Source organism: Pleurodeles waltl, chromosome 4_2 (genome assembly GCF_031143425.1).
Source record: "Pleurodeles waltl isolate 20211129_DDA chromosome 4_2, aPleWal1.hap1.20221129, whole genome shotgun sequence".
NCBI lineage: Eukaryota > Metazoa > Chordata > Amphibia > Caudata > Salamandridae > Pleurodeles > Pleurodeles waltl.
Window position 1 is genome coordinate 333,851,793 of NC_090443.1, and position 576,716 is coordinate 334,428,508.

General features: G+C 44.1%; 3 protein-coding genes across 3 annotated transcripts; 1 reads left to right on the forward strand and 2 right to left on the reverse strand.

The window, feature by feature from the left end:
- Positions 1-11,045: 11,045 nt before the first annotated feature.
- On the reverse strand, positions 11,046-183,885 carry TMPRSS6 (transmembrane serine protease 6). The gene is made up of 18 exons (XM_069231360.1): positions 183,558-183,885; positions 182,167-182,296; positions 176,241-176,380; positions 174,758-174,825; positions 149,648-149,829; positions 98,673-98,714; positions 96,468-96,672; positions 93,701-93,837; positions 92,224-92,336; positions 76,028-76,137; positions 72,803-72,945; positions 67,755-67,853; positions 61,514-61,627; positions 60,608-60,724; positions 58,131-58,299; positions 55,544-55,815; positions 18,576-18,712; positions 11,046-12,640 (listed from the first exon to the last, which is right to left on the reverse strand). Exons 1-18 carry the CDS (start codon positions 183,597-183,599, stop codon positions 12,482-12,484), a joined length of 2,379 nt encoding a protein of 792 aa, XP_069087461.1. The 5' UTR covers positions 183,600-183,885; the 3' UTR covers positions 11,046-12,481.
- A 7,528-nt stretch (positions 183,886-191,413) lies between these two features.
- On the reverse strand, positions 191,414-447,816 carry IL2RB (interleukin 2 receptor subunit beta). The gene is made up of 10 exons (XM_069231361.1): positions 446,872-447,816; positions 427,931-428,010; positions 399,097-399,211; positions 398,002-398,077; positions 362,551-362,653; positions 286,293-286,438; positions 282,758-282,917; positions 196,225-196,333; positions 194,954-195,029; positions 191,414-194,778 (listed from the first exon to the last, which is right to left on the reverse strand). Exons 1-10 carry the CDS (start codon positions 447,093-447,095, stop codon positions 194,104-194,106), a joined length of 1,764 nt encoding a protein of 587 aa, XP_069087462.1. The 5' UTR covers positions 447,096-447,816; the 3' UTR covers positions 191,414-194,103.
- A 14,113-nt stretch (positions 447,817-461,929) lies between these two features.
- Positions 461,930-462,991, forward strand: LOC138293860 (putative nuclease HARBI1). Its single transcript, XM_069233163.1, has one exon. It carries the CDS (start codon positions 461,930-461,932, stop codon positions 462,989-462,991), a length of 1,062 nt encoding a protein of 353 aa, XP_069089264.1.
- The last annotated feature ends 113,725 nt before the right edge of the window (positions 462,992-576,716 follow it).

Below are 576,716 nucleotides of genomic sequence, written 5' to 3' on the forward strand. Positions count from 1 at the left end.
TTTAACAATCTATTCCATCTAACATCTTTTCTCTTATATAAGGCGTTCATCCTTCATGTTTCGAACCCGCTGTGATTCTACCTCTCCTTTAAAAATAAAAAGCTCCCCTCCATCCAACCATCTACTAATCTTTCAACCCTATTTTTTCAAAGATATTAGAACAATGAGCCTTCATTCATCTCACACAGCAGATCGCATCAAACAACCTAATCTACCTTTTCAAGTCGAGATTCTGGGTGCTCCATGGAAAGGGCACTGTTGCATGCATCTAGGTTCATCATCCTAGGAACCCTACCACTCTCCTATTTCTGGACCTATTTGTGGCTTTACACTATTGACCTTACTTCTCTCCTAGCTTCACTGGCCCAGTACATCAGTGGTTCTCCTCATACCTCCAACCCCACTTTCAGGTATTTGGGACTCAAGAGCTCGGCAACCTCCCTCCTAGTTGCATTCTGTGGGCCAGATTTATCAAACTTTCATGCAGCAAGCCACCTTAGAGCATTGCGTGAAAGGGAAAGGGCAGGAATGCATCATATCGATCAAGATATGGTGCATTCCTGTCCTCTGCCTGCACAATTAGCAGCCTGTTGCTAACACAGGCACCCCTGCTCTATGGAGCAGGAGTGCCGGCTTTAAAGCCAGGATTGGAATTGTGCAGGAAGGGACACCCTCCTGCACAAAAACATTCTTCAGGTATTTTTCTCTTTGTGCGCAGCAGAATGCAGCATATGTAGAAAGAGGAAAAAATGAGGAAAAATAAACATATGTCTCCTCGTTACGTATCCCCTGGGGAGGTGTAGGATGTTGATGCATTCCAAGGTCTACTGCTAAGGGTAAATTAGGGAATGCACCAAAATAGATGGGTAGATACATGGAAACACCCACACTTCACTTATGGAACGCCTCCCATGGGCAGAGTAACACATTGCAGCCATTTGCTCTACCTTACATTACTCCAGATTTATCAAGCCACTCAGGGCCATGCAAGGTGGCCTTGAGTGGCTTGACAAATTGGACTTAGGTTTTGCATCACCCTTGCGCCCCCTTGTGTGGCACAAGGGTGATGCAAAACCTTGATAAATCTGATCCCCAGTCTTCTGTCCTATTCTGCTATCACTAACTCACTCAGCGACATCTTCTCTTTTGTGTTTTCATGTCTTCTTTTGTACTTTCCAACTTTACACTCTACCGCCAATCAAAAACTCACCAGCAATACAATGCATTACAATCACTAATGCTCAAATCTAACTTTCTTTTCATCACCTCGCCATTCTCATTGCTGACTCCATTCTCTGCCCACCTTGTAATTCACCATATCGACCAGAAACCTTATGGGTCTCTAAAGACTCTCAATGAAGATGGTGATCTTTATTACGAACACAGCACCTCTGAATCTCACTCGCTCATACCGTTAATTATGAAATGTAAAAACACTCAAACTCATTGGTGTTTACCACACCAGTCAACTAGTAAAACTTCCTAATTATACTTGCGCACCACTAGGTAAGCTTCTAAACTTTAGCCCACCCCGGACTCCGTACAACTTGTTTAGACACTCCAACCGAGCATAGCTACACACCGCAAGCTGGTTAACTACGAAGCACAGTCTCCTGTTCAGACTTCTAACACTTATGTTCAAATATGTAAATGACCTGACCACTGGCTGCCATTCTGTCACCCTCTCATGCTACACACCGAATCAAAACCTAAGATGTGCAGATATTCTAACATCATCAAATACTCTTTGTTGCTTCCAAGTGCCCCAACCCTTCTAGCACTCCTGTACTGGAACTCAGTACCACCCAACATTCGGGCTGTTCGAACCTTGCAAAGGTTGAAAATCACAATAAAAATGTATGTCCTGCGACTGGAACAATGCAAGTGTTAACCAGCCGAGTGAAAATTTGTGCAATGCAGGTCATTGGCCTCGGTTAGCCAGTAGATATATATGCTTTGGTCACATAACTAATGGATTTGTTTGTCTCCTCGTGCAATGTTTCCTGACTAAACAGTTACTTTGCCTAGGTTTTATTGCCCCCACTCTTGTTACTTATGTATCGCCTCTGTTGCTTTGTACACCTCTGAAGGAAACGGACCCGCTGCTAAAAAAAAAAGAAATATATATTCTCTAACTTTCATGCTTTTTAGGTTGATGAAATAAGTAGCAATTATTGTGCTGTTAAACAGGGCCTGTTATTAAGGCACAACTTACCATTTTCTTTGTAAAGTCCATATAAAAATGCCCATTATTAGTAATAAGAACAACTGTAATATACCCTGATATTTACTATGGTGTACCTAGGGTGGAGTGACTATTCTATTCAGAGCTGAGGCACCGAATAGGTCTCCAACCTCTCTTGCTGAAACACCAAATCTGTAGCTCCAATTGATGGTTCACCAGACCCAGACATGATTGCGAATAAAACTCAAAACTTGCAAAGTTGCAAAAAGACCCAAAAAGAAAAAGGAAAAACAGTATGTGGTCACGTAATGGTCTGTGATGTGGAAGTAGTGTACACCAATCACTGTCTGTTAAGTACAAATACAAGTCCTATCCTCACCAATGTTAGAAATAGGGTCTCTAGTTGGCAGTGGTTTGCACCCTGTCCAAGTAGGGACCCTCACTCTAGTTAGAGTAAAAGAGCCAGACAGCTAAGCTAACCCATGCTCACCCCCTTAGTAGCTTGGCATGAGCAGTCAGGTTTATCTCAGAGGCAATCTGTAAAGTGTGTGTGTGCACACACACACACTCGCCCCCTCCCTCTCCCTCTCCCTCCCCCTCTCCACCTTTCCCTTCCCCCTCCCTCTCTCTCTCTCTCTCTCTCTCTCTCTCTCTCTCTCTCTCTCTCTCTCTCTCCCTCCCTCCCTCCCTCCCTCTCCCCTCTCTGTGACAACATTACAAAAGGACTCCACAACAGTTTAGAAGAATAGCCAATATTAATCTGAGTCAAACTAGACCAAAACGACAAAAATCCAACATACACAAATAAAGATATCACTTTTTAAAAGTTTAAATGAGTCTTGGTCCATAGGAATCAATAGTTGCATCTTTTTTTAGCACAAAGTACCTGGAATGCGCCAAAAATAAAGACAATGCAGGCCGCAGTGGAGGTGAGGCGAGGTGCCGAAAAAGCAAAGCGATGTGTCTGTTCCTTACTGCACAGGGGATGTGGTGTGTCAATTTTTCTCCTCGCAGGTGAGGCGATGCGTCGGTTCCTTACTGGCAGGGGAAGTGATGCGTCAATTCTTTCCTCACAGGAAAGGCAATGTCTTGATTTCTGGACACTCAGCCTTGGTTCCTTTTTGCGGTGCAGGGTCGATGAGAAATTGAAGCCCAGGGACGATGCATGGAAAATCCACACACGCTATGATGATGGAACCATGGTGGAACAGGTGCTGCGCCGATTCTGCAGCCGCTGCATTGATTTTCCAACCGCGAAACAGGCACTGCATCAATTCTGCAGTTGTTGGGTCAAATTATTTCAGCCCAGCATGCCGGTGCATGGATTTTCTCCTTCAGGTCACCACCTTACACTGCCAAGAGCCCGCGGACTGGAACTGTCACCACTTGGCAGTCGGGGATCTCAGCAGAAGAGCCCAGGCACTGACAGATGAAGTCTTTGATGTCCATAACACTTCTTAACAAGAGGCAAGCTCAGTTCAAGCCCTTGGAGAACCTTGGAAAGCAGGATGTAGAAAGCAAGGTCCAGTGCTTTCACTTCCAGGACAGAAGCAGCATGCAGCAGGCCAGCACAAAAAAGCAACAGTCAGAGCAGCAGTCCCTCTTACAACATCCAGCTTTTTCTCCTGGCAGAATGTCCGCAGTCCAGAAGTGTTCTAACTATGTGGGGTCAGAGGTCCCTTACATATACCCATTTCTATCTTTGAAGTAGTCAGACTTCAAAGAGAAGTCTTTGTAGTGCACAAGACCCTGCTTTTCTCTGTCCTGGCACCAGACACGCTCCAGGGGATTGGAGACTGCTTTGTATGAGGACAGGCACTGCCGTATTCTGGTGCAACTGTCAGCTCCTCCCATCACTCTAGCTCAGGAAGACCCATTAGGATATGCAGGGCACACCTCAGCTCCTTTTGTGTGACTGACTTGACTACATAACAAACAGCCCAACTGTCAACCTCACACAAACGTGTATTCAGCAGACAGGCAGAGGCACTGAATGGGTAAGCAAGAAAATGGCCACTTTCACAATTCAAAAATCAACTTCCCCATAAGATGTATTTTTAAATTGTGAGTTCACAGACCCGTCTCTCTAGCTGCACCCAATGGGAAATTACACCTATAAGAAATGTCAAGGCAATACCATGTTATCCTATAACAGAGACGGGCCTTGCAAAAGTGAAAACAAAACAGAATTTAGCAGTATTTCAGAAAACACCAGTACATGTCCTACCTTTTAACTACACTGCACCCTACCCATGGGGCTTCCTTGGGCCCACTATAGGGGTGACTTACATGTAGTAAAAGAGAAGGGCTGGGCCTGGCAAGTGGGTGCACTTGACAGGTCAAAGTGGCAGTTTAAAACTGAACACAGACACTGCAGTGGCAGGTCTGAGACATGTTTAGAAGGCTACTCTTGTGGGTGGCACAATCAGTGCTGTAGGCCCACCAGTAGCATTTGACGTACAGGCCATGGGCACACATAGTGCACTTTACTAGGCACTTACTAGTAAACAAATATGAAAATCATGGATAAACCAATCACCAATACAATTTAGATAGGGAGCACTTGCACTTTAGCACTGGTCAGCATTGCTAAAGTGCCAACAGTCTTATAGCCAACAAAAACAAAATGCAGCACACAGTCAAAGGTCAGAGGCAAACAGTTCAGGAATAACCCTGCAAAAAGGGCCATTTCCAATATTCACAGAATTGGAATATACATAAATGGTATTGCCTGGTCTTGTCTGGGGGGGGGGCACATAATAAGGGGGGCTACTGGGCTCATGCAGTGAAGGCTTGGATCTTTTGCCTCTTATCTATTAGGGCCCATCCTACTATAACTCTGCTCACTGTGCCAGTCCCAGCCCTTTCAGCACTTGACTCAGTGGTAGCGATGAAGAACAGTCACAGGCTTCTCAGGGAGGATAGTGTAGGGGTAGGACAGGGTACCCAAAAGCATAATAACTTGATTGTCAAGCCTAGTGCGTATCTTTATGACAAAGAAGTACTTTGATAGAGTTTACAACATAAAGCTACACATTGCAAAAACTCAGGTACTCAGAGTCTCGGGTCCAGGACAAATGGCCTATAGGCAAGGATACGCCTTCTGCTCCACCTGCTCCATTTTATGTAACTCTGGTGTGTGTCACAGGTGCAGTGCTTCCCCACCTCACAGAGTTGTGAACCCAGTCTCAGTTTTTTGTTTCATATTAAATGGAAGTCTCCACAGTAGGCCTTGGCCAGGCCTCCACATACTTCAGTTTGTGTCCTTCTCCATGTGCAGAGAAAATATGACAACAGCAGGTGCAATGGCCATCTGCTCCATTACCTGGAGCAGATGCGGCGAGGTGTGGAGAGTCTGGACGGAGTAGCAGGCAGGAGAGCTGCAGTCTTCAGAACAGCAGCCCTCTTTTGGGAATTGGCTGAAGTTGGCTGGAGGGTAGGACCTGCAAGTCTTGACACAGTGGTCCTACATTGGGACTGGTTGGTGAGTCAGCAGCTCAGTTGAGAAGATCCCCCCAAGGGGTCAAGGTGGCGATGCAGTCTGCTTTCATTCTCAAGTGTGAAAGGCAACAGTTGAGCTGCTTCTATTTGCTTCACAATTCTGCTGCAGAGGTGTAGTCTGATTAGGTGCACTTCCATTCAGTGCCTAGGTAGGCCACATAGCCACTCGGGGACGCAGTGGACAGGTGGCAAGATTGAGCAGGCTCAACTACAAAGATGTAGTCCACTAGGGCACAGGTTGAGAAAGTGCCCTAGGTTAACCAATCCAAGACCATTCAGGCACAATTGGGCATGTATCACAGGTTTGGCAAATGTCCATACTTTAGTGGTGAGGCTACATGGGCAAGTGCCACAGGCTGTAAGAGCAAGGTGAGCAAGTGCCACAGGCTTGCGAGTACAAGGGTCCTGGGGGCAAGTGCCACTCACCAGAAGACAGATTTCATCGGGCGATCTGCTTGGGCATACTTCAAAAAGGTCACAGGTCCACTGCTTCAGCTAGGGTATAATACTCCAAACCAAAAGCACACCAGTAATGCCATTGAGAGATTGTTGATGGATACTCAGCTCCGGGCTCAACTGCTTTTGTCCTAAATGGTGGTCAAGTCCTCCTGGAAGGCTGAATCGCCCTCTCTTTCCATGTCCGGGAGACAGTTCTTCCTTCAGATCTGACTCGGGTGATGTCCCCCTCAACTCAGTGAAAACGTGCTATCATACTGACACCAGCTCAAGTTGCACAGTAGTCCTCCGAGTACTCTATGGAGCCCCCCTCCTTTGTCAGAGAGAACTTGTAAATGGAATAACAAGCAGGTCAACTGCTCCCACTTTTATATAGATCAGCAGGCTGGAGATATGCAGTCTCGGTCTGCAATTTCAGAACCTGTTTGGAGCAGTTCTCTTTTCATGTGCCCTTCTTAGGCTACCTTCTAGACTCCCCATTTGCCTACAACATATTTACGAGTTTAGTGGTGCTGGGCAGCGCAGCAAGTGACCTTGCTGCGCAGGAAAAGGGTAGGAATGCACCATGCTAATCCAGTATGGCGTATTCCTGTCCTTTTCCCTTGCGCTGGTGCCATTTTGACAGCCTAGCACCAATGCAGGCACCCTTGCACCATAGTGCAAAGGTGCATGTGTTCTAGTCAGGATTGTTTTGTGCAGGAAGGAGCACCTTCCTGCACAAAAACAATAATGAAAGGATTTTTCCTCTTTCTATGTGTGCTGCAGAATATTTCTCCTCGTAACACTTCCCCTGCTGAGGTGTATCTTTTTGACGCATTCCCAGGTTTACAAGGTCTTGTAAAACTGGAAATGAGTCAAACGCCATGTGAGTTGTGTGGGAACACCATGCAATGCCCATGGAATGCCTACCCAAGGCAGAGTAATGCAACACATCGATTTGATCTCCATATTTGTTGAGCCAGGCAGACTGGCTTTGTGTCGCTTAAAAAATATGACTTAAGGTTTGCTTCGCTCTTCCACCATGTTGCGTGGTGCAAGCACAAAGTAAACCAGGTCATAAATATGTGCCCTGGCCTAGAGTAATGCTCCTACAGCTAGATCATCTCCAGGCTTAGGAATTCACAACAGAGGCACATAAACATAAGAACATTCCCCACCTGGCTAACCGCAGCCACTGATTCTGATCAGGAAGGGAGACAAAACACTGGCCTTTTATAAAGGACTTTTTACCCTCTGTCACAGAGGGGACTGTCACACCCTACACTATTGCCTCTTTCCCCACATGTGTCTATGTCACCTCACTCCAGTCTCAGGACTGTCCACAATAATGTTCCTGTGAAAGTATCCTCATGGCCAGCTTGTGAACATGAATGGGACAGAAGTTGCCAAAATCGGTTGCTTTACTCTGGCCCAATCTAAAGTGTTCGATGCATGTATCACACAGGTTTCCCACATAAATACAGGAACACATGCACAGAAATGTTAGCACAACCTTTGGGGACTAGTTTGTAGTGACAGAATTTTAAATGAGTCGGCCAGCAGCCAATCCTCGTACGACACAGATAAAAAGGCCTGCCTATGACTGTATAACCACTAAACCATGGTATGCTGTCAATACGAAAAGCATGTTTGGTGTTCCCTTCAGGGTCCAAGATCACACTTGTGGCAAGTGACAGGCCTAAGCCTTCATGCATATGCTGGATTAATGTGAGGTTAGAGCCAAAAATCCAACAAGCATTGGCAAATTCAATAGTTATCGCCTATGGAAGAGCTATTTGCTTTGCCAATGTATTTTAGCCATGTTTCACAGCAGCATGGCTGCTGTTCACCATGGCTGAAATTTAGTGTTGTTGAGGAGAGTGGTGTGGAATGTCACAGAGTTGAATAGCGAAGAGTGGAGAAAAATGTTGCGGAGTGACAGACAGTGTTGTTTACTGGAGGGGCATGGTGTGGAGTTGCGTGGAGTGGCATACACTAGAGTGGCACAGAGTAGAGTGGACCGGTGTAGAGTGCATTGCAGAGTATAGTGGCATTGAGTGCAGTGGTAATGAATTCAGCGGCACACAATGCAGAGGTGTAAATTAGAGTGGTGCATAGTAGAGTGCAGTGGCGCAGAGTGGAGTAGAGGGGTGTAGAGTGGAGTGGCATAGAGTAGAGTGGTGTAAAGTAGAGTGGCATAGAGTTGTTTGATGCAGAGGACAGTGGCCCAAAGTAGAGTAAAGTGGCATAGAGTGCAATGGTGTAGAGTGGTGCAGAATGGAGAGTGGTGCAGAGTAGCGGATAGTAGCTCAGATTGCAGTGGACTAGAGTGCAGTTGCGCAGCGTGGGGTAGCATAGAGTAGAGTAGAGTGGCATAGAGTTCAGTTGCGAAAAGTGCAGTGTTGCAGAGTAGAGTGTCAGAGTGCAGTGGAGTAGAGAGCAGTGGCATAGAGTACAATGATGCAGAATAGAGTGCAGTGACAGAGTGCAGTTGTGTAGAGTGCACTGGCGTAGAGTGTAGTGGTTAAGAGTAAAGTGGCATAGAGTGCAGTTGTGCAGAGTGGAGTATAGTGCATTGGCATAAATTAGATTGTTTCAGAGTAGAGTGAAGTGGTGCAGAGTGGAGTGGTGCACGGTAGTGTGTAATTGCATAGAGTGTAATGGCGTACAGTAAAGTGGTGTAGAGTGCAGTGGCACAGAGTGCAGTGGTGCAGAGTAAATTAGAGTGGTGTACAGTGGACTGGTGTAGAGTGCGGGGCACAGAGTTGAGTGTTACAGAGTAAGGTGCATTGGCGTAGAGTGTATTGCCATAGAGAGCAGTGGCATAGAGGGCAATGTTGAAGAGTGGTATACAGTGCTGAGTAGATCGGTGTGGCCTAGTCTGGAGTGGCGAAGAGTGCAGTGGTGTAGAGCAGAGTGGGGAAGAGTGCATTTGCGTAGAGTGGTACAGAGTACAGTAGATAGGTGTAGCGTGAAGTGGCATAGAGTGAAATGGTGCAGAGTAGAGTGGAGAGGTGTGCAGAGTAGAGTGGAGTGGCATAGAGAGGAATATTCATGGTGTGGTAGCATACTGCAATTACAGACAGCAGATTTCAAATTGAAATGACCATTACATTTGCACAGATAAACCGTTTTATTAATAAAACTATACAGCGGAGACAAAAATGTGTGGAAATTGCATCACCTAGTGTAATGATGTGTTCTCAACATATCAAAGTATTTGTTTCCAACATAGTTCACAATGTGCTCCATTTGTGTTCCTAATTCTGATATATTCTGAAATACTTATACAGTTCATGTAAATGTTGTGTGCTAGAAAAAAATAGTTCCTACCCCTAATATCTAGAAAGATTGTCACATAAATCCTCTCACTTTAAAGTCAGAGAAAGAAAAGTAAACAATCACCCTTGGAAGACAGTGTCTGACATTTGACCTCAGTCTTTGAATGCACAGCAAATGTGATGACATAAGAACAAGATTTACAGGCCTATTTACAGAAAGGGAGCACTCTGGAGGATACTGTAAATAAGGTGTGGACATGGGAAGGTACAAACTCAAGCTGGGCAGCCTAAAACTAATAAAGCCAACAAATGGAAAGCAAGAAAATGTGAGTTAAAAACCACAAAGCCTGCAAGCAACAGGCAGAATGCATTCCTAGGACATTTTTCTGAATGTCCCCAAAATGTTTTAATCAAATCAGACAGCTGTGACCAAAAAAACAGGATCTCTGAGTTGACCACTCAGGGCAGAGAACACAACCGTACACCATGCAGGGGACATCCCTGTTCCAACAGGTTTTGTCAGATATGCCTGCTAAGGGCTACCAAAGGCACAGAGCCAAACGTTTTGTTAGCGATCTCAAATACATCAGAGGCCTGTGGATCTGGGTTCCAATCCCAGTTTTGGGTTTCTGCTAAATGACGTGATTCTGTGCAAATTCCCAAATCTCCCTGTGCCTAAAAATTGTACATTTGTGAAATGTAATTCAAATGTGCAAATTCACATTTAATAGTCACAATCTTGTGTCGTTTCCCAGCAACCCTATCATTGTAGTGTTCAGCTGCCCCTGGTTTGGATCATTATTTATAAATTTCAAATACATACATACATACATACATACATACATACCTTTCTAACTGCAAATAAAGCTTTCCAAAACTAGTGATGAGATTAAATATTTAGTAAATCATAATAAAAGACAGATGTGCAGGAGCTTTAAATCTGACCATTGCTAACCAACAAACGTCACCCTCAAATAGATCTGATCTGGACCACCTAAGTATCAGCGTCTTTTACCACAAAATAGCTATGTAGAGATTGAAATTGGAATTCACGGGGAGTCCAGAAGTACGCAAAAACAGAATATTTTGTGATAACTGTTTATGAGCACACAATGTTGTATATCAATTGTGCTGTAAAATGTTTCCCCTTTTTCTTCCTAGGGAGCATATTTTCCCTAGGAAATTTGCGACTTTGTCCAACAGGAAGACAACTTCCCCTTTGAGGAATATTCTTATATACTGGCATTTTCTCACTGCCAGGTATTGTTACAGCCTTTCATCTTGTAGTGACATTTTGAGTTGTTTCTCCTCCTGTGTTGTAGCTGTGGGACCAAGTGTCCATTAGAAATACAAGTTGTTTACCTTCAGTAATGTTCTCTCTGCAGAATATTGGAGTTCCTGCAGTTACCTTGCATCCCTCCCACCTCAACTCTTGAGAAAATGTTTTGTGTTTAGGTTTTGTATTTCCTTTCGGTCTTCCTCAAAGTCCCTGGTGTTATCTACATCCCGGCGCCCCTCTATAAGAAGTTAAGCATTTTCGACTGAGTTGCAAAACTCAGACTGCAACATCATAGAGCGGAATCTGACTCATAAGCTTTGGAAGATTTTTATGAATCCATCCTGGTGCTTGGGAAGGCGTTCACTCTAAAAAAAAAATCTGATGGAATTAATGTATTCATCGCTACAAACATAACTAAAGATAAGTAACTTGATATGTAAGTGTAAATCTACCTTTTGAAAATACCAAATGTGGAATTACATTAAAATTGAAACAATTTCCCTATTGAAGTTGAACTTGGGGTTGCAATTTGCTTCTTGAATTCTGTCCATGGGCTCAGGATACCAGAAAACAATGCTTTTATATTTTAAATATAGAGTCATTATGGCTCCAAAATTGCCGATTAGCTATATCAATTTATCTAAATTCTCACACATTACCCATAACGTCTCAAAATGGTTTCCGAACAGTTATCTATATTATTACAAACTCTGCTAAATATTGGCCCAAATGTGGATGACTCCAACTCGAAGTATCAGACAGGCCTGGCGCAAAAGACATGTAAACAAGCTACAGTAAATACAAGGTGGTGATGGCGGTGAGAAGCATCTCCTCGTCATACTTGCCCCTGGCCAGCCTTGGTGGGTTTCCGAATGTAACCTGGCTGCTGTGTTGATGGTATCCAGGGCAGATAGCAAAGTAACATGGCAAGGTGGTAAGATGATAGGGGGAAAGGTTGGCCCCAGGGCCTTGGTTACCAGGACAGCCCGCAAAAGAAGATGGAAGTGGAACAAGAGGGGGATGGAATGGCAAGAGACAATGGATGAAATACAATGGCCACAAGGATCTCTCTTTTGAGCTTTACAAAAAGTAACACAAATAAAATGTTAAGGATTATGATATGGCAAGCTACAAGTTTCTTACGAAGAAGTATATATTTTCAAAAGAGAACATTGGTATTAGTGTTAAAAAATCTGGTTTTATTTTATACTTGTACAGCTGATTTATTGAGGGTTTACAATGCTCTAAAGGCGGTAATCTAAAGAGAATTGATAGCATCATAAATAATGTTAATCTATATGCCACTAGCCCCCTTAATTTGCCTCCCATGCCCACTTTTGTTTTGACGAAGAGATGGTTTGGAGATGGTCCCAAGTTGCACATGAAGCCCAACTAGTATTTCCGACTGAAAAAAACAGAAGCAGCAGAAAAGGCGAAGAAAAACTGTTGCAATTCAAAAGAAAGCCGATGAAAAGAATGGGGACTGTAGGTGACTGCACAGCAGGCAGAGATGCCTCAGACTTAGAAAACAAGGTTATGTCACAGGTTTTCAGCTCTTTGTCTGCTTGTTGAAACCCTTTGTTTCCCTCAGAATTTATATTATATCAGGTTGACCTGTAAGATGGAAAGAAAGGCTGTCTCAAGGCTGTTTCTTATAAAACACTAGAGTCTGGAGTTCGAGAGTCTTCAAAAGTTTAGTTACCCTGTGGAAAGTAGTGATCAGCCAGTTCATTAATGATGCTACATGAAGGATGTCCGCGATTGACAGGACATGGCCAAGAGTCTGAGATTGAGGAACACCTATGCGATGACCTGCTTGATCCAGCTGACCATCCGTGTGACCCTGGTGTAGACACCGTAGTATTTGGGAATGCCACAGCTGGCACCCCAGCTCACCACACCGGCCAGGAACCACCTTCCATTTGACTCCTTGCAGACGAGGGGGCCACCAGAGTCACCCTAGAGGACACGAGAAAAATAAAATAAAAAACAGTTCTATTATGATGGACGATGAGCCCTGGAACACAGAGGTTATTTATGAGGCCTAGAAATCCAGATTATTGTCTTTCCACCCCTCACTTAAAAGGCAGTTTTGAGGACACCAATTGGTTGAGTGCCCTCTATTTCCACTCAGACTATTGTCTCTCCCTCAACACTGATAATTTTCTTACTATCTCTGGTTCATGTGTTACTACATGTGCCAACTTTGTTCTTCATTTAACAGTCTGCTGCTATATTCTTAAACTGCCACCGCAAAATTCACTGCCGCTGCCACCATTATCCCACCACCATCTTGAGCCACCAATCTACATATGCAAATCATCTTTTAGATTATTCTTCTATAGACCATCATTGTACGGCTCGCATGTCACTCAGTCATTGGCCGGAAGAACAGGATAACCTGGAAGAATGGATGTATGGTCTGTTGGTCCACTGGTGATATTCAGATAATTGTCCATTTAGACTAAAGCTGTCCATCTTCCCTTGCTAAACTCCACGACAGGCAGATAAGTGTTCAACTGCACGGTTTTCTATTACTCAAAAGATCCAACAAAACCGAATTATTGATTCTAGGCACAAACAAAGATTATTGGGACAACATATACTAGTCTGGTACGATAGGCTCTCCTCCGCTTCGCTTGGTGCTATGACTGACAAAGATCTGTCCTAACACTTGCACTTTAACTCACTCTGTGGCTCTAGTTACCATACACTAAGACTGCTGAAAAGAGCAATTCATATTCTTCCAAATTCTATTGATTCTCTGAAGACTACTACCTGTGTGCTATTTAAGTTAGACTACTGTAATAGCCTGTACTTGAGCTTTACAACTGGGCTCGGATCAAGATTGCAAAGCACACATAATTCAAAATTTCGCTTTATCTGCTGTACCAGGAAATACAACTATAGATCTGAGGCTATGAGGAAACCTCAGTAGCTGTCTTAGACTATAGAATACAATTTGTGTCTATGCCTCATTCACAAGCTGATTATTCCCTTGATAAATCACATCTGACTGTACTAATTTAACCATATATCCCCTGTTGATCGTTACAGCAAGAACTACTGCAAGTATTTACAACAGAAACAAGTAGGAAGGGTGGTGGCTGCTTCAGGTTTTTAGATGTCAAATTCAGGAATCAATTGCCTTAAAATTAAGCAAATCTCACACTTCTTAACCATCAGAAAGGCACTCAGGTCTCACTTGTCGTGTTGCAGTGTTTACGTGTTAAGCTCAGTTTATTGGTTGTTTAACACCAGGATGACTTTTTGGGACCTTTACATGTACAAATCATATCGAATTTCAAAACACAGTGAAAACGTGTCTGAATTTTGCAGTTCAAAGCCATACAGGGTAAACTCTGCTGCTTCTATAAGTGCTTACAAAGCAACCGTGAGCTGGTTTCAAGTAGAGAGTTAGTTTGCTAGGCACTGCATTGCATTATATAGGTATTTAGCTAGCGCTTCCCATCGCAACTCCTAAAATATGGAAAAGTAGAAGTAGGGTAAGGTAGTTTATTTGACAAAACGTTTGTAAGTTTCACTAATGAGTTCTTTTGAATGTTTTTTGAGCAAACCACAGATCGGATTCAAAGTATCATCAAGATGCCTGTGGCTGCTGTTTTCAACTACGAAGAAGCAAGAAATGAGGCAGGGGAGGAGTACATTTAGGGTTGTGGGCACTGCTCTATTCCTGCTGTGCTGCATGAATGAGGATGATTCAGAGCAGGCACTGTGCTTTTAAAAAGATAAACCGTTTTCAAGATTTCACACTAAAGAAGCAAAGGTGGAAGTGAGCATGTATAATGCTATGTGTATTTGACCACCGACTCCATCTTGACCACTGACTCCATTTTGTGCTTAGCTTCAGGTGCCGTCACAGCGGCAGCGCAGGATTTTTTCACACAGAGCTTGTTTTTCGCACTGAACGTGTTTTTTGCTCTTCTCACCAAAGCAGGGTTCTAATGTGATAGAACATATTCTGGGGGATGTGGCTATGATAAGAGTGGGCCAGCATGAGAATGTTTTCATCAAAAAAGATACAGATCTGTCTCAGGAATGTGCATTGGGGTTTGGCCAATTCTATTGTGTTTTTGACACAGAAAAAGTACACAAGTACTGCCAGCATGTGAATTTCATAACCAAAGGGAGGGGGTTACTAGAATCATCCTCTTGAGTTGTCTAAGGTATATAAGATGGGGGAAGTTGGAACTGAGACAGAGGAGCTCGCCTGGAAGTGGACGCACAGGATCCCATTTTGGGGACGTTCTCCTGCCTCAGCCGTTCAGGGTTCCTTAGCTTGGTGCTGGCAAGGATGATAGATTCAACGCCCATGGTGATGCATTTCAATACTTAACTATTAAGCTTGGCTATATATATATATTCACTGCATATACTTATTGCTGATGTATTGCACATTTTTGTCTATCATTGTTTAACTGATGTGAGTATTTTGGCATATGCACGTGTTTCAGTACATTCAAGTTAAATGCTTATGGTCATATATTGGTGTGCTTTTGTTTGATATCTGGGAAGTTCCTTAATAAATTCATTACACCGACTGTGCTGCATTCTTTGGCATCATTTCCTCTAAGTTTAAAGAAGAGCAACACAGAATTCCCGTAACTTTGCTCACTTGACTGTCTTCCCGCAAAAGCGCACTTGTAACTAAAGTTGTCAGAAGTGATTGTAGAACAGATCTGAAAACCAAGAGTATTCAAGATAATCCAAGGCGTCTGGAAACCCTACATTTAGGGCAGGCCTTAGTGCTGGCGGCACCCAGTGAGACAGTGTTGGCGCTCCCCAATGACCACCTTCTCCACAGATTCCCTCACTACCACCCTTTAACAGTGCCTCTCAAGTATCCATAACTACTCTCTCTCTCAGATGCATTTAGTTAGTTTTGTAGCATGACTCATTTCAGTGTAGGGTGTCAGGGCACTTTACATCGCACACACATTACACAGATACAATCAAATGTGTGTAAATCAGTGTACAAGAAATGTTACATAGAGCACTAACCGATTTAGGAGTCACATGTCATCCATTCTGGTAGGGTGTATAGTTTAAAAGTGCTTAGTCTGGAAAAGCACAAACTCAGAATTTAAAATGTAACACCATGGTTGGGGGGGTTCTCTTTAATAATAAGAATTGATTTATACCCAAATGAACCCTTTTTGCAACATTAGGATAATGAAATACTGGGGAAAATATAGTGATCCTCCAATCTATACCTTGCGTAATGCATGCAGTTATTTGATGACAGTTAATAGCGTACTGTTCTATATTAGGATTTTAATTAATAAACTGTAGGTAACAAAAGGACCTCTCTGACCAAATCGGTAACACATTCGCGATATTTACACTTTGTGATCTGCGAGCTACATGCTCATTACAGGAACCATATTATCCCTTTCTGCTGCCTCAAAATTTCCACTAGAGAAACTCAAACTTTCTCCAGGCAGAACATTAATCACCAGAGTTATCTTGACATTTTTATTAATGCCTCAAATTTGCTGGGCAAGGAGCGCTGCAGCAAGGGCTTTAAAACTATAATATACCTGCAAACACAGAGTCCCTGCCCAAAGTCAGCACCCGGTGTGGCGGCACCAGTTGCACCACTCTAGAGCACTTCCTGCTTACATTCACGTAAACTGTAAAGAAGCAAAGCCTTTTCTGGTACTGGGCACTGGAGAAGATATAGCTTCCTCTTTCGAATGTTCACTAAAAGGTCTTTGGGGCCATTTTAATGAGTCTGTCACTGGAAGCGTCAGATATATGAAAGGTGGAAAATGTCTCACCTGGGATGCTCAAAATCCAATCCCAACACAGACTGAGTACTGTAGTATAGATTTATGAGTGGTGGTTGCACAGTTTTACTCATATGGATCGTCCAGTATCTTATGTTCTGTTTGTGTTCCTTTAAAGATTGTAGTTATTACCACTGTTACGGACTCTTGATGCTAAATGCAAAATCGCTTGTACAATGCACAGCACAGATGACCTGGCCAATGATGCCTTTGGGAAGAAGAAGGTATATAAGCCTTCACAAAATTGAAACTCATCTTAAACTTTCTTCAGAATAAATAGACTGGATTTTTAGAGCTGGATTTCTTGCATCGAACCACTCTGGCACAGGGCACAAGTCCTAAAAAAGATGTGGGGGGACTAATCATGTTAGGCGGTATGCAAGTGACATCATGGAGCGTGACATGACATCAAACGTGGAATCACAGGGAGTGACAACAGAACCCATGACCTCTTAGGAACTGACATCACAAGAAGTGACATCAGATCCTAAGACCTCACAAATATGTTTATCAGGTCTAACATGAGTACACTTGAGGACATTACAATATTTAAGAAATGCTATTTTGCATCAGGGTTGTGCCAAAAAAGTGACGCAACCCTAACTCAAAATCTGGGCCTCAACTTTTACATTTATTTTTTAAAACTCTGCCAAAAAGAAATTGGAACAGGGAGAATATGCAGTACATTTGTCAAGCTTAATTGGTTGCAAAGTGTGCATTTTAAAATATCTTAAGGGGTTGAGGTACCTGCTGCATAGATCTTTGTGTGCCAACTAAATATCAGAGAATAATAATAATGGTAAGATAACTCTGGAGGTTAATGTATTTGCTGGAGAGATGTGTTTTATCTAGTCCTAGTTCTGAATCAAAGTAGCACAGTGGGTTAATATGTCTCCTGCAAGGCACATTATGTAACACTCAGATAACAGAGTTTTATTTTATGTAAATGGGTAAGTGGGTTGCTGCTTTTAATTCTGAGATTCTTTTGCTACCTGCAGTTCACAAATTGTAATTTACAGCCAGCTATGAAGGACATGCCACTCCTACACCTTGTAACTCTCACTGTGTTATGTAACACATCCTGTACATTAATTTACACATGATTTATTGTCAATGTACTAGACCCTGCATTAGGAAGAGTAGCGCTAAAGCGATATAAAAGAAATAAAACAAAATAGTAGTGTTTAAACCTAGATTCCGTCTACCTGTGTCTACCCTCAACTTGTGCCTTGGTCTGGCACCCAATCTGTGCACCTTTACAGAAGACATCATGGGAGAACCTAGAACTGTTCTGGTAAGCGAACTTTTCCTACTCCCCCTCATGTGGTGGACACCATGAGGTAATTCACGCCTTCATAAAACATTGCCTATCTCACTCTTACTCAAAAACTGAAAAGTAGCCTTGCTCTTCCTCAGCTTCTTTCCTGCAACTGAGTGAGCTTGCATGCCTTAGCTCAGTGACCTCATTCACTATTGCGAAAGCGTAAGTGTACCCTTGCACACCTTAGTCACAAGCAGTACTTCACATGCCGTTAGAAGACGAGAAGGGTCAGGACACACCTGTACACTGCATATTACATAAACCATCATCAAGTATATGTAGCACCTGAAGTCATAGGTGGACGGCTACTGGCTTACATACATGAAAATCCTACAGGAAGCCAACTGAGAAGGCAAGAGATCCAAGCTCTAATCTGTTTCCTCACTTAACCAAACTGGTCTCTTATGTGCCAAAATCAGCGAGAGCTTGGAAAAGGTATAACAATATAAAGTGTAAATAAAAAGAATGGATGTGTATAAATTGACTTCCTAATTGGAATGAATCTTTAGATCCCTCTTATACTACCATAAAACCACAGGTTGGTCGTGTACGTCTTAGAAGTCACAGGGCCTCAATTTCATCATCTTTCATTGCAATGCCACAAGCTATTTTACATTTTTTTTTATTTCATAGATGCCATTCTCCACTTTGACTTACAGCTTCTATTATACATACACGACAAATGGCATGGGTACAAGCCTTGTTGGGACACCTGTGTGTGCTGCCACCATTGAAAACAGCAGAGGAAATTACGTCACCTCACCTGACAGGCGTCCTTCTTGCCCTCTTTGTACCCAGCGCAGACCATTCTAGGAGAGATCTGGTAGCGGTATGATTGCATGCAGGCATCCTGTGGAACAAGCTGGACATCCACTTTCTGGAGCACATTGGTGATAGGACCTTTGAGGCACAACAGATAGTTTATTTCTTTTTTTAATATAAAATGTTTACCACAATATGGAAAGCACTAAAACAAAAGGTACAGATATAATAATTCAATATTTACAGAGCATTCTTCAATATATTATTTAATACGAAATGGAATCCAAAAAATAAAGATGTAAGGGTTGCTAAACAATTAGGGGCATATGTATAAAATTGTGGCGCAAGTCACCTTGCTGCACTCTGTCACAGGGAAAGGGCAGGAATACACCATATTTAAGGCAACACAGCACATTCCTGTCCTTTTCCTTGCGCAGGCGCACAATGGGCTGCCTAGCCCCAACACAATGCAGGCACCCTTGACCATGGTGCAAGGATGCCTGCATTGCATGCAGGATTGTTTTTGTGCAGGAAGGTGCACCTTTGTGCACAAAAAGCAATCCCAGGAGGCTTTTTCCCCTTTCTATGTGTGCGGCAGAATACACTTTACACACACACACATATATATATATATATATATATATATATATTTTTTTTACAGAGGGTGGAGAATCCAGCATGCACATTCCAAGACAAAGTAAGGTCAGATCTATGTATCTTTTCAAAAATGAAGCACGTGACTGTTTCAAGCAACTGCCAGTATAGAACACCATGGGGCTGGAAACCTCTGGATTCTTAAAAGGATGCTTTTTAGCTCTCTCGGTGTTAAGTACATCAGGCTTTCATCTTCATTTATATGCATATTAGGCAGAAGTTTTGATATTAGGGTTTCGCATTGTATGGTTGGAAAACAGTTTTTTTGTAGTCTTTAATTAAAGTAAATGCCTCTGACGTGTGTTTCTGGATTCTTATATATTTGGATTTAAAATGTCCCAGGTTCCCACACACAGCTGGAAATTATCCTAACATTTATTAGTATCAATTAAGATTTTACAATGAAGAGGCATAATTTTCTCTAATCATCCTATGGCAGTAACTATATTAACAACAGTGCAACCAGAACGCATTGCAACATAAGGGCAAGCAATTTTGGAAAGCCGCCTGGTATAGAGTGCAAACTTCTTTTCACACCAGAAACTGATCTACTGGACTGAATTCCAAGCACAACAGTAAATCCCCCACTGCCAGTCGAAATCAAGAAAAGCAAAATTCAAGAGTCATCAGTTAAGAAGTGCCTGAAAGTGATCTTATTCCTTCCAGAATGTGTGTAGATGCCCATCCTTGGAATTCTGAGGAATTAACCTATGAATTAGGGACAGGCACGGGCTTTTCTGTACTTGTTCTGTTAATGAAACATCTTGACACCTTCCCAAGCACACTATACCAATGACTGCTGATAAAAGGATGTCTGGATACTGACCAAATAGGCTGTACAGGGTATTCTTTGCTGTACTGTAAAGCCATAGTTTCAGTGCCATCCTGACATAACCAATTACAAGGGTGAATTACAGTGGAGAAATATTTAAAGAAGGCCCCAATGTGTTCTGAAATATGGTCACAAATGAAAAGAGCTACATTTATGAATTTACTTTGTATTGTTACAAATGTTGTGGTCAAAATACCAATTGCTATATACACATAGAAAAACAACAGACCTTTCTGGTCCCTTGCTCAGAAAGACCATAAATTATAGATTCTTATCTGAAGAAGTATTTTCCAGATGGGTCATATACTGTAGGTTCATATGATTTTAAAATTCGTCCTTGTGGAAGGGGCTAATCCTGGATCTGCCACATGCCTCTGATGGGAGGCACTATTTTAAAAACTTGACATTTTACATAATATACCCACAGTGTGAAAAAATTGATAGTTTATTTATAAAAAATATTGAAATAAATTGTGTTACCATAAAATTGTTACATTTACATTGTGGAAATATCATTGATTTAAATATAGCAGAAAAAGAATATCATTCTTTAGTGTTTTGTTCAAATTTGTTGTCAAGAATATCATTGTATATATCAACAGATGTAATCTTTTTTTCTACAATTTTTGTTTTCTTATTTGTAATACTATTTAAAATGGTTAAATGATCTAAAAGAAGGATGTGTTTACAGGGGAATGAGGTGGTTAGTTTTATAAAAGTTAACTTTTTTAATCCGAAATTTTCACATTTTTATTGAGAATGTATATTCTTTGTTAAAGTATTGAATTATATTATTTGACTAGTTTTTATTTGTTTAGTTATATTTAAATGCGGTGTTGTGGAATTATAGTTATATTTTCATGATTTTAAAGGGTTTGTAGAGGAAAAGATGGAGACTTTTTTGATCATTATTTGGAAATGAAGTCTAGTATTTTTTAATGTTACTATTTTCTATAACATTAAAAAATAGGCTAAATGTTTAATACGTTTTATTTGTTTAATTTGTTATATTAAATAAAATGTTAAAAGTTAGTGGATGTTTTGGATTTTTTTATAAATTTGATATATGTTGGTACTTATGTTATATTTAATGGCAATTTGTAAAAAATTATTAAATATTTATTTATACTCAGTTATTTTAATTTATAAATGTTTAAAAAAATATTGATGTCAGTATTGAATAGTTTATGTTTACTCTATTTTTTAAATTATATTTTTAAATATTTATTTTTGAATACCTGAATTGTTATAATTGTACTTATGCTTAATTTGTGGAATTTATATTTAAAAAAAAATATATAAGTACACACACACACACATATATATATATATATATATATGTATATATATATATATATATATATATAACTCACAAATGCCTGACACCCGAGGCTACTTTATCGGTGGCGGTCCAGGCGTGGATCCAGCTCTCCACAAATATAAATGCAATTCCTCCAATGATATATAGAAGAATGCTCGGACGACAAGTTAAAGTCCAAAAATACTTTAATACCAGTTGCTTCCTCCCATACAACGCGTTTCAGCCATAGCATTGCTCACGTACAAGTTGGAGGTTTACTATACATATGCTGTTAAATAAATTTCACCATGCTACATGATACTTTGGTTGGTAATTGTAAACAGAACGGCACAGTATCTTCAGAGACCTGTAAGGAGCTTCATTTGTTGTTGTGTCTGGGGTAGTATAATGTTTCTATTATTAGTTTGTAGTGTTTTGCCACTTCAGTTACTGGGACATAAGTAAGGGCAATTATTTTATTTTGTGTCATGTGCAAATTTAGTGTATGTTGATTTTCAGCAATTAAGTGTCAGTTTTTGCAGTTGTCTATATATACTTTTTCTAAAATGGTAGTAACAGCCCTGTATAGCTGTATGTGGGCAAAATTTTATAATAGTAGGAATTATTGCTTGCTCAAAGCCAAATATTGTTTGGGGAAAGTAACTGTTAGGAAAGTGGTTTATTATATCGTGTGGTTGTGTGATTTCACATAGTAATAAAGTCACAATTCTGTATCCGGTCCAGACAGATTTGCAGGTAAAACCCTACCTCAGTTGTAGCTCAGAGCAGTCGAGTTTTATCAAAGGAAAACATATAAAGCATTTAGGAGAAGCAAAATAGTTGAATAAGAAGAAAATAGAACACAATAAAAATCCAACATCAATTTATTAAACTAGGTTGTATTTTTATCTTTAAATAGACACCTCAACAACAAAAGTCCACTGGAGAGTTCCGATATATGAATTTTTAAATTAACAATAAATCACAGCTGTTCATTTAGCACAATAAATCATTGTAATCTACAGTGACTCGCACTTAGGGTTAGCCACAACATGTAACTCTTGTGGCGACAAAGGCACTCTTGTGGCGTCCAACGTGAGCAGGGAGCCAGTCACAGGGACCAATAACAGTTACCTCACAAGGTAACTAGTTTCCAGTCCTGTTCCAGGGTCTATGTCTGAACCATCATAGGAATCAATGGAGTGGTCCTGATGCAAGAAATGCAGGATGCTGAAGATGCTTCAAGGATGCTGAGTCTGTGTCGAGGGTCTTCCTGTGACCATTCCTCCGACCAGGAACATGATGTGGCTACTTTGGCCTCTGGGGTCCATTTCCTATCAAGTCCTGGTGCAGTCCAACAAAAAACAGTTGACACTAGTCTCAAGTTAAAGTGAAACCAACAGTTTCCTTTGGCTTGCTGTACCTTCCATTCTGGGTATCCAAACCTCAGTCCGATGACTGTCCTGGGTGCAATCGACTCGGGTGAAACTTTTGAGTTGAGACTTGGTCTCTGGGGCTGCACCTTGTCATCCAGTGGTAAGCAGGCTTCTTGGAGCTGACCTCTCAAAGGTACAGGTTTCTCAGCTTTTATGGCCCTGTGGCTGCAACAGGAAACCAGCCAACTAACTCATGGAGTCACCTTTTTTGTTTTGGGCACAGGGACAACGTTTCCTCGTGCGGGACAACAGGCACAGTCCTTTCTTTGCCCATGAAGCAGCAGGTGCGGTCCAGTCTTTGGGGAAACCTGTCATTGCTGTGCTCAGGGAAGAGCAGAACAGTGCTTCTTTGGTCCTCTCTCCAGTTCAGAAGTGATCTCAGGTCTGGATGCCAGGGGTGCCACTTTTATGCCCATTTCTTGCCCTCAGCGGAAATGACTTCTAGGTGATGATCTACAAGGGCCCCTCCAGTCAAGTGATCACTTCCTGCAAAGTGTGGCTTAGCTAGCCCATAATGCACCATTCTGTTCACTCTCAACATGGAAGAACTCTTTTCTTGGTGTGTGGAGCTCCCTAGCCTATCCCAGACATGTGGCTACCTAGTGGCTACATGCCCACGGAAAAAAACAGTTTGGCAACAGCTTTTCCCCCCTGTCTGAGATGCTAGCCTGTCTGCTAGGAAAAAGAGCATCCTTTCTCATGTGTGGCTACCATTTGCCCTTCAAAGGCAGCTTTCCCTTTGAAGCTTGATTTTGGGCTTACTACTTGCTTGACCATCCTGCCAGAAGGAGGTCACATATCTTCCATTGGCAGGCACTTTGGACCAGATAACGAGGCTGGTGGTCCGAAGAACTCCAGCCTTGTGGTAGCTGACAAGACTGCTGCGGCTGTGACAGTTCAAATGCCGCATTATGAGGTTGAAGAGCAGACCCGGCAATCTCCAGCTGTCCCTGCCAGGATCTCAGCTCCAAACTGGCTTATGGCAGTGCAGGTTGCAATCAGCCAGGGTGGGAGTGAAGTCAGCACCTCCCAGCTGATTGCAACCCTGTTCTCTGCCAGCCTTTTCATGGTGGTACCACCGCCATGAAAAGGTCGATGGAGAACAGGTGCATGGGGCCACCGGGGGCTGCAGGGGTCCACCTACCTAGCACCCTTGAAATGTGCTCTATCTGATGTTTAGAGGTTGCTGGTGCCCCCTGTGTATGGCATTATTGCTGGCAGCTCTATTATGAGGGAAAGTCATAATGGGGCCAGTGGGGAGGTCAACTGCATGGCGACGACCACCCAGTCGGGAGTTTGGCAGACGGGTGTTTCTGTTCGCCAAACACTCAATCAGCCCCTTTGTGTACCTTCCTGAAAGTCATTCCCACCTCTCCCTAGGAGGGTAAAAGGCTGTGTCAGGCATAGCAACTTGTGTGAAAACATAAACGGTCACTGGAAACTTTGGATAACATATTGGCAACTTTCTACAGTTTACATTTGTAAAAAAGTTACAATACACTGGGCTGGAGAAACAAGTCAGGTCTACTGCAATGATTCTTTTGATAGCTTGAAGCATTATATTTAGGAGTCCCATTCAGAAGTTAGCACCACTGGGTTGTCAGCATGTAACTCTGTACTTGCCAATGGGGCTACTAGCCTTTTCACAGTAAAAACAACTATGCAGAGTATCTACTGCCAGGGCATGAATAGTTACAAAATCACATTGATATCAATACATGCTCCCTGCCTTTAGGGTTCAGTAGGCGTTCTTGGGGGTGGCAAATATTAAAAAGGAAGGTTTGGGCTTCAACATTACTTTAAAAGACAAAGTTGAGTTAGCAGTTTGAAACTGCTCTACCAGCTGGCAATGGCTGAGTGGGAGTCAAGCTTTGTTTGTTCATACTCATGGTGGCACATCAGTGCTGCAGCCCTCAAGGACCATTTTAACTTACATGCCCTGGATAACCATAGTACCATATACTAGGGACCTATAAGTAAGTTAACTTAAGCCTGTTCGGCAGGACTTTTGCCCTCATTACGAGTTTGTTGGTCCGAGGTCTGCCATGGTGGAGATGGCGGTTGCACCGCTGACGGCCTGGCGGAGAAGACCGCTATAATATGACCATGGTGGTGTTCCCAACAGAACACAGCCAAAACACCACCAGTACCGCCAGTGCAGATGGACTGCCGCAGATGACGACATTAATCTTCAGTCCGGCGGGGACCATGTTGCCGCTGAGGATATTATAAGGTTGCACACCGCCAGGATTTCCGGGGTGGTCAGATTGCCACCAAAACCCTGGTGGAAATGACTTGTATAAAAAAAGACACTCACCTTTAGGAGCACAGACACTTCTGGAATCGCCATGAAACCTGAACTTGAAGTCTTCCCACTGCTCCTGATGGCACTATGACTCCAGAACCAGCGACAAAGACAACAACCATAAGTACACCCACCTAGCACACACTGGAGTGAAGGTCATCAGTACACAGGCACACACAACACACACAACCGGAAAGGCTAGCGATGGCCACACATACACGCAAATGCCCATTCCAACACACCAACATACACACGCAGACTATACACACCACGGCCAGCATACACATGCCATACGCACCCCCCCCACACACACACACACACACTGCCACTGTCTAACACAATCATACAGAGTCACACAACGATATCACAACCGCAACCACACAAACGTATTGGCAAGGAAGAACACAGCACACCTCCACATGACAACACATAGTAGCAGCAACACGTAACAACCGCACGCAACCAATCAATACCAAAACACTGCCATACAACGTGTCAGATGTCACACCATGTCCACACAACGCACATTAAATATCCATCACCACAAACATGGACACACACACAAAAACCATGTCACACAACACCATCACAACAAATCACACCAAGTAAAATGCACAAGTTAGCTCCACAACTCATCTGCAACACAATTGCATCACATACACATAACACACACAAACCAAATCGCACAAATACAACACATCCATGTCGATGGAAAGGCAGGACAAATATGTAACCATCGAAACCAACATGCAGTTGCCCCATATATATTATGGTGAAACTAAAAAGCTCACCTATATACAAAACAGGCCAACTGGCCAGTCCAACATGTACATGTGCCCCAGGCACATATGGCAAGCATCACTGTCCCAACTTGACTTCTGACTGCAAAGTGATCTCCACATGGTAGGAGCATCAAGAGGGCAGGCACCACAAGGGTGAGGGGGGATAGCATTGGTGGGGGTTATGGCTTGGGAGGGGGGTCCTTGGGCATGGGTTTTGGTTTAGGCGGCAGGGGCTTTGCTTTCTGATTTGTATTTGGGGTCGGATTGTTCACTTGGACTTGGAAGGGTGACCTTGGATTTGGGGAGGGGTTGATTTTTTTTGCAGGGGAGGGGCATGGGCAACTCCAGAGGTGGCAGGGGAAGACTGGGAGGTGGAAGGGCTGGTCTCAGGGAGGGACACAGGGCACTTTAGGGAACCACAGGGTGGGAGGGTGTTAAGGAAGAGGGAAAGCTCATATAGGAATCTTTTCTTAGGGGCACAAGGACAGTCATGGGAAAAGCGTTTGGAAGTGGAGGGAAAGGGAGTGGTTGTGAGATGTGTTTTTATAGGTGTCTTGGGTGCAGGTGCATGGGATGAAGGAATGTGTGTGCTGGGTGTCTGTTGGGTGGGTGAGTGCTGGCGTATGAGGTGCAGGGAGTTGCCACGGTGGATGAGTGACTGTCTGTTGGGGTGGTGCTTGCAGGTAAGGTGGATGCGCTGTATGTGGGGGTGTTAGTAGTTGTGGTGAGTGTGCATGTGGTGAATGGGGTGGATGTCTGTCGGTCTGGAAGTGTTGTGACTGTGGGTATGATGGGACATGTATATCACTCGTTACATGACTGTTCACATGTCCATTCATGGACACTGGCCTTTCCTAACAGTTGTACGTTACTTTTGTTGGATCATATCACCTGTGAGCTAGTGTGAAAAGGCAATGTGTTTTTGGAGGTTGTGAATGTGGCATGTATATTGTTTTCCCATGCCACTTGACAATTCACACTGGGGCCGACTACAATGTAGTGCATATGTGTTGTGTGTGCCATCATGACTCCTATCCTGATGGTTGTCCCTGTCTTGATCTATTTGCAGGTCGCTTTAGTGGAGCTACTCTGGTGTCTGCCTGAACTAGTGGCTCCCATGAGAAATGGATTTTGGAACGTCTGAGGTACATTGTAACCTGCTGGTGAATCCTCGCTCTTCTGTCCTTGTAACAGACCTATGGTGAATGTAGATTGATACATTACTTTGTGGTGAACACACATTCAAACATGTTACATTAAAGACACAAATGCAGTAGCTGTTTTCTGTGGTGTTTATTGTGCTTCTATTGTCCAATAGGTGACTAGTGGGGGCATGGTGGATGAAATCACCAGAGTAGGTGCCCCAGCTGTAGGTAGTACAGATCCAGTGTCCAAGGGCCAATGGAATAATTGAGGCATGACATTGGAATGGAAGCCGTCGCCCCCTGGATGAGGAAGAGCTGTCTCAAGCTCAACTCAGACAAGGCCGAGCTCATCATCTTCGGATCTCCACTTCAGCCTGGGATACTCCTGGTGGCTCACATCGCTCAGCGCACCGCCTACTCTGGCTGACCACGCCGGCAACCTAGGAATCATCCTCAATTCTTTTCTATCAATGACCGGACAGATAGATGCAGTCACCTCTTCCTGCTGGCACACCCTCTGCCAACTGTGCAAAATCTTCAAATGGATCCCGGTCGACTGCCGCAAGATAATCACGCCATAGCCACAAGCAAGCTTGACTACAACTCATCCAGAACGCCGGCGCCAGACTCGTCTTGAACCTCCCCCGCCAGGAACACATCTCCCAAAGCCTGAGGATCCTTCATTGGTTCCCAGTGGAGAAGCAACTCGACTTCGAACTACTCACCCACACCAACAAGGCCCTTCACAACATCAGACCAACCTACCTGAACCATTGCATCTCATTCCATAACCCCGCCAGATCGTCCGCTCCGCTGAGCAGGTACTAGCCACCAACCCACACATCTGGAAAACCACCACCGGAGGAAGATCTTTCGCCTACCTCGCAGCTAAGAGCTGGAACAACCTGCCCACACACCTCAGACAAAGCCTATCACTCACCATCTCCAGGAAGAACCTTAAGACATGGCTCTTCGAATGAGGCCCAGACCCACCACCAGCGCCTTGAGACCCCCACGGGTGAGTAGCTGCACTTTATAAAAAATGATTGATTGATTGATTAGCCTGTCAACAGGGTGTCTCAGTTGCACACAAGGGAGAATGTTCAGGTGAGGGTCACATCCTGGCAGTGGATTTCGTCTTGGTATCAGCACCTGCAGGATGTCTTGATGGACCACCACATTTGCAGGGGGTTCCTCAGTAACCGAGGGAGGGGTGCCAGTGGCCTGTGGTTCCTCAGGCACGGCCTTCATTACACTAGCTGTGGCAGATGTCGAAGGCTCTGTTGTTATGTGGCTAGTTGAAGGGGCTGGTTGGTGGGTGGAGGTCGCACACAGGATGGTGGTGAGTTCCTTTAGCACCCCTGCAATGGAGGCCATGGTGGCAATGTGAGCCTGCCACTGCTGCCTGGCCTCCTGGTGGTTTTCCCTTTCCAGCATCTGGTTTTCCAGCAAGATGGTGAGTGTCTGACCCATCTTGTCCTGGTATTCATATTATGCTCCCAGGACATGGGAGATGGTTTCCTGGTCATTTGAGTGCCTTGGGGGTCCCATCCTTTGGCCCACAGCATCCCTCCCATGCACCATTCTCCCCCTGTGCCTGTGCCCCTGGCACAGTGTGCCCACTCCCAGTTACACCAGGTCCTTCTGCGTCTTGAGTGTGAGGGGTTGACTCTGGTCCCTGTACTGTGGGGACACTGCTGACTGAACAGTCCTTGGGGCACAGGTGTGGGGACGAGGGGTTGCCTGAGCTGTTGATGCCACAGGGTTGGGGGGGTCTGATGTGGGCAGGGTGAGGCTGGTAGTGGTGGACTGAGCAGAAATCCCAGATGGGCCAGGTAAGTTGTCACTGTCCAGACATCCAGAGGCGTAGTCCTCACTGGGGCCTTCATCCTGGGAGGATTGGCTGTCACGGGCATCCTCTGCATGGTGGCAGTGGCAGGGGTACCTCTGGATGGAGTGAGAGTGAGTTACATAGTGGAGGTGTGATTGGTATTGACATTGTATGATGCATACTGTGGCTTGACTTGTATCCCAGTTATGACAATGGCACATGGTTCCAATTTGAGGAATGAAGATTACATTGCTGCCCTTGCCATGCCAGTGGCAACATGCAGTGGGTGTAGCAGGTGCAGTAGTTAGCATTGCAGGTGTTGCACTGTGACGTTGACATTTCAGATTGTCATGTGGCTGGGCAGGGGCATTGTGGGAGGTGTAGTGATAGTTCTTGATTGTGGTATCCGTGCACTGGACTGGGACTGTGTGGTGATATAGTCTGGGTGGTGGAGAGGCATGTAGGGGAGACCCATTTAGTGACTGAGTGGGAGGTGGAGTAAGATATAGGGTGACTTGGGAGCGATGGGTGGTAGGGATACATGCTGGACAGGAGTACTTGGTGCGAGGGGAGTGTTAGTGACTTACCAGAGTCAAGTCCTCTAGTTATTCCAGCCAGGCCCTCTGGATGACCAAGACCTCCTCCTACGATGCGAACTCTGGGGGTGGAGGTGGCGGCCCACTGCCAGTCTTGTTGATGGCAATCTGATGTTGTGATGCCATGGAATGCACCTTCCTCCTGTAGGTCGGTCCACCTCTTACTGATGTCCTCCCTCGTATGTGGATGGTTGCCCAATGAATTGACCCTGTTAACGATTATCTGCCATAACTTAGTTTTCTTGTCTATGGATGTTTGCTGGACCTGTGCTCCAAACAGTTGTGGCTCTACACTGATGATTTTATCAACCATGACCCTCAACTCTTCGCCTGTGAAGCGTGGGTCTTTTGACGGGACATGGTGATTGTATTGTGAGTGGGGGGGGTGCAGTGTGCAAGGGTGCAGTGTAATGTGCTTGATGGGGTGGGGGGTGCTTGGTTGTGTGTGCTGGTTGTTTTGTGGTGTTTGTGTGCTGTGTTGAAATGTTGTTTGTGTAGTTGTGTGGTGTGTGCTGAGTGAGATGTCTAAAGGTGCCTATGGTGTACAAGTGCAAAATTAGTTTGTTGTTCGCTCCTTGCTATCTGTGATCATCATTTGAGTTGCAAAGGATTGTGGATTTTGTGGGGGGGTGTTTTATAGTGGTGTGTGAATGTGCGTCAGGTGTGGGGTTTTCGAACTGTCCATTGTTGTGTGGTGTTCTGGCTGAGGTTTGTTTTTCACTGCGGCGGTTCGCACCACCAATGTTTTTTCACCGTGCTATGATCACTAGGCTGATTTGTGTATGGTAATATGGAGGGCGGAATGTGGTCGCTTGGCAGTGCAGGTAGTGCGACTGCCTATCTCCTGCCCTCGGTCATCCTGGCGATTTCGGGTTTGTGGCTGTCTTTTGGCTGTGGGCTATGTGTGACTCGTAACACGGCTGGCAGGATACCGCCAACATTGGCGGTCTTTTGGCACCCGCACCAGCAGCGTTCTTGCAAAAAAAACGCCAAACTCGGAATGAGGGCCTTAGTGCATTTAGAAAATCAAAAACCAAGCAGCTGCAATTAGTCGAAAAGCTTTGAGGTGATCATGCAAAAAGAGGCATTTCTTTACACTAACTGTTAGCTTTTAATTTGACTTAAATTAGTAGCTTGTGGTGTCTAGCACTTTGGTAAAAATGCGTAGACTAATGGTATGTTCGTGTCATGGTATTCTCAGTGTATTCACTGATATTTGTATCTTGGTATCTTTTTGCAGGGGTTTCTGTGGTTGCTTTTCTAGTTCTGGCCAGAAGTCATTTTGAATTTGGGATACCCAGGAGTTGGCCTGTAACATTTGGTATTATGCTTTTCTTTTTCAAATTGTTCCAGTAGAGATCGTGTAATACATTTCTGACTTCAATTTCTACAATGTTTGGGGGATGACTATGCTCTGTCATTTTCCACAATTTCATGTTTTTGTCATAGGCCTCTTGTAACATGCATTATAATAATACTTTGCAAATGCCCTGTGCGTTTTCTCACTGCTTGCACGTTCTTTGCTTTAAGTATAGCTTATATGATTTCATAACAATTTTCCTTTCTGAACCTTCATATCTGTGCCTCTTTCCAAAATTTAGGGCCTCAAGGTGGAGGTCAGGACTGCCGCTGCTGTGGCGGTCCAACCGCCACATTAAGACCCTGCTGGTCAGACCACCAGGAATCTGCCATCTCCGCCAGGATCGGTGATCCCGATGAGTTGATGATGGGTGGAGGTCGCAATCCGCCAGGGCAGCGCTGCAGGCAGCGCTGCCAAGCAGGTTATGACCTTGTTCTCCGCCAGCCTTTTGATGGCCGTTTTATCACCATGAAAAGGCTGGGGGGTCCCTGCGCTGGTGCTGCACTTGGCATGGGCAATGCAGGGGTCCCCCTGCCCAGCACCCTTGCAATGTTCACTATCTGCTGTGCAGACAGTGAACATTGCAAGGGTGCTTGTGCACACTGCAGGCGACAGCATTGCCGCCGGCTTGATTTAGAGCCAGAGACAATGCTGCTGCCTGTTTCCCGCTAGGCTGATGAATGGAAACCTCCGTTTCCACTTGTCACCCTAGCAGGAAACTCCTAGTAGGTCTGGCAGGGTGGTTGCCACTACGGTGGCAGCAACTCTGTCGGGAGTTTAGCGGATGGGCTATCCCGTCCGTCAAATTAGGCCTAATCTGTGGCTTTTTGAATATTTAAATAATTATTAAATTTGAATAATATTTTTATGCAACATTATTATTTAAAGAAGCTTTACATTGTTGTTACATTCATACTTACCGATTAGATTAATTTATATTGTTTCAGAGATGTTTGTTGAACTTTAATGTTGGTGAGAAATTATGGTCTAGGAGCTTGATTTTTTTCTGCTGAAAAAGGTTTATATGCTAGTGTAGCATTTTTGATAATAAAATATATAATTCTTTTAGGGGTTTATTTTATTTTTGGTTAATTCTTAAAGAATATAGTGGCTTGCTTTTTTAAAACATATTTATACTTACTTGCTTTTTTAATGATGTTTGTCAAGTTTTTCATTTAAGAATTATGTTATTTTTTACATTTAGCTTTGTTTTGAACTATATTTAAGAAACGTAAACAGAAAGGTGTCCATTTCTTACTTAGTTTAAGTAAAAGATTTGTTACTTAGAAATACCTAATTTACTTTATTTTACTTAACTTGGAGAAAAATCTGTTTCCTTCTTTGGAGGTGGCTTTTTCTTTTTTTTCGTGTCAGCAATCAGGCAGAATGGCACTTTGTGGTTTTTGCTGTAATTTGTAATTTCTTGCACATTTTCATGGCCTTTTATACTCTGACTTTACTTATTAAAGTGCTTATTTTGGTAATCAGTTTTAAGTTTAATTCCATTGGTTGTTTTGTTTGCTGTTTGAAGTTGTTTTGGGTTTACTTGTTACTTGGTGGATGCTAATTGGAGTCTGTGTTATTATGCATGTATATGCTTTGGTATTTTTAATGAAAAGCAATTCATGTATTTAGAATAGTTATATATAAAATGTGTTTTGTATTGTTATATTTTTCATTATAATTTTCTTTTAATAATGGTTTTGTGTTATTTAGCATGTGTTTATTTTAATAATATATCTGGCATTTTTAAATAATAGGACTATTTTAAATCATGTTTAGCTTTCAAAATAATTAATATATAGTTTAATATGTATGTTTATCATGTGCCTCTTTTCAAACTAATAACGTAGTGCCCTTCATTTATTTAATATTTTACTTCTCTATTTAATAGTAACATGATTTAGACTGTCAATAGCTTAGATTTTGATATTTGTGCAGTGTTGTATATTTTTAATGTTATAATGATATTTCATGTACCTTTAGTTTTGTTTTCGATATTTAGGTATTTTTAGATTTTTTTACAGCAATATTTCTGTAGTCGATATTTGTGTATTTCTTGTTGAAGTATAGAGTTGCAATATGTTTGTAGACAATATTTTATTGACAATATTTGCGTATTTTGATTTTGTTTTCCTCTATATTTTGCCATAGAAGCAACACTAATAAAGCATGGAAAAAAAAGTTCTAACATGAACAATCCACAGACAAGGTACTAAAATACTTGCTGGCTATCAGTCTTTAATAGGATAATGTTAAAAATTGGGTCTCTAGATGGCAGAGGTATGCACCATGTCCAAGAAGGGACCACAGTCCTAGTCAGGGTAAGTCACAACACAATCCAAATTATCTTGTGCTCACTCTCTGGTAGATTGGCACAGAGAAGGCAGGCTTAACTCAGAAGGCATTGTATAAAGTATTTGTGCAATAACTTATACAGTAACACAGTGAAAACACCACAAAAAGTACTCCACACCAGTTTAGGCAAATAGATAATGTTTAGCTGAATAAAATAAGACCAAAATGACAACACTTATACGAACAAATCAAGATATGACTTTTTAAAGCATTCAATGAGTCTCAATTCTTAAGAATCAGTGGTTGTATCCTTTTAACACATAGTACCAGGGATGCATCAAAAATAATGACAGAGAGGGGCCGCAGAGAAGGAGATGGGTTGGAAAGTAAGGCAATGCGTTGGATTTTCTGAGGTATGGACGATGCGTTGTTTCTTTCCACACAGCAAGGTGATGTATTGATTTCTGGGAGCGCAGCCCTAGTTCCTCACTGCAATGTGGGGATATTTTGATGCCCAGGGACGATGCGTTGAAAATCCAGAAGGCATTGGTAGGAAGAAGCAAGTTCTGCGTCCATCTGGTAGGTGAAGCGGTGGACCTAAACCAGCACCAGTGTTGCCTCAACACCCAAATTCCTAGGTTTGTTATATAGGAGATCATTCTCCCAGTAGATTAGGTGATCCCCAGAGGCTTCACCTGCTGAATGGGCTGATGCCTGTTGCCTAAAGCCCTCAAAAGTGGGACACTCTTTCTACACTTTACAAAATTCCTCCCTGGTGGGCCCACCGTCAACTTCCCAGTCAGTAAGCTCCAGTAGGTCACCTACGACAGCAATGTCCTCCCTGGTTTGCTCAGGTGCCTCCTCCTCAGGAAGCCCATCAACCTCCACCTTGGGAACTTTAGGGACCAGTTTCCTGTGCCTCTTGCCCCTCTCCTTGGCAGCTGTCTGGGCCACTCTTCAAGGCTCCAGACACCCTTGACTCCCCTGGCAGCCATGGACCTTATGGTCATACAGACCCACTCAGGCAATCCCATCATCTCCAAGTGAGACCTGAGCTCTACCTCCCTCCAGGTAGTGTGCTCCAGTTCATTGCCTAACAGGCAATCTATAGGCATGGCAGGGTTCACAGCTACTTTCAGAGTACAGGTGACTCCCCTCCACTCAAATGGAACCAGAGCTACCGGTAGATGGCTCTTTCGATTGTTGCTGACTATGACTTGGTGGAATGTGTTCAGTAGGACCTGCTCTGGTGACACCGGCTGATACCTGACAGTTGTCATGCTGGCTCCTGTGTCATGCAGAGCCTCCACCTGTTGCCAATTAATGGTGACCCACTGCCTATACATGAGAGTATTGGCAGGCATGTGGGCTTTTGGCACCATACCTGCATCCCCCAGGGACACTAGTGTTACCTGTCTGTTCCCCAAAACTATCTGGGACTATCTCCTCCCAAAGCGCTACACAAGCGTTGATTTCTGGGAGCGCAGCCTTGGTTCCCCACTGCGATGTGGGGATATTTTGATGCCCAGGGTTGATGTGTTGAAAATCCAGAACGTGCTGGTATTAAGGAGCTGGTGCTGCGTCGATCTGGTAGCTGATGTGGTGATTTTCCAGCTGCAGGGAAGGCACTGAGTTGATTTCTGCAGGTGTTGCTTACATTTTTTTGACGCACCGGATTCTCTTCTCTTTGGTGAAGTCTTTGCTGGCACTGAGAATTCAGAATAGGGGGCAAGCTCTATTCAAGCCGTTGAAGAGTACTTGTGGAAGAAGGCAGAGTCCTTCCAGCAGGGTCGGGGGCCAGCAGGCAACAGGGCAACAAGCAGGAGAGCAGTCCTTCCAGCAAAGCAGCCCACATAAGCCCTTTGGGCAGCCAGGCAGTCCCTCTGACACAGTCCAGTTGTAGGTCCAGAAGTGTCTAATTTGGTGGGGTCCGAGTCCAGGTATGTATACCCAAAGTGCCTTTGAAGTGGACGAAACTTCAAAGAGTGGTTTTGAAGTGCACAAGTTGCCCTTTCAACCTGGCCCTATCTGCCACGAGCCCTGTGGTGGGTTATCAGTCTTTTACGTGAGGGCAGGCCACTAGCCTTTGAAGTGTAAGTGAGAGACCCTTCCTGCCTGGAGAAACCCATCTGTATGCAGATGAATGTAGATGCGGTTGAGTATCCTGCGTTTATGGCTGTGTGGGTGGAATGCACAAGGGGAGCTGTCAACTAGCACAGACCAGACATAGATTTGAGACAGGCTGTAAGGCACAGAGTGCAGAAAGGGCAGAGAAATGACTAATTCCTAAAAGTGGTATTTAGAAAATAGCAATGTAAAATCCAACTTTACCAGTAAGTAGGATTTCTCACTACCATTCCAACCATACCAAAGATGATAAGGCTACTCATCTTAGATCAGAAATTACAACTTAAAATGATATAAGGGAATTTGTAATGCTGGCCTATGAGAGGAGCAAGCTTCACAGTAGTGAAAAACGACTTTGGGAGTTTTTCACTACTAGGACATGTAAAACGCATGTACATGTCTTTCCTTTTACTTACATAACGCCCTGCCCTATGGGTTACCTAGGGCCTAACTTCCGGGTGACTTATATGTAATAAAAGGAACATTTAAGGCTTAGCCAGTAGTTTTAGATGCAAAGTTGAAATGGCAGTGAAACTGCTACACAGGCCTTGCAATGGCAGACTTGAGAAATGGTTAAGGGGCTACTTATATTACAACCAGTGGTGCAGGCCCACTAATATCATTTAATTTACACGCCCTGGACACATGTAGTGCACTTTACTAGGGACTTAAAAGTAAATTAAATATGCCAATTGGGTATGAGCCAATGTTACCATGTTTAAGGGAGAGAGCACAAGCACTTTAGCACTGGTTAGTAGTGCTAAAGTGTGGACGGTAAAGTGTGGAGAATCCTAAGACCAGGAAAAACAAGATCAGAAAAATGGAGAGAGGTAGGCAAAAAGTTGGGGGAAGACCACCCTAAGGCTGTCAGGTCTAACAGATAATTTCTTCTAAATGGTACATAATAGACTGACTGACATATTCTCCCTTATAAAATAGTACTGGATACCAACAATATCACATGGTTGTTTCTTTCTTATAAACAATACCATTTTCACTGTCTTTTGTAGGACAGCTTCCTCATTGGTATGTTTACAGTTATGCGCATAAGCTTTTTCCTATTCCTGTTAAGCACAATTATACATGTGTAGAAATTTTCAAGTCTGATTTGTTATTTGCATCATGTGTGCTTTGGCACTAGGTCTGGGCGGAGTGTGCAGAGTCGTGCTACACAGAACTCTGCGGAGTGGTAAAAAAACTCCACTGCGCAATGTGGCGTTCCAGTAGCGGGTGGAGTTCTCCTTTGCGTCGTTCACGTTGCATTTGACATCACAGGCAATGTGAAGTGCATACAAAATCTCGCGGGGACGGCACCACCTCGTTCACAAAGGCGCGGCCATTTTGTTTTTCACTCTGTTTATGGTGCTGGGACTTCTATTTCTATCTGCCCTTAATCTTTGCAATCCTGTACCCCATACTTCAGCTACCCCTATTTTATTATTTATTGTATAAGTGTTTCTTTTTGTGTCTCATTATTTTTATGTTGTTTTAATTTTTTTGTGTTTTTTGTGACTTTTTGTATTTTTGTTTATTTTTCTCCTACCCTACCCACCCAGCACCATAGCAGAGCAGCAGCGGTGACAGCGGCTGCCTGCCTTGTGGACGGTGCCGCTGTCAAGGGGTACAGCCTCGACCTATCATCACCCAGGAGGAGGTGGCAGCACTTGTTTTTTTTCATGTGCAGAGCTAACTCCCCTCCATGCTGGCAGCAGGTGGCAGGCCTAGAAGCGGTTACCCCCTGCAAGAGCGTTGGCAGCGCAGGGCTAGGGCGCGTCTGTTGGTCAGGGTTCTACCCAGGTCCAATGCACCACCCAGCAGCTGACGCACCACTGGCGTATATTATCGACAACAAGCAGGACCTGCTCGACCTGCTCGACCTGCTAGGAATGGATATCCTGGGGCTTGGTGAGGATTATATTTTTATTGTCTTTGTGTTCTACAAGGCTACCTTTTTTCCTGAATAGCATACAGCTTTCACTCAGAGGTAAGTTACATTTAGTTTACATTAGATTATTATTTATTATGTGGTCCAATTAGAGCTAGCCAGTTGCTCGGTGCTACATTATTGATTTTTATACTTGTAAGCTGGCACTCACTTTGGCTAATTATTTAAGAAGCCATTGCAACGCAGACTCCTCTGTCCTCCTAACTAGATAGTGAATTTGTGATATCAGTGAGTTAGCATTCTCTGTGACTTTATGTAGTGCGTACAGTCCCAAGCAATTTCACACTGATGCGAGTATGTATGCATTGCAAAAAAGGAAAACAGAGTTGGCCCCTCATGGGACTTGAGAAATGAGAATAAAATGAAAGATCATTCATTGCAATGCATTAGTTCTAAATGAAGTTTTTTTAAAGGAAATCTGGAATAGGGATTTTAGGAGTATAGCCAACTCAACGATAGTTGATCAAACTACCATAGTACCACAGGCGATCTGATTGAAGTACAATGTCATTGCATTTGGCTGTTATATATTACTTTTTGTGGAGAATAACAGCACCACTAATGTATTTTTTTAATCTTCTTTCTAATCTTAAATCAGTGCCCAAGGGCAAGAAGAAGGGCATTGCGCCAGTGGGTCCGGCAGGAGCTGGGAGGTGCCGACCACCAGCGCAGATGCTGATGGCTCTACTCATCCCAGTATGTCCTAATATTTAATATTATTGTTATTATTTCCCCAACTGTTGCCTCTCCCCACTTTTATACTACTTTAATTTTGCCTTGTTTACGTTTTCAATACTGTCTCCCTTTTTTCCAACTCCCCTATTCAAGTTTTGTTTAATTAATTCCTGTTATTCCTGCATTATCTTTTTTTCTGTCTTTCATTGACCATTTTTGTATTCCACCCCTTCATTGCTCTTCAATGATTTAGAGTAATTGTCAATCATAGGCTATAGCTCTGCCCCTCTATTACGTGAAACTTTTGGTTGGCTTGTCTGCTACTCTATTACTCAGAGCTTTTGGTTGGTTTGTCTACCTGGCTTTTTTAACATTTCAACAAAATGCCCAGAGTGATATTTTTGACAGAATATACTGCAGTCCTAACCGAACTGTAACGATTGTGGTTGCATTTTGTTTATGTTAAAAATTAAGACTGGAATCTAGCATCTAAAAACTGTATACTGTGTTTTTTATAGCCACACCAACCACCAGTGGAGTAGGAGGAGCCGGCTCAAGTCCCACCGCTGTAGAAGCAGATGGAGTAGGGGGAGACTCGGAGGCAGGGATGGGTGCTGGTAAGTCAAATTGCTTGCTTATTGACGATTACGCTTACTCACTAGCTACAAGGGTGTTTCGTGATCAGATTCATAAACCCCCTTCATTATAGCTACAGCAGTGGTTGGGTTACTTACGGTCTCTTCTATCTGCAGCTCAGCAAAAGCACACATAGGGGGTCATTCAAAAGATCGCCCGCCGGCCCAGCGGGAAAGCCCCAGCAAAGATGAAGCTGGCTCCGAATGGAGCCGGCGGATTTGCTGGGGTGCGACGGGTGCAGTTGCACCCGTCGCGATTTTCAGTGTCTGCTATGCAGACACTGAAAATCTTGTTGGGGCCCTGTTAGGGGGCCCCTGCAGTGCCCATGCCAGTGGCATGGGCACTGCAGGGGCCCCCAGGGGCCCCACGACACCCGTTCCCGCCAGCCTGGTTCTGGCGGTGAAAACCGCCAGAACCAGGCTGGCGGGAAGGGGGTCGGAATCCCCATGGCGGCGCTGCATGCAGCGCCGCCGTGGAGGATTCACAGGGGCAGGGGAAAACCGGCGGGAAACCGCCGGTTTCCCTTTTCTGACCGCGGCTTTACCGCCGCGGTCAGAATGCCCCGGAAGCACCGCCAGCCTGTTGGCGGTGCTTCCTCTGCCCTCTGCCCTGGCGGTGAGACACCGCAAGGGTCAGTATGAGGGCCATAATGTATGCTAAAAATGATGGCTTGATGGAAACGGGAAAGAACAGAAGGTTAAAAGAAAAGGATAGGTGAAAAGAGTGAAAGGAAAGGATGCGTAAGTCTGTATTGGTGTTGGGTAAATAGATGGATTGGTAAAAGGATGATTGAAAGGACGGATGGATTTTGTGGGTACTGAATGGATAGATAACGGATTGTAAATTTGGGTGGAAGACTGGATGAGAGAATGTAAAGCTTAAATCATGGTGGTTATGGGTGTATATTGTGTATAGGGGAAGAATGAAAGGCCAATGAAATAATTGCTTGGATGAATAAAGAGCTCTTCTTTTTTAGATAGATCTGTGATGCCCCTCTATTCTTCTATAGTGAAAGCTCTACATACCTGCCTAATCCATCTGCCTTACTCTGCATTAGAGTAAGTCAGGTTTCTTTACTTTCCTTACTGCCCACTGAATCAGTTTGTTGGAAAGAATCTGTGATGGTGGACGAGACCAATGAGTAAAATGGGACTAGTAAGTGCCTGATTTCAAGTTTGGTGTACAGGATACTCTGTGATGAATGTACCAAAAACAATCTATCTAGCCCACTCCTTTCCCTGAAGTGCAGTGCATCGTTTCCCCTCCTATCTACTTATGGCAGACAGGAAAACATAGCCGCATTTTATATACAACATGTGTGATGTATCTTATTTATTCATCTGTGCCTTTGGAGTCAGGGTAGAGACTAAAAAAAGTGAGAGGCATGTGAAGAAGAGCAGGGCCACTGGAATTAAAGATAGATAATTGTCAGCTACAGCTGCCCGAGCTACAGACATTAGGAACATACTGGAAGCACTGGCTATCATGCCTTCAAGAATTTGGCACAGCAACTTGTACTCCATAGTGCATAATGCCTTACCCATCATAATGACAGGTAATTATTTTTCATTTTCCATTAAATGTGTTGAATTAGTTACTAGAAAAGCCTTTAAAAATATGAAATCACCAGCTTTTTAATCTGGTCTTATTCTGCCTTAATTATTTTCTATCAAACAGTTGGTGCTTCTTATGTGAGGCATGTGTAGGTAAACAAATAAAATATTGGCCCTCTGACTTTCCTAATCATAAATAATAATCACATCAAATTCCATTGCCCCTAGGGGACTAGCAATGTAGTGCTACGGTGCCACCTACTATCTATCATTTGAACAAATGCGTGTTCAGACCATTGTGTACAATTCGTCTTTTGCAATTTTTCTCTTCCTCTATATAGCTACTCCTGCCTGACGACCACCACCAACTAGGCAGGAGATAATGGCCTGTCTGCAGCAGCAGAGGCTGGGGAACATTCAGGCCGAGTACCAGCGCCTGGTGATCCTGGAGGAGGAAGAGGCAGAAACAGCTGCCTTGGACTCAGGATCCTGCAGAAGAGCACACCAGCTCCTAGTCTCCAAGCCAGTACATCGCCGGCACCACAGCCAGCAGTCAGGGTCCCTGACTGCACCTGCTGCGGCACCCTTCCACTCCACCAGGGCATTTCAAAGCCACATTCTGCAGCAGATGGACTGTTTGGAGAGTCGGCTGGCCAGGACAGAGCAGAGCATCAACCAGCTTTGGACCCATATAGACAGTGCCCTTTTTTAAAGCCTTTTTTTACATTTCTTTTGTTTTGGTGGAAGGGACTTGTTGTGGGTGGAGAGGGAGTTGAGATGGAGTACTTTGGACTTTTTGTTGGACTTTTTTGGGACAGGGTAGATGTATTCGGGGAGAGGGGTGGGACAGTTGTGGGTGGAGATGAAGGGTTTTATATTTGTGAAGAATAAAGGGGATGTTATTTTTTTACTTCATTTGAGTCTCAAATCTTTATTTTGGTGTTATAGAGTTTTAGTTTGCACTGATGTCTTTTAGTGTAGCCTGTTATTTTTAATCTGCTAAAAAAAGTGTACGTCATTTACTTAGACCCTAGCTCTAGTGCCCTCTACAACTATTATTGACCACTAGGGGATGATTGCCCCTGCTTAATTTGCCTACAAAAACCCAGTTCACACAGACAACACCTTCTTCAGTAGGAGTCAAATACTAACTAAACAAGTTCACTTCAATCCATACTACTTCTCCTACCTGATTAGATGAAATGAGGGAAGTCTTCTTACTGCATTGTTTCCCCAAGACGACATCTCAAGGGGTCGGTAGGCAGGTAGTAGTAGTATCAGGCTAGCATGCTTACAGGGGCGACAGAACTTGAGAGAAAGTGCCACTTCCCCCAATGAGAACTCCAACTACAGGATTTATCAAAGGGTTATCCTTCGCTGGCAACTCGATTGAAAAAAACTAGAGAGTTAGTGAGTCATCACCATATATCATAACTGTAGGAAGACTGAGACCAGGTCACCACCCTGACAGTATTGACATACAGCAAAGAAGAAGACCTGACTTGATAATAAAATATAGGAATATCAATTTCTTCTGAGCAATGGTGGGGAGCTATAGTATAATAAAAACTAAACTTAGGAAATGAGATGAGGGAGTCTGAAACTGGCTCAGACTTAACAGTGTTTGGACCAGGTTAAGCATTTACGGAACATACACACAAGGCATGAATGAAGAAGTTGAAGGGGGCGGTGTTGAATATTGCTCAGCTAGTAGAAGGTAGAAGGTCATGCAGTGAGTTGGTATTGCTTACTTGCTTTCACCATATTCACCACAGCAAGTGTGTGATTCATTTATGGAGTAAAATTAGGTACACCTCAATAAATCACGCAGCCCAGGGGAAGAGGGTTAGGGGCTTAATGAGTGGATGGGAAATGGGATTGGGGCAAAGGTGTGACAAACACAAACACTACACAAAAGAAACTACAACATATTTGTTAGGCCGCTGAGTAGTACACCATCATGAATCTGTTGTAGAAGGAAACAAAGGGATAAGAAGGAAAGTATGACGTTGTTCAGTAAATTCATTGGAAACAATCTTTCTGCCCCAAAGAGACCCCAGATAGTATATCCTAAGTGTTATGTCTTCTAGTTGTGAAAATATGAAAGATTGAATGTAACGTTACCCAGTTCTAAAAATTATGATTGTTAAAAGGAAAATAATACTGTATTGTCAAATTGAGTGATGCATCTGTATTCTTCTTTGCATGTACGTCACTCTGGTGTCTGTATGAACCTGTCTGGTAGGTAAGCTGGAATCTTGAGCTTTGCAAATTTTGTTTTTGCAGGAGAGGACTAAGAGAAGGCCTGTGTATTGAAAAAACAGTAGCTGTATTAAAGAATAAAGAAAAAGGACAAAAGAAAGCAAGGTAAGCTTCATGAGGAGCCAGGAGGACTCAGGAGTGCACCAAGAAGACTCAGAGGCAGAGCAAGAACACAAGAGGAGTTCCACATTTGAGCTAGCAATGCAGCTACCACATACTCAGCAGCATTTCAAAATCAACGTACCTCTCTCCAGTTCACGGAGCTGAGTGAGTACTAGGTCTCAGCATCTTCGCCATTATCATGAGTTCTCTTTGAAGTGAAAAACGTTCTCCTTTCTAGCTCTTAAGATAGTCCCGCCTTGAGTCTTTCCATCTTCCTCCTCCAGATTCAGAGTAACTCTGTCCCAGTCTCAAACTGAGCAAGCTAGACTAGTGAAGTGCACTACTGTTGAAGAAGATGCAGAGAAACAGAACTGTAAGTAAAGTGGCTGGTTTGTTATGAGGAACCAGAAAAAAGGAGTAGACCCTGCAAGTATAGTTTACCTCTTTTGAAAGGGCATTCACTTTCAGGAAAAAATGATCACCCACCAACCCCCAAACATTGCAAATCATCAGAAACAAGTTTACAGTTTTGTTGAACCCGCTCCCTCACTGTCAGCCACCACATACATCAGTTATCACTCACAAATTCACAATCACAATCAATCACTGTATCATTACTCATTGGTGCAATAGTTACTTCCTACCTCTTCCAATCCAAGCATGGTGGTTGAACAAAATACCTCCTCTTTGATTATATCCACACATTGGAATTAGACATTGGCCCTGGCAGGCTTTTTATCAATTATCTTCTAGGGCAGCCCTGCTAGGTAACGTATGGAATAGGAAATGGCATGTGAGGGAGACAGGCAGCATCTCCCACGTCCTGAAGTGTATGTCGGGGCTTCTTCACTGCACATTGATCCGACTCCAATCCAGGCTTGTATGTGACTATAAAATCAATGGTGGGGCAGCATAAATCCGACACAGACATAATGTTGCACTAACATTTTTTTTAAAACAAAGAAAGAAAAAATACGCTGAATGAGATATAATGAAAACGTTCTGTGGTGGCACTGGCATACTCAATCCGGGAAATAGAGCTCATCCTCAAACTCTGGTGGTTCACCCAGAAGTTGGTCAGCTAACATGCTTGATTCAGACCAATCATCCTCCTTTTGTGGCGTTTCAGGAATGGTGTAATCAGGTGGTATGAAATGAGGGTTCGTTTTGATCATGATCAATCTCTCCACATTTTGAGACTGGCCCTTCTCACTGTAACAACTGCACCAGCTGCACTGAATACACATTCAGCAGACACGCTGGCTACAGGACACGGCAGAAACTTTATTGCCAGCCTGCTGAGCTCTGGCAATTGGTGCAACTTCCCATACCAATGGGTTTTGATCCACATACACCTCTTTCAGGTCATCCAGATACTCCTGGAACATCCTCTGAATGGTCATTGGTGTTGCCACCTGCTCAAATGCTTTTTCATTCGCCTCTGCACTGGACTTAAGACCTGCCACTTGAAACCAAGCCAATGCAGAGGTTGGGTCCAATTCTTCTGTTGCTGTTTTTGCCGGTTTTATTGTTGAAGGGGTTGGTGGATGTGAGACAAGACTGCCCTCTCTAGAAGTTGAAGGCGGCACCCCAGAACTGCGGGGTGGGACTCTAAGATCCAGCAATTATTCTACCAGTCCTCCTGCTTGCTAAACAATCCACCGCTTGTATTGTGGACCATCCCCTTCAGAAAAAGGAATGATAGCTGGAAGAATTTTTTTGTGGTGTGGATCAAGTAGGCTGGCACAGATGTACTCTTTGAATGAGTTGATGTCATTTTGCAGCCTTGCATTACAAGTTAAGCAATAGCTTAGGCTAGTAACCAAGGCATGTGCTTCTGGGTTTGCACCCCCGAATGCGAACCGTTCAGACACATTCGTTAGCTGCTCCTGTAGCAGATACAGTAACGGGATAGGTTGGCCCATTGTACTGTCTTCTTTGCTACTGTCCCATGTGAAAACCTCAAAAGGAAACAGCGTCTGTGTGAGGCATTTGACTAGGCCCCATTTGTCCGCATCCACGGTCATAGCTCTCCCAATTACATCAGCTCCTCTTTCAATGACATAGTCATTGATCTGTTTGTACTGCTCACACAGACTTTGCAACATAAAATAGGTTGAGTTCCAACGTGTTGGCACCTCCTGCATCAAGGCTTTAATTGGTACTCTGTTATTATACTGAATAATCTGCAACTGTTTCCAGGCTTTGAAAGAATAGCTGAAATGAGTGCAGATTTATATGCAGGTGGTCAGTATGTTGCTGACTATGTCTTCTTTTTTATGAACGTCTTGCACAACCAGGTTGATGCAGTGCACCAAACACAGGACCCTCAAATAGCCACTGTCTGCCATGACCTTCATTGTATTTCTGCCATTGACCGTGGCAACAAATCCACTCAAAGACCTCTGGGTCGCAGCCATTCAGACACCTTGCTATTAAATTCCTGCAAGATGTTTGCAGCTGTGTGTGACTTATCCATGGCAAACATGGCTACTGTTGCATGCCCCCAAATGCTCTTAACTTTAAAATGTTTTCACGGCCAAGGCCTGTAGATAGCTTCTGCTTTACCACCAAAAAAGAGATCTAGTGTGCAGTGATGCATATGTAATCAGTCACCTGACAACTGGTCCACCTGTCTGTCGTCAGGTGGACAGTGTGGTCAACACTTTGCAACAAAACTTGTCAAACCAATTGCAGCACATCATGATGCAGTGCTGGAACAGCAACTCTGGCAAAATAGATCTTGCTTGAAACCTTCCATTTCGGGTAGAGGGCTGCCACAAGCTCTAAGAATCCCACTCCTTCCACAAAAGGAAAAGGGAGGAGGTCCAGTGCTAACATTTTTGCCCTTGTACAAACATACCATTGGGTGGTTGCGGTCATATGGCCCCTCCTGCTTAAACATGCCCGTAATTGTAGCCTGGAGTTTGTTTTTTTGTGGGGCCACTGACACAAGCGATTCTTCAGATGTAGGTGGTGGTAGACTCAATGCGTGTCGTTGTGCTGCAGTCACCATATGCTGTGTTGTCCCCATCTGACTCTGAGTCTTCCTGTGACATTGTTAGGCCACTGAATTGGATGATTCTGGTGCTCTGTTGGGGACAGGGCTGCCTTGCGTGAGGATGATGTCACCCTCTTCTTCCTCACCTTCCACTATGTTTGACCAGATGTAGCTGATGTTTCCTGGCTCTCCTCACCTTCCCCACCTTGACCACGTTCAGTTGTTTGTTTAAGGTGCTGCTCCCATTGGATTGCGTGATGTTTTATCATATAGGTCGTCTGGCTTCCAGCACCATAATGTGAACCAGGCTTACCTCGACAAACACTCATGTGGCAAATGGAGCATATTTAGCAATGTTCTCCTTCTGTTTGCTAATCGTAAAAAAGTCCCAAACTGAGAAGGAGTACTTTCTTATCGGGCCTCTGCAAATTCCTGAAGAAGAACTGGATGTAGGAGGTTGTGGGTGTGGGTGTGTCAATTGCCTCTCTGCAGTGTATACTTGTACTAAGGTAGGGGTTGGTGCAGGCCTATGCTGGGGCCTTACAAATATGGGAGCTGGCGGTGCTGTCTGTGCCACATCCCTTGGAGCAGGTTGGATGGTAATGTAGGACTCCTCTGTGCCAGCTTCTACAATGACCTTGTCGTTGTCATCATCCTCATCATCATCCCCTTCCATGATTCTAAATTCTAAGGCTTTCTTAAACTTTTTCTTCTCTTGCCTTTCCTGGCATCCACTGCATGTCCCTATCCTCATCATTAGAGTTGGTGCTTGGTAAAGATGGTGAAGTAATACCCTTCTTTTTTCTTGCTGGACATCTGGGAGCCCTTGATTCTAAAATAGGAGGACAGAAAGCTCGACCTCCTGTTCTGCTCCAACTTCGGGAAGATCTGGCTGCAGCTGCTGTCCAATTTGGTCTGTTTCCTGAACCGATTGGGTACTGCATTGTGAAAGGGACAAATCAAATTCAACATCACTGCACTCTGGGGTCGCCATAATTGCAGTGGCTGCCTAACTGACCTTACTGACAGACATCGTCCTGGGCTTGGGTTGGGGTGGTGCTACTGTTGATGCAGGAGTGCTCCCAGGTTCCTCCCCGGAGGCGGGTGTGGCAGCAAGCACACTTCTCCCAAAAACAGTTGAGGTTGGCACACCACTGGCAGAAAGCTGCTTCTTCTCATTGGCCACTTTCTTGGGAGCAACTTTCTTTGAGGCCATCTTAAGTTGCTCTAGGTTGGCAGTAGCACTAAGATGCACAAGTGAAAGAGTTTGGTGCCTGTGGTCCTAAGTAATTGTAGGGTTTTCTCTTTGGCAGCACTGAGGGTGATGTGGGGTCTCTTTTCTTGTACGCCTAAAAACAACCAAGCAAGAAAAAGATGTAGTTAATGAAATGTGGCATGCCATTGTTGCAGTGGGTTGAAAATAGTCAGAGAAATGCAATTGTAGTGTGGTTGATTACTTTTGTAATATACCTTGTATTTATTGTAAAGGCAAACCACAACACCACACTATAAAAATGACATTTAAAATTAGACAGCGCAACAGGCAGATCTAGAGCTTTGCTTTATTTACGTCTGTTTTAGGAGACACCTGGGGTAGTCAGAGAGAGGTGTGCATGGCTAAATGGAATAATCTTCAAATAATCTTCAAAATAAAATAACCTATGACGGCAAGGTGGTCCAGGGGACATGCCTAGGTGGATAGATGAAAGGAGGAATGGAAAGGATAGGATATTAAAAATTAAAAGTAAAAAAGTAAAAAAAAAAAAAAATCTAAAACTAAAATATAAACATTAAAATACATTAAGTACATAAAAAAGGCATAAAAATTAAGTTACAATATAAAATAAAAATGTACAAAATAAAATAGAAACAAATAAATATAGAAACTTTCAAAACAAATGATCAATAACTAATGCTGTCTGTATGTAAGCCTACGTCAACTCAAAGAGACGCTGACTGCACAGTGTACCCACAAAATGGCTGCCAGCCAGTCACATGGTCAAACAAGAACAACAAGGAACAAGGAGGAAGCATGGAGAACAAAGAAAACATGCAAGCCTATGGCAAAGGGACACTGGCTGCATGCACAAATTGGCTGCCTGCCAGCCACATGGTCAAACAACAAGGAGCAAGGAGCCATGGCAAACAAATAATACATGCAAGCCTATGGCAAAGATACACTGGCTGCATGCACAAAACGTCTGTCAGCCACATGGTCAAAAAACAACAACGAGCAAGGAGGCGTTGCAAACTAAGAACACATGCAAGCCTATGGCAAAGGACACTGGCTGGAGGGACAAAATGGCTGCCAGCCAGCCACATGGTCAAACAACAACAACAATAAGGAGCAAGGAGGAAGCATGGAGAACAAAGAACACATGCAAGCCTATGACAAGTAAAACTGGCTGCTTGGACAAAATGGCTGCAAGCCACATGGTCAAACAACAAGGAGCAAGGAGGCATAGCAAACAAATAACACATGCAAGCATTGGCAAACAACACTGGATGTATGGACAAAACGGCTGCCAGCCAGCCACATGGTCAAACAACAACAACGAGCAAAGAGGCATAGCAAACAAAGAAGACATGCAAGCCTATGGCAAAGGGACACTGGCTGCATGCACACAATGGCTGCCGGCCACATGGCCAAATAACAAGGATCAAGGAGGCATGGCAAACAAAGAACTCATGCAGGCCTATGGCAAAGGACACTGACTAGATGGACAAAGTGGCTGCCATCCAGCCACATCGTCACATTACATCCTCCTATGCCTTCAAATAAGATCATCCCACAATATATACACTTTTTTGCAAAAAAATGAAATGCAAACAATAGCCAATGTTTTAAATTTAAATTAATCCAATGCCATTCCTGCCCTAAATGAAGTTTAAAAACTATATTCCACAGAAACATTTATTTCATTTCATGCACCGATGACTACTAGTACTGGCCTGGGATGACCAGCTTAATGGCCCTTTGTTAATCTAGGACACATGCTAAAATAATATTGCAAATGGAAACATGTAGAAAAGGTACTGATCTCAGCAACAATTTTCCTTTACAAAAGGTGAAAAATCAATGAAATGCAAAATAACTAATAACTACACCCATACTTAAACTTCAGGCCGCCCACCACCACTATACATTTTTTAATCAAATTAAAGTACAAAGAAATACTAGTGCATGCCCAAGCAAACAAACAACACCCTTATTTAATATAGTTTTAGAACTTACTTGTGTGATGATTTCATAAAAACAAAGTCCTTAAATCAAAAAAGTAGATCCAGGAGACAAAGAGAGTCATCCTTCCACCTCGAAATCGAAGTGAAAGGTGACCAGGGGATGGACAAAGCACTGGCAGGAGCCTGCTGGAAAGGAACAGGAAGTTGGAGTCTCTGACACACTTCCTTCCTGTTTGAAAAAAAAGGCTTCTCAATCTGAAAAACAAATTCGGGGTCCATTGGAGAAGGAAATTTAGTCAAACAAGTTGACCAGTGGCGCCGGGTTGATTTGCTAGATAGAGGTTGTAAAGATGCAGAGATTGTGGGAAGTGTGAGCGAAATTAAAAAATGATCAGACCATACCAAGGGAAGCAGGGGCAGGGCTGATAGATTTAAAAGGCCACCAATTCAAATTCCTTCACATGTAGAGAACCTTTTTAAATGTCCAACCACACATTTTGCTTCTTTATATATTTACACTTTATTAATCTGGTACTATTATTTAATTTTCAAAGTAGTCACGGGCAACTTGAGTAGGCTTTAGGGCTCTCAAGTGTCCCTGGACCACAGGTAAAGAATCACTGCTTTAAAGCATAGGGGCATCTCCTTTGATTCACGATCCCTCTGCCATCAATATCCCTCCAAGTTTCTTGCTCAGCCCTCTAGAGGTAACGGGTGATCTATACCCTAGCAGAACCTCTGTAGAGCAACGTGCCCTACAGGCAACTGTGAATAACACACCCCTTGACCTATTGACACCAGGTCTATGGTAACTTCCCTCGGGAACCTGCTAGCCTAGCAGCATTGGACTTAGTCCTGTCATCGTCCTCGCCTAAGAGGATGGTAACGAAACTGTACTATAACATGCAGGACACAGCTCTGGTGACCGTGCCTAAGGTGTGAGTGGAGCGGCAAAGTAAGTTTGAGACCTGAGCTCAGACAGGAGGACTATCACGCAGCTGCAGACTACGTTGACTAGTTTTAGTGGCACCGGAGTAGAAAATCTACTTCAGAAGTGAGTTTGCGCACACGAGCAGTCCGCTTTAGGCGCTGGCATGGCTGGAAGCAATTCAAGAGAACGCAAGGTCACGCGTGCGCCCGCTAGCAGCCCAGGAGAATCAACGTGCTCTTGCAAACGCAATCTAACTTCGCTTTGCGTCAGACAGCGGAGTTCGGGAACTCTGTGCTACTTCGGGTAGCGTGGAGTGCCCGACTTCCACAAACTCTGCCGGCAGAGTGGAGTTCTATACCCGTGCCTATTTGTCACACAACAGTGCTGTTTGCTCTGGACGTTGTATCACTATATAAGTAAGCAAAAATAATTTTTTACTTTTAATGTTTGAAGAACAGCTACTTTATTATCTATATTGTACAATTCAGCCTTGAAAAAGACTCAGGCTTGCAAATAGGGTGTGAAACGTGTTTGCTTTTGCTGTTTTGTTGCTGAATAGAACAAAATCATGACTGAGGATGTAACTGAAAGCTAATAAAGCATGAACAATAAAGCCACTACCAAAGAAACTGTTGAAAGAACTGTTGCTTAGATGATACTGAAATTTATTTAATTGAGTAGTTATCAATATTGAAATACTGATGTCAGAATTCTATTCTGAATCCTGTAACTTTTTTGGGGACTGGAGGCCTTCCCCACAGACTTTAGAAGGTCTTAGACAAAAAACATATTTATCTTTAAACTAATCAAGTAGTATGATGAGGTATCATGGTGTTGGGTCCCCAACCTCCTAACTCCATCATTTCCAGTTTTTGCCAAGTTGTGCTATATCTTCTTGCACTTGGCTAGCCCAGAATGTTTTTGTAGTTCATCCCTGACCCCAAAACTGTTTTTTTTTAGTTAACTTTATCTTGCCTCCTATACTAGGTTTTCTATATTCCTGCACAGTTTCATGCCACTTTCATTTGGGTTTGATGGAAGTGCTTGTTCTGCACACAGTTTTTGTGCAATATTTAATTTTACTAATATCAATGCTAGTGTCTCGGGGAATGTAATTTGCAGGATTTTATGCAGCCTAGAGATAATTTTGTCTGGTAAGTGTTTTAGTGTTAACCTGACCCGCTGTGGGGTGAATTGTGGCACTGGTCTTGCCATGCTTATATACGGTTGTAGCATATGCAGCAGTTGTAGGTAGCAGAAAAAATTGAGAGGGACGCAACCCAAAGTATGCATGCATATCTGAAACTGATTTCAATTTTCAGCATCTGCTACATCTTTCAGTGAGGATATATCCAGCATGTCCCATTCCTCAAAGTTGTCTAATGTAGTGATCCATGGAAATGTCTTTCCCACCCACGGCTAGGTTGCTGTTGGTTAATGTCTGACTTCGATCCCATTGTATTTCACTCCTGGTTGACAGGACAGTCCTGGAGGCTGCTTGCCTTCATATAAGAAATAGGGCAAGATTTATTTCTTAGCGCCTCAGCTCACTGCTGTAAGACTGGCTCAAAAGGGTGTTGACTAGCCCGCCATTAATCATTATTAGGTGAAAAGACAGAGAGTAAGCTAGCAAATGGCAAACTCAGGCCACCATCAAATGTTGACTTACAGCCAGAGCCTATAAGTCAACATTTGGCCTATGAATATGTTTTTTTAAATTTGTTAGCTTGTACAGGTAGTTCTGCACTACGTATATTGGCTACAAGAGTGTCACCATTTTAATAAGTGTGACTCTACCTATTCAGAGAAGTCCAGTGCTTTTTTTAGAACTTTATTTAATGCATTTTGTGAAATAAAAGGAAATTCACAGTAGCTACATATCTGCAAACATACAAGACAATGTAAGACATTCCGGCAACGAGGAAAACGGTAGAGAAAAATATTTAGTAAGATTGAGCACAAGGGGGAAACATAGTAGGATGAAGTTCGAGAAGGGGGAGGGAAAGGCCCTTTAAGTACGCTGAAACACAACTATCAGAAGGGAGTACATATGATAACAACGCCATCTCAGCAAAGGAAAAGACACTGTGAACTTAATGGACAGCATCATTGTCATGGAGTTGAAACAACATGTTCCTCATCAGCACCACCAGTGGTGGTCAGTGTTAGTAAATAATCCTGGCCTGGTTGCCAGATATTTTTCGGCCTAGACACAGGAGGTTGCAGTGAGGCATAAATGTCACTGGTAGTGTCACAGTAAGACATAGCTTGTAGCCAGGCTGTAACTGTAGGGAGTGTTCAACATATCTAGAGGAGGGCCACCTGGCGTTTAATCAGTAGCAGCGCAATTGCAGTGAAACGTCTGATGCCCACCGGAAGGGGTTCGACATAACCAAGTAAAGCCATTAGCGGGTCTGTGGTGAGTATATATCCTGTCATGTGGGATAGAGTGGAGTGAATGTCTTCCCAATATACTTGGATCAGTGTACAATTCCACATTGTGGGCGCTAAATCAGCCAGTTTGGCTGTGCATTTATGGCAGCAGTGTGATCTGGAATGGTTTCATTCAGCTAGTGCTTTAGACGTGGTGTAGGTACGTTGCAAATATTTATAATGTAACAATTTATGGTGCAGGTTGTTAGAGATTAACTTAGTTTTGTGTACAGCAATAATACCAGGTTTTATCAGGAATTGAATACCGCAGATCTCTCTCCCAGGAGGCTTTGGACCTCTCTATTCTGATCAGCTTCAGTTGTGTAGAGAAGTGTGGTATAGACTGGATATCAAACGCATACTGTCAGGGCAGTGATCACTAAGGTGAGAGGTGGAAATTCCTTAGGTTCCTCTGGGTATGCAAGTAGCACTTTGCACATAGTAGTGTGCAAGCGGTGCAGTATCAACCAATCCATGTGTGTAGTATTTCATCCGTCTGTAATGTGGGAAACAGACTTAAGAGTGCTATTGAGAAACAGGTCACCTACAGAACTTAATTGATGTGAGGTGAGGACGCGCTATGTCAACCTGCCTTGTGTAAGCAGAAGCCATGGGTTACTAAGGAGGGGGATATGGAGGGAATAGAGGTTGTTGTGACCCAAATAACAGGGGAGTTTGGACCAAGCACAGCAAGTGGTCGAAATAGTCTGTAACTCTGCTGTATTCCTGGGCAGCCCTTGATGCTAGAGAGTAGAGAGGGGGAAATTAAGGGCCTGAGTTCTTTATGGTTTGAGATACAAAATCCTGGCATCTGGGTGATGCCAGTGATAGGCAAAATGTGACTGTGCGAGTAAATAATAAAGAGGGAGGTTGGGGATCCCAAAGTCCTTATGATCATAGGAAAGTGTTAGCATCTCCCAACGTATGCAAGGGCGGCGACCCGCCAATAGGAGTCGTGTAAGCAGGCTGCGAAGTGGCATGAAGAAACTATTGGTCAAAGCGATGGGAATGTTGAGAAATAAACAAAAAAAAACATGGAAGAACCACCAATTTAATTACGGCGTTGCGGTGACCCGCCATAGATAGCGCTAACTTGATCCACTGTTCAATTTGGGTCAAAAATGTATCCACCGCAGGACCATAGCTATGGCGAATCACCTCACAGCCATTTCTATGTAAATAATGCCAAGATATCTGGGGGATTCTGTACACCATTGTAGTGGATAATCAAGAACACAGGGGGAAGTGGCGTCTGTCAGTGGGAAAAGGTCTGATTTATTCCAATTATAAGACAAGCCCAAGAAGTCCCTGAAACACACCACCTTGTGTATTAGGGGTGGAAGGGTGGTTGCAGGGTCACAAACAAATAATAGGATATCATGCGCATAATAGGGAGGCCAGTAGTGGGCCATGGTGAAACCTGAGGCCCCTATCCGTGTGATGCTCCTGAAGGTGGCAGACAAGAGGGTCCATGGCAATAATAAATAGCAGCGGTGAGAGCAGGCAACCATGCTGGGTGCCTCTTGTGAGTGAGAAAGCCTCAGAGAGTGTGCTGTTGACCCACAAGCATGCCATTGGGGCCTCGTAGAGTAGTTTAATCAGGTCTCTACATTTCCATAACGTAGTGTGTAAAAAGGGCCATTTGAAGAAATCAAATGCCTTTTCAGCATCCAATAGAGTACCACTGCAGAGATATCCAGAGAAATCTGGTTAATGTCTGCTGAAGTACAATGCTTACGATAACTTTTCACTTTGTCAAGTATAGGGTCAGTATTTCCTGTCTATGGATAGGATTCAGATTTTCTATCTCTATCCCAAGGCATTGGAAGTCCTTTCTAGCTACTGGTAAGCTGGATGTGGTCCCCCTACTCCATTACTACTGTCAGTCTTTGTACAGAGAACATACAGGATTTGGCCTAGTTTACTTTAAATCCTGCCCATTTCCCAAAATATTTTTTCCGAGCATGGACCTCATAAGGCTGGGTTGCCAAAGTAAACGTGTAAGTCATCTGCATTTACAATACTCTGTCTTTCTATTCTGGGCCCCATTAAAAGCCTGAGATCTCCTTGGCCACTCTTATGAACTTCACGAACGACTCCATAGCCAGTGAAGAGAAGTGTTGATAGGGGGTATCAATGTCTGCATTGAATCATGGATGAGTTCACAAATTTTAAATAGCCCTGGGATTTGACCATTCTAAAGGAGTATTTCTTTGTCTGTCCAAAATGTTAATTTACACTTCATGACTGTAGAATCCTGCAACCTAGTTCCTTTTACATGTGCACAAATCTGAACAGCGCCTAGTGATACAGCAATCACTCCACGGCCTCCTGGGAGCCACATAAGTTGAATTTAAAGCTGTGTGTAATATGCAAAGGGCCTTACATAAGCTCTGCACCTTTTTTGGTTCAAAAATTGTCTAAATACTGATCAATTGTCAACTGTGACCATGAATTCAATGTCTATTGATTATGTGTCATTTCAGGAAAGCCAGATCTGGTCGGAGGGGTTTTCCATCTGGGTGGCAGTCCTTGTGAATGTCCGCACACAGACCTTTCAATTCAGCAAGCATTCAATCAAAAGATCAGTCAATCTCTGGCTCTTCAGTAAGTACGAAAGGGCTGTATCCTCTTAGCTACTTGATCTTTGTTTAGCTGCTTAGTCCAGCATCAGGAGACCTCCACAATGATATACATGCTCTGTACAAGTAAGCTTCAAGGTAACACACCCACTGCCAAGATATAGTTAGCTGGCAACAATAGCAGTAACTTTCCAGGGTATTATACTATAACGATGTGCATAGTTCTTTCTAGAAGAAGAGAATAATTTTGAGTCGGGTAGCAACAACTGAGCAACGTTTTCTTCTGTGAAATAATACATTGCTGAGCAGTTCCACTTCGATTCAGGAGACTGCCCTCCCCATATCTCCAAGGTAAACCTCACGCTTATCCTAACTGAACAACATAAGCTTAACTGCAACCAGACTCCCACCTAATCCTAACCCCCATTTTTATACACATAACCATATGGTCAACCATGAAACCTTACATAAGGTCAACCTCTAATCCATGACTCCGAATGTCTGTGTGATCCTACATGTCAATAAGGTACCTAAGCAGATCATACAAGATGAGCCATCATTTCACTCTCACCAAATAAGTGAAGTACTGGCTCAGCTAGACTAGATTTGAAAAAGCAAGGGACAACGGTTTGAGTGACAGAAAGGATTGCAAATGAAAATGTGGCAAATTCAGCGCAGTCAAACACAGGAGCTGGCAAGTTCTGGGCTTTCGATTAGCTAAACATATTTACTTCCATCTCTACCAGGACTGTATTTGACCATTCTTTTCTCAGGGTATATCATTATCATCAGAACAGCACTTCCTTGTCTGTCAAGCAGCTGTCATTGCGAGAATGATACTTAACTTATCCTCCCCCATAGGCTATTTTACTTATGTAGCACTCATAGCCTGTCAATCTCTGTAAAAGTTTAAAATTTGCTTCCCCCACCCCAGGGCTGTCACATCAACAGCACTCCCAGCCATGGCCAGTAGATGTCACTCTGAGTCAGTGGTACTCACCATCCTCTTTATTGGCTCCCCAGCCGGTCACCCAGCACCTAGCACCTGCTGGGAAGAAATGTGTGCTGGGAGGTAGACATATGGGCCTGATGAGAGTTGGGCCAGACACAGGATGATCCAGCTGTAGCAGGGCCATGTCAAAGTCGTGGGAATCCTCATCGTAGAATGGGTGGGTGACTATGCGTACCACCTTGAAGGAGATTTCATTCCTACTGCTTGGGTTCAGGCGGTACTTTCCCAGGTAGACAGTCCAGACAGTGGGTAGAGCCAGGCTGAGATGAGAAAGAAAGAATGTATAGTAGTGAGACTCCGAAAGAGGGAAAATCCTTCCGCTTATTAACACCAGACCTCTCTCCACTTTTCTCTCTGCGCCCACCAGTGATTGTTTGAACTGGTTAGAGGTCATTGTGCAGTCAACATACCTCAAAAATTCAACAAGCGTAATCCGTTGCACTTGCACTAAATTGTTATATCCACTTTGGGATGCCATCTCCTCTGCTATAAAATGTCTTCCATAAAAATCACAAGATTATAGATATACTAAAACTGTAAGTCTTATCACTGAAGTCAGGCATGAGTAAAGCCATGGCATTTTTACAATTATTTAGAATTAAAGAATCATTGTCAGTAACATTTTCCAAGGATAAATCCCCTAGTTTTATGCACGTGATGCCTCCAGTTGTAATGTTAGTGCATATGTTATACTGTATTTTTACAGGTAGTTTCCTGTAGTTTTACAGAGGCTATATCCTGCAGAAAAGGGTGTAGAGTGCCACCTGGACTAGCAATATGGCGAGGTTTTATTTTATACAAATTTATCAGACACCCTTAAGACCAAATCATCAGTCACGGCTTGCAGCTCCTAAAAGGGGCGGGGTGGGGGTGGCGCGACAGGGAGGGAACGAAGGGGGGGCAGGGGAAGTTGGCAGGGGGGGGTGGAAATACATGAAATTATTTTATTTTTTAAATAAAAACTTACCTTAACTCGATGCGCGCTGCGCCTCCTTCGCAAGCTGCAGGCACAGGCTCCCAGCCTGTCCTGCGCCAATCCTGATGCTGCTCAGTGCAGCATCAGGATTAGCTGGGAGCGCCCAGCCAGGACACTCTCAGGCAGACTGGGAGCCTGTGCGGGCTCTCTCGCCGGGCTGGAGACAGCCTACTGCGCCCAAGACGGCCGGCCAAACACACATGCGCTCTGAGGGGGAGTGCTAAGCACTCTCCCTCAGTGCACATCACCCCGAGACCCGGCCCCTTTCAGAACGAAAGGATAATACACGTAGTTTATTATTCTTTCGTTCTGAAAGGTTTGCAGCTTCTGCTGCTGGTGGGGTGGGGGGCGACGCTCCTCCACCCAAATGGAGGAGCCGCCCCTGCAAATCATAACAAATTCAAAGGAACACACAAGTTAGCATCTGCATATTAGTGATTTTACATTTCATTTACAAATATCTTTCATGCGAGTTCCACTTGATGAGCAGGCTCATTCCCACAAGAACCTGTTACAAAATTATCTGTTATCTTCCAATTATACAGTAATAGATCACACCCACCTCCAAATTTATCCCAGATTAGTCTGTAGTCAATCTCCATACCCAAAACTATTCTGTCTGCCTCAGTTTCCTGTATTGATCAACCAGCCTGGGAAATATATCTACATGCATCACATCCCCTCGTATTGGCAAAAAAATCTCAACTTCTTTAAGTTCTTTGTGAAGCCTGTCTATCAAAATGTCTTCCCATTGTAGTATTTAAATTCCAATGTTTCCCACTCTGTGTGTTACACCATCCACAATTGTATATAGCATTGTATTGTCTATTTATAACAGCACACGAATTGAATACGTGGGATGACAAATGTAATAAAAAGCTTTTTTTCTTGTTTCCTTAATCATTAAAGTGAAGGTTTTTTTTATCATATTCACAAATTAGGCAATTTAGGTCAGTGAAAATGTATCTTGCTAGTTAGCCTGCAACTGTGTAACGGGGTTTTCAACTACCCCTGCCTAGAATAACTCTTATGTTACACATGTTCTACATGTGATTTCGGGAAAAGACCAGGCAATCAACGATTGACTCCGTTCTCAAAACCGTCAAGTGTCTCATTTGGGTGGAGTTAACCTTGGAAGCCGGAGAGTTAGTTTGAGTAATGCTCCTTGTTCTTTATGAGTTAACCAATAATGTTTCAGGACTTAGGACTAAACACCTGTCTTTACTGAATACTTTAGAAATTGTGCTATCGTCGTCCATCTAGGATGCCCTCTAAAGGAAAAGTCTCAACTATCTGATGCCATTCAAAAATCAAGAGCAGACTCTCTTAGCTCCTATCAGTTTCCATGTTGTTTTAGGGTGTGCATGGTTGTGACTGGATCACAAATTAGGCATTTCTCTCAGTGTTTTGCTATTATTGTATATTTATTGGAAAGCATGTTATCATTTGCACATTTCACACTGCTCTACAACTCATATGTCGAGGAGGTCGCCAGTTGACATCTACGTTTTTTAGGTCCAGTTTGCTGTATTTTCTAGCCCTACCATTTACAGTGTCCCATAAGCTCTACAGTGCAGTGTGTGCACACTACTCACTCACCTGTCCAACGAGAAGCAGTGAGCAGCTGACACCAGCCACTGGTTGGACACCAAAGTCCCTCCGCACAGGTGCTCACCGTGGGCCTGCAAACTGGCCTGCCAAGGCCATTCCCCTTCCACGGAGGAGGTGCCACCGACAATTCGGCCCATGGCTGCCTGGAATCCACAATCTGGAAAAGAAATAAGGTGAACATTCTCCAGCAGACCCTGTGACTGCAGCATCACCCTAGTGATGTATGCTTCCACTGGTGGAGCCTTCTCACTGCTGTGTCAGCTAACTCCACTACCAAGCTTCCTCCAGCAGTGCCCTGCCAGTGCAACTTCACTCCCGCAGTGTGGGCTTCATCCAGCAATCTAAGAGATGTGAGCTTCCTCCGCAGTGCTCAGTCAGAGCTAACTACTCCTGCAGTGCAAGCTTCCCCTAGCACTGGCACTTCTGTGCTACACAGCAACGGTGTGGTGAGCATCCTTCAGTACTGCCCTGCCAGCCCTAAACAACCCCAGCAGTGTGAGATACCTGCAGCAGTGCTCTGTCAGCATTGCACAACCCCAGGAGTGCAAGCTAACTCAAGTACTGACGACCCCAGCATTGTAAACTAATTCCAGTAGTGACAACCCCAGCAGTGCGAGCTAACTCCAGCAGTGACAACCCCAGCAGTGCGAGCTAACTCCAGCAGTGACAACCCCAGCAGTGCAAGCTAACTCCAGTAGTGACAACCCCAGCAGTGCAAGCTAACTCCAGTAGTGACAACCCCAGCAGTGCGAGCTAACTCCAGTAGTGACAACCAAAGCAGTGTGAGTTAACTCCAGCAGTGACAACCCCAGCAGTGCAAGCTAACTCCAGCAGTGACAACCCCAGCAGTGCAAGCTAACTCCAGTAGTGACAACCCCAGCAGTGCAAGCTAACTCCAGCAGTGCGAGCTAACTCCAGTAGTGACAACCAAAGCAGTCTGAGTTAACTCCAGCAGTGACAACCCCAGCAGTGCAAGCTAACCCCAGCAATGACAACCCCAGCAGTGCAAGCTAACTCCAGTAGTTACAACCCCAGCAGTGCGAGCCTACTCCAGCAGTGACAACCCCAGCAGTGCAAGCTAACTCCAGTAGTGACAACCCCAGCAGTGCAAGCTAACTCCAGCAGTGCGAGCTAACTCCAGTAGTGACAACCAAAGCAGTGTGAGTTAACTCCAGCAGTGACAACCTCAGCAGTGCAAGCTAACTCCAGCAGTGACAACCCCAGCAGTGCAAGCTAACTCCAGTAGTGACAACCCCAGCAGTGCAAGCTAACTCCAGCAGTGCGAGCTAACTCCAGTAGTGACAACCAAAGCAGTGTGAGTTAACTCCAGCAGTGACAACCCCAGCAGTGCAAGCTAACTCCAGCAGTGACAACCCCAGCAGTGCAAGCTAACTCCAGTAGTGACAACCCCAGCAGTGCAAGTTAACTCCAGCAGTGCGAGCTAACTCCAGTAGTGACAACCAAAGCAGTGTGAGTTAACTCCAGCAGTGACAACCCTAGCAGTGCAAGCTAACCCCAGCAATGACAACCCCAGCAGTGACAACCCAAGTAGTGTAAGCTAACTTCAGTGGTGCCCTTTCAGTGCTACGCTATCCCAGCAGTGCGGGCTAACTCCAGCATCGCCTTGTAAGCACTCTATGACTCCAGCACTGTGAGTACCTCGTGCAGTGCTCTGTAAGCACTATGCTACCCCAGAAGCATGAGCGTCATCTAGCAGTGCTCTGTCAGTGATACACCACTCTTGTAGTGTAAGCTCCCTAGAGTAGTTCCCTCCTAGCGCTACATGACCCCAGCAGTGTAAACTACCTCCAGCTGTGCTGAGTTCGTGCTTCAGGACCCCATGAGTGTGAGATTACCCGGGCAGTGTGAGCGTCCTCCAGCAGTGCCCTGTCAGTGCTGCGCTTCTCCAGCAAAGAGCTGTCAGGGAAAGAAGACCGCTGCAATATGAGCTTCCTACAGTAGTAACTTTTTGGGGGATACATGAACCCATAAGTGTGAATTTCCTCCATTTGGGTCCGGTCAGGGTCAAGTTTCGTCACTGTAGGCGTCACTTTGTACAGGTCTTGCTCAGTGACTTTTCTCCAGCAGGAAATCCCTAGCAGTGGTACCCTCAGTATGTCTCACTCAGAGTGTCCTCAGTAAGTATCCCCTAGCAGTACAGTCAGTGAGTATTCACTGGCCTCAGTTTTTCTCTTTCGGAAGCGACCTCAATGAGCCTTCCACAAAACCCCCCACAGTGCAGTACCTCCAAAGTGCCCTCAGTGGGTATACCCTGACCTGAAAGTGCTTTGTGTTTCTCTGACAGCTCTCCCAGAGTGCCCTCAGTGGGTATGCTCCAGCAGTACGTTGTGTCCCCTCCAGCAGCGCCCTCAGTGTGTGTGTCTCTCCCAGCACTGCTTACTTTCTGTTTCCGCTATACAGTGCTCTAAGTGTGTCTCTGTCAGAAGCGATCTTAGCCCTCTCACCACAGTCCCTCTCATCCGACAGGTCTCCACAGTCTGACACAGAGTCACATTCAGGGTTCGGCTTCTTGAGACAAGTTCCATCCTGGCACCTGTAGGTGAAGGGCCCACACTGCACGCCTATGGAAAGGAAAAGTAGAGTCTTTCAGCCCCTGGGGAAGGAAGAAGCAGTTCGTTTAACTCTCCCTCTCGGTTTGCACCCCCTCTATCTCTCTCCATCGATCTCATTCTTCCCCTCCTTTGCTTTAAGGCCCTTCTTTCTTCCTCTTTTACAGCTTCTTTCCCACAGCCTTTGTATCTTTCCTATTATTCTTTCACGTCTCCCTCTTCCTTCTCCTCTTTCCCACTCTTCGTCTATTACCTTTCTTCTACTACTCCCCTACTATCATTTTTAGGTCTCACATCTTTTACTCACTCCCTTCTCATATTTTTTACTTCTCTCTCCCTTCTTGAGTTTGACTATTTTCACTATCCAACATTCCTCCCATTTCGAAACATCCCTTCCAAGCATTCCTCTTTATTTCTCCTGGTACCCAACCCTATCCATCAATTCATCTCACCTCTTCCTGTCTCGTTCTTTCTTCTTCTCTCACTCCTAACTCTGCCTCATTCCCATTTTCACACAATTTCCCTCTGCCCCTGCTCACTGTGCCCCTGAAACCAAGTTACACCTGACAAAAGAGCCCCAATCAGGGTGAAGCTGCCTGGGGGTGCTCGTGTTCCAGTTCAGGGAGGACCCCGCAAGCCATTTGGGTCTGGACTGTTCTGGTTGCAACAGGATCAAGATTGATTTGCATATGGCTGGGTCCAAACTGAGATGTAATGGTGTACAAAATAACAACAGCCCCAAGTAATTACAGGTGGTTGAGATTAATTCAAGCCTTTCACTTTTTAGCATATTCCTCTCACCTTCATGACAGTGTTCTTCATCGCTCCCATTGGTGCAGTCTTGCTTTTCATCGCACACTCTACTGTAGTCCAGGCAGGTGCTGTCCTCTTGACACTGGAACTGGGCTGGACAAACTGGTGGGAGAGGAGGAGAAAGGAAATGCCATCACTTTTCACACTGAAGGATCGGAGCATTGGCATTTCTACTCAAATTATACTCTCAGTTAGGTAGACTTCTTTCCCAAAAAATTGAAACATTAGTAGAAGACCTTTTCTTGTAGTTTAGTAAAAATAAAATCCATAAATTTGAAGAAACCAAAAAACATGTTTTTGCATGAGAGAAATGTTGCCGGACTCTAATGAAAAAAGTTAAGTACTTCTCAACGTCATCAAGAGTAAAATTCATGAAAATGGTCTTATTTTGGTAGCAGAGCTCCGCTCACTCCTATCCAGGGACCACACTGCCATGTTGCTTAACAATGTATTACTGATTTTAGACCTCTGTTCTTCCTGTATTTTCTAGCAGTGGCACAAGACAGCAGGCATCTTCCGTGTCGTGGTCTCGCAAGTCGAGTGCCACTGCCCGAGCTTGTATGTCTGCAGGAACGCTGACCATAGTCATGGCTCAGACTCCAGAGGAAAGCCTATTCGAAAATGTTGCCAACTTTTTATTTCACTGAAAATTACATGCACAGAGCAACCTTTGAAATGCTATGTTAATGGATAAGGATTTTTTCCCCAAAAAAATATGCCGTGTTCATGAAAAAAAGCCAAAACTTCCCAACTTTTAGTGCAAAACAGCTATTTCACCAGTTCCGAGTCAGAATAAAGACAATTTTACTTCACTGTAACCAACTATGTGTGGGCTTACATATGGTAGAGGCACATTCTGAGCATTATCCTGCCAACTAGTGTTGGATATGGATTATTAAAACTCGTTCACTTCAAATGTAAATTTCAGTTTGGAGAATGACTTGTCATCATTTATGTTACAGCACTGACTTGGAAACAAGCCCAGCGAGGCTTCCATTTTTCATGAATGCAACACCCTAGGGATTTGTGAATGTATGAGAAGATGACCATGTTGTTGCCTTGCAAGTATCCATGAGTGGGATGTTTACAAGGAAATCCATGGTCTCCCCTTTTTATGTGTTGATTGAACCTGCAGAATATCTGAGAGTTGTCCGGGTGTGCATTTGTGACAAACCTGAATGCAACACATGGTTCATCATGCTACGTCATCTTTAGGAAGAGGCTTCCCCACACAAGTGGACGAAAAGAAGATAAATACCTCTTCTTCTTACTTATATGCTTCTCCAGGTCTATGTAGCACTTAAGTGCTTCTTTGCTATCTAAGGAACGCAATGTCCTTTCTACCCTGCTAGAAGAATCTATAAAGACGAGTGAAAGCTCAATGGTTTGATTGAGGTAAATTGGTGGTGTTACCTTTGGAAGGAAACATGTGCATAAGAGCACAAGGAAGTAATTCCTATCAAAAATGCGTCTCAGTACATTTATGTTCCACAAGCGTGCTTGAAAAGCTTCCACTGCTAGATACAATGCCTTTACCTCTATCACACTCACGTGAAGAATGTTTTCTTCATTTGTCCAATGTCCCTTGACTGAGAAATGCATTATAAGTGCTCCCCATTTCGGAAGGGAGGGGTCTGTTGTAAATAATATCTGCAAAGTGTGACACTATTGTGAGACTGTGTGTGTTCTACGATAGCAGTGTGTGCTTGATCTGCTTGATCTTGCAATAGACACATCTGCAGATCTGCACTGAGAGCTAAATCTATCCTCAAAACCACCATGACCGCCCAACAACTTTATTATCATTCTGTAAGGGATTGTGATGGCTGGAAAACTGGATTCAGTCCCTGAAATGTATCTGCTTTCACCAGTTATGGCAAGTCGGAGTTAACTGGGTATTTAGTGTCACTTCAGATAATTCTGAGTCTAAAATGGTTGCAGATGAGACTTTTGTCAATGATGTGAACCTTACCTGATGTCATTGGTACAAAGATTTCTGGGTGTGGGGCAGACATTACTGAGTTATTTTCCCTTTCACCAGCTAACTGTCTAGATAGGGATAAACATGGATTCAGAAGTCCCTGGCAATGGATGTGAGCTGCAACAACAGAAAGGCATATGGTAAACACTTTGAAAGCAGATTTTATGTTGAAAGATAAAACTGTGAACCGGTGCTTCGGACTAGTGAAGATGATGAGTTGGAAGCATCAGGATATGAAAGGAAGTGTCCTTGAGTCAGAGTGCTGATAGGAAGATGCTTTGTTGCAGGAGTCTGATCACCTCTAATAACGTTGTCATCTTGAAATTAATTCTTTAAATGAAGATATTAAATACCCGCAGATCCAAGGTAAGATGCAATGTGTTGTCCTTTGCTATTAGCATGTACAAGTACACTCCCTTTTCTCTCTGACATTGCTCACTTCCTCTACTGACCCTTGCTTGTGCTTATTGCTGAACACCTCGAACTCCTTGTCTGTTTGGTACTGTGATGTTGCCGGTGTTGGAACAGTCCATGCTGTTGAAAGACAGCCAATGACTTGCCATTATCTATGTTTTTTTAAAATTGTTTTGAAGGGTCTCATCAACACGTGGGCCAAGCAAACTGACACTATTAGCATCTAAAAGGCAGTGCTGCATTTCACGGTGGAACCCAGAAATACATAGTTGAGCATGGCAATCTAAAGTGATGCTGGTGCTGGTTGGGCAACATGCCACATTTGCAGACTCCAGAGAGCAGGTTATGGCTGTGTTAGAAGTAATATGTTGCTTACCCTGTAAAGATTTGTTTGTAGCCTGTAATACTGTAGATTCACATGCTCTGCACACTCCTGCCATCTAATAATGGGCTTGGATGTTAGCAACGTGTTGTTCTTTGAAGTCACAAGGTACAGAGTGACTCCTCCCTTAGTTAGTAATGCACATGGGCACCTGCTGCACTGCTGGATTATTTTTCGCACGGCAGAGATCATGGTAGCCGTGCACAATTGTGTGCACAAGGAATTAGGACTTAAAAGTGGTAAAAAAAAATGTTAAAGAACCACTGGCTCCAAGACTGGGTGAGTAAAGGGAAGTGTACCATATGTTATAAAAGGGGTCAGAGCGAAAGAGTTTACATTTTTTTCTATCTTGTGACTCAGCACCCAGGATTTTACTGGTCCTATAAATGTGTCTGCGGCAGTCTTAATCATGCCCTTTAGCACTGGAAAAATTGGAAGGAATGGTCTGCTCGGGACAGTACCTCAACCACAAAGTAATCGTCCTCAGGTATAACATACAAGGTAGTAAGCTGCACATCTGAACCGAATGGCAGAGAAAATACCTATACCTCTTGACTCAAAGGACATCCTCAAAGAAAAACAAGTTGCATACATCTGAACCGAACACTAGATGGCAGGAGTATGCACAGCATATGTTTCAACAGGCACACGTGCTGCAATCATGATTTTTCTTCAACAACAATTTATTCACCTCTTCTGATATTTTTTGTCAAAGCATTGGAAAAAGCCTTCCATTTCCTCTCCCTGGCAACAGTTGTACTGGCTGATTAGATTGGAAGATGGTAATGTGCTTCAAGGTCACTGAGACCATTGCCACCATCTTCACCATGACATTAAGGGGTTTGCTTTGCTTGTCTGAGGGTGACCCTTCAGTGGCACATAGGTTAATGGATTTTATTCCAGCTATGTGAACCACCACAGAGTCCAAAAAGTCATGAACCTGAACATAAAGAGAACCCAAGGGTCATGCCTTTTATTTGCATTCTACTCTAGGTGTTATACTATATGCCTAGGCCAGAGATTTTAAAATGTATTCTGAACATGTAAAACAAGTAAATATTGGGCGGTTTTCTCAGTTTTGGAGGTTCAATGAGAAATTCCTTCCCGAATACCAGGTCTATTACTGCACAGTAGGCTGCAGTTTCATTTGGAGGTCACACTTTAATGGGATACTGTTCCTCGGGGCTTCTTATTATGTGACACAACTGAGCGTCTGTTTCATACATTGTTCGAACTTGGGTCAAGATTTTCACATTGTTGGCCCTGGTCCTTCTTGTCTGTGTCTGTATGTGGCATGGACAATGAATTTCGTACTGGTTATGTAATGCAAGTGGCCGAGGGACTGCAGCCTGCGTGCCTTGTTTAGTGGCCATAAAATGTTTAGGAAAGTGATAAGGATGTATATTGGGGGAAATAGTCTCCTCAAAGGTCGTTTTTTGCTTGGTACTAGTCCCGTTGGAAAGTAGTTGACTCTATGATGGACTTTTTTACTTGGCCATATCTGCATACCTAAACACATCCTTCTAATGTCTTGTGTCAGGGTCAATATAAAGATATGTTTGACTGGAGTCCGGACTGTCTGTTGTCTCATCATGTGAAACTGTGAACGAATCATGAATTTTATTCTCTAACTCTTGTGGGGGTCAAGTATGCTTTTGGTGTTGAGAGTCAGTTCAGAAGCAGAACCCAAGAGGACACACCTTCAAATATTGGTTCAGGGCAGATCAGCATCCTCATGTTTCAGGGCAGGCTTTCGAGAACACTCAGGTGCCCAGTGTTGAGACGTCTAGTGAGTGTGCGTGGATCCTTTTAATGTGGCTTGGGTTCCTAGTGCTTGCTCCAAGTGTGTTGGTGGTGATTATTTGTAATCTGAGCTGGAGTCTCGGTACACAGTGGTTTTGTTTTAAGGCTGTAGCAATTCCTTGTAGGGACACTTCATCTTCTGAAAATTGTGCCTCTTCTTCCATGTTGTTACCCCCTTGCTGATTACAGGAATCCTTCTTGGCACAGATGTTATCATACACCGCAAATGCTTCTAAATCTTTCAACGGCATGGCGATATAGCAAGCCCATTTAAAATCATGATGGTAGCGGATAGTCCATTTATATTTGGAATATGACCCATCAAACAGGTTGATCCATCGTTGTCTCGAGGAAGGCACAAATTACATAGATGATGAAGATCGGATAGTGCCAACTCTCAGTAACACAGAGGATAAAATCTGAATTTCTGTATTTTCCTAATTCTATCCCTATGGAGTCACTCTCTTACCACCTGTAGGGCGCGTACATCATCAAGACTTGATGATTATAAATGTATCAATTCAGTGGCTTTTGTGATAGGACATAGTCTAATGCACTGCCATAGATGCTCCAGCCAACCTGAACTTATATTTGAAGTAACAATGTGTTGCATCCTGAGCAAACACTGGATGGCAAGAAAAACATAGGGCCAGATTTAAGAACTCAGTGCAGCGCCACTTTTCTTGCGCCCCTTAGCGCCCCTGCGTCATATCTAAGATATGGTGCACCATGGTGGTAGTTAGGAAACTATTGTCAACATTATTCATGCTAGTTCGGAGCTTTTCAGGATTAGCCTAAAAAATGTTGACGCTAATCCTGCAAAACCCATTGAGGCCCATTGTAAACAATGGTGTGCCTCCTTTTAACGCCTGCTCTAAGCAGATGTTAAAAGTGCCAAAAAAATGGCGCAAAGAAATCTCTTAGGTTTCTTTGAGCCTTTTTTTGGCCCCCCTTATGGAATGCCCCCTTTGCATACATTATGCCTGGTGCAGGAATAGTGTATCGCAGAGGGTTACAGAGTGGCACAATGCATGCATTGGGCTACTTTGTAAATTCCGTACGCTGATTTTGGCCTCATTGGGCCACATTAGTGTAACAAAAAAATTATGCTAATGTGGTGCAAGGAGGCGCTAGGGGCTCTTAAATCTGCCCCATGGCATGCAATCTACTACAACACTTGGTGCAAACAAACATCACTCACCAAAACGTTTGGAACAAACTACTACCTAAGTACCAGAGTTGGTGAGCCTGCCAGGGTGACAAGAAGGGCTCTGGATTAGGCAGATGAAAACAGACTAGGCCTAACTACAGATTGGGACAAGACACTCACCAGAATACAGACACTAGTAAAGCCCCTAATGAGAGAGGCCTAATAAAGAGGTATGAGACTGAATACAGTATAGTCAAGATGAGCCCACAGCTCAAGGCCACCTGGACAAACTAGTATAGTCCTAGTAATAAACATACAGGAAGCACAGAGCTCTTAGTCACTAGAATGGTCTCCTCCATTCTTTACATTAAAGGCAAGGGGATCACAGAGCTCCAGGCCAGTACAGTAGCCTGGCCCAACACCAATATTAAAGGTATGAAGACAGGGAAAGCCTGAATATGTCAACAGGGATGGCTAACAAGTGGAACAAGCCACTTACTGCAATTCCTTTCGTCCAGTTCGTTGGGACAGTCTTTCACCCCATCACAGGCTGGGACACAGAGCCCATTCACTGAGCACAGGAACTCCCCAGGGCATGCTGCAAAGTAAGATGACAGTGGATTAGAGATGGAGAGAGGGTCAGATTAATCATAAACAACAAAATGGGGGCACAGTCTGGTTGATAGAAAATGGCAGAGAGAGGAGGAGAGCAGATGACCATTATGAAAAGGACGAAGTACGAAGAGAGGAATGGACGGTGAAGAGATAAAGAGCAATCGAGAGGCAGAGAGGGAAGCAGAAAGACAGAGGAAAATGAGATGAAAAGAAAGAGAGACAAAAATGTGAGAAAGACGCAGAACAGAGAGGCTTTAAATGAGAAGACGGGGCAGGGTAAGATGAATAATGGATAGAGAGAAGTGAAAATACCTTCAAGTAATTCAGTGATCAACAGCTGTTTAAGGAGAGTGGCAGGGGCCGGGGACAGATGAGATGAGATAGTAAGTGTATTGTTTTCCAATCAATGCAACACCGCTGGTCGCTGCTGTCTGACAATAACTTTCAAACAGCTGCTGGGAACTTTTGGAAGCTTTCCAAGAAGCTGTGCTTTTACTGGAACAGGTTGTGCAGGGTGGCTGACATGCTTTGTTCATAAAGAGGTAGTGACATGAAGTCTGGTCAGAGGAAGGACATTTAAGTATGCTTTGGCACATAGTGGTTACATTCAGGGATGGACTGGCTGTAGCAGGCATCAGGCGTTTTCCTGGTGGGCTGAAAGGGTGGGGGCCAGTTTTGGAGCGGTGGGGACCGGTATTGTGACTGCTGCAAACTCGGCCCCCAAAACAGCAGCAAGTTGCGCTTGCACACTCCTTATGAGGTCTTAAAACTGTGCGTGGTACCTTTGCATGCACAGTTTTAGGACCCCAACGTGGGCACAAAGGTCCCCCTCTTTCCCTCCCGGGGACTGGTCAGAAAACGTTGCCAGGGCTGCTTTGGGTTCCCAGTTCGGTCGTGATTACACTGTATCAAGTAAGACAACAAACTGAAAGAAAATTGATTAGCCAGAAAAGTTACGCAAATGCATTTTCTGTCCCAGTTTGTTGCCATGAGAGTTCAAAAGGCAAAGGGTGAGAGGGTGAGAGCCACACCATGAAGAATTCCTTCCTGGACAGTTAAGGGGCTTGAAATCTCCAACAATCAAGGTGCAGTGCTAAACTATAGACTACTTTTTAGATGGTTTGGGTCGATGACAGCTGAAGTGTTGTCTTCAAACACTCTGGGGCATATATATAATGCCCTAGTGCCACCTTGCACCACATTAACATAATTATTTTTTACGTTAATGTGGCCCAACGAGGCCAAAATCCCCGCACCGTATTTACAGGGTGGCATAATGCATGCATTGCACCACCCTGCAACCCTTTGCGCTACATTATGCCTGTGCCAGGCAAAATGTATGCAAAGGTAGCGTTCCCCTGTTAGAAGAGCTGGAAAAATGGCGTAAGGAAGTCTATGAGGTTTCCTTGTGCCACTTTTTATGACACTTTTAACACCAGCTCAAGAGCGGGTGTTAAAAGGGGGCTTCCATTCTTCAGAATGGGGCCCTAGGTACTCTCTCTGCAGGAGTAGCGCCAATATCGTGAGAAATGACGCTATTGCCCCCTACCCTGCACCGTGTTGTGCCATATTTTAAATACGACGCACACATGGTGGCGGTAGGTGGGAGCTAAGGGGCACAGGGAAAGTGGCGCTGCACTTTCCATAAATCTGCCCCTCGGTCCTTGCTAAACTGTAAATAGGCTGTCGTCCCACCTCTGGATGATTCTATCACACTCACTGTCAGGGGAAGCACTTTTTTTTCGACACAGAAGCTTCATCTGGCTCTACCGTCAGATGCCCCTTACAAGTGGCCCGTCTGCCACAGGATAGCTAGCTGGAGTGCATTATAAGATCCACCTACTTAGTACAAGCCTTGTGATGCTGATGTTTCACGTTCACAACTCCCATTAAAACATAAATAAAACATAAATAGCCCCTGGAAGAAACTCTCAGCACATTGAGGCCATGGAAGTCAAATGCGGAGACAAGGAAAGTATTCCACCCGAATCCTAGATTTATGTCTCAAAGTGCTCTGCCAATCATACAGGAGGAGCTAAACCCTTATACCTATCATGTCGGAACTAGTGTCATCAGTGTGCAAAATCATAATTCAGCATTCCAAGATTTGGAAAAGTGACAAACAGTAGCCTTTTTCAAAGCAACACATCTTTTCACCTTTGCCTGTGGGCATAACTTACTGCAAGTAGGATTTGCTGTGCGAAAACATTTTTGCAAGAAAATTCTCATAAAGAAAAATGTTTAGACATTTTTCCCTCTAAAAAACTGATTTCCTGATATTTTTCACCTACTATTTTATTTATAAAAAGTGAAGTTATTTGTGACGTTTCTAAGTTTTCAAAATGTTACACACATGTAAAACCTCTCCTCGCACACCCCTAAGTAACGCAAATGTTGTGCTGAGGCTGTCACTGGGGGCAGAGTCTAAAAAAATACCAGTGTTATCAGCCCTAGTATTTGGTGCCAGAATTACATCGGCAGAAATCAGAGAAAAACGTGAAGGACTTTCATTTTGATAGTTACAAATGCTGAAGTGCAAAATAACTTTTTTGTTAGCTGATCCTCTTTCTAATACTCGCCGATGTGGATCCATACTTGCCAGCCTGTCAGAAGATCGAGAAGTATTGCATTCACCAAAGGAAAGATAATTTACTTCAACTGATCCCCAATAAGTGACTTCGAAGTTCCACCCCTTGCTGCTAACTGAACCCTTCTCCATCTTTTCAGACATGTGGTAAGATACCCACTATGGCTGAGTTTTCAACTTTTTCCTTTTGTCTGCTTTTACTGTTTAGCAAATTTTCATAGTGGAGGAGCGTAAATTTGACTCCACCCCTACACAGCACAAATATGCTATATTTGTGCACTTAGCACTACATATCCTGTGTGTCCTGATGTTATTAATGTAAAATGTTGTACTTGAATCCTTTACTGAAGTGCATTCACTATAGGAATAGCAATTCATATATTCTGTGTGCCTTAACCTTATAAAGTAAACATATTATTTAGAGATTGAATAAACAATCCTCTTATTATTGACATGTATTAACATTAGAAATTAGAAAAAATCATATAAACATGTACATTAATGTTTCACATTTGAATTATAATGTAGTTCCTAGTTGCATTTATGCTTGTATACTTAAAGTTGCATTGCGTTAACCTAAAACTTGCAAGCTGAAATAATTGGAACTTATGTACTGACAATCTGATTTATTTTGTTACATGTGCAGAAATACCAAACATGTACATGTGCACTATTGCATTATATGTTTAAACTTGACATGACTAGGCCTGATTTTCTTTTGACATGACCATTTCTGTTTGCATGTCATTTTCTTTGCAGGAACATTCACATGAAATGTTAGTTTGGAAATAGATGTAAGACTGTCCTAGCAATAGAGAGGCTGAGAAAAGGGTCTTGATGAAGAACATGAAGAAACAGAGCATTAACTGACAGTCCCTATTCATCAATGTAACAGGTACTCAAAGCCAATGTTGTTCTCTGGGAGAATCCACAATGTGGCAGCCTGCAACATGAGAATGGAAAAGGCAATAGGGTCCCTGATGGTATGAACAAGGGGTGTTACTTAAATGATTTGTGTGATATTAATTAGTACTGTTAGCACACTTTCCTTAGGACTTTGAGAGGTGCACACCTCTATACTTTCCCCTTTTCCTGTCCCCTTTGCTGAGTATAGCTTAGGCTAACACTTATTTTCTGATTCTAAGAAGACTCTTGACAGAGCTTCTGAAACGCTGACAGCTTCCATTTTACATTCATGTGCATATATTGTTTTCCTTTTTCTGCATTTTACCAACTTTTTGAGATATTACGTAAATTTTTGTTTATTCATTTAGACCCTAAGCTAGATGACTATAAACATTACTCATGTTTAGAAGAAAGAATCAGAGACTCTTTTTCAAGCACCAAATTTTATTGCTAATTTTCTGTATTGCTGTAACCGAACTTCTGGTTTGTCTTATGCTTATGTGTCTAAATTTCTTTAGGAGGTTTGGTTATTCTGTTGTAATTCTGTATCTTTATAGCATGTTTCTGAGACTGATTTATATAACCCTGACTGTTAACTTGTAATACAATTCTTTAACTTTAATCCTTATTCCTGATCCACATTGTGTAGCTAAATGTGTTACACTGTTAATTAGAAATTGTTTGACTGATGCCCTACACCTCTCCGAATTTAGGAGAATGGCCTACATGTCCATTTTTAATTCCAAATGGTCTAAGTTTGATGTTTTAGGTCCATACCTATTTTGATATAACAGTTACCTTTCTTTTTATATTCTGATTTCTCCCATTTCAATCCCTATCCTCTTGGCAGTTTTATTTGATACATTTCTACTTTTTACAAAGCTATCTTTGTTTGGGTCTAAATTTCTTTACTTCTTGACTGAACTGATTGTTTGAGTTGATATTGTGTCTGTAGCAACTTTTGTCAAATTATGAAGAGGAACCGGTCAGCTATTTAAAACCATTACAGGGCGTATCTCAATGTGTCTTGGCCCACCAATGTCTGTGAACAGCTGGTTTCAGTTATGCTGAAAATGTACAATATGGCTTTATGCCTCTAGCCAATTTTCGGCCTCTATCCTGCAAGCAGTGTGCTCAGTGAAAAAGTGACAGGTGAATATTTGAATGAATCCATATATGAGTGAATAAATATGTGAAAATGAATAAGGGAAATTAATGGAGTGTATTACAGTTGAAGGAAAGTTATTTGACCAGGTTACAGAATAATTTTATAAGAGACAGAAAAACTATAAATGAGTGAATAGATGTGTGAGAATGAATATCTGAGTTAGTGATTGAATCTGAGTAAGCAAGGCAATTCCAGAAGGCCGGCTTTTCCTCAACATAACGAACAGATGAGAGTGGAGGTTAGTGAAGGCGGAGCTTAGCTGGGCACTCACGGTCAGTCTGGTTGTAGAGGCTATAAGACACCTGCAGGCCTGGCCCGGTCAAAGTGATCTCAGAACTGAAGGAGACCGTGGTGCTGGTGGATGCCATTGCAATGCGCTCAGCATAGGACAAAAGAACCCGCATGCCACACCTCCTGCAGAGAGAGAAAAAGAGGAGAGAGGGCATGGGAAATGACAGCGCAGCAGGAGTCTATTATAGCAGTGAAAGGTCTCTTCCCAACTGGTCAAGAGGTACATGGGGCAACAGGACATAACACAGAATTACTTATTACTGACAGCACTCCATGGCTACACAAAAGAAAACTACATTTTACCCCCTGTGGGCCTAGCATGAGGCTCAGTACTGCAATGTACAACAATGTGTTTTTTGTTCTTGTTGCAGGATACTTTCCCAGTGATTCTAACAGAACCCTTTATCCAACCTCTTAAAGAACCTAAACTTCAAGGTTTCTGACGTCCCTTTTATGTCGTGGGTATGATCAACCCCATTTGAAGTTGGCATGTTAGTCCGTCAAGCTGTACAAAATGATGCAGTTCTTCCTATACACAGGCTGAGTCATATTCACAAAGGAAAATTTGGTTGTAAACATGCTTTTATGACTGCACTTAGGTCCAGATTTATGACAAATTGGGGCAGCGCGGTGCTGCACCAAAAAATAATGGCACAGCACCACTTTTGAAACACAGGGATGCGCCATATTTACAGAAATACAACAGACCCCTGTGTTTCCCCCCTGTGCTGACGCTGAATTAAGTTGCCTGCGCCCAACGCAGACATCCTTGCACCATAGTGCAAGGGTGTCTCTATTGAGGGGATAGATCGTTTATGTGCAGGAAAGTCTTCTTTCCTGTACATAAACAATCTACAATGGCGATTTGGCACATCTATGTGTGCTGCAAAATGCATCACATGTAAAAGCACCAAAGTGTCATTTTGGAATGATTGTTTATGTGTAGGAAGGGGCACCTTCCTGCACATAAACAATCATTCATGGCCTTTTGCTCCTCCTATGTGTGCTGCAGAACTAAAAAAAAAACGAGGGGGAATAAAAGTATTCCTCCTCGTTGAGCCATGCTATTGCCACCCCTGGGGTGGCTTTAGTTTTTGGCGCTGCCTCAGATTTACAATTCCTTGTAAATCTGTGGCAGTGGCAAAAGTAATGGGTGTTGCGGTGCAATGACCACAGCAACACCCATTGCACGCCCCTATGATGCAGAAAACTGTATGGGGGGCATAGTTATAAGGAGGCGTCAAGCCACAAAAAGTGGCCTAACACCTCCTTGTAACTATGGTGCACTGAAAAACACCACCAGAGCGTCACTGGAAGTGACGCTCCGGTGGCGCTAGGGCCTTGTAAATCTGGCCCTTAATTTGTAGGGGCGAGCGCAAAGCACTCCGTCCACTGTTGTAATCTCTCTTTGGGCTTCTAACCACGCCCATGTCACCTCAGTCACTTTCATCGGTACGTGGGCTTGCCTTTTAAAATCCGCTCACTTTCAATAGTGAAAGGCATGCATAGGTCATGTCTTTTCCGGTGTTTAGCTCTCCTCGAGCGCATCGACCACCTACTGAAAACATACGAGGCTCGATGTTTTCCACCTGGTTTCTGGACTACTTTTTCTCTTTATTTTGCAGCACGATCTCGCTGGGCAGTAGTCAAGCGCTTTGCATGACATTGATCCTGTTACATAGGTAATTGCACTTTTGCCGACAGGTTTCACTGCAAGCAAACTTTTATTTCCCTTTGTGTGTCTGCTTTGCGCTGATGGCGGCCTTCGGCTCGCTTATGTGTAGCTTTTACTTTTCAGCTTATATGGCAAGACATGTCTGGTTAGTTATGTGAAACTGTTTTACTTTTCATGTTCAATTTATGTGACAAGAAAAGTCAAGTTAGGAGTTTACAATGCTAATAGCTCTAACTCGAGCAAACGCGAGACCCATTGCATTGCAAATGCTTGTTTACGCCTGCCTGGGATTCACAAAGGAATTCCTCACAGGTGTAAACCCATCTATGAGGGTGGAGATTTTCGCAATGCGTGCAGAGATCTCTGCACTTGTAAATCCCCCTTAAGAGGTGGCAAATATGTGTCCTAAGGTGTTGTTTGCCTTGGGAGTTTGTGAATGCACATAAACATGTATGTCTGTTTGCATACACGAACGCCTTTTTGTTCACTTTGCATTCTTAAAAGGGTCAGTGATTTACTCCAGCACAGGTGCTATGTAACTCCCCTTCTGGGATCATCACCAGGTTTGCTGGGGGTGTAGGAAAAGGTATTTCTGTCTAGGGGGAACAGTAGAGAAAAAATATGTATTTGCATAGGGGATCCTACCCCTCTGTGCGTAATCTCCGCACAGGGGTATAAGGCCATACAGTGTGAATAGGAGCCCTCTGCAAAGGTTACATAACCTTCCCAGGAGTACGCCTGAAAACCTGTGCATGGCGCAGCTTTCCAGGGATAGCGCTGGGATTGTTTGTGGATATGGAAAAATCAGAAAAGTACGTGCAGGTGGAAGCGAGGTTCTCTTCAAATATGTTTAAGGCTTCCTTTGTTAAAAGGGCCCTTTTCAGCAAAATGAGCCTTGACTGACCTCAGGCCTACTCCTGCTACTCGCCATAGATCTGAACTCCACCTCTACACAATCTGACGGCTTCCTTCCTGCCTTTAACTCCAGGAGGAAATTATTACGCACCTCTTCAAGCAGCGCCATGTCCATGTTACACTCACCAATGTCTGATGCCTGTTGAACTGCGCTAGACTTACACACATGTGAAATCCGCAATTTATGTGCATTGTTCCATTGCTTCGTAATTCGGTTCACCCTCGGTAAATCCTCTTGCATACACACATCCACAGAGCTTAATTGCAAAAACAAATGTTTTTCTTAAGAGCCTGCCACCAGTGCTGCCAAGACTGACCAGCATTGATTACATCTCATGCAAGACTGGCCAGCATTTATTTCACTTCATGCCTCATTTTCCACCACACTATATTTACTTCCTTTCTATCTACTCAATTATTCCATGTTGTTTTTCCAATCTTTATTTCTCCCTTGCCCTTCTCTGACTTACTCTCGGTTAAAGTCTGATGATATAAAATAAGGTCCAGTATCCAAAAATAGTGCTGGTGCCTACCACCTGCAACATCAGCACACATAAAGCACTGATGTATTTGTATAGGATAAGCCGGGAGAGAGAGGTGTGGTGGTGAATTTACCTCCGGTTCTGAATCAGCCACTGACCCTGGGTGCAAGGCTTGTCATTATTCCGTCGCTCCAGCCAGTAAGCATCAAACCACAGGACCACACCATAGTCGAGGGAGGGAACCTGGTAGGGTGACAGAAATAAGGATGGGAGATTTGAGACATCTCAACTGAGGGGCCCAGCCAGACCTTATAGTGAAAGAGACAGTGAAAAAGACAGACACCAAGGGTTAAGTAGAGACTCCTCTGTGACCCTCACTGCTCTCCATGGCGTTCAAATCCAATCCAGCCAAAAATGCCAGATTGGTAGAGCATCCTCACTAGAGATCTTTGGCAGCCTACAACACATGATATGTTTGAGGATAACAGATGACTAAGGGCCTGATTTAGAACTTGGCGGATGGAATACTCCATCACAAACGTGAAGGATATCCTGTCAACCGTATCACGATCTCCACTGATCTAATGGGATCATAATATGGCGGCAGGATATCCGTCACATTAGTGATGGAGTATTCCCCTCTGCCAAGTTCTAAGTCAGCCCTAAGTCTTTCATCTTTCGGAGCTAAGTAACATAAGCAGTTTACTACTTAAACTCCAGGGAATGTCTAAGCCTGTGATGCTATGTAAAGTGTCAAGGAAAATAATATTTTGAGTAAGATCAGCTCTTAATTGTGCATATTGTGCGTACCATCACATTCTTTTCCTGGATGCAAACCTCAGGCTGAAACAAATCAGTCATCATAAGCATTGTTGACTGATAGTAATATGAAGATAGCAAATATTTTCTAACACCGTCTGTTAGCAATAAAGATCTCAGGATGAATAGTTATTACCGGAGGTCTGCACTTGTGAAAGTCCTGAAGTGGTCAGAACTTGACAACTCAGGAAGTATTGTGGAGTGGGATGTTGTGACTCTTACTTCCATCTTGATCATGACCTCGACCTGCAATAAAGCTGAGGCGTGTTAACAATAGTGACAATTGTCAAAGTAGAAAAGTTCAATCTGTTCTAAAATTAATGAGTTTAAATCAGAGGGTGGCAGAGGTGTGGAAAATGCTGTGTTTCTGCTGGTGGAGCTGGTGCTGGCTCCGCTGGCAGAATCCCTTGACCCTGTGGTCCATCAACCGCAGGACTGCACGGTCACAATGGAGGTTGCCCTGGCTCCATTTAGGCCTTAGTGATTGTCAGTGGATTTCAGTGTCTGGGAATGTCAAGTGAGGCATAGCAGCACCGGGCTGGGAACAGAAACTATGGCCTGATTCAAAGGGAGAAAGCATCTTGCATTTCAGAGCCAAGGTCCTATTTCGCTTTTCTGACACAAACTCTCACTTTAGATTTTTTTTTCTTAAAAACATAAAGAATGTGGAACTGGGCCAAAAACCATGGAGGCTAAATGAATTTCTTCTGTGTCTTAGGTTCATCTACCGCACCAGTTGATTCACTGATGGCATAAAGCAGGCAGGGGATTTCTCTATACAACGGGCTGACTGCCCATCTATAAGTGACCCCTTAAATGTTTTCGAACATGTTTTATGGAACTACGGGGCATATTGACAAGCCCGATAGGGTCACCTGAGCGTCACTTTTGTGATGCTCCGGTGGCACTGTGCATTACTCATATTTACAAGGCAGCACTAAGCCACTTTCTGTGGCCTAACACCGCCTTGTAATTATGTCCCCCTGACGCACTTTTCTGCGTCAGAGGGGCGTTCAATGGGTGTTGCTGTGGGCGTTCCACTGTAACACCCATTGCTTTTGACGCTGCTCAAGAGTTACAAGACTCTGTGAATCTGTGGCACCGCGAAAAACTAACACCATCCCACGGGTGGCATTATTATGGCGCAATGAGGAGAAATACTTTTATTCCTCCTTGTTTTTTGCTTTTTATATGTGTGCTGCATTCTGTAGCACACATAGAAAGCACAAAACCGCCATGAACTATTATTGTTCATGTGCAGGAAGGTGTCCCTTCCTGCACATAAACAATCATTCAAGGTGCCAAATCGCCATTGTAGATTGTTTAAGTGCAGGAAAGGATACCTTCCTGCACATAAACAATCAATCCCCTCAACGCAGACACTCTTGCACTATGGTGCAAGGATGCCTATATTGGCAGGTAAATTTAGCACTGGCGCAGGGGGAAATGCATGGGTGCGCCGTATTCTTGTAAATACGGAGCTCCCTGCATTAAAAACTGGCACAGTGCAGCGATGCTGATTTTGGCGCAGCACCATGCTGCGTCAGTTTCTCGTAAATCTTGCCCACAAGTTTCGGGCTACATGACTTTCAAATAAAATGTTTCAAACGTTTTGCCTTACGTCATAGTTGCCAATTCAATAATTACGCTAACCTTCCTGCTCGCAGGAAGCGTACAGTCTTGCACAATTAGTTAGCAGGAGGAAAGTTCAGTACGATTACGAACATCCATCTGAGCCATAAATGATATGATGTGTGAATACGAAAACATATCAGACGTCCATTCTTAGTAAAAAAAAGTCGTAAATAAAAATAAAAATAAACTATTTACAGGTCATTTTAAACCTTCGCTGCAGCTACCCAAGCTGAGAGACCATCAGGCGTCATTTCTTACCCCATTGTGTATACCTTTTTTTGCTTTTTCTTTCGCCCAGTAAAATATACCATAATAACACGTTTGAAGAAAAAGTGAAGGGCTATAATTTAGGTTGTCTTAAATAAAGAGCGATTTTAACCATTCAAACCCTTTTTTCACAAAGCCTCTCGGTCTCTCTAAAACTGTCTCTTTCTATCCGTAACAGAAGTCCCTGGGAAACTGCATACGATCTGAGAGATTGAGAAGGCCTATATGTCTGTATTTTCATTAACAAAAGGGATGCAAGACATATTAAACGCCGCTCTCTATACATAGGGAGACAGTCTTACGTCTAAGATACCAAGAAAAAAGGAAACTACTAGGTACAATCCGTGAATGGGGCTTTCTAAACAGAGGGATGTCTAGCTCGCATCCAATAATCCGCGCAGTTCCTAGTACAGAACCTCGGGGCACACTGCGGCCAATTCACAAAAGAAAAGCAATATAAAACAGATATTTACTCCTGTACGATTACTCTCAATGACTTTTATACGGTTCTCCAAGAATTGCAGGCGTACACTATAGCATTCCTTGTTTTCCAGAGCGCCCATGTGTAACATTTCTGGAAAATTCTGCATTTGGAAAACTGAAGCACATACACATAACGACATTAAAAACTGTTCTGTGGGTGAAATGTTTTCTCCTCTGGAGGAAACACTTAACACACCCCACTTAGGGATTCATTTACAAGGTTTTTGCTCCACTGTTGTGTCATTTTGTTTGATGCAGCAAAGGTGCTAAGCAGTGCTTTACACTGCTCCAGATTTTCAAAGCCTTGCATCGCATTATACCTACACCGGGTATAATATATGCAAGGTAGGCGTTCCCTGGCGAAAAGCCATGCAGAACTGATGCAGTGAAATTTACTGCATTTTACTGCGTCATTCTGTGACTTCACTGCGTCATAATTTTAACGCCTGCTCAGAACAGGTGTTAAAATAACACAGGCCTTTTGTCTATGGGATCCTTCCTCACATTGCTGGAGTAGCATTATTTTTTGTTGCTAATCCAGCAATGCATCAGTTTAGCACCACAGATGAATCAGAATTTCTGACACATCTGTGAAAATGTGCGCCATGGAGCTCTGTATAGTAAATACAGCTCATCCGTGGCATAGTTCGGGAATCATTGGAAACTGCCAAGAAATCTGACCCATCGGTCCGATGCATCAGTTACTTGAAAATGAGGCCCCAAATGTGCCACAAACGTCTAGAGCGAACCCTTAACATACAGGTGCCAAACGCTGAACATCGGTCAAAGGCTGACACTAAGCAAATTCATCACTCTCTTTGCAGCTTTCAATGCTACACCATCAGAATATACTATTTAGATGTTGTTCCATGATGTTCTCCGGTTGCCACAGTATCTTTACATTTTTTCGTTCATGTATAAGTATATTGACCTTTCTGAAACAGATCATAAAACTCCAGGGGTTGAGAAGGAATACATAAGATTGTCAACTCAATAACTCATTAACAAACTAACTAAATAAATACATAAGCTAGAAGTAGAGGATCAGATGATGATATCAAACTTCAGACACAAACTACTAGTGACAGCAAATCTATCACTGATATGCTCCAATAAACCACTTAAGTGAATAGTAACACACTGCACTCTCCACAGAACGTAGAATGGAAACTGTCAGAGGGTATTGGGGATTTTGTACTAATTACCTTTGAGATGAGTACAGTAGCCTGAGAATATAAGATGTGTGTCCTTTTATGTGAGTATGTAACAGTGTACTCCATCCATTCTATGCAGTGGATATTCCAGGATTTGAGCACCAACAACAGGCCTGAGAACTATGAAGATGGTGGCTGGTAATCAGGGTTGATCGACAACCAAAAGAACACAGTAATAGTTGCACCTCCACGTAAAGCCTAAGTTGGAAGGGCCTGTCAGGTACTGGCCGCCGATGGCGCTGTATCACTTTGGTACATGAAATACGCAAAAGGTGATGGGAGGAATGCTTGCAATTAGTCTAACCACTGCAATCACTCAGGGTAGCATCCAATTCCATCATTCAGTCTTGACCCTGCTCCTCATGGGAACAGTCCAGCCAAAACTGGCAGGCCAAATCCTCCCTGAACCGGAACATATGCAACCCGCCCGATTGCTAGTGGTAAACAAATTGTAGGCATTACTTCAACTACCTTTTGTGTGCTTTGTATCACTTTGGTACACGGCTGATGCTGGGAAGAATGAACAAAGGGAACAATGGGATCTGACCAGAGAAGAGTAAGATCGGACCTTGGGGATTGGGTGGGTAAGAGGTGCTGTTGTGAAGTTATTTTAGAATCTTTTTATGGGCATATTATTTTAGCCATAGGCCAGCAGCTTCTGCCCTTTGGCCTAGAAAACAATTCATTTTATTATTTTAGTAGAAGCCCCATTTTGAGGTCATGTTTGTATTACTTTATCTGTTATGGTTTTAGCCTAGAAACTGTTTCTGTTTCTTAACACATCGTCACTCTGTGCTTGCTCAAGGCTGTACACAATTATGTTGTCGGTAAAAAGCAGAACATCACATTCCCTGTTGTTTCATGGAAACATATGAATTCTTATTCTAGGGCAGTATTCTCAGAACACCAGAAGTTTTACTGTAAAAATACTTCTCTGCCCCCTATATGTGAGAGAGAAATGCCAGCCAGAAGTTGCCACCGTATGCTGTTTGCTCATTGCAGCTGTCTGCTGAGACTAAACATCTTTTCTGCCTACATGGGAGAAGATTCTCAGTAGGCCAACAGCCCTCTTTTTACAGATCTCCCTGAGTATCTCTGTCTCCTTATGTGCAAAAGGCACCCCAGTACTAAATACAGAGATGTCCGTGGTATTGAGCGTATCCTCCTCAGCTGCAAAGGTAGCACATATTTAAGACTGTAGCATGTTCAAGCTTGAACCTTCAAAGATTAATCCCCAATTGGTGTCCTTATCTCTGAACAAGTGCATTCGACATGGTGAACCCACAACAGGTGGTAATCACAGTACACATGAGCCCCCCTTCACTAATCATTTATTAACCCCTTCTGTGCCCAGGACGTAATGGTTACATCCTGAGGCACAGTGCTTTTTTAAGGCCTTTTCTGCCCCCCCCTGGGGGCAGAAACCTCTAGGCACCAGGGATAATTTTTTTGGTTGTTTTGTTTTAGTTTTCTTTTTTATTTTAGAGGTGGGGAGTGACCCCTTAGGCAAGGGTCGCTCCCATTGGGGGGCAAATTATATTTAGGCCATTTCTGCCCCCTTTGGGGACAGATTGGCCTATTTTTATGAGGCCAATCTGCCCCCAAGGGGGACAGAAACCACTAGACACCAGGGAGTTTTTTTTTTTTTGTGAATTTCACATAAGGGGAGCGACCCCTTAGGCAAGGGTCGTTCCCCTGGGGGGCAAATTTATTTTAGGCCATTTCTGCCCCCTTGGGGGGCATATCAGCCTATTTTAATTAGGCCGATCTGCCCCCAAGGGGGGCAGAAACCACTAGGCACAGGGGATTTTGTTGTTGTTGTTGTTTTACAGATGGGGAGCGACCCCTTAGGCAAAGGTTGCTCCAGTGGTGGGGCAAATTGTATTTAGGCCAATTTTGGCCGCTTTTGGGGCAAATCGGCTGATTTTAGGTCAATCTGCCCCTAATGGGGGCAGAAACAACTAGGCACCGTGGATCTTTTTTTTTGCGCCAATGTCACGCAGGGGCGACCCCGTAGGCAAGGGTCGCTCCCCGGGGGGTTGGAGGGGCACATTTATTTTAGGACATTTCAGCCCCCCTGGGGCCGGCTGAGCTAGAGGCCAAAATCCACAGGTTGTCACTTTGCAAAAAACACCTCTGTTTTCTGTGAAAAAATGTGAAGTGTCCACGTTGTGTTTTGGGCCATTTCCTTTCGTGGGCGCTAGGCCTACCCACACAAGTGAGGTACAATTTTTATCAGGAGACTTGGGGGAACGCTGGGTGGAAGGAAATTTGTGGCTCCTCTCAGATTCCAGAACTTTCTGTCACCGAAATGAGAGGAAAAAGTGTTTTTTTGGTCAAATAGTGAGGTTTGCAAAGGATTCTGGGTAACATAACCTGGTCAGATCCCCACAAGTCACCCCACCTTGGATTCCCCTAGGTGTCTAGTTTTCAAAAATGCGCTGGTTTGCTAGGTTTCCCTAGGTGCCGGCTGAGCTAGAGGGCAAAATCCACAGGTAGGCACTTTGTAAAAAACACCTCTGTTTTTTGTGAAAAAAATTGATGTATCCATGTTGTGTTTTGGGCCATTACCTTTCGTGGGCGCTAGGCCTACCCACACAAGTGAGGTACCATTTCTATCGGGAGACTTGGGGGAACGCTGGGTGGAAGGAAATTTGTGGCTCCTCTCAGATTCCAGAACTTTCTGTCACCGAAATGAGAGGAAAAAGTGTTTTTTGGGTCAAATTTTGAGGTTTGCAAAGGATTCAATATTTTTCTTTTTCAGTTGTTATTTTCTGTAGGAAAACCTTGTAGGATCTACACAAATTACCCCTTGCTGAATTCAGAATTTTGTCTACTTTTCACAAATGTTTAGGTGTCTGGGATCCAGCATTGGTTTCATGCCCATTTCTGTCACTGACTGGAAGGAGGCTGAAAGCACAAAAAATCGTAAGAATGGGGTATGTCCCAGTAAAATGCCAAATTTGTGTTGAAAAATTGGGTTTTCTGATTCAAGTCTGCCTGTTCCTGAAAGCTGGGAAGCTGGTGATTTTAGCACCGCAAACCCTTTGTTGATGCCATTTTTCAGGCAAAAAACCACAAGCCTTCTTCTGCAGCCACTTTTTCCCATTTGTTTTAAAAAAAAACGAAATTTTCACTGTATTTTGGCTAATTTCTTGGCCTCCTTCAGGGGAACCAACAAAGTCTGGGTACCTCTAGAATCCCTAGGATGTTGGAAAAAAAGGACGCAAATTTGGCTTGGCTAGCTTATGTGGACAAAAGGTTATGAGGGCCTAAGCACAAACTGACCCAAATAGCAAAAAAAAGGCCTGGCACAGGAGGGGGAAAACGCCTGGCAGCGAAGGGGTTGAATAGATCAGGAAAACATACAGAACTCATTAGCCATTGTGGATAATGGGATTAACACCTTCTCTGACCGTATACACATTCTTAACCACATAATTTCTTTTGCAATTGACATTATGCAAACTGGGGTGTCATCCTTATGACATGGACAGAATCAACTTAGGTCCGTTATGCAATTGGGTTGGACACTATAGACATTGAGAAGTGATCGTGTTCCATGGCAGTATGTTAGAGCAAAAGACCTATTTGCCGCATTTAATTTGACGCAACAGCAACAAATAATGGCTCAGGAAGAAGCAACTTATGTTATGTGGAACATCGAAAAGTTAGAAAAGTTGGCTTTAACTGTGGCGGAAATTCCATCTGCAGTATACTTAATTCATGGGGTAATTAATCTGCTATTTGAAAATTACAGTTCACTTCTTGCTTGAAACACATTCTAATAGGCAAACATGAAAGGCTAGGAGATAACTGCTTTCATGAGGTGTGGGAGTTACCCTTCTCATACAAATGTTTCAATGGCATGAAAGAGGTCTTTCTTAGCGGGAGCAAATGCGAGACTTCTGTAAAACCGTTTAATGGTTTGTAAACAGCTGTTCTTGCACAGAGTATGTAACGCTTCTAAGAGTTCCTGTTCTCTTGATTCGTCCAGCATTCCAGGTGCTCTTAAATGGAAGTTATGTACTTCTAAACAGTGAGGGCTGTTGTGGAATGCGCGCTGGAATTGCCTATGTAGTTTCGGTCTCCAAAATATTTACTTGTTGTGGTGATGTGCTGTTTCACCCCGACGCAACAGAATTAGGTAGCAGACATTTGGCCTCATATTGCTACTTCTAATGTAAATTTTGACAAGCTAAGTAGACTAAAAGCTCTATTGTTTCAGAAACATTTAGCGCTGACATCTGCCTGCAAGACCTATGTACTCAAAGTAGCGGGGTCACATGCAGAGATACAGTCCCTTTTAAATACAAACTTTCCGAGACACTTCGGTGAACTCGTGGGATAAATATTCAACACGTCCAATAGTGCCCGGATTGTAAATTTTTTTAAGGCTATTTGTTCTGGGTTTGTGAGTACCATTTCATTCATAATTGGTATATACCTTCAGCCATGCACTCAATATTTTCAGACATTTTTGAGGGATTCCCAATTACTTTGGCCTTAACAGGTGGCTTTTTGCTGTTGCTATTTTTTATTTGCAATGGCTGCCCCATCACAGCAAGGAGGACTGATAGTGCTTCCACCAGCGCAACTGTGTCCTGAAAGCATGATGCAATATTTCAGAGCACCACCCCATGAAGAATTGGAATGAAACTGGTCTTTATCATTTAGACCAGTCCTGGACTATGTGCAGTCCATGTTTCATTGCCTTTGGTGCCTTTTTGAATGTGCACTGTAATTGTGTCTTTCTACACTGTGTGTACTTTCATTGGACACTAATCTGTTGCTGTTCTCACTGAGGGCTTCATTACCAGATATGTGCGTTGAGGGTACGTTTGCTACGGGAAGTCTCCTAGGAGCTGTCTTTTGTGGATCAAGTGGCTCTTGGTATTTTAACATCTAGTACTACACAGAATGGTGCCGCCTTGGCAGGAGCTGAGGTTTTGGAATGAGAGTGCTCTTTGGTTTTCCTTGGCACCGATTTGGTAACATTATTACCTTCCGAAGTGGGATCGTTCCTTGATTCAATTGTCATGGATATAATTGGCGATTTTCAAAATTACTCTGACTTTTGAATTAATGTTGACATTCAGCTTTTTCACAAGATTTGTATATTCTACATTGACCATTTTTATTGGGTCTGTTTCAGTGTGCTCTGTTAGTCAACTTGGACATTTATTTACATATTTAGTTTCATTTTATCTTAGTTAATTTAGTCTGACGTCTATCCTTTGAACCAACAATGGTAGGTGTTGTGAGGTTATTTTATCATCATTTTATGGGCATGTTATTTTAGCCAGATGCCTGCAGCTTGTGCCCTTTAGCCTAGAAAACAATTCAGTTTATTATTTTAGCAGAAGCCTCATTTTGTGGTGGTATTGTTATTCTTTTATCTATTATGGTTTTAGCCTAGAAATTGTTTTTTGTTTCTTAGCACAACATCTTCACTCTGTTCTTGCTCAAGGCTGTACACAATAATGTTGTCTGTACAAAGCAGAACATCACATCCTCTCTTGTGTCATGAAACATAAGTATTCTTATGTTAGAGCAGTATTCTCAGAACATCAAATGTTTCATTGTATTAACACCTCTTTGCCCCCTATACGTTAGAGGTAAATTCCATCCAGAAGTAACCACTGCATTTTGTTGCCTCATTGCAGCTGTTTGCTGAGACCAAACATTTTTTCCACCTACATGGGAGAAGACTCTCGGTAGACCAACAGCCCTCTTTGGGACAGCCATTTTCAGGTATGGGGGATGGTGTCTGCCCAGGGGTACTAAAGGACGGATTAGGGCTAACATTGCTGTGCTCTAGTATCGAACCTTAGTGGTGAAGGTAGGAATTCTAAACCCTAGCACTGTGACATTACAGTGGGACTTTTCTTATGTTTCACTTTTTTGCCACCATTCTGCTATTATCATGTTTCATTATGTTAATCATTGCAGTACATGCATTTTTATCTAGGATGTAGTTGAGTCAGTAAAATTCCTGGAACCAAGCCCTTTTGCTGCTTGTCTATGCATGTGTAGGAGGAATGTAACTGAGAGAAAAGGGTGTGGTCTGTTTCACTGCAATTTCCCTGGGAAATGAGAGTGTCATGAGCACGGCTGCCACAAATTACCTCTACACTTGGGTACTGGTGAGGTACTGCTAGCTTGCCAAAAGGGTTAGGTCAACAGTTGTCACATGTTGTGGAACTGGACTCAGCTCCCCACTATCGGGTGCTGCCACCATCCAATCCAGCAGTCTCATTGTTATAATGAGAACCAACACAACAGTGCATGCCAGGATGAGATGAAAGCATAAACTCCCAGGCAAGGAAAGTTGTAGTTTCTAACAAAGCAAGTGATACCTAGTAGCTGTTATTGAAGCCCATTGTCTCATTTTTGTGAGTCAGAGTGTACACATCAAACAAGAACCACAATGCAATGTGTCAGTGTTTGGTAGGTCATAGAAGCAATGGGACATGAGGTAGGCCCAAGGAGCTCATCACAAAATGATATAAAACCCCACACGCATATTATGAGAGGGTGTTCTTTACACATGTATATGTTCCAAATGTCATTCAACAACAGACACAGACACATTCTGATATTCTCCAGACATAGACCCCTAGAGGAAGCCCTTCCCACACAAGCACTAAAAGAAGTAAATCACACTCTGATATAATCAAGAAACCAACCATTAGTGGGAGGTCATCTTACCCTTATTTTCTGTTTATCTCCACTTTAATCAAGGTTGAGACTGAGACACGTATTGTTATGATTTGTATGTCACATGCTGTTGACACTGTATTGTAATTTATATTGTGCTTTGTATACCTCCTAAGCCTAAAGCAATATCCTGGTATGGAGACTACTCTTTTGGTGGTCTGGGACAATGTCTTGAGAAGTGTAGATGAGGGCCACAGTGTAATTTGGGTTCTACTGGACCTTTCTATTACATTTAGCTAAATGGCTTGTTCTTTCTTGATTAATTTAGATCATATCTACAGACAGCTTTTAACTTTCTGCTGTCGGAAGACCTTTTGTGGGCCATACCAAAACTTACTGTCTGCTTTAATCTAGCCTATAGCTTACCAGCGTTTTTTGTCACTCTCAGTTGCTTACTTCTTATTCAATGGCTTTCCTTTCTCTTCCTGCATTTGTTCCTCCCCTGGAGCATTGCTTCTTTACCCTCCTTTAGCCTGGATGACTTGAATAGTTCCACTGTTCACGTTCAGGAAGCTACATTTTTTACCTCTTTCTGCAATCCAGTAATTGGAATGCATGGGTTTTCTTGTTCCTAACTTGTGGGCTGCTTCCCATGCAAATATCAGCCTGCCCTGGCTCAGTGTTGCTCCTTCCTCCTCCTCATGCATGTTGATTTCCCTTCTCTGTTTCATCTTCTTACATTCTTTTGTGCTAAAACTTCTTCATTGCTCACACCGCCTCATTCCCTGTTGCTCCCCCCAGGCTTCTTCCACAAGCTCCTCTATTGCTCCCCTGCCCAACCCATAACGTTCAACAGCAGCAATTTGCAATTTTGTTCCTCTTTTTGCTAAACTGAATCGGCAAAGTTAATTGGCATAGTCAACAGGTCTGTTGAAGCGGAAGTCTATTGACTTTGTCAGTCCCTCTCAGTAACAATCGTGGTTCAGTTGAAGGACACAATAAAAGCTAGGTTAGTTTGCCTTCAAGAGTCTCTATCTCAGGTGGTGTTCCACAGAACATCTCCCTCCTTATCGAAGACATTGGCCCTCATTATGAATCTGGTGGTCCATGGACCGCCAGACTCACAGTGGCGGGCGGACCGCCGCAGTAGTGGCGGTCCGCCCACCCTATTATGACTGTGGCGAAAACGTCACAGTGGAAACTTCATCACCACCAGGCTCCCATCACCAGGAAGCCTGGCGGTGGCGGTGTTTCAGATCCAACAGGATTATGAGTCCCATTCCGCCAGCCTTTTCCTGGCGGTTTACACTGCCAGGGAAAGGTTAGCAGAATGGGTGACTCGGGGCCCCCCTGGGGGCCACTGCACTGCCCATGCACTTAGCATGGGCAGTGCAGGGGCCCCCATGCACAGCCCCGTCGTGCATTTCACTGCCCGAATTACGGGCAGTGAAATGCGCGAAGAGTGCTGCTGCACATGCCGCACTGCCACATTGGCGCCAGCTCCATTTGGAGCCGGCGTCAATGTAAAGGCCCTGTTTCCCGCTGAGCCGGCGGATGGAAACACTGTTTCCACCCGCCAACCCAGCAGGAACATCATTATAGGGCCGGCAAGGCTTTGCCGCGCTGGCGGTCTTCCGTCGACCGTCAACATGGTTGACGGCAGGGTATCCCGCTGTCATCATAATGAGGGCCATTTTTTGTGATTTCAAAGAGTGTGGCAGTCACAAGTTGGCAAGGTGCACAACTATACATCAGAGTGACAGGGCCAGAGCAAACAATTACCCCCCTCCAAAACTGTCTAAGAAATACAGAATAGTCAATGGAGACATATCGTCTTCAAATTAATGACATCAAGACTGACTGCAACCTCTTTGGCCTCAGTGCTAGCTGTAACCTTCAGTGAATCCACAACTGTTGTTCTTTGCCTTTACTCTTCCTCTGCATAAATAGGTAAATATCTGAGATCTTTTTGACTCCAATTTGCCAGTACAACTTCAGGTTGTTTTTTAGTTAATAACTCGTCTTTTCAACCACATATCCTTAAAGGGGCCAGATAGTGACTAATGTCACAATATGTCTTAAAACCCAAGCAAGGGTCATGAAACATAAACTGCAGAACACTTACTGTTGATGAATGTTAGTAATGTGGAACAGGATAGAGAGAATTGTGTTTGTTTCTCATTACTGGAGGGCCCTCTGAGGAATCACTGCCAATGCTTTTTTTTAACAAAAGGCCTGTATAATCAGGCAGCCACTAATATGCACCTAGGCTATCCCAGGTCCCTGTTTGTGAAGGGCAATCACTGTAATGTGAAAGGCTACAGGAAGTGCAAAATACTGCAGTGAGTTTTGTTTATGGCCTGAGCAACTAAGATCATGTCTCCTAGGCTTGAAGATATCTTCCTTGTGTTCATCTGAAAGATAATGATGACTGCTTAGAGTTTACAGAGCAAACTGTCAATGGCGGCATGTATTGTGGACTCCATACTTTTATTAGCATGGAAGCTGGACTGCGCATCATCACAAAAAGAGTGTCTTTAAGGTAGAGACACAGCTGTTATGTGACATAATTCTCCAGAAATGCTGCTATTGCAGGAAGAAGAGTAATAGCTCTGAAGTCAGATAGAGTGAGAGGCTCAATATTATGTTTTTAGAACAGGTTTTACTAGATCAATGCCTGTCTGGAGAGAGAGAGATGAATAATACTCCCTATGGCTTTGTGTATACAGTTAGGACTTTTATGGCAGATGTTTACAGACAAATGGTCCAGAGATGAACTAATGATAGCCGTTTGAATTTCTTCATGTGAAAATTTCTCGGAAAAGAGATAATGTTTTCATAGAAATGTCAGAAGTAGATTGGAGAGTGCTACTAACAGATGTGGGCTGAATAGTTTGATGGATAGGGGACTGTTTGTAAATATACAACTTGGCAAAGCCATCACATAGGTGTTGGGAGTAAGATTAGAACTCTTTGAAAGTTCATTGACCACTCTCAAAAACACTACAGAAGATCTTTATGCTGGTTATTAGCTTTGAGAATGTGACTGGAGAAGTAATTTTTCCATGATCTTGTATAGCCTTTTTATATTTGGAAAGCTGTTTTTCATAACAGCTTTCCAAATATAAAAAGGCTTTACAAGAGCATGGAAAACTACTTCTCCAGTCATATTCAAAAAGCTAATAGCCAGCAAAAAGATCTTTTAGAGTGCTTTTGAGAATGGTCAATGACCTTACAAAGTACTTTTCAGGTGTAGGCTCTATTTGGCCCTCCATTTGTGCTCCGCCTTTTTTAATTTCATTAGAAAATCAAGGAAACCAGAACAACAGCCGCAGCAAGCAGCCAGACGTGGGAAAGTAATATTTATAACAAGTAACTTTATTCCAATTTCTATGTTTAGAAGTTGTAATACTTTTAATTGACAACAAGGTAAAACTTCGAATGTAATTAGGAAATGGACAGAGCATACAAGAGGGATATTTTTAAGAACTGTACAAGTCTGGGTAGGGCCAATACTGTATCTAAAGTGTGGCCTCCCATGTGTCTGGGGTCAACTATGAAGTGTGAGATGACAATGTCCTCACGAGTTTTGATTAAAGTATGATATGCTGTTTCATTTGGATCTTCTAGAAGAAGGTTAAAATCTCAGACAACTGGGAATGTATTACCCTGCCCAGAGATAAAAGCAGCTGCTAGTTACAAAAACTAGAGAAAAAAAAAGGTTGAAACATCAGGAGGGCAATAGATTAACATTAATGCAATTGTAGTGGTTGCCAAAAGAGCAGGGGAGGTTATTACAATTTCAGTTCCTCCGTGATTGATAGAGTGGGTGTTAAAAGTGGAAATGGTTTTCTATAAACAATATCAAGTCCACAATGCTGTATGGGCCTTGGATCTAGTCATAGTATGGATTCTATGGGTGCAATTGCAGTAGCAAGTAAAGATTGCTGCCTTTCTCTTCAACAAGGATTCTGTTAAGCACAGGACATTAAATTTACAATGTGTTAAAAGACTGAAAGTGCAATCTGCTGTGTTTCAGGGATGAGTGCAAATTAATTAATCCCATCGTAATGGACATTGCAACTTTAGCTGTGCTCTGCTTAAATTTTTCCTTCGATGATATATCACTTTAAATAGATTCATTAGGAGAATGGGCAGCAATGTCTGAAACATATGGTGACAGAGGATGATGAAAATTCATGTGTGTATACCAGGCGTAGATATTAGAGCGCTTCTGACAAATAACAACATAATTTAACATTAATTTGTTAGTGGATTTCAAACTGAATGAAGATGCATACAGGTTCTGTGGACCCAGGTCCCTGCATAGGCCGGAGGGATACAGATGGGATTGGTGCATCTTAGGCAGTTGACCTGAATAAACAGTGTTGGGCAGGTTGACACATTGCCTTACCCAATCACCAGATCATCCACCTGTTACTGTCCCATGATGGTCTGAGGCTTTTGGTGGAGAGTGAGAGTTTTGGGGGGCTCAAAGACCAAAGCACTGCTTACAACCCCCAAGATAACAGCATGTTGCAAAAGATGCAGCGGATCATTGTAAAAAGGAAGAAGTTAAACTTACCAGTTAAAATGCTATCTTCAGGCATGCAGCCTACCCCAGACATTACAAACTTTAGACAATAGCTCAAGTTACACCTATTCTTGACTACACCAATGGGTCACCAGCACCAAGTGAGTACTTTGCATTTCTTGTATTTTGTGCAGTACACAAGTCTCTCCTCTCTATTAATAAGTGTGACCACATACTTCAGCCGGGAGTAGTAGCTCAACAAAGGTAATATCATAATCCACCACTACAGGAAACACATCACAACTATGATGATATTGCAGCCACTAAAGGAAGCTCTCCACACACTATATTCATAGTCCAGATATTAGAAGGTGCGACCTCTCCACACACTCAAGATATACTCTATATAGTAGGAATTCATCGCAGAAGGATGCAGTATTTTACCACTAGAAGGAGCTTTCTACAAATTGATGTACCCCACACACTAAAAGAGCTCACAACCCACTAACATCATAATCCATTCGTAATAACAGCTAGACAATTTTAATTCCACAGATACTGTTTTCCAAACTTTCACAACTAGAAGAAGCTCTTCCACTCATATTCTAACCGTCACCTTCACCTGCAAGTGCACAGGTAAGGCCTGTTTTATCCCTAGATCACTATAACAAGCTAAGAAGTGGTAAATAACAGCAACTAATGCAGTGGAGGACTCACCGTTATGTGCCAGCTGCAATTGGTTGTTGGGGAGTAGTAGCTCGGGTAGTAAGGAGTGCTGATATTACCCTGAAGCTCCAGTCCTGGTTTCAGCACCAGCATCTCTTCACATGCTAAGCGGAAAAGAGAAACTGAGATATTGAAATACAGAAGACACAGTATTCCCACTAAGGAACCCGTCCAAGGGAACTCATCTTGGAATATAATGCCAGTATCTCTTGGTTTTCCTAAAGGACCCCTAACCACCAGTCAGCCTCATTCTGTACATGTTATATAGTTTAGGAAATGGTGGGCTCTAACCAACATAATATGGAGCTCTGAATTTCTAAAAATATCTGACAATGCAACTGCTACTGATGCCGATCTCAGGATGATCACTACAATGGGGCCTTAAACACCTGGGGAAAGTTCCCTTTACTTTATTAATGCAAATCCCTAGAGCTTTCTGCATAATTTCACAGTACAAAAGTCAGGAACCTACAGCGTGTCTATTGCAGAGCTCAGGGTGTGGAGTTATTGTGTTATCTTATGATGCCTGCCTTATAGTAAAACAAAGGATATAGTGAGAATGTGGTAGACTGGGATTTGGCCTGGCACTTCGGGCTGGACTGTTACTTTTGGAGCAGGACAAAGGGCGATTTGCATATCACTGGTTCCTGTCTGAGGTGAACTGGTGAGCAAAAACACAATGTCATGGATTGCAGCCCAGAATATTTACCGGTGTCTGAGATTAATTCAAGCAATCCACCCATTACTTTTTTTTTATTCCTCAGTGCAATTTTCTAAGCATGACGGTTATCCCCAGACTTGGGTCCTGTGTTTGCTGTGCCAGAATTTAAGCTACACTACTGATAAGGCCAAAACAGGCCAAAACTAGTATAGGGATTGCTTCTGTTCCCTTTCAAGTTGAACCTGGCCTGACAGTTCTGGATGGACTGTTCCTATTGGAGCAAGGCCAAGTCTAATTTGCATATAGGTGGTTCCTGCTGAGGTGGCATGATGGGTAAAAAGATGTTGGACTCGGATGGTGGCCCTAGTAATTATCAGTGGCAGAGGTTAATTCAAGCCTTCAACCCATCACTTTTTTCTTTCCCTAGATTGGGATGCAGCACAGAGTGATTTGAGATAGTGAAGAGTTGCTGTGAAATACAGCATAAACAGTAGCTGGGAGTAAATGGGATGTGAGCATAAGTAGGGTACCAGGCTCTGGAATGGGTTATCTATTTTGGTGTGATGCTTTTACACATCTAGGACCTGATTTATGAAACGTTAGTGCCGCCTCTGCGTCATTTTTATAATTATCATTATATTTTTTAAGTTTGCGCCGCTTTTGCATCAAACAATTACGCAAAGGCGGTAATAAAGTTTCATAAATCAGGCCCCTAATCGGCTCTGCACTAAATGTTGGTGGGTAACATCTTGATATTAGTGCTGATTTCAATGTCACTGCATATGGAGCTGCCTTCCTCTTTCTCACCTTGGAAAGGGACAGCCTGCGCAGAGAGAGTGAAGGGGTCATAGTAACTGTACATCGCCTGCTTCCATAGTACAGATAGCACATCACCAGAGGATAGGACCTCCATCACCGGTTCCTGACGGCTGCATCCATAGTGTCTGGAAGGAGCAAAAGGTGTTTAGTGAAACAGGAGAATGTGAGAAGTGGAACAGCAAAGGCAAAGAAAGAAGTCACTAGTCGGTGGAGTGATGAAGCTAGTCTAGTGATGAGTACAAGAATGGAAAGAGAAATAGTGTTAGTCTATGAGGGTGGAAAGTAATCTATCTTTTTGCGGACAACCTGGCTAAACTCCGTGCACCCAGAAGAAAATCTCAAATAAACAGTCAATTAAAGGGGATTCACCTGGAATTCCCTCTTTCTTTCTCAAACGTCAACCGCACTCTACACTTATCTGTTGCTTCAGAGGTTACCTGGAATTTGAAAAAATCTCCCTGGGGGCTTTATCTCACTTTTCCAATGTGAGGAAGTATCTTGAGGAACCTTTATTTTTCACATCTGAGAATTATTCACAATGTAGTCTCTTAGGATTCTTACTCTTTTGATTCTAAAGACCTTCACCTATTTATCAGTTTAAAAGACAGACTGCAAGCACATGATCTTCTCCTAGCGGTTGATCATAAGGAGGTCCTCCTATTCATGTTCTTCGATCAGTCATCAGGAGTTCCTTCAGGCTAACAATCATCTTGCATGTTAAGGGTTCTCACGATTTTCTATTATCCATTGATACTGAAGAAAGCCCTCACACTCATCATATTCTCCCATCTGATGATCTTCAGAACAATCTTCAACCTCATGGTCTTCACTCTCATGGTATTTATTACACATTTACATTTATATTTAAGTGAGAATCCCAATGGTTTTTTCAAAATGTTTCAGAGTCTGTACAATTTCAAAGGCACGTGAGAACCATTTTGCCATAAGCGAGATCCCTGGTATGCAGTCTCCACCATAGCAGCTTAAAGAGGATGCATGAGACTTGTTATCAACATTTCCTGAGAGGAAATCTACAATGTTTTATTTAACCTTCCAACTTGAAATTTACTTCCAATGTAACGAGTCTTGAAAGGAAAAGGTTGTCCCTCTATGTGTTCAGTGTTTGGTCCTCTCTTACGAAGAAGAATTTTTAATGTTTGATCAGTTATTCTTTCCACAGCAACTGTGGGGGGAATGCTCTCTTCGAAAAACAGTCAACTAAGATTCAAATCACTCTTGGTTGGCAGGCTCACCTTCTCCCCCAGGAAGTGGAGAAGTTTAACATTGTGTTCCCAAACCGTAACAGGAGAAACAGAGTCAGCCAACTTAGGGGAGCAGTGACTGATTTTAGCTCAAATGAGCAGCACCGAAAGGCAGATCTTTTCATTCTGGTTTTGAAGATTGATTAACACCTGAAATGGGTCATGAACATATACAGAATAAGGTTGTGGGAAAGTAAGTGTCTCTGGTAGTTAGTCTACACACAATCACCAAGTAGACTGGTTTGAAAAAATAGATTTATGTTTAGAGATGTTTAGTGCTCAGTCACATAGTTTACATGCAACTGTAATCTTGTACGTTTTCAAATGTGAAAGGGATACATATTTTACACTTCACATACAGAGGGGGTGTTTCCTAGTTGCTAAAACGCTAGTGTTTGTTTTGGGGTGGCCAACATTAAAATCAGAAAACGTGTGTAGCTATAATCTTTAAAAACCACAACAGTTCTTTTGCCAATTTCTGTTGAGGAACATACAGTTTAGCCCCAAAATTAAGCCCAAACACAAGGTCTATTCCATGGTGCAAAGAAATCACATCTTCATATAACATACAATTGTATGTTATCACTTTATGTCTGTATACTACTCAATCATTGTTCATGTTTTTATTCCTGATCTAGAGAGGGGGCCACAGAAAAACAGAGGCACACAAATAGAAATAGCTCATATGAAGAGGGGTGCAATAACGTTTTCTGACAGGAAAGACATCTTAAGTTGAACACACCATCATACTCTTTGTGAGCGCAGTTCTATTTGGCATAAGTGTTAGTTTCTACTTAGACAACATACACAACAGCCCCTTATTCTGCTGAGCTTCCTCCCTACTGCAAAGCACCAAATCTTTTTAGATGATAGCTACTCATTCTTGTAAACCCTTTAATTGGAAATTGTGTGTTCTGGACATATGAACAGCACACAAAATACTATTATCATGGCACAGCAGTACATTTGGTACCCCAGCCTGACTCTTGACAGGCATGTGAATTTTGTCACAGGAATCTTATAAGGGTTGTGAAGTTGTGGTATGAGTATCTATCTTCGGGTTGAATGTATCATCTGCAATGAATTACGGGTGAATGTTCTTGGTGTTAGGTGAGCAAGACAGTTGTGTTCTCCTCACAGGTCACATCCTCACAACTCCCGACAGCTACTTCAAGGGTAAAAGCTGCTCTTGTCCAGATTTTACTCACAAGTGTCCCTTGATGATGATGCCCAAGTTTCAGCCAAAGAAGAACTCTAGGGACACTATTAACAATATCTTCCACCCAACTATTCAATGCAAAGAAGATCCCTAGATCTTCCCCCATCTCCTGATTAAATTCTTATTTTTAAACCCATAGCTGATCTGCAGGGGTCTTCGCTCCCCATCTATGAGTGATTATTGTGTTCCATCATCTCCTCACTTCCTCACTACTGCAAAGATGATTCCCCACAGTTTCATTCCCCAAATTCCTACCTGAATAGGGGGTACTCACGAGGTGATGAGGTGGCTTTCCAGTGGGGCAGGTGAATCATACATCGCCAGACGGTCCCTGCAGTCGGACCGCTTCCACTCCAGGCGCAGTTTCACCATGCGTCCCTTGGGGGCCTGGATATGCCAAAGGCAGCTGGAGAACAGATGGTCTGGGCCCTTCAGAAGAATGAGCTCACCTTCTCTGAGATAAATGTATCTGTAGCACCCTAGAATAAAATTAAAAGAAGTGGGGAACTGCATCACATTGGTATAGGGTGGGAGGCAGGATAAAGATATCAGAAGATGCCAGCTTTGAGGGAGCCAGAGGAAGGGAAGAAGGGTTAGATGGTAGGAGAGGTGGAAGAGGGTAGGCATACATAGGTGGATGGACAAATGGCTAAAGGACTGGTTAGATGGCTGGTCAGAAGGGTAAATAGCTTGACAGATGTATTTAGATGATTGGTTGGGAGGACTGATGGGTGTGTGGATTTGATGGATAGACAGTTAACGTGTTCTAAGTTGTGTCTAGACTCTGCATCAGACTTATCTGATTTAGCCTGTTTCTCTGCTAGGGAGATGGAGTAAATTACTCTGTCACCAGGATGGAGGTACCGCCCACCACATTTAGAAATGACCACCAAGCAGGAAGTCATTTCCTTAAGAATTGCCAGGAACCGCTGTCACAATGTTTCCTGTCAAAGCTTTTTGCAGTTTGGTGCATGGCTTCATCAACTTGATGGATCCGTGCACCAAACTGTTATGTCTTTATTTGTCAAAAAGAAAATCCCAAAGGGGGACTTTCTTTTTTAAATAAAAAAATTAAATGCTCGCCACAGGAATGGCCTGCCATGTTGAGGGGAACATTTGGCAGTGTTCACTGCCCCTTACTGCCGGGGTTTTCTTGGGAGGTGACAGGCAGTAAAAACTGACCTCTATTTCCGCCTGTCTAAATTGGGTGCGCGAATTAGAGGTCTCCCTCAGACAGCCCTTACTCCACAGGGCCGTTGGAGGGGTTTAATCACGGCGGAGAAAGAGTAGTCTCTGCTGTGATCAAACCAAAGGTCCGCCTGCATCTAAATTTAGTAGACGGACCATTATGTTGATAGTAAGCATACTCCGTTGTGACAGTGTATGCTTACTGCCAACATATAAATTAGATCATCTGTCTCAAAATCATCTGAACTACAATAAATCCATATCCAGCTTTGAGATGCATATGCTTATTTTGATAACATTTACTTCCTCTCCTTCAATTTGTCCTACATTTACTTTGCCCACGTATCCATAATATTGAAAGGGAATTAATTTTTTTCACTGTTACTTCATGCTATGTTCAATTATTCCCTCTCCCTACCCCTAAATGTTTCTGTAATGCTAACTGCTTCTCTTATCTTAATTGAAGTACAAATTAATTTTGTTATATATAAAAATAACCCTTGTCCCAACCATTGTTTAGCTGAATGAAGATAGCGCTTAATTAAAATCTGAATCTATCATTTTAATATTAACAGTGACGCTGTCCTAAAATCAAATGCTTTTTTTTCATGACAAATGATTACTAACTCTAATCCTTAACCCACTTTTTGTTTGTTAAAATATCTTATTGAAATCATAGAACTAACACTAACCTTATTACAGGCTATGATTCTATATCTAGAACTGAAGTTATACTTTTAATAATAACCTGATTGAAATATAAATATGACGATTTTTTAACAATGTAAGTTTGTTTGATTTCAAATCACAATCGATGGAAAGTTTTGGAATTTCAAATACTGATAAAGTGGTAGTATTGGATCTTCCAATCAAAGTAAAATGAAGCACTGAATTCTCAAATCACTCTACACTGGAAATGTTGAACATTAAAATCCTAACAAAATGTAAGTGTTAGAAAAATATATGGGATTATGGGATAAACTACAGAGGTTGGTTTTATCTATGCTTTTATTTTATGTGCTTGTGTTTTTTGCCTCTATAATCTTTAAGGGGGAAAAGGGCTGTGCAACAGGAAATAATAAATAAGCCCTGTAACGGTGTATAATTTCGACATAATGCTCACTGAAAGGTGACAGGAGTAGGAGTCCCTAACTGAATGCACAATGGTGCAAAATCTGTCTCTTTTAAACAATCACTGAAAACAGTTCAATCCCAAAACTCAAAATCAAATGAACATGTAACTTTAAATAATAAAATCAAGCAAAGGAAAGGAAAAAATTAAATTCCATACCCAGTGTCAAAACTAAAATGGAAATATCTTTCTCGCTCATCTCTGAAAAGTAAAAAGAAAACACAAAAAACGAGAAATAATATATAAGATAACAGACAATTTAATTAAACGTTTCAATGAAAACAAACTCAAAAGGGCAACTAAAGTATGAAAAAACAAGTTACTTAACTTCCGGTGGATACTGTATCTAACCGCAGATTCCATACGTCTAGAATATTTCTCAGGTGCTAGACTGGATCTGGAAACTTCATATACTAGTGCTCCTGCATGCCGTGCAGGTCTAGACTGACTTCATTTTGACCTGGCAATATTGGATCTGAGCCACATATAAGTGGCATCCTGAAGCACCAGTCAGTTTCTTCCTTGACTCTTTCCGCGCCTTCGGATTCAGAGCCTGGAGATACCAGCATGCAGATCCCTAATTTGAGACATTTATAAATGATAAAAAGAGACCACTCCCTAGAAGAGGGAGGCAGGTGGGCCATGATGAATCTATGGTAAAATAGCAAATTCACCAGAAGAATATCTCACTTACCTTCAGTAATGCTGTTTCTGGTGGATACGCTATCTTGCCTCAGATTCCTCACCTTGTGATCACCCCCAGGTGCTAGATTGAATCCAGAGATTGTTCTCAGCAATTTCCTAGCGCACCAGTAGGAGGTGTTGTGATGCTTCAAGTCTGTACCACCATGGACAAGATGTCAGGGCCACATAAAAGTACTACCCCTGCACTTCGAAATCAGTTTCTTTCAGATATCTGTCTGGGCGGTTGGACGCACAGACTTGCATTATTCAGATTTCACAGTGTTCACATCTCTAATTGGGATTTTTTAATATGGTGAAAAGAGTACAGAGTTTCAGAAGCGTGAAAAGAGTAACATCACAAGATTTCCCATCCTCCATCTAGACAGGAAGTGACATCACTGGATTTCCCATCATCCATCTGCACAGGAAGTGACATCACTGGTTTCCACCCAAAACTATCTTAAAAAGAGGACGCCAAGCAAGAGGAGTCATTTCCATCATCCATCTGCACAGGAAGTGATATCACTAGATTTCCCCTCATTCATCTGCACACAAAATGACATCATTAGATTTACCATCATCTATCTGCACCTGAAGAGACATCACTCCTCTACCCTTCAGAGACTTACTTAATGGCTGCCACAGAGTGGACGCACAGTGGATGCGCATAGCGGTTGTGCTGCTGGCATGCCACAGGTGCACCAAAGGAAAGCCTGTCTGCATCTGTACATGCTTAGACCGCACCGTGCACCAGGAACCCTGGTGCTCCCCACTCCTGCTGCTACCATGCTGTGTACCTCCAAATAGTCAGCCCTGGCCTCTGCTTTACCCGCTGCTGCCTCGCCAAACACAGTATGGAGGGAGCATTGTCCTGTGCTTCCTACAAGTTTTAATACACTTATCCACACCCAACATTCACTACACGGACAGCACCAAACAACCCACCCTCTGACACTCGCACAGTCCTGCAACCACGCACACAACACTCCACCCTCGCATTCATGCACCGCAACACCTGCTCTCTCACCAAACACACCAGAGAGCTCTTGGAACTGCTGCCTATTAATGCTCCTGACCTACTTTTTCTCACAGAAAGCTTGCTGAAGCCTGCATCGGCACCTGACATCACCACAGCCATTTCCCCTGACTACAACACTGCCCGGTGAGACAAGCTTCACAAGCCCAGAGGCAAAATTGCAATTGTCCACAAGAACAACATCAGCTGTACCAATTCGATGGGCACGTCATCCTTAAATATGAAACACCTGTCATTCAAGCTCCACATCAACTTCACTGACACCATCACAGACTTTGTCACATTACTCACCCTTCATGCTAGCAATCACATCCTACCTGGAGACTTGAACTTTCACCTGTAAGACCATGCCTACCCCAACTCAAGAGCACTCATTAAAGACTTTGGAAGGAGGGACCTCACCCAACCGGTGAAGTGATCTACCTGTCTCACCGGACAACTCCTGGACTTTGTTTTCATCAACTTAGGTAACATGCGCATCAATGAGCCCACACCTCTTCCCTGGACAGGCCATGCCCTCATCAAGTTCAGCATCCCTGTCCCGGTCAAACCCACACGCACCACCGCCAGACCGGCCTGCCAAAACTGGAACAGCATCACTGACAAAAACCGGAACACCACTCTCAACACCCACTGACCCAAACACAGCAACAGCCTCCCCAAAGCCATCAAGAAATGTAACAAAGGGATCATCTCCTTGGCTGTCTCCCTGCCCCCCAAGCACAACAATATAAGATACAGACCCCAGGTAAGTTGGTACACAGAGGAACTCATGAAATGCCACTGCAAACAATTGGAGCACAAATGGAGACCGAGTCAGGACAATGCAGAAAGAAGCACGTTCAAATCCACCCTGAGATGCTACCACCAAATGATATGGATCACAAAATGTTCTGCTCCAGCGGAATTCATCAATGCCAGCACCAACTGGGGCAAAGAAATGTTGAATATTGTGAAAGATTCCACCTCACCATTGTTCATCTCCAACTCGATCACTCCCTCGCAGGACTTCTGCAACAATTTCTCTCAATTCTTCAGCAACAAAATCACCACCATTTACAGCAACTTCAGCCCACAATCGTACCTGACAGACCTCACCAAACACCTCCTGAGCTTATCCAAGAATTAATGATAACCACATGGCCTGGCATCATCCAAGTAGAAACCCAGGCCACCATGAAGTCCATCCACTCAGGGGCCCATTGGACCCCTGCCCCCACCAAGCCTTCTCCAGAGAACTGCTACTTATCAGCGCCATGCTCACACCCCATTCTGAATACATCCACCTCTTCCACAGCCTTTCCAAATGCTTGGAAACATGCAACTGTACTCTCACTGCTGAAGAAACCCTCTGCGGACCCTTCAATGCTCTCTAAACTACTGCACCTCTTTGCAGCATTTGACACAGCCTCCAACTCCATCCTCATCCACAGAAATCCAAGGACACAACACCGATGAATCTAGTCAGTCAGCCCGACACCGTACACCTTGACACCCGCAATCTCATCTGCAGAATTCCATAAGGATGCTCCCTGAGCCCAAACCTCTTCAACGCATATATGATCCCTCAAGCCAGCATCATCCACTTTCACAATATCAACATCCTCTACTACGCTGACAACACACAACTCATTCTCACCCTCACCAACAAGACACCAAGGGGCATACAACTGCGCTAACGCAATTGTGCGTCATGTTTTTTAATGCAAGCTAGCGACATTCCTTAGCAACATTCCTTAGCGCCATCCTAGAGCCAAATTTATGAAATTACGTAAAATGGCGCTAAGGAAAGGTTAGCGTGAAAAAAGACACCAACATTTGCGACATGAAGTTAGGATAAATTACACTAATGCTGAAAAAGTGGTGTTACACCATTTTGCGGCATGTAAACATGTCGTAAAAGGGTAGTGCCATTTTTACACCGCATTAGCGTCAAAACAAAATGCAAAAGCAGGAAAGAGTGCAATTGCAAAAAAAGATGGAATCATCAGGCCAGGAGACACCAAAGGGAGACCCCAAACACCCAAGTACCAGCCGGGAGGGTCCAGAAAAGTCACAGGAGAAGGAGAAGAGAGAGCGCAAGTGTTGTCTTAGCAAGGAGGAGGATGACAGCCTGGTAGAGAGGTGATGGAGCACCAACACCAGCTCTTCGTCACCTCCAAATTGCCAGTTGGTAGGAGAGCGCAATAAGGTAGCAAATAGTGGACAAAATCAACAATGTTGCAAAGGTCAAGAGGACTGTCACTGAGGTCAAGAAGCGCTGGCATGATTGCAAGCGTAGGACTAAGGAGAAACTCCCTAGGAACCGTAAGGCATCACTGCAGACTGGAGGTGGAAGTCCCACACCACAGGAGGATCTGGATGACCTGGAGGAGATGATGGCAGCGGTCATGCCGGAGGAGCTGGTCAGTGGAATCGCAGGACAGCCAGACTACCAGGAACCACCACAAATGCAGGGGACGTTGCAGGGGGGGATATCTGGAACTCCACTAGTCGCAGAAGGGGGAGGTACATATAACACACTCAATGCATGCTAAAGGGTTGCATCAAGACACATAGGCCCTGAATCCAGAGGCACCATCACCACCCAAGCTACACATGTACTGACGCTTTGGTTGTGCATGCACTCCAACATATACACAACGTCAACATAGGCCACTCACTATGGCTATACTCCATCATGTAAATATGCACCAGATTGCCTGGTAGGCATGTGCAAATAGTGTGACTGTGGCTATGCCATTACAACACCCATTGCATATAGTCAAAGCCTATGTACCAACACACCGTAGAAATCAGAGACTAGGACGAAAGTCAGTACCATCCCAGGGGTGGTGTCTCTGACCAGAATGCTTCCCTTACTCATTGCCTTTACTCATGTGTGCTGCATCCTGCAGCACACATTGAAATGCCATCTCAGCAAAAATAGCTTGTACATGTGCAAGAAGGGACACCTCCCTGCACATGAACAAATCATGACTTCAAGGCAGGCACCCCGTAATCATGCTGCAACAAAGTCCTGTGTTGGTGCAGAGAGCACAAATATGTGTAGGCACAGGGGGAATTGCAGGGCTATACTGTATTTAAGTAAATATGTCACATCACTGTGTATCTAAACTGCTGAAGTGTACTGCAACTCATCTTGCAGCTGCCCTGAGCCATGCCAAATGAGAAAAAATCTGCCCTAAAGCTTGCAACCTGTGGAACACAACCCATACAGGGTGTATCCACAACAACACACACACAGCCATGTGCGTCATATGGGAATGGCCACAAAATAAAATGCATAGAACACATAGTGCATGTATGTGAACATCATGTGTGCAGCTGTACAAGTGGCTGCAATCTCACCATTTGAATAGAGGACTAGATCAAACAGAAAATAATGGTGCATGCTGCTGTAAAAAATTAGGCAGCATCACGCACCGTCATTTTAAAAATGCAGGGATGTGCCATATACGTAAGAATACAGCGCACCCCTGTGTGCCCCCCTGCACAAGAAGAAATCAGATGTGGTGCGCCAATGCAGCCACCCTTGCACCATAGTGCAAGGACGGCTGCGTTGAGGGGGAGAACGTTTATGTGCAGGAAGGAACATCGATTTGCTCTTATTCTGTGTGCAGCAGAATGCTGCACATACAATGAAAGCAAAAATCCATTAGAAATGAAAGCAATACTCCCAGATTTTGCCATGCTAAACCCACCCTTGGGCTGGTGTCAGATATTGGCCTAGCGTTCGGTGTCCAAATAGTCCAAAATCTGAGGCAGTGTCAAAATGCACCCATTGCACACACCTTCCACGCAAAGTGCTGGGTGTGCAGGGGCCATATATACAACATGGCGCCAAGGCACAAAAAGAACATAGGGGGCAGAGCATTGTGCCACCTGATCCTGACCAAAAGTTACACTCAAGTGGCACTTGGGCACCTACATATGCCCCAAAGTACCTACGGGCATATTTGTGAGCACCTAGCGCCACCGGAGCATCACTTTCTGTGATGCCCAGGTGACACAATGCCCTGCGCCGTATTTACAAGGTGGCGTTAAGCCACTTTTTGTGTGGAAGTGGTGTGCAATGGGTGTTGCTGTGGGCAAGCCACAGCAACACCCATTGCATTTTGACGCTGCCTCAGATTTATGAGTTTTAGTAAACCTAAGGTAGCGCCAAAATCCAACGTCACCACAGTGGTGGCTTTAGCAAGGCACAACAAGGAGGTATACTTTTATTCCTCCTCGTATTTTGCTTTTTCTATGTATGCCGCATTCTGCAGCACACATAGAAAGAACAAAATGGCAGACATGATCGTCAATGTGCGGGAAGGTGTCACTTTCTGCACATAAAAATCATTTAAAAATGACGCTTTGGCACTTCTGTGTGTTCTGCACTCTGCCGCACACACAGAAGTGGCAAATCACCATTAGTGATTGTGTATGTGAAGGAAGGGACACCTTCCCACACATAAACAATCAAACCTTTCAACGCAGACATGCTTGCATGATGGTGCAAGGATGGCTGTGTTGGTGCTAGCCAGCTGAATTTAGTGCCAGCGCAGGCGACAACTCAGGGGTGCACCATTGACAAATAAATATGATGCATTCCTGCGTTGTGAAAATGATGCAGCGGGGCACTGCCACTTTTGTCACAGCGTTGCGTTCCGTCATTTTCTTTTACTAGTGAGCTTGACCCATGTGTGATGCACAATGCTACACATAAGTACAACCACAACCTTGGGTCAGTGACATGTCACTAAGCCTCCAGTGGCAAATACATGATGTCCCATGTCAACAGCCAATACAACTGAATATTGATTTTATACAATCTCATTGCAGTGGATGATGGCTTACCTCCTACCGACCTGCCTGTCCTGGATTTTGCAGATGACATGGATGACCAGCTGCCAACCATCAATGAACAGACTCTCCAGTATGTCCTAGGAACACTCCACACACCACCTCCAGTCACAGGGAGGACACACAGTGTTGCGGGGTCTCCACATGAACCACCTAGCCACCAACACATGCCACCATCCAGTACTCACACAGCCCTGGAATCTGAGGATCCAGAGATCAGCTTTCAGAGGACAGTGGTAGGAGTCCAGTGGGAGCTAGCCAAGCAGGTGTGGGTGGGGATGGAGACTATGGCAGCCAGCCTAGAGGGAGTGTGGACGTGCCTCAGCCCAAATAAGGACAACTCAGCTGCCGTCAGAGAACCCACTCCCCAGCAGTCTCTGGCAGACATAGCTGCTGTAATGAAGCTGAGGCTACAACAAATGCCCTCCACAACTGCCAGCAGCATGCAGAATGCCCTGGAGTCCATACAGCGGGAAGTGGCCTCCTTCAGGGAAGACATGGCTGCCAACCACTGTGATGTGGCTGCGGTGTTGAAAAATCAGCAGTTCCTCCTAACAGCAGCGATGCCTTATGTGTTGCAACAAATGGCAGTTGCCGGGACCTTTGACTCCACAGCTCTATCCCCTGAAGTGTGTGTGCCCCCTCTACCTCTACAACAGCATCAGCCATGACACAGGAGGCACCACACACATCAGAGGATGAAGATGTGGAAGGAATAACATTCACAATGAAAAGCACCCGGTAGCATCAGTCTGTGCCACATGGACAGTTTCTCCTTAGTTCGGGGCTTAAGATCATGCCAGTTTTGTGACAGTAGGACATGTGCCCTCTTCACCTAACCACAGTTGATTTGTCTGGTATGTGCTGTCATTGTTTCCTTCATACCAATTGGTAATTTTTTTAACTCCTCACTAATGCACACTACTCCCAACCATGTCTCATGACATGTCCCTCAACCCTGGACTCCGATTGTGCTACATATATCTTACGTTCACTCCTGGGGTCTGTGAAATGGATATTGTATAGAAATCACAATTACAATTGAACCTGTATATAAAGCACCTTGTACACATGTAGCATTTGTACGTTTACTGTGATTCATCTACTCAGCTAAAAGATAGCATTATGTCAATCCAGGTCAATGTGTACAGAATATCAGTACATGAGTGCATGACTGTCAGACACTAAGCCACATACTAGGTTCCTAACATGAGAATGCTGAATGGTGGTGTTGTCGCCTACAAACAACTTACTGAGTATACTATATGATTTTAAACCGATGTCCTTTGAAGTAGACATACAGCATGTATGGCTCTGAACCAATTCTATGGTAATTTACACAGATGGGAGTACCAGTACAACGTATTTGTGTGGTACAGGAAAAGCTCACTTTATTAGTGATGGCCACCAGTCAGTGTTCCAGGATACAGTTCCAAATTTGCCTGTCGTCAGATGTAGCACACTTGGCAACAATGAAATTGCAAGACCCCACTAATGATAGGTGAAGTACTATATTCACCTGTCCAAGATAAAGTATACATACACATTGTGAATGGCTGGAACACTAGATGGCAAATGTATGCACTAATAGACGGTATTTGGCAGCCATTCTGACAGCTCCTTGGTCATAGGGGATGCAAATGGAAAACCTGAGAAATCAAGACAGTAAGCATACCCTAGGCCATTCCCCAACTTGGCCAGTGCACTCATGAGAACTCTCAGACACTTAATCAATTTACAAAATTATTAGGCTAAAATTAACATGATTTATTGTAAAACCATATACCAAAAGATTACCTAAACCCTACCCTAAACTAATCTATCCTAACTAAAAGTAGCTAACAACTACACCTATCTAACCTATTCTAAACTAATCTTACACATTTAACACCACACTCTAAACATTGGCCCCACCTCCCCCTTAAGAAACAAGATACAAGTAGGACAACATAAACTATGACTACACATGTACGAACCTAACCTCTAGCCTAAACAATTATATTTGTTTTGTATTTTGTTAAATTTTTATATATATTTTTTAATACACAAATACCCCCACATCATCCCCCACCCAACCCACCAACAATAAAAAAAAATGTAGACTCCCCACTATACTTAACCTAACCTATGCCTACCCTACACTAACCTAATTCTACCCATCTAAAACCCAATCTAAAACTATGTAAAACAGTAAAAGGGAGGGGAAGGAACTGGGAGGTTGTACAACACAAAAAGTTCATTTCCTGCTTTTCTTCATTTTCTTCTTTATGTAACTCAACATCCTAAGGTTCTCTGCACTTTCCTCCTCCAGTTTTTTAAGTCTTGCCAAAATCTTGCCCATGTCCCATCTCATGTCTTATTCAAACTGGCTAGGGACAACTGCAGCAAGTGGCTGGTTTACGACTGGTGCAGCCAGTGCTTAATTTGTGCTTGTTGTTTCCGGTGCTGAGCACCAGCACTTATTTTTGAGGGCCGGGGCTTATTCGTCTGTCTCAAGCATTTGCTGCGAGCAAAAGACACAAATGGGAATGATGGAAGAAGAGAAAAACGAAAAAGCGTCACAATGGAAGAAAGCAGAAAGCTACCAGAGTGAGCTGAGGGGCTGGGAGTGGCTTTAAATGGATTGAAAAGGCCCGAGATGGCTTCAGGATTACGCTGTCTCATTATTCCGTGCTTGCACATTTAAATGCAAGATCTGTGTGTTAGAGAGGAGGGCTTTGGGCACCGGCACGTTTATATTTACAAATTAAGCACTGGGTGCAGCTGACGTGGAGGGCCTTGGTCCGGCTGTGATCCCTTCACCCCTTGCTCTAGTGTCCTTGTGTTGCTGCTGTGGAGGTCCACCATGTGCAAATGCACGCCATTCACCTGATGCCTTCTCACTGAGATACCTCCTTCCCATTAAGCTGTATCCTGTCTCAACTTCCATCATGTTGCGGTAGCGTTCGGCCCTCCTGTGGAAAGCTCGTCTCTGGTCTTGTGTCATATTGGCAGCTGAAATATGAGGAGAAGCAAGCATCAGTACCAGCTTTGGGTGGAGGTTGCACAGACATATTATGTAGATGTAGACTGCAACTGCACATAACACATACATTCCTCAACAAAGACTTACTCCTCATCTATGACTATTTCCTACCACCCATCAACACTATCAGGTACATGCCACTGGGATGACAGCAATCCATTGTTAACCATCAGGGCCCAGAGCAGATTGGACAAAATTGTCCATGATCAACATTTGTGTCATCTAACTTGTGAGGATCATGTGGCCCAACAAGTCTCGATTTCCTGTGTCCTTGTGTATAAGGGAGGATGTGCATGCAGTCAATCACCTCAACACCCCTGGTAAAACATCAGCGCTTGCCCAGTCATCATGGATGCAAGGTGGGGGGCCATATGATAGAGGGTCTGGTAACTTCCCACCGGCTATTCTAAGGTTTGGTAAATCAACATTCTTGTGTTTTGGTGTAAGACCTGGCCTGAGCATAAGTTCCAAGGGGGCATTCCATTGCCCATGATGTGCCCACATGTACAACTGATGCAATGTTCCCAGAAAGTTTGGCCAAATACCTGAGCTGCACTTCAAAGTTGTCATCGCATTACACAACTGAAGCCCTTCCCCTGTGCTGTGCTGTGCTACATGTGTTAAACTGCACACACATGGTGGCTGCATGGGTGCCCTTAGGTCAATAGTGAGTATGGTACTGCACTGGGTGCTGCTACAGTATCCTGATGCATTGTACATCATTTGCACATGCATGTCAGACATCATCAAAGTACCAGGTACGCACACAGCATTCACATCATATGCATATGTGATGTGAACTACATCACTCACAAATATCATGGTGGCAGGACCATGTTGTGAAAACTGCAGAGATATGACGTGGGAAGAATCATAGACTTTTCCCACAACCATCTGGAGCTGAGTTGTCTACTAATTGGGTACACTACTGTCTGTTGTGCAGCACAATATGGCTCCTTGCAGTACTACAGACTCATTATATCTGAAGGGTACTGAGGGACCTGTGGTGTATGTGTCTCCTACATAAGCCCCCTAGAGACCTCTGCAGATATAACCCACATCTGTACCGTCTTGTCACTGAGTATAAGCTATATGCGGCACACAGTGCTGACAATGGTGCTGTGACAAAGTGGTTGTCAACAGGCATGCGATGTACATAAACAGCTGCCCTGAGACATATCATGGTAGACATCAATGAATAAGTGGCCAGTCCTTACAATTCCTATTACACACAATTCCATGCCAGCACACGTTGCCCCTTGAACTACAAGCAAGCCATTCTCATTTGCACAACAGTTCAACATACATGATGTCATCATGCATTCTCCAATGATATCATATAATTGGTCAGGCAAAACCATCTTTCATAGCATTCCACACTTCAGACTGACTCACAACAGACCCTGGATTAGCACACATGACGCACAAGATGACACTTACTGGATGCATCGGGGTCTTCAAATCAGGCAACCTCACCTACGGTGTAGGGCGCAGGTCCACCTGCAAGACATGAATGGAAAACATTGCTTAGTGTAATTTGTACATATCAGTTAAAGGACGACATTGTTCACTGTCAACTTGTTAGACTGAATGAGTAAGTCATTCTAGGGGTAGATCAGAGCAACTGACAAACATCTATGATCAGTCAATCATACACAGTCTCAGATAATGTAGACCCACACGCCTACAAGCCATCACTGTCCCTGACACTCCTGTGGTGCTTCTCACTGCACCATTTATACATGGCATTGTCATTCAGGTGTCTGTTAGCTCTACACCTATAGGACCATATAAGACTGCTTGACACAGTATATTGCATCTGAGGGGCATGCAATGGTTGTTGCAGTGGCTGTCCCATTGTGACACCCATAGCATGTGAGCCTGCTTCAGATGTTGTAGACATCTACCTCATTGTCACAGCAAGCTGACAAACTACTGCCCAGGGGTTGTGTGGGTATTTCAAGGTGTTGAGGAATGCTGTGAAACATCCTTCAGTGAAGTAATATGTATGTGCCATCACAAGGCACACACACAATCAATAATGCTATGGGAGTTTACTTGTGTTAAGATAGTTGTACCTACATGCGCATTGACTGACTGAAATAATGGATGTATTGCCAATAGTGTGTGGCCAGCAATTGTTGCCATGGTATACCATTATTTGTCCAGGGAGAGATAAGAACATGGACATAGACATATGCCTCAACACAGAAACACTTGATCTGTGGTCCATGGATGCATTTGTTTGTGTACGTTACTGAGTAATGTGCCAGTGGTGGAGCAGATGCAGGGCAGCCCCATACTGTCAGTGATAAGCGGCAGGCCTTTGGAACTGACTCTGCACATGTGTATGGTAATAGACATAGGGGGTGATTCTGACCCCGGCGGTCAAGGACCGCCGGGGCCGTGGTCGGCGGGAGCACCGCCAACAGGCTGGCGGTGCTCCACAGGGTATTCTGACCGCGGCGGTTCAGCCGCGGCCAGAAAGGGAAAACCGGCGGTCTCCCGCCGGTTTTCCGCTGCCCTGTAGAATCCTCCATGGCGGCGCAGCTTGCTGCGCCGCCATGGGGATTCTGACCCCCATACCGCCATCCTGTTCCTGGCGGCTTCGGCCGCCAGGAACAGGATGGCGGTATGGGGTGTCGTGGGGCCCCCGTAAGATGGCCCCACCCTGAATTTCAGTGTCTGCTTAGCAGACACTGAAATTCGCGACGGGTGCTACTGCACCCGTCGCACATCCTCCACTCCGCCGGCTCCATTCGGAGCCGGCATCCTCATGGAGGGGTGTTTCCCACTGGGCTGGCGGGCGGCCTGTTGGCGGTCGCCCGCCAGCCCAGTGGGAAACCCAGAATACCTGCGGCGGTCTTTTGACCGCGCAGCGGTATTCTGGTGGTTCCCTCCAGGCGGGCGGCTCCCGCCGCCCGCCGGGGTCAGAATGACCCCCATAGTATAGGGTGTATGTGATACACGATGGACAGGAACAGGGAAGTGCTAGTAGTCTGGACCCAGTGCATCGTCAAGCTCCCTTACATGGCCTTGGCCAATGGCACAAAGGGGCTGATAGAACAACAGTGGTGCAGCACCAATTGCATCAATACAGTCCTTGTGGCCCTCATTGCACCCCTTACCCCCGCCATGTGTGCACGTAATGAAAATTAAGGCACAGTATGACACAGGTGGAGCCCAACTGCATCTATTTATGTGTAGGTAAATGATGTACTCAGCAGGAGCTGCAACAGATTATCACAACTTCTTCTGAGTACATGGAGGCCCATCCCATACATTTATATGCCCCTATATCAAACCTGCTCTCAGCAGTTGTTCAGAGTGCATGAAAAATTGAAATAAGGAATTGTTAGTTTTTCTCAGTGGCTCATACATTTGCCTCCCAAACAGGTTTTGGGACACCCTTCCATACCTGATGCATGACGCAGACCTCATTTGGTGCTGCTCATTACCGAGTTGCCTTATGCATGTATCACAACACTTTGCAGTGGTTGTGCAGGGAAAATGGTACATCTGCCCTGCATCAGCTTCATTATTGTACTTTGAATTGCAGGCCTAAGATTGCACGGGGACTCTTCATACAGGTAGCATACGACATGCCCAGATCCACAACCATTACATGCAGCACTCAACCATATCTGCAACTACCATGCACATGCAAAAGAAAGTACTTTGTATGGAAATGGAAGACTTACCAACTGCTCCACCAATCTCAATGCCCAGATGATCCAGCAAATCCTGCTCCCTTGTAATGAGGTCTGCCCAGCGGTACTTAAGTTGGTGGTCGTTCCTTCTGTAGCAAAGATCAGTTTTAAGTGGTGGAGCACCTTGCCCCACCGTAGCCTCCCTGCTTCTATGGGGTAGCCAAGAATGACACGGCCACCTAGTTGCAGCATCATAGGGAGGTAGTGCTAAACCAGCCATATAAACCCCCCAGTTTATCGGTCAACATCTGTGCCATCATCCCTTTCCCAAACATACTAGACTGCAAATGCAGTTCACCCAAAACAAAACAAAAATATTCCTAACACCTAACCCAACTACCCCAACAACTATACTAACCCAGGCAAACACCCCAATATACAGAGACAGAAACAGTGCACTTATAATACAAAAGACAAGTTTAAAGACAAATAAAACACAACACCTACTGGACACAGCACACTAAACACTACAAACACTCTAAAACTCCTACAACCCCACTCCACACACCCTCACACAGTCACAGACAATAAGACTGTGAAGTGAAAGTGAACGTGAACTCACTGTACCATGTTTGCAGGCAGGATGTCCTGTTTCATCACTTCCTGGGCATGTGCGTCACGTTTCCAGTCATGCATCTTTTTTTGACACATGACGGTCATGCATCGTTTTCCCCACCTTGTGCGTCAAATTGCCTGTGGACGTGCAATAGATGTCCAGGGACTCTGCGTCTTTTAGCTTAGGGGAATTTTATGGTATGCGCATATGCGTGAAACATTTTGATGCATAACAGTCATGCGTTAATTTTTCAACATGGTGTGTTAAAAGGCGTGTGAACATGTGATTGCCGCTCAGGGCCCAGGTGTCATTTTACTTACGTTGCAGTGTGGAGTTAATGCGGTTGAGTCATTTTTTTTTGCACATGATGGAATTGCGTGGATTTTTGCATTGTAGGCCTTGAGTGCACCCTGATTCACTTAACATGTCACATAGGCTGTACTACAATATTATATATGTGGTGACTATTCAGTAATGTCATTACAGTGACATTGGTATGTCAAATCCAAAGGTTTGTCTAAGAGTCTGCTGCATGCGATTGTTCATACCTTGTGCATATGTGCACGTGTAGCTATACTGTGTCCACATACATGCTGGCACATGTGTGTTATGTGTGTACATATGTCAATGAATACTAATTTGTGGCTGGACTACATTGTTATGGCTGAGATACAAATGTGCACATACCTACAACACAATGGTGGTCATTACAACCCTGGCAGACGGTGTTAAAGCGGCGGTAAAACCGCCAACAGACCGGCGGTAAAAAAATTGTAATTATGACTGTGGCGGAAACCGCCAACAAAGACAGCCACTTTAACACTCAGACCGCCACAGCGGTACAGACAAACAGCGCGGCGGTCACCGCCAACAGACAGGCGGAGGACAATGTACTGCCCACAGTATCACAACCTACCAATCCACCACCTTTTCCGGGGCAGATTCACTGCGGATAAAAACACAGCGGAATCAGCCATTTCAAAGGGAAAACGCTCACCTCTACACACTCCACGAGGAACGAGGGCACCATGGAGCCGGAACTCCATATTCTCCCTGCGATAGTCTTCCTGCTCCTGTACGAGGATCATCAACGCTGGCGGCGAAGACCACGGTGAGTATTGCACCTACGACATAGGGGAGGGGGGAGGAAAAACACAGGGACACACACAACCAACATCCCAACCCCCACCCCGACCCTCACCCACTACAACACACACACCAATGCATATCTATACATTACAGTAACAACCCCTAACCCTCCCCGGAAGAATGCAAAGAAAAAAGGAAATGAGTTGAACCATTGTAATATATCAAAATACAGTAAGCAAATATATGGAAAATGTCACTTACCCAGTGTACATCTGTTCGTGGCATGAGTCGCTGCAGATTCACATGCTGTGCACAGTCCGCCGTCTGGTGTTGGGCTCGGAGTGTTACAAGTTGTTTTTCTTCGAAGAAGTCTTTTCGAGTCACGAGACCGAGGGACTCCTCCTACTTCGATTCCATTGCGCATGGGCGTCGACTCCATCTTAGATTGTTTTCCCCGCAGAGGGTGAGGTAGGAGTTGTGTATATTAGTAATAGTGCCCATGCAATGGAATGAATACGTATGTACATAATAAAGGTTAAAGTAATATATTTACAAATGTACAAATGTTCAAGATCTACTTCTAAACGGCTACAGGCTCCCGGGGAGGCGGGTGGGCGCATGTGAATCTGCAGCGACTCATGCCACGAACAGATGTACACTGGGTAAGTGACATTTTCCATTCGATGGCATGTGTAGCTGCAGATACACATGCTGTGCACCGACTAGTAAGCAGTTATCTCCCCAAAAGCGGTGGTTCAGCCTGTAGGAGTTGAAGTAGTTTGAAATAATGTTCTTAGTACAGCCTGACCTACTGTGGCTTGTTGTGCAGTTAACACATCTACACAGTAGTGCTCGGTAAATGTATGAGGCATAGACCATGTTGCTGCCTTACATATTTCGTTCATTGGAATATTTCCTAGAAAGGCCATGGTAGCCCCTTTCTTTCTGGTTGAGTGTGCCTTTGGTGTAATAGGCAGCTCTCTTTTTGCTTTAAGATAGCAGGTTTGAATACACTTAACTATCCACCTAGCAATGCCTTGTTTTGAAATTAGATTTCCTGTATGGGGTTTTTGAAAGGCAATAAATAGTTGTTTTGTTTTTCTAATTAGTTTCGTTCTGTCAATGTAGTACATTAGTGCTCTTTTGATGTCTAATGTATGTAGTGCTCTTTCAGCTACAGAATCTGGTTGTGGGAAGAACACTGGTAATTCTACTGTTTGATTTAAGTGGAACGGTGAGATAACCTTTGGTAAAAATTTTGGATTTGTTCTTAGAACTACTTTATTTTTATGTATCTGAATAAATGGTTCTTGTATGGTAAATGCTTGAATCTCGCTCACTCTTCTTAGAGATGTGATGGCAATCAAAAATGCAACTTTCCACGTTAAGTATTGCATTTCACAAGAATGCATGGGCTCGAAAGGTGGACCCATGAGTCTTGTTAAGACAATGTTGAGGTTCCATGAAGGAACAGGTGGTGTCCTTGGTGGTATGATTCTCTTTAAGCCTTCCATAAACGCTTTAATGACTGGTATTCTAAATAGTGAAGTTGAATGAGTAATTTGTAGGTAAGCTGATATTGCGGTGAGATGTATTTTTATGGAAGAGAAAGCTAGATTTGATTTTTGCAAATGTAGTAAATATCCAACTATATCTTTTGGAGATGCGGTTAATGGCTGAATTTGATTAGTCTGGCAGTAATACACAAATCTTTTCCACTTGTTTGCGTAGCAGTGTCTAGTGGTAGGCTTCCTAGCTTGTTTTATGACCTCCATACATTCCTGTGTGAGGTGCAAGTGTCCGAATTCTAGGATTTCAGGAGCCAAATTGCTAGATTCAAAGATGCTGGATTTGGATGTCTGATCTGTTGTTTGTGTTGTGTTAACAGATCTGGTTTGTTGGGTAGTTTGACATGACGTACTACTGACAGGTCTAGTAGTGTCGTGTACCAAGGTTGCCTTGCCCATGTTGGTGCTATTAGTATGAGTTTGAGTTTGTTTTGACTCAACCTGTTTACTACATATGGAAGGAGAGGGAGAGGGGGAAAAGCGTATGCAAAGATCCCTGACCAGTTCATCCATAGAGCATTGCCTTGGGATTGATCTTGTGGGTATCTGGATGCGAAGTTTTGGCATTTTGAGTTTTCCTTTGTTGCAAATAGATCTATTTGAGGTGTTCCCCAAATTTGAAAGTAATTGTTTAGTATTTGGGGGTGAATTTCCCATTCGTGGGTTTGTTGGTGATCTCGAGAGAGATTGTCTGCCAACTGGTTCTGAATCCCTGGAATAAATTGTGCTATTAGGCGAATGTGGTTGTGAATCGCCCAATGCCATATTTTCTGTGTTAGGAGGCACAACTGTGTCGAGTGTGTCCCTCCTTGTTTGTTTAGATAATACATTGTTGTCATGTTGTCTGTTTTGACAAGAATGTATTTTTGGGTTATTATGGGTTGAAATGCTTTCAGCGCTAGAAATACTGCTAACATTTCCAAGTGATTTATGTGAAACTCTCTGATGTATGTCCCATTGTCCTTGGATGCTGTGTTGATTGAGGTGTGCTCCCCACCCTGTCATGGAAGCATCTGTTGTTATAACGTATTGTGGCACTGGGTCTTGGAAAGGCCGCCCTCGGTTTAAATTTGTACTGTTCCACCATAGAAGCGAGATGTATGTTTGGCGGTCTATCAACACCAGATCTAGAAGTTTACCCTGTGCTTGTGACCATTGTGATGCTAGGCACTGTTGTAAGGCATGTGCAATCTTGCGTTTGGGACAATGGCTATGCATGAAGACATCATGCCTAGTAGTTTCATTACCATTCTGACTTGTATCTTTTGTGTTGGATACATGGCCTGTATTACTTTGTGAAATGTTTGAACCCGTTGTGGACTTGGAGTGGCAATCCCTTTTGCTGTGTTGATTGTCGCTCCTACGTATTGCTGCGTTTGACACGGCTGAAGGTGTGACTTCGCGTAGTTGATGGAGAAACCTAGCCTGTGAAGGGTTTGTATGACATATTTTGTGTGCTGTGAACACTGTTTTAGCGTGTTAGTTTTGATTAGCCAGTCGTCTAAGTACGGGAACACATGTATTTGCTGCCTTCTGATATGTGCAGCTACTACTGCCAGGCATTTTGTAAAAACTCTTGGCGCAGTTGTTATTCCGAATGGCAACACTTTGAATTGGTAATGTATTCCTTGGAATACGAACCTTAGGTATTTCCTGTGTGAAGGATGTATTGGTATATGGAAATACGCATCTTTTAGATCTAATGTTGTCATGTAGTCTTGCTGTTTGAGCAGTGGTATTACGTCTTGTAACGTGACCATGTGAAAGTGGTCTGATTTTATGTAGGTATTTAGTGTTCTGAGATCTAGTATTGGTCTCAGAGTTTTGTCCTTTTTGGGTATTAGAAAGTACAGTGGGTAAACTCCTGTGTTTTTTTGTTGAGTTGGTACTAATTCTATTGCGTTCTTTTGTAGCAATGCTTGAACTTCTAGTCCTAGAAGATCTATATGTTGTTTTGACATATTGTGTGTTTTCGGTGGGACGTTTGGAGGGAATTGGCGAAATTCTATGCAATAACCATGCCTGATAATTGCTAAGACCCAAGTGTCTGTTGTTATTTACTCCCAAAGTTTGTAAAATTGGCTTAGTCTTCCCCCCACAGGTGTTATGTGATGGGGGTGGGTGACTTGTGACTCACTGTTTATTTTGAGGGGTTTTGGGGCCTTGGAATTTCCCTCGATTTTTGGGGAATTGGCCCCCTCTAAATTGCCCCCGAAAACCTCCCCTCTGGTATTGACCCTGGTAGGTAGGCCTTGTTTGTGAGGTTGTGGTTTCTGTGGGTTGACCTCGAAACCCTCCCCTAAAAGGTGTTTTCCGAAATGTGCCTCTGCTCTGCGGGGAGTAGAGTGCGCCCATGGCTTTGGCTGTATCGGTGTCCTTCTTGAGTTTTTCGATGGCAGTGTCTACCTCCGGCCCAAACAATTGCTGTTCATTAAACGGCATATTGAGCACAGCCTGCTGGATTTCCGGTTTGAACCCAGAAGTGCGCAGCCATGCGTGCCTTCGTATTGTGACTGCAGTGTTTATTGTCCTTGCAGCTGTGTCTGCTGCATCCATGGAAGACTGTATCTGATTATTTGAGATACTTTGTCCCTCTTCCACCACCTGTTGCGCTCTTTTTTGGAACTCCTTGGGTAAGTGTTCGATGAAATGTTGCATTTCATCCCAATGAGCCCTGTCGTATCTTGCCAAAAGTGCTTGTGAATTGGCGATACGCCACTGATTTGCTGCTTGTGCTGCAACCATGTTTCCTGCAGCATCAAATTTGCGGCTCTCCTTGTCTGGAGGTGGTGCGTCGCCTGAGGTATGAGAGTTGGCTCTCTTACGAGCTGCCCCCACAACTACTGAGTCTGGTGTTAGTTGTGTTGTAATATATATTGGATCAGTGGGCGGTGGCTTATATTTTTTCTCCACCCTTGGAGTTACGGCTCTGCCTTTAACTGGATCCTGAAAAATTTGTTTTGAATGTCTTAGCATTCCTGGGAGCATGGGAAGGCTTTGATATTGGCTATGGGTGGAGGATAGGGTGTTAAAGAGAAAGTCATCCTCAATTGGTTCCGAATGTAAGGACACATTGTGAAACTCGGCTGCCCTTGCGACCAACTGTGTATAGGATGTACTGTCCTCAGGTGGTGACGGTTTTGTAGGATAAGAGTCTGGGCTATTGTCAGACACTGGAGCATCGTAGAGCTCCCATGCATCGGGATCATCCTGACTCATTGTGGTATGAGCTGGTGAGTGCATTAGTGGTGGAGTTGTTGCTGGTGATGCATGTATTGATGGTGGTGGAGACGGTGGTGGGGTTGTTTTCTTTGCCACCTTTGCCTGTGGTTGCTTGTCCTTTTGTTGAAAGGCAAGTTTCCTTTTTATTTTGATTGGGGGAAGAGTGGTTATCTTCCCTGTGTCCTCATGAATATGAAGCCTTCTTTGTGTGTAGTCAGGCTCTGCAGATTGAAGCTCCTCTCCAAATCAATGTAATTGGGAGGTTAGTCCTTGTTCCTCTGTATAGGAACTAGTTTTCGGCTACGAGGCTGGCTGTTTCGGAACCGAAACCTTTTCGGAAGTGTTTTTAGGCTCCGAAGAAACCTTCTTTGTTTTCGGCGTGTCTCAGTGCCGAAATTCTTCGGTGCCGCTGTCTCTGTGCCGAAGTTTCTCGGAGCCGCCGTCTCGGCTCCGAGGTTGCTGTGTGGCGGTATCTCGACCGGAGTCGGATGACTTCGACACCAGCATGCCCTTTTTCGGTGCCTTGGATGGGTCACCTATTTTTCGGGTTAAGCCATGGCCTGTTGGCGGTGGCGTCCCCTGGGCTTTTGTAGACTTCTCGTGAGTCTTGATTTTCGACGTCTTACTCACGGTTTTGGTTGTTTCTTCGGCGTCGAGTTCTTCCGAATCCGACTCGCGGACGGAGAAAGCTCCTTCTTCCTCCTCGAAACGATCTTGACCTGTCGGCGTGGACGCCATTTGTAGTCTCCTGGCTCTTCGGTCTCTCAGCGTCTTCCTCGACCGAAACGCTCAACAGGCTTCACAAGTATCCTCCTTGTGCTCGGGGGACAAGCACAAGTTACAGACCAGATGGTGATCCGTATACGGATACTTGTGATGGCATTTTGGGCAGAAACGGAATGGGGTCCGTTCCATGAGCCTTGAAGTCGCACGTGGCCGGGCCGACCAGGCCCCGACGGGGGATCGAAAACACCCCGAAGGGCCACCGGAGCTCTTCAAAATTCGGTGTCGATTTGTTCTAACTAACCCGATACCGAACGCAAACAATACCGACGTATTTTTCCGAGATTCTAACTAACTTTCCGACCCGAAACACGGAGCGAAAAGGAACACGTCCGAACCCGATGGCGGAAAAAAAACAATCTAAGATGGAGTCGACGCCCATGCGCAATGGAATCGAAGTAAGAGGAGTCCCTCGGTCTCGTGACTCGAAAAGACTTCTTCGAAGAAAAACAACTTGTAACACTCCGAGCCCAACACCAGACGGCGGACTGTGCACAGCATGTGTATCTGCAGCTACACATGCCATTGAACACATATATATACACATTAAACAAAATATACACCATGATTAGTAGTGCAGGTATTGCACCATTCATTGTCCGTGGACCACTGGGCCCAAAATGCATGGGCGAGGCCCACACAAGATACCCGATCAAAACGGAGAGAACACTGCAGGGGCATCAGATAGAAATACAACAGGCAACTCAGGGGGAAGGGAAGGGGGGGGCACCTCAGCCGGATAAGTGAACGACGCCAGATCCAAGAGGGGGCTCCATACCCATTGATGTATCCAGGGGAGTGCAGAGCCACAGTCTCTCAAGTCTCTGCAGTGGGTGGGTTGCCCACTGTACCATCCTGGGGAGTGCAAAGCCACAGTCTCTCAAGTCGCTGCAGTGGGTGGGCTGCCCACTGTACCATCCTGGGGAGTGCAAAGCCACAGTCTCTCAAGTCTCTGCAGTGGGTGGGTTGCCCACTGTACCATCCTGGGGAGTGCAAAGCCACAGTCTCTCAAGTCTCTGCAGTGGTTGTGTTGCCCACTGTTCAATCCTGGGGAGTGCAAAGCCACAGTCTCTAAAGTCTCTGCAGTGGGTGGGTTGCCCACTGTACCATCCTGGGGAGTGCAAAGCCACAGTCTCTCAAGTCTCTGCAGTGGGTGGGTTGCCCACTGTACCATCCTGGGGAGTGCAAAACCACAGTCTCTCAAGTCTCTGCAGTGGGTGGGTTGCCCACTGTACCATCCTGGGGAGTGCAAAGCCACAGTCTCTCAAGTCTCTGCAGTGAGTGGGTTGCCCACTGTACCATCCTGGGGAGTGCAGAGCCACAGTCTCTCAAGTGGATGCAAGTCTCCACTGGTTCTGGAGGTTGCTTTGTGCCCAGAGTGCTTCATCCTGCCAAGGACTGAGGAAGTGGATGTATCTCTCCACTGGTTCTGGAGGGGGCTTTGTGCCCAGAGTGCTTCATCCTGTGCAGGACAGACGGAGTGGATGCAAGTCTCCACTGGTTCTGTAGGGGGACTGGTGCCCAGAGTGCAGCACACACCCTGTGGCGGTCCCAGTTGCGTCACTGCCCCTGCCGCAAATGGGCTAGCGGTGCATTCCATGGCGGTCTTTGCCCTGTTCAGCGGTCCCTGGCCTGTTCAGCAGTGCTTGCATTGCCAGTGTCAGACCTGTTCAGCGGTGCATTCCATGGTGGTCTTTGCCCTGTTCAGCGGTCCCTGGCCTGTTCAGCGGTGCTTGAGTTGCCAGTGTCAGATCTGTTCAGCAGTGCATTCCATGGTGGTCTTTGCCCTGTTCAGCGGTCCCTGGCTTGTTCAGCGGTGCTTGCCAAGGCGGTCCTTCATTGCCCAGCAGGGCTGTGGCTGGCGGTCCTTCATGGGTCAGCTGGGCTGTGGTTGCAGGGCCCTCCTGGCCAGCTGGGCTGTGGCTGGCGGTGGCCTCCTGGCCAGTGACGATGGGGCTGGCCTCCTGGGCAGTGACTCTGGCGGTGGCCTCCTGGCCAGTGACGATGGGGCTGGCCTCCTGGCCAGTGACGATGGGGCTGGCCTCCTGGGCAGTGACTCTGGCGGTGGCCTCCTGTGCAGTGACTCTGGCGGTGGCCTCCTGGGCAGTGACTCTGGCGGTGGCCTCCTGGGCAGTGACTCTGGCGGTGGCCTCCTGGCCAGTGACGATGGGGCTGGCCTCCTGGGCATTGACTCTGGCGGTGGCCTCCTGGCCAGTGACGATGGGGCTGGCGGTGGCCTCCTGGGCAGCGGGGATGATGGCGGTCTTCTCCACCGTGCTGCTCCTCCCAGACTTTGGAGATTTCTTCTGCCCCTTCCCCACCTTGGGAGGAGTCACAGCTGAGTCGACACTCCCCCTGGGACCCTTGTGAGCGGCTTTGCTGGCTGGAGTCTTCCCCCTCTCCCACCGGGCACTGTCCAACTTCTGGTGCTTCACAGGGGGGGCACTGGCTGTGCTGTGGCTCCGTGCCACACTGGCTGTCCTGGTGGCCGGTGCATTCCACATACCTGTAACAACAGGCACCACTGGTCCCAGGGAGTTTTTGGCTGAGGAGCTAGTACGGGACCTATGAGTTGGAAGGGGGGGTGGTGGGAAATAGGTTAAGGGGGGCCAGGAAAAGTTTTGGGGGAGACACTGGGATGGGTAGATGGAGGGGGTTTGGGAGTGGAGGAAGAGGTGGTGGTTGTAGGAGGTGTAACTTTTGTCGATTTGGGTGCAGGTGCATGGGCTGGAGGCTGTCGTGAGGTGGATGGCTGGTGGGTGGGTGTGTGCCTGCGTTTGTGTATCTTCGGAGGGGGCGTCACAGACACACTGGGAGAGGACACAGGGGACGTGTAAATGGTAGTGGGGGTGGTGAGTGCACGTGAGCGGGGTGTGGTGGTGGGTGTGCTGGTGCGGGACATAGTGGCTGTAGTGGTAGTGCATGCAGGTGTGAGTGTAGACGAGACTGGGAGGGAGGAGGGAGACGAGGAGGAGGGGGACACAGTGGAGGCAGTGGATGTTGGTGTGTCTGTATGTGTGTGATGCTTGCGTGAGTGCCTGTGGGATGTGTGGTGCTTATGTTTGCGTGAGCTTCCCTTGTGTGTTGAGGTGTGTGCAGGCTGGTCTGATGGTGTGCTTGGGATAGGCTGGGGTACAGGGGATTGGGTCTGGGTGGAGGAAGTTGGAGGGGGAGGCTAGATACAGGGACAATGGCTGCCATCAGTGCTGAGGCCAGAGTTTGCAGGGTTTGATGAAGGGCAGCCTGACCAGAATGAATGCCCTCCAGGAATGCATTTGTGTGTTGCAATTCCCTTTCTACACCCTGGATGGCATTCAAAATGGTAGACTGCCCAACAGTGAGGGACCTGAGGATGTCAATGGCCTCCTCACTGAGGGCAGGAGAGGTGACAGGGGCAGGGGCTGAGGTGCCTGGGGCGAAGGTGATGCCCACCCTCCTGGGTGAGCGGGCACGGGGCACACGCTGAGGGGCTGCTGGGAGGGTGGTGCTGGTAGGGGGGGTGGCGGCTGTACCTGTAGAAGTGGGAGGCACAGATTTTGCCGCCACCACAAGGGAGCTCCCATCGGAGGACGAGTCCGTGTCGCTGGTTGCAGATCCTGTGACCGCTGTGGTGCTCCCCTCGCCCCCGTCCCACTGGTGTATTCTGAGTCCGTGGTGTGGCCCTCCATGGCCAAGTGGGATGCAGCTCCCTCGTGCTCCGGTGCCACTGTACCTCCACCTGATGATGCTAATGCACACAAGAACAGGGAGACCACAAAAAGGGGACGACGACAGAAGAAAGACAAGTTGAGTGCATGGCTTACCGCTACCGTTGGCGGACAATACAGACACAGCAGCCCCCTGCACTACGTCGCGCTGTTGGGCTCTACAGATGCAATTCCTAGGATATGGCCTACATGGCTATGGACACATAGATGACACAGGGGCATGAATACCTGTACTTGGCACTCTACAGAGGTGGGGTGCCACATGGCCTGCATTACGGTGGGGCCTAGCCTACGGAACTCACCCTGGCCTAGGAAACCCACAGCCCTCCTCCCCCACCCAGACACCTTCACTGCGCGCAAAGTCCGCGGAATGATGTACTCACCCCCTTGTGTCTGCTGTGATGCCCTCAAGCGCCCATCCAACTCAGGGTAGGCCACCGTCAGGATCTGGAACATCAGGGGGGTCATGGTTCGACGGGCACCCCTCCCACGTTGGGAGGCCATCCCCAGCTGAGCCTCCGCCGTCTTCTTGCTCCAGCGGCGAATGTCCTCCCATCTTTTCCAGCAGTGGGTGCTCCGTCTGTGTTGGACCCCCAGGGTCCGGACGTCCTTGGCGATGGCACGCCAAATATCCTTCTTCTGGTGGGCGCTGACCTACATGACATGTACAGGGGAAGAAGAGAAGTCATTACCAATTGCACCGTCTAAGTGAGTGGCCCACATCCCTACCCTTGCCATGTGACACATGCATTCACAGTCCTTCATGCACGCAGAACTGTGCCCCCTTCATTCTTACAACCAGCCCTCTCCACACAGGCACAGCCCATACAACGTGCTCCCTGTGTACTTACCTGTTGGTCTGGAGGACCGTAGAGTAGCGTGTACTGGGGGAGGACCCCATCCACGAGCTTCTCCAACTCCTCTGCAGTGAAGGCAGGGGCCCTTTCCCCAGACTCACAAGCCATTGTCTCTTCCAGACCGAGGTCACAGCAGCACTTGCAGTGTAGGTCCTCTCCTGTCAAACATCAGGTATCGAGTGATTGAACAGATAGAAAATGGCAGTCACGTCCGCGGCGGTCACATCCGCGGCGGTGCGTACCATCACCGCTGGCGTACATCGTCATTCGCTCCTGGGACCCATAAGGTCCAATGTTAACCAATGCAGCATTGCACCGCGGTCTTCGACCGCCTACCGCGACGGTGTACAACGCCAGCGCAGTTAGCTCACATCCCATTGTCCCACTTTAGAGGTCAGGCAGCCGCCATTTCAGGGGCCCACCTGGCCTAATTACCAACTGCGTCACACAGACCTAGGCCCTGTCTCACAACACAAAAGCGGCCACATTTTGTGTATGAATGGTGTTCTGTGTAGACCGTTGGTACATACCTCTGAGTTGGTTGACTCTGTGGTCGCTGTTGTCCTTCCTAGGCACCGTCCGTTGGGACATGTGAGGAGATGGCGGAATCCTCCGGTGTACCGACCGCTGGTGGACCTGTCGACAATGGAGGAAAGACATTTGATAATCACCTACAGGTTTGACCGTGCCACAATCCAGGAACTGTGTGCCCAGTTGGAGCCTGACCTGATGTCAGCAATCCGCCATCCCACAGGAATCCCCCCTCAAGTGCAGGTGCTATCAGTGCTCCATTTCCTTGCAAGTGGGTAATTTCAAACAACAGTGGCCATGGCATCAGGGATGTCCTAGCCTATGTTTTCCAACGTGTTGTCCAGAGTGTTGTCTGCCCTGCTGAAACACATGCGGAGCTACATCGTTTTCCCTCAGGTGGAGGATTTGCCTACAGTTAAAGGTGACTTCTATGCCCTTGGACATATCCCCAACATCATAGGTGCCATTGATGGGACCCATGTAGCTCTGGTTCCCCTCCTACAGGAGTGAACAGGTGTACAGGAACCGGAAGAGTTATCATTCGATGAATGTACAGATGGTATGTTTGGCAGACCAGTACATCTCCCAGGTAAATGCTATGTTCCCTGGCTCTGTGCATGACGCCTACATCCTGCGGAATAGCAGCATCCCATATGTGATGGGTCAACTCCAGAGGCACCGTGTGTGGCTATTAGGGGACTCTGGTTACCCCAACCTGTCATGGCTACTGACCCCAGTGAGGAATCCGAAGACCAGGGCAGAGGAACGCTACAATGAGGCCCATGGGCGGACTAGGAGGGTGATCGAACGCACCTTCGGCATCCTGAAGGCCAGGTTCAGGTGCCTCCATATGACAGGTGGTTCCCTATTCTATTCACCAAAGAAGGTGTGCCAGATCATTGTGGCCTGCTGTATGCTTCACAACTTGGCTTTGCGACGACAGGTGCCTTTTCTGCAGGAGGATGGTCCAGATGATGGTGTTGTGGCAGCTGTGGAGCCAGTGGACAGTGATGAGGAGGAAGCAGAGGAAGACATTGACAACAGGGACTCAGTTATCCAGCAATATTTCCAGTGACACACAAGTGAGAAAACATTCCTGCCTACTACAAGTACTTTCACACTTCTAACTCTATCCTGTCTGTCGATTTCAACCAGTATATGGTCACTGAGTTGTACATTTCCCTTACGGTTTCACAGGTGTGGTTTCCAAACGTGTGTCATCTGCTCAGATTCCTCATGGACTTGAGATGTGTGATATAGGTATGTTGACATTACATTTGAAAACGCATTTTGGCACTGTCATTGCTAATACACATTTTCGAAATCACAGATTGACTCCAGATTGTTTTGTGCTTCAAGGGTGTTTATTGAAGAGCTAAATATTGGAGGGGGGTTGTAAAATGGTGAGGGGTGATGGTGGAGGAATGTCCATGGCAGAGTCCAGTCTATTAGTCTCACAGGTGCATTGCCCATATGGGCATAGGAAGTGGAGCTGGGGCAGTTCCAATATGGACAGGGTTACAAAGTGGGACAGTAGGAGGACAATCAGGTTGGTCTCATTTCTTGGCGGGGGTCTTGGCATCGTGCTCTGTCTTGTTCCTGGATCTCAGGGACCGCTTGCGGGATGGTTCTCCGTCTGCAGGGGGTGGGGTGCTGGTGTGGTGGCCCTGTGGCGGTGCCTCCTGTCCACTAGCGCCGGCGGAGGTGGTGGGCAGTTCATCGTCCATGCTAGTGTCAGGGGCCCCTTGGAGTGCCACAGTGTCCCTCCTGGTGTTAAGTATTTCCTTCAGCACCCCTACGATGGTGCCCAGGGCGGAGCTGATGGTTCTGAGTTCCTCCCTGAACCCCAAATACTGTTCCTCCTGCATGCGCTGGGTCTCCTGAAACTTGGCCAGGACCGTTGCCATCGTCTCCTGGGAGTGGTGGTATTCTCTCATGATGGAGGAGAGGGCCTCGTGGAGAGTGGGTTCCCTTGGCCTGTCTGCCCCCTGTCGCACAGCAGCCCTCCCAGTTCCCCTGTGTTCCTGTGCCTCTGTCCCCTGGACTGTGTGCCCACTGCCACTGCCCCCAGGTCCCTGTTGTTGTTGGGGTGGTGGGTTATCCTGGGTTCCCTGTAGTGGAGGACACACAGCTGATTGACGTGTCCTGGGGACGGAGGTATGGGCCCACTGGCTGGGTGCTGTGATGGTGTTACCAGAGGGTGGAAGGTCTGTGGTGGGCTGGGCCTGTGTGAGGGGAACCGACTGTCCCGAGGCCCACGATGGTCCGGGCTGGTCGTCTGGATCCAGTTGGACAGAGCTGCTGTCATCACTGTGGGCCTCTTCTGTGGGTGGGGTGGAGATATCTGGACCCTCCTGTCTGGTGACGATGGGTAGTGGTCCTGCAGGGGTATAAAAGCATGATTATTGCATCTGTGTGTGTCATGGTGTGCAATGGGTGGGTGACCGTGTACCCCAGTGCTAGCATTCCTGTGTGGGGGCTTGTGTGATGATGGTTGATGGGGGTGTTCTGGGTATGTCCAGTGGGCATGCTTTAGTGATGGGTGTCCATGCTTTGTTTTGTCATGCAGGGCTTGGTGTTGGGATGGGGTTTGTGCTATTAGTACATTTGTGAGGAGTTGGAGTGATAGGGGAGGGGGCGAGGGTGGGGGTCTGTGATAGCATGCAGGTAGGGTGCGGGATATGATAGTTAAGATTTGACTTACCAGAGTCCATTCCTCCACCGACTCCTGCGAGGCCCTCAGGATGCAGAATAGCCAAGACCTTCTCCTCCCATGTTGTTAGTTGTAGGTGGGGAGGTGGGGCTCCGCCGCCAGTCCGCTGTACCGCCAGGTGATGTCGTGAGACCACGGAACACACCTTCCCCCGTAGGTCGTTCCACCTCTTCCTGATGTCCTCCCGATTTCTTCGGTGCTGTCCCACTGCGTTGACCCCGTCCACTATTCTTCGCCATAGTTCCATCTTCCTAGCTATGGAGATGTGCTGCACCTGTGATCCAAATAGCTGTGGCTCTACCCAGACGATTTCCTCCACCATGACCCCGAGCTCCTCCTCCGAGAACCTGGGGTGTCTTTGTCGTGCCATGGGGTGATGTAGGTGATGTGTGGGGTGGTGTGTGTGGTGATAAGTGTGGTGATATGTAGTGGTGTGTGGTGTTTTGTGCGTGGCAGTTGTGTGGGTGATGGTGTTGAGTGCCTGTGGCTGCTAGTTTGTTGATGGTGGTGTCTCTCTCTGGCCTTCTCTCTGTAATGGTGGTCGTAGGGGTTTGTGGGTGATGTGGGTGTGTGTTTTATATTGTTTTGGGTGTGTGGGAGTGGTGTGTGTATGTGTATCAGGTGTGTGTATTTTAAACTGTCCAATGTGGTGGTGTTTTGGAGATGTGTGAGTATTTTGAGCGCGGCGGTGTGTACCGCCAATGGAATACCGCGGTTGAAAGACTGCTGTGTGGATTCGTGGGACATGATAGTATGGGCGTATTTCTGTTGGCGTGATGGTGGAGGTTTTGTTTTCGCCAGTTTATCGCTGACCTTTGGTATGGCGGACTTGTGTGGGTGTCTGAATTTTGTCGGATTTCGAGATGTGGGTCGTAATAGCTGTGGCGGAATTCCGTGGCCGCGGTGGTGTGTTGGCAGTCTTCTGCACGGCGGTAAGCGGCTTTTACCGCCAATGTTGTAATGACCCCCAACATATATGATGGCCTATGTTCAAGCACATGGTAAGGTGTGTGACAGCAATGACAATGTGTACTGAGAATATTCAGTGGACTTGGACTGCATTTACATCACGTTACCCCTCGCAATTTGCGTGTGCATGTGTGTCCACTCTGTGGTGTGTTGTTAGATTTTACTTCATGTTACTCTGCTACAAGTGTGCCATTTGATTCCCCATGCATCATAGTTGCAGGAGATGTTATGTACACAATTTGTTAGTGAAGGTTGGTATATGCTGTGTGTGTGTAAAGACATGTGTAGTGTCATTTCTGTAACATATGTCGACAGTGGTGCGTTTTTGGGATGTGAAACCTCACATTACTATCTTCCTGCATGGACACATGTTGGCATTTTACAAATGCATGTGTAGTCACACCAGTGCCACCTATGTTTCTGTATGTCGGAACACATGTGAAGGTAATTTCTTTCAGTCACTGATCTTGTGATACCTATGCCCTTGTTTTTGGGCTAGGTTGCCTTGTGTTCAGAATCCGTACACATTACCATGCCTGAGCCATTATAGTGGTACATGTGTGCTGAGATATGTGGTATATGTGTGCATTCCTCCAACTGGGCACTCACGTTTGTCGCCATCATGTTTGTTATGACTGTCACACACAATGGCATACTACTGTGTAGCAGTGTTACAGTCTGGCATAGATGCCAGCCTACTCATCATCACAAGTGTGAGAGTTTGTGTGGCAACACAAACCCATGGTTGCATGTGAAGGGGAAGGTAAATGGTACTCCAGTCAATTCAGTCCCCTGTGCACATGCATCAGGCCCCTGACAATGTCATACGTTAATGTAGCCAGAGCAGTGGTGTGTGGGTTTTTTGAGATGGGATTTAGACTCTTCATGATTGGTACTCAGCAGAACTATGCACGCTCTCCAGCAGACAGACACATGCACAATTGTGGTCATACAGACCAGGACATCATATTTTCATCTGCGGTACTTGATGTCAGCCTTCCCCTTTTATGTATGGAGCTCGGGTGCTTGCACATGTAGGACATGTCTCATTATTTGATATCCTTAGTTGTTTCCTTGGGCAGCTTGTTGGGCTTGTATATCTGTTGTGACTTCAGTATTGGAAACGTGCCAGGGTACAGATGGTGTTGCCTGTCACTGCCTCCTGTTATGGTGGCATGCGATGGGCAAATACCATGGTATGCTAGTGGCCAATATGACTGGGTTATGTACTGACCTGGCCGCCCTCCCTGTACATATGTTAAATGTTGACACGTAGACATTGATGTGTTGTATACTCAGTATTGGTCTATGTGTGTCCCTTCTCAATGTTTTCCTGCATTACTGGCAAGGTATGTAATGTCTCCTACATTGCTGCCATTCTTTAGGCTGCTTGCATTTTGTACACATCTTCTACAGCAACATCGGCTGGGCATATATGGACATGATGCAACATGTGACTCGTGTAATTTGTAGATGTACACATCTCCTACTACTGGTTACTTGATAGTTACAGTTCAATTGACGGTATTTGTGAGATGTAAAAAGTGACAAGCACACACGACATTACACCTGTCACTGCACCTGTGTTGTCTCGAAGTGACCTCCCATGTTGTATTTGAAAGTATCTGTGGGTGTCTTGAAGCTGTCCACCCACATCCTCCGTTGAACATGGGTATGCATTTTTTCCAGCATGCCACAACCTAGATAACTCTTACCATGAATGAATGATGTTGAGGTGCAAAATCATCTCAGTGCTGTACTGTTCATTAGCCAAATGCAACCTATATTGCTAGGTCTACTCCTACTCAGTTTGATGTTGTGTCTCAGACATTATTTAACAAAGCTGGACGTAGTAGCACATCCCACACCTGATTGCAATGTTGGAGGCCCAAACATGTATGGGATAAATTGTTACTGTTGCTACCATGCACTTGTTCTGTCATGTGAGTGACAATGAGTGGTGTGTATTCCTATGTGCTCTATGATGTTGTTATACAGAGCATACTAGGTAAACAAACTAACACATGTCAAGTATTGATACTGGCAAACCTGTTGCTACCTAGGACATACACCCGTGCATCAGTCTTCACATGTTTATCTGGATTTGCTCGAGGCATGTGTCAATACAGCATATTCATGTGACAAGTTTGCAGCTCATGTACATAGTGAGTGTAAGACACTTTGCCTACATTTTACCCAGAGAATTATTTGGTGATGCATTGTCCCAATAAATCCTTAGATCCTGACAATGGGTCAAGTGTTTGGATAGAGATTCTGCACCCATAGCTGCTTATTTTGTCTCGCAACCCATTGTGCACTCCACAGCCAACGTGTGTGTGCCATATGTGAGGTACAGTCAACCATGTGTCAGTGCTCTGCCCAATGGCAGTGCCAGGACATTATCCCATGGATACACTGTGCAGGCTCAGCATCAGATATTGGCTACAATCCCTGGGCAATTACTGAAGGTCCATAGTTACCAATGATGTCCCACCTTTGTCACACGAGCTATGCAGGCAAAGCTGCAATCACAGTGAGTTGTGACAGTGTTCTGTTTCTACATTACTTAATATCCATTTGTTGACAGCCCCTACCTTATGTGTGCCCCCATGGCATACATCCTGTTAGCCACGGTGTTGTGCTGAATGAGCTAGGTATTAGCACCTTGGCCACTTGACTGCACAACATATGTAGTGGTGCATGGATCTAGGTCTTCAGGAGTCAGACGCCCGTGAACTGCGTGTCATAGATATGTGAGATGGAGGCAGTAGACTTTCTTACATTATAATGTTGCTACCATACTTATCACCTTTGTGTTTCTTACATGCTCCCTGAGGTTTGAGTCACATTCCAATGGTATATGTAGTGGAGAATAAGAAAACCAAGGATAATCAGATGCAAAGTATTTTATTTGTGCTATTTACAATGTGATGTTGTTAGTCCCAACAATGTTCTCAACAATGTGGATTCTCCTGCGAGCTCCTGCAGTAGTGTTCTGTTGTTCCCCCTCCAAATTATCTTCTCCATCATCATCCTATTCTTCATTGGAAACATCAACCTGGTCGTCCCAGGGGACAGTTGTTCGGACACAGATGTTGTGGAGGATTGGACATGCCAGAATGGTTTTGCAAACAAATGGTGGAGCATACAAGAGGCTTCCTCCTGTCAAGGCCAGGCACCTGAACCTTGATTTGAGGAGCCCAAATGCCCTCTCAATCACATTGCGTGTTTTCCTGTGCCCCTCTTTGTAGGCCCCCTCTTCCACCATTGTGGGATTGGCAAATTAAATCATCACCCACGGCTGCATGCCCTACCCTTGGTCAGCTGCAAAGGAAAGAGAGAAGATGTGCTGGTAAAGCTTGATTGTAGTTTGGAACCTACCATGGCAGTTGTTAGTTTTAGTTGGAGTGGTGACTCAGACTTGCTTGTGGTATAGTGTATGTTCCTGTTCTTGTGAAATGGTTTCATCAGACTGTGTTAATGGACATGACAATCTTGGGTAGTGGCTCAAGGCCCTGGGAATTTTAATGTTGATCCCCAAATGATGATTCTAATTTAGGAAAATGTGTTGTATAGTCCATATTTGAAGCAGTGTACTATTGTTAGATAGAACCTACCACCTCCTTGCACCACAATGGTGTCAAATGTTGAGACACCAGAGTTGCCCTTCAAAGCCAGACTGTGCCGTCCATGTTACCATGTGGCACTAAGCATGCAGTGTGACACTTTATGGCCCTTTGTGGCAGATGATGCTTGTGGCAGCCATCAAGTGTACGAGGGAGTGTAGCCCACATTAGTAGGATGACGTAATTTGGTGCAGTAGTATCTCCTAGCTTCCAATACATAATTTCTCACAGACACTTTCTACACTTTCACAGTGCAGGCTATGGGAGGGGGCACAGCTATTTTTCACATGGGTCCCTTAGTACGGTGCATGCTAAGTCAGGCATGTCCTCTATACTCCTATCCAGTCCTACTATGACATACATGATTGTTACAGTTTTTCACAAACTCTGCACCATGGTGGACCGTTTCTGGTATACCAAACAGTCATGGTGATGCTAGGGGGCACTAGGGATGCATGTGAGGTGGCACTGGAGTAGGGTGCTGCCCCATTTCTTGTGATTCTGCACCATGGTCTTTAATGTCAGATAATTTTGTATTCGTATGTGTGCAACACAATGCAGCAGACAGGTGTATGTGCACACTACAGGTATGTGTAGATGATATGTAGCTGGATATAGCACCAATTGCGTGGCATTTGATTTAGGTTCTGCCAAAGGCTTGCACACCATGATTTACGTGGAAGTGTGCTTATGTGTGACTTTCTCAAAATGACCATGGCCTATACCATTGACATGCCTGGGTGCTTCTTTGTTTGGTGTAATGTCTCTGTGATCTGTATTTATTTGTCAACCTGTGGACATGTGTAGTGGTTTGTGAGCAGCTTCTGTATGCTGGTTAGGGTGTGGCTGTGTAATGTACATGCGAGTGTATGTGTTTGTGAAGTGCAATGTATGCAGTGTAGTGTGGCATGTTGCATATGTGTTGTTGCCTGTTCATATATGTAGCCCTGCCCATGTGTATTTAGTGTGCTGTTTGTCTTGTTTGTCCTAGATGGTTGGTGTGTTGTGTGTGCTATGATTAGTATGGTGGCTTACCTATGAGTAGACCATTGCCATATTGGCCATCCTGGAACAGCTTGTTGATGGTGCAATGGCGAAATATGTAAGGATCATGGATGCTGCCGGGATATTTAGCAAAGATAGTGGTGAAGAGGCCACGGCGGTCCACAATGGCCTGCACATTAATTGAATGTGTGTGCTTGTGGATCCTATATAGGTGTTCCATTGCTGCAGGTGGTACCAGTTGCACAAGGGTGCAGTCCATTGCACCCACCACATGCGGAAACCCAGCAATTTGATATAAGCATCTTGCTTGGTCTCCTCCTGCAGATGCTTGGTGTTTGGGAAGCAGATGTGGTGGGGTGTGAGGCATATGATAGCGTCCAGGACCTTAGGTAAAAAGACCGAGAAGGATGGCTGGGAGATACCAACCACTTGTGCACCCGTTATCTGAAAAGATCCAGATACCAGCATATGGAGGATAGCGAGGAGTTTGGTTATGGGTGGAATGTTAGTGGAAGTTTGCACCCCTGCTGTGATGTGTGGCGCACTATGGTGCAACCAGCGTAAAATGGACTCCTAGTTCAGTACATCCGGATCACATCTTGGTCCCTGAGTCCAAGGATGGTTGTGCTCTGTCTGAAGATCTTCTCCCACCTTCTGCACTGCCTTTGTGGCTGCTGTGGTGGTGTTTGGGGTTGCTGTGATGGTGGTGGAGGGACCTGCTCTCTTTGCTGACGTCTGTGGCATGTGCCAAGCTGGAGCAGTACCACTTCCATGTTGTCCTGAAGGTTTCAAAAGCTTATTCTGGGGGTTTTCTTCGAGTGGTGGTATGTGGCTTTTTTTTAACGCCTGGTCTAACCAGGCATCAAAATTTTACACTAATTGGATTTAGCACCATCTTTTAAGTCTGCTTCCTTGGTTTTGGTTGTTTTTGCATCAGTAGGTAAATATGTCGCTAGAGGGATAGCATAATTTTTTGGAAGGGAACCCCTACCCTGCATCTCATTGTCGCAATGAGAAACAAAGTGGTTTGGTTCTCCCTCAAAATGGTGCTAGCTCCAAAATTTTGACTCTAGATGTCAAAATATAAATATAGAGTTATGTTTGTGCCGCTTTAGCGCAAATAAATGATGCTAAGGGGGTGCAAACATTTAATAAATATGGGCCCAAGTACCCAGATCAAGTTCAATGACTACATGACTGAAATTGCCCACTGGATGAAGACCAACTGTCTAAAGCTGAACACCGACAAGACCGAAATTGTGATCTTCAGGAAGAGGACACCACTGTGGAACGCCACCTAGTAGCCCCCAGAGCTAGGACCAACACCCACCCCCATCAACCATGGCAAGTACTTTGGGTTCATCATCAACAGCAAGCTCAACATGACTGTGCAAGTCAATACCATCACTGATTCATGCTTCCATACCTTGAAGACACGGAAGAAGATTTTCATATGGCTCCAGTCAGCATCTGGAAAACTATACCTATACCTAAAGGAGCTCCACTGCTCATTCATAACCGAGCACAATTCAAACTCCTCACCCACACTTTCAAGGCACTACATAACACTGGCCTAGCATACCTCAACAATCGCATCTGCTTTCACAAACCTTTCAGACACCGCCGCTCATCCGGACTCCTACTTACAAAAATCCCACACATAAGGAAAACCAGATCTGGCTGTCGAGCCTTCTCCTACATCGCTCCTAAAGCGTGCAACCACCAGTTATTACACATAAGAGCATCCTCCTCACTTCTTGAATTCCACATGGAGCTAAAGACATGGCTTTTCAAGTAGTCCCACTAGGCCCTAGGTGTGCCTAGACTTACACTGCTCTGTGCAAGGACACCCTGCTGGGTGATAGTGCACTCTACAAATTTGCATAATATTCTACAGTACAGGGAGGAAGGAAGGTCGGTGAGGAATCTGAGATTAGACAGATTATCCACTAGAAAGAGCATTACTGAAGATAAGTATTTTATTAATCTGATGGAGGCTTCTAACCACAGATTCCTCACCTTGTGAATAGATACCAAAACAGTACCCTCCCAAGAGGTGGCCATGAAGTGGTTCAAACCTAAAAGCCTGCAGGACTAAATGGGCAAAGTGCCCTCTCATTGGATCAGGCTATCAAGGCAGTAGTGCCTTGTGAATGTGAGGATTGACATCCAATTTGCAGCCTGGCAGATGTCCAAGACAGGCATTCCCTGTGCCAGCACTGTGAGGGTAGCCTTGGCTCTAGTGGAGTGAGCTGTCAAACCCTCTGAGGGTTGCTTTTTACCCATCGCATAGCAGATCTTTATGCAGAGTACTGTCCACATTGAAACTGTTCTCTTCTGCACCTCCTTACCTTTGTGAGCTCCAGTGAACCCTGTAAAGAGGTGGTCATCCACCTGATGTTTCTTGGTGCAATTGATAAAGAAGCTCAGGCCTCTATTAGGGTCCAAGCAGTGGAGTCTACTTTCCTCTATGGAGGAGTGAAGTAGAACAAAGCACACCAGAAGGATTATAAATTGTCCAGTGTGGAAAAGCATCACAATGTTTGGCAGCAAACCTGCCTTAGTTCTGGTCCCCAGTTAAGATGATGTGCTTGTCAGACAGAGTGCCTGTAACTAACTCATGCAAAGGGTTTATGTGACTGATATGAGAAACCTACTGTAGCATCACAAAAGATTTTGGTGAGAACATGTGGGTCAGCCCTATTGAAAAAAATGTATTACATCAGGTGATTTAAACAATGATGCCTGATCAGGCCAATGGAAGAAAGCTGATAAATCGACAAGAAACCTTTTTACAGTAGCAACAGCAAGTCTTTGCAGGACTATAGAGAGCGCAAACAGTAAGACATCAAACTACTGGGCTTCTAAAGTTTGTTACTGCAGAGAGATACACCAAGTAACAAACCTTTCCCAGCCTCCATGTGGAAAAGTAGCCTCTTTCTAGCCTTGTTACCCCCACTTTTGGCCTGTTTGTGAGTATATGTCAGGGTGTTTTCACTGTCTCACTGGGATCCTGCTAGCCAGGGTCCAGTGCTCATAGTGAAAACCCTATGTTGTCAGTATGTTTGTTATGTGTCACTGGGACCCTGCTAGCCAGGACCCCAGTGCTCATAAGTTAGTGGCCTATATGTATGTGTTCCCTGTGTGATGCCTAACTGTCTCACTGAGGCTCTGCTAACCAGAACCTCAGTGGTTATGCTCTCTCTGCTTTCCAAATTGTCACTAACCGGCTAGTGACCAATTTCACCTATTCACATTGGCATACTGGAACACCCTTATAATTCCCTAGTATATGGTACTGAAGTACCCAGGGTATTGGGGTTCCAGGAGATCCCTATAGGCTGCAGCATTTCTTTTGCCACCCATAGGGAGATCTGACAATTCTTACACAGGCCTGCCAGTGCAGCCTGAGTGAAATAACGTCCACGTTATTTCACAGCCATTTACCACTGCACTTAAGTAACTTATAAGTCACCTATATGTCTAACCTTCACCTGGTGAAGGTTGGGTGCTAAGTTACTTAGGGCCAGATGTAGGAAACTCCCAAATTGCGACTTGCAATTTGCGAGTCCGTGCGACTCGCAAATTGCAAGTCGCAATTTGGGATGCAGAAAGGTGTCTCAGACACCTTCTGCGAGTCGCTATGGGGTCGCAAAGACCCACCTCATTAATATTAATGAGGTGGGTCGCAATTTACGACCCCATAGCGACTCAGGGCACTCACGGGGATGGAGGCCTGCTGGGAACAGCAGACCTCCATGTCCGTGATTGCTTTTAAATAAAGCCGTTTTTTTTTTTCAAAGTGCAACCCGTTTTCCTTAAAGGAAAACGAGCTGCACTTTGAAAAATAAACCGAAACCTTTTGTTTCGGTATTTTTCAGGGCAGGTAGTGGTCCATTGGACCACCGCCTTCTCTGAAAAATGATTTTTAGGTCCAATCACAAAGGGGAAGGGGTCCCATGGGGACCCCTTCCCGTTTGCGAGTGGGTTACCATCCACTTCAAGTGGATGGTAACTGCGAGTCCATTTCCGACCGCTTATGCGGTCACAAATGGAATTGCATACCACTGCGACTCGCAAATAGGAAGGGAACACCCCTTCCTATTTGCGACTCGGAAATGCATTTTGCGAGTCGGTTCAGACTCGCAAAATGCATTTCTACATAGCAAACACGCATTTGCGACTCGCAAACGGCGATTTTCGCCGTTTGCGAGTCGCAAATGTTTGCTACATCTGGCCCTTAGTGTGTGGGCACCCTGGCACTAGCCAAGGTGCCCCCACATCGTTCAGGGCAAATTCCCTGGACTTTGTGAGTGCGGGGACACCTAACACACGCGTGCACTATACATAGGTCACTGCCTATGTATAGCGTCACAATGGTAACTCCGAACATGGCCATGTAACATGTCTAAGATCATGGAATTGTCACCCCAATGCCATTCTGGCATTGGGGAGACAATTCCATGATCCCCCGAGTCCCTAGCACAGACCCGGGTACTGCCAAACTACCTTTCCCGGGGTTTCACTGCAGCTGCTGCTGCTGCCAAACCCTCAGACAGGTTTCTGCCCTCCTGGGGTCCAGCCAGGCTTGCCCAGGAAGGCAGAACAAAGGACTTCCTCAGAGAGAGGGTATTACACCGTCTCCCTTTGGAAAAAGGTGTCAGGGCTGGGGAGGAGTAGCCTCCCCCAGCCTCTGGAAATGCTTTGATGGGCACAGATGGTGCCCATCTCTGCATAAGCCAGTCTACACCGGTTCAGGGATCCCCCAGCCCTGCTCTGGTGCGAAACTGGACAAAGGAAAGGGGAGTGAACACTCCCCTGACCTGCACCTCCCAGGGGAGGTGCCCAGAGCTCCTCCCGCGTGCCCCAGACCGCTGCCATCTTGGATTCAGAGGTGTTGCTGGCACACTGGACTGCTCTGAGTGGCCAGGGCCAGCAGGTGACGTCAGAGACTCCTTCTGATAGGCTCTTACCTGTGTTACTAGCCTATCCTCCTTCCTAGGTAGCCAAACCTCCTTTTCTGGCTATTTAGGGTCTCTGCTTTGGGGAATTCTTCAGATACCGAATGCAAGAGCTCACCAGAGTTCCTCTGCACTTCTCTCTTCACCTTCTGCCAAAGGATCGACCGCTGACTGCTCAGGACGCCTGTAAAACCGCAACAAAGTAGCAAAGACGACTACTGCAACCTTGTATCGCTTCATACTGCCGGCTTTCTCGCCTGTGTCCTGGTGGTACATGCTCTGGGGGTAGTCTGCCTCCTTCTTGCCCCAGGAGCTCTGAAGAAATCTCCTGTGGGTCGACAGAATCTTCCCCTTGCAACCGCAGGCAACAAAAGACTGCATCACCGGTCCTCTGGGTTCCCTCTCAGCACAACGAGCATGGTCCCTGGAACTCAGCAACTCTGTCCAAGTGACTCCCACAGTCCAGTGACTCTTCAGTCCAAGTTTGGTGGAGGTAAGTCCTTGCCTCCCCACGCTAGACTGCATTGCTGGGTACCGCGTGATTTGCAGCTGCTCCCGCTCCTGTGCACTCTTCCGGGATTTCCTTAGTGCACAGCCAAGCCTGGGTCCCCGACACTCTAACCTGCAGTGCACAACCTTCTGAGTTGTCCTCTGGCGTCGTGGGACTCCCTTTTCTGACTTCGGGTGGACTCCGGTTCACTCCTCTTCTAAGTGCCTGTTCCGGTACTTCTGCAGGTGCTGCCTGCTTCTGTGAGGGCTCCCTGACTTGCTGGGCTCCCCCTCTGTCTCCTCATCCAAGTGGCGACATCCTGGTCCCTCCTGGGCATCTGCCCTCTTTCGAAATTGTCGCGACTCTTGGACTTGGTCCCCTTGTTTCACAGGTACTCAGGTCCGGAAATCCACTGTTGTTGCATTGCTGGTGTTGGTCTTCCTTGCAGAATCCCCCTATCACGACTTCTGTGCTCTCTGGGGGTTATAGGTGCACTTTACACCTACTTTTCAGGGTCTTGAGGTGGGCTATTTTTCTAACCCTCGCTGTTTTCTTACAGTCCCAGAGACCCTCTACAAGCTCACATAGGTTTGGGGTCCATTCGTGGTTCGCATTCCACTTTTGGAGTATATGGTTTGTGTTGCCCCTATATCTATGTGCTCCTATTACAATCTACTGTAACTTTACATTGCTTGCATTACTTCCTTTTGCTATTACTGCATATTTTTGGTATTGTGTACATATATCTTGTGTATATATGGCATCCTCATACTGAGGATACTCACTGAGATACTTTTGGCATATTGTCATAAAAATAAAGTACCTTTATTTTTAGTATATCTGTGTATTGTGTTTTCTTATGATATTGTGCATATGACACCAGTGGTATAGTAGGAGCTTTGCATGTCTCCTAGTTCAGCCTAAGCTGCTCTGCTATAGCTACCTTCTATCAGCCTATGCTGCTAGAAACACCTCTTCTACACTAATAAGAGATAACTGGAACTGGGACAGAGTGTAAGTACCCCTTGGTACCCACTACAAGCCAGGCCAGCCTCTTACACTCCAGCATAGATGGTGTTGGTGGAGGGACACCTGGCTCCCAATATGACATACACTACTTTAAGAAAAAGGTCAGAATGAGTTAACCACTCAATTTCCATGCATTGAGTAGGTTGTGCAGGGCCAGATGCAGAACACTGCCTTCTGCTGTAACAGAAGGTCCTTCCAAAGAGGCAGCCAGGTCAGAGGACAGATACTCATGGGCAGAATGTCTGGGTACCATACTGTCCTGAACTAATCTGGGGGCTACTAAGATAACTTGGGCCCGTCATTCCTGATCTTCTTCAAAACTTTGGGTAAAAGTGGTAGTGGCTGGAAGGGGTGGAGGAGTCCCAAGTTCCATTCAGGCAAGAGGCATCTCTAATGGTAGAATTACCTTGGGAACTCCAATGTGCAAAAGTTTGGACACTGCGCATTCTCAGCTGTGGAGAAAAGATCGAGTTAGGGTTTTTCCAAATAGCAGAAGATGCCCCGTGCGTAGGCACCCGCCAACTGCGTTTGTCAGCCCTTGTGTTTAAAGTTCCTGCCAGTTGTTGCATGACTAAAGAGCTGCCCTGATGACTTAGCCAGTTCCAGAGACGCAGTCTCTTGGCATAGGATCCACAACCCCACCCTGCCCTTCTTTTTGCATTACCACATTGCAGTGGTGTTATCCATGAGAACGTGCACCCATTACCCCGTAATGGACTGGATGAAGGTTTTTAGCACCAAGTAAATCTCCCACAACTCCAACAGACTGATGTGAAGAGGGGTCTCTGATGTAGACAACAGTCCTCTGATCTCCACCTCTCCCAGGTTGCCTCTCCAACCCAGCAATGATGCATCCTTCACAGCTGTTCGCTCCGGGTGATGTGGGGAGATGGGCTGCCCCTAGTCCAATTGCAGTTTAGCAGCCATTGCTGCAGATCCTTTTAGGTCTCCTCCAACACCCGGATGAAGTCCGACAATTTTTCTTGGTGTTGAGCTCACTGAAACTTCAGATCTCACTGCAGAGTTATCACAGGCCTTCAGATGCACTGCAACCATTACCTTCACCTTCAGAAACACCCGATGGGCAGAGCTGAGACAGAAGGGTGTTGCAGGGTAACTTAAAAAATAAAAAGAAAGAAAAACTCCTAGTGGCACTGTAAAAACAGTTCTTTAATGTCACGACAGGGAGTGTCAAGTCCACACCAGTAAACAGATGGTCTCAATTTGCTGTTTCACAGGCAGCTTCTTTTATACAGAATCAGGCAATACTTTATTACAAAACGTCAAACAATGAATCCTATCATAGTTATCATTTGTTGTGGACAAACATCATGCCAGCTGTGGCCCTATGACTCTAAACTTAAACTTAAACCTAATTCACTACATATCCTTTATTGCAGGTCTAACAATGCTTAACAAACTAACCATTCTTCATGCCTGAATAAATATGTATTTGTATATGTGCTTTATCATTCTGCTTTTATCAGCTGTTGTGTATCCTTTGGCTAATTCAATCACATGCTCCTATTCTTCAATCACCTTCAATCGCATTCTTGTCAAACTAGGATAACAGAATACATGCCTGTGTGCTAGGCCATAAATTCCTTTAAGCTCACCGCACACGGTTTTTCTTTTAACTTCAATCTTGTAAATCAAGCATTCTTCTTTCAAGTGAACTCTTCACCTTTCTCTCTTTAACATGGGTTTTTGGTCAGCACTGCTATTTCACCACATATAGCTGTGTGACACTCTCTACTGTTGTCTACTGTTGCACCATGTTTTCATATTTCACCTTTCCCATAACAAGGGGTGTACGGAGAATTAAACATGCTTGAGACTCACCTTAAACAACAGGTACTGTCTGTGGGATTGAAGGACGGGGATCTGGAAATTTTAATCCTGCAAATCGAGCACCACCCTCCAGTCTCCTAGATTTAGGGCAGACAGAACTTGAGCCAGAGTGAGCATCTTGATTCTGTACTTCTTGCGGAAGAATTTCAGCGAACAGAGATCTAGAACAGGAAAAAGTCCTCTGTCCTTCTTCTGCGCTAGGAAGAAGCACCCATTTCCTTGTACTGGTGTGGCACCGTCTTGATGGCCTCCTTGTCCAAGAGGGCTTGAACTTCTCTTTGAAAGATGGACAAGTAGTCAGTCCCTTGGTAGTCGCTGAGGTGTAGCTGACAGATGAGGATGGATAGAGAGAAAGGGTGGGGCACAGCTGTACTTACCAATTTGATGCACCCACCTGTCTATTATAATGCTTTGCCACTCTGAGGAGTAATAACTAATCCTGCCACCAACAGGATTGTAGTTTACCACAGAGGGCTAACTATAGGGGTTCTGAAGCAGGAGGAGGCTTGGGTAGGGGATGCAGCAGATTGGGTAGTATGTTGCCCCTGGGGACCAGGATGCTGTGGACTGGATCCTCAACCTGTCCCTCAAAAGAGCTGGGAGGTCTGTTGCTACAGAGCCAGGCTTTGCCGTTGTCTCTTCTGTATGCCCCTTCTAAGGCCTTGAAAGGGGTGATATTTTTGAGGATACTGCCACATGACAGAGAGGCCAAGAAAGTGTGCTGTCGCTCTGCATTTCTTAAAGCGCTCCAGGGCCGAGCTTGCTTTGTCTTCAAAGAGAGGGGTGGCATTAAGCGGCATGTCCATCAGCGGCACCTAGACATCACTGGAGATGTCCCTTGATCTTATCTATAGGTGGCACTGAAGCACCACGCTTGTACTGACTTCTACTCCAAAGCAATCAGTGGTGACCCGATGACATACTTTGCAGGGTCCTGATGTCTTTGTCTTGTCTTGTTTTATTAGCATCAAATCGTCACCTTGGTCATCTGGGACAGTTGGCAGAATTTCAATCACTGTGTCCCATAAAGCATGCAAATAACATCTTAAGAAGCAAGTTGATTTGACTGACCTGAGGGATAAACTGGAGTGATGAGAAAATTGATTTTCTAAAGGCCTCCATGCCCTTTGACACTCTATGTGTAGGCGTAGTAAGCAAAAAAATGAGGGTTGAGCCTGCTAGTTGATACTTGTACACAAGACTTTCAAGCGTGGGGTGCTGGAGGAGGAATGATTCATTCCTGGGTCAGCTCTATGTCCTCTCGCGATTTGGCTGCATACAGGAGGTCAAAAACCAGGCTTTGCTCAAGTGCCCATTAAGAGCCTGATTTAGATTTAGGAAATAATGGGATTTATATTTCAGCAAACAAGATATCCATCAGTGTTGTGATGGAGTAACCAGTCCTCCAAAATCTAAATCAGGCCAATCGTTGAATGATGCAGGATGCTCTGAGGGGGTCAGCTGTGGCTGCAAGACGTCCGTCAAGATGTTAGTTTTTGTCATCACTGAAGGCAATACTCCTCCTCAAGAGAACTTTTATAGTAAAGAAAGCTCCCCCTCCAAATCCAAAAGAGGCTGGACAGTTTGTGACTAAGGTCAACATGGGTGCGACTAATGCTGAATTTGCAGCAGATTTGCTTTTGAGTCTGAAAGGGAACAATCAATGGGTTGAGGCACTGCTGAAATCAGGAATTAATCCACCAAATGTGGCACAATGGGGAGGGCTTTTCAGATCCTTTTTCATCTGGAAGAACAACAGATGGAGCCACAAGGGTGTAGATAATCTACAACATGACCTGTTTGAAGTCGTCAACCTGTTGTAGAGTTGTCAACAGATCCGGGAACTCAGTCTGAATCTAGATGATTTGTGAAATTGGTTCTTCTGTAGGGTGCAGGGACCGAGATCGAGAGGCACCCTAGTATACACTCAACCTTCCATGGAGAAAGTGGCAGGAAGAAGGTGAATTGCATTTTGACTTCTTACATTTCTTTTTTGACTTTGGCTTACCTGATGACTTGGAGTGGGATGATGACATTTCGAGATAGCAACCTCAAGAATGAGAATGAGTACGTGTCCTCAACTACAAGTGACACATGCCCTTACATGCTTTTAAACTATGTTCATCGTATGGTCAGCGATGTGGAGCTTGGCCTCATGTTTCCAGATGGCCTCTGGATACATTTGAGCATAGTACTCGAAAGATTTTGTGTTGAGTGGGGAGTCCAGACACAAGAGACAAATCTTGTGCAGGTCCATCATCTGTATCAGCTAATTGCAGACTTTACAGTGGTTGAAACGTGTTATTTTAGAAGAGGCATTTTCCCATGCATGTGAGAAATTTGATAAAAGAACTTTCATTCAATTACAGAAAAAACGAGGGAGTGAGCTGTGATCAAGAAGACATAGAAAGAAAGTAACTGATGTCGACGTGCAGGGGTGGTGATTATATGTGGCATCAATGTCACTTCTGGGGCGGGATGGATCAGACCCAAAGCCATGTGACACCAACTGTCGGTGTGTGAGGGAATTGCTGAGAAAAATCTCCAGATCCAGTTTGGCCTGGGGTTATTAACAAGGCGAGGAATCTGCAGTTAGAAGTATCCATTAGGAAAGAGCATTCCCAAAGGAAAGTAACTTGTGCTTCCGATGGGTACTTCTAACTGCAGATTCCTTACCTTTAAAATAGATTCCAAAGCAGTAACTCCTTACTGTGGAGGGTCTGTGGTATGGACTAAGACCAAGAAGTCTTGCAGACTAAACGGGAAAAATGTGCTTTCTGCAGGACCCAGATTTCAAGGTAGTAAAGCTTCATGAACGTGTGCACTGATACCTATATCACAGCCTCTCCGATGTCAAGGAAAGGCACCCCACATGCCAATGTAGTGGTGCCAGCCCTGCCCCTGGTGGAATGGGCCTTCAGTACTTCTGGGAGTTGCTTTCTGGTAGCAGGTCTCAATGCAGAAGACTATCCACTTCATCAGAGTCCTTTTCTGCACCACCTTTCCTTTCTTTGCCCAGAGAACCTGACATAAAGCTGGTCATCCACCCCAAAGTCTCTGAAACATAAAGCTCTTTCAGGTCCAGCTGACGGGGTGTCTCCCCCTCTTTCAATGAAAGGGTGGGGCAAAGAACAGTCAGAGGATGATGGATTGTCAATGTGAAAAAGAGTCACAACTTTTGTCAACCTGATCCTCAGCACCAGTCTGACCAGCAAAATAGTAGTGTAGGGTGGATGCACCAAGAGGTCCTGGAGCTCAAGCACACAATGAGCTGAAGTGATCATGATGTATATGACACTTTTTAGGGTCAGAAGATGCAACAAGCAGCTGCGTACCTGCTCAAAGGGAGTACACATTACAAATGTCAGGACCAAACTGTAGCATTACAAACTGTCTGGGAGGAAACGTGTGTCCAACCTTTAAGAAAATACATCACATCAGGTGATTAAAACAAGGGTGGTTGGTCCAGGAAACACAGAAAGGCTGAAATGGCAGACAAATAACCTCTAGAAGTGCCTGCAGCAAGACCTTGCTGGGCAAGAGACAAAAACAATAACAAAATATTTGACAGTTTGGCCTTTAGTACTGCTGTCTTGTGGTCTCTACCACAGGCCACAAATTTGTCCCAATGCCTGACATGAAAGACTTTGTAAAAGGCATAATGACATTAACATATTCAGGTGGTAAATCAAGTGCAATCAACTGTCACCTCTCAATCTCCATGCATGTAGGAGCAGATTGCGCAGGTTCGGATGGAGGACCCTACCATTCTGCTGTGACAGAATGACTTTATTGGAGTGATAGGCTGATGAAAGGGCAGATGGTCATACCCTGACGTACTGGGAACCAAGTTCTCCAGGCCCAATTCAAAGCCACTAGGATTACTTGGCCCCAGTTGTGCCTGACCTCCTCCAGAATTCTGGGCAGGAGAGGCAGAGGTGGAAAGGCGTACAGGAGTCCCGTATTCGACTCCAGCTGAAATGCATGGCCTACTATTAGCCTTGGTGGGAACTCTAACATGCAAAAATGTTCTGGCACTGCATGCTCTCGCTAGTGCCAAAAAGATCAACCCAAGGTTTTTCGCATTGTTGGAAGATGGCCTCTGCCACCTCAGGATGCAGTCGCCATTCGTGATTCACCAGGTAACCAGTGGCTGAGCTTGTCTTCCCAGGGACTCAAGGTTTCCACTAGGTAATTTGTTATAAAGGAGATGCCCTAACATTCTATCCACTTCCAAAGGCACAGAGCCTCTTGGCACAAGGCCCAAGACCCCACTCTACCCTGCTTGTTATAGCACCGCATGGCAATGGTGTTGTCCTTAGGAACCTGCAGCAGCCTCCTCTTGATGGATGGCAGAAAGGCCTTTAGCACCAGACGAACCCAATGGAAATGCATCTGTCACTACCGTCAGTGATGGGTTGTTTTCCTTGTTGTTAGGCCCACTGAGACTGCACTGCTGAACCTGCATATTGCACCTTGTATAGGCTACAAGCAGGATGCATGAGACCAAAAGGCCAAGAGCAGCTATCAAAAGATTCAGGACCAACTCTGAAACACTGGGATCATAGCCCAATGTGTTGCAACGAGGAAAGGGCCTGAATCACACTATGTCCACAACAGCTCTTCTAAAAGGAAGACTCTGTGAAGGAGTCAGGTAATGACAACAGTTCATTGAGTGAGGACCACAACAGTATCAGGATATTTGCGCTCGTCTGGGTGGTCAACTACTGCAAGCCCATCTTCAGCAGCCAGTCATTGAGGTAGGGGAAAACTGGTATCTCCAACCTCAGAAAAGGGGCAGTAACCACACCCATCATTTTCATGAATACCTGAGGGTTGTTAGTAAGGCCAAAAGGGAGCCCAGCAAGCTGAAAATGCTCCTGGCCAAGTTTGAACTGCAGATGTCTGTTTGAATGGAGGATGGGTACATGATAGTACACATCCTGCAGGTCCAAGGCTACCAAGAAAATGTTATGGTTCACTCTGAGTTACAGAAGACAGTTATAATTTCTTTAGTGTTATCTAGACGTGACTACTGTACCGCTCTGTACATGGGCAGATAAGAAGTTTCCTTATATACATTGCAGAGGCTACAACATTTTGCAGCAAGGCTTCTTATGAAGATTCCAAAATTTCAATCTGTCTCCAAGGCCTTAGAGATTCTTCATTGGCTTCAAGGTGAGAAAGAGAGTTGCTTTTAAAGCACTTTACACAGATCACAAAGCACTTCATGACTCTGTCCTAAGTACCTAAGGAATACATTTTGTTAGTACATCCCAAATAGAAACCTGCATTCTGTAACAGCCAAAGAGGTGGTTATTACCAATATGAAGAAAGTTTCTTGGGGAGGTAGAAGTTTTGCCTACTCCTCTTCTCTGAAATCGGCTGCCTAGGCACCTCAGAGGATAGCCGAAATTGAGCACCTTCTGGAAGCAGTTAAAAACCTGGCTTTGTTCTATCACAGTGTAGTACATCTGCTCTTCAGTCTTCCAGACCCCAGCGCCAAGACACTTTTGGGCATTTGTCGAGCTTTATAAATGTATCAATATCAATACCAATTCAGTCACCTGGATCCATGGTAGACAGAACGTGGGCTACAGTGAGGATTTGGATTTGCACTTTCACAGGAAGGCATTCAGCGGGTGAAGCTCTAAAACTAACCAAAGAGAGTAACAACCTGTCCGTCATTCTGAGTCAAGAACCCTCTCGATAGCCCTGTTGGAAACTGGAGCTCACACCGCTTGCAGTAAGATGGATAGGTCCTCCTCTGATAGCCTCTCTGATATGGGAGAAGCCTGCAGTGGGTTGTAAAGAAACAGAAGAATGGGATCTAGAGAACCCATGGGTTGGATGTGATGGATTGACACCCTGCCAGAATGTGTTGGATTCTGTCTTCCACAGGGTAGCTGTACACTGCAAAGGGCAAACTAAAGCAGTTTGGATGCTGATGCAACAGGGGAGGAGGACTAGGAGGACCAATGCCCATGGTGAAATGTGCGTTGCATGCTGCATCCACATCACTGCCCAGAAAAAGAGTGGAGTCACTGCCGTAGCGAAGGGGGGCCTGGCATTGCCTGTATGCCAAATTTCTGGAATAGCCTCAGAAAGGCCCAAACTGATGTGGAAACTGTCTGGCAGGGATCAAGCGGGCTCAAAGAACGCACAGTGGCCTGAGTTTCCTTAAAGCATTCTAAGATGGGAATCAATTATTGCGCTGACTAGTCGGAATCCATTGAAAGGCACATCTTTGAGGGATGCCTGAAACTCTCCTGAAAAAAAACAATGAACCGCATCCACTGATGGTGATAGAGCACTATATTAGTGCTGACAGCTCACCCCAAGCAATCAGTACCATTTAGGCCAGCAAAAGATCCATATATTTGGGTGCATCGTGATCATCTTCCTAATGGTTTAGCGGGCATGTGTATATCGGCCTCTTAGGCAAACTGCGTTGACTGACTTCAAGCTTAGCTGGCTGAAGAGAACATTAGTTTTCCGAATGCCTCAATCCTTTTCATCTCTCAGGAGGGTTGTGGGTAATAAATTAGGATTCAACTTGCTAGTGGAATCTTGGAACATCAACTTCTCAGAAGTAGGATGCTGCATACGGAAATTAGGGTTCCTGGACACCAAACAGTGGCATCTGACCACCTGCCTGTTCACTGGCGAGCAAGAGCAATGGTTAGACCCAGAGTGTCAGTGAGGGGCTTGTTGAATTAGAGTAAGGGCTCAGAAGAAGCAGGGCCAATTTGTGGTACTTCTATAAAGATATTTATTTTAACTTCAATAGAAGGCAGTTGTAGTTTCAGGACCTCAGAAGCACTTTGAATTACCACAGCACAGGAAGCACCCTATTCCATTGGAGGCCTAAGAGGGGGAATCAACCTTTGTATCAAGGAAAGTACGAAGCATACTGGGCTCCTGTAAGACCATGTATAAACTGCCATCATCATAATGTGGGTAAGTCATCCATTTCATCACCATTGACATCTCCGGGTGATGGTAAACTTTGGTCAGAGCCAAAAAGATGATGGAACCTCTAAGGACAGCTCTGTGGTAGTGGAGGTATACTGTCAGAATCAGGCTGTATGTGAACCAGGTGTGCTGGAGTGGAGTTGGTTCACGACCTCAGTTAGGGTTGGGATGGATTCGGCTCAGGATCGGTCATTGGAGTAGTCACCCGATCCCCTCCAGCACCAGCGAAATTGGTACCGGCACTGATTAAAGAGAGATCAGCACAGGGTCTTGGAGCCTGAGTGGAAGTCAGCACCGGAGTCAGTGTGGAACCTGTGATGGGTTCTAAAGGTTCAGGCGGCACAGAGAATGGATTCTCCACTCAGCTGAACATTGCTACAAAAACTCTACGAGCCCAGTCTGGCACTTGGGGAATATTCTAAAGGTGAGCACTGTGCAATTAGAAGAATCCATCAGAATAAAAAAGATTAAAAAACTTACATCTGCAAACTCTTCTCTTCTACCTTCAGCACAGTGTAATAAATGTTGTCTTAAAAGCAACACACTTATGTGCTGAAATTAAGTGTCCAAGGCACTCCTTCCCAAGGTGCATTTTGTTCAATACAAGTATGGCAGTCAAACAGGAGTTTTCATGGGCACAGAATAACTTAATGAAGTGGCATTGAATTTTAAAATATAAAGGTCGCAGATCATTTTGTTATTTAGATTTGTGTTTGTGAAGTTATTTTTCAACTTCAATGTTTTCAAGAAGGTTATGAATTTTATCAAATATGATTCAAGGACAAATCCAAGAAAGGAAGATTTTATGGGGAAAAAAACACCCCAAAAAGGCTGTTTTTAATGTCAGCTATCAATTGCAAAATGTTCTGAAGAAACATTCTTTCACAAAAATCAAAAAGGTGTTTGAAGGATTTTTCATCTGTCCTCAAAGTTCACAAACTTTAAGAATGTCAAAAGTTGTCAACTTCGCAATAAGTATTTGCACTCCCTTGATTTTTACCCGCCACTCTGCAATGGCTAGAATTTATGAAATTGACACTGCCCAAAAATCAGCTTGCTCTCATTCATTGTTATGCAAGCAACAATGCAAATGGGCTTTTGTAGCATTTTTTCACCAGTTAAATGTTATGTATTCAGTCCTCAAGCGTTTAGGAACACATAGGTCTCATGGTTATGGCAAAGGAGTGGCCTGACCAAAGATGTTATTTTTTGCTGCAGTGAAAAAAAAAAACACCTGCAAACCAATGCATGAGCAGGATGCATCTAATAGACAGATTCCACACTGAGCTCCCTAGACGTTGCATAAAGATGCACATTGTCTGTCTGTGTCACCGTGTATTTTCAGCACAAACACTGATGCCATATATACCTTTAGGTATATGGCACTGATTACCAAAACTGCTGACCCTGCCCAAACCTGAAAGGCGAATGAAGCTACATTCAGTTCAGAAACACCTGAAAAAACGTCTGTTGGTTGCCTTCATTTATACTCCAGTTAAAAATGGGCTGTGATTGAAGAATGAAGATTATGAGTCAGACTACAACATCCCACCTGTATGTTTGAAAAAGACTTTCCTCACAAGAAATTCAGTTTTTTGAAGTAACCAAAAAGGGATACCCAGCACTTTTATAAAACCTCCAAATAAATAAATCACACTCCCCTCTGCCTCCCTGCTACTCACAAGCCACACCCACTGGCACTTGATGTGATCGAGACACAGGAATAAGTGCTACGTAACCAGAAAGACCAAGGAGATAGCGCTTCATATACTTGTGCCTAGATATCAGTGACAAACACCCAGTGTAGGCAAAGTGTAGGGGCTCTGTGCTACATACCCAACTTGAGCAGTGCTAGAAACCCAAACTGAACAAGGCATAGGTATGGGTGCCACCTACCCAGTGTCACCAAGGAGTAGGGATCAATGGTGTACTCCGTGGAGTGAAAGTTCCCGGACCCATTGGCACTTGCGAGAAGAGCACTTGACAGGGTGAGGTTCACTGCCTTTGGTGTCAGCTCGGTCAGCTGGCGCTCGGCCACCAGCAGTTGTATCCAGAAGAAGGCAGTCAGGCTCCCCTCCCTGGGAAAGGAGACAACAAGTCAAGCCGAGTTGTTAGCAATTGAATGAAGGGCAAGAGCATAAGGTACATTTGAAGCAGAGAAAACATAGATCAAGGCACAGAGATCAGAAAGCAATGACAGGAGTAAGGAAAAAAGGCCAGCAGGACAGTCAGCAGAAGTTGGGGGGCATAAAAATCAGAGTGCATAGAATGCAGAGAGCACAGAGACCTGGAAACTAAAATACAAGGGAGGCACAGAGAGTAAGGTTCATTTAAATGAGAAAGGGCAGGGAGCAAGCGGTGGAGCACAGAGATCCTAGGGGCAAGGGAACAGAGTGACAAGAAGGGCAGGCAACAAAGAGAACAGGAAAGGAAGGATGCACAGGGATCACGAGGTGGGGCACAGAGGCCATGGGGCAGAGGGAGAACAAAAGTTAGAAAGAGCAAAAGCAGACAGAACAGGGGACAAGAGATGAAGCCTCAGGGGCACAGGGCTGTGGGATCAAAGAGGCGCAGAGGGCAAGCAGCATGGGGAAGAGAAAGAGCAGGAAGGAAAGACAGTGGACAGCATGGAGTAAAAGCAGACTAAAGACCATGGGGACATAAGGTGGCAGATCGAAGCATATATATTAGGGTGCAAATAGAGCACAACCAGAGATCCAAAATAAGGAGATTTTACTCTGTGCAGGAGTGAGTGAAAGAATATACAGGCCAAAATGTACACTTTGTGGTGCAAAACTGCAGGAACGCAGTTTTGCTCCAAAAAGTATAGTTCCAGCTTGCGTCACTTTACAACGCCGGCTGAGCGCCATATTAATAGAATAGCACAAGCCGGCGCTAAACTTGGGCTTGCGTCTTTAAAAAAGACACTAGCCGGGTAGGGGTGGCGTTAGGGAAGGAGAGAGTTGTGGATCAAAACATTATGCTAGCCTGGTTATAGGCAAATAAATGCCTCTAACCAGACTAGCGCCATTTCTTGGCGCACAACCACCAAAAACATGACTCCTGTTTTGCCCACCACCCCAAAGACAGGAGTCGTGCCCACCACCCCAATGGCCAGCACAGGGGACAAGTGTCCCCTGGGCATGGCCATTGCACCCTGTGCCATGCAGGGGGCTCCAAGTTAGGGCCCCAAATGGCAAACAAAATATTTAAAAAATACTTACCTGGACTTACCTGGGATGGGGTCCCCCATCCTCCGGTGTCCCTTTGGTTGGGGTGGAGTTGTTCCTGGGACTTAGGGAGGTCACCTGTGGACCCATTCCATGGCGTTTAACCATGGAAATGGGTTCACAGGTCCCCTAACACCTGGTCTGACCCAGGCGTTAAATAATGGCACTAAGCCAGCTTAGCACCATTATTTAGCCCCTCCTCCCATCTGTGCGTTATTTTAGCACAGGAGATAAATATGGGGCTATGGAGATAGCACCATTTTTTGGATGGGAACACCTACCGTGCATATCATTGGCGCAAGGTAGGTTCACTCATTGAAAAAATGGTGCAAACTCTTCTATTTTGACATTAGACGTGTCTAACGGCAAAATATAAATATGGAGTTAAGTTTGCACCAAATTTGTGTAAAAAAATGATGCACATTCGGCACAAAAAGAGTATAAATATGGGCCAGACAATGGGTTAATATAACCCTCTTGTAGCTAAACTGTGATGCATAATTGTTAGGGGAAACATCCTGAACAACTAGGTCTAAACCACTACTTGCCTGAACCACTACTGCTAAACAACTAAAAAGTCTCTACAACTAAGTACTAAACAACTACTGTCTAAACAACAATTGTGCCTGAATAACAATTGCATGAACAACTAATTTTAAGATAAGGTTTTCTTTTTGGTTTTTATGGTTTATTAGTCGTTTAGAATATATATATATATATATATATATATATATATATATATTAGTTGTTCAGGCAATTGTTATTCAGGCACAATTGTTGTTTAGACAGTCGCCTGCCCTCACACAAGGGACTGCCAAACCCTCTACTGGGACCCTGGCAGACAGACCTGTACTGAAAGGGGAACCTGTGCACTTCAAAACCACTCTTTGAAGTCTCCCTCTACTTCAAAGGCATTTTGGGGTACATAAACTGGGTCTCTGACCCCACAAAGTCAGACACTTCTGGACCTGAACCTGCAACCTGTCATGAGGAACTATCTGGTTGCCCAAAGGACTCATCTGGACTGCTTTGCTGAGAAGCAGCACCAGGGCAACAGCAGGGACTGCTGCCCTGCTGATGCCCTGCTGCCCTGCTGACCTCTGACTTTGCTTAGAAGTGCTCTCCAAGGTCTTGGATTGAGCTTAACTCCTGTTTTCTGAAGTCTCAGGACCAAAAAGACTTCATCTCTCCAGGAAACTGCGTGTGCGCTGAAAATCGAAATGACGCACAGCCTGCCTTGCGACTGAAAAATCGATGCACCGCCAAACCGGAACGACGCAGCCCGACTTCCTGAGTGGAAATTCGACACATCGATGCACCGCCCTATCAGATTGACGCACAGCCGAACCGGAACGAGGCAGACGATTCTCCGAGTGGAAGATCGGTGTAGCGCCTGCTGTGCGACAGAAAATTAAACGCATCGCCCTCCCGGATCAACCCAACAACTGAGACTTCTTGCAGCGTACCCAGGATTTCCCCACATCATCCCTGGGCGTCAAAAAGATCCCATCATCGCAGTGAGGAACCAAGACTGCACGCTGAAAATCGATGCAAGCCCCTTGTAGCGTGGAAAGAAACAACACAACATCTGTGCCGTGTCAGAAAATCAGACGTACACCATATTTTTCAACGCATCTCCTCCTCTACGAACTCCGTGCGTGTTCTTTTTTACGTAAACCAGGTACTTTGTGTAATCAAGAGTCAACTGTTCATTTCTAATATTTAAGACTCTTTTTAAACCTGCAAAAGTGATATTTCAAATTGTGTTTATTGAATCTTTCTCATTTTGACCTTATGTTATTCAGGTAAATATCATCTATTTTTCTAAACCTGTGTGGTGTATTTTTGTGGTGGTTTCACTATGTTACTGTATGATTTATTGCACAGATACTTTACACATTGCCCTCTAAGTTAAGCCTGACTACTCAGTGCCAAGCTACCAGAGGGTGGGCACAGGATAATCTGGATTGTGTGTGACTTACCCTGACTAGGATTGTGGTCCCTACTTGGACAAGGGTGTATACTTCCGCCAACTAAAAACCCCATTTCTAACATTGGTGATCAGCAGTGAGGATAGGACTTGTGTTTGTGCAGTGACATACAACAGCTATGTGTACACTACCTACCCACAGTTAAAGGTCAATTATTTTTTTCACTTTTGCTGCAATTTTTCTGCTTGACATTTTAATCTAATCCTATATAACATGTCTCTGTCTGGGTCTCAAGGAGGAGTAGGAGAGTTTGACCTAGCTAAACTGGGGGCATACACTGTCAGCCAGCTGAAAGGGTTCTGCAAGGGGATGGGAGTACCTACCCGGGCTGCCTCCAAGAAGGAGGAGTACCAAAAGGCTCTGAGTGCCTCAGCAGAAGACCATTCACAAGAGCATGTTGAGTTAGGAGAGCAAGTGGATGGCTCTACAGAGGATTTGCCAACAGCAGTGGGGGATGACACCCCTGGATTTGTGCCCTCTGAGAAAGCAGGGAGCAAGTCAAAGCCTGACCGCAGAGAAAAGGAGGGAGGAGAGAGAATTCAGGCACAGTTGACAAGATTAAACATGGAGGCAGAGGAGAAGAAAGCTGAGAAAGAAGCCAAACAAGCTGAGGCTGCAGCTGAGAGGGCCTTGGCTGAAAATAAACTACTTCTGGGTCATGAACTGAGTCTAAAAGAGCTGGACCTCAAGTCTAGACAGTCTGAGCCCAGCAGTGATGGTGGTAGCATACATACAGGACCTGCTGGAGACAAAAAGGTTTGGATACCCAAAGATGTGGTGCCAAGTTATGTGGTGGGAGATGACATTGACAAGTGGTTTGCTGCTTATGAAGTTGCACTAAGGGCTCATGGGGTTTCTGAACAGCACTGGGGGGCAGGCTTGTGGAAATACGTACCAATACTTGGGAGGGACACACTTCTCACTTTAGAAGCTAAGGACCAGAACACATACACGCTCATGAAAGCCATTTTAATTGTCAAGTTTGGACTGACCCCTGAAAAAATCAGGAACAGTACCAAACTCTCCAACCAAACTTGGGTAGACTTTTATGATTCTTCTAGCAAGGCACTGAATGGATGGGTGTGGACAGCAAAGTAAATGATTATATGGGTTTATATAATTTGATCCTGAGAGAGCATATGCACAATATTTGCTTTACAGAGTTGTGGCAGCTCCTGATTGACAGTAAGCTGACTGATCCCATGAAGCTTACTGAGGAGGCGGACCTCTGGGCTAGCCTCAGAGTGCCCAAAAAGGTATCTGGAGGGGACACCCATTAAGGTGGTCAGGCTTCCCATCAGAAGAAAGCGGGAGGAGAAAAACTCAAAATAAGGAGTTCTCAAAAGGCGCCCATAATAATTCCCCAGGGAATAGTGGTAATCAGTCCCAGTCTCAGCCTAAAAAGAAAGGGTTATTTTTTTTTATTTTTTTATTTTTTATTTTTATTTTTTTTTAAATGTATTTATTTATCAATTTTATCAACTTACAACAATGCAACAGCTATCCCCCCAAAGCAGCTCAATTCAACATATAACAGCTGTCCACAGTTAATCTCTACATACGTTAGTATAGGGAGATCAAATAATTACACAATAATCCTTGCAGACCATTTGTTCTTCTAAGTTCCTTTCCACCATTGGATGCTGCATCCATATCAGATTATCACGGGGCAATTATATGAACCATGTTGCAATAATAACAATGTGCAGCCAGTGGAGGGATATCAACAAACACACAGAAAAAAAAAAAAAAAAAAAAAAAAAGGGAACGAAAGGCAGGCGGTTGGAACAGGCAGTCAACAGCAAACATTCACCTTTCAGGCATAAATGCCAGCGCACCAAGGGGGGGGGGGCAATAGTTCAGACCGGGCTTCTTTGAGTATTTCGTTCATTCGTCCTGAGCCGCCAGGTAATTATCTAACGGGGCCCAGATATTCCTGGGTCTGGACCCTTCAGGCATCAAATTCCAGAAGACCACGAGCTGATCATGACAAAAGGCAGCATCTCGCAACCATTCTGAACGACGTGGTACTCTCTTTCCGCCCCAACATATGGCCACTCTACGCTTGGCCAACAACAACAGCAGTCCCACCAAGCGTCTATTTGTTGCCCGGATATCCTCCATGCACCCAAGCAACGCGGTTCTAGGAGTGGCAGGAATTTCTGTATCGACCACTTCAGAGATTGCATCAAACACAGCCACCCAGAAAGCATTAATATCTGCACACTCCCATGGCAAATGTAAAAAAACAGCTTCTGGGGCCCGGCAGCGCATGCAGCACGCATCTTCACGTAGCCCCCGAGAATGGAGCCACACTGGAGTATAATATATTCTGTGCAAAAACTTAAAATGCAACAATCTGAGTCTATAATTGGGCGTCAGCGCTCTCAAATGAGCACAGCAGCCACGCCACAAAGCTTCCGAAATGGGCTCACCCAAATCTGCCTCCCACGCTAATCTAGACGGCTCCCGAAAGTTACTCCCCCGCTCCTGCATGCAGTTATAGAGTCTGGTGACCAGCCCGCTGGGAGATTGCGCACAGCAAAGGACCTCCAGTGCACGGGACTCCACTGGGGCCTCAGCTGAGTTCCACAGACGGCTCCGCAGGAAAGAGCGGACACGTATCACATACATATGCTGAAGCACCGTACATTCGCGGTCAGCCAGTATCTCGGACACGCCAAGTAAGCGACCATCCACCATCCAATCTCTCATCTCAGTCAGGCCAGCATCTCGAAGAAACCCCCGTACTCCATCGTCGCGGTGCAATTGTCCATCAGCTATCGCCATGACCGGCAAGGAGGGGGCGAATGGAATCGCAGCCCCAGACCGCCGCAGCAGTAAGCCCCACGCCCGCAGCGTGCAGGAAACCGGGTCGATCCCCCGCACCCGGGATGGAATACGCCCACCAAATGCCCTCGCCAGGTCGTCTGGCCACACAGAGTCACTCTCAGGCGCCAGGTGTGGCAGATAACGGATAGGATTTAACCAGTAATACGCAAAATGTGCCTGAGCGCATAGATAGTACAGTTCCATGTCCGGCGCAGCAAGCCCACCCATCTCAAACGGCGTCAGCCTCTCCCAGGAAATGCGCGCGCGGCCCGCCCATACCAGACAGATCAGAGCAGAGCGTAGGCGCCTCAGGTAATCTCTCGGAAGCGGGAGCGGAAGATTCACAAACAAGTACAAAAACTTCGGCAGAACCACCATCTTTGCAACAGCAATCCTGCCGATCAGTGACAGCGGGAGGGTACGCCAGATCTCTACCTTCCCCTCCAACCACGCCAGAGCAGCGCCATAGTTAGCACGCCACAACTCCTTCACGTCACAGCTCAGCTGTATACCTAAATAGCGCACCGGGCCCTCTGCCCACACCAGGGGGTATCGGGACTCATAACGCGGCACTCTGGGGGTCAAAGGCAACACCACGGACTTAGACCAATTAATAGTGATACCAGAGAAGGTACCAAAACGCACAATCTCATCTAACAGTGTGTCCAGATTTTGGTCAGGGTTCCGTACATATAATGCAATATCGTCAGCATATAGAGATATCAAAATTGGCCGCTGCCGAAACTGTAGGCCCATATCGTTATATTTCTGGCGGAGCCGAGCCGCCAGAGGCTCCATCGCCGCAGCAAAAAGGAGAGGGGACAACGGGCATCCCTGACGCGTGCCGCGCGCTACAGGGAAAGGGGAAGACACATTCCCATTAAGGCGCAATCTAGCCGTGGGCAACGTATACAACAATTTAATCCAACGAAGGAAGCGCGCGCTAAGTCCCACCCGTCCCAGCAAGGCAAACATATAGTCCCATGCCAAGGAATCAAACGCTTTAGCAGCGTCCAGCAGCGTCCAGAAAAACAGCTGCTACATTATCATCCTCTACCAGTGTACTCGTCACCGCAAAGAAAGTGCGTAAATTATGGCCCGTAGACCTTCCCGGGACAAAACCCGACTGGTCCGGAAGTACCAAGCTAGGGAGGAGGGGCTGCAATCTTGCTGCAATCATTTTTGCAAGAATTTTATTATCAATGTTTATCATAGACAGCGGTCGGTATGAGTCGCATTGAGTCGGATCCTTGCCTGGCTTCAGGATCGTCACAATCAGAGCCTCCCTGAGCGAGGTCGGAAGGGACCCAGTCTCTAAGGCTTCTGCATATACCTCCAATAGTCGGGGAGCTAAAATATCCACATATTCTTTATAAAACGTAGAGGTTAAGCCGTCCACCCCAGGAGATTTCTCCCCGGGCATGCTACGGATAGCCGCAGCCACCTCCTCTACTGAGAATGGCTCATCCAGATATTTCCGGTGCACTTCATCAAACTATATTAACGCGATGTCCTCAAAGGGCCCCAGTGCATCAGTCCCGCTAGCGTCCGCCGGAGCCTCGTAAAGTCTTGTATAGAATTCAGTGAATACCTGCATGACTCCACCTGATCCTGACACACTCCTCCCCTCACTATCCACAATCTCGGAGACATAGTCACCGCCCTTTCACCTTCCCCATATTGGCGAGCTCTAGCCTCCCTCCCGAGGAAACAAATTTCTCTGAGAGAGGCCTCCTCATACTGCGATATTTCTCGACGAATCTCAGCAAGAGTTTCGTTGGACCAGTGGGATTCCAATCGTCTTTCCAACTCAGCGATCCGAGCCTCAATTTCAGCCATCTCGCGCCTCAACGTTTTTACTATGCCATGTTGTTTCGAGAGACATACCCCTCTGATAACGACTTTGAATGCCTCCCAAATAGTTCCTGGGGACCTCACCGTTCCCTGATTCTCTACAAAGTACAATATGATCGCCTCTCGCACCTCCTCGCGGAAGGCCGAATCCCGGAGCGCCCCCCTAGGCAGACGCCACATAGCCGATCTACCAAGTTCAGTCGGTATCTCCAATTCCAAACATACCGGTGAGTGATCTGACAGCGTGCGGGGGAGGTGGTCAATTGCTCTAGTCCAAACCAAAGTATCCCCGGAGCCCAGCCAGCGGTCAATACGGGACCAGCTAACATGCACGTAGTTTAAGCATGTACCCTCTCTCGCCTCCCCATGTCGTCGCCTCCACAGGTCAACCAACGCACCATCGCGCATCTCAAGCGCTTTAGCAGCTGCAACATGCTGCATCCTGGCTAGGCTCTCTCTATCCAACCTGGCGTCTAGGACGACATTAAAATCGCCCCCCCATATCACCGCGCCAGGACCCAGCGACTCTATTAAGCGCCACAGCTCCAAAAAGAAATCTGGATCATCAACATTCGGCCCGTATACAGCAACCAGGCGGCACGCTTTGTCTAGAAGCACACCACTCATCATACCGTATCTGCCATTTGGGTCCACCAGTACCTCCTTCGTGCGCCACTGCAGCCCCTTACGAATTAGGATAGCAACTCCACGGGAATAGCTCGAGTATGTGGAGCTATGTATCTCACCCACCCACCCAGATTTAAGTCTGCATATTGTGGACTTCACCAAGTGCGTCTCTTGTAGCATACACACATCAATTGCATGTCTCTTAACATAGGCAGCCACAAGGCGAGCCTTCCTGCCATCATTAAGCCCTCGCACGTTCCAAGTCAAACATTTGATCACAGACACTTCCTCACCCCTCGGTCCCATCGACAATCAGCCAGAAGCGAATTCGAAGACCAGCCACCACCTGCCTTGTATTTAACAAAGGAGCTAATAAAACATCCATACAAAGAAAGGGAAACAACACCCCGCAATCATTCAGGAGATCAACCACCCCCCACCCACACAGGTCCCCCAAATGGACCCAACCAGAATCCCACCCATCTTGGCCCCAACACCCACCCCAAGAACAAGAACAAAAATTGACAGGACTCATCCTAGGGGCAATGACCAGCCAGATACCTCTCTACTCAGTTAACACCGAAAGAGAGGGGCCCGTGGGCCAACCATTAGTCCTGAGCTGACAGGGAGCCAGGCAAAAAGCAGCCAGCGCGCTCAAGCAGTTCCAGCAATGAGTACTCAGTCAACCAGAGCATATTAGTCATTGTCACTTAAGGCAGCATCGTCGTCGTCACGTCCCCGGCGCTCCACAGCCTCCCGTCTCCTAGGTAGTTGCCGGGCAAATTTGGTCGCCTGTTTCAGGTCTGTGAAGTAGATCATCTTACCCTCATGACGCACCCTTAACTTAGCAGGGTATAGAAGAGCAAAGTTTACTCCCGCTTGTGACAACAGACGCTTAACCGGCAAAAAGGCTCGCCTCTGGGACTGCACACCAAGCGTATAGTCTGGGAAAAAATTTATTTCGGAGTTCTTATAGAGTAACGGGCGTCTCTCTCGTGCCAATCGGAGTACCGTGTCACGGTCACGGTAATTCAGTAGACGTGCAATAATTGGGCGTGGAGGAGTCCCAGGAGGAGGACGGGGTCCCAAGGATCTGTGAGCTCTCTCTACCACCAGCAACCGAGAGAGCTCGCCAGCAAACAACTCGGATAACATCTGCTCTATAAAGTCTTCCATTCGCCCCATGTCGGTCGCCTCCGGCAGCCCCACGATTCGTATGTTATTGCGTCGAGATCTTGATTCCAAGTCTTCGTTCTTGTTGCGTATGACCTCAAGTATTCGATCCATTCGAGCGATCTGATCTCTGTCGCCCTGGCGTGCATCCTCTATTTCAGATGTACGTGTCTCCAAAGCAGCAAATCTGGAGTCATGATCATCAACACGCGCCCTAATTCGATCAAGCTGTTCGGTAACATGGTCCAGCTTAGCATCGATGCCAGCCAAGCTGGTCTTAAGGTCTAAGAACATGGACTTCACCGATGCCACAGAACTGTCCTCTTCGCTCGGCTCCTCGCAGGACTGGGAGCCAGCAACAGCGCTCTTTTTTTCCCACCTTCAAAGGTAAGTTTAGCCTGGCGCTGATCAGCCTTACCCATCGTTCCACACTGCGTCAGCACCTCCAACCAGACTCAGGTATGTGGAGCCAAACCAAGGGAATTCCCGGTTCCAAAAGAAACTCCTTCTGTAGCGTGACACTCACCGGCGGCCCCTGTAACAGCCACAGGGGTTATCGACTAGCGGGACCCCTGAACGCCAGCCTGCCCTCACAGGCCCGATTGGCCTACGCTGCCCGGCCGGATCCTCGCCTCCCGATTTTCTCCGCAGGAGGCTGCAATCTCAGTTTTCACCGCCCTCCATCAGGTCGTACCTTTGTGTCCTCGAAATAACGGCCCAAGAGGCTCGCCCAGGTCCCGGAGCACTCCCTCAATGTGCCCAAATTGTCAGCATCCACAGGTTCCAAAGCCCCACGCAAGAGCTCGCCTCTCCAGCCACGTCCGTATAATACCTCTAGGCAGCAGGAGAACCACGAGGACCGTCAGTGGCTCCTCGCCCCAGCGCCACCATGCAAAGCACTCCGTGGGGCCGTAGGGCCGCGACGCGACCCCGTCGCCGAGTGGCCCCCAGGCGTCACCTCGCTTGCGGACAAACACCTCCGTGAGCGGCCGGAGGCAATGGATCCCCCCGTTCGCTTCGTGCTTCTTTAGCACAGCGCCCGGCCCTGTCCCTCAGCGGCCGGCGCAGGCTCCACCTCTGTCCGCCCGCTCCTCTTGCGTTCCGCACACGCGGGCGCACCCGGAGTGGGCCCGCCCGCGTCTCCGCTCAGCTGCTGCTCTGGTCTTCGCGCCGTTCTGAGCCGCAGAAAACGGCCCAGGGGCGCTTACTATTAATGCGCGCCCAGCCGGTACCCGTCCGAACCGTCAGGTGTGTCAATAAAACAGATAAACGGCCCCGGGCCGGGCAGAGCCTCACAAGGTGACGGCCATCTTGCCCGGCGGTCAGGCCACGCCCCCAAAGAAAGGGTTATTTGACAGTAAGACAGGGAGGTTTGTACCCCAATGCATAGAGTGCACTAAGTATAATCACTCTAACAGCGACTCTAAGTGTCCCAAGAGGGCACAGCACCCCACTGGAGGGCAGACACCTGGGTTGGCTAGTGTGGTGCTCGGGAAGGAGGTAGTCCCAGCTAGTTTTGGGGAACAGATAGAGGTAACCCTAGTGTCCCTGGGGAATGCAGAGATGGTGCCAAAAGCCCACATGCCTGCAAATGCTTCCAACTATAGGCAGTGGGTCACCATGAATTGGCAACGGATGGAGGTTCTGCATGACACAGGAGCAGCATGACTACTGCCAGGGGTCAGCTGGTGTCAGCAAATCGGGTCCTACCGAAAACATTCCACAGAGTCATAGTCTCTGACAATCGTGAGAGCCACCTACCAGTAGCTCTGGTTCCCTTTGAGAGGGGGTGGGGGTCTCTGGTACTCTGAAAGTAGCTGTGAGTCCTACCATGCCTGTAGATTGTCTGTTAGGCAATGACTATGAGCGCACTACCTGGAAGTTAGTGGAAGCTAAGGTCTCACTTGGAAATGTTGGGATTGCCCGAGTGTGTCTGCATGACCACAAGGTCCATGGATGCCTGGGAGGGGTGTCAAGGGCATCTGGAGCCCGGAAGAATGGCCCAGACAGCTGCCAAGGAGAGGTGCAAGGGGTGCGGGAAACCAGTTCCAGAAGTTCCCGCTGAGGTTGATGCGGTCCCTGAGGGGGAGGGCCCTGAGCCAACCGGGGAGGACATTGATTCCCCAGGTGACCTACCTGAGCTTGCTGGCTGGCAAGTTAAGGGTGGGCCCGCCTCGGAAGAATTCTGCAAGGCGCAGAAAGAGTGCCCCACTCTAGAGGGTTTGAGGCAACAGGCCTCAGCTCAAGCTGCAGGTAAATCCTCTGGTGATCACCTGATCTATTGGGAGAATGACCCCCTTTACAGTGAGCCTAATTAACCGAAGGCTGGGGCAGCACATGTGCTGGTGGCCCCCCAGTGTAACCGGGCCTTCCTCCTGGGCCTGGCTCACGACATTCCTCTGGCAGGACATTCAGGGCAAGACAAGGCATTTTCAAGGCTTGTCACCCACTTTTATTGGCCCCGAATGCGGACGGCCTCAGATGCATTCTATAGGTCCTGTCCCACCTGCCAGGCCAGTGAGAAGACAGGGAAAAGGCTCAAGGCCCACCTGATACCTCTCACCATCGTTGGCACCCCCTTTGAAAGGGTGGGCATCAACATTATTGGTCCATTGGACCCCAAAACGACCCTAGGCAACAGGTTTATTCTGGTTTTGGTGGACTATGCCATCTGCTACCCAGAGGCAATCCCTCTGAGGATGGTGACTGCACTGGTGGTGACCAGAACTCTAATGGGGATCTTTACCCATGTGGGATTCCTACAGGAGATTTTGTCTGACAGAGGCACAAACTTCATGTCTGCATACATGAAGTCCATATGGGATGCGTGTGGGGTGACCTACAAGTTCACCACATCCTATCATCCTCAATCCAATGGTCTTGTGGAGAAACTGAACTAGACCTTAAAAGGCATGATCACAGGCCTCCCTGAGGCCGTGAGGTGTACCTGGGACGTCCTCTTGCCATGCCTTCTCTTTGCTATCAGAGAGCTACCCCAGAAGGGGGTAGGGTTCAGTCCCTTTAACTTTTCTATGGATACCCTGTCAGGGGACCCTTAAGCATTTTGAAAGAGGGGTGGGAGAATGCTCCTAAGGCACCCCCCCCAGGATATGATCAGTTACATGTTGGCCCTCCACAACCAGATGCAATGCTTTTGGAAAAAGGCCAAGAGCAACCTCGGGGCCAGTCAAGAGGTGATGAAACGATTGTACGACCAGAAGGCCACCCTGGTGGAGTTTTCAGCCTGGAGAAAAAGTTTGGGTGATGGAGCCAGTAGAGCCTAGAGCTCTCCAGGAGTGCTGTACTGGCCCATTTGAGATCAAGGAGTATAAAGGGGAGGTCACTTACTTAGTAGACCTCCAGTCCCCTAGGAAGGGTGCTCCATGTGAACCAAATTAAGCCTCATTTTGAGAGGACTGAGGTCAACATGCTTCTAGTGACAGATGAGGGTGTGGAGGAGGAGAGCGAACCTCTCCCCGACCTCCTCTCTACCAAAGAAGGTAATGGGTCAGTGGAGGGTGTAAATCTCTCTGACTCCCTGACCCTGGACCAGCGAGGAGACTGCTACCAGTTACTGAAGCAGCACTCCTCCCTGTTTTCCCTCACCCCTGGTCTATGACATTGACACAGGAGACAGTCCCCCTTTAAAAAACAAAATTTACAGGTTGTCAAACAGGGTGAAGGCCAGCATCAAGGAGGAAGTTGCCAAGATGCTGGCTCTTGGGGTGATTGAGAAGTCCAGCAGTCCCTGGTCCAGCCCTGTGGTGCTGGTACCCAAGGCTGCCACACCCGGTGCCAAGGCAGAACTTAGGTTCTGTGTGGACTACCGGGGTCTCAAATCTGTCACAAAGACAGACGCTCACCCCATCCCCCAAGCTGATGAGCTTGTGGACAGGCTAGGCACTTCCAAATTCCTCAGTACTTTTTATCTCACATCAGGGTACTGGCAGATTGCCTTGAGTGAGGGGGCCAAAGAGAGATCCGCTTTTTCCACTCCTGAGGGACATTACCAGCTTAGAGTGATGACCTTTAGTTTGAAAAATGCCCTCTCTACCTTCCAACAGTTGATTGACGGGGTCCTAACTGGGAAGGATGTGTTATGCGCTGCCTACCTAGACAACATTACTGTCTACAGTCCCAGCTGGGAGAAACACCTGCTACACCTCCAAGAGGTGCTCCAGGCCCTGCAACAGGCAGGGCCTGACAATCAAGGACAGTAAGTGCCAGATTGGGCAGGGTTCCGTGGTGGCAAGGTGCAGCCCCTCAAATCACGGCCTGGCAACCACCTAGAACCCAAACAGAAGTGAGAGCCTTTTTAGGCCTCACCAGGTACTACTATAGGTTTGTTAAGGGTTATGGCACCATAGTGGTCCCCTTAACAGAGCTAACATTCAACATACAACTTAGGTTGGTGAATTGGACAGAGGCTTGTCACAAAGCCTTTAACTCTCTAAAGGAAGCCATGTGCACGGCACCCGTGCTCAGGGCCCCTGACTACTCCAAGGAGTTCATAGTGGAGACAGACACTTGAGAGCATGGCATAGGGGCAGTTCTAGCACAGCTGAATGAGGAGGGCCTAGACCAACCAGTAGCCTTTATTAGCAGAAGGCTATTACCACAGCACCAGAGGTGGAGTGCCATTGAAAGTGAAGCATTTGCTGTGGTCTGGACACTGAAGAAGCTGAGACCATACCTGTTTGGGACTCACTTTTGGGTTCAGACAGATGACATTACACTCAAATGGCTCATGCGGAAGAGGGGTGAAACTCCTAAACTCTTGAGGTGGTCCATTTCCCTACAGGGGATGGCCTTTACGATGGAGCATCGCCCGGGGACTGACCACGCCAATGCTGATGGTCTCTCCAGATTCTTCCACCTTAGCGATGAGGGCTCCCAAGGGGTTTTGTAGCTCTCCCCACTTTCAGCTGCGGGGGCACATGTTAGACCTGACAGCCTTAGGGTGGTCATTCCACAGTTTTTTGCCTGCCTCCTTCCACATTTCTGACACAGTTTTTGCTGGGTTTAGGACTCTGCGCACTTTACCACTGCTAACTAGTGCTAAAGTGCATATGCTCTCTCCCTTAAACATGGTAACACTGGTTCATTGCCAATTGGCATATTTGATTTACTTGTAAGTCCCTAGTAACGTGCACTACGTGTGCCCAGGGTCTGTAAATTGAATGCTACTAGTGGGCCTGCAGCACTGGTTGTTCCACCCACATAAGTAGCCCCTTAACTATGTCTCAGGCCTGTCATTGCATTTCACTACCTCTTCAACTTGGCAATTAAACGTACTTGCCAAGAACTCCCCTTTTTCTGCATACAAGTCACCCCTAAGGTGGGCCCTTGGATACCCAGTGGGTAGGGTGCTATGTAGGTAAAAGGCAGGACATGTACATGTGTGTTTTATATGTCCTGGTAGTGGAAAACTTCTAAATTCATTTTCAACTACTGTGAGGCCTGCTCCTTTCATAGACTAGCATTAGGACTGCCCCCATATACTGTTTGAGTGGTAACTTCTGATCAGAAAGGGGTAACCAGGTCATATTTAGTATGGCCAGAATGGTAATAGAAAATCCTGCTTATTGGTGAGGTTGGATTTTATATTAATATTTTAGAAATGCCACTTTTAGAAAGTGAGCATTTCTATGCGTTTAAAAAACAGCTGTGCCTTACAGCCTGTCTCCAATCAACGTCTGGGCTGGTTGACAGCTTCCTTGTGCATTTCACCCAGACACCAACAAACACAGGACACTCAGTCACACCTGCACTCATCTGCATACTGAATGAGTCTTCCTGGGCTGGAAGGGTGGAGGGCCTGACACTTACATTTCAAAGGCTCATGGCCTACCCTCACACAATGGACTGCCAAACCCTCTACTGGGACCCAGACAGACAGATGTGTACTGAAAAGAGAACTTTTGCACTTCAAAACCACTCCAAAGGCATGTTGGGTATATAAACTAGGTCTCTGACATCACAAACTCAGACACTTCTGAACCTGAACCTGCAACCTGGCAAGAGGAACTGCCTGGCTGCCCAAAGGACACATCTGGACTGCTTTGCTGAGAACAACTGCTGCCATGCTGTTGCCCTGCTGACCTCTGACTTTGCTGAGAAGTGCTCTCCAAGGGCTTGGGTTGACCTTGCCTCCAGTTTTATGAAGTCTCAGGGCCAAAAAGACTTGATCTCTTCAGGAAACTCCTTGTGTGCCGAAAATCGATGCACAGCTTGCCGGAAATGATGCACAGCCTGCCTTGCGACCGAGAAATCGACGCACAGCTGAACCGGAACGACACAGCCTGACTTCCAGAGCGGGAATTCGACGCAGCGCCTGCCATGTGACAGCAAATTCGACGCATCGTCCTACCGGATTGATGCACAGCCGAACTGGAATGACGCAGCCATTCTGCGACTGGAAAATCAACGCAGTGCCTGCCGTGCAACAGAAAATTCAACTCATCATTTGTGGGGTAGCTGGAAATGCTACCAAACATCCTCTCAGGTTTATGTACCTCTCACTGGCGTGCAGGTGCTGAGAGGACTTTTGGCAGCATTTCCAGCAATCCCACAGACAAAACTGCTCTCTGCTGATGAAGGGCTGAACCCAGAAACACGTGTCCAGAGATTTACAGCACTTGCTGCACCTACTAAGGTGAAAAACTATAGTTTACTTTATAGATAAAAAACGAACTTTGACTGCATTTACCATGATGCATTGGGCCTGACTGCATGCTGGAGTGTGAGGAAGGGTGCTCCCTTCATGTTTTTTCTGTTTTTTCTTTTTAAGAAGGCTCCCTTGAGCCAACGAGCTGACATGCTCTGGGTGAGAACCTGCGTGTCAGTGAGTGGTACATAAACCTGAGAGGACTTTTGGCAGCATTTCCAGCAATCCCACAGACAAAGCTGCTCTCTGCTAATGAAGGGCTGAACCCAGAAACACGTGTCCAGAGATTTACAGCACTTGCTGCACCTATTGAGGTGAAAAACTATAGTTTACTTTATGGATAAAAAAATAACTTAGACTGCATGATGCATTGGACCTGACTGCATACTGGAGGGTGAGGCAGGGTGCTCCCTTTCTGGTTTTTCTGTTTAGATTTTTCATTTGTTTGATGAATAACCAGCCTTTACTTAAATCATCAAAACAGTAGAGTTGGGTGGAATATCTAGTGAAACTGTGTTTTTTCTCATTTTGTCTTTGCAGGAAAATAAAAATGTTACTTACCCTGTCAGCATCTGTTCATAATGTGTAGTGCTGTAGCTTCACATGATCTGCAACCCCCCTACCATTTAGTATTAGGCTCAGACGTTTGCAAGCTGCTTTTATTCGAAGAAAGCCTTTTGGCCTTGGATTCCATGACAGACTGTTTTTTGTACAGCAGGTAAGAATAATATTGAGTGGTGAGTAAAGAAGTATGATGATGGAAGTTAATTAGAAAAGAACGAAAGCTGTGATCACAGACACATGCTTCAAGGAAGGAGGGTGTGGGGTGTGAGCATGTGAATCTTTAGCACTACAATCTACGAACAGGTGCCTACCAGATAACACATTTTTCAGCTCACAATATGTGCTATTGGACAGTACCTGTTTACAAGAACTGGCTAGCGTGTGAATGATGCAGATGTCTCAAATAGTATCCTGAGGACCATTTAGCATAGTACTAGTTGTCCGGCTAAGTTATCCACACAATAATGCCTAGTGCAGGTCTGTGAGGTTGACCAAGTAGCGGCTTTACTTATGTCAATGAATGGAATATTCCCCAGAAGAGAGTAAGGAAGGTTTTTAGGGTGAGATGTATGGCTAGGAGCTTGAGGTAGTTGATGTGGTGGCCCTGGTGATGAGGACCTCACACAGCTTGTATGGTCCGGTGTTCCAGATATGCTCTTCACCCGGCATGAACGGCATCCATAGTGATGGTGACTTGTGGAATGGGGCCTAAGAAGGGCCTGCCCTTGCTGTTCCACCACTGCAGAAAGTGATGGGTATTGGCACTTACCAACACTCTGTCTTACCACTGACCCTTTGGCTTTGACTGTTGAGCCCAGAGACACTGTTGTAGTAGGCGCATGTAGAGCTGGGTGTGGGGAACTATGGCAAAACAGGAAGCCATCAGAACCAGAAAGACCCAGTTTTGAAAGAGAATTGACAATTCGGCTGAAAAAGCATTAAGGGCTGTTGGAATGCTAGCACCTGCTGTGGGCTTGGGGAGGTGTCGGCTCTGATGAGTTTAGCACTGCCTGTAGAAAGGGCTGGATTTGAGGGGGTTGTAGGTGGAAAGTGGTGACATTTATTGAGATTTCCAGGCTTTTTAGGAATAAGATGGTAGCCTGGGTGTCTGCTAGGCAGTGTTTCTTTCTTGCACTCTTGATAGGCCGGTCGTCGGGATATGAGAAAACAGGGATCCCCCCTTCTTAGGGGGGCTAGTACGCAGTTTGGGAAGACCCCTGGAGCAGTGATAACACCAAAGAGAAATACCCTGGTTTGCAATGAGAACCACTTAGCATGATGCTGAGGTAGCACAGGTGGGCAGGATGGATGGGCATGGGGAAATAGGCATCCTTGTGGTCTAGTGCCGTCATAAAATCACCTTGTTGCAGTAGAGGGATAACATCCTACAACGTGACTATATGAAAGTGTTCGGAGAGGATGTAGTAATTTAGGAGCGTGAGGTCCAAGATGGGTCTGAGGGAACAACTGATCTTGGGGGTGAGAAGGTAAAGGGCACAGACCCTCTTACCCCATTGGTGAGTGGCACTGGCTCTATGGCCACCGTACAGAAGGAACGCTTGATGGCTTCCTGTGGAAGGATGAAATAGTTGCTGCTAGGGGCCTGGGTTTAGAGTGGGAGGTTGAGAGGGATGCTAGAAGCTCTAGACAGAAGCCATGACTAATTTCTGCTAACATCCACTTGTCTGATGTGATTTCCTGTCAGCAAAGGAGGAAATCCTGGAGTCACTCCCCAACAGGTGTCCTGTGATCAGTGGAAGAGGAGGACTACTCAATGTTTGGAGGTGGAGGTTCCTTTGCCGGAACCTCTTTTGTTACTTTCCCTGTTGTTTTTGCCACTGGAGCCAAGCTACACTGGACAGAAGAGCCCTGATCAGGGGAATCCAGTCTTGGGTCACTTGCGTTCTGGTTTAGACAGGACCTAGCTTGCAGATGTGGGTCCCTTGCTCACTGGCCACTGGAGCCAAGCTACGCCTGACTGAAGAGAATCATGACGAAACTGGTCTTAGGTTGCTTGTGTTCTGGTTCAGAGAGGACCTGGCTTGGCAGTTCAGGCTAGACTGTTTTTATTGGAGCAGAGTCAAGGCTGATTTGCATATGGCAAGGTCTAATCTGAAGTGGCACAGTGGGCAAAAGAACAATTTGTTGGAATGCTACCCCCAGCCATTGCCAGGGATTAGACTTATTGTAACCATCCTCCCATCACCTCTTGCGTGTTTGATGTACAACCCTAAGTGGTCAAGGGTATGACCAGATGTGGGTCCCTTGCTCACTGTGCCACTGGTACCAAGTTACATCAAACTGAAGAGCCCCAATCAGGGTGAAACCAGTCTTGGTTGCTTGTATTCCAGTTAAGAGAAGACCTGGATTGGTAGCTGTTCCTATTGGAGCAGGTCAAAACCGATCTGCATATGTCTGGGTCTACTCTAAGGTGACATGGTGGGCAAAAGAACAATGGGTTGGAATGCTACCCTGAACGATTGCCCATGGTTAGACTTATTTAAAGCATCTTCCCATCAAACGTTTGTGTGTTTGATGACCTTTAGTGTACCCTTGTGCCAGCTGCTCGTGGTATGACTGCTGGTGCTTCTGGTATGAGAGACTTTGGGGCTGGTGAATCGGTTTTGAAGCCTGCCCTGTATTGTTGCTTGTGAAAGCCCTAGGTGATGGAGTCTGATGGACACCCCTGGTGTTAGTGGTTTTGGTGTCCTTCTTGATTTTCTCTAACATCTGATCAACCTGCAGGACAAACAAATAAATAGTCTACATCGAAAGGATGGTAGAGCAGATGTTGCTGGACCTCTGGCTTGAAGCCTGAAATGTGGAGCCACATGTGGCACCTAATTAGGACACTGGTTATGACCCTCCTAGATGGTGGCACTGGAAATAGTTTTCCACTCTGGGACAGTTTTCTCACCCCTCTTTTTGAATTCCTTCAGGAGATGCATGACTAGCTCATGTCTCTCTTCCCATTAACCACTGTCAAAGCAGTAAAGGAGGCAGATGAAGCTGGCTGTCCTCTAGCGGGTAGTGGCCCCTACTGCTACCATCTTACCTTCAGCATCTAGCCTCTTGCTTTCCTACTGGGCAGGGTAGCGTCACCTGTGGCCTAAGAAGAATATTTGAGTGGTGTATGGATGACCAGGGAGTCTGGTGGAATGGAACCCCTGATGTAAGGTGGGTTGTTGGGAGAAAGTTAGTACTTTTTCTCTACCCATGGTATTAGCACCTTGGCCTTGACAGGCTCCTTGATAGTATCAGGGGCTGATTTGAACATGACCTTCAACAGTGGAAGGAACTGGACAGTTCGCTCTGAAGTAAAGACTGTTTCCACAAGGAAATCATCTTCCTCTTGAGGGACATCCATATCCACTTTGGCCGCCCTGTTTGACAACCTCGTAGCATGCTGTGGTGCCATCTGAGAGAGATGCCTTAATAGTGTAATGGTCCAGGTCTGGATTCTGTGGGAGATTAACATTTGGTTGTGTCACAGGTCATCTGTGGGCACCAGGTCAATTGTTGCCTAGAAAGGGTCAGCAGAGCCAAAGAGGCTGCCTTCCCCATAAGAGGAGTGGAGTGGCCTCTTTGGAGAGTGTGGAGGCAATAGAGGTGGTAACCTGCGAGGTGGTGTTTGGTGGTGAAGGAAGTGGTGATGGTTGTGAAAGATGAGAAAAAGGTGGTATACAGGGGAGAGGGCTGTTGTGCATGACCTTGTATTTTCCCTGAGCTCAGGAGCTGGAGAAGGCTCCAATGTCAGCTGTGTCTCATTAGTTAGTTTTCTCCACTGAGACAAAGTCTGAAGGTGTTGTGAGAGGTAGCTTCATGGAGAGTTTCCCCATCTGAAGATGGATGAACATTCACTTTTGCTTTGCATCCAACTCCTCCTGCAATCTTTGTGTGATTGATTGGTTTGAGTAGTGTTTGTTACAGAGCCATTAATAACATTATGTATTAAATAGGTTGCCACTGTTCATTGAAAATACAGGTAGTTTATTGTCACTTTAAAATCCCAAATGTAAAAAAGTTATAGAAGTTACTAAGGAGCTTTAATAAGCTGTGATTGCTTGCAAAATGAAGAGATAATACCGCATGACTGCCTCTACAATGTCCCACACCTAACCCCACACCTAATAGGATATACAAATAGGCATCATGGAACACACACGTCTTTAAAGGTGTCAAAAACAATTTATCTTCCTTGAAGTCTTCAGCTATGATGAGGACATTGATCCTTCTATTAACAAGACACTAGTCAAGGAAGGCTTTTCCCTCAGTTAATATCAACACCACCTTAATCACAGTGCGTTCCCGTTTTTCCTAAACTATACTCAATTCTGCCCTCCATCAAAAACTCAAGCTCTGCTTTAATAAACTTAGGAAATAACGATCTGTTACTCATCTGTCCTTTTTCAGAAAACACCTGACACGAGAAGCCGCGCTACAACCCCCTATGAACTCTCAACATGGATGCTCTTCCCTCCTCACCATTCTAGGGTTCACAGCAGCCCCCTTTCTACCCATTTTACATAACGCATGGGCACAAAAATAGACAGTTTCATTCAATTCAATCCATAATTTCTCCTGTAAATGCAACCCTCCAAATCCCTGACCCATCCAACTCATGTGGAGATCCACTAAGCCTGTTCCCCATTTTCTTTAATCTCTACCTGGAGGACCTGGGGGTTCTACTAGGCAGACTATGAATTTATACTAATCTGTAAACTGATGATGAAAATCTTTTTGGTAGATTTCACTGTTGCATCAGATGATGAGACTCCCTCATTCAAACCTGAACGGTAAGCATCTAAACCTTAATATAGCCAATATCAATCATAACAAACAGACACAAACCTGGCAATTCACAGATAATTCCAAACTTTTCTCCCCTTCTTACACCACCGGTACCAAATGATTTGGCTGCCATATTAACAGCCTCCTATCAGTCAAATTAAACATCACCAACAAACTACACTGCCTAGCTCCAAATCTGCCCATTGTGTCAAATGAGAATATATCTGTGCAACACTAATGCTTGACACCTTGTGACTAACTACTCTATGGAGTGAGATCAATGGAGTTCCACAGCCTGTTCTCCATTTGCCCAGTGCATCAGTGATAGGTGGCTTCATGGACATGCCTCGGCTTGCTGGAACCTTCTCTCCCTGCACCTTCACCGTGACAGATTAAGGGCCTGATATAGATCTTAGCGGTGTTACTGCCAAACCGCCATGGCGATGGACACGGGAAGACCGTGAAGTTGACAGTGTTCTGCCCGCTGTATATAGATGTTACAGTCCTGCAGGCAGTGTACTGGTGGCGGTTTTCTGATGGAGGGAGGACAGTGCGGGACCCAATGGACATCGGACAATGGCAGTGGCTGTGGAATACAGGTAAGTCACACACACTGTACCTTTGCCATATGTGTCCCCCTGCCTTACACACAACACACCACATACACACTATTATCCATTGCCACTTCACCACAACACTACATATACATGCTGCAAACACACATTGACATACATCCATGACACAACATACACACACTATTGACACTACACCCACACACAACACAACCACAACATTCAGCACAACTACGCACTCATCGCCACAAACACACACACACATCACAACTATACACATCACAACAACGCCTGAAACACAACAACACTCACCTGAATGTTTTACACAGCAACACAACACACAACAGATGCAACAACATCGATGCCATATGCATGTGGCACACATACTGACAACCACATCACCCACCTCAGCTCATCCACCTCAACCAGCCAATCGCATCACACATACACATACACGTACTGTCTAACACACAACTCGAAGCACAACATGACAGGTACAGGTACCTGTGCAATGAAAACTGACACCAAAATGACATTTCTGGATGTGTGCGATATGAGTTGTGTACCAATGTGTCCTCATCCGTGTCTCACCCACTCGTGTCCCCGACATATGCATGTCACAGTAATCAAAAAACATGACTGTGACATGTATATGTCTGCAATGGTCTCGAGCTCATGTGTAGTGACCCCAAAACATACACAGCTAAATGCAGGTTCCCTACATTCGTGTCCAGCGACAAGATTTGTGTTTTCTCCATGATCCAGTGGCAGCAGTGACAGAGGGTGTTGACCAGTCGTGTCCAGCCGGAAACAGAAGTGGAATCAGGGAAAAAGATGACTTTTCACCCATTTCCCTCCCCAATCCGCCAAGTCAGAACTGGAGGTCAGGCCACCACATTTTGCTTGGCAGTAAGGCACAACCAAATCTGCACGGCAGTAAGTGTGGCTAGAGTCCCACCACCACCCACTCTTTCCTATGGCACCATGGAGGCAGATGAGAATCCTTGGTGGAGTCAGCGGTACTCAGGCAGGTAATCATTTAGAGGACCAACAACATCTAAATCAGGCAGGTAGACCACCAAGCCAGCAGACAGGGTTTCAGTCGAAAAAATGGTGGAGGACCCATTACTGCCAACATTTAAATAAGGCCCTAGATGATTTGCTACCTGTCCAAACTGCTTTCTCTTTAGTGGAGGTGGGATGAGCTAAAATTATTAGTCTTGGTATTTGGTGTTTCAGTATTTGCAGACACCTTTATCTGTTTCTGATTGTGTGTATTGTGAAGTTGTCTAATTTTTCCTCCATCTACCTAATTCGCTTCCACATCCTTGCTTAAGAGTACAGCTTGGTGTCAGAAAACGTTTCAATGTAGCATATGGAGCTCATGTGTAATACTTCTTTCATATTAGAGATCCAAGTCCTTTGTCTCTATAGCGGTATTTATGACACAAGCTATCTGGGCATATGCTCCAAGTTCTATTATAGAACAAAGTGAATTGACCTGAGACTTAACGTTTTAAAACAAGCAAGTAATTATTCTCAGTCTTTGTTTTCCTGTACGCAGGACTGTTTGCTTCCTGATTCATATAATCGAGCAACATATAATGCCTCTGTTTATGTTGACCTGAGACCACAGAGGTAATGAACTTCTTTTGATAAAAAAGTGCTAAGGTGCTAAGTCTTCTTGGGTTTAGATTTATTCTGTATGCAATCCATGAGTTGTGCTGCTGTAAATCATGGGTGGACAGGGTTAGTGTCGTCAGCATTGTGGGAGCAATAAAGAATATGCCTTTAATTTACTTTGCGTATGCCGCGCAATCTCTGCTGGTCTGAAAAAGGTGTTTGCCATTGTGCAGATTATGCCAGGACTCTACTAGGAGAGAGAGCTGGTGTTTTTTTTCTTTTAACACTCAGTATAATTAGGGCTCTGCTGCAACAGTTACATTTAGTGAGAGTGTTTGCTGCAGTCTGAGCGCCACTGGCCTGCCTGTGAAACGTTGCAACTGATCCTAAGAAGTATCAGGTTTTTAAGTGTTTATCATTTGTCAAAAGTAGGTGGTTATTAATACCTCTATGACATTTAGTTGTGCATCTTTTCTTATTAGTCTGTTTAACTGAAATTTTAAAATAGAGTGTTATATATGATGATTGTATTCATGTGCATTTTAACACCTCTTTCTAACACCTTTTTAATTTCTGTTTTCTCAGGCCAGTATATGACTACACTGTATACCTTCTATGTTATTGTGGTGTGAATGTTTTTGTTAATTGATTGCACATTAAACTAACTTGCTACAGGGTGTTTTTGGGGCAATTTCAGGTGCTACTAGTGCTACTTTTATTTTTAAGTATTTCATCATTTAGTTAAGTACGTCTGACCAATGTAAAATGGTCTTATCTTTGGCGATTAGGTTGTGTCAGTTAATAATTGCTCACTATTGAAACCACCTGAAAACTATCACAAGTAGAAGCAATTTCATGTCAATGAATGGTGTTCACCTCCCAGTTACTTGTGTATCCTTTTCACTTCAGGTTTCTCATGATTGGTACATGGTATATATGTTTTTATTATTTTTCTGATGTGCTGAGCTGTTAGTTTCTGTGCTGCTGAGAAATAGAAAAAGGAGCAGACTCATCAGAAGTAGATGTGCCAGTTAGCATATACAAGAGAGCACAAAACACACACTGATGCAAGGAACCCTTACCCGAATGCATAGACCGTGCTGGAGTTAAAGTATGGGGCCAGTTCTGTTGCTCGGACCAAGTCTCCCACCTGCAATCATGGCAAAAGGATAGAACTCATTATTTGGCTAATCTGGTTCACATTCTACACTGTCTGCTGTTGAAACAGGAGCTTAGCTTTAAGAATGAAGACATGAGGGTCAAATCTGTTGTCTTTCTAGCAATTGAAGACCTCCTTCTCTCCTTTGATACATGATCTCAACCCTCTTATTCCAATGTACTCTATCCCATGTTCATCTTCAAATTCCCTCTACTCGTCTGCCTGGTTCCATGTTTCCCTCCCTCTGTTTATATGTTTCACATATCTTTCTTTCTCTTTTGGTTCTATGTTCCCCTCCCTCTGCCATCTCATGTTCCAGTACACACTTTTCTTCTGATGCATCTTGCCATTACTTGCCTCTTTACTGTCTGTATCACAGTCCCAGGTACTCTGTGATGGGGCTTCATATTATTCTTCCTTTACCCTTGTGATCATGTTGTCTTTCCTCTTCTCTCTTGAGGTTCCATGTTTCCCTACATCTCCATATTTGTGTTCCGGTTTCCATCTTTCTGCTCACTTACAGGTCTATGTACCTCCACATTGCTTTAATGTTTCATAACCCACCTACTTCTGAAGCAGTGTTCCATATTTTCCTTCCATCCATTCCCAGGTTTCTCCTTGCTTCTCTCTTGTATTGAAATGTTCCCCTCCTTTACTGTGGTCCCAGTTTCCCTTATGGTTTCCATTCCACCCCCCTCCTCTGTTGTGTTCCATGCTCCCCACTCCTCCCTTACATTTCTGTGCTCTGTTTTCATTGTGCACATCTATTCTTCCTTTATTTATGCTGTAGATCAAGGTTTGAGGTCCTCACCTATTTTCTGATTTTAGGTTCTGCTCCATATAATGTGGTCCAGACTTCCCTCAATGTGCTGTAGATCACAGCCTAAGGATCACTTCCTTTCCTCTTGTGTGGTTCCAGGACTCCCTTTCCTACATTCTATATGACAGCCTCAGCATCTCTTCCCTCTCTTCTCGTGTGCTTTGATGCCACCTTCCACTCCTCCATATACTATAATTCTCTGACACATCTCTCCATATTCACCCCCTATGCTGATGACCACAGCTCTAAAGATCTCTTCTCTTTCTCTTGTGGTTTCAGGTTTTCCTCCCTCTCCTCTTGTGTGGCCCCATGTAACCCTTGAACTCTAGGATACAACCCTATTTTGACCTCCCTCCTATCTCGTGGTTCTATGTTTCTCTCTCTCCCCTCTCTTTTGGTTCAGTGCACCCTTCTCCTCCTGCATTTCCTACTTTTCTCTGACATATCACTTCATGATCCCTGTCTGCATTCTAAATCACAGCCTCAGCTTCCCTTCATCTCTTGTGGTTACAGGTGCCTCTCTCGTAGCGCTGGATCTCCTGTCCCAGCTGTAGATCACAACCCCTGGTTCCCTTCTGTCTCTCACCATCTTCTGCACTTTGCTAGCCTCCACTTTAAAGGCTCTACTGTCCTGCCGGGTAAGGTCCTGGCTTAGCTGCCGGTTCTGGATCCCCAAGCTGCAGGCAAAAATCTTGCTCACCAGAGGCTCAGATGGAGAGTTGTAGTCTGAAAAACAACAGAGACCCTGGTCAGAGCATTCATTATTTCTCCTTTCTTAGAACCCTCCTCTTCCAAATGCTCTAGTCCATCTTCTACTTTAAATTCCACCTTCTTGTGTCCATTACCCTTGTTGTTAGCTTCCTGGATCTGTCTGACATATGGAGCAAGGCTTTCATAAGTATTTTTCATTTTGTATAGCCTACAGGCCTGGCCTGGTATTACTCTCACATGATAATTGTACATTTTAAAATGGTGCAAGTACAGGGCCTAGAAAACATGGTAATTTGTTGCTGGTGCAGAGTGTAAGCCTGCGCTTGGATTGTCATGTAGTTCAGTGATAAAAAGATAGAAAATGAAAATGTCAATTTCTGGTGCATGCCCTGTTCACAATTCAGTTTACATATATATTTACAAGTAGAAATGAATTAATTTACTTTAACATTATTTCCTATAGTGTTCTTTTTTAATTGCTTGTCTCCATTACTTTTTTGCAAGGGTGTTGCAATACCAGTGTTTGACCATGTGTGGCCAAGTGTGATGTGGACTATTACTTCTCTTTTTTTGGCAGTAGTAATTGACCTTTGTAAGCTTGGCTCCATCCTTCTTTCGGGGGTGGAGACATATAAGTCTACATTTTTGCGTAATGGTACACTCATAAATGATGAACAGGGAAAAGAAGTAAAGATGCTCAAAAGTGTATGAGTAAACTTACACGTATAACATATTCACAAGTATAAGTTACCTTTGTGAATAGCCCTGAAAGTGTGAAACTTAAACTTGTGTGCAATGATTTCAGGCTATAGGCAGGGCTGTGCAAATACCACAAGCTGATTAGAGATGATTTGACAGGGTTTTATGACTCCTAGCATTTCCATCTTTTTGGACGATAACTCGGTAGGAGAGAAGTGAGAGATATCTGCCAGTTCACATTTTCCTCCAAAAGGCTCACAGGTAACTATTAAAGCATAGGGGATCTTATAGATGTGACACCGATACTTTGTTGATAACATGACAACTCTGCATCCACTTTGGACCCTAAGATGACTCCAGTAGACCCACAGGCCGCATCTCCTCCCAACTGTGATATTTATTTTATGAGTTCCAAGTACCACTCAACAGGATTCTAGGGGTCACCGCGGACAATGCAGTTCCCAAAGGGAACATAAAATTCCCATCAATCCTGCAATCCATTCATCCATATCTTCATCACTCTGACCCTTCTTCCATACCACCATCTCTCGATCCCCTCCCTCCATCTATCTCTCCATTCATTGAGCCACCTTACCACCTGTCCTTTCATCGCTCCATCGCTCCACTGATCCCAACATCTTTTAACGAATCTCTGAACCAATGTATTCCTCTCAACGCTGCACACATCTCTTCATAACTGCCTCAACACTCTACCAATGCTTGTACTCCTGCCAGGCTTGCCCTCTTCATCTCCCACGAATCCATCATCCCCCACTGTCTCCGCCACCACTGTTTCCTTACCCCACCCTTCAAGCATTTCCAAGTTCCTCTACCCATCTCCCTATTAGGACTGGGCATTTTTTTTATTTTGCACTATCTATAAGTGAAGTGCAACAAAATTCAGTGAATGCAGCTTCTATCTACGAGAGAAAAGAACAAGCATTGCCAGTTCAACAGATCACGCCTATTGATTTCGCAATGCAGAACTTCTGGCTTACCTATTGCTCTTCGTCAATTCTGTCAGCATCATGAAAAGAAAAAAAGATGATTATTGCTGATGCTGACCAGCATCAGCAAATAAAAAGAAAAAAGTGTGATGTTGTGTACGTGCACATGTGGGCTGGCTCAGAATATACTGATGCATCATCAATCTACGGTAGCCCCAATGTAATGATGTATGTGTGTGAGTGCATCATCATGCGTGTGCATACTTCACGATGTCTGCTTTTTGCTTTTGGGTTTAGTTACTTTTCAAAGATGGCAAAAGGCCATCTTGGAATAGTACATTAAAAAAAATGAAAAATAGAGTGCAGCAAAGCCCCCACCCCCCTTTTTTTTGTTAATAAAGAAGCAGCCTGGCAGAAAAGCACACCTGCTGGGCCATCACCCTCAACAAATAAATTTAAAAAAAATGTGACAGGGGAGCAAAGGTGAAGAGGGACATGCTAATAGAATTAAACTCTGATGTGGAGCTAGAATAGCAGAGGAGCAGATTGAGCAACAGCGGAGCTGGGCGGAGGGTGTTAAATGAAAAAAAAAGCTTGAGAGGGAGGAACAGGTGAAGCAGAGGAGGAGCTGGGAGAAGAGGGACAGCAATAAGGAGAGCGAAGGGGGTCCATCATTTAAGTGGGAAAGCAGCACACAGAAAAAAACAAGAAAAAAATGCACTCGCATGGAGAGCTGAACAATTAGAAAAAGTAGCTTTCAGAATCAGGGACTTAGTTGAAGAGTGGCTGTTTGGGGTGTGACACCCCCAAATAAATACATTTTTCGCTTGGTAGTTGGGTCTGGGGTCCCTGAGTCATATCTACTATGTCTGTGGAAGCTTTTCACTCAACCTATGCCAATAATAAAACACAAAACAGTGATCTTTGATGTAAACAGGAGAGGGGGAGGTCGACAGAGATATACATGGGGTGATTAACTTTGAAAATGTGAACCTAGATAACCTGAAACCAATATTGGCATCCCTGCCTGTTCAAGCTGGGTAATCCAAGGCAAACATTTTATCATTTTATCTCATAGAGCCTCCCTTTTCTTTATTGTCACATATGAGAGCCCTTTTAAATACTTGAGTTCGGGATGTGCGCTGCACAAGCACCTATTATGTTTGAATTAGTAGACTAGAATATTGCTTCATGTTTATTAAAAATGTAAGCCACGTTTAGTGTTTACATGACTAATGACTTGCCTCTTCGTTCACTAATGACATTGTTTTTTTTGGAGGGGGCATAATGTTTCTAAGTTCATGTTTAAAAACTATTACTTTTAATAAAAGTCTGCCTATGCAGTGATATAACCTGATGCAGTAAGGCGAAATGCTTTTGCATGTCAAAAACACACATTTTGAAGAGACTGTATCATATTTTTAAATTATGTTTGCTACATGATATTCATTCCGGACGTTTTCATGGCTAGGCTTGCAATATTAATTTCTTGGTGTGCCCATCTCTATTTGTGAATCAGGTTTAGTACATGGGGCCATCAGTCTCTTGATAAAATGATTTTAAAAGGCGAGGACTAGAAACATGATTCCCTGGCTGCAGGCACCGATGTGTCAACTCTACCCTCAAGGCTTCTAATGGCAGAGACGAAGAAGAGTGCAAGCAGAAAAAATACATTTAGAATATGTGATCCCATGTCAGGGACTAGAGGCTGTTGTGTTGTACGTGACAATAGTGATGAGTTCCCACAGAGAACTACCAGGTCCAGTGTGACAGGTAGGGGCATAGCTTTAGGGTGGAGTTTTGGGTGTGACCCCTTCCCCCCCGCCAAGCAAATGCAGTCTTGGCTTGGTAGTAGGGTTGGGGGCCCTGAGTTGAGTCTGCTTTGTCTGTGCCATTTTTTTTATCATTCTCGTTTCACTAAGCGCTTTTAACTTGCTCATTTTTGGAGCAGAAATTTAAATTTGCATAGTGAGTGGTTTAACAAATAGTAGTACATATGCACCAATAGAAATACTTCTTGAATATATGCAGATTTACTACTTTTGGAGTTTACAAACATTGTCAGTAGTAGGTTTGGAAAGCTGCACCAGTCTCAGATTTCCAGACGTACTACGGCCAAACGAACACCCAAAGGCTGATGGGATGAATGCTTGCAAATAGTTTAAACAGTGGCAATCGCTTGAGTAGCATTTCAAACCATTGTTTTTTTGCCCACTGTACCACTCTAGACAGAGGCCCACCTAATGCAAATCAGTACTGCCCCTGTTCCTCATGGAAACAGTCCATTACGAACCTTGGTCATCTCACCCCTCTGCCCTGCAACCCACTGGTTTTTCAGGTAGGAATATGAGATTCACAATCCGCCCACCCCCGACCGAAGTCTCACTTATTAAGCTACTCTCCTGCCAAGAATGTAAACAGTAGAATGATACAAGTCATCCAATTAAAGTACGGTAAAGAAGCTCTGCTCCAGTGGAAGGGCAAACATAAGAAAGCCATTGAATAGGAAGCAAGCAAATGAGACTGACTAGAAGGCCCACTGCTGGCAAGCAGTGGGCTGACCCAAAACCCACTGTAAATATTGGCATTGTCCATAACAGGTTTCTGATAAAAGACAATTAAAAGCTGTATGAATTTGAGGCCTAAGGAGGGAACAAACCAGGAACTGTCCAGTTCATAGAGCTCATTTAATTCTCACAGTGAAATAATATCCTGTGAGGTCCACATGAACTACACGGAGGAGAACCAAACACAGTGCAAGAACTACCCGAACTCCACCTGTTTTTCAGGTTCGCTTCAGGGGTGAACTAGGGTTTTTTTTGTTGCCAATTTTGCTCCACATCCTGGTGTGATGACTACTTTTTTGTATTGCTTATGGAACAAAAACAGAAAATAAACTGCTGCCTAAACATGGCAGTTACATGTTTTGATATATACTTCTTTTTTTAAATTAAACATTGCTTATTTTTACTACATAGTAATTCCTTTCAAGCAGGTGTACACAGAACAGGCCTAGGAACCGATTTTTAGTTTTACAGTACATCACAGTGAAATATGATTCTTGTTGGCACAAAGAAAAGTACTATGATACTGCATCATTATGACCTAAAACCACAATTAAAACCCACAAGGATAAGTAAAAAAATAAAGGATAAAGAATTGAAAAAGAAAGTTGCCAAATAAAAGTATTACCACAACTGAGACAGACCTGAGCAGCACTTCTCCTTTGATGGCTATGCATGTTTGATGAGTTAAAAAGCCTTCACTCGTGGTGAAGAGAGCCCAGGACTGAAGTGGGCTGACCCATTGCCCCATGCTGTAAGCACTGGTGGGCAAGCCAGAAGATCAGAGCAAGGGATGCAGAGAGATGACCCAAGCCACTCTACATTTGTAGGTATGTATGCTTTTGAGGTCTGGCCTAGAGGCACTTTAGCTTAGTTGTTATGTTTTCAAAAAATGTACTAAAATATGCCTATACATGCATTAATATTGGGGATTGTGTACAGTCCTCTTCGTTCACTGGCCCGTTTAAACGTCATTCACATTTTGCTTCCTTCCCCTGTAGCATAGAATAATGGGTAAGTCAACTTCCTCCATTGGCAGTTTTGCACTTAGTGACAGCATTTTGTTTAGAGGAATGCCTTTCAGTGCCAGGGTTGGTGTGCCTGAACTACAGTGCCACTCCTTTATTTTTACATAGTGGCGACATTTGTGCAGTTTGCACGTATGCATAAACAGAACAAAACCTGCACAATGTCCAAGGCTAGAACTATTGGTTTTGACTTTTTTTTTTTGTTATTTATGATTTTGGCGAGACCGTCGAGATAGCTTAAGCTGCTTCTAGTCAGACATAAAAATAAAACGGGAGTGTTGTGCAAAATACTTTCGTCATCCCCCTTCTCCCCTCCCTTGCATACATCTCTCATTCATCGATTTCTCTGACCCCTCTGTCTGTACTGCCCTCACTCCCAGCTACCGTAGCCAGTCTGTTGATTCAGCCACTTAATCATTCATCCACTGAGGTACCACCCCCCCCCCGTCCTTCCATTCATCCATCCACATAGGATGATTTCAGCCACACTGCCCCCTTGCCACCACATCCCCGCGCACAGCCCTTCCTCCGAACCTCGCACACGACAGATGGAGAAAACTTACTCAGAAAGTACCATGCCAGGGCCCCGGCTCCAGCCAGCATCAGCACGACCACAACGGGGACGATACGGAGGAGGTCTCGAGCCGCCTTCTTGTCCTTCCCGCCCGGCACGTGCAGCTCCTCGGACCCTGTCTGAAGGGCAGGAAGGGGACATGAACTTTAACCCATACCGAGCGTCTCTTCAGCCTGGGAACTGAACTCCCCTCTTGGACTTAGCACTGAGCTCCTCCTGTGCCTATGACAGTGGTCACTGGCACTGTGCTTCCCTAATCCTGTCACTGGTCACCGCCTGTCAGACAGAGGCGCGAAGCTCCTCGTGCACTTGGCACCTCTTCCTCCTGTCCACGAGCACTGGGCTTCTTAGACCATCCTGTGCTTGGGTTTACCCTGTATGGCGCTCTGAGCTCCTTTGTACATTATTTCCAAGCCTCCTGTACGTGGGAGCTCCCGTGCTTTCCCTACAGCTGGCACTGAGCTCCTCTTTTACTTCGGCACCTACACTATCCCCCGTGTCTTGTCTCCTCCGGTGATTGGGACTAGAGATACCCCCATAGTTAGCATGCGCGGCACCCTAACTCTTGCACGTGGGCACTCGACTTTCCTATACCTGGCATTTACCTGCTCCTGTACCTCCGAGCTGCTTGTCGTGACTCTCTAAGAGCTGAGCTCCTTCTGTACCTGGGCCCTGAACTCCATCTGTACCCGGCCCCTGAGCTCCACCTGTATCTAGGACCTGACCTCCTCCTGTACCTGGGCCCTGACCCCTCCTGGGCCCTGACCTCCACCTTTACCTGGGCCCTGAGATCCTCCTTTACCTGGATCCTGAGCTCTACCTCTACCGGGGCCCTGAGATCCACCTGTGCCCGGGCCCTTAGCTCCTCCTTTACCTGGGACCGCGAGATCCTTTACTACGTGGGCCCTCCTGAGATTAACCTGTATCTGGGCCCTCCTGGGATCCACCTGTACCTGGGCACCCTGAGATCCACCTGTACTTGGGCCCTGAGCTCCACCTGACCGGGGCCATGAGCTCCTCTTGTACCTCGTCCCCTGAGATCGTCCCTTACCGTGGCCCCTGAGATCCTCCTGTACCTTGTCCCCAGAAACTCCACATGTGGAAAGACCCTGATATTTACCTGTACCTGCCGCCCCCCCCCCAGCAACCTCCCCGAGCTCCTTACCTGGACCCTGAGCCTCACCTCAAACTGGGCCCCCTTAGATCCTCTTCTACCTGAGCTTCTCCTGTGCCTGGACCTTCTAGGCCCAGATCTCACGCTGCCGTTGAGCCCCGTCTCTGCCCAGATCCTGTGCTCTTCCTATGCCTGCCACTGGGTGCCGGGGATTACCCCTGTACGCGGCATTGCTGTTCTATAAAGTTACGTTTTGCGTTACTCACTCTTCCGCCTCCCCGGCCCGGGGTTTCGATACCGGGGTCCATGCTCTGCGGATGTTGATGGCGTGGCTTCGGATCAGTAAAGGGGCCCCATCCCGTTCCGTGGGGCTCTGGGTCGGTGCGACCGCTTCCTTCCGGCAGCAGAAGCTACCTTTGTAACTTGGCCTCCCCTCATCTGTCCGGGCACGGCCCTGGTGCAGTCATGTTTGCAGCGGCCCAAGGTCTGCCCTCCCCTACCCGGATCGATATCTGACCTCCTTCTCTGACCTCTCGCTGGGACAGGGGCCAGGAAGCGTCGGTGAACTTCAGACCTCCTAGAGTTGGTGTGGGAATGCCTTGACTAGACACAGCTCTATTCTATCTGAAGTGTGTTCTCAACACAATCTCTCTTAAGCGCCTAGACGCAGGACGGCGTCGCCTCACGTGCATATACTCGAAAGAAACACCTAAAGGTGCCCCAACTCTACCTTGTGTTTGTACTTCACACAATCTCTCTAAAGCGACATATTCAACTCAACGCCACCTTTAAGTGTTTGTACACAACACAAGCACTACTCACTCTATACTCAACCCAATGCTGCCTGCATTTATATGTACTTAAGACAGTGCCTAGGATAAACTGGACGTTGTCTGGGGCACAAAGACCCATTCAGAGGCCTAGGAGCACGTAGACTCAATCCGAATCTATAGGGTCAATTAGCAGCTAGACTCTAGCCATTGCGCCGCTAATTGCATGTACTCAATTCAACAATGGTGAAACCAGTGATATCGCTGGGGCATGTACTAAACACAACGCATTCCTATGACTCCATACTTAATAGAATGCCTCATATGTGCTTGTACTCAAGCCAAAGTTGTTGTAAGCATATACACTCTGAATAACTCATGAACACACTCAATCGCGCCATCATCAACGTGTAAACTGAACTCAATGCTATTATACATGCTGATATACATCTGATCTCCACCAGAACCTCTTATATTAAATCCAGCTCTGCTATGAGCTTCAAAACGAGACACAACACAGGCCTACTTTATAATAAGCTTCAACACTCGACCCCACCAAGCTTTCACCATCTGAAATAAAGCCAGCGCCAACCACATATTTAAACACAACAAACTTCCCTCGCAGTCACTTATACTAAATCCAATACCATCATAATCTACTAATGTTAACCCAGCCCCACTGCCAGCTTCTAAACTCAGATGTCTTTTAATTGACAGCTTGGAAACTCAACCCAATAACCAAGCTTTATCGAAACTGTATATAACAGACCCAAATTCGAGCATACGCTGTAAATTCTAGCTATCCGCACATTCATCAGTTTGTAACCTGACCCAGTGCTCTGAGGTAACCAAAAGAAGAGGTGCTTAATAAAATAAAAAACTACATACGCAAATACAAAAAAAAACTAACAGCGTTGTACATGTCTACACATAACCAAACCCCATTGGAATTGTTTATGGCGAACCCAACTTCTTCACAACCTCGTCGTAAACTCATAAATTCAACTAAAACTGACCAACGACAGATAGTACACTGATCCCAACGCCGCGGTAAATGTCGCCACACAACCGCGCTCAACTGGAATCGTTTATTGTAAACCAAACTCAAGCAGAAGCTTCTAAACTGGAGCTAGGTCACCTTTGTTTGTTTATAAACTGAACCCAGTTCCCCGAAGTAACGAATGAAGACATACAGCGCTTCTTAAAACGCCAACATGGGGAAATACTTAAACCCTTCAATGTCTTAAATGTCTACACACGAACGATAGCTCCATCACAATTACTTGTATTACATTCGACTCAAGCATAAACATGTAAAAACTCACGCTAAACCGCCCCAACACGTAGTGGACTGTAGACAGCGCTGTGAGGTAAATGAAAGGGGACCCGTTGCACTTCGTATAACTCCAAAATCAATAAACGACACACCTTGTTAAATGCCAATAAAACGACCGAACTCCATCAGAATCGCGTACAGTGAACCCACCTGCATCTTTAGCATTGAAACAAGGTAACCCTTTCATCTGCGCTGAGATAAACATCTCTGTACAACCGATTTACATCGGAATCGCACTGAATCCAGTCCAACCCAAAGTGCTATGAACATCGGCCAAGCACACTGCCTGCGCATGCGCGCTCGACCCAACGTACTCCGCATCCTGGCCAGTACAAACTAGGAACCCGCATCTTGCCCAGCGGAACGTACTTGCATCGAACCCCAGAGAAGCGCACCCAGTTACAACCGACCATCTGTTGGCAGCGAGTAGATAGCGCTTCCGGCTTCCCTTCAAGGGCCCCTGGGACCTGGTCACCCATGACAGCACGTGAGAGCAGGTGCAGGCAGCCTCGCGCGAGCCTCCAATACCCAGGAGAATGAACCAGCCTTTCTCTGCCCACAAACAAGGGCTGAGCCATGCTCCAACCACCTCTGCCCCAGAGCACAGGAGACAACCAGTAAAGCACACCACTGTGTCTCCCCTAGAGGAACGGGACCACTTAAGGGTGATTATTGTAGAGGTCGTCTCCTCCGAGTAATGCTGCTTGTTCTGAGAGGTTCTGCTGTCTCATAGCGGTGGGGGCTAGAGCTGTTGTCGCCTCCGGCATGAGAGGTGATATCCTCATTCAGGCGAGGCACAGAGAGGATGTCTCCTCCAAGGAGTGCAGACATGTGGTGTCTTTCTACAGTTAAATAAAGTAATGCACTGGGTGTCTCTCCTGAGACATGCAATTTTAGTGGTTATGTCCTCTTTTGAATGTGACCTCTTCCTAACGGCGAGCACAATAGTAATAGCCTCTTTTGATGGATGTGGGTCCTGCAATAAGTGAGGGCTGTCTCTACTGGATATTGTTGGGACGTGAGTTTCTTCTGAAGGGTGTACTGCCATATCCCCACGAGTGCCCACTGTGAGTATCTGATATCCTGGTTTTGATTTTGATCCCACCCTCACACTAATTTATTGTGTGTGTCAAGGCCTAGACCTGTCCATTCACATGAAGGCCCATCAAATGTGCTTGCCTTTGATTGTGGACTTTTGTCCCGCTTATGGGTTTAGCATGTAGAGCAGTGGTGGAAGCCTACCATGTTTTGTGACCAGACCTTTTTTAGGGACAAGCGCTCCGTCCCTGTTGTAATCTCTCTTTGGGCTTGTAACCACGCCCATGTCACGCATGCCACTTTCAATGGTTCCTGGGCTTGCCTTTTAAAATCCGCTTGCTTTCATTAGTAAAAGGCATGCATACGTCATGCCTTTCCCGGTGTTTAGCCCTCCTTGATCGCACCGGCCAACTACTGAAAATTTACGAGGCTCGATGTTTTCAGCTTGGTTTCTGCACTATGTTATCTTTTTATTTTTCTACGCAGCGTGATCCCGCTGGGTTTTGCATGGCGCGATCACACTTGTTTTTGGGATTTTTAATTTCAGCATGATCGCGCTACATTTTACATAGCTCGATCATGCTCATTTTTTTTCTTTCTGTTTGTGTGACATGAAAAGTCTTATTAGGAGTTTACAACGCTAATTGCTCTAACTCGAGCAAATGCAAGACCCGTTGCATAGCAAATGCTTGTTTGTCTTTGTAAGTTGGGGAGGGGGGTAGCTACTGGTCCAATTGTGTAAAATTCATATTCTATGTACTAACCCAGAGGCCTGTGCAAACATCCCTAAGTGCATGTTATGCTTGTTTATGTATATGGCCTGTGTGGTAGATGCAATGAATGTATGAGTGAACCAGAGTAATAGTTGTCCTTGGATTCCATTTTGGAGGCCACTGAGTTATTACTGAACACAAGATGAAGGTGAGGCTGAGCGGACAGTGCTGCTGCATCAACAAAGTGGGCCCAGGGGGACAGTGCAGCTGCATCAGCAAACAGGCACCATGGAGGTTTCTGCGCCGCTTAAGATGCTGTACCAAAGCGGACTGTGATCTTTGACCCCACGGCCCAAATACCCATATCACCCGAAGCAGAGAAGCACGTTCGTCATCAGTAGGAGGTCTGCGTCTACACCAGAACGCTGCACACCCACACAGACTCTGGGCAGGGGCATCATTTGCAGTCACGGCCTGCGGGCGGGAGGGTCCACACTGGCTGCCTAAGAAGGACGTGGTGCCTCTGCTGTGATGAAAATGAACACATAGGGACTGCTGAATGAACTGAGCGAGCAAACTAGTAAAAAGGGGGAATCTGCGCTTACGTCTTGATACCTGTCCAGAATGAACTCGAACCAGGAGTAGGGGGGATGGTGAGCTCTAATCTACACAGGACGGACCCTGTGGAGAAGGGGAAGGAGAAAAAGGGGAACCTCGACCCCAGGCGTGGTTGCCCCAGTGCAATGAAGCATTTGTACCTGTAGTCAGTTCTGTGAGGTATTTGAGTTTTCTGTGTGTTAAAGTACTCTTCTTTATCAAAGTAAAGCATTGCATTGGGAAGTTGTTATTGTGCTGTTGTGTGATTGAGTTTTGATCTTGAGCATGCCTACACTACCTCCCTGAGAAGCATATGGCTGCTCGTCATCACTACCACTGAGAGTTAAGAGCTGAAGGGATTGTACATGGCCCTGTTTTGCAGAGCCATGGTAGGACAGGGTCCCCAGGGCATCAGAGGCAAATTACTTCAGCCCCACGGCTGAGGCTCAGTAGTCACTGCATGTCCTGAGGCCCCCACAATGGGGTCTGACAAATATGAAATTCTCTTACAGATCAGGCAGAGGTGATGGTCTTCTTTGATGTTGTCAGCCTCCTACAGGTGAGTGCTTGGTTGATTATCTGCTCTGAACAAAGTGCCATGCTCTTAAAGGTCAGGTCAGGTGCCTAAACCCCCCCACTAGCTCTGGTAAAATAAGGGAGTCCTTGAGTGGCTGCTTCTTCTATGGATGTAGAAACCTCTTGCGGAAGAGGGCTAGAGCGGTTGTCACCTTTTTCGGATATGGTAATCCAGAGATGAGGGCTGGAGTTGTTACCTCTGATGGAGTGGTAACCGACTACAGGTGAGTGCTGGGTTATTTGTCTCCTCTGACCAAGGTGTTCTACAAATGCGAGAGCTGGCGTAGCAGTTGCTTCATACTGATGTTGTAACTTACTGCATATGATGGGTGCAATGGTTGTTGCCTCTAATGGCAAAAGTAACCTATTACAAATGAGGGTTCAAGTGTTTGTCTCCTTTGACTGAGGTGTTCAACATATGAGAGCGTTGAAGTGATTGTTGCCTCTTAGGGATGCTGCAACTTCATGCAGATGAGGTCTGGATTGGTTGTCACATTTGATGGATTTGATAACCTAATATAGATGATGGCTGTGATGTTTGTCTCCTCTGACCGAGGCAGTGTTTTACATATGTGAGGGATCGACTGGTTGTCCCTTTTAGGGATCTGATAGCTTCCTGCATATGAAGACTGGTGTGGTTGTCGTCTCTGATGGTGTAGGAACACAGTAGAGTTAAGGGTTAGGGTGTTTGTCTCCTCTGACTGATAAGGTGTTCTACATATGTTTGGGGTGGCGTGGTTGTCCCCTATTAACAATGTGGTAACTTACTGTAGATAATAGCATGAATAGTTGTTGCGTCTGATGGGTGTGGTAACAACGATAGAGGAGGGTGGGAGTGTTTGTCTCCTCTGACTAAGAAGTTATTCTGCATACGTGAGGGCTGGAGTAGTTATCTGGTGTTAGGGATGTGGTATCTTCCTCCATATGAAGGTTGGAGTGGTTGTCACATTTAGCGGGTGTGGTAACCTAGTACAGATTAGGGCTGGGGTGTTTGTCTCCACTGACGAAGGAGGAGTTTTTCATATGTGGGCTGAAGTGGTTGTCGTTTCTAATGGGTATGGTAACCCACAACAGATGTAAGTCGCGGTGTTTGTCTCCTCTGACTGAGGAGGTGTTTTACAAGTGTGAGGGTTGGAGTAGTTGTCTCCTCTTAAGGATGTGGAAACTTCCAGCATATGAGGGCATAAACAGTTGTTTCCTCCGATGGGTGTGTGTACACAACGAGAGGGTTAGGGATGCTGCAACTTCCTGCAGATGAGGTCAGGATTGGCTGTCACATTTGATGGATTTGATAACCTAATACAGATGATGGCTGTGATGTTTGTCTCCTCTGACCGAGGCAGTGTTTTACATATGTTAGGGATCGACTGGTTGTCCCTCTTAGGGATCTGATAGCTTCCTGCATATGAAGACTGGTGTGGTTGTTGTCTCTGATGGTGTAGTAACACAGTAACACAGTAGAGTTAAGGGTTAGGATGTTTGTCTCCTCTGACAGATAAAGTGTTCTACATATGTTTGGGGTGGCGTGGTTGTCCCCTATTAACAATGTGGTAACTTACTGTATATGAGGTCATGAATAGTTGTTGCATCTGATGGGTGTGGTAACAATGATAGAGGAGGGTGGGAGTGTTTGTCTCCTCTGACTATGAAGTTATTCTGCATACGTGAGGGCTGGAGTGGTTATCTGGTGTTAGGGATGTGGTAACTTCCTCCATATGAAGGTTGGAGTGGTTGTCACATTTAGCGGGTGTGGTAACCTAGTACAGATTAGGGCTGGGGTGTTTGTCTCCACTGACGAAGGAGGAGTTTTTCATATGTGGGCTGAAGTGGTTGTCGTTTCTAATGGGTATGGTAACCCACAACAGATGTGGGTCGCGGTGTTTGTCTCCTCTGACTGAGGAGGTGTTTTACATGTGTGAGGGTTGGAGTAGTTGTCTCCTCTTAAGGATGTGGTAACTTCCAGCATATGAGGGCATAAACAGTTGTCACCTCCGATGGGTGTGTGTAAACAACGAGAGGGTTGGAGTGTTTGTCTTCTCTAACCAAGGAGGTGCTCTGCATAGGTGAGGGCTGCAGTATCTGGTGCCTCTTAGGGATGTGGTACCTTCCTAGACATGAGGGCTGAAACGTTTGTCACTTCTGATGTCACCAATGATGGATGAGGGTTGTAGAGTTCCTCTCCTCTGACCAAGGTGTTCTTCATATGTGAGGGGTGGAGTGGTGATCACCTTCTGGAGAAGGCGTCCTTCTGCAAGTGAGAGCTGAGCACATTGTTCTCTCTGATGGATGTAGTATTCTCCTCACCGTGAGGGCTAGGTGACTGCCTCTTAAATGTGTGGCCTCTTCTTACAGGCGTGATTCCGCGTGGCTGTCCATCCTACATGGGTGAAATGCACCGCTGCTTACTGTACTCATAGTGTGCCACCCTTGCTGTTGGGTTCAATGCATCAGAGCTGGGGGTCAAGTATCCGTCTCCTACACTGACTGATGGGCCGGTCTTTGAGTCCACCACCTCACCATTTGAAATCTAAAAATCCGGATAAAGATAGATTAGCATTACTATGGAATTCTCTTCCTCTTCTAGTCCAACAGCCCCTTTCGAAAGCTCCCTTACCGGAAACAATCAAACACCTGGCTACTCAGGCTTGGTTGATTCTTTGTTGGTGAGCTTTCTTTCACGGGATCACTGGATGTTAGCACTAGGACACTTCATTCGAAGCAGCTACGCGCTCTACAGATCTTACTATGACTAGTAATATCAATGCTGTAGTTGTTATTAAGTTTACTCCTGGCCAAAAGGCGGATTGCCATTTATTGGCTTGCACAAGTTCCCCCCTGAAATATGAAGCATGCTTCCGATGTTTTGCGACATGGAACTGATGAGCTGAGCTATTGCTATTTCTTGTTGCTGCCGGTTTTTTTAATCGAACAAAGACGATAAATAAAGGTTTAAATTAAATCTGGATAAATGAGTGAATGAATGTATTCACTGAAGAAAGCGACTTTGCAAACTGAAGTCTCAAGCTACAACCATAACTTAAAAAAATATGATTTTCCAACACATAGATCACATCAATGAATAACTCTGGAAAGGTACACTTTATTTTTTCCTGTCACTAGGGCAAAGAAATATAACTTGCAAAACATTTATACATTTTTATAAGCTCGTAGAAATATTTGCTAAACTGGCTGGATAGTCATAGTCTCTAAATTAAAAACAAAATACAAAGAAGCACTATGAACAGATAAACCGATTGCATCAAATATGATATGTATAAACTACAAGGATGCAGATTTCCTTAGGCCAGCGAGATGTATAAGGGCGGGATTATATACACAATGTGTCCAACCTAGGTGCCTAGTGTCGAGGACATTTCAGATGCACAGGCTCTTTAAATATAAAATACAATGTTTTTCAATATATTTTTTTCTAGGATTTTGGGATGCAAAATGTCTAAATAGGGTAGTGAGTCAACTTGGTTTGATTGCCCGAGCAAGCTTGAAAATGTTTGTACGTCTGTCATCACTGAAGCGCATTGGGTTGGGGGTCAGGCCACACTCCAGATCTGAAGAAAAACCCGTCCTCCTCCAGGGAAAAGGCAATCTTATAACGCAGAGCTTGCTAACTTAAAGAGCCAAATTGTGAACCAGAATACTCTATAATATGCCAACATTTGCTCATGATTTCAAGAGCCTTATCAGTATTTGCTAGATGGTTTGCACACATTTTAAGCAATAAATATTTATTTTGATGGCTCTGAGACCAGATACTTAACCTGGGGCATATATGAAGGCCACGATCATTGCCCACAGTCCATTGGGCATAACCAATATCCATACCCTGTGGGCTTTGAGCACTCAGAATTGTTGTAGGGAACACCTGAAGACTGCACCCTTGGCCGAGAGCCTTCTGACACAGCCAAATATATGCATTGCATGCCCTAGGGGTAGATTGCATGACTAAAGACTCACCTCTTTCTCAACTAGCAGAATCTGGCTTGTTTTAAATTTCCCACAAGAAATTGGCAATTAGTATTTCGTAGTTTTCAACACAATTTTTTTGTCATGAGTTTACAGGCAAAGTAGCTTTGTACATCCATCTACGTCGGTATTTGAATTGCACTTAAAAAATAACTCAGATTTTCATTATGAGACTTAGACTTCCTAACTTGGTGTGAATGCCCCAGCAGCATTACAAGTCCAATTATAGTAGGGATGCCCCATGCCACGTCCCCTGGGCTGTGAGTGACAAGGCAGTGACCAGTAGCAAACCTAATAAGAAAAGTTACTACTCCAGGGCACTACCTAACAAAGGGAGGCCTGACTTTAAACAACATATCCACTATCCTTTGACTGCGGTCGAGAGAGTCAAACCAGATACGTAAACCTCTTGGTAATCTTGAGATTTCATGAGCTAAGATTCTGGGTTGACTGTTTACACACAAGCACACCAACCACGCAATGCCACGCTTAAAGCAAGAGACCCCGCTCACCTTTAGGAAATTGTTAAAAAGTAACCCCTCCTCCTTAAACCCTTGTCTTCAGATCACTGCATAGCTTCCCCATTTATGAGAGCCCATCCCAATCTCCACCATTCATTGCTGCACTCTAAAACACACACTCTAAAACGTTACATTCAAATATTAATGCTACAAATACTGAGGGACATGTGATATAGTCAGACTTCACGTCTGTGAAAGTTATAAAAGTAATGATAAGCCCCTGCAAATTTCAGAATATCACTGAATTTACAAACGTCAAAGGAAAAAGTGGGACAAAAAATCAGAAAAAAACCTGTGTAGGTAAAATATCCTACAAATAAAACATTTACAGACTTTATTTTCAGGGAGACAACTTTAGCAAATTTACTTGCTTGCTTTGCAAGAACTATTTCCTTAAAAAACATGGTAATCTTCCAATTTAATTTAAGGCAAAATAGCGAACTTTGTCATGTTCTGCCAGTAGATTTATAATTATGCACCCCTGAGGAGACAATCCTTTCCACAGGGATCATTCTTATCATGCCTTCCAGCCCCAATTTTATCAAAAGATTCCTCCCAAGAATCCACACTCAGGCAGAAGGTAGGTCGACCAAATATTATGGTGCATTGGACACTTGTATGTTTCAACGTTAATTGTCGAGCGTCACTCCCCAATAAAATGCAACAGAGATGTGCGATTTGTAAATATTTATGAAAAATACACCTTTTCTGCTGCATATAAGTCACATTTATCCCATTTTCTAACCAAAATAACACTAAATTCTTTGCTAAGGACCAACTTTTCCACTGCCGTCTTCTCGAAGCTCACCCACTAACTACACTAAAGATGATTCCTGCACAGGTTGAAAGGAACCTTGTCTGCAGTTACTGACCACCTCTGACAGTGTGTTGTAGCCGACAAAGCCCTATTTTTCAGGTGATGCCTTCTTTAGCTAGCATTGTTCATTGTAATTTTGTATTGGAATCAAGGGTGCTAAAAGTTGGTGTTCACCTGTGGAAATTTACATACTCACGATATCTGCCTGTGTCTTGTTTCTCAGGTGAACTACCACGTGGGATGTGTGTAGTCCTACAATATATTTTTCTCCTACACCCCATAGTGGATGTCCTATCCTGTCATTTAGTTGCATTATATCATGCAAGTTACTTGTTCTGAAAATTTGTAAGATGTCAAAAATCATAAGAGTTTCAAGATGGCTATATGCTGAGATAGCATGAGATGGCCGAACTGTAATTATTTCTTCCATCAAAACATGTAGCCCACCCACATGTCCAATAATTTACCGATACTGAAGTTCAAAGTCTTTCAGGGACAGGTAAGCTCCTGTGTTACCTCCTAGTCTCTGAGTAGGTGCAGGACAAATGCTTGATCCATGCATGTTGTATACTTCCCTTTGCGGCTCTACCAAATGAAGGTTTTCATGCGATGACAGGACCTCAACAGGCCTCTCTAATTTTGGTGGAAAGCCAGTAGGGATGGAATTATCAGCTTCTTGGCATTCAACTCCATCACCCATTTGTGGGTAGAGAGGATGGGGTGGAGCAACAGGAGGAATGCCCAAATCACAAGAGCCACTGAGGACATTGGTTCTGCACACTTCGATCCTCGACAAGGTCTCATAGTTTGAGGTGTCCATAGGTTGGGTGTCTGGGAATGAGAGTGCCGTGTAGGAGCCTTCTCCCATACTGATAGAATCTTTATTGTCGTCTTCGTTGTCATCATTCTGTGAGCGGTCATAGGTGAAGTAGACCTTGCAGGGGGCCATGTCAAAGAGGAAGTATCCCTGGTTGTGGAAGCTGTGTCCACTGTTCTCGAATGGAGAAGGGTCGCTGGCACAGCCCATAGGCAAGATCGTAGGAAGATCCTTCATGGGTTCAATCTCCACTGGAGAGATCTTTGGGTCCACATCAACCAGGGCAAATGAGGATGCAGGGAACGGAGACGACATCCAGGCCTATAGAGGAAGTGGAAGAGGGAATACCCATCATTCACAGCTTGTTTTAGGTCCCAGGGCTCTCACAATGTTCCTTCCTAACCACAATGTAGTTCATCACACGTTTCCCAAATTTTGTTAAACAATCTTTCTGGAATGAGAGTTTCCCACAGAAATTCCAATCCAGTTTGCTTACCTTAAAATCACCACCATAGAGGGGCTCAAGGAATCCAGAGGGGTCTGGAACAGAGATCCAGGACCTTTTTTTACTCCTAGGGACCAGAAAGGGGAAAATTAAGATGAGGAAGAAAGAGGTGGTGTGAGCAAGGTAACGAAAGAGAAAGAGTGGCATTGAGATATAGATGGAAGTACTAAGGAGAAAAGGGAATAAGGAAAACGAAGGATAAATGAGACGACAGATGAAGGGAGAAGGAGATGAAGCTAGGGAAGGAGAGAGCAGTGTCTATACAGATTGAGTGAGGGAAATTACGAGAAAGAGGCGAATACAGTAAGAGAAGGGAAGGATGATGAGACTAGGAAGAAGAGGGAGGAGGAGAGCTAGAACACCAGTAAGGGAGAGGGGTCTCGTGCTGCCAGTTAAAAAAATAAATGCAAAGGAGTGCAGTGAAAACGTGACCATTAACCGCCTCAGCCACTCTGTTTCAGCCAATAGACCACTAACGTTCACAAGACCCTCTCTGCATGTGTCTTCATGTCAAACCTCCCAGGATCAGTACCTCCTTCCCAGACTCCCAGAACTTGGACTGCCCGGAAGTTTGACCAAATGTACAAGGACTTAACACATAATTAATCACATTAAATGTTTGCCTGTTCATTCAAATGGCTTGAAAAAGTTGAACGAAAAGCAAACTTAACATTTCTCTTTTTAACGTGAACTACTGATATAAACCAAGAACTGTACACTTACAATTTAAAAAAAGTTTATTCAGATGTTTTAGTCATAGAGGCTTTATTTTGGAGAGCCACGTATGGAGGGATCTCACCCATTTGTGTTCCCATCAATTAGCACACTTATATAATTATTTTTCTTTTTTGAAAAAAAAAATGCATTTCTCGCCTCCATTTACCAGTCTGAGCTGTCCTATTGGTTCCGGTTTTCAGGAAAAAAATACAGAATTGTTCTTTATGATTCTCACGTTAAGTTGGACGTTTAATTAAGAAATGGGGTTTTGGTTAAGTCATTGATTTTTGTAATAGAAAGAAGTTCAGGCGAGGAATAACGAGGCTATTCCCTGATGTGTTTTGTGTGAATGTCAACACAACATAATAATATTTAAAGTAATTGGTCACAGTCGTGAAGCTAAAGCCATCAGCACTATATCATAGGTATAAGGGTGTTTGAGGAAGAACAAGACCATTTCTTCTTATTGTCAGTGTTCTTAGACAGGGGAACCTTTAGAAATGTGTCAACACAGTGGGAAAGAGAGAGGGAATGGACACACTTACCAATTTGTCCTCTTACAACCAATGATGATCAAGATCCCAGGGATGACTATGCCTGCCACACATATGCCCCCGATCCAAAGCATAGGGAAAGAGAAGACCTGGGCAGGAGCTGTAGAAAAGACAGATGGATATGGTAAATGAGGGTATGCAAAACCTCTCACAACTGCGGGTGGAAGAGAGATTGGGTCTGGTGACTAACTTCTTTCTAAGTTGTAGAGTGCCTAGAATCGCATGGAGCTTACCTATTAGCGAAGGGAATTATGATGATAAAGGGCCTGGGGTCAACATGCTCCAGTGCTGTTTAAGGCACTTAAGGCCCTCTGTGTTATGATGTTAATATACATTAACAAAACATAAGGCGTTACCATATAGCAACATAAGTTGTGTTTTCATTTAACGTTTGCTATGCTTTTCAAAAAAATGCATGCAGAATAACAAGATTTGCTAGCCAGCGTGAAGGAATGTTTTCAGTTCCATTAAGGACACTTAAGTATTAAGATTCCTTTCCTTCGCTTTTTTTTTTAATAACAGACAAATATCAACATCATATACTACATTTCCCAGGAACCAGATGGAAAACTGTAGTAAAAGTCAACCAACAGCCGTCCATAGTGTTCCATGTAATGATCGCCTGTCAGGCTTTCTTCCTCTTTGTTCCTGTGAGGTTATTCTTCTCCTTTAGTTTGAATTCAATCTGTTTCTGTTCGGACCAAGCTACAAATAATAACCCTTTAACACCAATGTGTACAAGTACTGTCCTCTTTAAAAGTCTTAGCATTAAAACCTTTTTACGCTTCTATCAAAGCAATTAATCTGGTATGACGATAAATGATACACACTCCATAAACTTCATAGGGGTGGGTCATCCATGGGGACATACCGTTTGAATATTTGCCGGGTGGAAAAATCCTTGCCTCGCTGTCCTTAAAAGAATTGAAAATATTTTTTTCATGTCGGCTAGGAAATTTATATTCTAAATCAAGAATTAGATTAGTTTGAAGCTTCCAGATCATTAGTGGAGCCACCTTATCTACTGGTGGAAAGTAAAACAGTTTAAATGTACAGTAGCATGAAAAATCCACTGAATTCATGGCACTTCTAGAAACCCCAAAAAACTTTGGATGCCTTTACCCCTCTGGCTGAATGTACACCAAATTTGTACGTGTCAATTCCCACCTCTCGCATCACCCATCTGACCCACCTAACGATGGCTGGTGAGGCAACCACCTTTAACAGTTTTTTAATGGCAATACGCAATTGATTCACCTCTGTAGGTCTCTATTTCTCTATCATAAGTTCAAATAATTTAAGGCATTTAACCACACACAATTTAGGTTAGCCATTGAATTCTGATGACGAAATCACCCAAGTATTTGTCTTTGTGCATTGAGACACAGAGAATATAACCCTGTGTGGGGTAAACACACTCCCAGATATATCAGGGTCTTGAATGTCCAAGACTCTTCTACAGGAAAGCAAGCAAAAAAGCATAGCCAACCTACCAGATAATTCCTTTTGGGATAAATGCTTATTCAGTTGCCATGAAAGGAACATATTCAAAACTTGATGGACATCCCAGCAACGTGTATACTTAGGTTGTGGAGGCACTGAGAATATTGCCTCTTTTAGCAATCTGCATACCATAGGGTATCCCTCAAACAAGATCCGGTCTGTAGTGATGTGCTCTGCTGAGGTGGCTGATCTACAGATGTTTACCGACCTGTACAATTGCCCATGTATTGCTGCTTGGTTCCATGAAATTTAGTACATGAACAAGGTCAGACCCCACAGGATGCAAACCCATGAGCGCCTGATGGTGCTATCTGCCCATGCCCTTCCAGTGAGGATCTCAGCTTGCTGTGGAAGGCCCAAGATCGACCAATGTTCCCTGTATTCCTATATGCCATAAACTGGAGTAATTTTGCTATTGCTAGGTGGTGACACTCTCCCTGTGGATTCATCAGAATGTTCTGAAAGCGAGGGTCAGTAATTGGTGAATCCCAGGAAAGTCCCATCAGACCTGGAACTTACACTTGCGATCTCAAGATTGGGGTGATCACAATCAGATTTTCTTCTTGTCCTGTTGTCTACGCTGCCACCCCCATGATCACAGAAAAAGGTGAAACAGCATAGTTCACCCCCTCTGTCCACATATATAGGACAGCATATGTCACTGCCACTCCCAGTTTCCAACTGGAATACCCTAGTAGTTGGTGATCCAGTCATAGTGCAAAAAGGGCCATGTGGCGGGGACCCCCAATCTGTTCATGAGTGCCTGGAAAACGTGGTGTGTAATTCCCATGCTCTGGTGGTCTGGAAATGGCGCAAGTGCCAGTCTGCCGAAGTGTTCCAGCGACCTGGAAGATATTCTGCTGTCACCGCTATCTGACTTTAGGTAGCTCTCTGGATCTGGACTCCCAGTCCATCCAGATGATGTCTGATTCCACAATCAGGTCCAGCGTAGATCCAAAGATCGCCCTGTCATTCCATGCCTATGTGTGCTGGAGCCACCAGTGTACTTCTTCTCTGGCCTCCCGGTAAGATCCACTTTCAATCCTCTTCTGAGATGGGAGGTCTTCGCTGTTGTATGGCCCTGTAGTGTAGGGGGCCTGTAAATATGGCTTGAATGGATGAAGCTAGAAGTCCCATCAGGCGAACTAACTGATGGAGGAATATCTTTGGTACTGCCAGTGCTTGCCTCAGTCCTTTTATTATGTCTCTCTTCTTTGTTGGTAGTAATTATAGGACAGTTTGAATTGCAGCCACCACGAAGCCCAAAAAACTAGGATCTGGGTCGGTTTCAGTCCTGATTTTTCTCGATGATAAACCAACACCCTACAGGAGCGACCCCAACATCTACAGATCCATAGTGGAAGAGGACATTGGTCCATGATCAGGATGATGTCCAGTAAAGTACACGCCTTACCTACCTTTGATTGGAGGGACTCCATAACAGGCCGCAATACTTTGGTGAAAGACCACATTTCGGAGGACAGGCCAAAATGCAGAGTTGTGGATTCATATGTTTTTTTTTTCCATGTGAACTGCAGGAATCTGAGGTGGGATTTGAAAATCAATATTGCTGGGTAAGCATCCTTCAGGTCAAGATGCACATCCAATCCTCTTGTCTGAAGACGTTCCCGAGAAGGTGGATTCTTCCATCTTGAAATGTTGAAATACCACCCACTGGTCTAACATCCATGAACACCTGGCCTATTATGTTGACATTCTCCGATGAGTAGGTGACAGGTTTCAGCCTCTGTCATTGCCTCAGTGAGCCCTAAAATTCCAAATGGAAATCCCTGACAGTCTATTATATTTATGCATTGTTGGTTAACAGACACTACTTGTGGGTGGACAACAATAGTCTCCCCCTTACATTAACATGGGAAGAAGGCATCAGACTTACCAAAGTATCCATTTCTGGAGTTGTTTTTGTTGTCCTTTAAGGAGCCTCTGAAGATGTGCCCTCTACCCACTCCCCTTGATGGGAAGAAGCCTTGAAAGAGGTAATGGTTCTGGCATTGTCCTCGTTGGTATGACTGACCTCTCTGAGGCAGGCCACCGAAAACCCTGCTGTCCAAATATTTGTTTTCTACAAGACTGGTCCTTGTCAAGAGATATTAAAGTGCAGACATATTATCCAAAAAGGCACACCAGGACCAACCAATACCATTTGTAGAGTCCTTGATAGAGTTTGCCAGGAAAGTGGTCATCCTGCCATCAAATTCTGGAGTAGCTGCCATGTTTTCTTCTAATGTAGAGTTGGGGCATTACACCTTCAGGCCTCCTCTGACTTCCTTATCCAACTGCTTCCTAAGCCTGCTTGCCACATATTGTGTGACTGTGTCAGTCTGGCCCACTGGGGTATGGGGTTCATCAGCCCACCACAGGGTCCCAGGTCTTGGCGCCAAGTGAGGGGCGTGGGTAGGGACACAGCCACACCCGTAAGCTTCTTCCCAAAAAGATCACAGTACAGCTCACCACCCTCTGTACTGAGGCACCCACCACCTCAGTGACTGAATCATCCCGAGGGATGAGTTCTTCTGCCTCCTCCACATAATATTACTGTTCCTTTTCTCTCTGCTATGTTACATGCGTGGAAGTGAGAATGTGTATTTTCTGTTATGGAGATTATTAGTGGAGGGGAGAACAGAACGGGACACTAACACCCTGATCTCTCCGGGAACCTTTTGTCTCTACCGGATGACCTTGTGAAGACAGTCAAAATCATGTGACACACAGTGGCACTGTGTGAGTTGACAGGTCTGCAGAACCTTGTACAAAATAGTAACAGTGTTAATTTACATGTACATTAACCAAAAGATATGATGACCCGTAGGCAGAGTACTTATGTTTCATTGAGAACCGAAAAAAGAGGAAGAAAGCCTGACAAGGGGATAGTTACATGGGACATGATGGAATACTATTGGTTATCTCTGACTTCAGTTTTCCCTATGGTTCATGGGAAATGTAGTATATGATGTTGAGGTTTGGCTGCTATTCAATAAAAGCGAAGGAAGAGAAGCATATTTATTTATTTTTCATGATCCTCACCTCAGATCCTGACATAGAATCTCTTTCACTTTCTGTGTTTTTCCACATGGCCTCAACTTCCACATTTCTTATTATTAACTGCAACCTTGATGTAAAACTTGCACACAAAAGTGCCCTTATTGGACCTCCGGTTTCTGTACTCTGGTCTTAAAAACAACATATGTAAATACTTCTGATGCTTCTGACAAAAGCACTGTGCCCAACAAACTTTTTGACTCGGGATTCAGAGATAAAGGTGCCCCATCAGCATCACTGGGATGCTATAATAAATAAGCTACTTCGATAATGCCTTATCTGATAGAGACTCTCTTTGCAGATTCCTCATCTTTTGAATATTCCCAAGGCGTCAGACTGGATCCTGAAAATCTTGAGCAGTACCTTTCTGTGCCAGTAGGTGGTGTAATGTGGCTTTGCACTGTCGTCGCTCTGCTCCTGGAAGTGAGGCATGGGACACAAGATAGGTGCCACCCATGCACACTGACATCAGCTGCTTTTTGACTGATCCATGCCCACAGACACATACCCCAGTCGTAGCCTAGTTCTGACCAGTGTGCAGATATCTAAAGTGGGACCTTTTTAGGTGAAAAGAGTCCAGTTCACAGAAAGGAGAAGTTGTAGAAGGGGTCGGGGAGGAATCTGTGGTTAGAGTTTCTACCCGCAAAAATCATTACCAATGTTAATAACTTGTTCTTCTCATAGAGACCTCTAATTTCATATCCCTCATATTTTGGATAGATAAAAATGCAGTACCTCCCAGGGGGTAGGTCTGTGAACTGCAGACTGAGTAGGCAAAGTTTCTATCTCATCAGACCTGGCTGTCCAGACAGTAGTGCTTTGTGAATATATGGAGTGACACCGACGTAGTAGCCTAGCAAATGTCCAAAAAAAGCACCCAGCGTGCCAACAGTGGTATCAGACTTGACTCATGCCTAAAGGAGGCTGCTTTTTGGCCATTGAATAGCAGATCTAATACACAGTATGATCCAGCAAGAACTGGTTCTCTTCTGCATTGCCTTGCTCTTCTTTGCTCTAGCGAATCCAACTAACAACTGATCATCCACCCAGTGTTCTCTGATATAATCAATATAAAAGCTGAAAGCCCTTTCTGGATGCAGCTGATGCAGTCTCCTCCTCCTAAAAGGGGTGAGGCGGAGCAAAAAACGTTGTTAGGGTGATGTTTTGCTCTTCGTGAAATGGAGTAACTATCTTTGGAGAAAGGAGACTTGAGTTCTTAAGACCAGTTGGTGGGTAGAAAGTGGTGTATGGTGGGTTGACAGAGAGGACTTGCATCTCAGTCACCTGCTGTGCCGCTGTTATGGTGACAAGAAAGACTGATTTAAGGATAAGAAGCAACAGAGGACCGCTCTGCAGAGGCTCGTAGGGAATACACATGAGAAATGTCAGAACCAAATTTATGTCGCACTAGGACATAACAAAAGGAGAATGGGAAACAAATGTTGCAAACCCTTAAGGAAACTCATCTCAACAAGTGACTTAGGCAATGAGGGATAATCCCGAAACTATAAACTGACACAAAGAGCCAACAAATACCCTTAAACAGTGCCCAAAGCAATCCCTTGTGGGGCAAGGGTCAACACGAACAACAATACTTAGGACAGCTAGGCATGGAGTGGGTCAATCTTTTTACTAGCACATTAAGCCACAAACTTGTCCTAACAACAGGAATATCCGGACTTAGTTGAGTGAAGCCTGGCTGCCAACAAAACATCTACAACTTCGGAAGGAAGGTCAAAGTCACTCAATGGCAGTCACTCAATCTTCCAGCATGTGGGTGGCGCTTGCACCAGTTATATGCAGGACCCAGGCCTGCTGCTGCAACTAGAGATCCTCCCAAAGCGGCAGCCTGATCGAAGAACAGATGCTCATGCCTAGGACTTTGGGATACCAAACTATCCATTCCCAATCCAGGGCCACTAGGATGACTTGGGCCAGGTCATTCCAGATTTTTTCCAGAACTCAGGGCAGGAGAGTTATAGGCAGGAAGGCATACAGGAGTCTCGAGTTCCACTGTAAGCAGAATGAGTCTCCGAGCAAGAGTCACTTTGGAAACTCCAACGCGCAGATGTGCAGAGACTGCACATTCTCAGTGGTGACAAACAGATCATGCCAAGGTTTACCCATTCATGGATGAGACCTTTCATAACCTCTTTATGTAGCACCCATTCATGATCCATAAAGCAGGACAGCTGAGTTTGTCTGCTCTGGCTTTCAAAGATGCTGCCAGGTGCTGCAACACCAGGAAAATTCCTTTGCATTCCAGCCATGAACAGAGGTGCAAAGCGTTTTGGCACAGGGTCCACATCCCTGCACTTCCCTGCTTGTTGCAGTACCATGTGGCAGTGCAGGTCTCTGTGTACACCTGAACCAGCATCCTTCTGATGGATGGTAGGAAGGCTTTCATTGGCATGTGAATGGCTTGTAGCTCCAACTGGTTGATGTGGCACAGAGCCTCCACTGGAGACCGGAGGCCTCTGATCTCCACCTCTCACAGCTGACCACCCCACCCCCAAGTGATGCATTGATCACCATTGTCATCTCTGAGTGGGCTAGGGGGAGGGATCTGGCACTGACCTAAATGCGGTCCAGCAACCACCACTGCACGTCTTTCACAGTCTCCTTCAAAATATGGACCTGATTGGAGCGAATTCACTGTTGCTGAGCCCACTTTAGATCCCGCTGCAGAGCCTGCATCTGTCAGGCTTCACCAGCAGGATGCAAGAGGCCATCAATCACAACAGCCTCACAGTCATCCTTACTGAAATCCAAGATTGAGGTTAAAAAATCGGTATCATAGCCCGAATGCCCTGGACTCTCCACTTTGGGGGCAGGCACGAAACTACACTGTGTCCAGAATGGCTCAGGTGAAAGGGATCTTCTGCAAAGGAGTCAAGTGTGACTTTGGTACATTGATAGTTATTCCCATTGATGTTAAGAGGTTCACTGTAATCTAGAGGTGAGTGACGACTGCCTAGGGCAAGCCTGCCTTCAGCAGCCAGTCATCAAGTTAGGAGAAGACTGGAACCCTGACCTTGGAAGATGAGCTGCAAAACTTCTTTCACTTTGGTGAACACCTGAAGGGCACTGTTGAGGCCAAAAGGGAGCACAGAGAACTGAAAATGCTCCCGCCCCACCTTGTACCACAGATAGTTCATGTGGCTTTGCACGATGGGCATGTAAAACTAAACGTCCTGCAGGTCCAACGCTACCATGCATTCTCCAGAGTCAAGGGCAGACAAGGTCTGGCTGGGGTAAGCATCTTGAGTTTGTTCTTTTGCAGGAATCATTTAGAGGGCAAAGATCCAATTTAGGGTGAGGGCCTTGGTCCTTTGGTACCAGAAAGTAGCAGGAATAACAACCACAACTGACTTCTATAGTAGGCATCCTCTCTGTCTCCTTTACCAAAAGAGCCTGCACTCCCTGCTGTAAAAGAGACAGATGGCCCTCCATCTGGCATTCTGAAGGTGGTGAAGGTGGGACAGGGTTTCAATAAATGGTTGTGTGAAGTTATGGCTTGCCATCCTGACAGAAATAAGCCTCCGATGGAGTGGCTGAGTGTCGATTAGGACATGCTAAAGAGGCTTGGGGGCTGCAGCAGCTGGAGAAGTGAACGACTAAGCTGCATGCTGCCCATGTTGACCACATGGTCTGTGAGTAATGTAGCCCCGAAAGGACTGGCAGAGTAGTTACACCAGTTGCAGTTTTTGATGATATAGAAAGCTTTTTCCCTACCCCTGGAGATAGCAAAACTGAGGGGGTGGCTGGTGTGCGGTAGCAAGCAGACCCAGGGAGCGTGCTGTGGCACATCTATCCTTAAAGCACTCAAGGGCTGTCTGCCTTCTCTCCAAAAAGACGGGAACCGTCAATTGGCATGTCAATCAAATTAGCTTGGAGTTCACCCAAAAAGACAGTAGATAGCATCCAAGCCTGCCTGTGAAAGGCCGCACTGGTACCTATGGCTCTGCCCAGGGAATCATTTGTGTCCAACTTATAATGTATCTTGAATGTAGCTGCATCAACACTACAATGCATGGCCTGAGAAACGATGGCACAAGCTTCCTCAATGGGAGGAACTCGAGCCACTGAGTCCCACAGGGCATAGATATAACGGCCCAGCAAACAGCTGGTATGCACAGACCATAAGGTATGACTGGTGGTAGAAAATTCTCGCTTTACAAATGTCTCTATCCACTTGAGACTCTCAATCAGGAGGAGTAGACAGCAATGCATTTGGGTTCACCTTACTATTCAAAGCCTTAGAATTTTGTGGGGTGCTAGGTGAGGAAATTCTGGATCCCCAGGCGCAGAATGGTGGTACCACGCAGTCTGCTGGTTGACTTGAGGCCCGAGCAGGACCTGGTCCATATGGTCAAGTGGGAGTCAGAGAGGGCTTTGTGAAACAGAAGTAGAAGCTCAGAACTACTCTTACCAGGCTGAAGCACCTCAGTTAGCACATTAGGCTTAACCACCTGAGTGGGGAGATGGAGGACAAGCCCCCCAGCAGCCCTCTATATCAGCATCATCATAGCAAAAGATGTACTCTCCTCAGAAGCAGGGCCTGAATGCTAGACTAGGCCAGTGGGTGAAATATCCAGTCCACTGGTGTACTGGAGAATTTAGATTTTCCTAGCCTTGGAGTCTGAAAGGCTGGATTTTTATAAATACACAGAGGCGAGTATTATGCATTTCTTTTCCTACTTTAATAAACAGCAGCCAAGAAACTACAAATCCCAGAAAACCTGGGGGAAAAAACTACCAGGTTGCATCACAATGGAGTAACCAATCACACGTCGTGTATGAACATAACAATCTTAACTGAGAGTAACAAGTCCTCTTTTCTTGAGAGAGTCGGTCAAACGGATTCAGAGAGCAAAATGAAAACCATATACAAAGTCAGTAGAGCAGAGAAGAACTCCTTAAAGAAGTCCATCAGGAACTCAGAAGGAAAAACGGTGACCAAGAACATTGGCACGGAGTAACCAGGCAAGGAGAAACTGGATGTGGATCAGCCGGATGCAGTGGAGCTCATTAAAGGCATAGAAACTGCAGAAAAAAGTAACGGGGAGGGTAAATGCAATTGTGGCGGGATAATACTCGCCTCTGCGTCTTTAATAGAATCTAGCCTTTCAGACGCCAAGGCTAGGAAAATCTAAATTTTATTACAAGACCGTAGGGTCATATTACGCTTGGTTAAATCAAATAAATAACAGTGTCTAATGGATGATCAACAGGTTTGCAATAAATAGTTCTAAACGTACTAACGTTTGACCAATCTGCAGATCTGAAAATATCATGTAAAATAGCACCTGCCCAAAAAGCTCGAGAGGCTGCCGCCCCTCTCACTGAATGGGCACCATAAGAAAGGGTACAGATACCAGCCAGGGACTGAGCCATCTAAGCCAAGGTGCCTAAGTGGGAGCCGAGATGGGCTTGTGGGGTTTCTGAATTGAAATAAGTAATTGGGAAGAGGAGGAAATTCTGAGATCTACGTTTTCAAACAATTACCAATACACAATGTAGGTTGAGAGGGAAAAAAGGGGTAGTGTACAGAAGATAAATTAGTATTGGTACATCTACTGACTTGAAAATAAACACCTAAAGAGGAATAATGGAAGGAGGAAACATCCAGAGCCTTAACATCGTCTACACATTTATTAGAGACTAAACACAAGAGCATAGTCAATTTGGCAGACAAATGTTTCAGCGATGAATCAGCATTATCCTGCCATGTGAGAAATAATCAAAGTACTGAATTAACATTCACATAACATTGTGTTTGGGAACTGGATGTTTAGCAAATGTACTCCCTTTAAAAGTCGGCAAACCAATGGGTGTTCACCAATGGGCCTTCCATCCACTCTGATATGTTCTGAAGAGATCGCAGACCTATGGATCACAGACCTATAAGTATTAACGGTACAATAAGCCTTACCTTGCGATGTCAATGAAGCAAGAAAATTCACCACTAAAGTTACATCTGCTGAAAGGGGATCTGAATCCCTGTCCAAACACCAGCTACACCAGACCAACTAGGCGGGTTTGTAAACCCTTGTTGTACCAGGAGCCCAGGATTACTGGATAAACTGGACAGCTTCCTCCGAAATTCCTGGGGTTCTCCAGGAAGCCCTGAAATTCTACAAGCTATGAGATGGAGGGAGCCTTCTAAGACCAAACTGGGTAAACCTTGAGGGTTTAAGAGCAGAATGTGAAAAGGAGGGATCAATACTGGAAGATATGAGGATAGCTCCAATAGGGTTGAGTACCAAGGCTGGGACTGCCAGAATGGAACGATCAGAACAAGGGACAAGTGCTGTCTGCGGGCTTGAGCTAGCACCCTAGCAATAAAGAAGAAAGGGGGAAACGTGTTGAGGAGAGAAGAAGGCCATGACTGAAGAAAAGCATCTGTGGCAATTGCTAGCGGATCTGGCCTCCAGCTGAAGAAGGAAGGAAGTTGAGTGTTGATCCGAGAAGCAAAGAGGCCTATTGACATGGGGCCGAAGACCGAAGAATGGTGATTAAATACAGAAGGATGAAGCTTCCAATCTCTTGGGTCGTAGATATGCCTGGAAAACCAATCTGCCACCACGTTCAGTTTGCCTGGGAGATATTCCGCCTTGACCGGGACATTCCTTGGGAGACAGAATTACCACAGACTCATTGCCAAAAGTGGCAGAGGTTTGGATCTCGTTTCGGCCAGACGGTTTATATACCTGACTGCATACAGGTTGTCCATTCTCAGAAGAACTGAGCATTTTACCCTGTCTTTTATAAAGGACTGGATGGCAAAGGAACTTGTAAGCATCTCAAAATAATTGATGTGCAGTTAGGACTCCTGAACGGACCATGGACCTCCAGTCGAGAGGTGACCACATCTTGCGCCCCAACCTGTCAGACTTGCACCTGACTCTAAGACATGATCTGGGGCGGCAGAGAAAATCGTTTTCCCGTTCCAAGCGTCTAAGTGATTCATCCACCAGCAAAGTTATTTTCTAGACTCGGAATCCAGAATGACAGGATCTGAGTAAGCTAGTCCCTTTCGAAGGTGATGGATCTTCAACCTTTGCATAGCGCTGTAATGAAGGGACCCCGGAAAGATGGCCTTAATGGAGGAGGAAAGAAGACCTATTAAACGAGCTATGGATTTGAGGGAACAGAGCAGGATAGATAAGGCGTGACATATCTCTTCCTTAACAGAAAGACCTTCTGTTGAGGGAGTTGACGCACCGATTCAACAGTGTTCACTATGAAACCGAGAAATTCAAGATGTTGAGAAGGAATTAGGACAGACTTCTGAAGGTTTATAAGAAACCCCCGCCTTGACAAAAGGTCTCGGCAAAGGTTTAACTAATCCAGCAGAAAAGATTTGCCTTGGGCCATGATAAGGAAATCATCCAGATAGACTATGAGTCTTTTCCCCTGACTTCTGAGGAAGGCTACTACAGGTTTGAGAATCTTGGTGAAGCACCAAGGGGCTGATGAAAGACTGAAAGGGAGAGTTTTGAACTGAAAGAAAGAGTCCCCCCTTTAAAACTGAAGAAATGTCCTGTAGTAAGGATGAATGGGTACTGAGAGATATGTGCCCCGGAGGTCCAGACAGACCAACCAGTATTTGGGAGGCAGAAGGTCTCTTAGATGGAGGATAGTCTCCATCTTGAAATGGTGATACACCACAAAATTTTTGAAGAGCTTTAAGATTATAACTGGTCGATGTTTGTTGTTCTTTTTCTGAACTAAAAAGATGGTATTGCAGAACTCTGAAGGGTCGAAGGAAACCCCTTCTATAGCCTGTTTTGTTAGTAAAGACTGCACTTCCTCCTGAACCACAAGGAACTGATCTTGGGAAAAATGTAGAGGTTGAGGCAGCTGAGTCTGAAAATGAACCTGATAAAGCTCTTTGCAGTAACATTGAATGGTTTGGATAACCCCAGGATCTGAGGTTAGAGATAACCAAGCATCTAGACAAGATCCCAATCTGACTCCTATGGGAGGAAGGCCAGAATGGGAAGTCCCTACCTGCGAGCTGGTCTCCTTTGGATCTATATCCCCTGTTGCGGGCTCCACGGAAACGTCGGGTATAAAATTGAGGCTTGTATGCCTGGTAGAATTCTTGCTGGGTGTCTTGGTTGAAGGAGCCTCTGCCCAGGGATTGCCCTCTTGAAGAATAACGGGCGGCAAATATACCCCTTCCTTTGCCGGCCCTTCCAAAAACACTCTGGGAAAAAGTTTTCTTCATTGAAGAATGAGCTTTATCCGAAGAAGTAAACACAGAAATATATCTGCTAATTTCCTTGATAAACGAGTCTCCAAAGAAAAGACCATCCGCATTAGGGCCTTCCTCTTTGGTTGCCAAAGAACTTAGCTTAGGGTCAATCTTTAGCAGAAGGCTTTTGCGCCACTCCTGGGAGATATAGGCATTGGCAGTGCCAATGACTGCCATTGAGTGACTTTGACCTTCCTTCCGAAGTTGTAGATGTTATGTTGGCAGCCAGGCTTCACTCGACTAGGTCTGGATATTCCTGTAGTTAGGACAAGTTTGTGGCTTAATGTGCTACTAAAGAGATTGACCCACTCCATGCCAAGCTGTCTTAAGTATTGTTGTTCGGCTTGACCCTTGCCCCACAAGGGATTGCTTTAGGCACTGTTAAAGGGTATTTGTTGGCTCTTTATGCCTGTTTATAGTTGCTGGATCATCCCTCATTGCCTAAGTCACGTGTTGAGATGAGTTTTCTTAAAGGTTTCCAACATTTGTTTCCCGTTCTCCTTTTGTTCTGTCGTAGTGTGACTTAAATTTGGTTCTGGCATTTCTCATGTGTATTCCCTTTGAGCTTCTGCACAGTGGTCCTCTGTGGCTGCTTATCCTTAAAACAGTCTTTCTTGTTACCATAACATCAGCAAAGCAGGTGACTGAGCTGCAGGTCCTCTCTGTCAACCCACCATACACCACTTTCTACCCACACAAACTGGTCTTAAGAACTCAAGTCGCCTTTCTCCAAAAGTAGTTACTCCATTTCACGAAGGGCAAAACATCACCCTCCCAAAGTTCTTTGCTCCGCCTCTAAGCCTTTAAGGAGGAGGAGACTACATCAGCTATATCCAGAAAGGGCTTTCAGCTTTTATATTGATTATATCAGAGAACACTGGGTGGATGATCAGTTGTTAGTTGAATTCGCTGGAGCAAAGAAGGGCAAGGCAATGCAGAAGAGAACCATTTCTTGCTGGATCATACTGTGTATTAGATCTAATATGCAATGGCCAAAAAGCAGCCTTCTTTAGGCATGAGTCAAGGCTGATACCACTGTTGGCACGCGGGGTGCCTTTTCTGGACATTTGCTAGGCTGCTACGTGGGTGTCACTCCATATGTTCACAAAGCACTACTGTCTGGACATCCAGGTCTGCTGAGACAGAAACTATGCCTACTCAGCCTGCAGTTCACAGACCTACCGCCTGGGAGGTACTGCATTTTTACCTCTCCAAAAGATGAGGGATATGAAATAACATATTGGGGTCAATCGTGGGGATATCAGCCACCTTAAAGGGAAGCGAAGGGAAGGTCTAGGACACTCATACTTCAACTTATTCCTAGACGACTTATCTAGTGCATATCTAGATGAGGGAAGTTCACAGAGGAAGAAATTGTACACATTTTCTCCAAAGGCCCATTAAAAGAAATATCATCATTTGTTTGTGAGTGAGATGTTGCATCATCTAAATTGTCACCCCCATCACTGTCAGTGTCTCTAAGATTGAGTATATTAAGGGGAGAGGAAGGGAGCCCCGAAGAATTTGGTTCAGGGGTGGAAGGCTCAAATTTAACAGAAACGCCTTTGGAAGGCACATAGGCGGGTGCCGCACATTTCGTCATTCTTTTAGAAGGAGCATCTTTGGGGCTCTGCAACACTTTTGATAATGAGGCCTCTAAATTCTTTGAACTGTCCAGCATGGATGCAGAGAACGCATGCTGAACAGCGACCTTAATAAAGGATTTCAAATTATCCTTCAAAGATTGAGCTTGCTCATCCTCTGACATAATAAAATAAGAATTGCGGTAACTAATAAATAAAAACCTGAAAAACGATATGTCAATGCAAAAGGACTAGCTTATAACTATAGGAAAAACCCAGGAAAGACTTTTGAAAGAAAAACCTGACAGGGAAGGGTTAACACTGAGGGAAACCCAAAGGGGAGTCCTTGAGAAAGGGGATGGGAGGGGGCGCGCTCAGAGAAAGTCAGAATGAAAAGAAGGCAGCATCAGGGAAAGCACTCACCCACTGCTATACCGACGTAAGCAAGTGTCGGAAAGACAGCCCCAGGAGCAGAGAGGATGGGCAGAGGCAGCTTCGGCAGCAGAAGCGGCAGCGCTGAGCGAAGCAACCCGCACCGAGCTGTCAGAGGCAGAAATTACCTCAGAATGGTCCAACAAACTTTATGGTATGTTTAAGGAACGATGCGAGTGCGCCCCTGCAAACGTGAACGCTAACAATAAGCAGTATGCATAGTAAATAAATAAGAATATACCTATAAGAAACAACAAGTTATAAAGTAACGTTAAAAATGCAATGGCGAGCAGAATACTTATCTTGACTGGGAGCAGCAAGAAAAAAGGGCTTGTTGCTCTCAGTCAAGATTGTTATGTTCATACTCGACGTGTGATTGGTTACTCCATTGTGATGTAACCTGGTTGTTTTTTTCTCCCAGGTTTTTGGGATTTATAGTTTCTTGGCTGCTGTTTATAAAAGTAAGAAAATAAATGCATAATATGAGCCTTCGGTCTTCTAGGTCCTCATGGTAGGGCTGAGAAAATTCATCCCCAGGATCATATGCACCATTATCTAAGTCCATTCCGAAAAGTTCATGTATAAATTGTGCCCTGCCATATGCCAAAGGCACAGTATCAGAGTCAGGTATCCAGTATTTTGCAGTCTAAGCAGAGCCAGGCAGCAACGCCATCTCAATGGGTTGGCCATCATCATACAGAGTTGGTGGTGTTGGCATCAGAGGATCACGTTAAGGAGTAGTATGAGGTCCTGGGAAATTTCCTGATACTGAACCCAGTAGCAGATCTGGAGGTGGATCCAAAGGGCCCAACTGGTGCGGAGGGGTGACCCACCGATGGAAATCTAGGTGGAGGGGGGCACTTGGTTTCTGGGGCCCCATGGATGTGCCAGAGGGAGCCACTGTTGTGCCAAGAATGAGAACAAAGCAGACTGAAACTTCTGAATCTGTTGAGGTGTCACCCTGGGCCTCGAAATATGGGCTGTCGCAGGGCTGAAAACAGCTCCAAGTAACAACTGCTGGAGCGGCTCCAAAAGGCACAATGACACCCTTGCATCCTTACAGTGAGACTGAGAGTGGCGAAACAGGGCTGTCTCCCACTTGAACTTTTTAAATTTTTTCTTTCACTTACCTGAAGATCTCGATGATGACGTTTTGGGAGAATGGCTTCAGAAGCAGGACTAGGTACTTCCTCATGACTTTGACTGACATGGAGTCTTTAGATGTTTAGGAATGAAAAGCTTGTCCTCAAGCTCCAAGATGGCCTTTGGATTAATCAAGGTGCAGTCACTGCAGGCTTTGGAGAGGTGTTCCGATACCCGCCAACTACAGACAATCCCATTGCGACATTCCCCTCAAGGTGTAAACCTTGTCAATTTTGGAGGGGACATTTACCTTGCACATTGGGAGATGTGTTTCTTTTTAAAAAGAATGCAGTCTCAAGTAGACCTGAGGTAGCTCCGGATCCAGATGTGATGCTGGGAGATCTGCCTTACCGAAGAGATAATGAGGACCATCTAGACTTCAGTAGTTACAGGAGAGCGTATTACCTGGTTTGGAAAACAGGCTCACAATAGAATGCTGACATATATATATAAATATATATAATTGTTTTTAAACTAGAAAACCAAAGGTTTCAGGGATGTTATCGATTTTACACGCAAAAAACCATAGAAATTCCGCTGTTATAGTTAGATTTATTTCAAGTAACTATAGCTCGTAACCTAAAGTAACTATAACTCACGCTCTCACCATGCACAGTTTTCTCATTAATAATTTTACTGCAGATGTTATAGTGATATTATCAATGATGTCATAGAAGATGTCATGAGTGATGTAATAAGTGGAAAATTTACAGTGCATGGCAAGGGCGTGAGTTATAGTTACCTTAGGGCACGAGTTGTAGCTACTTGAAATAACTGTAACATCTGAATTTTTACGGTTTTGTGCATGTAAAATCTGAACCTAACTATAACGTTCCTGTGACCTTTGTTTTTTAAGTGAATTTCTAAGTTTTTTTTATTCTACTTCCTAACTAAAATGTCTCTGTAACCTTAGGTTTTTGTTAGTTAATTTCCTGGACTTTTTAACGTTAAGTAAAATACTCATCACAATGCATGGTGGTGGATGGGTTGGATGCAGGGCCTGGCTTGGCATTGTGCTGCCCCCCCCAACCCAAGACTGCAGATCCTGTTCCCCCTACTCCCTTTCCATCCATTGTCCAAATCCATGCCCCTGTTCCTTCATTGCAATCCTGTGTGGCAGTTGTTCTGACTCTGCCCTTCCCATCTGCCCTGAACAGTTAGCTTGCTGCCCCATCCACCTCCTCCCTACCCTCTGTTGTACGAGTCAATGCATCAGCCCCCTCCCTCCTGCCCTGCATGTCTGGATGGGCTTCTACTGCCCTCCATTTAGTGTGATATTCCTGCCCACTCCACCTGTCCTCCATTGCCTAAATCTATGCCCCATCATTGCCCTCCTGCTTCGCCTCTGTGCTTAGCTTACTGCCCCTGCCTTCTCCCCCTGCCCTCTGTTTGCATACACCTGATCCCTCCTTTTTGCTCACCATGTTCCAAGGATATGACAATGCCCCTCCTATCTACTCTGAGTGTTCTGTTGAGCTGCCACTGCCGATCCCACCTTCCTAGTAAGGTCGGATGGCTGCCACCTGTCCCTGCCACCTCCACCCTGACTGTCCAAGTTATCTGCCCCTATCCCCTCCCTCCTGTCCTCCTAGGTCAATTTTGCTGCCACTCCCTTCTGCCCTCCATGCTCTGTTCTGCTGCATGTGCTCCTCCTACCTGTGTGGTCTGTTGTGAAGCTCCTTCCCCTGCCCTCTCTTGTCTGTGTCCAGACCCTACCCCTTCCTTCTGTCCTCCAAGGTCCTTTGTGCATGCCCCTACCCACTCCCCCTTGCCCACCATGGCCGCTGTGCTGCCACTAACCCTCTGCTTGCCATGCATGGTCTTCTATGCTGCCACTGCCCCTCCCACCTGCACTGTGTGGTCATCTTCAATCAATCAATCAATCAATCAATCAGAGTTTATAGAGCACAGCTACTCACCCGTTAGGGTCTGAAGGCGCGCTGGGTTGGAAAAGCCATGTCTTCAGTTCCTTTGTGAAGTTGGAGCGGGAGGTGGTTTGTCTGATGTGGATGGGTAGGGTGTTCCAGGTAGTGACGGCAAAATAGGAGAAAGAGCGCCCTCCTGTTCTGGTTTTCCTGATGCGGGGTACTTCTGTGAGGGAGAGCTGGGCTGAGAATAGGGTCCTGTGGTGTACGTGGAAGTTGAGCCGCTGGTTAAGGTAGGCAGGTCCTGTTTTGTGGAGGGCTTTGTGGGTGTAGGTGAGTATTTTGAAAGTGATTCTTTTTTTGATAGGGAGCCAGTGCAGCGTGCGTAGGTGAGATGTGGCAGTGTTGGGGTAGGTCGAGGATCAATCTGGCAGCAGCGTTCTGGATGTTTTGCAATTTGCGAGTGAGTTTTCTGTTGATTCCGGCGTAAAGTGCATTGCCATAGTCCAGTCTGCTGGTGATGAGGGTGTGTGTGATGGTCTTTCTATGCTTGAGGGGGATCCATTTGAAAGCCTTGCGTTGGAAGCAGAGGATGCGGAAGCAGGTGGAGGTGACTGCGTTGATCTGATGGTTCATGCCGAGGTCGGAGTCCAGGATGATTCAGAGGTTGTGGGCGTGGCAGGCGGGGGTGGGTGGGTTTCCGAGGGTGGGTGGCCACCAGGAGTCGCTCCATGCATTGGGTTGGGGTCCCAGGATGAGTACCTCGGTCTTGTTTGTGTTGAGTTGAAGGCAGCTATCTCTCATCCAGTTGGCGACTGCTTTCATGCCCTCGTGGAAGTTGTTTCTGGCTTTGTCTGGTTCGTTGGAGAGGGTGAGTTGGGTGTCGTCGGCGTAGGAGATGATGTTTATTCCGTAGCTTCTGATGATGGTGGCTAGCGGGGCCATGTAGATGTTGAACAGCGTGGGGTTGAGGGAGGGAGGACCCTTGGGGCACCCCGCCTGTGGTGGGTGTGGGTTCTGCGAGGTCTAAGTTCACTGCTGCCTCTGACCTCCTTCCACCATACCTCCGTTGTCTGTGTGTATTCCATTATAGTCTCACTGTTGCCCTCAATGGTATGTTGTGCTTCCATTGCGCATTCTCCTGCCCTTGATGGTTAGCTTGCTGCTCCTGCCATACCCCCGGTACTCTGTTTTCTATGTGCAGGCCCTTATCCCTCCGTCCTGCTGTGTCTGTACTTGCACCCTGCCTCCTGCCATTCATGGTCTGTTATGCTGCTACTGTTCCTCCTGTCTGTCTGGTATGGCCAGCTTACTGCCCTTGAGTTTCTCCCCTCTGCTCTCTGTTGTCCATGAGCATGGCCTTGTCCCCTCCCTATTGCTTTCCATAGTCCGATGTGCTGCTCTACCAACCCCCTAGCCCTGTGTGGTGTATTGTGCTGCTGCAACCCCTGATGCAGGCCTTGAAAGATCAGTTTGATGCTCCTGCCCATGTCTCTCCTGCTTTCTGTCATCCGAGTCCATGTCCCTACCCCATTCCTCCTGACCTCCGTGATCCAATGCACCATACTTGTCAACATTTTGAACTTTGTAAGAGGGAGATTTTGGAAAAACACAAAACTGGGGAATTGATTTTCCCCATTTACTTACAATGAAAGAGATGAGATTTCAGGCAGGAGATAGATAAAATAAAGCTCTTTTGAGCTTAAAAACATTGGGAGGCTCATGCCTGAATAGGGTCTCCTGGCATGTATGGTTGTACTGTTGCTGCCTCTTCTGTCTGCCCCAATGGTCTTTTATATTGCCACAACCTCTCTTGCCTGTCCTGCATGAATGGCTTGTTGCCCCTGCCCCTTTTCCCCCCTTTTCCCCTGCCCTCCATGGTCTGTTGTGCTGCCACTGCCCCTCCCGCCTGCCCAGCGTGGTCAACTTGTTGCTTCTGTACCCTCCTTCCTACCCTCAATTATCAGCGTTCATGCCCTTGATCTCTGCCTCCCACCAGTATTCTATTGAACAACTAGATTTCTAACATTCTTTATTTGTTACAAAAGTGTGGCATGCCTGACTGCACTATGCAAAACTGCAAAAAAACAAATGTGTTTTGAACACTTTTGTCATTGGGATATACTTGGGTGATATCTGTGCTATATTTGGGCTCTTATTTCTCTAGTGGCCATCTTGGGAGACTTATTTGTTATGAAGCTCCCTAATTTCGTCATTTACTGCAGTATCCTCTGTAGAAAATACTTTCAGTTTTTCACTTTCCTTCAAGATGGCATTCAGATGTGTCACACTTTTTTCATAAAAATTCAGAATGTTAACACTCTAGTTGCTCATTAGAAAACTCTAATATAGCTGTTGTTCCCCAGTGAGTAAAGTGGAATTCTATGTCAGGACCGAAGGCTAGGATAATGCAGTCCTTTCTTCACTTTTATTTATCAGAGCAAGTTCATAGTTCAACACAGAAATGCTGCAACTCCCATGACGCTCCGTCGTAGCCATGGTAACCGGTAAACCAATCCTGTCCGAGAGTCCATATATCTATCAAACAAGAGCCGTCATCTTTCTTCACTGCTGCAACGTCAGTTAAGTCCTAGCTTCCTTAATGTTCCTTGAGATTGTGTTGCTGGGGATTGCCCTGTGCTTATCGCTAATATCGCTATTGTCGCTGCTATTAACTTGCTGTTAATTGGTGATAATGAACTTTCCTCCCTTTGTAAGGCGTCTTAATGCGCCATAGGCTTCGGCCTGAGTGCTTGCTGCGGTAACGTCCAGAGCTGCTAGGGGCTCACTTTGCACTGCTTCGCGCTTTGTGTGGCACTTGACGATCGCATTGAAAGCGTTTCTTTCCGCTCCCTGTGATCGCCGGTGCGAGTGGGGCTGATTGTACCCTGCCCTCGTGGTCCTTCATCAATTTAGCCCTCCCAACCCTCGATGATACCGCGATTGTGGTAAGAACAGGCTCGGGCTGTCAAAATCATTAACCCCACGTGGGGAGATTAGTGTACTCGGCAGAGCCCGGGTTTTGTACATTTCTTACTGAAATAAATATACTGGAGCACAGCAAGGGGGCTATCCTTGAAGTAGTATAGGGTGATTATTGGTGCTCCCACCTCTAATTTATTTACATTCCTTTGGGGAATAAGTGTGATTATCTAAACTAGCACTGGGCAGTTTGCTCTTCATGTACCCTGTGGAGGACCACGCTTTTGCCCCTTTCCCAGCTGTTGATGAGGTTTGGCCCGCCCAGTGTCACCTTCCAGCAAGTGTTGACAGAATCCTTTTGCAGGCTATTGCAAAGGCTCTCGCTCCCCTGCAGGACAGAGTGGACAAATTGATGGGCCAGGTGTCCAAGGCCCTGGGCACTTTAGGGTATTTAGATGCCGGTCCCAGTAACGCTACCAATGCCTCCTCTTTGAGACAAATGAAGTGTGACGTGGGGTACCTGGAAGGCATCGAAAAACTTAGAGAATCTTTCCGTAAGAGTGCACGCACGCTAAAACACACTCCCTACAGCGAGGATGTAGTACCTGGAGAGCATGGCAGCGCAGATGCCCTGGACATGGATCTCTTCCAGGGATCTCCCCCGTTCAGGGGGGTGACTCCGATGAAGAGGGATCATCTGAGGAGGGGTGCGATTTGGGCAGGCCTAGGCGTAGGTTTTTGCTAATAAAAATGGATCCCAAACTGGGGGAGTTGTCAAATTTAGAAGCGGGAGCGGTGGTGCATGGTAATCTTTTCGGAGACCCTTTTGCGTTAGATAAAGCACAGTCGTCCATAAAAAAGATATTCCCTGGAAAGGTTTTCCATGGGGCCGGAAGAGGCAGGGGCTGCTCCTCGGGCCGCGCCCTCCAGTCAGGCCCCTCTAGAATTCAGGCCCGCCACAACAACGGCTGGAGTGATGGCAGACAAGGGGCCTTCTTCCTTAATAGAGGTGCCAGGAGGGGTAGATCATACCCAGCCGCCAGAGGAGGCATCAGCGCTTCAACAGGAAGTGGTGGTAAGCACTCCCCTTTTTTCCCCTCAAAATCTAGGAGGGAGACTGAGACTATTTGTAAGAAACTGGGAATGGGTTTCGTCCGATCCATGGGTACTCGAGACAGTCAAGGGGTTCCACATAGAGTTCTATGGTTCCCCGATCCAACGAGTAAGATCAATCGAATTTGCAAGCATCACAACTGATAGAGGCAGAAGTACAACTACTACTTTGCAAAGGGGCTATCGTACAAACCTTTCTTCACCCGTTGGGTTTCTTAAGCAATATATTTCTGGTCGAGAAGGACAAGGGCTTCCGACCTGTGATGAATCTCAAAGAATTCAACAAGTGGATAGTCTGCCGTCACTTCAAGATGGAGGGCATCCATCTCCTCAGAGATATGTTGCTACAAGGAGACTGGCTGGTCCATTTGGACCTCAAGGACGTGTACCTAACGGTCCCCATTTTTCCTCCACATCAACATTTTCTGCAATTCCAGTTGCAGGATCAAGTATACCAGTTCCAGTGCCTGCCGTTTGACCTGTCGTCAGCACCGTGGTGCTTCACAAAGTTGCTGAGACTGGTCATAGAGATTCTAAGGACCTGGAGCATCAGGTTGATTATTTATCTTGACAATATCCTCCTGATGGACCAGTTGCTGAACTATATGAACACAACTACTGTGTTACTACAGGACCTGTGGTTTGTGATCAACAGGGACAAGTCCATGCTTCTCCCGTCCCAGTTCACAATTTTCTTGGGGTTCATAGTGGACACGGTTTCTGCGACCCTGAGGCTCCCAGAGGTCAAGATATCCAAAATCAAAAAGCAACTAGCGATGGTAACCAGGAGAGACAGGATTTCCCTTTGTCAGGCTGCTAGGTTAGTGGGGCTCTTATCCTCATTGATTCAGGCAATCTTTCCAGGCCCCCTCCACTACAGGGCCCTCCAACGGCTCAAGGCAGCTCATCTCAGGAAGGGCCTCACGTACTCGGAACTGGTGGAACTATCCTCAGAGGCTAGATAGGAGATAACTTGGTGGCTGAATCACATGGAGGCCCGGTAATGGATTGGCGATCTTCAGGTCCCTTGCAGGACAGGCTGGGGAACCAGCTGTGATCAGATCTCCATCGGAGGTCAATGGACCCCAGAGGAACTGAGGCCCGTATTTATACTTTTTGACGCTAAACTGCGCTAACGCAGTTTAGCGTCAAAAAGTTTAGCGCCGGCTAACGCCATTCTGAAGCACCATGCGGGCGCCGTATTTATTGAATGGCGTTAGCCGGCGCTAGCAGACCGGCGCTGCCTGGTGTGCGTGGAAAAAAAACACGTACACCAGGCAGCGCCGGCGTTGGGAAAAATGGCGTTAGGGCGTCTTAAAATGGGGCAAGTCAGGTTGAGGCAAAAAAATCGCCTCCACCCGATTTGCGCCATTTTTAACGACGCCCAGACGCCATTTACATGACTCCTGTCTTAGTAAAGACAGGAGTCATGCCCCCTTGCCCAATGGCCATGCCCAGGGGACTTATGTCCCCTGGGCATGGTCATTGGGCATTGTGGCATGTAGGGGGGCACAAATCAGGCCCCCCTATGCCCAAAAAAAAATAAAAATAAAAAAAAATTATACTTACCTGAACTTACCTGAATGTCCCTGGGATGGGTCCCTCCATCCTTGGGTGTCCTCCTGGGGTGGGCAAGGGTGGCAGGGGGGGTCCCTGGGGGCATGGGAGGGCAGCTGTGGGCTCATTTTGAGCCCACAGGTCCCTTAACGCCTGCCCTGACCCAGGCGTTAAAAAGAGGCGCAAATGCGGGGTTTTTTGCCCCGACCACTCCTGGGCGTGATTTTTGCCCGGGAGTATAAATACGACGCATTTGCGTCGCAGTCATTTTTTTAGACGGGAACGCCTACCTTGCATCTCATTAACGCAAGGAAGGCGTTCACGCAAAAAAATTACGCTCATTCCTCATACTTTGGCGCTAGACGCGTCTAACGCCAAAGTATAAATATGGCGTTAGTTTTGCGCCGAATTTGCGTCGAAAAAAACGACGCTAATTCGGCGCAAACGGAGTATAAATATGCCCCTGAATCTCCACATCAATTACTTAGAACTCCTTGCGGGTTCATTTGCAATCCGGTCCTTAAAACGGGACAAGGCATCTTTTTGCATCCTATTAAGAATGGAGAACACGTCGGCGGTCCAATACATCAACAAACTGGGGGCACACGATCCAGAGACCTGGCAGAACTGGCCAAGGATTTTTGGCACTATTGCCTGGAGAAACACAGTGAAGGCGGAGTACCTTCCGGGGCTACAGAACAAGGTGGCGTACTGGAACTCCTGTCATCTCAGAGACTACTGCGATTGGATCCCTCGATCTTCCAATCCCTGATGGAACGCTGGTGTCCCTGCGAAATGGACTTGTTAGCATCCAGGTTGAACGCTCAGCTTCCGCGGTATTTCAGCTGGAGACCAGATCCAGGAGCAGGAGCGGTGGATGCATTTCTACAGGATTGGTTGAGATTTCATGGATATGCTTTTCCTCTGTTTCTTTTGATTCTGAGGGTAGCGGTCCAGGTCATGCGACAGAAGGCATTTCTGGTTCTGATTACACCAGTCTGGAAAGCAGAGGGGTGGTTCTCTACCCTGTAGGAGCTTTCGTCGATGCTCCCCTGAAATTACCAGTTTCGCCAAGGATCCTTCAGGATTCAGTGGATTGCAAACACCCTCTAGTGTTACAGGGATGCTTCAACCTCATGACTTGGGAGGATTTCAGGGGACGTTGGCAAGACTTACAACTTTCACAAGACGCTAATGACCTTATCAGACAATCTTGGGCACCAGGCACGATTAAGAGATATAGATCGGCCTGGAATCGATAGTCCCATTGGTGTTTGGAAAGACAGGTGGACCCCATGGGGGCACCTGTCACTCTCATAGTTAATTTCCTGGCAGAACTCCACGTTTCGGGGTTAGCCTATTACACAATTAATTATTTCAGGTCAGCCATTTGAGCAGGGCACAATCAGGTCAACATTGTACCAGTTGGTGAACATTCTAGGGTGAGTAAACTTCTCAAAGGAGTCAGAATGTCCAGACCTCCTGCACCCAGATAATCGGCGTTGTGGGATGTCAATAGAGTCTTACATTTTATTTCATCTTGGCAGGATAATCATTTTCTTTCCAGGAAGATTTCAGTGAAATTGGCTATTCTGCTGTGTCTCAGATCCTGCAAAAGAGTTTCGGGTGTCCGAGATTTGGACATATCAGCAAGGGTTTTTACCTCCGAAGAAGTGATGTTTACTATTTCTAGGAGGACTAAGATAAATACCAGGTCGGTATCCTATCCTAGTTTTGAATGCCATCCTAAGTTGTGTGTGGTGAGGCGTCTTAGAGCATATGAGGAAGTGACGGAGGAGAGCAGACCTCCGGGGGAGAGACAGTTATTGATCACCATAAAAAAAAACATTCATAGCAGTTTCAATTCCCACGATTGCTAGATGGGTTAGGTGGATCATGACACAGGCAGGCATAGATATACAGGTTTTTGGTGCCTACTCTACCAGAGGTGCAGTAGCCTCTAAAGCGATTCAGGTAGGTGGTAGATTGGAAGATATCATGAATGCGGCTGACTGGTCATCCGAATCAGCTTTTAAGAAATTCTATTTTAAACCAATACATCAGGCCGCATCTTTGGTGGTAAGTAAGCTTTGAACTCGCATAATCCTCGCCTCCAGGCCTGACATAGAATGAAAAATTTCCTAGCTATTGTAAAGGAAAGTTTCAATTCTATTAAGGACATGGAGACGAGGATTATCCCTACCTCATACTTGGACAGTATTCCCACCCGGAATTCGGATTCGGTGGAATATTTCATCGATGCATAAGGATGACTGGACATAACATTCACAGGTGTTATATGCATTTTTCTTTATTATGAGATACTGTTGTTGTGGGACAAGGCTAGGGGTACAGTATGTTGAACAGTCTTATTGACAAAGTTTTCATTATTCAGGAATTCTTGGTTATTTAAGGTTAGATGGTTGTAGATGATTATTTAGAAATTATTGTCTTGTTTGCAACTTAAGGAATAACATGATTTAGAAGTGGTTACCTCATAGTTGAGTCTAGAACTCTCACAACTATTTATCTTGCAGGAGATGGAAAGTTGGATTGAGGCCGCTCAAACTTAACTTCCTACAGTGAAGGACGGCTCTTGCTGTGCAGACATATGGACTCTCAGACAGGATTAGTTTACTGGTTACCATGGCTACGGCGGAACATCATGGGAGTTGCAGTATTACTGATGTTTTTTCTGTGTAGAAATTTGAACTTGCTGTAATTAGTAAAAATGAAGAAAAGACTGAATAAACCTCACCTCCGTGTACTTAATATAATTGAAACTTTCCTTCACAATAGCTAAAAAAATTCAGTCTGCTGCTGGTGTTGAAAGTGCATGTTTAAGTCTGCATGTCAGAATGTTTTAATGAAATAGGAGACAGAGATATTTGAGAACTCACTGAAAAAATGTCCTATTCTTTCTTTCTATAGTACTTACCATATTTTCTCAGACAAAATGAAACCCCTCATTTTGCTTTCTTTCTAAATTGGACGTTTTAAGTTTTGCCAGTTTGATTCAATCAAGATGCCACACTTTTGTCATAAGGAAGACTGTAAGCACTCTAGTTGTTCTTTGGAACACTGGGAGGCTGCAGTAGAACACAAGGGAATCATCTGACGGGCTGCTCCTGTTTGAAGTACATTTTACTGAGAATTTCACACCTCATTCTTGTATGGCTAAGAAAGATAGTGTGAATTACAGGAAATATGCTTTCATTTTAGCTTCCAGGGCACCTTCCATAACATCTTTGGGAAAATCATGAGAAAACCGTTTTCTCTCAAACATGATTCATGAAATCACAGCAGAACACTTTTTCACATTGTAAAATCACATTAGAACACACCACAATTTCTAAAATCAGTATAGTACCATTAACAAATGATTTATATTGCAACTAAAAATCACCCTTCATATGTTCTCCTTTTCATAACCCTCAAAGCCTGCCATTCACTACAATGCATTTAAATGAGGTGCTATCATGTATGTTGGTCCCAAGATGGCTGCCAGCACCCCAGGGTTGAAGTGCTGACAGCCAATCAGATCTCACCATGAGATCTGTGCTTAGGCTCCACCCAGATATCTATGTTTCTTTTTCCTTTAATAACTCTAAAACTACTGATTAGATTTACACCAAATAAGAAAAAGCGCAATCTCCTCTCGAAAACCTAGCTTCCTGCCAAATTTGGTGTAATTCTGTTTAGCGGTTCGGCTCTAGTTGTGTCTAACGTTTCCATGGGAATTAACATGGGAAATACATTTTATTTTACCCCCGCCATTTACTGAGCTCCGCTTGACGAATCACCTGAAACTTCCTGTGCACAATAAGAAACAATAGGACATGTTTTGAGAAAATCTCGTGAAGATTTGTCAAAAGGCGCCAAAGTTATAGGCAAGACAAAAAAATGCTTTTCCTATGGAAACTACGTTCTAGCTATAAATACCTACTGGTGAGCGACAGTAGGTTCTATCTATCTATCTACATATATATGTATATATATATATATATATATAAAATGCAAGCGAGAGAGAGAGAGAGGGAGAGAGGGAGAGAGAGGGAGATATTACCTACTGGCGGTTGCCATACGCTATACGCAGGACCATGTTTCCATAGGAAAAGTGTTTTAGACTTGCCTATATCTTTGACATTGTTTGACAAATCTTCGCAAAAAATTCCAAAAAACGTGTTGCAGTGATTCTTGTTGCCCATGAAAAGTTTCGAGGTGATCTGTCAAGGGGGGACAGACAAAAAGGGGGCTTAAAAAAGGTTGTGTTTCCTATGTTAATTTCTTTCGACACGACTATAGGCTAAAAAATTGGACGGAATTACACCAAATTTGGCAGAAAGCTAGCTGTCAGTACACAGATTACACTTTCGCTTATTTGGTGTGAAACCATTCAGTAGTTTTTGAGAAATTTAGGGAAATTCAAATTTGCATATCTCTGGCCGCAAAGTATTCGTGAACAAAGGCGAGCTTGTCCAGGGAAATGCACAGCTCTGACTGGCTGCCAACGCTTCAAACCAGGAAGAGTTGGCAGCCATCTTGGGACCCAGTTTGAGCCGAGTCCCAGAATTTTTTTTAAAAATAAAATAAAAGAGGTCAGGGTAGGGACACCCTGACCCCTTAGCACTGCTGGAGGGGGGGTCCCAGAGGGAGCCCCCAGAGCAAAAAAATATATTTAAAAATTATTTTGCCGCAAGGGTGTTTTATTTTTCTTTAAAAAAATTTCATAATAATTTAGTTAAAAATATATATATAGGGAGCGTGGAGGAGCCCTTAAGGCTTCCCCTGCTGTGTCAGCTAGCCCTTAAAGGGCTTTTGATACATTTTTTAAATTCTAAATAAATAATATTAAAGCTCATGAAGGGCTAGAAATTAAAATAAATAAATAAATAAACCCCCATAGCTCAGTGTGAAGGTCACAGACCTTTACACTGAGCTATCGGGGTTCGAACCCAGCTGGACTCATGATTTCAAGTAAATATTGAGGAAAGTGGCCAACAAATTCTCTAACTACAATCTCGGAAATGTTAACACTCACCCCCACACATAATTGGAGTGAATCAACTCTCTTCTTCCCTCCTTCAGTGTCTCATTGTTCTTTCACGCTTTACATAATTGCTGTATAGCAGGGTATGATGTATCCGTAGCTCCATGCCTCTCGAACACACAACTGAAACACCTAATACTATTTTGAATATTAAAATTAGTTTTGATCACATTCTCATTTTCTTTCTTTTGAAAACATTTTCCTATTATGGCTTTGTTCACGTCACCTTATTACTCCTCTTGTAATGCTCTTGAGAGGAGTCTTTGTTGACCAACTGTTTTATATCTTGGGCCGTTGATTCAAACAGATGAGCGATTCTAATAGTCTTTTACAAAGTTTAGTTTTTTTTTAGTAAATGTTTTTCTTGCACCTTCCTGCAGTTGGTCTTGTGCGCCAACTGTCTATGAGAATCTCATCATGTGATGACCATTTCGAACCACTGCAAATGGTCTGAGCATTGATATATAACTGTCCACAGACTCTCCATGTAAAGGGCCTTGGCCCATAAATATGCTGTTTGGCAACCACTTCATTTATCTTTTTTCCATAATTTACATCTACTTGATTCAAAGCTGTTTCATAGTCATCCAGGTTGTGGTCCTTTCCTTCCCTTACATCATCTGATAGGGGAGGCAAATGTTGGAGAACAATGCGGCCATCTGCTCGTAAGGAATGTATGTCGGAACCACGCCTGCCGGAAAAACGCATGCCTGAACAATGAGGTCGGAACAACAACCTTGTTGTTACCACTAACGCCTTTACCACGAATGCCTTAACAACGATTTTTCGTTGTAAAGGCATTCCTGGTAAAGGCATTAGTGATAGGCATGTATTGTTCCAGCATGCACCCCATCCGGCCCCCCACCCCTAAAAATTACCGCGACACCCCCCACTACCCTCCAAAACCACACCAACCCCCCACCCTTGCCCCTAAAACTACCCCAACCCCCCACCTCCTCCCTAAAATTACTGCAACCTCCACCCTACCCCCAAAACCTAAAACCTAAAACCACCCCAACCCCCACCCTAAAACAACCCCAACCCCCACCCCATCCCTAAAACCTAAACTACCCCAACCCCCACCCCTAAAACAACCCCCATCCCTAAAACCTAAACTACCCCAAACCCTACCCCTAAAACCACCCCAACCCTTGCCCCTAAAACTAAAACCCCAACCCCCCACCGCAGCCCGCACCCCTAAAACTAAAAATACCACGACCCCGACCCCCCACCCCGCCCCTAAAACTGAAACCGCAACCCCCCACCCCGCCCCCTAAAACTAAAAATACCCCGACCCCCAGCCCGCCCCTAAAACTAAAACCCCAGCCCGCCCCTAAAACTAAAAATACCCGACCCCCCACCCCACCCCTAAAACTAAGACCCCCACCCCTAAAACTAAAAATACCACGACCCCCCACCCCTAAAACTGAAACCGCAACCCCCCCACCCCCGCCCCCTAAAACTAAAAATACCCCGACTCGACCCCCCAGCCTAGCCCCTAAAACTAAAAATACCCGACCCCCCATCCCGCCCCTAAAACTAAGACCCCGCCCCTAAAACTAAAAATACCCCGATCCCCGCCCCTCTTACCTGACCTGACCCCACACCCCTGCCCCTAAAACTAAAACCCCAACCCGCCCCTAAAACTTAAAATACCCCAACCCCCCACCCCCGCCCCTCTTACCTGACCCAACCCCCCACCCCCACCCCTAAAACTAAAACCCCAACCCCCAACCCTGCCCCTAAAACAAAAAATACCCTGACCCCCCGCCCCGCCCCTAAAACTAAAACCCCAACCCCCCACCCCGCCCCTAAAACTGAAAATACCCCGACCCCCCACCCCGCCCCAGGACCCTAAAACTGAAAATACCCCAACCCCCCACCCCCGCCCCTAAAACTAAAACCCCAGTCCCCCACCCCGCCCCTAAAATGGAAAATACCCCGACCCCCCACCCCGCCCCTAAAACTAAAACCCCAACCCCCCACCCCGCCCCACTTACCTGACTCGTTGCGTCGTCCTCCTCAGCCGACTCCCTTGTTTGTGCCTTAACCACGCATGTGCGTTGTTCAGCACATGCGTGGTTAAGGCACAAAACAACAAAGTCGTGGTTAAGGAAAGCGTAGTTCTGCTTTTGTTGCCCACGACTTCGTTGTTCCGGAGTCGGCCTTCAGGGCTTTTCCCGCTCGTAAGCAATGTTTAACTTTAGCAACTTTTTGTTTCCTATTAAAAATGTCCCCATCAATCGCTTAGATAAATGCCTCAAGTTCGTCTTTCCTTTAAATCCACACCTCACAGGGATTGCCAGATATCTGCAAAAATACAAAAAGTATAACCATCTCTTCCACAGCCATCTTAAGCAATAACTTTGTGTAATTCTTTGTATGTTTTTAAACATTCAGAGTTGTATTTACTTTTATTTATTTCATTTTAATTCTCATTTCCTTATTAATGTTCCACTGTTTGACTTAAAAATCTTTATTTTCTTCCTTTAGATGCTCAGAATCCTCACGCAAATATGTAGATTGCTCAGCCATATCTGTGGTGTCTCTGTTCTAAAAGTGCTGTTGCCTTTATACGGTGTGACTTTTATTTCGTATCAACAGTAATGTGAGTAGTGTTGACAGAGTTACTTCCCAGCATGTCAACAGCGTTCACTGGTCTGTCAGCAAGAAGTCTAGTTACACATCATCAGTCCTCCCTATCCCACTCCTGACGAACACGAGGAGCCCCGATTCTTAGAAAGCTTTTAGGGCCAGATGTATCAAACGTTTTTGCATTCCCAAACGGTGCGAATCGCAGAAATCGGCCATTTGCGAATGCTAAAACTTGGTTTGCGATGTATGAAAGGCATTCACAGGCCAAAAACAAGGAATCGCAAAAATTGCGATTTTTAGCGAAGCAACATGGTTTTGCATGTCGCAATCTGCGTATCGCAATTTGTGACATGAAAAACCGAATCGCTATTTGCATTTCACAAATTGCAAGCTCGAATAGTGACTCGCAAAAACAGATTCGGTATTTCTTGTCGCAAATAGCGATATGGAGATTGCAACACCCAAAACCACGTCGCTATGCGATGCATCAAAAAATCGCAAAGTGCGAATATTGGCAGAATGGCTTTTTGCACATGCAGTTTACCACGGATTGAAACCAGGTGGTAACCAGGTGCAAGCTATATAAAGAGGCCCAGAATGACTCAGCCTCTTTTCCACAATGGCTGCACTCTACGTCATGGCGAGGAGAAGGAGGATCTTGGCAGGTTTGAGGAGAGGGAGGAGGAGACAGGAGCGCATTTTCAGAGTGTGCATTACCCTTTTTTGACCAGACTGAGGAGGACATTTTTGATAAGTACAGGTTGAGCTCAGCCATGATACTTGACCTGATAGCTGAGCTATAATCCATACTGCAGCGCACAACACACAGGACCAATAGCATACCCACCCATGTGCAGGTATTATGCTCCCTGCACCTACTTGCCTCAGGGAGCTATCAACGGGTCATAGCAGCTCACAGAGTGCCCTCTCTAGATTTTTCAATGCATTTATTAACGCCATGCTGAGCAGGATACACCAGTACATCAGATTCCCCCACACCCCACAGGAAATACAGCAGACAAAAATCGATTTCTACCAGATAGCACAGTTCCCCCATGTCCTAGGTGCCATAGATGGGACACGTTGCAATCTGTCCACCATCGACCACAGAGTATGTGTACCGCAACTGTAAAAAACAACATTCAATGAACATACAGGTGATATGCAATGCCTCCTACATCATAACTGATCTCGTGGCCAGGTACCCAGGGAGCACACATGATTTGTATATCTTTCGCCACAGCGGGATTCACAGAAGACTGCTAGCTGGGGAATTTGGTGAAGGATATCTACTAGGGAATTCCCAAATTTACAATGTTTCATTGATGGCAGTGTGACGTCAGATGGCACAGCTACTCATTATACCCTCTGTTCCTTCCAGGAGACAGTGCCTACGCAGTGCGCACCTACATGATGACGCCCTACCTAAATCCTGCAACACCAGCAGAACGGAGATACAATTCAGGACACAGGGCAACCCGCAAGGTGGTGGAGCGCACCTTTGGCCTGCTAAAGAGTCGCTTCCGGTGCATCCACAAAAGTGGAGGGGCACTACAGTACAGCCCGGACACGACCTGTAGAATAGTGGCCACATGTGCGATCTTGCACAATATAGCTACCACCAGGGGCATACCTGTGGAAATATCGGCGACAGACTCAGATGAGGATCCTATACCACCCCTACAGCCAGCAGACAGGACCAGTGCAGCAGAGGGCAGGCAAAGGCGTGCTGACATCACGCACAACCATTTCAGATATAAGTAATGACAACACCACCTCACTGACATGTATTCCGCTAGTTAGCATCTTTATTATCTTGACTTCAGGTAACATATGTGTCACTAGGACAAAGCAATGCACAATAGGCAGACATGAGCCATTAACAGTGTCACCCTATTACCATCATAGTTTTACTGTATTGCTACATGTGAAAGTAGTCCCCTGTAGCCCTCAATGTCACTTCTTATGACCGCGCATTCCACCTGAGTGCGCAGTGGCCTTGCCAGCACCTCTTCACGGATCCATCACGGGGACTGCAAGACTGCTGAGGCTAGATGACTCCTCAGTATCCCCAACACCCAGTTCGCTGGGTGTAGCACTGCGTGCTGTCAGCATAGCATCCAGAAACGTTGGTTATTTGCACCAATCCCTGTGCAACATCCCTACTGCTATGTGCTGCCTCCACCTGTGCGGCCACAGCACGCCGTGATATCAGGGCAGTTAAGGTAGCGAGACGATTTACGGATCTGCAAAAGCCATTGAACATTCTCATGAATTGCCGTTCGCGCCTGCGGTGGCTCACACGCTCATGCCTGATGTCAGTGCAGAGTTCCTTAATGGCATTTGTCAGTTCCTTGGTGTTTTCCGACGCTGTTTGCTGTCCCTCATGCAGCTTGTAGATGTTTGCATTCAGACACTCCAACTGCTTGTGCAGTCCTCCCATATTGGCATTGTGTGACTGCAACTGCCTGTGCATTGCCCTCATGTTTTTGCATTGCAGGTGCTGCACTTTGAGCAAGGACGCTTCAAGGCCACCAAAGATTGATGGGCCCTCGCCTTCATCTGTGTGCCTGCATCGTGAGGTCTCCTGCGGGGATTTGAGTGACGCTGGGGCAGGGACTGCTGCCTTCCTGTGGATCTAGCTTCTGGGGGTGGTGTGTGGCCTTCATCCGGCATTTCATTGGAGCCCAGGTTCAACTCGTGGAGAGGTAACACCCTTGCCCTGCGTCTGATTGGTGCTATACACAATGACTCACTGGTGTTTGAGTCGGACAGTGGCTGTGTTTCTGCATCCCCCACATTGGCACATTCTGCTGCTGCTGGGCCTGAGCCATCTGCAACGACAATGTGCAGCATGTCAGTTATGTATGTATCACCAAATATTGCACAATGGTAATAAATGTACACTTACATCGTGTCACTGTGAATTGTGTGTGTTGTTCTTCTGTGTGTCTGTATACTTAATTGCTATCTATGTGCTATTTTCAGCTCAGGGTTGTGGACTACTACTCCCATAAGGCATTGTTGTACCTCATGTAAGATGTGGAATGGACTACTTATCACAAAGCTTTGCACTAATTGCTAATTCCTAAGAGGCATTTGTACATGCACATATGGGGATACACATAATTATTGGACTTACCTTTGCTGGTGCTGGGTGTGCCGGAAGTGTCAATGTCAGTGACCCCACTGACAGCTTCTGGAAGCAGTGTGGACTCCACCAGGTCTTCCATGGGGGTGGAGGGTTACTGGGTGGATGGTCCGCCTCCTGTGCTTCTTGCCTCCTTTAGCCTGCTGGCCACCTTCTCCTTGGCACGGGAACGCAGGTCGTACCACCTCTTGCGTATCTCTTCCACTGAGCGCTGCGCAACCCCCACCGCACAGATTTTGGTCTAGATGTCAGCCCAAAATTTCCGCTTCTCACTCTCTGGTACCTGGAGTGAGCTCTTTCCAAAGAGCCGGTCATGGCTCCTGACCACCTCCTCAGTGAGCACCTCCAATTCTTGCTCACTGAATTTCAGCTTCCTCTTTCTCTCTCCCTTCTCCTTCCCATTGCTAGCATTGGCCATGTTGGTGTTAGGTCCTGGCTTGCTCCCACACTTACTCCCTGGGGCTGGTCTGTGACTCTCTAACTGCTACTGTGGGTGTGGTACCTGGAAACAGCATGGGCTGACTCACTTCCTGCTTGTGATGTCATTAGGATGTGCGGGGTAACCGTTTTCGCAATTTGCGATTTTCAAATACCAAATCGCAATTTTGTTTGCGATTCGGTATTTGGACCTCGCAAACTGCATTTGCGAATTTTAAGAAATCGCTATTTCTGACTCGCAATTTTGTTACATCACATTTTGCGTGCCGGAAATAGAGATTTCTTAAAATTCGCTATTTGAGACTCGCAAAGCAAAATCTTGATACATCTGGCCCTTAGTAACACGCTTACTGATCTCTTTAAACACTATGGGCCAGATGTATCAAAAAACCGATTTGCGTTTCTTAAATAGCAAATTTTAAGAAATCGGTATTTAAGAAATGCAAAATGGTATGTATGATTTTTGCGATTCAGTAATAGCAATTTCTTAAAATTCGCAAATGTTATTACCGAATCGCCATAGAGAATCCGACCCCATTCGCACCTATGGGCCTGTTGCGAATGTTTTTGCATTTCCCAAACTGCAAATTCCAGTTAGGAATTCGCAAATTAGGAAATGCAAATCCCAGGGTGCCTGGGGCCTTAGGCCCCCTCTGCTGCACCCCAAAAATATTTTTATGGACATGTGAAGCACACACAACCCTTAGGGGCATGTGTGCGCTACATGTCAATTATAAAAATGCATTTATGATTCATTTTTAAAAGTTGCACATGGTTACCACCAAACTTTTATTTGTGGTAATTGCATTTCCTAAATGCCCAATTTGCATTTAGGAAATGCTTGATACATGTGCTTTGAAAGTCGCAAATAGGAATTATCTATTTGCGATTTCCAATTTAGAGAATCGTAATTTGCGATTCTCTAAATGGGGTCGCAATTTAAAAAAATCGCTATTTTAGCGATTCCTTAAAATTGCTCTGAGAATGCCTTTCATACATTGTGAAAGGCACTTTTGCATTCGCAAATGGCCGAATTTTGCAATTCGCACCGTCTGCGAATGCAAAAAAGCTTAATACATCTGGCCCCATGAGACGTAAAATACCTCTCCATGTCTATGTACGCTGCATAAGTCCTCCACCTCCCCTCCCATCGGTCTGTTTTTTATTGTCTCATAACAGGTAAGGTTTTAGTTTTTAAAATATATATGCTTCCTGTGATTATCGTGTTCTTATATGCATACCCAAAACCTCCATATCCATCCTCCCCAATCCAGTCCTCACTACTGAGATCTCACCTCCTTCTGGCAGACCCTATTCCCTAGCTGGCTCAAATTACTGCCCCCAACATGGCCCAGGTGCCACTACAAGGGGGAAAGTTGGGAAACACACAATCTGTCATTTTTTTCTGCGGATTACCCTGGCTGTCTCAGGTAAAGGGGTGTTTTACTGGGTACTTGACTTTAGGTACTGCCTTAGCGTCCTTCTTTTTCTTTTTAATTCCCAGGGACTCACTACAGCAGTCACGGATTCCCACGTTTTGTTATCACCTACTCGATTTAGCGATCAAGGCGGGCCATGGGGTGCTATATGTGCACAGCGGTTTTCGGAGCGCTCCTGGACTGGCTTTAGCAGTTGGGAGATGCGCTGGCTTTTCCACTCAAATTTGGTTACTGGGTACAGCAATGAGCGCTGAGTTACCAGCATTTGCCCCCCTGTAGCTTTTGTGACACGGTAGGTTGCAGCCCACTTCCGGACCTGCTCTAGCAGTCGGGAGGTGCTCGGGGATTCCCACTTGCGTATAGATATGGATGATGGGGGGTGGCTCCGGTTTACCGGCAGTGCTTTGCTTGCTGAATGCGCTTTCAGTCGAAGTTTGTGGCTGGTCCGGCCTTGTTTTATTCCATTCTTCTTGCAGTTTTTGGGACTTCAGTTGCTTAGAAACTGTCCGACAAGCAGTAAGTCAGTTGGTTTTGGTTCTTGCAGTCTTTTCTATACAGCGTTATGGATCCGGACCCTGGGGATGGCCCAGGCCCCTCCGGTGCTGCTCTTGAGCAGCCCTCCATGCTGGAAATGATTGCTTGCTTGGCAGTGGAGGCTGCTTTTAGGGCTAGGGCAGGCCCTCCTGCCCCTAAAATTCCTCATAAGTTGGATTTAGACAAGACTGTGGGGGATGTTGGTAATTTGGAAGAGGACAACAAACGGGGCAGTTTTGTGCAGGGAGCTGAGCTTTCTGACATTCTGCAGCATTTGCAATCTAATCTGGAATTTCCTGAGGTGGAGGGTGTCCCTGAAGATTATTACTTTTTGGCACAGTATTTGTGGCCAGAATTTGACTCTGTCTCTCTGCATGTTGCTATTAGGAAGGTTTTACAACATAAATGGAAAGAAATCTTGTAGAAGCTTCCTTTTGATGGCGGTAAATTGTTTGGGGTGCAATTGGAAGACATGGTTAAAAAGACTGCCGAAAACAAGAAGTTGCTTGCTCTTTTAAAAGCCTTTCCTATGGGTAAAGGGTCTGCTTACAAGTGTGCTTTTCCTTTTTCATACTCCAAGGGGACATCGCAGTCCTTTCGGGGTCAGGCCGTAGCCAGGGGGGCCCTCACTTTGACAAATCCCAGTTCCAGCCCTCAGCAGTCAGTCCCTCAGGTGCTGCCCAGCAATAGTCCTGACTATCTGCTGGATGTTCCGGTTGGGGGACAGCATTGGCATTTCAGAAAGACTTGGGCTTCCACCATTTTGGATGTTTGGGCGGTTGAAGTAGTCTCCAGGGGTTATCGTTTGGAGTTCTTAAATGTTCTGGAGGATTTTTACAAAGCGAACCGCTACCTAGGGACTCCTTCAAAAGTCAGGCGCTGATGGAAGGGGTGCAGGCGTCGCTACAAAAGAAGGCTATTGTTCCGGTTCCTCAATCAGACTGGGGTTGAGGTTTTATTTAATTCTGTTCCTTATCCGAAATCCTCCAGGGGACTTTCATCCAGTTCTGGACTTGAAGGATTTGAACGGTTTCTTGGTTCATCAGATATTCAAAATACCAACCTTGCAGAGCATGTTTTCGCAGCTCAGTCAAGGTGAGCCTGGCCTCTCTGGATATGCTGGATGACTAACTTCATGTGCCGACCTTCCTCAAGCATCAGAGGTTTCTCTGCTTCACTCTTGGAGATCACCTTTACCAATTTTGTGTCCTACCATTTGGGTTTACTTCAGCTCCAAGAGTTTTTACCAAGCTCTTGGCTCCTGTGGTGGGTATTTTACATTCGGCTGGTATACAGGTGTTCTCATATTTGGAAGTCTGGTTAATTAGTTTTTCTTCTTTTTCTAAGGCCAGAGAAGATGTCATGGGGGTGTGTCACATTCTGCAGAGCTATGGGTTCCTGTTAAATCTGGCCAAGTCCAATCTACATCCAGTCCAGTCGCTCCAGTTCATCGGGGCCCCGTTTTGTATAGACAAGGGGTGGTGTTTCTCTCCCAGACAGGGCTTCCAGGCTTATGGCTCATCTTTCAGACGTGCTCCAGCATCCTCAAGCTTCAGCCCGCCTCTGGTTAAGCAGTCATGGGGAAATGGCTTCCGCCCTGGGCCTGATTCCTTGGAGCAGTTTGCATCTATATCCCCACCATCTGTTGAGCAGGTGTAGTCCCCTCTCCCTGGATTTCAAGTCTATGGTTCCCGTTTCTCCTCACATCAGGACAGAGTTACATTGGTGGTTGGTTTCGGAAAACTTGAAGAAGGGGTTCCAGCTGGCTCAGCCCATTCCTCTGATTATCACCACAGATGCCAGCAAAGTGGTTTTAGGTGCAGTTTTTGGGAACCTCAAAGCCTAGGGCCGGGGGTCCAGGCTGGAGGCACTCAATTCATCCAATTAGAGAAAATTGGCAGCTGTGAGGGAGGCGCTCCTGTGGTTCCATCCTCTAATACAGGGATGTCCAGTGTGTGTTCAAACAGAGAACCAGATTGTCAGAGCTTATATCAACATGCAAGGGGGATGGTTTCCTCCCTTTACCTGTTGGCCAGGGAGATTAGAGCTTGGGTGGAGCTCAACCTTCTCTCTCTCTCCGGGGTGATAATCTTCCAGGGTAGGAGAATGGGCTTGCAGATAAATTGAGCAGGTCTTTCCCGTCTTTAATCTCCCTGTGTCTCTCTCCTCTGTTTTTTTGGGAAATCACTCACAGATTCGGCCTCCCATGGTTGGACCTGTTTGTCACAAAAGAGAATTCACTCCTTCCTCAGTTTTGCTCTCTGATTTCAGTCCGGGTGTGTGGGCAGCGGATGCCTTCTCGGTCCAGTGGCCTCCCGGACTCCTATATTGTTTCCCTCCCTTCCCATTGATCCCATGGGTCCTTCAGAAGATCAGGTAGGACCATGCTCAGGTTCTCTTGGTGATCCTCGTTTGGTCGCGAAGGCCTTGGTTTCCCCTATTGAGAGACTTGGCAGTGGCTTCTTCTTGGATCTTGCCCATCCAGCCTCACCCACTACTTCTGTTGTCTCTGTCTCAGGAGTTTCTCTGTTGGTTGAATCTGGGGGTTTGGCTGCTGAAAGGTTGAGGTGGTTGGCTCTGCATTGTTCCGCAGCTGTGGCAGACTACCTTCAAGGGTCCTGGAGTCCTTCCACTAGGAAATCGTACAATAGACATTGGGGGAACTTCGAGAAATGGTGTGCTCCAAACAGTTGTTGCCTCTTACTTGTGACCCTTTCAGGATTTTTGATTTTTTGAGGGATGGCTTTGTCCTGGGTTTGGTAGTGTCCACCATTTACACTCAGTGGGCGGCTATTCAGGCTGTTAGGAGGGAGGAGGTGCTGTGCGTTCCTCCTTTGGTTTCCTGGCTGTTGCGGAGTGTTTTCCTGCAGCGCCCTGTTATCCGATCCCCAGTTCCTCCCTGGGATTTGACTTTGTTCCCTAATGGTTTGATGGGAGCACCCTTTCATCCCCTGGATTCTGTGGATCTTCAATATATGACAAATAAGGTTGTGTTTTTGTGGCTATTTGTTCTGGGCGCAGGATTGGGAATTTGGGGCTTTGCTTTCTGTCTCCTCTTTCATTCGTTTTTTTCCAGATAAGGTGGTGTTTCTCCCCAGTCCAGTTTTTTTGCCTAAGATTCCTTCCTCTTTTCACTGATCACAGGATATTGTTCTTCCTGTACTCTGCCCTGATTCATTCTCGGAGGAGGATGGTCATCTGCACACGCTGGATGTTCACAGGGCTTTGTCTATTTATTTGCATCGGACCTCCTCTATTTGGAATCTGACTCCCTGTTTGTTACTTTTGGGGTAGGTGGTAGACGTTCTCATCCTTCTACTTCTATCCTCTCTCGTTGTATCTGCTATTTTGTGTGCCTATGATTTGTCTCCCTCTGATGCCCTTCTGAGGTGCAAGGAAGGTCGACCAGGGGAATGGCTGCATCTTGGGCTTCCTTTAAGGGGGATTCCTTGCAATGCTGCCACATGGTCTTCTCCTTATACGTTTCAGTCCCATTATCGTGTTCAGGGTTTTTCTTCTTCTTTTGCAGATCATATTTTGTCTGCTGTTGCCTCACAATTGTGTTTTGTGTTTTTGTATTAAAGTCTTTCCGCATTTGTACTTTGCAGTCTGCTGTGTTATTTTTTTAGGCCATATAATCAATTTGAGTTGCTTTGGAAATTCTCAGTAGTGAGAACTGGATCAGGGAGGATGGACATGGAGGTAATGCTCCCGTTACTTACCAGTAATCTTCATTACTCCAGGTTCAAGTCCTCCCCGATACTGTCCTGAGTCCCCCCCATGAGTCCCCTCCCTTTGGGGGGGATTGATTATATGTGCTTCTTTTTTCTGTGGTTTGCACATTACAGGATGTGTGTTTCCCATCTCCCCCCTTTGTAGCGCACCTGGGTAATGGTGACCATGTAGGGGGAATTAATTTGAGTCAGCTAAGGAATAGGGTCTGCCAGAAGGAGATGAGATCTCAGTAGTGAGGACTGTATGTGGGAGAACTTGAACCTGGAGTAATCAAGATTACCGTTAAGTAACCAGAGCATTTACTTGAGCAGACATGGAACGCAGTGCTCCGCTAGCCATGCGCTCCCTGCTCACATGCTGGGCTGGGATGAAACGCAGCGTGGCAGAAGGGCCATTGCAGGGGTGGTGTTGTATGAGCTCCCCGTGCTGTGTCGGTAAAGCGTGACACAGCATAAAGGCTGCACCAGTTATCTAGAGCCCTGATCTTGAGAGAGGGGAGATTTGGTTTGTAGGGAACGGTACATAAATAGGAAACCGTGGCTATCACTCAGTAGTATTCTGTTGCTTCCTGCTATCATGGAGGCAATAGAATCCACGAGGAACAAAGCCCAAGCTAAAACCTATAACATTGAGCCTCTACAAGTCGAGGATGAGAAAACTCTTCATATTTTCAACCGTGACCTCGAGCAATGATCAGAGAAGCTGTGGACTAAGCTTTAAATGACCCTCACAATAAGAAGCAAAGACTGGACCCGGATGCTGACCAGGATACAAGTCCCAGGGGCAAATATGTGTAAGGCATTGGAATGCAGGAGATGCTCATGCATATTAGAGACACTTGGGTTTGAAAAGACACTACAAGATTAATATTAATTGTATTCACAGTACAGTGTTTCTGATGCGGATGACCTCACTCAACATGATAGGATCGAAAATATAATACTCAAAGAGTGGAAGGCTAGTGCTAAAAGTAATCTCGCTGCTTTCTAAATAAAAGGTACTTACTGGAGAAATGTCGTGAACAATTCCCGCAAATACTCAACGTAAATATAGTTTTCGCTTCTATGCAATCATCTTTATCACTAACTACAGGAGACTCCACTGTCAAATGTAATAGACAGGAAAGTTGAAGGCACTCTAAAAGGAGAGGCTGTATCTTCAAAATGTTCTTTCAGAGCAAGTGCATAAGCATCATATGTTACCCTAGTAATGCTTAAAGACTTTCAGACATTATATGACCATCTTCAGGAAAGCAAGATCAAATCCCGATTTTGCCAAACATGGAATTGACTACAGTATTCCTGTCTAATTAAACTTTCAATAATTTACAGCCAGCAGCTTCTTGAGGTGGGGCGGCAATAGCAGGAAGGAGGCTACTCTGGATGAAGCTGTTGAAGTTGGCAGCTGGCCAGCGGTCCTTGATTCAGAAGCTTCCCTTTTCGGGAACAAAACTCTTTGGTGAAGAGATTAATAACATGGTGCAGAGGTCTGCAGAATAAAAGCAAATCCTAAAACTGTTTAAATTGTTCCAAAGTAAAAATGTGTTGCTTCTATAAGAAGCAGATACAGTATCCTCAAGGGGAGCATCCCATTCGTGGCCGGGCCCGTGTCATGTGGGGGGGGGGCACGTTTGCCTCTAACTCCCAGCTCCAACCCCCTCAGCCACAAGAACAAGGTACCACAATGACTTTATGGCAGTGGGAGGAAGACTGAAGTTGTTTCTCACACAGTGTAACAATCTGATTCATGGCTCTTGGGTACTCTCAATTGTAAAGGATGGTTACAAGGTTCCTTTCAGATTTCCACCTCCAAATCAGTGGTTCTAGGCTACACCATTACCAAAGGACATAGAGTAAAAACCATGCTTCAGGGAGTAGCTTCTTTACTACAAAAGCGGGCTACACTCCTGGTTCCTGTAAACCAGAGGGACCATGGATTTTATTCATACACAATGGGAGGGCATGACTTGTTTTGGATTTGAAGGCCTTAAACAAATATGTGCAAGTGGAGTCATTCAGGATAAGTCTCTCTGCAGACAATAATCCCTCTCATTTCAAAAGGGGATTATCCAGTGATTTTAAACCTTCAGGATGCATATTTTCAAGTCCTGGTCCACCCGGACACCCAGTGATCCCTTAGGTTTGCCAGTGAGAAGAACATTATCAGTTCCAAGCATTACCTATCGGCCTATGCCCCTCTCTGAGATACTTGCACATATGGTGGCAGCTTTACAGTTAAAATGCATGTCTGTATTTCCTTACCTTGACAAGTGAATTTTATGTTTTTCTTCCTTTTATAGGCCTCAAATGAATGTGGAGACAGTATGTTCAACAATTCAGCAATTCAGCAATTCGGGATCCTAATCAACCGTCAGAAGCCCATGCTAACTCCAAGTCTTTAAGTCACTTTCATTAGAGCTTTGCTCAAGACACAAGAAGGGAAAGTGTTTCTTCCACGCACCAGAATCTTGACTCTTCCGTCCCAACTCTCATATCTTTTACAATAACAGCAAGCCCTTAGCTAGATCCTGGCTGGAAGTTCAGGGCTTAATGGCAGTGACAACAGCGGTGGTACCCTGGTCCCATTTTCACTTGAAAGCACTAGTGAATCATCTTCTAGATCACTGGACCCACAGAATTACAAGCAGCTGATTCCAGTGGAACAGCCGATATCACAAGGTCTTTAGTGATGGTTGGTGGTAGACAATCTTCTAAAGGGGGTTCCCTTCCAATTACCTTTCCCACTAATTCTCACTACAGATGCCAGCCTCTGGGGTAGTGGTGAAGTTGGGTTAGTTAGAGAAAAAGGATGAGTGGTCCAATGAACAGACAGCCCTCTCATTCAGCTGATGAGAGTTGTCTTTGGTTTTGGAAGCTATGAAATCATTCCAGTTACATGTGAAGGGAGGAAACGTGGTGGTCAGAACAGACAATCTAATGACGTGATGCTACCTAAATTGCCAGGGGGTACGAAGTGCAAACATCTGAACGAGGTGGCTCGGATAATCTGTGCTTGGGCATAGCAGAATCTGACAGCCCTAAAAGCTGGCTATATTAAGGGGAAGATGAGTAATCAAGCAAAAAGTATGAGCCACAATCTTCCTTCCTCAATAACATTTCAGATATCTCAATGGCATTTCAAATTTGTCTCAAATATGGAACACCTATATAGATCTAATTGTGTCCCTTTAAAATGCTGTCCTTCTAATCTTTTGGATGTAATCTTGGTGCCCTCAGGCTTAGGAAGTGGATACAATGTCGGTCTCGTGATCTCCAGGATTGCTGCATGCTTTTCCATAATGGATCATTACCAACTCCTATTGGATCTTCCCCTTCTTCAACTTCCCATGTGTAGTGTCTCATGAGTCAGCGATGACAGGACCTTTTTGCTTCTTGATGGACTCCGTAAAACTGGGATGTAAGTGTTCAGGTGTGGTGACTATATTTCATGTTTGGAATGCTGAGTTCGCAGTTACATGCAGAGCAATAAAGACATGTAAGACGTCTGCGTGTAGTGTACTCATTTACGAGTACCCATGCTGGGGAGGACGCTACAACTGGCGACAAGATAGAGGCAACATAACCTAAAGATCAACAGAGCTCTCCCAGAGAGTTTGCTGTGGTCCAGCAAACTACTCCTGTGTGCCATACTAGCCTCAGTGGAAGTGAAGATCGACATTTGGCGTATGTGGGGTCAAATCGCCTTTCCAGCCAGTGTGCAGATTTTGAAGATAACAAAAGCTTAATTGAGAAGTCTACTCTTCGGTGGACAGAAACTTGCTAGTAAGGCCGTGAATGCGATAGCCATGAATTGGATACTGCACCACTACGCAACACTGAGCTACAAGTCATACAGTACCACAATGCTAAAGGCAGAAGAAAACAAATACAATGCAAAGAGGCAAGAAAGGTGAAGAACCCATGCAAGAAACAAAGCCACCACTCACTGCTAAAGAAGAAGACGGTGCCTCACAGCCAATGAGTGGATGCGACGACCCCGGTAGTGGCATGCGCCTAGTGCTCAACAAAGGTGCCAGTACAAGTGGGCAGCAGATGCTGCTGGGGCGAGCTCAAGCTCTTGACAGCAGGAAGTTCCACAGGTCATGGTGCTGCTGCATTCGTAAAGCCACTGCCTCCCTTCAATACCACCAAAAAGCTAAATATTGGAGACAGAAACCTATATAGAAATGTTTGATGATTTCATCGATGCACTGGAAGAAACAGATAACAAAAAGATTCACAAATTATCCCAAAATTCTGGCAAGTGAAGGAGTAACAGCGGTAATAAATAAACAGCTGCGAATGGACATTCACATACTGTCAAATCAAAGAAGCTTTAAATCGCAAGTTCAACTCAATGGCGAGGATTGATTATGAAAGATATATTTTCAGTCAGGAACAACAGAAAGCTGGTGAATGAATCAACATATATGTTGAGAGACTTGACACGGTCAGCAAACACTGAAAGTTCAATTAATTCAATTATGAAGAAGCCATACATATCCGAGTTATCAATGAATGTCTGTCACATTCATTCAGATGACGAATGCTGAGAAAAACCCTAGCCTGGAGTGAGTTCTCATGGCTGGCAGAGCTGAGGAACAAGCTGATTGACAAGCTGCTGACATGGAGGCCGAAGGTGCTCAGAATGAGTCAATCATGAACATGAAAAGTAAGCAGAGACACAAAACTGAAGGGCACAAAGTGATATCTCTAAAGAAAAAGAAACTGTGATTTAGATGTTGATTTTCATTTCCACACAAAGGTAAATGTCCCACCATTGGACAATTATGCAAAGGCTGTGAGAAGGAAAACCATTTTGTAATGGTTTACAAAGTGAAGAAAAAGCTAAATGCATTATGCAGAGAAAACAAAATTTATGCCGGGACGTTCCAGAAGTGAAGTTCTACCCAAGCTTAAAAGGCCAAGTGGCAACATCAGCTGAGGCAAATTGATACTAAAGGAAGTTGATCGCCCTCTAAACCTTTATCCAAGGGTTCTTCAGTTTCATTGTCAAGTGACAGTGAAGAAAACGGATGTGCAATATCGATGTTTATCTCAGAAAGAAGTGCGCATGTCGAACTGGCAGCATGCAAAGAAGACTACAAGTCAAAGAAAATTCAATGAGTAAAATCATAAACGTCATTAAACATTGTCTGAAAATTGCACTACAGGTAAATGGCTACTCAACACCTTTTATTATAAACATTATGGGCCTCATTATGACTTTGCCGCCACTTGCCAATGCCATACCGCCATCAGGTCACACGCGTGGCCTAAACCCTGCCGGCCCTATTATGGGTTCCCCGCTGGGCCTGTGGTCATAAACAGTGTTTCTGCCCGCCAGCCCAGCGGGGAACAGGGCCTTAACATTGCAGCCGGCTCCTAGTGGAGCCAGCTTTAATGTGGCGGTGCAGCAGCACCTGTTGCGCATTCCATTACCCGTAATTCGGGCAGTGGAATGCGCGATGGGGCTGTGCATGGGCCCCTAGGGGCCCCCGAGTCCTCCATTCAACCAACCTTACTATGGCGGTGTTTACCGCCATGGACAGGCTGGCAGATGGGGACTCGTAATCCCCAGGTCAGCACTGCTTGCAGCAGTGCCCTGGCGGATTACAACCACCGGAACCGCCAGGCTGCAGGCTGGCGGCAGCCTGGCAGTGTCGGTGGTCAGACCACCACCGTGACCCATCATAATTACCCTCTATGCCTCAAGAGAAATGCAATGAACTGTCTCCACTGCACCGTCTCACACTGTCTAAGATTAAAGTGTATACATGGGCAGCATCACCGCTATTAAAGAGTTAAGGTTAATTTGTAGGAATCATGAGACACAAACAAACAAAGGTATAAGCATCCATTCACGTTCTTCTAGATACTGCTTCAAGTGCCTGTATACTCAGTTTCAATACTGCTGCTCATATGGGACTGATATCTATGATCTACAACATGAAAGCTCATCATTAAATAGTAAGCCAGTTCCTATTGTTGTTTCATCGATTAGGAAAACTTAAGACCATGAAAATGAAACTGTAAATCAATGAGGACTTTCATTCTGTTGCTCAAAGACATAGACATAAACAAATTGCGTTTCATCTACAAGAAGCTGTTGAGAAAGAGCTTGAGACATTGGTAAAGCATGCTATGATTGATGGATCTACTAGTCCAACTCTATAAATTTCGCCCATAATGGTAGTGCCCATTAAGTACAGTGAAGGAGCTGTAGGCATCTGTTAGAGATCTCAGGTTTGTACCTATTACTTGCCCAGGACCAGAAATATGCCCCTCCCAGAAACATTCTGTATTCCCAAAATAAACTTGAAAAACAGAAAAGATTTTTGGTGGGGAGATAAGGAAGAGACTGCACTTTCTGGTCTTCAGGTTGCTATTCTCTCTCTGCTTTGAGTCTATGCTTCTGTCCAATTGGTATGTCGGATATTTCTTTATCGTGAAGACTCATCAAACTGCAAGAAACACATAACGTCAATTGCACACCTCTATGCTATTGCCCAATCATATAATATGTATGTGTAACAATCTTATTTATCTCTAAAACATAACATACCCCTAACAGCTATGGCTTCAGCTTCTCTTCTAATGTATATTTATGTAAATCTTGCAAATATTACTTGATTTTCTCTTATTGTTGATATATTTGCTTTCAGAGATCTGTATTTCTGAAAATAATCTAATGAATTCTTTCTTTCATGCACTCTTTTAAAACATTTAATGCTCTTCAACTTTTCTCTTTACAGAGAATACTTGCGTGCCCCTCTGAAGAACCTTCGACAAGATCCATGGAAGAGAGAAGCGAAGTAAGGATCGTTATGTCGGCTGAGTTAAGTAAATGCTGAATTTCGGTGTTCTTTGATTCTTGTGTTTTCGATTCCTTGATCTTCTATTTTCAGTTCTCTTTTCTCTAGTTTATTGTGACTTTGAATTTTCCCAAGAGAGTGCTCTGAGGAAAGACATTTTTCTCTTAGGCCAAGTCTGAAACTGAGATACTAAGCGTCTCTAGTTGCCAGTGGTTTGCACCCTGTCCAAGTAGGGACCCTCACTCTAGTCAGGGCAAGGGAGTCACGCAGCTAAGATACTCCTGCTCACCCCCTTGGTAGCTTGGCTCAAGCAGTTAGGCTTATCTCAGAGGCAATATGTAAAGTATTTATACACACATACATGGTAACACAGAGAAAACACCACAAAAGGACTCAACACGAGTTTAGAAAAATAGCCAATATTTATCTTGGTCAAACAAGACTAGAACTACAAAAATCCAACATACACAAGTCAAAATATCTCTTGTTAAAGGTTTAAGCAAGTCTTAATCCACAGGAATTAATGGATGTATCTCTTTAGCACAAACTACCTGGGATGCATCAAAAACAAAGACGATGCAGGACACAGGGAAGGTGAGGCACCGGGAAAGCAAAGCGATGGGTCGGGGAGCTGATGAGTCAATTCTTTCCTCGCAGGTGAGACAATGCCTGGGTTCCTTACTGGCAGGGGAGGTGATGTGTTGATTCTTTCCTTGCAGGAAATGCAATGCGTCGATTTCTGGACACAGCCTTGGTTCCTTACTGTGGTGCAGGGTCGATGAAAAATTGGCATCCAGGGATGATGCATGGAAAATCCAGATGCGCTCTGTTGATGGGACAGTGGTGAAACGGGCTCTACACCACTTCTGCAGCCAAGGGACAGGCGCTGCAGTTTTTTCAGCTGTAAGACAGGCACTGCATTGATTCTTCTGGCGCTGTGGGCTGATGCATTGATTGTCTCCTTCAGATCACAAGCTCGTATATCCAAGGGCCCAGGGACTGGAGTTTGCACAACTTGGCAAGTTATGACTCTGTTAGGACTCTCAGCAGAAGAGCCCCGGCACTGGCAGATGAAGTCTTTGATGCCCCTGAGACTTCTTAACAGGAGGCGTGCTCAGTCAAAGCCCTTGGAGAACCTTTGGAAGCAGGATGTAGCAAGTCAAGTCCAGTACTTTCACACCCAGGACAGAAGGAGAGGTAGCAGGCCAGCACAATAAAGCAATAGGCAGAGTGGCAGTCCCCCCTACAGCATCCAGCTCTCTTTCCTGGGAGAATTTCCTCAACTCAAAAGCATTCTAACTATGTGGTGACAGAGGTCCAGTACTTAAACCCATTTCTGTCTTCGAAGTATGCAAACTTCAAAGAGAAGTCTTTGTAGTGCACAAGACCCTGCCTTTCCCTGCCCTGGCCCCAGAAACACTCTAGGGGGTTGGAGACTGCTTTGTGTGAGGACAGACATAGCCCAATTCAGGTGCAAGTGTCAGCTCCTCCCACCGCTCTAGTTACGGAAGACCCATCAGCCTGGTTTTGGGACATCAGGATACATAGGGCACACCTCAGCTCCCTTTGTATATCTGAATGCACAAACAGTCCATCCTGACCCAGACGTGTATGTAGCAGATGGGAAGAATCACAGAATGGTTAAGCAAAAACGATGCCCCCATTCTAAAAGTGACATTTTTAAACTCACAGTTCAAAAACCAATGTCACCGAAATATGTTTTTTTAATTGTGAGTTCAGCGACTTATACCCCCATAGCTCTATCTGCTCCTAATGGGAAATGACATTTAAAGGATATTTCAAAGTAAGTCTTGTGTTACCTCTTGGGAGAGAGTCCCTACAATAGTGAAAAACTAAATTAGTAGTATTTCACTATCTGGACATGTAAAACACACCAGTACATTTCCTACCTTTTATATACACTGCACCCTGCCCATGGGGCTGCCCTGGGCCTACCTTAGGGGAGGCCTACAGGTAATAAAAGGGGAGGATTGGGTCTGGCAAGTGGGTACACTTGCCAGGTTGACATGGCAGTTTAAAACTGCACTCACAGACACTGCAATGGCAGGGATGAGCCAATTTACTGGGCTACTCACGTGGGTGCACAATCAGTACTGCAGACCCAAACGTAGCATTTAATTTACAGGCACTGGGCACACACTGTGCACTGTACTAGGGACCTACTAGTAAAATAAATATGCCAATCATGGAGAGATCAATCACCAATGCATATTAGACAGAGAACATATGCACTTTAGCACTGGTTAGCAGTGGTAAAGTGCCCTGAGTCCTAAAGCCAACAACAGGACAGAAAAAAAGTAAGTAGAAGAAGGCAAAAAGTTTGGGAATACCCCTGCAAAAAGGGGCAGGCCAAACACTAGGGCATTGTTAAGGCAAGGAGAGACACTACTCTTCAAGACATCAACTCCATATCAAGACGCTAATCACTGTACCTTAATACTTCAACTCGGAACTCGAGACACTAAGGAGCATATTTAAGAGCCCCTAGCGCCACTGGAGTGTCACTTTTCATGAAGCTCCGGTGGAGCAATGCCCTGCGCCGTATTTACAAGGTGGCATTAAGCCACTTTTTGTGGCTGAACGCCACCTTGTAAATACGGTCCCTTTACACGTAGCCCTTTGAGTGGAAGGGGCGTGCAATGGGTGTTGCTGTGGGCCTGCCACAGCAACACCCATTGCATTTTGACGCTGCCTCAGATTTATGAGTTTTCCTAAACCTGAGGCAGTGCCAAAATCTAACACCACCCCAGGGGTGGCATTAGCAAGGCGCAACGAGGAGGAATACTTTTTTCCTCCTCATTTTTTGCTTTTTCTATGTGTGCTGCATTCTGCAGAGAGTGGATTTTTATGTCAGGTGAGTTATGTAAATGTCGAATTTCTGTGTTCTTTGACTCTTTTCTTGTGTTTTTTATTCCTTGTTCGTATATTTTCAGGTATCTTTTCTCCAATTTATTCTGACTCAGAGTGCTCTGAGGAAGGACACTACTCCCTTAGGCTATCTCTAAAACTGAGATACTAAACGTCTCCTTGTTTTCAAACTCTCACTGGGCAGAAGGAAGCTAGGGAATCGTTAAGGCGAGGAGAGACACTACTCTTCAAGATGCCAACTCCATACCATGACGCTAATCACTGTACTTCAGTACTTCAAATCGGAACTCGAGACACTAACTGTTTTATCCTACCTCTGAATGTTTCCTTCAGGAAGTGCTCAGGGCCCACGACGAAAGGCTAATATGACGGATTTTGGCGACGCCACTACCCTGACTAAAACTTTCAAGATGGAGCACTAGAACATAAGGTGCGCATGGGTTAACTGCTTCAGTAAAGTGCGCCGCTTCTAGGTCAGCATGTGCTTCACATTCCATTCTGAGCTACAGGAATGAATGACTAGAATGCAGCAGGGAAGGCTGTCTTAGCGGGCATCTTAAGGTTTCTCGGGTACCATCTATTTTTCCATCTATTTGCCTTTGTCCTTTCTTTAGATTGGTTTCTCTTATTGTAAAGCAGAGCACTGACCGTTTGTGTGTTAATCTTGGGGATTCTTTGTGGGATCCTGACAGCATGTTTGGATATGCGTCAAGCTAACAAGGCAATTGAAAAGAACGACATCCCAATCTGCACACTGCCAACATGATCCACGGGTGGTGGAATTTAATAAAATATCTGCTTGTCCATGGGACAGGTTGCTTCTTAAATCTACTTGTCCTGTAAAAAAATCTACTTGTCCCTTTGGTGCCATGTAGTGCAGCGACAGATTATGGCAGCAACTTCATTATGATAATAGCCTCTGTGATTATGCCAGAGCTACTACTGTAGTAGGGCTTGAATACTTGCAATATCAAAGCCCTATTATAGCAATTTCCTTATTTTGCCACCTTTCTACATACAGGGGATGGAGGAAGCAGTAAGCAATAGTTCCAGGGTTGGAATGTCTTTGAGTCTAAAAACCTACTAACTTTCATGTTTTAAGGATTTTTACCAGCTCTTCTCTAATCTTTTTCCATAATGAGGAAGGTTGGAAATGTACGTCTGACAATGGCAGAAGTAGATGTTTTTCCAGGGCTGTGAAAAAAGTGGCTGGAGGGAAAGTGAACTTGTAAACGCACAACAGATTTTCCCATGAGCAAGTCTACACATGCATATTTGCTTGTGCTACAATACAGTTCGCCAATATTTTCTAGGAGTACGATTTCCTGGTCTACTTCTGTAAGTTCTTGTGCATTTATGAAAGCCACTAAGACATATACCATAGGTGCACTTTTGTGACTTTCTTTAAAAATTGGGTCCCTAATTAGAACGAGTGTTAACAAAGACATTTTGTTTTTGTTAAACTGCTATTTCTCTATCAGCTGGCTTTACTGCGAGTTTTCGCATTCTACTTTTCCACAAGGAGCATATTGGCACACAAATTAGTTTTGTTCAGTGCCAAGAACTACTGTGGCAATTACTGGCATAACGAAACCAGAGGGCACCCCCTGCAAAGAACATGGTACCCCCCACTCTAGACTCACACAGGGCAGGTGCTGTGCTGAGGGGTCCCTGATGAGGGGCTGCGGGCCCTTGTTGTGCCACTGGTGGCAATGTGTGCTTTTTGAGACCAAAAACTGTTTTTCTTTTTGCCAGTGTTTGTTACCACGGTGAGGGCCTGGCAGCTCCCACAACAATACAGTGTTACAAAAGCCTTGTCAAAACAAGACTTCATTGACCTAATCAAAAGACTCACAAAAAATGTTGGATCTGTTGGCTTTGCCAGTGCTTCTTTGTTATGCTTCCCACAATCTTGTTGAAAATGGTTACACTGATTTTCCACTAGAAATACTTTTTGGAAATACTAGCATGCATCAACACATTTTACTAAATGACGCTTCAAAGAAATAGGACCTAAAATTTCATAGTAGCAAAGCATTTGTTTTCCTACTTGTGTTTTTTCTGAACATTTTATTTTGAAAGCAATGAATCCTCACTCTAGTTTACAAGCTTCTGCAAACATTTGCATCTAATCAGAGAGCATTCTGGGAGCATTATACTTAGCCTCATATTGCTAAGCTTTTCAAAAATGTGTACAGCATTAACATATGGACACACATATTATCTCAACTGCAGACAGTTCCCTTCTCTGTAAATTGGCAGCCAAAGGGTTTGTGCTGCACGGGGCTGGGCCTACTTGTCCCAAGTACTAAATAAACATGAAAACCCGTTGCCCTTGACAGCAAACAATGTGTCCTGGTGTCAGGCGATAGGAATTCCACATCCCTGTGATCAGACAGCTAAATGGTGCCAAAGTCTTCTACCGATTTGATCTGAACAAAGGATATCAAGAAAGAAAATTGCAGGTACATTACAACATTTTCTACCCATATTGGTTTGTTCAGATACAAACAATGAAGTTTTGGTGTGTCATCAGCTACACAACATTTTCATGGCGTCATTCAACGTATCATCTAACCTGTCATGAATGCTTTTAATTACAGTGATGACATGTTTTTCAGAGCTACTCAAAAGGAGCGTAATAAAGCTCTTACACAGGTGGGTTGTTTACTTGCTGATGCAGGTTTAACATTGAATGCTGAGTAACGTGAGGGTCACAAAACCAAACATAAATTCTTTGGCCATATCTTTTCTGATAGGGGCATGACACTGGCTACAGCTAAAGTACGAGCCTTGTCAGCCACCCATGTTAACCTTCATTCCTTGGCAAGGCCAGTTATTGTTCCAGATACATACGTGGCTTTGCCACAGTAAGTGCTCCCTTAAGAGACTTAACAAAAAGAAATGCTTCATTTTACTGGTCACACAAATATAAGAAAAGTTTTAAGAAAATCAAACATGCAATTGAGAATGTCTGAAATGACCTACTTTAGTCTGAAGCTTAATAAAGAGATTGTTGTTGACGCAAGCACAATCAGGATGGGTGAGGTCCTTGCCCAACACAATGGACAGCCAAATGCTCAAGGGCATATTGTGGCATACGCAAGCTGAAGTTTGTCACAAGCTGAACATGCCTATTCACAACCTGAGAAAGAGAGTTTAGCAGTAGTGTGGGCTTGTGAACATTTCCACTATTCTTATGTGGAAAACCTTTCATTCTTGTAACTGATCTTCAAGCATTGCTTTTCATTTTAGGCAAACCAAAAGCTAAGATGCCTCCAAGAATTGAAAGTTGAGGCTTGTGACTACAGGGTATGACTACACTATTGTGCGTCAACCAGGGAAAGATCAAAACAGTGACATGTTGATACTAAAGGACATTACTGCACATCAGTCCAAGAAACAGCACACTCAACCTCTCACATGTGACAGCGAATATCAGAAGTTCAAAAATGTAAAAGACAAGCCGTCCATTACTCAGGAAAGTATTGTCTTAAAGGTTCGAGAACTATCAAACCAGATAGTCTGCAACAACAAATAATTGAAGTGGCCCATGAGGGACACTGTGGAATTGTTGCCACTAAATGAGCTCTCCGAGACCGAGTTTGGTTACCTCTGCTTGACAAGAGAGTTGAAAGAGAGTTGAAGGCCTGTCATTTGTGCAATTGCTTATCTCCCAAAATCACCCAACATACCCTGAACATGTTGGATTTACCAAAACATGTACAGGAGAGAATCACTATTGATTTCTTTGGTCGTCTTGACAATGGACATCACCTGAAGGTGAATATCAATGAATGCTCCTGTTTTCCATTAGTAGAAGTTATCTCATAGATTACCCAAGAAAGAGACATTGAGAGGTTAGATGGCACTTTTGAAATATAAGGTGTTCCTTCAATTCTAAAGTCTGACAATGACCCGCCTTTTAACAGTCAAGAATTCCAAGACTTTTTTAATCATCTTAATGTGAAGCATCAGAAAATCACACTTCTTTGGCCACAAGCAAATGTTGTTGTCAAGCGCTTTATGAGCACACTTTAAAAGACTGTCCAAGTGTGCTAAATTTAAGAATCCTGGTCTGACGTAAGCTCTCCATAGTACTCTTTGAGCTTACCGTCTACTTCTCTTTTAACAACAGGTGAAAGCCCTGCCACCCTGATGTTGCGGAGAGCCATGATGACGAAGTTACCACAATGGACCAACAAGAGATCTACAATAGATGGTAAACTTCATTGAACAGACTTGTGCCGCCAACAAAAGATGAAACCACAAGCTGACAAGCACAGATGTGCCAAGAACATTATTTTCAATGAAGGAGATAAAGTATTGGTACGACAACAGAGAGAAAGCAAATCTGATGCTCCCTTTGATGCTGAAGTTGTGACTAGCAAAGGATACATGGTGACTGCCCACCATCCTGGAAAGTCCATTATGCAAGATTCTTTGCACTTGAGGCATCTATCTCATCATTTGCCAATTCCTGATGTCAGAGATGAGACTGGTTCGATTGAGACTGCAGAAAGCGCTCTCACTGAATCTATCCCTACATCACTATGGATGCTTCTCTTCTCTTGTCACAGCCTCAGAGGACCATCTGGGTGTTTGGTCAGAGCTCCATGACATCTTATAGAGGAGTTGCAATGTATATATATATATATATATATATATATATATATAGATATAGATATAGATATAGATATAGATATAGATATAGATATATATATATTAAAACCCTTTCAGGGTTAGAGTGACTGAGGCTGGGGACAGGCTTTGTCATCTATATATAGAGTCCTGCAAGTTGAAAGGAATGTTCTAAGGTCTCTGTTGTGCTTTAAACAGGTAGCAGCTGATACCCAGTCTTCTGGGGAAACCCTCTAAGTCTCTCATCACATAATAAACATTGGGTAGTGTTCAGAAAATGGTGTTCACCCAGATAACAAGACCTCACCACTATCAATCCTTTCCAAATCTTGGAATTCTTGAGAGATGATTTATTGAACAGGTTAGAGCATGCAACATTATCTACACAATGGGCAGTGGTAAAATGCTTTTAGGAGTTCGATTAGTGATATTTCAACTATTTATCCCTCAGTTTCACGTTTACTCAAGCATTTCAGACTTAGGAAACCAGTGGTACCTAATCCATGTAATTTTGGGATTCATCAATTGGCTTGGGAGGTTTACAAGAAGCTCTTTTTTGTGTTTTTAAACTCTTTTTTTGAATTTTCAACCGGTGCATACCAGATCAAAAAAATGTATATAGAACAGCACTATACTTTGGCACTAAAGGTAGAGAGAAGGGACAACAATGAACCCCTCCTCCCCAAACCTCCCACAGACACTCTGACATATCCTTAAGTATTTCTAGGTTTGGTCTCAATTCTCCAGCATATGAGCCCCAATCCCACCCTCCCATCCATCCATAGATTACAGTCCTTGTCGAACTCCAGTGGAACCACAGTCAATACCTCCCTACATAGATAATGAATGGTACGTCATCCAAGTGCACCATACCCTTCCAAACTTTCTTGGACAGCCTCTGTTTGTGTATGGTACCTTTTCTGCCATCATAAAGCCATCCATCCCTCTCCTCCACATGTCTACCGTGGGACCAAGCTCTGCTCCCCACATACGAGCGACATCCCTCTTAGCCACCACCAACCCGAGATTGCAGAATATGAATTTTGCCCTGGGCACATCCACATCATTGGGAACTCCAAGGAGGATAAATTTGGGGTCAAGCGGGATCTGCTCGGAGACCACCCCCTGCAGTTCCCCCACGATCCTCACCCAGTATTCGTGCAGTACAGGGCAACCCCATATGGTATGGAAAAAGGTGCCAATCTGCCAGTGATCGTATACAGTTAGGGTGTTGCGCCCGCCCCATAGTATGCAGACACTGCCTATCATAGTAAACCATATGAAGGATCTTGAACTGAATTAATCGCAGCCTGGACCCAGTGGCTACTTATCGGGAAAACATCAATGCTGCTTCCCAGTCTATATCCTCCATTTCCCCTAAGTCAGCCTCCCACCGGCTGCGTAAGGGTGTCCGGCATGTTATTATTAATGATCCTGTATACCACAGAGATAGTTTTGACATTTAACTGCTCTATCAATAGTCTAATTCCAACGGGGCGTATTCACGGAATTTCCATCCCTGGGAGGCCCTCCGCCCTCCAAGCATGCCTCAGTCAAGCATAGTAGAAGAACTGCGTCTTGTTGAGCACAAACGCGTCCCGTAACGATTCAAAGGACATGAGATTCCCCCCCTTCCAACACATCTCCTAAATTGGAGGTTCTAATATAATCCCATGCTTCGAATCCGGTCAATTTGCCAATTTCCAGCAGCCAGCCACCCTCCCACAGGGGGGTCATCCTGGTGGGTCTGCGCATCCATCCCAGCACCCTGGTGACCCTAGACCAAGAGCCACATGTGTAGCGGGCAGGAGCCGCCTCACTCCCCCACCTCCATATAAGTATTGAAAACAGGATCCTCCCTCCCACTGCAATCTCTCCAACCTAAAGGTAGGATGATCACCGGGGGCAAACATCCAGTCGTTAACATTGATCAGATGCATCGCCCAATAATATGCTTCGACATCCAGCAGGGACAGGTCCCCACTATAGTGATTATGTTGCAGGGTGTTGAGCACAATTCGCAGATGCCTCTTCTCCCATAGGAAAGTCCGGACATCCTGCTCCAGGGCCTGGAAAAACCCCAGTAGGATCTGGTAAAATGTATTTTGTAAGACATATAGGGGGTCATTATGACCCCGCGGTGATTGCAAATGTAGCAGTGTACTGCCAACAGGCTGGTGGTACATACCGCCACATTATGAGAATGGCTGGTTGGCTGCAGCCAACCCGCCACTTCTCCACTCATACCGCCATGGAGGTATCAGCCGCTGGGCCGGAGATGTCAATCTCCAGCCCGGCGGCTGGCATAATACCACCGGTGGCATTATGAGTCTGCCTACCACCATGGTTTTCGTGGCGTTAGCAACACCACGAAAACCATGGTGGTAGGCCCTACCAGTGACAGGGAATTCCTTCCCTGTCACTGGTAGGTGGCTCCACCACCCCCCAACACTCAGAGAAACCCCCCACCCCCCTACATCCAAACTCCCCCACCCCCTCTGATCCTCACACTACCGCCACTTCCTTCAATCCTCGCACTCACCCCTCCACCCTCCATACACGCACAGACCCGCAGACAAGCACCCTGCATACACTGGCATACACTTATTCATACACGTATACTTCCAGACATGCTTGCACACATTCTTACACACAATCACACTGACATGCAGACACGCACTCACTTCACCATTCTTACACGCATTCACTCACATGCATACACCCACGCAAACAACACAACACACACAGACGCATCAACACATGCACTCACACACTCAGACACACACACAACACCCCCCTTCCCTGTCGGACTTACCTTTTTGGAGGAGGTCTTCCAGCAGGGAACGGGAAGGGGTGCTGCTACTGCCAGCAGCACCCCGCCAGCAGAACACCACCATGCCATATCACAGGTCATGATACGGCTGCTTACCACCATCCGCCACTATGATCACTGCCGGATTTTCACCCTTCTTGTGGCGGAAGTCCAGCAGTGATCATAATACCGCAGACAGATGGTAGCTACGGTGACAGTATGTTGGTGGCCGTCAACAAGGCTGTAGGCGGTTTATACCACCATTGTTGTAATGAGGGGCATTATAACTTCGGTAGGGGGAAATCATCTTAAACATGGGCACCCTACCCACCAGGGTAAGTGGGAGACCCCCCCAACGCTCCATTTCAGCTCTGCACATTCCAGTCACCCTGCCCAAATTACAGGCATGACAGAGGTCCGCCTTAAGTGTCATAAATATGCCAAGGTACTTGAATCCCTCACTTGAATATTTTAGTTGACCTGGAAGGCAGTGAAGAACCGTGTACTCCTGTGGGACGTATAACACTGATTTATCCCAGTTAATCTGGTACCCAGAATAACTCCAGTATTCTGCAAAAATCTGAATGAGTCTCGGCAGAGAATCTAGGGGTTTAGCCACATAGAGAAGTATATCATCTGCATATAAGGAGAGGCCTTCCTCCTCCCTTCCCTCCCCCATTAGCCTGAACCCATACAGTTCGGGGTGGGTACGGATCCTACATGCTAGGGATTCTATGGTGAGGGCAAATAGCAAGGGGGACAAGAGACATCCCTGTCTGGTGCATCTTGCAATAATAAACTCAAACAAGAGGGTTCCATTAAACCTGACTGCTGCCACCGGATTACAGCAGAGCAGCCGCACCGATTCCCGGTATCTGGGGCCCACCCCGAATCACTCCAAAGTACACTATAGGAAGCGCCAATGCACAGCATCAAATGCTTTTTCTGCATCCAGAGCCAAAAGTATGTGTGGGTCCGAGCATTGCCGGATGGTATGTATACAGTTATGTGTGCGCTTCAGATTATATCTCGTGGACTGTCCAAGCATGAAGCCAGATTGGTCCCTATGAACTAAAGGGGTTGTAACTCCCTGAAGGCGCACCGCTAGTACTGTGGCAAGCACTTTCACCTCTACGTTAAGGAGGGATATCGGTCTATAGGATGCAAAGGACGTTCTAGGTCGGCCCTCCTTGTGAAAGACCACTATTTCTGCTTTCCTCAGGTCCGGGGGAAGTGTGCCCTGGCTTCTTGCCTCCAGGAACATAGCAAGGAGATGGGGGGGCCAAAAGATTGCCCAGCCTCTTGAAATGCTCTGCTGAGAACCCATTAGGGCCTGGGGCTTTTCCTGAGCACAGCTCGGTCATGGGCGTTTTAACCTCTTCTAAGGTAATATCCCCTTCTAAAGTCGCCCGGGACTTGGCATCTAAGACTGGGACCACTATGCCTTGTAAGTATTCCCTTATGTGGTGTGAATCCTGTAGCTGGCGTGCCTGGTACAAGGCCCGATAATAATCATCGAGGGCCCCTGCAAGTTTTGTATTCGAGGAAACCGAACCCCCTCCTGGATCTCCACCTCATCTACCCAACTCGCTTCTATTTCTTTCCTAGCCAGCCAAGCCAGGAGTTTCCCTGCCTTGTCTCCCATTTCATACAGCCTGTGTTGGGCACTGTGCAATCTAGCTCTACTTTCCTACTCCTCTGCTTCTCTATATTCTGCTGTAACGAACTCCAATTGCCGAAGGGCGGGAGAGGCTGGAACCTCTGCCAGGGTCCCCTCTATTTCTAGGAGTTGCTGCTCATATTTCTCCAGCGTTTCAGACCCCTTTTCCCTCTTCCATGCCACTAAGTTTGGTGCACTGTCCAGTATCATTGTCTTGTATGCCTCCCAGAGTACCAACGAGGATTCAACAGTCCCCACATTTTCCTGGAAATATAGTTCAGTGTATACTCGAAGGCCATGTGCCACCTCGTGATCCTGCAAGTCCCAAGCCCCGAGCTCCATCTTTGGGACCTCCCATCTGGTTTCCCATTCCGTACCATCAGGGGGAATGGTCTGACAAACCCCGGGCCAAATAGTTTGCCTGGTGGACAACCCCCACTTTCCCCACAGGGGCAAAAATGTAGTCCAGCCTAGAAAAGACCGTATGGGCCTCAGAAAAGTAGAAGTATTTCCTATCCGTAGGATGGCCACGTTGCCAAAGATCGGACAGCCCCAGTGTTGCCGCAAAGCGTTACAGTAGAGTATGTGGGCTCGTTCCCCCAGACGTCTCTGAGCGATGCAGCTCCATATCCATTACATCATTAAAATCACCTCCCACCACGTGGATTGTGGAGTCTGCTGCCAATAGAATCTCTGCAAGCTTGCCCAACACAGGAGCCTGAAGTCTGGGCATTGCATAAACACTTACAGACAGTACATTCTGTCTTCCCCAAAGCCCCTGTACCACAACGTACTTACCCGCTGGGTCTGTCCACTGTCTTGTGATATGAAAGGGGGTGGATTTAAGGAATAATATCATTGCTCCCCTGGAGTCAGAGGTATAACCTGAATGTACCAATGTAACATAGGGGCACTCTACCCAGAAATGTACACCTGGAGCCCTTAAGATGTGTCTCCTCTAAAAAAAAAAAACGTCTGTATGCATTCTCTTTATGTACTGAGGCACCAGACCTCGTTTAACCCTGTCCCCAGTCCGTTTACATTCCATGATCGCACAGAAAAGGCCCGGGGATTTACTCGGGCCCCATATCATGTGTGGGAGTCATTGTATTCAAAGGGGGACTGCGTTAAGCAGGGAAAGAACCTCCTGTCCCTTACTTCTGGGCATGTGGGCGGGACATCAAGATGCGAGTCATTCATAAGACGAGACCTAACATGCATAAGTGTCTGAGGTATATCTAAAGTCAGCATAAACAGGCAAAAACCAAACCCCAATAGAGACAGTTTCCAATCCTCCCCCCACCCCACCTCCCATAGACCCCTGTGAGTATTAACCCCCATACTACAGCTCAAAAGGAATTGAGAGGTCTGTAGGCCCCCTCCCCCCACCGTACCTCTTCAATTCAAAACTACAACTCACGGGTCGCCTCTACAAAGAAAGACTCCCTGACTCAACTCTCAGAACAAGGAAAGTTGCGTAATGTTTAGATAGCATTCCAGCACCACCTTCTGCTCCTTGTCCTTACACAGGATGCCCCAAGAACTGTGTCCTCAGTTTCTTGTTGATTGATGGCCGCCACCAATGGATGAGGAGACCCAGATATCGTCCCTGTGTCCGCACCCAGGGCCATCACCCCATGCCCGGAGCCGAGCCTTCCCTTCTGTCTCTCTTCCAGATAACCGGGGTCCAACTATCCTCAGAGTCTGATGATGCTGCTCCACTCTTTGTCAACTGTCTCACTCTTCATGGCGTGTCTCCATCCTCACTCTGCCGCCTCCAGCCCCTTCTCCTGGGGCGCGCCTGGTACCACCCATCTTCTGCCTGTCTTGTGGACCCCTCTCTCTCGGACAATTGAGGGCGTTCATCCAGCCACTCCCAAGCATCCTCTGGGATTTGAAGAAACACATTTTCCCTTGAAACATGAGTTTGAGTTTGGCTGGGAAAAGGGCATGTTCAATCACAAAACAGATCGAAAACTTCTCTGACGGCAAGACTGGTCTCAGCCATGCTTCCAAAAACCAGCCTGCATTGGTCCCCTTAGTTCCATCCAGGAAACCCACGAATCTCACATTGTTCCTTCAGGTCCGGTTTTCAGCATCTACTAGCCCCCACAAAATATCCTTGTTGAGGACCCTAGTCTCAGCCATTTCCTTACAGAGGTTCTGGACCTTATCCTCCAGGTCCAATATTTGTGTTTCCGCCGAGGTGACCCTTTCTGCCATGTTCCGTAGATCTTGGCGCAGGAGGGATACTTCCAAGCGTACTTCTCCCACGCGTCCCTCCAGGTCCTCCCTAGAGGGCTGAATTGCCGACAAAAGGGTGGTGTTGTCAGGCACAGCCAGGGAGACCATAGCCGGTGGGAGAGGGGTCACCACCTTCATGTAGAAGTCCCTACATCCCTGTCTAGGTGGCTTGGGTTCCTTATCTCTTGCCATCACAGTATTTCTGGCCCACAACCTCCTCCTACGACACTGAGGGTATCCACAGAGACATGTACCCTGACCCACTCCTTTGCGGTGCATTCCCACCAGTGAAGTCAGAGGGGGTTTTGCCGTCTGTCCCAATCACAATCGTTGCCAACAAGGTCTCTGCATGGTTCACAAGCAGAAGCCGGGCCAACCCACCCTCCAATATCTCAATCTCTCTAGGGAGCAGGCGAGGGCCGGGGGGGGGGCAGACATCCCAATCCCCCACCAAACACAGCTGCTACCGGAGTCAGTCGCCTACCACTCATTGCCTCCTCAGGTCCGCCGCTCCTCTTCTGGCTAGCCCCAGATCACGGGTCCCAAAGCCGATGGAGAGTGTCAGTCCGTCGGTGCCAGTCTGCAACCTGCCGCTTCAACTCCTCAGCAGGGGGAAGGGGAAAATCAGGCCCAGCGGGCTGAGAAGGCACAGTGGGTACCATCACACCCCCACTCGCAGCTCAGTAACACCACCGACCCCAAGAACCTCACCCCAGGCTTCCAGCTCCCTTCGCACACATCATTTGGTGGGGTAGGGGTGGGAGGCCCCACTGCAACACAGACTGACCCAGAGACTCTCCTCCTCCCAGCCGTGATTCTGCCCGAGAAACCCTGGGCCGCACCTGCAGCACTCACCCCTTACCAGAAGTCTGTGCAGCCTTCACCGGCACCTCCGTTGCTCCTGTTCCCCTTTTGTTTCTAGAGGGGGGAGGGATGGGGTGGCGAAAAGAAGGGCAAAGGGGCACAACCAAGCCCTCGCCGCCCAGGAGGTCCGCCCGGCATCTCCCAGGCCTCAACGGGCGCCCTTTGTCCAGCTCTGCTCTCAGGGCATTGCAGGCAGCATCACCACCCGGCCACCCGGCCTGGGTGGCCGATCACTAGATGGATCGGGGGCCTCAGCATAGCCGCTCCCCCTATCTCAACCTCCTTGGGGGAGCTGGGAGGCAAGCGGATCCTTGGATCGGATTATGTCTGGGCCGGGACGGAGCTTGGTTAAGGCACGTCCGTCCTCGGTGCCATCTTGGCTCCGCTGTCACAAGAAGCTCTTTTTGAGCGTTTGGAGGTGGCAAAGTTTATCTGGGTGTCAGCAAAACATATTTCTTAACTGAGATAACTTCGGCAAGGAGACTGGGGGAGCTGGGATGTTTAGTCATTATACATCCCTATCTTATTTTTTTCTGACAGGACAGTACTGCGACCAGACACTGAGGGGCTCATTACGACTTTGGTGGGTGGTGGAGGCCAACCGCCAAAGTCCCACATCGGGATGACTGCCTATGTGGCTGTCCCTCTGTGGGCCCTATTACGCCAGCGGAAAACTCACCACAACATTTTTGCCGGCTTGTAACCGAGCCAGCGGCAATGTTGCAGTACTTCGGGTGCAACAGCACCCGTCATGCTGTTCACTGTCCGTAATTCAGGCAGTGAAAGGCATGATGGGGCTCTCCATGGAGGCCCATGCCAAGTGCATGGGCAGTCCAGGGTCCCCTATGGGGACCCCGATGCCCCCTTTCTGCCAGCTTTTGCATGGCAGTCCGACCGCCATGCAAAGGCTGGCGGAAAGGGAACTGGTAATCCAGCGCTGCCCTGGCGGATTACGACCGCCGAGACCACCAGGCTGTCAACTGGCAGCAACCTAGTGGTGCCGGTGGTTGGACTGTGGGGGCTCCGCCACAGTAGTAATGTGGTGGTCGGACCGCTACTATGGTGGTGGTATGACCACCACCACCGTAATGAGGGCCTATATTTGTTCTGAAAGTCCAGTCAGCTTTTCACCTCTCACATGCTATAGGTCTCCCAGTACTCAAAATATTTCAAGTCTGTTTTTATTGAGTTTTTGCAACATAGTGTTAACAAGGCCAATATGTTCTCAAGTTGTCACAGTAAAACATTATTCAAGGCTGATAGTGGGTCAGGTATTCCATCAACACTAGACATCAAAAGAGCTTTAATGGTCTATTGAGATTGAACGAAGGGTTCAATGTTTCAAACTCATTGTTTCCTTTGGAGCTGCTAATAAAAGTAAAAACATTCATACTCCAACACTGAGTGTTTGGCTATGTCAGGCAATAATTTAATAATGCAAGTCAGCAGGAGTAGAAGTGCCACAAAATGTTCAAGGTCATTCCACTAGAGCGGGTCCTGTGTCTAGGGCTGAATCTACTACAGTATCCTCAAAGGCTACCTGAGGGTCAACCCCACAAACATTTATTAGACATTACAAACTAGACTTTACTCAGTCAGTTAATGAAAATTCTGATCAGTAATAATGAGATCAGCAATGAAGTAAACGTTGAAATATCAAAAAAGTGTTTTTCGGCATTAAAATGTATTATTGGAGCAAAATCTAGCATATTGGTATGTCCTCATGTTCATCAGAACTGGGACAGGGAGGACAGATGATGATTAATGAAACAATTACTTACCAGTAATCTTCTTTATCTTGAATTACACCTTCAAGCACATTGTCCCTGTTGTTTAAGAATAGACTATTAACCCATCTAGCTTTACATTTCCCCGGGTCCTCCCACCCGACACACAAAAGCAGTGCAGCATTGTGATACATATGTGTTGATTTGTACCTTAATCCTTGTTTAGTTTGTGTATGTTTATTAGATATTTTCCTTACCCTCTCTGTTCGCCACACATATTTTCCAAATCTTCTGGGGTTTTTGGGAGCACCATCTGGCCTCATATCTGGAATTTGAGGAAACATCAAGCATCCATACCCCTTTTCCATTTTCCAATACTGGATGCAGACACCTTTCTCCAGTTCTAGGATATATTAATTTTACCATGACCAGTCCTATTTTTTTACAAGATCTTTTCAGTTCTTGCAAATGCTTCTTCTCCAGAATATTCCACAAGGCTGTCTTGATATTGATTTCAATTGTATAAGAGATATGTGCTTAAAATTGTCAGCTGCCTGGCGGCCATCAACACAGAGGTCCAAGGGGCTGATGTCACATTCCAAAGCCTCTCCCAGTTGATTAAATGTGCTGGAAGTGTCAATTATAAGGGTTTTGTGTATACATATTTTACATTTGTAAGGGAGCAGTAACATTGTTATTTTCACTTCCAGATGACCAAGGTCTGGGATATAATCAAGTTCAGCTATGTATGGCATTATGACATGTCTGAGTTGAAAGTACAAGAAAAATTGGAACTGAGTCAGCCTAAATTACTCCCTCAAATCTGTGAAGGATTTCATAGTACCTGAGGAGAAAATATCATATTGTGTGGAGGTGCTTAATTGTCCACATCCCCTAAATCCCTCCAGGGAGGCATGGCACAGGAGATGCATATCTAGCCATTGTGGAGTTTCCCCTGGTATTTTATTTGAGCAGCCAATTTGTGTGAGTGGGTGCTCCTACATGTATTCAGTACAACCTTGGTTGCTGGAGGTATATCACTAGAAAGTGTACTTTTGTACAGGTAGTGAATAGGGGAGCTCTATTCCAATTACCACAATTTTGTTGAGTTTGATGGGTCTGCAGCTGAACTAAATATCATATCATTTGCTTCTAGCATGTCCTCTGGTAGTGTCAATTATACTCATTTGTCTGTTGCATGTTAATTTGCGGCAATTGGCCAGTTACTCTTATAATTCAATTTTGCCAAATAAAAGTTCACAATAGGTATATTAAACTTTTCAGAATTCTCATTGGGAGGCAAAAGGGACAATGTTGTACGGTGTAGAGAATTTTGGGGAGGATAATCATATTCAATTTGGGAGAGAATAATCATTTTCATCAAAGCTATTCTCTCTAACATTGATAAAGGGAGATCACCAACCCATGATGTCCCCCATACTTGGTCCGTAAGCGGTTGCATGTTTTCTGTTCGAACCACTTTGCTAATTAGATTCACAGGTATCTGACCCTGCACATACTGACTTAAATTCCTCTGTGGTCTGTCCAGGCACCATATTTAGTGGCAGGATAAACAGAGAAGAACCCAATTTTAATCCAGTTGACCCTACTCCCAGAGTATGTGCCATGTTTGTTTAGTACTTGTGTTACTTTTGGCAAGAGGTGAAAGGGTTGCTTAGGTTAATCAGTAGGTTGTTGACATAGAGGGAGATTTTGGGTGATCAACGGAAGGTAGCAACCTTAGTGTCTTGCCTACGTTGCCACACTAGCCAAAGCGAACAGTAGTGGGGAAAGCGGGCATTCCTGCCTCAACCCTCTCACAACAGGGAATGGATCCAACCTAGCTCTGGAAATCCTCACCTGTGCAAGCAGTGTACTATACAGTATGTTTCTATATGACATAAAACATTGTCCGAATCCCCATTGGGCAAGTAGTGTGAACATGTAATTCCAGAACAGGTTGTCAGAAGCCTTTTCAAATTCTATCAATGGGAGTGCTAGTGACTTCTTAAGTCTATTTGCAAAGGCTACTGCATTGAATCTTGTCTTATATTGTGTATAGTAGATTGGTGTGTTCTTGATCATGGTGGACAAGGCCAGCAATAACGTAAATAGCTGAGCAGCAAGCACTTTTGCAAGGATTTTGAATTCAATGTGTATTGAGATAGGTCTATTTGATTTGTGTCTTTCATGACAAGAATAAAATAGACCTATCTCAAAATTCATTCATGACATTTAGGTGCACTTCACATATGTCTTTTAGAAATGCACCTTCACCTTGTGGTTTTCAAACAAGTCATGGACGGGTTGTGCTATTGGGGTTGCACAGCATTTGAAGATCTCTGCCAGAAATGCCTTTGGAAATAGGTGTTTAACCAAAGGAAAGTTTACTGATAGCCTCAGTAATTTCTTTTACCATTACTCTTTCTTCTAGTTATATCTCTTTTTCAGTGGATAGGCAATCTCTCTGTACCGAAGTCCAATATGAAGTGTTAAGTTCAGTGTACAGGGTTCAGTGAGTCCACGTAAGGATCAACAGTAGTGGAAAAATCTGTTTGATATGTCTTTTGATTGGGTTATTAAGTTGTTACTATGACTGTGTATATGACTAGTATGTCCAGATTCCTCCTCTCTCTGACTTAACCAATGACTTAACTTGCTGGTTTTATCTCCCTGACGGTATAGTTATTTTGAGGCACTCACCATGTTTTCTGGTCTTCCTTCCCTATGGCTTGCTTCTGTTGTAGCTTGCCATGTGTTCGTTTTAAAAAAAATTGTCCTCTGTTTTGTTAGTTCTATATGCTTGATCGGATTTTTAGAACATTTGCCCCTAATCAGTCAGATTGTCTGCAAGTTCCTATTTGTTATATGGCACTGCTGATTACACTCCTTCTGATGATTCTTTTGTATGCCTCCCCGAGGACTGCAGATTTCACTCTACCAATGCTTACTTACTGTGTTGTCTTTTCTTGTAGTGCTTCTCTAATTCTCTAACATCTGGGGATGAGTTGCATGGTGTTCAAATGTGTGTAGGGAGGTATTTAATACTGAATTGCATCTCTAATGGTGTATGGCAAAACAGCCGCTAGCTTGTAGATAGAGCTCCTTAATTGATATCAGGTCTGATGTTGGTACCAGAAAGTGATCAATATAGAAAAATGACTTATGGGATCCAGGGAAGAATCCAAAGGCTTCATCTCCAGGTTGAGAGTCTTTCCACATATTGCTGCATCTCATAGAGTAGTTAAAGTCTGCAAGTGGTATTGTGTTGGATGTTACAGTCAATGGGGGCCCTAATCTGCCTATCGTGTAGTCCATGAACCCATTGACGTTCCCCCTACTGTTATTAATGCTGATGGTGCTTCAAGTATAATGGTTCCTATTTGGTTGGAAAGGTGTTGGACTGTGGAGGTGGGGCACATGCTATAGCAGTTTGATTTGTCTATTACATAGGGTGCCTGCCAATATTATGTAGCACCCAGGTTCCTCTGTCCAGGTATGGTTGACTTATAGGAGGACTGGATTCCCAGTAAAAGCCAGCATGGAATAAGATGTGAATCGGTATCTGCAGAGACATCTACATACGTTACCAATCAGATGTGCTTCTTGCAGTATGATTACATTTGCACCATATTGCTTTGCTGCTTTTAGGACTGCACCACTTTTTATTTTATTTAGTAGATCATTACCATTCCAGGAGAGGCATTTAAGGGTGGGGGCTTGGAGACCTGATTTTGTAATACCAAACCGTGAATGTGATAGTGCTGGTGCTCAAGGGTGATTGTTGTGTTTACAAACAGAAGCGGAACACTCTTTAAAACAATCAAGCACTACATCAAACTCCTGCCTGATGTGGTATTCCACATCAAGGAGAAGTGCAATGCCATGAACCATCTGTTCAATAAATATACAGAAGATTCAACACATCAACAATACCAAACCTGCTTCTCCTCTGACATATACTCCTCCCTGCTGCGTGGCTTAATGGTCATCCTTCAAGCCACTGCCTCTCAAAGAACTCTTCAACATGCTCAACTCCCTCAAAGCCACCACCTATGAATATGATGACTTATTCTTCATCAAAGCCATCTGTGGAGAAGCTTCTTTACCCCTACTCACCATAACCAGTGCTTTTCTCACCCAAGGCATCTTCCATGGAGTTCTCTAGACAGGCCAGATTCATCGACTGATTATTATAATTATTAATGTTATAGTGTGTGGGATTACCCAAGGGTGTCCTGATGTGTAAAGTCTTACAAAATTTTACAATGTTGGTTTCCAACCGTAACTCATTTGGAAACTTGTTCTAGGCCTGTGCAGTGACCACAGAAAAGGCACATCCTCCTAGTCTTTTTCTCCAACATTTAGGTGCAGTAATCAAACAAGCTGAGGCCGCGCAGAGAAATCTAGACAGGTTATGTTTCTAAAACATGCCAGAAATATATGTGGGACCAGTTGCCGGATAAATAGTCTTGTGACACATGCTAAGGGCTTTGAACCAGCATCTCTTATGGACAAGAAGCCAGTGTAACCAACAAAGTTGAAACGAAAGGCTATCCAACTTCCTCAAATGAAATATCAGTCTTGCAGTCACTTTCTGAATCACCTGCAACCTCTGCATTAGAGAGGCCGAAAGCTCAAGATAGAGAGCATTGCAATAGCCCACCCTACTGAGAATCAGAGCTTGAACTAGCAGCTGTCTAGACTATTGTGGAATAAAAAAGAGCATATTTTTAAGTTTGTTCATCATTAGAATACAAGTGGATCAAATAAAAGTTCACTATCAAATAAGATGCTCAGACTGCAGGCAGTAAATGCTGGCTTGGGGCACTCTCCTAGCGTATTGGGGCTACCACATGGAGGACTAGATTGAGAGACTACTAAACATCAGAACCTCCATTTTGTCTGAGCTAAGCCAGCGAAATTGACTTTCATCGAACAAGCCACCATCACTAGGCAGTTGCTTAGTGTTATGTTTCATGCAGATGAGAATTTGAGCATCATCAGCATAACCATAAAATTGACAGCCAAAAGAGGCAATTGGGTTTGCCAAAGGAACAACATACATGTTAAAAATAGTTGGACTGAGGGCAGAACCTTGGGGAACCCCACCAGGTATATCTGTAAAACCTGAGCGAAAAGCATCCATCTGAACAGCCCGAGTTCTGTTTTCAAAAAGGAGTCAAAGCATTTTTGAGAATTGTGTCTCAAGCCAACAGGACATAGCCTTTGCAGCAAGACAGTATGTTATAAGGTATCAAAGGCACCTGACAGATCCAGGAAGGATGAGAGCCGCCAAACTCCCTCCATTCAAGATCACGTGGATGTCATTGGTAGCCCCTGTCAGTACAGTTTTGGGGCTAAAAAAAGAGCCCAAATCCAGACTGACATTTGTTATGGACCCCATCTTCCTCAATGTAGGAATCTAGTTGCATACTCACGCAGCTCTCTAGAAGTTTTGCGAAGAAAGGGAAAACAGAATTAGATTGATTATTTGAAGTTATGCTGGGATCTAAGGTCTGATTTTTTAACAGAGGGGTTACTAATAGTGATTTACAAAAGAAGGGCACAACGAGCCCTCGCTAGAGAGTTGTTACACATGGTACTTCTCAAAGAGGTAAACATGGAATTTAGATTTTTACAAATTCTAATGGGACAGGGATCAAGTGGTGATCCAGAATTGATGACTAAAATTCTGAATGCAATATTTTCCTCTATTATAGGCCTAAAATCCAACCAGCACGTAAAATGCTGGGCTACTTGATCTGACCTTTTTGGTGCAAATAATGATAGAATAGCTGAAATCATATTCTGAAAAAAACCTGCCATCTCTGAGTAAAGTATTTGAGTAGGAAGAGTCTCAGGCAAATAACTTACTTTTTGCAAGGGATTTATCACCCGGAAAAAGTTCCTTGGTAGGGTTCTTTGCTGATAAAATGTTACTTTTATAGTAGTTGCACCTAGTAATTCCAAAACTGCTTTGTATGCTTTAAATTCTGATTTATAATCTTCCTTTTTTTGTATCAGCATACCTACATCTCCAAGTCCTCTCTAGCCTTTTGCTTTTCCTTTAAGCCAGGATCAGTTCTTGAGAGCACTGGGAACTGACAGAGTTTTACAGAGCACCGTACCATCTAATGCCCTTACAATCCACACATTGAACTGATTGATAGCACCATCAACTTTACTATTTAGCTGAATGTCGGGCTTGAAACTTTCTGAACAGACTTTTAGTTTTGCGCTATTACATTCTGACCAGGCGTGGTAGACTTTTTCCGTAGAAGGTTAAATAGGAGGTCTGCTTTTAACCATAAGCAGGACAAAGAGGATCACCTTATGGTCTGATTACAGAATGTCCTCAACATCATCCGTAGTAATCAGTGGTGATTTAGCATAGATATGATCCAATACATGCCCACACCTGGAAGGTTATTCATTGAACATACTGCTGCAGCTTAGAAACCAAGCAGATGTTAACTAGCTGTAGGGTATCGGGATCCAAGACATCATAAAAATGAATATTCAAGTCACCCAACATTCCTAAAAAATAAATATCAAGAAATGCAGCTGACATAGCCTCTTGGAGTGAATTAATAAACTTTGTACAGGACCGGGTGGTCTATACAATCAACTAAATAGACCACGGAGAGCATATTATTCTCATATCATATTTCAATCTCTCTTTACGAATTAAAGCTAACCCGCCTATTTTAGTGGGCAGATTCGTAGTGTGTATTACATATCCCTGAGGTATAGCAAAAGCTACATCAGTGCCAGAATCTTTTGTTATCTAGGTTTCAGTTATGAACACGCAGTCTAAATTATCCTCCTTTAACAGCATGCATACTACAACTGCATGTTCTATTAGCGAGCGCGCATTCATTAAGGTGCTTTTAATATCATGTTTTGGGTCGTACACAACACTTTCAATATCGTGGTTGCCAGAAGAACTAGCCCTACTTTGCTACTTGTTTGTCCACTGTATTACCCAATACTATATACCCGAAACACTGTAGGGAGGGATTAAGGTTCAAGAGAGCAGCAGGAAGGATGGTATTTAATGGTAAAAATCATACAGACAAAAGAAACTAATGGGTAAATTGTCACAGGTCGGAGTCCTGAATAAAATGGACAGCATGCTAGGCCCTAGCACAGACGATCACAGATGGGCTTGCCTTTGGTGTGCTTTTGGAACAGCAGAGGTGTGGCCACTGAGCAGATCCACTGTGCAGACGCGAGTCAGTCATCCTAATGTAGCCAGAGGACGGTCTGCACAGGGCATAAAAAATTACACTGGCCTGCACACACAGAGAAATGGACGCTATAAGGTGGAAAAACAATAGGCCTAAAAAATGGCAGAGTCGGTACTCAGCTTAGCATCAGGAGGTCAACAAATCATAAATGCTATATAGGACGGCCCCCACACTTATTGCCCCATAACAGTTTCCCTAACATAAAATGGCTGCATTTCAAGCTCCATAACCCTTCACAAAAGTAGCTAAACTACCCCAGTAAAATAGCTGAACAAATGCTAATAAACATGTGCTAGTAAAATGATGTAATTCATATAAAGGCTGAAATTAATGCAAGTCAAAAATATGGAAAGTCAAACCGCTTTAGCTCATGAAAAAAATAACACTAGACCTTGACGACCTTGCCAACTACTGGATCATCAATTATCTACCCATTATCAGAAAAGTCAGTCTCTGCACAACTTTGAGATCACATCAACAGTAAGCATCTGCTGCATAACTATCAATCTAACTTGAGATCTAGCAGCAGTGCGTTGACACAAATAGAGTATTGCTGTTCTAACCAGAAATGAAGATGATACCTGCCTCCTGGTATTATTGGACTTCTCAGCTACCTTTGAAGCTCCTAAACACCACACCCTTATCCACATCTCAAACATGGTTCATCGAATGCACCCTTCAATGGTTCTTCTACCTATCCAACCAACACAAGTTCATTCACATGTGCACCTTCACGTCCCAGAAGATTCCTATCATCTGCTAAATTCTCCACTGTTCCATATTGTCTCCTGTCATCTTCAAAATCTACATGAAGTCCCTTGTGGCTGTACTCACAGATTACAATGTCAAAATATCACAATACACTGATGACAGCCAACTGTATTTGAAGGTCTCCTGTGCTCTGCACAGCTTGTGCCTCATCCAGACTTGGATGCCCAGCATCTACTTGATGCTTATTCCCACCAAAACAAAATTCATGTTTATCAAAAAGAACAAGCAACAACTAATCAAACCTAAGTCAAGCAAATAAACCCGGACAGATTCGGACCCCAACATTCAACCCCTGCCAAGTCACTTGGATTCACCCTGGACCCAGATCTCGCCTGTAAGGAACACACAGCCAAGAAAACAAAGATGGCCAGCTACTAGGTCTCTTTCCTGAGGAAAGTGAAAGTACTCCTCCCTCAAAGTGTTGTCAGTATGCGGTTCAAGGTCTTGCAAATGGATAGTGGAAATGATCTGCTCCAGTGTCTTTCACACTCTACATTGGCCCCACGTTAAGGGCATACTACACTTAGCAGCACACATCATCAAGAGCCTTAAGAACTGTGGCCACATTACCCGCACACTGGTGGAACACCATTGCCTCCCGTTACCAGCCCACACCATCTTCAAAACCAGTTGCATCATGTGCAAAGCCAATAAGGCAGACACACCTGCCTGTCTGACTGATAAGCTCACCATGCCTTGTAGCATTTGACACACCCACAGCCAGGACATAATCAGCCTGGAGACAACGAAGTCTAAAAAAGAGAAAACAGAAGGTTACATACCTTCCTCTATAAGCACACAATATCTGGAATGGAGTCCAAGTAATCAGGAGGACTGCCCCAATCCTCTTTAGAGAACACTATATCATGATGCAGAAAAATTGGACTTTCATTTTTTGAAGCCAGCTACCCACTCAGTGAGCAATGATTGTGTTTTTGCCCAGGACCCTAGAAAACGCCTGTTGCTTCTTGGCTAGGTCTGTGCTAAATACCACACACATCCATACATAAATACCTAAAAGTTTGTTATGGTATAAAATACAAGTAGGCAACACTGCCAAGGAAAAATGAACCATACCAATGTTAAAGCGTCTGTGCTAAAGAAATAAAAAACTATAAAATGTGCACAGCCAGTACAAATAAAGTGTCAAATGAATTAGTATGGCCCCAGCGTGCAAATATCATTCATCTGCTAAAATAAACAGCTTCAGCGGATGACCATGTTCCCTGCAAGCAGGACTTTCACCACCTTTTCAGGAAGGTCACAAGAAGCAAGCCCTAATCTTTCATGTCCCAGTCTTATAAGCCCAGTCTACAAGTTGGGGTATTATAGCCACCACTTCTGTGACAGAATAAACTCCTTCTGTAAAAGTATATAAGAAGGGACCCAGCTGAGATGGTGCAGATCCTTGTGCCATGGTCTTGTGGCCCAAACTGGTAAATCAGTAACAAATGAGGCATGCAAAGGCAAATCATGTGAACACCTTTTGAAATTCCAGACAGCAAAAATGATTGAATTTTCTATATGCTTTTGCCACAAACAGGTCTGGATGGACAGTTTTTTCTCGACATGCTGTTGAAGTCCCGGTGGTCGATGAAGGACATTCCACTTAGGAAGTCTTGCATTAAATTCTCCCTCTGAACCAGATGAATGCTGCTAGACCAATTTTCTTGCCTATGGCCGCGTTCCACATTTCCAGTGCCACTGTTGACACATAAATGGAGCACACAGTCCCTTGCTTGCTCAGAAAGAACACTGCAGATGTGTTGTCAATCAAACTCTGTAATTTAAAATTCTACACCTAAATGGAAAAAGTCATCAAAGCTAGTTTAGCAGCCCTCGGTATACAGACATAGATGTGATTCTTGGACTTCATCTTGGACCAGAGACTTGCAGCCACTGATTGACACGTTTCTGAGATATGCACCCCAACCTTGCAGCAATGTGCCTGTAAAAATGTTCATCTGATTAGGTGGAGGTCTGACAGGAGTCCCCACTGTTGCTGCCTGATACATCCACTATCGGAACGACCAAAGCAAGTTAGTGAAGAATCACAATGACATCCTTCAGTTTGCCTTAATATTGGTTCCACTTCTGTCTGAGACATCACTGAAATGGTCAGATCTACGTATATGCAAAAGGGGTCAGAAATATGCATTACTACACAAGGGTTAAAAGATGCAAAAGTTCTGCCTCTTTGGTTTGAAGAACCCGAAAAACTAGAGCACTGAAAGAATATCAGAAACAAAAAATTTTGTGTGGCAGAATATCGTGTCAAAAATATTGAAGAGCAAAATACATATATATATATATATACATACATATTGTCATGGTACATATACTTTGCTCACCTATAGAAACTTACCTTCACAATATTCTTGTCCTCAATATACTTGACACAATATTTTGTCCACAAGGTATTTTTTTTCTCATATTTTGTCTAAACACTGAAAAATTCAAAGTCATGCGACTTACATGTATCAATTGGTTCTGCTGAGGAAGAGACTTGAAGACAGTGGTTTCCAGAATCGTTCTTATGAGCTGGAATTGCTGACATGGATCACAATGCAACTTCTTTGCACTGATAGAAAACTCCAGCTTGTGCAAAAGCTTAATTGTACTTGATAGGCTTCAAGACAGAGTCTGTGAAGAAGGACTTCTCAACAGTAAGTCTTCTAAATATGGAAAGAGGAAGTGGCCCAGATGATGGAAGTGAATAGTGACCACAGCTATCCTCTTTGTGAACTTCTTCTGTGCTGATAACAAACTTTCATCTTTCTTTGGAATAATGAAAAAACGGGAATAACAACCCCGACTCTTGCTTGACTGGGGAACAATACATGCAGCTCCTTTTTCCAAATGCAAAGACATCTTCTCCATCGAGGTGCATGTGTGGAGGAGGAGGTGGAAGGTTGAGAGGCAGCAGAGGTGGTGTGTGCTGGAAAGGTAGATAGTAAACCTGTTTCAAAATCTAAATGACTCTCTGTTCTGAAGTTATTATCAACCACTTTCGGAGGAAGAAGCCAGCTATACCCTGACTCCAGTTTCATGGTTGGAATGATTAAGGGTTCAGACCGGTTTTGCAGTTACAGGAGATGAGAAGGTTGAGAAAGATTCTGCTCCTTGATATTCTTTGCAACCATTCCTACCCCATATAGAGAATTTTTTTTACTTCTGCTGCTGTGGACAAGGCAACAGAGGTTCACACTGACTGGTAAAGTAGTGACTGTAACCCCTAAATCATCTGCTGTGCTGAGGGAACCTCTTTAGCGCTGCTGTGGGAATCTCCTTTCTGGTGAGATGTTGCTCAGCAACGTCCCTCAGCAAAGCAGATGATTTAGGGGTTAGAGACACCAAGCACATGAGACGTCACACAATCAATTCTTAAATATTTCCAGAGAGGAATTAGCCTTTTCAACAAATGGTAATGGCAAATCGAAGGGCTTGCCAATTATTTGGAATTTAACATCATTGGAAAATCCACACATCTGTTTTCAGGCATGCATTCTTTGCACCATGTTCGAACCCAGTGATCTACCCACGGCATCTGCCTCTCAAGATTATTTTATCTGTTTGATGCTGCAAAGCCATCTTGGATTGAATCCTCAAAAGACTATGGGGGTCATTACGACCTTGGCGGGTGGCTACCGCCGCCCGCCAGGCGGTAACCGGCGTGTGGCCGCCAATGCGGCCGCACTCGCGCGGCCCCCATTATGACATTCCCGCCGGCCCAGCGGGGATGAGGCCGCAACATAGGAGCCGGCGGTGTTGCGGCCGTGCGACGGGTGCAGTTGCACCCGTCGTACTTTTCACTGTCTGATATGCAGACAGTGAAAAGCTGGTTGGGGCCCTGTTAGGGGGCCCCAGGACACCCCTTACCGCCAGCCTCTTCCTGGCAGTGCAAACCACCAGAAACAGGCTGGCGGTAGGGATGTCATAATCCCAGCGCTGCCCTGGCGGATTATCACTGCCGGGGCTAAAATGGCGGGAAACCGCCGGCCCCGGCGGTGCGACCGCGGCGCTACCGCCGCGGTCGTAATGAGGGCCTCCGTACCGCCAGCCTGTTGGTGGTACGGACGCTACATTACCCCTGGCGGTCTCTGACCGCCAGGGTCGTAATGACCACCTATGTATAAGATCCATACAACTTTGGTGTTTCCACAGAAACCACTTTCTATCTATCTGGCAAAAAGACATGTTACGTTTGATGATTTCAAGGAAAAATTGCCTGTAGCAAATTGTACCTTGCTCAAAGAATCCACCTGTTTAGATTTCCTGTTAGGAGAGATGAGATGTCACCCTGTTTATTTTTGTATGGTGAGATCTGACAGGTAAGTTTCTCAGGAGGGGTGTGCAGAGTTAGAGAAGGCGAGTTGGATGGTGCAGGCCTGCATTTGTGTGAAGCTGATCTGGATCCCGCAAGAGTGAACTAAGGTTTACCTGAGGCCTCTTTCAAATGGTGTGGCAAAGCATCATTAAACAGAAGAATGGCATCCAGCACCTGTTCGTCAGCCAACATCTTTATAAAGAGACAAGTTTTAGGTTGTTCTGTATACACAGGAATATTCAAAGTTTCCACAGCCTTTCAACTTGTACAGTAAAATAAACTTGCTCAGATGAAAGGGAAGCCTCGGAAATTTTAAGATCAGTTTCCCGGAGATTTTTCTAACCTGCTGATATTCTGCAAGTAAACAAGCATGGACATATTACAATAATCTTTAGGGAGCAAATTAGGTCCTTTGCTGTCATCATCATTGCATCTGAAATGCTGACATAGGGGTATAAAAGCACCTGAATCAGACCCTAAAATGTTTTCCATTCTTTTAAATAGTCCAGTGAATCTGAGACAATTCAGACTCTTTCAAGTATGTCAGTCTTCTACTTAGCCCCCTTAACGATAACGTGCATTTTCTCCGAGAAAGACCTCATTAGAGTTGGATCAGATGCCAGCAACAACTTCAGTGGAGTCGCCTGCTGCGCCATGGAGACAGAAACTGAGACCAAAGCAATTACCTAGTTTGCTAGAAGCACCGTACCCTGCTTTGAAGGGCTCGCATCTGGACAAACTGTTGAGACAGAAATCACTTTTTTCGAATCAACATCAGCCTACACCAAAGGGTCTGTTACCAACTTGGAAGCTCCTGAATACTCTTCAGAGGAAGGCTGGCTAAATACAGCTCATCATTACCTTCTGAACGTTTTCAGTTTGTGGAGCAGACACTCTTTTAAAGAGGAAAACTGACTTGATGAGTTTCCTACTGATTGGAGTTTGATTCAGGGGATGAGGAAGATTCCTTTTATCTCTTGTGCTTCTCATCTGTGGATTATGAGGAGGAGGTATACTTTTTCTCAATACCAAGTTGACTGACGCCTTTACAGGTGAGATCATTCTTAACCTATTGAACCTACATTTGAAAAAAAGCCATAAGGAGTTTAGACTCTCATTCACTTCTGTACTTTGGTTGCAGGAGTAAACATAAATGTGTTGTGAGATTTACAGAAGTACCAAAAATACTCCTCAAGTGGAATCTCTTTGCCACACAAGGCACATGTTTGCCTTCTTTGGCCATTTCAGCTTGCTTTTTATTAATTCTTAAATTAAGTTTTTCTTTCTTTCTATGGTTTTCCCAATGCGGATTTGAAAGCCACCACTGCAGGACTTTAGCAGTACCCTCCGAGATCTGGACCAGGTCGGAGAGATTCCCCTGATGCTGCACCCACTGGAACTTCAGGTCCCACTGCAGAGCCCGCATATGCCATCTGGCATATGTTACTAGCAGGATGCAGGAGGCCATGAGGCCCAGCAGCCTCAGAGTCAGTCTCTCCGAAACCCAAGACCGAGGCCGAAAGATGGGAATCATAGCCTGAATGTCTTGAACTCGTGTTTCAGGAGGATAAGCCCGAAACTGCACTGTGTCCAGAACCGCTCCGATGACAGGGAGTGACTGGAAGGAGGTCAGGTGTGACTTTGGCACGTTTATAGGGAACCCCAACATTTGCAGGAGGTTCGCCATTGTCTGAAGGTGGGAGACTACTTTCTGGGGCGAGTCCGCCTTCAACAGCCAGTCGTCGAGGCAGGGAAAGACTGAAACCTCTAACCTGAGCAGATGAGCTGCAACCACCGCCATCACTTTCGTGAACACCCGAGGGGCACTGGTAAGGCCGAAGGGGAGCACGGTAAACTGAAAGTGCTTGTGACCAACCAAGAATCGTAGGTAGTCTGTGGGCAGGCAGGATGGGGATGTGGAAATAAGTATCCTGCAAGTCCAACGCTACCATCCAGTCTCCTGGGTCCAAGGCAGACAGAACCTGAGCCAGGGTGAGTATTTTGAATTTCTCCTTCTTGAGGAAGTAGTTTAGGTCCCAAAGGTCTAGGATAGGACATAAGCCCTTGTCCTTCTTTGGTATCAGAAAGTAGGGGGAATAACAACCACAACTTACTTCTGGCACAGGGACCTTTTCTATAGCTCCCTCGGTCAAGAGAGCTGCAACTTCCTGGCAGAGAAGCGCCAAATGATCCTCTGGAAGGTGATTGAAGGATGGTGGCATGGGTGGTGGAGCAGATTCGAAAGGGAGGGAATAGCCCTTTCGGACGACCTGCAAAACCCACCTGTCCATGGTGATATGTTCCCAGTGGGGCAGGTGATGGTGAATCCTGCCACCAACTGGACGGGAGAGAGGGGACGGACTAGGAGGGTTTGGAGGCTGCAGCAGGGGCAGAGGTGGACTGGACAGACCTCTGGTTCCCTGTCCCACGGCCATGTGGGATTCTGTGTCCTTGGCCACGCATAGGCTGACCAGCGTGCGAGGCACAGTGGCTTTGTAGGAGGATGCGACAGGGCGCCCTTTCCGTGGCCACAAAAGGGGCGAAAAGCAGACTGAGGTGTGCGAGGGGCTGAGGAAAGACTGAGCTGTAGCCCGGGAATCCTTGAATCTCTCCAAGGTCGAGTCCGCTTTGTCTCCAAAGAGACGGGAGCCATCAAAGGGCATGTCCATGAGTGACTGTTGGACATCCCCCGAAAAACCAGGCGTGGCGTCGTAAGGCCACCGTCGTAGCAACCGATCTGCCCAGAGAGTCGGTTGTGTCTAGCCCACAATGGATTGTGAACTTTGCCGCATCTCTCCCATTGTTCACAGCTTGGGAGACAATAGCATGGGCCTCCTACGGTATCTGCGGCAGGACTTGCGCAACTGTATCCCACAAAGAGTGGGTATAGCGGCCCAAAAGGCATGAGGTGTTCACAGACCGCAGCGCAAGACTGGAGGAAGAAAATAACTTCTTGCCAAACTGTTCCAGCCTTTTGGATTCCCTATCCTGGGGTGCAGAAGGAAATGGCCTGAAGAAGAAGAAGCCTGGATAACAAGACTCTCAGGCGTGGGGTGTTGGGACAGGAATTTAGGGTTGCTCGGAGTTGGCCGATGGCGGTGTGCGATAGTCCTATTCACAGGAGCCCCTGTGTTGGGTTTGGACCATGTACCCAAAAGGACATCAGTGAGGATTTCATTAAAAGGCAAAAGGGGTTCTGAAGTAGAAGCCCCAGGCTGAAGCACCTCCGACAGGAGATTAGACCTGACCGCAACAGTGGGAAGCTCGAGTCCAAGGACCTCAGCTGCCCTACTGACCACCATACCATAAGTTGCTCCCTCCGCCGTAGCCACGGTAGGAGGAGACAGCATGCCAGCATCAGGAGAAGTATCCAGACCACTGGCTTTGCCCAATTCCTGAGCCCAGTCCATAGCAGGGTCATCCTGGTATTCATAAGGTTCCAGGGACCCCTCTAATTCCTCCCCATAATCGTACCCATAAGAAAAAGGGTCTGAATCCGACCTGGGGCGAATAAGCCCGAAGCCGAAGGCGGCGTCGGCCGACGCCGGTCCGACTCCAAGTCGTCGGGAATAAGAATCGGGTCGACATCGATAGTGGGCACCACCGACTTCAGGAGGGTCGATATTCGACCCGGCGCTGGGGTAGGTCTCAAGGGTGCGACCAGAAGGCCCCTCAGCCAAACCCCTTGGGCCCGAAGGCGCCGTATCGGGGACGGACCGCCCAAATATGAGGGGCATGGCCTCCTAAAACTCTTTAAGCTGGGCGGGGGTCGCTCTGGCTCCGGGAAACTCGAGTAAGCGCGGAGCCGAACCAGATGCAGGCTCTGAGGACGGAGGCCTAGTGCGTCCCGCATCGTGTCAGCCGAGCGACGTGGCAAAGTCGGAAAGCGATGGGACTTCTTCGACTTCGAAATCTAGGATGATGGAGTTGATGTTTCAGTGTCGACTGACTTGATTGTTGAAGGACTGATGTTGTTGAACTGTCCTTCGACAGTGTAAATCCTGATGTTGATATTCAGTGTCATTGTGAATTATGTCATCTTTTTTTCTCTTGACCCTACTCCATGGTGATCCTGGATGTAGCTTGAGAGACAGAGCTTTCTAGGCTATTTTTCTTTTTTCTGTCCTCTTCTGCATTAATGTTTTCCAGCATACCTCTTAAGTGAATGCCTTCCCTGTCCTTTAGGATCCTTTAAGGTCTTCTTGGACATTATCTGACTAATGTCGCAGTCAGAGTAAGGGAGGCAGGCATATGACACACACTTTGTGTGCATCAGCCACAGCTCTTTGGAGAAAAATGATGGCATTATGACAGAAAATACAGTAATACATTTCAGAAAAATGGTTCACTCGTGAAGTGAAAGTCAAAGAAAAAATTAACTTTGATGAAAAAAGGTTTATTTTGAGGTTTAACGCCTCAGACGTGTACCTAGGATCCTTCTCCTATGAGCCAGAAAAATGAAGTGTGTCAAGCAACTGCCAGTATAGGGCATGATGAGTTGGAGAGCCTCCCAGGTTCTTAAAAGGATAGGCTGCTTTATCAGTCTCTATGAATGTAAAAATGCAGCCTGTAGGCTTACATTTAACATTCTCCACTTCATAATGTCATGGTGCTATTATTTCCATTGAAAGATGCCACAATATAGTTAAATCTCAAATGGGAGTTTTTTAAATCTGAATATTCATGAAAAATACGATCTGTGTTACAAGCTTCCATTCAACAAATATACTTTGAAGATTCATCAATAAATACATTTTTTCATGCTGTTTCCATGAGATTGAACTATTTAATGGTGCTCCGGTGTCTTTGCAAACGACGGGGTGTTATTAATGTGTTTATGACTATTAATAAATATCTTACGAAGCAAAAAATATTTTCTATATTCCAAACTGCCTTTGTGAATACGTTCCTCTTAGTTTTGGTGTGGCGAAAGAGCAGGACCAGTTATTTCTTCGGCATATTAGCATGTAGGGATGAAGCAAAAAGAAATACAGGATTGTTTCTTGGTATATGTCATCACATGTACAAAACGGCTGATAAGGCTTATCAGCATGTTAGCTTGCACCCAGTGCCAAAATACCCACCCTTACCATCAAGTCAAGCCGTCTTATGTCTGCCAGAAATATTTTGTCCAAGTAGGATTCCAATATCCACTACAGTTTCATTTCTTGAAAATACTTGGCCGAGACAATGATATTTAACTGTCATACAGAGGGCCCCTTTATGTAGTACCATTAAGCTTGCCTCAGGGCAGCTTGTATTTTGCAGGTATTGTATTGTATTGTATTGTAATAGTATTGATATAGCGCTTACTACCCCTGACAAGGCATCAAAGCGCTTTTTGGCAAGTAGCATGCTACTCCGAAACCCAAGAGGAATTAGTGGTGGATTAGTACAGGGAAATATGAGTTCAGTTTTAGTATTTTTGTAAGTTATTTTGAGCAGAGGATATGTGAGTTTATTAGTTAGATTAAAAAGAGTAACGGAGGGATAGAGGAGGGAAGAATCCAGAAGTGTTAACTAGAAGTTTATAATAATAGGATGAGGCTTGGGATGAGTAAAGGAGAGATGGAGGAGGGAAGAGTATGTGGAAATGGTTAGGGAGATCATAGTAGCGGGAGGGGTTTTGGATCAGTCAAGGTGAGATAAATGAGGGAGAATTTATTAGGGTTGTTTTGGAAATCATGATAGTAAAGTGAAGTTTGGGTGAGCTATATGTGGAAGAGGTAGGCACTCCGAAGAGTGCCACATTCAACTAAGTTTAACTCTCGGGAGCCATTGTCACGTGTTAGCCCAGTAAGATGCAAGCTGCCCATTTAACAGCAAGAGCCCCTTTTAAATGGATTAGAAATATTGTAGCAGACGGGTTGGTCCACAGGTATACCAAAAGGAATCTCCGACAGTAGTTTCTAAAGAGTTTAGAGTCTCTGTTTTCAAGGGAAATGTAGGGGTACCTTGTCAAATGAAAACAACGTACAAACAAAACTGTTCTTACCAGTCGCCAGTGCCTCACAATGGCTGATGCCTCAGACCTCAGCCCAATTAAGAGCCTCCGCTACTTAACTTGGTAAACGTCCGACAGGACCATGACTGAGGATATACCTAACTTCTTATTGTGGAAACAGAGGAATGGATCAGCAATTCGTAGCTCTTAGCAGTCTCACAGACCCACAGCCCCGATCAGCCAACCCTAATCCACACATAGTGTAAATGAGCCACCACCTCCAGCTTTGTCCCACCTACAATTATTCTGTTTCAGGTAATATTCTTTTGTTCGATCTCCTAACCTGTTCTTGTTCTACTGATAGTAAGGTATATACTCTTGAAGTACCTCAAACACAAATGTTTACAATGTTTACAATAAAAGGTTGGATAGGTATTAGGGTCTGGTCCATTAAAAAATCATTCCCTTCAAAACACCGAATCAGGAGTTACTGATGGTACTCCTGGCATTCATCACTTTTGGAGACTCTCCTGATCCCAAGGAGGCAGTTTAAGAACAGGTTAAAAAGAAATGGGGTTAGGACACAGTACCAGGCTGCCTTGTTCACCATCCCAGGCAAAAACGACCTTGGCCAAAATTCTGCAGCTGTGAACATTTAATAAGAACAAGATTTCCCACTCTTGGCCACCATCTTGCAGCCCATCTGACAAAAGGTTTTAATCTACAGAGTCAAAGGTGGACTCCATCAAAGAAACCCAGTCAAAGGTATTCTTTCTTTACAAAAACATAATTCCAACTCATGAACTGAAAGCCGCTTGGGCTGAGGAAAGGGTGTCACAGTCCTCTTCCACTGATTACTTATAATACATAAACCTGCCAAAATTCTTGGTGATAACAGCAATACAGCAATAATTGCTAAGCACACACCAGTCGTATATACTAGAGCTTAATATACTGTTTTGTACCTGAAATTACTAGAGGCCAAAAACGTTTAAAGTCACATTTAAAGTCTCCGTAGTCAGTCTCAGTTTTCACCAGGCCACCTAGCAAATATTCTAGCAAATCAGGGCCTGATTTAAACTTTTATAGCGCCGCATTTGATGCAAAAGCGGTGCAAACTTACAAAATATAATTGAATTTTGTAAGTTTGCGCCGCTTTCGCGTAAAAAAATGCCGCAAATGCGGTACTACAAAAAGTATAAATCAGACCCTTTGTCTTTCTAGGACATACTCGGAAGGTAACCAGCTCACTCTGTTGATTCTTTTTCTGCATAATTAGTACCCTGTGAAAGTCTCCCTAGTAAAGCAAATGTATCTGCTTTTACCTCAGGGCTTCTGCAATTGATTAAATGAGTACAAAAACCATTAGTGACATGTATCAGTGTATCAGCTTGCAACACAATATTATAGGCATTCTATCACAAATCAAGAATTACATCTGATGGCAGCTAAATGCTGTTGACCACTGTTGGGAGCTTGACCACCCAATAAAAGTTGACGCACTTAGGGCCATATGTACGAACATATTTTCCCCTAGACACAGAATGGGCAAAACTGCTTGCTACATCTGTCCCTTAGTAACATTACTAGGGCTGACTGCCAAAACCCCATTTGGTAATCTACTTTATTGACTAAAAAGGACACCGGAATAGGATCATACTTGCTTTCAAGGTACGAGATAACCGTGGGTGTAGAAAATTGTAAGATTTTTCTCGCACAAACCTTGTGTACCTCACAAAAGCTACAAAAAAACATACAAATGTCACAAAGTTCTATGCAAAGTGGGCTTTTAAATGAAAATCGGGACTTTTGCAATGCTTTTGCATGCAATTTACCTTTCCCTCACAAGTGTTATAAAGTTACTTGCGAGGAAAAGCTATGGAACGTATGTACTCACCTAGAAAACACTCATGAGCAACAGTTCCATAGTACATGCAATGCTTTTCCATGGAAGTGTACTTTGATGTGCCTTTCCATTGCGAGCGTCGAGTGCCTTAAGCCCCTCGCAAGGAAAAGCTATGTCGTAGCACGCAAAATGCTTGCAAGTTACCGGCACAACATGTTTTTTGTCCTTGCAAGAAAAATCTAACGACCTCAAAACCAATTAATAGTCACAAGAGAAAAATGCACTGAGTCGTAATCAACGGTACAGTGGAGAACTTCATAAACTATATTAACCCTATACTGAGTGAAACATGGCTTGTGTAATAAATACTTCACATACCATGAAGTATGACAGAGGACACTTGATTCATGGCCCAACTAGAACGGTCGACGAGAGCATAAACAATCACCTTTCTAGCATGTGACACTGCAGCAGTTGAAAGCAGTCGTGGTATTAAAAGGATCTGTCATATAAACCTGATGATGTTAAACCTTCTCTCAAATATTGTTCTATCCAACATTTTTTGACCGTGTATTTTTCTTGCAGTTTACAGGTGGGTTTTGGGGTTTATGCATATTGGCATCATTTAGATCTACGGCGGAGCATGAGCACGGCCATAAATTAGGAGGACTCTCCATCTCACCAAAATCTTTGTTCGCACTCCCATCTCACCAAGGGCCACATGTACAAATATTAGGTTTTGCGACTCACAAATTGTGAGTCTTAGCGACTTGCAATTTGTGAGTCGCAAAACCTGATGTACAACAGTGTCAATTACACTCTCTGTGAGTCCCAATGGGGTCGCAAATGACCTACCTCATAAATATTCATGAGGTAAGTCGCAATATGCGATCCTATCGGGAATGGTCGCACTCACAGGAATGGTGGCCTACTGGGACAGCAGACCACCATGTCTGTGACTGCCTTTAAATAAAGCAGTTTTTTTTTGGGGGGGGGGAGAAATGCAGCCTGTTTTCCTTAAAGGAAAAAGGGCTGCATTGCAAAAACAAAAATGAAAAGTTTTCTTTTAATTTTTTCACGGCAGGCAGTGGTCCGTGGGACCACTTCATGCTCGCAAAAATATTTTTGCATCCATTCACAAAGGCAAAGGGGTCTTTTGGGGACCCCCTTCCCGTTTCTGAATGGGTTAGGACCAATTTGATACTGATGCTAACTACGATTGTTTTGTGACCGCATTCACGGTCACAAAACAAACATACATCACACTGCGGCTCGCAATTAGGAATGGAACGCCCCTTCCAAATTTCGACTCGCAAACTTATTTTGTGATTTGGTTAAATAGATTACTGAATCGCAAAATAGGGTTTGTACATACCAAAATGCTTTTTTCTTGTTGCAAACGGCCTGATTCTACGAATCGGACTGTTTGTGACAAGAAAAAAGCTACGTACATCTGGCCCCAAATTCTTTGTTCCCTCGCACCAGTTAGATGTGGGGATACCATTGGGTTTCCATGGAGCATATGCTGACCCTGCAATTGAAAACTCTTGACCTGGCTGTGTGTATTCCAATTGGAAGCTAGGTCACTTTCAGGGTTGCTACCTCACTATTTTTTCCTTCCTATGACTGGTACATGAGGCATGGCAGTCTCTGGTAGGACAATATACAAATGTTCTTGCAATGCGGGAAAAAAACTACTGTTTTAAGAATTTGTTACTGCAAAGCAAAAAAAGAAGGGTTACTTCTACATGGTGACCAACTTGACCTTCATCAATACTGAAAGTATATCCACTGCACTAGTGCATGCACTTTTATTACAGAGATCCCAGACAGACAGTAGGTGAATCTCTAGAAAAGGCAGGTGGACCTTCGCAACATAGTGGAGCCCAGGACACCCGTTAACAAGGTAGCCACCTACCAGACTCTAAATGATTCCCATTATGATACGTCATCTGTAGTGCCTTCATCATAGAAAAATAACAAGGTAGCATTCAGGTTCTCAAAGTCTGTAAGAGTACCTTTTTAGTAAACTGACTCACAGACAGTAGACTACCAGGGAAACCACCTCCGTAAATCTCTGTGTTATACACATTATAAAGGTTGGTATTATATGGAGAGGATGAAGAGGCCCCAAACCTTTAATTTTAACCCAAAGGACTTTTTGATTACAAGAAAGTGCCTGCGAACACACTTTATACCCTAGGACATCATGGTTAGTAAAACTTGCCTTTCGACCTTTGATAAATGGAATATAAGATGATTGGAAGCCATGCTGAAAACATCACCACACACAGTTTTTTGGGGGTGCTGTAACTATCCTCCCCTGTATTGAGTACCCTGAGTCATTACCTGCGGGTGGTGTTCTCCACTCCAGGGATTCGCTCCATTTGCTCCACTGGCCTCCTTTTTTAAATCTTTTTTGATTCGCCCGGACTTGAACTTCATAGAGTGCATCTGGTTTGAGAGCTGGGAGTTTAAGCCACTGCTGATCCTGTTCAATATGCAGAGTCTGTAAAAAGTAGGAGAGGAAGAGCTGATACATGGAAAGTGCTTGACAAAAGAAAAAGCCTTAATCCCCAGAGTCTCAGTATCCTTCCGATGTCATTTAGGGGTCGCCAGGGGTCGCCGCTGCGAACCCCTGCTTGTCCCTTGTGAGCCCTGGCGCTGCCTCTGGAAACCCTGGCCTCAGAGGTGGCAAAATCAGTGCCAGGAGCACAGGGGCAGCTCCTCCTTATGAGCTTTCCTTGGGGATCCACTTTCTTCTTTTAAAAAAAGTATTACCGTATATACTTGAGTATAAGCCGAATTTTTCAGCCCACTTTTTTGGGCTGAAAAATCCACTTCGGCTTATACTCCAGTGAAAAAAAAAAAAAAAGAACTTACCGAGGACTTGCGCGCGGCCGAGGTTTCGGTGCTTCCGGGATCGCCATTCACAGAAGATGCAGCTCCCAGCGTGACACGTCATCCGGATGGGCTGCGAATGAAGAAAGTCCTACCGCGCAGGCGCAGTACAGCTTAAACGCGATAGAGGTAAGGAGCCTGCGTATGCTCTGTTTCATAGCATGAAAGACTAGCATGAACCCCGGACGCAAACGAGCAATATATATATATATATGCATATGTGTATATATATATATGTGTGTGTGTATATATAGATTAAAATAAAAAAAAAAATATATATATAGATAGATGTATGTAAAAAAAAGTACCGGTTTTCTATTCGTGTTTATGTGTATACAGTCCCATCGCACTCCTGAAAGGAATTTAATTTTAATTATGGTAAAATTGGTTAGGTGGTTGTGGAAATAGCTGAAGCTTCCACTGCTACAGTCCCAGAATTGCTGCTTACACTCCAAAGCAGTTACAATAAATGATTGTTTATTTTTGTAGTGTCACAATTGCAAAGCATTGCTTGAAGACACCGCAGTTCTTTTCTTCAGACATAAAAGTTCTTTGCAAATATGACATAATATACACATACATATTGTCAAATTATATTTTTTTTGGGGGGGGGGAGGAGCAGATAGAGCTTTATTTTGATTGTACTCTAGTTACAGTATTTTTAGAGTTGGGTTTACGGTATATTTTTATTTTATGGTATGGCATTTTTTTTTAAAGTTTTTTTTTTCCTGTTAGAAATGGATTCCAGTACTTCTAATCCTGCACCAAAACAAAAACGCAGGTCATACGAAGCTGCTTTCAAACTAAAGGTTGTGTCAAGAGCAGAAAAAAGCAATAACAGTATTGCAAGTAAGGAATTTGGTGTTGATGAAAAACAAGTGAGGGAGTGGCGGAAAATGAAAGCTGACTTGGAAAAGATTCCAAAGGCAAAAAAAGCTCGACGTGGTTTAACAACTCCATATGGGGCTCTAGAGACTGAATTGCATAAATGGGTTATGGAGTGTCGTCAAAATGGTTACTGCGTAACACGCATGGGAATTCGCTTACGTGCCCTTCAAATGGCTAAAGATGACAAATTAAAAGCACCAGGCATTGAAAATGTTGTTGCGTCAGCAGGATGGTGTACTGGCTTCATGAATAGGTATGGCCTATGTTTGCGGCAAAGAACAAAGATTTCACAGAAGTTGCCAAAAGACCTTGATGAAAAAGTGATGTCATTCCATTCATTCATCATAAAACAAAGAAAGATCCATAACTATGACCTGGGAGATATTGGGAATATGGATGAAACACCTATGACCTTTGATCTTCCAAGCAACAGAACCGTGGCAAGTTTGGGAGACAAAACTGTTTTACTCAGAACCACAGGTAATGAGAAAAACCATTTTACAGTCGTTCTGTCATGTTTGGGTAATGGAACTAAGCTGCGGCCTGTCATTATTTTTAAAAGAAAGACCTTGCCTAAAAAGGTCAATTTCCCACCACGAATTACAGTGCGCGTACATGTTAAAGGCTGGATGGATGAAGATGGAACAAAAAAGTGGCTGGAAGAAGTTTGGAACGGACGACCAGGAGCAGCCTTAAAGAAAAAACCATCATTGCTAGTTTGGGATATGTTCAGAGCCCACACATCTGATGACATAAAAATATTGGCAAAGTCTTCTCAAGTTACTTTAGCCGTTATTCCAGGTGGGCTTACATCTGTATTACAGCCCTTAGATGTGTGTTTAAATAAACCTTTCAAAGACCGTGTGCGAAAGATGTGGTGCGAATGGATGTCATCTGGTCAAGCCCGACTGACAAAAGGTGGAAATATGATGAAGCCTGACATAGAACTGAAAGCAAAGTGGGTTTGTGATGCATGAGAAGAGATTCCAGAGGACATGGTGAAGCACGCCTTCAAGAAATGTGGCATAAGTAATGCTATGGATGGCAGTGAAGACAGTGCTTTGTATGAGGACGACAGCTGTGATAGTGATGACTGCGAACCCTGTGACAATGTATATGATGATAACCTCACACCAGCTACAGCTGAAGCTCTGTTTGGACATACAGATGAGGAGGAGGAATCCAGTTTTGAAGGATTTTGATGCTTGTGTTTTAGCTTGGTTGCTTATTGAGTTAAGGTTTTTGTACATTTAAAGTTATTGTTAATACTTTAATGTTATATATTGTTTTTGTTGAATATACTGATAATATATTGTTTTTGTTGACCCTCTTTTCCACATGCCTCAATTAAAGCAATTTTATTGTTATCTACCTGTATTTTTATTTTTGAAATTTACCGTGAGCTGCTGCATTTCCCAGCCTCGGCTTATACTCGAGTCAATAACTTTTTCCAGTTTTTTGGGGTAAAATTAGGGGTCTCGGCTTATACTCGAGTCGGCTTATACTCAAGTATATACGGTATTCACTATTAGTGTAATAAAAAAAAGGAGTGCAGTTAGCTGGAATATGACCCTCCTTGGTAGCTGAGGTAAGTAAAAAAACACTATTAAATGTGTGCTGTGTTCATACTTGCGGGTGAGAGTGTGCTTATGTAAAAGAGACTGTGTGTATGAGTGAATGTGTGTTTGTGTAAGCTTGTGTGTGAGTGAAAATAAAGATGAAATGGTGTGTGATGTCACTTACACTACCCCTGGCATTTTGGTGCACTGACGCCCATGATCCTTCCTGCTCTAACAAACTCTCTCTGACTACAGAAGAGTAGAGGGTCCGGCGGTTTTACTTTCCCTCTGAATTTTGTAATCCATGTCAGATGGTCCAGCTCTGCCCCTCTAACCCCATGATTTTCGCTTTTCCCACATGAAGTTGCCTGTACTCCTCTCACTTCAGAGCCTCTTTTTATCTCAGTGTGAGTGGCTATCTCTGTCCCTGTAAACCCAACCGAGGTCTCTTTGACCCACATCAGAGAATGTGATGCTACTGCTTTTTTACCCGGCATCCCCATCTTCATTTCATCGAGGATTTGACTGTTCGGTACCTGCCAGGTTTCTCCACTTGGCCTGAATCGCACTTCGTAGAATCTCTTGCCATCCACATAAGGGTAGTTGTGGGAGATCCAGGTGAGGTTGTTACGTGCATCTCCGAGGTTGACGAATCGCAGGGATTCAGGTGGGTTGAGCTTCACTAAATAAAAAAATTAAAAACAAAATAACAAGAAGTTATGATGAAGGTGCACCACATCAGTGTTGACATAATATGGTAGTCTTCAAAAGAAGCAGGATTCCTAATGGGTGCCGACTGGACACGTGAGATCACGTGGGTAGACCTACTGGCTTTAAACATAAAGTGAAGTGTTACCACAGCGAACAGCCTGCACACCACCCTAATTCAATAGCTACTACTCCCAATCACTCTGCTTCACCCTCTGGCATTCCTCACAATTCACCCATTTTTTGATGGAGTCACACACCCTGGCATCATTGTTACCCCTTCCTCATAATCAGTGCTTTAGGCAGAAATGTTGAAGTGCTGGTACTCATCCACAGTACCAGTTTGGTCCCGAGGAGTGTCGGTACTCTCCCATTAAGTGCATTGAAGCAGTGCTGAATAGTGCAGGTACTCTCCCTTTTAAGTTAAAGAAGTGCAGGTACCCGGTACCGGGCAGTACCTGCCCATTTAAAGCACTGATCATGATAAATGTATCTCACCGAGGTCAACTGGGTAGCCAGCTTCGCAAACCTCCTTTGCTCTCCAAATCATAATTTACTGTCTCTGATATCAAATGAATTAAGAATCGTTTACCCCCGATTTCACCGAAGACTCAAACGGATATGACCTGCTGCAAAAATAAAGCTGTGGGCTGGTGACCCCCTTATGGACTTTCAGAGGTCATGTTAAAAGGTATTCCGAGTCACACTCATTTTGGCAGGGTTGTGATTTAGGTGCTGCACCAAGGAGTGCAACTGTGATCCAAAAGCCCTCGTGTGCCGCTGATAGGCCTGCCTTTTATCTGCTTCTCTGAGGCTTGAAGTTAGCAGCGTTTTATACTTGATACAGTATCAGGTGCTGGTCGCTGTGGTGTGTCTTCTGACAACTGCAACTGCCTCCGGTCCTCAGGGCCAAGAGCGGAAAGAGCCATCCTTAACCACATCCTGGCCACCTGATGTCAAAATCCAAGTTCCACTAGCGTAATGCATTGTCTTAATGTATTTGTATTTATTTAAAGCAGATATATTTCACACAGACATACCCAGAGGAATCAGAGTGATTTGCAAGATAAAGGTATTACAGTGAAGAGTAAAAAGACCCCCCTCAAACCATCACACACACAAAACCAAACGTAAAGGAAAGTTGTAACTTGTTTCTAAAATGGAAATACTAGATAGTGATGCACAGTGCAGGTGGTAGACTTGTACAAGGGGGTGCAACTACGCCGGCAGCCAAGATGGTACATAATACAGAGGTCCGCCTCCTAGCTCGCCATCCTCCTTTTAATGGTGCGGAGACCAGGCAGCCTGGATGATGGATCTGCAGTGCTAAGGAAGGTATGCCACAGCCAGGCATGGGAAGAGAGTGGTGGGGGACAAGGGGTTTTCCCTAAAAATACCCTTACCACCCAATACCATAAGCACCCTTAAGACCTAAAAACACCCTTACCACTCTATACATTACCCACCCGTAGGCCCTAAAATCACCCTTACCACCCTATACCCTTACCCAACTCTGAACCCTAAAAACACCCTTACCACCCAATACCCTTACCCACCCCTAAACCCTAAAGACACCCTTACCACCCAATAGATAGATAGATAGATAGATAGATAGTTAGGACCATGTTTCCATAGAAAACTCGTTTTTTTACTTGCCTATATCTTTGGTACCTTTTGACCAATCTTCACAAACGTTTTCTAAAAAAAAGTCTGCCGGTGATTCTTTTTGTGCATTGGAAGTTATGGGTTGATCCGTCAAGCGGGGGCTGAGAAAAAGTGTGGTAAAAAAACGTGTGTTTCTCATGTTAATAGGAGTTTTGAACACGACTACAGCCCAAACAGCTGGACGGAATTACACCTGTTTGGCAGAAAGGTAGGTTTCGGTGCTTAGATGACACTTTTGGATATTTGGTGTAAATCTGTTCAGTAGTTTTTGAGATATAAAAGGGGAAATACATTTTGTATATCTAGAATCGTGCATCCATCACAACATTTTGTGGTGATCGCAGCAGCTTCGCGAATGAACGCGCCAACAGGAATGCTGTGATTGGCTGGCTGCAACCTGACCAGAAATTTGCAGCTGCCGTTTTAAGTAACGGAATATGGTGCCCAGGGCTGAAAAATAAAATGAAAAGTGGCATAAAGGTTCAGGGGGGATGTACCCTGACCCCAAGGCTGTGAAATAGGGGTCTTCTAGAGTGAAATTATGACCTTGAAAATCTTTTTTTTTCACGACGTGCAATATTCACAAAAACGTTGCGACATTCAGCATGGACCTCCCCATGTAACATAGTGTCAAATTCGCAAATATTGGCAAAAAAGATTTTAAAAAACATTTACAGACTCATTCATACAGTAATTCATTCATAGTAGCACTCATACACTCAAGAAACTACTAACAGAACCACTCAGACATTCACACACCCACAAAAAGACCCACACAGACACTCACACACCCACTCACAGACCCACTCAGATGGTCACACATCCACTCACAGACCCACTCAGACACTGACTCACACCTATCCTCACACCCAAAGAGACAGACCCTACGGCAGTGCATGGCAGGGGTTGGGTGGTTATAGGAGGTCGGGTGGTGCGGCCAACCCCATCCACACATGGCTAAAGGCCATGTGTTGCAGTGGTTGGATCAATGTATTGTAATTCAAATTAATTTACATTAAAACAAAACACATAAATTCACTGAAAAAAACAAACATTACCTGCAAGTTTTCGTTAGGAGATAGAATAAAAAAAACATAGAATTCACTTAAAAAAACAAAGGTGGGGGCACGAGTTATAGTTACCTTAGGACGTGAGTTGTAATTACTTGAAATAACTCTAACTATAACTGCTGAGTTTCTAAGGTTTTCTACAAGTAAATTCAGAACCTAATTATAACAACCCTGTAACCTTTGTTTTTCAAAGTGAATTTCAATGTTTTTTTAATTCTATTTCCTAACTATAATGTCTCTGTAATCTTCGGCTATTTCAGTGAAAACATATATATATATATATATATGTTACCTAATGGCGGTCAGCAGTGGACCTAGATTCCACAGGCATAGCATTTTTTGTTTTGCCAATAACTTTAGTGCTGCTTGACAAATTTTCATGAAATTTTCAAAGCGTATACTTCAGTCAGTTCAGCTGCTGTCTTGAAAGTTTTGGGATGATCCGTCAAGTGGGGGCCAAGAAAAAGAGGGGGGCCAAAACAAGTTTTCCCATTGCATTTTATCATAGGTATTTTGAACATGACTACAGCCTGAACTGCTGGACGGCATTACATCACATTTGGCAGAAAGCTAGTTCTTGGTCCAGAAAGTGTGCTTTCGGTGATTTGGTGTAAATCTGTTGAGCAGTTTTAGAGATATTAAAGGGCATAACATGTAGATATCTAGAGACGCAGATCCTCCGTGGATCCATGGATCCTTGGGCCTTTGCAAGAACCTGATTGGCTGGCCGCAATCTGACAGGGAATGTACAGCTGCCATTTTCTTTTATCTGGAAAAGGTCCCGGAGGCTGAAATGTGGGGTGTAATGTTCATTAAGGGGTCAGGGTAGAGACTCCCTGACCCCTTAGGGGTATTATAAAGAGACTAAAAGAGTAAATTATGATTTTGAAATGTATATACATTTATTTTTGATGTTTTTCGATATCAGTGGATCCAACTGCAGGGCTCAGAGTGGCCCCTAGTGTAAATGTGCAGGTGGATTCACAGATTTCAGCAACAATCAAAAATAAATATATATATAGATATATATATTGACACATCCACTCAAAAAGGCAGACAAACACTCTCAAAGTCACTCACACCCATTCTCATACCCTGACACTCTCTCACACGTACTCTCACACCCATACAGACTCTCTCACAGCCACTCACACACACTAACGATCCCTGGGGATGAAATGTGGGGGCAATAGAGATTATATATGTGAATAAATAAGATTTCCTAAGTAAAAAAAAAAACATGAAGCCTTTCTCAGAGAACCTCTCCCCTCTCCTGTAAAGATAAACAGAGGGCTACGGACGCTGTTTGTTCCACTTGCAAATTACTCTGTTGATTAGCAGAGAGTTTCTGTTTGGGCTGAAGGAGCTAATTGCAATGCTGCTGCTCAAGAGGTGGCGTCCAAACTCCGGGAGCGCACTGTGGTCTCCTGGATCTGTTCAGGCATATCACGGCTACCAAAACACAGGTGCTTAATTATACCCAGGCTAAAATAATAGTTGGTAGACAAACATTTTTGCAGAGCATGCAATTATTTCTCTTTAACCACAGCATACATAAGTGTTGTGCACAGCTTGAGTGCATGCAGCAGGGTTGGCCGCAGGGTCTGGCCATATGCCAGGACCTGCGGACAAAACCCTGCCGTGCAAGGTCAAAGAATCTGCACAGTGCTGGTTATATTAATGTGCGTGCTAGAAAAAATATAAAAATTCACTGAAAAAAACAAAGGTTACAGGGACGTTATAGTTAGGTTCTGAATTTACTCACACAAAAACATAGAAATCCAGCAGTTATAGTTTTGGTTAACTCAAGTAGCTATAACATGTGCCCTAGGGTAACTTTAACTCATGGACTAGCAATGTACAGGTGTTTACTCCACATATTACATCATTGATAACACCTTCTATGGCATCATTGATATTATCACTGCAACATTTGCAATAAAATTATTGATGAGAAAACTGTGCAAGGTGGGGGCACGAGTTATAGTTACCGTAGGGCGTGAGTTATAGTTACTTGAGTTAACAATATCTATCACTGCTGAATTTCTATGGTTTTGTGTGAGTAAATTCAGAACCTAACTATAACGTTCCTGTAACCTTTGTTTTTTTCAATGAATATATAAATACACACACACTTACCTGATGTATACTTAGCATCTTGTTGCAAAGATATGTGTGTTAAAGGCAATGCGTGGTAAAGGCATTGCATGGTAAATGCTGCCTTGTGAAGGCTGTTTACCACGTGTGAGCCTCAGAAGACCGGTCCCAATAGGGGCCACTGGAGAGCCTGAGGCTGGCCTCACTGTCCACTTGCTGAGCCAGGCAGGCACACCTGCCTCTGCCTGCCCGCAAACTCCCTCTCATAGACCTCAGAACCTATTTTGCAGGCTGGGGACGACCCTCCTGGATGCACTGCCTAAACGTGAGAGAGTGATGGGGGTATGGATCGCAGTGCTCTCCCTCAAAATTACTTTGCTTCTACTGATTGCTGCAGCTCTACATCAAGTTGAGTCTAGCAGATAGCAACCTTGGTCAAGTGGGGAATGTGACTGCAGAATTTGTTCTACTGCATTTAAGGACAGAACTAACTCAGACATCACTGCCTGATATTTTTAATTGTGAAGTCCCTGAGCAAGGACCCTGGCTCCTCTGCCACGATTTGGAGACAGTGAAATACTCTGAGGACAACCCTACATGTACACAGACAATTCATTGTTTGTGGGCACTAATTTGGGCCCTGGATGCCAAGTGTCTGGTCTAGGTAACCTCACTGACGCTGCAATGTACAACGGTGATCAGAAGCAAAGCATATTGTCTTTCAACAGAGTAGATATGCAACTGCTGCAATGAATTCAATGGAGAGAGAAGAGGACTCGGACCAGCTGTGTCCCGGATGAGACACTGCTATTGAAATGGTCCTCAAAGGCAGCCTATGGTCTATCAACAGACTGGCATGGTGACATCGTGCCTGGACCACATCATGTAGAAGAGTGATGACCAAAATGTCAGCCCTGGAGGACGACTCCACAGCAAACAGAAAGAAATTACTGAAAATGGAGTGATTAATGAACACCATAGCAGCTAAGATTGAAGATTTTATACCAAGGCTTGACTCTGGCCATATATCAATATTTCAACATGGCTTCCAGGAAGCTAGATATACATCTGGAGAAGCTAAACACATTATTTGGTCTAAAGACATCAAATATGGGATGCTATATCACGCCAGGCTAAAGGTTAATTTTGATTGACAACCCCACATTTTCATAGATCCAGTAGTGACAAAAAAGTTGTGGAAGAAGGGTGTCAATGCACAGATGTCATAGCAGTCACTGGAACTATTGTTGTCCTAGGAGGGAAGCCAGCAAGCCTTGGCATGAAAGAGCAATGTGGAACGAGCAGCATTACTCTAAAGTTTGTAAGCAATATTTTTGCAAACTGTTTGTGGGTGGGAGAAGATGACAATCTAGTATTGAATCAACCTAGGCATTGAGAGGGTACATCAGTGACTTGATCTAGAATACAAAGTGAACACTGTGCTGCTCATAAAGTGACATGAACATTTCTTTCATACAGCATGGACAATGGCAGGCAGACCACACCCCTGAAAATGTTTAAATGGTTGGCTGTATTACATGTTGGGGTATCTGGCTCTGGTAGGTGGAGTGATCAGGGTGGGAACGATTTGGTTGTGAGATGTGGGAATAGTGGGGTGGTTGGGTGCGGGCTTTATGCCAGGAAGACAGCGCTGATCATTATGTTTACCCCATATGTGGACACGCCTGAACTTTTTCACACTATTCTTAATATATTTAGATGCGCTGAGGTGGATAGGGGTGTGGCATGGAGATATTAATTAACCTCAGAATGCAGAGCTAGACAGGTCATGGGGAAGAAGTTCTCACAATACATAGTCTGAGGAAACACTAGTAGACATTATGGGTATACTAGGATTGACTGATGCATGGAGACAGCACCACAGAGACTTGAGGATACATTAATTGCACTCCTTTCCACATGATTTGTTGTCACACATAGATTAGTGGCTGATAGCAGAGGAGGCAATGCCTTAAGACCTGGAGAGTACATATCTGCTTTGACCCTTTCAGACCACTCCCCTATTAAATTAGTCTTGTCTGTTCCTTGCACCAGGTTAAGTTGCACTAGCTATATATTTGCTACAGAGTTTCTTTTAGCTTCAAGTGTTCATTGAGGAACTGCTCACTGCAATAATAAACTTTTTTCAGTATAAGATGGGCTCAGTAACCAAGTACGCAGTGCTATAGGAGGTCATCAAAGTCTATATAAATGGCATAATAATTGCTAATCATGATGGAATTCTGCAGCTGGAGTACATGGATTGTGAAATCAAAATGTTACACGGAAGGAACTCAGTGATGGCTCTGAGTATGTAAGTCAGAAGTCAGGGCACTCGTGAATCAAAAACCAATTAAGTATAGAGAAATTTAAAAGTCCTTGTTGTGCCGATAGGGAATCATGTGAAGAAACTGGCGATCATGAAGAAATTTATTCTTGGAAGACAAATTACATCACAGTAATAGAGAACAATCCTTAAAATCATGTAGCAACCAACGCCAACACGTGTTTCGTCTTGAGAGAGAGTAAAATCTCTAAAGACTTCATCAGGGCTGTGCTAATATCTATACATCAGATTGTGATCGCAATTTGGAACAGGTACTACGAGATACCGCGCTTAGATACACACGCGGTTTCCCGCTCCAACATATTCGTTTACGTACAAATAGGATACTCAAAGTTACAGGCGCCATACTGTCTGGATATATATTTCAATTTGTGGGTACCAATAAGGATACTCGATGCTACAAGCGCCACGATTTCCTGAATTTCTCTTATTCTCAGCCACCACCAGTTGGTTATCCTGGAATTTTCCCGGATTCATAATACTGACTGATGTATAGATATTAGCACAGCCCTGATGAAGTCTTTAGAGATTTTACTCTCTCTCAAGACGAAACACGTGTTGGCGTTGGTTGCTACATGATTTTAAGGATTGTTCTCTATTACTGTGATGTAATTTGTCTTCCAAGAATAAATTTCTTCATGATCGCCAGTTTCTTCACATGATTCCCTATCGGCACAACAAGGACTTTTAAATTTCTCTATACTTAATTGGTTTTTGATTCACGAGTGCCCTGACTTCTGACTTTTTTATGTATAGGCTTCCTTGGAAGCCTTAGAGCACAAGGGAAGTTCCTCTTGCCAGGAGCACCGTGTCTTACTTATTATTGTCTCCCTATTACTATGTGGATTCACTGTGAGCGCCCTTTTACTATGTTCTTTCTTCCCGTGTGCTAGTGTTCTATCAGGCTCTGAGTATGTACCTCAGAGAAATTCATAACTTACTGCAGGACTACTGCAAGAGGGCTGATAGACAGGAGTCCTTTCTGGGGAAACCCTCACTGGCTGGGCAATATGGCAAAGGCGAACGACCTGGAAAACATTGGTTTGGTTCCTAAGGAGAAACGCTAGAGTATGTAGCCACATACAACAAATTGAGGGCGATTATGGTGAGATATTGATGGCTAGTGAGGAAATTATTTTAAAAATTGTCTGGCATTATGAACAAGTATATACTTAACAAGTAGCTGGGTCCGATGACATATCCTCAGAGTTCTATGATGAATATCAAAATATATTAACCCCACATCGGCTTGTAGTTTATGCCAAGGTTCTGAAAAATTGTGTACTCGCCCCCTCATCGTGGGAGGCTGTAATTACTGTGCTCCCGAAACCATAACAAATGTGAGTCGTATCGCCCAATGTAATTACGTAACCTGGACAATAATGTCTTAGCAAAGGTAAATGCAAATCATTTGTCTTTGCTGATAGAAAGTTTATTCTCCAAAGTCCAATCAGTCCAATCAATTTTTTTCCCATATAGGTTCACGGCATACTGAATTCGCAATTTTGCAACACTTAAATCCTGAGCTGAAGATGGTGGTTTTCTTTTGAACGCAGAAAAGGTTCTGGATTCCTTGGAACTGTCCTCTTTGAAAACCACGCTTTGAAGGTTTAGCAAGGGGGAATATTTTTACAGCTGACAGCATTTCTTGACTCTAAGCCAGTGGCTAGGGTTCGCACAAATGGTTTAACACCAGATATATTTTGGCGGCCAGAGGCACTAAGCAGGCCTTTTACTTTCCATGGACCGCTTGCCCCGTCTACTATAGGAACAAGGCTTACATAGAGGCCTCTATTTTTATTTGACACACCTCCTTCTCTCAATGTATACTGATGATATTCATGTTCATTATATTACAATAGAGGAGGAAATAGAAGAAAAAGTCCCTACAGTCCATTTCTGTATTGAATGAAAATTCCATATGCTAGAACAATACCAGACTCACTCAATGTGAGCCCACAACTTGACATGTGCTCATCTACTTTAGATTGACAAATATACTGCGCTGCAGGTGATCCTTCAGTTCCCTGAGGAACAGCATGAACTGAGCCACTAACCCAGTATATTCTATTCCTAGATTCCACAAGATGGAGATCCAGGTTATACACTATGACTACTGTTCTCAGAAAGGGTGGATCTGGCTGTGGGAAATAATCCTGGGAATTAGAAGCCAGGGCAGAACCTACTGTCGCAAAATCGGTGTACTATTGTATGCAGATTAAGATGGTATACATGAACTATAAAATAAAGCTGGTTCGTTTTTTAAGTTCCTGCATCAAGATATTTCACTCATAAAAAAAGTATAGGATGGACCCCACTAAGCCTCATCACTGTCTGTGGTGTTAGGCAGCGCATGCAGGGTTATTCATCTGGCTTTGTTTTATCCCCCTTTTGTTGACTGCTCCTTGAGATAACAACCACAGTGTAGAATATGACTGTAGGTGGGGTTGAGCTGCAGCCAAAAATGACTCTGGTTATGTTGAACTGATTCCAAGAGAAATAGACAATTCACTCGAAGTGAGTGTATTCCACCAGAATGCTGACTACAAAATATTGTGGCCCAAATACAGAGGACCAGAACATAATGAAGGTAAGTGTATCCAGATAAATTGAACATCATTGTACCTTGACGATATATTGTCAAGGGACATGTATGTGGAGCTAAGAATAGTAAATCTACACTTAGCTGTTTGAATACACCTTCACCATATTTTGGTCCTCAACATTTAGGCTTGCTATTTTAGCCCCACAATTTTTTTGTCCTCATCAGCCTGACATAGGACCAAACTGCGATCTAGAAACAGTAGTAAAACAAATTGACATTTGAAAAACCACATTGAGCCACTGAAAACATGGCCTATATTTCTACACGTAAAACAGTGGAGGTTGGAGTGTGACCTCTCCTAACCTAGATGTTTGCACGATAATTCTTCACATAGGTTGTTCAAATGCCTAGATGACATCCCTACATGCCTACAGATCACATACAGTTACTTATATCTGCTTCACTTTTCTTTGGCAGTATTGCCCAAACGAGAATTATTAAATAGCAGTGGCCCTTTAGCACCTCCAACCTTGCTTCAAAGTGACAGACGGCATGTTTTTTAGATCTGGATTTGAAGAGACCTTTTGATTTTACTAAAATGATATGTGTGATATGCTTACTTCCAAGGAACCCTTCATCAACTGGTCTGATATTGAATCATTCACATTTGTCATCTGCCCACTATACCATACAGTATGGGGTAATGGGGAAGGCCAATACAGCCACTGGATAACTTTACTGTGAGTGACAGCATTTTTCCCTTTCACAAGGAGCACTTCCACATAAAAGGTAGTTCCCTCAGGTGCCAGCGACTACTATAAGCAAACCATATTTTGGCTTTTAGCCAGTGTTTTTTTAGATTGATAAGGGTCCACCAGCTTCCTCAACAATAACATTTTGCAAAAATCTAGACAGAACAAAACAAGCATTGAAAAATCCAAAAGGCTAGCGGTCACAGCCAGACCTATTGGTTTTACAAATTAATGTCTCTATATCTTTTCATGTGTGAATTTTGCCATTTCTGAGAACTCCAAGTAATGAATAGTATTCTTCACTACCTTAAAAGAAAAGATCTCAATGTACTGATCCCATGTAGATGAAAGGTTGAATTCGCATTGCGGCAATAGCACTAAGGCAAGATTCTGTAATGGTATGGAAATCAGAACAATATATTGCTGCATTCAAAACCTTATAAAGGAATTCTTCAGAGTGAGTACACTACACAAAAACACCACAATCCAGTAGCCTGCCTGTAGTGCGACCTTTTGTTCCTGCGCAGCTTGTAGCTTCTAGTGCTATTTTGATGGCAGCACGTTATGTTGTTTTTTATTTTTCATCAACATGTTCTTGTAAAGCAATCATTGTAATGAATTACAATCCACGTTCAGCAAACTAATATATTCCAAACAGCTGCAGGGTACGCGGTGCGGGTATTAATTTCAAGTGAGATTATAAATCGTTGATGTGCAGACAACACGAGCCTTGGTAAAATCGGCAAAATATAAAAAAGGTTATCTATTGCTTGTCCATACTTCATTTATTTCCACAGACGCAGATTTGTTGTCAAACAGCAGTTCAAAAGATAATTACAATCTTTTGAAAAAAAGCACCTTTTATCACTTCCGTAGGTCACGCGCACCGGGTTAACTGCACAAACATCAATCTTACAAGACTACTTCCTCATTTAATGACCCCACGTGCGGGCTCACGCATTCTAGGGAATCCGTGCGTACAACAATTCACTGGCGTCCTCTTCAGTGCAAAACCCAAGTACAGCCTGTTCTTTATTCTGTTCTTCTTTGAAATTATGTGAATAACATATTATCTCCTATTAGAGAATGCTATAAATAGTTAATTGTAGCAATGAGTAACAAACTATTTCTTGTAGGTGAATTCTGCTTCCATCTGCTGCAACTAACCCCATCTAAAGAGGCAGCCTGTGTTTTGCATCATCCCTCGAGACTTTCTCAAAGCTTGGTGACTGCTTTCTGTGGAGTATTTGTATTTGTTAAAATTATATATTTACATCATTTATTGTTTACAGCATATTTAAATACATAAATATCTATATATTCACATAGTGACAGCCGCCTCTGTGAAACTATATTTAGGTCAGAATTTACATTGGTAAGGCATTTTTTTTCTTCATTAACTTAGGCGCTGTGAAACGAACCTGCACGAACCTTTTAAAAAAAAAGTTCACCCACTTTGTCTTCATGGAAAGGTTTACACCTATCCGTCAAGTGGGGGCCAAGAAAAAGCGGGGTACCAATCATGTTTTCTATGTAATTTCCCATATGAAACCTTGCACCCAGAAATTGAAAAAATAGCTGAATGGAATGAACCCAAATTTGGCAGAAAGTGAGAAATTCACTGGGAAAGCATGCTTTTTTTCTTATTTGGTGTAAATACGTTCAGCATTTTTAAGAAATTAGGCCCACACATATGGGCTTTTGGCGCCTGGGAATTGAAGCAAGTCACCTTGCTGCCCTGCCCTGCTTCAAAGGGAAAGGGCAGGAATGTGCCATATCTATGCCTAAGGGTGCATTCCAGTCCTTTTCCACTGCGCTGCCCGCGTTTTGGCAGCCTAGCCCCAATGCAGGCACCCTTGCACAATAGGTGTCTGAGGTATAGGCAGGATTGTTTTTGTGCAGGAAGGCGCACCTTCGTGCACAAAACAATTCTTTGAGGCTTTTTCCTCTATAAAGATATTTCTCCTCGTTGCGCCTCCCCTGGGAGGCGTAATGTTTTGGCGCATACCCAGATTTACAATGACTTGTAACTCTGGGGATATGTCAGATTTCATGGGTGTTGAATGGGAAGACAAAAGCAATGCCCATGGAACGCCTCCCTTGCACAGAGAAAGGCAAAGCAGGGATTTGCGCTGCCTTGCCTTAAACCATATCTATGAGTCCATTCAAAGCCACACAAAGTAGCTTTGTGTGGCCTCATAACTATGATTTTAAGGTTTGTGCTGCCATTGCATCACCACAAAAGTGACGCAACAATGGCGCAAGGGGCCCCTAACTATGCCCCATAGGCTCAGATCTAAGAAGGCTTAGTGGCACTTTAGCGCCTCTTTAGAGTAATTTGTTTACTCTAAGGCTGCACTGTGGCCTTTTCCCCACGCAAAATTTACAAAGTGGCATGCATTGCGCCACTTTGGAACCCTTTGCACTACATTATGCATGCACCATGCATAATGTTCGAAAGGGGGAATTCCTCTATTATGGGGTCCGAAAAAGAGGCACAAAAAATGTAAGCGAATACTTTGTGTAATTGTTTCTGGCACTTTTAATACCTTCTCAGAGCAGGCATTAAAATGGCGCACACCAATGTTTACAATGGGCCCCTCTGTACTGTTCAGGGTTAGTGCCAAAATTACTGAACAGTACATCAATAGCGTCAAATATTTTTACGCTATTTTCTCGTACCCTGCTCCATAATGTGCTGTATCTTAGATACGGTGCACACCTGGTGGCGGTAGAGGGGGGCTAAGGGGCGCACCGAAAGTAGCGCTGCACTGGGTGCAGCAGCACTTTCCTTAAATCTGCCCCTTAGTGTTTAAAAAGGTGCTTGGGTGGGCATGATAGCTTTAATACTGGTAAAAATATCAGAGACATCTGGACTGTTGGTGTCCAGCTATGATCTGATTGGCCCATTCGAAGTGTATAGGCTGACTTGCTGGCCACATCATGAAGAATATAATGTGTCAGCCTTTGCACGACTCAAGAAAAATGTAGAGACCATGTAAGGGACAAGGTGGGACCACCTTTATCACCAGAGATCAGTGGGGGGTATGGCAGGAGACATGAAGAGACCCTTGCTAGAGACATCAAAAGCATAAAAAATGGCCTACCATGGCCAAGAAAATGCCAAAAGAAGCTTGGTCCCATAGGGCATGAGTAGTATTATGCTCCAAAACCTTCCTGACCCCACTCCTCCTGTCCTTGTGCTCATGTCTGGAGGTGGGTGGGAACATCCAGTCTTGAGTCACCTGCCGGTGCTGACCAGGAGCAGGGAAAGATACTGGTTCCCATGCAGCACACAGCTGTGCCAAGCAATCGGGGAGCAGACGGGGCCGCAGGGGGTTTGTTGCCCCTCCCGCTTGTCCCAGTGAAATAAATGCTAAAGGTGGCCTGAGTGGGACCAAGGAACCCAATTAAAAAAAAGAAGAAATTAATAAAACAGTTTTCCCCATTGTGGTTGCATAAAAGGTCCTGGAGGGCATCATAAGCCCTTGGAAATTAACCTTAAAATTTGCATATTCTGATTGTGGTCCCCCAGAGAGGGCAGGGACACCACCAACATGTTCTTACATGTTTATGGGTCTGTCAGAAGTGTGGCAGTCCCCACAGGAGATCCCCAAAAAAGTTGATTCTTTAAAAGTCACTCTCACCCAAAATCTCCAAGAGGGCTAAACTGGTGACCTCAGGAGGGTATTCACAGTATCCAATATTCCTAGAGTCTGAATTTTTACTCAGAGGCTCTGGGGTTGTGGAGATAGTTCTTGTTGGTTTATATATTGTGCTTGCAGCAAACTGAGAGTAGAAGAGAATCCCTTGCTCATATTCTATTGATGTTACAATGCTTCATTGATAATGAAAACATTGATTACAGTACTTTATATGCTTTAGTGAAGGTCTTAGGAATGTATTTTGATTAGCACCAGAATAAAAATGAGTTAGTACATGACCTATATCAGTTCTAATGGTGTTGTAATGGTCTGTTATTATGTGCTTCTGCTTTTATGAATGTGGTGGCACACTGACAAAGCCAATAAGCCTGCCTTTCTGTCTAGTATATGCGGGGTGGGCTTAGAGTTTAAGCTTTCTAGGATGTGGACTTAAAGGAGGATGCCACCATAGGTACCTGCACCTGCCTACTCGTACATATTTGTAAATTAATGTGTAAAATTAGGGAGTACACCCCATGAGCCCATGAGAGGGCAGGTTAAAATTTGCATATTTCACTTGTGGTACAACAGGGAGGCCAGGGGCACCACCATGTTCCTGGATGTTTGCAGGGCTTCCAGGAGTATGGCAGTCCGTACATGAGCCCCCATTAAAGTTTTTCTGAAAGTTGGCTTAAGTCTCCAAGGGGATAAAATGGGTGACCCCTAGAGTGGTTTCGTGCACTTCTAGGTACTCTGAAAGGTTAGGCTTTTGTTTAGAGGTTTTATTGCTATGGGGATTTCTGTTGTGGGATCATAATACTGCTCCTGCAGCATGTTGAAAACAGAACAGTAGTACTACATTTAAACCAAGATAAAGGCTGAGCACACCTTATATGGGTGGCCAAGACATTTTTCAGAACAGGCTGTGGCTTAAAGTGAAAGCCTGTTTCAAAAAATCTGTGGAAAAAGCTAAGGTTTCTGTTGACAATTGATGTCTGGGCATGTGCCTATGCTAAATAGTAGTAATACAGTGCTATAGACAAATTCTATATAACTATGACATTTTTAAGCTGTAGTTGTTTATTTCCAGAACCTTTTTGAAGAATTTAAGGTACTGAAGGCTGTTGAATAATGTTGAATGTACGGGTAACCTACTTAGAGTTGGTTTAACTCACACTGAAGATGTAAGCATAGTTCTAAGGTTATATGCTATTGTGCTCATCTCAGTAATGTGTGTAGTGTATTTTACCAACCTCTTGACTTAAAATTGCAGGCCATACAAAGTCTTTAAGAGGGTAAGTCTCCAAGGTGAATAGAGTATATAAGTAATAAGAGCATACAGCTCGGAGTACTAGGACAGCCACTTCAGCCACTGGCTAACTTCACTGTGAATGATAGGATTCTGCTCTGTCTGAAGAACATCCACACACAAAGTACTTTCCACTCTTCAGAGCCGGAAACTAACATGACAACTTGTGCTTTTTGTTTTTAGGCATTTTTTTGTTTATGTTGGTGGTGTCCCACACATCCCCAAGCAATAACCTGCTATAAAAACCATGGCTGACAGGCATTTCCTGATATACTGATTTTTCCAATACTTGTTCTGTTCCTGTATCTTGGAAACACTGCATCTTGGATACAAGTCCCTGGGGCTAAACTCTTGATTACCTTTTGGTCCTGGAAGTAGCCATCACAGCACAGCGAAATGAAAAGCCAAGGGACACTCATGGGCACAACAATCAACTACTTGTACTGTAAATATTGAGGAGAGTGATGCACAAATTGTGAAGAAAAGAATGCTGAAGAGGCTAACAGACTTTAAAATCACTTACCAAACTAAAAAATATTGGCAGAAATGATCCTTTTAATTTCATATAACACTCCCTGAAACAGAATATACCCCTCCTAGTGCTGTTAATAACAAGTCGTACCTTTGAGTAACTTAAGGTGAGATCTCTATTTCCACAATCATTTGTTCCACATTCTACTTCTATAATGGTTCAGAAAATATATATTTTTATTAAAGTACTCAGTTTTTTTGGAGTGAGGAAACTTTTAAGATTTAGGGGCATATTTACAAGCTCCTAGCACCACCTTCGCCGCCGCAGCTAAGGTAGCGCTAAGGAGGCCTTTCTCTCATGCCATATTTACAAAGGTGCGTAATGCTTGCTGCACTAGCGTCAACATTTTTGACGCCAGTGCATCAAAGCGCCAAAATAATTCAGATGCTATTGTCCTAACGACCGCCATGGTGTGCCGTATTGTTAATATGGCGCAACCATGGTGCTGTTAGGTGGGGCAGGGGCGACGCAAAAAAGTGGAGCCGTGGGACCGATGTACCACTTTCTTGTAAATATGCCCCTTAGATTATTATCTGTAGGAGTTTGTTAAGAATTGAGCACCTCATCTTGTGAGTTCAGGGAGCCACGTTCAGTGATTATTGTTATGACGCAGGAGAGTGGAGAAGGGTGAGAGTTTGGGTGAAGGTGGTCCGGGCAGACTAGTCAAATGACCCCTTAGTGTTGCTGCGGAATGTCCTCTTATTAAAACAACAATAATTAAATAAATAAAGTAAGAAATCAGTCTGGTCTTGTACTGTATGAACTCAAAGTCTCATTTTGCCCATGAAAACAGAAATCCAAGTGAATGTGCCATTAACACTGAATTTTGTGATGTGCAAATTATGAACACCAACGGAAATACTAAGACAATGACAATGCGTGCTGTTAGCGTTGTTTAAAAATCAGACAGGTGATGTAGTCTAATGTGCAAGCATCTGCCTTAGAACTTGGTGAAGTTCTATACTAGGAGTGCAATTTTAACCTCTGTTTAAGTCTTTTTCTATTACATCGGTTAAAATAACAATACAACTATTGAATTACATTTTCAATTGGACAGAGGAAGTAAGCTAGATTATTTCCTTCCCTTCTACAGATCTTCATTTTTGAAATTCTGTGCAGTCATAAATAATAAGTTAATAACATACAGGCTAGATAAAGTAAATAAAGAAGCACATGCCTCTTGTAAAACTATGACAATGTGTGCTTGTGTTTGGCTACCCGAAGCCAAGACAGGAACAAGATCTGGAACGGATTAAAGGAGCAGGTGGTAGAACGGCTTCTGAGCGGAATATCATCCTTTTATTCCCTAACCTATTCCAGTAATCACTTAAAAATATGTACACTTACTTGAAGAAGGTAACATTGCAATACAAACATACAGTCAAAATAGAGGGGCATGGTTTGCTGTGTGCCGCATTAATGGCCAAGTAGAGAACTCAGATCACATGATGCCTCATACTGCTATCAGTTTCACCATGCCCCAAGACATTGATTTACTCAAAAGCCTCACTGAAGACTTTGAAAATAAGAAGTCGGTGTCTGACATCATAGCATTTTTATATTAAATATTCATAAATACGTGGGCCATTCGATCAGTCTTTCCTAAGAGACAAACATTACATTACATTGGGCCTAGATCTGCTTTTTCCACAGATTGCAAGCAGAGGTGTGATAGAGCATACAGTTTAGCTCTGTCCCACCTGCTACAGAAGTCAGCAGACCCTGACAAGTTTCAGTCACAAAGGCAGAAGAGAGAAAAACAAACCTAGAAAGCAGCACTGACACATTTAAATGTGCACTTTGCTAGTATTTCACAGTTGGACATTGGTGCCTTATTAATTAATCCCTAGAAAGCTAAAAGTTTTGTTTAAATGTAATTTAGCCTCTAGACTAAGGGGGTCATTCCGACTCCCGGCGGCGGCGGTAACCGCCCGCCCGGCGGGAGCCGCCGAATGACCGCACCGCGGTCAAATGACTGTGGCGGCCATTCTGGCTTTCCCGCTGGGCTGGCGGGCGACCGCCAGAAGGCCGCCCGCCAGCCCAGCGGGAAAGCGCCTTCAACGAGGAAGCCGGCTCCGAATGGAGCCGGCGGAGTTGAAGGCGTGCGATGGGTGCAGTGGCACCCGTTGCGATTTTCAGTGTCTGCTTGGCAGACACTGAAAATCAATGTGGGGCCCTGTTAGGGGGCCCCTGCAGTGCCCATGCCATTGGCATGGGCACTGCAGGGGCCCCCAGGGGCCCCACGACACCCCACGACACCCGTTACCGCCATCCTGTTCCTGCCGGTGAAAACCGCCAGGAACAGGATGGCGGTAAGGGGGTCGGAATCCCCAGGGCGGCGCTGCAAGCAGCGCCGCCGTGGAGGATTCCCTGGGGCAGCGGGAAACCGGCGGGACACCGCCGGTTTCCCGTTTCTGACCGCGGCTGTACCGCCGTGGTCAGAATGCCCATGGAAGCACCGCCAGCCTGATGGCGGTGCTTCCGCGGTCCCCGGCCCTGGCGGTCATGGACCGCCAGGGTCGGAATGACCCCCTAAGTGTGCACCTTGTAACAATTTGATATTTCTTACGATTGATGAGTGTTTTATAAGTTTTTATATATATATATATATATATATATATATATATATATATATATATATATATATATATGTTTGAAGATAGGTGCAGAACTGAGAAAATGCACTTTTCTGTTATACCTAATGTAATGCAATAACAACACTTTTACAATTTTAAATAAAATGTTTTACGTATATTGTTCAAATATTTTTAATGATGACTATATCAGGTTTGCATATTAGGGTCCAGATTTAAGAGGCCTAGCGCCTCTTTGCGCAACATTAAAGTCATTTTTTATGATGATAATGTGGCCCAACGAGGCAAATTCGCTGTGCCATATTTAGAAAGTGGCACAATGCATGCATTGCGCCACTTTGTAACCCCTTGCCCCACATTATGGGTGCGCCCCATTAGGGAGACTGCAAAAATGGCGCAGTGGAATCTAAGAGATTCCACTGCGCCATTTTAAGCAGCTATTTTTAATGCCTGCAAAGAGCAGGCGTTAAAAGAGGGCATACCATTGTTTTCAATGGGCCTCTATGTACTCTTCAGGATAAGTATCAACATTTTGGCGCTAATCCTGCACAGTACATCAATAGCATAAAAAAATTTGACGCTGTTGCCCCTACCCTGTGCCATGGTGCACCGTATATTAAATTTGGTGCACACATGGTGGCGGTAGGGGGGGGCGCTAAGAGGTGGAAGAAAAGTGGCGCTGCATTGGATGCAGTGCCACTTTCTTAAATTAAGTCCTATGTGTGTTTTGTTAAAAAGTACCTTTTAAATGCATGTTATGATTTTCTTATGCTAGCTTAAATGAGACCTACAACGCTTGCATTTTGCAGTCATGTAAAAGTGTTGGAATTATTTTTTTCAGAACGCAAACCAAAGTCCAGTTTGTAAAAGCCTATTATTTAACTATGGAAGAACTGGTTACAGTTGACCTTGAAAGTATTGTAAAGCAGGAACATGGTCTGATTTGTACAAAATTGTTACAACTGTTCGGAGTCACACAGAAAGAGGAGATGTTCACATGACAGACCTAGGAGAATGTTGGAGAGTTGGAACCTAAAGTCTGCAAGTGAACCTAATTGGATAATGCCCCTTTTTCGTCATATAAACTTATTTTGGAAGCCAATCTGAACACTTAATGTGGATTAATACAACGTTACAGATCAAACTTTGTTAAGAACCAGATGAGAGTCAGAGCTGATGCTGAAGCAGTCTTGTCTAGGCTTGAGACAGACACTCCTTTGATGCTTGCTGACCAGATGCTTTTCTGATGAAGATTCCCTGAATACTGTATCCCTTGGAGAGGTATCTTACTCTCTATCATTTGCCCTTGTTCCTTGACATGACCCGTCTAGGTTAGACTCTCGACAATGCTGACGCTCATCATTTTATTTTTCTTAGTTAGTGCCCAGTAGCCCAAGATATTCGAGGTTTCCAAATTATTTTTGTCCCTTTTTTATTTTTGTATTTGCCTGCATGTGTTACTTACCACACATGTGTGTCCCTAATTTGGTTAGCCATAGGGTTGACCTATGCCCAGCCAAAGATCATTGACTTGATTGAATTTGAATTGACTAAATGATTGTACAATCTGAGCACCGTGTGATTTCTGTGTCTCAGATATTTTTGTTGACTTTCTGTATCATTCTTCTTGAATGCTTAGTTTTATTGGCGTTAATTTGCCTAAATTTATTTTGTCACCTTGGACTACCCCTGGTGATTATGTGTCTCTATAACCTGGTTTTGCGCATAGTCTACATGACTTTGAGCTTGTGTTTGTAATAAAGCTTTGAACTATACTACTGATTGGAGTTTTCCTTCCGTGGCCACATTAGTCATGGTGTTTAAATTATTGGGGAGGTGCTGAAGATCTTGTTTATGGTTCACCACACATCTTACGAGCTCAAAATGTTTGTTGACCCCGTTGTGCATTTGATTCCTGCGAAGGATGAAAAAATGCGTTCACAAAGGTATAACAATCCTTTTTCTTGAATTGCTGTTCTGATGGCAGTCCTTTTTGCCTCTATGCAGAAAAAAAACAATTACAATGATAAAGTCACAAGGTCTTCTTTCAAGATATTTGAAGAGCTACTGCCACCAGGAGAAAGGAGGTTCTGGATCTTCATATAACAATGTTATCCATGAATGTAAGATTTGGCGTCATCCACCCCTGCTTCTTCAAAATTACTTATACGGATAACAAGCTCACTTGGATGATATAACTATGCTGAAATAATCCATTCACTGTCATAAAGAGGAGGAAAAGGAAACTGGAAAGACGTGTGCTTCTTAGAATGTAATTGATGTCACAGCCATGAAAGATTTTCCTTGTAGTTTATAGTTCTGGTAAGATTGCTGACTAGATTATTGTTCAGTGGTCTTCTAGTAATCTAAGAAGATATTTTCCTTTATTTTTTATTCACAGGTGTATGTTTGTGGAAAATCACAAATCCTGATTGTTAGCATGTTGCCTTCTCCTTTGATCCTTTGACAGAGGTGGCTATTTACGATTGTGTCTGCATTACCTTCTGAAGTTTCCTTGGGTAAGTTGTGTGTTTCATTTATGTCTTTATTCTTTTTTATTACACATGGACAGTTATTGTATTTTTTTTTTATTTTCTTTAAGCATTTACTTGTGTTTGGCTTCAGTGTGGTGACTGCAATTATGGTGGATGTGGTTGATGTATGTGTGTCTGTAGCTGTGGTGTCTGTGGGTATGGTGCTTGTGGTGGACGTCTGCCCCTTAGTGTTTAAAAAGGTGCTTGGGTGGGCATGATAGGGTTAATACTGGTAAAAATATCAGAGACATCTGGACTGTTGGTGCCCAGCTATGATCTGATTGGCCCATTCAAAGTGTATAGGCTGACTTGCTGGCCACATCATGAAGAATATAATGTGTCAGCCTTTGCACGACTCAAGAAAAATGTAGAGACCATGTAAGGGACAAGGTGGGACCACCTTCATCACCAGGGATCAGTGGGGGGTATGGCAGGAGACATGAAGAGACCCTTGCTAGAAACATCAAAAGCATACAAAATGGCCTACCATGGCCAAGAAAATGCCAAAAGAAGCTTGGTCCCATAGGGCATGAGTAGTATTATGCTCCAAAACCTTCCTGACTCCACTCCTCCTGTCCTTGTGCTCATGTCTGGAGGTGGGTGGGAACATCCAGTCTTGAGTCACCTGCCGGTGCTGACCAGGAGCAGGGAAAGATACTGGTTCCCATGCAGCACACAGCTGTGCCAAGCAATCGGGGAGCAGACGGGCCGCAGGGGGTTTGTTGCTCCTCCCGCTTGTCCCAGTGAAATAAATGCTAAAGGTGGCCTGAGTGGGACCAAGGAACCCAATAAAAAAAAGAAGAAATTAATAAAACAGTTTTCCCCATTGTGGTTGCATAAAAGGGCCTGGAGGGCCTCATAAGCCCTTGGAAATTAACCTTAAAATGTGCATATTGTGATTGTGGTCCCCCAGAGAGGGCAGGGACACCACCAACATGTTCTTACATGTTTATGGGTCTGTCAGAAGTGTGGCAGTCCCCACAGGAGCTCCCCCAAAAAGTTTATTCTTTAAAAGTCACTCTCACCCAAAATCTCCAAGAGGGCTAAACTGGTGACCTCAGGAGGGTATTCAAAGTATCCAATATTCCCAGAGTCTGAATTTTTACTCAGAGGCTCTGGGGTTGTGGAGATAGTGTGCTGCAAGCACAATATATAAACCAACAAGAACTGAGAGTAGAAGAGAATCCCTTGCTCATATTTTATTGATGTTACAATGCTTCATTGATAATGAAAACATTGATTACAGTACTTTATATGCTTTAGTGAAGGTCTTAGGAATGTATTTTGATTAGCACCAGAATAAAAATGAGTTAGTACATGACCTATATCAGTTCTAATGGTGTTGTAATGGTCTGTTATTATGTGCTTCTGCTTTTATGAATGTGGTGGCACACTGACAAAGCCAATAAGCCTGCCTTTCTGTCTAGTATATGCGGGGTGGGCTTAGAGTTTAAGCTTTCTAGGGTGTGGACTTAAAGGAGGATGCCACCATAGGTACCTGCACCTGGCTACTCGTACATATTTGTAAATTAATGTGTAAAATTAGGGAGTACACCCCATGAGCCCATGAGAGGGCAGGTTAAAATTTGCATATTTCACTTGTGGTACAACAGGGAGGCCAGGGGCACCACCATGTTCCTGGATGTTTGCAGGGCTTCCAGGAGTATGACAGTCCGTACATGAGCCCCCATTAAAGTTTTTCTGAAAGTTGGCTTAAGTCTCCTAGGGGATAAAATGGGTGACCCCTAGAGTGGGTTCATGCACTTCTAGGTATTCAGAAAGGTTAGGCTTTTGTTTAGAGGTTTTATTGCTATGGGGATTTCTGTTGTGGGATCATAATACTGCTCCTGCAGCATGTTGAAAACAGAACACTAGTACTACATTTAAACCAAGATAAAGGCTGAGCACACCTTATATGGGTGGCCAAGACATTTTTCAGAACAGGCTGTGGCTTAAAGTGAAAGCCTGTTTCAAAAAATCTGTGGAAAAAGCTAAGGTTTCTGTTGACAATTGATGTCTGGGCATGTGCCTATGCTAAATAGTAGTAATACAGTGCTATAGACAAATTCTATATAACTATGACATTTTTAAGCTGTAGTTGTTTATTTCCAGAACCTTTTTGAAGAATTTAAGGTACTGAAGGCTGTTGAATAATGTTGAATGTACGGGTAACCTACTTAGAGTTGGTTTAACTCACACTGAAGATGTAAGCATAGTTCTAAGGTTATATGCTATTGTGCTCATCTCAGTAATGTGTGTAGTGTATTTTACCAACCTCTTGACTTAAAATTGCAGGCCATACAAAGTCTTTAAGAGGGTAAGTCTCCAAGGTGAATAGAGTATATAAGTAATAAGAGCATACAGCTCGGAGTACTAGGACAGCCACTTCAGCCACTGGCTAACTTCACTGTGAATGATAGGATTCTGCTCTGTCTGAAGAACATCCACACACAAAGTACTTTCCACTCTTCAGAGCCGGAAACTAACATGACAATGTGTACTTTTTGTTTTTAGGCATTTTTTTGTTTATGTTGGTGGTGTCCCACACATCCCCAAGCAATAACCTGCTATAAAAACCATGGCTGACAGGCATTTCCTGATATACTGATTTTTCCAATACTTGTTCTGTTCCTGTATCTTGGAAACACTGCATCTTGGATACAAGTCCCTGGGGCTAAACTCTTTATTACCTTTTGGTCCTGGAAGTAGCCATCACAGCACAGCGAAATGAAATCCAAGGGACACTCATGGGCACAACAATCAACTACTTGTACTGTAAATATTGAGGAGAGTGATGCACAAATTGTGAAGAAAAGAATGCTGAAGAGGCTAACAGACTTTAAAATCACTTACCAAACTAAAAAATATTGGCAGAAATGATCCTTTTAATTTCATATAACACTCCCTGAAACAGAATATACCCCTCCTAGTGCTGTTAATAACAAGTCATACCTTTGAGTAACTTAAGGTGAGATCTCTATTTCCACAATCATTTGTTCCACATTCTACTTCTATAATGGGTCATAAAATATATATTTTTATTAAGGTACTTAGTTTGGAGTGATTAGTTACCAAACTAAAAAATATTGGCAGAAATGATTCCTTTTAATTTCATATAACACTCCCTGAAACAGAATATATCCTACTAGTGCTGTTAATAACAAGTCGTACCTTGAATAACTTAAGGTGAGATCTCTATTTCCACAATCATTTGTTCCACATTCTACTTCTATAATGGTTGAGAAAATATATAAAACTGCTAACGCAGTTTTGCGTCAAAAAAATTAGCGCCGGCTAACGCCATTCTGAAGCGCCGTGCGGGCGCCGTATTTAATCAATGACGTTAGCCGGCGTTAGCCGGCGGCGCTTCCTGGTGTGCGTGGAAAAAAACGACGTACACCAGGCAGCGCCGGCGTAGGGGGATATGGGGCTTCGGCGTCAAGAAATGGGGCAAGTCAGGTTGAGGCAATTATTTCGCCTCAACCCGATTTGCGCCATTTTTGTTTCACTCCCAACCCCCATAGAAATGACTCCTGTCTTAGCAAAGACAGGAGTCATGCCCCCTTGCCCAATGGCCATGCCCAGGGGACTTCTGTCCCCTGGGCATGGTCATTGGGCATAGTGGCATGTACGGGGGTACAAATCAGCCCCCCCTATGCCACAAAAATAAATTTAAAAAAACACTCACCTCAACTTACCTTAATGTCCCTGGGATGGGTCCCTCCAGCCTTGGGTGTCCTCCTGGGGTGGGAAAGGGTGACAGGGGGTGTCCCTGGGGGCATGGGAGGGCACCTCTGGGCTCCTTCAGAGCCCACAGGTCCCTTAACGCCTGCCTTTTGCAGGCGCTAAAAAACGGCGCAAAAGCGGCCGTATGTCATTTTTTTTGACCCGCCCACTCCCGGGCGTGAATTTTGCCCGGGAGTATAAATCCGACGCACATGCCTCGGAGTCGATTTTTTAGGCGGGAACGCCTACCTTGCATATAATTAACGCAAAGTAGGTGTCCACGCTAAAAAATGACGCTAACTCCATGAACTTTGGCGCTAGACGCGTCTAACGCCAAAGTATAAATATGGAGTTAGTTTTGCGTCGAAATTGCGTTAAAAAAAAGCGACGCAATTCCGGAGCAAACGGAGTATAAATATGCCCCTCAGTTTTTTTGGAGTGAGGAAACTTTTAAGATTTAGGGGCATATTTACAAGCTCCTAGCACCACCTTCGCCGCCGTAGCTAAGGTAGCGCTAAGGAGGCCTTTCTCTCATGCCATATTTACAAAGGTGCGTAATGCTTGCTGCACTAGCGTCAACATTTTTTACGCCAGTGCATCAAAGCGCCAAAATAATTCTGATGCTATTGTCCTAACGACCGCCATGGTGTGCCGTATTGTTAATATGGCGCAACCATGGTGTTGTTAGGTGGGGCAGGGGCAACGCAAAAAAGTGGAGCCGTGGGACCGATGTACCACTTTCTTGTAAATATGCCCCTTAGATTATTATCTGTAGGAGTTTGTTAAGAATTGAGCACCTCATCTTGTGAGTTCAGGGAGCCACGTTCAGTGGCAGGAGAGTGGAGTGAGGGTGAGAGTTTGGGTGAAGGTGGTCCGGGCAGACTAGTCAAATGACCCCTTAGTGTTGCTGCGGAATGTCCTCTTATTAAAACAACAATAATTAAATAAATAAAGTAAGAAATCAGTCTGGTCTTGTACTGTATGAACTCAAAGTCTCATTTTGCCCATGAAAACAGAAATCCAAGTGAATGTGCCATTAACACTGAATTTTGTGATGTGCAAATTATGAACACCAACGGAAATACTAAGACAATGACAATGCGTGCTGTTAGCGTTGTTTAAAAATCAGACAGGTGATGTAGTCTAATGTGTAAGCATCTGCCTTAGAACTTGGTGAAGTTCTATACTAGGAGTGCAATTTTAACCTCTGTTTAAGCCTTTTTCTATTACATCGGTTAAAATAACAATACAACTATTGAATTACATTTTCAATTGGACAGAGGAAGTATGCTAGATTATTTCCTTCCCTTCTACAGATCTTCATTTTTGAAATTCTGTGCAGTCATAAATAATAAGTTAATAACATACAGGCTAGATAAAGTAAATAAAGAAGCACATGCCTCTTGTAAAACTATGACAATGTGTGCTTGTGTTTGGCTACCCGAAGCCAAGACAGGAACAAGATCTGGAACGGATGAAAGGAGCAGGTGGTAGAACGGCTTCTGAGCGGAATATCATCCTTTTATTCCCTAACCTATTCCAGTAATCACTTAAAAATATGTACACTTACTTGAAGAAGGTAACATTGCAATACAAATATACAGTCAAAATAGAGGGGCATGGTTTGCTGTGTGCCGCATTAATGGCCAAGTAGAGAACTCAGATCACATGATGCCTCATACTGCTATCAGTTTCACCATGCCCCAAGACATTGATTTACTCAAAAGCCTCACTGAAGACTTTGAAAATAAGAAGTCGGTGTCTGACATCATAGCATTTTTATATTAAATATTTATAAATATGTGGGCCATTCGATCAGTCTTTCCTAAGAGACAAACATTACATTACATTGGGCCTAGATCTGCTTTTTCCACAGATTGCAAGCAGAGGTGTGATAGAGCATACAGTTTAGCTCTGTCCCACCTGCTACAGAAGTCAGCAGACCCTGACAAGTTTCAGTCACAAAGGCAGAAGAGAGAAAAATAAACCTAGAAAGCAGCACTGACACATTTAAATGTGCACTTTGCTAGTATTTCACAGTTGGACATTGGTACCTTATTAATTAATCCCTAGAAAGCTAAAAGTTTTGTTTAAATGTAATTTAGCCTCTAGACTAAGGGGGTCATTCCGACTCCCGCCGGCGGCGGTAACCGCCCGCCCGGCGGGAGCCGCCGAATGACCGCACCGCGGTCAAATGACCGTGGCGGCCATTCTGGCTTTCCCGCTGGGCTGGCGGGCGACCGCCAGAAGGCCGCCCGCCAGCCCAGCGGGAAAGCGCCTTCAACGAGGAAGCCGGCTCCGAATGGAGCCGGCGGAGTTGAAGGCGTGCGACGGGTGCAGTGGCACCCATCGCGATTTTCAGTGTCTGCTTGGCAGACACTGAAAATCAATGTGGGGCCCTGTTAGGGGGCCCCTGCAGTGCCCATGCCATTGGCATGGGCACTGCAGGGGCCCCCAGGGGCCCCACGACACCCGTTACCGCCATCCTGTTCCTGCCGGTGAAAACCGCCGGGAACAGGATGGCGGTAAGGGGGTTGGAATCCTCATGGCGGGACACCACCGGTTTCCCGTTTCTGACCGCGGCTGTACCGCCGCGGTCAGAATGCCCATGGAAGCACCGCCAGCCTGATGGCGGTGCTTCCGCGGTCCCCGGCCCTGGCGGTCATGGACCGCCAGGGTCGGAATGACCCCCTAAGTGTGCACCTTGTAACAATTTGATATTTCTTACGATTGATGAGTGTTTTATAAGTTTTTATATATATATATATATATGTTTGAAGATAGGTGCAGAACTGAGAAAATGCACTTTTCTGTTATACCTAATGTAATGCAATAACAACGCTTTTACAATTTTAAATAAAATGTTTTACGTATATTGTTGAAATATTTTTAATGATGACTATATCAGGTTAGCATATTAGGGTCCAGATTTAAGAGGCCTAGCGCCTCTTTGCGCAACATTACAGTCATTTTTTATGATGATAATGTGGCCCAATGAGGCAAATTCGCTGTGCCATATTTACAAAGAGGCCCAATGCATGCGTTGGGCCACTTTGTAACCCCTTGCCCCACATTATGGGTGCGCCCCATTAGGGATACTGCAAAAATGGCGCAGTGGAATCTAAGAGATTCCACTGCGCCATTTTAAGCAGCTATTTTTAATGCCTGCAAAGAGCAGGCGTTAAAAGAGGGCATACCATTGTTTTCAATGGGCCTCTATGTACTCTTCAGGATAAGTATCAACATTTTGGCGCTAATCCTGCACAGTACATCAATAGCATAAAAGAATTTGACGCTGTTGCCCCTACCCTGTGCCATGGTGCACCGTATATTAAATTTGGTGCACACATGGTGGTGGTAGGGGGGGGCGCTAAGAGGTGGAAGAAAAGTGGCGCTGCATTGGATGCAGTGCCACTTTCTTAAATTTAGTCCTATGTGTGTTTTGTTAAAAAGTACCTTTTAAATGCATGTTATGATTTTCTTATGCTAGCTTAAATGAGACCTACAAAGCTTGCATTTTGCAGTCATGTAAAAGTGTTGGAATTATTTTTTTCAGAACGCAAACCAAAGTCCAGTTTGTAAAAGCCGATTGTTTAACTATAGAAGAACTGGTTACAGTTGACCTTGAAAGTATTGTAAAGCAGGAACATGGTCTGATTTGTACAAAATTGTTACAACTGTTCGGAGTCACACAGAAAGAGGAGATGTTCACATGACAGACCTAGGAGAATGTTGGAGAGTTGGAACCTAAAGTCTGCAAGTGAATCTAATTGGATAATGCCCCTTTTTCGTCATATAAACTTATTTTGGAAGCCAATCTGAACACTTAATGTGGATTAATACAACGTTACAGATCAAACTTTGTTAAGAACCAGATGAGAGTCAGAGCTGATGCTGAAGCAGTCTTGTCTAGGCTTGAGACAGACACTCCTTTGATGCTTGCTGACCAGATGCTTTTCTGATGAAGATTCCCTGAATACTGTATCCCTTGGAGAGGTATCTTACTCTCTATCATTTGCCCTTGTCCCTTGACATGACCCGTCTAGGTTAGACTCTCGACAATGCTGACGCTCATCATTTTATTTTTCTTAGTTAGTGCCCAGTAGCCCAAGATATTCGAGGTTTCCAAATTATTTTTGTCCCTTTTTTATTTTTGTATTTGCCTGCATGTGTTACTTACCACACATGTGTGTCCCTAATTTGGTTAGCCATAGGGTTGACCTATGCCCAGCCAAAGATCATTGACTTGATTGAATTTGAATTGACTAAATGATTGTACAATCTGAGCACCGTGTGATTTCTGTGTCTCAGATATTTTTATTGACTTTCGGTATCATTCTTCTTGAATGCTTAGTTTTATTGGCGTTAATTTGCCTAAATTTATTTTGTCACCTTGGACTACCCCTCGTGATCATGTGTCTCTATAACCTGGTTTTGCGCATAGTCTACATGACTTTGAGCTTGTGTTTGTAATAAAGCTTTGAACTATATTACTGATTGGAGTTTTCCTTCCGTGGCCACATTAGTCATGGTGTTTAAATTATTGGGGAGGTGCTGAAGATCTTGTTTATGGTTCACCACACATCTTACGAGCTCAAAATGTTTGTTGACCCCGTTGTGCATTTGATTCCTGCGAAGGATGAAAAAATACGTTCACAAAGGTATAACAATCCTTTTTCTTGAATTGCTGTTCTGATGGCAGTCCTTTTTGCCTCTATGCAGAAAAAAAACAATTACAATGATAAAGTCACAAGGCCTTCTTTCAAGATATTTGAAGAGCTACTGCCACCAGGAGAAAGGTGGTTCTGGATCTTCATATAACAATGTTATCCATGAATGTAAGATTTGGCGTCATCCACCCCTGCTTCTTCAAAATTACTTATACGGATAACAAGCTCACTTGGATGATATAACTAAGCTGAAATAATCCATTCACTGTCATAAAGAGGAAGAAATGGAAACTGGAAAGACGTGTGCTTCTTAGAATGTAATTGATGTCACAGCCATGAAAGATTTTCCTTGTAGTTTATAGTTCTGGTAAGATTGCTGACTAGATTATTGTTCAGTGGTCTTCTAGTAATCTAAGAAGATATTTTCCTTTATTTTTTATTCACAGGTGTATGTTTGTGGAAAATCACAAATCCTGATTGTTAGCATGTTGCCTTCTCCTTTGATCCTTTGACAGAGGTGGCTATTTACGATTGTGTCTGCATTACCTTCTGAAGTTTCCTTGGGTAAGTTGTGTGTTTCATTTATGTCTTTATTCTTTTTTTATTACACATGGACAGTTATTGTATTTTTTTTTAATTTTCTTTAAGCATTTACTTGTGTTTGGCTTCAGTGTGGTGACTGCAATTATGGTGGATGTGGTGGATGTATGTGTGTCTGTAGCTGTGGTGTCTGTGGGTATGGTGCTTGTGGTGGACGTCTGCCCCTTAGTGTTTAAAAAGGTGCTTGGGTGGGCATGATAGGGTTAATACTGGTAAAAATATCAGAGACATCTGGACTGTTGGTGCCCAGCTATGATCTGATTGGCCCATTCAAAGTGTATAGGCTGACTTGCTGGCCACATCATGAAGAATATAATGTGTCAGCCTTTGCACGACTCAAGAAAAATGTAGAGACCATGTAAGGGACAAGGTGGGACCACCTTCATCACCAGGGATCAGTGGGGGGTATGGCAGGAGACATGAAGAGACCCTTGCTAGAAACATCAAAAGCATACAAAATGGCCTACCATGGCCAAGAAAATGCCAAAAGAAGCTTGGTCCCATAGGGCATGAGTAGTATTATGCTCCAAAACCTTCCTGACCCCACTCCTCCTGTCCTTGTGCTCATGTCTGGAGGTGGGTGGGAACATCCAGTCTTGAGTCACCTGCCGGTGCTGACCAGGAGCAGGGAAAGATACTGGTTCCCATGCAGCACACAGCTGTGCCAAGCAATCGGGGAGCAGACGGGCCGCAGGGGGTTTGTTGCTCCTCCCGCTTGTCCCAGTGAAATAAATGCTAAAGGTGGCCTGAGTGGGACCAAGGAACCCAATAAAAAAAAGAAGAAATTAATAAAACAGTTTTCCCCATTGTGGTTGCATAAAAGGGCCTGGAGGGCCTCATAAGCCCTTGGAAATTAACCTTAAAATGTGCATATTCTGATTGTGGTCCCCCAGAGAGGGCAGGGACACCACCAACATGTTCTTACATGTTTATGGGTCTGTCAGAAGTGTGGCAGTCCCCACAGGAGCTCCCCCAAAAAGTTTATTCTTTAAAAGTCACTCTCACCCAAAATCTCCAAGAGGGCTAAACTGGTGACCTCAGGAGGGTATTCAAAGTATCCAATATTCCCAGAGTCTGAATTTTTACTCAGAGGCTCTGGGGTTGTGGAGATAGTGTGCTGCAAGCACAATATATAAACCAACAAGAACTGAGAGTAGAAGAGAATCCCTTGCTCATATTTTATTGATGTTACAATGCTTCATTGATAATGAAAACATTGATTACAGTACTTTATATGCTTTAGTGAAGGTCTTAGGAATGTATTTTGATTAGCACCAGAATAAAAATGAGTTAGTACATGACCTATATCAGTTCTAATGGTGTTGTAATGGTCTGTTATTATGTGCTTCTGCTTTTATGAATGTGGTGGCACACTGACAAAGCCAATAAGCCTGCCTTTCTGTCTAGTATATGCGGGGTGGGCTTAGAGTTTAAGCTTTCTAGGGTGTGGACTTAAAGGAGGATGCCACCATAGGTACCTGCACCTGGCTACTCGTACATATTTGTAAATTAATGTGTAAAATTAGGGAGTACACCCCATGAGCCCATGAGAGGGAAGGTTAAAATTTGCATATTTCACTTGTGGTACAACAGGGAGGCCAGGGGCACCACCATGTTCCTGGATGTTTGCAGGGCTTCCAGGAGTATGACAGTCCGTACATGAGCCCCCATTAAAGTTTTTCTGAAAGTTGGCTTAAGTCTCCTAGGGGATAAAATGGGTGACCCCTAGAGTGGTTTCATGCACTTCTAGGTACTCTGAAAGGTTAGGCTTTTGTTTAGAGGTTTTATTGCTATGGGGATTTCTGTTGTGGGATCATAATACTGCTCCTGCAGCATGTTGAAAACAGAACAGTAGTACTACATTTAAACCAAGATAAAGGCTGAGCACACCTTATATGGGTGGCCAAGACATTTTTCAGAACAGGCTGTGGCTTAAAGTGAAAGCCTGTTTAAAAAAATCTGTGGAAAAAGCTAAGGTTTCTGTTGACAATTGATGTCTGGGCATGTGCCCATGCTAAATAGTAGTAATACAGTGCTATAGACAAATTCTATATAACTATGACATTTTTAAGCTGTAGTTGTTTATTTCCAGAACCTTTTTGAAGAATTTAAGGTACTGAAGGCTGTTGAATAATGTTGAATGTACGGGTAACCTACTTAGAGTTGGTTTAACTCACACTGAAGATGTAAGCATAGTTCTAAGGTTATATGCTATTGTGCTCATCTCAGTAATGTGTGTAGTGTATTTTACCAACCCCTTGACTTAAAATTGCAGGCCATACAAAGTCTTTAAGAGGGTAAGTCTCCAAGGTGAATAGAGTATATAAGTAATAAGAGCATACAGCTCGGAGTACTAGGACAGCCACTTCAGCCACTGGCTAACTTCACTGTGAATGATAGGATTCTGCTCTGTCTGAAGAACATCCACACACAAAGTACTTTCCACTCTTCAGAGCCGGAAACTAACATGACAATGTGTACTTTTTGTTTTTAGGCATTTTTTTGTTTATGTTGGTGGTGTCCCACACATCCCCAAGCAATAACCTGCTATAAAAACCATGGCTGACAGGCATTTCCTGATATACTGATTTTTCCAATACTTGTTCTGTTCCTGTATCTTGGAAACACTGCATCTTGGATACAAGTCCCTGGGGCTAAACTCTTTATTACCTTTTGGTCCTGGAAGTAGCCATCACAGCACAGCGAAATGAAAAGCCAAGGGACACTCATGGGCACAACAATCAACTACTTGTACTGTAAATATTGAGGAGAGTGATGCACAAATTGTGAAGAAAAGAATGCTGAAGAGGCTAACAGACTTTAAAATCACTTACCAAACTAAAAAATATTGGCAGAAATGATCCTTTTAATTTCATATAACACTCCCTGAAACAGAATATACCCCTCCTAGTGCTGTTAATAACAAGTCATACCTTTGAGTAACTTAAGGTGAGATCTCTATTTCCACAATCATTTGTTCCACATTCTACTTCTATAATGGGTCATAAAATATATATTTTTATTAAGGTACTTAGTTTGGAGTGATTAGTTACCAAACTAAAAAATATTTGGAGAAATGATTCCTTTTAATTTCATATAACACTCCCTGAAACAGAATATACCCCTCCTAGTGCTGTTAATAACAAGTCGTACCTTGAATAACTTAAGGTGAGATCTCTATTTCCACAATCATTTGTTCCACATTCTACTTCTATAATGGTTCAGAAAATATTTATTTTTATTAAAGTACTCAGTTTTTTTGGAGTGAGGAAACTTTTAAGATTTAGGGGCATATTTACAAGCTCCTAGCACCACCTTCGCCGCCGTAGCTAAGGTAGCGCTAAGGAGGCCTTTCTCTCATGCCATATTTACAAAGGTGCGTAATGCTTGCTGCACTAGCGTCAACATTTTTTACGCCAGTGCATCAAAGCGCGAAAATAATTCTGATGCTATTGTCCTAACGACCGCCATGGTGTGCCGTATTGTTAATATGGCGCAACCATTGTGTTGTTAGGTGGGGCAGGGGCGACGCAAAAAAGTGGAGCCGTGGGACCGATGTACCACTTTCTTGTAAATATGCCCCTTAGATTATTATCTGTAGGAGTTTGTTAAGAATTGAGCACCTCATCTTGTGAGTTCAGGGAGCCACGTTCAGTGATTATTGTTATGACGCAGGAGAGTGGAGTGAGGGTGAGAGTTTGGGTGAAGGTGGTCCGGGCAGACTAGTCAAATGACCCCTTAGTGTTGCTGCGGAATGTCCTCTTATTAAAACAACAATAATTAAATAAATAAAGTAAGAAATCAGTCTGGTCTTGTACTGTATGAACTCAAAGTCTCATTTTGCCCATGAAAACAGAAATCCAAGTGAATGTGCCATTAACACTGAATTTTGTGATGTGCAAATTATGAACACCAACGGAAATACTAAGACAATGACAATGCGTGCTGTTAGCGTTGTTTAAAAATCAGACAGGTGATGTAGTCTAATGTGTAAGCATCTGCCTTAGAACTTGGTGAAGTTCTATTCTAGGAGTGCAATTTTAACCTCTGTTTAAGTCTTTTTCTATTACATCGGTTAAAATAACAATACAACTATTGAATTACATTTTCAATTGGACAGAGGAAGTATGCTAGATTATTTCCTTCCCTTCTACAGATCTTCATTTTTTTAATTCTGTGCAGTCATAAATAATAAGTTAATAACATACAGGCTAGATAACGTAAATAAAGAAGCACATGCCTCTTGTAAAACTATGACAATGTGTGCTTGTGTTTGGCTACCCGAAGCCAAGACAGGAACAAGATCTGGAACGGATGAAAGGAGCAGGTGGTAGAACGGCTTCTGAGCGGAATATCATCCTTTTATTCCCTAACCTATTCCAGTAATCACTTAAAAATATGTACACTTACTTGAAGAAGGTAACATTGCAATACAAATATACAGTCAAAATAGAGGGGCATGGTTTGCTGTGTGCCGCATTAATGGCCAAGTAGAGAACTCAGATCACATGATGCCTCATACTGCTATCAGTTTCACCATGCCCCAAGACATTGATTTACTCAAAAGCCTCACTGAAGACTTTGAAAATAAGAAGTCGGTGTCTGACATCATAGCATTTTTATGTTAAATATTCATAAATATGTGGGCCATTCGATCAGTCTTTCCTAAGAGACAAACATTACATTACATTGGGCCTAGATCTGCTTTTTCCACAGATTGCAAGCAGAGGTGTGATAGAGCATACAGTTTAGCTCTGTCCCACCTGCTACAGAAGTCAGCAGACCCTGACAAGTTTCAGTCACAAAGGCAGAAGAGAGAAAAACAAACATAGAAAGCAGCACTGACACATTTAAATGTGCACTTTGCTAGTATTTCACAGTTGGACATTGGTGCCTTATTAATTAATCACTAGAAAGCTAAAAGTTTTGTTTAAATGTAATTTAGCCTCTAGACTAAGTGTGCACCTTGTAACAATTTGATATTTCTTACGATTGATGAGTGTTTTATAAGTTTTTATATATATATATATATATGTTTGAAGATAGGTGCAGAAATGAGAAAATGCACTTTTCTGTTATACCTAATGTAATGCAATAACAACGCTTTTACAATTTTAAATAAAATGTTTTACGTATATTGTTGAAATATTTTTAATGATGACTGTATCAGGTTTGCATATTAGGGTTCAGATTTAAGAGGCCTAGCGCCTCTTTGCGCAACATTACAGTCATTTTTTATGATGATAATGTGGCCCAACGAGGCAAATTCGCTGTGCCATATTTACAAAGTGGCACAATGCATGCATTGCGCCACTTTGTAACCCCTTGCCCCACATTATGGCTGCGCCCCATTAGGGAGACTGCAAAAATGGCGCAGTGGAATCTAAGAGATTCCACTGCGCCATTTTAAGCAGCTAATTTTAATGCCTGCAAAGAGCAGGCGTTAAAAGAGGGCATACCATTGTTTTCAATGGGCCTCTATGTACTCTTCAGGATAAGTATCAACATTTTGGCGCTAATCCTGCACAGTACATCAATAGCATAAAAAATGTTGACGCTGTTGCCCCTACCCTGTGCCATGGTGCACCGTATATTAAATTTGGTGCACACATGGTGGCGGTAGGGGGGGGTGCTAAGAGGTGGAAGAAAAGTGGCGCTGCATTGGATGCAGTGCCACTTTCTTAAATTTAGTCCTATGTGTGTTTTGTTAAAAAGTACCTTTTAAATGCATGTTATGATTTTCTTATGCTAGCTTAAATGAGACCTACAAAGCTTGCATTTTGCAGTCATGTAAAAGTGTTGGAATTATTTTTTTCAGAACACAAACCAAAGTCCAGTTTGTAAAAGCCTATTGTTTAACTATAGAAGAACTGGTTACAGTTGACCTTGAAAGTATTGTAAAGCAGGAACATGGTCTGATTTGTACAAAATTGTTACAACTGTTCGGAGTCACACAGAAAGAGGAGATGTTCACATGACAGACCTAGGAGAATGTTGGAGAGTTGGAACCTAAAGTCTGCAAGTGAACCTAATTGGATAATGCCCCTTTTTCGTCATATAAACTTATTTTGGAAGCCAATCTGAACACTTAATGTGGATTAATACAACGTTACAGATCAAACTTTGTTAAGAACCAGATGAGAGTCAGAGCTGATGCTGAAGCAGTCTTGTCTAGGCTTGAGACAGACACTCCTTTGATGCTTGCTGACCAGATGCTTTTCTGATGAAGATTCCCTGAATACTGTATCCCTTGGAGAGGTATCTTACTCTCTATCATTTGCCCTTGTCCCTTGACATGACCCATCTAGGTTAGACTCTCGACAATGCTGACGCTCATCATTTTATTTTTCTTAGTTAGTGCCCAGTAGCCCAAGATATTCGAGGTTTCCAAATAATTTTTGTCCCTTTTTTATTTTTGTATTTGCCTGCATGTGTTACTTACCACACATGTGTGTCCCTAATTTGGTTAGCCATAGGGTTGACCTATGCCCAGCCAAAGATCATTGACTTGATTGAATTTGAATTGACTAAATGATTGTACAATCTGAGCACCGTGTGATTTCTGTGTCTCAGATATTTTTGTTGACTTTCTGTATCATTCTTCTTGAATGCTTAGTTTTATTGGCGTTAATTTGCCTAAATTTATTTTGTCACCTTGGACTACCCCTGGTGATTATGTGTCTCTATAACCTGGTTTTGCGCATAGTCTACATGACTTTGAGCTTGTGTTTGTAATAAAGCTTTGAACTATATTACTGATTGGAGTTTTCCTTCCGTGGCCACATTAGTCATGGTGTTTAAATTATTGGGGAGGTGCTGAAGATCTTATTTATGGTTCACCACACATCTTACGAGCTCAAAATGTTTGTTGACCCCGTTGTGCATTTGATTCCTGCGAAGGATGAAAAAATGCGTTCACAAAGGTATAACAATCCTTTTTCTTGAATTGCTGTTCTGATGCCAGTCCTTTTTGCCTCTATGCAGAAAAAAACAATTACAATGATAAAGTCACAAGGTCTTCTTTCAAGATATTTGAAGAGCTACTGCCACCAGGAGAAAGGAGGTTCTGGATCTTCATATAACAATGTTATCCATGAATGTAAAATTTGGCGTCATCCACCCCTGCTTCTTCAAAATTACTTATACGGATAACAAGCTCACTTGGATGATATAACTAAGCTGAAATAATCCATTCACTGTCATAAAGAGGAAGAAATGGAAACTGGAAAGACGTGTGCTTCTTAGAATGTAATTGATGTCACAGCCATGAAAGATTTTCCTTGTAGTTTATAGTTCTGGTAAGATTGCTGACTAGATTATTGTTCAGTGGTCTTCTAGTAATCTAAGAAGATATTTTCCTTTATTTTTTATTCACAGGTGTATGTTTGTGGAAAATCACAAATCCTGATTGTTAGCATGTTGCCTTCTCCTTTGATCCTTTGACAGAGGTGGCTATTTACGATTGTGTCTGCATTACCTTCTGAAGTTTCCTTGGGTAAGTTGTGTGTTTCATTTATGTCTTTATTCTTTTTTATTACACATGGACAGTTATTGTATTTTTTTTTATTTTCTTTAAGCATTTACTTGTGTTTGGCTTCAGTGTGGTGACTGCAATTATGGTGGATGTGGTGGATGTGGTGGATGTATGTGTGTCTGTAGCTGTGGTGTCTGTGGGTATGGTGCTTGTGGTGGACGTCTGCGGGTCTACTGGGGTGGTGTCTGCAGGTAGGATGGGTGTGGTGGCTGTGTCAGTGACTGTTGTGATGGTGTCTGTAGGTATGGTTGATGTCCTGTGTGTGATGCTGTGGGCGGTGGGGGTGTCAGGGGAAGTTATAACTGTTGTCGTGTCTTTAGGTGGATGCTGTTTGTGTGCGTACCAGTGTGTTTTGTGGTGTTTGTGTTTGTGTGCGCTTCATTTGTCTGTTGATGTGGATGTCTGCGGATCTGTTTGTGTGCTTTGGGTAGGTATGGGAAGGGGGATTTGAACTGGGGAGGTGGAAGGGTGAAGGAAGGTGGAGTAAGTGGCTGCCGTCAGTGTGGAGGCCAGGGCCTAAAAAGATCTCTGTAGGCCAGCCATTGCACCATGAATGCCTTCCAGGAACAAGCCTGTTTGTTGCTGTTGGGTTGCCAGTCCCAGAAAAGGCATTTAAAATGTCTGACTGACCCACAGAGATACTTCTCAGAAGGTCAATAGCCTCCTCTCTGAGGGCAACAGGGGCTAGCGCAGAGGTGCCTGTGGCGAAGGAAACACCCACCTTCTTGGGTGAGTGGGCACCAACAACTGGGTGGGGACCAACAGGGAGGACAGTGATAGAATGGGGGTGGCGGACAAAGATGGTGCTGGGGGATGCCCCGGTGGGTTTGCCACTACTACAGAGTGGCCGCTGAAGGAGGAATCCGAGGAGGATGATGCAGATCCAGTCTCCCCTGTGGCACTCCCCTCTCTGTGTCAGTTGTCTCTTGACCCAAGGTCCCGTGGACAGATGCCTCCCAACTTGGCTCGGCTCCATCTCCTTTGCTTGCCTGTGCTGATGCTGTAAGGTCAAAGAGGAATATAGTCATCACATGTCCATAACACCTGAACCACAACTCAGATTGACTAACAATACCATAATTTCTAGTAGGCACAAGCAAAACTACTCATCTAAGTGGTGCATACATGTGCCATGACATATGCATGCATGGCATCTGGATTTACTGCAGTGGCCCACAGTAAAATCAGGACCTCAGAAAACTACAATTGCGTAGGTTAAGTATTGGAACCACACTAACCATACAACGAGGAGTGCTATTCATTCTCAAAGCTGTCCCACATACAGCAGACATCAGTCAACTAAGGGCAAACAACAGTATCCCATTGTAATTTCCATTCCCATATATCCCACACAAGGTCATGCACACATCTATTTGGCCCATACATAATGAACCTACAATTAGAAATGATGCCCTTAAATCTTGCTATATGGATCCCAAAAGTTCTATATCTTGGAGTATGTGATACGGAAGTAACCATGTCACACATGGAAACATTTAAACTATGTACGCTTCAACAAGTGACATCTGTCAAAATAGATTCAAGGAGGAAGTATCAATGTAACTCAGATAGGCCTCATGTGGCATAGAAAGGAACACTGTTGACGTCAGGTTCAATATGCCAGGTAGAGATGTCCCCAGAATAAAAAAAAACAAAAATTTTGCAAAACCCAGGATAGTTACCACTAATGTTTGACATCCATTACAATGACATCCTCTAAGTTTTTCTGTAGCAGACATCTGTTCTTTGCATGTTGGAGGGACACAGAATTTCAAAAGAATATTAGAAGACCCTCAACCTGTTGCTCAATGAGCACCAACATCACTAACCATATCTTGGACATCCCAATCCTGGTGTCTGTCTGTGGATGAAGGCCTGTACCCAAACATGTGATGTCAACATCACTGCAACTCACTCCATGATGCATGCCAACAGTCAGGGTACACTCCTCACTCATTACACATGTGCAGTGCCCTTTTCCACATGATTCAACATCAATGACATAGATAACCACAAAATGGTTCCACACTCCGGGCCTACCAGTCATCTCCCTCATCACTATTGCAGTTCTACATGCCAAATGACATACTATGATGCATGAAAGTATATGTCAGACAATGAACAATGATGACACACTCCTGTCAGCGGCACCACATGAAATGGATGCCCATTGTAGATTTACTATACCACTAACAGTTTCCCATGTATTTACATGCAAGGGAATACAGACATCATCCCATCACAATAGGTAGAATATGCATGGAACTGCGGAATATAAATGTTTCCTAAAGAGAAAGGGACATATGCTGACACGTAGGCACAAGGAATGTTGGCAACAGTGATTGCATATCATTCATATCAGTAGACAGTCCCCACTTACCAAGGAAAAGTAGTTTGCTACAGCTGCAAACAAACAGCTATGTAAGCCATGTCAAATATATGATGGACACCTACACATCACAGACTGCAGTGAGGCACCAGAACCAATCATACACAGAAAATAACTAGCTCCTGGGTGGTAGATGTCTACATACACATTTACCCAGACACATGACAGAGTACAGTAATTCACAACCTACTTACCTTTGGCCTGTAACATATAGGAGAAGTGATGTGTTGGATAAAATTAAACCCGCTAGAAGAACAATCAGTAAATGAATGATCACTGTACACAGCTATTTGTGGTCCCTGCTGAGCAAATGGTGTGAGGATTCCCCCCAGTTTTGTCCTAGGTCCAAAAGGCAAAGCACACCAGTCACATGACATATGACATGTCAACACAAAGAATCTCCCATCTACTATGTGACACATAGCTCATCCCTCAATGTCAGGGGAGCCGTCAGTACCTCACTGAATCACCTGGCAATGGGACAGACAGGAATCTGCAGTGTACTCGCCCACTTGTGGCTGCTGTGCTGCCCTCAAACGCCCACCCAGCTCCAAGTAGGCCACATCCAGAATGCGGGCCATTAGGAGGGTCATGGTCCGACAGGCACCCCGCTCATGCTGGGAGGACAGCCCCAGTGGGCCTTCGTGATCTTCTGGGCCCAGCCTCTCAGGTCCTCCCACCTCTTGTGACAGTGGGTGCTCTGCTGGGTTTGACCCCCAGGGTCAGCACCTTCATGGCGACAGCTCTCCAAATCCCTTTCTTTTGATGGGCGTTGACCTGCATGGATGCAAAAGACAAGACAAGAAATATGTCAACAAGTCCCATCCAAAATGGCTGAGTCACAAACATGTCAGTATACCAAGATGAGAACAACTTGTCTTGCTCATACTTCCCAAGTGTGGCACATAGCAGTCATTGAATACAGGGAGATGACTACAGACACTTCCCAATATGCATCCCTACCCATCACCGAGCTCAGGCTTTGCACTGACTAGGTAGGGCAACTGAGATCTTCTGGGGCATGATCTAGCAATCTGACAGAGATCAGAAACACTATTAGACAAATCCCACCTATGTGGCTTCTGGAAGGTAAACTCCTCAGCCATGAATGCATCCAAAAGCTCACAATTTGTGAGAATGATCCTCTACATACAGTCCCTATAGGCTACTGCCAAGGTACAGACTCTAACATCACACATGGGTAATGATGAAGGGATTGGCATGATGGGCACAGAAAGAGTCTAGCCTTTTCATGTGTGGACATGTACAAATACAGATGCTGACTCGTGTCACTTTGAGGGTGGGGGTCTGTGTGTCTCATCATCAACACAAAACACTTTTTGACATATGTGTCCATAATACATAATTACCTTCAGAATAACATAGGTATGCATTGTACATTTTCTGCGATGTGACCAGACAACTGAGTCACATATCATGGGTTATCAGTAAACAACACACAGTTTGCACTTAAGCAATGTCAGAAATGCTAGGAGCCTGCACAGGACACACGTGACCTGTATTAAGGTGACAACAGGGCTTTGGGATCAAGGTACCTGTCAAGGCTCTGAAACACACATTGACAGAGATGCCAAGTGTACATCAGTCACAGATCATCAGCTCTCCCCAAATACCATGTGCATTCTTATCAGAGTATAGAGCCTCATGAATTAGCACTGAGGCTAGATTTGGTCACATAACATTTTGTGCTGGAATACAGAGAGTGGGCACAGTGCCACATTTGCATAACTAAAGTGATTCGACACCAGCACAGACCTAGTCAAATACAGTGAGATACATTTGACAGGCCTCAGTCTCTGCAGGCTGAGCAGACAGACCTACATGAAACTCCATTCCCAACACTTTCATGCATGACACGACATGGTGTAGCCAACACCAATTGGCATGCGGTGTTTTTGTGCCAACCTGAGGGGCATAGTAAGTCAGGATATGCCTTCCAAACAACGGTTTAGCAAGGGCAGATATGGTCTGAAATGTGTGTGACACTATACACATAGCTCACATTACACACAGCTGACACATACAACATGCATACAATGCTCATGCTGTCATTCAAATACATGTGCCCTCACATTGATAACATCCACAAGGTAAGAGATGTCTGGGGATGGCTGTTATGTCAACTCAACTAGTTTTGTGTGTCCAACACAAGGTAGATCAGGGTACACTCAATACACACACACACCACAATGTATCAGAACTCAATACCTGGCACTGAACACAAAATACATGCACATTGACTCCCCCATTGATGGACACTGACTGCACCTACAAGGCCTAGAGTTCAAAATCTGTCATGCATGGTCACACGCTAGCCTGTGAGAAGGGAATATATTTCGAAGTACAGAAAAAACTGTGCACATGAGGCACTTACCTGCTCCTCTGGTGCACCATGCAGCTGTCCGTACAGGGGTAGGACCTCAGACACCAGCTTATCCATCTCATTTGGTGAGAAGGCTGGGGCCCTGTCTCCTGCTGGAGGTGGCATGATTGCTCCCAGAGGGAGTACACAGTAGCTCAGGTAGTGGAGGTCTTACTGGCAGCAGTGTCAAAAGAAAAAGTGAGGGATTTTGCAGAACAAGGCGGTCACGTCCGCCACATACGCAACTGTCACAGTCGGTGGACAGAGCCATTGGCCTACGACTGCCACTGGCATCAATGTTAGCCTACGGCTGTGACCGCCCCGGTTGCAACCGCCTACCCTCATGACGACTTCCGCAGGCAGTCGCGGGCGGTTCCCAATGTCCTGTGGAGTAGATCAGGCATCCACCATTTTAGAAGCCCGAAATGTGTTATATGGCTCAGACAAACGGGTCACACCTCCGAAATAGTTGGGTTTTGCATCAACTGCTTGTCTTTTCCTATCATGTAGCTCCTACTACTCAGACACCATTGCTGTAGATTGCTAGGCATATATGGCGATTTGTATTGGGGCACAGCCTCCCCCCCACCCGCTCTGGCAAACGTCGTTTTAATGCTTGGGACATCAAGTCACAGTCTGAGAGGCATGTTTTGTTGCACAGTTGTTATTGACCATTTACATGATATGTAAACATGTATGTCAAAGCAAGAGGGTGACACATGACTGCTTTGTGATTATAAGTTGTGATGGGTACTGTGTATCATGATCAAACCTCAATACATGCCTTGTCACATTTTAACATTGACATGCATCCTGTATGTTTTAAGGGACACATTGAATAATGGAAATACTCATGTTCTGTCACACCTAGGAACCCAGGGAGGGGAAGGATCAGACTACCCCCGTCTATTGTCCACTGCCAGTCCTTCACGCCATGGCAGAACGCCACATCACCCAGATCTACCGTCTGAATCGGCTAACAATTGTGAACCTCTTTCGTCAGTTCAAGGCAAATCTGATGCCTGACGTTCATCATCCAATTTGCATACCTCCCATTGCACAAGTTATGGCAGTTTTGCACTTCCTGGCCACAGGGTCCTTCCAAAATACAGTGGCCCTATCTGCTGGCATGTCCAGCCTATATTTAGACTGATTTTAAAGGATGTACACTCAGCAATGTGGAAACACTTGGACAGCTATATCCGTTTTCCTCAACGTGGGGATTTGACCCATGTGAAGGCTGACGTCTATGGTTTGGCACACATCTCACATGTGGTGGGAACCATTGATGGTACACTTGTTGCCTTGGCCCCACCACATGGCAATGAACAAGTGTACCCTAGCCGAAAGAGCTACCATTCTATCAATGTCCAAGTGGTTTGTTTGAGGGATATCTACATTTCACAAGTCTGCGCTCATTATCCGGGTTCAGTCCATGATGCCATCATTAAGCGGAGCAGCGGAATCCTGGCTGGTTGGTAAGTCCAATCTGTCCTCTTTGTGTGTGTGCAATGTCTGCTGCAACAAATCCAACGAGAGGGACTCATAGTTGCACATATGTCCCATTCCATAACAAGGTACTGTGCATACCCAAACCATGATTGTTGACGCCAGTGAGTAACCCTAACTAGGCCAGGGGACCTCCGCTTCAAGGATGCCCATGGAAGAACATGGTGTGTCATGGAGTGGGCTTTTGGGCTCATGACGGCCAGATTTAGGTGTCTGTACAAGACAGGTGGAGCCTTCCTCTTCTCACCCCAAAAAGTGTGTAAGATCATTGTGGCTTTCTGCATGCTAAATAACATTGCCCTGTGGAGGAATACCCCATACACCCAAGATGAGGGGGAGCCTGCAGTGCCACTGGGTGAGAATCCTGAAATAGCAAGTGAGGATGACAGGTGAGAGACCTGGGGCAAATCTCATCAATCACTACTTAACCTGAGTGTCAATAAGTATTGTTATGTTATCACTGTGACTGTATGAGGAACTGTAACTGTCAGGATGTGTGGACTTGGGTGTTTTTCCTACAGATTGTAAATGCTATGCTTTGCCATATACATCCAAGCTTTGCTTGCTAAGTCAGACTTAAACATTTCACTACCTTGATTATCTGTAGGGTTTGTGTCAGTCTCATTGCAATGTAAGTGTATCCACTTTTGTTTGATATGAGCTTGTGGTCATAGGTATAAATTCCCAACCTAAACTCCTTGTATTATTCATTATCCAGGTACCTTTGCCATGCCATCCGCATGTGGCCATTTCAGAGTCATGACATTGGCTGGTGTCTGATGCTGTTCTGACATAGGAAGAGGATATTGATTGAGCCAGGTAATGTTGGTCACAGATTTAGGATGTATGAGTCCTGGGCCAAGGCAGCTTGGAAAGAGTGTGGATGGAAATCTGAAATGCAGGATACACTGGTTTGAGGTGGTGGGTTGGTCCAGTTGTCACATGTGTGCAATCATATGGCCTTGACTATGCTCTGATCAAGTGCAATCCATGCATTTTCCCTTTACATTCTGTTGACAATGATCCTGTTTGATCTGTTTGTAGCTGTAGATGTGTTTCCTCATTGCAGGCTGAGTGCCTGTGCCACAAAACTGACATAGGTTGTATCATACCCCCAGATGCTTTGTCATTGTAATACTTTTGTACTGCCTTCTGTCTATGCCTTTGCTTATGTAATGTTGGCAGACCATGTTTTGGTATGTGATAAGGGTCAAGCTGGTGACAACATCCACTAATCTGTTAGCCTATTTAATGGGAGAAGGTTTGACAAAGTCCTTTTTCTCTGGTCTAGGGGACGGTACTTTGGCATATCTAGCCTGATTAAATATGGGTCAGACATTCTTGACTGTGACAGTCCCAATATTTTGACAGCCTATGTGCTGTACAGTGCAATAAAACTTTGGTGTGACCAGACACTTGTATCATTGTGTTGCTATTAATCCTCAGCATGACACTACCTGTGACATATCCCCCCCTTCCATTACCATCTTGTGTCTTCCTCATGTGTATCACAAGGGCTTACATCTCAACATTTCAACATGTGGAACAGAAGCACGCAGGCAATGTTTTTCTGTTTGGTGAGTTTATTTACATAGGCGCAGGACATAAAAAACTGATGCTACAGAAGATGAAAGTAAGGGGATCAGTCATGGTGGATGTAATCATATTACTAGTCCAAAGTCCAGTTTCCTAATACCATGGAAGATGGAACGTGGTTGGAAAACAGTCAACAGAGAGAAAAATTAGCACACAAAGAAGTGAAATGAGGAAGAGGTCACTTGCTGGAAGTGATTGGTGTCTTGCCATTTGCACCTCCTGGAGCCTTGGCTGGACGTCCCTGCTTGCGGGGGGTTCTACAGCTACAGAGGCAGGGGTGTCTGAGGCGGGTGCTTCCCCTGACAGGACTTCCTTTCCAGTGGCTGCCACCAATGTAGAAGGGTCTGGTGTTGCAGGGCCAAAGGATGGGGTGTGGTGTTGCTCACGGTCCCTTATCAGGGTACTGCTTTTCTCACTGAACACCCCTGATAGGGAGGCCAGGATGGTGTTTGTGGCCTCCCACTTTTCCAATGACTCTCGATGGAAGTCCCTCTGCAGTCGCTTGATTTCCCTGAGTTAGGGAAGTACCTGGCCCATTACCACTTGGGATTGTTAATAGGCTCCCAAGACTTGGCTGGTACTGTCCTGGCCAGGACCATCCCCAGTCGCCTCATGCCGCTGGCCCACAAGATCCCTTCCACACACCCTATCCCCATGTGTCTGCGCCCTTGGCACAGATTACCCCTTCCCGCTGGTTCCAGGACCATCATTGTCAGAGATGTGTTGCTGTGACTCAGGATCATGGACTGGGGGGCACAATATGGTAGACTCTGGACACAGGTTGTTCGGCGAATAACTGCCTGAGATGTAGATGCAATCGGCCTGGGAGGAGTCCATGTGGTCATGGTGAGGCTCACTGGTGTCGCCTGACCAGGTTGTCCTGATGAGCCAGAAGCTTCCTCAAGGTCCAGACATCCATGAGTGCTGTCGTCACTCAGTGCTTCATCCATAGAGGTAGCAGCAGTCTTTCCAGTGGTCTCTGTGAGAGATACAGTGTTACAGGTTGTATTATGACATCCAAAAGTTGACAGTGACATTTAGCCAAGGCTGTGTACACGTTGGATAAACAGCTTTTCCTTTTGTGACTGGTACACATGTTATAAATTGTATAGACCTGACATTTCTGAGATATGCCAATTCCATTTCTGTCACCCAGCTGTAAAATGTATGATTTCATTGGCATTTGAGAGGATGGTCATAGACTTACATCTTGCCAACATTGCAGGCAAAACGGTGGCTGGGCAGGATGTGGCTTTGATCCTTTCAGGTCCTAGTTGACTGTTATGCAGGCAGACTCTGGACATTGTTGTATATGTGACTGTAGTCATCATGTGGTCAGTGTATTATGAATGTATCTGCTTCCAATACCATTCAGGTGATGCATCTTTAGGCCTTTGGTTCATGTTTTGTTGGGTGCACACAGGTTGAGTTGTCCTTCCTGTCCACAATAATTTCATCTTGGCTTAGCTGCTAAAGATGGCTTTTGGTGTTTAGCCACATCACAGAGTGAACCATGATCTGTCTATTGGTTCCTCCCAGGTGAGTAAAGTTCATTTGTGAGTTCACAGACAGATGTATTGTGACATATGTACAGTGTCCTGGTGATTGGAGTTACAGGGACTGGCCCTCCTGGAATTTACAGTAATGTTACTCCAAGTACTACACAGTATGCATTAGTTATCCTCTTAGGTGTGTACACTTCCATTGCAAGTTCACAAACAAGGATATTGGGACAGATTCACACTAGGCTTGTGTTTGGATTTTGTGAGACAGAGCCTCCAGGCCTCAGCAGTCATGCCACTCCCTGTACTTCATACAGTTGTTATATGTCTTCCCCCAGATGAGTGCACTTCATGTGTGAATTCCCAAATAAGGTTATTTTGGCAAGTGTACATTGGACTGGTGTTTGGATTGACAGTAAGGGAGCCTCCTGTGATTTGCAGCCATGTACCTCCCTGCCACAAACTATACTGATGGTTTTCTCCTAGGTGAGTACACTTCAGTGATGATTTGGTACACAGGGATATTTCGGGGGAGGACACAGTGTTGGAGTCTTGATTTGGGGGAGCTTTGCCTGCTCTGAGTTGCAATCCTGTCATTCCCACTGCTTCACAATACCTGACAGCTGCCAACTACCCCAGTGAGTACACAACATATTAGCTTTCACATACTGTTGTCTTCAGGGAAGGGGACACTGTTCTGGTGTTTGTAGTGACAGTGGCAGAGCCTCCAGGCCTTATCACTCATATCAGTGCTTGTACTGCCCACACACTATACAGATAGCAACCTCTCAGGTGAGTACCCTTCAATGGTGGGTTCAGGGACAAGGGTTATTGGAGCAGAGGACAATGTGTTGGCTGAGTTGAGTGACAGTAGCAGTGCCTCCTGACCTTAGCAGTCCCGTCAGTGCTTGTACTACCCATACGCTATACAAATGTCATCCTCTCAGGTCGGTACACTTCACTAGGGATTTGCCAAACAATGTAAATGTGAGTATGATACACTGTTCTGGTTTTTGGATACGTAGACCAGTGCCTGCTAGAAATTGTAGAACTGTCAGTCCCTGTACTGCACACAATGTACACAGCTATTGTTTCCCAAGGTGATTCTATTTCACATGTCAGATGCCATACAGTGTCTATGGACAGGTGGACACTGGGCTGGTAAATGGGGTGACAGTAAAGGTGGTCAAAGGTGAGCAGTGAGCATGCTTGACAATACATTTTTATGTTATATTTTAATGTTGTGATTTACAGGACTCCACTCCCCCAGGTATTCCTGTCAGGCCCTCAGGATGCAGGATGGCCAAGACCTTCTCCTCCCAGGGTGTGAGTTGTAAGGGAGGAGTGGGGGGACCACTGCCACTCTTCTGGACCTGCAGCTGGTGCCTGGATGCTATGGAACGGGCCCCCAGCTGAGGTTGTTCCACCTCTTAGTGATGTTGTCCCTTGTGAACAGGGTGGGGACTACAGAATTCACTCTGTTGACTATCCTTTGCCATATTTCCATTTTCCTGGCAAAAGTGTGCTGGACTAGTTCTCCAAAAGATGTGGCTCTACTCTTATGATTTCAACCACTATGACTCTTAACTCATCGTCCGTGAAATGGGGATTTTTCTGGGGTGACATGCTGGTACTAATGGAAAGGATTGAAATTAAGAAGTGAATGTGAGTTTGTGAAGCTAAGAAGTGCAAATGGATGTGCCTTTAAAAACAAAGTGTGAAGGGTGTGGTATGTGATGTGAGAAAAATTGCACAGGTGCCTATTCTAATTCTATATTTTTTCTACTGTGCGCTCTGGCTACAATGTTTGACATTGTAGATACAAAGGATTGTGATGTGTGAAGGGGTGTATTTTATAATGTGCTTTGCAGGTGTGTCGAGTGTGGCAAAGTGTGTCAGCTTTGTTGTTTTCAAATCCATCCAATGTGGTATTCTGCATTAGTGTGGTGACCACGAACCACCGTGGTTCGGACTGCCATTGGTTGTCCGCCATTACAGAACCACCACTGCGACTTTTGACTTGTAATACGTTCGGTGGTTGGTCGACGGGCTGTCGGTGCTGGTGGTCAGACCACCTATTTCACTCCCTCCACGGGACTGGTGGTCTTGCGTTTTTGGCTGACTTTTGGTTGTCCTGCCTGTGTAACTCATAATATGGCGGTCTGTATGACTGTCAACTTGGCTGTCTCCACTATGGCAGTCTGACGGTCCGACCGCCAAACTCACAATGCGGCCCTATGCCAGGATTAAAAATCGGGACTCGCTGAAACACCTTGCTGTCTCTTAGCCCTTTTACTGGCAAACAAAGTGATAAGTATCACCAGACACAGCAACTTGGTGGAGAAACAAGGTTAAACAGTAAGAGAGAAATCTAGCACTTTAGCTCACTCTCCAAGATTCATCTCTTTTAAGGGATGGCACACCTCTGTCTTGATGGTATGACTCGTGGGCAGGTCTGAGCATCTCTAAGACACAGGGCAGAAGACCAATATAGATACCGGTTTTATGTGATATATACGTAACAACTGAAACAATTCTTACCAGTTCCAGAAGTAGGTGATGATGCTTTACAAGCCAAAAGATGACAGGAAATACAGCAAAAGCCCCAGAACACAGCCGGACACTCGTACGTAAGGTACAAAAATGGGGTTATCAGCCAGACAACCAACAGGGTAAAACTAAGGGTGGTGCTAATTAATGAACCAAGAGAATAAAAAGGGAGAAAACAAGAAACAGTGAGAGACATTAAAATGTTTTGCGAACTACAGCAAGAATCAGAAAAGCCAAGGCATCCACATAACTTGCTGCCAGGCACTGGGTTAAAGTCTTGAGGAGTCTAAATAGGGCTCTATCTCTCCTGACCTGGAATGAAAATGTCACTTACCCAGTGTACATCTGTTCCCGATGGCGGAAAGAAAACAATCGAAGATGGAGTCGACGCCCATGTGCAATGGAGACAAAAGGAGGAGTCACTCGGTCCCGTGACTCGAAAGACTTCTTCGAAGAAAAACAACTTGTAACACTCCGACCCAACACCAGATGGCGAGCTATGCAGAACATGTGAATCTCCAGCGACTGATGCCACGAACAGATGTACACTGGGTAAGTGACATTTTCAGTTCGATGGCATCTGTCGCTGTAGATACACATGTTCTGCATAGCTCGCCATCTGGTGTTGGGGCGACAGGAACACGTCCGAACCCGATGGCGGAAAGAAAACAATCGAAGATGGAGTCGACGCCCATGCGCAATGGAGACAAAAGGAGGAGTCACTCGGTCCCGTGACTCGAAAGACTTCTTCGAAGAAAAACAACTTGTAACACTCCGACCCAACACCAGATGGCGAGCTATGCAGAACATGTGTATCTACAGCGACAGATGCCATCGAACATTATGTTATCCCAGAAAGTGAATGAGTGGGATTCCATAGGGTGTTAGTTGTACTCTGGCCTGTCTAACCTTCCACAGCCCCATTCTCTAGCCATTGATTGCCTGCATGCTGGTCTACTAACCTGTTTTGTGGCAGTACCCCTCTCAAAAACTGATAGGGAACACTGTGTAGTTCTGCTTTCAATGGGTGCTGCTGTGGAATTTTTTCACCAATCCGGAGACATGAATCAAATCTACACGATCCCAAGATCTTTGTGAAATATCATGCCCGTTCTATGACACAAACTTGCCTTGGAACATCCAGCAGTTCACAAATTCCTCATCTTGTAGTTGGGTGACTCATCCACCATGAATGGAGAATACTTGTTGGAAACATCTGTGAACCCCAGTTAGAGGGGAATGTTAGCTATATGGCTTCCTCTCTAATCTTTCTACTAACAGGGAAAGGTCCTACAAATTGTGGGATGAACTTAGAGTTGGTCCCAAAAATGGTTAGATTTTTAGTCGACAACCAGACCTGGATGTTCTAGTCTGTGCAATCGATTTGGAAAGTCTGAGCGAACATGTTCACTGGAACCCACCCTTGCAGCTCATGAATAGCACTCCAGACTTGAAATAAGCTATTCAGCAACAGAAAATGATCAGGAGCTGTGATATTTTCTCTTTAACAATAACTTCTGGCAGATTATGGAGACTAAAGATGTGCACAATGAAGATTCCTGCTAGTCTTAGGCGTAGAACTGGAACAAGCCCCTGCTGTTGTGGGCCAGGTTCCATGTTCTATCGCCCTAAGCAGTGAAGTCCATCAAGCTATTGATCCAGGTTGTAGGCATTACCACTAAACAGATTACTTATCAGATTACAGCAGATGTCCCAGTTAAAATAGTGTCAATAGAGAATAATCACCAGTTTATATTGTGTGATGTGAGTGGTCCTAATTTATTTGGCAGTGACTTGCTGTGCAAGATGAACTGTACAATTTACTGCACCGCATGGTGTTGTGATTGAAATACAAGATGAAGGTTCCGGTTTTAAAATGAAATCACCAGACACAAAAGTTCAGTTGTTCCCAGTTCTTAAAACAAATAACCTGCATCTCATAACACTGAATTACTGCAAAGTTTGCGGTAATTCTGCAGTGGAAAAAGTGGGAAGCTTTAGCACATATGGTACACCTGTTGATATAGCTTTGAATGGTCTCCCTTATGGCAGTTCACCAAAAGTCTTAAGTGATGAGTTGTCATTTTCTTCTGATTCAGATGCCCTGCTGCAGGAGAATCATGATACCATTTAAGACATTTAGGCTGCAACATTTTACTGGGACAGCACAGGGCTCCATTTCAATGCAGCAAACCCTTGTGAAAGGATTTTCGTAGGGGTTCTTTTTCAATCCACTGAGGTATGAGAATGTCATTTTGAGCCTGTCTGAAGAAATCCTAAATGTCTGCACTAGGCAAAAGGAAAGTACTAGAATAAAGGAGCTCTCTTCTTCAGTCTTGGAATCAGAGTATTTTTGACAAGACAGTGCATCAATAATGACAACATATTTGAAACGAGAAAATAACAAAGTCAATCTGGCATGGAAGAATTAGCATATTTCATAGTGGTGAGACATAACAAGTTCCTAACACAGAAATAAGTTAAGGCTAGGAGCGAGTCCATTAAATTGGCATTTATAGACCTCTCATGTGCTTTTCACAGGATACATTGTTCCAAACTTTGGGGTATTATGCAGGGGATGGGAATTGGCAAGGCTCTGGTAGATCTGTTATGCCAAATGCACTTGACTACTAAAGTCAGGATTTGCTTTGTGTTAAATGGCTATCTTGCCTCTAACTTAGGTCTACACTGGAAGTTCACCAGATAAGTGTGGTGGCCTCCGGTTTTTAATATACATTAATGGTTTGGAAAGGCATCTGCGTTTGGCAGGGGAAGACATGCTTCAGTTGGGGATTCAGCCGGTACCATTACTTTTACATGCAGATAATGCAGTTTTAATAGCAAGACTCATGACTAAGTTCAAATTCTTTTAGATGCTTTTAGTGATTTTATGAATGACTTGGGTCTTAAAACCAACCAAACCAAATCGTTCATGATGAAATGTGGTCCAAATATACTAAAGGAAGACATTTCAAATTGGAGGGACTGAGGTCGCCAAAGTGCAACATTTTACATGCCAGGAAATTCATTTTGATTGCACTATAAATTGAGACTTTCTTAACTGAAATTAAGAGCACATCAATTCCAAAGATCAATTGAGCCTGTCTTTCGATTTGCAACAAGACTGGGACATAAATAGGTTGAAGGAGACTATTTACATCTATAACAGCAAATGTGTTGTTATAGGGAGCTATGGAGCTGGGGCATGGGGGTTGGTAGATGTTGAATGGCTGCAAAGGACGGAAAGCAAATTCATACGCATGTGCCATTTGGGTACCTGGAGGATGTAATTAAACTTAGCCCCTTGCTCCTGTGCCTGAGGGTCTGGGGGACTCCAGGATCAAGCCTTTCGAGGGAGATTAAAGGGAACTGTTTTTCTCAAGACAGCAAGTGTCCTATACCATGGCTAGCATATGTGAAATCAGCATTCACTTCTGTGGGTATTCCAGAGTTCTTCTTGAATCCGGAATGTTTAACAGTTAGATAAAAAAAATCTGGTTAGAACAAATTTTGTAATTTTTGACAAAATTTGGACCAGATAAGGGAAATATAGATTTTGCAGTCAGGCAGCCACTATGGACTCATAAAATTATCACCAGGCCTAAAGTCTTATCTAAATATTATTGTCAACACTAAGCAGAGATTTAATCTCCCATGATTACCTCTTAGGTGATCAGGATGTGCTGGAGACGTCCTCAGCACAGTGCTCAGCTGCTAGGCAGCTCCAGCACGTTCTGGCACCAGAGGCAGGAAATCCTTCTAGTGTGTGCACCAGAGGAATTTCCTTTTATTGAATTCAGCCCCCAGGGTTGGGGAAGAGCTTCCCCAGCAACCAAGGCTGTTTATTTTGTTCTCTGAAATGATGATCAACACGCATGGCTCATTTCACTTTTGCTGCATTGGTGTTTAGAGGCACATCTCAGCCCCCCCCCCCACCGAAGACAGATGCAGAAGGGAGAGGTATTGCGGGAAAGGGGTCTCCCCTTTCTAATGGTACCATACCATAGTGGATCTCTGCTTGTGGATCGTCGCAGGAGGGCAATCCCCAAGCAGGGATCCATCCTCTAGACACCATGAACTATTTTCTTAGGGGGGAGCTGGCCGCTTTCCAGGCCAAAAAGTTTCCCCACCTCCCTGGGGTCAGATTGGAGGTTGCACAAAGCCCACTAGAGACCAGGGATTGCTTTTTTTTAATAGTAAAATAGGTGGAAGTGGCCATCCCAGCCATCTGGCCTAGCCACCACCCAAACAACCCCCAGCAGTCTTTCTGCCCACTGTCGGGAGCAGATAGGAGGTGTCTTTGTCCAATCTGCCTCCCAGAATGGGGCAGAAAGCCCAATGGACCAGCAGGCAGGGTATTTGGAGGGAGACAGTGCCCCCTTGACAATGGGATACTACTCCCCTCCTCCCCCCAGGTCCAAAAGTCTTCCACCCCCCTCCCTTACTGGGGCAGATTTGAGGTTGTTAGCTCCAATCTGTCCAAGAGAGGGGGGTATAAAGCCCACTATACACCAGGGATGTTTTTTCATTGAGAAATGAGTGGAGCAGCCCATTCAGGCATTGGGCTTAGCCCCATCCCTCAAATGTCCTGCAGTTGTTACCACCAATTATCCCCCGGGGGCCAGAGAGGCCACTAGACACCGGGGATTTATTTCGTGGTAAAATGGGTAGGGGCTGTCCTCCCAGCTATCGGGCGTAGGCCCGCCCACCCATCCAAATACCTGCCATCAGTTTGTCCGCCCCTGTCAGGGGCAGATAAGAGGTCTTTAGCCCCAATCTGCCCCACTGGAGGGCGGGGGCATAAGGTCCACTAGACCAAGGGAGTGATTTCTATTAATACAAGGGTGGGGGGGCTTGCCCACGTATCGGGCCTAACCTCCACATCCAATATGACCCAACAGTCTTTCTGTCTCCCTGAGGACTAAAGCATCCCCATCTTTATGGAAAGGAAGGAAATTTTAATTTTGGAGTTTTTTTCATTTTTTTACATATGGGTAGCACAGTTAGCCTAAGTCCCAATATCATCCTACTTCTTCTATGCTGAATGACTGCATTTTAAGGGTTCCTGTCACCTGCTAACCGGGGAATCCTACTCAAGCAGGAATTATGAAAACGAAACACCTGGGGCAGTCCAAGATATGGTACCTTCTGAGGATCACATGACATTTTCTTATACACAATGTCCTGCAGGTCTCAAACTTTGACTAAAATTGCATATTTTCCTTGCATTTATGTGATGTAATCTTCTGGAAACCTCAGGGATTCACAAAATTCCAACCACCCTGCCTTCCCTCACTTACCCTAATAAAAAGTTCACCCCACTTATGTGGCTGGGCCTAGCCTCCATAGTACAAAAGGCCCCAAAATGCAATATGGAGAAATCGACAATAGGCGTAGATCCCGTGCTTGGACCTGGGCTCGGCGGCAACACAGGGAATCACACCAAATCCTGACATTATTGAAAACTAGGCAACCAGGGAGTCCAGGGTGGTGTGCCTCATGAGGATCCCACATCATTTTCGTACCCACAATGCTGATCAAATCTGAAACTTTGACTAAAATTGCACATTTTCTTTGCATTTCTGTGCTGTAAACTTCGTAAAACCTCAGGGATCCACAAATTTCCTACCACCCAGCGTTCCCCCACTTGTCCTGATAAAAGTGCTACTCTCTTTGTGTGACTTGGCCTAGTGCCACCAACAAGCACAAATCAAACCTAGGGTCAATAGGAGTCACTCCTGAAGACTCTCATTGACCTTGGTTTGATGCGTGCCTGTCATGTGCACTTGGCCCAGCCACACAAGCGTGGTAGCATTTTTATTGGGACAAGTGGTAGGACCAGATGCTTACATCACAGAAATGCAAGAAAAATATGCAATTTTAGGCACAGTTTGAGGTCTGCAGGGCATTGCGAGTAAGAAAACTTTGTCTGATCCATGCCAGGCATACTACTCTGGACTCCCCTGGGTGTCTCATTTTCAGAAATGTCCAGGTCTGGTATGTTTCCCTGGGTGGCTGTTGATACCTGGCCAAAAAGACGCTGTTACCTCCATTGCCAAATCAGTACGTTTTAGTAATAGGAAATGTTCATGTCTCTTCGTTGTATTTTGGGGCCTTCCGTGTTGTGGGCACTAGGCCTACCCAGACAAGTGAGGTGTCATTTTTATCAGGAAAGTTGGGGGAATGGCAGGGGGTGGGATATTTGTGCCCCCCTGCAGATTCCAGAACTTTCCATCATAGAAATGTGAGGAAAATGTGTGCTTTTAGTCAGACTTTGAGGTTTACAAGTGATTCTGGGTAGGGAAACCTGCTGAGAGCCACGCAAGACACCCCCCTAGTTCCTGTAGGTGTCTTGTTTTCAGAAATGTACATGTTTGCTAGGATTCCTTAAGTGCAGGCTGTGCTACGGCCCATTCCCCACAGCTAACCACACTGCAAATAAAAAATGTGATGTGTCCATGTTGCATTTTGGGGCCTCTCCCGTTGCAAGAGGTAAAGAGGTATGAAGCAACAGTTTGTTTGTATGTAAATGTTTTAAGATTTTCTGTGGGCAAGTTTGCTCAGTTTGTTTTTATATTGCCTGAAAATGGTCATTTTAGGTATTTTTTAAACCGTATGTCTGTATTATATAATGTTTGTGAGAATAAAGATGAATTGACTGGCTAACTGACTTGCATCTGGATTTAAGACACACTGTCAAAGAAAAAGTAAGGGATTTCATAGCTAAAGTGATGGGGTTGATAGAAAATACAAAGCCAGTCAAAATAGAGGTCACACCTGCTCCTGTTTTTAGAATTAGGCAAAATAAACATTTAAAACAAGCAGAAGAGGGAATGAAGCCCATCATAGACAAAACAACAGAACAAGATACTCTATGTGGGGTGCTTGGTAGTCTTTGCAGTTCTCCTATGATGGGCATTAAAAATTGAGTGGTAAGTGGAGGATAGTGCAAGACCTTAGAAATTCAGTCACAAAATGATTCCATGTTGTTTGGTGGTGCCAAATCTTGCTGTAATAATTTTTTAGATTCCTGTGGATGCAGAATGGTATACAGACTTGGACTTATGCCAAGCATTCTTTAATATTCCTCTGTGTAAGAACAGTCAATATCGTTTTGCATTTCATTTCTGAAAAAAGGGTCCTCATTTGGTGTTGAGTTCCAAATGGTGTACTGAAAATCACTCAATGTTTAGTCAGATCCTTAAGAAAGATTTGGAAAATTTGCAGCTATCCTGTAAGTCAGTCGTGGTCCAATACACTGATGACCTACTAGTGGCATCAAGGACAAAAGAAGACTGCAAACCAGATCTAATTGTACTTTTGAGTCACCTTGCTGACAATGGTCATAAGGTTTCACCTACAAAGATGCAGTATTGTACAAAGAAGTGATTTATCTTGGTCCTCACTATTGGAAAAATGAGCAAAGAAAGCCTCAAAAGAAGATGTTTCTCCAATCTTGAAAAGTAATCCTCTATCCACCTAGGAGGAAATGAGGCTGTTCATGGGAATAGTTGGCTACTGATGTCAGAAGATTCCAAACGTTTCCCTGTTAAGCCTTTAATAGGGCTTACTCACAGTTATATCAAGGATCCAGTACTATATGATGACAAATGCATGAAAGCCTTCTGTAGAAAAGTGCCCATTTTGGACATGCTCACACCCACTTTTAGCTCACTGGTACTGAGGTTTTTTGACTGAGTTGCACTGGGTCCCTACTAAATAGGTCCCCAATGTCAGTGTTCTTTCCCTAAAAACAGGTAACAATGTATATAATTGGCACACTCTCCTCTACCCTTGTAACTTCCTAGTAGAGGGTTGCCCTGATATGAAGGACTTGGGTAGTGAAGATGGTCCCTAAAGGCTGCAGCACACATTGTGCCACCCTCAAGGACCCCTCCAAAACAAGGTGAACATAGACTGCATGTCCTGGTGCAAGCCAGGTGAAAACACGACATGGCACACCCATTGTGTGCCATGCCACGTCACTGCATCTAAGCATATGTAAGTCACCCCTACAGCAGTCCTTGGAGCCCTAACACAGGATGATTGTATTTGATGTGTGGTCCTATCTGCACGAGCAGATATGATGCTGTGATTCACAGTCCCATTGCTGAGCACTGTAAGTGAGCACAGAAGCCATCTTAAGTTATGTGCTGGACACTCCTAATCAAGAATTACCCAGCTGCTTTGTGGCTACTCTGAAACCTATGGTATTAAACACCTCCTCTTAACAAAGCCAGGCCGATGCCAGCCTCGGATCTATTATGACATGCACCCAGAGGGCACCTTGGAGGTGCCCCATGAACCCCACTTTTCTCTGAGTGTGGTGGCTGACTGCTCTAGACCAGCCTGTCACTACAGGCAAGTTTCTGACCCCTTGGAGGTGAGAGCCCACACTCTCAGAGGCCAGAAACAAAGCCTGCTTTGGAGAGAGGTGTTGTCAGATACTTCGGCAGAATGGCTAGCAAATCTGCATGCCAGGGACTTCAAATGCCCTGCCACCTTTGGTATGGAACCCCTGGCTTCCCCAGACCTGGTTGCAGCCACCCTCTACCCTGAGGCCCACTTGGCACCAGGACAGCGGGAAAAATAGTTCGTCAGTAGGTGTATACAATCTTTGGGCTAGCCACACCCCTATGGTGGGCCATCCAAAGTGGACACTCAAGGAAGATTTCCACTATCTTGTTTTTGGTGGAATTAGGCCTTTTTGGATAGGGATATGCCCACTCCCCACAGGAAGTGGTCATACAGGGGATGTAGTCACCCCAAGGGTAAGTAGCATATTGACTACTACCCTACACTCCCTTAAATGCCCCTAAATTGAGTATTTAGGTTCCCCCCTAACACCAGAAGAACAGATTCATCTGACATAAAGAAGAAGAGGACATAGAAGAACCGGAAGAGTGAGAACTGTGGATGACTGGTAAACGTTTGATGCAAAACTCTGTCTGCCTACCTGCTCCTGTCCCAAAAATCACAACATCACGACTGATCCTGCAGGTGCAAGGACACCAAAAGCTTCAGTGGTTCTCTAATACTTTGCCAGTCCATCAGCATCTCCCTTGGAGTGGAGGAGCCACTTGCCTGCTTCCCGCAGTCACCAACCGCAACATCCTGATCCACTGTTCAGAACCAATTGGAGCCGAGCTGCATCAATACATGGGGTACTGGATCCCTTGCACCAGTCACAGCTTGTTGAAGCCCATCCCATACTCCAACTCCGCATCTGAAGACCTTCCGACGAGGGACCTCAGCATCATAAAGGACATCCTCCTCAGTCTTCTAGCTGCTTTGTTTTGTCTTTCCTTCTGTAGGTCTCCCAGAGCAGTGTGCACCTTGACACAGGAGCTCTGCTGCTAAAGTTCCCCTGCATCTGAGCGCCCCAGCCCTGGTCCACGACTTCCAACATTGTCAGCCTGCTCCCAGAATGCCCACCGACAAAGCCCCCTGTTGGTAGCTTCCTGATTCTCCCCCCAAAACTCTCTTTCCAGGTGAACCCCGATCGACGGCAAGTGTGAGGTGCACAGGAACCCAACTCAACTAGCACCACTGGACCCAGATGCCCTAGGGCAGGTAAAGCTGAACTGCTGGTCTTGTTTGTGGCTTCACCCCTCTTGCACCCTACTACCTAAAGGGAACCTCTAGAACTGATTGCAAGGGGGTTTATGACAGAATCCCGAATGCCATTACAACAAAGGGCTTTATAACGCAAATGTTAGAACGAAAATGCCTTTCCTACAAATGACTTCTACAAAAAAATGTAATACAACTATTCTGCACTTACAATGAAAGACTTTACCACGGAAATGTAAGTATTTACCAAGTATGTAAAATCCCATACTCACCCTAAACCCTAAAAATTCTTTTACCACCCAAAAACCCATACCCACCCTAAAACCTAAAATTCCCTTACCACCCAAAAACCCATTCTCATCCTAAACCCTCAGAGTTCATAAACTATCCAAAAACCCATACCCACCCTAAAACCTAAAAATTCCCTTATCACCCAAAAACCCATACCCACCCTAAATCCTAATAATTCCCTTACCATCCAAAAACCAATACCCACCCTAAACCTTAAAGCTTTGTTTACCAATCAAAAACTCATACCCACCCTAAAACCTTAAATTTCCCTTCCTGCCCTAGAGCCCATACCTACCCCCTAAAATCCAATCTTCCCTTATCACCCAAAAATGCTTAAAACCTACTGTAAAACCAAAATTGTATATATATATATATATATACTTTCAAAAAATATATATACATACATATATGTATATGTATGTATGTATGTATGTATATATATATATATATATACACACACACACCCCCATCCCCACACACATATATATTTAAAAGCTTTTTACTTACGTATAATATACTTACATTTACCATGATTTTAGTTATAAAAGGCATCCATTGTAGAGGCATGCTCACTGTAAAAAATTTCGTTGTAAAAGCCTTTCTTTGTAAAAGCATTTTGTAATAAGGCCTTCATTGTAAAGGACTCCCATTGCTCGGCTTTCCTTATAAATGCTGTTTGCCAATTGCAAGGACTCCTGTGCAGTAAAGGTTCTGTGGAATCTTTATTGCATAAATGCGCATTTCAGTAACAGTTTTACTTACTTGCAAACCTTCATAAAACTGAAACAGTATTTATTCTCTTGAAAGTTTTCTGGTGTTGAAACATAAGATAAACAAAGTAACTATTTTTCTAAACAAGAGTTCTCGAGTTCCTTCTTGAGCGTGTGTCTCATTTATTGACTCTGTGTAGTCAACAAATGCTCAGTACTACCCTATGATAAGCCTAACTGCTTACCCACACTACTACAAAAAAAGCTTCTGAAATTGTCACTTTTAACCCTGTAAACCAATAAGGGTCGCCTATACTATCTACATAGCGTACCTTTACAGTTGGTACACTAAATAGGTAGCCAGCTTCCTACACCATTCCAGAATTAGGAAAAAATGTGTGTAGTGCACCTGCACTTGCAAGGCCCGATTGTGATAAGGAGATTTTCTTTTTTGTCAAGATAAGAGTGGGTGATCATTATCCATGCATTCTCATAAATATGACGGGGTGATGGGGCCTGTTGCTTACTTTTCTGCAAACGTTAATGCATCTAGCTATCCTAATGCAACTACAGCACCAGCTGCAGCCGTTGATAATGCAAATGTGATATTAAATGAGCAACTTGCAGTGCAAAAATAGGATTAAATGAACCCAATGTAAGAATAGATGAAAATACAAATTATGTAAATGGTTTTATGTTAAACACTATGCAGACCATAATAAGCAAATTTAGGAAGGAGTAGTCAAAAATGGAAGACAGAAATGGGAATTTGCAGATTTCAAGATATTTCCATGATGTACGGGTTATTCCTGAATGTAAATATGCACTCCCAGAATCAATGTTACACTTAGTGGCCCGTTATTTTAAAGTCATACACATGTAGATAGCAGTTCAATGACAAGGACTTTAAAAAAGTACTTGGTTACCACAAAATGTAGCAGAAGATCTGTGTTAGCGATGTGTAATTTGCCAGCAAGCAAATCAAGGAACAAGTACTATAGCCATCACGAACCACAGAGGCAAATCAGAAAGCCTATTCACTAGACTTCATGTAGACATCATTGGGATTCCGGTTTACAAAGGGCTTAAATATGTTCTCGTGATTGTGTATTTTCTAAATGAGTGGAGGCATATCCAACTCAGAGGTGCAACAGCATGGCAGTCACAACACTCTTATTAAGAGAATTAATATTGATATTTGGCCTGCCTACTTCTATTGAGACAGACCATGGAACTCATTCTAAAAATTAGATGGTTAAGTTGATTTTCACAGGTCTTCGGATTGAGCAGAAATTCCATAGTAGTTTTTGCCCACAATCATCTGGGATCTCAGAAAAAATAAATGAAAATATCAAAAACAAGCTGGCTAAAGTGTATGTCTCCATTAACTTGAAATGGCCGGCCACCGTTCCTCTTGTTGTCATAAGCATTAGACTCACTCCAGATAAAAAGACTGGTCTCCTGCCCCAGGAAGTGTTAACGGGTAGAACTACGAGGATTGCATACACCCCTTCTGCAACACTTGTGTGAATAACTGACGATATTGTATTACATTGCTGCAAAGGTCTGGCTGATGTGCTTAAATCGGTCTCTCAAGTGAATTTGGTAACAGCACCGACTAAAGAAACACAGTGTTAACCCCTTCTTTGCCGCGGACGTAGTGGTTACGTCCCACGGCACAGTGCTCCTGTGCCGAGGACGTAACCATTACGTCCTCGGCACGGAGCCTGGAGGGAGGGCTAGCGCTTCCTCCGAGGGGTTCCCCCCCCAGCCCCCCAAGGCGGGGATGGAAGGGGAAGACCTTCCCCTTCCACCCCGACCCCCCGGTAATGACGTCAGCGAGGAGATCGCGCACTGACATCATTACCCACTACCGGTCGCACTGGAAGCCATTTGCTTCCAGTGCGGCGAAGAGAGAAACAGGTAAGTTTCTCCTTCGGCGGGTGGGGGGTGTGGGCCAAAGAGGCACCGGGGGAAAGGAAAGGCTTTTCCTTTCCCCCAGTGTCTCTTTGAGCATTCCTGCTGCCCGATCGCATTGCAATCGGGCAGCAGGAATGCCCACTAGACGCCAGGGATTTTTTTTTTTTTTTAAATGTGTATGTGTTTGGGAGCGGCCCCTTGGGCAAGGTTCGCTCCCATTTGGGGGCATGTTTATGTTGGCCATTTCTGCCCCCTTGGGGGCAGATTGGCCTATTATTTTTAGGCCGATCTGCCCTCAAGAGGGGCAGAATCCACTAGACGCCAGGGATTTTTTTTGTGATAAAATGTTTACGTGTTTGGGAGCGGCCCCTTGGGCAAGGGTCGCTCCCTTTTGGGGCATGTTTATTGTGGCCATTTCTGCCTGTTATTTTTTGGCTGATCTGCCCCCAAGGGGAGCGGAAGCCACTTAGACACCAGGGATAGTGTGTGTGTGTGTGTGTTAGTGGAGGGGGGGCAACCTCTTGGGCAAGGGTTGCCCCCCTTTGGGGGCACTTGTACCAAGGCCATTTCTGCCCCCCTTGGGGACAGATCGGCCTATTATTTTTAGGCTCATCTGCCCCCAAGGGGGGCAGAAACCACTAGAACGCCAGGGATTATTTTTAAATATGTGTATTTATGTGGGGGGGGGGGCGTCCCCTTGGGCAAGGGGTGCCCCCCCCCAAGGGGGGCATTGAACTGTTGGCCATTTCTGCCCCCCAGATGGGCCTATTGTTTTTAGGCCCATCTGCCTCCAAGGGGGGCAGAAGCCACGTAGGCACCAGGGATTGTGTGTGTGTGGTTTGCTTTTTGTTTGGAGGTGGGCCCTTGGGCAAGGGTCGCTCCCCCTGGGGACACACTACTAATGGTATTTTCTGCCCTCCTTGGGGCAGATAGGCCTATTTTTTAGTAGGCCCATCTGCCCCTATGGCAGAATCCACTTAGGCACCAATTTCTAAATGCTTGATGGTGGGATGTTTGTCAACTGACGAAGTATTTGCATTTGTGATAATTTTTTCCCTCCTTTTTGTTCTAGTTCAAAGCTTTTGCTTTCTTTGCTGTGGCTCCTTGCGGTTTTGGCAGTGGTTGACCTGCGGTTTGCATAGTTGCATGTTTTAGGTAGGTAAAAACAATTTACTCCAAAGGAGTATTGTTGCCATGCATGAATGACATGTTTGTAGGTGGTGTACTAAATGCAGGTTTGTGTGAAATTGTCCTTAGATTTGTGCACAATGATATTTGTGTTGTCTTATTTCTAATTTGCTTTTCTTTCTTTCTTTTTAGTGGGATATCATTGGTGATTGCTGTGTCTGTGCAGAGTAATTGCTGGTGATTCAAGCTTTTTCAGGCAAGTGAGCGGTATAGTTTTTGAGTTTATAACTCTTACTAATAAAGCTACACTTTATTACTTATCTTACACAGTGCTGGTTGTTGGTGGTGCATTTGTACAGTTAATTTTCGTAGGAAAGATCATGGCTAGCCGCAGGATGACCGCTCAGCAGGTGGTTGGTATGCTTTTTGAGTCATTGTCTGATCATGATTATGAGACGGACTCTGCTTCTGAGGCAGAGGAGTAAGTGAGGGATTCTGGCAGTGAAGTTTCTGTCGGAGAGGAATCTTCTGATGAGGAAGCCACACTCAGTGCAGATGAAGGGCCTGTTTCAGAGGAGGACACTGATGTGCCATTAGTGCAGCAACCTGGGGCTGAAAGGTTTCCCATTAGAAGACCTGAACTCTGGGTTGCCCCAAACATGGAGCAGCCAGAGTTGCCTGCCTTTACTGGTCTCCCGGGGTGTAGAGTCAATACTGAGAACTTTTTGCCTGTCAATTTCTTTGAGTTATTTGTGGATGATGTGTTTTTGGAAGAGATTGTTGAGCAGACTAATTTGTATGCGGAGCAGTATTTGAGGGACAACGCTCCTAGACTTAGGCCGCACTCTAGAGCTGCCCAGTGGATTCCCACAAATTTGGAGGAGATGAAAAGGTTTTTAGGTTTGACTCTTTTGATGGGGTTGATAAGGAAGCCGTCACTGGCTTCTTATTGGTCTACTAGTCCCTTGATGGCAACAGCTATATTTCCTGCAACAATGAGTCGTAATCAGTATTTGCTTCTTCTTAGGATGCTGCATTTTATTGACAATGCATTAGCCTTGCCACAAGATCACCCTGATTCTGACCGTCTTTTTAAGATTAGGCCTGTCCTTGATCATTTTGTAGATTGGTTTTCAGAGGTCTATGTTCCAGGCAAAGAAATAGCTGTGGACGAGTCTTTGGTCCTCTTCAAGGGTCGTTTGGTTTTTAGGCAGTACATTCCTAGCAAGAGGGCACGATGTGGAATTAAATTGTATATGCTATCTGAAAGTAGTACAGGATATGTGTATAATTTCCGTGTCTACACTGGTAGGGATTCCAGTATTGACCCCCCCTGGTTGTCCTCCCACTTTTGGAGTTACTGAGAAACTTGTGTGAGAACTTGGTAGACGACTGTTCAACAAAGGTCATCATTTGTATGTAGATAACTTTTACACTGGAGTGCAGTTGTTCAAGGAATTGCTTAGAGTGGACACTGTTGCTTGTGGCACAATTCGTTGTAACCGGAAAGGCTATCCAAGGGAGCTTGTTGTAAAAAAACTTCAGAGGGGACAGTGCAGTGCCTTGCGGAATGATGAGCTGCTAGCTTTGAAGTTTTCAGACAGGAGGGATGTCTACATGCTATCTACCATCCATGATGAGAGTACTTCCCCCGTGACTGTTTGGGGCCAGGTTGCTGAAGTGCGCAAACCTGTGTGCATTTTAGATTATAATAAGCACATGGGAGATGTAGATAGAGTTGATCAAAGGTTGGAACCTTATACTGCTATTCGTAAGTCTTACGTTTGGTACAAGAAGTTAGCAATTCACCTCTTCCACTTAGCAACTTTTAATGCTTTTATTGTGTTTAAGGATAGGTCTCCAGAGTCAAAGATGACATTTGTGAAATTTCAGGAGTCAGTGATAGAGAGCCTTATTGTGGTGGAACAGGCCACAGTTCCTAGAGAAGCAGAGGTGGAGGATGTGGCTAGATTGAAAGATCGCCACTTTGCTGAGCACATTCCTCCCACACCCAAAAAAGACTTTCCAGCTAAGAAATGTAGAGTGTGTTTTCGAAGAGGTATCCGGAGGGAGACTCGAATGTACTGCCCACATTGTCCTTCAAAGCCTGGGCTGTGTGTGGGTGGTTGTTTTAAGAATTACCACACCCAGAAGAATTACTGGGAACAACCATGAGTGTAAACTCATGTCTGTTTTGTATTTTCATGTGTTCAGTTTCATGGTTAGCATTTCTGTCATGTACTTAGAGCTTTTGTGTTTGTAGTTTTGTAATTATTTCTAATTAGTTAGGGGTTTCTTTGTTTAAAAAAAAAAACAGTGATGCTATTGTGTGTGGAGTGGGGCTTGGCTGAGGGTGTACCTATTGATTTGCTGTTGGCTACTGCAACACACTGCCAGCCAAATACCAGTCCACACACTCCCATCAGCTGGTGTGATGTTGTATCAGGCATGTGGGCGTATGTAAGTGATGGGCCCTTGAGTGGCGCTGTCTGTCGATGCGAGTGTTGTAATGTGCTGGGCCCGTGGCTGGCGGCGTGAATGGTCTTGTGCATGTCATGTACGAAAGGTGTGTGAATGGACTGTAAAGCGGGTGGTGCCTTGCAGTGGCTTTACAGCTCACGAGCTGTGAGTCATTGGTTCAGTTTTTGGGCCTTTCAGTTATTAACAGTGCATTTCATTTTTGTGAAATCTCTTTTTAATAAAATTTGATCCACTGAACCATCACTCACCCTCGTGCCAAATCCAACCAGTATGTATGGTAAAAATTACAAAACCTGCTCCGCTGTAATCAGGCGTCGCAGCACACCTGTGACATGCTAGGTGCCTCAGGTGGGACCCCGATGATGAAGCATGCCACCAACTTGGTTGGTGGGTGAGGGGTCTTTTTCACATAACCTAAGTGCGTTTCTTTTCACAGTTTGGCACATCACAGACGTATGTGGACATATCAAAATGATATATTACAAAACTACCTGTGTTTGGGGGGGAGGGGGCACCTATGTTTTTGGTCCTGGGTGCGGCCTTAATCTATGGAAACCTACCAAACCCAGACATTTTTTTAAACTAGACACCCCAAGGAGTCCAGGGAGGTGTGGCTTGCGTGGATCCCCCAACATTTTCTTACCCAGACTCCTCTGCAAACCTCAAAATTTGCTTAAAAAAGCATATTTTCCTGACTTTCGTTTGTACGATCACCGCTCCAGCACAAAATTCCTACTTCCCAGCATTCCCCTCAGGCTCCCAAGTAAAATGACACCTCACTTGTGTGGGTCCCCAAAGCAGAGTCAGCCTAAAGATGTATAAAAGAAGAATATGTCCTTAACAACTCGCTGTGCTATCCCCACTATCTCTACAAGTTTTTGGCCTTATTCTGTTGCAGGCGCCTGGCCCACCCACACAAGTGAGGTATCATTTTTATTGGGAGACTTGGGGGAACGCTGGGTGGAAGGAAATTTGTGGCTCCTCTCAGATTCCAGAACTTTCTGTCACCGAAATGTGAGGAAAATGTGTTTTTTTAGCCACATTTTGAGGTTTGCAAAGGATTCTGGGTAACAGAACCTGGTCAGAGCCCCACAAGTCACCCCATCCTGGATTCCCCTAGGTCTCTAGTTTTCAAAAATGCACAGGTTTGGTAGGTTTCCTTAGGTGCCGGCTGAGCTAGAGGCCAAAATCTATAAGTAGGCATTTTGCAAAAAACACCTCTGTTTTCTGTCAAAAAATGGGATGTGTCCACGTTGTGTTTTGGGGCATTTCCTGTCGCGGGTGCTAGGCCTACCCACACAAGTGAGGTATAATTTTTATCGGGAGACTTGGGGGAATGCTGGGTGGTAGGAAATTTGTGGCTCCTCTCAGATTCCAGAACTTTCTGTCACCGAAATGTGAGGAAAATGTGGTTTTTTTAGCCAAATTTTGAGGTTTGCAAAGGATTCTGGGTAACAGAACCTGGTCAGAGCCCCACAAGTCACCCCATCTTGGATTCCCCTAGGTCTCTAGTTTTCAGAAATGCACAGGTTTGGTAGGTTTCCCTAGGTGCCGGCTGAGCTAGAGGCCAAAATCGACAGGTAGGCACTTTGCAAAAAACACCTCTGTTTTCTGTCAAAAAATGGGATGTGTCCACGTTGTGTTTTGGGGCATTTCCTGTTGTGGGCGCTAGGCCTACCCACACAAGTGAGGTATCATTTTTATCGGGAGACTTGGGGGAACGCTGGGTGGAAGGAAATATGTGGCTCCTCTCAGATTCCAGAACTTTCTGTCACCGAAATGTGAGGAAAATGTGTTTTTTAAGCCAAATTTTGAGGTTTGCAAATGGTTCTGGGTAACAGAACCTGGTCAGAGCCCCACAAGTCCCCCCATCTTGGATTCCCCTAGGTCTCTAGTTTAAAAAAATGCACAGGTTTGGTTGGTTTCCCTAGGTGCTGGCTGAGCTAGAGGCCAATATCTACAGGTAGGCACTTTGCAAAAAAACACCTCAGTTTTCTGTCAAAAAATGGGATGTGTCCACGTTGTGTTTTGGGGCATTTCCTGTCGCGGGCGCTTGGCTCACCTACACAAGTGAGGTATCATTTTTATAGGGAGACTTGGGGGAACATAGAATAGCAAACCAAGTGTTTTTGCCCCTTGTCTTTCTCTAAATTTTTTCCTTCCAAATATAAGAGAGTGTGTAAAAAAGACGTCTATTTGAGAAATGCCCTGTAATTCACATGCTAGTATGGGCACCCCGGAATTCAGAGATGTGCAAATAACCACTGCTCCTCAACACCTTATCTTGTGCCCATTTTGGAAATACAAAGGTTTTCTTGATAGCTATTTTTTACTCTTTATATTTCAGCAAATGAATTGCTGTATACCCGGTATAGAGTGAAAACCCACTGCAGGGTGCAGCTCATTTATTGGATCTTGGTACCTAAAGTTCTTGATGAACCTACAAGCCCTATATATCCCCGGAACCAGAAGAGTCTAGCAGACTCAACAGTATATTGCTTTCAAAAATCTGACATTGCAGGAAAAAGTTACAGAGTAAAACGTAGAGAAAATTTGCAGTTTTCTTCACCTCAATTTCAATATTTTTTTTTTCAGTTGTTATTTTCTGTAGGAAACCCTTGTAGGATCTACACAAATTACCCCTTGCTGAATTCAGAATGTTGTCTACTTTTCAGAAATGTTTCGGTTTCTGGGATCCAGCATTGGTTTCACACCCATTTCTGTCACTGACTGGAAGGAGGCTGAAAGCACAAAAAAAATCGTAAAAATGGGGTATGTCCCAGTAAAATGCCACAATTGTGTTGAAAAATTGGGTTTTCTGATTCAAGACTGCCTGTTCCTGAAAGCTGGGAAGCTGGTGATTTTAGCACAGCAAACCCTTTGTTGATGCCATTTTCAGGGAAAAAAACACAAGTCTTCTTCTGCAACTCCTTTTTCCAATTTTTTTGGAAAAAAAACGAAATTTTCACTGTATTTTGGCTAATTTCTTGGCCTCCTTCTGGGGAACCCACAAAGTCTGGGTACCTCTAGAATGAATTCCTAGGATGTTGGAAAAAAAGGACGCAAATTTGGCGTGGGTAGCTTATGTGAACAAAAAGGTATGAGGGCCTAAGCGCGAACTGCCCCAAATAGCCAAAAAAAGGCTCTGCACAGGAGGGGGAAAAGGCCTGGCAGCAAAGGGATTATCCACTGGAGCCAGGAGACTGGATCCTGGCTAAGAAGGATGTTCATAAAAGCTGCTTAGAGCCCAGATGAAAAGGGCCACACCGTGCCCTAGTGCCGTTGTGCTTGAGGATAACACTGGTGTTATGTGTGCAGAATTGATCTACACAAGAGAAGAGAGAAGGCAGCGGATGAAGCGGTAGTGACAACAACCATTGACTACCACAGTCAAATTCAAGTTTGCAGAGTTCCCGCAGAGGGTGCAGAAGTTGGAAAAGTGAAACCTGAAACTGGTGAAGTGGGTGAGGTTGCTGATGAAAGTGAAGATCCTGATGAGGGTACCAGTAGCCAGTTTCTTGAGAATCAGAGTGAAGAACTATTGCAAAGAAACAAGCAGCAGCAAGAAGAAGTCTCTGATCCAGTTCATAAAAAGCTCCAGCTGAAACTATGAGTCTCCTTGAACCCCCATGGGAAGAAAGCATGTCACACTGAGTCTGGTTGCTGATGATGGTCAAGGTACAAGTTCAACTGTGACTAAAGAAGAGTCAGCAGTAGTCACAAATGAAGATACAAGAGTCGAGAAAGTACATCAAGCAGATAAGTGGCCTAAGGCAGTGAAGAAAATTCACAGAAAGATTGGGAAATTATAACAACAGGACCGGAAACAATTGATATTGGTTCAGCAAACAATGATAGTGAGTTGCCTGTTGACAAGAGACCAACAAGAAAGAGACTTTCAAACAGAGTATGCTTATCTTGTATCTGTGTCTGAGGAGGAAGAAGAGTCTGATGTGGAAGACTACAATTCAATATACGGTTGTCAATTCATCTTTCAAGAAGTAGCAATTTGAACTTCTTCCAATCCTGAGAGTCTTGAAATTGTGAACTACGAATTTAAATTTTGCAAGAAAGTATTTAGTTGAAGACATAATTTTGAGTCCAGGTGAACTGAGAACAAATAAAACACTGAGGATTAATTGTTTTACTTTTAACTATAGTTTTGAACGAAGAGCTATTAATGTTTTCAAAAACGGATTTCTTAAAGCCTGATTTTTGAGTCCTGAAGTCTTTTAATTTTTTATTTTCATCTCAACAGAAATGGCATACAACTGATGCTGTAAAAATCTTATCCTGATTTCCCTGATAGTGATACTAATAGTCTTAATTGTCTTATTGTTGTGCCTAAGTTCTCAGGCTGAATAGATTGCTTCACAGGTTACGTTGACTACAGTAAATTAATGAATTGACAAAACACAATGACACATAAGGAATATTCAGCTAATAGCATTAAAGAGAACACCTATGCAAAGCTGTTTAAGCAATATGTTGACATTATGGGAATCAAGAACTGCTGTGTACTTTTCTCCCTTCTTCTCCAAGTCAATGTGATACCTACTACCAACTGCCTATTTCATATAATATTGCATGTAATGTTTTTGTTAGTATATTTAATAAGCAAGAGTTTTTAGCGTCATACTTGTTAGATTTCATTGCTTTGCTGGTGGACCTTCCTGTTTCTTATGATACTGGGAATTTGGTAACTTACAGTAAATATTTAAATACAGTTGCACAAACTGACCCTAACACCAAAAAAATGAAAGAGGAGTGCATGTGTAGTTTGAGTAAAGACGAGCGTGAACTTGTTAAACAATATAATGAGAGTGAAGATTTTGAGATACTAGAAGGATGAAAAGAAAATTAGAGAAAAGATTAAGGCTGAAGAGGAATTTAGGTCTTTCAATTTGGATATGAGGTTGAGCATGCAGCATGAGAGACAATGTGAATTATGCTTGGTGCATCATGAACCCACAGAAGTCTAATAAATAGAGTTTGTGGGAAAGAGTGAGTGTGAAGGAAAGACTGCCTATTTCAACATACCATGCAATTGGGTAGGTTATGGCTATCTTGCTTTGGTGTTCCCTAGAGATTACAATGTGAATGTGATGAATAATGCTGTTACTTTGAAGAATGTGACATTGTTCTTGAAAAAGACTCTCTGGCTTAGGCTCAGGAATGTAACTTTCCGGTAAGGTACTTCTGTTGTGCTCACAGTATTGCATTCATTCACATTGGGTCACTGTTGTTTTGTAACAAGTTTGTTCTGCCATCTCCACATGACATTAGCATAGAGAGGCTAAATCAATATTCAAGTAGTAGGATAGTGCTTAGGTGGTAAGGCAGTATGACAGTCGCGGCTCGCTGCACGCTGAAGGGGCAGGGAGGCTCGGGGGGGGGAACATTAAATAAATAAAATAAAAAAAGATCTTCCCTGGCTTGCCACGACGCCGCTGCTCCTTCTTGCTGGTCACTGGAGGCTCCCAGCCTGCCCTGCGGCCAATCCTGATGCTGCTCAGAGCAGCATTAGGATTGGCTGGGAGCACCCAGCCAGGGCGCTCCCAGGCAGAATGTGAGCCTGTGCCTGCTCTCTCCAGCTTGGCAACACAGTGCTGAGCTGGAGAGAGCCCTGCGTGCATGTGTGTTTGGCCAGCCCTAGCCGGCCGGCCAAACATACATGCGCACTGAGGGGAGGGAGTGCTGTGCACTCCCCCTCAGTGCTCGTCACAGCCCGTGGCCCCACCCCTTTACAAGAAAATGATAATAAACTGTGTTTATTTGTATTTTCTTGTAAAGGTTTTGCAGCTGCTGCTGCTGGCGACACGGGGGGGGGCAACAATCAGAGCCACCGCTGAGGTAGGACACTCTTTATGTCAATGCTCTCATTTGCTTAAATGATCATTCTTTTGCTCACACCATGATGAATCTGCACTTTTAATGTTAGACTATGAGAAGATTTTCTATATAAACCCTCAAATTTGGTGTTGAACTCTGATGACTTTCGATGTGACTAGGAATGCTGTCCAATTTCTTACTGATTTTGCAGCTCATCCGGGACTTGTTTGGGGTATTTTTGCACTTGCTTATTATTATGTATTGCCTTTTTCTTGAGATCCATCATAGCAATGACTTTATGAATCTGCACCTTTCAATCACTATATTGTACTCATTCGAACTTTTGTAATAAATCTTTCAAAATTTTCGAATTCCAGCCTAGAACTCACTTATTGAGTGTGTGTTTCCTTATTTGACTGTATTTCTGCTATGGTGATTTGCACCTTATCTTGGGACACACTGCCTCATGAAACTGAGGTTTAACACCGTCCCCAATCCCCCCACCAATTGGCATATTATTCAGATATCTTCTGGGGTTTAATATTTTAGGGGTACCCTATGCACAAACTTCTAAAGGTAGTACAGCCCTAAAGGTGTCAAAACAGGCATGGTTAGTGCAGCAACCTCCTTGTGGACCCTTGCACTTTGTTTCCGCCAGCCTTTCCATGGCCACATCAGAAGTCGTGATCATCATGGCAGCGCTGAGTTCCGCGACACTGTGGCTGACCACAAGTCTGCCTGCTGTCAGCCCATCTGGGGTGACAGTCATCCCCAGGCAGTCCGACAGGGTCGTAATGTGGCGGTCGAACTGCCACGGCGGGGCTGGCGATATCAAGACCGCCAGCCTCGTAATGAGGGCCTTGCTCTATATCTCTGGCAAAAAGAAATCCAAGTTCAGTAGCTGATCTTTTGGATTCCTTAAGGCCACAGCCTGGAATGCGCATCCGATCTCTTTGTGCAGTATTGTGTCCAACTCAAGGTTTAGGCAACCATTCAAACCCACCTTTTTACTATCTAATCACTTGAAATCTTTTATACCTACTGCGGCCTTAGTGCCAGGACATCCTGATCGGTAACTGAGCACTTTACAAAAACAAGAATAAATCAATCACTTACACATTAACAAATTTCCAATAGTTTCTTTTTAAAGAATAATACTCTTTCCCAGTTCTTTTACCGACTGGGATCCCTGCCACAGTGGCCGAGATCACCACCTATGTGTGCAAAGTTACTAGTTGAAAGAAACATTACACCGCTAAATCCTGTTGTATGTGGCTCCACACCTGATATGAAGGGGTAAAGACATATAAGCATATGAGATTTAAATCTAGACTCTGAAACAGAGAATAGCAAAAACGTGTGTTTTGTTACACTTAGGTGTAGTAGTGAATATAGTTGTGGGTAAGTAAACATGTGTGCATTTTCTTTTAAATAGGCCTCACAGTGATTGGGATTGGTTTGAGAGAACATTAGAGTATATCTGCTGCTGATATTTTCTGGGGAAAAATCTTAGTTCTGGAACAAGGTTTCAGGTTCTGTTTGACTACTCTAAAATATATTTTATCGTACTGGGTAAAGTGTGGATTTTTTAAGACACAGGGGGTTATTACAACTTTGGAGGAGGTGTTAATCCGTCTCAAAAGTGACGGTAAAGTGACGGATATACCACCAGCCGTATTACAAGTTCCATAGGATATAATGGACTCGTAATACGGCTGGTGGTATATCCGTCACTTTACCGTCACTTTTGGGACAGATTAACACCTCCTCCAAAGTTGTAATAACCCCCACAGAGTTTTTGAGTTTTTGATGTAATGATTGAAGTGTCAACAAGGACTGTTCAGTTGTATCAGATATCTATTACCTTTCTAATTTGCACAGGTCCTTTCTTGTCATGCACAACTCATTAGAAACCACTTGTTTGACAGATGTGGGTGGCTTTTTCAGTTTCTGATATGTTATTTTGTCAGTTAATCATATAATGTGTTTGTTGTGATGGGGAAAGTAGTTGACATCCCACCTATCTGGCGTTAGCAAAGACAGTGGTGTGAAAAAGTCATCTAGAGATGTGTTTCAAACAGGGTTTTAACACTTATTCTGCAGTGGAGAATGAGAGTACATTTCATGCCTGTTTCATACGGTGGACTTCTAGAACATTTTGGATTGGAAAGCTGCATAGTTTGGATTCCCATGGAATAGGCTGAGCTCTCCTAAATAGACATCTTTGTTAGATAATGTTTGATGTTCAGTCACATTCTGTGACTACTGTTCATTTGTGAATTATATTTTCATTCTTTCTTGGCAGGTGTTCAGTTAGCGAAAGAGAACTGACTATGGTGGGGGGCATTACAGGACATTTCAATTGATCGAAATGAACAAAATGCATATGTTTAGATTTTTTAGTGCTAGAAAGGTACTGATGATTACTGCTACACCACATCTCCTGTATAAATATCTTGATCCTTTCTAGTTATAGTGTATCCATGAGGTCTGTGAGAGACTACTTAGCTATGTTCATGTGATGAATACGAGATCCAGAATAAGTTCTGCAGTTTTGTTGACAACAAGTGCATAGTGTTAGCGGATCTGCATCTGTCTTAATTCGAAGCCATTACTCTTGTGGTTATAATGCATGTCCGTGGGTATTCAGTGCATTTTCCCCTAGGGGCGAGTCCTAGCTTATAATCAGGCCAACCATTTTATAAGACATTATATAAGTGCAGGCAGTGTACATTTTGATTGCTGGTGCCTGTTTGCTAGGGATTATATGCACATTTTAAGACACTGCAGTTTATGTGTGGTGGAGTCAGATGTAGGTGTGGCACAAGGGAGACAATGGGCCAGTGACAAACCTGGTGTGAGGTTGAGGAGCAGCTGAGGGGCAAGGCGGGGCTGCAGGGCAGAAGATGGTGGAGGAGAGACCGATGGTCGCTGCAATCAGAGTTGGAGCACAACCTTCAGCAAGATTCAAGGTAGGATATTGCCAGTTTGCAGAAAGTAAATTCCATGAAAACCAATGGGCCTCTTGGTGTCGGGTTAGGGTGCTTTGAGGGTGCTGTTAGTTTTACTATTAGCTTCATAGGGCTCTGTACTAGTCAGCTGCTTGTGGTCATAAGTGGGATTGAAATTTGGAGAAGTATTGGCATCCTGATTCTCTGTGATTCCAGTTTTTGTGACTCATGCCCTCAGGCACTGGGGTACGACAAGGAATGTATTGAGGTAAGTATCTCCAGAGGAAAGAGATGTAATCCTGGTGAGGAAGGCTTACATAGGGCAGAAGACAAGGAACTAGCACCAATCTGGAACCCTTTCTTGCTAATAGTGCCCACGGTGGCTGGCTGGTATTGTCTTACTGTAGTGGCAGCCCTAACGATACTGGAGGATTCCAAGGAAAGAACAGTCAAGCAAGAGAGAAGGAAACCAAGTAATTCCCAGGCTTAGAAGACCCCCTATGTGAGGCTTACCAGTGCCATCCACACTAAAAGAATAAAAGCAAGCCAGAAAGAAGCAGAAGAGAGATAAGATTGAGGAAACGTTTGAAAGAGTGTAGATGCTGCTAAATGATAGCAGATATAAGAAGGAAATGTCATTCTGACTTTGAGGAAGATTCCAAACCTGGGGCGGCTCAAAGGAAACCAGCTAGCACGGGAAACGAGATGGCCTCGGTCATTCAGAAGACCTCCTCTTCAAAGCCCAGAATGAAGACTCCACAAAGATGAGAGAGAAGGGGAGAGTGAGACACAGATGATGGCGCCCAAGTACACAAATAACTAGCCTGAGGTGTAACAGTCCAGTTCATGCCTTTTCATGAAATTCCTTGGTAGTAAGCCGAGCAAAAGCAATGCCACATTACATTCAGAGTGACAAAAGGATCTCAGTAAACTGAAATGTACGACATAGTGAATTAATTAATTGTGATCTGCAGTTCATAAAGTACAAACCTGTTTTATATTATTTGGATGTTCAATTCGTAAAGTGTTGAACCATTTTAAATTATTTGAGTTTATAATTCATCTGTAGAATTGTCAACTTATTTTTGGAGTGTACAAATCATACAGTAAACAGTTGTAAATTATTCGTAGAATTTGTTTACATTAGTTCTTCAGTGAGCTGATGTCCATTCAGAGAGCATGGCATAAAGTTAATCAGATCATAAGTGTTGTTAATCCATCACATGCAGAATTGGGGTCAAATCATAGACAATGAAGGAACAATGCTGTCTTATGCTTCAATGTAATACATATGTAAGCTGGTAAGACTTGAACGCTCACTGCTGACATTTAATAACTGCATCACCACGCACAATATAAAATAAGTGATTGCTAATATTTTGGGTATATCACATGACAAATATTTCTAGAATAGTCTATCCTGCCAAAAACATTTTTAAAAAACCACCAGTTTTCCTTTTCATTAATAGTTTATCTAGGATACTGTGCTCTTATCTCTGTCATATTTAAACAAGGATGTTTTGGAGAATTCCCCCCTGTCCCTATATCCTCCCAACTCATCACTCTGTCTGTCTCTCTCTCTCTATCGTAATCTCTGCTACCTCTACTCACCCTGGTCCCGACCCTTCAGCTGTCCGTGCCCTTTTACTCACAGTTATCGTATGGTCGAAAAGTGTCACTTTTAAGGTATGTCTCGTTCTCGTGGTGGCATTTCAGGCGCAGGTTGATCCGAGTGCTCACTGTGGCAACCGCCCTCTGCTTGAAAGAAACAAACAAAGGCTGAGGCCAAGAGCTGGAAAGGAACAATGAACGTGAAGGAGGAATGGAAAGAAGAAATGAAAGAAGAAGGAGAGGGGGTATTTGAGGGTAGAAGTTAAGGAAATAATAAAGAGAAAGGGTGAGAAAAGATAAAGAGGTAAGTAGGAAACGGAGGGACTGAAAGGACGATAAAGCAGGAAGGGTTAAGATGGGAAAGGCAGGAAAGGGAAGAAAGTATTGAAAGATAGGGAAAATGAAGGAAACGTGTGGAAGAACATGATGGAAGGATAGCAAAGGAGTCGGGGGATAAAGGTGAAGCAGGATGGAGGACAAGACGCGAGTGAGGAGATAAAAGAGAGGACAAAAAGAAAAAGTATGGGAAGCTGACAGGAAGAAAGAAAAGGGAAAACAGGAACGTGGAGAAGAAATAAATAGTAGGAAGACGGAGAGCTCATAAAAAAGCGTTGAGTAAGCTAGAAAGAACATCCGAAGAACACAAGGAAGTAAAACAAAGGAGTATTTAGGAAAAGGTACATCATATGATATCTACAGACGTCGAGGTCTTTTTAAAGGCTGCGCCCGCCACGTACTTTCACTGCGGCCAATGATGGCTGCAGCTAGGCGAAGCCACCACAGAGGAACGGGGTCAAGTACATGGTGCGCATGCGCGCTGTCGCCAAACACATCTCCTGCATGTGTGTTAGCCGCAACGAAGCGGCCCCTGAAGTGGTACACCTATCAAATGGATTTGTGGTACCTGAGGTGAGGAGTTTGGTCGGATTTTCATTCATGCATACTGTAACCAACCATCGAAAATGTGGCTATCACCTTTCTCAGGAAAAAATACCGGTCATTAGATGCTCTGCTAGTTGGATAGTGGAAACATAATTAAATGCATGTTGCATAGAGAGCAGTGGTAAAGTACTTATAAGCTTTTGGAAATTATTATTATCAAAAGCAGCAAGGACCGATGTCATCAAGCTGTGTGGCCCAGGGGCGTAACTAGACCCGAACTCCAGGAGGGATGGGGGAGACTAGTACATGAATGAGGAGTGGTAGGGCCAACACTTCAAAAAATGTAGGAAGAGACATTTGCAGTGCCAGTCTAAGGTCACCCATTAGCAAAATGTAGGCATTTAATGTGCTAAGACATGCAAACAGCATTCATGTATGCCTGTATTTTCACTCATCAACACATTAAAGACAGATCTACTGGTTTTGCCAAATATTTCCATTTAGACACTAAGCACTGCTGGAGCTTCTAGAGTATCCATCAGACCTGGGAGCAGTGCTTAATTTGTGCTTGTTGTTTCTGGTGCTGAGCACCAGCACTTATTTTTGAGAGCCGGGGCTTATTATTCTGCCTCAAGCATTTGCTGCGAGCAAAATACACATATGGGTAAAACGGATGAAAGGAAAAACGAAAAGGCATCACAAAGAGAGAAAGTAGAAAGCTGCAAGGGTGAGCTGAAGGGGCAGGGAGTGGCATTATATGGATTGAAGAGGCCCGAGATGGCTTCAGGATTAAGGTGCCTGAGTATTCCGTGTTCACACATTTAATTGCAGCAGCCACGTGTTTGAGGAGGGCTTTGGGAGCCAGCACCTTTTTATTTACAAATTAAGCACTGCCTGAGAGTATCAGATGTCTGCAAGATGTTTCATACCAAAGAATCTTGTGTCTATGTGCATGTATGACACTTTGAAAGTGTCTTTTCTGCTAAAAGCAACATGACGCACGCAATAAAAAAATGCTTCAGGGAACAAAAAGATGTCTATAAAGGGTTTCTCCGATAAACTCAAGAAAGTGCTCCATCAGACATCGAGAAGGAGACTTATATGAGCCCTATTAAAGGTGTGGCACATGTCCTCAGATAGAGAAAACAGTATAGTGCTTCTATGTCGATGTCACAAAATGAGGGCTGTTCACAAAGAGTCCGAAAGGAAGGGACATTCACAGAACACAATAAGCAGAGTAACTTCACAATATAAAAACATGACTTAGTTTATATTGTTATAGCACAGATTTAGCTGGGGAGCAACAGGGTGTTTTATATTATGGGTAGTGATGCATAAGTCAAGTGGGGGCGTGTAAATCTTTGACTAACATACAATTACACCATCATCACAGATTAAGTGATTTGCTCAGACACACACACTTTTCAGTCAAGATCTCAGCTGAATTCCAAGCCAGATTCCCAAGTTGACTTCATCACTACACCACATCTTCTTACCCAGTAGGTGTAATAAAACCTTTAAAAAAAGACCGAGTTGAGAATGCTCCAAAATGTTCAACTTTACAAATCCTTCTGAATACTTATATTCTTTTGATATTTTTCCATAGGCATTATGCTGTGCTCCCCATGATGTCTAGTGAGAAGACCCAATGCAAATTATTGTGGTATGTAGGTATTACACAGGAGTCGCACATTAATTAAATTTTCTGTCGTTTAAGGTTCAGGTTTGTCTATGTGCATATACACTATGGGTTGAAGTGTAACATGGTATTTAACATAAATATGTACTTATTTCTCAACAATGTCATGGTTTATTTATAGTGACGTATCTACAGTGCACACATCAGGGTAGAACAGAGATTGTGGTTCAGGTGAGGAGTACAGCTCTTTTTTACTGTGGTATTATTATAAAATAGTACACAAAGAGTTGATTTATCTTATTTTCAGTCTTTGGCCCTTCAGTGCTTACTTGACATAGCTATGCACTGTTGTGACACAAAAGTGCGAAATTTTGCAAATTACAACTAGTAAAGCCAGTATCTGTTTGTGAGCTGCAGGTTAAATATCTTAAAAAAAAATATACAGACACATGCCTAGGGCAAACTTGGACTCAGTCACGTTACCTTTTTGTCCGAATAAAAGAGGAATGCCTAAAGATGCCAACATTTAAATGTGCACATGCTGCACCAGAAGTTCATTATTATAAATAATCTTTTCAGTCATATTTAAGAAAGAGCTGAAGTTGTGTAAAAAAATACATTACCTCTTGTTATGGTGATAATGCACACCACTGGTGCAGGATTAGATTGAGAGATCTGAGGATAGCCAAATGGAGACCTAAGCATAGAGCTTGAATGAGGAACAGTGTGAGAATATCCATGAACCTGCTGCCCCTCACACTGGGATCATGTCACTTCAGCTGGTGAACAGCACCTGCATCACCAGCCAGTGATGAGCTCATGTTCCTTCAATTGAATGGATGCCCAATGATCCCTTGCAGGAAGGTCAAAGGTATAGCTAGCAGTCTAACGGAGTGCTTAGATCCTTGTTTGCTGAGGCAACCATGATTGAAGCATGAGGCTGCTGAAGGAAATCCCTACTCCTGCACCCTTGAAGTTGACCTGCTCTCATAGGCTTTATTCTTCACACATCTATCCATTGAATTTAGGGTTTGCTTGCTGCAATCAAGCCTGGAAAGGGGATAGCAGAAGGACTGACAGCTGCATCACTAGTGGATGACAGCATTGTTTATGATGACCTGAAGAAGCAGGGCACTAGTGTGAGTTATATCCATTGACATTAATATTCAGATTGACAGTAGCAGGAGCTGACAGTATATGAAAGCAGCAGCACCTGCTTGCAGTGACAAGAGCATGAGCTACAGGTCATAGCAACGTTAAGACATACAGGCACTGAAAGTAAGACTAAGAACCTCATTACCACCCTGGCGGACGGCGTTATTTTGGAGAAAGGTCCTGCCAACAGGCTGGCGGTACCTTTCCCCAAAATATGACATTGGCGGTTTGTCACATGCCAAACCGCCAATGTACCACTCCATCCGCCAGGGCAGTAACAGCCGCCGGGTTGGAGACTTCGGTCTCCAGCCAGGCGGCCATCACAATCCCACCCTCGGGATTATAACCCCGTCTACCGCCATGGTTTTCGTGGCAATCTTACAGCCACAAAAACTATGACAGTAGGCACTATCAGTGCCAGGGAACTCCTTCCCTAGCACTGATAGGGGTCTTCCCCACCCATCCCTCTCCCCAGAGTCCTCCCCCACTCCGCCTCCTGACCCCCCGACATACACACACCTACACGCACATACACACTCATACACACATGCATACCCACATTTACCCACGCATGTATACATTCATACACACACACAGCAACACACACTAACATACATACAAGCACACATGCATACACATGATACAACATACATGTACACTCACACCCATTCCTGCACACATGCATTCCGCACGCCTCACACCCCCATGCATGCATACAAAAACAGTCACACACACACACAACACCCCCCTCCCCTGATGGACCACCTGACTTACCTGCTTGCAGGGGGTCCTCCGGCAGGAGACGGGACGTGGCGCTGCTGCCAGCAGCAGCGTCCGCCAGCGAAACACCGCCAGGCTGTATCATGTGTCATGATACGGTTGGCGGTGTTCTACTGGCGTGGCGCTGCTGCTGGCAGCAGCGCCACCTTACCGCCGTCTGCCGCCATGACTGTAGCCGGAATTCCGCAAGCCTTCTGGCGGAATTCCGGCTATGGTTATAATGTGGCGGACGGTAGGTAGCCACGGCGACAGTCTTTCGGAGGCCGTGACAGTAGGCGGGATTTACTGCCTAGCTCATAATGATGACCTAAGTGACTGCAGTAGGGCTCCAGGATATGAAAAAGCAGGAGTTGTTGTAGTAAACAGCCCCTTTTTGACATGATCACCCCTACTTTATGCCTAGTATTTGGTGCAATTTTGAAAGAAAGTGCACTGGGTTCCTGATAACCACATCCCCAGTGGCAGTTCTCTTTCCCTAAAACTGTGCAGATGTTACGCAATTGGCAATACCTTTGCCCCCCGAAAGTCCTTAGTAAATGGTACCACTGGTACCTAGGGCATGGGCACCAAAATGGGCCCCCAAGGGCTGCAGCATGTAATGTGCCACCCTCAGGGACCCCTCCCCTAGCACATGCAGACTGCCATTGCAGGCTGCGTGTCTTGGTGCAGCTAAAAGTGAAAACACGACATAGCAATCTTGTCCCCTAACACTGCTTGCAATATATATAAGTCCCCCCTACAACAGGCCTTACGGCCCTAAGGCAAGGTGCAATACATTACATGTGAGGACATGTCTGCATGAGGACATATGCCCATGCTATGTCTTTGTCGATTCTTAGGCATAGTGAATGAATAGGGAAGCCATTTAAAGTACATGTGCTGAACGCTGGCCAATACAGGTTCTCCTGATACATGATGGCTTCACTGAAAATAGGGATGCTTGGTATCAAACATCTCATATTAATGCCAGTGATGGACTTATTAATACATTCACCCAGAGGGTACCTTAGAAGTACCCCCTGGAAACCTACTGTGAGAAGGTAGCCTCTTTCTAGCCTTGTTACCCCCACTTTTGGCCTGTTTGTGAGTGTATGTCAGGGTGTTTGTCACTGTTTTCACTGTCTCACTGGGATCCTGATAGCCAGGCCTCAGTGCTCATAGTGAAAACACTATGTTTTCAGTATGGTTGTTATGTGTCACTGGGATCCTGCTGGTCAGGACCCCAGTGCTCATAGGTTTGTGGCCTATATGTATGTGTCACTGGGACCCTGTCACACAGGGCCCCAGTGCTCATAGGTGTGCATGTATATGTTCCCTGTGTGGTGCCTAACTGTCTCACTGAGGCTCTGCTAACCAGAGCCTCAGTGGTTATGCTCTCTCATTACTTTCAAATTGTCACTAACAGGCTAGTGACCAATTTTACCAATTTACATTGGCTTACTGGAACACCCTTATAATTCCCTAGTATATGGTACTGAGGTACCCAGGGTATTGGGGTTCCAGGAGATCCCTCTGGGCTGCAGCATTTCTTTTGCCACCCATAGGGAGCTCTGACAATTCTTACACAGGCCTGCCACTGCAGCCTGAGTGAAATAACGTCCACGTTATTTCACAGCCATTTTACACTGCACTTAAGTAACTTATAAGTCACCTATATGTCTAACCTTTACCTGGTAAAGGTTAGGTGCAAAGTTACTTAGTGTGAGGGCACCCTGGCACTAGCCAAGGTGCCCCCACATTGTTCAGAGCCAATTCCCTGAACTTTGTGAGTGCGGGGACACCATTACACGCGTGCACTACATATAGGTCACCACCTATATGTAGCTTCACCATGGTAACTCCGAATATGGCCATGTAACATGTCTATGATCATGGAATTGCCCCCTCTATGCCATCCTGGCATAGTTGGCACAATTCCATGATCCCAGTGGTCTGTAGCACAGACCCTGGTACTGCCAGACTGCCCTTCCTGGGGTTTCACTGCAGCTGCTGCTGCTGCCAACCCCTCAGACAGGCAGCTGCCCTCCTGGGGTCCAGCCAGGCCTGGCCCAGGATGGCAGAACAAAGAACTTCCTCTGAGAGAGGGTGTGACACCCTCTCCCTTTGGAAAATGGTGTGAAGGCAGGGGAGGAGTAGCCTCCCCCAGCCTCTGGAAATGCTTTGTTGGGCACAGATGTGCCCAATTCTGCATAAGCCAGTCTACACCGGTTCAGGGACCCCTTAGCCCCTGCTCTGGCGCGAAACTGGACAAAGGAAAGGGGAGTGACCACTCCCCTGACCTGCACCTCCCCTGGGAGGTGTCCAGAGCTCCTCCAGTGTGCTCCAGACCTCTGCCATCTTGGAAACAGAGGTGCTGCTGGCACACTGGACTGCTCTGAGTGGCCAGTGCCACCAGGTGACGTCAGAGACTCCTGCTGATAGGCTCCTTCAGGTGTTAGTAGCCTATCCTCTCTCCTAGGTAGCCAAACCCTCTTTTCTGGCTATTTAGGGTCTCTGTCTCTGGGGAAACTTTAGATAACGAATGCATGAGCTCAGCCGAGTTCCTCTGCATCTCCCTCTTCACCTTCTGATAAGGAATCGACCGCTGACCGCGCTGGAAGCCTGCAAACCTGCAACATAGTAGCAAAGACGACTACTGCAACTCTGTAACGCTGATCCTGCCGCCTTCTCGACTGTTTTCCTGCTTGTGCATGCTGTGGGGGTAGTCTGCCTCCTCTCTGCACCAGAAGCTCCGAAGAAATCTCCCGTGGGTCGACGGAATCTTCCCCCTGCAACCGCAGGCACCAAAAAGCTGCATTACCGGTCCCTTGGGTCTCCTCTCAGCACGACGAGCGAGGTCCCTCGAATCCAGCGACGCTGTCCAAGTGACCCCCACAGTCCAGTGACTCTTCAGCCCAAGTTTGGTGGAGGTAAGTCCTTGCCTCACCTCGCTGGGCTGCATTGCTGGGAACCGCGACTTTGCAGCTACTCCGGCCCCTGTGCACTTCCGGCAGAAATCCTTCGTGCACAGCCAAGCCTGGGTCCACGGCACTCTAACCTGCATTGCACGACTTTCTAAGTTGGTCTCCGGCGACGTGGGACTCCTTTGTGCAACTTCGGCGAGCACCGTTTCACGCATCCTTGTAGTATCTGTTTCTGGCACTTCTCCGGGTGCTACCTGCTTCAGTGAGGGCTCTTTGTCTTGCTCGACGTCCCCTCTCTCTGCAGGTCCAATTTGCGACCTCCTGGTCCCTCCTGGGCCCCAGCAGCGTCCAAAAACGCCAAACGCACGATTTGCGTGTAGCAAGGCTTGTTGGCGTCCTTCCGGCAGGAAAACACTTCTGCACGACTCTCCAAGGCGAGAGGGATCCGTCCACCAAAGGGGAAGTCTCTAGCCCTTTTCGTTCCTGCAGAAACCTCAGCTTCTTCTGTCCAGTCGAAGCTTCTTTGCACCCGCAGCTGACATTTCCTGGGCATCTGCCCATCTCCGACTTGCTTGTGACTTTTGGACTTGGTCCCCTTGTTCCACAGGTACCCTAGATTGGAAATCCACAGTTGTTGCATTGCTGGTTTGTGTCTTTCCTGCATTATTCCTCTAACACGACTCTTTTGTCCTTAGGGGAACTTTAGTGCACTTTGCACTCACTTTTCAGGGTCTTGGGGAGGGTTATTTTTCTAACTCTCACTATTTTCTAATAGTCCCAGCGACCCTCTACAAGGTCACATAGGTTTGGGGTCCATTCGTGGTTCGCATTCCCCTTTTGGAGTATATGGTTTGTGTTGCCCCTATCCCTATGTTTCCCCATTGCATCCTATTGTAACTATACATTGTTTGCACTGTTTTCTAAGACTATACTGCATATTTTTGCTATTGTGTATATATATCTTGTGTATATTTCCTATCCTCTCACTGAGGGTACACTCTAAGATACTTTGGCATATTGTCATAAAAATAAAGTACCTTTATTTTTAGTATAACTGTGTATTGTGTTTTCTTATGATATTGTGCATATGACACTAAGTGGTACTGTAGTAGCTTCACACGTCTCCTAGTTCAGCCTAAGCTGCTCTGCTAAGCTACCATTATCTATCAGCCTAAGCTGCTAGACACCCTATACACTAATAAGGGATAACTCCGCCTGGTGCAAGGTGCAAGTACCCCTTGGTACTCACTACAAGCCAGTCCAGCCTCCTACATTGGTTGTGCAGTGGTGGGATAAGTGCTTGAGACTGCTTACCACTCTTGTCATTGTACTTTTCATAAGAGAAAAATATACAAAACAAGGTCAGTGTATATACACATAGCCAAAAAGTTTTGCATTTCCTCTTTTCACTCTTTTCTAAGTGCTGAAAAGTACTTCTAAAACTTTCAAAAAGTTCTTAAAAGTTTAAAAAGTTTTTTCTGTCTTTCCAAAAAGTTCTGAAAACTTTTTTTCTCTTTTTCTATCACTTTAACTCTCTCTAAAAAAATGTCTGGCACAGGAAAAAATGTTGAACTGTCCAAACTTGCATATGATCACCTTAGCTGGAAAGGAGCAAGGAGTCTCTGCATAGAGAGAGGTTTGAGTGTAGGGAAGAATCCTTCCTTAGAACTGTTAATTAATATGCTTAGAGTACAGGATAAGGCCATAAGTGCCCAATCTGTAGAAAAAGTAGCTAATGGTTCTCAATCTGATCCAGGGACTCCCCCAGGAAAAGGTTCAGGAAAGAAACTTCTCAGCCTGCCCATTACTAGACAGTCTAGCATAGTTGGTACAGAGGTTGAATCACACCATACTGATGGTGTGCTCTCACATTATGCTGGTAGCCAAGCTGTTAGGGTGCCCTCTGTAAGGGACAGGTCTCCTTCTGTTCATTCCCATCATACCTCTGTATCTAGAAATGTCCCTCCCACCCACCCTGATGACAGATTGTTAGAAAGGGAGCTCAATAGATTGAGAGTGGAACAAACCAGACTGAAGCTCAAGAAGCAACAGCTGGATTTGGATAGACAGTCTTTAGAATTAGAGAAGGAAAGACAGAAGTTGGGTTTAGATACCCATGGTGGCAGCAGCAGTATTCCCCATAGTCATCCTGCAAAAGAGCATGATTCCAGGAATCTGCACAAGATAGTTCCCCCTTATAAGGAGGGGGATGACATTAACAAGTGGTTTGCTGCACTTGAGAGGGCCTGTGCTGTACAGGATGTCCCTCAAAAGCAGTGGGCTGCTATCCTATGGCTATCATTTAGTGGAAAAGGTAGGGATAGGCTCCTTACAGTGAAAGAAAATGATGCCAATAATTTCCAAGTTCTTAAGAATGCACTCCTGGATGGTTATGGCTTAACCACTGAACAGTACAGGATAAAGTTCAGAGAGACCAAAAAGGAGTCTTCACAAGACTGGGTTGATTTTATTGACCATTCAGTGAAGGCCTTGGAGGGGTGGTTACATGGCAGTAAAGTTACTGATTATGAAAGCCTGTATAACACAATCCTGAGAGAGCATATACTTAATAATTGTGTGTCTGATTTGTTGCACCAGTACCTGGTAGACTCTGATCTGACCTCTCCCCAAGAATTGGGAAAGAAGGCAGACAAATGGGTCAGAACAAGGGTGAACAGAAAAGTTCATACAGGGGGTGACAAAGATGGCAATAAGAAGAAAGATGGTGAAAAATCTCAAGATAAGCATGGGGATAAGGGTAAAACCAAAGATCCCACTTCAAATCTTAAACACTCTTCAGAGGGTGGGGATAAAACAAATTCTTCCTCTTCTTCCCAACCTGCACACATTAAAAAGCCTTGGTGCTTTGTGTGTAAAAATAGAGGCCATAGGCCAGGGGATAAGTCCTGTCCAGGTAAACCCCCTGAGCCTACCACCACTAATACATCAAGCTCTAGTGCCCCTAGCAGTAGTGGTACTAGTGGTGGGACTGCTGGCAACAGTCAAGCAAAGGGTGTAGTTGGGTTCACTTATGGGTCCATAGTGGAAACTGATGTAATCAGTCCCAAGACAGTTTCTGTCACACCTAGTGGCATTGGCCTTGCCACACTGGCTGCTTGTCCCCTTACAATGGATAAGTACAGGCAGACAGTTTCAATAAATGGTGTTGAGGCCTTGGCCTACAGGGACACAGGTGCCAGTTTCACTTTGGTGACTGAAAACCTAGTGCACCCTGATCAACACATCATTGGACAACAGTATAAGATTATTGATGTCCATAACTCCACTAAGTTTCTTCCCTTAGCTATAATTCAGTTTAGTTGGGGTGGAGTTACTGGCCCTAAGCAGGTGGTGGTATCACCTAGCTTACCTGTAGACTGTCTCTTAGGTAATGACCTAGAGGCCTCAGGTTGGGCTGATGTAGAGTTTTATGCCCATGCAGCCATGCTGGGCATCCCTGAGGAATTGTTCCCTCTCATTTCAAGTGAAATGAAAAAGCAAAGGAGAGAAGGCCTGAAAACTCAGGATCCCTCTCCATCAACAGGTAAAAAGGGTATCACAGTATCCCCTAACCACCCTACCATTCAGGATACTATTCCTGTGGTGGGAGAAACCTCTCCTGGGGTGGAACCTGTTCCAAGGGAATCATCAGCTGGCAAAGCTGGACTCCCTGAGGTGGAAGTACCTCTCTGTGGGATAACTAACATTGGTGAGAAAAACAGCACCATTTTAGTTAACATGGAGCATCCCTCCAACCCTCCCAGAGAAACTTTAGTACAGAAACCCTGCACTACCTCACAACACTTAGGACAGCATCCCTGCCCTAGTGTGGAGCTCATAGGACAGCATCCCTGCCCTGCTCCAACTCAAGAGAAACAGCATCCCTGTTCTCTCTTCCAGCCAGATGGACAAAGTTTTTGCCCAGCTATGGCTTTTCTGAGACAGCATCCCTGTCTGGCATTTCCATCACTACAAATAGGTTCAGTGGACAATTCCCACTGCTCTAAACTAAAACTTACTGATAGAAACTCTGAAAATACATCTTCACATTGTTGCTTAGCTAAAAAACTTCAAACAGGGTGGTTTACATCCCCACAGGGAAGTAACCATATAGTGGATGATAAAGGGAGTAACCAGTCTATTGCAGAGCTACTCTCTACTTATCACCACTTAGACAATAAAGTCTCAACTGGCCAAGGTTAGCCTTATTGTCCTTCGTTTGGGGGGGGGGTTGTGTGAGAAGGTAGCCTCTTTCTAGCCTTGTTACCCCCACTTTTGGCCTGTTTGTGAGTGTATGTCAGGGTGTTTGTCACTGTTTTCACTGTCTCACTGGGATCCTGATAGCCAGGCCTCAGTGCTCATAGTGAAAACACTATGTTTTCAGTATGGTTGTTATGTGTCACTGGGATCCTGCTGGTCAGGACCCCAGTGCTCATAGGTTTGTGGCCTATATGTATGTGTCACTGGGACCCTGTCACACAGGGCCCCAGTGCTCATAGGTGTGCATGTATATGTTCCCTGTGTGGTGCCTAACTGTCTCACTGAGGCTCTGCTAACCAGAGCCTCAGTGGTTATGCTCTCTCATTACTTTCAAATTGTCACTAACAGGCTAGTGACCAATTTTACCAATTTACATTGGCTTACTGGAACACCCTTATAATTCCCTAGTATATGGTACTGAGGTACCCAGGGTATTGGGGTTCCAGGAGATCCCTCTGGGCTGCAGCATTTCTTTTGCCACCCATAGGGAGCTCTGACAATTCTTACACAGGCCTGCCACTGCAGCCTGAGTGAAATAACGTCCACGTTATTTCACAGCCATTTTACACTGCACTTAAGTAACTTATAAGTCACCTATATGTCTAACCTTTACCTGGTAAAGGTTAGGTGCAAAGTTACTTAGTGTGAGGGCACCCTGGCACTAGCCAAGGTGCCCCCACATTGTTCAGAGCCAATTCCCTGAACTTTGTGAGTGCGGGGACACCATTACACGCGTGCACTACATATAGGTCACCACCTATATGTAGCTTCACCATGGTAACTCCGAATATGGCCATGTAACATGTCTATGATCATGGAATTGCCCCCTCTATGCCATCCTGGCATAGTTGGCACAATTCCATGATCCCAGTGGTCTGTAGCACAGACCCTGGTACTGCCAGACTGCCCTTCCTGGGGTTTCACTGCAGCTGCTGCTGCTGCCAACCCCTCAGACAGGCAGCTGCCCTCCTGGGGTCCAGTCAGGCCTGGCCCAGGATGGCAGAACAAAGAACTTCCTCTGAGAGAGGGTGTGACACCCTCTCCCTTTGGAAAATGGTGTGAAGGCAGGGGAGGAGTAGCCTCCCCCAGCCTCTGGAAATGCTTTGTTGGGCACAGATGTGCCCAATTCTGCATAAGCCAGTCTACACCGGTTCAGGGACCCCTTAGCCCCTGCTCTGGCGCGAAACTGGACAAAGGAAAGGGGAGTGACCACTCCCCTGACCTGCACCTCCCCTGGGAGGTGTCCAGAGCTCCTCCAGTGTGCTCCAGACCTCTGCCATCTTGGAAACAGAGGTGCTGCTGGCACACTGGACTGCTCTGAGTGGCCAGTGCCACCAGGTGACGTCAGAGACTCCTGCTGATAGGCTCCTTCAGGTGTTAGTAGCCTATCCTCTCTCCTAGGTAGCCAAACCCTCTTTTCTGGCTATTTAGGGTCTCTGTCTCTGGGGAAACTTTAGATAACGAATGCATGAGCTCAGCCGAGTTCCTCTGCATCTCCCTCTTCACCTTCTGATAAGGAATCGACCGCTGACCGCGCTGGAAGCCTGCAAACCTGCAACATAGTAGCAAAGACGACTACTGCAACTCTGTAACGCTGATCCTGCCGCCTTCTCGACTGTTTTCCTGCTTGTGCATGCTGTGGGGGTAGTCTGCCTCCTCTCTGCACCAGAAGCTCCGAAGAAATCTCCCGTGGGTCGACGGAATCTTCCCCCTGCAACCGCAGGCACCAAAAAGCTGCATTACCGGTCCCTTGGGTCTCCTCTCAGCACGACGAGCGAGGTCCCTCGAATCCAGCGACGCTGTCCAAGTGACCCCCACAGTCCAGTGACTCTTCAGCCCAAGTTTGGTGGAGGTAAGTCCTTGCCTCACCTCGCTGCATTGCTGGGAACCGCGACTTTGCAGCTACTCCGGCCCCTGTGCACTTCCGGCGGAAATCCTTCATGCACAGCCAAGCCTGGGTCCACGGCACTCTAACCTGCATTGCACGACTTTCTAAGTTGGTCTCCGGCGACGTGGGACTCCTTTGTGCAACTTCGGCGAGCACCGTTTCACGCATCCTCATAGTGCCTGTTTCTGGCACTTCTCCGGGTGCTACCTGCTTCCGTGAGGGCTCTTTGTCTTGCTCGACGACCCCTCTCTCTGCAGGTCCAATTTGCGACCTCCTGGTCCCTCCTGGGCCCCAGCAGCGTCCAAAAACGCCAAACGCACGATTTGCGTGTAGCAAGGCTTGTTGGCATCCTTCCGGCGGGAAAACACTTCTGCACGACTCTCCAAGGCGAGAGGGATCCGTCCACCAAAGGGGAAGTCTCTAGCCCTTTTCGTTCCTGCAGAAACCTCAGCTTCTTCTGTCCAGTTGAAGCTTCTTTGCACCCGCAGCTGGCATTTCCTGGGCATCTGCCCATCTCCGACTTGCTTGTGACTTTTGGACTTGGTCCCCTTGTTCCACAGGTACCCTAGATTGGAAATCCACAGTTGTTGCATTGCTGGTTTGTGTCTTTCCTGCATTATTCCTCTAACACAACTCTTTTGTCCTTAGGGGAACTTTAGTGCACTTTGCACTCACTTTTCAGGGTCTTGGGGAGGGTTATTTTTCTAACTCTCACTATTTTCTAATAGTCCCAGCGACCCTCTACAAGGTCACATAGGTTTGGGGTCCATTCGTGGTTCGCATTCCACTTTTGGAGTATATGGTTTGTGTTGCCCCTATCCCTATGTTTCCCCATTGCATCCTATTGTAACTATACATTGTTTGCACTGTTTTCTAAGACTATACTGCATATTTTTGCTATTGTGTATATATATCTTGTGTATATTTCCTATCCTCTCACTGAGGGTACACTCTAAGATACTTTGGCATATTGTCATAAAAATAAAGTACCTTTATTTTTAGTATAACTGTGTATTGTGTTTTCTTATGATATTGTGCATATGACACTAAGTGGTACTGTAGTAGCTTCACACGTCTCCTAGTTCAGCCTAAGCTGCTCTGCTAAGCTACCATTATCTATCAGCCTAAGCTGCTAGACACCCTATACACTAATAAGGGATAACTGGGCCTGGTGCAAGGTGCAAGTACCCCTTGGTACTCACTACAAGCCAGTCCAGCCTCCTACACCTACCAATTACCAGCGTGCAGACTGACTAATTTTAACCCGCCTGCCACCACTAGACACAATTCTAACACCCAAGGGCGAGAGCATTGGGTCTTGGGCGGTCAGAAACAAAGCCTGCTCTGCGAGCTTGCACCCCCAACCCAACAGGATGACCTGCAAATCTGCATTCCAAGGCAGTGTGGTTCTAAGAAGCCCATCACCCTTGGTATGCAGATCTGGCTTCACTCAGAGGAGAGTTGCTGACCACCCGACCCAGGGCCCTTTCTCACCTGGGCAGGTGGGAAATTTAATATTCAGAGAGGTGTGTCCACCTCGTAGGTCAGTCCCATCCCTAAGGTGTGTTGCCTGATGTGGACACAGCATTTAGAAATCTGCCATCTTGGTGTTGGCAGATTTAGGAACAGGGTTATGCCTTGTAGTCAGATGGGAGAGTAGTGACCCCAGTGGTAAGTAGCCTATTGGCTACTACCCTACATTTCCCAAAACACCCCTAAATGCAGTATTTAGGGGAGCCCCTGGCACCAGGAAATCAGATTTCTGCTGACCTATGAAGAAAGACACTGAACAGCTGCAAAAGCAATGGAAAAAGCACCTGACCTGGAACCAGCCCTGTCGGCCTGTCTGCTGCACCTGCCGAATTGCGCCAAAGTCACATCATCCTGCAGCTGTGGTACCACCAAAGCCTGGGAGGACTGCCTGCCTTCAACAAAGACTCAGGAACTTCCATGGAGCAGCGGAGCTGCTTCCCTGCATCTTGCAGGCACCCCAAGACAAACTGAGAGGGCACCGGACCGCCAAAAACCCAACACCTGAAAGCACCACTGCACTCATGCCGCACATCCCGAGTTGACGTGGACAAACAGTGTCAGCATGGTTCCCTAGCCCTCCTGAGACAATGCCCACCTTGGACTTGCCCACTGTGGACCCTCCAACATCGCCTGCAGCCTCTGCACACAGGCCCCCTCAACCATGAGTTCTCTGGTGAAGAAAACCCATTCTGAGATCAGGGCATTCAGTCCGGGATGCCAGTAGGGCAGGTGGCACTCTGCCGCATGCGGAACTCCGCAGAATTCCACGGAGTTTGAAGCCAACTCTTCAGAATTCCACTGAGTAGAACTCCATGAGCTCCGCCTACCCCTGGAAATTAACTGTTTGTAAAGAAACTCGACAGACTGTCTGTAGGAGCTCAGCTCCATCTGTGCATAAACTCTGTTCTATCTATGCAGGTGTTCAGCACTATGTATGGAGGGACTTAACTGTGGCGTTGCAACCAGAGATGCTGACTTTGGAACTGGGGAGTCTCAGTGTCAGTTCAACCTTCTGTGATCCTGGGCAAATCACTTAATCTTCCCGTGCCTAAAAAACATATGTGACCTTGTGTAATGTAACTGGTTCTCATGTAGAATGCCCCATTACCTTTAGGTCAAGTTTGTGCTATATAAAACTGCAAAAAAATAAAAAAGATCAACTCAATCTGTGAATGAGCTTTGCTCTTCAGGAGGATAGGGCATGTTTATACAAGAGTCCCACTCTCTCTGCATGTGCAGGAATTAATTTACACTGTGCAGGAACTCATTTATGTTGTCTAGGTATTCAGCAACATACATAGAAGTGCAACTGACTTCAGTTTTGGGTTCCTCTACTTAATCATGCAAGCACTGAAATGTGGTTCTCGATCCCAGGCAGTCTTGATACTATGATTGCTACATTGTGCCGCAACCCTCTAGATATATCATGATTTGGCTGAGTTCACCTTGTCAAGTTCTAAGTGGGGGACCTAGTTTTAATCTGGGGGTGGCAAATCACATTTTCATGGCGATTGTGCTTGAAGGGTCAGGGCAGTAGGTAACCATGATTTGGAGAAATTTCAGACAGAACATTTTATTTATGTGCCTCTTGGAAAAATAAAAACTGTCGGAGAATGTTTATTCCTTAAAACTAAGTTTGGTGGTTTCAGGTTACTTCATTGCTTTGATACTGGGATGTGGAGTGTAGTTGTTTTAGTATATTCACCCAGATGTCATCCCTCCTCAACCTCTCTGATTCCCTCGCCTGTGTAAAATTTGAACTCTTGTCTTTGTCACTAATCTGGAGCTTTAAAAATCCCCTCTTCAGGCAGACATTCAAAGAGGGGAAACATTTGGAGTGTGTCTCAGAAGAAGATGCATTAGCGCACAAGAATGCAGTTGTTGGTTTGAAGTTGACATAGGATAGTAGGCCCCAGCCGACTGCAAAAGTGAGTTAGCTTTAGTGACAGAAAGGCCCAGAGGTTGCACACCCAGAGTGTGTTTCAGTTGAGCCTTTGAAATGTGTCTGTGTGTTGGATTTGGATCTGGACACCCCTTTCACCATGTTTTCCAACCATCAACTACCACTTGCAGAGATGGTAAGGATGCCCAACAGGTAATTCACAAAAGCACAGTGCAGTTTGGGGCACACCATGCTGCTGCAACCAAAAGCTTTGGTGGGTGCAGTGGCAGGTGCTGCCCGAGTACAGTGACATGCTGATCCTCCTGTCAGTCTTTTACATGTTCAGTTATCAAATACCCAGGCCAAGAGGCACACACAGTGTTTCGTGGGATGGACTGTGAGAGGTCAGCACTCAGCAGCCTATGACTAGGCCCAGTGGAATATTGCACCACACGTGTGTTCCTAATGTAGTGCACGTGCTGCCCTACAAACCTGAGCTACATAGCAATCAGGAGGTAGAAGAGCACAATGACAGATGGCTCTCCTCTGCAGCTTGTGTATGTGTAACTAGAGTAAAAAGCATGACTGTTAAAGTATCTGTGTGACATGACTTTATTGTCAAGCCATCACTCTGACCCAAATACTGCCTGATAGACCATAGCTAGCCTTCCTTTTGGGAAAGAATGGGTAGCCAGGCCTGAGGAACCATCTTTTAAAAGTCCCTGCCCCTACTGATAAGTGTTGGTGCTACCTACCATCAATCACCAAAACAAACTAACTGCTTCTCAGACCCCTATTTGGCAATATCACTTTGCACACTCTTAGGACCACATTTACTAAAGACTTGCGTTGCCCTTGCATGACACAAGTTGTTGAAGGCAACGCAAGTCCTTTAGTGGTATTTAGTAAGCCACGCAAAGCCACATTGAGAGTCTCTGTGTTGTTTAGTAAATCCAAAGTGATATGTTCCATGGGTCGAATATGGGTATTCCCGTGCATCCATCCATGAATTTTGACAGAATCCCAGATTTACAAAGACTATAAACCGGAATTGCGCCAAAATAGTGCACCTCCCTGACCTAGGCTTAATGAGGCGAAATATCTATTTTCCACGTTAGTTCTTCATTGGTTCTTCTTTGAATGTGTTTTGCATTCTGCAGCATACATACAAAGAGGAAAATGTTTTTAAGGATTGTTTTTATACAGGAAGATATCCTTTCCTGCACAAACACAATCCTGCCCGTAACACAGGAACCCTGCGCAATGGAACAATGGCACAAGTGTGCCTCTGTTGGTGCCAGGCAGCCACAAGTGCTTCAGCGATAGGATACAGCAAGAATGCACCATAGCTTTGTAAATGTGGCACATTTCTGCCCTCTTCCTTTCACATAACGCAAAGCAGCAAGTTAACATACTCCTTTGCATAAAAGAGTAGTAAATCTGCCCCCTAGTGTTTAGCCAGTATTGGAATTTTTAGAAGCAAGATCACACCTTAATCCAAAATGTTGTTGGTACAAAAATTCTGGACTGCCTAATGGACACAAGAGTCAGTTTAATGCAATGATATTTTAAAAAAGAAGACAAAAAAAACTTTCTTCCCTTTGTATGCATTCATATAGGACTTGCTACCTCTTGTCATCTGTAGTAAGCGCTATATAAATGCAATTACATACAAAATAGTTTGTGAGTTGTGCCTATTTTGTTTGACTGTACTCAGGCTAACTGTTAGAAACGAGGCATTGATTGGCTTCAATTGTTGATGCTGCCTCATTCATCGCAGTGTTAATGGGCAATCATTGTGCGCTACCAAAACAATAAGACATGTTAAAGCAAATGGTCTTGCACAGCCGGAGCCCCCACCATGAGGTCCATGACTCAGAATCAATGGCACTCCCTGAGGCAAGCACCCAGGAGCTGCAGCCCGGGGTATGGCACATGACGGTGGGGGGGGCAAGACGTTTTAGCCCAATGGGCGTTGCGCCCCTGGTGTGGTCTGTGTCGTGTAGCCGTTGCCTCCCCCCCCCCACCAAATGTCAATCCAGGAGACCAGTAGGGATGTAACTTCTTTATTTTTTTTCTTGTTGGTCTCACCCGCAAGCCAATGGTACGCACATCCTGCCTCTCCTGAGGGCTGGGCAGAAGTGCCGCAGTTGTGCCCGGAACCCCACCTCGGTCCCTAGTGACCGGAAGTGGTGTCCAGTGACCACATGTGCTGTGGGTGTGGTCCTAGTGCCCCATGCCAACATCTCCCCCTTTGTTGACAAAAAATGCCTGTTCCCCACAGTCACCTCTGCTGTGCATGTTCTATGCTGTCCTTAGGCCACTGGGCGTGGAGATGTAGCAGAGAGAGAGAGTGGGAGAGAGAGAGAGAGAGAGAGAGAGAGAGAGAGAGAGAGAGAGAGAGAGAGAGAGAGAGAGAGAGAGAGAGAGAGAAAGAGACTGTCTCAGCAGTTATTTGTCGAGTCAGTCCTCATAGTTCTTCAATCACTCTTTTGGGCTTCCTGTTTGCTCTCGTGGGGCGGGAACTCTCCTTTCCATGGTCTGTTTCTTCTCCTACATCTTCAGTCTGGAAGGGGCCCTCCTTGTTGGGTGGAGCTGCTTCCTGTGTCTTTGCTCAGAGATGTCCGTTCGTCATCTAGCCTCTCCTTCTTCCTCGTCTGATGTTCTTAACTTTCTGAAGTGAGAGCTGTTTCTAGTTGTGGAGTAGGATCCTGCCGCTATCATCAACTGTTTGATGTTGTTTATTCTGAGAGGTTAGTTCCAGAATGGGCTGTCAGATTTTTGTATTTATCGTTGGAGTACAAAGACCAGGTCTTCCAGTTTTAGGCCAGATGGAATGGCATGGCATGGCGTTGTGCATCAGCTTGTCATTTCATTTTCCTCTTGGCCTCTTGGTCACGTGCAACAATGTCACTGTGTTCTGATGGAGTGTGGGTTTAAGTTAGGGCAGACAGGTCCCTAATGTCTTTGAAGCCTTTGTCACATTTCGAGGTCCAGCAAAATGGCTGCCCTTGTTTGGTCAGCTCACGAAGTGGGGTGCTCACTGTGGCAAAGTCTTTGAGGTAATGAGCACAGTAGCTCTCCAAACCCAGAAATGGCCTCACTTCCGCTACGTTCACTGGAGACCGTGTTTTGCAGAGTGTTTCTACCTTGCTGGGATCTGGCTGCATCCCTTTCTGGGAGAATATGTGTCCAAAGAAAAGGAGTTCTCTCTTTCACACTTGTCTTTATTCTGTGTCAGGCGGGCTGTTTCCAACTGCTTGAATACCTCCTGCAGTGCTGAGTCATGTTCATCATCTGTGCAATCAAATACTAGGATGTAATCACTGTAGTTTAGACAGTTCTCTGCAGGCCGAATCACTCCTCTCATCATCTCTTGAAATATTTCTGATGCTAATGACACTCCAAAGCATAATCATTTATAATGAAATAGCCCTAGGTGAGTGGAAAATGTGGTTCTAGTGGGACTGTGGATCTAGTTCCAGTTGATGGTAGCCCTTGAATAGATCAAGCTTGGAGAATACAGAGGCCTCAGTGAGGCAGCGGATCTTGCCATTTAGGTGAGGGCCTAGGTGTCGTTCTCTTTCGATGGCTGTTCGGTAGGCGCATATCAACGCAGATTCGTATTTTCTGCATGTTCTTCTTTGGAACACTCACGATTGGGGACACCCATGGGGTTGGTCCTTCTGTGGGCTCGATGATGTCCTGTGCTAGCAGACTCTTTAGTTCTTCCTCTACCTGCAGCTGTAAATGCACAGGGACTCTACGGTGATTTTGAGCCACTGGCGTAATCGCTTCATTGATGTTAAGGGTGACTTGCATGTCCTTCAGGCTTCCAAGTCCTTTGAGGATCGCAGGGTGTTCTCGTAGGATGTTGTGACACTCAGCCATGTGATACGTAATGGCTAGGAGGCCCATCACTTGCGCAGTGATGTTGCTGAGCAGACAGGGGGCTGGAACATCTCCCCGTAGGAGATGTACATCTTAACTCACCGATGTGTCATTATATGTGAGCGGCTCCATGAATTTTCCCACGTTTACTACAGGGTGTTTTGCACCCCATCTGAAAACGTCAACAGTGTAAGGCACCAGCAGAGGCCATTGTAAAGTCAGGCAAATCATAGAAACTATTGTAGCGGCCATTTTAAATTCAGGCATGGCATAGAAACTACTGCGGCGGCAATTCTAAGGTCAGGCACACCACAGAAACTGCTTTCACAGCCTGTAATAAGCACCTCATGGCCATAAAAAAGCAGGATGTGCATGAAAAACAGATAAAGAGAACAAACACCATCAGCAGAAGGGAGACCCCTGGCAAACAAATAGCAATGGCGATAGCAGCTGCGCATCACCAGCACGCAGTCTAACATTGTAGCCACAACAAGTGCAGCATCATGGGTGACGAATGCAATGAAGGTACAATTCCGAGTGCAATTTTCAGGCACACTCTGACTTTTGACCTCTCTAACTATCAAACTAAGGGTGCTTACTAGGGGAAATGGATCAGGCGGTTTGAACGTTACCTGAGTGCTACTTGCAAAAATTAAATCGATGAGCAGGTGAGAGACCAGTTTTTAAACTTGGTAGGGGATTACAGTGAAGACCTACTCGTGACGTTCCTGTCTGAGTCCACCACTACATACAAAGGCTTAATAAAATGCCTTACAGACAGCTACAACTCCCAGTAAAATGTTAAACCTCAAACCCTACATGTTCAACACGGCATGTCAATGAGCTGATGGATCACTTGATGATTTTGTGACTCAAGTGCGCAAACTAGTCACCTACTGTGAATTTGACAAAGTCAACAATGAGGCAGCCATCAGGATGCGTATCATTGAAGGATGCTACTCAACTGAATTCCACCCAAAAATCCTGAAAGAAACATACATGCTGGACAAAATACTGACCATGGCAAGGTCAGAAGACAGGGATACATCATACGCCATACTGGTGGAAAATGGGAGGCACACACGATCGAACAGGCTAAACGAATGGCCAGCAGCCACAGCAGACATGACAAACCACAGCTTCCACTAAAGGAAAACAAGAACTGATGTGCTATTGCTGCGGCCTCGAATACCCACACGTCGGCGCCTGCCCAGCCATGGGACACAAATGCCAGAAATGCAACAGTGACAACCACTTTGCAAGTGTCTGCATGGGTGGACATCTCAAAACAGGGAGGGGGCGACCTGCCCGGCCACAAATGACCTCGAGTTGTCTTGCGCGACACATGGAAGCAGCCAATCACAGTTCTTCCACTGACTCCGATGCAGCCAATGCACAGGCAGCCAAATAACGGCTATATCTCATTAAAGATGCTCCAGTCCAAGGCCAGGTTCAACTAGTAGACAAACGGCAAATAAAGATGGCAATGGTGAATCTCGTTTGAGAGTCAGAAAGGTCAAATGGCAGAGGGTGCCTGAAAATTACTCTTGGAATTGGGCCTTCATTGCATTCGTCAGCCATGATGCTGTACTTGTTGCGGCTGCAATGTTAGATTGTCTGTTGGTGATGCACAGCTGCTATCACCATTGCTATTTGTTTGCCAGTAGTCTCCCTTCTGCGGATGGTATTTGTTCTCTTTATCTGTTTGTCATGCACATCCTGCCTTTATATGGCCACAAAATTCTTATTACGGGCTGTGAATGCAGTTTCTGTGGCATTCCTGACCTTAAAATGGCTCCTCAGTAGTTTCTATGGCGTGTCTGACTTTAAAATGGCTGCTGTGGTTTCTGGGGATCTCATTTGGCGATATGAGTGACTTGAAGATGGCTGCCACTAAGATCATATCCTCCCAAGATATTGCGTGCGGTGGAGATTACACGCGGGAGGGACACAGTAGCCTTGACAAGGCAGGCACACTCTAGTGGAGCTTACCACTTCTTTCCTCAGTAACGGATGCGTGCCCACAGGCATCCAAGGTTGTGTTGATGACTGGATACAGAGGATCAAGTCTGGACTTCGCTCCGATGCAAGGAGCATGGCATGGCGTCCGATTCCACTGTCATCGCCAGTTGTCATGTCGCTGTTGCCCCCCTTCAAAAGATGACACAGGAGACCGGTAGGGGTGCAACTTCTTTATTTCTTTTCTTGTGGGCCCCACACTCAGGCCGATAGTGGGCATGTCTTGCCTCTCCTGAGGGCTGGGCAGAAGTGCCACATTTGTTCCTGGAACCCCACCTCAGTCCCTAGTGACCTGAAGTTGTGTCCAGCAAGCACAAGTACACCTGGGGTGCATGTGGTCTTAGTGCCCTGTGCTGACAGCCTGTTTAGTGGATAAAACTCCTCCAGTGGCATAACAGAAATTGAGCCGGCCCCCTGAAAAGTACATTGAGGGACCCTCTGGACTTATTCAGGACCTCTCAGGCAAGCATAATGTGCTGAGGGGCCCCCGGGGACCTGTTCCCCCACACCGCAGGGGCCTTTGTTACGCCACTGCTCCAGTCAGCATTAGTGTTGCAGTCCTCTGCTCAGAGCTTCCTGAGCCCTTCTCTAGGCCAGTATTTTATCACTCTGGGGCAGCAGTAGTTCAGAGGCAGCTTGGCACACCACACACAGTGGTGTCTGGGAGTGGGCATCGTTCATGCTTCAGTCAGCCTCGGCACCCATTGCTGAGCAACAAATGACGCAGTCCTCAGAGGGAAGGCACATCTGTTTGCTATGGAATAATGCTACAAACATGTTCCAGAGAAAAATGAGCAAAGATCAGACTGGACAAACACCTGTCTATCTTCTGTTAAAGCAGCAGATTATTTGTTCTTTTCGATCATGTTTGTTTTAACGATTGAACTTAATGGTGAGTGAAAACGACACAGCAATGCACATCCGACATGCGGAAATCACGCTATGGAAGAGAGAGCTGCTAGCCTCTGAGCCCCATAACTGGTGCACAGACGTTGAAAGTCATGGTTCCAATGGGAAGCTAGCATGTTTTTAAAACAATATCGCAGGCCTTTCCCTTCCTGTCTAATCCCTCTTTTAGTGAAGATTGGGCAAGGTCCTGTCAGAAATGATGAGGTGAGCCAGATAACCACCTACTTGTCTAGTACTTTTTTGTTTTTTTGTTAGCATATATATTTTTGGCTCCCCATTGAAAAACAAAAATAAGACGGGCAGCGAGGATACATTTGAATGTCCATACTCAGGGCATGTCTACAGACAACTGTAGCTGTTGTCTGCTGGCAACTTTAACATGTTGCACACTACCAGAGCCATAGTATATACCTGATGTTTAGCTGGGCTTTTATTGAGTTCCATACTACAAGAGCCACAGCATATAGCATATGTTTCCATTGTCACAGGTGAAGTGGTTACAGTTGCTTTTTCATTCACAATTGCAAATGCCTGGGTAATGGAGTCGTCCTTTGTCTTCTTTGTGCATTACAGGAAAGCCGGATACTTGCATTCTTTACTGCTGGCACCAGCAGTCCCCAACACACAGTGTTGAGAGTGAATGCACTGTAATCAATCAGAAGCTTTTGGCATGTTGATGAAAACTATTACAGGGCACATATGCCATCCAAAGAGTGGTATATGCTGTCAATTTTCAAATCCAAACTGGAGGTGATATTCGTGCAATGCCACAAACTGGGATGGTGTATTTTACATCACAGTGGCCAATAACAATGGGTACAACCAGCTATGGGTTGATGAACATTTTAAAAAATACTTTAAAGACACACTTAGAGGCAGCTCTCTGCAAATATATTGGAAACATGTTGTGGTAAAATACCAGATTTAAAGTACATGGGGAAGTAGTACTTGTCAGAACTGGATATATTTTTAGGCCACACTTTAGAGGTGGCTGGATAGTTCACCTCTAGAATATTTTGTATCCTTTGTGATAAATGCTGCATTATAAACACCATCAGTGCAGTGATGTTGGTCAGAACAAGTTATGATTTAAAGTTCTTTGCAAGGAAGCATCATAGTTGCCAAATCATCCACTGTAATGTGATACCTTCACCCTTACCTGGTATGTTAGCCAAATGTACTTTGCATGCTGGTATTTTAAGCCAGTACCTACCAAGGGTTTTGAATTATTATAGTCCAATGTCCAGGACATACACTTTGGGATCAAGGACATGTGTACTTTTTCCTTAGGACAAGTAGGCCCAACCCCCTGTAGCACACAGTCTTTGGCTGGCAGTTTACAGTACCACATTAGGGATCAGGGAAAGGCATTGTCTGCAGTTATGGTAATATTTGTGCCTATTTGTTAATGCTGTTCTAGCTTGTAGTTATGGTTCATTAGTGCAAAGCTTTTATTATTAGGATAAGCGCTCTAAAGAAATGTTGTAAGCTCAGATTGCACTACTGAGAGTGGCTCCATTATAAAAATGTGTACAGATGTTTGGAAAGTTTAACAATATGAAGCTATGTATAATGTTCCCAGAATGCTCTCTGATCAAATGCAAATATTTTGAAGAAGCTTGAAAGCAAGTTTGATTCTTTGCTTTCAAACTAAAATGTTCCAAAATAAAATGCAACTAGGAAAAAAAGAGTTTTGCTAAACTACTGTGAAATTTTAGGTAACATTTCTTTGAAGCATCATTTAGTAAAATGTGCTGATGCATGCTAAAATATTCATAATGAAAAATCAGTGTAATCACTGTTAACAAGAGTAAGGGAAACATGAAAAAAAACAAGCATTGGCAAAGCCAATATGTCCGACATTGGTGGTCAGCCTTTTGGTTTTGTTAATGTGTGTCTTGTTTTGACATGGGTTTTGTAAAACTCAATTGTTGTGGAGGCTGCTGGGCCTGCACCATTATAACAAACATTGGCAAAAAGAAAAAAATAGTTTTTAGTCTCAAAAAGCACACATTGCTCAGTAGTCCCTGGCACTGAACAAAACTAATTTGTGTCCAGATATACTCCTTGTGAAAGAGCAGGATATTGTCACTCACAGTAAAGCCACCAGATAGATAGACAGATAGATAGATAGATAGATAGATAGATAGATAGATAGATAGATAGATAGATAGATAGATAGATAGATAGATATTTAATAAAAAGAAAAGGTCTTAAGTAACGTCAGACCTAATTAGGGGCCCAATTCTTAAAGAAAGTCACAAAAGTGGACCCATGATATATGTTGTTGCATTAAAGCAGATTTATGGCTTTCGTGAATTTACAGAAGTAGGTCAGGAAATTGTACTCCTAGAAAATATTTGTGAACTGCATTTTAGTACAAGCAAATATGCATTCATAGAATTGTTCATGCAAATATCTGTTGAGTGTTTACATGTTCACTTTCCTCCATCCACTTTTTTCCCCAACCCTGGAAAATGTTTTACTTCTGCCCTTGTCAGGAGTAAATTTCCAACCTTTCTCAGTATGGGATAAGATCAGAGAAGAGCTGGTAAAAACTCCTAAAACATGCAAGTTGGCAGGTTTGCACAGATTCAAAAGAGCATTTTATCCTTGGAACTATTGCTCACCACTACTTCCAGCCCCAGTATGTGATCTGTGGAAAGGTGGCAAAAGAAGGAAATTGCTAGTATTCAAACCGTACTATAGTATAAGCCCTGCCATAATTAGAGAGTCTATAATCAGAGATCTTAAATAATGCAATTGCTGCCATAATTTGTCACCAAACTAATGGCACCAAAGGGACAACTGGATTTTTTTACAGGACAATTAGATTTATGACACAGCCTGTTCCATGGATAAGTAGATATTTTGTTAAATTCCACACCCCTGCCTACAATATGAAAAACAAAAATACAAGTTCAAGAGTGCAATGTACTCTTGGATAAATGCTAGAACTGACTAAAGTAAGAGATATGCCATTGCTCTTCCTATCAGCACTGCATTTTTGATATCTCACTCAAGGAAACTTTGGAAAATGTTTCAATGGTGTATTTTACAGTAGAGTGGAGGAGTAACATGGGCAAGAATTGGATAACAGTTCAGTATCACTCTGTGGGGGCTCCTCATGGAACCAGCACAAGAAATCTTTGGATAATGTTACAGTAAAAGATGCATCCTATTGTACAGTGATTTGGACCAGTAACATTGATACTATTGATAATAAAAGTCAAGTCAACACCATCCCCTCCTCCTGCTTCAACACCATCCGCATGCTCCAAAAGATCTACAAATGGATACCCACCGACACCAGAAGAACAGTCACCCAAGCCCTCGTAAGGAGAAAACTGGACTACGGCAATGCCCTACACGCAGGAACCACAGCAAAACTCCAGAAGAGGCTGCAACGCATCCAGAATGCCTCTGCACGCCTCATCCTGGACATTCCCCGCCACTGCCACATCACAGACCACCTGAAAAACCTGCACTGGCTCCCAGTCAACACGAGAATCACCTTCAAACTCCTCACCCACGCTCACAAAGCACTGCACAACACCGGACCAGAAAACCTCAACAGATGGCTCTCCTTCTACACCCGACCCGGCATCTCCGCTCCACCGAGCTCGCCCTCGCAACCATCCCACGCGTCCGCAGAACTACAACCGTCGGTAGAACATTCTCGCACCTCGCCGCCAAAGCGCAGAACCCTCTTTCCACCCACCTGCGGCAGACCAAAGACGTAGAAGTACCCACCAAAAGGGGCCACATGGCGTCTTGCATGGTTGAGTTTTTCCCCAGTAGCTTTGGTTTATCTCTGTTTAGTTTAAAAAAAGGTTATGCTCATCCTGAGTGGATGATGCTTAGGTATTTGCTGAAGTTGTTCAACTAAAGAAACATTTATATGATTTTAAATAGAATATGTTGAAATCAATGTTTCATAGGTAACTTTACCTGATGGCGACTTTTTATTGAGTGATTGAACTGACAGAATGGGTGATAAAGAGAAAAGGTAAGTGGTTTTGCACTCTGCCATGGAGTTGGAGGATCTGGGAAGATTGACTGATTGACAGCGAACTTGCGAAAAATGACAGGAACCAATTAACATAGCTCCCTATATGATGATGTTGCCTGCTATGTCAATTGCAGCAGACAGAACCAAATGGACAAGTCAAGTTGTTACACTCATCCAGAATGTGTTCTAAGCTGTCCACTAATACTAGTAAGGCATTCTCCTTACCTCTATTAGGACAAATACTATATGCCATGCGCCCACCAAGTGGAGCCTCCAGTAGGTGGCTAGGTGTTTGCAACTATCCTTTCTACTATGTTAACAAAAAAGGAATTCCATGCATGCTTCAAGACATTATTCTGGCATGTTTTTTTTTTCTTTAGATGATGTAGGTAGAAATTGATATTTTTGAGAGAGTAGAATATATCCAAAATCCATGCAACTTGAATGAGTCAAGGGAGGTGGGTGTGAAGCCACAGTTTATAAGTACCACCTTTTTATATAATAATTACATTCTTTTATGGAAGATGAGTAGAAATGCAGGGGCCTATTCACAAACTAAATTTGTGGTACTTTTATTAGCAATACAATAGTACTACTTATGTACTACAAAATACTATTCACAAACGTACATGCCTCTGCCTCCCCTGCCCTTTTTGTGTGAAGATGTCTGCCTATGTGGGAAAAGTTACTAGTAGTAACTATACACTTACAAAGTGGGCTCTACACCCTGAATTCAGAGGGTGGATTTATGTAAGTCTAAACTTTGTAGTAAATTTATATTCATACATTATGACAAGCCATAAGTAGTAAATGTACTACAAAGTGTAAGAGTACATTTATACATGCAGATTTATTTACCTATAAATTTACCTTTGTGAACAGGTCTATATATAGTATTTTGCAAATTGAATTTCAAGAAGTTGACTGTCAGACAATGTTGCAGATTAATCATGCCCTTCTGGAGAGTGTGTAGGGCCTGAACAACTTTATGTAGAGAGATGAATGCCGCTGGCATATTAGTAGAGCCAGATGACAGGGTCTTCTACAAGAAAACTAAGTGGTTCACTGTAAAGGTTAAAAATACCTGAAAAGAGAGTGGAGCCTTTTTGGACTCTGCAGGTAAGTAGTTCTGTTCTGGAAATAGAGTTCTGCAGTTTGTCCAATTGGTATGGCCTTTGATGAAGAGGCTAAACAAAGTTAAATCTTTGTCCTTGAAGACCATTCTGAATTGCAATATCTTCACCAACATGTTGTGGACTACTATGTCAAAGGCTGCCAACAGGTCTAACAGGACATGATAGCCATGACAAACTGGTTGAATGTAATAATTAGTCATGGAATTAAAGGCACAAGAAAGGACAATGTTTGATTTTACTTGAGTCAATACAGTGAGAAGACATATTCAAAAAGTCTTTCATGAATGCCGGCCATGAGTATCTGTGCATCTGCCAAAAACCATACCTCAGATGTGACAAGAGTGAAATAGTAAACTGTTGCCTTTGAATGGGGGAGCGTGGCATCTATGGTGTCCTTTAAAAAAAGCATAATAGAACATAAAAAGAGATGTAATTTGAATGGCATGTTCTTCTCCTCAGGTCACCAACAACCAGATCGCTAGCTTGGTCCACAGACACATTTCCCTGGCGCTGCAGTGCCTTTCTGACTGCGTAATATGGCTTCTCCAATATTAGCTGACTGGAGCTTCTAGAGCTTACCTGCCTACCAGAACTGTGAAGCAACGATCCAAGGGTATTAGCACTGTTCCTTGCTTGCCATGGATTCAGCAGCAACCACAGGCAGCTCAGTGCTTCTGAAGGCCCATAACATCGGGGTACTGTTATTCCTGGATCAAACCAGACAGACATTACTTAAAATGATCAGATTAGCAGACAGTTGTCTCTTCATATCCAAATGATTGATGATAATGCTAACTGCTAGAAAGTGCTTTGGTCATAGTGTTTCTATTGCCCAAGATTATATATAGCAATAGGTTGTGGCTAAACAGAGTGGAAACAGCTGTTTTTTTATGCATGTGGCTCCCACCAACCACAAGCACTTCAGCCTGAATCAGGTCTCTGGAATGTCCTTTCAAACTGCAAGTCTATGAAGGAAGTACAGTCACGCCAGGCCATTGATAGTTTGCCATCTTCACGTTTTCTTGGAATAGCTGCTAAGTTCAACACAAAAGCAGAAAAGGCTGTATGAACGTCCATTTAAATTGTGAGTCTAGAAATAAATTGGTGAGTGTGCTATGGAATGCCTGGGAGGTGGTGACACACACAAACAGCGGGTGAGCTGACAGCCACGAGGGCAAGTTCAGAAGCATGATATGTCCTTACTTCAAATTGAAGGTTTTAGTAACTGGAGTTATGTTTTTTCCATGCCTGCAGACTCAGAAACGTCTTTTTTTTCCTTAATTGGTTTCTTTTTTGCATCTGCATTTTGGCTCCTAATAAACATTTCTCTAACCCTGAAATGTCTGGATCCTTGTACAGGGTTCATTGCCATTCCCACTTCCAATGGATGTCAGCAGAGCCAGCAATAGGAGCCAGGACAAAAGATCATCTGATATGTGTGAACCCAAAAACATGCTAGATAATTTGGTGTTCCTCTTCTTTTACTTATTTTCAGTTTGGAAATCCTAGACCTATGCCATTTGAATCATTTGGACAGCTGCTTCAGTTTCAAAGATAGTAGCTTGTGTGACTGGACACTGGTGATCCTTCCATTGTATTAACCTTGGAAATATACTGGTATCACTGAGGAATACCTTAGTTCCTTTTAGGCTTTTAAAGAGGTTCTCTGTTTTTGTCTTGAGGAACCTGAGAATTAGCTGGAGGGTCCAGGTCCATCGTTGCTGTAATCCTCATAACAAGGACTATGCCTAGAAATGCATAGCCACCCCAGGTGCTCTACTCTGGAAGGAAGAAGAGAAGGTGGGCTGCCCAGAGTGGAGAGGATGCACCACAGAAATGACAGACCAGATTGAGGCTAGGGAAGCGGACAGAGATCTGCTTCAATGGCCTGTTCAAGGAGAAAGAGTTTTCCCACTCTTAAAAGATTACCTTACGTATTGCTTAGTATGACAAAAATCAAGACCACTAAAATTCAGAAGATAGGCCTGGAGAGAAGACCTCCATAATGATGCTTGCTTGGTAAGGCACAGTAGTACTGTGCCTTGCCCTCTCTGCTTGTAGGACCTTTGTGTGTCAGTGCTGTAGAAGCGCAGTTAGAAGGCCACAAGACTTCCAACTTATCCTCCATAGTGTCTCCTTTGGCAGAGGAAAATTCCATTTGAACCCATACTTTTTGCCATTCTGTCCCAGGGTAAATTCTCCTGCACTTGGCTCTCTTGGGACACTGTAGATTTTGTTGGTTAATTCATACTAATTTCAGAGCCATTGGTTTAATCTTTCTTGCCTCAACAGTGTCAGTGATAGCAAACCTATAGGTTTCAGTCCTCAGGCAAACCTCATTGCAATTAAGCGGGTGTGATCGCTGAGTGCCCATTGGCTACAAGTTGGCTTTCCGGTGGACTCTGGTCCCCCAGCCAATTTAGAGAACGCAGCACCCAAAGTCATATTAAGTACTATATTGTGTTTTTGGCTTGAGGATCCAGTGGCTCATTTGAGTGACAGGCTTGTTGGCAGAATTGCAGCACTTGATAAACATGAAGCTTTTTAGATTTGGCCTTGATTTCTGGGCTACCTGGAAACAATTTAGATCAGAGTTCAAGGGATATGGTTCTATAAACTACCCATAATATACTGGTAACAAAGAAGCCTGGTCCCTGTGGTACGAGTGACCTGCATCAACTTGGGACATGTTGTCTTGTAGATGAATGAGATGTGAGAAAAAGACAATTTTTTCGAAAAAACAAAGTACACTTATGTGCTCTCTGAGATCTACATGGATACTATTTATTAAAATCAGGATTCCATGATATTTAACATACCTCTTGATTGCTCGCTTGACCTTCATTTCTAGAATGTGATTAATCTACTGTGCAAATATTCACCTATAGGTTTATTTAGCTGTAGCTCTTACTAGACATTGATCTTAATTGATTCTTATTTGATTGTGTCTTAATCTGTCTTCCTAACCCCGACCCACTTGTATTTCAGCCTTGAGCACTCTACCTTGCTATCCCATGAAAGATTCAGATTGAAGCCTCCAGCACTTTAAAGTCATGTAGGACACAAGGCACTTGGACCAGACGGCTAAAGGCATTTGCGAACTTGAAATCTTCCCTATAAGTACTGTCTGATGCAGTACGGAAGAACTATCAATGAGGCTATAGTATCAACAGTGATAATGAGCTTGTTGAATACTGGTAGAATAAATGCACCAAGAAATGGCCAAGAAATGGCCAATAACAGGTTATTAAAAAAGCCCACGTGTGACCCAACTGCCTATGGGTAGGGAGCTGGCAGGCAACTGACCCATCATCAGGAAGCTGTGTGTCTCTGGTGCTAGGTGATGAATTGCAAAGTTGCATGTAAGCTTGCATACATCATGTCAGCTCATCGCTGTGACAAAGCAGAGATGAATACAGGCCAAGAGTGTGTTTAGAAACTATAACTCTGTGCATTTATAGAGAAAATAAAGAGCAGAGGGTTGAAGTTATCAGTCCATTGTTTGATGTCCAGTAGCAATAGACACCCCTGTTTGAACCTTAAACAGTCATTTCAGCCAGTCAGCCTTATCGCCCAGTAAGGTTTGTGTTCCCTAAACTGCAGCAGATTAAGACTACCGGCTTGACTATGGCTCTGTTGTTGTTAGAATATTCCAAGCTGATTGACTCTGACTTTAGATAGAGGTCCACTGTAGCGCTGACATTGACTAATCATGTATAAACTTCATCTGTCAGTAAGGAGCATCTCTGAATATACACTGCACATGCATACCATGGGTCGATGTTACTTGATGACCATACACATTAGTAACTGGGATTTACGATCATTGACTTATTTGCAGACACATTTTGCCACAGGTTCTGGTGCGGTGTGCAGGCACAAGAGTATATTGAAGTCTCTGCATCAGCAGGGAGGTAACTGACTGTATATCTTACAAATTTAAGAACCTTACTGACTAGCTGATACAGAACCAAATAGTCATCCACGTTTTCAGTAAAAAAATATGTCAATGGTTTCTGGAACACAAGAATCCTTCTCTATATTAAAGTCTGTAGCACTAGTAGAACAGGTATGATTAATGTGGCAGGGGGTTGTCCTGGAATGAAGGAGAACCTATATTTCCTGGTGTAAGAAGCATATAATGGTGAGAATGATTAGCCTGCAGATTGTGGAGAACGGGACTGTTTGTTACATGACAGCTTTAGGTTTCCTAATCACTATAATTTCTTTAGGATGATTTGCTGGACCCCGATTACGATATTGTGGAACATAATAAATCAAAAGGTGAATTGCAGAGGCATTTTTCTGATGTCATTAAATGTAATGGGAGGCAGGCATGAGTAAACGTGTATGCAGCTAAGAACGGGTGAGTATTATTAATTGGATACATCACAGACATTGTGCTTGAAATTTCATTTTTGGCTGTCAACAAGTGATGTTGGTGAAGGGATACAGTCTGGGTTGAAGGAATGTAGCTGTGTATCTCGTCCTGAGCTGGGTAGGCTGAGGGGAACTCCAACAAATGAACACTAAGGGGGTGATTCTAACTTTGGCGGGCGGCGGTTCCCCCAACAGAATACCGCTACGCGGTCAGAAGACCGCTGCGGTTATTCTGTGTTTCCCGCTGGGCTGGCGGGAAACCCCTTCCCAAGAGGAAGCCAGCTCTGAATGGAGCCGGCGGAGTGGGAAGGGTGCGACGGGTGCAGTGCATGGCAGACACTGAAAATCTTTTAGGGGCCCTCTTAAGGGGGCCCCTGCAGTGCCCATGCCATTGGCATGGGCACTGCAGGGGCCCTCAGAGGCCCCACGACACCCCTCACCGCCATCCTGTTCCTGGCGGTCAAAACCACCAGGAACAGGATGGCGGTGAGGGGGTCGGAATCCCCATGGCGGTGCAGCAAGCTGCGCCGCCATGGAGGATTCCTCAGGGCAGCAGAAAACCGGCGGGAGACCGCCGGTTTTCCGTTTCTGACCGCGGCCATACCGCCGCGGTCAGAATGCCCTTGGGAGCACCGCCAGCCTGTTGGCAGTGCTCCCGTGGTCAGAATGACCCCCTAAGGCTTTGGTTATAAGCCAGTTGGATTTAGGTTCTGGGATACTGCATGGATGAAAATAACATTTTTGAGTAGTATTCTCACTCGAACTCCAGTTAGTACGAGGTAATCCTCAAGGAATAGGGATCAGCATGGATACAAGTTTTTGTTTTGTTCGGGGGAGGGGGGTAAAATTCTGAATATCATTTTCAATTGAATTATAGCACCGATTTAACCCGGCCCAAATCAGCATTAGATAGAAGCAGTTGTTCCAGTAGAAGTGGTGGAGGGGTGGGGGTGGTTGACAGGATAGGGGGGTGGTAGTGGTCACAGAAACTGTGGGCTGTGAGGGTAAGTAGTTCATGCTCCCCCATGCTGTAGAACGGGTCTGGCCTGGGCTAGGATGCAATTGAAGTCCAATTCTGCGATTTTACTGACTCGATTTTCTGCCTGGTAAAATCAGGCCTGGTGTTCCTGCACCAGTAAAATTCGAACACTGAGCTATTTGTAATCAGGTGGCGTGGTATTCCACCTAGTGATACCGTTCCACCCAAATCACCCTCAGTCGGCACCCAAGGTAAAGGTACCTAAGCTTTGTTTGCTTTCTCCAGCACATGAGAAGTAACCTCTGTAAAATTCGAAGACCGAGGAGATCATTTAGAATTCAGCTGAATGGGAAAACCACCATAAATCAGCAGCCAACGAGTTTGCGATCAACTACTTCATTAAGAGGTGAGGTTATTGCTCACTAACTGTCAAACATAGCAACATGTATGCCACATGGGTACTGCCCAGGAGGCCCATCCTATTTAGGGCATCCTCACAAAGCATATTTTCCCTCCCTGAATCAGCCTTGCAAACTTGTGCCAGAAACAGACAATGACTATCACGTGCAGGGAGAAAATCCCATGCGGTCAAGGACGATGTGTTTTTCTTTCCATAAATAAACAGCGCTTTGTGATTTGTTTCTGAAAAGCAAAAATTAATATCCCAAATCTGCATCAAAAAGATGGCTTGCTTGCCTGAAAGTGAATACTCTGAAGTAGTGGTAATCCTTTTGTAACACAGGTCCCCCCCATCGAAGTGAATATCTCTAGATACAGGACATCTCCAGACTGAACACTTTGTACAGAATCTCTATAGAGTGTGAACCATCCACACTGGACATATACAGATTAGAAGTCCGGGAGGACATTGAAAAGACTGGCAACCGCTTTGGTTTCCTATCTTCTGACTGTCTTCAACTTCTACAGGATATCTCTTGAAAATAACTGACTCCTGTAGGACACACATTGTCTGAGAACCTATAGCACTGGACATAGCCACGCTGGAAATAATTTTAAAAGAACCTCTAGTCTGGGAACTATACCAGGAGATTATTTCTAAACTGGGAATCAGTTCTGTACTGCACCATCCAACTCGACCAATTCTTACAGAGCATTTCCAGGCTGGACACCACTCCTTCAGAACATCTCGTATCTAAGAACCACCATTTCCACAGGGTAAGTGCAGATTAAGAGCACAGTTCTACTTTTATGGCATTGACTGTCCTGCACCTGTCAACACTCACCATTCTGTTCTCCCCAAAGTAGAGTTTGCATGTCATGGAGGTGGCTCCACTCCTGGACAGGTTACACGTTCCGTAACTGCAAAAAGATGACAGGAGAATCATATCAGTTGTAGTGTACCACATTGTACATATTCTAGCCACAGCATTGAGAGGGGAGATGTGGTTCTCTATCGAAAGATTGTGGGTGTAGCCCCTTGAAGGAGAAGAACTAGAACTGGATTTTTGTTTCTATAGGAATGCACTCTTGACACACTTCAAGGGGAAGAAGAACTGAAATTGGACGTCGACCCCTCCTGGCCTGGACTGTACTTAGAGCCCCTGGGACAATATTGGTATTAAATTATTTTGTCCTTTCAGTTGATCTGGGTGTTGTTCCTAGACGTGGAAACTCAAAGCTACTGTTTTGTGCTATTATTTTGGGCATGTTCGATTGAAGACTGAACCTTCTTCCACTGTATTATGTAACTGACTGTGTGCAACCCTTGAAAGGAAACTGGGTTTGGATTCCTCTGTGCCTTGCAAAGGACTCTGATTGCAATGCATGGGAGGAGTTGAATTAGAGGTAGGTATTTGCTCCTAGGATTCTGGGTGTAGAACCTGGAAGAAAGGTGGATTTTGAAGCCCCTCAGATGACTCTATAACTACTGGAAGGATGATTACAATAGCAACTGGCAGGATGAGAAAGGGTTTGAAATACTTTCATGAACCTCCTGAAATAGTCTATCACGTCATTCCCTTAAGGACGAGGCATACATTACATTGTGTTTTCTGTGTTTCTGGAATTGACTCTGTGTGTAGCCCTCTGAAGGAAAAAAATGAAAATTCTATGTTATGCTTCTTGCAAGTGTAAATTGGTATGGCAGGGAGGGAACCTTGTATTCTGTGTCACCTGGCACCAGTTCTATGGAGATCCCTTGAGATGTAGTCAGTTGACAGAAAATGATGAATTTCCCCATTGGAAAAGAGGATTGTAGACATCTGCCTCTTTCCCTTCAGTGAACAGCTCATGTAATGATTGTACTGTCGGATTTAATACACCCATAATATATACCATTCTCCAAGAGGTAAAGAATGAATATGTCAAAAATAACTTACTCTCTCTTTGATTCAGCTTCTATCAAGCAAATGCCATCTGTAAAATTCTTGTTGTGGATCCAGGTGCAGGACAGTGTTGAGAAAGTGTCATAATAGCAATTTAGTCCCAGAGTCCCTGCAGAGAATGACAAAATCGTTTGATTGATGAGTGGGTGATACCTCCGTGATGAGAAATCTCTCACCATAAGAGTAGATAGAGGAATACCCCTAATAGAAAATCATGATAGGAATCACACAACCAGGTAAGAGAGGAAGGAGCTTCCCAAAAACGTTAGACAAACATACCGACTAGAAGAAAAGAGTCAGAGAAATCTAGCAACAAGGAAAAAAATTTACCTTAACACAAGACAAAAGACGAAAGGTTCTCCCCAAAAAAAGAAGGAAATAACTGCATTGCCAATAAAAAAAACAAAGTAAATCACCAAATTGAAAAATGTGAATGCCTTCCTCTTTGAAAAGACAGTAGAAAAGATGCTGCCAATGAGAAAAGAGTCACAAATAATCCACAAGTAAGACAATAAATGATGAATCGTCTAACAAAAGAAGCAAGGATCTTATCATAAAAATAGCCAAAGTTAGATAATGTGATAATGATCACAACTCTCTGTGTTCCATGGAGACAGAAGAACAATTACATTCAGTCATTCAAAGTGAACAAACTGAGGAAATATGCTAAGAGATGGTGATTTTATTGTGTGCAACAAAATTAACAGGAGACAAAGTCCCTTGAGTACTAACATATGTGCTTGATCATAGTCACGCAAGAAAATGATAAACAGCAAAAAATACCCCAAATTCCCAAACATCTTAATTGCATAACTGCACATTGGCACGTACATATGCAATATCTAAACAATGCCTAAAGCATATTTACCATACCCCCATCAAAAAACATACCTACAGAAGGAAAGCCCATTATTAGGGATGGTCTCCATATTTTGTTATGTTGATGTGTATTTTTATAATGCACTATCACCCTGAAGGTATCCTGGCGGTGCAGGTGAATGAATGCTAGCTTCAGAGGGACTTACTCGAAGAGCTAAGTCTTTAACTTCTTGCAGAATTCAAGAAGAAATGAGGAGGCTCTGATGTGGTGTGTCTGATGTGGGATGTTGTGTCATACCTTTTAAGAGCGATGTATGAGACGGGTCGGCCTCTTGACCTGTTTTTGTGTATGTGTGGGACATGTGCTAGTAAGAGTTCAATTAAGCAGAGGTGCCTGGAGGTTTGGTGGAGATGTATGTGGCTATGTAGTGCATTTAATGTGTGGGGGAGATGCTTTAACAATGTGTGTTTGTGTATCAGGACCCAGTGGAGTAACCTAAGATGCAATGTGATGCGAGACAGGCATTGGAGGTTGAAGACCAGTCTGGCTGCTGTGTTCTGGATGGTCTGTAGCTGCTGGTGAGTTTCTTAGTGATTCCTGCATAGAAGGTGTTCCAATTGTGTAGTCTGCTGGTATCCATTTGCAGATTTTTCTCAGCATCCCCAGGGTTTGGAAGTAGGACATGGCGATTGCGCTGACCTGGGAAGAAATGTCCAGCTTACTGTTGATGATGATCCCAACGTTTCTTGCATGTAGGCTATAGATAGAAGTGGGCCCAAGGTCTGTGGCCACCAGGTGGAGTCCCACGGCAAAGCATCCTTTCTGAAGATCACCATTTTGGTCTTGTCTGTGTTCAGATTGAGACAGTTTGACTTCTTCCAGGTGACTACTTAGTTTATGTAGGGGCAGAAGTAATTTCTTGTGATGGGTGTTTTGTCTGAGAGGGACAGTATCAGTTTCATGCCATTGTTGTAGTTGAGTATGTTTATGTTGTGCTGCCAGGATGACATAAGCTGGTGGATTAATTCATGTTGACGTTCAAGAGGGTCGGACTCAGCGAGGGACATTGCGGAACACCACAAACAAGTTTCTGGGCTTTTGAGGAGTAAGTCAGCATGGTGATTCTTTGGGTTCTTCCAGTGAAAAAGATACAGATCCATTGGAGGACGGGTCCTTTAATGCTGGACTTGTTAAGTTGTTGATCAGCTAGGATGGTAGACTGCAGATGTCTACTAGGATGAAGACTGCGTTTTCTCCTCTGTCAAGGATAATCTGGATGTCATCTGTTGCTGCGATGAGGGCTGCCTCTGTACTGTGGTTTGGTCTAAATCCTGATTGTGTAATGGTGAGGAGCTAGTGATGGGTGAGATGGGCAGCAAGGAGTCTATTGAGTGCTTTTTCTAGAACTCAGGCTGGATATGGGAGGAAGGAGACTGGTCAGTAGCTTGGTGTACTTTAGGATTCTTCAGGGCAGCATTGACGGCTGTGTGCTTCCAAGCTTCCGGGAAGGTGGCTGTTTCAATAGAAGTGTTGAGGATAAGGCTGAGAGCTTCTCTGTTTGGGGTGAAACCTTTGTTGAAGGCGTGGTGAGGGTAAGTGTCAGACGGGGCCCCGGGATGGTTGGCCTTCATAATTACTGCAATTTGCTCTGTGGTGATGGGGTTTTATGTGGTCAAGGTTTTTTCCTTTCTCTGATGTTACAGGGTTGCTGGGTTCAGGTTGTGGGTCAGAAGTTATGGATGTGATTTCGTAGCAGAGGTCATTGCAGTTACTAAGTTGGGGTGATGTTGCTGTGGGTGGGGTGAAGATCTTGATTAGTGCAAAAATTTCTGTGCTGCCTTTGGAGATGTGTTGATGCTTTTGGCTAGGACCTTCCTCTTGGTTTCCCGGATTTGCTGGTGGTAGCGGATTTGAGCAATTTCTTGTCTAATATTTTCGGACTCTCTCTCACCTCTTTTAGTTGCTTGCAATGGCACTTTGTCATTCAGGGCTCTTCTGTGTACCAGATGGCCTGTGTTCATATTCTTGCTAATTGGCTTCGTTTACATGGGACCAGGTTGTCAGGGCAGGTCGTGCTCTGGTTAGAGGGTGGAAGTCCAGTCCAGTCTATTTCTGATGTATTATTGTTCCAGGATTGGTAAGCTGGGTCTGCTGTGGTAGTTCTTCTCTCATGAGGGATGCATGCCGATTGTGAAACTAATGATGTCATGCTCAGAAAAGGTGATGGATGGGGCTGTGTTGATCTTGATATCATTGATTGAGATAAAGAGGGGGTCCAGGATAAGTACAACTGTATGATTTGGGTTTGAGACTTGTTGGGTGAGTGCAAGGTTTCCAAGGCTTTCGTGAAGTGCGATTGAGTTGGGATTGGTCAGGTCTTCTAGGTGAAAGTTGAGGTCTCCTAGGAGGATGTAGTTGCTGGAGTCGACAGCTAATGGAGTGGCAACGTCTGCAATGTTGCTGATGAGGTTGGTTCAGGGTCCCGGGGATCAGTAGACCAGGGTTCCACTTACTGTAAATTTGGCTGTGATTTGCATTGTGAAGTTAAGGTGTTTCATGTAGTTGGTTTTAGCCTTGATGGTGGTGGAGCAGCTGATGGTAATCTTAAAAATGATGGTGATTCCTCCTCTGGGTCCGTGTTGGCAGTCTTGTCGGATGATTTGTTACCCAGGTAGATGACTAAGGCGTTATCTGGTGTTGATATTGTGGTCAGCCATGTTTCCATGAGAAAAAGGAAGTCCGGGCAGTAGCGTCCAGCAGGTCCCAGAGTTCTGTGGCATATTTGCTGAGCCAGTGGGTTTTGATAGGCAGGCATGATATGAAAGAATGGGGAGATGGTGGTTGTTGGCTCCAAGGCACTTGAGTGGGTGCGGTGTTGGGTGCAGTGTTGGTTGCTGTTGGAGTGGTCATGGTGGATGTTGAGACAGTGGGTGTGCTGGTTCCGTCTGAAGCAGCAGGTGAAACCTCCTTCCATGTTGTGGGGAGCATTTCAGCAGCAGTGTGGTGATTGGTGATAAGGGTTGAAGGTGGAGAAACACAGTGGGGTAGCTGTGGGCAAGGAAGAGACCAGGATTCATGATATTAGGCTCGGATGGGCGCAGAAGTGCTTGCTGTGGGAGCACCTTTGGCATGCCAGTGGCACACCCGGTGCACATGTCTGCACTGCAGCTGCCATTGAGTAGGTGTGGGAGGAGTAGTGATGTGGGAAGCGGAAGAGAGCAGGGCGTAACAAGCAAGTAAGGAGCAACAGAGACGAAGGGGTCAGGAAGGGCAGGAAGAAGGCACAGCAGTGGCAGCACAACAGGCACAATGAAATGGAGACAAAAGTTAAAACGATCATAATCAAAGGCAGAAACTGTAACATATACTTGCACAACAGTGTACAAATGATAATAGTGACAAGAGGCAAAAACACAGCACAAACAAAGAGAAACGTGGCAAAAACATGGACACAAATGATTAAAACGGTGAAAAGGCGTGCAACAACGGCACAAACAAAAGAAATGACACAAACCTGGGCAAAAATGATGCAAAGCAATGAAAAAAACTCCAAAACAAAGGGCAGCTCGAGGACATCAGAGACAAAGCAAGGGCACAAAAGAGGAGAGTAGCAGGAGTAAAGGTCAATCACAAGAGAGATGCAGTGGAAGATAGCTGGTGAGAGAGGAGTGTGATGGCAAGAGAGGATAGAGGTAGGAGAACTCTAGGCGCTGGAGCCAGGTCCAAAAGTGCTTTGACCAGCTGGACAGCTGGTCGCTGGTTAAGTCCAGACGGGGTTGTAAGGGTAGGGCAAGTGCTTACCACCAGCACTCCACCGAAAGTCACTATGATTTAGAAGAGGTATTGAGTGTCTTACAAATCCTACAAGTAGGAAACCTAGCTTAACCTACCCCGTGGCTTATTTAACTAAGGCCACAGTTATATGGCAAAACAGATAAATCCTCAGCTTAAACGTTAAGTGCCACATGGGCTGCAACTCAACCACAAGAGTGATTTAAAAAGAGATGTCCTGCCTAGCTGTAGCCCTGTGGTACCTAGTAGGTCAAGTCACAGTTAAACCACGATTAACTGACTGAAAAGCTTGCTTGTTACATTCACTAAAACACGCATAAAGAGTGCATTGGATGTAATGTGACATGTAGTAAAAGTGATTTCAGAACATAGTTCTCCACCTGCAACCATGACTTAAAACAGCCTTTGCCCAAGCTGAACTACATTAAAAGTGACGACTCATCGGGCCTGTGTGAAGAACTATGGAGACCAGTATTGGATGAGCTATGGCAGGAAGAGAGGGAGGGGTCTAATCTGATGATTGAGTGAGGAAAGAGTTGTGCAGTTTGAACACACAAAACGCAAGCAGGACTCTTAGGAGGTTCCCTGCTTTAGCGTAGTAGGTCTCTTGCTCTGGGTGGTGAGAGGCCACAGACATAGTTAAGGTAAGTATCATGCTGCTATGATGAGGGAGGTATCTCCTGAAAATAGCCACCATCAGAAGAAAGGAAACTTCTGTCATTATATATGGATGCTACTTGCACAGTTCTCAGGGACAGAGTAACTTAATACAGAAAGAAACCATAGACAAAGTGGTAGGGGGGATTTGGGAATTCTTTATGGAATGACTGAGGGGTTGCCCCAATTCACAGGTTAATCAATACTACAAGAAGGGGATCAACATCAGCTTTTCAGACTCAAATGAACCTGGAAGAAACAGAGAGAGCGGATCTTTTGTCTGTTTCTTCCTCAGGGAGAAGTCAGAGGCTGAGCACCTGATGCCCACTTGTACATGAGGTCTGGAATTGTCCAGAAAGATTCTGGAGAGCTGGCGCCTTCTAGCCTTAGGGACAGAAAAGACAAAGCAGGGTTTTTCTTTAGATGATCAGTTGGCTAGTTGGGAGTAAAACTGCACTGGACTCTGGGGCCTTAACTGGAGTAAGTGGTTGATCCTTTCTCCCATGATTTACTACGGTCCCGTGCCCTACAAGCTCAGTATGAAAGGTTGAGGGCTGTTGGTGCTTCCACAGAAAAGATATTGAACAACTGAAAAAGCAGGCACCAGACTTGACTGGTAGTCTGCCCTGAGTCTGGTATCCCAGGTTCCTGTCTAGATTAAGACTGTGAAGATTGTGAGCACCTGAATGTACCACACTGCAAAAGAACCTACCATATCCTGCACCAATGGCCTTTGTTTTTGAGAAGGAGACTTGTGTGCTGGTAACTGTTTTATTTTTGAAGAGGCCTCTGGTAGCTACCTTTGGGTACTGCACAGGAACCTCCATTGCCTTTGACATCAATACGTTTTTTATTTATTGAATTCTTAGTGTTTCTTCAAATTCAGTCTATTTTGATTGACTTATCCAATTTTGTGTTGCTTTAATCTTTAAATAAGTTTATTTTCAATAAACTGGTTTGCTAATTTTTCTGCTTAGTTGTCTAACTTTAATGCTGATTTTAACCTGCACAAATTCGTAGCTCACAGCCAATTTGTGCAATCACTACCAGGGCCCACCTATTTCTTTATAGTGTAAACTGTTTACTTAACAGGCACTAGATTACTAGTCCCTGCCCCACAAAGTACAAAGCTGTTATCCTACACCCTCAATGCAACTCACCCCAAAAATATATACACACAGACAGACATGCCAGACACAAATAGCTTTCAAAGCAAAGACAGAAAGCAAATACATGAAGCATAAAAACTGTGCCACAAAGCATAAGTACAACCAATGTGTTGGATAGTAAACACCATAAACGTATTGGCACTAGCATCAATACAAAGGAACACATCATGGATTTAGGCAGATAACCCCAGACCACACCAAACTGTTGTGCAGTTTGAGCTCTGCCTGCCATGCATACTAATGCAACAACTCATTAACAGCACTGTGTTCTTCTTGGCACCAGCACATTGTGATTTCTGCCTTTGTAGCTGGCTCTTGTTTGGTATCCGTGTAACAGCAGAATTGCCAAGGTCCATGCTTCATAGTCATATTGTGCTTTGGGTGTTGCACTCTTGTTAACATTTGCCAAAGTTCTTATGTGTGAGCTACTGGTGGTCTCAGATTCTCTTCCACAACATTACTCAATCAAACTGAAGATGAAGGAATCATATGAAAATAACTATGTTCATGCAAGTTCTCAGAAAATAAGATAGAGCAAATTAATCTTCAAATGTAATGGGGCACAAATAATGTACCTACAAGAAGAGAGACAAAGCATTCTCCAACAAGAAAAGTAATACACGTCTCACCCAATAAAAGAGTGAAAAGGGAATGGCTCAACAACTTAGGATAAAGTAATCTTACAGCAAGAAGTTGTCTCTTAGGAAAAAGGCAACAAGTCTTCCAACATGGATAGAGAATCTGGCATCTCTACACAAGAAAAAAGAACAAGACATGTTCCAACAGGAAGAGAGAATGCTTTTTCCCAACATTAAAAATGACAAATCAGCATTCCAAAGTAATATATTTAGCACTCACTTTAAGATAAAATTGGAGTCATTATTTTGCTAGTAAAAAAAGGAAATTAATTTACAGACAAGTATAGGGCTAAGAATTATTCTAGTATGGTATGAGAGAATGATTTCTACTGTAGTAAAATAGACACACTTTTTTCCCAACAATTAAAGGGATTATGCAAACACCTAACCATTATGTGGCAACTAATTGGCCAATTCTGATTGAGGGATAGGAGTAACAGGAATGAGAAATAAAGTAAAATCCAATGAAAGGAATGTATGAAAGGAACACAAAAAGACAATATGAAAGTAGTCTTCCAACAATGAAACAAGCAATGTATCTCATAAAAAGAAAATAGACAAATGGTCACAAATCAAAGAAGAATAAAAAAATAATATCCAGACAATACAGAAAACAATACATACCCTCAAACAAAAAAAGAGATAATCGTCTGGTTATAAAGGCAACATAATTATTATCTTATAAAGAAGGTAGAAGTAATATTCCAACAAGAAGAAATATAGAGGAATATTCCAAAAAGAGAACAGACAAAGGAGTGTTCAAATAAAAGACAAAGGAATAACCCATAAATAAAACACATAAGATTCTCAACACAAAATTAGTTTAGGAATCTTCAATCAAGAAACAGATGATGAAGAAAATTAATTTCTAAGCAAGAGACTACAAAAGGACTCACTGAATAACAACAAAAATCTATTAATTTGCCCAACTCACCCAATAACCAAATAAGGAATCTTCTACAAGAAAATTTAAAACAGAAACTTCCAACAAAAAAGGAGACACAAGTGCTAAATCATTTTTCATTCTTCTCAGGAATCAAATGCTCACTGAGGTCAATGTACCTTTTGGCCCAGGAATAGAGTACGGTAGAACCCTTAAAACATGCCAAGAAATTTAACACCATGACCAAATGGACACCGAAGAAAACTCCAATCAGGAATAAAGTTAAGGATTTATTATAAACACAAGGTCAAAGTCATGAAGACATACCAGCAAAATCAAATCATAAAAATACATAAGTGTTAAAGGTTGGCCAGGGTGATGAAATAGATTAGAACAACTTACATTAATTAAAACTAAGCCTTCAAGAATGAGCAGGCATATCATTAGCAGAAATATCTGAGTTACAGTGATAATTACAGTGATAGTTTGTTGCTCAGAATTAGCAATCACCAGTAATTACAAATTAGCAGAGTCAAATATCTTTGGCTGGGCACAAGTCAACACCTACAGCTAACCAAATCAGGGAAATACATGTGTGGGGAGAAACACATTTGGGCAAAAACATAAAACACAAAAGGACAAAAAGAATTTAGAAAAAGATAATTTCTGACTACAGATCACTAATAAAAAGGAATAAAAAGAAGGCAAAACGAAAAAGAAGTGTCAGCATGCCAGAAGCTCGATCAGGAATCTTCTGAAAGACAATTTAAAGATTTCTAATTCTAAATGGGCATACCAAAGGGCAATTGCAGAGAGGTAAGTACCTCTCCAAGGGATACAGCATTTAGGAATTCTTCATCAGCAAGACATCATCTGCAAACTGCTTGGTCAGGTCTGACCAAAGACAAAGACAGTCCAAAGACAAGACTAAAAACTAACTGCCCAAAGTTCAAATGTCCATTAATATTTTAGAATTTGCAAAACATTCTGATTCGCCAAAGACATCAGTTCATATCATGTAGAAGGGGCATAATCCAAAGATAACTGATCATCAGACACCAAATTGAAACTGTCTCCTGTTTTCCCAAGTCCGTCATGAGAACATCTTCAATCCGTGTGACTCATTGCTCGTTTTGAAACAATTGTGTACAATACCAGTTCATGTTCTACTCTGTGCTTCCGTCAAGGACACTAAACTACATTCTTTCTATGCTTTAAACACTTAGCCCTATTATCAACTTGTTGAGTTTCTCATGAGAACGTGACCTAAAAGAAAGTTCACGTCACAAAATGAATAAGCATTTTCAATACAGCCACCACTTCCAAGCTTCAACAGGCCTCACTCATGCTAACACAAGAAAATGCATTTAATTTAATAACTTTAGCAAAACACATATAATATGCAAAAGTATGAGTTTGATATTATTATTATTTCGTTAATGAGAGCAATGCATTCCATTTCAAACAAAAAAATTTTTTTACAGCATTTATTTGAATACAACAGATAACAGCATTTTTCAATTCTGCATCTATTTTTAAAACTCATTAACATTCATTAATCGTTAGAAATTCAATGTTGTTTCTATGTGTACTGTTAGTCTAAAGTCTAAATCATACTTTAACATCAATTAATTAAATCCCTCTAACATGTAACTTAAGACACTTGCAGTCAAATCCTGGAATACAAACAAGTGCACTTTTAAACTGCATGTCAATGCAGCTTCCACATCAAACGTTTAGCATTTTGTCTGTCATTAAACTCAAGCTGTCATATTTTGCTGACTTTTGTGGCATGAGGGACATCACTACATTTTTAAACTCTGTCAGTCCCTCCTTCGATGGTAAAATGTGACGTCACAAAAAGACCAAATTCTCATTTCAATGAGACAATTCAAAGTTTCAAAAACATATTCTGGTAAGGTCTACTGTGATCCTCAAACTTCTCGAGGTTACAATAATACTTGCTTCTCCTTGCCTCCATTTCTATCTCTTCTTTCTCTTGCCTAGTCTTGGTTCTTTTCTTTTTCCATTTCTTGTATAGTGCAAGTGCAACCACAGCACACAAAGTTACAATCAACAGGAGTCTTACAATAGTTCCCACTAGTCCCTTATCTATGTTCCCAAACCATTTACCAATGGCTGAGAAACCATTTCCTATTGCTTCCCATGCTTCCCATAGTTGTGACATACTTTCTTATCTCTTTACTGTTATAAAGAATGTACATGCAATATTGTTGTGAATGCAACATTTTACAGACTCTTCCCTCCTTTGCGAGAAGGATGTCTAACGCAAGACAATTTTGCAAAACCATTGATTTCACATCAACATCAACCAACTCCGTATCCATTAATAATCCGGCTGCTGCAGTATCTGTAAATAGTTTATCTAATATGGTTGACAACTTCCTAATCTTGCGATCACTCAAGATTACTCCCGCTGATGGAATTATGGCGCTAAAAATGTCGCCTGTAATTTCTGAAGCACATGCTCCTTTTTGGACTTTGGAGTTTGAATTTACACTCCAAACTGGATCATTAAAATTGTCCACAATATACATTTTTGAAAATACTACTTCCAGATAGCATGCTCCATACCAGCCTTTCGGCAACTTGTAATAGGTGTTCCTTCCACATAGGAAATAAACACCTGGTATGGTGAGATCCAGCCCATTTAACATAAATGGCCAAATACTTTAAACAGAAATACATGTCTACATTCACTAGTACCTACAAAATGAGTGGCTGTCTTTGACTTTGGTCTCTATTAACATAATTTTTTCTACATGTTGCCAAGCAGTAGCCATGAATCCTTGATTTCCAGCCACTGAATGGGTTACATCTCATACCCAAGTCTGCAAAGCTATTCCTTTTTCCATTTTGGCTTTCATTCCCCTCCTTCTTTCCTCCATTTGTCCAATAAACTCCTTTTCTACTGGGCCAATACAGGTCAAATTGTTTTTGTGGGCATATATTGTTCCAAAGGTCAGGGTAGGTTCAAAGAAACCTCCGACAGTGTCAATGTATTTCTCTTTAGCTATACTACTCAAATGCTTTATAATAGGCACAAACGAGGATACTAAGTCATAAGTGAATAGAAGTATTGAAAATTCTCCTATTGATACGATAGGGTTAATAACAGACTACATGAAATTCCATATGTTAGTGGCAAGCTATGATAAGTGATTCTTTCCTGCACCCGTAACGGGATTTGTGTGCACACGTAACATTTGCGAACGTCCATGGTATCAACATACTCCTAGAGTAACTTGTAAAACACATTTGATGTCAAATCACCCTTAGAACTCTCAGTATGCAACAGTCTTTCATCCTTATACAAAGGATCTTGTTCTATAACTGAATCTCCTACATTCGGTGCACTTGTGATTGGATTTCTCTCGGTCTCAATTTCAACAGGCAAGCTCAAACCAATTAACAACAAAATTATCACAATCACACATACTACTGATAAGCCTATGCATACATTTACTCCTTTTACTTCGATCGGGTATCACTGCTAGTCTAGACTCAAACCACATTATAATTCTATACAAAAAAAAAAAAAAAAAAAAAATCAAAAATGCAAAGCAGCTTTTAATATTTTACTGTCTTGTTTTTTTGTATTAGAGCAAAGCAAAAATCAGTCTTAACATCTGCTGCAAATATTCACAAAGTTCTTGATCTTCTAAAAAAGTTCATCAAAAGTTTCTCTACTTACAAATGTTCAAAAACACTTGCAAAACATTTAAATGCATCTACTAAAGGCACAGTTCACAGTCACTGATAATCACTTCCAAAATGTAATGTCTCTCTTCATTGACTGGCAATGAGATTTCTAAGTTCACTTCCAAAGCAATTTCAACCTCAAGAATGTTCAGCTGTATTTGAATTATTATCACAAAGGCAACAAACTCCTTCCCCCAGTCATCAGATGCAAAATAAGTCGATTCAGGAGCTGAATATCTTTGATTTGCCTCTCTTTTTCACTTCGTCCTTCTTGTTACATGACCCTCAGTTTCACTATCACTTTGACTTCACTTTTCAGTTACTTCAGCAATAATAGGAGGCACTTTTATCACTGGCTCTGGGATTTTCTTGGGACACTGATCTCTGGGTACAACTCAACTTTTTCTGGCACAACTGGGGTTTCAACATTATCTGAGCTAGCAGGGGTCACCTGACTCTGTTTTGACCCTCCTGCACCTTCCACTGCTGTTGACTCACTCAGGAGCTCACCAGATCATGCATGCTCTGCATTAGCCGCTTTTCCAGTCCCCAAAGCTTGGCTGACCTAGTCCCTCTCTCTCTCACTGTAACCGACCTTAGGTTTCATCAAGGGGACTTGGAACTTTGTGAGTTTGGCTTGAACGAATCCAATTCGAGCGACCAGCACTCTTCACAGCTGTAGTGGTTACTAAAGCCACTTGGTACGCCCCTTTCCAACACGGTTCCAAGCATGACTTCCTTATGAACTTCTTCACCATCACCCATTGGCAAAGATTCAGTTCATGCCAAAGTTCCTGCTGCGGTTGTGCAGTGGCTTCTACAACCTGGCGGAACAAAGAACGAACCACATCAGCCAGTCCTTTACAATAATCCAGAACCAAGTCATCTGTAATGTTCACAAGAGCATTTGCAGGCACTGCTGCAACCTCATAGCATTCCCCATGATGATTTCATGAGGTGACAAGCCTGTCTCCTGTCAGGTGTCCTGTGCATGCTCATCAGGACAGGAGACAAAGGGGGTGATTCCAAGTTTGGCTGGCGGCGGGCGCCGCCAGCCAAACGGGAACCGCCAGAATACCGCTGCGCGGTCATAAGACCGCCGCGGTTATTCTGAGTTTCCCGCTGGGCGGGCGGGCGACCGCCAGAAGGCCGCCCGCCCGCCCTGCGGGAAACCCCTTCCCACGAGGATGCCGGCTCCAAATGGAGCCGGCGGAGTGGGAAGGGTGCGACGGGTGCAGTTGCACCCGTCGCGATTTTCAGTGTCTGCATAGTTTCCCGTTTCTGACGCGGCTGTACCGCCGAGGTCAGAATGCCCATTGGAGCACCGCCAGCCTGTTGGCGGTGCTCCCGTCATTTTAGCCCTGGCGGTCGTCGACCGCCAGGGTTAGAATGACCCCCTAAGTGTCTGGCTGTTTCAAAGATGTTGATGCACATACTTTCGCCAGTCTGGACTTCAGGGATCCATTAATCTGCCAATCCTGAAGCTTGTGGTCTGTAACTGCAATGCAATCTTTGCTCAAATTGTAACGCTGCACACAATAATTTGAGAATCTCACTGTTGAAATCAGTTCCTTGGTCTGATTCCAGAGAAGTCAGAAAGATGAATCAAGGTATCAACTCCCTCAATAACAGCTTTGCAACGGTGCTATCCTTCCTTTGAGAGGGGTAAGCCTCAATCCAATGGAGAACACACATACCATGACTAAAATGTATCTCAACCCTTTGCACACTGGCATTCCAATGAAATCAAGCTGCATTCTGTTGATCTACCTATGTGACTCAGAGTAAAAATGGTGCCTTTCCGTACATTCATTTGCTGACACGTTACTCATATGTGACACACAGCTTCTACAACCAATCTGAATCTGGGATTGCACCATGTTTGTCTGAACATTCTGATCATTGCAGCTCCTCTTATATGTGCCTGTCCATGCTAATAGCATGCTATCGGAGACAGTAAGGTATTTGTCAACACTGCTTTCCCATCACTTGACACCCAAACATCATCTTCATCTCGCTGGACACATCCTGCTCTAACCCAACCCTGTTGCTCTTCTTCTGACACTACTTCCTGCAATCTTTTAACTTCTTCCCAAGTTTCAAAAACTGTTCCATTCCTCATTACCTCACCATGTAGCTACTTCATCTACATAGGTATTGCCCAAGGACATAATCATTTGACTTTTGATGTGTTGCATATTTAACAACTGCAATTTTCACAAGTAACTGTAATGCTTTCAACATTTGATAGACTTTGTCACCATTTCGGATAGGTGATCCAGAAGCGGTCATAAAACTCCTCTGGACCACAACTGTTCAAAATCGTGAACGACACCAAACCCATACTGGCTGTAAGTAAAAATGGTCACTTTAAGCTGTTTAGAAACACAGCATGCCTTAGTAAGAGCAATCAATTTGGCTACTTGGGCAGAAAACAATCCTTGATGTTAGGAAGCTTCTATCACCCCTGAGACTGTGAAAACTGCATAACCAGCTCTCATATTTCCATCAGTAACTCTTAAACAGGAGCCATCAATGAATATGACATAGTCATTTTCTTCCAAAGGAACATCTTGAATATCAGGTCTAGGTTTGGTGCACAGTTCACTCACATCAAGACAGTCATGCTCAACCTCATCCTCATGGTCACCATAATTTTCAACTGAATTTGGCAAGTGTAGCCACATTTAATACATTGCATCTTTTTATATTAGCATTTGGGGAACCGAGAATGACTTGTTCACCGGGTCAAACAAGCTTTGGTCAGATATTGGGTCTTGGTGCAGGGTGACAAAATCTCCACTGAGTGGGGGACTAAACATTCAGTGAATGGCCCATAACAATGCCCTCACAGTGTTCAATGCTGACACTAAGTGCAGCTACAACTTTTAAATAGCCGGGCAGCACGCCGGCCACAGGATCAAGTTTAGCTGAAAAATATGCCACAGGCTTGTTGGCATTTACATGCAGCTGTGTCAAAACTGAAAGAGCACATCTATTTCTTTCACAGCCAAACAAAGAAAAACACTTGTTATAATCGGGCATTCCAAGAGCTGGGGCTCAGCACAGGCTTCCTCTCAGCTCTGTAAAGGCATGCATACACCTGTCAGCAAATAGTACCAGATCAGACACATCCTTGTGTCAGCCTCTGTAAAGGCTTTGAAAAAAAGGGAAAAATCCAGAATCCACTGGCGACAGTAGCCAACCATTCCCAGAAACATCCTGACCTCCCTCTGAGTAACTGGTGGATTCATCTGCATGACTGCTGAAATTCTCTCCTGGGACACCTTCCTTACACCCTTCTCGATGTTATGACCTAGATATAGGATTTTTTTTTACAACACTGTAACTTTGCCGGGGAAACTTTATGTCCATTGTCTCCTAAATGATTCAAGAGAGCTATTGTATCTCTCCAGCAGACTTCACAAGTGTTTGATGCAACCATCACATCATTAATGTATTGCATCAAAACTAAGTGATAAGGTATTCTAAGGGACTCTAAGTTCTTTTTCAAAATCTGATTAAAGATTGATGCTGACTTCTTATACCCGTGTGGAGTACCTCACCATGCAGAAACACGACTGCTGATTTTAAACGCAAAAAGGAACTGGCTATCTTCATGAAGGGGAATGGAGAAAAAGGCCTGACACAAGTCAATGACCGTAAACCACTCCACTTCACAAGAGATCTCAAATAAAATCACTGCAGGATTCGGTACTACTGGACAACATGGATCAACAATGTCATTCACTTTTTTAAGATGTTGGACTATGCTGTATTTTATTTGGGCTTCCGCAATATTAAAATAGGGGAATTACAAGGGCTTCCCAAACATTTCTTCAAAACACCTTGCCCAATCAAATTGTCAATCAAGGGGGTTATTCCTGCAATTATCTCTTGTCGCGTAGGTTCTAATTATCCTAATGAGGCTACTGGATTTGGGCTGCAGACTCAAATAGCTTGTGGGGTACTAAGTACAATTCTACACCATGCAACACCTGTTGGCCTAATCTGGCTTTTCCGGCAAACTAGCAGCACCTCACCTCTGTCCAAGAACAGAGATGATTGTGGGAACCAGGGCATGACAAGAAAGACTCCTCAGGAGAATAGTGGTCGATCAGATCTCATCCCTTTCTCTCGGTTACATTAGTCTCACACAGGCAAAGACAGACAGAGGCAGAATATAATTCAATAGGGATTTATTGAAGAAATGTCTTCTTTGATAAAATGGCATGTATTGCAATAACTAGGATGATACAACACAATGACAGCAAAATTGTGATTAGGAGAGTGAAACATAAAAACAGTCCCACCATACTGTCACTAGGAGTGATATGTAGTTCTCGTACCTAAGCTATGTTAGAGCCCAGCATAATAAGCCTTAATCCGCCCTTCAGGTTTCCCCTCCCTGGGAAGATATCATCCATCATACCTGAGTAAGGAAGCCTGTAGTCTAGTAAGACACTGTCCCCATGTAGGCCAGGAATTCGACAGTCTAAGCAAGCAGCTATAGCAAGGCAATCAGCAATCAGCATGCAGTCGTGGTCATCTGGCTGGAATCTCCCTCTAACGTGTATGGGACAAAGGAGTGTTTTTATAGTAAAACAGTTGACATTCTAAGAAAAGGCCCCCACATAGGAATATGCCAGCAACCCTACCTCACTGCAGCCTTAATGAAAGCACAAAGTGAAATTAATGTCCTACTGAGAACGTGATGCTTTCCTAGGTGAAAGAACAATTAGATAGAGAAAAACAAAACAACACCGCAAATGTGGCTATTGCTAGAAAAATAAAGCAGTGCTAAATAAAATGTAACTGTGCTAAAGTGCACAACACAGGAATTAGTTTGCTAAAACAGTAGCCCTCATTACAACATTGGCGGTATTGACCGCCTACCGCCACGGCGACGACAGCCAACATACCGTTGCTGTGGCTACCAGCCGTCCACCTGCATTATGACCATAGACGGAATACCGTTGACGGTCATGGCGGCAGACGGCGGTAAGGTGGCGCTGCGGTCAGCAACAGCGCCACGCCAGCAAAACACCGCCGACCGTATCATGAGCAATGATTTGGCCTGGCGGTGTTCTGCTGGCAGCAGCGCTGCGTCCCGTCTCTGGCCAGAGGACCCCCTGCAAGCAGGCAAGTCGGGTTCTCCGACAGGAGAGGGGGCGTGGGACTGGTGTGTGGGGGTGTTGTGTGTGTGTGTTTGTGTGTCTGTTTTTGTATGCGTGCATGCGGGTATGAGTCACGTTGAATGAGTGCGTGAATGACTGAATGTGAGTGTACATGTATGTTGTGTGTTGTGAATGCATGTGGGCGACAATGTATGTTGGTGTGTGTTGCGGTGTGTGGGTATGTATGTGTGCATGCATGGGTGGATGTGGGTATGCATGTGTGTATGACTGTGTATGTGTGCACGTGTGGGTGTGTAAATGTGCGGGACAGGAGAGGGAGGGAGAGGAATATGGAAGGGGGCGGGGGAGACCCCTATCAGTGCCAGAGAAAGAATTCCCTGGCACTGATAGTGCCTACCGCCATGGTTTTCGTGGTGGTGCGCTTGCCACGTAAACCATGGCGGTAGGCGGGGTCATAATCCTGAGGGTGGGATTGTGACGGCTGCCTGGCTGGAGACCGAAGTCTCCAGCCCAGCGGCCATTACCACCCTGGCAGACGGAGTGGTACATTGGCGGTTTGGCTTCAGCCAAACTGCCAATGTCATAATTTGGGAAAAGGTACCGCCAGCCTGTTGGCAGTACCCTTCTCCAAATTTCCGCCGACTGCCAGGGTCGTAATGAGGGCCAATGTGTCTTAAATATGGCTAAAATATACATACAACACCCTCCCCTTGCCGATTCAAGGTGGTTTAAAAAGCCTAATACCAAAAAAAAACACCATAATAAAATCTATTTAGAAAGGCATATAAACATAGATGACAATAGTGACAAGTTAAAAGGCACTTGAGCATGAAGGAAAAGAAGGACAGTTTAAAATTTCAATAATGGCGCCAAAGAAAGCCAAATTCAAAGTCCAGTGTCATTTTGAAAGTCACCAATTATATCAGGGAAAACGCCAGGAAATATTCCACTTCGGCAGGTGGTATGGTATCCAAATCGTTGCCAAGGAAAACCATAGAGCACACAGGTTTCAAATCCTGAGCTCCAGCTAAGGCAGCAGCAGTTGTGCCCAATGTTAAGTTAAGAGTTGATGTGTCCACAAAGGGAAACTCATAGACAGCTTCCCGTAGCAAATGCACTAACGCGCATGTTTGGTAATGAGCCCTCATCGAGAATATCAACAGATCAACGTCCAATGAAAGTAAGCGCCGCATAGAAAGACAGATATTCAGGGCACATTCGCAAGGGCACCAATGGCATCGAAACACAGGCTGCACACAATCCAAAACTGGTTTGCATGACAGAGACCAGTCACACTCCAATTGCTCCAGGAGTGGTGCTCCGAAATACTGCATTATGCATTCACGACACAGTTGCGCTGGTGGAAGCACTTTCAGTCCTCCTTTCTGTGAAGGGACAGCCACTGCACAGAAAAAGTAGCAACAGGAAGATGCCACCTATTATAGCCAAAGTAATTGAAAATCCCCCCAAAATACTGGAAAATATTGAGTGTACGACTGAAGCTATTAAGCCAAATATGGAGGAGAAGGTGTGAATAAAACCAGACCCAACAGCCTTAAAGAAATACGTGATCCCAGTAGTACTGGACGCGTTGAATATTCGTCCCACGAGTTCACAAAAGTGTCTCGGAAAAGTTGTGCCTAAAAGGGACTGAATCTCTGTCGATGACCTTACAACTAGAAGCGCATAGGTCTCTCATGCAGATGTAAGCGCAACATGTTTTTGAAGCAATAAAGCCTTAGGTCTGCTCAACTTGTCAAAATTCACATCAGACGTAGCAATATGAAGCCAAATGTCTGCTACTCCTCTTTGCTGTGTAGGGTGAAAAAGTACATTCCATCAAAACATGAAAATTTGGGAGACCAAACGACATAAGCTATTCCGGCTTGCATTCCACAACAGCTGTCACTGTTAAGGACCACATAGCTGCCATTTGAGAGCACCTGGAACGCAGGTCTAATCAAGGGGATTGGAATTCCCTTCGGATAACAAGCCAAGTTCGCTGCTGAGGCACTGCATGCTCTGTGCAAGGACAGCTGTTTACAAACCATTGAATGGCTCACAGAAGTCTTGCATTCACTGCCGCTAAGAAAGACCTCTTTCATGCCATTGAAACATCCGTATAAAAAGGGAAGCTCCCACACCTCATGTATGTAATTATCTCCGAGCCTTTCATATCTGTATACTAGAATGTGTTTTAGACAGGATGTAAATTGAAGTGTTGAAATAGGCAGATTTATAACCCCATGCATGAGCCATTCAGCAGATGGTATTTCACCCACAGTAAAAGGCAACTTTTCTAATTTCTCAATGTTCAACATGACATAAGTTGATTCCTTCTTAGCCATTATATGTTGTTGTCACATAAATGTAAATGTTGAAAATATTTCCCTTGCGCTTACGTGTTGCCAGGGAACGCGACTTGCTTTCAGTGTTTATAGAGTCCAACCTAACTGCATAATGGACCTTAGCTGACTCTGTCCATGGTGTAAAGATGACATGTCACTGTGTACTATGCCTATTGCAGAGGATACAATGTTATTCAAGGTGTAAATCCTATCGGACAAGGTGTTAATACCATTATCTACAACAGCTAATGCTTTCTGTAAATTGTCCTGATCAATTTGCCTTAACCGGGCAGCTGCTTCTTGTTGGGAAAGCTTCCAAATTTCATTATATGCTGCATATAAGAAGCATTTTCTGTGTTGTCTTCTAGGGCCTAATTGGAAATCCTGTAAATCTGTATCGTTGGACAGGAGACTGAGGTGTTTTTTAACAGCATCTAGTGAGGAACTTTTCAACCATTGCTGGCATAATTTCTCTACAGTATATGTTATCACTATAACCGAGTGTTCTGAGGACACATAGCGAGGATCCGCCCTATTTGTTCTAAAAACCCTCTGTGGAGTTTACAAAATGTGTACGGCACCCATTGGTGTCTATAGGCCACATTAACCACACACTAGGACGTGAAAGTGATGTGTTAAATGTTCCATTCTGGACCCATTCATTGAGCTGATCTTCGGATGCATTTATATACTTTTGCCATTTATAAAATTTTGCAGGGGCAGGAATACTGTGCACGTTCAATTCCCTAATCTTTGCTAAGCCTAAACAACTGGTTTGATGTACAGTTTCATTTAAAAATATCATTTGAACAGGTATCAGGCATTATCTAAATAAAGCTTTCTTTCCCCTTATTTGCCAATTTTTAGTTCCCCACACACATTTCAAGTCTATTGACTTCAACCAGTAATCATAGCCTTCTATAGCTAACCGGGAAACAAAGGAATCCGAAAAAAGTTAATTTGTATTGGTCAAAAAAATATGTTGACTTTCCATCACTGCCAATTTAAAATAATACGACTCAGCATTTTTAACATTGTTCCCAGAAAAATATGCAAATTTTTCAGTATACGTTTTGGAACTCCCCAGAGGAGGAGTTGGACAGTGTTCCCACTGTGTGTAAATAAAAACAGTCTTTGTGGTACTTGCTCTGTGAATGAAATGATGCCCATAATAATTATAACAGAACATATCTCCATAATTGTCTTTGGATTCATACACATTCTCATTTTCAAAGACAGTGTAATACTGCAAATCAGACATCATAGAATCAACAGTTTTCACATCCCAATCATCAGAAACCACTCATTTATGGAAAGTTTAAATACATATGGAATTTGAATGACCTTCATCGGCCCGTATATATCAAATATGAATTTATTCCAAACAATCCCATCAGAAATTGTGTGGCAGAAATATTCACTAGGGACAAGTCTCTGCAGACTTTGTGTGAAGAAAAGTGTGGTTTTAAGACCTCATCCACCAGTTCAACTGTAGAGCGTTCAGGAAGGTAATGACCATGTATAAGTAAGTAAAAAATAATGACAAACCCAATCCAAGGACAAAGGCAAGTGCAGTTAGTACGAGCCATAGGTAGTTCCGTGGAGAATGCAATAGTTACTTTTGAGCCAAATTATCAGCTTACATGCGCTTGACAGTTCTGTTGCAGTAGAGGCAGATGAGTCAGTGAAAGTGTAACTGATGTCGGTAAAATATCCAGAAGCAGTTTGTGCAAAGACTGGAGTCGTATTTGGAAGAGGAGAACTTGCCGAAGACTCCCTCGGAGGTTCATAGTAGACTATGCCATCCGTCTGTGTATAATTTGAATAAAATTGATCAATATTATTGGTGTTATTTCTTGTAGAAGTTAGTGGAACCAATGAAAGCTCCTTTTCCACCCTCCCCAAGCTCAGAGAGGCATCAGCTTTGCCTCCTAAACCCTGCAGAGGAACATCCTGATCTGCAGCGAGAGGGTTTTGGGTACTACCCAAGAGTCCCCTAAGTCTGCTGTGCAGGATCGGCCATATGGTCTAGTTTGACATTGTCGATGGAGACAAAGTGATTTTCTTTAGAACCAGGCAGCAGTGGTAAAATGACAGTTATGATACCGTGTATTCCCCGTACTGGAACACTGGTGCACGATAAGAAGGACCAAACTCCTTTTTCACAGTAATTTTTTCACACACTAGATCCCCAACTTTTGGAATTCAGTGAGTTCAGTATATAAGCGGCATACCTCAGCTACCACTAAGGTTGCTGCATCAGGGTGCGGTGTATATGTGACCAATAAAGGCCAGGTCTGGCCATCATTGCTCAGGGGACCCAACCTAAAGTGTAATATTGTATGTGGTATGGTGCCATCAAGCCAATTATTATGGTCTTGATAAGATAAGGGTATTTCCAAATATCCATAGGCTCTGTATTGTGCAGTTATATTTGCAGGTGTATAGTGATGAAATGTTTTGTGTTCCCATCAACTGCTGGAAAAGTTACCCGAGAATAAAATGTTTCTGTTCTGTAGGCTGGATGAGCCTTAACAACAAATGTGACTTGACTCCCCCTGGGGCGTTAGGCCATTTGCCAATAAGAGTGCAGTAAGGGGTGCTCGCATATTTACTGCAATTGAAATCTGCATGTTAATGGCAAAGGTGTTTGTTCAGAGATAAGGACACCAAGTGGGGATTAATCCTTATAAGGTTCAAGCTTGAACAACCTACAGCGTTAGATAGGTACTACCTACTTAGCTGGGGAGGAAATCCTCAATACCACAGATGTATCCGTATATAGTATTGAAGTGTCTTTTAGCCCTTAGGGAGTCTGAGATACTTAGGAGGATCCAAAAATTAGAGCCTGACTAAACGTTGGGCGCCATGTCACGTAGGTTCTCATTATCCTAATGAGGCTACTGGATTTGGGCGGCAGAATCACATAGATTGTGGGGTACTAAGTACAATTCCACACCATGTAACACCTGTCGGCCTAATCCGGGTTTTCCAGGTAACTAGCAGCACCTCACCTCTGTCCAAGAACAAGGATGATTGTGGCAACCGGGCGCATGACAAAAAAGACTCCTTAGGGGAATCGTGGTTGATCAGATCTCATCCCTTTTTCATGGTTACATTAGTCTGACACAGGCATAGACAGACAGAGGCAGGATATAATTCAATAGGGATTTATTTAAGTAACTGCATCTTTGTTAAAATGGCATGTATTGCAATAACTAGGATGATAAAACACAATAAAAGCACAATTGTGACAAGGAGAGTAAAACATAAAATCAGTCCCACCATACTGTCACTAAGAGTGATATATAGTTTTCCTATCTAAGCTATGTTAGAGCACATCATAATAAGCCTTAATCTGCCCTTCAGGTCTCCCCCCTGGGAAGACATCATCCCTCATACCGGAGTAGGAAGCCTGTAGTCTAGAAAGACACCGTCCCCATGTAGGCCAGGGATTCGGCAGTCTAAAAAGGCAGCTGTAGTGAGACAATCAGCAATCAGTATGCAGTCGTGGTCATCTGGATGGAATCTCCCTCTAAATGTATGGAACAAAGGAGTGTTTTTATAATAAGGCAGTTGACATTCTAAGGAAGGGCCCCCACGTAGAAATATGTGTGTTTCTATGAATGTTGGAGATACAGCATGCGACTTTTGCCAGCAACCCTATCTGACTGCAGCCTTGAAGAAAGCAGAAAGTGAAATGTATGTTCTATCGAGAATATTATGTTTTCCTACACGAAAGAACAATTAGATAGAGAAAAATAAAACAAAACCGCAAATGTGGCTATTGCTAGAAAAATAAAGCGATGCTGAATAAAATGTAATTGGGCTAAAGTGTACAACAGCAGGCCTAGTTTGCTAAAATAATGTGTCTAAAATATGGCTAAAATAGCTATGCAACACTCAGAGGTCGTGTTGTAAGGCGGTATCCTAGGATACACTGCTTTTGGCTCCACTGTTATTTTAACAGGTTAAATTCCTTGTATGAGTCCTATCTCTTTCTCTGACAAATCCCGAACCGCAGCACATGCTGTCTCTCTACTTCTAAGGATGCAGCTAACATGCACTCATCATCAGAACTATACTGTGAAAGGATTTCCAAAAACTCATCTTCACTCAAATCTATAAGGGGAAATTGCGATGCTACATGGTTCATGTTTGTGACCTATTTTAACTGTTGCTGAGGAACAATTGACTGTTGATGCTGTAACATTGGAGCTTGAGACACCTGCATCTGCGGTCCTGTGGAAGCAATCATGTTTTACATCAGGGTCTTTGAATTCTCTGAACTTGAACCTGATTATAGCCAACAGTCTGAGCAACCCTACTATTCTGCCCCAAATTATTCACTTTATTGTAGGGACATTCCCTCTCCCATTGTTCAAAATTGCTCCACACAGGACACACATTTGTTTTCTTCAATGACTTAATGTCAATCACATTTTCCATTCTGATTTATCTGAACACCACAAACTCTACCTCTGGGCTAGTCCACATTGTTAATAACATATGTGGGCTCTGATTTCCTTTCTGTGTAGCTTTCAATTGCATTACCATCAACTTTTCCTTCAGCTTTTTCTGTTTCAATTCAATTTCATCACCACAGTATCTTGCATACAGCAGGATCTCGTCAATAGGGTAATTACATTCTGCTGAATCATTTCACTCATGTCTGGTTTCAAACCCTGCACAAACCTGAATGCAAAATGACCCAAAGTCTTCTGCTCTATGTTTTCTCCACCACTATGCTATTTGAAGGTTTGCAACAATCTTTAATAATAAGCATGGACAGACTCTTTGGTTTCTACTGATGTCCTGTCAATCTTTTGCCAATTAATATCTTTTGGGGACACTTTGTTCTTCAAACATTAAATCACCTTATGATACATTTTCATCACCTCTTCATACGGTGCATCTGTAATTGGCTTTCCTACTCCAGGGTACATGCACATAACTGCCACCTGGTATCTCTCTCATGGGCATTATTTTCACATTGTCTTCGGCTTGATTTGCTGCTGCCGGGAATTTTGGGGAATTGTCATTCCAGCGCTTTGACCGGTAAAAACAGTACTGAAACTCTGTCCTGTTTGACTCGAAGTAACATCTGACACTGTCTGTACTGGCACGAACATTGGTACAGACTGCTTCTGATTAAAATTTTGCACAGTTGTAGTCACTCTAGGTGTCTGCACTGTCTGATTCATGTTAGGATTTTGCATAACCTGATTTGCAACTGGACTTGGTGCTGCGTGATTCACAATTGGATTTAATTCAGACTGAATTGTATTTACAGTCGGGAGCTGTAGATAAAGCATGGTCACTTGTGTCACTGAATTTGCAGGTGTACTTGGAACTGTCTGATTCTGGATTTGCTCAGCTGGAGCTGTCAGCACATTTGGGACTGTACTTTATACTGCTTCACTTCTCGTTCCTGCCTCAACTGCATTATAAGGTGGGGACAATCCGTACATAACTGGTCTATGAACTCTTCTTCTGAATCGCTCTCAGACGTAACTGTCTTTTTACTCTCATCTTCCACTGTCTGTTCTGGCTTTGCTGTCTGTTTCTTCCTTGTCTTAGGCTTAGTGCTTTCTTCTCCTTCACTTGAAATAGTTGGAAACATTCTCACTTCATCTAATATAGCTGCTCTCCACATTTTTTATTCTTCATCCCCTCTACCTTCCGCTAATAACTTGCTTTCTGCATTCTATTCTCAAATTTTGTTGTCATTCTCTGTCTTGCCAATCAGGTCCCAAATACTAAGGGCTTCTAACTGTAGGGTCTTGGGGGTGGTTTGAACTCATATAATACTTGTCTTAAATTGTCTGAAATCCTCAAATTAAATGTTCCATAATGGAGAAAAGCCAATGCACCCTCTTTTTTTGTTATTTTACACCACTGTTCTAAACATACATTTGGAGAAGCTCCTTTTAATGCCACATGATAAGCTGGAGTTTCCTCATGTGGGGTTTCTGCACCCTCTATAACTAGAATAAACACATCTCCTCTTAGCGCACTTCTTAATATCTTGAACATTTTCATTTTTACTCAAATTCAATTATTCACAATGACTTTCAATCAAACCAGGAAGTAACTTCAATCCCACAATCCTCTTTGCAAGCTGTTCCCAACCAGTTGCAGTACAATACTGTACACTCATACAGGTGCAACTTTACACCATCTGACCAATACCAGTGTGGCACAAAATGATGTCACATTCACTCTTCAACAGCGACTGTCTCACACACGACCTATCCACTCATACACTAAATGCAAAATATTGCAAGCAAAAACCAACAACCTGTTGCGCACTACGTGTAGGAACTCAAACACTTCAAAACTGTATGGGCTTGCACTTCTCCGACTGTAGCTTTCACAATTACATGAGTGAAATTTCACCGGCAAGTCTTACTCTGGTTGATACAGATCCTCAGGATCACTCAGGATTTACTAAATACCAACTAACAACTCACACTCACTCAAGGAAAGCTATTTGCAAAGTCAGCGACGTCTCATGACAAGTAACTCACTGCAGACAATAAATTAACCAAGTGTATTCTACAGTTGTGCATTATCCCAGGCCATTGGGCCACAACAAACTGACACAATCACTTTGATTACAACAACTCTGCAAAATACTTCACAGCATCACCCTTCACTACAATTGTCAAGCCAAAACAATGCAAGCGCAAAACCCTATTAATACTCACGCATCCATCACTTGTAGGCACAACGCTGGAACTTCATCAATCTCTGGAACAGACCGTAGGACGGAATACGGGGTGGGCAATGTTTGGACTTTGCAATAGAATGGGTTGATGCTAATTCCCTACACTACACAAGGAATGGTTCTCCCCTGTAGTGGGGTGAAACCATCATTCTGCTGCCAGATCAGCTGAAGCATTTTTCATCCTTCACAGGAATCAAATGGTCACCGAGGTCAACTGACCTTTTGACCCAGCAATAGGGTAAGGTAGAACCCTCAAAACATTTTAATACATACTAAAAAATGGAACACCATGATCAAATGGACACTGACGGAAACTCCAATCAGGAATAGAGTTAGACAGATTTATTGTATACACAAGCTCAAAGTCATAAAGACAATACACAAAATCAAATTATAAAGATACATAAGTGTTAAAGGTTGCCCAAGCCAGCAAAATAAAGTCAAAACAATTAACATTAATAAGATTGGGCCTTCAAGAATAAGCAAGTATACCATTAGCAGAAAGATCAGAGTTACAGTGATAGTCTGTTGTGCAGAATTAACAATCATCAGTAATTACAAATTAGCAGAGTCAAAATTATTTGCCTGGGCACAGGCCAACCCTACAGCTAACTGAATCAGGAAGATATATGTGTGGGGAGGAACTCATTCATGCAAAAACAAAAAATACAAAAGGACAAACATAATCTAGAAAACGATAATCTCGGACTACAGATCAGTAGCTAAAAGGAATAAAAATAAGGCCAAAAGAAAAAGAAGCATCAGCATGTCAGAAGCTCAATCAAGGGTCTTATAAAAGAAAATAAAAAGAATTTCTAATTCTAAAAGGGCATACCAATGGGCAATGGCAGAGGGGAAAATACCTTTCCAAGGGATCCAGCATTCAGGAATTCATCAGCAAGACATCATCTGCAAACTGCCAAGAACTGCTCAGGTCTGACCCAAGACAAGACTGAAGATGAACTGCCCAAAGTTCAAATGTCCATCTATATTTTAGTATTTGCAAAACATTCTGATTCACCAAAGATATCAGTTCATTTCACGCTGAAGGGGCATTATCCAATGACAACTGATCATCAGACACCAAACTGAAACAGTCCGTCATGGGAACATCTTCTATCTGCGTGACTCGGTGCACGTTTTGAAACAACTGTATATGATATCTGTTCATGTTCTACTGTGTTCTTCCGTCAAGGACACTAAGCTACATTCTTTCTTTGCTGTAAACATTAGGACATTTTGCTAACTTGCTAAGCTTCTGATGAGAACACGGCCTAAAAGAAAGTTCACGCTAGAAAACACATAAGCATTTTGAATACAGCCAGAACTTACAAGCTTCAACAGGCCTCCCTCTTGCTAACACAAGAAAATGCACTTAATTAATACCTTTAGCAAAACACATATAATATGCAAAATGATGTGTTCAACATTAATAATATTTTATTAATAGGAGCAACACATTCTATTTCAAATGAAAAAGCTTTGTTACTGCAGTTCATTAAATACAACAGAGAACTGCTTTTTTAAATTCTAAGCATATTTTAAAACTCATCAATCATTCATAGAAATTCAATTTGTTTCTAAGTGTACTGTTAGTCTAAAGTATATTTTAACATCAATTATATCCCTTTAACATGTAATTTAAGTCACATATCACCTAAGTTGAACTCTGAAATAGAAACAAGTGCACATTTAAAGTGTGTGTTAATGCAGCCTCTACATCACACTTTTAGCATTCTGACAATCATAAAACTCAAACTGTCACATTTTGCTGACTTTGTGACACAAGGGACATCACTAAATGTTTAAGCTCTTTCACAAGAAATCTCCAGGCTAGAAAAGTCTGTGGGGAATATCCCAACATTAACAGAGATAAGGAAATTCCCAACTGGAAAATTGACAGGGACTCATATCAAAAGTAGACATAGGAAATTTCATAAAACAAAAATTATTTGACATATCCTACTAACAAGAATCCTAGTAATCCAGGGATCATCAAAAAGACAAAGAAAAGAAATTGCCTAGGAAAACAACAGGTAATCTCCCAATTTAAAAAAGAGACAGGAAAACCCCAAGTAGGAAAGAGAGGAAGTAACAAGAAAATTGCTGTAGGTATCTTAAAAAAAGAGTGTAAAGTAATCTTGGGGATGAAAATAGATAATATCTTCTTGTAGTTCAAAAAAGATTAAATGATTGTTCCAAAATCGGAACAAATGAAAGCTTCTTCCAACAAGAAAAGAGACAAATGAATCTGGCAACAGTGAAAGTGAAGAAGTCAGAGCGAAATTATGTCTTAACCTCCTCAGACAGGATTCATTTAGCTCCTCAGTAAAACCACCCATTTCTCATGATTAAAGTGGGTATATTGAGAACCAGCAAATGGGCCTTGCAGAGGTGTAATGGTGTACGTTTGCCCCTGAACCATGTTTCAGGATGACTGCAAGCAATACTGATGTAGAGGCAACTAGTACAAAACGTATTTGGGTGTACATCAACTTCCTTTTTAAAGTCAAGGGGGAGATGCTGCCTAACAGCCAGAGCTGCTGACTATGGAACTGGGGAACCACAGTCGAGTTCCAGTGTTTGCTCAACATCCTGTGATTCTGGGCAAAGTCACATAATTTGCCAGTACCTAAAATAATTAAATGGATCTGACCTTGTGTAACGTAATCTAGAACGCATGTTAAGTGCTCCAAAGCCCTCTGCCAAAGTTAGCACTATATAAAATAGCGAGAAAAAAAAGTCAGGTTTTGCAAGCCAGAAGGGTATTGGCACTAGTGGTTCTTGAGCTGCCACCAATAGATTCAAAGCCAGCAATGAAAGCAAACCAACCTACAACAGCCGTCTCTACTGCCCATCATCACCATCATCCTATCCAAGCCTCAGTATGGATGCCCCAAATGACTACCCCACACTACACACCTCCTTACCTTCAGAGGAGATTGATGCAGCCAAAAGGAGAAGGAGGGAGACACAGCCGCAATGATAGTGGTAATGAAGATTTGTCATCCTATAGAAAAAACAGATATGAAAATGAAATTAGGAATGTGTCTTTAGATTTATTAAGTTTACAAAACATGGGGGATTGGCACAGTTTCTCTCTCTCACACACAAACTCTCTCTCACTTATTTCTCAAGTGCTTTGCTCAGTTCATGAGTGTTTAACCAGTCTTCAAGAAATGTAGCCTTCCATGTTCATTTAGTCCTTGTTCCCTTTGTGAAACCCAAGCTCATGTGCTAGTGAAAACGGCTGCTTTTTTGTCTCTTAATGTAAGGAGGAACAGACTCTTTCTTCACTAGTGGACTTTTTATACCCACTACTACATCACCACTAGCTGTATGTATGAAGTACACACAGTACAGCAGTGGAATAAAGGATTGACAACCTATGTTTGGACTACAGAAGGGACAACCAAACCTTGCAGTACATACATTATAACCGAATCATGGCACATATCAAGTACAACCCAGCATGTGTGTTTATCAAGGACGAACCAAACCAATGCTAAATTATATGTTGAATAACTTATTTATGGAGCCTAAAAGAAAAGCCCAGCAACCCAACCATCAAGAGTTTCAAGGAACACTTATCTTAACACGGACAGCTCCCAGGAAACCCAACTATCAGGACAACCCACCCATGGTTTATTATATCTTGGACAATCTAACCTAACATTTTAACATTTTCTGTCAGAACTTTTATGGTAATCCTGATTAAGTAACTTGGCTCAAATTGTAACAACAAGAGCTTTTTACCTCTGGTATCCTGGGGCTCACAGTACTGTTGCACCCAAAACTGAGCACCAAGTACACCCCTTTAGCATGCCACCCTTGAGGTAGTTAGATAAAGTGTTCCAAGGCTAACTCGGGTAGGTAGTGCGTGCAGAAATTCAGAACTCAGACAAGCATATAATAATAGTAATCACTGTCCAGCCAATTGCTGACCAAGCAGGGCAGACAACAGTGACCACATACAAGCACAGTTTTGGGGAGACAAGTTGCCTTGCTCCAGGAAGCTCTGCAGGGGGATGAAGGTCACACTACATGGCAGAGGAGGATAGTTCTACTCTGGGTTACAGAGGGCTAATGTCCACTTCTTTATACACAACTCTTCATGGCCAAACTCTTATGTGCAGCCTTTGTGATTTCTAGTGTCCCTCCTCAGTTGCCTGGTGCTTTGTTCTCTCAAGTTGGTTGAAGGCATCTGCTTACAGCAGGATGCACACATTTCAGATTCCTGTTCCCAAATCTACTAAGGGGATTTGGTGGTCATAAACCTGAATCCTGAAGGCCGCAAAATATTTCTTGGTCTCCACTGGTGTGGGAGCTTTAGCACTGGTTGATGAGAAATCTTGGTGCACTGTCTGTAGATTTCTCCTCAGTATTTATTCTTTTTTTCCAGATGCACATGTCTGTTTCAAAGTCCAGTTCTGCTTCTGGTCAGGTCTGGTACTAGGGTGTTGAAGCCCTTTCACATAGCCACATTTTTGATCAGCAGATTAGGCATGAAGGCTGCTAGAGCTGAGTGATCTGTTAGTGGCACAAAGCAATGGCTCAAAAGGAGGGCAGACTTCTCTCACTCGCTTCTACACACAACTGCACGCAGTACTTCTCCTGGGGGTGAATGAAAAGGAAAGGGGCAGGATATGTCCCTGAACTTCAAAAGGGAGTTTCAGTCCCCCCCATCCTGCATACAAAATGAGCCCATCTCCATTCAAAAGACCCCAGGAATGTTCCCTTGTTTTCCACCAATTTACATCTCTGTCTTTAAAGATCATTCTCTACCTACTGTTATACAGAAGTCCTTACATTGATTAATTTGTGCACAGATTAAGCACCATATACAGATTGATCTCATCCATAAGGAGTACATAAACCTGTGCCAAACATAGTATTTGTGGATAGAGCAAAGAATCCAGTTGAAAGGAACTGGTAGGCATTTTAAAACAGAGCGGCTAGTAAATAACTGCCTCCACTAAAGGCAACAGGTAAAAGGCCTGTTCTTCTGCTGCAGTCAGTTACACCCAGCCTGAAGAAATGACAGTAGTCACTTTCATAAATGAAGGGTAATCTCAGTATCTCCCTTTAGACTGAAAATCCCCACTCTGGATTGCACCTCCTTTCAACGAGAAGCTTTAAACACATGCATGATTGTTGGGTGGGCTGAGGTGGACAAAACTGACAGAGACATGCTGCAAGGGATAGTCAGGGCAGGGATGCCTACTCAACCGAGTCTTCATGACTATATTCCATCCCAACGATATCCCTGACAACTGAAGCATGATATATGTAGAGAAACCCCAACATATCCAGAACAGATAACACCATAACATGCATTTAACCCAACACTAAAGTACAGTTGTATTCATGACAACCCAGCCATGAACTGTGTAAGGATAGCCCAACTACTGAGCATATAAAGGGCATAATATTTATAAGTTATAATTGAGCTGTCAAGCTCCAATTATGGACCATGAACCATACATAGGACTGTTGTGTAGCCATTTTAGTTATAGCTCCATGCATGTTATTTTAGTACATTAGGACTGCCGCAGTACACTTTAACCTAGATATATTTTATTCAGCTTTGTTTATTAAGCCACATTTTTAGTCTTGTTTTATTTCCATCTATCTAGCTGTTCTTTGCTTAGGCCACCACTACGTTCTTAAACAATACATTCTTGTTCACTCTGTGCTTCTCTCAAGGCTGCAGTAAGATAGGTTGCCTGTAAATGTGGTAACAATTTTGTCTCTGGTCTTCATGGAAACATACACATCCTTACGTAGGGACATTTTCTCAGAATATCAGCTGTTTTATTATAAAAACACTTCCCTGTCCCATACATGTTAGAGGGAGATTCCAGCTAGATGACCTCGACTGCATGCTGAGTGCTGAGCACTTCACTACAGTTGCTCATGCAGACTTCAGGCCTTTGCTCAGGTATGAGGGATGATGTCTTCCCAGGAGAACCTGAAGGGCAGCACTATAGCTTAACATACTGTGACATAAATGTACGTGTCACTGTCTTACAGGAATTACAACAGTTCTATGATGACAACGCTTCTGCCAGAGCTGCCTCCACAGGAATTAAGGATGTACCAGTAACACCTACCAGCTAGATTTCTAAGGTTGGGGATCTAGTACGTGAAAAGGTTGCAGTGAAAAAGGAGTTTGGTCCTTCTTATCGTGCACCGGTCCCAGTCTTTGGAATACACAGTACCAGAATTTTCATTCTACCACTGGTGGCTGGTGCAAAAGAAAATCGCTTTGCATCTATCGACAATGTCAAGTTACACCATGTGGCCGATCCTGCACAGCAGACCAAGAGGAACAGCCAGTAGTTCCCGAATCCCTCTCACTACTGGTCAAGATGTCCCTCTACAAGATTGAGCAGCAACAATGACACCTCTCAGAGCTTGGGGAGGGTGGAAAATGATCTTGCATTAGTGCCACTGACATCTGTTTCAACAAATAATAGAGAAAGAATTGATCGATTTGACACAACTTCAACACAGACAGATGGCGTAATTTATTCTGAACCACTGCGGGAAACCCCCACCGGTTCTCCACCCACAGAGAAGGCTCCAGATTTTGAACAAACTGCTTCTGGATACTTTGCCGACGTCAACGACACCTTCTCTGACGCATTCGCCTCTTCTACATCGGAACTCTCAAAAACACGTAAGCTGATAAACTGGCTTAAAACAAATTACATTATTCTCCCATGGAACTACCTGTGGCTTTCTTTGACTGTACTAGCTTTCCTCCTTTGGATTGGTTTTGTCATAACATTCGTTTTATTAATACATGCTCATTTTCTTCCTGAAAGATTGACAATTAAACTGGTGGATGAGGTCCTAAAACACAATTTTTCTTCCCACAAGGTCCGCAGAGACTTGTCTTTTGTGAACATTTCTGCTATACCAATTCCTCATGGGATTGTTTGGGATAAGGTAGCATTTGATATATATGGCCCGACAGAGGTCATTCAAATACCATATGTGTTTAAACTTTCAATGAACGATGTAATAATACCCGGAGTTGTTTCTGATGACTGGGATGTGAAAACAGTTGATTTTATGATAACTCAATTACAGTATTATACTGCATTTGAAAGTGAAGATATTTATCAATCTAAAGAAAATTATGGTGATATGTTTTGCTATAATTATTAAGGGCACCGATTCATTCATAGAGCAAATACCCCTAAGACTATTTTTAATTACACACAATGGGAACATTGTCTGACTCCACCACAGGGGAGTTCTAAAACGTATTCTGAAAAGTTTGCATATTTTTCTGGGCACAATGTTTGAAATGCTGAGTCATATTACTTTAAATTGTGGAAAAGGTACATATATTACTGCCAGATACAAAATGTATTTATTCAGATTCCTTTGTTTCCCTGTTAGCTATAGAAGGCTATGAATATTGGTTGAAGTTGATTGACTTAAAAAAGTATATGGGGAACTAGACATTGGCAAATAAGGGTGAAGAAAGCTTTGTTTAGAGCATGCCTGAGACCTGTTCAGATGATATTTTTAAATGAAACTATACAACAAACAAGTTGTTTAGGCTTAGCAAAGATTAAGGAATTGAATGGACCCAGTATTCCTGCCCTGCAAAATTTCACAAATGGCAAAAATATATAAATGCAACTGAGGATTAGCTCGATGAATGGGTCCAGAGTGGGTCCAGAATGGCACATTTAATGTTTTACTGTCACGTCCTAGCGGGTGGTTATTGTGGCCAATAGATACTAATGGGTGTCATAAATGTTTTATAAACTCCACAGGGGTTTTAGAACTAGTAGGCCGGACCCTCGCTATGTGTCATCTGAACATGCGGGTATAGTAACAACATACAGTGTAGGGAAACTATGCCACCAATGGTTGAAGAGTTCCTCACTAGATGCGGTTAGAGAACACCTCAATCTCCTGTCTAATAACACTGACTTACAGGACTTCCTGTTAGGCCCCAGAAAACAACGCAGAAAGCGCTTCTTATATGAAGAATATAATGAAATTTGGAAGCTTTCTCAACAAGCAGCTGCTACCCGGTTAAGGCAAATAAACCAGGAAAACGTACAGAAGGCATTAGCTGTTGTAGATAATGGGATGAACACCCTGTTTGAATTGATATATACTCTAAATAACATCGTCTCTTCTGCAATAGACATAATACAAAGTGATATGTCCTCGTTACACCATGGACAAAGTCAACTAAGGTCCATTATGCAGTTAGGTTGGATACTTCAAACATTAAAGGCAGGTCACGTTCCGTGGCAACAGGTTAGCGCAAGGGATATATTTTCCACATTTAACTTAATGCGACAACAACAACTAATGGCTAAGAAAGAAACGACTTATGCCATGTTAAACATCGAAAAGTTAGAAAAGTTGCCTTTTACTGTGGCTGAAATACCATCTACTGAGTGGTTAATTCACGGGGTAATTAATCTGCCTATTTCAACACTCCAATTCACGCACTGTTTAAAACACATTCCAGTGGGCAGATATGAAAGGTTGGGAGACAGTTACATCCATCCTTCTCGTACAAATGTCTCAGTGGCATGAAAGAGGTCTTTCTTAGTGGTAGTGAATGAAAGACTTCTGTCAGCCATTTGAAGGTTTGTAAACAGCTGTCCTCGCACGGGTCGTGTAATGCTTCGGCAGCGAACTTGGCTTGTTCTCTAAAAGGAGTTCCAGTCCCCTTGGTAGACCTGCGTTCCAGGTGCTTTCAAGTGGCAGCTATGTTCTCTTCAATAGTGAAGACTGTTGTGGGATGCAAGCCAGAATCGTTTATGTTGTTTCGGTCTCTAAGATTGTTACATAGTGAAGGAACGTACTTTTTCTTCCCACTAGACAAAGAGAGGTAGCTGATATTTGGCCCCATATTGCTACTTCTAAGGTGAATTTTGACAAGTTGAGCAGACTCAAGGCTTTATTGTTCCAAAAACATGTGGCGCTCACATCTGCACACAAGACCTACGCACTTCAGTGGCAAGGTCATCAGCAGAGATACAGTCCCTTTTAAATACTAACTTTCCGAGACTCTTTGGTGAGCTTGTGGGACGAATATTTAATGCATCCAATACTACTGGAATCGCAATTTTTTTTAAGACTGTTGGTTTTGGTTTTGTTCACGCCTTCTCCTCTATATTCGGTTTAATACCATCAGCCATCCACTCAATCTTCTCCAGTATTTTCGGGGGATTTCTGATAACTTTGGCTACAATAGGTGTTATTTTGCTATTGCTACTTTTTCTATGCAATGGCTGTCCCGCCGCAACAAGGAGGAATGAAAGCGCTCCCACCAGCGCAGCTGTGTCATGAACGCATGATGTAGTACTTCAGAGCAACACTCCTGGAGCAATTGGAGTGTGACTGGTCTTTGCCATTCAGACCGGTTTTGCATTGTGTGCAGTCCATGTTTTGGTGCCTCTGGTGCTCATTTAAATTTGCACTGAACGTTTGTCTGTCTACACAGCTCTTGCTTTCATTGGACGCTGATCTGTTGATGTTGTCGCTGAGGGCTCATTACCAGACATGCGCGTTGAGGCTGCTTATGAGTTGCCCTTCTTGGAGGATGTGGCTCTGAACTCATTATTGGGAACACCACGGAATGCTGCTGCCTTGACTGAAGCTTAGGCTTTGCTCCTTGGTCCTCCTTGGTGATGAGTTTCCTACTTTACCACCTGCCAAAGTGGAAGATTTCCTGTCTTCCAATAGTCCTGGATTCGATTGCCAACTTCCAAAATGACTCTGACTCTTGAAATTTCAGCCCTATTAAGCCACAAGTTAACATTTTAAATTGTCCTTTTATATTTGGTCAAGTGTCTTTTTTAACTTGTCATCATTGACATATTTTACATATATCTTAGGTTGAATTTTAGTAACTTTTATACATGATTAGGATTTTGAACCACCTTTAAACCGGCAAGGGGAGGGTGTTGTGTAGCCATTTTCGTTATACCTCTATGCATGTTATTTTAGCACACTAGGCCTGCCGCTGTGCACTTTAACCTAGATATATTTTATTCAGCTTTGTTTATTATTTTAACAATAGCCGCATTTGCGGTCTTGTTTTATTTCTCTCTATCTAGCTGTTCTTTGCTTAGGCCAGCACCACGTTCTTAAACAAGACATTCTTGTTCACTCTGCGCTTCTCTCAAGGCTGCAGTAAGATAGGTTGCCTGTAAACGTGGTAACAATTTTATCTCTGGTATTAATTGAAACATACATATTCTTACAGACATTTTCTCAGAATATCCGCTGTTTTATTATAAAAACACTTCCCTGTCCCATACACATTAGAGGGAGATTCCAGCCAGATGACTACGACTGTATGCTGACTGCTAAACGCTTTGCTATGGCTGCTTATGGAGACTTCAGGCCTTTGCTCAGGTATGGGGACGATGTCTTCCCAGGGGATCCTGATAACATGCTGTGCTCTAATGTAGCCTGGGTAGGATTTAGTCTATTGACTCTAATGACAATATGGAAGTATTATTTCTATGCTTTACTCTCCTTGTCACAATTTTAATCCTGTCATGCTTTATCGTCCTGGTTATTGCTGTACATGCGTTAGTATCTAAGATGCAGTTGCTCATTAAAAACCTTATTGAAACATATACTGCCTCTGCTTGTCCTTGTATATGTGAGACCAATGTAACTGAGAGAAGCGGATGAGATCTGAGTGACCACGATTTCCCTGAGGAATCAATTGTGTCATGCACTCGGCTGCCCAATCATCCCTGCTCTCAGATGGAGATGAGGCACTGCTGGTTAGCCGGAGCAAAACCCGGATTAAAGCGACAGGTTTCACCTATAGTGGGTTAAGACTCAGTCTCCCACACTGCAGGCGATTCTGCAGCTCAAATACAAATGTCTCATTAGAATAATGAGGGCCTACGTGACAGGACAACCTAACTATGAGGTATATTCTTGACAACCTAGCCATAAGCTACATTCAGGACAATGTAACTTGAGCAATTGGGTATATTTTGGCCAATAAAACCACTGAGGACATTTATAACCGAAAGAAATCATGGTGTAAATCCATGACAAGTCAAGCGGACTATAGAATACAGAAAGGAAATCCTGAATATATCCAAGATTATACACAAAGCACAAGTATTATCCAGGAACACACAACCACAAAGTTGGAGCATAAGAGCAATATCCCATAGCATTGTGTACTATATTAGGGACACTCACCTGGCCAGTATATAAGAACAACCTTGCCACTATATATATACAGAGCACGCAAATCCAACCAGCCTAGACTATATTCCAGATAGCCCAACCATGATTTTTATCTGGGACACACTAACCCACAATTTGGTATATCCATGGCAACCAAATCACTGGAAAATCTGGAAGTGTAAAGTGCAGCCAAACCACTGAGAATATCCAGAACAGATCAACAATAAATGAAATCTCAGGCAATATAACCCAATGTTGGGATATGAGGACAACCTAAACGGAGATTAGGGGATATTTAGGACTGAATATGTCAAGCACATCCCAACCTCATCTGAACTGTATGCAGGATAACCTGACTATGAAGGGCATTCCAATCATGGTTTATTTCTAGAGAATCTAGCACAGCAATTTAGCAAATCTGTGATAACCCAGCCAATGTGTATACTGGTGAGGATCCAGTTGACACATGGCATACACACAGGACAACCAAACCATATAGTACATGCATTGCAATCCAATCCTACAATGTATTTAGGGGATCCCAATCAAACATTGACGTATATCAGCTATGAAGTATATGCTAAAACAACTCAAAGATGGAGTATAGCCATTGGTACCTAGCCAAACAGTGGAGCATATCAAGGGCAATGTAAACCATGGTGTTTATCTAGAATCCTCTACAGCAAACCACCCACGTTGAAGTGTATCCAAGACACCCAACCACTTAGCAAATCCAGAATTACCCAACCAGTGTATGTTCAGAGCAACTCAACTATCAAATATATTAACAACAACCTAAACCAATAATTGATTGTAATCAGCCAAACCACAACCTGACCATCATGTGTGTTGTCATCCTATTGCCTGGACTAAACACTGCTGTTGTGTGTTATTAAAAGGATTAGTCCTCACCATCCAACAGAACAGTTACATGACCCCTTACCCATTGTTGGAGAAAAGTGACTTGTGCTCTTATAGTTAGGTGTGATATTTGAGTGTGTTAGATGCCACCCCAGATTTTACCAAGGCAAGTAATAGATTGTTTTTTGCAGTGCCTGAATTATTGCATTCTTGTTTTTACAAATGTTTGTCATGATCTCTAAACTGTGTGACTCTTTCCTTCTAATAAGTTTTTGAATAACTTTTCCTATCCTTTTATACGAGTAGAGGATTTTGCTAACCATGTCTTTTTTCCTACCAGCCCAATACTAAAATGAGAGTGTAGGGCACTAGTCCATAGCCTTTGTACTTTTTCCAGGATCTGCATCTTTAAGTGCACTATTGGCTGCTGACTGCTCACCGATAATATAACCGTTTCATGTGCTTAATTCTTCGATTGGTCAACTGCTGAGGATCATTTCCTCTGCAGCCACCTGACTCTCTTCTTATGGTGGCACTTCTCAAATGCCAATTATGAACTACCAATCAATCTCTAGTCTTATCCTGTTGGGTAAACAATCAGTGTAACCAATCATTTATAATTTTCTCACACATCAGGTCCATTAGTAGGGGTTGTAAAGAAATAAATAAATCACAGACTCGCTGAATCACTTTATACTTCACAACCAATGGTCAGGGAACCGTCATCCTGCAGTATGTCATCTCCATCAGGAAACCAAACTACTGGTTGTGCACTTCCCCCACATCCAAAACTGTTTATCAGTTGCAGAGATATTCCTTTGTAAAGCTTTGGGGAGCCTTTTTTGAGAGCTTGCCATTACTTTCTCGGTAGCACTGGTACAACAACACCTGACTGTGCTAGGCAGGATCAGAGATTCTCCCTCCATCTCATGTTAAGTGTGCACCTTCAGAAAGCTAACCATGATTGCACAGGTAAAAGTTTTACTTGTTATGTCTGTTAAATTCCTCCACCAACTTCAGAAGTTTCAAACATATTGCACAGTTTTCTCTTTTGCCCACCTTTCACCTCTGGATCTCTGGAATCTGGTGCGTGGGCAACAGAGATCATCTTTAGTCCCGCATCGAAGACTCCAGCTTTGTGGTCCAGACTCCATCACCTGTGCCAAGGTGGGTTTTTGATTTTGCTGTGTGGTGAGCTCTATGGTGATGGAAACAGCGTATAGGCTTGACAGAGTATTGCAGTGCTGGCAAATAAGCAGAAAAGCTGCAACAAGCATGCAAACCCATTACTCATTGCATCACTTCCAGGACGCCTCTGTGCTGGCAGCTGTGAGTACCCACTCTCATGCTTGCCCCTATCCGGTACACAAGAGAGCCCTCAGATTCAAGGGTACTGCGAGTGAAGCCCTCGAGAATCATATACAGCTTGCAAGAGAATTGTTGTGCTCACAAAGATCATCCTATTTCAATAAGAGAAACATAGCAGCCATGGCGAGAGCACTCTCAAAGTAACTTGACATTCAGTAGAGCACCATTTAAAAAGAACTGTTTGAAAGGGGACCATAATGACAGAAACAGAACACATCTGTCAGGGGCACAGCATGATTCATTGTGACAAACCCCTGTTAAAGACAGTTTTGTGGTAAAATGCCCTTACATGGTTTCTTCATTTGCACTGATGTTTCTGTGTGCAACAAAGCACCGGCTAGGCATGGATTTATTAATTGTGTACTGGGGTTTGACTCTCCAGCCCTCACTCCCTCCCTGAGCAGGCGTTGGAGTGGTCTGATTTGCTACCCTTAGGGTCAGGTGCTAAATGGGTGTACTTGGTGCTCATTGCTGGGAGCAAAAGTAAAGAGGCGCCAGGACATCAGAAGTAAAAAGGACAATTTCCGCAACTACAACCCTTTATGTGTGAACACCCTACCCAAACCAGTTCCGAAACTTAATGACAAGTAGTGACTAATCACTAGACTAAAGTTCCAGTAAGCTAACTTCAGTTAATAAATCCATCTTTTTCGTAAAAAAATGCACATAAACATGGCAATGGCTGATGGGGAGCAATAGATATACAGAACTTGCTCTTAAATAAATCAAGGGTGTGTTGATATAAGGAATGGGGGACCCCAGAGACCAAGAGTATGGAAATCATTAGAGATCATATGATGGAACCATGGAAGAAGCAGGTCCTCACAGGAAAATGGGAAAATTAAAAAGATGTTGAAAACTCAGGGAAAGAATGCATCGAAGAAACCCTGGGGGGAAACTCTCTGCTCACAGACTCTCAAAGCCCCTTAGCACAAGCTTCCTGTAGACTGTCAAAAGGGCTGTCCTCTAGTCTGCTACCTAGATTTTACCTGACATCGCCCCCCCCCGCATATTTAACGCTCCCCTGTCCACTGTCCTAGCACTTGCCCTCTCAGGATGATTGGACGTAGCTTAGACCCTGACTCTCTATGTGGTCCTTTAGAAAGCAAGGGCTGCGGAAGAAAAGAAGGACCTTATTGTCACAATTTAGCCTGAGTAAACCCGGGAACCACCCACAAACCCAAAAAGTAGCTCCCAAATGTAGGTTCGGATGGTTTTCCTGGAATGCGGTCAGATCAGATTCAGAAGGCTCCCCAGGTCAAGTTGCAAAGAGTTCCACAGTTGTGTTTCCCGCGCCTTTATTGAGCTTCTTTCTTGTGAATGAATCCGAATTGAGCTGACTTTGAAACAGACGACCAGCAAGCACCAACAAGCAATAATCCACACTATGCAAAAATGCATGTTTTACTGACAGAGTCCTGCAGTGGTGGCTCACCTACTACCTCTTCAGACACCATCAACTCATCCAGGAATAAACCTCAAGATCACAGAAACTCTGTGTCTCCAGTTGAATTTCCCATCATCTTCAGCCTCTATATGGAACTCTTCAGCTTGTTACTCCACAATGACTGTATCAAGAGTCATTAATACACCTACAACACACAACTCTATCTCAAAATCCTCTCGGTCATCACCATTCGAAACTCAACATGCCAGAAGCTTATTCAAAACTGAATGTCAGTTGCCTACCTAAAGCCCAACTTAAAACACAATTTGTTCTGTGCTTCAATAGAGACCAGCAACCGCGAATTCAGCCTAACTATCCAACATGAAGGCTTACTCCCCAACTGAAAGTGAAACAACTTGGATTCACACTTGATACAGACTTTGTCTTCCTCAAACGAATCTCTTTATTGTTTTTTGGAAACAGCCATAAAGATTTACATTAAGATATCAGAATACACAACACAAACGTATAGGAACTCCGTCCATATGTAGGTCGCATTTTGTGGTAAAAACGCTCGAACTTTTTACAGTAAACTATAGATAATAAAACTTACAACAAATAGTTTTTATCAGTCAGATTTCCTCTAAAATGAGCATTAGGAAAGAATATCCCTCCTAAAAATGCTAATCACAGCCCCACTAATTCCGCTTCGATGTGAGCTGTGCCGACGAGATATAACTTGCTACAGAAAATGTATTATGGGATCATCTACTCTGTAGCAAAAGTTGAAAGCTTCAGTGCAAGATGTAAAAGACAACAATGTAAGAAATATTGAAACTGCCATTTGCAACAGCTGCTGTTTTTGTACAAAATAGCATAAAGTGCAATGTTTCCTCTTGGCCCACCAAATCATACATTTTATATAAGTGCTGTTGCTCAGGAAATAAACAGTCAAGAGTTGTCCAAATCTGTTTATTAGTTTGATGCAAATGTAGTTAAGTGTCAGTGTGGAATCCCCGTATATGGCAGACGCTTTTCAACTTTGTTTGTGTCCGGGACAGCATTAATAGGATCCTTCCATACACATCTACTGCCCAATCTTTGATAGGACCTCCCAATCCCACCAACCTCCTCCAGGGCTAAAAGCTTTAAAATTGTTTTTAAATATGCTTCCCGAGAGTGGTCTCTACACAATTAGAGCCAATACAACACAGTGTGAGGCGAAGCTGTACAACAGGTTTGACTCCAGGTACAGTAGTGTTAAAGGACTACTAAGATCTAACTTCAATCAAGATCTTGAAAACATGCTCTTAATTATTTGCAGATCTCTTATATTAGCATATCCCCAGAGTGTGGGTCCATACACAGCTGCAGCAACTTCCTTTTCCCTGTGCACCTCTGGAATTGTGCTGAGGGGTGGCTATTGATGTTGTGTTTGAACCAGAGGACATCACTGGTAGTCTGCTTAGACCAGAGGTCTCCAACATTTTTCTGTAGTGAGAGCTTCTTCTGATCATTAAAAAACACTGTGAGCTACTGAGGTTAAGCAACTTGTGCATGGCTACCAGACACCCCCACACCCAACTTCATTGACTATAAGCCTAATGTCCATAGTGCCATATACCATGGTTTGAACAAAATACTTTGACTAGGGGCGCATTGATAGGGATGCCATTTGTGTCAGTGAGAGTGTGGTCTTTGTGGATGTATGAACATGTGTGCATGTGAATGGGATATATGTGAATGGGTGACTAAAAGCCTGTGTCATATTTAATTGTGGCACAGGACATATCTTTCACCAAATGTGGCAACTTTACATGTATAACACAAACATACAACCATTTTTTTTAATGGGAGAAATTTAAAGTGCATTAATGTTCATAACATGGGGCGTTTTTCTGTACTTTAAATTTCTCCCATTTAGATAATGACTGTTTTTTTTTAATTATAACTATGGCACAGTGTTCTACTGGCAACTGGGAGCAAGATGCCTACTGTCTGTAAATGCAACACTGAAAAAATATGAGAACATTAAAATAGTTAACTTAATCATTAAGGTAAGTTTTCACTTTAATTTGCGCTGATTTAAATGCATTGAGAAACACAATTTTGTTCTCAACTCCAATATTAGTTGATAGGGACTTTTTTAAAGAGTTATAAATACTTCAGTGCTTCAATTCTTCACCTGTGTGTCTCACCGTGGGCCATTATTCTGACTCCACCACAATAATGTAAAATAAACACAGCCTTCCCTTAAGAAAATGTGACCCTGTGCTTATTTAAAAATGAACTCAAGGCTGTGAGCTATTCTGAAGGTGTCTGGGAGCTATTGGGAGCTTGTGATAGACTGTTGGAGACACCTGATGTAATATGTTTGTTGGATGAGCTGCAACAGAGAGTTTTGAGGAGACCCATGTTGCTAGCCCACCCACAGGTCTGCACTTCTGGTGTTTAATCACTTCCACTTCAAATTTTAAGTAGCCATCCAAAGCTAATTCTAAATCTGGGTGGGAGAGATGGGCCCATGTCTCCTGGAAACAACAGATGTCCTTCAATTTAATAAAAGATTTCCAGTCTGTGTAGTCTAGCTTAGAGCTCGGTACTGCTCTATATTCAAGAAAAGATAGGCAAGTGGGAAGTACTTCGACAGGTTCCTCTGATGGATCACTCTTGTACTTGATAACAGGTGATGGGCGATGAATGGCTAAAAGGAGCGTTGAGGCCTGGTACAATCTTTGTTTATGCCTACAGTAACCAAAGCAGATGTTTACCATGTCATTGATTTTTCTTCATTATTAACAGAGGGGCTATAATTCATCCACTCTTAAGGAGTCCTTTTTTTGTCACAAAAGATTGGTAGCTTCCTCCCTGGTATGTCATATAGAGTATGATGTGCTGTTACTTTCCTTAGCATGTACCAGGTTTTGTAAGTAGAACTGGTTTTACAACTTGCAAGTTGTAGCATAATGGCATTGCCCATTACACTGTCTTCAAAGAACAAAGTGTGGTGAAAAAACATATTGTAGTTCTCCCTCTTAAGAAAGGTAAAGCTCTTCCTGCCCAAAAATAACTTCAGATCAGCATTCCAGGCCTTGATCTTCTGTCACCGGATGTACTCAGCCTCCCCAGCTCCATATTGGCACCCATGGCCATATCACCAAAGGCCTGAGTAAATTCAAACACATCACCCAGACATTGAAAAAACTTCCCTGGCTCCCTTCAGGCCCATGTCATCTGAAAGATGTACCTTGGAGATGACATGGCATGACTCTGTCAGGATGAAGTGTATGGTTCTCGTTGTTTGGTCCAGATTATCACCAAGATGGTTCTATATCTCCCACCATCAAAGAAAGGGGCAGAAAGAAAGATAAATAGAAAAATATTAAACACAAAACCAAACACACCCAAGGCCGGACTGGCCATACCTGGGTATTTCCCTGGGAGTCTGGAAGGGTTGCAGGCCGCTTTTGTTACTGGTGGACCGGTTTTGCAACAGTGCAGCAGTTTTAAAAGCACTGCAGATTTCTGTATATATCCAACAGATTTCAGGCAACAATCAAAGTGGCAAGATAACTCCAGTGATTAATGTACCTTCTGGAGAGAGATTTGGGTTTTCTCTAGTGGCTGTTTTGGCTCATCTAAGGTAGAGGGTTAATATGCCTGCTGCAAAGAATATGTACTGTGCAGATCATAGAACAGTATTTTATGTGCATAGCTCAGTGGATACTGCTTTTGTCACCGAGCTTAGGGCCAGATGTAGCAACTTTGCAAATTGCGACTTGCAATTTGTGAGTCCGAGCGACTCGCAAATTGCAACTCGCAATTTGCAATGCAGAACGGTGTCTCAGACACCGTCTGCGAGTCGCTATGGGGTCGCAAAGACCCACCTCATTAATATTAATGAGGTGGGTCGCAAATTGCGGCCCCATAGCGACTATGGGCACTCACGGGTATGGAGGCCTGCTGTAGTCAGCAGACCTCCATGTCCGTGACTGCTTTTAAATAAAGCAGTTTTTTTTTTCAAGTGTAGCCCGTTTTCCTTAAAGGAAAACGAGCTGCACTTAAAAAAAAAAAACGAAACCTTTTGTTTCGGATTTTTTCAGGGCAGGTAGTGGTCCCTTGGACCACTACCTGCTCTGAAAAAATAATTTGGGGTCCAGTCACAAAGGGGAAGCGAGTGGGTTACCATCCACTTCAAGTGGATGGTAACTGCGACTCCATACCACTGCGACTCGCAAATAGGATGGGAACACCCTTTCCTATTTGCGACTCTGAAATGCATTTTGCGAGTCGGTTCCGACTCGCAAAATGCATTTCTGCATAGCAAACTCAGGTTTGCGACTCGCAAACGGTGATTTCTGCCGTTTGCGACTCGCAAACTGTTTGCTACATCTGGCCCTTATTTTGCTACTGTGCAGTTCATAAATTGTAATCATAATTTAGCACAGTGAGCTATGAACTACCACCAAAGAGCTACGTGCAAACTGCATAGTACAGGTTAGAAAGCTATGTTTTTTCCCTGTATTTTATTATCCTAATTTTGCTAACCACTGTGTTAGGTTCTGAATCCTGAGTTTATGGTTCCCCAGACCACGCACTCTTAAAAATGCCTACTAATATGGTTGACATGTGAGTCCTATATCTTGTAGTCACTTTTGTCAACATTTTCTATATACTGATTTACACATGCATGCTTCATTGTCTCCATATGTGTGTGTGATGTTCAGTGCTCCAACACCCTACGCTGGTAAGAGAGGTGCTATAAAAAAATTAACTACATGTGACAGAGGGGCTATGGAGAAATAAGAGGCAATGTTAGAGGATGATTGTGAGGAAATTATTGAATTCCCCCAATAAAGATTACTGTATCCTGGTGCAGTGTACGGTCATAATTTACTATGCTTTAAAAACTAATAATATTGAATATATAATGAAAAATGTGTTGTAGAATGCACCTTTTTTTATTTTTTCCCAAATTGTCCTGGGGGAGAACCTCCCTTCCAAGCTCCATTGTAGTGGTCAGGCTCACTCGCTATGCACCCTATGGGGGCTGGTCTGACAAAATTTGCCTGGGCAGATTTTGTTTCCTAGTCTGGCCCTGAAAACACCGTATTGGGAATGACATTCAGTACCTCTGGAAACCTCATCAAAGCCATTAAGTGACGCCAAAAAATGGGCAGCTGAAGCTCTATGTTATCATGTTGAGGACACTGGTGAATCTTTGGATGCAAATATTTCACATGGCTGTTAAACCAATACTCCTCTCTGACAATGACATCAGGTGATCCACCAATCACTCAAGATTACATCTCCTGGGGCAGTTGCTCAATAGAAAACATGCACCACCTGTTTTTAATACAAGTGCTGATGGCCCAATACTACCCGCCTAACCAAACGGTGACAATGCACATTACGACGGGATTGCAAAAAAACATGGCCGAAAAATTCTAGATGCATCTCAGGAAAAGTAAGTCTTTCCATTTCAAAGTTATACATCCCCCAAAAAATGAGACAACACATTGCTTATTAGAGGAAGAAGGCCCCTCCACTCTAGAGATGAGAATAAGATTTCGCAAAACAAAAGAATAGGAACTTGAAAAATACACAATCTGAGGGTGATATTAGCAAAACAATTCTGAGTGCGTTGGGAAACAACTTTAGCCACAGGTCAAAATTAAAAGTTACAAATAGAAAAATTGAAAGGACTTTCATATGCAGTATCTACTTACAGTGAAGAATCAGAAAGACAGCCAAACACTAAATTGAGACTCAACTGTCACTGGATTGCATTTGTCAAAGACTGGTACAGATATGTAAAGGATGGCATAACTTGATATATAATAAGTTTGTGCAGGGGTCTGTGTAAACAATGTACAGTTCCTCATATGTAATCCACAATTTGAGAAAACACAGATCTGGATTACTGGTGACTAGACCAGTGAAAAACACAAGATGGTATTATGCTGGGTAGAAAGGCAGCCCCACTCCTTTAAACGTGTGGCAGCATCAGGTTTAAAAAAAATTGTGCAATACCCGTGAACCTGTAAATCCTTCGAAACAAACACCTGTAAATCCATATCATGCTAATAAAGGATCACTCAATTTGGTAGCAATTGAAGAGAAAGATAAATAAAAGATGTGAAGGGGAAAACTGTAAGGTGGGAAAGAGAGAGTTAGTCACACGTAGGACAGAAGAGATGAGCGAGCGAGAGAGAGAAAACATAGAGAGATTAAAAAGGGAGCGAGGGGAGAGACAAATGGACAGAAACAGAGGGAGGGAGTCTCAATGCACTGACTGATGTGGTAGGCTGGGGAATTCCCAGAGTTGACTGTAAAGGCACGAGCACACTTGCCAGCTTTTGACAGAATAGGAAACTTTTTTACTGTTATGACTCTTTCATTGTATTTATTGAAACAGCATCACTTGCGACTTGATTACGGAACTGAGAACCAAAGAAACACAGCAGCTACTCTGTCGCATATTTTTGAACGAATGAAAACTTTGTATCCTTTGCTCCAAGACAGATATTCCCTGATGTCAATGCGGTCCACAAAGCAAAATATACCTGGTCGTGCTGTTTGATTCTCAACAATAATTTAACCCATAAAGCAGTGTGCTGGTTAGATTAATTAACTACCAGTTAATCATTCTTTGGAAGATTCCCCCATCCCGCCCCTGCTCTGGGCAAACCTCTGTGTAGAGCCAAAAGCCTTTGACTACTGCCTCGCTATCTGCTCCCCCTTCACAGCAAGCAGAGCACAAAACTCTACAGCAGTGGTTCTTAACCTATGGTCTGGGGATCAATGGGGGCCGCAAAGCCCACTCAGGGGGTCTGTGGCGGCTTCGAAGATTAAATAACATTAATAGATTAGTAAAGTGTATATAAATGAAGCAGCAAAATGTACAAATGAACGTTTTACAAGGTTCTTTAAATGTGAAGAAATCCAAAACTGAACGCTAAAAATTAAGTTAGTATCCTATAGCTATATTTGTGAATTAAATAACGCACTTCATCATTCGTGTTTTTGTTTGATGAACGATTGTACCTGCATGTTTTGGGTATTGTTTTGTGGTCCAAGTCATGGAAATGCTTAGGCTGGGGTCCTCGGCTTCCAGTAATGATCAGGTGGTGGCACACAGATAACAAAACGTTGAGAACCACTGCTCTAATGATTATGAAAGGGAGCAGCAAAATCACCGGAACCATGGAACACGGGTGCTGGAAATCCCCGTGGCATCCAGCAGAAAAAAGAATCAAATTCAAGATCATATGACCAATGCGCAAATTCTTTGGTGTGGGCTGCTACCGTGTGCAACATGTATTTCACATGAATGCAACATATATTTCACGTGACTGCTTCTAGTTATCAGTTCGACACAGCCAAAATACAACCGATTCTAAAGAAGGTGAGGGTGGAAACCTGAAGTAGGAGGGTTCACGGCACGAGCCAGTAAAATGCACATCTCGTGGCATACGTCCGCCGCGCGCCAGACGCTGCTCACCTCATCGATGACTCCAGTTAATGGCTACTCCCTAGAGCGTCCTAAAGCAGCGGTCCGAGGAGGTGGTGAAGGGCGCTCTGCTGCGCCAGAGAAGTTCAGCGTTCTCAAAACGCACATCACACAGGAAACTTGCCTATGACTCACCCTCCCGTAGCCAAAGATGAGAACAGCGGTGTGTGGAACGAGGCAGTGATAGTGGTCTGCTGAAGGCCATGCGGTTTGGCGGGTGGGGACGGCTGTGTAGGGTCAACAACCAGGGTCCATTTCGAGCGGAGTATTTGTACACGGGAGGCTGGGCGAGGCTTGGCGTGAAACAATGGTTTAAGTCAGACACAGGCGATGAGGACACCGCACCGCGTGGGAGTTAAGGGACGGCTGCCTTTCTTTTTACTCTCCGGACCCCACCTCACCGTACAACCTTCGAGAAAGATCTTAACAGAGGAAAACCGCACATGGCTTCCTGTACGCAAGTTAGACCCACCTCGGGCCTGTCAGCTTCTACTCGTGAGGTCTCTGCACGCGCGGTCCGGAGCCTGAGCGTGGGACAACAATACTAGTGTTTGTTAAGGGACCCCCTCTACCCCCGCCCCCATGAACTGAAGCCAGTACATCAGCCCTTAGCTTTTTCGAAAGCTTGAGAGGGTCAGGCTGGGAACCCAAACCAACCCTGGCAAACTTTGTCAGAACAGCTGCCTTGGGATTGCATAGGGAGCGAGCCTGAGCACTACAGTTGGGCATGGGGTGTGCCCACCCAAAAAAGGTGTTTTGGGGAAAAAAATGCAAAACCAGCACATTCTATAACACAGTTTTCGTTACATATTCAATTGCATTAGTTTTTAAAGCATAGTTAATGAACTCACAGTGCACCAGGATACGGCAATCGTTATTGGGGCTGTTCAGTGATTCCCTCTCTATCACCCTCTAACAGTGCCTCATCTTTCCATAGCCCCTCTCTCACAAGTATTTCATTTTTTTATAGTGCCGCTCTTATCAGCGTAGGATTTTAGAGCACTTTACATCTCACACATAAAGAGACAATCAATTACGTGCGTAAATCGGTGTATAGAAAATGTTATACATGACAACGGGAACTACTGGTGTAGGATTCATGTTATCCATGCTGGGAAGCATTTTTTAAGAGTGCTTGGTCTGGGGAGGCATAAACTCAGGACTCAGAACTTAACAAAGTGGTTAGGGTTGACTTTAATAATAATGTATTTTTATCCAACCAAACCCTTTCCAGTAAAACTAGGAAAATCAAAGAGTGGGGGTGGGGGAGTGAAAACGTTCTAACCTGCGCCATGAGGTTTGCATGCAGCTCTTTAATGGCAGTTCATAGCTCACTGTGCTAGATTATGATTATAACTTGTGATCTGCACAGTAACAAAAGGATGTCTGTGACAAAAGCAGTATTCCACTGAGCATTCCACATAAGATTTTGTTCTGTGATCTGCATTGTACATGTTCTTTGCATCAGGCTGTCGGAATGGGGACCCTGGTGAGGGGAAGTTTAAGGAAGAGGAAGACAGTTGCACTTGGCATCTCCCCTCTCTTATAATCTCTCTGGTTTAAAACTGCCTTCTTTTTCCACAATCTGTCACCGAAACACCACTGGAGGGGTTAACTCTGGCAGACATATACTCACGCCCTAGAGAAAAGATCCTACCCGACGGGTTAAAAAAGCACCTTTCGTGGAGACGGTCCACGTAGATGAATACGTTAGGTGTCACAGGAAAGACTTTGTGGACAATGACAATCCAATCAGGAAGTAAGAACAGTTTATGAAGGAAGTGGGTGGAGACTCGGTGGACGATGATTGGTGAGACAGAGACAGAGCCAATGAGGAGGAATGTACAGTGGAAGGCGTTTGACAGTCAAAAGAGAAGAGCTGTGGGGAAATCGGTACGGACATCGTCACACTGAGGAGAGTCATAAGTGAGACGAGGTCAAGAGGACCTCTCAAAGACGCCAAACAGAAATCCGCACTCGGAATAGAAGCAAGCGATGCAAGAGTGTGCCTGAGAACAATGGGTGAAGTACCGAGCCATTGGCAACGTGTGAGCGTGGCTTATCCAGGAATGCACATACCTCCTGGGAAGGTTTCGTCAGGGATACACAGAGAACGGTGGTGGGCGGAAGCCTGAGGTATAGAAATTACATGACTGGGATGCCTTGTGGTTGTAGCATTCTCCTAAGGCCCCTCACTATATCACAAGGAGATTGGATTTTGACTGCACTGGGAGCACTTGAGTGTATTCTAACAACCCCTTTGCCTGATAGCCACTTGAGCACTATTGGTGATAACATGCAGAAACGTACAAAGAAAGGAAGAAACACTTACCAGTGGTATATTTGTTTTCCACAAGGCATCCAGTTGCAGCGTCCCTTGCTCCATCGAAACCTACGGGAAAAGAAGACATCCCATTACCACTGGAAACTGAATAATTCTTGTATAAAACACGGAATAAAAGAGTGAAAAATATACCAAGTCTAAGGTATCCTTTCATAATCAAACCGCTCAAATGATAACAGGCATATTAACCCTCTGCGCTACATTAGATGAGTCAAAACTGCCTCTAGACAAAACTCCAATCTCTCGCCAGCAAGTTAAATGTATTCCACTCCCGCTGAGAAGCGCATGTACTCTCACTTTCAAATGTGGGAAATGTGGATACCTGGTCTGTACCTGATTCTGCCTGCCCATTGAAAGCACTTTCCCCATAAAATGCCAAGCCATTCTTAACTGTCACAGTAACACCTTGTTTCTCTGATATTTCCAGTTACTACCTCAATTCAACTTACCTCAAGAATTTTCTGACCTGCGCAAACTTCACTACCAAACAAAATTAATTATTACTTTTGCAGGTCTAAAAGCTCGACTTATTCAATGTAATGTTGAATACTTTGACTTGACAAAGTTGCAATAATTGTGAAATAAAGTTTCCTTCCCTTTTAAGAAGAGAGCATTTAGAATTTGTTTACGTTTCTTGTTTGTTACGAATAAAAAAGTCCTGGTTTGAGAGGAAAACATAAGGCAATTTACCCTCTGTTAATGTAAAGGATTTTAAAACAAAAATATCTGAATTTTTGGGGTTTGCCGGTTCTGTTTTGGTTTAGAAACAATGTAGAAAAAAAAATATTGCACTTGTAAAACTGTGAGGCCCCTGGAATTATATGGCAATAGAGGACTACATTTAAGCCAGGTTGATTAAAATATATTACAGAAAAAGCTCATTATTCCAGGTACTGCAGCTCATTCGGTGGTAGTGTTATTTAATTATTTTGTAATTTTAATGCACATTTCTACTTTCTTGGCAAAAGTTTCGCAATATTAGTTCAATTTTAACACAACTACAACAATCAGTCAACAAAAGTTGACCAGTTACCTTTTGCAAAGATACCAACTAGAGTGGTTTCTTTAAGTGTCATATGATCCATTCAGGCTAGAATGAGATGCTTTTCTTGGCACCATCGGCAAGTGATGCCGCAGGTAGTGGATTATGTTTCAGTTATGTTATGTCCATTATTATATGGTAAATGTATGTGGAACAGAAACACATATTAATGGTGTTTATTGTCATACAAACTTAAAACCGTTGGTTCAAGTTGTTCTTCACAATGCCTGGTGTTTTCATAACATACAATAGTTACAGGTGAATAAAGGAATTGTTTTTGGAGTCATTCCTTAACCAAATTGTCAATATCAGGCAGTAATTTGAGGATAGAGTTACGCAATGCAATTTCTGGTTGTTATAAAAGTAAGTGAATGAAATTATACTTTTGGTAGTTAAAGATTAAAGATTTAAGTTGTGGTAAGTCAAAGCAGAGGCTGGTAAACTCTGATGTTTCTCTCAGTAAATATAATTTCACTTATTGTATACTGGCACACCTTACCTTGAATATGGGAGTTGTTCCCCAAAAGAATAGCACTTCACTTCTTTGCCAAGTGTGTGAATAAGTCTTATAGTAATAGATGGTAAAAATGTCTTCGTCAGTAGCCCTGCCAGACGTCATCAATTAAGGGGCCTTAAAATTTTCAGTTGGGTAATCCAATATTGACCTCTTCAATTCAGAGATCAAGGGAAGTGTAGTTTGAGGATGATGAGCCCTTACATCAAGGAAGTTCTGATCTTTTGTGAATGGGATTTATGGTAAACAGTTTAATAATCTTATCTAAGGTCCCTAACTCAGCTGAGCGTTTTTATCTTTCCATCTTCCTGTAAGTGTAATGCCATCTGAAATAGAGCTGACCTCTAAAGTGTAGTTTTGTTTGAACCTCTTAGAGGGCATCAAAGGGTCTTGGTCCCAGACTGGAGTGGCAGATTTTACATGGGAGGTGTCAGACACTTATCAGAAGTCTCCTCTTGCTAATGGAGAACCAGAAGTGAAATTTGCAAGACCTGCCAAAGATTTTTCCAGAAGGTAATTTTAGTTTGATTAGGTGGTTTCATGAGGTGCAGAAAATGCCGCTGTTTTAAACGGAGAACCTTTTGCAATGCCTTTAAGAAGTCACCCTTACCACAGGGTTTAATCCCAAAACGTTGGGTGGGAAGTTACCTCTGCTGTACTAAATCTATGGTTGAAGTAGTTTTAACGTAGGAATCTCCACAGGGAGCCCTCCAGTGGAGGATGTACCACTCCCACTACAATTTGGATGATTTTCAAGAAATGCCTGTCTAAATTAGTCGATAACTACAAACTGTCTTGCAGTCTTAGATTATCATTCAATAACAATCTTCTCCACTCCATTTAAAACGAGGGTTGCTGGTGGAAAAACCCTAGGAACTTGATGAAAAACCCAACAGCAGCCTGACCCCAGCCTTCTGACAACATCAAGACAATTTGAACATCAGAAAGGAACTGAAGACTCTTATGTTCCATTACAAAGTTTTCAAAGTCGACTGGGAATCCGATTACAGATCAACCCCAGGCTATATACAAACATGAGATAAGCCAGACCGACAACACCCAACTACAGCATGGGGCGATTGATTTACCTTTTCTGGACATTTTAGAGGAAAGCTTCTTTTGGTAACAAGATTTGGAATGCTGCAAATCTAATCAAGGTGCTGTGAATGTTACAAGTGTGTTATCCTTGATTAATTACTATCGTCCACTCTTTACGCTTTCTCCTGCAATTTCCCCTTTCATTGACAGGCATTCTGAATCTGCTCGCAGCACATATCACCCAACAAATAACCAAAGAAAATTAAAGCAAATCAGTTATTAGGTTAATTTGACTGAAAACAGCACTCAATGAGCATGTCTTCAAATACTGAAAACCAAGAAGGAAATGTAACCTCTGACTCAAGCTGTGGAGAAAGTGAAATCTGACACCTCTCTTTTAGGAACTGCAGCAGAGTCAATCGTGCTATTCATTTCTAAATATGGATCTAAAAAGACCCAATTCTTCACGGTGTTTCTAGTTCACCCACTTGGAGCTGAGTGGGATATTTGTGGTTTCAGAGAGAATGCCTATCATGAGAATAAAGGATTGCAACTAAGTAACCTTTCACATGACGTTTTTCTCTCTGACATCCGTGAAAGTAAGTTATTTTGTTAAGGAAACAGTGCTTAACATAGGTTTTGTTCAAATAGCATAACAAGGCCTCATTAACAAGATTGCTTGTCTCATTGCAGAAAAGCCCATGTCTATTTTTTTGTGCACTAGCTGCACTCGTTCATGTGTTTTATTTGTTTTAAGAAAATCATCACAATTCAGCTGCAAACCCTGGTCTTTGTCCTTGAGCACAAACGTAATTTATCTCTAGCATCCTCGGAAAGGGATGCACTTATGTAGTAACATTACAAGGTTAAGAGCGAAAATACCCGTTACCATGTAGATATTATAAATGTACAGAAGTAATTCATTGTTTTCTCATGGTTTTCCATTAATAAAACATAATTTCTTTGTGCAAAAAAACATGTAATTAACAGTGAATGAAAATAATGTGATTGGTGCTGTGCAAATAATATTTTTACTGCTGCCCATGCAAGTAAAATCATGCAATGAATTTGTAAGTTTTTTTGTCTAGAACATTATAAAATACGTTCTATTTGGGGAAGAGACAATTAACTTCTTCAGACTGTTCTGCTTGTTGCTTGGAGAGGGCTAGATGATTGTGGCCCATTCAGTATTTAGGGCTATTTACTAGTAATTTGATTAATTAACAAATGTGCAGTGGCTACTTAATTTCTTAAAGACACATGGTGCATTATTATGATTTCTTTTTATGCTAATTCCCTTGATTCTACTGACTTTTTCTTTCTGTAGCTATATTATTATTTGAAGAAATCTAAAAATACTGAAAACTGGAAAACCATTGTTTTGCTGGTTTTCTTAATAGTCTTGAATGTGTGTTAAAGTTCTGAATTCTCCCATTCCTGCCATACGACTCTCCTTATTAATTAGGGATGAAGCGGCAACATATCCATAACTAGTAGAATGGAATGGCAAGCTCATAGTGAGAAACTAAGAGGAGGTCAAGCGTAGTCTGTTATGTTGCATTTAGTTATTAGGAGCACAGTTCACAGAAGCTTCCTGGCACTACTGGATAAAACAACATAACCATTAAAGAGGGAAAACCGCACCTAAAATAGGGATGGTTAAGACGATAGTCAAAAGAGAAAACATGTTCCTCAAGAGTTTTCTGAATTTAGTGCCACAGCTCTTGGTATGTAAGTGAAAAGGGAGAGAATTTCAGGGCTTTGCACCTCAACAGAGTAGGCCTTGTCCCTGAGATTGATGGACTGCAAGCAGGCAGGATGATATCACTTGAACTTGGAAACAACAAACTAGGGTGAGTCATGGTATATGTGTTGATGATGGTCATTGCATTACACATGAACCACTTTCATACGGGGGCTAATGTATGGAATTGAGGTTTATGGAATGGAGATAGGGTGAAATGAGATTCCTCCTTGTGAACCCAGCTCTAAGCATTTTGGGCCGTTTAAAGATGATACAGGTTTTTCCCAATGATGCAGGGTACACTGAATTTCCATAATCCAGGCGAGATTAAATGAATGCACAATAGCCAGAACATGTAGGTTGCCCAATAAAGTGCAAGATTCGTTTTCTGATTTTATGACTGAGAAAATAATACCTGACAGTTTTTTCCATGAAGATCTAGGATATAATTGTGATCAATGTGAATGCCTATGTTACACACAGATGTGACTAGGGCAAGGCAGTGCTAGAAGTATAATCTCTGTTTTAGTTGGGTAGCTTTAGGAAATTATTGGTTATTCAACATCCTGTTAAAGCCCAGATTTATGGTATTTTATACTGCTAAATATGTCTTTAGAGGTTCCAGAAAAGCTAAATATGAGTTGGAATTTGACCCTCACATTAAGATGTGTCAGAAGGGAAAGGGGTCACATGTAGTTATTAAAAAGGAAAGGTGACAACATAGAACCTTGAGGGATACCGCAGATTGATTTCTGGAAGAGAGATCTGAATCAGAGCTGGAAAGACAACTGATTGAGTCTCTGACAGGAAAGATTGAAGCTGCCTCATAACCTGCCCTGCATAACCAGCCACCTTTAGCCTTTTATAAGTACAGTGTGGTCAATTGTGTGAAAGGCTGCTGTGAGGTCCAGAAGTACCATTGCCAAAAATCCACAGCTAGATTCAAATCATTCATGTCTGATAAAACTGCAAAGTCTGAATCCTACATGAAATAGGCCACTAAGGCCAAATGTTTCAGCAAAGTCTTCTGACTATGAAGTAGAATCCCTCTAAGGTCTTTACGCAGTAATGAAGAAGAAAAACAGGTCTATTAATATTGGTGTTAATTGCGTAGAAGGATGACTTTTTGAGTAGTGTTTTAACAATTGCCTTCTTCAATTCTACAGGAATTTCCCCATTAGCGAGAGAATACTTGAACAATATCATCAGGTCTTTGATCTGATTAGACGGTTGCTACTTTAGGAGTTTTGCTTGCAAAGTTTAGTAGTAACCAGAGGGTGTACCCCTGGAAATAACTGACAGCAAATGATCTTTGGTGAACAAGTGGAATGACCCTAGAAAAATTAAAAGATTTGAAAGGGAGGCTTAACCCATCAGAAAACAGTATCTAGGCATTAATGCTTGTTAATTTTAAGTGTGGTGTTCTTCAAGGATTCACCCTCTCCTTATATCTCTTTACCATCTTTATGAAACCGTTAGCCTCATTAATATGCTCTTTCAGTATCAGAATATAGACCCAAACAGTGGATACTCAACCTTTAATAAGACTGAACATTTCCCCTAGAGACATCTCCTCTTTGCAAAATTATTTTGTAACTGTACAAAACTGGATGGAAGCCCATTGGTTACAATGGAATACAGATAAGACTGAAATCACAATACATGGCAGAAATCAACCCTGTCACCAACTTACCTCCTGTCCTTCTGCCTTTGGTTCATTCCATGCTGTGGCAGGCTGTGTAAAAAGTCCATGAGTTAAAATTGCGTTGTCTTTGCAGATGGAAAGCCAAGTTTCTGCTTTAGTTTCTTCTTGCACCTACCATGAATGCTGCCGTTGTGTTCTTATCACATTATTTCCCCAAAAATGTGCACAACTTTGCATCCATCATAAGGGCCTGAGGAGACACTTGTAATAGTCTATACTTGGGTATGAAGACGTTGCTTTTTCCAGACTCTAGGCTATTTAGAATCAGGTGGCTAGGATTAGAGGCGGAGGCCTGTCGCAATTGCCACACCTTTCAATTTTTCATAAATGTCATTGGCCTCCTGTCTGCTATTTGGTGATGTGTAAATCTCTTTGGATAGTGCACCACCGTTTGTACAGAAATGGTCCTCTCTCCATCTGTCTGTGAAAAAATATGCTTTTTTGCGTGGTCACCCCCATTTTGTGCTGAATTGTATTGCTGGTTTTTAAACCTCAGAATGGAGTACTGCTTTCCAGTGTCCAGCGTATATGCTTTGACCCTTAAAAATCTAAAAATTGGCTGATCCCTGGTAGGCATATTTAACTCTCCTGCAAGGGCATGGCATATGATGTAGAAACCATGCCCACTGCATAGAAGGTTAAAATATCACCTATGTACGGCAGCACTTTGTGTGCCTTCCAATAGTGTGATAAAGGAAACAAGGCTTCAGACCTACCATTGTAACATAACTGTTGCAGTTTAAACCTGCAGTCCGAACTGTCAAAATAACAATTTTTGACAGGGAAAAACCTCCCCTCTAAAAATGAACAACCCACCCCTTTGTAGACCTTGTATTCCACAAGGGAGAGTGAATGGTATTTAAAAGTGGGGCATGTCGAAATTTATTATTACAGTTTTGCTTTGGCGACAAACCCCCTAAAGCTATTTTCACTGTGGAAAGCTTTGGCTATTCTATGGGAATAGCTAGAGTACAGATTTAAATACTAATTCTGCTTTCCTGGGTTCTGGGTCAAGCTGGAGAAATGATTCAACCACTATTTTTAACGTTGATTAAAAATCAAATTCAATGATTACATTTGAATTTTTAATAAACATTTAGGGAAAGTAACTTTTAGAAAGTTAAAATTTCCTTGTCTGAAGCTCCTGGAGGCTAATATGCATTCTAGCAGCACCCTGTGAGTGCCTGGCCTTAATGAAGTGTAAAAACTGCTTACAGATCAGGACAGTGGTGTAGTCCTCATGTCAGGATGGGCTGGATGAAGGGCAATTGATTCCTATCAACTCAGGTAGGGCAGCTGGGGACCGTCCAGGGACTTCTTTAATTTGAAAGCAGCAGAGGTGTAGCCTGTCCATTCATCGTCTAGTGTAAGGGAGAAACCTGGGAGGGGGACTCTTTGATTCCAGGAAACATGGTAGTCCGCTTACCTCTGTACTAGTGGGAAGGGAAGCTGGTCCTATAACCACCTAAGTGTAATTTAAGAGGCGGGGACTGCTTATTTCCTTAAATACACCCCTGACCAGTGCTTAATTTGAGCCGGTGGTTTCTGTTGGTCGGCACTTGATTGTCAACACCAGAACTTATGACAGCTGCCACACGGTAGTGCTGTTTGTATAATTGAAAGATGAACAGAACAGCAACTGTTTATTAATTCTGTATACATTAACATCAAATAATACCTGCCACCAAAGTCATTTTCATAGCTTAAGTGGACAGGAATATTCTGAAATGTCACACTTGTAGCAGTGTGCTGGTTAGTAGTTGTGTAGGTACTGTCATTGACAACACTGGCAGTGACAATGGGTGGGACAAGCTGCGAAGGCCTCCTTAGAAGGACCCTGGCACTTTTTTGAGCAAAATAAGCACTGCCCCTGACTGATATGCAGGCTCACTATAAGGGCAGAAGGCCTGCGCCATCTTGGATTTCCCTTAGACCAGTGCGCTCTGAGTTAGTTTGCAGTAAGGAAAACAGGGTGCCCTGTCAAAGTGGGTAGAGTTGCCCCAGAGAACATTTCCCCTAATAGTTAATTGGTGTCCACAAATCACACCCACTTCCTGGCTATTGAACTGTGCAGAAATGGACCTCACCACCAGCTCCTCCAAACACTTTCTGGACCTGTAGAAAAGAAGAAGGATTGCACCTGCTGTTTGAGACCTTTGAGGAGACCTGAAGGACTTTACCTGCTCCAACCTATACCCAGGGGAAAGAAGTGGACTCCAAAGGTCAGTTGGCTGACCTCTTGTGTGGCTTCAGGGAGATCATAAGCTGATAGAGGTCTTTTTCCTGGAGTGGCCAGTTACAATTGGGAGTGGACTGGACCCTGCTGGGGGCTTTTCCTGGAGTGAGTCCTGATCCCCAAGTGCTGTCCCTCAGGCGCTGGGAGCCTTAGTGGTGTCTAGAAAGACTTATTCTGAAATCTCTGAAAAGTTTGGACTTGAAAAATGTTGGAATTCCAAACCTTCAGAGGACCAGAACGGACCACCCAAGTCAATTTGTCCAAGGTGCAACTTCGCTGGGCAACAAAATCAGGCTTGTTCCTCTCCAAGCTTTTCACTGCCTGAAAATCCAGTGCTGCAGAGGTTCCCTATCCAACTTTGGTGCAAACTTCCCAGATGCTGCCTGCTTACTTGCCCCACTGGGGGAATCTGAGCTGCAAAAAAGAGACGTAGGCCCTCATTATGATATTGGCGATAACGGATCTGCCACACCGGCGATGGCGGACAGACCGCTGCCAGGCCGGCAGTACAGACCACCATACTACTACCACGGCAGTCAACCCACTGATGGAAATCAAGCCAGTTTGCCGACAGTACCGCCATTGCGGCCACACCGCTACCGATGGCGGTAGCCATCCCCAAGCTGGCAGTAGCCACTACATCGCCCACCCTAATACGACACTGCAAACTACCACGATTTCCGGGGCGGGACGGCTGCTACCCAAAGCCTGGCAGAAACAGCAAGTACAAAAGGACCCACTCACCTCCAGGGTTGCAGACGACTCTGCCATGGAACGCCACATTGCAATCTTCCCAGTGCTCTTTCTCGCCTTTCTCCTCTATGACCGCCAACACTGATGCCATTGGTAGGTACACCTGTAGAGCACACAAGGGGAGAAGGGGAGAGTGACACACCCACACACACCATACACACCATGCACAAACTCCAGTGCGCACACACGTGCACACACGCATCACAACACCCGTACCGAGACACACACAGAACACATTCACGCCAAACACACATGTCACATACACACACCCCGAATCACAACTACACAGCCACACCAATAGCTCCAACAAGCAGAGACACACAAACCAATGCAAAGGCACAACACTACATACACCGCCCAAATACAAGAAAGAACAGTGAATCTGAAAGAAAAAATGCCTTGAAATGCACAATGTACAGCACATGATAGATAGATGGAAACTCATCAGAGAACAAAAATACTCGACAACTATATGTGAAGTAAAAGAACAGGAATCATGTATGGGAAACAATAACATATAAATGGCAAATGCAGGTGAACGAGGTCATAAAGCATCAAGGCCCGTAGGCCAGTCAAAAGTCCAATGGGCCCAACTGTGCCTGTCAAAGGCCCCACCTTGACTCCTGACAGCCTAATTGCCTCCACAAGGTAGGGGCATCAATTTGGCAGGCAGGCACCTCAAGGGTCTGGAGGTGGTGGTTTGGGAGGGGTGTCCTTGGGCTTTGGCTTGGGAGGGGGTGGGGGTTTCACCCTTGCTCTTGATGGAGGGGCAGGGGCCTTGGAACCATGTTTTGAGGCAGCTTTCTTCTTGGGGACAGGGGACGGCTTCTTCTTGGGTGGAGGGGCAGCAGAGATAGAAGGGGGGTCACAGGAAGACTTGGAGGTGGAGGGACTTGGCTTGGCGAGGAAACCATAAGGGTGAGGGGCAACACAGGGTGGGAAAGGGTCAGGGAACAGGTCAAGGCAGGAAAGAAAAAGCTTCTTAGGAACAAGGGGGGAGTGGATTGGGAAACAGGTCTGGGAGTGGAGGTAAAGGGAGTGATCATAGGACGTGTAGGTGTGCTGGATATGGGTGAAGATATATGCAGAGTATGTATGTGTGAGGTGGAGGAATGCTGAGTGTCTGAGTGCGGGCGTTTATGTGTGCTTGGAGGAGGGGTGGAAGAGAGGGTGGGAGTGAACAGACAGATTGTGTGGATGATTGTTGGGGTGGTGTCTGCATGTAAGGTGGTTGTGCTGGTTGTGGTGAGTGCAGATGTGGTGCATGGGGTGCATGTATGAGTGTCTGCTGTTGTGGTGACTGCGGGACTGGGAGTGTGGATGCAGTGCTGGCAGGTGTGGGTGGTGTTGTGACAGCAAGTGAGAAGGTACTGGGGGAGACAGAGGAGGTAGTGGCTGATGTTGTGTCTGCTTTTGTGTGTTGAGTGTGTGCATGCTTATGATGGGATTTGTGATGGCTGTGTTTGTCTTTGCGTACCTTATCTGTTGATTTGGGTGAGTGCTTGTCTGTATATGTGGCTTGGCTAGGAGAGGGGAGAGGGCTTTGGGATGGGGCACAGGTAGCAGGAGGGAGGACGGAAGTACTAAGGACACTGGCTGCTGTCGATGAAGAGGCCAGAGCCTGAAATGATCTCTGTAGGCCAGTCAAGGCACCGTGAATTCCCTCCTGTATGTCCATGTGAAGTCCAAAAATGTGTCACTGTAAAAATGCCACGAACACCTGTTGCTCAGATGCTACTTCTGTTGTCAGCACAACTGTATCCTACCTACATTAACTGTCATACCTACAGCTAACACACCTATCCAGTCCATTGCAAACTGTACAGGACATGTACAATGTCACTCACCCTCTTGTGGCTGCTGTGTTGCCCTCAAGAGCCCATGCAGCTCCTGGTAGGCCACCGCCAGTATGAGGGCCATGAGGGGGTCAGTGTCCAACGGGCACCCCTTCCTCATTGGGAGGCCGTCCCCAAATGTGCCTCTGCGGTCTTCTGGGCCCAGCATCTCAGGTACTCCCACCGCTTCCTGCAGTGTGTGCTCCCTGGGTATGGACCCCCAGGGTCCGCACTTCCTTGGCGATGGCTTTCCACAAACCCTTCTTCTGATGGGCGCTGACCTGCATGGGAGACACAGAAGGAAAGGCACATTAACATAGGCACAACAACCTACGACATTCATAGGCCTACCAACAGTACACAAATCAGCATCGTACACAACTTTACACTTCCACAACATTCCTTGCAGTCATATCCGTAGGTATGCCCTCCAGTGTAACATCCTGCATTCACGTACTATTACACACTTACATACCCATGTAGCAACATACATAACCATTATGCGACCTACCTGCTATTCTGGAGCCCCATACAGCTTTGTGTACAGGGGTAGGACCCTGTCCACAAGTTTCTCCAGTTCTTCCGAGATGAAAGTGGGGGCCCTATCCCCTGTAACATGCGCCATCGTGGCCCCAGGAACACGACACAGCAGCACACTCAGTGGAGGTCTTAATGGCTGGAGAGTAAGGTGTCAAGTGAGATACACTGTAGAAAATGGCGGTCACGACCGCAGCGGTCTGCACTGTCACCGCCGGCGGTAGTCGTCATTGGTCCCTGTATGCCATAGACATCAATGTTAACCAATAAAGAGTTGCACGGCGGTTCCGACCGCCTACCGCCATGACGGCATACCCCGGTGGAATTATCTCACTGACATCTGTCCCCTGCATGGAGGATAGGCAGCAGCCATTTTGCAAAACAACTGTAACAAATGCATTAATTAATTAAGTCACTACTCATTTCCAACATGGACATGTGATGAGTTACGCCCTGGAAAAGTGTTAAGTGCAATTAGGCAGCATGAACTTGGAGCGTTCCCATATTCTGGTAATGACAACATGATATTGTGGGAATGCTCTTACATATTGATGGTGACTGTAGAGTAGCAGTGACAGACAAGCATCTCACTATTGTCATCCATTGTAAGTCCCAGATGTATGTGAAACTGACATGGGAATTACAACGCCTCTGCACATTGAAGTCTGCTTTGCATGCAACAAGTGGCAGCATATGTGATTTTGATTCACCGTTTCTCACCCTGCAGTAGAATGCATGAATAGTAATCGTTGACATACTTGTGTTGTATGCCATGTGTAGATGCCGACCACTGTGGAGGGTGAGACGTGCATCTGTGTACCGGCCCCTGGTTGACTTGGCAACAATGGAAGAACACCACATCATCACCCACTATCAACTGGACCATGCTAGAATCAGGGTGCTGTGCCCCCAGTTGCAGTCTGATCTGCTGCCAGACATTCGACAACCTACAGCCATTCCTCCAACTGTGCAGGTGGTCTCCATCCTCCATTTCTTGGCCACTGGCTCATTCCAGGGGATAGTGGGAATGGCAACAGGCATGTCTGAACCTTTGTTCAGCAATGTTTTAGGGAAAGTCTTGTCCGCCTTAGTCAGACATATGGACAGCTACATTCAGTTTTCTAAACCTGTGAATATGCCCAGTGTGAAGGCTGATTTATATGCATTGGGACATATCCCTCATGTGATTGGGGCCATAGATGGCACACACATTGCATCAATAACACTCAGGGCTGATGAGCAAGTGTACAGGAACCGTAAGGGCTTTCACTCCATGAATGTGCACATGGTCTGCTTAGCTGACCAGTACAACTCCTGGCTGACTGCAAGGTTTCCAGGTTCTGTCCATGATTCGTACATGCTCAGGAATAGCAGTGTCCCACCTTTGATGGCACCTCTGCAACAATTGAGGACCTACCTCATCGGTGAGTATGATGAGTGTATATGTCATCACTGTTACCCCAGCTTTACTACTCAGTCTGTATGTGACATTGTGGAATGTAAATGTTGGTTTACCCTATCCACAGGTGATTCAAGTTATCCCATTCTCTCCTGGCTACTGACACCGGTGAAGAATCCAAGGACCAGGGCTGAAGAACACTACAATGAGGCTCTTGGGAGGACAAGAAGGGTGGTAGAAAGGACATTTGATCTCCTGAAGGCAAGGTCCAGATGTCTGCACATCTCTGCGGGTTACCTGCAGTACTCACCACAGAAGGTGTGCCAGATTGCAGTGGCCTGCTGCATGCTCCACAATCTGGCACTAAGGAGGATCATCCCATTTCTGGAGGAGGTAGGAGTTGAGGACAATCCGGTGGCAGAGGAGGGAGGAAACACGAGTGACGAAGATGGGGATGAGGAAGATGTAGGCACAAGAAAAGATCTCATCCAGCAGTGCTTCAGCTAAGCTTCGGGTAGGTACTTCTCTACATTTGACATGTCACATGTTGGTGTACAGATTGGGTGTACTTTATTATCCATCCCTGATATCAGAAGGTGTTGACCCCATTTGGGTTTCAGATGAGTGTATACAGGAGTGGTCTGACAAGTAGGTCTACAGTGCCACTGTGATGTTGGCTCGTCCATCTGTCTGGGTTACATATAGTTCTGACATCCTATCTACTTCTTCACACATTTGTGACTTCTCCATTCTGGAATCACATTTTCATTGGCATAGTTTGCACCTTCTTGTAACTGCAAGTGCTGTCAATACTTGGCATCCAAGGGTGTGAGCTGTGTAGTACTCAGGTCATTGCTGTTAGATGCAACGAGTAACTAGTCACATTGTAGCTGAATAGGGTTGGGGTCATGTGTGCAATAGCTTTGGATTGTCTATCAGTGTGTGGACCTACAATGTGAATCGTTTAACCATCATGATGTGCTGGTACATACCGTTGGCAAAAGTGAACATAATGTGTGTTGAACATTCAGTGCTATCAATTGCAGATGTACTATGGATGATGTATGACCACTCTTCCCACCCAGCCTGCTACCTGAGGACCTAGGGTTGTGTGGACACTGACTTTGCCGCAGGAAGCCGGTTTTGGGAGTCAGTTTCTGTGACATGTCACACATTTGTTGCAATTTTACAATGAGTAAACGCATAACACCAAAACGTGTGTCAAAGTGCATTTATTGTGTATACCAAAGGGTGGAAAAGGTGCAAAGCAGTGGGACAATGGTGATCGATTCCATCAGTCTGTAAGGCCCAACAGTTTGTAGTACAGGTCCATTATCCATGTGGCATTTGGAGATGGGGCTATGACAGTAGGAAGTGAACAAGGTGTCTCAGTGGCACACAAAGGAGACAGTTCTTGAGAGGCTCATTTCCTGGCATTGGGGTTGGTCTTGGCTTCTGTCCCTGCAGGATGTCTGGGTCTGTGACCATGTTTGCGTTGGGGTTCCTCAGCAATAGGGGGTGGCTCAGTGGTAGCTTGTGAGTCCTCGGTCATAACCATCATCCCACTAGCTGCAGCATATGTAGAGGGCTGGTCAGTAGGTTGGCTAGTGGAAGGGGCCTGGTGGTAGGTAGAAGACTCACACAGGACTGTAACGAGCTCCTGCATCAAGCCTTTCATGGAGCCCATGGTGGCACTGAGGGCATGGCACTTCTGCATTGCCTTCTGATGGTACTCCCTCTGCTGGCTCAGGTTTTCTCCCAGCAGGTCTAATAACTGGCCCATCTTGTCCTGGGATTTGTTGTATGCTCCCAGGACTTGTGCTATAGCCTCATGGGCACGTGGCTTTCTGGGTTTCCCCGCCCTGTGACCCCTAGGTGCACTCCCACTGGCCCTAGTCCCCTGTACCTATGTCTTCTGCACGGTGTGCCCAGTCCAACTTACACCAGGATCTTTTTCATCTTGTGTGATGGGTGCTGACTCAGGTCCCTGTACAGATGGGCACACTGTGGATTGACGTGGGGGGGCTCCATGGTGTCCTGGGTGAGGCTGGTGGAGGTGGACTACACAGAGAGCCCAGATGGGCCAGGTAGGTCTTCCAGTTCTAGACATCCTGTGTCGCTGTCATCACTGGGGTCTTCATCAGGTCGGGGACTGGCTGTAAGTGGCACTGGTTGTCTGACGACATTCTCCGTGGCACCTGTGGATGACAGGGATTGTTATTCGTATCTGCTTGATGTACTTTACAGGGGCTGCAGGGTGAGTGCTCTGTGTCATGCTTCGGGACTCAGCTGTAGTTGTGCGAGGGGAATGTGCGTTGTTAGGTGGCTACAGGGTGATGCATTGTGGGAGTCGTAGTGCTTCATGCTGTACATGCATTCGGTGCATTTTGGAGTGTGCACTTTGAGATTTGTGTTAGTGGGGTAGGGTGGGCATGCAGGGTATGGGGATGCATGCATTACAGGTATACTTCATACAAGGGTATAGGTGACTTCCCAATTTCCAGACCTCCGGGGATTCCACTGAGACCCTCAGGGTGCAGGATCGCCAAGACCTTCTCCTCCCATGATGTGAGCTCCAGGGGAGGTGGTGGGGGCCCAGCACCAGTTTTCATGAGGGTGATTTGGTTTCTGGACGCCATGGAGTGGACCTTCCCCCTCAGGTCGTTCCACCTCTTGCGTTCCACCTCTTGCGTATGTCGTCCTTTGTATGTGTGTGGCATCTCACTGAGTTCACCTTGTCGATGATCCTCCGCCATAACTCCATCATCTTTGCCAGTGACGTTTGCTGGACTTGTGCCCCGAACAGCTGTGGCTCTACCCTGATGATTTCATCCACCATGGTCCTTAATTCGTCATAGGTGAAACGGGGGTTCTTTTGTCAGGACATGGTGAGTGTAACGTGTGTGTGAGTGTTAAATATATAAGTGAAGTGTGATGCGTGAGAGGTGTGCAGGTATCTGTGATGTCTGTGTGCAGTGCAGACTTCAGCGTGGATGTGCAATGTCTGTGAGTCGTTTGTCGTGGCAAGGGGTTGTGGGTTGTGTGTGTGTTTTATAGGGGGGGTGTTGTGTGTGTATGTGTTTCAGGTGTGGGGTATTCAAATTGGCCTAAGTGGTGTTGTGATGCAGTGGAGGTTCCATCTTGGCCGCCGCGATCCTGACCACCCACGGATTACCTCTGCGCTATCTTCGCTGTGCTGATTTGTGGGTCGTATTAGGGGGCACAGTCTGGTTCGGCCATGGCGGTGTGGGTGGTGGCTCTGCATCTCTGCCGCCGTCATTCGGCTTGACGGTGTCAGTTTTGTGCTGTTATGTTTTTATGTATCGTAATTGGGCAGGCGGCTTGCCAATGCAGTCTTTTGGCAGCACGGCGGTCTTCGGGACAGACCGCCAATGTCATGATGAGGGCGTAAGTTTGGAAATCTTGCCCGAGCAAACACACCAAAAGTATCTGCTGACATAAAGGACTTTCCTGGGCACAAAATATGACTTTTCCCACTCTGATCTATTCCTGCCAAAACTAGTGGGTTCAGCGGGACCTTGCTGAAAGCCTATCTGACTTTGAAGGGACTTTGTTGTATACATTCTGCTGCTTTGCCCTGATGGAGGATTTTGACTTGCATTTCTGAGACTAAGTCAGAAGATAAAATCTTTGACCAGGACAAACCTGCTTGGTATATCTAACCCACACTCACTATTGCAATTATCTTGTAATTGAGCCTAAGTCCTATTTACCCATGATCAGTGCTTTCTGTTGATGCTTTACATTCTTGCCTCTTTTTCTTCTCCATCTTTTTCTCCATATTTAAAAGTCCATGTATTTAGTTCTTCACATTGGATTGTTGTTGTTTTGGTGTTGTTTGTTTTTTAAAATGTTCTCTTTCAATTAGAGTGGGGATTTTATTATGTTGTGTTTTTTACTTTTTATCTATTTTGGTACTCCTAAATGCTATACACATTTTCTCTAATTTAAGCCTGACTGCTCTGTGCCATAGCTACCAGGGATTGATCTCAGGTTTAATTGTTGAAACCTTGTGTTGGAACTAATAAGTTAGTTTCTTTATTAATTGTGGAGGACTACCATCCATCGTAATTCATAATTCACTTTCTGACACTGTCTACATACACTCCTGTCTGATTCTTTTGCTCTGTTTGCTGGGTTAGTTTAAGCATTCTTCCTTTCAGTTGAAGACGCTATAGTGGCAAGGCGTTTTATGTTCAAGCCCCTCACTTTTGAAATCTTCTCCCACATAACATTAACAAACCATGTGCAGTTTATAAAAAACCCTAAAATCTGGCTCTTCCACCTTTATATTTTCTGATTTGTTTTACATCTAGTCCCACACTGTCTCATCTTGCTGCACTTGAGCACCAAGAGATTCTATGGGCGATAAGGTGCTTTCGAAATATAATTAACCTAACAGCAATGGCTTGATCAGAAAAAAGTGAGGAACCTGGAGCAAGAATCTATGAAGTGAAGCTTTCCAGCAGTTTGAGCTAATCTCTAAGACACAGGCCCGCATATTTCGAGACTTAGGTTTATCTGGAAAAAGCCTTTTTGATTTATGGTAACTAGTATTATGATACATAATACAACTTATTTAGCAACAGTATGCTTTATTGAAACTAAGATGATGAGAAGTGATCCACAATTAATAAAAGCATGTTTAGACATTTGTAAAGCTATTAGTTTTTCTAAACAATGTTGTAAAACCTTTTTTACATTTTGGATTGAAAGACACCCCTCTGCCGGAGTTATAGGATCAACAGTTGGAAGTGAACCTGTTTGATTCAGACAAGAATCCAAAATAACTTTGAAATGAAAAGAGGATATGTCAGGGATATAGCATGGGGTATCTCCGCAGATAGAGACTGAAGCTCATCTAAGTTACTTAATGTTGGAACAGGAAAGGTTTCATGCATGGTGGGAGAGAGCGTGCACCCCTGCCCTACATCTCTCATAGTATCTGATGATTTTAGATTTTTGTGCCTTGGCGCCCACGACAACCATGCATGTGCACTTACGGTACACGTGACATGGAATGCAGCTGGAGTGGGGCCATTCTTGAAGAGCACATGATGTACACCCGCCTGTACTGAGAATAACTGTTGTCAGATCACTGGGCTGTGGAGGACTGATAATGGTGGCAGCAACAGATTATAATCACAGGACAGGCCTTTTTACCTATATCCTGCCATGGAGATTTGTCTACTGGCCTCCCCTGTTTTAAATGGGTCTTTCATTCCCTTGCAACCGTATCCTTCTTTCCATCCATCTGAGACATGGATGGCACAGGTATGTTTTCAAATCGGTATGTGCAGTAAGATGTGCGTGGAATGGATGTGGTGTGTCATATCGTGACAGCTCAGGAACCCATTTTGGTTTTCTCTACATAAGCGGTAAACAAGATGATGTTTGAAGAGAACCTACTAGATAGCAGTGTGAATTGCGGGGCTTCTCCAATTCATTCCTAGGATCACTTGTAGTCTATCAGACTCCAGGGTTTATTGGACAGGGTACAGGATATTTCCTTGTAGTTTAGAGAAAGTCATTTCCCTCTTCGTGATCCATTCTTCCCCAACAGTACTTCCGTCATTGGGTTCAGAGATAGTGGAGTGAGGAATTCTCACCCTCCTTTGTGCCTTTGTTTTGCGCCTTCTCTGACAGGCGACTCCCAAACTTTGCCCCAGGTTTCTGCTGATACTTTTAGACAAAGTCTATGGCTAGACCAGAATACCTAAAAGCCTTAAGCTGCCTGAATTAAGCACAGTCACTGGCCTTAAAAACTACCAGCCAGTGGGCCAAACTTTCTGTACCAGAACTTGAGAAACTCTGCTGCACTCCAGGGTTGCAGTTGGTTACTGCCAACTTCCCTCTATCAGGTTTGGGAACTGGAACATGGAAGTTTTGTATCCTGACAAGAGTGCCTTGGTTCTCCCTTGTGCAAAGAAACTGACGGTTACAGAGGGGTGCTGGGGGTTGCACGAAGAAGACATCACATAGCAGAGGAGGGCAGTGAGCATCTGAGGTCGGAGGAGGCGAGCAGAACTCGTTTCAACCCAGGGAAATATCTGCATTACAAGGACATGAGGCCTTGACACCCAGTTCTCCCTGCAGCATGCCTAGAATCTGAAGCACCTGTGATGGCTTGGCAGCCCGGGACAGTGCAAATGCAACCCATGGTTTCTTCTAATGAAACAAATTGCCTGTGACTGTGTGGCGCCTGAAGAATTGAGACCACATTTAGGCAGTTGCATCAATAGAATCCAGAGAACATAGAGAAGGTGGACGCTACATGCAGATCGCATATCACAAACAGTGGTTTTCACTGATCTCCGGAAGAACAGCCCATTAACCCATGGAGGACTCTTCATGTTCTTTGGCTGCTGGATTTGTGTTTCAGCCTGAGGAAGAACTATTTGTGAAGACCCACCAGACCCTGAGCTGCATCGGTAGAGCAAGACCTTCATCACTCTTGTGCACATGCTGACCCACCTCTTCAGCTACGGTGGGCACCTTTAAACTAAATGTGAGGCTGCAGACTCCACCCGCATCTCTCATCCTGGGACCAAATTAGTGTGTCTACTTTCATCTCACTAACCATTTCCTAACTCACTTAGACCCCATTAATGGTCACACCTAACTCCTGCTAATCTAATCTACCCCAAAGAAACTGATGTAAATGGATGGAATAATTTCCTTGGGAGCACAAGACTAATCTCATTACCCAAAGTACTAAAAAACCAATAGCTTAATCACTAACCTTGGGTTCCAGAGTAGCTTGCTACTCACCGGAAAGCCCTTAAACACATAGGCAGGGGTAACAATTGATATATTAATCCAGTAACAATGAAATACAAAAATCTATTGGATGTTTTAATGGTTGTAGCAAGTTTGCACAATCTTTATGTGTAGGATTGTATATTTTATTCAACAGGCAAAACTCTAATTGTATTTGAATAGCTCTTCATACCCACTGCAAAGCACATTGTCAGAAGTATATTAGACCATAGTGTGAGGAAGTGCTTGGTTGGAAGGATGTTGTATGTGCTATCTGGCTTAGTTGGTAAGCATGTTGTTGTCATGAATAAGTGACCAAAGGGATGTCTTATTCTTTTAGGCTTGTGGTGCTTAAGTGTTGTGGCGGAAAAAGGGTAGGATAGAGTGAGGGCAGTTTACATTGATGAGCTGCCATGAGTTATTCGGCAGGTCCCTTCTAAGGTTTTTATGTGTTCAACTGCAAAACTTGATGTGCTTTTTGCTGCAGTTAGAGGCAGTTGTTTTGTATAATCATGGGGGGGGGGACTAGAGAGAATGAGTTAGAGCAATTAGTGTTGTAAATTCCTAACTGGACTTTTCTTGCCATATAAATTGAAAATGAAAAGTAAAACTGTTGACATAAGCAAGCCGATTCAAATCGCCACGGCCCCCATGAGCGAGAGCGTGACGGAGAGACACAAAAGGAAAAGGAAGCTCACTCATACGTATCGGCAAACGTGCAATTATCCACGTAACAGGGTCGATGGCCAAGGAAGTAAAAAAACTGCCCCAAGGAGAGGCTGACGTAAAGCATTTACCAATGATAACAAAGGATTTTTGAAAGGCAAGCCCATGAACGAGTGATAGCGATGGGCTTACGGTGGGCGTGGTTAAGAGCCCACTGATAGATTACAACAGGCCCAAGAGCTTGCACGCTCGACCTAAAAAGTAGAGCGATTACCTGAGATGGGATGATTTACGTGCCATCTCTGTTGCAGGCTTTTGTTGTTGAATTGTTAAACAGTGGGTACCCGTGGGGGAAAAGGGGTGGTAGGGTAGTTTGAGATGAATTGTTTTGAAGTCATCAAAGTTGCCACCTGGTTGGATTATAATCATAGTTTATGTTTTGCAGCATCAGTCGTACTGACAAGTGGCAGATTGCTTCGCGTGTAGGAAGCATGATTTTTCAGTATTGTGTGGATTATTTTAGGGAGTTGATGGTGGGCTTTTTAATGCATAGGCATGCCATATAGCCTTCCTGACTACAGGCTTTCTTGGTATCATTTTTTCTGCTGGTCGAATATGGAATAGGAGATATGTTACGATCTGCCTGGAACTGCTGTTATAATTAGGACTGCCCAGAAAATAATATACCCAGTTTTCGATCTGCACTTATGGCAGCAGGCCACGGTAGTGTACCTTTTATGGTATTTTCTGTAGATTTTCCAGTTCCTGGCCTCATTGTTGTGTCTGTCTTGCAGCACTCTTGAGCGGAGTGCTTTGATCTGATGTTGAAGTTGCTTAGTTTTTCAGAGCCAAGGAGCAAAGCAGTTCCTATAAACTTACTTTGGTAGGACTCAGGCCTTCCTTTCTGAGCTTCAGGTGGGCTTGTACACTTGCTGGAGGAGTTCCAAAATGATACAGTCGGCATTGACAATGCTGTTCCCCCAATGGCCCTTTTCTTTGGGATGGGATTGTTAGTCAGAGTGATTTTCTTGAGCAAAGTGTACTGTTCTCTACATAGCTCAAATCTAGCATGCTGATATTCCCTTGGGAGGCCCTGTTGGTGATGCACACTGCTTTAAAGGCCCAGCATCTGACTTTCAGTAGCAAGTGCAATGCATGAAGCACCAGTGTTAATCACTTAAATGGAGGTGCAATAACTGTCTTCCTCTGATGTTTTGGATTCTTTGCACTTTGTGGGGTATGAATCAGGGTGTTGCTAGATAGTGGTAATTTGTATAGTCTACCCATAACATCATGAGAGTGAGGATAGCCTGCAGTTTCTCTGGGTATCCCAAATGTGAGGGAAGATGTGTTGAGGTGTCCGCGTAGCATAGAATCCACTTGTTGTCACTTCACTCATATTTGGAATCAGGCCAAATTTCTGTTAATTCTGATGTTTTTACCTTCCTAGATGTCACTGGTGGAGTCCTAAGAGATTCATTGGGCCAGACTTTTGTAAGTTGGCAATTACTCCTTTGTCCATATGTCATGATCTCAGATTTGGAAGAATTAAATTTAAGATGGTTTACTATTATCTATTCAGTTACGGCACAGGGACACTGGTTAATTCTAAATATATCTATGATTAAGAGTTTTCCATTTTTAACACAATCTGTGTATCTTCTGCATAGTTGTAACATGTTGTAATATTTTCAGTTGAATAAGTTTGTCAAGTCAGATGATGGGGGGGGGTAGAGGTTGGGGACAGTGTGTGTCATGGCTGGAATGTGTGGTCCAGGACATTATTGAAACACTTGTAAAACTGTACGTCTTTAGTTATTTGTTTGTTTGTTAAAATACATTTTGGTGAGATATGTATAAAGTTTTGAGAGGTTATGTTTTTTCCAGTGTCTGTTATTACTATTGCTCTGAGAGTTTTCTGTTGATGATCACCTGCTTGGGAGTTTGAAATGGAAAGAGATGATGTGGCCACAATATAGTTCATAGAATGTATTTTATACTTTTATGACAATACTTTTAGAGAACTACCCCATGGATTGCTCTAGAGTCTTCTCAGTTGGGGTCCCTCAGAAGGAAAATACAAGGTTTGAGGTAAGTGTGAGCAATACAATTAAAAATAAGTATTTCCTCATCTTATTTCTGTGGCGCTTCTTCCTTTCTCTCTTTCAAAAGGAAGTGAATTACTTTGGAATTTATCAACTTCTTAGCTTAGTCATGTATTGATTTTCCCTTTTGTATTCTGTGTAGGAAAAACAAAAAGACAAATTTACCCAGAATGTAAATAATTGTTGAAGTCACCAAAACCTCTTTACCTCTTGGTATAGTGCCACCTAGATGTATAAAAACAGCATATATCTCCCACGAATATTGAATGTGTGGTAATGGTGCAATCACTCTCTCTTGCTACATATTCATATTACAGGGCGAATTTCCCTTTGCAACGCCCTGTCTTCTTATAATTTTCAGGTTGTCCTTTTTAGGTCTCGCCTAGGCAGCGCATGAGCGCTGACTCTGCAAGACATGCTGTAATCTACAGTGTGGGCTTCAAGCCCTGCCCATCTTTTTCATTGGGTTCTTTCATTGTCATTCATAAATGTCTGCCTTTCCTTGGTTAATTTGCTTAGTAGTCCCCCCTTTTTCTACTTTTGTAACCTCCAATGAGGATTTTTCTTGTTACATGTGCTCTGACTCTTCATGTTATTTACGATGCTTTGTGAGCACAATTCTTTGGGGGTGTATGTTCGAGCTGCGACAACAACACACTTCCTTGAGCACAATTGATTTTTTTTGTTTTGTGCCTTTAAGCTGTTCATTCTACGTTCTCCGTTTCTCATCTCACGTTATTATATATCAAAAGGGAAACATGAGACTCACAGTACTTTTGCAACCTTTTATTTGCTCAGGTACTTTCATGCACACACATTGTGATCTGCTTTCTTCTTGCCCCTGCTCCCACTCCCGCAGATTAGCAGTTTGGTTTTCTCTGCGCTTCTCTACTTTGTAGTGTTTGTGCTTGCTGGCAAACAGTGAAGCTCTCAGGATCGGCTCCCCACCTGTATGCCGCGGCTCTGCTTGACCACTCTACGGACGCACACCAGACCGGGAAGCCATGCCCCTTTCACCTCCAGTAAGTTTTTCTCAACAGTGCCTTCAGCCCTCTATACTTACCATGCAGCCCTGATCTCGCTACATCTGCCTAAGGTGCCCACATCAATCAATGCTTTGTGCCTCCTGTCATTTTACACTGACTTAGGTGCTGCAAAGGTGAGCGAGTCAGCAAATGCACAGACCAAGCCAGGAGCCCTGCCCAGCTCTGAGAGCTCTAACACAACCCTGGACATAAAAAGATTTTGCTTGCAAATCACACAAAGAATGGACAATACTGTGCAATTTAGGGTCAACTCAGTGCAAACAACAGGAAGGGGAAGAGTAGCGGCGCACATTCTGAGCAGGAAATTAACCCCACACTTGGACCACTCTAATTCGTGCAATAATACATACACTTCCATTAATAAAATTACAACTGCTATGTGTTTTTGCATTTTGCTGTGGGACTATTTGGCCACAGTTTTATTACATGCATGGACTCTTACGTTACATCATTGACCTCATAAATCACAGTAGTCAGCCATAAATTAGAACGACAAGGCCATAAAACATTATTACAGTGTCATAACGCATTCTGAGTGCCACCCATCGTTCTTGACAGGATCATAAATCGTAATTAATAGACGGGTCATAAATCACAGTCAATAGGTGATGACAGGTCAAACATTATCTCTGCCATGTATAAATCATTTTTGACAGGATCTTAAAACTCCGCTGCACAACAGGTCATAAACATCAACAACATCAGCAGTTGACATGTCCTATATCATCTCTGCTGTATATCAATCAAGTCCTTGTTATTTGCTCGTCATATTTCTGACACCTTTTGTTGTTGAGGCCATCCTCCATGCTACTTTTTGAGGTCCTAAAGTTTTGTTAGTCTTATGTTGGTTCTTTCTCTGATTGTGAGTGGGGTAGCCTCTTACTGCTGTTAGGCTCAACTCGCTACCTTGTCTGTCCATTTTGTGTCCTGCCAACCGGCAGGTCTGGGCTACGAGTGCTGTGCTCCACTTACTCCCCCGTCAGCCTACTAAACCTGCTGTAAAGCATCCCAATGTAAGTATCCTTACTCCGGTATACCGCTCTCCAGTGTGCCTGTTTTACCAACCAATCTACCCTTTTTACCGCCACACCACCTGTGGGGCGCATGTCCTCAGGCGGCTCCCCCTTTTTGTCCTTTGCTCCGTCTTCCTCCTTTCAATGCCATCCTCTGCTTCCTGCCTGACTCTCGAAAGTGTAGCTCAGCAACCCGGCCGTCAGTCCTCCCAAGGATCACTGATATGGCAATGCATTCCTTGCTGTTTTTGCCACCCTGGCGGAGGTCTCCCAACCTTTGCCTTCTCTTGTGAGTTGGTACTCATTAGCTCAGATTAACTCAATGCCTCCAGGACCCTTGGTGCTGGGGCACCTTGTCCTGGCCTCAGCCAGACTGTTGTATTCTGTCTGGTGACTGGTAATTGTTCAGCCGGAGACCCTTACATGCCTGGCTAAGCTGTCTAACCAAGGGGCCCCAGGCCCCTGGTAAAACCGGCTGTCCGCACGGCGGAATACAACCTGCAAAATGCGGCACTAGGGACCGTAGCCCCTGCTTATCGGAAGTAGCTGTGTTCGGTCTCCCTTTCAGTTACTTCTACAGACCTATTTTTGCCTCACCCCTATGAGTTTTATTAGGGACCTTTCTCAACTGCCCAGGTGTACCAATATTAGAGGGTTGGACCACCCCCGGTTAAGCTGCCAGGCCCGAGTGCAGTGCACGCGATCCAAGCCTTTGTTAATATTGCATTACAGGAGACATCGATGATATCTGTGATACTGCCTACTCTTTCTCCTTGTTGCTCCCTTTCTGCTCATCTCGCCCTATTCAGTGAGGGCTAGGGGTATTTATCCCTGTGGGTGAGATAAGCCTTCAGTGGCCAGGTCATTCCTGTTAGTGCGATTGATCATTTGGGGACTGTTACATATAGCATGCAATATCGCTAGTCCTGTTTTAATCTGTAGTGACTACCATGACATTTTTGGTATTAAGTCATGGCTTGGATTGATAGGACACTGCCCAGGGCTGGCTTCAGAAATGGTGGCGCCTTCCGACCTCCAATGACTTGCTTCTTCGTCGCTACCACTGCTTGTAACCCAGTAGGGTGCCAGAGCCCTGCAGTCATGCATGTCATATAGAGACAATAGATCCTAAATCTATAAATCTGTGTATAGAAACTGTTACATAAGATCAAGAAGGAAACCCCAATGTGTAGGACACATTCTTTCTCCGTATGCCATCGTACTTAAAGAGTGTCAGGGAAAGCACTAGCTCATGATTCAAAGTTACACTCTTAATAGAGATGGCTGTACCCAAACGGATGTATTTATCCCTACCAACCTTTCTTCGCAATCTAGAGATCGTTATCGACTGGGAAAGTTCTAAAGTTCTAACCTATACCTTGCAGTGTGCATGCCGCCCTTTCTTGGTGTCTCGGCTACCCTACTCTGGATATCCCTAAACAATGACTGATGGATCCCTGTCAAGTCATCAGCAGTTACTCACCCATTATCTGGTGAAAGCCATTAAGTAGAATCGAGCCCTGGAATAGCAACATTAGCCAACATTAGCCGTGGCTGAAGGAGGGTGAAGTGTGTCGGGCTCCCTCGGTTATTTTCCCCGCACATACCAAATGGGCTCTGCTCCATCCTCACAGCTATGCATGGGCATTCTCGGATCCTCTTTGGCCTCTCAGTGTGTTGTTTCCACTCGCAGATGTCATATATGAAAGAGAAACAGGAGGAACAGTCAGACACATGTTTTTGAGGAGCGATGCAGCACCAAACCGAAAAAAACACCTGCTTAATTAATGTCAAGACCACTCACCCAGGTAATTACAACTGTCTGCTTCCGTTAACTTCTTCAGGGTGGCCCGTGGGCATGTGCATAAGCATGCAGACGTTCCGCTGAACAGAATGGTATGGCTGAAAATATACCCTACATATCTGCAAATTTCCTTGCAATGTTAAATGGTGCTTGTAAGCACGGTATTTTACAGTTGTTGTGTTTAATGCCCCTAGATTTAATTGGAGATGCCCAGCATAACACAGCATTACATGGGGAAATCTCCTGGTGCTAACAAGACTGCGGTTAACCTGAAATTGTAAGCATAACACCTCATGTTCCACACTAGAGCTTCTGTCAGAGTGCTCATACGCCCCCTAGCAGCTGCCTCTTCACTGTGCAGCTGTGCCTGGACTGTGCAGTGAGTTAGTGTCTCAGACAGATTATCCATCTAAATGTTACACAGCATACTGACTACCAAAATAGCAGCAGTATTAATCCTCCCTGAGGATATGTGAGGCCGCTATGGTCAATATCCCAGCTAATAGCCCCTCTCTCACATACGAACTGAACTACTGCCATGATATGGCTGGGTGTTCTTTTATGTCTCCTCACTACTCCCATATGCCCGGGTGCTTATAACCTCAGAAATTTGAAGCGCCCATGATCACTGTATGCTGGACACCTGTGTCAGATGACCATGGGCACTAACTGGTTGTTGATGGCCCTTCATGATGTCAGCCTGTTGTTCGTGCTGCTCGGACCATTGGCCATGATGTCTGTCTCCGATTACCCCAGAGAAACCCTCATCATGGCGCTTTACTAGAATATTTCCAAAGATACATTTACAGGCTCTTGTAGCGTGTAATCTATATTTGTCCCTTTGTTTCACTTCCCATCTAATGTTCCCGATATGTTGCCTGGACATGCACTTGCGCCTGGAATCGTTTCCCTGGCTCAACCTCCCAGCTCATTCATTACATAATGTAAGCCATCAAAGCTGGCACTCTTGCATATCTGATCAAGAAGCACTGTCCTTCCTCAGGCCATCATGCCTTCACTCTGCCCAATGCTTCTGCAGCATTCTGTGACACCGCTTTTGTAAAGGTGTCAGCAGCCCCCAGCTAATATTGTAATGGAGGGGGCTGCCAGAAATTCCAATGTGATAAATAACATATTCTTAATAATGTTATCATAGAATAGTAATCATGCTGCCTGCTTTGCAAAACCGTATCCCAGGTCGCCTTTAGTGCGTATTGCCCCACTAAATTTCCCTTGGCCTTGCTAAATTTTGCTTTCATTGCTGCTTAAATTATTGTAGTTATTTATTGCAGTTCTATTTAGCGTGACTCGACCCAAAAGTATTGGAGAACTCTACATGAGACTCCCTTGCATTACACAAGGACACATTCCTTTTTGCTAGACCTGGGGAGATTAAGGCCCTCATTATGACCCTGGCGGTCGGTGGAGAAGTGGCGGTATTACCACCAGCAAGCTGGCAGAAACAAAATGGAATTATGACCATGGCGGTTACCGCCAATGTCATCCGCCACTTCTCCATTCCGACTGCCAGGGAAGAGACGACCGCTGGGCTGGATACTTGAGTCTCCAGCTCGGCGGCTGTCACAAGACCGCCGGCGGTATCATGACCCTGCAGCCCCCCATGGATTTCAGGTGGTTTGGAGCCGCCATGAAATCCATGGCGGTGGAGCAACCTCCACTTCCCCACCGAACCCCAGTATGGCTGCTTGCGGCTCTCCGTCCGAAAAAGGACGGAGGGCTGCCGGCAGTCATAATTCGCCGAGCGGAAAACCGCCTGCACTGGCGGTCTTCAGCACGGCGGTTCCTCGGCGGTCTGTAAAAAAGACCGCCGAGGTTGTAATGACCACCTAAGTGATTTGCCCAGGATCACCGATGTTTTGCCGACGCCTAGACCCGAACCTGGTTCCCCAGCTCCAAAAGCAGCAGCACTGGTTGTTACGCCTCTACCCCATACTGTTTTGTATAGATGTTGTTCGTTATCTTTGTTTTAGCTGCCTCTAGTGTAATATTAATATACAATAATAATCATGCATTAACTTTTCCAATGCCTTGTTAGATTCTGATAAGGTTGCTACTTCAATTATTTTATTTACCTATTGCTGCCAACCAAATAGCGCAAACTCCACCCAAAGGTATTGGAGTACTTACTTCAGGAACCCTGTTACACTACACAAGTACACGTTCCTTTTCGGTAGGCCTGGTGAGATTAAGTGATCTGCGCCAGATCACATGATGTTGCGCCGCAGCCGTGACTCAAACCAGGTTCCCCAGCATCAAAGAAGGCCATCTCTAAAAGGAATCCCAGCCCTATGGTGGGACAAACTAAGACAGCTCAGAAAGTTTACAGAAGTCCTGCATCTTGCCCGTCTTTCCGACCATCTGTTCGCATTTCCACATTCTGTAATCTTCATCCCTAGGGCGACCTGCTGTAGCGTTTCTCACCGAACAGCACCAACTGCTGAACTGCCTTATACCCCATAAACTCACCCTGAAAGTACTGCGGCACTCCACCAAAGTGTGTGTTATACTACACAATCATTTCTACACAATTCAATTGCTACACAATTTTGCACCACATCCTCTCCCCTTGACCGCGCAGGGTCTGCCCTGCCCGAGGAGGTCCCAGGAGTGAGCTATATCTCAATACATCACATTCACTGTCTCCTAGCGGCGAGATACCCGTGCAAGCAGCAAGATGAAACGCTTTAAATGGACAGAAGGGAGGAAACAGGCAGTGCATCCTGCTAGTTGTAAGAATGGCCCTAGGGCTAAACTCTGCTGTGCACAGCTGAAGACTGTCTCTAGTGTGTGTTAAACAATTACAGAGGCTTGTCATTAGGGCTTAGTTGGAAAAGCAAACAGTGGCCAATCTGTGCTGCATGTTGCTAAACGTTATGTGCATTGTGGATTGGTTACACCTAGAGGCTTGGGAAAAGTACTGGCCTTACATATAGCTCCGACTACACATGTCTAATGGCTGAGTATTGGTATAATTGTGTGATTGTCAGCAGTGATGTTGTCAGTGATGTCAACAGTTATATAGTTTACCAAGTAATGAGGGATGTAATATGAGGTCATAAGCAGTGAATGAAGAGGGTGCAACTTATGACTAGTTTACTGAACCTTAACTGGGAAATTTAAGCGGTTTTCAGGTTTTATTTAGTATAATAACTTTAACTGTGCATTTCTTTTAGTCCTTGAAGCCTGCATCTTGAGATGGTGTACAAGGCAGGCGGTTCTAGCACCTGCGCAGTTCGACACAATGAGTTTGTGAAGCTTACACCTGGTGGATGGGGTACTGGTTTGGCAGTGCTATCCTTCTCATCGCTAGACCCCTTGAGTCTGTGAAGCGTGCATGGGTATTGGCTCAGGGCCTGGCCAGAGGCCACTCCCTCGCTGCGCACAGCCAAAGGCCATGTATAGCAGGTGGTTGGCTGCAGTTTTCTTTTGGGGAGGGGTCGACATATGCTCAACCTAGGATATTAAAAACACTGATATTCACAGAAGCAAACACAAGGGTTAAAGTGGCATTATACTTAGGTGTTAAAATGAGATTAGAACTAATGTTTAAAAAAACAAAACAACACGGAAATTCTCCAGTTATAGTTTGGTGAACATATTAAAACGTGTGCCCCTGTCATGCACTATTTATGACCTCACATATTATGTCAATTGTGACATCTTAAATTACATCATTGATTACATCACTGATAACATTCAAAATGAAATCATTGATTACATTACTGATGACATCATACAGACATTGTGAAAGAAATTTATTGAGCATTATACAAAATTATCAACAAACATACAAGTAAGAAAACAAATAAGACACAACTGTGTTATGAAGATATTAAGGTCTAACTGGGACCCAGTTGGGCTATTTCAGTTTTGATTTACAGATAGGATGTCCAAGGGCCAGATGCAGGGCAGATTACAGATAACCAGTCACTTTAGGGTTACATTTAGATTAATTTATGTAAATTTACCTCATTTGGAAATCTTGAATATCTGGCACAGATACGCCTCCTAAAAGCCATTTTGACCGCTCTGGTTTTACAGCTTTGAATTGTTCTTTTTTTCTTTTTGAATTTTTATGTTGGGTAATTGATTATAATTTCAGTACTATTTTACCAGTGCTGCTGGGTTAATTGCATTACACACTCAAAAGGGTGGACTAGTAGTAAGCATTCCTGCCCTCACCTTTTGTGTGTTTGCTTGTTTACTTGCACCTACCCATCCACTGGTGGCGATTAGCCAAATGTCATAAGGTAAGCAAAAGTGACACCACATGTCTTTTGACCCACTGATATCAATACAAGAAGGAAAGTCGCATGATCGTGACTCCGATGATATTACTGAGACTTTGACCCTGATAAACAGTTCGAAGTGGGTAGGAAAACTAAGTTTTACAGAAATAAACGTAAAGTATTTACCAACGATAACAAAGGATTTTTGGAAGGCAAGCCCACCAACAAGTGATAGTGATGGGCGTGAGGTAGGTGTGGTTGAAAACCCACATAGATACCAAGACTTCGGCCTGCTATGCTCGACCTAATAAAAAGGAATTGCAGGGCAAGAGCTTCCGCTGCTAGTGACCCCTAAAATTTCCACCCAATGAAATAATTTTTGCCATTGACTTTTTTTTCTTTATATTCTAGCTCCCCATTAACTTCATCTTTCATCCTCCTGCTGACAGCAGTTTGCTGCTGTTACAACTTCTCACAAACATAGACACACTTATCTTTTTTAGATTAATTAATATTCTTAATCCTTAGAATAGTTACTGCTCCCCTAACTGATCGTTTAGCAGCTCTCCGCACAACTTCTCCTTCTGTGGCTTTGTCAAGTTCACAGTACCATTTGACCGATTTGCTAGTTCTGCATTAATGGCGTGCTGTGCGAACACCCTCATTAACTCGGGTGTATACTTGGGTGCAGGATGCACTCATAACACACGATGTGCAATCCATATACCTAACTTTCAGAATACCAAAACACGAAACAAATATAAATGTAATCGCAACATATAAAATAAGGTATAGAACACACTGAAAACTTAAAGAAATTTAAATATACTTGTAGAAATGGAGGTTGCTTTGTGTTTGGATTCACACAAACTTCTCATTTTTCAGAACTCTTTTTTATTTATCAAATGCTAAAGTTGTGAGACTGTGCATACGCATAACTACCGAGCTCAGACTTATATGTCTAGCGTTAGCCTATACCTTTTGATGTCACTACAAATATATAAATGATTACTAGGTCCTCTAAACGGAATATAAAAGTGCTGGTACTCTCCAATTTCATTTAATTTGCAGCAGTTCTGAGATGCGCGGGTACCCTACCTTTCAAATAAAAGAAGTGCAACTACTCAGTAACTGTCCATTTAAAGCATTGCACTTATAGTAAGGGCTTTCGGCTGGCCCTCTTCATCCATGTAATAATGTGTTCGTCATTGGCTAACTTCACCGTGAGTAACTGAATTGTGGTCTTATAAAAGGAGCAGATCCTCAGACAAACCTTTAGCCAATGTTTTTTTCATATTGGCAAGGGACCGGCAACACCCCAACATTAAAGTTTTTCACAACTCACAACGTCAAAAGGCTGTCAGACAATGCCAAACCTGTTGATTTACTTGAACCAGACAGTTTTTCCCTTCGTGTGGCATGTAGACACCCATGTTTGCAGTATGCAGTTGCTAGAAACTGGGCCTCTACCCGGCATTGGTATGTACGCTGGCCAAGTAGGAAACACAATCCTAGTCAGGGTAAGACAAATACACAACCTAAATTAACCTGTGTTCAACCTCTGGTAGCTTGGCACCGAGCAGACAGGCTTAACTTAGAAGGCAATGTGTAAAGTATTTGTGCAACACACACACAGTAACCACAATGAAAACACCACAAAAAGACTGCACACAGGTTTAGAAAAATAGACAGTATTTATCTGGTTAAATAAAAAGACCAACACAATACAATTCCAATCAATAAGGTGTGAGATATTGCTTAGAATTATAAATACAGAAGGAGTGATGTAGGAATCAACTGCACTCTTAATAAGGGTAATTATGTAATGTCTCCACATGGGCCAACTGCAAGAATCTCCAGGAGGAAGTGTCGGGACCGCCCGGGTCCAGTCTGAGTGAACAAACAAAGTGAAATTATACTTCGCTCCTAGGAGCACAGGGAAGAAGTGTTGGGGCCGCTTGGGTCTGGTCTGAGTGAACAAACAAGGTGAGATTACATTTTGCTGAGAGGCACGCAGGAAAAAGTGTTGTAACTGCTCAGGTCTGGTCTGAGAGAAAAAACATGGTGAAACTACATTTCGCTGCGAGGAGTGCACAGAGGAAGTGTAGGGAAAGCTTGGGTCCAGTCTGGGAGCTGCTGGGTGATGTGCTGCGCCAGTACACGGCTCAGCGGTGACGTCAGACCTGGATCCAGATGCTGGTGATGTCGGCTGGCCTCAGATACAGGGCCCGCATCACAGTGGGGTAAGTTGTGGTGCTGTTTGGCCCTGGGAAGCTTAGGGAGAGTGCACCCAGTGCTCTTTGGGTTGTCAGGGCAACCGGAGAGGGCCCCCACTCCACCTGTAGCTGGAAGCGCTGCTCTCAGACTCTTGTCCCCAACAAGAGATGCTCCTTTCCTGGTGCTCAGGGAATCAGGAGCTCTTCTCCTGCAGGCAAGTGGGCAACCACCATGGTAGGCTCACTGTAGTCTTATGGTGCGAGGGGCTTGGACGGGAACACCGCGCTCGCTTCTACAACTTGGTCGCAATGCCCCTGCAACTTGAAGCGCTAATCCTGGTCATAGTGTGCAATATTGTGAGCAGGAGGTCTTTGATGTCCCTGAGACATCAGGGGAGAACAGGAGGAAAGGCAGCAAGCCGTTGGAGTCACACTGGGTAGCGCTTGATTCCTTCTTGCAGGGCAGAGGTCAGGGTTCAGGCATCTACCCTTTGAAGTGTAAGTGTGAGCCCTTGCCAACCTCCTCCCCAGGAAGACCCATCAGTATCCTGTGTTGTGGGTGTCTGAAGGGGATGCACTGGTGTAGCTGTCATCTAGCCAAGGCCAGACATTTATTGGAGACAGGCTGGAGGCACACAGGGCAGTGAGAGCAAGAATATGTCCACTTTCTAAAAGTGGCATTTTTAAAATAATAATAAATCTGACTTTACCAGTAAAGAGGATTTATCATTACCATTACCAATCCAATGATGCTAAACATGATGCAGCCACTCCTCTCTGATCAGGAATTAGAGTTTAACTTCTCAGGTGCCCTGGATGAACTGTTCTCACCCTCTGGCACGGTTCCCTGGCAGGGATGGAAGGGGAATCACTTCCCCTTCCACACCCGCCCACCAGCACCCCCTAATGACATCTGATGACGTCAGTGCACAATTGCGCACTGACCTCATCAGAGGTCGCCCTCATCGCGCTGGAAGGAAATCGGAAGAGAAATGCGTGCATTTCTCTTGTGATCGGGGGTGGGGGCGGGCAGAGAGACATGAAAGGAAAGACTTTTCCTTCCCTTTCATGTCTTCCTGAGCATTTCTGCAGCCCGATCATAAAGTGATGGGGCTGCAGAAATGCCCACTAGACACCAGTAAGTTAAAAAAAAAAAAAAAACAATAAAGGGGAGCGACCGCTTGTGCAAGGGTCGCCTCCCTGGGGGGCATTTTTTTATTAGGCCGATCTGCCCCCAGGGGGAGCAGAATCCACTAGGCACCAGGGATAATTTTTTTTCTTTTTTACATGTCCCTTAGGCAAGTGTCACTCCCCTGGGGGGCAAATTGTTTTTGTCCATTTCTGCCCCCCTTAGGGGCAGATAGGCCTATTTTTATTAGGCCAAACTGCCCCCGAGGGAGGCAGAAACCACTAGATACCAGGGATTTTTTTTTCTTCTATAATTTCATAAGCGGAGCGACCCCTTAGGCAAGGATCCCTCCCTCGGGGGGCAAATTTATTTTAGGCCATTTCTGCCCCCCTTGGAGGCAAATCAGCCTATTTTACTTAGGCTGATCTGCCCCCAAAGGGGGGGGGGGCAGAAAGCACTAGGCACCAGGAATTGGTATTATTTTGTTTTACAGATGGGGAGCGACCCCTTAGGCATGGGACACTCCCCTGGGGGGCAAATTTTTTCTAGCCTATTTCTGCCCACCTTGGGGGGAGATTGGCCTATTCTTCTTAGGCCAATCTGCCCCCTAAGGGGCAGAAACCACTAGACACCAGGGATTTTGTTGTGCCAATTTCACGCAAGGGGAGCGACCCCTTAGGCAAGGGTCGCTCCTCTAGGGAGCAAATTTGTTTTAGGCCATTTCTGCCCCTTTTTGGGGGCAGTTTGGCCTATTTTAATTAGGCTGATCTGCCCACATGGGGGCAGAAACCACTAGGCACCAGGGATTTTTATTTTTTAATTTTTTTTACAGATGGTGTGCGACCCCTTAGACAAGGGTCGCTCTCCTGGGGGGCAAACCTATTTTAGGCCATTTCTGTCCGCCTTGGGATCAGATTGGCCTATATCTATGAGGCCGATTTGCCCCCATGGGGAGCAGAAACCACTTAGGCACCAGGGATGGGTGTGCGTGTGTGTTTTGTTTGAGTGGGGCCGTCCCTTGGGCAAGGGTCGCTCCCCATGGGGGCACAATACTTTTGGCCATTTCTGCCCCCCTTAGGGGCAGATCGGCCTATTTTTGTAAGGCTCATCTGCCCTCAAGGGGGGCAGAAAGCCAACCAGACACCAGGATTTTTTTATTATTTTTTTAAAGGGTGGGTTATGGCCATACTGCCCCCTCAAATAAATGGGGACAAAGTTGTTCTTCCCACTGGTGGGCAGATGGGGCAATTACCCACGATCCACTCCCGGGGGGACAGAAAGCCTATTAGATGCCAGGGAATTAAAAAAAAAAAAAAGTGGGGTGGTGGCTACCAACCAGTATGGGCATGGTTATGCCCTCACCCCAACTTAAGGATGTAACAGTCTTTCAGCTCTCCCCCCGCACACTAAAAGATCTTATCCCAATGGCAAGCAAGAGGATAGTTGATTATTTTGGGCTCTGGTTTTACATTTGAGCCATGAGAGCTTGTCTAACTTTCAAAATCGTGCCACTTGGAATGGTGAGGGCTGCACCTTTTGGATTTTGGGATGCTGCCATGTAGAAAGATCTACAAGACCTAGACACATCTCAAAACTAAACATCTGAGTGAGTCCAGGGTGGTGTGCTTCACATGCATCCCGTACCATTTTCTTACCCACAATGCCCTGCAAACCTGCAACTTTGCTTGAAATCAGACATTTTACTCACATTTTTGTGATGGATCCTTCCGGAATCTGCAGGAATTCACCAAATTCCTACCACCCAGTATTGTTGCATCTATACCGATAAAAATTCTGCCCCACTTGTCAGCCTAATTTTTTTTTTTTCAAACTGCTCTTTTGGACCCGCTTTGGTTCCCCCTCAATTTGACATGTTTTTGGCTCTTCCCTGTCACAGGCACTTGGCCCACCTACACAAGTGAGGTATCATTTTTATCAGGAGACCAGTGCGGTGATCCCACACAGAAATGTGGGGAAAATGTGATTTTGTAGCTAAATTTGAGCTTTGCTGAGGATTCTGTGTAAGAAAACACTGGGGGATCCACGCAAGTCACACCTCCCTGGACTTCCTCTGGTGGCTAGTTTTCAGAAATGTCTGGGTTTGGTAGATTTTCCTAGATGTCTGCTGAGTCCAGGACCAAAAAAACACGTGCCCCCCTGCAAAAACCGGTAGTTTTGTTTTTGATAATTTTGTGTTTTGGGGTAATTCCTGTTGTGGGCACTAGGCCTACCCACACAAGTAAGGTACCATTTTTATAGGGAGATGTGGACGAATGCTGGGTAGAAGGAAATGTGTGGCTCCTCTCAGATTCCAGAACCCACACCGAAATGTGAGGAAAAAGTGTTTTATTTGGCCAAATTTTGAGGTTTGCAAAGGATTCTGGGTAACAGAACCTGGTGAGAGTGCCACAAGTTACCGCATCCTGGGTTCCCCTAGGTGTCTAGTTTTAAAAAATGCACAGGGTTGGTAGGTTTTCCTAGGTGTGGGCTGAGCTAGAGACCAAAATCCACAGTTAGGCACTTTCTGAAAAACACTCAGTTATCAATGTAAAAATTTGATGTGTCCATGTTGCGTTTTGGGGTGTTTTCTGTCACGGGCACTAGGCCTACCAAAACAAGTGAGGTACTATTTTTATCAGGGTACTTGGGGGAATGCTGGGTGGAAGGAAATGTGTGGCTCCTCAGATTCCAAAACTGTCTATCACCGAAATGTGAGGAAAAAGTGTTTTTTTGCCAAATTTTGAGGTTTGCAAAGGATTCTGGGTATAGAACCTGGTGAGAGCCCCACAAGTCATCCCATTCTGAATTCCCCAAGGTGTCTAGTTTTCAAAAATATATAGGATTGCTAGGTTTCCCTAGGTACCGGCTGAGCTAAAGGCCAAAATCCACCGCTGGGCAATTTGCAAAAAACAGGTCAGTTTTCTTAGGGGAAATGTGTTGTGTCCATGTTGTGTTTTGGGGCATTTCCTGTTGCGGGCACTAGGCCTACCCACACAAGTGAGGTACCATTTTATCAGGAGACTTAGGGAAATGCTGGGTGGAAGAAAGTTTGTGGCTCCTCTCAGATTCCAGAACTCTCTATCACCGAAATTTGAAGGAAAAGTTTTTTTTGCCAAATTTTGAGGTTTGCGAAGGATTCTGGGTAACAGAACCTGGTGAGAGCCCCACACAAGTCATTCCATTCTGAATTCCCCAAGGTGTCTAGTTTTCAAAAATATATAGGTTTGCTAGGTTTCCCTAGGTGCCGGCTGAGCTAAAGCCCAAAATCCACAGCTGGGCAATTTGCAAAAAAACGGTCCGTTTTCTTAGGGGAAATGTGTTGTGTCCATGTGGTGTTTTTTGGGACATTTCCTGTTGTGGGCACTAGGCCTACCCACACAAGTGAGGTACCATTTTTATCGGGAGACTTGGGAGAATGCTGGGTGGAAGAAAATGTGTGGCTCCTCTCAGATTCCAGAACTTTCCATCACCGAAATGTGAGGGAAAAGTGTTTTGTTTGCCAAATTTTGAGGTTTGCAAAGGATTCTGGGTAACAGAACATGGTGAGAGCCCCACAAGTCACTCTATCAAGGATTTCCCTAGGTGTCTAGTTTTTAAAAAATGCACAAGTTTGGTAGGTTTCCCTAGGTGCCGGCTGAGCTAGAGGCCAAAATCCACAGCTAGGCACTCTCCAAAAAACATGTCAAAATTCAATGTAAAAATGTGATGTGTCCATGTTGCGTTTCCTGTCACAGGCATTAGGTCTACCCACACAAGTGAGTGACCATTTCTATCGGGAGACCTGGGGATAACAGAAAAGAAGAACAAGTGTTATTGCACCTTGTTTTTCTTCAAATTTTTTCCTTCCAAATGTAAGACAGTGTGTAAAAAAGACGTCTATTTGAGAAATGCCCTGTAATTCACATGCTAGTATGGGGACCCCGGAATTCAGAGATGTGCAAATAACCACTGCTTCTCAACACTTTATCTTGTGCCCATTTTGGAAATACAAAGGTTTCCTTGATACCTATTTTTCACTCTTTATATTTCACCAAATGAATTGCAGTATACCGGGTATGCAATGAAAACCCATTGCAAGGTTCAGCTCCTTTATTGGCTCTGGGTACCTAGGGTTCTTGATGAACCTACAAGCCCTATATATCCCTGCAACCAAAAGAGTCATGCGGACATAACAGTATATTGCTTTAAAAAAATTGCCATTGCTGGAAAAAGTTATAGAATGAAAATTTGACAGAAATGGCTCTTTTTTAACCTCAATTTCAATATTAATTTTTCATTTTAGCTGTTACTTTCTTTAGAAAAACCTTGAAAGATCTACACAAATGACCCTTGCTGAATTAAGAATTTTGTCCACTTTTCAGAAATGTTTAGCTGTCCAGGATCCAGCATTGGTTTCACACCCATTTCTGTCTCTAACTGGAAACAGGCTAAAAGCACTAAAATAGTAAAAATGGTGTATGTCGCAGTAAAATGCCAAAATTGTGTTGAAAGAAGTTGTTTTCTGATTCAAGTCTGCCTGTTCCTGAAAGCTTGGAAGATAGTGATTTTAACACTGCAAACCCTTTCTTGATGCCATTTTCAGGGAAAAAAGCACTAGCTTTTTTCTGCAGCCCTTTTTTCGCATCTTTTTTTAAAAAAAACACATTTTTAGATGTATTTTGGCTAGTTTCTTGGTCTCCTCCAGGGGAACCCACAAACTCTGGGAGCCTCTAGAGTCCCTAGGATGTTGCTAAAAAAGGACGCAAATTTGACGTGTGTAGGTAACAGTGGGCAAAAGGTTATGAGGGCCTAAGCCTGAACTGTCCCAAATAGCCAAAAAAAGGCTTGGCACCTGAGGGGGAAAAGGCCTGGCAGCAAAGGGGTTAAAGGTATTTTAAAGAATTCCTATGTTGGCATGCCTCACAGTAATGACAAACGACTTTGGGAATCTTTCATTACCAGGACGTGTAAAACTTAAAAGTAAATGTCCTGCCTTGTACTTGCATTGCATCCTGTCCTATGGGCAACCTAGGACCTACTTTATGAGTGACTTATATGTAAGAGAAGGGGAGTTTAAGGGTTGGCAAGAGGTTTTGAATGTCAAGTCGAGGTGGCAGTGTGCCTGCACACAGGCTCTGCAGTGGTTGGCCTGAGACACGTTTACAGGGTTACTTAAGTGGCTGGCACAATCGGTGCTGAAGGCCCACTGATAGCATTTCATTTACCGGCCCGGGTATATGGTATACCACTTTACAAAGGACTTACATATAAATTAAATATGCCAATTGTGGGTACACCATTGTTACCATGTTTAGGGAAGAAGCACATGCACATTAGTGTTGATTAGCAGTGGGAACATTCTGAGAGTCCTGAAGCCAACAAAAAATTACAGCAGCAAAACCGGAGGCAAAGGCAAAAAGTCTGGGGTAAGACCACCCTATCGATGCCATGTCTAACAGGCAATGCACACTTATTTATACATTTCTAAATGCTAATATGGAAAGGGGTCATAAATTAACACTCACATTTATCATTAGCACAACCTATTAACAAAGAAACACTTAAGAGTCAATTTAATTTACTTCCACAGATACTTGAATAGGAATATTTGTCAACTGAAACTCTGCATACATTGTTAGGTCATACTTAAACAAAACTATTCAAGGTTACCTACGTAGTTGAATGCACTAACATATAAAACATAAAACAATGTGCCTCTGATTTCTGCCATATCGTTACGTGAAATTAGAAGGGGCTAGAGTTGTTTTGTGAACTAAACAGGTACGCAAGGCTGTGCTTATATAAGAAAGAATATATGCTTGCATATGATCAACCATATCAATCGTACCATTGATCAAGGGTGCTTAGCAATAAACCATTAAAGATTGGGGCACGTCTTGTTTAAAATGTACATATCTGTCAACATCTTGGTAGGTCCATGGCGAGGATGGACCAGGTGTGATTGGCAGAACAGGGAGGACCTTCCAGCTGGTTTTATGTCACTGGTTAAGATGATCCCCTCAAGTATGGTTTCACTCCAGAACCCTACCTGAAGCCCGCAATAAGGGACTACCTATCACTTCCATATCATCTGTTGTGTACACATGGGCAGCACCGACATTCTTTATCTATAATTCCTCACATCAGCAAAGACTTGGGCAGCCTGAACAGGCAGTAGTTCTGTCGATCAATACGATGTGCCTTGTAGTCTTTAATTGGTGCTAGCAGAGCTAGTGTATTTGGCAGCAGGGCATCTTGAGACTGGGGGCCTATTTATCAGGAATCCAACTGCTTTTTATTACATTACACCAGATAAACAAGGATGACCTGGGGTATAATATTTATTGGTTGCAATAAATAACAACTATTATGAGTTTCTGGCACATGACATATGGATTTTGGTTATTAACATACCACTGTCCCCATGGCACAGTAAACGCCTTACACTATCCCGCTATTAAATTTCAGCAGGCTGGACCTACCAAAACGTAATAAAGGGTGAGATATTTATTGCACCCAGATGTGGTAAATACCATCCAACTCATAATTCTCCTTATCAAGGGTTTACGCAGGGGTCGCAAAACACCAACCCACTCGTAATCAGGGCCTGAGTATTCTGGGGACATTGTCCTCCTAGTGCCAGCCACTAATTATTCTTGGGAATGGGCTGGAAATATTCCCGATCTTGGTAGGAGTCCAGCTGAGGTTTCTCCCACTGATTGAACAAAGTGAGCAAGTGCATGCTGAGAGATTTTGCATAGGTAAATGTGCATATTTGCAGATTAATGTATACATTTTGATGGATAATTATAAGAAATAGTTTTTGTCAGGACAATCTATCCTTTATGGGAAGTGTTGTGTGGCTTTTACCTTGTACTCTGCATTCTTAAGATCCTCATGGATCCATGCAGGCATGGATTCATCCATCTTCCCAAGTGAGTCCAGGTCTGGCAAGATACTTTTCCTTCAGAAAGATGAGCTGGGAGCCAATTTAGTGTAGTAGGCTCTTGACCAGTCCTCATATAAGAACTGGTTCATCCTCCCCTAGGAGAACTGTCAAAATAAAAAAACGACAGTCAGCACACAACACAACCCAGAAACCAAATCACAAAAATAAAACACATAAAAAACAAACATTGGACATAGCACACAAGACTTAAAATTGCACATACAAAACGCAATAACAAGCATTGGCAAAGCCAATAGGTCTCACCTTCATATGCAAAAGCAAAGCAATTTGCCATAAAGCATTGATTAAAAAAGTGAAAGACATTTTTTGAAAATACTGACGGAAAAGCAAACCCGTATCTTAAGCTATCTTGAAACTGAACATTGAAGTGAATTGAATATTTTCAATCTTTATAAATGGTAAGGTTCTTTTTTTGTACATTTTTATGTAGGAAACTCTGAACAGAATTTAAAAAGCATGTTGCCCATGCCTATTGCCTGTGATAGATCTTGAAAGTAACAAAGAGTACTCAAAAGAACATAATAGCTTTCTGAGGAAGTGTCAGATTTTTAAAATATTTTTTTATTAGAGTTGCATGTTTATGAATAGACCTAGGACATAAGGCTCTGATGGAATTTGCAAAACGTAGCTGACTTGACCCTCCGCTGAAATGATGAATTCTCCTTTAGGCCCACCTGTGGTGTGCTATGTGCCATAATCCTTGGTTCCATCACAGAGGGACTGCTGGGTCTCTTTGGTGATCTTGAGGAGAATACCTCTATAATGACACCAATCACACCATATTTTATAGTGTTTCTTAGGAAATCCCCTAGCAACGTATGCAGGGAGTTCCAGACTCATGAATCGATCCAGGCCCTTCTTTCATACCCTCCAAAGGTCGGGCGCCACATCTTTCCATGCCCTGGCTATATCTCTCTTAGTCACAACCAGACCCAGGACAGTAACACTAGCTTGTATCTGTTGCTATTTATGTCACTTGTTATCTGTAGGAGAATAACTTTCGGGTCTGAGGGAAGTGTCATACCCTGTACATGTCCCAAACATTCGAGTACCTCATCCATGGCGGGAGCCAAGCCCACACAAGACTAAGGGGGTCATTCTAAGTCTGGCGGGCGGCGGAGGCCGCCCGCCAGACTTCCCCCTCCGAAATACCGCTCCGCGGTCGAAAGACCGCGGAGGGTATTCTAAGTTTTTCCCTGGGCTGGCGGGCGGTCGCCAAAAGACCGCCCGCCAGCCCAGGGAAAAACTCCCTTCCCACGAGGATGCCGGCTCGTAATCGAGCCGGCGGAGTGGGAAGGTGCGACGGGTGCTGTTGCACCCGTCGCGTATTTCACTGTCTGCCAAGCAGACAGTGAAATACTTGTAGGGGCCCTCTTACGGGGGCCCCTGCAGTGCCCATGCCAGTGGCATGGGCACTGTAGGGGCCCCCAGGGGCCCCGCGACCCCCCCTACCGCCATCCGGTTCCCGGCGGGCGGACCGCCGGGAACTGGATGGCGGTAGGGGGGGTCGGAATCCCCTCGGCGGCGTAGCTAGCTGCGCCGCCTTGGAGGATTCCAAAGGGCGGCGGTACACTGGCGGGAGACCGCCAGTGTTGCCGGTCCGACCGCGGCTTTACCGCCGCGGTCGGAATGCCCTGCGGGGCACCGCCGGCCTGTCGGCGGTGCTCCCGGGGTCAGAATGACCCCCTAAGTGGTTTACACACAGACTGCCATCTGGATGTGGCACCACAGGTTGTCTGCTGAGGGAATTACGCCCATCCTCCAGAGCCATTCCCTTGTGTAATATACCCTGTATATGTACTTTAGCTGGATGCTCTAAACTGTGTTGGGGGACCAAGTCCATTTCATTTGCCTCATCTAGCTGTTAAATTAAATCCAGTGAGTTTACCACAAGAGTACACCTTCAATATGTTATGATTGATCAGGTCTTCCATCAAGATCTTAACTTCCACAGGGCTGTAGTCTCGGAGGTCTTCAAATACTGCTATGTGTGATGAAAGAGCATGCCGGAGCTGCAAGTATCAGAAGAACTGAGATTTGTGGAGATCATACTCCCTTTGTAGTTCAGCAAAGGATTTTAATGTATCACTGGGCATGAACTTCCTGAGCTTGGTGATACTAATGACATCCCACCCTTTTTGAACCCTGTAACCCAGATACGTGCCCCAACCAATCGCCACAACACAAAGGGGTATCCCTCATTGTCGAACAGGCAGATAGGGCAATCAGGCAGTGCCCGATGGACTGGTCTGAAATGTCAGTATGTGGGCCAGTATTTTGGCTGTGGGTTGGCCTGTTTTATGGTATGCTGGGATGGTTTTTACAGTTGACTTCTTGATATTAAAACAAACATTGCTTGCAGGAAGCTCAAACCATGCAGTTTCACATACCTTTGAAAACACATTTAAAGCATGCCACTACAAGCTCAAAACCACCTTGTTTTGCAAACATGGGTCACTTTTATTTCATTAGTGGGGGACACTTTTATTTCAGTGTCCAGGCGTATTACTTGTCCCATTCTGACCCCAGTCTCCCTGGTTCAATGACGTGCCCAGCCCAGTGCCTTATTCATATCATTCCAGATAGATAGCACCATCTTCATAGCTGGAGAAAGCGAGAGGAGGACTGACCCCCATAAAGAAGGCGAAGAAGCAAAGTTCCCTACATTGCCCATTTTTCGGAGACAAAGGCTGGATCCCCTTAGGTATTAAACCACCATTCATTTAGACATTTAGGATGATTAAATGGGATGTCCATTGGGAAGATGATGGCAGGGGCCTCTATAATGCCATTTTATGTAGATTTGAAACATTTTGCGTGGGCGATCCTGGGTCGAAGGGGGCAAGCAGCTCCATAGAAAGTCCTGCAGTGAGGCATCATTCCGGGTGAAAAAAAACTGTGGAATGGGGTATGGGTAGTTCTGTAGTTGGTAAAGGAGGTGCTGCAAGGTTATCAAGTTGTAGATTAATGAGAAACTCAAAAAAGACTGGGAGTGCAAACCAAAAATGTTATTCCCTAAATGACCTGTCTAATTGGGGTTGAAGATTCCAATCCCAAGCCCTCTGCGTATGTGGTGTGATATAGTCCCCGAGATACTTAAAGCCTTCTCCCAGGATCTGAATCACTTCGGACCATTGGAGTGCAGGATTGGGGCAGTCCATAGGATAGAAAGAGGATTTAGCCTTGTTGACAGTCCTGAAAATTACTCAAAGATCTGAAGTATCTGGAGGATTTGGGGGACCGAGTCTTGAGGTTCAATTACAAAAATAAGGACGTCGTCGGTGTATAATGGTACCATACTCCCCAGAGCCCATTCAAGACCCCCAACAAGGGCATCTATCTGAAGCCATCTGGCTAGTGGCTCGATTGCCAAAGCAAAAAGGAGTCGGGACAACGGACAGCCTTGCTGAGTGTCCTTTTGCACCAAAAAGAGGTACAAGACTGAGTGCTCTATATTGACTTGTTCTAAAAGCTCTCTATACATCAAACAAATGCGTCTGAGAAACACAGGGCCACATTTCATCTTGGCTAACCCGGTTACTAAGAATCCCCCTCCCCCTGAGTCAAAAGCCTTGTAGAAATCTGCCATTTGAAGTGCACGGGCTCCAGGCAGTTGCACAGCCAGTAATAGCAATGTGGAGGCAAGATGAACCAATGTCGTAATTACACAGATCAATGGATTAGCAAGAGCCTTTGCCCAGCTCTTCATTTAGGAGGGAAATAAGGTGATATGATGAGCAGCGATCCGCGGGTTCCCTGGTTTGGTAATAACTACCATCTCTGCAGCACGGAAATCCAGAGGCAGTACCCCTCCTTGTGAGGCTCCAACAAAAACTGCAAGCAGTGGCCCAAACAACTGAAATTGAAATGCCTTAAAAAATGAGTCAGGGAACCCGTTAGCCTTTGCCTGACAGTAGTTAGCCGATAACCTCCTCAAGCTCCTCTACAGTGATGTTGTCACGCAAACACCATGTGGGCGAGCGCAGAAGGATGGAGCATCAGAAACCCCAACTTTTGGAGTAGGAAGAAACGGATTGCAGCAGATGTTGGCGGACGGAAGCACTGCTAGAGTGGGAGCTTAAGGCGAAGCAGTCAACATTTTTGACGTTTAGACCATGACCCAGGTGTCAGAATTCAAAGGAAAATGCTTGCCATTTACTTTCCAGAAGACTTTGACTAACACAGATGCTCAGTTCATTTGGTCTCCACAGAAACCCTAGGAGCAGATTTATGGCCCTCCGGGAGAAGAGACATCTCCTATCTAGGCACTCTAAATAAACCATCTGCCTCCGATGCAGGCAGAGTGTAGCAGCCTGCCACCTCCAAACCCCTTCCCAAACCTCTCCACCACACCATAAATGGTGCCTTTGTGTGGCAAAGCCTGGACTTTCATGCACCAACACAATAAGGGGTGCTCTTTAATCAAACCAGAAATGAAAAGTGCCGCTGTGCTTTTGCATTTGACTTTAGAGGGATGGAGGGCAAGAGAGAAAGTGCGGAGGTGGAGATCCATGAGGGGGAAAGCAGCATATGGGAGAGAAAGCAATAGTACACATGGACTCTCAAGGAATTCCATGGTGCGAGCCATGGAAGGCTACAAGTCATGAAATCACTCTGATTGTGAAGAAGCTATGCTCGAGGAGGACAAACACAAAAGAGAATGGAAAGCCATCAAACGAGTTGCAAACAAATGAAAGTGACAAGAAAGTCAACCAGTGGTTAGTAATGGGTTAGCAAAAAGACCACTGTAACATTTCGAGTTGTCCACAATAGGTTTTCAATTATGAACAGCTAAAAGCTCTATATAGGTGATGCCTAAAAAAGAACATTAAAAAAATACACACTACATTGAACCCCCAACAAAGAAGATATAACACAGTCTGACTTTGATGTACTGTTCCCCTCCATATGATTGATAGTAACAACAGAACTTTATTACAAATTGTTGCATATATTTTTTGATTTCCTACCCCAGAATGTGTATGCGCGTTAGTCTACAATAAACCAACAATAAGGATGGCTACAGAGGAATACTCAATCAAAGATACACTGTGCATATGCTCTGTTTTAACAACCCCCAAGCAGTGCTCCTAGAAGTCCCCTTTGAACTTGAGAACTTTCATGTGCTTAAAAGGTGCCAATGAGACCTTTAAAAAATGCATTGTTTAGTCAATAAGTCAATTATTAACAATAATATCGTAAGTAAATAATTACATGAATGAATAAATTAAGCAAAATCAATAAATAGTATAAAATAAAGAGTACACCTTAGTAAAAACAAATACCACAAACTAATACATTAATAAAGCAAAAAGCAATTCAAAAGAGAAATAGATACACCAATGTATATACGTTAATAAATACATTCATGGGGGCATGGCCTTGGTGGGAAAGGCGTAGGACGTGCATTTGTCATGAGGCCAGTGCATGGACTCACTATAGTTATGTCTCATTTTTGAGCACCCTAGAAGTCACAAGCTCTTTGCCTTTCATTGTTGCACATTGTATATTTTATTCCTGTGCATCATTTAGAAACACACTGTAATTTCACTTGCTATGCAGCCACTTTCCTGTGCTCTGACTGCTCAGTGGACACAAGTGTCAGGTGTTGTTTTCTGTCCGTTCAGCAATCGTTCCCAGGCTCCTAAAGACATAACACAGTAGCTTTTGACTGTATCAAGCTAATGTCATAGGTTAGGTCCCACAGTGTTTATTTTTAGAGAGTAGGATTCCAGCAGAGCTGGCACATCAGGGGAACAGATGCCCTCCAGGGCACGCAGCCTGTGTAAACTGGGTTTACACTTTCCTATAAGGACCTCTTCGCCAGGTATGGGGTTCTCCACTCCCAGAGATCATAAATAATAATAATAAGTCTTCCTGCGCATAAAATAATAGGGTTTGGCTCAAGCCATTAGAATTGCATTATGGTGGCACTATTTGTGTTGTACACAGTTTTCTAACTGCTATTCTGATTTTCATAATTATTGTGATTATAGTGATTTTATCTAAGTTTCTTCATAACAGACTATGGGGGTCATTCTGACCCTGGCGGCCGGTGACCGCCAGGGTCACCGACCACGGGAGCACCGCCAACAGGCTGGCGGTGCTCCCAAGGGCATTCTGACCGCGGCGGTTCAGCCGCGGTCAGAAAGGGTAAACCGGCGGTCTACAGCCGGTTTACCGCTGCCCCATTGAATCCTCCATGGCGGCGGAGCATGGGGATTCAGACATCCCCTACCGCCATCCTGTTCATGGCGGGAAACCCGCCATGAACAGGATGGCGGTAGGGGGTGCCGCGGGGCCCCTGGGGGCCCCTGCAGTGCCCATGCCAATGGCATGGGCACTGCAGGGGCCCCCGTAAGAGTGCCCCACAAAGTATTTCAGTGTCTGCTTAGCAGACACTGAAATACGCGACGGGTGCAACTGCACCCGTCGCACCCCTGCAACTACGCCGGCTCAATTCTGAGCCGGCGTCCTCGTTGCAGGGGCATTTCCGCTGGGCCGGCGGGCGCTCTTTTGGAGAGCGCCCGCCGGCCCAGCGGAAATGTTTGAATGGCCGCCGCGGTCTTTTGACCGCGGTGCGGTCATTTGTCGGCGGTACCTTGGCGGACGGCCTCCGCCGTCCGCCAAGGTCTGAATGACCCCCAATGTTAGTTGCAACAAATATATTGTTTACTTTCATTGTGACATTTCTATTGTTGCTATGGAAATGTATGACTGAGAAGGACTGATCTGTTTTTCACTGTTCCCTGAGAGAGGGAGCTAGAGTGCGGTGCCTTTTGGGTTGCCACAATTACTTGTCACTCTGTAAGGTTAGGAGGGCAAGTAAGGAGCTGTGAGCTAATCAGGTATATTGGTGTGACAGTTAGGGGTGTGCGGAATGCTCTCCTCTGCTGATGGAGCTAACAGAGTTTTTGGAACTCTGCGCTCCAAGAAAGTTGTTAAAAAAACCTCCCTTAGCCCCGCCAGCAGAGCAGAGCTCACTTGGGAGCGCTGCAGTCTGTAACTGGGCTAAAGTGCGCACCGGAGCAGAAGAGGTAGACAGCTGCTGAAGAGGAGGACCCAGGGGAAGACCGAGGTAAGTTCTCTACTCTCCTGTCTTCTCCTTTTGGTCGTTTGTTTGTGCACACTGGTGCACAAAAAAGGACTGAAACTGCAGCTTTCACTGCCTATGGCCCTGGCCTGAATTCAGGCCAGGGTCATAGGCAGTGAAAGCTGCTGTTTGAGGGCTCTTGTGCACCGGCCTGTCCCGTGTGCAGTGCACATGGGGCAGGCCAGTGCACAACAGGCCTGGCAGCTTTCGCTGCCTATGGCCCTGGCCTGAATTCAGTAAACTGCAGACCGGCTGTCTATCAACATGTCATATTTCACGGCCTCACTAATGAGGGAGGTGATTTTATTTTTGTGGTGGATGCACACAATGCTTACAGAATGGAAGTTTTTTATTCTTGGATCAATTTTGCAGCTGTGGATGCTAATATAAATCATTTTCATGAATACACTAATATTGCACCACATAATGCAATATACAGAGCATATGCATTCTTAGAAATACCACTTCAAATTGGGAACATACTTATTGGTTCTGAGGCGCTCTAGATCATGTAATTGCTCCAGTATGCATGGGACCCCTTAGTGATGAAGGGGCAATTGGCCAGCCTTAGCTGGTTATAAACCTTATTCTGATTTACGTAACTTGACTGTAACTGAATTTGAAGAGTTATATACTAACCTTGTTTGAATAACAAATTGCCGCCTAGCTTAATTTGTTATGCGCACTTTGATGGCTGCTACTACATGAGTGGCATCAGCGGGTGGACCACAGTTGCCTGCTGCTTCTATAATTGCTCCTTTGATTATCAATGCGATTATGGATAAAGTATGTGAGGAAATTCCCTTTTGGAATGCCAAAAAAATAGACCAAATTGAGGCTGTGTTTCCCATTACCGGACCACGGGACAAACATAGAATATTAACTGTGTTTACCACGTGGAATGGTACCCCAGATAGCTGATTGTAACATATAGGGTACAGTCTTTGCAGCTGTCTATACCCGGACTAATGGCATGCTATTTTTGGCGGCGTTGCTGGATGACCTGAAGCACGTGCAAGATCAGTATGGGGCCGGCCCGGCCCTAGATTTGGGTACGAAATGAATCAGAAATTTTCCTATTATTTCTGAGATGATTCTCTCCAACTTCAGAGGTGAAGCTACATCTCTGTCTATACATGAGAGGCTCACCATGGTTGCTGCTGCTGACGGTAACGTGACTGTTGACCATTATAGCTGAAGTTTATACTTCACTTGGTTGCAATAATTTGGGGACCAGACCGACTAAATCACAACTTGGCAAATCTAGTGCAAGCAAGGACACTGCCAAGCAGAACCCGGACTTTGTTAAAAAACAATGGAACAAATCTAAGTCTAAAGGAAAGGCTAAATCCGGAGGCGGTTCTCCTCCACCGGAGAACTCTGAGAGAAAATATAATTTGTGTGATCGCTCACACCTTAAACCACCTGAGAGATATCAGCTGTCTGATACTCATCCTTCTCATTCCTTCCAGGACTCGTCTGACAGACAATACGTAAGAGGAAGGCATTCTGACTGCAGACAAGAAGAGCACATGAAACCGAGAAAGGACTCACAATGCTCGTCTACCGTGAAGGTCAAGCAAGAGGAAAAACCTCATCAGTTTAAACCCCAATTTAAAAAGAAAAAGGTTGCTCCATAACCTCAAACATGCCCCAAATCCTGAGAACCCTTCTCCTGAATGGGACATGGGCGGTGACTCTTCTGGACAGCACGGCAGAGGTCACCATAGTCTCAGTGAAAGTCTCAGTGAAAGCAACTGATCAATATGTGACAGTTGAGATCGCTGATAGGCACGTAGGGTGACATACCACGCACTATTCGTGTAATTTTTGGGACAATTTAACACTATCCTATGCCAGTCTCTTAGCAAAGGTCGATTGGCCCCCAGAGTTTGTCCTCTCTTCTCTGCAGGATGAAGTAGTAATCCTTCCTTCTTTCTCTGCCCGTGTCCCAGAGGAAATCAAACAAACTTATGCAGCGAAATGGACTCTTGCTCAAGCCTCAGCATTATACCGCAATCATATATGCTGGATAAGGACTCTCCTTATCACATAATACCCTCAAGGTCCAGCCCGCAAGCGCAATCACAATATCCTATTAAACAGAATGCTAAAACACTTGTTAGGGACATTCTATCCCAGTTGGAGTACCAGGGAATAATTGAACCCTGCATCTCCCAAATGAACAATCCACTTTTTTCTATTTTGAAACTGGATCGTTCCTATAGAATAGTCTTAGACTACAGACATTTGAATAGTCATACACACACTTTTGCAATACAAAACACACACAGTACAACACTTGTTAATAATATTGTCCATAAAAAAACAACCTTGGATATTTCCAACATTTTTTTCAGTTAAAATCTAGCACCCAAGAGTAGGGACTTAACTGCCTTCTCCGCGATTGGCTTCCAGCATTGCTTTGCACACCTGGCCTTGGGGTACCGGATCAGTCCAATACTGTTTGCTGTCCATATAGTGTGAATTCTTCATGATATTGACCCAGTGCATTGTCTTATGTAGATGATATCTACCTAACAGACGATGAGTTAAACACACACTTAGCCAGCATAGATCGCATAATTTTGGGATTTTCTGCCATTGGCTACAAATTAAATTTTAAGAAATCTCACATTGCATTTTTCAGTGTCCTAGTCATATGAACTCATCCCAAAACTTAGAAAGTCCTGATAAACAAGAAAACATGTTTCTCTCAAAACCATAAGGCAGTTTAACTTCAAATGCATTTTCAAACATGGTCTGCGGTGCTTCCTTTAAGTCTCTAAACAACAAAAACAATGATACTTTTAAATCGTGCACTTCCAATCTCCAATTCCACTCCCAGACTGACGACTCTATGCCAAAATGTTTTGCTTTCACTAATGAACTAGCTGACAAAAATCTCTGGAATGCACTTCTTAGTTTAAAGAAGACATGTATTATTACTTCACCACGAGGTCCCTGAGAGAGGACATTAGTAGTTTGGAGGCACACGTTAAAAATAGTCACAGCAATGAAAGGAAAATATATCAAAGTGATTCTCAACTGCAATGTACACCCCAAATATATGTGATTCTAATATAGCATAACTGCCAAGCAAAGAATAAATTCATCACCGTAGGGCCTATCACTGCTCTTCATCTTTCTCATGCCAGCAAGTTGATGACCCCTGTTCAACTGCGAGAAAGAGTTTTTCCACCCTCATGGGAGGTCAGGCAGTTGACGTCCACTCCTGACTGAAGTCTCGGAGAATTCCCCCTCGCAGCTGCCCAGGGACACCTCTTATAATATTCAAAACATGCTGGCTACTGTAGGTCAGAGTTGGAAGAAACAACGTTGAAAGTTGGCCAAGTTTTCAAGGCTCTCCCAAGGCTGAGTCCTTCCCTGAACTAGAGAAAAACACAAAATATGCGCTTCCTTATCATGCTATTGTGTTCGGTAAGAGAAAATACGAAAAACACAAGTTTAGTTTACCATGTGGAAAAACACAACTCATCTGCAATGTCTCAACTGCAATGTCTAACGCCATGATAAAGCCAATAGGCATCTAAACTGAATACAAAATGTAATGTCTAACGCCACGTTAAAGCCAATAGGCAGCTAAACTGAATACAAAATGTAATGTGCTACTGGTGAACATTGAACAACTAATATGCACAGTGGTGAAACACAAAGTCAATGGTCAAACATACTTATTTTCAGTACATGTCCACCCTCTGACCAATGACTTTTGTTTCCTTTTCTTTTATTTCAAAGAAGAAGAAAAAAAAAACATTATAAGCAAATCAGGTTTGCATTGTATACAGCAACATTAATGTATTGATCTCATAAACTTTCAAATCAGATACACCTACAATGAAAAGACTGAAGCTTATATACCCTGATTGGGATAATAACTGATTGAATAGTGTATCTAATGTAGCAAGTTGATGTAGATTTAGATGAAAACATCATGACTTCTACTCATGTAAAGGTACACGGTCCACCTGAAAGATTTCCTGGAATGTAAGTGAAAGACAGGTTTCCACACGAAAAACAGACAGCTAACTGGCAATGTTGCTTAATGAGACTGGCAGCAGTCATTAGATAATAAGCCATGAGTTAGATCCAATGGAAGAATGTAATCAAACAAGTTGACAGAACATCCATGGTTCTCTATATTGATCCCATGTAGAACTTGAACCGGAGGCGCCAGTTGCGCAAAATGGATCCATGGGTTTTGTACTTTAATCAATCAGGTTCAGGTTGGAGGTGCGGTCCCTCCCCTGACCCCACACGCACACACCCGAAGGGAGACCACACAGCACACTCATGGTCAGTGGTGAGTTGTAGTAGGATCTGCAAAAGAAAAAAGTATGACTTTTCTTGCAAATAACATTTGTCATCTGAAATTTGCTCTCCTTTTTCCTTTCCTTGTTTTATAATCAGCAGGACGCTATTGGGGCCCTTTGGTATAATTCCTGCAGGTTCTTGAGGGCCATTTGGGGGTTCATCCCAAACCTTAGCACTGAGGTTTTTTTTCTGCTGCACCACAGCTTCCCTTTCCTTGCACTGTCAGAAGGGCTGGGGCAGACTCCCTCCTTACCAAAACCTCCATTCACTGCACTTATGACAAGTTGGGCACTTCTGTCTCCAATCTGTATGAATGAATCAAATTCTCTACTAGTTATCAGAATAACTTTGATTTCGCCTTAGTAATCTGCAGCAATCACTCCCCCTAAAACCTGATCAATTTGCCATATCTGTCCTGGTAACTTTCCTCTCCCCAACTGATCTTTGACTGTTTGTGGGACAGATCTCTGTTGTGTGTGCTGACAAATAGGACATTGCAAAATCACAGTTTTTATCAAATCTAGGGGAATGTGCATCTCTCTAATCTCTGCCCACCTGTAAGTGGCTTTTTCTCCCAGATGTCCACATTTCTGGTGTGCCCACTTAGCCATCCCCACCAAGTCAGAATTCTGGGTTGACAATTCTGCCTCTGCACTTTTGTCTTTGATGTCTGCAAGGGAATTGAACCAGCGTTCTAATGAGTCAATGGGACAATGAGCATCTATGACTTTACTATGTTTTAACATTTCCCAAATTTCCTGCCATAACTCTTTGCTCCACAACTCCTTTGAATGAATGATGTGGAAAACCAAACGGCTCATCCATTGGCAGTGAACCAAGACTCAGTGTAAAAATGACACGTCTCAAGCAGCTCTTGCTTTAAAGTCTGACACACATTTTACAGCTCTACATATTGGCTACTTTGTCCTTCTCCTGTGGTAGACAACACCAACTTTTCAGTAACTGGATTGTGTAACACTGCTTTCCATTGTCTTTTATTACCCACGTATTTCAATGAATCATTAGTAAAAACAAACACGCTTTCTATCCTCAGGGGACATGAATTCAAATGGTGCACTCGATTTCACTAGTGACTTTTTTACCTGTGGTACTCCCTGCACCCTCTCCTCATCCTGTAAAGGGGCTTGTGACACCTGTTCATGTAGGGCTGCAGTGACTGTCGGTCCTACTCGAGCCCTGTCTTGCATGTACCAGATCCAGTGTATGATACTTGCCTCTTGTGCCTGTCCTATACTGTGAGATTTAGGTGAACTCATCACCCACTGCATGATTGATATTTCAGATTTCAGAATTACATTATAATTTAATGTCATTTGCTCAGTATTCACTAGAGCCCAATAACAAGTCAAAAACAGTTTTTCAAAAGGAGTACAGCGCTCCACAAAGTCAGATAGTTGTGTAATCCAAAGCCCCAGGGGCACCCTTGTCCTCCCCTGTTTCTGCCACATACTCAAGTTGGTATATTGTACCTGATTTACATGTAAATCAGTGTTTCCCTCTTGCACTGGCACAAATCTAAGGTCTGTTGAATTATTTAATTTGCCAAATCAAAAGCACGCAGCTGCTTCTTACTCCATTCAAACTCATGTTTTTTCTAGTTACGTTATACCAAAGCGTTAAGATTTTACTCAGATGAGGGCTATACTGTTTCCAAAAATCTTGCTTAGTGCAAATAGTAAGAAACTATAAAATCTTTTGTTTTACATGTGACAACATCTGTCTATTTTCTGGTTTCCACTGAATTCCCAGAAACTGCACATTTTGTGACAGTACCTCTGCCTTGTCTGAATTAATTATACAAATCGTACTCTGCAAAAGTGATCTGATTATACTGGGAACACCGTCAACTTCTTGCTCAGTGTAATCTTTTAAAGAATGCACTTCAACTCCTGCCAAAAACTGTGGGCTGCTCTGCACACGGAGAACTATGCTCTTTTCATAAGGCTCACACTGGCCCCCACCTTTTTTAACCTCCTCATTGCTGGAATGTGAAAAGCCAGATTCTCCTGTAACAGCTTGGTAGATTTCAGTTTTATCTTGCAATAATTTGTTCTGGCTAATTTGCTCACGTAAATTCTTATTTTCATGTTCTAACTGTTTACATCCCTCATGTATTTTTCTGTAAGCAGACAAAAGTATCAACACTCTTCTGTCAAGAACAAAAGGGACATCATTCCTTTCAAAAAGCACCTTTTCTAAATATGAAAACACTTTTGTTTTATACAAGCACTCATCCCAAAACTTAGAAAGTCCTGATAAACAAGAAAGCATGTTTCTCACAACACCATAAGGCAGTTTAACTTCACATGCATTTTCAAACATGGTCTGCGGTGCTTCCTTTAAGTCTTTAAACAACTAAAACAATTACACTTTTAAATCGTGCACTTCCAATCTCCAATTCCACTCCCAGACTGACGACTCTATGCCAACATTTTTTGCTTTCACTAATGACTGAGCTGACAAAAATCTCTGGAATGCACTTCTTAGTTTAAAGAAGACATTTATTATTACTTTACCACGAGGTCCCTGAGAGAGGAGATTAGTAGGTTGGAGGCACACGTTTAAAAATAGTCACAGCAATGAAAGGAAATTATATCAAAGTGATTCTCAACTGCACTGTACACCCCAAATATATGTGATTCTATTATAGCATAACTGCCAAGCAAAGAATAAATTCAAAATTCATCACCGTAGGGCCTATCACTGCTCTTCATCTTTCTCATGCAAGCAAGTTGATGACGCCTGTTCAACTGCGAGAAATAGTTTTTCCACCCTCACGGAAGGTCAGGCAGTTGACATCCACTCCTGAAAATTCCCCCTCGCTGCTGCCCAGGAACACCTTTTATAATATTCAAAACATGCTGGCTACTGTAGGTCAGAGTTGGAAGAAACAACGTTGAAAGTTGGCCAACTTTTCAAGGTTGTCTCTCCCAAGGCCGAGTCCTTCCCTGCACTAGGGAAAAATACAAAATATGGGCTTCCTTATCATGCTATTGTGTTCAGTAAGAGAAAATACGAAAAACACAAGCTTAGTTTACCATGTGGAAAAACGCAGCTCACCTGCAATGTCTCAACTGCAATGTCTAAAGCCAAGATAAAGCCAATAGACATCTAAACTGAATACAAAATGTAATGTCTAACACCACGTTAAAGCCAATAGGCAGCTAAACTGAATACAAAATGTAATGTGCTACTGGTGAACACTGAACAACTAATATGCACAGTGGTGAAACACAAAGTCAGTGGTCAAACATACTTATTTTCAGTACACATACACATGTCAACACTACAAACCTTGTAATCCGCATAATTGTGGGTGCCATTGGGTTTACTTACATTTCCTTTAACAAGAGTGAAACATTGCTGATTTCATATAAATCACTTTTATATTCCAATGCGGAAATACGTTTTGCATCCACTGAGAAAATATTGACTGAGGAGCAGATGGCCATCCCAAAAGAATGGACTCTTGCACAAGGAGAATGTACAATTATAATTACACCAAATCCTGTCTTGGAGGCTGTTCCTAAAGCTAGCCTTCCAAATGCTAAAGCCCTGCATCCTAGGTGGATTCAGTGGGCATCATCCTTAACAACCACAGATGTAGACTTTGTCTTTGACCCATCTTTGCAGACAAAATAATTTTTGCAATATGAGCATGTTTACCCCATACCCACTGACATTTTGCTTCTTGAACAGTATCATTGTATAGTTTATACTGATGGTTCGGCTCAACCTGCTATAGAGACTAAACACCAGTATTCGGCAGCGTGTGCCTCCGTTCATGGTGTTATGTTGGATGGTAAGTTCCAACCCCCGAAAACTCATACACAATCCCTAGGGGACTGTACTGCACAGTTAGCTGAATTGAAAGCTTTGATTTTGGCACTAGAAAATACTGATCCTGAATTCCCCACACTTATCGTGTGTGATAAGTATTATTGTGTCCAGTCCTTTACTGACAATCTACATTATTGGTGTCAGAATGGTTCCAAAGACTCTGAAGGTAACATTATAAAACATAAAACGCGTTGGTTGAAGTTGACAGACTTCAAAGACAGTTTGTCACTGACTCATGTTGTACATCCATTGGGTCATCAACGTGTGAAAATACATGCTGTAAGGAATTCATTGGCTGATGAAGCAGCCAAATTGACAGTTGCAACTGCTGCTGCGACTACATGTTTGCAAACACACATTGACAAAGATATACTGGCTGTGGTAAATGCTACGAGCACCGGCACTCCATTACCTAAGGGTTTTCCAGCTAACTATACATACCATTTAAGTGAACATAATATAGCCTATGCTGCACTCCCTGGAGTTGGTGACCAGCCGATTCCCAACTTAGACCGCAGGCTAGCTTCAGTAAAAGCTGAGCATGAAGACATTGCTTCGTCTCATGCTGATGTGGCAGCTACAATTTCACTGCTGCAGGAGTGTTATGTGTGGCATGGCTTATACATGCCGGCCAAGAATTATGTACTTTTTGTGACATCTGTCAACATACTAAGTACTCCACAGTAGCACTCCCACAGCAGACACACCTGTTCACTTCGAACAAACCTTTCAGCTACATTTATTTGGACCATGCAGGTCCTCCTAATTCGGATGGTACGTTTAAATTTATCTTTCTTGCAGTCGATTCTTGTTCTAGATTCCTCTGGGTGTGGCCACAGCTTTTGTCTGACACTCGAACTGTCATTAAAGATTTGACAGTCTTTGTCGGGACTTATGCATGCATTATTTTCCACTCTGACCAGTGCCCGCTTTCACTTCCAACGCTTACAGGGACTACATGACTTTGTTAGGGATAGATTTGCATTATTCTTCACCACACAGACCTGAGAGCAGCTCTGTTGTGAAAATAATGAACCGTGACTTAAAGCAGTACTTGACAGGTAGAGTATTAGGCTCAGGATATACTTGGATCCATCATCTCTACAGGGTCCAATGTCAACCTAATCTCCCTAGAAGATCTCTTGGGGGAAGGGCAGATTCCATACCAGGTCCTCTTTGGCATAGATATGCATGTTTCAGACCTTGATGGTCCAGACCATCTGGTGGCTGCCACGCCCTTTGACATAAATGATCATTGTGCTGTATTACAGGATTTGCAAATTTCCTTGACTCACACGCAAGTGACCAGTTGAAGACGTCTGCCTCTGCTGGAATCAAGGAGAAACCAGAGCCTTCCAGCTGGATCCCAGAAATCAGGGACCTTGTCAGAGAGAAGGTTGCGGTGAAGAAGGAGCTCGGCCCAGAATGCCATTCTTCTGTTGCAGTCCTTGGCGTACAAGAATTTAAATTTTGCCACCGCTTGCTAGTTCCAAAGACAATTGTTTTGACTCCACTGAACATGTCAAATTATATTATGTGGCTAATACTAAATAGCAAGGCTGTGAGGAGTTCTTGGTAGTTCCCTAATTCCTTTAACTACTGTACAGGAAATTCCCCTGCAGCATGTGAGCACCACCAAAGCTGTTTTTTCCCCAGCTGTTGGGGTAGAAGGGTATGGGGGGGCCTGGAATCACAATTGTTACTTCCATTGTCCTCTGCAAATACCAGTCATGAGTACTGGTTTGTACAGATCCACCCCTCAGTGGTTCTAACAGTTCTCTATTACCCCCTGTGGCTCCAACTTTTCAACAGACTGGTTCTGGTTATTTTGTGGGAACGGATGACTTTTTATCTCACTTTCATCACTCTTCCACCGTCTCAGAGACCCCATCTACAAAGGTTTGTGTTTTCTTTTCATTGCTAAAACGTAATTATTTGGTTCCACCATGGATATACATTCGGATCATCCTAACCTTGATCATTGTTTCTCTTTGGATTGGATTTGTGACGGTCTTTTTCATGTTAATCAACGACCACTATCTCTCAGAACGTTCAGCCCGGAAACTGGTCGAGGAGGTGCTGACGCTTCATTTTTCTTCCAATAGACTGTCAAAAGACTTGTCCCATGTGAACATTTCAGCTGTTCCAGTAACGGTTGGAATTGTTTGGGATAAAGTTACCTTCGATGTCTTTGGCCCCACTGAGATTCTGCAGATTCCATATGTATTCAAAATCGCCATGGGTGATGTCCTTATACCCGAGTTACATTCCGATGATTGGGATATTTATAATGTCAATACAGTGTTTGAAGATGAAGATCTTTATTTAAATTCAGCTAATTATGGAGACATGTTTTGTTACCACCATTACGGACATAACTATTAACATGGAGATGACATTAAACATACAATTTTCAATTATACATAATAGGAACATTGTCCAACTCCCTCACAGGGCAGTTCTCAAAAATACCAAGCTAAATTTACATATTTTTCCAGTAAAAATATAACTGATCCAACGGTCTTCTCTTTTAAATGAGTCTCTACACCAGCAAAGAAATACATGCTGACACAAAAAAACTCATGTATACAGACTCCTTTATTAACACATTAGCAGTATAAGGCTATGAGTATTGGAAATAAACTATAGATATGAAATTTATTTGGGGAGCCAAACCCTGCAGATTCAGGGAACAGACACTTTGTTTAGAACTTATTTAATCCCTATACAAATGATTTTTCTGAAAGATACTGTTCAACAGACTACATGTCTGGGATTTGCGAAAATTAAGGACATGAATGGCCCTAATATTCCTTCTATTGCCCTCTTTGACAATTGGCAGTATATAATAAATTACACCGAAGAACAGCTGAATGAAATGGTCCAAGATGGCTCATTTAACTCTACACTTGCAGGTCCAAATGGCTGGTTATTGTGGCCACAGGACATGCTCGTTTTTTGAATTCCTCATAGTGGCTCAGGGCAAGCAGGCCAGACCCTCGTTATTCTCCATCTCAACACTAAGACGTAGTCACCACATATTCAGTGGGGAAGTTATGTCAACAATGGTTAGAACATCACACACTGTCTGCAGTAAAACTATGGGGGTCATTATGACCCTGGTGGTCACTAGACCGCCAGGGTCCTGGTGGCGGTCGGACTGCCAACCTGCAGCTTGGCGGTCCCGGCGGTTGTAATCCGCCGGGCAGCGATGCAAGCAGCGCTGCCCTGGGGATTACGAGTCCCCATCCACCAGCCTGTCCTTGGTGGTAAACACCGCCATGGAAAGTCTGTCAAAATAGGGGGCTTGGGGGCCCCTAGGAGCCCCTGTACTTGGCATGAGCAGTATGGGGGCCCCCATGCACAGCCCCATTGCGCATTCCACTGCCCGGGCAGTGGAATGTGCAACGGGTGCTGCTGTTCCAGTTGCACAGCCACATTGCAGCCGGCTCCATTAGGAGGCGGCTGCAGTGTTAAGTCCCTGTTCCCTGCTGTGCTGGTGGGCGGAACCACTGTTTCTGCCCTCCGGCCTAGCGGGGAAACAATAATAGGGCCGGCAGGGTTCAGGCCGCACAGGCAGCCTGATGGCGGTATGGCATTGGTGGACGGCCTCCGCCACCCGCCAATGTCATAATGAGGCCCAATATCTTTCTCTTCTATTGGAGGACGTCGACTTCTCTGATTTTTTGTTGGGTCCTAGGTCTCCACGTTCAAAAAGATTTGTTTATGCAACCTAAAATGAAATTATAAAATTGTTGCAAATGGAAGCCGCTGCACGTTTAAGATAAATTGATCAAGATAATTTGGATAAAGTACTTGCTGTTGCTGATAATAGCATTAACACATTGTCTTCTCAATTTTACAGTTTGAATAATGTTGTGTCATCTTTCACTGATATCATGCAAAATGATATGTCTGTATTGTATGATGGGCAAAGTCAGCTTACATCAATTATGCAATTTAGCTGCACACTATAGGTCCTTTAAAATGGTTGTGTACCCTAATTCGAGTCACATATTTCTGCCATTTAATCTGACTTGTAAACAGCGGCTCATGTCTCAAAAAAATGCTACATACACAATGTTACATATCGAGAAGGTAGACAAGCTACCCTTTACCACTGCAGAAACTTCATCCACAGTTTGGTTAATACATGGCATAATATTGCTCCCTATTTCAACATTCCAGTTCACTTATTGCCTGAAACATTTCACTGTGGGTAGACACGAGGCCCTAGGAGGGAGCTTTATCCACTAGATATTGTTACTCCCCTTTGAATATAGTTGTGAATGGCTGAGTTGGGAAGTTTTCCTTATTGGAAAGGAGAGTGACTCTTCTGTTGGCCACTCACTTGTGTACAAACATGTTACCATTCACTTCTCCTGTGAGTCGTCTGTTCCAAATTTAGCCTGTTTTTTTAAAGGAATTCCAGTTCCTGCAATTTTACCCACTCCTATTGTTCTTACCAATGGCAGTTATTTAGTTTTAAATGATCAGGATTGTTGCAGAATGAAAGCTGGGATCCCGTATATTGTTTTGGGTTTCCCAACTAGTGAAATGTTGTAATAACATCCTTTTCCCTCCCACACATGCAGTTCTTGATAGTTCGTATGATCTTCCATTCCAGCTTTGAAGGCAGATTTCAATAAGTTAAGCAGACTCATAGCCTTATTGTTTCAAAAAGACATAGAGAAACTTTTGAACTTCAAGTCGCAAGCATGTCTAGCGAAATATAGTCACTCTTATTTACAAACCTCCCATTACATTTCGGTGTTTTAGTAAAATGCATCTTTAATGCTTCCAATATTGCTGGCGTAGCACAACTCATTGGCAGTAGCTTGGTCAGTAACTTCCAGCATATTTTTGAAATTATACCGGCTTTCTTTCATTAATTATTTTCCAATATTTTTGGAGGCATTGCCTTGGTGTTATTCCTCATCTGCAGCATTTTGCTCCTATTTTTGTTAAACGGAAATTGATGTGCCTGCCCAAAGCCCACTAATGCTGGAACTGCCAACAATCCAGCAACTATGCTTTGACTGGTCACTGCCATTCTGACAGGCCTGGTTTACCTGTGTTCAACCTGTGTTCCGCTGCCTGTGGTGTCCCTTTGAGTGGGCACCGGATATCTGCCTTGCTCTGCAACCTCCTGTTCCTATGGACATAGACCAGTTGACAAGGCCAGTAAAGACCCATTTCCGAAGTTGTCCAATGAACTTTCGCTTGCTTCAAGATGTTTGGTATGAGTTTCTTCCCACCATGGAGATGGGTGCATTGGCACCAGTATTATTCACCTCAGATTTATATAACACAGAGCCAGCACAATTGGTCATTTCCTCAGCATCGGCTGATAATGAGGATCATACCGATTCTCTTGGTCTACTGAATGGTGCTGTTCGGCAATCGTCTGTGGAGATGGAATCCATCCTGGATTCACTAACCATTGACTTGGTGGAAGAGATATTGGGTGCCTCCAGCCCCAACTAATTTGGGCTGTTTTTCGAAATTCTCACTGGCCCTTTGTAAATAGATTCAATAACTTTTTATATTACGCTTATTGCATTGAGGTTTCTTGCCTTATACATTTATTTTTTATTTCATTTGTGTAATAGATTGCGGTCCTGCCCATGGGGGGTGGGGGGATGTCATGATGCCTGTGAATGGACTCACTCTATAGCTATGCCTCTTTCAGGAACTGCCAGGGGGTGCTGACTAGACTAGTGGCAGGGAAGACAAATGAGGCAGAATACTGGTATAGAGCTACCAAGATCATACAGAGAGTCAGAGGAGAGAGCGGATCCAAAGGGAAGCTCTATTCAGGGGAATAAGAGAGATAAGACTCAGAATGAACAGGCATTCAAGAGGCAATGTGGCACCCAGACTAAGTAACACTCCAGGATGAACATGCAAGAGATATATATATATATATATATATATATATATATATATATATATATATATATATATATATATATGAAACATAGTGACGGTCACCACTGTTTTTTGCTTGCCTATATCATTGGCACTGCTTGACGAATCCTCATGAAATTTCCCAAAAAATAATCAACAGTCACATGAGCTGCTGTCTGGGAAATTACAGGGTGATCAGTCAAGCGGGGCTGAACTTAAGGGGGTTTGAAATTTAGAGCGTTTCCAATGTTAATTCTCGTAGAAAAAAATGAACAACAATAGCACAAAAACTACTGGGCAGAATTACACCAAATTTGACAGAAAGGTAGCTTTTGGCCCAGAAAGAGCACTTTTTGTTATTTGGTGTAAATCCATTCAGTAGTTTTTGAGAAATTCAAGTAAATTAAAAATTGCATATATAGGGATGAGAAAGATTCGCGACCCCCTACGCGAATCCTTGCGCTGCAAGGAATACTGCGATTGGTTAGCCACAAACTGTTCAGAATGTTGCGGCCGCCATTTTATGAACCAAAGAACTGTCCAGGGGGATCGAAATTGAGGCTTATAGTAATAGAAGGGGGCAGAGTAGAGGTACTCTGACCCCACAGGTGCAGAGGAAAATCCTGTTTTTGGACACAATCGCTGACTGCCCAAAAAACAAACAGACACTCAGACACTCATGCTCCCATTCACAGACCCACTCAGACACTCATGCACCCACCCACAGACACACTCAGACATTCATGCATCCACTCACAGACCCAGCCAGACACTCATGCACCCACCCACAGATCCAGTTAGACATTCATGCACTCACCTACAGACCTAAAGAGTCACCAATGCACCCACTCATAGACCCAGTCTGACACTCATGCAGGCACCTACAGGCACACGCAGGCACTCATGGACCCACTCACAGACCCACTCAGACACTTATGCACCCACTCACGCACCCATTCCGACATTCATGCACTTACCTACAGACCCACTCAGACACTCATGCACCCACAGACAGACCCAGTCAGACAATCATGCACCCACTCACTGACCCATGCAGACACTCATACAGCCACCCAGACTCACTCAGACTCTCATGCACCCACTCACTGAGACACTCAGACCCTCATGCACACACCCACAGACCCACTCAGACACTCATGCACATACCCGCATGCCCACTCAGACACTTATTCAGCCACTCACATACCCACTCAGACACTGATGCACCCACTTACAGACCCAGTCAGACACTCATGCACATACTCACAGACCCACTCAGACACTTATGCACCCACTCACAGATCCAATCAGACACACTCATACAGCCACTCACAGACCCACTCAGACACTCATGCAGCCACTAGCCTACTCATGCACCCACTCAGACACTCATGTACCCTCTCAGCCACTCATGCACTCACCTACAGACCCCCACAGACACTGATGCACCCACTCACAGACCCAGTCAGACACTCATGCACCCACTCACAGACCCAGTCAGACTCTCATGCAGCCACCCACAGACCCACTCAGACACTCATGCAGCCACCCACAGACTCACTCAGACACTCATGCCCCCACTCATGGACCCACTCAAACACACATGCACCCAGTCACAGTGCCACTCAGACACTCATGCACCCACTCACACACACACTCAGACATTCATGCACTGACCTACAGACCCACTTAGACACTCACAGACCCAGTCAGACAGTCATGCACCCATTTACAGACCCATGCAGACATGCATGTAGCCACCCACAGACTCAGCCAGACACTCATGCAGCCACTCAGAGACCGACCCAGACACTCATGCACTCACTCACTGAGCCACTCAGACACTCTTGCACCCAACCACAGACCCACCCAGACACTCATACACCCACTCACAGACCCACTCAGACACCCATGCAGCCACTCACAGACCCACTTAGACACTCATGCAGTCACCCACAGAACCACCCAGACACTCATGCACCCACTCACAGACTCAATGAGACACTCATGCAACCACTCACAGATCAATTTAGACATTCATGCACCCACCCACAGACCCACTCAGACACTCATTCAGCTACTCACAGACCCATGCAGGCACTCATGCACTCACCTACATACCCTCTCAGACACTGATGTACTCACTAACAAACCTTGTCAGACACACATGCACCCACTCACTAACCCAATCAGACACACATGCACCCACACACAGACCCACTCAGACATTCATGCAGACACTCACATACCCACTCAGACACTCATGCACCCACTCTCAGATCCACTCAGACACTCATGGACTCATCTTCATACCCACCCAGACACTGGTGCATTCTCTCACAGACCCACTCAAACACTCATGCCCCAACTCCCAGTTCCACTCAGCCACTAATGGATTCACCTACATACCCACTCAGACACTGGTGCACCCACCCACAGACCCAGTCAGACACTCATGCACCCACTCATGGACCCAGTCAGATAGTCATGCACCCACTCACAGACACATGCAAACACACATGCAGCCACCTACAGACTCACACAGACACTCAAGCAGTCCCTCACAGACAGACTCAGACACTCTTGCACCCAGCCCCAGTCCCACTCTGATACTGATGCAGCCACTCACAGCCTCACTCAGACACTCATGCATCCACCCACAGACACACTCAGACACTCATGCATCCACTCAGAAACCCAGTCAGACACTGATGCGCCCACTCACAGAACCACTCAGACACTCATGCACCCACCCACAGACCCACTCAGATACTCATTCAGCCACCCACAGACCCACTGAAAAACTGATGCACCCACTCACAGACGAACGGAGACACTGATGCACCCACTCACAGAACCACTCAGACACTCATGCACCCACCCACAGTCCCACTCAGTTACTCACGCAACCACTCACAGACCCACTCAGACGCTCATGCACCCACCCACAGAAACACTCAGACACTTGTGCACCCACTCACACACCCAGTCAGACACTCATGCAGCCTCCCACAGACCCATTCAGACACTTATGCACCAACTCACAGATGCACTCAGACACTCATGCACCGACTCACAGACCCAGTCAGAAACTCATGCAGCCACCCACACACCCACTCGGACACTCATGCACACTCTCACATATGCACTCAGACACTCATGCAGCCACTCACAGACCTACTCAAACACTAATGCACCCACTCGCAGACCCACACCACACTCATACGCTCACTCACAGATTCAGTCAGACACTGATGCAGCCACCCAGAGATCCACTCAGACACACATGCACCCACTAACAGACCCACTCAGATACTCATTCACCCATCCACAGGCACACTCAGACACTCATGCACCCACTCACAGACCTACTCCGACAGTCATGCACCCATCCACAGGCACACTCAGACACTCATGCACCCACTCACAGACCTACTCCGACACTCATGCACCCATCCACAGGCACACTCAGACACTCATGCACCCACTCACAGACCCAGTCAGACACTCATGCGGCCACCCACAGATGCACTCAGACACTCATGCACCCACTCCCAGACCCAGACAGACACTCATGCAGCCATCCACAGACCCACTCAGACACTCATGCACCCACTCACATATGCCCTCAGACACTCATGCAGCCACTCACATGCACAATCAGACACTCATTTACCCATTTACAGACCCACTCAGACATTCATGGAGCCACCCACAGACCCACTCAGACACTCATGCTCCCACCCACAGACCCACTCAGAAACTCATAAAGTCACTGCCAGACCTACTCTGAGAGAGTATGGTATATATATGCCTGGTGTAATTGGTCAGCTATAAGGTGTTGTTAGGGTTGAGCCACCATTTTATAAACCTTGTCAGGTCCTGGGGAATGAAAATAGGGGTGAGAGATATAGAAGGGGTCAGAGTAGATGTACTTTGACCCCTTTGGGGTATTAGAAAATGTCTAAGGGATTACTTCTATACCTAGAAATGGTTTAAAATGATCTGGAGTCACAAACTCGTTACGGCAAATGAAGTTGCGACTTTAACATTTCTCAAAAAATATGTAAATGAGTTTTTTTAAAGAAATGAATTACAGTTTAGAATGTAGGGTGGCTCTAAAAGAGCCTTTGTGTTATTTGTTTCTAAAAGATTAATGGAGATAAGAGCGGATGCAGAGTTTGAAGTTACTGAGAAGCACCCTGTTGCCTTCATTTGTAAAGTGTACACCAGCTCTTCTATATATTGCTGGCATGTGAAATCATATATTATTATTGTAAATATAACCCATATTATGGTCTCTGAGATATGCTGAAACAGTGTTGTTAATGTTCCCTAGCTTTGTCAATCTGTGGACAAAATGTTGCTGACCACTTCCGTTTCTGTCTCTGGCATATATTTGAGAACCCAAATGTTGTGTGACAGTAAAGTGTCATTAATTGACTAAAGGTATCTATCATTAGGATTTTCAATCCTACTCCAGTGAGCCTAGGTCATTACCACCACAGTGCACAATCATCAGGTGAGGTGGTTGGCAATCTCTAATGCTGTCAACCAATGGAAGCAACTGATGCCAATTTAACCCTCTCTGGCCAACCCAAGTGATATCCACAGTAGGTAACCCACATCCCTGTTAATGCAACTCTTTCTAGCATGCTCACTTGCCCAGTAAACATAGCTGTGACCTACAATCCACACTCTCAGCATTTTAAATAGTAGAAGGGGGAGCACTGAAGAGAAGGCTGCAGTTGACTGAATGAGTTTTGAAAATATGAGGTTAAAATGGAGGGAAGCAGTAGGTAAGAAAAGCACTAAAATTATGTTTAAAATAGATGACTAGATAAAAGTAGGTTGTAATTTACAGCATGAAGCTACTGCATCTGTAATTGGATGACATTTTGTTGGAAAAAATATAAAGTTTTTGAGATGCTCAGATTTGCAAATAGTTAACCGCACCTGGTACAGAACAAATTAAAAACTAGCATGCTCCTACCAGACAGTGCTGTGATTTTTTGAACTGCTGGTACTGTGGAGTGTGGCAAACAAGGTTGCTATGGCAGCTGTAGCAGTACACTATGGAGGAGAGGAGATTGCATTGAAGGACAGTAGAATAGTACAACAAAAAATTTATTTTTCAGGTGATAACTTACAATAGGATATTTCTGTTAGTGTGTATTATGACTAATAGAAAAATAATAAAGGAAAGGATTTGTTATTAAAGTTTTGCATCCCAGTGTGGAGTCATGAATCTGTCTCAGTTTTACACTGGGGACTGCGCTGGGGGACATGAAGGATTCGCAGCTTGAGTAGTTTTGTATGGCACTTTGGGCTTCTTTATGGGAGGCAAACAAGGGGTTAACTGACATTAACCATTCAGCTCTTGGGTAATAAAAGATAAATATGAATCGATTTGTTAAGCACTACAATACCAGTGAGAGCAGAGCTCAGTAGGTTGCCATTAAGCTCCCCTTGGCGTGAGAGTACAGTACTATTCTGATGTTGAGGTTTCATGATTACAGAAAGAAAAGAGTAAAGAATAATATTGTGATAGCATTCTAACAGTCAGGAGCAACTATTTAAGAGGTGTGTAAATAGAAGTATATTTGTTTTAGTGTATGTATAATTCCAGAAATGTGTATAAATTGCATGAGTACTTTTAAAAGAGACAGAAGTGTATACTGTATGAGACAAAGAGTAACAGGTATTACATGAATAATGTTAATGTATAGTAATACATGTATTTGCCTAAAGTTGCATGGATCAGTGCTTCTGTTTAATACAGCTACTTTATGTATATATGTAACATATTTAAAGGTCTTTGCTTATTTGAATGTGTAGTGTATAATACATGTGGCATACAAACATGAGACAAAGAAGAAACAAATGGGATTTTTTACTGTTCTTCCTCTTTTAGATTAGTTATGAGGTTCTGTAGCATTGGCATGTATTTCCAGGTTTGTTACATACAAAATGCAAGAAATTATAATATAGTGTATATCCTTTGCGTGGGATTGTCCCAAGTAACATCAATGGTATAAAATGTTCTCTAAGAAAATGTATCAGAGATCTCAATGTAAAATAGGCCATTAGAAAAATATGCAGATAGTGTTGCCTACACTACTATAAGTATGGAGATACTGAGTGCAACAGTAATACAGTTAAATAAACAGTTATGTAAACATTAATATCTTGAGGTTCATACCAATTGTTAGAGTGAGATAGAGACTCATTAATGAATAGATTTTCAAAAGTAATAGGTAAACTGATGAAAATGATAGTCACAGTGAGACATAGGAAGGGATATTGGTATCTACAATGGAGAATATATATATATATATATATATATATATATATATATATATATATATATATATATATATACATGGATGCACCTACTAATAAAGTGAGATATTCGATGATATAGCAAAGCATATACTGAAGGTATGATTTTTACTGTGGCACCAAAAATTGAAGAGACTGGCATAGTGTGGTTTAAACATGAAAATAAACACATGGAGCATGTGTACTAGATAATGATTTCTCTGTTTCAAAAATACTTACATGTTTATTATTAATTAGTGGGCAATTATCAAAGCTAATCGAAAGGTGTTATTTTTTTTTCTTTTTCAGATATCTGTTTGTTTTTAAAACATACATCTACAATGGCAAAAAAACTGAAAGCCGTAAAAAAAAAAACAGAGTAAAACATTATCAACTTGCAAGAGGAAAACAAAAGGGTGAATATGTGGACAGAGTAGGAAAATACAAAGGTAACACTGGTAAGAAAACTAAATATCGTCTAGGATTTGTTTGCAAAAAATTGCAAAGTGTGCATAAGGGGTTGCATGACAAGAAATATTTGAAATCAAGCAAGGATGTAGAAAAGTCATGTCAAATGAAAAGTAAGCACAGATTGAAGAAACCAGATACCATAAGTAGAAGACAGCAACAGTTCAAAGAAATTAGAGCAAACATGTTCTGTACAAGAGTAATTCAGAACTTACTTAAAAGCATGAAGCAGAGTAAAAAGAGAACACAAATGGTGCAACAAAAGAAATGTGTTGAGTATGTGGTAGATACAGCATTTTCCTTAAAGAAAAAGCTTTTTGTAGTGATACTTAAAAGAAGGAAAACCCTAGACAAAACAGTTTCAAGGATGAAGAGACGCAGCCAAAGGAAAAGACGTATCAACAAAAGTATTTTTTCCAAAATGTTTACTGGTGAGTGGAAGCATACCTCCCAGAATAGAACCATTCTTTAATGAAGAAGGTTATTTGCAGCACAACACATTAGTTTATGCAGTAGATTCAAGTGGTCATTGTTATGAGATAAATGAAGGGGAAACCTATGGAAAAAGAAGAGATTGTTCCTAGGGATATGGAAGAGGTAATAGCTGAAGAGGTTCAGGGAAGGCGTAGACAGGCCCCTGTTTACAACTAGAATTGTAGTAGTATTTGTAGGATTCAGCAAGAATCTATAGATTTGTTAAGAGTTTTTGTGCATGATTTTCCATGTAGAAGTCTGAAGCAGAAGATAAATATTTTGCAAAGATTAGATCCATGCAGAGTGAAGAAGACTACTAATTTGCAAGGACATTCATTAGCATGTTTGTCGAGGAAAGTGTGCCAAAGCACATTTCATCACTTTAGGATGTTGGCAGTTCACTATTCAAAAATGTGAAGTCTTATAAGGAGACTTAACTTTGTGACGAGTCCAGCATTATGCTTAGGCAAAATAAATATAGTACTTTTGCATGGTACCAAAGAAGAAGTAGAGAAAGTTTGTGATGATGTACAGTTTTGTTTTTTTGGACCTGAAGATGAGTTGAGCGAAGATGAGGAATTTGTAGGTGCAGGTATTGAGGGAGAAAGCACAACTGTTGCTACTGACAATTTTCAACAAAAGATTACAAAGTTTAATACAGTATGTTCTGAAAAGCCAGACTATATTTGTATTTGCTGTAAATGGACTCACTATAAAAGTCAAAATACGAAATGTAGATGTAATTTCTAAAACTGACTGTCCAGTCAGCAGGTTATTTGTAAGTACTGCTATGATAAGTTAGAGGATTAGAAAACACCAGCTAGAGCAGTGTACAATAGGTTGGAACTTGTGAGTATTCTAGAAGAACTACAAGACCTAAATGTATAAGACTCTATCCTCATACAATCTGTACATCCATTTCAAGCAGTAATACGATTGGAACTAAAAACAGAAAACAGGTAAATTGCATCCAACAGAGTTATTGAAAGGTCTTAAAGGAAGAGTAGTGTATTTGCCATTGGACTTTTAAAAAATGTTGAGACAGTAGGAATAGAAAAAGAAGAGACGCTTGTTATCTTGGTAAATGGTGTACCACCTAAGGATAAAACAAATTGGCAAAAGTTAGTAGATTTTAATAAGGTTTAACATTATACCTGGTACAAAATAATGTGTATTATAATAATGTTAATGTTGAACCTGATGTACCAGATGTTGCATATGACACTTTGCCAGTGAGTGGCCAAATAAAAAAAAATTGATCCATCCTGAGCAGAACAAATCTATGAGCACTATAGCATCCATCAGTTACATTCTAAGGAAGTCGTTGGAGATGCTATTGACCTTTTTCAAATGAGGCAAGCTAAGGGAGTTCCCGTGTGTGGGGAAAAGGTTTAGAGGCTCGCTGGTTTCTCCACTTGTTTCCCACTGGAGTAGGAGGTTGGTATGATGACTGAACCATACAAATATCCGCAGCTGAATACCTATCAACAGGAATGCATTCAGAAGATACAAGAATTAGACAGTGTATTCCATATATATTTCATCTAATTTTTCAGAGTGATTGAATGGACTTTCATATGCAATGAATCACGTAGTAAAAACAGGAATTGGTCTTCAAAGTATATCTGCAAGAGACTTTGTAAACAAAGTTCATGAAAAGGAGGAGAATTTAGAAAGCAACTTGATTAATTTGTTGGTGTGCCTTCAGGGAACTAATGAATATTGGTTCCGGTGTCATGGGGAACTGAAGAGTATGCTCAGAAACCTAGGTCCACCAAACTGGGTTTTGACATTAAGGCCCTGATTACAAACCTGGCGGTCAAAGACCGCCAGGGTTGTTTTGCCGATCGTACCGCCAACAGGCTGGTGGTACAAATCGCCATATTTTGACTGCGGCGGTAGCGCCGCGGTCACACCGCCGGGACCTGTGGTTTTCCGCCATCGTTGTCCCGGCGGTTATAATCCGCCAGGGCAGCATTGCTTGCAGCACTGCCCTGGGGATTATGATTCCCCTTCCCGCCAGCCTCTCCATGGCAGTAGAGACCACCATGGAGAGGCTGTCGGGAAGGGGAGTCGCACGGCCGCAACACCGCCGGCTCCATTAGGAGCCGGCTGCAATGTTACGGCCGACGGCCCAGCGGGGATGTTGTAATGCGTCCGGCGGGTTTGCGGCCGCATAGGCGGCCGCTTGGAGGTTCAACCTTGGCAGGCGGCCTCCACCGCCCGCCAAGGTTGTAATGAGGGCCTAAGTTGTGAAGAGTATGCATGGCATGACCCCATTCAATTCTTAAGAGAAACAAACTCTAATATCAAAGATATTAATGTAAAAACACCTGGAAAGCTGTGTTCATTAGATCCTGCTAATGTGTGTAGATGTTTAACCATAGATGTGAAACCATTCTTGCTTTCATCTGCAACAAGAGTAATCCTCCTCTTGGAGATGTAACTGATCTCTTTTGGTGGAAAGAGTACCAGGCAAGATATTGAAATGCTACTGTGGATAAAAGATGCACCAAGATTTGGATCAGAAACTGATGAGCCTATGTTGTCTTTTATAGAATAATATGTGACATGTAGCATACCAAGACACTGCTGGAAAAGGGCTGAGAGTGCAAGTATTGCGTTTCCAAACACATAGATGTGGAACGTATTGTCCAAAGGAAATTTTTACACAAGATGTTGATTTGGATTTCCACAACCTGTTATTTCAAAAGGAAGAGTAAACAGCTTTTTGTCCTCAATGAGACATACATTGACAAGGAAGCTGCCAAAAAAAGATAACTTAAAATGAACAGAAGAGTCCAAATACATCAATGATTACAATCCAATCATTTTAAATATGTGGAATGCTAACATAGACATTCAATTTGTTGCAGACAATTGCATTGCTGTGGATTGATATGTTACATCATACATTGCAAAATCAGAAAAATGTGAAATCAAGGAGATGTGGGAGGAGATTTCTGCAGAGAACACACTTAGCAAGAAATTGAATTCCTTCAGCTTAAAAATGCTTTCTCATAGGAAATGAGGTCCTATGAGGCCTGTGATGGATTTAGTTCAGCAAGTTTGTTCTAAAAATCAAAAGGAATTGTCTAGGTAAGTCTTGGCCTATCTAGTACAAGAAACAGAGGGCCATATTTACAAGGCCCTAGTGCCTCCTTGTGCCACACTGGCATCATTTTGTTTTACGCTTATGTGGCTCAAGGAGGCAATTTTCGCATGCCATATTTACAAAGTGGCCCCATGCATGCAGTGTTCCAGTTTGCGACCCCTTGCGCACATTATGCCTGCATCAGGCATAATGTATGCAAGGGGGGCGTTCTGGCATTAGGAGGCTCACATAAATGGCGCATTGAAATCTGCAAGATTTTTGGTGTCATTTTTAATGCCTGCTCAGAGCAGGCGTTAAAATGACACAACCATGTTAACCTATGGCCTCCTTGCACTTTGCTCTGCTAGCGTCAACATTTTTGACGCTAGTGGAGCAAAGCACCACAATAGCGTCAAAGATTATGATGCTATTGGCCTAACAACCACCATGGTGCACAGTATTATAAATACAGTGCACACATGGTTTCGTTAGGTGGGGCAGGGCGTCACAAGCAAACTGGTGCATCAGCACTTGGCCCGGAATACTGAAATCTTTACCTGAAATTCAGTATCTGGCAGAGGTTGAGCCTGACAGCACAGATCTTGTAAAATCAAATATGTTGGATACATACTATCCAAAAAGAAGTACCCATCTAGAAGACAAATAATTTATTAAATTCTTCAGACCTACAGATGTTACCAAAAATATAGAAGAAGGAAAGTATGCAGTTCAAGGATGTGATGCATGTTTAGTCAAACATGAAAAACAAAATGTAATTAACCATCAAAAACTTAGTAGTCAAACAGCTAAGGAAAGAGAATCTTTCTATTTAGCACTTCTTCAACTTTTCAAACCATGGTGTAAAGAATTGGAATTACTTGGAGATTGTGGCTGCTATGAGGAATCATTTAATGCTGTAAAAGATACTATTAAGTGTGCCATGTTTAAAAACTACTTACAAATGTTAAATGATGAGATCCAGCAAGAAGCAATGAATGCTGCTGAGATTGCTAAGGATAGTTCTCAAAGCAGCCAGAGTTCGACACCTTCAAGTCAAGATCCTTTTGGAAAACCTATTATTGAACGTGAAGCTACAATAGCTATGAATGAAGTGGAAACTGCCATGGAACAAGCTAGATTGGAATCAGAAGATCTAGATGTGTTAGTTGGACAACTAAACAATGAGCAGAAAGACATTTACTTTGAAGTCAAAAGAAAAAATAGAACATGACAAAAAAGAATGCAGTTGCTCATCAATTTAGCAAATTCTATTATTCATTAGTGGTCAAGCTGGTACTGGAAAAAGCTTTTTACTTAAAGTTATCTCTACTTACTTGCAGAATATTATAGATTCCAACATAACATGTGTAGTAACTGCATCTACTGGATTAGCTGCACACGACATCAAGGGAATAACTTTACACAGACAACTAATGCTACCTGTAGAACATGATAATAAATTGGAATACATCAAGTTATCTGGGGAATCGTGTCATGGGGTAGCAAGAGGTTTTAAGAAAATGAAACTTTTGATTATTGATGAGGTAAGCATGGTTTCAAATCTAATGCTTGCTTTTGTTCACCTGCAAATGCAAGATATATCAAAACAGAATACAATATCTTGTTTGGAGGAAAACATTTGGTAGTTTTTAGAGACCTACTACAACTAACTCCTGTAAAAGAACAGCTGTTTTTTAAAACTCTCTCACATGATGACACTCGAACCTCACCAGGAAGTATTGTCAATGTCAACATTTGGCTATATTGTGAATACAAGGAACATTTGAAAAATCTGTGTCAAGCTTCCGGCATGCACTATAGAATCATTCGAAAGGGCATTAGTGTGGGAGTTCTGACACAGGAGGCTAAATTGATGTTGAGAAGTCGATGAAGAATTGCTAAAACTGTAAAATGAAAACATTTTGGAGATAATTGCTCTTGGCAAAATGGAACACCAAGGAGTAACTATACTACTTAGTGAAAAATGTCAAGAAAAGTTGGACTGTTTGGAGAAATCGGTTTCTAAGACTTCTGGATTAGAAAAGTCTTTACGTGTCTGCAAGAATTGTAGAATAATTTTAAGACATAATTTAATTAATGAAGAAGGATTGGTAAGTGACGCCATGGGAAAAATTGTTGACTTTATTTATTTTCCGAACAGTAATAAAGTTGAATTTCTAGCTATAAAGTTTGATCCGGTTAATGAATTGCAGCAAATTAGACAATATGTTGTACTGTTTTTGCTTGTGAAAGATTTGTATGTACGACAAAAACAGTTTCCAGTTTGTCTTGCATATGCTATAACAATCCACAAGTCTCAAGGCTTAAGTCTTGATGCTGCATTTATCAATATTGGAAGTACAGTTTTTAAAGAAGGAATTTCATATGTGGCATTGTCACGAGTTCGAACATTAGCTGGTTTGCTTCTAATAGATTTTGATTCCCGTTCTGTCAAACTCACCAGTGCTGTACCCTCACCAAAAACCAGCAGAGACTATCCTGACACACTGATCTGGCATATGACTCTGCTGCATCTCATGCAGCATTTCCTCTCCCTCGCCCCCTAAAAGCCACAGCTGCCTTGCCACCCTAAATGGGCCGCTACCTTGTTCTCCTATACTTTGACTCTTGCTTACTGGTGAATCATCAGGAACATGGAGTTGGTGGGGGTTGCTGTCTCTAGTGATGAAGCAGAGAGACAATACTGGATGGTCTCACCTTCTCGGGGCCCGAATTAGATCTTGGAACACCATGCCATGCTCCAAAACCATCAACGATACCTCCGTAATCTCCCTGTGGAGTAAACAGGCCATTACGGAGGCTGAAAAATGGATCCCCCCGGTGCCCTTTGCAAATAACACTCCAACAGTTCCTGCCTCGCAAGAATACATGACCCAATTTCTACCAGAGATCAGATCTGAAATAGGCTCACTCTAGGCAGATTTCATAACCTGTACTAGGGACAGAAAGAGGGATGTCACTGAACTGGGAGGGTTAGTTGTTGACCTGAAGCACACTGTTGACGCTAGATTCTGGGATCAAGAGACCTTATGGAGATGTGTAGCAGCCCTTCGAAGAACAGCAAATTGAACTGCAAGCAGAGCAAGAAGACCTTTAGAACAGAAGTTGCAGAAACAACATATGGATTAGGAGCCTACCGAGAAGAACAGACGGGGATGACATCATGACCTTAACTGTGAATCTCTTACACACGATTAGGGCCAAAGGTGATGCTCTCCTGCAAGTCCTTGATAGAGCACATTGGGTGGCCTCTACTCCTGGACACCCATATTCGGTAGTGAGAGACACTGTCGACGGACACACCCAAAACATATTGCAGCATCTCATGCCAGAAAACAGCATATAAACTTATGTTCCATTGGTACTCTACCCCGCACAATGTCTCTACCATCTACCCTGAAGCATTCCCTCCATGTTGGCTATGCGGTCTCGAAAAAGGTGATGCTTACCACATTTGGTGGTCTTGCGGCCTCATTGCACCTACTGAAAGGAGGTTTTGAGTCACATAAAGTTCTCTGTAGGGTTCCCACTCCCTGCAACATGTGTTACAGTTATTCTTGGGGTCCGCTATCTGGCCCTAGAAGCGATGACCACTGCAGACTGGAGGCTTATTAGCTACTTGCTTCTAGTGCCTGGCAGCTAGTGGCCCTGAAATGGAAGAAGGCAACCCCCCTCTATGGCCCAATAGTTATTTTGTCTATGGCCTGTCATGCGATGGAACAGATCGCCCTTAATCAAAATAAGACCGAAGCCAAATTCCAGTCGCCATGCCGCCCCCGATACAATATCTCACCCGTATTGAATTCACTTGAATTAATCCACCAAAACGTAGGGCTCTCCAGCTTTTTGCTTGATCCTCTCATTGAAGTTTTACCCACCCATATGGGATCCTACTCTTCCACTATAAGGATGCTTGTACACTTTGTCACCACACCACTGACCACATAGCCAGGAGGTTTGCAATTGACTTTGATCAATATTTCTGGAGTTCTTGTTCCCTTCCCCCTATCCTTTCTTTAGTTTTTTCCTCTATTCCTTTCTCTTCTCTCCTCTTTTCTGTTTAACCTTCTCTTCCCATTCTTTTGTAGAGCACCTTTTGCATTGCGGTTGATAGTGTACCATATTGTACGAACACAGACCATTGCTAACCTGTTACACCATGCTCATATGTTGTATTTTGACTTTTTATGCTGTTATCTGTCCACTGACCCATCTTGTATGTAAAGATGCAGTTCTGTCATGCTCTCTCTTTTATTAAAATATGATAAAGAGATTCTGAGTAAAAATAAAAACATTCATATTGTGAATAAATCGGTGCATACTTACACAATAAATATAAATAACACTGACAATTCCGTATAATGAATCAACAGTCAATAAATAGCAGTAAGTTACATAAATTAATACCTATACATGTTAACTTATGAAAACATTGCACATGTCAATAAATATATGACATGTGTAAAAATAAGTGAATATTAAACAAATAAAATGCATTACTAAATAGGATTTAGTACTAATGAATGCAATGAAGGACAAATATATTTGTAAGTTAAACAAATTAATTAGTCAACAAATAAAAGTAACAGATTAATTCATTAACGCGAATCCTTCTGTTTGGCTCCTTAGAAAAATGGAAATACCTCCCACTGATCCACCACCTGTTATTCTGAAACCGACCTCACGTCCTCGTAAACTCAACCCTAAACTGTACTGGAAACTGAGACCTAACCATAAGCATATCCTGACCCTGAATTCTCCCTCATCCTAACTCAACCCTCAACCTTCTAATGAATCCTTAAATCCCAAATAAACTGCAGCCCTAACCTTAACCCATAATGATATCCATTGAAGCTGCAATGACAATCCTCAGTTCTAATATCTAATCCTAATGCCCTACTGCTAAAGTGTTCCCTATATCCCTAAACTCTAACCATAAGTTCATCTTTATCAAGACATTCCTAGTGAGTGCTTGCAAAACTGGAAATCTCTTACACTCAAACATCCCAAATAATCAATACAACCTGTATAGCTTTCTCAGGCAAAAAAAGCTGTAGTCTTTTTCAGATAGATAACATCTGCATTACCATTGTGTATGTAAAGTAGGGATGGCCAAACATTGAGGACTCTGAAACTGGAAAGTTCTACAAGACTGACCTCTGTACGAACATTTAAATTGCAGCCTAAGGTATTGATTGGACAGGAATTCCAGAGTAAATCAGTGATTTAATAAATGTAATTATCTAAAAGATCTTGGAGCTATATATATATATATATATATATATATATATATACACACACACATACACATATATACATACCGCCACAAGTCTTAAGCCATTAAGTCATCACTGCCTGAACGCTCACTGCGTTAGTGTATGTCTGTGCGAGGCACATGGAAATACTGCAAACCACCACTCGCTCCTACAAGAGAGTACACGGGCACTCCAGGGAAACACATCACAGTTTTCTTCAAAGCTCATGCTTGTTTAATTTCTGTGTGACTTACAACGATAACCCAACGCATTTTGGGGGGCAAACCACCTGGATCATGGGTGAGCTAGTATGTTCCCAGCAGCACTTATAAACATTTTTTTTTAAAGTGAACAAGTGAAAACATAAACATAGAAGAAGGGTAAGGGCAAACATTACAAATACATTGGTCATCTTGGAATCATTTTCACTTCGACAATGTTCATAGTTGGCAACCATGTGGAATGTTCAAATCAGTTGCCTTAAGCTCCACGCTTATTAGCAAAACAAATCAAATCAAATAAATCACTATTTATATAATTACTAGTAACTCCCATGTGGCAACTTACTAGGCAATTTCAAGACTGTTTCATTACATAAATACGCCATTCTTAACAAAATGATGTCGGCCATAGTGAAGTCATACTCATTTTACAATGGACATTGCTACCAACCAATATGAAAGTTCAAATGGTCAAATTAACAATCTAAAAATGGGTGGATCCTTAATTAATACCAAATTAGAGTTGCTTAAAAAGGGAAATGGGGTTGTGGAATTCTACTTATCATAACGACTACACAAGTGCATACAATTGGTGCTCATATTAAACTGATACCAAAATACTTTTTCAGTCAAAATATTGTGTTCAAGATTAAAAGGATAAAGAGAGCGACTCTAGCCGGTAGCTGTACAATGTCATCTATACCCATTGTGAAAAATGGTAATTACATGCCAAATACATCCTCTAAATAAAACGAAGAGTTGACAACATCCCTCAGGGTATAGAAATTATATACACATATTATGGATTTTTATACCCCAAATGTCCAATACAGCCGAAATGGGCAATGATAACCCTTTTACTAATGCCCAGTCAGATCTCAAAATAGCACAGTAAAACATACAAAAATCAAATGTAAAGATATCTTATCTCTTTCGCGTAGCATAGGATATGACAATCCACCACGATCATCAGGTGCAGCAAAGATCTAAAAGCTGAAATGCTTTCATGGTACGCCCCACACTGTATCATCAAAAAATAACAAAACACTCTTGTTAAAATCAGTTTAAAATCAGCATAAAACCAACCAGCTGAAGGGGTAATCCAAGGCAAATAATTATAAACAAATATAACGCTTCTTTCTCATAGTTCTGAGGCATATTACACATACATAACTTAGGAGTATATAGAGTAGCGTGCACCACCATGCACAGAGGGAATCCTAGTTACTCAAATGAATAAACATCTCCTCTTCCGGGGAAAGTGGTACTACCAATGTAATACTTCCCAAAATGGCAAACCAAGGCATATACACAATAATCCGAGTGACAAGTTAGATGTTTGTCTGTGTACTTTAGTGTCTTATTATAGTACAGCTACATTTGCAAACTTTACAGCTACCACATGTGTAAAACACATTAACTCCTTATCTGACTTCATATTGATTACTGTTGATGTCATTTTTGCACTGTTTGTACTTGAGAGATTTCCCCCTTCTAAAAGAAATCTTAGGGGGATCCCCTTCAAAGCCGTACAGTGTTTCCACTGTGCTGGGTATGCCCCAATGTTTATTGAATGTATTTGTAAGGGCATTGGCTCCATTATTAAAAGTGGTAATGGATGTAGCTACTATCGGGGTCCATGTATTTTGAACCTGTTTGGGGGCAAAAAGGAATCCCTGCTCATACTCTGGGCCCCATGTATTGCATTTTTCAAAACACCTTCTTGGTATCTTCTTTCCCTGGACCTAGATTTCATCACTTTGCTCTCCTCTTCAAATGCTATGTCCGAACTGCAGTTCCTTCGAGCTCAAAGGAACTCACCAAAGGGAATACTATTAATCAGGTTCTTGGGGTAGCTGCTAGTAGGGTTAGCAGGATATTACCTGCCGTCACTTTCCTATACAGTTTACATGTCTATTTGCCACCCTTCACTGTGTATGACAGAATCATACATGCCTTTACCACACATGCCTATACAAAGCTCCATTACAACAAATGCATCTTCACCACAAATGTTTTTACCACGCAAATGCCTTTGCCGCAAAGATATTTTAAAAGTTTGTATATTTATGCCATAAGGTAACTATAACTTGCGCCTCTGCCCTAGCACAGTTTTTTTGTCAGAATTTTTACTGCAAATATTACATTGATATCATCAGTGATGTTATCAAAGTTGTCATGAGTGCTGTTACTTGTGGGGTAATTAGCTGTGCATGGCGAGGGCGTGAGTTATGGTTACCTTAGGGCACACATTATAGTTACTTGAGATAACTCTAACTATAACTGGTGCATTTCTGTGGTTTGATACATTTAAAATATGAGTCTAAATATAAGGTCTATGTAACCTTTGGCTTTTTAAGTGAATTTCAGGTTTTTTTCAATTCCAGTTCCTAACTTTAATGTTCCTGAAACCATTGTTTTTTTCAGTGAATTTGTATGTTTTGTTTAACTTTTAGTAATTTTCATTACTATACGGTAATCCAACCACTGCGGCCAAACCCTGTGGCCAACCAGTATAACCACCCAACTCTGCATGGTCCCCCTCCTGAGGCCGATTTCGGCCCCGGGGACACCATTCCCCAGGGCCCAGCATAAATATTGATTTTTTTGGGGGGTAAAGGGGGCTGCATTGCCTTCCCCAGGCCCATCTCACTCTGGGGACCCCATCTCCCGGAACCAAGCATAAACATTTAATTTTTTGGAGGAGAGAAGGAACATGCAGCCCCCCTCCCCAGGCCGATTTTGGCCCCCAGGACCCCATCCCCTGAGGCCTGGCCTAATTCTTTTTGGTGGGGGCAGGGGGCCCTGCGGCCCCCCTCCCTAGGCTGACATTGGCCCCGGGGGCCCCATCTGATAGGGCTCTCTGAGAGCCTGTCAGCACAGCACTGCTTGTCCTTATAACTGAAAACAGAAAGCACAGCTGCAGTAGGTGGGGGGAAGATAGGGATGATGATGGGGGCTGGTTAGGGATGGCAGGTAAAGTAATATTTTTCATATTTGGGTGAGTGGGAAGTGGTCATTGTATGTGTAGTTCCCACATTACTGCTCTGCCCCTGCATTGGAGTTGAAAGCAGAGTAAGATAATTTTGGGGTCATACATAACATATTATAATTATAGATGGGTTAAAGGAGAATTTCAGAAAAGTTTTTCAGCTCAGGGGTCTGAGTAACATGGCTCCCGTTACCTATCTGATGTCACTCTGTACTACGAGTGTGAAACACATCCTTGTAACTCACTGTTACCCATCTATAGTTCTATATGTTATGTATGGCTCTCATGGAGAGCCTCGATTGTTTATTTCAGTTTCTGAATCCCATAACCCACTGCTATGACACAGCAGTTGATAACAAAACTGTTTACCCACTGTTGTGATGAAATAAAGGCCTTTTAGGCCAGGCTGACAGGGCTCTCTGAGGGCCTGTCAGCACAGTGCCGCTTTTCTGCTTTGACTGAAAGCAGAAAGGACAGCTGCAGGAGGGGGAACGATGGCAGGGAAGGTGGTTGAGGTTAGTCAAGGATGGCACGTACGTTTTTTTTAACCTTTTGGATAGGAATACATAACAGAGTACATACTATGTATGGCTCCCTTTTATTCCTCTTCCACTGTGTAGCAGTTGAAAGCATGTGAGTCATACATAATTTAAAATTATAGATTGGCATAAAGTGAAATTGAGGGATTTCTTTCAACTCGGGGTTCTGAGTGCCATCATAGAGAACGTGAGCTACCATCTCGATTGTATATTTGAAGTCACTCAGAAACCCGTGATATAAACCAGACCCATAACTCACTGCTACCCATCTACAATTCTATATGTTAGATATGGCTCTGATAGAGAGCCACTACTAGCATAACTAACAGGATCCAAATGCAGTAACAGGTGTTAACAAAATCTGTTACCCACTGTTGCTGTCATAAAGGAGCTCCAGGCTGCTCAGGCGGGGCTGTCACAGACCATGTCAGAGCAGCACTGGAAACCAGGGAGTACAGCTTTGGGAGGAGAGGGCACAGAAAGTGGTAGGACTGGGTGGCAGATGTGGTTGTTTTTGTTTTGTTTGGGGCAGGGTGGAGAGGCCATGTCATGTATGGCTCCCCATTACTCCTCTGCTCATGCCCAGCAGTTAAAAGCAGGGGCAGGTGATTTTGGGTGCCATAAATAACATAAAATTATAGATGGGCAAAAAGTCTGTTGCAGGGTTGTTTCTCACCTCCGGGTTCTGAGTGACATCATGGTCAACTCAAGCTTCACACTCCTCGTCTATTTGATACCACTCCCAACCCCTTGGCGAAAAACATCTCCATAATTCACTGTTACCCATCTATAATTCTATATATGTATCCCTTGGTTCTCGCTTAGCCTTCCGCAGCGCAGAACTAGTGTTTGGGGGCACCTCAGCGTGGAGCCAACATTCTGGAGAGTCACCTTTGAGGCACACTGCATGCCAGAAAGCAGGCCTCTATTACCCAGAATTTTGGAAGCTCTGCAAGTACCGGCACAGATGTAACAGTCACATGCTGCTGCGATGCACCCCAGCCGAACAAGCAGTAAAAATCATATGCACTGAAGGATGGCCAAAAACAAAAGTCTTGAAATTCGAAGGAGCGTGAGAGGCTGGCAGCGTGTCACTATCACGTTTTTCAGAAGTGAGGGGCTCATTATGTTTCGTGCGGTTCAGATAAAGCCGATTGAAATAGGAGAAAGCTTGGGGCTCGTAGTGTTATAAAAAAAAACAAGCGACATATAAAGTAGAATACAAAATATTGCGCAAGAGGACGTGTTTTGAGGCTGCATTGCGGTCTCAGCAAGCTTTGAAACTGTCTAACTCGGCCTTGCTCAAAGTTATCAACATAGACAGAGCTCGCACTCCTTTAGCCCTCCTCGGCCTGCACTCCCATTATAGTAAAGTGTGCCGTCAGGCCCAGAAATGGGTATAATATCTTCAGGGCAGGGTGAGACCGCCAATGAAGGGGCCTGCACCAATGGAATGTAACTACTCTAATTCCGACTACAAACAGAACCATTGCCCACATCCTGCCAACGAGAAACCTGCCCACGTCAGCAGAAGTAACGGAAAGAATGAGACCTGAAAACCACCTAGTGCCGCCAGCTTTGGCAGGACAGCCTGCCAGTGTCAGGAGCAAAGGCGCCATCGCTATGCCTGTCTGTCGGTACCAAATTAGGACAGCTCCACTACCTCTACCCTGCACTGTCACATTAAGACAGCACCTACTCCAGCCCTGCCCATGAACAGTCAGCATTGTGGCAGAACCCCGTGGCCCTGCCTTCCAGCGTCAGAGTCAGGATAGAACTCCTTCTAGCCTTGCTCTGCAGTGTCCACTCTAACAAAGCACCCTCCTGCTCCATTTCCGTCAGTGTCACTCTTCTGGTGGCACCCTCTTCCCTGCCCTGCACTGTCCACATTAGGGAAGCACCCTATTTGTGCCCTGAGGTGTGTGCATTTCAGTAAGCGCTCTCCCATCCCCCAGTGGTGCCCTCGAATGTCAGCACCATCAGGAGTTCTTCTCTCAGCCCTGCCTTAAAAATATCTTTAGCTTCTAGGATCAGATATTACACTTTTCAATGTTTGGGTCTCAGTTGCTGGTCATAAACAATGAAATAATCCCACCTACCTAACGGATCCCAGAACGCTTTCTATACAATTATTATTCATTATTATTATTTATATATCTGTATTTTTAAATTCTGAATAAATGTAACCCTTTCACTGCTTGGCTGTTTGTGCAACACTCTGCTGGACCTTTCTAAACAATTGGCATTAAGTTGTTTAAACTCGTGCCCAGGGGCGTATCTTCAGGGGGCTGTCTGGGGTGTTACAGTCCCCTAATAAATGTACTTTCTTATAAATAGTTGGGTAGAGGTGCTTTCAGTCGGGTATTGTGAGATTTGAATCGGATTTAAGCAGGTATTTCTAAATACACACAGACAAAAAAGAACACGAGCTCTGTGTGAAAGTTCTCAAAACTATGGTTATTTTACCGAATATTGTGTTCACTCTCTTAGTACTCCTACCAAACCTTCCTCTCTCCCTTTTCACTGCTCTTTAGGACCCATTCATGCACCCTGCTTGTCGTATTATGTGTTTAACCATTATATGTCAGCCTGATTGTCTGAAAATCTGAAGCTCACCCGCTCCCCACAATCTTACTGACCAAACTATGCCCCTGCTCGTGCCTCTTTAGTGTCTATGTACACCCATACAAACTATGTTTATAGTTTCCACCTCCAGCATGCTTGCAATGTCAGCAAAAGCTTTAAAGCGTAAAAATGGACTTAGAATCCGTTCATTACTTAACAATAGCTGTCATTGGTTGGCTTCCACATCACTCTGGTTTCCTTACCTCTTCGTGATCATGCATTCTGCTTCCTGTTGCTGCTCTCCTCCTCCTGCAGGCTTCTTTCAACTTGTGTCCATTCCGTGGAGTATGGACCCAGCACAGCTTCCTGTTTGTGGGTAGGTCTTTCGCTGGCCGCACTCTCCTGAAGGTTCTTTTTTTGTTGTTTTGCCTATGAACCCTATAACAGTGCTTGGCACTGTACAGTTCTCCCACTTCCCACCTATTTATCCCCCTCCCCCACCGTTCATTTACTCCCTCCTCGGCTGGTCATTTACCTTCGCTGTCCATTTTCCCCCCAACCCTTTGCCATCTTTTTGCACCCCCACTACCCTGCTGTCTTTTTTCACCCCACCATCTATTTTGTTCTCCCATCCCGCCCTCATATTCCTTAACCACCCCTTCCCATGTATCCAAATTAAAGGGTGCCTGTAACCAATGTAGTAGCTGCTTTTAGTATTTTTGTAATAGAGAAGTGTAAGAAAATGTGTTTAAAGCATTTAAAAACGTTGACATCAAGCACAAACAAGCATTGGTTAGTCAAAACTTTGTATATTTTTGAAAAGTTTGGAAAGATTGTAACACTGAGTTCAGTGACTCTGACCTGGATTGGGTGACCACATCTGACAATATAGACATCTAAGAGTCTTAAAATGAATCGTTGGACAGTTACCTGGCCACCAGGGTGCTTTTAGAGTGAGTTAAAAACTTTACAGGACAACCACCACTGACTTCTATGGAGTGGTCCTGATGCTGAGGGATGCAGGCCAAAGGGTGCCCAATCAATGCTTGAGAAGCTGTGCGTGCCAGGGGGGTGAAGTCCAGTGGTGTCCTCGGTCCACAGGTGAGTGGTGGTGACTCCGGCCACAGATCCCGGAGTCCCACAAAGTCCTCTATGCAGGGGTCAAAGGGATGCTGATGCAAACCTTCCGTTCTTGCAGCACAACAATCAGGGTGTCAATCTTTGGTGGGGGCTAGTGTCCCTTGGAGTGGATAAATCCGACCACATTCAACACCCATGGGTCCAATAGACTCGGTGAGACTTGTGGCTATTCCCAAATTGTCAGTCGAAATGCCTGGCGTCCGGTTGCGACTGCAATGGCTCCCAGAAATGTGGTTTGGGTTCTTCTAGCTTTAATGTCTCCAGTGCCATTCTAGGGGGACAGCCAAATGACCCTTGGAGTCTCTACGTCGGATTGGGACTGGGAATCTACTTCTTCCCAAGCAAGTCATGCAGAACAGTATCCAAACTCCGCAAGCCCAAAGTGCAGCAGGAGCAGTCACTCCGAAGTCACAGCTTCTCTTTGTGCAGTTACCATGATTGCAAAGTGGTCTTCTTCTTATTCTTGGTCAAAGTCCAGCAAGTTCTGAAGTCTCAGGTGCCAGGGGTGCCCAATATATCCCAGTAAAGTGCTCCGAGGGTCACTAGCCAATGGGCTAGTAGGTCCCCTCCTATCTGGTGACCCAGTTCCGGTAATAGGTGGCACTTGGCTATTGCAGCGTGCATCTTGCATGCAACAAACAATATGGCTGAAGTCATCTTCAAGTGTGAGGACCTCCGTAGCCCACACATGAGGGTGTGGCTACCATGGGGTGCAGGCCCATGGAAAACTGGTTCTGAAACCAGTCTTCCCTTCTTTGGCCCTGGCTCTACCCTGTCTAGGGGAAACAAAAGGTTTCCTGCACGGTTGTGTTGTTACATCAGCCCTTCAAAGGCAGCCCCAACCTTTGATACTTGCCTTTTGGGCTAACACCCTTTGCAGCCCATCCTGTGGGAGGGGTCACACCAATAGTGCAGCAACAGACTTTCTTACCAGCCTGGGAGTCATTCACACGTCTCCCAAGGTGGGCAGAAACCTATCCCAGTGCCTTTGTAAAGTTGTTGGACCAGCTGGGTGAAAAGAGTGGCAAATTTGACAAAAGTGGCCACCATTAAATTGGACATAAATGGTGGTTGCACCATTGAGTCACATTTGTTGTCCTCTTTAATTTGATACCTTACATGGCATAGTTAGGTTTCTCCTGAGCAAAATCAATTGATTTTTGTCAGTGTTTTTAGACCTGCTGAACAACAGCACGAGCTGCTGTGCAACATGGCTTAACTTTTTCAAAAAGTGCTATGACGCAGCCAGAGTTAACTGCATTATATTGCTTTTTTCTTTTAAAACATGTTGCATAGCAGCTTACGCTGCTGTGAAATGCATGTAATGGGGGAAAAAAGAAAAGTGATGTGATGCAGCCAGTGTTGAATGCATCACAGCACCTTTTTTTTAACTTTAAGCCACGTTGTGTTTCTGAACCACCCCTCACCCTGTGCTGTTTTTACACATATTGCACAGCAACATCAGCTGCTTTGCAGCATGTTTTAAAAGAAAAAAAATGTGTAGTAATTGAGGTTAATAAAACTTCAAGAAGGGAGTAATCCAGTTGACAGACGATGTGTTTATTCAGGTAAAATCGACAAAAGACCCTAGCCACCAGCGCTCACAGCAACGTCGCTCTCGCCTCTCAACTTCCCCGTCTTTTACACCTCACATTCCTTCATGGAATCTCGCCAAGATGAGATATGAGAAATGTTTAGCATCATCCAGGAAACACAACAATTCAGATATATTAGGGAGGGGATAGTGATCTACCACTACCATTTTGTTGAACTCCCTCAAATCTACACACAATGTCACCTCCCCATTGGCCTTACGGGCCAAAACCACAGGGGACAACCATTCCGTAGCTTCCACCTCCTGTATAATTCCTTCACTCACTAACCTATCCAATTCCATGTTCATGCTGTCCCGTACTGATAACGGTACCCCTCTAACTTTAGCTACTCTCGGGTTGGCATTAGGTTTAAGTTTTAGTAAGTGTAAATAATTTTTAAGACAGCCCATTTTTTTTAGAAATACTTCTGGAAACTCTTTCGTCCACTTCACACCCTTTTCTAGTCCCACCATCAATATGTTTTCTTCCTGTACATTAACAGAATCCACACACACAGACTCAGCCAATCTCTTCTTTATGCACACAGGAAAATCAGCATTTGGATCTAAGTATACGCTAAGATCACGTTGATGTATCCAGCTTATCAAGGAATCCCCCTCCATAGAGACATATATCTTTCCAGGTATGATCATGTCACCAAATTCGATAGTTCCCCAGAAATAACCTAAAAGACGTATTGGAACACCACCATAACCTTTAGGTTTGATGTCTGGTTTAAACATTTTAACTCGTCCCGCCAATTCCTGTTGATAAAATGTCTTTGGAATTAACGTTATCTTGGTGCCTGAATCAAACAGCATTTTAACTACACATCCATTGACTTTGACATGTTCCATTGGACCATTAGGAGAAAATCCTTTGACTTGAAAAATGTTGTATCCTTCATCCGCTTCATCTTCACTTAACTGTACTTCTTGTACTTTCTTCCTGTCTTTTCCAGATCTGCAACATCTGGTAAAATATCCTTTCTTCCCGCAAGATTTACACGTAGCCTTCCATCCAGGACATCCTTTATTGTTTGCGAAATGGCCTTCATTGCCACATCTGAAACATTTTCCTTGCTGGGAACCACCAATAACTGTACTAGCCTCAGTGTATTTGTTAGTGGATTTAGACTTTTGTATGGTGTGAACAAAGTCTCCTTTACTGTTCCCAAAATTATTAGACATTGAAGGCATTTCTTTTTTTTATACTTCAGTACAGGCATTAGAGTGTTCGAAATTCTTTGCAGTGGCCAACACCTCTTGAAGAGATGGGTTGTCTTTATACCACATGCCTTCCCAGGCCTTTTCAGAACTACTACCAAGCATTAACTGGTCTCTCAATCTTTCTTCTAAAGACGGACCAAAATTACATGTAGAGGCCAATTTACGCAATTCAGTAATGTACTGTTCAACAGTTTACCCTGAGCGCTGAATAAGTCGTCAAAAATGAAATCTCTCCAGAACTGTGCTGACTTTTGGCAAAAAATTTAAATCCAATTTCTTGATACAAATTTCGGATTCATTAAGGTCCGTTGCTTCTAGATTTGGAAGGTCTGGAAGATGTTCAAAAATATCCTGACCCTCTGATCCCAAACAATGCATTAGAAGAGAGGTCTTCCTTTCGGCACTTAAAGATGTTCCACACACTCTTGCATAATGCGAGAACACCTTTTTCCATTTCACCCATGGAATTGGTGGGTCACCTGGAGAGGATAAAAAGAACGCTGGGGCAGGTACATTCTGCATTTTATATGTGAATTAAGCAGTCTAGGTATCTGTGCCAAAATTGTAAAACTAGTGAAATCTTGAAGAATAACCCAAAAATGAAATTGTTATTTTCTTTTTTTTGTGATGTAAAATGAAACTAGCAGCAAGATTACTTAGATTTTCATGGCCTCAGTATAACCTTTATAAAGGTGATATAGTTGAATGAATCCTCTCTGAAGATTATTAAAAAATTAATGGCAGCCGCATTGTTCCTGTTGATCAGAGGGTTAGCAGTCTAGACAATCAGAAAATAAGAAATAGTCCTTTGTCGATTTCTATTCCATTAGGCAGGAATCGCCATTCCTTTGCAGACAGCACAAAGCACAAGTTCGAAAGGGAAAGGCTTGAGAAAAGAATGTCACAAGGCTCCCTCGTGCTGCTTCTCACTTTGAAATGTAAGCGTGAGGAGAAAAACCGCCATTACCGAGGTACAAGCTAGATTAATTTTCCTTCCCAGTTGAAAATAATAAAAGGCTTAACAGGATGTCACTCACAGCTTGTAGAAGCAGTTGAAGATTTTCTTTTGGTGTTAGGGTCCAGGTTTAATTCGTGTTGGTCAATAGAGAGGTTCTTAAATCGCTCGTCGCCAAAATGTAGTAATTGAGGTTAATAAAACTTCAAGAAGGCCGTAATCCAGTTGGCAGATGATGTGTTTATTCAGGTAAAATCGACAAAAGACCCCAGCCACCAGCGCTCACAGCAACGTCGCTCTCGCCTCTCAACTTCCCCGTCTTTCACACCTCACATTCCTTCATGGATTCTCGCCAAGGTTCCAATAGAATACCACAAAATGCTATGACTCGGTCAGCACTGGCCACATCATAGTGCTTTTTTAAACTTTAAGCCATGTTGAAAAAAACATAGAAAAATATTAGCTTTGCCAGTGCTTGTTGTTTTTGGAACATTTGAAGTTTGGTATTAGTGGAAATCCACAGCACTGTCTGATTACAACCTGACGATATAATGAAAGTTGTGGAAATATTTGAATTTTAACAATTTGCTAAATATGTTGTTTCATTTCTCAAATGGAAAAAACATAAATCCCAAAACATTAATCAGGGAATTGATGCCCAAACCGTTTGCAGTCTGTCAATACCAAACAAATGTGAGCTTTCCTAGGGGATATGGTTTGTACAATCAATTAAGTTGTATTTGGGCAGATCAATAATTTGTTGCAGAGTCAATGTTTATGGTGCACAGTTCATTTCATGACCAATATCAAACCCAAGACTACCTTTAAAGTATAACAGCTACACAATACACCAGAATTTGATGGTGCAAGTAAAGACATATATATCTTTATCATCTTCAGTACCCAAGGTTTCTATCATTGGATGCCAGACCTCCCTCTGAAAATTTGGAAAGCAACTAAAAGTGAAAAGCCAGCTTAAGATAACTGCACTTGTACTGCATCACAATATACACTAACCATATATTTTCAGCATCTATGCATACTAACTTTCCCATAATCGGGTGCCAGGCCTCCTGCACCTTGATAAAACATGAAGGCCCATATTCATACTTTTTTTGTGCTGCATTTGCGTCATTTTTTGACGCAAAGTGGCGCAAACCTACAAAATATAGTTGTATTTTCTGAGTTTGCGCCGCTTTTGCATCAAAAAATGACGCAAATGCGGCCCAAAAAAAGTATAAATATGGGCCTAAACATGTAGTATGTCAGATTTGTATCAATCACAGTAATTAAATTCAGGCTCTATTGTGCAGTATGTATGCCTGCCAGGGCCTAACCATATCTGTGTTCCTTTGCATCTCCTAAGCTGGGGCAGGGATGACAGACTTGGATTTCCTATGGGTTCAGGGTGCCCACAGGTGATAAGCTGGTTTCAGTTTATTTGAGAAATTAGTAATTTTAATGAAGGCAAAATGATGGTTTATCTCCGGTCTTTTGGTTTCAGGTATCACACCTGGGCTCTATGGAAACATGGCACAACCCTATAGTTTCAGCATCTCCAAATGCTAAGGTTTCTTTTGTTTGGTTTCAGGCATAGCTCACTCTGATTGACTGACCTGGACAACGTGCTAAATAGGATGTTTGTTGTATTTTTAGATTTGACCTTTTTTTAGCCTACCCCTTTTTTGGGCACAGACACGCAGGTGGTTCCTCTAGTAAAGCTCAGAGAGAGAAGCATTGTGAAAGTAAAGAACTGTGTGTGTGTTGTGTGTCACAACTCGTTCCTCTCACAATGCATGTCACTTAAAGAAAAGAGAAGCATTGTGAGAGCAAGGAATTGTTTGTCTTGGCCCCAGCAAGGAGCCAGTTGCTATTTAGAACTTTTTCACAGAACAGGAAAAACTCTAAACAGCACCTGGCTCTGTATTGGGACACCACCACACAGGTAACATATACTTCTTCTCAAATTGATGGTAATGGAGACAGGAGCAAAGTGAACAAAAGGAGCTCGGTGTGTGCCCCAACAAGGAGCCAGATACTGTATGGTTTGGGGAAGGCTAAGAAAAACATCCAAATAGCATTTGGCTTCTTGGGTTCACTGACATTATATTAATTACAACAATATAGTGATACACAAATATCAAGCCAAAAATATTGATGACACAAATATGGTTTCCTCGTATTTATAATGGTAAGACAAACAATATTGAAAAAAATACAGTTTCACACTAATATAATAAAAAATACAAAAATATTGTTTATATATATATATATATATATATATATATATATATATATATATATATATATATATAGATAGATAGACAGATGGTGCTCCCTACATATTTTAACCCGCAGAGGCACTCTATTACATAAACTACTAATGTTGTATCGCATGTTATTCTGTCCAAAATGGGGATCTCTCTTCCTTGGAAATCCATGATTTTATACTTATTACATCCAATTTGGCATTGTTAATTTCTATTCATCATTCGTTGGAACTACGTATCCCACAATGTCATATAAAGGCACTGGGTGGGAAACTATATAAAAGAGAAATTAATGATGTACTCACTAACCGTGATCAAGACCATGTCGGTCGAAACGCGTCAAGTGATGGGTGTTTGGTTCATCAAGTATGAAGCAGAAGATCTTGATATCCTTGGAGTGCCGCGTTTGACTTGTTTGTCACTTGCTGTAAATTAGTAACTGGGAATCGGTCCATCCCTGACGCAGGCACCAAGAGGACTAAGAATATTTATCCTCCCTAATCATCCAGATACCAGTCCTGAGATGCTGGAAGGATGGAGACTGAACAGTGTGGAATGCTCCAAACATATGATGGAAATTAATATAAAATATGCCAAAAAAGGATATTGAGGTGAGTAAGAAAAACATAAGAAAGTTGGAGTCTAAGATTTAGGGCCTCATTCAGACCCCGGCGGGCGGCGGAAGCCGCCCGCCTGGCGGGAACCGCCAGAAGACCGTACCGCGGTCAAATGACTGCGGCGGTCATTCTGACTTTCCCACTGGGCCGGTGGGCGACCGCCAGAAGGCCGCCCGCCGGCCCAGCGGGAAAGCCCCTTCAACAATGAAGCCGGCTCCGAATGGAGCCGGCGGAGTTAAAGGGGTGCGCCGGGTGCAGTGGCACCCGTCGCGATTTTCAATCATTATGGGGCCCTGTTAGGGGGCCCCTGCACTGCCCATGCCTGTGGCATGGGCAGTGCAGGGGCCCCCAGAGGCCCCACGACACCCGTTCCCGCCATCCTGTTCCTGGCGGTTTTTACCGCCAGGACCAGGATGGCGGGAAGGGGGTCGGAATCCCCATGGCGGCGCTGCTTGCAGCGCCGCCGTGGAGGATTCTCTGGGGCAAGGGAAAACCGGCGGGAAACCGCCGGTTCCCCTTTTCTGACCGCGGCTTTACCGCCGCGGTCAGAATTGCCCCTGAAGCACCGCCAGCCTGTTGGCGGTGCTTTCTCCGTCTTCGGCCCTGGCGGTCCATGACCACCAGGGTTGGAATGACCCCCTTAATCTCTAAACTAGGAAGAGGAGAGCAAGAAATGCAAGCAAATAATGGACACCAATTTAGGCAAATATGAAAATCAAATAGAGGAACGAAAACAGAGGAAGTTCCTAAGAGATGAGAGAGATTATGATACAGGTCGGATTTTAACTTTTTTTTCCAAAAGATTTGATATTTTAAAACAACAATTGCATACAGGACATTTGAATTTGGAGGAGACAACAGATACAGAAACCAGTGGATCTGAGACAGATTTGAGTGAAGGAGCATCCTGAAAAATCAGGAAAACCACTTTTTTTAGACAAGATGACATTATTTTATATGGATCAGACAACACCAAAAAACAAGGACAGAGGACGAGCCCAGGGTTGGGAAAAGCAAGATTACAAAGAGATGCAGGAAGACAAGAAGGGAGTCCAGAAAAAGCAAAGGATTACACACTACGCAACAGACAGAAATAATAACAAATGGAATAGAATATACAGAAGAAGAAAACCTTATCATTAACTTGTCCAGTTATCAATGAACAAAAGAGGAACAGAGTTTATTACAGAAAGGCCTCAGTATCTGCCCTGAGAAACATTTTGATTATGTACAAACAAGAATTGATATGTACAAATTTATTAGTAAATTGAAATTAGCCAAGTTTTTTTCAAAGGTGGAATCAAAAAGTTCAATAAGGGATGATCAAAATAACCCAGATGTAAATCTAATAATTGGACAAAAATCGGATCTAAAGAATATGTATGATCTGATGTATGAGCCAGAGGGTGAATAACTTACAGAGACTCAAGAATTATCAGAGTTGGGGATCAACATAGAAGGGGATGATAATACAAGATTTAAACCTTGATCAACATTCCGTTCTAGTCTAACACCAGGCAATTAGATATTTTTATTTCATGACTTGATTGTGACTGATCTGGAAAAAGTAAAATTTGGGAATAACAAGACTAGAAAGGAGAATCTAAGTATCAGGGAACGTGATGCACTCAAGAGATTGATGGACAACCAACTTATAGAAATTAAACCTGCAGATAAGGGTGGAAATATTGTCATCTTGGATAAGAAGGAATATCTTGAGGAGGCTTCCAGACAGTTGGAGGTGAGATCGAATTTTTGCGAGCTGAATAAGAATCTTATGAATGATCTTGCACTGGGATTACAGAATAGATTGTTGAGATGGCATTCAAATGGCCTTATAAATATTGATGAACTGAAATCTTTAACGAATGAGAGCCCAATTATACCAACTCTATACTTTTTACCAAAGATTCATAAAACTCTGAATAAACCTCAGAGGAGCCCAATCATTTCCAGTTGTGGATCACTATATGAGAACATATCACAATATGTGGATCACTTCCTGGCACCTATGGTGAAAAGTTTGAACTTATATATTAAAGACACTGGAGAATTTCTAAGACTGTTAGAGGATGTATCATGGCAAAATGGCTATATATTGGTGCCTATAGATGTGGTTTCCCTATACACATCAATATCACACGAAGTAGCTTTAAGAGCAGTAAAGTATTATTTGCAACAGAGAAGTATTCATCAACTTAAGCACTGAGAAATGCTGCTTGAAATGATTGAGCTGTGCCTGAGGAATAATGTGTTTGTATTTAATCATGAGATATATGCACAAATCTGCGGAACTGCTATGGGAGTTTCCCTTTCTCCAAGCTATGCCAATCTCACTATGGGTTGGTGGGAAAAACATATAGCTTGGGGAGAGGAAAATGAAGAGTACATGGAGAAAATAGTGATTTGGCTCCGCAATGTAAATTATTTATTCCTAATTTGGAATGGCAGGGAAATGGACTTTAATGAGTTGTTTAGAAAATTGAACACCAATGATGTGGGAATTTACATACAAAATAAGTAGGACTTGCATTGACTTCTTGGATGTAATGGTTTACATAGAAAATGGGACATTACAAACGACACTGCATCGGAAACCCACAGCAGCCAACAGTATACTACATGGGTCCAGTTTCTATCTGAAATCACTCATGAGAAGCATTCTCTATGGTGAATTCATCAGGGTAAAAAGAAACTGCTCTGACAGCAAGGATATGGATAATAAGTTCAAAGATATGGAACAGAGATTTCTGAGAAGAGGATATAAGGCTTGTGGTGTGAAACAAGGTGAAAGGAGAGACAGAATGATAACATGCTCAGACTCTTGTAAACAGAACTAATGATATTGAAAAGAAAGGAGTAGAAATGATCAGACTTATCTTAACATATAGCAAAGAGAAACATCAAATTTTGAATATCTCAAACAAACATTGGCATATAATTAAGAAAGATTCCGATATTGGATCACGAGTTAGAGTACGACCAAGTGTGACCTATAGAAAGGTACCGTCTCTGAAGGACCAATTGGTGAAAAGCCATTTTTAACTGATGCAGACATCCAGTTGGTTGACAGTATATAACAAAGGTTTTACTTGTTGTAATAAATGCAAGGCATGCCGAATTGGATGTAATAAGAATAAAATCATGGATTTCAAGGAAGAGAGATCCCCATTTTCAACAGAATAACATGAGACACAACATTCGTAGTTTATGTAATAGAGTGCCTCTGTGGGTTGAAATACGTGGGGAGCACCGTATGTCCATTGAGAAAGCAGATATTAGAACATATCAGGGCGGTATAAAATGGTGATCTAAATTATGCCATGACAAAACATTTGAAAAGCCATTACGGGGCCGATTGGCTACACATGAGATACTTTGTAATAGCCACAATAAAAAAACATGAGAGGGGGGAGACAGGGTACTACAACTGAGACAACCAGAATCAAGATTCATTATCAGATTTAAAACCAAGTGGGGGCAGAGAATTGTATTGTCATCTGTAAGATTAGGGGATTTGATTATGGTTAAAGGATATTTCTTGGAAAGAAACAGTATAAATGGACTGTTTGGATGAATGGCAAGATATTGATGACACAAGGAGACTATACTCAAAATGTAATCCCCGTATGTGATATGGATTTATACTCTAAAACAATAGTATGGTAAAGCTTTGAGAACATATATTTGAAATATTTGGGAAAGTACCATTAGCAATATTATGGTTCTATATCTGTTTTGGCAACATTGAAACTGCATGAATAATTGACAACTGTTTGTATAATAGTCGCTAAAACATGTTGATTTTGCAATGGTTTTAAGTAGGGACACAATTGATTTTGTTTATTTGTTAATTTCTATTCATCATTCGTTGGAACTACATATCCCACAATGCCACATAAAGGCACTGGGTGGGAAACTATATAAAAGAGAAATGAATGATGTACTCGCTAACTGTGATCAATACCATGTAGGTAAAAATGCGTCAAGTGATGGGTGTTTGGTTCATCGAGTATTAAACAGAAGTTAATTGATATCCTGGGAGGGCCGCGTTTCACTCATTTGTCACTTGCTGTAAATTAGTAACAGGGAGTCGGTCCATCCCTGACGCAGGCACCATCTGGCGAGCGCGATGTGAAGTGGCCAATTTTTGTGTGGATATATATATATATATATATATATATATATATATATATATATATATATATATTTCTATATTCCAAAGCAACACTCATTACTATCCTGCTCCCAAGGAGGGGTGGAGTGCAAGATCAAATGAGTATACTGGTCACAGCATGCAAAAGTCCACAATATAAATTCTAATAAATTGTAAGCATTAACTCAGGCATAGAAATGATCACAAAAAACTTTTAATCACCCTTGGCCTCAATTCACGTACCGGAAGTGTAGGTGATTCTGTGATATTTTAGTTTGCAGCTATTTGGGGGGACAAAGCAAAAAGATTGGATGGCTAAGTCAAAAAAAGGGTTTTTACAAATGTGGGAAGTGCATGGCATGTAAGAATAGTAAAAATGTGAAAGCATATAGGACAGCTTTGGGGGAGGTTAGGAGGATAAATACATCTATCTGCTGTGGTTCAGATCATTGCATCTATGTCTTACAATGTCCTTGTGGATTACAATATATTGGCAGCACTATTGGCCAAGTGAAAAAGAGGATTTTAGAGCATTATAGGGCGATTAAGAATTATGATGTTTCATATGCAGTAGCCAGGCATTGGGTGAATGACATAATCCGGACACTGATTGTTTGGTATTTTTTGGTATTAATAGAACTAAAAGGACTATATGGAGAAAGGCTTTTGAGAGTGAGGGAATCAGAATATATCATCTTACTTGGAAGTGAGTCAACCGGAGGCCTGAATGAGGACGAGGAGCTTTATGTACATGTTGCTTTGATGTGACAAATTTTTTATTTGGAATAGGTCTTTATGAATATTTCCGTTTCGCGCTTTCATTAGGTTGAGTATTAGAATTGAAAAATTATGTGTTTTCTATTAATTTTCACACGTATAAGTTTCACGGGGTGGGTGTGGATGTTTCAATTATGATGTCAGATTACATATACATAGATTTAATAATGTATTAGGAATATTGGTCATACCATGAGTTATGAAATTTATATGATTATTTATTATATATATTTTTTATGGATGATTGGCCACTCGGCCAAATATTTGATGAAATATTTTCACTTACAAAAGGAATTATGATATTAATTTGGTTGCAATAAGATTGAAAGGGAAATAGATCTGATCATTATAATAGGAATTGGTAAATAGCTAGTTTGCTGTGGTTTTGGCAATCGTTATTTGGATTCCCACACTTTTGATAACATTTGAAATTTCTTTGATAAATTGGGGAGGAATAAGTAACAATGTGAAACTTTTGTGTTTTTGTTTTTGTTCTTGTTTGTATTTTTTATGAGTATTAGAGAGAAAAAATGTTTTTTGTTGAAGTATTTCTTCAATGACCATGAACTGGATGTATTTAAGTTCAAAGGTGATTGAGCACAATTTTTCAATAGGGCCATGACGAAGACACTTCGGTGTTGAAACGCGTAGCCAAGTCAAATAAAGAATTCAGACTGAGATGCTGACACGTTGGGTGTGACTTCTTTCTGCGATATGGACAAGGGGACAGAAATACCAAATTGATTTAGAAACGGGGGCCACGACCGTTTGGTCAGCACCAGCCTCGCATGGTGGATGTAGCCAGCTTTGAGTGGAACTGCTGTCTTTGACATAACTATATATATATACATATAGTTTAAAACAGTACATCTTTAATATTTTAATATACAAGATTAATATATTATATAGTAAATAAGTGTAAGTAACATTTAATACTAAATTTAAATGTATAAGTATATAAACATACATACATAAATATATGTGTGTATGTTTATATATATATATATATATATATATATATGTATACATATATATTAACAAATATATTTTACTTTATAATAGATTTTTTTATAATTTTCCCAATTTACCACTATGAAAAACTTATATTTGTATGATTATATATGGATATATATATATATATATATATATATACACACACACACACACATATATAAATACATATAAATATATAAAGCATAAAAAGTGTAATAAAATCAAATACAAAACTTAAAATAACTTAGCTAATTAATTAAATATAGAAAAACACATTTACTGAAAATTATATATATATATATATATATATATATATATATGTATATATATATATATATACACACAAATAATATACATTTGAACAAATAATCAAATATGTATATTACACATATTTAAACAATATTAAGTAAGTAATGAAGTCTGGAAATAATAGATTTACCATTCCCACTCCAAACTATGCAACAATAGGGAAAGTGTTGGACTTTGGAGGGGTAAACTGTACTATTGCACACCAATCTGTGCAACAGTAGAGAAAATGTTGTTATTTTGAGGAGTAAAATGTAGTATCCCACTCCAGTCTGTGCAACAGTAGGGAAAGTGTTGTAAATCGGAGGGATAAAATTTACTGTTCCCACTCCAGTCAGTGCAACAGTAGGGAAAACGTTGGACTTTGGAGGGGTAAAATTTAGTATTCCTACTTCAGTCTGTACAACAGGAGCTGTAGCTGTAGCATTAGGCTTCTGAGGGGCTACATTTACTATTCCCACTCCATTCTTATATACAGTAGGGAAAGCGTTGGATTTCGAAGGGTTAAAACTTACTATTTCCACTCAGCCTGTACAACAGTAGGGAAAGCACTGCAATTTGGAGGGATAAGATCTACTATTCCTACTCAAGTCTGTACAACATTAGGGAAAATACTTAAAACACATAACATATTTTAATAAACCTTTTAGTAGACCAGGAATATAAAACTCTTATTAAGAAAATTATAAATATAAATTTAAAAAGCAAATAAACAATTTACGTGATTATTAAAAACTGTAATAATATATTATACATTTAAAAAGTTTTAATATATATTTTTAATATGTTCCCTCACTATACTCTGACACACCTAGTAGCCCACACTTGAAATATAACTAAAATAAATAAGTATAACACAATTCACAAATTTAATAATCAGTTGAATAATTATTAAGAAATTAATAAATAATTGTTAATTCATTATTACTTAAATACCTTCCCAACCTATGCCCCTACAAACACAACAGCCGGCACATAATATATAATTTATCAAATAAAATAATTACATATTTACATAATTAATAAACAGTAGTTATTAAGAAATTAATAAATAACTGTTAATTATCATTTAATTTACTTTAATTAACTTTCAACCTTATAACCATACAAAACTAACAACCTGCACCTTATATTTAATTTACAAAATAAATTTGTTACACAATTTACATAATTACCAATCAAATAACTAATAATAGTTATTTAATGAATAATAAACTATTACTCCTTTAACATCTCACCCTTTACTTGTACAAACCCAATAACCCACACCTAATATATAACTTAAAAGATATAATAATTACACAATTTACATGAAACATCAATTAAACAATTATTATGTTATGTTACTATTATGTTACTGAGTATTTATTGAGCACACGTACACCAGTTAGGTCTTTTGGGCATGGGTTAAAGAAGTGCATGTACTGCAGCTCGTGGTTTAGTTGTATGTCTATTTAAAGAGCCATGTTTCTAGGAGTGGCCTGAATCTCGTACAGTTGGGGGTGGCTCTTATACCAAGAGGAAGGGAATTCCATATGCGGGGGGGGCGGGCAAGTGTAGAGAATCTAGCACCACCCATTTTCTCCATTTTGAGTTTTGGGATTAACAGGAGATTCAAATGGGAAGACTTCTTCCATAGAGGGATTTAAATATAATGCACAAGGTGTTAAAGGAGGTCCTTTGTGGTACCGGAAGGCAGTGTAGCTTTCTCATTAGTGGGGTGCAAAACCAGCCTGGCTGCCTGGTTCTGTGCTAATTGTAGATTGCGATATAGACCGATTGGGACGCCCAGGTAGAGACAGTTTGCATAATCTATCCAAGAGATGACTAAGGCGAAGATGAATTGGATATTGAAGTACTTTCTGATGTTTCTAATTCTTCGGTGTTGCAGGAAGCAGGATGAGGTTAATACTTCTAGTTGGGGTTTAATAGATAGATCCTCATCAATGATCACCCCAAGGCTTTTTACTGATTTCTTGGGTGTAGGGGATATACCCATCCCCGGGGCCCAGAAGGACGGATTCCACAAATTGCGCTTTTTTTAGTGATAAAAATGTCTGTTCTTTCAGAGTTTAGTTTTAACTAGTTGCTGTTCATCCAGTCACAGACCTCTGACTGCTAGAGGGCACACAACCCTTTGCTGCCCAGGTACTGTTCTATAGTGTATTGTACGCTGGTTATTATGAGCCTCCGTGCTATTCTTGTCGGCTCCACTACCCACGATGAATAGTTCCCCTGTAACTTCTCAGCAATAATAAGACCTCAGCAGCTGATTATACTTTGGAGCAGCTCTCAGAGCACATACCTTCTTCAGAGCCTGGAGTGTGATGACCTACTGGGGTCAGTGTAAGCTCATTTCTAGGGGGTGCGCAGGCCCTGCCCTTAGATAACTTTTGCACGAATAACCCCCAGTCCTTCCTTAATATCTATAGCTCTAAGATCAGATAAACACATGATGGGTGAACTTGTGATATGTTGGTACTAACCAGCCTACATTTTAGCCTACTCTGCATCCACTCAAAGCCCTACCCCAGCCCAAAACGTTTCAGGAGGGTGACTCTGTTATGCTTTGCCTCCACGTAGAATGAGGTATGAGCTAGTAGAACTTTGGTGTAAGTGTTCCACTACTGAAGCTTGTGTAGGGAACATTGCACTGTGTGGGGGTTGGAGCATGTCATAACAAGACAACAGTGTTGGCTTTATGAAGATATGTTACTTATCATATTAAATACAGTTTAAACTTACTTTAATCTTTGTTTGGCTTACCTCGCCACTACATGAATTGGTTACAAGGGGAAGCCACCATACATATTCCACGTAGTCCTCCATTTCTGGGGGTGAAGGTTTCAGTTGCAGTCTACCTTTTAAGGTGAGATAGGGCGTGGATCTTTGTTTTCTTCAGCACTTCGGCTCACCGGAGTGTTGCTGTGGGGACGAGCAGTCATCGTGGGGGTGGAGTTTACTCCTGTCACAACGCTATTGCTCTTTAACACTATAACACCATTTTGCTCAAATATACAAGTAGTCGTCCATCTTTGTGGTTGATTCTGCTACATGACACATGGTCATAAACAGTAGTTGCGGATCATGTTGCTACGATATGCCGCTTCTTAAGGCTGCCATTTTATGTATTGAAGACAAGTTAATGCAGGTAATCACTCTAGTTTGTTTTTGTGCAGCATATGGCCTCCATTTTAACCTCCAACTACAAAGAGTTTATGGTGTAGTTGTTATTCTGTTTCCATTTCCAATACATGATATATCCAGTTTGAGCGGTTATCTCTCTGGACTTTTTTTTTAAGGTTTGGCCAGTAAAACACAGCGTGCCTGCTTCACTATACAATGGTGACACACACACCAGTGATGGAACATTTTGACAGTAATACACAGTGTGTCTGCCTCACTGTACAATGGTGCAATACACACCAGTGGTGGAACAACAGTACTTGGAACAGCATGTCCTTGTTTCAAGGTGGCACGCATACCAGCTATGCAGAAGAGGTTAAAGTTTAATATTTGCATGTCTTCACTTCTAGATATTTCGGTGACATGCACATCCGTTTTGGTGTTATGCAAGCGTGTTTTAATTTCAGTGTTTGTCAGTGACATGCCCACCAATTGCTGAATAATGCTGATATTCATTTTTTCCAAAAAGTAATGTGTTCTTAGATCCAGGACACCATAAAGGTGACAAGCATACCATTGTCAATGACTATAGGGGATGCCATGTTTTTTCTAAATGGTTTCACATTGATGGTATATTATAGTCTTAATTTGTAGACAATTCTACATCTAATTTGACTTTTCACTTTTTAAGTGTGGTATATACACAATTGTGTTATTAGTATTTTCTCGGTTGTACATTGAGTATTTTATTGTTAATCATACAGTCAGTGAATTCTCCTCCCTTTCTGGAATCGCCTGGAAATCCAGTGATTCCATGGAAACAATGGGATGATGCTTTTGAAATGTGTCTAGGGGCAATTGGTGATCGCGTTTCAGAGCAAAAAGAACCAAAATGTAGTTCTACATTCTCTGTGGTTTGAATGTAGGGAGGTTTTAATACATCTACCAGAGCTAGTACTAGCTAAGGGTGAAGAGTTAGATGAATATCAAGGAATATTAAAACATTTGGCTGTGAGATTTGACAGACAACCCAGCTTAGTAGTTCTGCAACATAAGTTTTTCAAAAGATCACAAATGCAGAATGAGAATGTTGACGCTTATAGTAGCAATCTAAGGAAATTATGTTCACAGTGTCAATTTGGGGAATTCACTGACCAATTAATTTGAGATCAGTTTATTGGCCATTGCTTGGATAGACAGATTCAACAAAAACGTCTTACTATGGGCAGTCCATCCTTGGGAGAGGTTATTAAAGTGTAGAGGTAGCACAATTATCTCTAAAAGAATCAAGTGTTACTTCTAATGTCAAGGAGAATGATAATGAAGCGCCAAGTGATCAAGCAGTAGTACATAAGAAGGTCAAAAACATGGATAGGTTTTCTTTAAACACAACCTTATATGCTTTTAGTGTGGAAACTACCCACATACCAGGGAAGGTGAATGGTGTCCTGCAAAGAATATGGGACCTTTAGCTAAAGTTTGCCAAGGGAGTCAATATAAGATGTCTGAGGTGAACAGTGTGATTGAAGATGATGATCTGAAAAAACAACACATGGTGAAGGAATTTCAGGACCTGATTGTGGTAGCTATGGATGACAATGTTCTCAGTGGGGACCCAAATGATTGTGTAGATCCATATGTTGGTATCATGGTGGGTGAAAAGAGTTTACATCTTTTGGTCGATTCAGAAGCACATATGACAATGATTACCTCCGAGTTGTTTCACAAAATATTAGGAGACAGGGACTAAGGGATAAAGCTCATGTGCCATATGAAGGGAGGTAAATTGAATCTGAAGGTTTTATCGAGGATGTACTGGAACTTAAGCGGCAAAAAATTCAAGGTAAGATTTATGTGGGCGTAAGAGGACTCAATATATTGGGTTGGTTCCACCAGGAGTTATGCTGGATGGTGCTTAAGATAGTGGCTAATGAGCAGGTTCTAGTCATCAAAGATTTACCTACCTCTGATCCCATTGAAGACAAATTTCCAAGGGTTTTCTCAAATGGTTCGGGAAAAATTCTAAGTTTCAAACATAAAATAAAAGTTAAACAGGGAGCAATTCTGGTCAAGCACAAAATTAGATCTTTACCTTTCAGTCTTAGAGAGGCTCTCCCACAGGAGCTTGATAATCTTCAAGAGAGAGGTGTGATTGAACCCATCAAGTCTAGCTTGTGGTTATCACCCCAGGTTGTGACTGGCAAAAGTAAAGGAGACATCTGTTTATACATTGATCTGAGGCACCTTAATAAAGAAATCCAGGTTGACTTCTACCTATTACCCAGGATTAGTGATCTCTTAGAGGAACTGAGATGTACAGAATGGTTCTCTAGGAGTGACCTGGCATTGGCATACCATCATGTGGTGTTGGAGGAAGCATCCTGCCTGTGTTTAGCTCACCTTTTGTTATGTTTCAATTCTGCAGAATGCCTTTTGGGTTAGTGTGAGCCACCTGCATTTTTCAGTGAATCATGCGACAGTTGCTAGAGAATGTTCAAGGGATCCTTGTATTTCAGGGTGATGTTTTCATTTTTTCCAAACACTTGGAAGAACATGACAAGGTGCTAAGAGGGGTTCTACAAATGTTTTAAAAACAATGATGTGGTTTTAAAGGAGGAAAATTGTGAATGTTGAAAATAATGTAGAGTTTCTGGGGCACACTATCTCTGGAAAGGGCAGTTGTCCTAGGCCCATGTTAATTAGAGGTGTTTTAGAATGTCCCTGTCCCAACAATAAGGATAAATTACCCTCATTCATTGGTCTTTGGGAATTCTATGGCAGATTTAGTCCGAAATACGCTAAAGAAATGAAAGCTCTCACTAATATGTTGAAGAACAAAGTGCTGTCTATCTTGGATGATAACTGCCAAGAAACACTTGACATGGTCAAATAAAAAGTGATGAAAACAAAGGTGTTGAGGCCTTTAATACCCAAGCATAATTTGTACCATCACAGTTGATAGACTGGGGGTGGTTTTGACTCAAAGCACTACTGATGGAAAGATTCCCATTAGCTATGCATCTAGTTTACAATGTAAGTCTGAGTTAAACTACTCCATTATAGTAAAGGAGCTATTAATATGTTACTGGGTGAGTGAAAAGTTCAGAGGTTACGTGCGGGGGTATGAGGCTCATTATTTGGACAGAGCACAAGCCACTCATTTACATTCTGAGTGTTGACAAGATTAAATACACTCTGCTGCATTTAGCCCGGTTTACCACTAAATTACTAAAGTATGATTTTGAAGTAAAATATATAGTGGGCAAGGAAAATGTCACTGCAGATCTACTTTCTAGATTACTGGTGTGTGATCTGGATTTAGTAGACCATGAGGATGATAGGGAAGACTGTTTTTTAGCACTAGTGGATAGTATAGAAATTAAATTGTGTGCTGAGGTTGAATGGAAAAAAGCGAGTGACGAAGAAATGGTGTTGTGACAGGTCAAGGAGTTCATAGTGATTGGATGGCCCAAGCAAAGGAATGTGTGTTCTGAAATTCAACAATTCTGTAAGATTGCAGAGGAACTGTCCATTGAATGTGATATTGTGATGAGATGCAACAAGTGTTTTCTTCCCAACACTATTCGCACTTTGTTGGCAAACAGTGCCCATGATAGTCATCTAGGATCGATCATGATGAAAATAAGAATAAGAGCTGATTACTGGTGGCCCTCTATGAACAGAGATATAGATTTGGTTGTAAATGAGTGTGTAATGTGCAGCGGAGTGGAGAAAGGGCTCAAGGTAGTAACACCTTCTTTACAACCAATTCATATACCAGGAAGGCCGTGGGTGAAAGTAGGAATAGACATGAGACGTGGTGGGACCTTTTAATTTTCTACCCTACCGTCAGCGATACACGTTTCTGCTGATGGATTACCCAGCAAAAGGCCTGAGGTTTGTTTTTTCAACACCTAATGCTTGTAATATGGTGTTATTTCTGAAAGATATCTTTATGAGAGAAGGTTTTCCTGAATTTCTCATCTCTGACAACGGAGTTCAATTTCTGAATCATGATATGGTAGTTTGCTTGAAGGAGTCTGGAGTGAAACATCTAAGGAGTTCACTCTTTCATCCCCAAACCAATGGTGTTGTAGGAAGGATGAATAGGGTTGTGATTGAGTGTTTTAAATGGGCAAAGAACAACGGATGCAACACTGAGGAAGCCATGAAATCTATGCTGTGGTTCTATCATACTACACTACATTCTCTCACCAAGGTGTTCCCCTCTGAGCTATTAGGAGGTTGTCAATCCACATTGATACTTTATCCAGCCTAGTTATCTAAAATTGAAAAAAAAATTATGAGAAATGTGGACAATAGAGCTATGCTTAGTAGCGTGGAAAGTGAATAGATAAAACAAAAAAAAGAATATATGATTTTAAAAAGTCCACTAGACGTTTGACATTCAAAGTTGGTAATGTGGTACAAATTAAAAAGCCTACTTTTGGGAAGAAAGGGGATGCTGGTCTTAGAGAACCTGTGGTGGTGTAAAACGTTTGTGGTAATGCTGTAAGGATTGAGGGTAGACATTGTTTGAATGTTAGCAAAAATATGAAGATACAGAATGATATGGTGAAGGGGCTGGGTGAGAAAACTGTCCAGCCATCTAGCCATCTTTCCATGGCCAACCCAACAGGTGAAACGATCCCCAAGAGGGATACTACGGACAACAAAAGGGGCACAACGGAAAAGGTTCTATGTAGGTATACCCATGAAAGGCGTGGACCTGTGGCTAACCCCCTATAACATCCAACCCCAAGCCACGCACTGCCTTTGTGACACACAATAAAAAAAGGGGGCTGGGTACATATTCCTTAACCCGTTTGCCTTGGTCCTAGAATGTTTTATTTTTGAAATTTTTGACAAAATTTGCATGTGCAGCCACGAATTTTGCACAACATTTTATAAAAAGGATGTTCTCCCATGCTTCTTATTAATGTTGCCCCCGGTTGGGCCACGTCCAATTTAATTAATAATGAAGGGAGTTCCGGGGGACCACTTTCAGGCCTTTTTAAAGACCCCAGGGACCACCACCTCCCAGGGGATCTACTTTAAAAAAATGCAGGGGGGGCGCTCAGACCCCCATGGGCCCTGGAAATCAGCATCTCCGCGGGTAAACATAATTTAAAGAATAGGGAGGGCTGTGCAGACCCACCCCGGGGACCACCACCTCCCTGGGGCTTAATTTTAGCATTATATGGAGGGGTCATGTAGACCTCTTCAGGCCCCAGGGACCACCACTTTCACAGAGCTACATCATGAAAAAAGAGGTAAGATGGGCCATGCAGACCCCGCCCCCAGGGACCACCACCTTCCCGGAATACTTTTGTTTTTTAAATGGATGGGAGGGGGTTGCACAGACCGCCCCGGGCCCCGGAGATGCCTACCTCCCCAGGTCAATAACTTTATACTTTTGAGAGGGGCCTGGGTCCACAATAACCAAATGAAGCAGGGGGCCACGTGAACCCCCCCCCCCAGGGATCACCATGTCCTCGGACTACATTACTTTTATATAAGGGGACACACAGACCTCCCGGCGGATCATCACATCCTGGGGGTGTAACAGTAAAATAAAGTGGGGGATCACCACCTCCCCAGGGATATATTAAAAAAATAATATGGGGGGCTGTGGACCACAACTTCCCCGGGGCTACATTACAATAATAAAAGAGGGGGCTTTGTGGACCTCCCACTAGGGCCCCAAGGACCACCACCTCCCTGAGGCCAAATAACTGCTGCAAAATTTAAGAGGGGCCATGTGGTCCCCCCTCTCTAGTCCAATTGCAGCCCTGCGGACCCCATAACCCTGGGCCCTGGCACATATACATGGGTGCCCTGGCCTCACCCAGTGCACAAAATAAAGACTTATGGGGACCGCGGGGGAGCCTCAGGCCCCCCACAGTTCCACCGGCTCCCATCTCCAGGAGGAGCTGGCATTGCTTCTTCATGCAGGAAGCTCCATGCATACGAGAGCAATCATTTAATCTCTTTCCCTGCCTGCATGTTAGTGGATGGGGAGAGAGATGAAAACTCTGCTTTCAGCAAGCAGGAGCATTTTTAATGCTCCCACTTGCTGAAAACAGAGTGTTTGCTTTTGCTTGAAGAGAGCTGTCAGTTCCCACCAAGCAACAGCAAACAGCTTTGGTGGATACCTTGAAAGGTAGCAGGGGCCGGCCCTGCGGGTTGGCGGCCCACAGAGCAATATATGCCTCCATGAGGGGGGAAGTGTGGCCGACTCCATCTTTTCACTTTAGAACTTGGAAGGTGATAGTCCCTGGGGCTTGGCGTCAACGACAGACCCCCTCCTTTAATTTTATTGTAACCCTTGGGGCTCTGCAGGACCCCCCTTTTATTTTTTTCATGTTTCCTCAGAGAGGTAGTGTTCTCTGGGGTGTGGAGGGCTGCACTGACCCCACATACTTTTAACATTTAGTGCAGGAGAGGTGGAAGTCCCCGGGGCCAGAGGGGCCCTCGGGACCCCCCTTATTAAATTCATCATATGTTTCCCCAGATCGGTGATGGTCCCCAAAGTGCGAGAAGCCGTACAGCCCCCACATAGTTTATAAACATAGCTCAGGGGAGGTTGTTGAACAATGGACCTTCAATAATACATCAGCCTTATAAACATCCAAAAGAAAGAGAAAATTTGAAAAAAAGAAAAGGAAAAGGAGACAGCGGAAATTGGTGACATTGGAATCAGGATCAGATAACTATTCATCGGATTATGAGAAAATACAGGGGAAATACTTTACTTGGGGTTAGGATAGTTCTCCTTTTCCTTGTCTTTTTTCGATTTTTTTCTCTTTCTTTTCGATGTTTATAAGGCTGATGTCTAAATTGAAGGTCCATTGTTATCACAGTGAATTGTAGATGATATAATTCTAGATGATATAATGACATAAGCAATATGTTTTTGACAATGTGATTAACCATGACTTATAAATATATATAATTATAAAATATATACAAAGGAATGACCACTTGGCCTATATCTTTTGAAGACATGATTTGTTGAAGAGAGGATCTTTTTAAGAGAGTATTTTTTTTTACATAAGTTCACGTTGTCATATGATTACTGAGAATTGACATTTCATGATTTATGACCACAAATTAAATAGTAAAATGTCATTTGCAAATGAGGATTGGGATAAAGTGATTAATTATATGTGATATATATACATGTATTTAATGTATGATGAAATGGCCACTTGGCCTGCATTTTTTAAAGGTGCTTTCTCAATATTGACAACTCGTTGTCACATCATTATGGTTTCTGAAGTCATTTGCATTATTTTGAGTTTTTTAGGACCATGTAAAAAATTTGTTTAATACCATGCACATAATGAGCTTAGAAGATTGCAAGAGAGCTTATATGTATTTTTTTCTTAGTTTGTTAAAGATGGTGTACTTATGTTTAGGGTGGATTAGGTGCATGGTTTCTAATTAGGCCATGACAAAGACACCTTTGGGTTGAAATGCCTAGCCGAATGAAAGTTCTATGAAAAGATGCAGACATGCTAAGTGCAGATTTTCTTTTGGTGTGACAATGCTGAAGGATTCTTTTTGTTATTTATAAACGGGATCCACACCCGTTTGCCAGCACCAGCCTCGTCTGGTGGATAAAGACGGAGAAAGTGGAACTGCTTGGATCGGATATATATATGTATATAAATATATATATATATATATATATATATATATATATATATATATATGTAACTATACTTAAGGTAACTATAACTCACACACCCGCCATGCACAGTTTTGTCTTCAATAATTTGACTGCTAAGGTTTCAACAATATGTTTATTGACGTTATAAAAGTTTTCATGAGTGCTGTAATATCTGGGGTAATTAGCAGTGCATGGTGAGGGTGCCAGTTATTAACCTTAACCACTAGGCCAGAAGTGACTCCTTAACATGTGGTGTCCAGACTTAGCTATCACATGGACCCATGATTTTGAGTGGAAAAAAACTTCAATGTTACATCACTAGGAATGTTTAACAGTCAAAACACTGGAAAATAAACAGACACACTGGCATGAGATACAATGATTTGAGCCTTCAGCCTACTGAGTGGCAGTCCAAGAGCTTAACCATTAGGCCAGAAGGATCATGGTCTGCTGTCCATCAAAACATAACTATAACATTCTTACCAAACATCTTGCTAGTCTGACTCTTTGAAGTATTTGTATGGAGAGACTGTTACATAAACACTCTCTCTCTTCCATCCCATTATAGAGAGAGAGAGAGAGTGACAGGACCACGGTGGGAGTCTCAAGGCCCCTGCGGTCCTACCTGGCTCTCTGCATCCTGCAGGAGCCAGCATTACTCCCACAAGCAGGGAGCTGGTTGAAATAGCAGCTTCCTGCTTATGAGAGCAATGTTTTCATCTATTTCCCTTCACGCATATTTGCAATGCATGGGGAACAGGGTCAAGACTGATTTGCAAATGGCTGAGTCCAAACTGGGGTGGCATGGTGAGCAAAAGAACCATGGATTAAACCCAGTTCTGTGACTGGGGGTGAGTATTTAAAAAGTTTCAGCACTCAGTCTAATATACTTTTGTGTTGCAAAAGTGGCCCTAAGTGTGAAGTTATGCCCAGACGTGGGTCCCTTGTTTGCTGTGCCACTGGTTTCAAGCTAGCCTGGCTCATACCCTGAAACCGGTCCCTGGATGCTTGTTTCTGGTCCAGGGAGGACCTGGCCTGGCAGTTTGAGCTGGACTGTTCCCACAGGGAACAGGTTCAAGACTGATTTGCATATGGCTGAGTCCAAACTGGGGTGGCATAGTGAGCAAAAGAACAATGGATTAAACCCAGATCTGTGACTAGGGGTGAGTGGTTGAGAAGTTTCAGCACTCCGTCCATCATCCTTTTGTGTTGCTAAAGTTGCCCCAAGTGGGAAGGGAATGTCCAGACGTGGGTCCCTTGCTCACTGTGCCACTGGTTTCAAGCTAGCCTGGCTGATGAAGGGTAATACCGTGAAACCAGTCCCTGGATGGTTGTTTCTGGTCCAGGTAGGACCTGGCCTGGTAGTTTGGGCTGGACCGTTCCCATGGGGAACAGGGTCAAGACTGATTTGCATATGGCTGAGTCCAAACTGGGGTGGCATGGTGAGCAGAAGATCAATGGATTAAACCCAGATCTGTGACTGCGGGGTGAGTGGATGAAAAGTTTCAGCACTCCGTCCATCATCCTTTTGTGTTGCTAATTTTGCCCTAAGTGGGAAGGGTATGCACAGACGTGGGCCCTTGCTCACTGTGCCACTGGATTCAAGCTAGCCTGACTGATGAAAGGTGATACCCTGAAACCGGTCTCTGGATGCTTGTTTCCGGTCCAGGGAAGACCTGGTCTGGCATTTCAGGCTGGACTGTTCCCATGGGGAACAGGGTCAAGACTGGTTTGCATATGGCTGAGTCCAAGCTGGGGCGGCATGGTGAGCAAAAGAATAATGGATTAAACCCAGATCTGTGACTGGGGGTGAGTGGTTGAAAAGTTTCAGCACTCCATCCATCATCCCTTTGTGTTGCTAAACTTTCTAAAAGTGTCATTTTCAAAATTGTAATAGTAAATTCAACTTTACCATTAAAGTGGATTTATAATTACAGTTCCATAAGTACTATACATTACAGGTCTACTTCTGGTCAATCAGGAATTACACTTTAGTAATTGTAGTAAGGAATCCCCAATGTTGTCCTATGAGAGGGATAGGCTTCACAGTAGTGAAAAACAAATTTGAGAGTTTTTCACTACAAGGACATGTAAAACTTAGATTATATGACCTGCCTTTAATTACATAATAGCCTGCCCTATGGGCTACCTAGGACCTACCTTAGTGGTGACATATGTTTTATAAAAGGGGAGTCTAAGGCTTGGCAATGGGTTTTAAATGTCAAGTTGACATGTTAGGCAAACTGCACATACAGACTCTGTAATGGCACGACGGAGACATGTTTAAAGGGCAACTTAAGTAGGTGGCACAATTAGTGCTGGAGGCCCACTAGTAGTATTTAATTTACGGGTCCTGGGTCGATTCATTGCCCTTTACTAGAGATTTATAATTAAATTAATTATGCCAGTTGTGGATACTCCAATGTTACCGTGTTTTAGGAGAGTGAGAACATGCACTTTAGCACTGGTTAGCAGTGGTAAAGTATGCAGAGTCCTAAGGCCAACAAAAACAGAACAGCAAAATAGAGGCAAAGCAGGCAAAATGTTTGGGGAAAGATCACCCTAAGACTGGCAGATCTAACAATCACTAATAGTACTGTTGCTTTATTTTACATTTTTATATACAGGTATAGCTACAGTTAGCATGACACAACCAAAATATTACAGAAAAGTAATGAAAATGTATTCTAGACACATTAGTGAAAACCTACCTACAACTACAAAAGGAGAAAGTTGACCTTGCAAAAAGAAAAATGATAAGGTGATTACTATGTTTACAAACTGAGAAAGCACTTTGTGCTGATTATATGGTTATGAATGTGAAAAAGCTTCCTACAACTGCTAATATGTGTAAAAATACACACCTACAAAAACAAACAGAATTGTTTTCTGTTGTACAGCCATACAAGGAGAGCATTAGAAAGCAGAATACTTGAAAATCTGCTACAAAATTGTGCCACTTCCAAAACCATACTGGCAAACTGTAACTTTAAAAAAAAAATCTTTCTTTATTGGCATTCGGTTCAACATTAACTGGTGACTATGCATCAAATCAGTTGAAACGTCAACCCCTTGCATTAGTCAAACAATAAACCTCCACCTATTTTGTCCTTCTTAGCGTTTCAACAACTAAGAACCAAATTAAAAACTCTGCATCGCTCCCCCTCCCTCCCTCACTTCCCTCCGCTTTCATGTAGAGAAAACGTGTCACAACTAGCCCTGTCTCAAGAAGTGCCCACCGTCCAGGAGTGAGGCCCTCAGTGTCCAAATGCTATGTAGTGAGAGTCCAGGTCACGCGTTCATCTTTCATGGTCTTAACTCCTCCCTTCTGACTCTGGATCTATGCCCTCCTGGCTCGGAGTTGTGTGTTTTAATGGCGCCTGTGTCAGTGCAGCCCATGAAATTAGGATATGCCGCGCTTTCTCATCCTTCCTCGTAATCCTCAAATGTGCTCCTCTGTCCCTGCCCACTCCGCCAAGGCCCTCTGCCATACTGTTACAGTGAGGCCCAACAGTGTGTAGCCCTTACGGAGTTTCTATTCCGGGTTTTCCAGGAGGACCCCCCTGATTGTTTGTGGAACGTCCCAACCTGTCACCCTCTTCAGCTGTATCAAAATTGCCCTCCAAAAGTTCACCACTCACAGACAGTGCCACACCATGTGTATGTAATCTGTCACCTCTTCATGGCATTTAGGGCAGCATTTCTCCCTAAAGGGACAGATTGAGTGGAGGCGCAATAGAGAAAGATATGTTGTGTGTATGATATTGCATTGTATCTGCTTAAACCTAGTGCATAGCATCACCCTTCGGACCCTCTGTATCTTGGACCAGTCCTGCAGGGAAATGGGTTCCTTGCTGTATTGTTGCCAGGTGTTCACAATCTGCAGTGGTTTTAGTTGCCTATCAGAGCGTAGTGCTCGGTACGCTTGTGTGATAAGCCGTCGTCCCCCTGCCATCGCCAGCAATGTGACCAGAGTAGGTGTGGGTTTGGGCGCCTTTGAGAATGTTGGCCACAGTTGCCGCGCCGTGGCTGCAGTTTTAGTGTATTGTTGAAACTGCCCTGAGCCTAGATTGCATGTTACCTGCAACTCTTGTATGGTGATGAAACGTCCCACCGTGTAGAGATCTGACAACATTATGCAGCCATCTTCCTGCCATTTGTCAACTGCCATTATTTGGACAATTAGTGTTAAAAGGGATATTACCCCAAATCCATATAAAGGGCATAAGGTCCCTTCTTCAGTAACTGCCTCACCGCTCTTTCCCAAATCCTACCCATTGAACAGATCAGATGTTGGAGCTTCCAAGGAAGGCCAGCACCATGCATCAGCATCTCCCCCAATTGGTGCCCATCTTGTGAACCCTGCAAGAGGGATCTTTCCCAGTTCGCCTCTCTATCCAACCAGTTGGGCAGCGAAATAATACAATTCTAAAACAGGACCTCCTTGCCTCCTTTGTACCACTCCCATCTATGTGTAGCTAGTTCCACCCTACTTCCCTTACCCTGCCATAAGAGTTCCACTAAAAGCTTGTCCAACTCGCGAAACACCTCCTTTGGGATCTCGTAGAAGGTGCCCTGCATGACATTTAAACAGCGTGGCAGCACCACCATCTTTATAAGGGCTATTTTCCCTATCAATGATAGGTGCAGAGTGTTCCAAAACTGGTTGGAGGGCATCAAACCTGTTACTACTCGTTCCATATTATATTCTTAGACCTTTTTTCGTGATGTGTGATGCAAATGCCTAGTTATTTTACTTTATCAGCTTTCTATGGCAGACCCAACACTGGCAGACTCTGCAGAGGTTTGCCCTTCAGGTGGCCCAACAGGAACAGGACTGACTTTGTTGCACTGATACGAAGTCCCGAAAACTCCCCAAACTCCTCTGTCACATTCAACAGAATCGGGGCTGATATATCCAGGCAGCACAGGTCGAACATGGCACCATCTGCACACAGAGAGACTATATGCTCTGAATTGCCCACTAGTATCCCCCAGCTCTTAAGGACCTGACTAAGTCTTCAAGCCAATGGCTCCATTGCTATAGTGAATATCAGTGGGGACAGTGGGCATCCCTGTCTTGTATCACTTTGTAACACTATCGGTTGTCGAGACAAAGTGCCCCATGCGCACTCTCACTTTAAGTTGTGTATAGAGCAGTTTGACCCATTTTATGAAGTGATGACCTAATCCCATCCTGCCAAGCACCTGCCAAATTTACTCCCAGTTCAGGGATTTAAAGCCTGTTCCATGTCAAGGTAGGCTGGGGCGTACTGATCATCCTGCATCCCAGGGGCATGCAACACATGCGCCAAGCACCGCAGGTTACTTAAAGTATTTCTATGTGGTATAATGCCCGACGTATCCTAGAGGATCAGTCGTAGGAGATGTGGAAGAAGGCCAAGAGTTGCCAAGACGTGACTTAGGAGCATAATGTTGACGTTCAGCATCGAAATGAGCTGTTAAGAGCTGGCCTCTAGATGGTCTTTACCTAATTTCAGTATTAGTGTGATCAGTCTCTCATAGACTGTACTAATTTATCTGCTAGGGCTTCCGGAAAGGTCCTAAAGAACTCTGTGGGTAAATCATCAATTCTCAGGGCTTTGGCAGTTTTAAGGGCCCTCATCACCTCCAACAAATCCTGTTTACCAATCTTGGCCCCCAACGCCTTTTGGTCTACAGGGAAAAGGGTTGAAAATGGCAGCTTGTCCAAGTAGTTGGACAGCTCATTCAACTCCCCTGACAGGCGTGGCTGAGCACACGCAGCACGTAAGTGGTCGGTGGTGTACCTCAAGGCCCCTGTGACCCCAAATTAACAAGATGGAGTGTGGGGCATATTCATAATTAATCAACCGAGCTAGCAGCCTCCCAGTTCTATCCTGCTCTAGGTACCAGCACCTTCTGGCTGCGCTGTTATTGTGTTTCTCGAATTGGTCCCATAGTTCATATGGCTCACGTTTCGGTCGATCCCTGGCTGCCAAAGCGGAGGGGTCCATAGGCAGTACCTTTCCAAGTCTATCCAGTCCTGCTTCTTGTGTTGTCAAATCTCTTTCTAGTGTTTGCCTCACTCCAACTGGGGTTGCCATACATACACCCAGGACCACCACTTTCATGGCGTCCCATTCTACAGCTCTCATCCCTGCTATTTCTAAATTCTCTGCAAAGTAATGTGTTAATGCAGTCAATACAATATCCCTAAGGACTAACCTGTCAGTCAAGGGTTCTGTGTTCAATCTCCATAGGGCACTCCGGTAGAAAGAATATGTAACTAAGAGCAGTGAGTGGTCTGATAGTTTACAGGCCAAGTGCTGTATATATGCTATCCTACGTGCTGCAGCTACTGCTATAAACAGGTAGTCTAATCAACTGTAGGTGGCCATCACAGGAGTTTAAATGTGTGTAGGGATGATACTGGTGCCATGTATCAATCAGTTCTAGGCTGTGTAACATTTGCTGGAGTGCGGCTGTCTCTCGGGGTTTAATTCCGGCTCAAGGGAGCAATCTATCTAGGTCCCCATTTAGTGCACAATTGATGTCACCTGCTAGGATAACCTCGATGAACAGTGGAATTTGTGCAGCCCACAGCATTGACCCCAGAAAGTCTTCATCCGTATTGGGGCGTGAACATTGATGAGCCAAATGTCAGGGGCATCTAGAGTCCTTTCAAGGATAACAAATCTCCTCTCTACATCTCTGACAATGCTTGTGGATTTAAAAGGGATCCCCGAGGTGACCCATATCAAGGCCCCTCTTGCACGCCCAGAGTATGATATGGCAAAGAGTTGACCTTGTTGCCTCATTTGCAAGTGTCAGAGACAGTCTCCCCAAAGGTGAGTTTTTCTTGAAGTAAGGCTACCGCTACACCATATCAACTGAGATATGCACACATCCTGTTCAACTTTACAGGATAATTTAGACCCCTCACGTTCCATGTTAGGATCTTATATCTCGTTCCCTGGCTCATTTGTGGTAGGCATTGGACAATCTCCCATGTCATGCAGAACAGAAATGCATTAACCAAAGCTGAGTTTCTCCCCATGGAAGCTGCCCTCTCCCCATGTGCATTTTACACTTGATCGTCTGATTCATTGAAAAACAAGAAGAAAAAGAAAGAAACAAGAAAATCATGAAACCAAATTGAAACATTTAGAATTCACCCAACTCCCCCCTTCTAGGAAAGTACCATCTTGCCTGGCATGTTAGCCCCATATTTCACTGTATATATGTTGTTTTAGTTGTATGTGTCACTGGGACCCTGCCAGCCAGGGCCCCAGTGCTCATAAGTGTGCCCTGTGTGTGTTCCCTGTGTGATGACTAACTGTCTCACTGAGGCTCTGCTAATCAGAACCTCAGTGGTTATGCTCTCTCTTTGCTTTCCAAATTGTCACTAACAGGCTAGTGACCAATTTCACCAATTCACATTGGCATACTGGAACACCCTTATAACTCCCTAGTATATGGTACTGAGGTACCCAGGGTATTGGGGTTCCAGGAGATCCCTATGGGCTGCAGCATTTCTTTTGCCACCCATAGGGAGCTCTGACAATTCTTACACAGGCCTGCCACTGCAGCCTGAGTGAAATAACGTCCACGTTATTTCATAGCCATTTACCACTGCACTTAAGTAACTTATAAGTCACCTATATGTCTAACCTTTACCTGGTAAAGGTTGGGTGCTAAGTTACTTAGTGTGTGGGCACCCTGGCACTAGCCAAGGTACCCCCACATCGTTCAGGGCAAATTCCCCGGACTTTGTGAGTGCCGGGACACCATTACACGTGTGCACTGTACATAGGTCACTACCTATGTACAGCGTCACAATGGTAACTCCGAACATGGCCATGTAACATGTCTAAGATCATGGAATTGTCACCCCAATGCCACTCTGGCATTGGGGAGACAATTCCATGATCCCCCGAGTCTCTAGCACAGACCCGGGTACTGCCAAACTACCTTTCCCGGGGTTCCACTGCAGCTGCTGCCAACCCCTCAGACAGGTTTCTCCCTCCTGGGGTCCAGCCAGGCTTGGCCTAGGAAGGCAGAACAATGGACTTCCTCAGAGAGAGGGTGTTACACCCTCTCCCTTTGGAAAAAGGTGTCAGGGCTGGGGAGGAGTAGCCTCCCCCAGCCTCTGGAAATGCTTTGATGGGCACAGATGGTGCCCATCTCTGCATAAGCCAGTCTACACCGGTTCAGGGATCCGCCAGCCCTGCTCTGGCGCGAAACTGGACAAAGGAAAGGGGAGTGACCACTCCCCTGACCTGCACCTCCCATGGGAGGTGCCCAGAGCTCCTCCAGTGTGCTCCAGACCTCTGCCATCTTGGAAACAGAGGTGCTGCTGGCACACTGGACTGCTCTGAGTGGCCAGTGCCAGCAGGTGACGTCAGAGACTCCTTCCGATAGGCTCTTACCTGTGTTGCTAGCCTATCCTCCTTCCTAGGTAGCCAAACCTCCTTTTCTGGCTATTTAGGGTCTCTGCTTTGGGGAATTCTTTAGATAACGAATGCAAGAGCTCATCAGAGTTCCTCTGCATCTCTCTCTTCACCTTCTGCCACGGAATCGACCGCTGACTGCTCAGGAAGCCTGCAAAACCGCAACAAAGTAGCAAAGACGACTACTGCAACCTTGTATCGCTGATCCTGCCGCCTTCTCGACTGTTTTCCTGGTGGTGCATGCTGTGGGGGTAGCCTGCCTCCTCTCTGCACTAGAAGCTCCGAAGAAATCTCCAGTGGGATGACGGAATCCTCCCCCTGCAACCGCAGGCACCAAAAGAACTGCATCACCGGTCCTCTGGGTCCCCTCTCAGCCCGACGAGCGTGGTCCCTGGAACTCAGCAACTCTATCCAAGTGACTCCCACAGTCCAGTGACTCTTCAGTCCAAGTTTGGTGGAGGTAAGTCCTTGCCTCCCCACGCTAGACTGCATTGCTGGGTACTGCATGATTTGCAGCTGCTCCGGCTCCTGTGCACTCTTCAAGGATTTCCTTTGTGCACAGCCAAGCCTGGGTCCCCGACACTCTAACCTGCAGTGCACAACCTCCTGAGTTGTCCTCTGGGGTCGTGGGATCTCCTTTTGTGACTTCGGGTGAGCTCTGGTTCACTCCTCTTCGTAGTGCCTGTTTTGGCACTTCTGAGGGTGCTGCCTGCTCCTGTGAGGGCTCCCTATCTTGCTGGGCGCCCCCTCTGTCTCCTCACACAATTGGCGACATCCTGGTCCCTCCTGGGCCACAGCAGCATCCAAAAACCCTAACCGCAACCCTTGCAGCTAGCAAGATTTGTTTGCGGTCTTTCTGTGTGGAACACCTCTGCAAGCTTCTTCACGACGTGGGACATCTATCCTCCAAAGGGGAAGTTCCTAGTCCTCTTCGTTCTTGCAGAAACCACAGCTTCTACCATCCGGTGGCAGCTTCTTTGCACCCTCAGCTGGCATTTCCTGGGCATCTGCCCAATCTCGACATTGTCGCGACTCTTGGACTTGGTCCCCTTGTTCCACAGGTACTCTCGTCTGGAAATCCATCGTTGTTGCATTGCTGGTGTTGGTCTTCCTTGCAGAATTCCCCTATCACGACTTATGTGCTCTCTGGGGAACTTAAGTGCCCTTTACACCTACTTTTCAGGGTCTTGGGGTGGGCTATTTTTCTAACCCTCACTGTTTTCTTACAGTCCCAGCGACCCTCTACAAGCTCACATAGGTTTGGGGTCCATTCGTGGTTCGCATTCCACTTTTGGAGTATATGGTTTGTGTTGCCCCTATACCTATGTGCTCTCATTGCAATCTATTGTGACTGTACATCGCTTGCATTGCTTTCTATTGCAATTACTGCATATTTTTGGTATTGTGTACATATATCTTGTGTATATTTGCTATTCTCATACTGAGGGTACTCACTGAGATACTTTTGGCATATTGTCATAAAAATAAAGTACCTTTATTTTTAGTATATCTGTGTATTGTGTTTTCTTATGATATTGTGCATATGACACCAGTGGTATAGTGGGAGCTTTGCATGTCTCCTAGTTCAGCCTAAGCTGCTCTGCTAAGCTGCCCTTTTCTATCAGCCTAAGCTGCTAGACACCTCTTCTACACTAATAAGGGATACCTGGACCTGGTGCAGAGTGTAAGTACCCCTTGGTACTCACTACAAACCAGGCCAGCCTCCTACACCCCTCTCATGGGCAGCAGCCACTAAACCATCTTGCTCAACTAGGGGTCAAGTGGGCCGCAAACCCTGTCCCAGAATCCCTTTCTAAGTCCTAACATTAACAAAAGTATAGAAAGTCCAGTTAATGTAAACACTGACCGGAACCCCAGGTCTCCACTTGTCTCAAGCCCTAACAAAGAACTCAGCAAGTCATGTCTACCCAGGCCCCGGGCTGTTCTGACCCGAATATTTATGAATGCTCCACCAGTGTCTTTGACATTTCTTCTTGCCAGAAGTCTACATCTCTAGCATACATTGCCTCTGCTACAAGCAGTAGTTGAACACTTGTTTCACCTTCGACCTTGAATCTGCCCCATCCCAGCACCGCATGTTGACTCTCAATCTGTTGTTGTGCTTTTGCTTTGGGACTCCGGGAGCTGGCTCAAAGGGGTAAAAGGATTCTGCATCTCCCTTGGCTCTTGTTCAATTCATACTGTTACATCTTCTGACCCTAGGATCCTGTCTGTAGTGCATTTCTGGGGTCAATATCTGCTGCGGCCAGCTTATCCTACGTGGAAGATTAGAGCGCCATGCTCCTCTGCACTTGGATTCGCGCCATTCTAAGATTTGTGTTCCTTGACCCAGTCCCAGACAGTCCACCCATTCTACAGCGTCCTGGGGATTCTCAAAGAAGTGCACCTTACCATTATATTGGACTCTCAATCGTTCGGGGAAGAGCAGACTATGGCCCTCGTTATGTCATTCGTGGTAAAAACCACCTACCGCCACGGTGACGGCCGCCAAAAGACCATTGCTGCGACTGCCAGCCGTCTGCCGTATTATGACCACAGCCAGATTTTCGCCAGAAGGAAGGCAGTTGGTGGCGCTGCTGCCACCAGCAGCGCCACGCCAGTAGACGGCCGCCAGCCGTATTATGACCCGTAATACGGCCTGGCGGTGTTCAACTGACAGATGCTGCTGGTGGCAGCAGCGCCCCGTCCCGTCTCCTGCCGGAGGACCCCCTAAACACAGGTAAGTGGGTGCTCCGACAGGGGGGAGTGTTGTGTGTGTGTGTGGGGTGTGTGTGAATGTTTGTGCGTGCATGCGTGTATGCAGATGTATGTTCCGTGTTGAATGTGTGTGCATGTATGGAGGTGTGAGTGCGTGTATGTTGTGTTCTGGGAATGCGTGTCTGCGTGTATGTATGAAAGTGTGTGCGGATGTGTGTGTGAATGGATTTATGCATGCGTGGATGAAAGTGAGAATGGGTGTGTGTATGCATGCGTACGTGTGTGAAGGGAGGAGCATGAATGAAGGGGGTTTGGGGAGGAGGGGGAGTGAGGGGGGAATCCAGGGAGGGGTGAGGGTGGGAAAGACCTCTGTCACTGATAGTGCCTACCACCATTGTTTTCATGACGGTAAGGAAGCTACGGAAACCATGGCGGTAGGCGGGGTCATTATCCCGCAGGCGGTACAGTGACGGCCGCCGAGCTGGAGATTGATATCTGCAGCCCGGCGGCCGTTACCGACGTGGCCGTCGGTGTGGTACATTGTTTTTTTTTTCCGGTTTGGCTTCAGCCAAACTGCCAATGTCATAAAATGGTGGAAAGTTCCTCCAGCCTGTTGGCAGTACTTTCCACCATATTACCGCCGACCGCCAGGGTCATAATGAGGGCCTATATTTGATTTTATGCTCTCGCTACCTCCGTTTGGTTGAAAGAAAGTTCTTACGGATGTCCTGCACCCTTCATGTATAGTCAGGAAATATATTGAGGGGGATCCCTCCTATCTTAGGGGGGCATGGGACTGAACATGTTAAAGAATTATGGCCCTCATTATGACCCGGGCGGTCAGTGGTAATATGGTGGAAAGTACTGCCAACAGGCTGGTGATACTTTCCACCATATTATGACATTGGCAGTTTGAGTGAAGCCAAACCACCATTGTACGACACTGACCACCACGGCGGTAACGGCTGGGCTGGAGATATCACTATGCCACTACCTACTTGTTTTCTGCAGTAGTTCTCAGCTGCCCGATTTCAATTAGTTGTGTGGCCAGCCATCCTCCATTCACCCTGAACGCCTCTCCACTCTAGACGCCTTCATGCCCAATTTATAATAATTTGGAGATTTACCCTATACCTTCAGAATTAAAATATTTGCATTCATATGAAATTGTATTTATTCAAACTTTACATCCATTTCAAACAATTATTAAAATGCAATCTAAATCTGGGAAATTTCAAGCACAAGAATTTGTGTGTGCAGGTATAGGAAAGGTCATTTTTCTACCATTAGATTTGAAAACAAAATATTGTGGGGTTACACAGCAAGAACCGTTAGTTGATTTAATTAATTGAGTGCCAACAAAAGATAAAAACAGTTAGCAAGAATTTATAAGCGTTTTCAAAATAAAATATGTTATTTGATACTTGTTGCAAAATAACATACACTACCAGAGTTTCAAAATTAATGACTTCATACATACCACTGACATGCTATTTACAGTGTAAACTAACGTTGGCCAGTTTGAGAAAATTTGTAAAGAACACTAAAAAAAAATACATGAACACTATAATATATACCCACTACATTCTATAAACAGTTCATGTTTGATACTTTAGAACTCTATCAAATGAGAGAGGCTACATGAGATCCAGTTAGTATCTGGGAAAAAACTTTAGAGGCTCGATGTTATGCAGTTTTAATCCCAACTGGAAACGGAGGGAGATTAGATGATTTTCCTATTCCACCCACAACACAATTTTCAAAGGACCCACATTTTAGGCAAAATATACCCGTATTTCTTACTTTATTACATGAATGTGAATTATTTGTTACCGCTTATGCTGTTTAATAACTTGACAGCTAAAGATTTCCTGAATAAGGTATAAAGTAATGACGAAAAGCCGGAATATAACTTTCTAAATATTATTGCATGTCAGCGAGGTAAAATAAATATTGGTATTGAAGAGATGACAAACTAAGATATATGCTGAGAAATTGAGGACCACCCACTTGGGGCCTGATTTAAGAAAAGTGGCGCTGCATCCAATGCAGCGCCACTTTTCTTGCGCACCTTAATGCCCGCCTAACGCCCGCATTTGTGTGCCGCATTTAACATATGGTGCACCATGGTGGTAGTTAGGGAACTAGTGTCAAAGTTTTTGACGCTGGTTTGGCGCTTTACCTGATTAGCGTAAAAAATGTTGATGCTAATCCTGCAAAGCACATTGTGGCCCATTAAAGATAACAGTGCCTCCTTTTAATGCCTGCTCTGTGCAGGCGTTTAAAATGCCACAAAAAATGGTCAAAGAAATCTTTTAGATTTTTTCAGCCCCCCTGGGGGGAATGTCCTCTTGCACATGTTATGCCTGGCTAGGCATAATGTGGATCAAGGGGTTACAAAAAAGTGCAATGGATGCATTGCGCCACTTTGTAAATATAGCACCTCGATTTTGCCCTTGTTAGGCCACATTAGCATAAAAAAATATGATGCTGATGTGGCACAAGGAGGCGCTAGGCCCTCTTTAATCTGGGCCTTAGTTTCCTGCTTTGAGTTGTGTGGAATACCTGTGGGATGATTTATACAGTTTCAGACTTTAAGCTAACAATAATCTGACAGATGTTGCATTCAAAACACCTGGGGAATTATGTTCTGTAGAACCAGAAAATGTTTGCAGATTTTTTAATCACAAATTCCAAACGATGCTTACATTTAAAACAAATAAAAAGTTAAATCTGCTATGAGAGTTTGTTGATTACTTTTGGAGAAAAGAGTACCAACTGTGAGATGCACCTCATATTCATATACTGTTATGGATAAAAAATGCCTCGAAATTTGGGCCTGACTCAGATGAATCTGTTCTTCAGTTTATTGAGCAATATGTTACTTGTGACATCCCAAATAAAGAAACAACAAAAAACTATTTACAAGGTATTACATTTCAAAATCACAAATGCAGAAAATACTTTTTACAAGAATTTTAAAACGAATCAAAACAGTACAATAAGTGTCGTTGTTAAAGGAAAGTCCACTAAAAACAAATGTAATTAAAAAAAGAGGACCTGCATCACCGCAAATAAATGACTACAACCCTTTAATACTACACATGTGGAATGCTAATATCGATATACAGTTTGTTGCTGATGATTCAACTGCCGTCACGTTTTGTGGATTCATATATTACTAAAGCTGAGAAAACTGATATGACGGAAGTGGAGATGAAATGAGCAGTCTTTAACTAAAAGGCTGCATCGATTTAGCGCTCAAATGCTATCTCACAGAGAAATTAGCAGTTATAAGGCGTGTGACCGTTTAAGATCTTCAAGTGTATATGCTAAATCTCACACCATTACGTGGCTTAGTTTAGGATTAGTGTCTTCTTGAAGAAGAGTTTTTAAAAGTTTACCAGAAAATGAATATCTTGCTCAGTTTGACCCTGAAAACAAACATTGTGAAAACACATTTTCTAGATACTTACTACCCCAACAGAAGCCCTTTATTGGACTAGTTATCAATATAAGTAGTAGCTCAGTTTTATTCTTACGGAAATAATGTCATTGAGGATTTTATTAATGGAAAATGTCATGGTGATAGAACAGACAACTGCCTAATACTTCATTCCAAACCCACATTAATTAATCACTGCAAACGTGCATATGATAATACTAATAATTAAGAATCTTATTTTTGGCACTGTTACAGTTTTTTAAACCATGGCAAAAAGAGCAAGAATGGATTGGAACATCATTGTCATATAAGAAATCCTTTTAGAAGTAAAAACCCTGTATTACAATACAAGAGCTCCAGAGTAATGTTGACATGTTGGACCAAGACACTTTAGAGGGAAAAAATCCAATCTGAAATATTATGCAATACTGCAAATAGCAATAATCTTTCTAATATTACACCAGCAGACCCACTTGGACAACTAAATATTTGTAACAAAAGTACTGTTGCTATGGGTGAGGTAGAACTTGCTGTGGGCAAAATGTGTATGAATGGTGAAAACTTTGATTACCTTTCATCACAATTAAATACTGAACAACGTGAAATATTTGAAGAAATTAAAACAACTATTGATCATGGACCTCAGAATGAATATGGTCTATGTTTATGTTCAGCTTTTCACCCAATATTAAAATATAGATATATATCAGGGTAGGCTGGTACCATGATATGTTTATTTATAAATGTTGTAACTGCTTACCTTCAAAAACAATCAGATGCATACTTATCATGTGTTGTAACTGCTCCAACTGGATTAACAGCACATAATATTAACCCCTACTGTGCCCTGGACGAGGTGATTCCCCCCCCCTGTGCTCTCCACCCACCCCCCCAAGGCAGGGATGGAAGGAGAAGCCCTTCCCCTTCCACCACCTGACCCCCCCACCCCCCTCTGTCACGTCAGTGCATGATCGCGCGCTGATTTGACACAGGGCCTCCTCCCATCGCACTGGAAGCTCAGCTTCCAGCGCGATCGAAAGAGTAATGCTTTGCATTTCTCTTCCGATCACGTGGGGGAGGCCGAGAGAGGCTTCAAAGGGAAGGAAAGTTATTTCCTTCCCTTTGAAGTCTCTCTCTGCGTTTCAAAAGGCGGATTGCAAAGCAATCCGGCTTTTGAAACGCCCACCAGACACCAGGGATTTTCTTTTTTTTTTTTTTAAAGTGGCATAAGGGAGCGACCCCTTGGGCAAGGGTCGCTTCCAGGGGGAGCATATGTTTGGAAGTCCTTTCCTGCCCCCCATGGGGGCAGATCGGCCTATTATTAGGCCGATCTGCCGCCAGGGGGGGCAGAAACCTCTAGGCACCAGGGATCATATTTTTATTTTTTTTTCCTTTTTATTTTGTTCTGTTTTTTTGGAGGTGGGGAGCGACCCCTTAGGCAAGGGCCGCTCCCCTAGGGGGCAAATTATATTTAGGCCATTTCTGCCCCCCCTTGGGGGCAGATTGGCCTATTTTTATGAGGCCAATCTGCCCCCATGGGAGACAGAAACCACTAGACACCAGGGAGTTTGTTTTTTTTAGGTGAATTTCACGCAAGGGGAGCGACCCCTTAGGCAAGGGTCGTTCCCCTGGGGGGCAAATTTATTTTAGGCCATTTCTGCCCCCCTGGGGGGGCAGATCAGCCTATTTTGATTAGACCTATCTGGCCCCAAGGGTGGCAGAAACCACAAGGCACCGGGTTTTTTTTTTGTTTTGTTGATGTGGACAAGGGTCGCTCCCCTGGAGGGGAAAATTATATTTAGGCCATCTCTGCCCCCTTTGGGGGCAGATCGGCCGATTTTTGCTACGCCAATCTGCCCCCACAGGGGGCAGAAACCACTAGGCACCTGGGATTTCTTTTTTGCGCCAATGTCACGCAGGGGGAGCGACCCCGTTGGCAAGGGTCGCTCCCGGGGGGGGGGGTTGAGGGGGTAAAATTTATTTTAGGCCATTTTTGCCCCCGGGGGCAGATCAGCATATTGTTATTAGGCCGATCTGCCCCCGGGGGGGGGGGGGCCGAAACCTCTAGGCGCCAGGGCAAATTTTTTTTGTGTGTTTTTTTTTTTTGTTTGTTTTTTTAGAGATGGGGAGCGACCCATTAGGCAAGGGTCGCTCCCCTGAGGGGCAAATTGTATTTAGACCATTTCTGCCCCACTTGGGGGCAGATCGGCCGATTTTAGGTCAATCTGCCCCCAAGGGGGCAGAAACCACTAGGCACCGGGGATTTTTTTTTGCGCCAATGTCACGCAAGGGGAGCGACCCCATAGGCAAGGGTCGCTCCGGGGGAGGGGGGTTGGGGGTGGAGGGGGCACATTTATTTTAGGCCATTTCTGCCCCCCCTGGGGAAGGCTGAGCTAGAGGCCAAAATCCACAGGTAGGCACTTTGCAAAAAACACCTCTGTTTTCTGTGAAAAAATGTCATGTGTCCACGTTGTGTTTTGGGCCATTTCCTTTCGTGGGCGCTAGGCCTACCCACACAAGTGAGGTACCATTTTTATCGGGAGACTTGGGGGAACGCTGGGTGGAAGGAAATTTGTGGCTCCTCTCAGATTCCAGAGCTTTCTGTCACCGAAATGAGTGGAAAATGTATTTTTTTAGCCAAATTTTGAGGTTTGCAAAGGATTCTGGGTAACAGAACCTGGTCAGAGCCCCACAAGTCACCCCGTCTTGGATTCTCCTAGGTCTCTAGTTTTCAAACATGCACAGGTTTGGTAGGTTTCCCTAGGAGCCGGCTGAGCTAGAGGCCAAAATCTACAGGTAGGCACTTTGCAAAAAACACCTCTGTTTTCTGTCAAAAATTGTGACGTGTCCACGTTGTGTTTTGGGGCATTTCCTGTTGCGGGCGCTAGGCCTACCCACACAAGTGAGGTATCATTTTTATCAGGAGACTTTGGGGAACGCTGGGTGGAAGGAAATTTGTGGCTTCTCTCAGATTCCAGAACTTTGTGTCACCGAAATGTGAGGAAAACTTGTTTTTTTAGCCAAAATTTGAGGTTTGCAAAAGATTCTGGGTAACACAGCCTGGTCAGAGCCCCACAAGTCACCCCATCTTGGATTCCCCTAGGTCTCTAGTTTTCAAAAATGCACAGTTTTGGTAGGTTTCCCTAGGTGCCGGCTGAGCTACAGGCCAAAATCTACAGGTAGGCACTTTGCAAAAAACACCTCTGTATTCTGTAAAAAAATGTGATGTGTCTACTTTGTGTTTTGGGGCATTTCCTGTCGCGGGCGCTAGGCCTACCCACACAAGTGAGGTATCATTTTTATTGGGAGACTTGGGGGAACATAGAATAGCAAAACAAGTGTTATTGTCCCTTGTCTTTGTCTACATTTTTTCCTTCCAAGTATAAGAGAGTGTGTAAAAAAGACGTCTATTTGAGAAATGCCCTGTAATTCACATGCTAGTATGGTCACCCCGGAATTCAGAGATGTGCAAACAACCACTGCTCCTCAACACCTTATCTTGTGCCCATTTTGGAAATACAAAGGTTTTCTTGATAGCTATTATTCACTCTTTATATTTCAGCAAAGGAATTGCTGTATACCCGGTGTAGAATGAAAACGTACTGCAGGGTGCAGCTCATTTATTGGTTCTGGGTACCTAGGGTTCTTGATGAACCTACAAGCCCTATATATCCCCGCAACCAGAAGAGAC

Coding starts and splice junctions, on each gene's coding strand:
- TMPRSS6 (XM_069231360.1), bottom strand. CDS start 183,599: ATGGACCCCGGTATCGAAACCCCGGGCCGGGGAGGCGGAAGA. Junction 76,138..92,223: donor ATTGCAGCTGGCACATAACG/GTGAGTCCTCCA, acceptor TCACCCTACCAG/GTTCCCTCCCTCGACTATGG. Junction 67,854..72,802: donor CCTCTACAACCAGACTGACC/GTGAGTGCCCAG, acceptor CTTACTTTGCAG/CATGCCCTGGGGAGTTCCTG.
- IL2RB (XM_069231361.1), bottom strand. CDS start 447,095: ATGATCTTGAATTTGATTCTTTTTTCTGCTGGATGCCACGGGGATTTC. Junction 399,212..427,930: donor TGCATCAATCTCCTCTGAAG/GTAAGGAGGTGT, acceptor CATTCTCTGCAG/GGACTCTGGGACTAAATTGC. Junction 362,654..398,001: donor ACTTTGGGGAGAACAGAATG/GTGAGTGTTGAC, acceptor TCTTTCAAGCAG/AGGGCGGTTGCCACAGTGAG.
- LOC138293860 (XM_069233163.1), top strand. CDS start 461,930: ATGGAAGAACACCACATCATCACCCACTATCAACTGGACCATGCTAGA.